General features: G+C 44.8%; 1 protein-coding gene across 2 annotated transcripts; it reads right to left on the bottom strand.

The window, feature by feature from the left end:
* Positions 1-27,649: 27,649 nt before the first annotated feature.
* LOC147677969 (hepatocyte nuclear factor 4-beta-like) lies at positions 27,650-392,816 on the bottom strand. Of its 2 annotated transcripts, none has more exons than XM_086945850.1 (10): positions 392,504-392,816; positions 304,767-304,938; positions 254,003-254,097; positions 179,239-179,345; positions 112,336-112,491; positions 104,980-105,067; positions 99,663-99,815; positions 54,041-54,277; positions 50,328-50,450; positions 27,650-30,118 (listed from the first exon to the last, which is right to left on the bottom strand). In XM_086945850.1, the coding sequence occupies exons 1-10, from the start codon at positions 392,616-392,618 to the stop codon at positions 29,985-29,987; spliced, it is 1,380 nt and encodes a 459-aa protein (XP_086801976.1). In that variant the 5' UTR covers positions 392,619-392,816; the 3' UTR covers positions 27,650-29,984. The 2 variants fall into 2 exon arrangements, 1 of the variants encoding a protein (XP_086801976.1); XR_015302470.1 differs by lacking the exon at positions 27,650-30,118 and adding an exon at positions 39,306-39,906 and having other exon boundaries at positions 49,161-50,450.
* Between the last annotated feature and the right edge of the window lie 90,718 nt (positions 392,817-483,534).

The following is a 483,534-nucleotide window of genomic DNA, read 5'->3' as shown; positions in this document are numbered from 1 at the left end:
GGTTGTCACTGATTCTTGAATCCTTACTTTTGAAGCCCTCATAATAACTGAGTAGATAATGGACAATCCTTTTGATATATTTTACTGTTGTGCTACACAGACACCTGCATACAACAATGCGTCTTCCTAAAAGATGTGTGCTAGCTTATATTGTGGTACCATGCAGTGCACTTCTTTATAATTTACACTTAGGAGATTTGATCCCATTAAAAGGCTGTAAAGCAAGAACATAAATGAGCATGTTACTAACATGTTTTATATTTACTGTGCACTGCTGTAATGACTTTGGAATGTATTGTTAAGTTTAAGAGTTATCGATATTGTATAATATTTATAATCTCAGCAATTTGCGGCAGATAACCAGCAGGGCTATAAAATAGATAAAGAAAATATGAATTATTATTGTAGTTTATGAAAATGCTCATGATTAGAAAAGAAAAACGGGTGATTTTTCTTCCTAAAGTGGAGCAACTATTATTGGATTAGTCAATAGCAGTTGTATCTCTTACTTTGTAAAGTGAGGGAGAATCCCTAAAATACCCTTACTTTCTTTAAATCAGGCATCAGCTTTTAGGAAGTGCAGGGAAAAGGCTGCTAATGGAGGTGCTTGACATCATATGAACCTGGGTGTTTTATTCCAACCTGTCACACAAGTATGATTACCCTAAAAGAACATCTATTTATATTTACCTTTCTCTCCATCATCGACCAAACCAAAATGTTTCCTTAGTTACGGTAGGGAATGAACTTTCGGCAAAACCTCAGATCCCTTTGCTTTCCAAGTCCTCATCAGCATTGGCACTTCCAGCTAAGCTTTTGTGATGGATGCCTCATTCTAGAGCCCATCACAGACAGTGTTATTCAAAATCCCACTGTTGACGAGCAAGCAAAACATTAAAGATTTTTATCAATAGGAAATCAAGCGTAAAGAGGCCTAATTAACTATTCACATTTCAGAGAAGCTTTTGTATTTTATTTTTGAGGATGCATGTATTTTGTTTTCACAAGACTTTTCGAAAGAGATCCCTACAGTTCCAATATTGTCTCAAGGATTTAGAGGCTATTTAGATAATAGTAGATCCTGAAAAGATTTTTATGACCAGTAATCCTACCCTCTATTCTGCTAGATGGGAAAGGAAGAAAGTTTGATATACAACTTTCATCAGTATTTCCTTTAGGATATGCATACTACAGGGTCATAAATTGCATGGGATGGTCAGCTTGCATCCATTGCTTTTATTACCATGATTAAGACAGGTGAGTATCTAGCAGGCACTGTCTTTGTTCTTATGTCCTGTGATACGTCAGTGTTGAGACAGGTGTTTGAAGTTCGGATCAGACTGTAATTTCAAGCTTGTACAACAAATAAAGCTTCTGGCATTATCCGTTTTCTGATTCATATGCACTCCTAAAGAACAACTGATGTAACACACAAAGAGTTAGGCTAGGCGTGCTTAATGTTACACAAATTACATTTAAACATTTGAAAATCAGTTGGTTCACGGTTATTTAGAAAAGGCCATCTTCAGTTCTTTCACCAAGAGTCCCCCCCCCCCCCCAAGTTTCTTTCTGCACTTAAATGTACTCCCTTTTGTGTGGAAGACTGCATCCACTAGTACATTTAGTGTATTTTCTGAATAAGATAAGAATTGAGGGACAACAGTCTAGTCTCGATCTCAGGGCTGCAAACTGATATTCAAGGAGAAATACCTTCTGGGTCAGGAATTTCCCTAATGAGAATGTTCTTTTACAGAAATGATACTTTTTACTCTCTCTTTTCGGTGTCTGAGTGCTTTAATGTACCGGGTCATATATCACTCACTGTATGAGGGACTCCTAGTGTGGGATCTACCCTACTAGTCACATGGTTTCACTTTGGAGGCAGTGTGGCTCTGAGGGTTTTCTAAAAGTTCAGTGTTGAAGGTGCATCACATCTACCCTTACAGTAGCTTGACAGTTGAAAAATAAGAGCTCCATATAGTCATCTTGCTTCATGATCTGTGCCCAAATATAGGTTGGCCCTAGTACCCTGAGGGTTCTACATTGGCTGGGTCTCAAACTAACCATGCAAAAACACCTGCTAGGATAATTTTTCAGTAATAATCTGTAGCTAAACAAACTCCTAATACACGTTACGCAATTTGGACTGGTGAGGTTCAGAGGCTAGAATTGTGTTACACTCGGGGGAGAAGTGTCTGCAGTATTCATTGAGACTGGTATGCCTATTTGCCATCTGTAAGTACAACAGCAAGTCTCACACCTCATCACTGTGTTCAAGCCCACTGTTTAAGAAATCTGTGAGCCGCTCATTCCCTCCTGTTCTTAGTTCATCTTCTTGGGACCGAAACACAGAATTTTTCAGATCTAAAGCCCTCCTTTTGAGTGCAAAGAGAAGAGTGGGACAAACGTTTTCGATGACTTTTTACTAAGTATGCATAAGGTGATTTATTTGAACACATCCCAGGCTTATTTTCCCAATTGGTTTTAAATTTCAGCATCAATCAGACTCTAAATACATCTGAATATTCCTCAGAATACATCTTTTCCAGCTAGAAAACATCTTAAATGTTAGTTGCTAGGAAAGCTTTGTGATACATTATCAGAATCTTTGTTTTTAGGAAATCTAAATAGTTTTGTTGCCTTTCATTCTCTTTCAAGAGCAATGTATTTTGATGCCAATGTCTTGTTGGTTATAAAGTCAATATAGAGTTCTGTTAAGATTACAGCCCAGGTTAAAGAAAGCAGCCAATACAGTTATTCTCAAAAAGACTTCTGCAAAGCAGCAACTTGAGTTTTCAGAAGTTCACCCAGCATTTTTGAATTAATAAGGATCGGAGAAACTTAGGTTTGGGAAACTATATTAGAAAACTTGTTTCAGTGAATAAATTGCCTCATGCCCCACCTACCAAGGTGAAAGATTGCTTGATACCCAGTTATGAAGGAACAAATGCAAGAGACAAATTTTACTGAATTGTAATTGGAGATCCGTAATGTCCGTATCATGCATAGATTCATAGGTTACCTTACCTCTTTCCTCTGGAGGTATGTGCTTATTGAAAGAATTCTTCTTTATGCAAGATTCAAAGTTGGCCTCTGTGGAGAGAACCTCTAACCCATCAAGTCATCGACTTATCACAGTAGTACAACCACTCTTGGCCTTGACCTCAACTGATGTGCACTTTCACTTCTTCTAAATTGGGCATGACACCACTGGGGATCATTTTGTTTGTATTTTGATAAAGTTAGGCACATTTTATGTGTACCAGATTTTGAGTGTAGCATCTATAAAGCAGGTACATTGGTTTATATGTAGTCTCTGTTGCAAATGCTACTGAGTACCCGGTCGGCCAAATTCTCAGTTTGCCCACCTCATTTAAAGACAGGGGGACCATAAGTATTCTGTTGATGTAGCCCATATTGGCTCAATCAACAGAAAGCTTCCTCTGATACCCGACAGATTAGGGGCTTATGAAGGAAGGGCCTGCCATATTTAGGGTGAACGGTGTGAAGTCCTTTTTGTCTCGCCATCATCACCAGGAAAAGCCTATGGTGAGAGACAAAAAAACAGACCCCGCCCCCCACTCACAACCTGGGAGAAAACTCCTAGGGTAAGGGGTTCTGTATTTATTTTCTTTTTCACAAAAACAAGCTCCCACTTTGGGAGTGGTTTAGCGGAAAAAACATTTAAATGTTTAATAGATAGCTGTCAAAACAGACAGCGGTTCCTATCAATAAATAGAGCAGATACACTGTCCTGGTTGTCATCTCGTAATATGACCGATGGTAGTCCATCAGGGTTTGCAGAGGTAGTATCCTCTGCCACCCTGAAGGACTATACTCTGAATTTTTTTATATATATATATATATATATATATATATATATATATATATATATATAGTGTAAAGTTCGCCACCATCAGCTGCTTTCCCGCAGAGAAAATACGAAGAGCGGACCCAAAGTTCTCTGTGCCAATCAAGTGAGTTTTATTGCGTGCCAAGCACGTCTGCCATAACACATATATATATATATATATATATATATATATATATATATATATCCTCGCCACTTCTGTCTCTTGCAAGATGAATAATGAGAGTAGACCCAATTTCTCGTGCTGATATATTTTATTGCTCACACCTCTCCACCATTACTCGTTTCGGCTGTTACCGGCCTTGATCACATGACATATAAAGTTATTCTGGTTTATAAACAGTGTAATCTTAAAAACAATGTTGCATTCGTCCACTGAATGTCACAGAGCATACAATGAGAGCATGTGATGAATGCATGTTTACGTTTCTGTGTTACAAAGGAAGTGTAACCCAGTCACCCCTTTCGAGTTTGGTAACAGAATCCACTGTAGTCAATGGCCTTTGTCATTTACTTCAGTTGTTTACATTCCTGTTGTTAAATGATAACGTAGTAAACGGAGTAGAAAGGGTATTTCGTATCCCATCATGATTTTTAATTGGGCAAGTGAAGACCAGTCCATCTTATCACTTTTTTGGGTTTTTAGCTTATTTAGTTAATTGTACTGATATGATCTAATATTTTCAACAGGAATAAATATTAATTTGGAAAGCTATTTAACTTTACAAAGTTAGTGAATGTTTTAGAAGAGTAGGAAAAACATGATGAAATTAATTCACAACCAGCTAAAAGTTTACTTTTTTCTAAAGAAAAGCCAAACAAATGCTCCTGGCAAAGGTTGTGTATAGGACTGTTGCTTTGCAATTAAGCTTTTTGGGGAATATTTAATTCTCAGGCTAAGGTGGGTTGAATACAGAAATATCACTAAGTATAAAAGTTATATATTTCACTCATATACCCTTGACAAATTTAATGTATTGCCCTATATTGTAGCTGTGAAATTCGATTGCTCTGCGTGGATTTACATTTTGTCATGGTATTTAAAATGGACTGGTGGAAACGAAGATAGAACTGTCATTTTTGCTAAAGGGTCCATGTCCACACCATCTACTAGCACTTTATGCTGCACTGAAACCTGTTGATAAAAATGATGTGTTTGGAAGTGTGATGATGGTCAAGGGGTAGGTTTCTTACCTGCTGTACTTAATCAGTAAACCACTACATTCTTATTTATGATTACCTATGACATGCAGTGTGTGGTTATTCAAGTGGTATACCATTTGGCAGTAAGTGTTTTGGGATCTAATGTATAAATACATCAAATCTGCCAGTGCCTGCTACCTTAATTAATTCTTTAAAAAAAAAAAAGTTTGGCCCTTCTGTTTACGTTCAGCTGCTGGATTCCTTGATATTTTTTTTTCTTTCAAGGATGGATCTGATTGTAGGAGGCATCTATTTCTATATCTCAGAACCTGTGAATGTTCTCAGAGAAAGGTATTAAAATGTCACCTTCAAGTTTGCTGCCTCATACGTTCACTCAACTCAGTTTTTTATGAAATATCATACCTTTTTTTATATATATATATTGAAAAATGAATGCTTCTGAAGACTGTCATTAGCCCCCTGTTTTGCTCAAAGTTGAGTGGTGTTTGAAGCACTTATTATCATGGCCAAATGAACAATCAAATGTATAGAACTGAGTTGTATGCATTGAAATATATGCACTGTGTGGGTAATGTGCAGGTTGAAACTGAGCTAATTAAAAGTTGCTTCTCAAAGAAATTGGGAGATGATACTAGATTTGTACTTGCCTGCTGTGTTGAATACCTGTCTTCCACGGAGATGGTCAGCAAAACCACTATTCAGGGCTGCACCACTGAATACTTTGAGTATGCATAATCTGTTTATTTATGAAGACCATGTTGAATTTCAAAACATCTTAAATTAAATTTGAAACTTATTAGCAAGACTTGGTGAAATCGGTTTAATTGGCTATTCAAACTCTTGTTACAATATCATTTTGTGTAAAATAAAGTTGTCTGCTGAAAATAGTGATATTCTTTTTGAGTCGCTATGATCTGTTCTGAGGTTACATTTTGTTGACGATTTGGATTTATCAATTTACCTGAAATGGTCATTCTTGCAACCTCCCCAGAGCTAATTTAGGTTAAGATGAGGTCAGCCAGCCAAGCCTCAATTCATCAGTCTTGATCTACTGTCCAATTTCAGTGTAAATGGTAATGAGTTTACATTGGTTATTAGCCAAACCAGATGAGAATTTATTGAACTTAATTTATATGTTGACTTCGGCCTCCCAGCAGGATTCTTCAGTAACTCATACACCCACCACACCTACCTGTGCAATGTAACAACAAAATCCAGATTTTCATTCCTTATCAAAATACTTTAGTCTGTATTTTTTAGCCGTAAACGTACAAACAAATAAAAATATAAATATGCAATTCACAAAGTTGAAAGGACAGTTACAAAAATAAAACCATATAAAAACTGTACATCCAATATAATCACATATTACAGGCTTAGCACAGTTTAAAAAGTGAAAACTTAAAATTGGAGCTCTTTGCCATGCAAGGTTTAAGGAATTAAATTTCAGGCCAGCGCTTTAGATCTAATGCACCAACTCCAGTGTAAATATTTGAACACTGCACAAACAATTGCCTGGCTGTACTCAGTGTGCAGCAGCCAAAGACTATCCAGGTGCTGTCTGCATTGCAACTAGTTGCATATAGGGATAATCCAAGATTTACTAGGCCGCACACAAGAAGGTCAAAGAGAACAAAGTGTGCCAGGGATTCTTCTGCCGGCTGGTTTGATGGGCATGATCACCTGGACTCCATTTCACATGGAGCGACTGTAATAGCAGAGTACCATATCTAAATTTGAGATATATGTGCTTAGCATCTATCGGAGTTATATGATCTAAAAAAGGTTCAAAGGCCATATCAGTCTTGAAAGCAAGCATTTACCAGCAAGAGACCCCTTTGGGACAGGCCTAAGTTCTTCATCCCACATTTACTCCCAAAAAGCTTTCTTTAAGGTTACCTTTGGGAGGTGCTGTAGGGTAGGATAGGAGGCCCAAATTTCGCCTAGGCTTTTCTTGTGTAGCATGTTCTTAATAAAGAAAAAACATTTGATGTAACCTGCCCTTACCTGGTTAGCTGTATCCTGAAAGAAATGGCAGTAATCCTCAGGCGCTGCTGAATACTTAAGCTTTTCATTCGGTCCATAAATCTCTAGTATGACATACGTCTTGGCATGCTCTTCTCATGACAACATGCAAATAAACCTTTATTTGCCCCCTTGTGTTAATTAGAATTGCCAATTCCTTGCTTCACTGTCCATCTCTGTTTTAATTTGGTGACATTTTCACTAGGTTGGAGTCTTGCCTTCTATGCGGCTAGAATGAGCCGGAGCTATAGAAGTGGTTCTAAACACAATACAAGATCGGCTTGAGAAAAGGAGCCTTTCTTGTTTACAATGTCATATCACGACAAACCTTTTACTTATGTTTTTTGAAATTTGAAATTTTGCATTAAGATCATTTCCAAAACAAACCATTCATGTCAATCATGTTGCCATTTCCCGGTACAACCTTTTGATATATAACAGGGCCCAATGAAATTGTAGGACTAGTAGAACCAAATTATGTGGAAGGGTTGACTAAATTGCAGTCTAAGAAAAATGGCAAATTGTGTGGCATGTTACTTCATTACTTTGTCATTTTTACTCAGGTTAACAGTGTCTGGACAAAGGTTTTACCTCATTAGTACCAGTGTAACATCAAATACAGTAATACTGCTTCACAATGCATTGACTGTCCATGACCCAGCTTCCTCTTCTATTACTCGTTAACTTTGTGCTCGTCTGTTACCATGTGCAATGCTCCACTTGGTTAGGTTCATGGTATAGAAATACCATATTTATACATATACACAGCAAGCAACTGGAATGTCAACAGTCAATCTTTGTTAAGGGCATTTACTGCACTGCAATGCGTGTCGCAATGTTTTGAATAACTTTTGATCTGTTTAAGCTAGAAACAGTTTTCTTTATTACAATCTGCAAATTTTGCAGCAGATGGTGGATCATGTGGCAAATTCATGATTATTTAACCACATGGCTGCTGGGCGTTTTCCCCCCCTGTGCCGGAAAATGCCATTTTAGTGGCACCATGACGAGCTCAGCTCGTCATCAGCACACGACACCCGTGGGTGATGACGAGCTGAGCTCGCCATCAGCATCGAGAGGGTTAACAAATGCTTCAGCATCACAAAATACCTCCCACCGTGCATATAACAGGTAACTGTCTAATATGGTCCAGCATTCCCATCGAAGGGTTCCGGCCACATCATATGTCATGCCGCTGCAGCCAGGATGGTTTGTAAGTGTCTCAAAAAGGAATTATATTACTATGTTACACATGCTAACCTTTTATGTATTTATTATATTACATGTTTATTTTGGTGGTGCTTGGGAACGCTATTTTCTTTTTTCTACTTGCAGGTAACGATGACCTTGGATTGACACTGGATTTTTAGGATTTGTTTGTCTTTCATCAATAAATTGAAGATAAACAGAAGGCATACTGGGGCCCAGTTGTGGCTGTAGCAGTCATCTCATAGTAATAGATTTACTGCATTCGCCACATAATGTATAGGTTTTTATAAGCAACGATTCTAGATCAAATTGATGAAAATAATGCCAGGGAATGTACGGCATAATTTGCCCTTTCTACAGCATAAATTATTTGACCTTGTCACATAATTTGGTCCTCTATGCCACATATTCGTAGTAGCCCTGACAATGGTAAAACTCTGCACTGGTTTGAGGCTATCATTAATATAGTTTATACAACTACGTGTTTTGCAATAAAAACATAATACATATATAACTTTTTCCTTTACTCTCCTTTTGAGTGTGCCCTCACCCTCTTCCCCTTGTGTTATGTCCCATGTTCTTATAAGCTACTATTGTGCTTCGTTTGTAAACTTTAAATGTTGTCAGCCTTACAATTTTTCCAATTTATTGTGATCCAAGGTTAATGAACCTAACTGTGGCGATAAAAAAAAGATTTGCTTTTTCAATGTGTCAATCTTATAATATAAAGGTCTGAAAAATGAAAAGGTACTGAAAGGATTTACAACAAAACCACAAAATGATGAACACTGGCACAGTCTTCATTCTAAGATTGGTACCTCCAGTAGTTTTGTAATAGAGAGCCAGAGTTACCATGTGAATTATGTGCACACATTCTACAAGATCTATTGTCATTAATAGCCTTCTACCTTTTAGCAAATGTGTTCCAAATTTGAACACAAATGTACACTTAGTAGAACAAAGAATGGGCATTTTGGTGACCCGACCCCTGTCAAAAGACCCATCTCTGCCATGCACAGGAGCAGAGCTTTCTCAAAGGCGATGGCAAATATTGATTTGACTCTGGTGCAGCTGTTAGTTGCCTTAGTGTTATTCCACAACCATTCCCAAAAGTCTGAGATGTTTATTTGTCCTTACCGCGTGCATGTCCAAAGTAGGGGCGTATTTGTTACCTCCCTACCTTGCTTATTGATGGGAGGCAGGTATTCCATGCACCCACTCCACTGGTCTTTCCTAAGGAAGGGATGACTTGATGCTTCCTGCCTTGCCCAGTGATTAGGGAGTCTAGTTATCACCTTTCCCCTTCTCTTTCTAATATGGGGAATGATGTTAAAATAAAATGGCAGGCTAGCCGATGATGCCAAAATCCACTGTGAGCATCGCCATTTGGCTGGCCATGAGGGACCATGCCACCTTCCAGCCTGCCAGACACCGTTTGTGGATCACACACTGCTTGTCTCAATACTTGTTTCATTTGGATTTGATTTGAAGTCGCCCTTGTGAGCAAATCGGTCCTTTTGACTTTAATCCAATCATCCACTGCAAGCTTTCTTTACCACACATTTACAATTCAAAATAGCTTTACTCTTGTCATTTGACTGCTGTAGTCTCCTACGAATAACATAGAAGACAAATGTAATCGTTCGGCTTTGCGCCAACATATAGCGTAGGAACAAGTAGAGTCAGTTAGCATACCTATAACACACATGATGCACACAATGTTCCATAATGAGACACTAACCTAATTTGGGACGCAAGTATAAAAAAAAAGAAGTATACCCTGGCCAGGCAATGGACATTTGATCCCTTCAACCAAGAGAAACGCGCCCAACACCTATACAGCTGAAACACTGTAAGGCTCTTCTGAGCTTAAACTCTTTTTATTTTCACATTAAGTCACAAAGCATTTTGAATATTAACACTAGAAACTTATTTACTAATCACGCAAAACCAAGCACCAGCAGTACAGCTAGGAACAAGCAATGGTCCCTCCAGTATGATTTATGGCATTCCCAGATCCAAATGAAAGGGTACCAATAGAATATGCTACGTTGCCATATCAGTGGTGATTAACGCTTTACAATCCTCTTTTATTACACAGAGACCTCTACCTCATCCATCCTGGATAAAAAATGAACACTGCTTTTTTTATCAGAAACTCTACAAGGTGTGAGACACTGCATAGAAAAACGAGTGAGTTATTGAAGGAAAAAAATTATTTAGGAGAAGCTCTGGTTATAAAGCTGAGAGCCAGAGAATCGTCCAGTTGGATGAGTACTGGGAAGGAAGAGGTCTCTTGAGGTGAATGCTGTTAATAAGATGAGAAACCAGGGGAAGATTACAGATGGAGACAGTTGCCTGGGAAATGTGCGAGGCAATTGCAGAACAAAAGGCCTCACTAGCCCCTTGAGACATGCTTTTACCAAACAGGATTAAAGGGAAATTCAGAAGGCACTCATAAGAGTGGGGCAGAGGATTTAAACTCTGCCCCACAGCCCTCCCTTCGTTCCAGTCTTGCATCTGTATTGTATTTTGTATTGTGCCCCATTTGCTTCTGTAACCGTCTTTATAGTATTTGTATTTATCTGCTTCTGTGACCGTTCTCCACGCTTGCCATTTTCTGCCACTTTCCCCGCTGCTGCGGCCCCAGCCCCCCGCTCGCCATTCGTCGTCCCCCCCCTCCCAGCTGCTCCTCCCTCCCACCTCCCCTTCTTATGGCGGCTGCTGCGTGGCCGCCCAGTGGAAGGCGCGCGCCTAAGGCAAGCCCGTCTGCGCCCGCCCAGCGCCAGAACCTCTGGCCCCCGCGAACACCACAATGCCTAACTCCGCTATGATGCCAGCACCCTCCACCCACTCAACCCCGGACAAGCACACCTGCTACCAGGCCACCACGAAGCGCACCCAAGGACCATTCACCTGCCGGAACTGCAGCTTCACCAGCATCCGGCCCACCAACCAAAGAACCCAACTACCTCAGATGCATTCTTCTCAACACCCGCTCCGCCCACAAACACTCCGTCAACCTCTGGGACCTTCTCGACTCTACCTGCCCAGACGTCGCATTCCTGAAGGAGACCTGGCTGAACCCCACCTCTGCTCCCGACATCGCCATAGCCATCCCGGAAGGCTACAAGATCACCCGCAGGGACCGTACCAACGGCGTTGGAGGAGGAATCACCATCGTCCACTGGAACACCCTCAGAGGCTCGACCAACACCAACGACACCCTCAGCACCGCCGAACACATGCACTTCCAGATCCACACCGACCCCAACACCTCAGAGGAACCCTTGTCTACAGACCCTCCGGACACCGACCACAGTTCAGCAACTCCATCGTCGACTTCATCAGCACACACACCCTCGCCTCCACGGACTACATCCTCCCCTAGGACCTGAATTTCCACTTCGAGAACAACGACACCAACACCCTGATCGCCAACCTCGGACTCAGACAGCTTGTGACAACACCCACTCGCTCGACCCCATCTATACCGCAAGCCCCCACGTCACCTTCAATCACACCACCGAACCCTACTGGACCGACCACCACTTCATCCACTTCACCTTCAGAAAACCCACCACGCACCACCGCACCCAACAGATGCCTCGACACGGCTGGAGCAAAGTCACTGAAGACCAGCTAACCACCACCCTCGCCCAGAACCCACCCGCCGACTCCACCGACCCGAACACGGCCGCCCGCAACCTCAGACAATGGATCGACAACTGTGCCAACACCCTCGCCCCACTCAAGACACCCTCCAACAGCCACACCAGCAAGAAAGCCACCTGGTTCACCGAAGGCCTCCAAACGAGCTTGCCGAAAACTGCGGAAGAACTGGCTCCACAAACAAACACCAGACAGCCACGCAGCCCACAAAAACGTCACTCGCAGACACCATCAACTCATCAGAATTGCCAAGAGGGCCTCATTCAAAGACCGCCTAAATAACCACGCACACAACAGCAAAGAGCTCTTTAACATCGTGAACTCGCCAACCCCAGTTCCAACACCAACGTCATCCCGCCTTCGCAAGGCCTGTTCGAATCGCTGGCCACCTTCTTCCACCGTAAGATCGCCGACATCCACGACAGCTTCAACGCCACGACCGCCCCGACAACCACCCCCCCACGACCACCACCCACACCAACCGCTTGCTCTCCTGGACAAGCATCAACGTCGAGGACACCAGCGAGATCATGAACACCATCTACTCAGGATCACCGATAGACCCATGCCCTCACCACATCTTCAACAAAGCCTGCACAGCCATCGCACGGCATCTCCGGAAAGTAATCAACATCTCCTTCGAGACAGCAACCTTCCCGGAAAGCTGGAAGCACGCCGAGATCAACGCCCTACTCAAGAACCGCAAGGCAGACCCCAACGACCTCAGAACTTCCGACCCATCTCTCTGCTTCCGTTCCCGGCGAAGGTCACAGAGAAAATTGTCAACAAACAACTGAACCTCTACCTCGAGGAGAACAGCATCCTGGACCCGTCCCAGTCCGGGTTCCACAGCAACCACAGCACCGAAGCCGCCCTCATTGCCGCCACCAATGACATCAGGTCCCTGCTTCAAAATGGAGAAACAGCAGCCCTCATCCTCCTGGACCTATCAGCCGCATTCAACGCGGTCTGCCACGCACACTACGAACATGCCTACATGACCCTGGAATCCAAGAGGAGGCCATGGACTGGACCACAGAACCCAGAGCATCCGCCTCCTCCCCCCCCCCCTTCTGCTCCTGTGCCACCGAGATCATCTGCGGCTTACCCCAGGGCTCTTCCCTCAGCCTGACACTGTTCAACCTCTACATGGCACCCCTCGCCCACGTCGCCCGACAGCACAACCTCAACATCCTCTCCTACGCCAATTACACCCAGCTGATCCTCTCCCTCACCAAAGACCCTCACACCACCAAAACCAACCTCCACGAAGGCATGAAGGCCGTCACCGAATGGATGAGGAACAGCTGTCTGAAGCTGAACTCGGACAAGACTGAGGTCCTCATCCTCGGCTCCACCCCTTCAGCCTGGGACGACTCCTGGTTGCCGGCAACTCTAGAAACAGCCCCAACACCCACCGACCACGCACGCAACCTAGGGGGTCATCCTCGAATCCACCCTCTCCATGACTAAACATGTCAACGCTGTCTCCTCATCCTGCTTCAACACCCTCCGAATGCTCCGCAGGATCTTCAAGTGGATCCCCACCGAAACTAGAAGAACAGTCACCCTGGCCCTCGTCACCAGCCGGCTAAACTACGGAAACGCCCTCTACGCTGGAATGCCGGCCAAGCTCCTGGGACGACTGCAACTAATCCAGAACGCCTCGGCATGTCTGATCCTAGACATTCCCCGCTGCAGCCACATCACACCCCACCTGAGATACTTGCACTGGCTCCCCTTAACAAGAGGATAACCTTCAAGCTCCTCATCCACGCACACAAAGCTCTCCACAACACCGGCCCAGCATACCTCAACAGACGTCTCAGCTTCTACACCCCCCACCCACCAGCTCCGCTCTGCCGGCCTTGCCCTCGCCACATTCCCCCGCATCCGAAGAATGACCGCTGGCGGCAGATCCTTCTCCCACATAGCTGCCAAGACCTGTAAAACACTCCCCATCAACCTACGGCAGACCCAAGACCTACTGGCCTTCAGAAGACTCCTCAAGACCTGGCTCTTCGATCAGGAGCAGCACTACCCCCGAGCCTTGAGACCCTCACGGGTATGTAGTGCACTTTATAATTGTCTTGATTGATTGATTGAAGCTGCCCGGGCAGCCATAATGGGATGACTAGTTCCTAGAAGCGAGGACACATCCACCAAGCCAGCAGTCAATCCCGAAAGGCAAAGCCATTGCAAAGTTATTCAGAGATTCTCTAAGCAAAGAGGAACAAAGTTAGTGAATTATCCTGGCAAGCAATCCAAATGTTTTCAGAATATTCATTGGGGCATTCTGGAAGACAAGATTAAATGCTTTTTCAGAATCTAATACTATCATACTATGGACTTGTAAATCTGTGAGATCCCTCCCGTTCCTAGGGGACCCAAGAGTAGATGTCCTATCAGTGTATTGTTCTCAGGGACTTCATCCAAGTCACCCTGGTATTTGAGAAGCACATGTCAGAGCTGTAAGTAATGGAAAAACCGGGAGGTGGGCATGTGAAATTCCTCACGGAGAACTTGAAAGGATTGAGTGTTGGTCGCAGACATCCCCCAGGCATGAAATTCAAATGCAGTTCCATTCCCGGAAGCACTCCACTTTCTCCATCTCGTTGAGCTTTCTTACCTCCCACAGGGTAGTCTCAAGTGAGAATTTGTGTTCCCATCCGGTCCACCACAGTGCCGCCCTCCACACCCACAAAACCATCTGAGTGGGTGCCCCATAAATGATACCTGTTACAGTGATCTGAAAGAGACACGTTAGTGATAGATTCCTTACCTTAGAATATCCCCAGGCGTCAGACTGGATCTGGATATTTTTGCGTAGCAATACCCCTGCGCGTCGGTAGGCGTCGTCTGCGGCTCCGCGTCCGTCGTAGGCATCGTTAGCGCCGGAATGACGTCGTCGGAGTACTTAGACGCCGCCCATGCGCGCTGACCTCAGTTCTTTTTTCCGCGCGAGCTAGCGCAGATCCGGAGAAGCTCTACCCCTAGTCATTTTTTGAGTAAACTTTTGATCTTTTTGATCACTCTTTTTCTTCGAGTCTTCGACTCTGTCGGTGCTGGTAGGAATGCCCGGGTTCAAGCCCTGCTCGAAGTGCGACCGACTGATGTCGGTCACGGACCCCCATCGCCGGTGCCTGAAGTGCCTAGGCCTCGACCATGACAATCGAACCTGCTCCGACTGCCGGACCCTGACGTCGAAGGCTAGGCGAGAGCGGTCCCGCAAGCGGCTCGAGCTGCGGCAGTCGGCCCCGCGCCACTCCATGTCCCGGTCCCACGGGAGGTCGAGGGACAGGTCGCGAGGTCTGAGTCATCGAAGATCCGGGAGTGGACACCGGTCGTCAGGCTCCAAGTCCTCAGGTAAGAGGCATGAGAGGTCGGAGCGACGTCATCGTTCCTCCGACCCACCCCGACGCTTGCACAATGCAGCCGGGGGCTCTGGTGACACCGCCCACGCGGCTCCGCGGGAGACGCAAGCGTCGCCGCCTGCCCCTCACCTTAGGGTCCCTGGGCATGGCGCGACGCCAGAGGAGATCGAGCAGTACCTCATGGCCATGAGGTCCCTCCCTCCTCAGTCTGGTTCCATGGCGCCTTCTGGCTCAACGGTCCCGACCGGAGGCCCTACCGGGTCGGGTGCTTCGGCTCCGACGCCGCCGGGTGCTTCGGCACGACGCCGCCGGGTGCTTCGGCCCCGGTGCCACTGGCGACTTCGGTCCCGGCGCCGCAGGACCTCACTGGATCCGCTTCCGGATCTGGGTCGTCGCCAGTCGACCTTACGACCTCGCCGGCCCCACGGGTGTCGCCCCCGGCGCCCGCTGTGGACGCCGTCCCCAATGTCCCCTACGGTCCGACTCTGGCGCCGGAACGGCGTCTCTGGGCGCCGCTTCAGACTGCCTTTGGAGATTTTTATTTCCACGAGGAGGCCCAGTCTACTAATCCTGTTTTGCAGGTTACGGGTGACAAGGAGGATTGGGAGGGGTCTGAGGACCCTCTGGCACTAGAGTGCCAGTCTCAACAGGACTGGACATATGAGCTTGGGGAGGCCAGTGGTCTTGACACATCGCCAGACACTGGATTTACCTCCCCTCCGACTGTGGCTTCGGAGGAGGGGTCTACATATAGTGTAGTGTTGACGAAGGCAGCCAAGGCCTTACACCTTGAGCTCCCCGTCGCGGCCGTGAGGACTAACCTCCTCACTGAGGTCCTCAAACCGCAGTCAAGCTTCAGCGAGCCTCTCCTGCCATTCAATGAGGCCTTATGTGACGTTCTTGTGGGCACTTGGTCCAAGCCCGCCACAGGTCCGCCTGTGGATAGGAACGTGGCCAGATGCTACCGCCCAGCCCCAGGCGACCCATGCTTTTTGTCCACCCATCCCAACCCCGAGAGCCTGGTCATCCAGGCCTCCAACTCCCAGACCGCATTCCCGTCGGCTCCGCCCGACCGGGAATCCAAGAGATACGAACAGTTCGGGAAGAAGGTGTTCTCGTCTGTTAGCTTAGGGCTGCAGTCTGTGAATACCGCCTGTCTCTTGGGCCGCTACACCCACACTCTGTGGGACACGGTTGCGGAGGTGCTGCCACAATGCCCGGAGGAGGTTCGGGCTAAACTCGCCCAAACCCTTGCGGAGGGCCGAGATGCAGCACGTTATTCTATCCGGTGTGGGCTGGATGCAATGGATTCACTGGCAGGGCAATGGCAACGACGGTGGCGGTTCGACGCCATGCCTGGTTGAGGTCCGCCAACTTCTCGGCCGATGTCCAGGCCACACTCCTGGACATGCCGTTTGATGGCCGTCGCCTCTTCGGCGACAAGGCAGACCATGCGCTCGAACGTTTTAAGGACTCCAGGGCTACGGCCAAGTCCTTGGGCCTCACGGCCCCACGCCAGCAATCGGGTGCCTTTCGCTCCTTTCGTGGGCACGGAAGGGGCGCCCCCACACATGCTGCCAGCCACGCACCGCAAAATGTTCAACAGCGCGGTGGCGGCCGTGGAAACCGCTGTGGCGGTGGTCAGGGACAACGGCGAGGCCAGTCCACACCTCCCTCCCCAGCACCCGCCTCAAAACCTTCCTAGTCTGAGTTTTCAGGCCCATGTGACGCCTGTGGGAGGCAGGGTTCGCCATCACCTCTCCCACTGGCGCACCATCACATCGGACAGGTGGGTGCTGCAGATCGTCCGAAGGGGCTACTCCCTCCCCTTCGAGGCGACCCCTCCATCCATGCCACCGCATGTCGGGGGATCACTTGCAACTTCTGCAAGAGGAAGTCACGGCCAAGGGGGCCATCGAGCGCGTTCCTGGGCCAGAAGTAGGGTGTGGATGTTATTCCCAATACTTTCTGGTACCCAAGAAGGGCAAAGGGGGCCTACGCCCTATCTTGGACCTGCGGAACATCAACGACTTCCTCCGGAAGGAGAAGTTCAAGATGTTGACTTTGGCTCAGGTCCTAGCTGCCCTGGACCCGGAAGACTGGCTGGTAGCGTTGGACTTGGAGGACACGTATTTCCACACCCCCGTCCTGCCGGCCCACTGGCGTTACCTGCGGTTCACGGTAGGCCAAGAGCACTTTCAGTTTACCGTGCTCCCCTTCAGCCATACCAGCACCCCACGGGTGTTCACGAAGGTGATGGCGGTGGTCGCAGCTCATCTGCACAGGTTAGGGGTGTCAGTCTTCCCCTACCTAAACAACCGGTTTTTGAAGGCGGGCTCGCCCCAGACAGTCGTCAGCCACCTCCAGACTACGGCCGACCTCCTGCATTTGCTGGGGTTCTCCATCAATGTGCCGAAGTCACACCTGTGTCCCTCTCAGAAGCTCCTCTTCATCGGAGCGGTTCTCGACTCGGTGCAGTTTTGGGTTTACCCTCCCGAACAGCGGGTTCGGGATATACAGGCTCTGATTCCCATCTTTCAGCCGTTATCCCGAGTCTCGGTCAGGTTGACGCTGCAGCTTCTGGGGCTGATGGCTTCCTGCATCCTTCTGGTGCATCACGCCAGGTGGCGAATGCGGGCTCTGCAGTGGGACCTGAAGTTTCAGTGGGCCCAGCATCAGGGCAACCTGTCCGATCAGGTCTTGATCTCGGAGAGCACTGCGAGACAACTGCAGTGGTGGCTCACGGACCGCGACTGGGTCAGTGGAAGATCCCTCTCCCTACCCCACCCGGAGCACGTGGTTGTGACGGACGCGTCCCTCCAGGGCTGGGGAGGCCACATGGGAGAGGCGGAGATCAAAGGCCTCTGGTCTCCGGCGGAGTCCCAGCTCCATATCAACCTTTTGGAGCTGCGGGCGATTCGTCTAGCACTGAAGGCATTCCTCCCCTCTGTCCGGGGGAGTGTAGTGCAGGTGTTCACGGACAACACCACCGCTATGCCAGGAGGCTCTGCGCCTCTGGCAGTGGCTGGAACATCAGGGCGTGACCCTGGTGGTTCAACATCTGGCAGGCTCTCTGAATGCCAGGGCGGACGAACTCAGCCGTCGGTGCATGATGGATCATGAATGGCGTCTGAACTCTGACGTGGCGCAAGGCCTCTTTCAGCAATGGGGAAAGCCTTGGTTAGATCTATTCACCACAGAAGAGAACGCGCAATGTCATCGGTTCTGCGCGTTGGAATTTCCAAGGCGGCACTCGCTCTGAGACGCTTTTCGTCACGAGTGGAGTTACGGTCTATTGTACGCCTTTCCGCCTATACCACTTCTGCCCAGAGTGCTGAAGAAGATCAGGCGCGACCGGGCCCAGGTTATACTTGTGGCTCCGGACTGGGCACGAAGATACTGGTATCCCGAGCTACTCAGATTGTCAGTCGATTCCCACGATTCGTCTGCCTCTTCGGGAGGACCTTCTGTCGCAGCAGCAGGGGACGGTCCTGCACCCGAACCTGTCCAGTCTCCACCTACAAGCTTGGAGATTGAGCGGCGGCAGTTGAGGCCATTTGACTTGCCTCCCGAAGTCTGTGATATCATTCTGGCAGCCAGGCGTCCCTCCACAAAGTCGGTATATGCCTGCAGGTGGAACAGATTTGAGGCATTGTGCACCGCAAAGGCTGTGGACCCTCTCTCTGCACCGATTTCTGAAGTTCTACTCTTCCTTCTTTCCCTTGCCCAGCAGGGCTCTGCTCTGGGCACTCTTAAGGGGTACCTTTCTGCTCTTTCCACCTTCTTACGGCTACCTGATCAGCCTTCCTTATTCAAGTCCCCCATTGTTAATAGATTTCTGAAGGGCATCACACACATGTTCCCTCCTGTTCCCTTCGTGATGCCCCAGTGGGACTTGAGTCTTGTACTCACTTATCTAATGTGTTCTCCCTTTGAGCCGCTCCATAACTGTCCTCTCCGCCTTCTCACCCTGAAGACTGCTTTCCTGGTTGCCATCACCTCTGCCAGGAGAGTGAGTGAGCTCCAGGCTCTTTCTTCTACTCCACCTTTTCTCTCTGTTCATCCGGACAAGGTGGTGTTGCGTACACGACCTTCCTTTCTGCCCAAGGTTGTCACGGCCTTCCACATGGGGCAGTCCATTACTTTGCCCACCTTCTTTCCGTCTCCGCATCCATCGAAAGAGGAAGAGAGGCTCCACCGTCTGGACCCAAAACGTGCGCTCTTTTATTACCTAGATTGCACACGCCAGTTCCGGCGCGAAGAAGGGAAAGGCAGTACACAAGAGGACCATTTCGCGGTGGATCATCTTGTGTATTCAGGCATGTTACTCCATGGCCAAAAAGGAGTCCCCTGCCGGATTACGGGCTCATTCCACTTGAGCCACGGCAACAACTGCCTTGGGCCGAGGAGTCCCCTTACAGGACATTTGCCAGGCATCTACGTGGGCCTCGCTGCACACGTTTGCTAGACACTGCTGCCTGGACAGTCAAGTCCGGAGGGATGGCTTCTTTGGCCGTTTCGTCCTCCAGGACTTTCTGGTGTGATATTGGTTCGCAGACCCACCACCGGGGTTGGTATTGCTGGGGTATCTATTCTAAGGTAAGGAATCTATCACTAACTAATGTCTCTTACAGATATATTGTTACACAAGTAGTAACTTGTGCTTTAAATCTAGTACGGCTAGTTCTCCTTGATACATCAGGTGCCCCCATCCCCTGTGCATCTAGTGGTTAATTATTTGAAGCTGGGTGGTCCCATAGTAGAGGTGCAGCGGTCTATTCCAAGTGACCCCAGTACACTGTGCGCACACATTTGCCACAGGCCAATTTTGTGGGTATGTGTGCCCATAGAAACCTTTGCCCCATAGCAGCAACAGAACAGAACCAGGATAGGGCAATGTGGAGGGGGCAATTCTGCAGGGCATATAGAAACCACAGGAGTATCATCATTTTAGAGAGAGTTAGTCTACCCATAAGGTTATGGGGTAGTTTATCCCACGGCACCAAGTTGTCTCCTGCCTTTCGCACTAACGGGCATAGGTTGAGGCTCCAGGTGGGATTAGGCTCTCAGGAGAAATGAACCCCTAGTTACAAAAATGCTAAGACAGCTCACGGTAATTCTTGGATGCCAGATCTCATCTCAGCAGTCCCCCGCCCCCCCTCCCCGCCCCCCCCGGATGGGGACCAAAAGGGTCTTGTCTCAGTTGACTCTCAGACCAGAGGTCGCTCTGAAGGTCTCAAGGAGTAGTAGTAAATGGGGCCCTGTGCCAACCAGGCGAGAGAGCACCAACGAAACATCATCCGCGTATAGGGCCATCCGATCCTCCGTCGCCAGGCCCAGTTGTACTCCCACACCTGAGGTTTGCAATGAACCTAAACTGCAAGGGGTTCAACGGCCAGAGCTAACAGAAGGGGGACAGGGGACAGGGGACAGGGGACAACCCTGTATGATCACCCGCTAAATTGAAAATTTAGGAAAGAAGGCTTTTTCGAAGTCTATTAACAGAGTAGGTGCCTTGTACTCCGCGAAGGAATAAACCTGTATTTATACGGATGGACCAACTGGGGTATCACCCGCAGAAGATGGTAGGTAAGATTTTTAGTGGAGAGTATAACCTCTGTATTAATGAGAGAGATGGGCCTGTATAAAGTACAGTGGTCGCCTTGGCTTGGGCAAGACAATTAGAGTGGCCAGGTCAATGTCTGATGCGAAGTGGCCATTTTCTTTGCTTCAGTAAATAAATCTTTGGTTTGGGAAGGCTCTCTGGTTGAAGTGATTGGTAGTATTTCACCTGAAACTTATCCAGGGCTGGTGATTTTCCAGAGATGAGCTCTGATGGAGCTTCAGCCACTTCTTCAAGTGTGAAGGTATGGTCCAATGCTGCGCTCTCTATCACCGTCAGACGAAACAGTGGAACCTACACAGATCAGTGGGCTGTGGACTTGCAGTCTGGGTGAACCCATTCTGCATAGAGCTCTTCATAGTATTGGGTGAACACCACTGCACTCCACTTTGAGTCCTCCACCAGTCACCCGGCCCTATTCAGGGCATTGGGCACCACTCTTGCTTCGGCATCTCTAGTGGCCAGTCAATACAGAAGCTTACTTGATTAGTCCCACCATTTGTATACCTACCAGATGGAGGCCATCCAGCATTTGTTGGCTTCCTCCATGCATAACTGCTGGAAAGAATACCTATCAACCATCAATTGATGCTTCATGAGTTCAATATGGATACTAAGGTCCTCCCTCTCCTGTGCCAGGTTGGAGGCCTCTAGGTTTGTAATGTGGGCTATTAATGTTCTGTCTTTACCCTGGCTTGAGAGCGGACAACACCCCTCATTGTGACCTTTCCTCTCATAGCATCCCGAGCTAAACGACAGTGCCATCTTTGTAGCAATGGTCAACACCAGCTGTAGGGTTCTACGCAAGGGGATAGCTACCCCCCATGGTGCTCAGGCATAACAGGCAAGAATAACCCTGTAATACCCTCTATGGGCCAAAAACTGTCAGTTGTTCCCATGTGAGTTTCTTGGAGCATCAGCATGGTTGCGCAGGGCCTATGAGCAGATTGTAATACAGATCCCCTCTTAATCCGGTCCAAGCGCCTATTAACATTCCACGTCATGACCAATAATGTTCCCATGCGGAGTAGTGTGATTTGGCTAACTACATCTCATTGTGTGGTAGCTGTCATGTCCAAAGGAAGAGGCCACAGCATGAGTTAGGTGGGTGTGGGTGCACGTCAATTTGTGTAGGCACATGAGGACCTTTCTTTATGTCTAGAGATGTCGAGCAACAATACTTACCAAAGAAAATTGAAAAGGAAAACATAACCCCAACTCTATCTATATTTCCCACCCTGAAGAAGCATCTGTCGCCAAACCCAACATAAACAATTATTTAACTTGGGATTAGTGTACCAGGATGGACCAGACAGGCCCCTCCACCCCCTGAAGAACCAGGACTGACAAACTTGTAGTGAGGATATAGTGCTGCTGGTGTGCAATTAAGGAATGTCTGGTCTCTGGGATCCATTTCTACCTCTCAACAGACCAGACCCGGGGCTCCTTGCAGTCCACAGGTTCTTTTGACTGCAGGCTGGTTTTGTTTCTCCCCTTGGAATCTTTGGATGCTTTTAAGTCTGATTGACTTCCACATCTCCACTGTGATCATTTCTGGCACCATTTCTCCTTGGTCCCCTCCAGCATATGGCCTTTGGCCTTAGAGGGGCGTTGACTGCAACACCGGGTGTTGATGCAGAATTAATGGCAGCTGTTCAGTGAGCCAGGTGCAGGCCTCCTCTGGGATGTTGAAGAACACCGATTTGGAACCATGAATTATAGAAGCATATATGATAGATTCATGGCATGTAACTTTTGTTTAGTAGGATTTGCGTTGTGCTTGCACTAGGCGGGTTTAGTCAGGGAAGATAATTAGGTGGCCAGATTGAAACACCAGATATCCTTTCGCTCCTGTGCCCTTCAGGACCACATCACGGTCCCTATAGTGCAAAAATCGTGTGCTCACCGGGTGCAGAGGGGCCGTGGAGTTTGGGGCTTCCTGGCCAACGACCTTTGGGCCTTTTCAAGAATGAAACAGGAGGAGAGACCATCCACGCCCATCCACAAATGTATCTATTGTTCCACAAATGTCTTTTGGGCCGAACTTTCAGTCCCTTACGGGAACGCGATGAAGCAAAGGTTATTATGGCATGCCCTGTTTTTGGCGTCCTCTGAGCATTCTTGTAGTGTTTTGGTATTGTCATAGAGATGGGCCACTTCAGTGGAAAGGTCACGCACAGTGTCCTCCAACTCATATATCCTCCCCTCTGCCTCGGTTACACAGTTCATAGTTTAGCAGAGGGTTTGGCACAGCAGGGCCATGTCTATACCCACCTCCCATATAATTGTCTCAAGTGCCGTTCTGGAGACCTGAATGGCTTCATTATAACCGCTGTGTTCTCTCCAGGTGGTATTGTTCACCCTTGTTTGTTCCTTTTGCACCCCTGGCCCACTCCCAATTGCTGCTGCATATTTGTCCATTTTGATTTGGACCTATGGGGCCCTGTTGTGGCCCAGTACACTGATTCCCTTGCTTTGTTTGGTTGTGAAGGGCATGTGGGTCAGTAGATGACCCAGTACCCCATGTGTGAGTTCACCGACTGTAGGCCACTGCAGGTCGCGCCATGGGATTCCGGCCTGCACCTCAAACCTGGTGCGACATCTTTTGAGCCTCCAGCTCTTCACCGTCACGAGCCACCATCGCCCCCTAGGCTGCTGCTCTGTAGGCTCACTGGGGACCTGTCGACCGGTCGATGAACTTGTCAGACCCCGCACCAACCTGTTGGGGCATGCCAGCACCCTGAAGGGTTATCCCTCAGTGGTGTTGAGTAGATGCTCACCAAAGCACGCCCACTATTGTGCCATCTAGGCTACACCTCCCAGAATCTAACATTATTAAAGCTACTGGAATATCCCCAATATGAGTGAGGAAATCGATTCTATCAAAAAGTTGGATTTAGTATAGAGTTGCCTGCCTAGCACAAAACCATTCATTCATTAATTTCATTGTGAATCTGCACAGTCTTATTACTTTAGCCTTCACTATTATCCTGTAGTCAATATTAAGTAAAGTAATAGGTCTTTATGCATTGGCATCTTCTGGGTTTTTATATTTCTTAGTAAAACTTACACTCTTTGTGTTAAAGAATAAGGGGGAAGGAATAACTGCAGACATTGGAGATAAGAACTTATTAAATATATTATAAAATGTGAATGGCTTCCTATATTCTCCAGTTGCCTTTATTTCCTATATTGACAAGAAAGAGAGAATTTGTATAGTATCAGAATCTGTAGTAATAGTTGTAGGATTCACTAGGTAACTAATAATCTCCTTTTCCTCTGTTTTTTATTCTTGACTATACATTTGTTTATAATGATAAATAAAAATGTACTTGAGCATATCAAAGTGGGAGGTGAACTTACTAGTGGAAAGGTATAAAAGCATTCTAACATTCTAGTTTTATCCTGATTATTTGTAGCTTTAGCAAGCATTTTCCTTGTGTATTCACCTACTTCATACAATTGCTAGGTCACATATGATCGCTCACAGTTGTCTTTGCGACTTCCCAATGTGTTTTTACATTTTTTTATTTGTTTTCCAAAAATGCGCTTTGGCTCTGCGTGAGAGATCATCTTGTAGCTCCATTTCTATCATTCTCTTTTCTCTATCCATGGCAATTCGTCTAGAAATAATTCTGCCTCCTATTGAGGCATTAAAAGCATCCCAAAAAGCACTAATATCTCCAGCATCTAAATTCGATTGAAGAAATCCTTCCTGAAACCGACTGTATCTGTTATTCAATCATTGTCATTGAGAGGAAGTTTATTCATTTGCCACACTAATTTCGTATTTCTAGAAGTAGTTATTGGAATGGGGAGTGGTATTACGCAATGATCTGAAAACAGTTTTGGAATACGACTTCGTTGGGACACTACTAGAGGAGAATTAACAAGATAATAATGAACCCTTGCTGCAGTTTTAAATCTTTTGGATATACAGGTAAATTCTAGTGTCTGAGTTTTGGTCACTTCAGGGATTGATCAGATTATTGCTTGCAATTACGTTAACATTGCTGCTGTTTTTATTACGTACTTTTGAGGACAATTTGTCTTGCTCTCTGTCTGGCAATTTCTATTTTTTCCATTTTATTGGAAGCACTATTACATTTTTAAGGTCGACATGTAATGTGGCGTGTACCATTAATGCTAAACATCCTGTTACTCTATGCATAGTCTAAGGCACTTTTTTTCAGCCATTGGATTAATTGCTCATGAACATTAAGCCATTGTTAATTACATCATGCAACAGTCTCCATGAGTATTTTAGTCTCACCTTCATTCTATTTGCAGTGTACTTGTATTATTCCATTCCACCCCTATTAGTTTGCATGAGAATTCTATTTTACATCTAAAAAGTACACTAACGCATTTAATTCTTTAAATCATTCATGCATTTTTTGCGTTGCAGCAGGCATTTGTTTGTGTTTGTCAGAATCACTGCTCAAATTTGATCAGCGTAGAACACGTCCATAAGTACAACACACTCTGCGCATCATCTACCAACCACACACATAGAAGAGAACATTATTATTGGAGCAGGATTTTGATGTGTTTTATTATTCATAATCATCAAAAGTAGACTAATTGGAAACATCATCTTTTCCCCCAGGATCCCAGCAGTAGTGCTTGCAGATAGGCAGTATAAATAAAGACATAACTTATACATTATGTAAAGTAGACATTGTTCATTAAACAAGTAGTTGAGGACATTGGATAGAAAGGGACTTAATTGCCTGTTTGATAGTTATTTATGTCGATACATTGGGATGACGAGCATCAAATGTCAATAGACGATGAAAGCTAAGTTACAACACTGATAAAACAATGGTGGTTGGCATTTACGACAGCAAGGCTAGGCAATTGAAAAGTATGATTCAGCTGGAGAACCGAATTGTGAGATAGGATAGGGAAGATTTACTGGAAGATATTTCTACCAGATCAGACCAAGTTAGGAAATTTTGAAAAGGCTTGAGGAAAATGGAAACCTCCTGGCAGCGTTTTCAGGTACGCATTGGGTGCTTATAGAATTGTTATCTTGAAGTATGTTATTTTATGTCATAAAAAAGCCATTTCTTTTGCTGCTTCAAAATTCTGAAAGGAGAGTGAGAAAACGAGCAATCAGCCCAGGGCCTAGTCTAGGAAGAGCAAGAAGTTTGTAACTGCAAGAGGGTCCCTGATGTGTGCGAATAGTATGCGTGTAGTTAATTCCACAAAGTGGATTCCTCTAAAAAAGACAAAGCAATCTATTTTACCTCCCTTTCTAGTTAGGTTGTAGAAGTGACATACTCAAACAGGGAGCGTAATTACATACCTGTATCTTTCAGAACCACCCTACCTTTCTCCAATGTAGGAAGGAGATGGAGATACAGCTCTTTAAACTACACTACATTACAACAACATAAGCAGTAGACACCGTCAAGCACTCCGCTCCCATAGCCTGGAATCCATCTCTCCTCGTCTCTTTATCTTTGCCGCTTTCCTGTATTTTGGGTAGGTTCACACTACACAAATACCACATACATGCATGTATGCTTACGTACTGTTACTAACAATGCATCCTCCTAATGGCAGTTTAACGCTTGGAATACTAGGTTTTCTGTGCTGGGTGTGGGGTATGTTTCTTTTAACTTAACCTGTGGTACTTCCTAATGAATAAGCTACAACCCATTGGGCCAGATTTATCAAGTTCTCATACAGAGCAGCAGCTGTAAGTACTGCTCTGTGCGGGAAGGAGAGAGCAGGAATGTGCTAGATTTACTGAAATAGGGAGCGCTCCTCCTCTCTACCTATGGCCAGCGCTGAAATCAGCTGCTGTGCGCCATGAACTGGGGTGGTGTGGAGTGCAAAAAATTGATGGATTTAGGCCCAGATCTCTGTACTGGGCTGAATATGTGACATTGTTCTGCATTCTGTCCATCAACTGTTATTTTTGCAATTGTGCGCCATGGAGGCACCTTTGCGCTATGGTGCAAGAGTGTCTCCGTGAGTCTAGCATAGGTTTTGACTGGAAGGGTACCCTTCCAGTGCAAAGTATCAAGCAGAGACTGACTTCAACCATTTTATGACATTGTATGTGTGCTGTAAAGTGCAGAACACATACAAAGTCGGAAAAGGAAGGAGAAATGCTTTCATCTACTCAGGCTCAGTTTTCGGACGCTAAACCCTGTCTACTTTGTTTTGTAAATTGGGATTTATGTCAGAAACCATGGGTGGTTGCATGGGAGCATCGATGCACCACCTAAGGTACGCTCCCTTGGCGCTAAGTAATGCAAAGCAATGCTATGCACTGCTTTGCGTTAATTTCCCACTATTTCCAGCGCTAAACAAGTTGAGCGCTGGTAGTAAATTGGAAAAAAAGATTTTGCATCACTTTTGTGACGCAAACACAGCGTAAAATCTTAGTGAATCTCCCCCATTGTGTCTTACTACAGCATCAAGGGACCTGTTATTATCTTGGTGAACCATGTCTTCATGTTGCTGAACAGAAGCAAATATACCACTGATAACAACACAAGAGCTGCCACCCTAAATGTCATGACTCATTGGTGCTTGAACTATGTTTCTGCAAAACCTTTAAATGGTGATTCCTGGTGAAAAGGCTGGATCAGCTCTCTCAGGGCAGATGAACATTCAGACTCACAAAAAGACACAAATTCATACATTGAAGATTTCAAATATATAGAGACCACTTCTGCAGATGAATCCGGAAAGTGCCTGAGTTCTAAGATTGGTTGTTCCATTTTATTTTCTAGGTGAATCTATCAACATTGTTAAAAAAGTTAAAGTTGAGCGCAGCATTATTTTCAAGGTATAAGTCAAATTTATGGTTCATGTGGATTAAATTGGCAAACTGTGCATTGGCGATATATCAGAAGGCTGGAATTAACATTGATTTCACAGCATGGCCACTTTATAAATACGCTTTTCCGAGAAGACTCGAAAAAAACAATAAAGACATATATAAGGAAGTCTACTACTGTGTACATCACAATCACCTTGAACTGTACATTGCCTCCCTTATTTGGAATTGGCAATGTTCTTTTCATAAGTGTACTCTATTACAGAAGTACCTAACAAAAAATAAATGTGTCTATCTGTAACGCTACTGGTGCGCATGTAAAGCGATCTAATACCTTCGGGTCAAGTTTGCGCTATATAAAACTCCCCCCAAAAAGTGGTTTGAGTAATGCACATATCTGGGAATTGGGCTAAGAGAGCATTAGTTCATCTGATGATGGTTCTCTGAACTTGTAGTACTAACAGGCTCGCTTTAAGTTCAGGGTAAATTAGGCCAGCATTTTACAGTCATTTGGTCACAAAATGTGCATAAAAGATATAAGGTGAAACATTTTACATGTTTGCAAAATTTCGCTAATTGAATCATAACTTCATTCAAAGGACAAATCATTGCTGTGCCTCCAGGTGAACTCAAATTGTAGAGGGCAATCCAGGAGCAGCTGCTACCTATCGGGAGTGGTGGTACAGGAAATGAAGAGAAAAAAAAACACTTACTTGGGCCGGCCGACCGCCGCCTCTCCTCTATCGTCTTCTTCCTGTCTCCGCCGGCAGAAGGAAGCAACAGGAAGCACCCAGGCTCCCCATAGCCAATCACAATGCTGCAGTGCAGTATTTTGATTGTTTTGAGCACTGAACCACAGTGCTCAGACAGGGAACGGGATAGCTTTGCATGTTCCGCACAAGGCTGTGTAAAGCAAGCCTGGTTGGAAAGATGCAAAGAGCACAGGACTGTTTGGCCGACCCAGGAGGGGCCAGTCAAGCTATCATGGGCATTAAGGAGTGCAAACCACTCCTCTCCCTGCTCCGGCCAGCCCCGCCCCAAGAGCTACTGACTTCAATAGGAAAACTAAAATGATAACGATACGCCATTATCAATTTATCTTTCCTTTTGATCAGTGGGGCGACGCTCCTCACCTTCACGGAGGAGCCGTCACCTGAGCAATCCACCCCAAAGACCTGCGATGAATAGAAACGACAGTGTGAGGCCCCTCTCTATGATTCTTAATTTGAAAAGTGTGCATAGACATACTGTATTTATTTTAAATTGATCTGATTAAAGGGTTGAATTTGGGTCAATCTGTCACCATCCTTTTCAAAATCCATGCCCAATCAACTAGGAAAGAGTGGTAGGAATTGGGTAATGTTTTACCCCAGTCTTACTGCAAAAGAATACACTCTTATTGCATTGTTAGAATTATAACCAGTGCACACACCGCTGTCTAGGCAGCAGAATGGATGACCCATCTTACATCACTGGTGAAAGCTTCGTTTCTATAGAATGCCTGCAGCTTTGTAGAGACGTGCATGACAAGAACTGTTGTCCAACTGAATGCACTGATTATATCAATTTCATAAGAAGGAGAGTGTGAGTCAGACCCTGGCAGCATTCAAAACGGTCTCTTGCATGCTGCGGGGAGATGTCTGAAGCATTTTCCAGACCCTACTGAGATATTTTCCTTGCTTCAGTATTTGCATCCATCACAGGCATGTTTCCTTTGAATCTTCGTTGACTGCAGTTTGATATTAAAGGTTCCTACAATATTTCGATTGGTGAAATGTGAGTTTGAGAGCTGCAATGTATTTTCCTGCAACCAGCGCCAAGTAACCGGTTGGTGTATGTGCGCTTTGTAAGTATTTAACTGAACAACACAACATTGGTTTCTGGCCATCAGTAAGTAAATTGCTTTTTCAACATCCAAAGTCTTTTTGCAGGAAAGTTGTAATCGACTGCTTGGAGTTGATGGGCACACCAATTCCAAGGTGAGTCTTCCATAGAGTCATTCTCTAGGGCTTGTGTGCAGGATAGAAGATTGGCCCAAGTGCATCACAATTCAATCCCATGCCTCTGTTCCCCCTTCTTCTGATGTGGTAAGGCGTGCAGCAGACTCTTTTCGTCTGCAGGCCATCTTACAATGTCTATACTCGAATGCAACAGGCCACATCCTGGGCTGGTTTGTAGCACACAGTACAGCATCTGTTCCAGCGTTGTTTGTTCTCCTCGGCAAGCTCAAGTCTTTCCGGTCATTCTCTACAAAATCTCCTGCTTGGGAACAATGGAGGAAGGCATTATTTGAACAGAGACCCTAGGCGTGCTGTGAGAGCTGCGTTTTAGGTCCTCGCTGCCTCTGCTTGTGGAAGAGGGGTGGCAGCCATCGGGAGACGCTGCAAAGGAAAAAAAAAAAAAAAAGAATTAGATTGCATCCGAAACCAACTGATATGAAAAATAGAATTGTTCTCATGATTTACGCTGCACATTTGTTACTTTATTCCCATTTAAATAAAAAACAAAATTGTGGTAACAAAATGCCATTCAAATCCTCAAATTGGGTATTAATGCCATATCATATAATTCAGGCATTATGACCTCAAGGAGACCATATAAAGATCACAAAACTGTGTGAGGATACACTGTGATATTGCTTGATGTTTTACGTTTTTATTTATATTACATGGATAAAAAAATCTTGTAAGACAAAATCTCAAGCAAGTTATATTTCTAGCAGCAGAGTAAATTTGTCACAAACTCATTTACAATTAAGTTTTCTCAGTAAAAGTAAAACCGATTATGTGTCTTTTAGTTCAACTCATATACAAGTGAATCTTCATGCAATTTTACCTCTGGGCTAGACAGTGCATGTGCTGTTTTGAAGAGAAATGTTGTTTTTAATCTGTGGGCTTCAGCCCACACATAGACTTAACATTTGCTTGCTCTACCGTCTCTCTCATATTCTTTGTCCCCATTTGTCCGTGATGCTCGTGTCATGCCTCTTTATGTGTTTAGCCTTCCCCCAGTGCATGGACCAAGTACATGTGCCCATCCACTCCTCCCTTTTTAGGAGCTATTTTTGCTTTTGAAGATTCCTCACATTCTCTGAAACTTCTTCAGACGCTTCAGCTGAATCAGACCCAGGCGAAGGATCATCTAACAAAAACCAACAAAAGAGGCCTTTTTTAGGACAGGGCCAGCAACAACAGAGGACCAAATTCAAACCACCACAATGGGAAATGAGCACGCGCAAGCGGAACTACAAATCGTAAAGGATTCCTCCATTATTAACATCTCCAACAAGATTTTGACCAAAGCAGAGGAAAAACTGCTGCAATTGGGCCTTTCATATGTACCTGACACCCGCATAGACTTCACCAAAGTGAAACTAGAAGTCATTGAATTCTTCAGAAAAATCCGTCTGAAATGGTTCTTCAGAGAATCGACAAATCAACCACAAATAGAAGTTTCGGGCCTCAGAAACAAGTCCTCCTTCTGTCCCCCAAGCAATAACATGGCAAAAAACATCATTACTTTCGAGCAAAAAGTCCTGTCCTCACTGAATGTGTTGGAGAAGAAGAAACGATTCACACCAGCCAATCTCTCAAAAGATCAAAGACAAGCCATCATGACCCTAAAAAACCAACAGGATGTGGTCATTAGACCAGCAGACAAGGGCGGGGCGGTGGTCCTATGGTCGAAGGAACTTTACAAAGCAGAAGGCAGAAGCCATGTGTACAACCTGAACTGGTACCGCCGCATCACACAGGATCCAACGGCGGAAATAACCTTTGAAATAACACGACTGGTGAAGGAAGCAAAAGAACAAGGAATCCTGGGTCCAAAGGAAGCAGAATTTTTGGTGAAACGCTATCCCAGAACTCCACACCTGTACTTTCTCCCCAAAGTACATAAAGACCCCAAGACGCCACCGGGTCGACCGATAGTATCGGGATGCGATTCAGTGCTGGAGCCCATTTCCAAATTTGTGGACGTGTTCCTGAAAGAATTTGTCACAAGGGTACCATCGTATCTTCGCGACACTATGGACTTCATTAATAAGGTGGAAGGTTTGGATTTTGACCCAAATACTCAACTTCTGGTCACAATGGACGTTTCGTCCTTATACACTCAAATCCCGCAACAAGATGCAGTGGATGTAATCGAAATGTACTTGGACACCAGACCACGTCCACACAGAGTACCAACTGAGCTGATTGTCAACTTCGCGGCCCTTGCTCTAAAGAAGAACTTTTTCATGTTCGAAGAAGAAATGTTCCTACAAATTAAAGGATCAGCAATGGGGTGCCCGTTCGCACCTGAGATGGCAATACTGTACATGGCCCAGTATGAGGAGAGGTTCGTTTACAACAACAACCCGTACAAAGCCCACATCGGGCAATGGATGAGGTATATAGACGATGTGTGGTGTATCTGGAATGGTACACCACAATGTCTGGAAGAGTTCCATGACTGGCTGAATAACAGAAGCCCAGATATAAAGTTCAGCCTGGCGTATGACTGCCGAGTGATGCCATTTCTGGATGTGGAGATCAAAGCAACACCTGATGGTCTCAAGTCGACCTTATACCAGAAGAAAACCGATAAGAACAATTCGCTTCACTACAAAAGCTACCATCCTAAGACCCTGAAGAACAATCTCCCCTATGGACAGTTCCTTAGGGTGAGAAGGAATTGTTCAAGAACTGAAGATTTCAACATCCATGGCGAAGCCCTAACGAATAAACTAAGAGAGAGAGGATACCCGGAGAAGCTTGTAAAACACTCCATGAAGAGGGCGAGATGGACACCCCGAGAACATCTACTTCAGAAAAGGGTCAAGCCACAAACGGATCGGATGGTATGCGTGTCCACATTTGGACCCCACACGAATCCGGTACAAAAAATCATCCGGAACAATTGGCACCTCGTGGAGGAAATCATCCCTGAGATTGGCAAGCCCTTGTTCGCATAGAAAAAAAAACGAAGTATAGGACAGCAAATCTCATCCACCAGGGGTGCTATCAAAAAAGAGACACAAAGTACCCTTTTCAACATGGGCCCAGTGAAAGGTCACCACAAATGTGGAACTTGTTCAGTCTGCGGTTTGACGATGGAAGGCACCCATTTCACCGATGGAACAAAACACTGGCGCCATGAGGACTTTACAAACTGCAAAACGAAATACGCAGTGTACGCCATAACCTGTCCCTGAGGCAAAATTTACATAGGGAAGACGACACAAGAAGTGCGCCAGCGGATAATTCAACATAAATCCCGAATCAACAACAAAGTGCTCACTGCGCCCCTGGTATCGCACTTCCTGAAAAAGGATCATGCCGCAAACGATCTCAAGTGGACCATCTTGGCGAGCATAAAAAATGTCCCGGGCGCCGGAGGGGACCCTGATGCAAGACTGGCACAGAAAGAGGCGTACCTCATCCTGAAATTCAACACTGCAGTGTCAGGTTTGAACGATCTGAATGAACTCAGCAATCTATAAATGACCTGTCTGTTCGCTCTGTTAGTCTGCTTATGCCGTTGCTACTCTCGTGACCGCACTGTACCAAACCTCGGGAATAGGAGATTCACTAATCTACAAATTTCATGTAGACGATCTACCAGTCTCGTGCTGCGCACCCCCTGCGGCAGTTCAAAAAACTTCAAATCCCACAATGCATTGGGACCACAGGCTGTTTAAATATAGGGAGACACGCCCCCTTTAGCAACAAGCTGTCTCTCGGAAGTCACTGTGTGCCGGACCGTTGCAGCCTGTATTCTCTGCCGAGAAGTAAGTCATCCGCTTGGGATATGCATCCCCTTTTTCGGACTTGCATTAAACCACGATCATCCTAATGTCAGTCTAAACGTGTGACCCCCTTTCTTTAACAGCACGCCAGCCCGTGCGGCGGCCGCCGCCTCCCACGCGCTCAATCTGAATAAACTGCCACGTTAAAAAAGGTAGGATTTCCTTCACTCACTCTGTGTCTTACCAGTGCATCATCTTGGCAATAAGAGTTATACTAAGTCCCTACCCTCTCTCCAGATTTTAGATCTACACACCGAACAACTGATCACGGCCGGCACCGCGTCCTTGTTCAGCGGTAACTTCGCCCACTGTCAAGGTACGCCTTGATTTTACGTAACAACCTGTGTGCAGCACATCTACAACATAGGTAGACTGTATCTAATGTAAATCTCGCATTTCATTCTTCCCGCAGGGAGTGACCCCTCCACCTCACAAATAAGGTACTTTTTAAATTTTGAAGTGGGTGAGTCCACGCGATGAGCTTATTGAAATGACCCCCCACTTACACCGTGTCCTAATTGTTTCACAGTGACAACAACCCCCCAGTCCATGTCCTGAGGAGAACCCATCGAATGGTATTGGGTTCGAAACGCGTCGACGTTCTCACCTCCAAGATACCAAATTGTTAGGGCACGCTAGGATCCAACTAAAATACACTCTGGAATTGTTTAACTGTTCCTATGTTGTTCCTAGCCTAAGCACCTGATGTGGTATCCACTGTGTATCTTGTGAGGGTTGTAACAAGGAGGTTTCTTTCAAACACAATAGTCCCCTTGTCTATTTCATATCCAGGATTGGAGCCTCTGTAAAGTGATTAACTTGAGGCCTTTCTATAGTTGTCCATGTTATTTATGTATGACAATTTCTTTGTTTACACACTGTTTTGATAATTTTCTCTCAGTTCACTGAATTTGTATTTGTATTTTGTTATGAATGTTGTGTTGTATCTTTTGATGCCAAAGAATTTCTTGCACGAAATATTTTATAAAAAAATAAGTCAATCAACACAAATGGTTGTCCAACCCAGTGATTTATTACACTAGGTCTGTGTACTTTGACGCTAATTCAATACTGCCCGGCCATTGCTTTGTTTTTCTATTTTTGCTTTTGAGCACTCCACATGAGTGCTCATGTTTTCTCTCGCTACTTCTCCTCCCACCCACCTCTGTCCCTGTTGCTTCTTTCCCTCCGCAGCTCGTGCTTTATAGTGTCTCTCTTTGTGTGTGTGTGTGTGTATATATATATATATATATATATATATATATATATATATATATATATATATATATATATTCATTCGCTCAAAAGTGCTGCTCGAGCGATCCGCAACCAATCACCGCTGATGTCGTCGGTAGTAGCAGCCGCTACTCTTAACATCCACAGCTTCCGAGTCCCGTTAGTTAAAAGGACACAGAGACGACACACCATGAGATCATTGCACAAATCCTTTATTGTGCACTCGTGGAACAAGGACGACGCGTTTCGGCATTAGCCTTTTTTAAGTAGCCACCATTTTGCATTTTACTCTTTATATAAGTCCATCATCCATGTCTTAATTCATAAACATAAAAGAAATACTTCAATTGTATGCCTTTTGTTATAAAAAACAGTCTATATACATATCAAAATTTATAATTGCATCATATTTCGGCAAATGTCAATGTTAGTGTTTAATTTATAAATGGGACACGGAGAGTGATTTTACTGTTACGGACCGCCACTATCCTCAGCTCCGCGATCGTGAACTACACAATCACTAAGGAGGTCGGAAAATGTAGTGTGAACTCCCATAACTACCGGTTACCAATTGGTTTTAAACCCGTCCGGAGGTTTCGGATATTCGTCAATATTACGACTCTGCTGTGAACGGTTTGCCACACCATAAAAGGGATCCTGTGTTGATCGGTACACACAAGCTAACCAATTCATTCTAGGTCCTGAGTCTCGGGAGCTCCCTTGGTTCATACAGTCTGGCGTGGGCTGTTGCTCCGGTTACGGATTTAACACGCCCATCTGTTTTGTGGATTGGTTATAAGAAGTACGGCGGTTCGATACTCCTATCAATTACGTGTAACCAACCCGTCTCAGCATTTACTCAATTTGAGATTAAATTTCAGAAAGAGATACTTGATGATAAGGGAGCTCCCTTCGTCATCATAGATTTCCCTAAAGTAGTCCATGCAAAGGCTGGGATAGTGTTACGGTGGTGGCAGGTCTAATGTTCGAGTGCTCATAAATTATGGATAAGTGAGACGTGAGATATTACATAGTGAGTTACAGTGAAAATCATAATCATAAAAATTCAAAACATAACATTTCGTTATCCAACATATTCAATAACCGACATATTTTTCTCCTCAGTGAAAATTGTGTTACTCTACTAATGACCATCTGAGTTAAAGAATTACTAGCAAAAGCATTGCTTTACCATAGAGATTATTATACCCATTTTCATATTGATAAGGATGGTCCATTGCTAGAGAGTTACACTATTAAAAATTGTGCTAGTGGTTACTGTGTACACATATTACTCATACTGCGGGTTAGCCTCAGCCCTGTGCCATCCTAGTGTTCAAGAGCCTATATGGGATGACAATTCTTCTCCATAATTCAGTCCATTTGGGGTCTTGCTTCCCATGTCAATAATGTTTTTGGACTCTTTAATCCTAAGTTGTGCCTCTCGATCTCCACCTCTAATGCTCCTAGGTATCTTATCTATGCCATAGAACCTGAGGCTCCCATTATTGCTATTATGGCTTTCTTCATAATGGCGAGCCATTGGGTAATTGTGGTCCTTGTTAATGGCACGTAAGTGCTGTAAGATCCTTTCCTTAAGAGAATGCTTCGTGCTGCCTACGTACTTGAGGCCACATGGGCATTCAAGCACGTAGACCACGAAGTCTGTGTTGCAGTTTATTTGGTGTTTGATTGTTCTTATTTGGCCTGTCCCTATCTGGTAATCTTTGCGTGATTTCCCATTGCGATCACATTTACAGTTACCGCAAACTGAAAAACCTTTAGGGATAGGGGGCCACTTATTTTTCGATGGTTCATCTAGGTAACGGTGTACAAGTCTATCTCTCAGGGAACGTGCCCTACGGTATGTTACCTGTGGTTTCGTACCTACAAGTTCTCCAATAATAGGGTCAGAGACCAGAAGCTTCCAATTGGCCCTCATCACTTTTTCCAGTGCCCATGCTCCCCTACTGAATCATACGGGGTGCATTCGGTACTTTTCCACCCACCCACCTCTGTCCCTGTTGCTTCTTTCCCTCCGCAGCTCGTGCTGTATAGTGTGTCTCTCTTTGTGTGTGTATATATATATATATATATATATATATATATATATATACACACACAGACACACACAGACACACACACACACACACAGACACAGACACACACACACACACACACACACACACACACACACACCCCTCCCCTCCCCTCCTCCCCTCCTGGCGTGCACAATCAAGCCCAACCACTGTCGTTAATTAAGCATCCTTTATTTCTGGCAGAACACGTAGCATGACGAGTTTCGACTCAGATAAGTCTTAATTATATGCAATACCATAGAGTCACTTATTGGTCTAATTTATTACCGATATCCCTGAACAGTGACTAGGGACAAATTACATATTTCCCACCAGTAATGCGAGAGGTGCAAGGTGTAACTGAGGTTCCCATGTAAGTTCACATTTCACGTTTATAGATGGAAACAGTGGCTGTTTTTTCTCCAATTTGATGCATGGATAAATCCATAACAGTTCTTTATTTCACATCCTCATTTACTTGCCAACTGCATACAGTTCCTGTTTCTGACTTTTATTCTGCTTGTTTCTGACCTTTATTCCGCCTCTTGTGCCTTGGTTCTGACCTCTATTTTGCCTCTTTCTGGAAATTTCTGACCTTTATTCTGCCTCTTTCTGCTCAATTCTGACCGTTATTTTGCCTCTTTCTACTCGTTCCTCTCCTTTATGTTGCTGCTTTTTGCAAATATCTAACCTTTATTCTGCCTCTTTCTGCTAATTTATGACCTCTATTTTGCCGCTTGCTGCTAGTGTCTCACCTCTATTCTGCCTCTTTCTGCTCTTTTCTCACTTTTATTTTTGACTTTCTGCTAATTTCTGACCTTTATTCTGCCTCTTACTGCTAGTTTCTCCCCTTCATCTTGCATCTTTCTATTCCTTGCTGACCTTTCTTCTACCTCTTTCTGCTTGTTTCTGACATTTATTTTGCCTCTTTTTGCTCTTTTCCCCAGGGACCGCGGGGTGCCTCAAGGCCTTACGGGCTCCCCTCATCTCACAAGTCTACGGGCAGGGAAAGAAATGAAACCTCCACTTCCAGTGGGTGGGAGCACTTTCACTACACCTGCCAAGGAACCGGAGTGTTTACGGGAACTGTCATAGCTCACAACTCCCGCCAAGCAAAAGCAAACAGCTATGTCCCGGGGTGGACACCCCCGCGGCCCCAGCCAGCTCCCTGGAGGGTGAGGGAGCTGGAATTGCTCCTACCCAGAGGGAGCAGCTCTCTTTCCATGGGAGCAATATGTTGTTCTGTTTTCCTGCCTGCATCAGCGCATGCAGTCTGCTCCCAGCCGGCTGGAGCATTTTTAAAGATCCAGCTGGCTGGGAGCAGACTTAGGGGCAGATTTATCTATATTTCATGCAGTGCAGCAAGCCACCATTCTGCACTGCGTGAAAGGAAAATGGCAGGAATGTGCTGTATTTAACATTTTACGGTGCATTCCTGTAGATAGCACGTGCTGGTGCACGTTTGGCAGCCTAGCATCAATGCAGGCCCCATTGTATCATGGTCAAGAGTACCTGCGTTACAGACAGGATTGTTTTTATGCAGCAAGGACACCTTCCTGCACAAAAACAATCCTCTGAGGCATTTTCTGCTTTCTTTGTAAGCTGCAGAATGCAACAAACAAAGAGAGGAAAAAACAAAGAGAAATAGAGATATTTCTCCACAATACATCTCACCTTGGGAGGCGTAGCATTTTGACTCATTCCCAGGTCTACTAGTAATGATACATCTGGGAATGCGCCACAATCCATGGGTGGATGTTTGAAAACACCCACGCTCCACCCATGGAACACCTCCCTGGGGCAGAGTAACACAACGCAATGATTTGCTCTGCGTTGAGTGTATTATCAAGGTGACCATGTGTGGCTTGATAAATGTAACTCAGTAGTTGCGTCACCCTTGCGCCTCCTTGTGCGGCACAACTCATTAATAATTCTACCCCTTTGTATTTGCTCCCATTTGGAGGAAGATTCGGAAATGCCCCCTCCAGATGAGTGCAAACAAGATTCTTGGCCCGTGGTAATGCAGGCAGGGAAACTATTGTGTCCCTGGGTGGGTTCCCTGGGACACAGTAGGTGAGCTGGCCCCAGGGGATGTGGCTCCCCTCCTTTTTAATTAAAGTGACAGCCATGGGATGGGACCAAAAAAGGCATGAGGTGGCATAGGCCTCCCTCCTCTTACTAAATATATAGGGCTACGGGGGTTGAGGTCCCAGGGGCTGAAAACAACTTCGGGAGAGGGACCCAGGGGGTGTAATCCCAGGAGCCCTAAATGGGCTAAGGAAGGAGGGCCCTACTGATGCCTTCCCCATATATATATATATATATTAAAAAACAATGGCGGGCACCATTTTTTTTCTTTTTACCACTATCCCGCCAGAGTCAAGAGGTATCGTGGCAAAAACTGCTGATTTCTTTTTTAATTTTGGGTGGCAGGATATCCCTACCCTACCCCTTATATCATTTTTTTGAAAATGTTAAGGACAGGGTACTAAGTCCCCAAATCGTGTAATGGCTGCCAGTAAAATTTTTCTTATGTTGCTGCAGCCAATCAGAGTGCTCGCACCCGCAGGAGTCTGATGGCCCAAGGGAAAAAAAATGCTTCCTGAGCCAATCGGAATGCTCAGTTTTTAAACTGCTGTTCCCTCGAGACTCTTGAGAGCCTCTCGCAGACCCACCCTTCCAGATATACAAATATCTTTTAACCTTAATTTCTCAAGTACTACTGAATGGATTTACACCAAATCACAAAAAGAAATATCTGCAGACAGAGCTCTAGCTTCCTGCCAAATTTGGTTTATTTGCGTTCAGCGGTTTTTGCAGTAGCACTTCTTAAGCAAGTCTACAGAAAATGCCGGGGGTTTTATGTTTTGGGACTGCTCTTTTATTCTCGGCCCCCCACCTGAGGGATAACCACAAAACTTTCCATGCACAAACAAAGTAAAAAAGAGCATTTTCTTGGAAGATTTCCTGGAGATTCACCAACCGGTGCTAAAGTTATTAGCAGCACAAAAAACGCTGACCTAACTATACCTACCCAGTGGCATACAATAAATATATCATGCTTGTTAGACCTGTCTGGCTTTTTGGCGTAGTCCCTCCTATTTATTATTTATTTTGTCCCCTTTTTGCCCCTCATACCCTTGCTAATTTTTGTCCACTGACTTTTCTAGGTGTTGGCCCAGGGGATAGGTGTTCTTTTCCCCCCTCATAATTTTTCACCTCAGGCCCAGAGGCCTGTTCTGACAGGAAAAGTTGGAACCACACAAAATGGTGGCTACCAACTGCCCTAACTGTCACACTCAGAACTTGGCCATAGCCTAGTATAGGGTGTTCTAGAACCTTCTGGTCCATTCTGGACCACTGAGGGTCAGCCTATATAAGGCGGAATGCGGGGCAGCCATTTTGTCTACCTGTGAGAGTCAGCTGGAGGATAGGCTATCTTGAAAGGTGGGGTGAGGCTAGTGTGAGGGTTGATCTCCTGGATTGGGAAGCAGCCTAGTTAATCCACTTCTCTACTCCTCCTTTGGGATCCTTGTCTTGTCCCCGCTGTGGCTGGTTAAGGGAGACCCTGGGCGCCTGACTGACCCCTAGCTTCAAAATAGTGGGGTGTGAACAAGAGAAGGAGACTGTGGTGCTGCGGAGCACAGTCCTCTGCCCAGTGAAAGGAATTCTGCTGATTCCCTTTAACAGTAGAGGGTTAATTCTGGTGGCCCCCCACCCTTTTATTCAGCCCTCAAAACCATCCTGCCCTGGCTTCAGTGACTGTCCCTTCACTCAATTACCCCATCGAGAGTCAACTCTCACCTGCTGTGGAGCAGTGACCAGGAGAGATCGGCGCCGGATTGTGTCTGGGTCAGCGCCGCCTCGGCCGGGTCCGGGACCCCTGGGGCGCCGATCGCGCATTGGAATAGCCCCCCCCCGGGATCCACTGAGCCTGCGAAGCCTTGTGAGGCTTTCCCTCGTGAGCGGGACCCCGGGGGCGCCTTCCGCGCTTCTGTTGTATGGCCGAGTGACAATCGGTTGCCAAGGGAAAGCCCGGTGAGACGCTTCTAGTCGGCGCCTTCGCGCATGCCTGGTTGTTGCTGTATTCCCCGGAAGGAGGGGCAAAGGTGTAGGCAGGCCCAGGAGTGAAGCGTCTGCTCTACGAGCGAGCGCAGAGGGAGGCGGCGCCAGCCGAGCGCTACAGCGCATGCCCGCGGAAAGAGTGTTCTGGAGACCGGCGCTGAGGAGAGGCGCCAGGGGTTTTCATTGAGCGCCGGCTACTGCTGCAGCCCGGTGAAGTAATCTCCCCCTCGCTCAAGCGCCACACGGAAGAGCCGGCGCGAGCGAGAGGGGGGAAGGGAGGAAGCCGACCGCCTGCTGGGAGAAGCTGGTATAATCCTTTCCCCGCTCGAGCGCCGCCAGAGGAGCCGGCTCGAGTGGGAGAGGGGAGCTGAGGTGCCCTGGAGGCTGGTGAGCCTCGCCGGTGCTGGGCATAATTATCCTAACACGTGGTCTTCCCCACCCGCTCTGACACCTCAAGAACCGGCCTACAAGTAAGGAGCGTTATACGAGGGGAGGGGAGCAAGACTACACGAGTAAGGGAATAAAGAGTCCCTTCCAGAGGGTGGAGCTACCTCGGTTAGTTCCTGAGAGGTGTATCTGACACGTGGCTCTGCTGGGAAAAGCATCTTTACAATTGACAGCAGTGAGGGAGGTTGGTGCTGTGGGAGACTAGTATTGTGCACAGTATAGTAACCATTTGAAATTGGTTCTGGAGTCTGATGAAATGCACAATTGATGTTGGTCATTGATTTGAGATAGCAAGTCTGAAGTGTTATTATTAATTTATTGACAAGTGTAATGTATTATTGAAACAGGTTAACATCTCTGGAAGTGGGACTACTGATTTGAAGACAACTAAATGTAATGTACTGAAGAAGCTAATTGATAAATTGCTTAAGTAGTTTAAAATGTATAATTGCTGATTCTAAAGTAACCTGAAATGTCCTAAGCTGTATATTTTTGAAAACAAAGAGTATATTATTTTTATAAAGCAGTACTTTTTTTTCCACATTTTGGTGTAGCGTTATTTTTGTGTGTTATTGCGTGGTTTTACTGTTGGGTGGTTTGCAACCTTCACACTGTGCCTCTGACATACATGTCTTGCCCTAGGCCAGGCTACCCCAGGTTCTAACAGATTGGTGCCTAGCGGTGGGATCCTGACTTGGTTGCAGCTACTCAATAGTAATTCAACGTAATACACTAAACCTACACCAGGAGTTTTCTCCTTGCGGCCCTCCTAATTTGTCTTTTGATTTTTCCAAATTTGTTTCTGGTGGTGGGTGGAGGTTAACCTCAGGTCACTTCCTGGTTTTCCCCTGTGTGTTAGTTCTATTCCATAATAAAAGATGAAATTAAATTTTGAGGAGCTGGAATCCTACAGCGTGACCCAACTCAAGGAGTGGTGTCAGCAACAGGGGGTATTCTTTAAGAAAGGTGCCAGGAAAGGCGAGTTGCTGACCAGCATAAGGGCATGGGTGGAAGCTCGTTCAAGGGAGGAACTGGACACGGAAGGAAGTGACAGGGGCACTGTCCTTGAGACTACCATGTTGTACCAAGCTGGAGGGGGGGAATCTGTTAACAGGTCCCAGGACACCTTCGAGGGTGGGCAGCAGCGTCTCAGAGAGGGGTTTTACTGAAGCCGAGCTGGAAGATAGGAGGGAGGAGAGGAGAATGAGGTTGGAACTAGCTAGGATGGATATGGAAAGGGAGGACAAGAGGTTAGCTCATGAGCGAACCATTAAAGAAATGGACCTACAAGCTTTAACCTTAAAGTCTCCCAACCCAGATAATGGTGGCAGCGAAACCAAGGTGAACACCAGGGAGTCCAGACCCTATTTACCCAAAGATGTCGTCGCCAGTTACACCACGGGCGATGACATTGCCAAATGGTTGGCCGCCTACGATGTTTCTTTAAGGGCTCACGGGATCTCAGACACTCACTGGGGGGGTGGGTTGTATAAATACATGCCCCCGGCTGGCAGGGACACCTTGTTGGCTCTGGAGCCGGAGGAGGAAACCCACTACCCCACGATGAAGGTGGCCCTGGTGAAGAAGTTTGGACTTACCCCATAAAGGTACAGACAGAAATTCAGGGGAAGTCACAAACTGAGTACCCAGAATTGGGTAGACTTCTTAGACTACGCCAAGAAAGCTTTGGAGGGTTGGGTCAAGGGCAGCGAGGTGAAGGATTATGAGGGGCTGTACGATCTATTTTTGAAAGAACACCTCCTCGAGAAATGTTTTCCTGAGCTGCGCCAACACCTGGTGGACAGCAAGCTGACCAATCCCCGGAAGCTTGCAGAGGAGGCGGACACTTGGGCAAGTACCCGGGTGTCCTCAAAGGGGACTGGAGGAGATTCTCAAAAAGCCAGACAGGGCGCCCCCCAGAAGAAGGAGGGGGGAGATAAAAAGGAGTTCTCCAAAGGTCCCCAAAATAACTTCCAAGGGAAGAGAGCAGGTTTCACCCCTAGGGCAAACCCGCCCAGAAACCCTAATCCTGGCCAAAGCCAGCAGCCAAGGGTTCTCCACTGTTTCGAATGTGGTGGTGTTGGACATTATAAGGGGGATGTCCGATGCCCAAAGAGACCACCCCCTCCCACCGGAGGAAAGTCACCGGGAGTAGCTAGTGTAGCGCTCGGGGAGGAGTTGCCCTTAGATAAGGGGGGTGAGTGGGCGGGTGTCACCTTAGTGTCCCTGGGAGAGCGGGAGATGGTTCCAAAGATCCAGGTGCCCCCAAATACTACAAAGTATGGGCAATGGGTCACCATCAATGGCCAGAGAGGGGAGGCTCTGAGAGATACAGGAGCCAGTATGACTATGGTGAGAAGTCAACTGGTGTCTCCAGAGCAGGTTGTTCCTAATGTACTCCACCCCGCCGCGATGGCTGACGGCAGAATGGGCCACTATCCAGTGGCTGAGGTTCCCTTTGAGTGGGAGGGGGTTGCAGGTTCACTTCGAGTTGCCGTAAGCCCTGCCGTGCCAGTCGATTGTCTGTTGGGGAATGACATGGAACACAACACTTGGAGAGAGGTGGAATACCGGACGCATTCTGCGATGCTGGGTACACCTGACTGGGCCTGTGCAAGCACACGGTCTGCGACTGCCCGGAGAGGGAGTTCGCCTGGGTTGGAGCCTGGAACAATGGCCCAACCCGCTGCTAAGAAGGGACAGACCCGGAGACAGAGAGAGCCTGCTCCGGCTTCCACACCCCATGTGACAGATCGGCCACCTGCGGTGGTGGACCAGGAGTCCGTGGAGGGGGAAGTAGACTCTCTGGAGGATTTACCCATCCCTGCTGAGTGGCATGTGGAGGGAGGTCCTACCAGAGAGGAATTCTGTAAGGGGCAGAGGGAGTGCCCCACCCTTGAGGGACTGAGGCGACAGGCTGAAGCCCAAGCAGCAGGTGATGTTACGGGACACTACCATATTTACTGGGAGGATGGACTCCTCTACAGTGAACCCAAGGTACCCTTGCCTGGTTCATCAAGGGCCTTGGTAGTCCCGCAACAGTACCGAGCCTTTCTTTTGGAATTGGCTCATGCCATACCCCTGGCAGGACACTTAGGCCAGGACACGACCTTTGCACGGCTTGTCCTCCACTTTTACTGGCCTCAGATGAAAGTGGCGTCCAACACTTACTGTCGGACATGTGTAACCTGCCAGGCCAGTGGGAAAACAGGGGTGAAGCTAAAGGCTCCCCTGGAACCACTTCCAGTCGTTAGCACACCCTTTGAGAGGGTGGGCATCGACATTGTAGGGCCTTTAGATCCACCAACAACAGCTGGTCACAGGTTTATCCTGGTTCTGGTGGATCATGCCACATGGTACCCAGAGGCAATTCCTCTGAGGACAGTCACTGCACCTGTAGTGGCAAGAGCCCTAATGGGAATCTTTACCCGAGTGGGATTTCCCAAGGAAGTTGTGTCCGACAGGGGGACCAACTTCATGTCAGCTTACATGCGGGCAATGTGGAAGGAGTGTGTAGTGACCTACCGGTTCACCACTCCTTATCACCCCCAGTCGAATGGACTGGTTGAGAGGTTTAATAAGACCTTGAAGGGCATGATCAGAAGTCTGCCCGAAAGCCTGCGGAGGAAATGGGACGTCTTCCTACCCTGTTTGCTCTTTTCCTACAGGGAAGTGCCCCAGAAGGGAGTGGGCTTCAGCCCCTTTGAGCTTCTGTATGGGCACCCTGTACGCGGTCCTCTCAGCCTGGTGAAGGAAGGTTGGGAGAAGTCTCCCAGGAAACCTCCCCAGGATGTGGTGAGCTATATGCTGGCCTTCAGGAGCCAAATGGCGAAGTTGTGGAAGCAAGCTTCCGACAACTTGGAGGCCAGCCAGGCAGTCATGAAGGAGTGGTATGACCACAATGCTCACCAGGTGGAATTGGAGCCTTGCCAGAAAGTGTGGGTGATGGAGCCTGGAGAGCTTAGTGCCCTCCAGGATCGCTGGACAGGCCCCTTTGAGGTGTTGGAGAAGAAGGGTAAGGCCACATACCTGGTGGACCTTAAGACCCCTCGACAGCCCCTACGGGTGCTGCATGCCAACCGTCTCAAGCCCCACCATGAGAGGCCTGAAGTCATGTTGATGATGGTGACTGACGGGGAAGAGGAAGCGGAAAGCGAACCTCTCCCAGATCTATTTTCGTCTCAAGAGAAGGATGGGTCAGTGGAGGGAGTGATTCTCTCTCCTACTCTAACTCCTGAGCAACGGGAGGACTGCCGCCAGATCCTGGAGCAGTACTCTTCGTTGTTCTCCCTTGTCCCGGGAAGGACTCACCTGTGTACCCATGACGTGGACACAGGGGACAGCCCACCAGTGAAGTCGAAGACCTACTGGCTGTCCGACAAGGTGAAGGCTAGCATCCATGGAGAGGTTGCCAAGATGCTAGAGCTGGGAGTTATTGAACCTTCTAACAGCCCTTGGTCCAGTCCGGTGGTGCTCGTGCCAAAAGCCGCACCACCAGGCACCACACCTGAACGGAGGTTCTGTGTGGATTACCGAGGACTGAACTCAGTGACAAAGACTGATGCTCATCCGATCCCTAGGGCGGATGAATTGATTGACCGGCTAGGAGCTGCCCAATATCTGAGTACCTTTGACCTCACTTCAGGGTACTGGCAGATCTCCTTGACAGATGGAGCAAGGGAAAGGTCAGCCTTATCCACGCCTGAGGGACACTTCCAGTTCTGTGTGATGCCCTTTGGGCTCAAGAACGCCCCTGCCACATTTCAGCGGCTGGTGAAACAGGTCCTCTCTGGAATGGAGAGTTTCTCTGCTGCTTATCTGGATGACATTGCTGTCTTCAGTAGCAGTTGGGAGGACCATCTGCAGCATTTGCAAGCAGTTCTCCAGGCCCTGAGACAAGCTGGATTGACCATCAAAGCCAGCAAATGCCAGATTGGACAGGGGTCGGTTGTGTACCTTGGACACTTGGTGGGTAGGGGGACTGTGCAGCCCCTGCAGGCGAAGATTGAGGCAATCATGGCCTGGGAACCCCCCAAGACACAGACTGAGGTCCGAGCTTTCCTGGGCCTCACAGGCTACTACCGTCGCTTTGTGAAGGGGTATGGCACTATTGTAGCGCCCCTCACAGAGCTCACCTCGAAGAAACAACCTCGACGGGTAGTTTGGACGGGAGCTTGTCAGCAAGCTTTCGAGAAATTGAAGCAGGCGTTGTGTGGGCACCGGTCCTGAAGGCCCCAGACTTCTCCAAGGAGTTCATTGTCCAAACAGATGCATCCGAACATGGCATTGGGGCAGTTGTATCGCAACTAAAGGAAGAGGGCCTGGATCAGCCTGTAGTCTTCTTATCCAGGAGACTGCTTCCCCGGGAACAGAAGTGGAGTGCCATTGAGAGGGAAGCTTTTGCGGTGGTGTGGGCTCTGAAGAAGCTGCGGCCATACCTCTTTGGCTCGCACTTCCTGGTTCAGACTGACCACCGACCCCTTCGTTGGCTGATGCAAATGAAGGGGGAAAATCCCAAGCTGTTGAGGTGGTCCATCTCCCTACAGGGAATGGACTTCCGGGTGGAACATCGACCTGGAGTGAACCACGCCAATGCAGACGGTCTCTCCAGGTATTTCCGCCTTAGTGATGAGGACTCCCAAGGGGTTGGGTAGTTCTCCCCACTTTCAGCTGGGGGGGACGCGTGTTAGACCTGTCTGGCTTTTTGGCGTAGTCCCTCCTATTTATTATTTATTTTGTCCCCTTTTTGCCCCTCATACCCTTGCTAATTTTTGTCCACTGACTTTTCAAGGTGTTGGCCCAGGGGATAGGTGTTCTTTTCCCCCCTCATAATTTTTCACCTCAGGCCCAGAGGCCTGTTCTGACAGGAAAAGTTGGAACCACACAAAATGGTGGCTACCAACTGCCCTAACTGTCACACTCAGAACTTGGCCATAGTCTAGCATAGGGTGTTCTAGAACCTTCTGGTCCAATCTGGACCACTGATGGTCAGCCTATATAAGGCGGAATGCGGGGCAGCCATTTTGTCTATCTGTGAGAGTCAGCTGGAGGATAGGCTATCTTGGAAGGTGGGGTGAGGCTAGTGTGAGGGTTGATCTCCTGGATTGGGAAGCAGCCTAGTTAATCCACTTCTCTACTCCTCCTTTGGGATCCTTGTCTTGTCCCCGCTGTGGCTGGTTAAGGGAGACCCTGGGCGCCTGACTGACCCCTAGCTTCAAAATAGTGGGGTGTGAACAAGAGAAGGAGACTGTGGCGCTGCGGAGCACAGTCCTCTGCCCAGTGAAAGGAATTCTGCTGATTCCCTTTAACAGTAGAGGGTTAATTCTGGTGGCCCCCCACCCTTTTATTCAGCCCTCAAAACCATCCTGCCCTGGCTTCAGTGACTGTCCCTTCACTCAATTACCCCATCGAGAGTCAACTCTCACCTGCTGTGGAGCAGTGACCAGGAGAGATCGGCGCCGGATTGTGTCTGGGTCAGCGCCGCCTCGGCCGGGTCCGGGACCCCTGGGGCACCGATCGCGCATTGGAATAGCCCCCCCCCCCCCGGGATCCACTGAGCCTGAGAAGCCTTGCGAGGCTTTCCCTCGTGAGCGGGACCCCGGGGGCGCCTTCCGTGCTTCTGTTGTATGGCCGAGTGACAATCGGTTGCCAAGGGAAAGCCCGGTGAGACGCTTCTAGTCGGCGCCTTCGCGCATGCCTGGTTGTTGCTGTATTCCCCGGAAGGAGGGGCAAAGGAGTAGGCAGGCCCAGGAGTGAAGCGTCTGCTCTACGAGCGAGCGCAGAGGGAGGCGGCGCCAGCCGAGCGCTACAGCGCATGCCCCGGAAAGAGTGTTCTGGAGACCGGCGCTGAGGAGAGGCGCCAGGGGTTTTCATTGAGCGCCTGCTACCACTGCAGCCCGGTGAAGTAATCTCCCCCTCGCTCAAGCGCCACACGGAAGAGCCAGCGCGAGCGAGAGGGGGGAAGGGAGGAAGCCGACCGCCTGCTGGGAGAAGCTGGCATAATCCTTTCCCTGTTCGAGCGCCGCCAGAGGAGCCGGCTCGAGTGGGAGAGGGGAGCTGAGGTGCCCTGGAGGCTGGTGAGCCTCGCCGGTGCTGGGCATAATTATCCTAACACGTGGTCTTCCCCACCCGCTCTGACACCTCAAGAACCGGCCTACAAGTAAGGAGCGTTATACGAGGGGAGGGGAGCAAGACTACACGAGTAAGGGAATAAAGAGTCCCTTCCAGAGGGTGGAGCTACCTCGGTTAGTTCCTGAGAGGTGTATCTGACACGTGGCTCTGCTGGGAAAAGCACCTTTACAATTGACAGCAGTGAGGGAGGTTGGTGCTGTGGGAGACTAGTATTGTGCACAGTATAGTAACCATTTGAAATTGGTTCTGGAGTCTGATGAAATGCACAATTGATGTTGGTCATTGATTTGAGATAGCAAGTCTGAAGTGTTATTATTAATTTATTGACAAGTGTAATGTATTATTGAAACAGGTTAACATCTCTGGAAGTGGGACTACTGATTTGAAGACAACTAAATGTAATGTACTGAAGAAGATAATTGATAAATTGCTAAAGTAGTTTAAAAGTATAATTGCTGATTCTAAAGTAACCTGAAATGTCCTAAGCTGTATATTTTTGAAAACAAAGAGTATATTATTTTTATAAAGCAGTACTTATTTTTCCACATTTTGGTGTAGCGTTATTTTTGTGTGTTATTGCGTGGTTTTACTGTTGGGTGGTTTGCAACCTTCACTGTGCCTCTGACATACATGTCTTGCCCTAGGTCAGGCTACCCCAGGTTCTAACAATGCTGCAGCAGTTTGCTAGTATTCTCTTGTCTAACCATGCCCTAACTTAGTATGTTTTTGTCTTTCCCCTTACCTGTGATCATTATATGTGGTCTTTACATCTATATCATTCAAAAGAGTTGCACATAAGAATATATACGGGAACATACATATTTACCTATCCAGTTTTATTTTCAAGTTTAAACTATTTACTTATCATTAGTGCATACTTTCTATTACTTGTGCCATGTAATGCTACATGTACATATCTTTTGTTATTCTGGTTTAAGCCTGTTTGGTGTCAGTATATTTAAATGGAACTTGTTTAATACTTCAGAAAATATAAATTAATGTTTAGTAAGAGATTCAGCCTGGGTCTCAGGGTATTTTAACCCACATCGTAGGCACAACACATGAAATGACACCCTTAAACTAAAGCCTTTTGTGAATTTGTTATGCATGGTAAACTTTTTCGCAGATAACAACTGAACGACGAAAACAATTTTGGTACATGTTTGTCTGGTTTTACCCACTAAAAATTGTACAAATCATTAATCCGGTATACTCTCTCCACCGACAACAAATCTTTGCTAAATTAAATCAGGCTGCAATCTATAATAGAAACCTTTCAAAAATCAGATCACTGACTAACAAATAGCATTGTAGTGCAATAATAATGGCAGGGTGTGCACAATAAAACTGATAACTAGGAATTGTGACAGCGCCATAAATATTAATAGTAACTTTACAGCAGGTCAGCCTTCCAACCTCATCCATGCAGCAGATGCCAGTCTTCAATATAATCCCAGATTTGGGTGTTTATCCTTAAGGAAGCTAGAATTAGAAGCTCAATTTGTCAGTGGATCTAAAGAAGGTCAGCATCACTTGAATTACAGGTGGCTGGCCATGTGCTACTTTTTCACATAGTGTTTGTCTCTAAATGAGTTTTGGGTGGCAAGCCCCAAGAGCTGTTGTATCTTGACGTCTATCCTACATAAATTGTCACACTCGCAAACTCATCCATACGAGCTAATCCTCTCCAACCGACTATCAGCTGTGCTGGGCTGGGTGCTCTTACATGTTTCACACTATCTGCTTGGTTAGCTTTAACAATTACAATATATTGTTCTGAATGGCGTCCCTCGTTTCCCCACTTAAACCATACAGCCTACAAGAAAGATGAGCACCTACATGTGGAGGCTGTATGAATCACTGAGTGGATGTTCCCTGGAAACACAATGTGTCCTGTAAGAGGCTCAAGGTTCAAGCTGTGGTGTCCCGAGTGGGAAAACTGTGGTACGTCCATGGAAGGTCCTATGAAAGAAAATACAAAGTGGATATTAGATGCAACATAAGTCTGTCAAAGTATTAGTGTTTCGAAGTGCAGTTTCTATTGCCAATCAACTAGTTAAACATTTGATTTAATTAAAACTCAGCAGGATAAAGTGGGTTTCAAAACAGTGTATCAGAAAATTGACTCAACCCTAGTTGCGCTGTCTGATGTCTCCTCTTGTAGGTTCTGGATAGAGATCAAAAGCAAAGAAACTTAGGGACACACAAGATGTTTAATTGACATATGGGATGGCTTAAGCTCAGGATCGAGCTGAATCATTGACACACTGTGGTGACATGTACATTGCACGAAAGGCTCAGTAAGGATGGAGTGCATGTTTGCATGCTTTCAAGTTAGAATACTTCTCTAGAACAAAAGGGGCAACCCCGTAACCCAGGTGGTCCCTGTCGGGGAAGTGTGGCCCTTGACTTCCACAGCAATGGAGACAGAATTGATCTACAAAACTCCTCAAGGGAGTAGGTTCACTATTATGCATTTAGTGCATTTATTACCATATATCCTTGGGTGCGAATATATACATGTATTCTTAGCAATTATTTAGAATAGTCACACCAAATACCAGAGAGAGAGGGACATCTAGGATAGGGCTTAGATGGACAATAATTGGCAAAGCAAGAAGCAACCAGAAGTAAAGTTAGGGAGAAAATCAAAGGATCAGCTGACTTGTGCAAAACAGTACTGGCTAAATGTACATTGTCTGAATCCAAGGTCTCTTCTAAGAAAAGAAAAGCAAAATGAGGGAATAAAGTCACAGTATCAGTTCAAAAGAGAGGCACAATAATAATCTATAAAGGCGATCAGTGGCAGCAGAATGTCAGGAGTAAAAGACAAACTATATAACTGTGCACACAAGGTTAAATCAAAGTAGCTAAAGCACAGCTGCTGGTGCTCAATAAAGGTCTGTAACATATATTCATGGAATCAGAAGTGGATAAAAAGAAACTAGAGATAAAATGGAGCCGAGAAGATGCACACTCACTTCACAAACATGCCATAACTTCAAATAACAATGGCCATCAACATGCTCCCAAACAGTCACTATCATATGCCAAGACCGGTGGCACCGTACATCCAAACAACCACCAACATGCACACATCCAGCATCATCCACCTACATATCTAGCATGGTATGCCAACACAGCAGCAATTATGAACCCACCCAATCAGCATTTCCCAGTTATCTTCAATGCCACTCCAAAAACTTTGATGTAGATCTAAGTAAGAATTATTTAATCACAATCTCTGCAGTTCACAAAATCACAGGGTGTGAGACCCTAAAATCTCTATTGATATGTACTAACCCCATCTTACGATTTAGTAAACTTTTCCCAATTGCAAAATGGGGCTAGCAATCCATACCGATTTGGAAGGTACATGAAAGGGGTCTTCCTTCCAATTTGCAAATCGGTATAGGATGTTTCAGTGGTTTGAAACTGGAACTCCAGTCTCAAACCATTGATCTGTTACCCAGGCAGTGGTCAAGGACACCACAACCGACTCCATCCGACCGAAGTTTTTCAAAGCAGCAGCAGTTCTTTTTGGAGTGCATGCTGCTTTAAAGTTGAAAAAGTTATTGCCTTTGGTATACAATGACAGGGATGGTAGTCTGCTGTTCCTTGCAGGCCACTATCCCCGTCTTTCTCATTTTGTGACCCGACTTATAAATATTTAGGTCGGGTCTCAAAATCAGATTCCATGTGCAAAAATTTGGTGTGCAATTGGCAACCACTTTTTGTGAATGGACTTCATATATGACATGCAATCATTCATCCTTTTACAAACTTAAAAACATAATCAATAATTCAGTAAAACACATCTCAATGTTTCTTCCTCAATCAATAACGGTTTTAGTGATTAATGCTGACTTAGTAGTATGGGGGTGTCCCACAAGGCAAAGGTTCTTTTTTTACTAAATTTCATTTGGAAAAAATATGAAAATCCCTAAAAACTTGCCATAAAAAAGTAAAAGTAAATCCCTGGTTAAAGTGATCACTTCACCTTGTGTCCCAGCCCCAATGTACTACCTCAACTCCCATCCCTTTTATACAGTGTTTGGCACACCATACACCTGTTCAAAAAATAAATAACACTATACAAAATAAAACATTATTAACTATGTTATATGCCAACATCCCTCCCATCAAATATTTCTTCTGACCATTAACTCATGCTCTTAAAGATCTGCATTCACCCACAGCATTTGACAATACAAGCAAAATTATACAGCCACCAGTCTAACGTCATATAGGACTGTAGAAGCATCTTTATATGTACATACAAACACAGTATATAGCCGGACATCCGTCAAGCAATCACACAGCTTCATTCATACGCACAGTAACATACATCTATATAACCAACAACAAATGGCCACACGTCCACTGACTTATACCCACACACAAGTTATACACTAATGTGCCTACCTTCATATATCACAATACACACAGTAGTACACACTGACAACCATAATAAAGCAACATAAATACCATCAAATACATCAACAGCCATACAACCGCACAGCCACCATTTACTAATGCTATACACTGCGATAGCAAGAACTTAGTCACATAATCACACATTCTTTTACACACAAACATAATAAATGATTGACCAAAATACATTCCATTTTAAGTTGAATCAAGTAATACCAAAGGTGACACAGCCACCATCATACACCCACCCATGTATAATTAGGTATGAACAGAACTGTTGCCATACATCGAAAGATAAACCATCATAAGTGCATGCATCTACAAACACACCCTCAGCACCAACATTATATGCCAATATGCCAACCATCATGCATACCCACACAGACCCCATTTTATAATGCACAGACGTGTTACTTGAAATCATTATCATGCCAGCATTTGCAAACAAAAGCTTTATCAAGTACCATGTCAAGGGTAAGGTTGTCTTACTACGGTGAGGTTGATGGTAAGTTAAAGTAACACGTTAACCTAGGATTTCTTAACTTTTTTATGGTGAAGTCTTATTTATTAAACTTAACCCCCTTTCAATTCTACAGTTTTTAAGGAAATATATGTCCATGTTACAAAGGTGCCTATGTAGTAATGGATAAGTCTGAGTTTCCAGTGAAAAGACATTTTTCAGTTCTAAAAAATGTTGGCGCCATTCGATGAATCTGCACAACACTTTCAGTGATGTAATTTAACATGCTACAAGTGATGTCGTATAGCAAGTCAAAAGCAGTGCATGACTGGGCGTGAAGTATGATTAGCTTACCTAACCATAGCTGGAGAATTTCAGTGGTTTTTAGGTTTTGTTATGTAACCATAGCTGCACTTTAACTGGTGTTTTTCAGTGAATTTCATTAAAAAAAAAAAACATTTGTTTCCCTCCACTGGCATTCATGTGGAAAATACCATTAACTAGGATATTTTTTGCAGGGGAAAAGAGTCATCATCCTTTCAGACCGAAGGTCTTTGATGTACTGGTTGGTTTGCTAGTAAAGTTGAAAGCTACTGATGTGCATGATGAACAACTTAAGATACGCAACTATTTGAAAGAATTTAGACCAATGACATACCTCCCAACAACATTTCCTGTAGTAAACTATCAATCCGGGTGACGCCAAATAGTTTGGCAAACTGCATCTGTTCAATCATCTGCCAGGTGATGCTCTGCAGAGGCGGTAGGAGGAGGAGGATGTCGCTGAACCGCCCACGTGAATCATACTGGCGGTCATTGATATAATCCTCCAAGTTCACCTGCACCTGGAAACGCATGTTCTTCACCCTGCCAGGATCACTCAGCCCTTTACAGTCTAGGAGGAACAGAAATGGAAAAGACACTTCTGACACCATTTCATAGGACTTTTACAGAAACAAGCAGACCTTTTACATTTGGCACTTACATCAACATTTATACTATACAGATGAAATGTTGGATGTGCATCTGTAACTTATGACACTATTTCATAGATCCTTTACAGAAACAAGCAGATGTTGTATATTTGGCACTAACATCATCATTATTTATATTATAGAGATGAAATATTTGATGTGCATCTGTAACTTAAAGGGCTTTGACGAGAAGGCATAGCTACTACCTAAAGACCTTCCAATGGGTGGTAGGGGAAGTATTTGAAGTAAACTCTATTAAAACATATTGAGGATGTTTCTTCTGCAAATGTTCAGAAAGTAAACCCCAAAGTGGAGTCCTAGCTTTGGTAAAGCCGAAGTATCGTTGCTTAGAGAATGAACAAACACGGCCAGATACCGAGGACAAAAGTGACACAGAGTCAATTAAATGGTGCAACTTTCTCTGAAGCAAGTATCAAACTTAACTGCACTTGCCTATACTAACCAATTCTGCTACTTGAGATCAATCCCAGATGCCATCTTCTGTGCCATATCAACGTGCCATATCTGCTCTTGCCTATAGATTACTAAAATAAACAGACATCCATGCGTTGCACCTACTGGAGGCATACCACTGTGTCCATAAAAGATAGTGGATCACACATGGCTTTGTGCAGGTTCATAATATCACCCAACCACACTTTTTGTTTTTTAAACTTTGGATTCAAGCAGATGTGTTTATACTTTTTGGAGAAACATTTTGTGTCTTTACATGTTGAAGGTACACCTTTGAGTTTTGAATTACTTGGAGGTACAAAACTGTATTTTGTATAATCTACAAGTTTGAGACATAGCACTCTGCTGTCTATATCCTATGCCATCGCATTCTGTTGTACATATGTAGAAGGCACATACAAAATGAAATGTGCAAGTTACAAACACATCACCGTTATCTCCTTGCAAGTTAAAGGACAATCACCACTCTTGTAATGGAATGCGAGCCACACCACTGATCTGTTCTCTCCTTGCACTGGTGCACGGTGTGCTGTCTAGCCCCAACACAGGCACACCAGCACCATAGTGCATGGGTGTTTGTATTATGGATAAGATTATGTTTGTGCAGGAAGACACTACTTTCGGCACAAAATCAATCCTTAGAGGCGTATTCCTCTTTCCATGTGTGCTGCAGAATGCAACTTGAGGGAGTATTTTCCACTCCGGAGAGGTGTATATGGGTGGAAATAGCGATCACAACATTAGAAGATATGAAAACAGACAATGGCTACCATACATTTGAGTTACTAAGTCAAGAATCTCCCACACCACCAAGATATTTATTCCAATTTTTACCAGGGATAACTAAACTCAAAACTATATGACCGCCACCCAGATTGAAGCACACCCAAAGCATAGTACTCGTAAGCATAACATAATTATTAAGCACACAAGTCCTTGCAAGTTCCTAGCTACTCTGAGATCGGATTCAAACCTTTGAATATCTTTAGCCAATGTCACATGGACCCCACAAGAAGCACAATCATAATCCCCCCCAAACATACATGAATGCTTTCCACTTTACCCACAATGATCTAGAAGTCCCTTTGTTCTCATCAAAATATTGTGTGGTTTGAGATTTCTTCACTGAATGGAATATCTTTTAGTGTCTTGGGGATGGAGGCAACAAGTTGGTGTACAGGGGAGTAGCCTACCACATTTCATATGTTAAGGAACCAGGCAATGGTCCAAGAATGTGCAGCATAAATGTTCAGTCTAGTGGAGCCGAGGAACATGTCGAGCCTTGAGTGTATGTCGTGGAAGGGGGAGTAATGTTGGAAGCCTTTGTCCCATCAGTGTTGCGCCTACTATAGACGAGAGAACTTCCATTTGTGAATCCATGCACTAAACTCATCATCACCGAATCACCTGCACACCTAGCACGAGAGGTCTGGATTTGTCCATGTCACAGTTAAAGTCCCCAGAACAAAGAGTTGACCTGTCAGATTATGCTCAACGAATTTGAGCTACAGAGAGGCAGGGGCATAAATGGATGCTAACGTCAAGGGCCAACCAGCAAGATTCCCTGTAATGATTACTTATCTCTGCCCTTTATCTACAGTAGCCTGGTGTATCTCATAGAGATGGCCTGGTGGGGTATACATTAAAACACCCTGTGCATTAGAGGCAAAGGAGGTGTTGAAGGCCTGGCCTTTCGATCGCTTCTGTGTGTGAACCCCCTCACTATCAAGAGAGATGAGTTTCCAGTAGGCAGGCAATATCAATGCAGTGTCTGTGCGTGTAAGTGCAAATTTGTGCCATTTTAAAAGCTACTAGTGGGCCTGCATCACTGATTGGGCCACCCACTGTAGTAGTACTTTAAAAATGTCTCAGGCATGCCATTGTAGCCTGTATGTGCAGTTTTAAACTGCCATTTTGACATGGGAAAATATACCTTTTTCCCAGGCCCAAACCTTCCTTTTTAATACATGTAATTCATCCATGGCGGGCCGTGGTCAGCTCAGGGTGCAGGGTGCAATGTATTTAAAAATGAAAGCAGGACATGCACTTTTAAGTTGTACATGTCCTGGTAGTGAAGAACTCTTAAATTCATCTTTCACTGCTGCATCACCTACCTATTCAATAACATTGTAGTTACCTTATTATATTTTATAAGTGTAATTTACAAATGGGAACAGGTAACCTTTTCAAGTTTGGTGTCCCCTGGAAGTGGGATTTAAAATCCGAAGTTGGATTTTAAATTACACTTTTAGAAAGTTTGCATTTTCTTGCCTTAGCCATTTGCTGCCTGTAGCCTGTCTCTGGCGTTGGTGACAATTGTTTTCTTTTATTCCTCTTAGAAAGCAACACACAAGGGGGAGCAAAGGTGTGACTGTATGGGCCATCACTGGCAGGATGGGAGGAAGGAATAGGGTCTAGCACCTCGTAAACCTGAATAGGCTGTGTCCGGTCTTCATACAAAGGACTGCATACTCCCTGTAGTCAGTCTGGAGCCAGGGCTAGGAAGGCAGGGTACCTGAACACTTCAAAGGCATGCCTCTCGAAGTTTCTCACCCCTTAAAAGGCACAACTAGGTATACCGGACATCTGACACCAACTCTTGAAAACATTTCTGGACCTGTGGATACTCTGCCAGGAAGGAGTGCTTTCCTGCTGAAAGGACTGCCTCTCTCGTCCCCATCAAGAACAACATCCAGATAAAAACATATAAAAAGGCCACCTAAGAACTCAGAACAGTGAAACAAGACAGCAAACAGTTGGAGAGGAGATGACGCACCAGTAAGCACACCTCAGACAGGGCAGGCTTCATTACCTCCCCTACCCTCTAGCACCATCTGCTGAGGGCAACAAAAACAGCAGCCATTGCCACGCGCATCAAAACCAACAGCAACACCACCAAGGAACATTTCAACGTCATTAAAGAATTCTCCATCGCGACTGCCAGCAAAAACAACATCACACCCTCACATGAACTGTGTGACAAACTCACCCACTTCTTTCATGACATAATTGCAACCATATACAGAAACTTTGAACCCCCAATCACACCTACACTATTCCTCGCCAGATATGCCACCACTGTAACCAAGACAAACCACTCACTGACCACCTGGAACATCCTATCCACCCAGGACACCACCTCCACCTTGAAATACATCCATTCGGGAGCTCAAACAGACCCATAGCTTCAATCTTGTAAACCAAATAATCAGCCAAGAACTCACCTCCCTACTCAACACCTCTATTGCCACTGCAACTTTTCCATATGCCTAGAAACACTCCAAAGTCCAACCACTACTCAAAAAACCCTCCGCTAACTTCAGTGAACTCAAAAACTACAGGCTAATCTCCCTGCTCTCCATCCCAGCAAGGTACTAGAAAGGATTATCAACAATCAAGTCATGACACACCTGGAGCAACCTGCAAACCAGTATTTAAGGTACTCTGTTCAGTGGGGCTTACTGGGTCCCTGTAGCCAGCCCGCGCTCTATCGTGGTCGGCCTGAACTTGTGACTTTGCCCTGGTCCGGTACGACCAGATGTCCACAGTTTTGGCTTTGTGTTTATGGACGCTATTTTTACTAAAATCATTTAATCTGCATATCTCCAGTTCTACTGATTGGATTTTTGTTGTCTTGGTCTCGTTATATTTATTGAAAAAAGTTCTATTTATCTAACTTGTTGTGGAATCATTTTTGGATGGTGTTTTCACTTTATTGCTGTTTGAAGTGTAATTTACACATTACCTCTAAGTTAAGCCTGACTGCTCTGTGCTAAACTAACAGAGGGTTTAGTACAGGTTAATTTAGGGCTGACTTGTGCCTCACCTTGACAAGGATTGTGGTTGTTGCTTGACCAGGGCTCAGACCCAAATGAACCAACAACCCAGAACAGGACTAAATAAGTAATAGCACTGGGATCACCTAGAATCCCAGCCATGCAGCAATGCGAAAGGGGAGTACTCTCTGACACAAGAGAGTACACATCTTAGTTCTTAGGGCCACTGTCATATGGTTGCTGTTGCTAGTATTTTGTGTGTTACCAAAACAAGTATGTCTGTGACCTTTCCCTAGAGTAAAGTAAGCAAGGGCCTTTACAATATGCCGCTCCACATTTAAGGCCCGTCAAAAGGATACACATGGTCAGAAACCACAATGTTCAGATCTCCCCTTCTGCTGACATGGGGGAGCCTCTGAAAGCCAGAAGTCTATACCTGTGTCTGAATCATGATTGTTTGCAATACTGTTTATTTCTGCTACAGGACCTGGGGAAACTGTGCCTCAGGGTCCAACCTCTCATCTCCAGGTTAAATCTCTTTCTAGAGATCCTCGCCATTCAGTGTCAGCTTGCTAAGGTATGGGTTGCAAAAAGGGTAAGTGGAGTGGGCTTTCGTCCTTTGGTAGAACGGTCTCTGTACATGGCTCCATGTAGATCTGATGTTACCTTCTGCTGCACGTTTGTTGAACCACTCCTGAACCTCCACTGGATTTGCAAAGAAAAGAGTAATGGTAATCAAGAATCTTACATTTCGAAGAAATTATTATCATGAACCTTAGGTTTAATATTCTTAGGGCTTACTTCACCTCTCGAAATTGGTTGCATTGCTGCTGGTCAGCAACCGTATAATCTGGGAAGAGAAACACCATAATGGACAATGTATGAAGTCATTTAGAGAATGGTGACCCTGTTGAGTTAATTAAGGATCTTAGCAACTGCAGATCTTGGAGCCGCTCTTGGAGGGGTTACCCCGATGGTACATGATTAGCATGTTCAGTTGAGAAGAACTTGGATAACTTCTCTCTGGCCACCTGCATCCGAAGTCATTCCTCTAATTAGAATTTTCTGGTAAGCCAACAATCCGAAGAATATTTCCTCCTGATCACCTCTCTGAGAACTCTGCCATGTATTCTAAGTCTTGGGTACGCTCTGCCTTTTTTATGACCTGTAGTTTAAGGGCTTTGAATGAGGGCTGTATTTCTGCTATTGTTTTCTCCCTGTCTTTAACCGGGTCAGACAGATTATGTTGTTCTTATATAACAGTGAGAAGTCCAGATCAACCATGATGATTTTGAGTTGAAGTACCACATGGGAATCTTTGATGACCACAAGGATAGTGTTTAATTTGTAGTGCATGAGGGGCTCCCCCCTTTGCAGGGGGCGATACCACAGGGCCATGCTGGACCTTTGGTTCAGCAGAGCCAAGGCCAACTTCACATCCACTCTACTGCAGTTTGCTTTTGCTTTTTCATGGCATGTATGGGTCAGGGTCAACTAAGGAGCAAACTGTGAAACACTACAGAGGTGGGGGTTAGATGGGCCCAAAGTTGGAGGTTCATTTCTGGCTTCTGTGTCAGTCCATTCAAGACAGGACCTGTAATTTAGTATGTAAAGCTTTCTAGACACACAGGTGCTCTTGTTGGCGATGAGCTTCTGGATTTATGCAGAAACACCTAACATTCAAATAGTGACATCAGTCAAGGGGAAAATGTGGTTATCATGTTCCTCTCTGTGTCTCTTGGAAGCCCCTGGGTTCAGACCACCCCCTGCATCAAGGGCAATCAACTGGTATCCCTGTGTGTCCCCCTTTGGGTCCAAGGCCCCTTTGAAAGAGACCAACATCTCCACTGTATATTGTGTGCCAAAGTATCACAGGAGTCGTACCATCTGCCCTGAAAGTCTGCTACAGGCATAGGTGGGTCCATGTCTTTCAGTTAGGTGTTATGGCCTGGTGCCCAGCACAACATCTGTAAAAAAGTCTTATGCGCACCTCCCATGGGTAGGAACTCTACACAGTAGGTGTAACCCTCTATGACCAACTTCGGGGCCTTGAGTTTTGTCTCCCCTAGCTCTTGGACTCACAGCGCATCTTCTGCGCATTGGAAGGGTGAGAGGGATCTTCACATGCTAAGTAGCTCATTATTGTGTTCTGGGCTAACAACCGGGTACAGTGTGTGATGCGTTTAGCGGCAAGTTGGTTTTATGTCTTACAGGGCTGTGTTTTGGGTCCCTGTGTGCTGTTGTGGTCCTTCCCTGTGTCAGCCTGCTGTTTGGGATCACCCGTGGTCAGTATCCTTGCTCCAACCTAAGGTCCAATAGTAGAACAAGGCCAGGATCCCACTGCCGGCCATGGCTGGTACATCAGGCCAGAGTCTTCATGGGTCTCCAGCTCAGATTAAGGCAGTGTTTGCTGTTTGGCCACCCCGGCTCCATCACCACTACAAATTGGCTCAACCCATTAGAAGAGTGTTGTTGACAGTTTCATTAGTGTATTGGGTGATATTCAGATCACACAACAGGGTAATTTAGAAGAATTTTATGCAACGGCCGGGGAGATGTTGATATTTCTACTAGTCTGCCATTTCACTTGGGCTTGCAGAACATGCTAAATTGTTATTCTTCAGCTCTAATACTGGACATGGTTTTTTTAGATCTCCATCATACTGTTTCCTGTCCATTTCACGCACCAGAGCATTTGCTGGATCCTGTGTTTACCAATATACACCTGGAGCTCGGGCATTACAGCCTATTCCATTGTCACAGACTGACCATTTTGTATCCATTTCTGATTACTTTTTAATGGTAGTTCAGCCATTAATCACAGATCACAAGATCTGCTTCTTGCTCTTGATTAAAAATCTCTCACACCAATCTTTGTGAGACACTGACAAACACCCACCTTGAACTTATGTAAGAGGTAAATACAGGAGCCTCTAATTTTAACAATTGGATCTCTAACTCATTTGAGTTGATTGCCCCACTGAAACCATTCTTGGGAGTGTAGTGTATTCCCTATATTCCCCAATAGGCTCTGTGCAGTGGAATAACAAACAACAGTGTAGACGTAGGACTGAGGTCGACTAGGCCTCTATTGAATATGTTCGACCTAATTATGTGTGCCAGCTAGCTCAGAGGTCACTAGAAACTTTCTCGAGTAAACAAGAAGGTGTTAACTTTCCTGAATAGATAAGACGGGATTAGTTTCTGACAACCGCATAAACATGACAACTTTGCTCCCTCAGAACAAGGAGTATATCTCCAGAGACGCGGAAACAATAGATAGCTATTTCACTCAAGCAATCGTGCATGCTTAGTTTCACCAGAAGTGCGGAGAAATAGAGAGACGGGCATTTTCAATAAAAGGATTATTTATTGAAGTCTATTTTCTCATGCAAGATAAGTGAATTGCCACAATTGCAATACTTGTCATAAAGTAAAGTGCGTACAGTAAAATGAGTATTATGAAATAATACTGTAAAAGCATTTATATGGTTTCTAAGCCATAAGATACTCAAAACAGATAAAATACATTCAATGTTAAAATAATGACTAAATGTACTCAACTGGTGTTTCTAAGATACGCCTACCCCAGTGTACCTAACCTAAGCCTAGTACAGGGAAGGAGTAGATGAGTTACAGTTTTTGGCAAGAATCTGAATCAAGAATTCTCTGTGAGTCTAATCAGCTACTGTACCTCGGTTATAGAATGAAGGAGATCTTGTATCTCTTTCTCAGGACTCGATCTCCCAGCAAACCTCAAGGGTGTCCGGAAAACACTGGAGCTGGATTTCTCGGCAGGAGAAAAGACAGCGTCTCTCTCAGTGCGGCAGCAGGGAAGGTCGACTTCCTTTGGCACTCGCATCAGCTGGGCGTCGGGCAAGTAGATAGCCGATCTGCTCCAAACCACTGTGTGTTGCTTAAGGCAGATGCTGGTATATTTATACCTGGAAGGTGCCGAGTTTGACGCAAGGTTGGACATAAGACGTCACTAAGAACTCGCAGTTCTTTCAGGACTCCAGGAGTTCTAGGACAAATCAATACAGAAGCAGGGGGAATTCCCGGGCTGCAGGAGGCTTGGTTTGTTTAAGAACATGTTGTGCTTTCTAGGAGTCTATGGTAGTAGCCTTGCCATATTTGGACTGCATTGGCTATGTCTTAATATGGGTATGATTCTTATGCCTGTATAAGGGTATGATTTGATATAACCACATAAGGGCATGAAATCGGGAATATTTACTAGAGTCCTAGAATCTTCTACAAAGGGAGGTCGTAGGAGACCTTCTTTACCATGGTTTTCAGAGGAGCTGTGCCTCACAAATAACCAGTACAATGATTTAGAATGCAAACAGAGAGGTTGCTATCACATGGAAGATATGGGGGTCTACACAACAGCTATTGGACAATCCAACATGCAGATTCATTCTGTACTTTGCTACTACTTATTAATAAAATAGCTTTCACAGAATACTCTGGGCAGGAAATTTGAACATCAACATTTTTTACACCCTTCAGCACTCTCAGCCTACTACTCCTTCCCAAGAACTGTGCAACATACTTTCATCCTTTATTTCAATTAAAATTGGCAATACCTACAGTAGTTTTGACAATCATCTTCCCGTATTCTCCTACAACTGATTGTATACTGTATTGACATCTCCTAATGGTGCTTATAAATCTGTTTTTCTTCCTTTTTGAGAGACTGAAACACACTCCATTCTTTTTATAATCAGATCTGGTTCTCTGTTAGATTCATATCGACCATGTTTTTTTGCTCTTGCTGCAAAGGCTATTATTCCTCCTTTAACATCATTGTGACATGCCTCCATTAACTACTTCGATGCTGATGACGGAACCGCTCCGTCATCAGCTGCGGTTGAGCTGTGCTGATGACGGAGCGGTTCCGTCATGGCCCGGCCGCCTGCGCGGCACGTTCTATTAGGCGGGCGGGGCCATGACGGAACCGCTCCGTCACGAGCACAGCCCAACCGCGGCTGGTGACGGAGCGGTTCTGTCACCAGCATGCGGCCGCTGTGCGGCCGCCCCGCCCTCTTAGCGCTGCGGCGGAATAGCCGCCGCATCGATGGAGTTAAACTTGGTGGTTTAGCATTACAGGATCCTTCCATTACAGAAAAAACTGACAGCAGATCCAAACATTATGTTCAAATACCATCCAATTTCACATGTGATGAATCACAGAGTCTGCTTCATTTTCACATTTTTGTCAAATTTATTCTGTTTTTACTAAACGGTTTTTAATTCCAATCATCAGGGAACGGGGAATAAGACATTGTGGTGCTGACCTGGACTATTTGCAACAATCTAATTCCCCAGCTAACCGTCCTAATATTTGTTCCTTCTTAAAATGTACTGTAAATAGAAAAAAACGATGCTGTTTTAATTAGTGTTGATGTTTCTGTTGGGCAGGCATCAGCACATTAGGAACATTCTGTAGCTGTGTTTATTTGACCTATTAAATGATTTTGTGTAGTTGTAACAATTAAAATAAAATCCTTAAATCCAGTAGATAGAAATAGATCTGATTTATTGAAGATTAGTTGATAATACAGAAATATGTAGGTCCAATAGTAACCCAATTTAAACCCCACCAGGAGCAGATGGACTCCTGCTCAGCCTCAGATGTAACTGACTCTCCAATCAAGCATACACAATCAGAACCCTATGTGACATCATAGATGCATGCTGAGCAAGTTATAACAAACACTAAAGTAGGACAGAGAAAGAAGAAAAGCAGGATGTAACAGTAGGTTATATGGATATGTTTTTGTTTTAGATATATTTATTAGTATTGATTGAGTCTTGTGAAACTCATGGCTACTTTTTATTCTCACTTTACTTTTTATCATACCAGCTGGAAAAATTAAGGACCCAGTAAGTTCTGGTCTGGCTTCAGCCAGATATGATGGTGAACTTAAAATATTTTTTTACACTTTTTCTGGCATCGAGCCAATTCTTTGTAATGTCCCCTTCTACTTGTTTTTTGCACAATGAATTGTTACCTGTCTAATAATGTTGTGATTTTTATGTACTTTCACAGTTACTTGTGCAATCAAAATAATGTTTTTTGACTGACTGACTCACTGAGTGCTTTATAAATTTCCTAATATTATCATAGTAATAACCAGAGCACAAGAGAAAGAAGGGAGAAGAGAGAGATTGGAAACATAAACAAAGGGTTAAAAAACAGGGATGAAAAAAACTGCTAGTTTGAGATAGAGAGACAAAGTGTAGGGTGATAGAAGAAAAATATTTTGGGAAATGATAATTTTTTGTGTGATATCCCCATGTTTTTGGCCAATCTGTTCCAGTATTAGTACTATCTTGTCTTGTTATCTTGTTCTATTATCTTGTTTTGTTATCATGCCTTGTATTGTTATCTTGTCTTATTTTCTTGTCGTCTTGTGTTCTCTTGTCTTTTTATCTTCTCTTCTGTCATGTCTTGTTGCCTTGTCTTGCCATTTTGTGTTGTCCTGTTGTCTTATGTGGGTATATCGTCTTGATTTCTTGACTTGATATCTTGATCCTATCCTATGCTATCCTATTTTTACTTGTAGAGCACACGACTCACCCAGGATGGTATACTGTGGCTGAAAAAATGGAGACGGAGCTGGCCAGGTCTGGGGCCTAGGAAAAGAGCCAGTACTTCTGAAATGGCCGGTATGTGAAGGGGCAAATCGTTCCAGGCTTTCAGATTGAAAGGTAAGAAAACATGCGACCGCACAGGATGTGGATGTGAGTTAGCAGGAGTCTAACTAATTGGACGTGTCTGGTCGTTGTGTCATTTGATGCGGCAGTTGAGGTAGGCAGAGCCTAGTTTCTGTAGGGTTTGTATGTTTGCTTATAGAGTTTTTATTTGTGAATGGGAAGCCAGTGAAGCTATTTGAGGTGTGAGGTCATGTGTCTGTAGGGAGGGAGCCTGAGTGTGGATGGTGTGAAGTCTTCTGGCATCTTGGATACCACCATAGAGTGCGTTGCCATAGTATAACTTGCTGGTAATGAGATCTTGGTTGGCAGTTCTGCATGTATTGATGGTGAGCCATATGAAGATTTTCTTGAGAAGTTTGAGGGAGTGGAAACAACAGCATTGACTGGGCTGGTTTTTGTGAGCTGGTTGTGATCTACTATGCCTTCATTCTTGGCTTGGAAGAATGGGATGGGACTGAGATCCGCTGAACACCCAGGGGTGTTCCGCAGCGAGGTGTCTCTTCCAGAGAATACCACTTCCATTCTGTATGTGCTGAGCTTCAGACAACTGGTCTTTATCCATCTGGCTACTTCATACATGCAGGATGTGAAATTGGTCTGGGTGCTAGATATTTTATCGAAGAGGGAGAGGATGAACTGGGTGTCATCAGTATAGGAAATGATGGTGATTCCCTGGGTCAGGGTGATGTTAGCAAGCAGCCATGAAGGTGACAAACAGTGTGGGGCTGGGGGATGAGGCACCCCACAGATAAGGCTAATGGCAGATAAGGTGTGATGAGCTAGGCTGACTGGGTGCAGCCCGTGAGGAAAGAGCAGATCCAGCAGAGCACGTGCCTTTGTACTCCTGGATTCAGAGACCCATTGGATGGGGTGGGAGTCTGTGTCGAAGACTGCAGATAAGTTGAGTAGGATGAAGGCTGCTGTGTTTCCTGTCTATAATCAGTTGGATGTTGTTGATGAGGGCAGTCTTGGTGCTGTGCTGTGCTTTTTCCTGAATGCAAACTAAGTGGAGTCGAGGAGGTGGTTATCTTTAAGTTGGGCAGCTAGTTGATGACTTTCTACGGAGCTTTCACAGGGGAGTACAGCAAGAGATCAGATGGTAACTGGTCAATATGTTTGGGACTGCAGAGGATTGCTTTAGGAGAGGGAGCATTGATGCATGCTTCAGGTGTCTGGGAAAATGGCTATGCAGATGGAGTTGTTCAGTATTGGGGATAGAGCTTATCTGATGGGGTCCAGTCCTTTGGTGAAGATGTTGTGAGGGCAGGATTTGATGATGCACCAGAATGGCAGTTTACGAAGTCGTAATGGTGTTCCAGATGATCCTGGCGGGCTTCTGAGGGTTCATTTTGATGGACAGGAGGGGTTGATGGATCCGGCTGGGGCTCAAAGTTGTAGAAGATGATGCTGACATTACTGCTAAAGAAGCCAGGAAGTTGGCTGCAGCGGTCCTACAACTGGGTGGTGGTTGTGGAGCTTTTGACATGTGTGGGGAAATCCATCACCATAGCGAAGATTTCTTTGGCACTATGTGCGCTGTTTTCGATGCATCCATGAGTACTATTTGTTATGTGGATAAGATTTGCTGATGGTAGACTCTGAGGACTGACTTGTAGGTGCTTATGTAAATGCTGTTGTGGGCCTGTCTCCATCTGCATTCAAGCTGCTTTCAGTGAAGTTTGGTGAGTCTAAGTTCTGCAATATACCATTTTGTTTGCTGCCTGGTTCTGGTGGTTGTCTTCAGTATTGTCAGGGTGTCAGCACAGAAAGTTATGCAGGTGCTGAAATTGATTATGATTGTGAGAGGTTGTCGTGGTGTTGTGATTTATGGCTATGAGCTCCTACGCACACATTCATGTGCATATATAGGGTGCATAATATTTAAGAGTAGAACATTGGTGGCATTAGAAATGGCATGTTCACCCAGTGACGGCCCAAAATGACATTGCCACAGGCTGTTCTTGCTAAATAGGAAAAGGCAACTTATTAATTATATACTTTAATCTATAACATTTGACCCTTACGGGACACAGACTCCATTCAAAGCAATTTTTTTCCATTTTGTAAAAATGCAATCCTCGTTTTGTGAGACATCACAGGAAATCTCCAATAGGAACTCTTTATTACCTATGAAAGCAGTTGTACTAGTGACAACAGAGCTTTCTGAACGAAGGAGAACCAGAAAACAATTGGCTCCAGCCATGGAGCAGGCCAGTTACTACAGCACAAAACCTGAAGGAAAAAAAACAAAATATGTTGCCTGCAAGCATAGACTCTTGATCGTGCATGACCTCACATAACATTGTGGCAATAATTAATTCAGCTTGATAATTAATTGTGTTGTAACTGGACAGTTTTACCTTGTGTTTAAATGGAACTAATTGCAGATTCACAGATGAGCAGTGGCCCTTCGAGGAGGAGACATAGCTGTGTGGAAGTACAATGAGACCAATGGGCATGAGCAATGAAATAAGAAGCCTGAGGTGAGGAAAGAAAGATGCACTGAGTGACCCGCCACTGCGATGCGCACACATTCATGATGAAAAATAGTTTGCTTCCAGTATTCACACTGAAGAGGAATGCTTTTTGAGTGGATGTGCAAAGGTGCAAGGCCAGAATACCGTCACTCAGAATGAAGTTGACCTGTTGCCCCATACTCTAGTGGGTGGTAGAAATATGACCAAAGGGAGAAGCTGTCTGGCAGAAAGTCCCAGGAAGCGTAGTTTAGTTCATTTCATTTTTTTTCTTGTTTGTTTAAGAAATTTTTATTGAGTTTTAGCAAAAACACAAACAAAGCCATACAATAATGTAAGTGATTATAATAAATTAAGACAAGAGGCATTCAAGTTAATAAAAGAAAAAAAATTCCATAAACACAAATGAGGAGAAGAAATAAGAGTAAAGAAAAGAAGGAGAGAGAAGAGAGGAAAGAGGGAAAAGACAGAGAAGGAAGGGGAAGGGGGAGAGAAAGAAGCTAGATGAAAGTTGGGAAAATGCAAGAAGAAGAATAGGATATGAACTCACAAGGAATGGGTAGAAGAGAGGTAAGAAACAAAGGGGAGCCATAGGAGATCAGATTTGATTTTTAGAGGGACAGAAGAAGAAGAAGCAACAGAAATTCTATGTTCATCGCATATGAAATTCCACCAAGTTATAACAGAAAGTTTAGAATTATCTTTCCAGCAGTATAGAATCACTTTAAATGCAATAGCAATGAACAAATCAAGTAACCGAGCATTAGATGAGATCATATCTATATCATCTGATAAAGAACCTAGAAATACATTTGCTAACGAGAATGGTGTTCATTTCATTTTAATCTGCAACTTGCTAGCAGTCACCTCGCTCCATTTCAGGCATCACAATATCAAATGGCCAAACGCGTTTCAGAAATATATATATATATATATATATATATATATATATATATATATATATATATATATATATATATATATATATATATATATATATATATATATATATATATCCAAAACTTGCAGTTCCCAAAATTCTGAAGAGCCAGGGGAGACCAAATTGGTTGCAACAGACTTTTATTCTTGAATTGCAGCCTGCCAGCCAAGACTCTTTAGACAGGTAAAAATAACACCATGGTACAGCCAAGCCAGACGCATTTCGAGTATGTCTCTTCATCAGTGGCTTGTTCGGAGTGCGAGGGGAAAAAGTGTTTTGAAAACACCTCTTGGTTTTAAACATCTTTCCGCCCCAAGGGGCGTGGCCTTACGGCATCTTGGGAGACGTAGTTCGTGCTTTGTTTCACCACATTGTCCCCCAGTCACAATGTCCATAAATTCTAGGTACCCTATCTTCAGGTCTCTGCCACGCTTTGTTGCTGCAATTCCTGCTGTGAGAAAACACCGTACTGCTTGGGTGCATGCTCACTCTCCTCCGCTCATTGGCAGCATCATCTGACGCCGCCGCGGACATCGGTCAGAGGCTCCGACACCTCCCACAGTATGGGGTCTGCTTCTTCCAACGACGTGGCCATCTTGGGGGTCTCGAGTCGTTCCATTTCTTGTAGTGGAGTAGGGTCCGGTCCACTCCTCCTGATTCCAGACAGAAGCTCGATCATTTTGTGAATGTGGGCTTCAACACGATCATGAAATGACCCAATGGCTTCCAGCACAGTTCGTAGTGACGGGTCACTCTCAGTCCGTTCCACCACTCCTCGGTCGTTTTCGGTCATGTTCACAGCCCCAGAGAGCCCGGTCTCCCCGGGGGGGAACAGATAAATGTGGAACGGACAACAGCGGAGAGTGACTTGTCGTTCGGTTTAATATCAATCCGGACTTCGCTACCGCAGGCGGAGATCCCAACCCAGTGAACACCGGTGGTGGCCAGACCGGGCCACCGGGCCATGGACCCCCGTCCACCGCTTCAGTCATTCATCGTCACCCCTCCTTTGATGTTTACCAACTCAGTCAATCGCCGTCGATTTCGGCCCAAAAAAATAGTTCCACTTCGGTAGACCGGATCCTGTCACACAACTACAGCCGCTGTTGTTCAACTGAAACCCGGCTGGGCCAGTACTCGAGACCCTGGCTTCCAAGCTTGTCTAGGCTGCAAACTGCCACATGACGTAACTTCGTCTACCAAACTGGTAGAAATCTCGGGATTGCACCATTAAGCTGTAGTTCGGTTCATACACACAGAGGCAGGGCGCAAAATCAGGATAAATGACAGGATCTTCTGGCAGGAGTTGGAGGTCGGCGGAGCCGGGAGCTTACGCGGCCATCTTGGTTGCTAGCGTAGCTCCTCCCCTCTAAGGTTTTTTAAATGTTAATTTCTAACTATACCATCCCTGAAACCTATGGTTTTTCAGTGAATACACACACACACACATATATATATATATATATTTCACCTCTCAAGCAGAAGAACTACAGGTGACGAGACTGTGTGCTGACCATAAAATATTTATTTCATGTCGCCCTCGGACGCGTTTCGCCTGACCAGCAGGCTTGTTCACCGATGGTCGGTGAACAAGCCTGCTGGTCAGCACATTGAATAAAATGATCACGCCGAGAGTGGAGTAACAGAACACCCCCATCCTTAGCCAATGAGAGACAGAGTTTATGCTCATATTGAAACAAAGGAGGGTTGGACATTTAGGTTTTAGGATATAACTGAGGTGCCCCGGTGGGTGTGGTTATGGTCAGCTGGTTTTAGTTAGTGGGAGATCGTCGCTAACGTTGGTTTGATGTTTCCAGATAGAGGTCTACCTGTTTCCTGATTCCGGACTTAATCTTTGCCACTCGACTATTCTTGAGGGGCCTTACTGCCATATTTGGCCAGAGGGTAGATTTCCCTGATTTTTACTTGGGTAAGTACAGATAACATTCTGAATTTGCATAATCATTTGCAAATGTATTTTGCATCTGAAACTTTTCTCTCTTCGCCTATCCACTCCTTCAATGCATGGTTTATTTGACATGAGTGGTTCTGTACATTACTAATACCTTTTCTCTGTGATAATCTATGGTTTGCATTGTATGACTATCCTTGATGAGCATTTAGTTCACATTATTTACAATAAATATTATAAAATTACACACTGAGTTTGTTATTATTTAGCAGTATTGATAGGTACATATTATTGCTAACATCTTCTCAACTTTATGATCTATCACCACAAATAATACCTGTTGTAAGGAGAAATGCAGGTTCTAATGTGTATTTTGGTAAGTTATGCATAAACTTGCATCACACTGAACCCCAGCATAAAGGGATTAGTTGTGTAGTGTAAATGGGCATTTGTTTGTGAAACATTATCTATCCCTGATCGCTGGATCAATAGCATGCCTAAAGGTCCAACTGTGTGAACCGGAAAACATCTGGTTGAACAACCCATTTTAGGAAGAGATGAGATTATGGCAACAATACAGTTATAGACAATGCCCTGAGAATTTGCCGCGGACCATTGAAAAGAGTAAAAGAACGTCTCAGCTGGCTGAATTCCAGAAACCAATTACTTACTTTTACCACGCAATAAAATGTAACAACCATTAATTACTTTTCTTGGATCTCTTCATAAGAGCATCAGAGGGGACTTTAGTCACTAAAGTATACATAAAACCCACAGATACGGATAATCTTCTCAGATTTGATAGTGCACACCATAGAGCATTAAGGAAAACTCTACCAGTTGGGTAGTTCATTCTTGTTAGACAGAAATCCAAAACAAAGGCAAACACACTGACATAGAAACTGAAAGACAAACATTATCCCTCAAAATTAATAAGAAAGGCAAAAGAGATCTACATACAGTAATAGGGATCTTCTTTCAGCCAATAGAGAGAAACAGAATGAACAACAGATCATATGTATGAGTCTCTATACAAATGTCTTGACCCAATTAAAGAAGATAATCAACAATCAAAATCGGAGTTATTGGATAGCAATAATCTTCACCTGGAAAGACCTCTTTTTTCTTTTGAAAGAAACTCAAGTATAAGAAACATGTTAGTTGATATGGTGTAGAGCGGGAATATCGACGGCAAAATATCGAGTTACATAAATATCTCCGCAGAAATATCGACCTGAAGAAATATCGACAACAAAAATATAGTTTGACCAGAATATCGACAGACAGGTAAGTAATATCGATAACAATAATATAGTTGCAATAAATATCGTTTACAAGAACATAGTTACCAAAAATATCGATTTTTAATAATTATAAGTAATTTAGTGTTTTTAATGAGTATTTTGTTAATTAATTATATTTTGTAGCATTTTATTAGTTATTAGTGTATTTTATGTTGATTTTAGTGTTAATAGTTCCGTAGCGGGTTGTGGGTTTATAGGGGAATAGGGTGGGAAGTAATTTAAATAAATTAAAATAATTGATTAATTAATGTGTTAATTTAATATAAATAGTTTAATAATTATTAGTTAATTAATTTCAATTAGTTAATTGATAATTAATTGTTAATTAATTATGGTAATTGTTTAATTAATTTTAGGTGTGTGTAGTGGACTTTTTAAGTGAAAATGTAGTGAAGTAATTAAATTGTTATTGAATAATTAATTAATTAATTATAAATTAATTATAATTAAATAATTATTAATTTTAAAAGAGTAAATAAATAGAAGTTTGTGTTGTGGTGTTTATAAGTGTATATGGTGTGAAAGCTGTCAATTAATTAATTAATTAATTATTTTGAAAATACATTAATAATCATTAATAATTAGTAAATATTAAATGTAATTGAGTATTTAATTTTAGGTGTGTAGGTGTTTGTTAATAATAATATATTTAAATTTATATATTAAATATGTTTATAATCTACATTAAATTTTATACTAAATTAGATAGATGGTTTATTATTTTTTTTGAGTTCCAGCGCTTTCCCTACTGTTGTACCCTGTGGAGTGGGAATAGTAATTTTTATGCCTACGCTATCCAGCGCTTTCCCTACTGTTGCACCCTTTGGAGTGGGAATAGTAATTTTTACCCCTACGCTATCCAGCGCTTTCCCTATTGTTGCACTCACTGGAGTGGGAATAGTAATTTTTACCCCTAAGCTATCCAACTTTTTCCCCACTGTTCCACCCTTTGGAGTGGGAATAGTAATTTTTACCCCTACGCTATCCAACGCTTTCCCTACTGTTGCACCCTTTGGAGTGGGAATAGTAATTTTTACCCCTACGCTATCCAGCGCTTTTCCTACTGTTGCACTCACTGGAGTGGGAATAGTAATTTTTACCAGTACGCTATCCAACGCTTTCCCCACTGTTGCACCCTTTGGAGTGGGAATAGTAATTTTTACCCCTACGCTATCCAACGCTTTCCCTACTGTTGCATCCTTTGGAATGGGAATAGTAATTTTTACCCCTACGCTATACGAAAAAGCAGCAGCGGACCTTAAAAAATGCCGCACATAACCTCCAGTGCCAATGAGTCTAAGATCAAGTCAGTTTGATATTGTGCTGCCAACCCCGACACCAGCTGCTGTTTGGCGTCGCTGTGCTCTCCAGATCAGTTAAATAGTTTTTAGGTATTCATGGGGGCGCACCAAAATGAGAGTCCAAAAAGAATAAGTAGAGAAATGTTCTTTATTTATCTTTGTTCAGCAGAAAAAGGCACATTAATAAAATATATAGTGAGATCAGCCAACGCGTTTCACTCCCTACCAAGGAGTTTCTTCAGGGCGCTATGAATATTTTCGGTAAGTTGTCCTTTGTAGGATCCCTCTGTGATCACACTGATATTTTCTCGGTCGTTATTCCAGCCTATTTCTTTAGAAGACTTTTTGGAGTATCTATCTTCCCTTCTCTTTTCTTGTTGTAGTGGACTTTGTAGGTCTTGTCCAAAAAGGTAGTTCTGGTACTTCAAAAAAGGAGAAACCCGTCCCTGGTTATGTTTGTTCTAGGCGGGTGAAGTGCTGTAATGACCGTCGTCAGTTTCGGCGTCTCGGCATGGCTGGTTCCAGCCTGGAACCAGCCATGCCGAGACGCCGAAACTCCTTGGTAGGGAGTGAAACGCGTTGGCTGATCTCACTATATATTTTATTAATGTGCCTTTTTCTGCTGAACAAAGATAAATAAAGAACATTTCTCTACTTATTCTTTTTGGACTCTCATTTTGGTGCGCCCCCATGAATACCTAAAAACTAATTTTTACCCCTACGCTATCCAACGCTTTCCCTACAGTTGCACCTTTTTGAGTGGGAATAGTAATTTTTTTACCCCTACGCTATTCAGCGCTTTCCCTACTGTAGTACTCACTGGATTGGGAATAGTCATTTTTACCCCTACGCTATCCAACGATTTCCCTACTGTTGCACCCTTTGGAGTGGGAATAGTAATTTTTACCCCTACGCTATCCAAAGCTTTCACTACTGTTGCACCCTCTGGAGTGGGAATAGTAATTTTTACCCCTACGCTATCCAAAGCTTTCACTACTGTTGCACCCTCTGGAGTGGGAATAGTAATTTTTACCCCTACGCTATCCAGCGCTTTCCTTACTGTTGTACTCACTGGAGTGGGAATACTAATTTTTACCAGTACGCTATCCAACGCTTTCCCCACTGTTGCACCCTTTGGAGTGGGAATAGTAATTTTTACCCCTTACCCCTACGCTATCCAACGCTTTCCCTACTGTTGCATCCTTTGGAATGGGAATAGTAATTTTTACCCCTACGCTATCCAGCGCTTTCCCTACTGTTACACTCACTGGAGTGGGAAAGGTAATTTTTACCCCTACGCTATCCAGCGCTTTCCCTACTGTTTCACTCACTGGAGTGAGAATAGTCATTTTTACCCCTACGCTATCCAGCACTTTCCCTACTGTTGCACTCACTGGAGTGAGAATAGTAATTTTTACCCCTACGGTATCCAACGCTTTCCCTACTGTTGCACCCTTTGGAGTGGGAATAGTAATTTTTACTCCTACGCTATCCAGCGCTTTCCCTACTGTTGCATTCACTGGAGTGGGAATAGTAATTTTTACCCCTTCGCTATCAAATGTTTTAACTATAAATTTTTTCATATTTTTATTAAATGTATGTATTTTTGTTGTTATATAATTTTATGTGTTAAATACATGTATATGTACACATTTATTAAGTTTATAATGATTACATTTATTTAATGTGTTATAAATAGTTAAAATATAAAAGTAATGTAATGTATTTTGTTAATAATACTTATATTTTTTAATTATTTAATGTAAGTTTAATTAATTAATAAAGTCGATATTTTTTACATCTATATTTATTACATCAATATTTTTGAGTAGATATTTATGTACTTACCTGTTTAGGTATAGGGAGTCGATATTTTTGTAATCGATATTTATACAACTATATTTTTGTCAACTATATTTTTGTAATCGATATTTAAACACCCTACCAGTTCATATACGACCCAGGACAAATAATAGGAGAGAACAGAAAATACTCTGGGACCTTCCGCCCATCAAATGGCACCTGCCATGTGGTCATTGCACTGTATGTGCATATTCAATGCACAGAGAGACTGTAGACCATGGAATAGGGTACGTATGGAAACAGAGAAAGCACAGTCATCGCAACTCAAGAAATGTGATATATATTATCACATGCCCATGTGATTTGAGATGTAAAGGAATGACAACTAGAAAGCTACATATGAGGATTACAGAACACTGCAGCATGACTAGATGCCACTGCAACACAACAAGGATGACTACTCACTTCATATTCAGAGGGCATGGTGAAAATGGCATAAGATGGGCAATGAAAGAAAAAGTGACAGTGAACCACAATATAACTAGGGCTCTAACAGAACGTCAACAGAGATGGGCATATGGAATGAGTACCCATAAACAGGGATTTAATGATGAAATCCCCTGGAACCCTATAAATACATTGAGGAATTTACAAAAATTGATATATACTATGAAAGGAGGGAGCAGGAGATGAGCATCCTTTATTCATTTGTCTCATTTAACTCAGGAGTTCAAACGCACATACATACGCTTTTGCATGAGGGAGATCATGAAATAGAGAGCAATCACCTTAGGTAGTACATTCTACATTCATAAAATTGGTCACCAAAGTATAAGACCGACATCGGTGTTAGGCAGTAAAAAGTACAAGTTCTTATATACATTATATTTTTAACTAAATTTATGTTGGTAAGATCTGCTTCGGATCATAAAGATGGTGTCTCAGAAAAAAGGCATCCCTGAATGAGTCTTGTGACATGGAGTCTATGTTCCCCAGGAACAGCTCCCATCTGACGGGGCCATGTCATGATGCATGCATTGGCATGAAGACTCGATGCGACCCCTCCCACCAATTGTGCTCCGGCATATGCCGTCAATATGGAAATGGAGCTACCGGGAAGCACCGCCATGGGTGAATGGTGGCAACTCTAGGCAAATAGTGCACACAACCCTAGGAGTGGTAAGGATACAAGCCCGGAGGCTATCCTGGGGTACATGACGGAAAGAGGGAGCAATAAGGGTATTAATTACTCTACATCGATTCCGTTAGAGTGTGCCAACAGGGACGTGCCCCACCAGCCTGGATATGGTATAAAACACACCTGGAAGGTTAAGAACTTCTAAGAGTAGGCATCACATATTATGAATGCGATTTCATATACATCACGTTTGCAGTAATGTGCGAATACTGTACATATCTACCTGAGTTTATTTGTGTATGGAAATGCAAAGGGACATGGGCTGAGTTTCTGTAGCATTTATATGCATGAAATAGTGTGATGTTAAACTGTGCAGTTTGTAACCTGTTTCTGGTCTCAGAGAGCTGAGATTAATTTATTCTTCTTGTTTTTTGCACTCTAATTAACCCGATGAAAACAGGCACTAACATATGCCTCTTCACCTGGGGGACATGCAAGTAGGTGTGTCTCACACTTCAGTGCTCTTTGCATGTATGTCTATGTTACAACAAAGGATGGCTGACTGACAGGACACAATAGAATGGGCAGCAGAAGTTCTGCATAATAAACACAAGGCATTAAATAGGAGTAGTCCTGATGAAAGTCCTTGATCTTTTTATGGCTGATACATGTTGACACATTGTTTGGGCTTGGGAACAAGGGTACTCCCTAAAGTTATGTCAGGTCTAGAGGAGGGAGTAACAAACCAACAGTAAAAAGGGGGGAACCTCTATTAAGACCTATATTTCTTTATACATGAGCATTAAAGTCACTTCAAAGTTACATACAAGATACTACAAGAAACATGAACACATTCACTTAGACTTAGTATTGATATTTTATTTCTTTCATTTATTTTCTATCATTTTCATAACAGTTTAGTTTTTTTCATTTTTTAGTGATTGTTTTATCAAAATTACAATACAGTGACATGGTAACATATGTACAAATCAGTTAAAATGCAAGATTAAATCATATGTAAACAAAAAACCCCTACACTTTACATAAACAGTTGTTTTCACTCATACCAACATTCATACATACTCAATCTTTCATACAAATGGTGCTGACATAACACACAACAGTGAGAAAAATGAAAAACAGATAAAAATGTCCTCTAGTAGACTCCTCAAGATGTCGCTAAGACCAGTAGCCTTTAGGTCTTTCTTTTTGTTATAAACGTTATTGGTCTTTTATGATCCTTTCCTTTCTTTCTCCAGAGTTTGAATTAAATTGTACGTGAGGGTCTCTGGTGCGTACGGCCTACGTACGTTTCGGTGATATAATTATTGTACTTCACCTTCTTCAGGGCCAACAAGAGACTGGACAACAAACAGGTGCATACATACTCTTAAAACCAAGGGGTTCTCATTATCTGTAATAGGGACATATGTGCCATCATTAGTTTCTGAGCATCTATGAGTCAGCGCATGGTTCGACTATTTAAATGAACTTAACGTGCTTGTTGCTCACCTGTGCCGAAGTCTAAAAATAGTCGGGTGGGAGGAATTCAATAAACAGCTAGATACCTTAATACCCAAAGACAAACAAAGGCTTGTGAAAGAATGAAATAAAGTCTTGTGAATCCCAAAGTGTTTGGACAGTTGATAGATAAAAAGACTGAAAGAAAATTTGGATCCCTGCTTGCCTGCTGGCGTGTGTATACATGCATAACATGCGGGGTGGTATAGTGTGTACTATCTCTAAGTAGATTACTGATACCTGTGTCTTTGTAGAAACTTCGTAGACACGTTAGGAGAGATAGTGCCACTGGGCGTTTATATTCTGATACTATGATCAAGTGTGCAGTCCTGCAAGTAAGACGCAAGGGAGCCTAATGAGTTATTTTGCATGTTAGTTATATCAATTGGAATTTAGTCTATACATAACTGGATGATTACCTAGGAGCTGTGGGTCCACATTGAAGGATCAATGTTTTAGATATATGGCTGTAGCGCTTTCTATGGCTTCAATCAATTGCTCCCTATTGACTGTTAGACCTGTAATGAGAGAGTGAGGGAGTTCAAAGATCTATCTCAGGTACAGGGTAATCATTTTTTCTTTTTTGCTTAAATTGACAGAAGACGCAAAGCGAGATGGACCCTATGCTTACCACTAAGAGGGTATTATCTGTCAAGTGATAAAGTAAGTATACATTTGGAGATGTTGGTGTAATTAATATCTATCGGTGGGTGTAAAACAACCCATACCTACAGATTTTGTTTTAGTGCTAATTATAGCTGTGTGTTTTGTTTGGAGCAGTTTCTATCATTGTCTCCATTTTCTCTGATACTTCTGACTCTTCTCATGGTTTGCGGACTTTTATTTATTTGCAAATACGGCTCTCTAAACATGTGTGTAGGAGGTGTTAGGCAGTATTCTTACACCTATTATGTACTACCTGGCGCTGCAAAGTGGTTTTGTCTATCCCACGTGTATATGGCGTGTCTTCATATGTCTGCGCAGTGTGCTGAAAGAACCCTTTCTGGTCAGCTGTACTTACAAAGGGCAGAAGTCAGCTATCTAGCTAGTGGGCGACTGACTCAGTGCGTTATGTGCATACGGAGGGACACGCGGGTCTATTGAAAACAGAGCTATGGCGAAAAGTCGCTTATGTGTATGCCAACCTCCATTGTTTCTTTTAATGGTGCCGCGGTGTATCTTGGACTGCCTAGTGCTGATGTAACGTGTCCCTTTCTATGCAAGTCGGTACTGCATGGTTCTGGAGTCCCTGCTGGCCAGGCATATTATAAAGGGCAGGGGCTGCTTGTTAGCTCGTGGCAGACGGTAACAGTAACTATAGCCTAGTAGGATCGGATTCGTTAACTAAGTGAACAAGCATTTGCAATGCAATAGGTCTCGCAGTAGCAAAGTTTAAAGTTGTTAGTATTGTAAATGGCATTGTTTTTTTTATCTATTTTGTTTTAAAAGCAATAAATATATACAAGGTTATTTATAATGTTAGTATGTGATAGTTTGGCAAATGTGTTATTGGAAATACAGTCTATGCACGTGGGTGTTTACTTGTTACAACGCATTTTTTACAACGCACTACTGTTACAACGCATCCATTACAACGCGGATACTGTTACAACTCATGTTTTTACAACGCATTTTTTTACAACGCAGGTACCTTTACAACGCATACCATTACAACGTAAGTATTGGTAAGTATATAGTTATATTTTAAATGTTATATGTTTGGGGTTAAGGGGTATTTTTAGGGGTTAGGGTCAGTTTTGGGTTTTAGGGTTAAGGGGTATTTTTAGGGGTTAGGGTCAGTTTTGGGTTTTAGGGTAAAGGGGTATTTTTAGGGTTCAGGGTCAGTTTTGGGTTTTAGGGTAAAGGGGTATTTTTAGGGTTCAGGGTCAGTTTTGGGTTTTTGGGTAAAGGGGTATTTTTAGGGTTCAGGGTCAGTTTTGGGTTTTTGGGTAAAGGGGTATTTTTAGGGTTCGGGGTCAGTTTTGGGTTTTTGGGTAAAGGGGTATTTTTAGGGTTCAGGGTCAGTTTTGGGTTTTAGGGTAAAGGGGTATTTTTAGGGTTCAGGGTCAGTTTTGGGTTTTAGGGTAAAGGGGTATTTTTAGGGTTCAGGGTCAGTTTTGGGTTTTAGGGTAAAGGGGTATTTTTAGGGTTCAGGGTCAGTTTTGGGTTTTTGGGTAAAGGGGTATTTTTAGGGTTCAGGGTCAGTTTTGGGTTTTAGGGTAAAGGGGTATTTTTAGGGTTCAGGGTCAGTTTTGGGTTTTAGGGTAAAGGGGTATTTTTAGGGTTCAGGGTCAGTTTTGGGTTTTAGGGTAAAGGGGTATTTTTAGGGTTCAGGGTCAGTTTTGGGTTTTTGGGTAAAGGGGTGTTTTTGGGGTACAGGGTAAAAATAAATTAAATTTAATTTTAATTTAAATTATTTAATAGCAAATAAATTAAATTAAATTACTTTGCATTATTTTTGGGGTTGAGGGTCAGTTTTGAGTTTTTGGGGTACAGGGGTACAGGGTAAAAAAATGTAAATTAATTTACGGAAATTAAATTTTTTAAAATTAAATTAAATTATACTTTTAAAATTAAGTTAATATTATATTATTCTTATTAATATATACTTACCAATACTTACGTTGTAATGGTCTGCGTTGTAAAGGTACCTGCGTTGTAAAAAAATGCGTTGTAAATACATGCGTTGTTACATGACCCGCGTTGTAAAAACCGCGTTGTAACAGTATGCGGAGTAAAAGTCAGCGTTGTAACATCATATATGCATGCACGTGGGATAAGACGCTATTAACTACTGCTACTCCTTATAGCCATGGATTCATATGATGTTTTGCCAAGTGTGTTTTCTGTTGCAGAACATACCATGATTGCCAATCGATGCCTTGTGGTGAATACTTCATTTCCCCTAACTTTAAAGACTCTGTTGGTGAGAGTTGCATGTTTTCCAACATATACACCGTTAGGAATGGGGAGCGACGTTCATATTAGTTTTTAGTCACTGTGATTTTTAGGAGACATTGCTCTGTTTTGCTGTCTTGCGGGTAATGTCATCCAAAACAACACGTCAATTTTTTTCGAAATGAGACCGTAATTCACTTTCCCAGTCTGCCGTCAAGTTTTGTGTCATAAACTACCTACCTGCTGCCTGGCAAAAAACTTGTCTTTTTCACATGTCGCATTAAAGAATCACAGGGAATGGCAGGAAATAAAATTACGGTCCACTGTGGTATCGGTTCACATTTAAAGGAGGAAATGTACATGCGTGTGTTAAGTGTTCTGTGCGAAAGGCGATCCACAGAGGACGATAGACGTGTACTGTTAAAAAGTCAGAGAGGCAAAGGGTACATAATCAATAGCACTCACGGTTTAGTATACTACCCTATACTGTCCGTGCAAGTAGCCTGTAAAGATACTCAGACACAGAATGTTGAAGACTGCATTGCAGCCCAGGTAGTTCACGGGTCAGCTGAATAAGTCTCTTACTGTTACTGTTTACAGACAGCCAGTGGCAGACCAATTGCTCTGCATTCCTGTATCGAGCTTTATGGCGATTGTATCATAAAGTACCAGACACTGCAAAGAAACAGCGAGGTGCCCCAAAACTAAAACAAGAAAATCCATATAATAAAAAAATATTTTAATATTATTGTTATATTATTTAAAGGTTGAACCAAATACACTGTATCCATAACTTCACACACACACTTATAAATACGAGCACACACCTGTACACAGTCTCTCACATACATTCACACCTGCACACAGACATTTGTAAACACACACACACAAGAACACGCCTGCCTGAACACAGGACTCACCATGCACCCGATGCCAATCGCAGCGCTGCATGACTTAGTCAGGGTACTGAAGCGCTAGATACATAATTCATGGGAGACAGCTAATAATTGCGCAACGAAGACAGCGCTTTGGGCCAAGCAGAGGGCAGGGAAGCGCTACACAAACGGCAATGCAATGATGTTTACACACGGTCGGCGCTTCACCAGCGTGCAGACATTGTATTCTATACTGTGTTCTAGCCACGGGAGCAGCGACAGGGGGCACAGAGCTGAGGAGGGGGCCCCAACGAGTGGCATTCACTGACGGGTGGCACCGTCACCTCTTCTCCCTACCAGAGAGGCCCTGAGGCGGATGGGCACGGAGATCACTGCTCCATTCACTCCTTGAACAGACACCGGCTTTGTACCCAGTGGCAGGAAGGGGGGGGGACGGGTGCACAGGGGGTCAGGGGCACGCAGAGTCATATGGGGTCAGGATCATACGGGGTCAGGGGCACACGGGGGCGGGGGCACACGGGGGCTGGAGCTCACTGGGGCGGAGGCAGGGGCAGATGAGAACTTGAGCCAGAAACGTATCTTGGACCTAGTGGAAGCCCCCGTGCCCTGGCACATTGGCACGATGACCTGGGCACGGCGGAGAAGCACCACTGCTAAGCTGGCAAGGATCCTTCACCATGGCAGCAATCCACTCCACAAGCATGAGAAGCAGGTCAGGGCCGCGGTCAGGGCCCCCGAAATATATCCACGAGCCGCGAAGGCATGACAATCGCGAGCATGAAATGCAGGGCATCCCCGCACAGGAGAGGGCAGGGCCCCCACCGGAGCGGCCCGGGGGCGCAGACGCCAAGCAGAGTCAGAGCTCACGCAGGACAGACCCGGAGACACGGGGATAGAGCACCGGGCAGGGAGGGGCTCAGCTTGTTCTCTGCACTGCTCCGACCCAGCGCAGCCTGCACCTGGACAGCCTGTTTGACAGGGACCCAGCACAGCCTGTCCCCCATCCAACAGGGACTCTGCACTTCCTGTGATCGCTGACTGACCGGGACCCAGCGCTCCCTGGACCCAGCACAGCCCGGCCCCGCCCGCCCGGCTTCGCTACTTTCTCTAAGCGCCCGGCCTGATTTACAGGAAATTATGGCTCTGGGTAAGTCAGGGAAATTACTGGCAGTCTATACAAATAATGAAACTGAATAATTCTGAGTTTAAAAACAAGTGACCTGCATCGAACTCTTGCACACCTCCATGCCTCACTCCAGCTCCGACCACCAGGCCTCATATAATCCACTGAACCACCAACACGAGAAAGCATGCTCGATTCCTACAGCGTGCTTGTATCTGCCCAAAGATTTCCTCAATCCTGAGCACCCATCCATTTCACAGAACCCAAAAGTTACACAAGCATTGGCCGCGCAGCAGTAAAGCTGCACGGCCGTGAAAGGATCATCTGCATTAAAAAACTGCAACAAACATAACCAGCACCGCCTCTCCCCTACCTCCTCCACCGCCCAGGAACTCACAGGAATGACGGCACAAACGAAACCAAAAAAAAAAAAAAACGGGCGGAAACATAATACTGAATCCCGCCCCTCCAGGACTCCCTGACCTGCCTCATGGTTGCCAAGGCAATATTTCTGAAAATATTGTTGTGCTACCGTAAGGCAGGTCATGGAGTCCTCGAGAGGTGGGATCCAGAGCAGACAAATTTGCTAAACAGGAGCTTTTTCCAATGGCAGGCCTCCGTTTCGAAAGGCCTGCCAATGGAAAAAGGGGGTGTGGTTTCACGCAGTACTGAAATTCTCCTGTTCACAATAAGTCTTTGCCTCCAGCAGGGCCATGCCCTGCAATGGAGGCTTCGACCTAAAAAGGGAACTCCAAGGGAAGTCTCTTACCTGTAATTTGGAGATTTGCTCGTCTTCTGGGGGGCGCCTCCGGCCGATGTCACTGCCACTGACATCTGACAACTATGCTGCGTGTGTTTTTATAGCGGAAGTGTGATGTGATTGTTTGCAGCTGAAACCAATGCCGGGAGTATGATTACCTCGTACTTTGCGTAAACATCGAGATGGGACTTTGCTGGGTCCTAGTGAGTAAACACTGAGAGAGGATTCAACAGTGTGTGTTTTAGGATATTATAATATGGCGCTCACTGCCTGTAGTGGCGACCTCACTGAATTCTCTAATTGTTACTGGAATTAAATCATGAGATGTAATTATGAAGATGGAATAATTAAAAAGAGAAACTGATGTCATGATGTTCTCTTTCCGAAAAATGTCCGCTGCAAATTATATAAAGTGTTGTGTCTCGGAGTTTGACATATGCTGGTCGCTGAGCACTGAGGTGATCGAAATAAATATTCAACTAGTACTGCTTCTGTCACTCTTATCGAGAAAAGTGTGAGGTTTTTGATCCATCTTATACAGATTCAGGGTGTCATGCGTGTAGTCACTGCTTGATGGGATTATTAGAAGGAGTGTCCTGCATGTGCTATATGGATGAGTGTGTCAATCAATCACTTCATGTGAGAGTGTCCTACAATCACTTCATGTGAGATTAATAGAATGACCATAAATTCTGAGATGATGCTAGAGTGGCTGGTCTTATGGGAGGGGAAATTGATAGTCATATTATACAGTGATGGATGAAAGGTTCTCAGCGTTCAAAGAGAATTAATATCAGTCAGATGGCACTATAGGTTAGACTTTCTATAGGGTGCAAACCAGAGGTGTTTTCGCTAGATTGTGATGATCCAACATATTTTTCATTATGTCCATGGCGTACCGTGTCTAGATGGTATATCCAGAAGGTTTCTCGTTGTTTCCTGTATTTAGTCATGTCTTTGCCTGGAATACTCTGTACTCGATCAAAGATGTGCCAACGCATGTCCTTTTCTGTATGGCCATATTTAATGTAATGTGTTACCAAGGGGGCATTGGTTTTTCTGGTTCTAACTGCTGATTTATGCTCTGAGAACCTCACTCGAAATTCTCTGGCTGTCTCTCCAATGTAACCCAAACTGCAGGGACATAAGATGAGGCAAATTACGTTGGAGGTTTTACAATTTGTCATTTCATTGAACTGACCATTTTTATTTCTGTAGGTCCAAGAGTTACCAGAAATGACTTGATCACAGGCATGACAGGTACCACATTTGTGGTTCCCTTTTGGTAAAGGTTTTCCATCCATGGTGCGTTGGAGTGATTTATCTTTTTGTTTTGCCCTGCTGTGGACTAATTTGTCTCTAAGGTTTGAGTTCCTCCTGAATGCGATCAGGGGTTTTCTCAACTCTGTCTCATGATCGTGGGTGTTTAGAACTTTCCAATTTTTGTATATAATATGTCTGATTTTGTTGTTTAGGGTGGTATGATTCAGGACACAGACCAGATTTTGATTTGGGACTTTCGCTGTTTGATTTAAAAGGGCATCCCTATTGTAGTATTTCGCTCTTTTGAGCGATTGGCGAACCAATCTCTTGGGATAGCCTCGTTCCAATAGGCGAACTTGTAGCTTATTGGCATGTATCATGAAATCTTTGATGTTGGTGCAATTTCTCTTTATTCTTAGAAATTCCCGAAGGGAATAGAATCTTTTTGGCACGGAGGGTGATAACTACCGTGCTCTAAGATGGTGTTCTTCGCGGTGGGCTTGCGGTATAGGCTGACTGTAATTTCTCCTTCTGTGTTTTGGATCCAAATATCCAAAAATTCAACCTGTTTGGCTGAAAAGTTACAGATGAATTTCAAGTGTGGATCTGCTAGGTTTAACCACTCCATAAATTCTTTTAACATTTCTTCTGCTCCTGTCCATATGAAGAAAATGTCATCTATAAAACAATGCCATCTAGTGACATTTTCATAGAATGGGGCTAATTCGTTAAATATGTTTTTTAGTTCGAATTCGTCCATGTATATATTAGCGATGCTGGGGGAACAGGATGCCCCCATGCTGACTCCTTTGATCTGCTGTTATAGGTTCTCTCTAAATTCAAAGAAATTGTTATGGAGGACAATTTCCAAGCATTCCATAATGAATGTGTCTGGTCTCTGTCCCGGTGTCCTAGCAAGGAGCGCTGCCACTGCTTCCATTGCTCGGTCCTGGGGAATGTTGGTATAGAGAGATTCTATATTGCATGTAACTAAAAATTGTGTGTTCTCATTGAAGGTGGCATGTTCTAAGATGGTAATAATGTGACCTGTATCTTTAACGTAGGAGTCATAAGTGGTGGTGAGGGGGCATAAGAAAGTATCTAAGTATTTTGAGAGGGGCTCAGTGTTGGAATTAATAGAAGCCACTATAGGTCTGAGTGGTGGATCTAAGATGTTTTTGTGTGTCTTTGGGACCCCATAGATCGCTGGTGTTACTGCATTGGTTTTTATCAGGAAGTCCATTACTTTTTGGCAAATGAAACCTTCTTCGAATGCTTTATTGACTGTCTGTTCTATTTGTCTAGTGAGCTCAGATAAAGCTCGTCTGTTGTTTTTTTTGTAGTGTTCTTCTACATTAAGCATTGCTTGGATTTTGTTGGCGTAATTATCAGTATCCATGACTACTATCCCACCTGCTTTATCGCTCGGTTTGATAGTAATGTCTACATTTTCTTGTAGCTGTTTAAGGGCTGCTCTTTCTGACATATTCAGATTTTGGGGTGGCTTAGGGATATATTTTAATATTCTCTCCAACTCTTTTAGCACATTTTTTTCAAAAATGCTAACTTCAGATCCTAGCATTTCGAGTGTAGGCCTAAAAGTAGAGGAGGGCTTACACCCTGATAGGTTGGCCTCTTCTTCATTGTCAGTTATCCCGTCAAAATATTTTTTGAGCCTCACCTTACGAAAGAACGAGAACATGTCTTGGTTAATTTTGTACCTATTGGCAAATGAGCTAGGAACAAAGGAGAGTCCTTTGCTTAGAACTCGTACTTCTTCTAATGATAATTTGTGTTTAGATAAATCAAAAATAGGAATAGCTGGTGTGTTGTCTGGCTTTATTGTTTCCAATATTGCTGCCTCCTGGTCTGTACATAGGGCTGAGGATGTGGAGGGTTCGGCTGCTGGTATTGGTTCATATTCGTCCCTGGGTAGCGGGGTCTGTGCAGACCCCGGCCTCTCCCTAAAAAAGAGGACCGCCTCGGACCTCTGTTGAATCTCCCTGTTTGCTGTCCTCTTTGGTTGCTGTCATATTAGCCATAGTCCAAATCTTCTGTTTCTAGTCCATCTGGGTCTGACTCTGAGGAATTTGTTTCTGAGAAGTTTTGGATCCTTACTCTTTTATTATATCTCTGATTTTGTGGCCCTTGGTTATATGTTCTGGCTCCTGTGGGAGTTTGATCATTGGGGCCTGTCTGGAAGAAATTTGGTCTTAGGTAAGGGTAGATTGTTTCATGTGTGAACCATCTGACATCCTTTTTTAGTTTATCCATTTTTTTCTTTATGAGGTAGGTGTCAAATTCATCTATTTCTTCATTAATCTCTTGTAATGTCTTTTTAGCTTCTTCTACAGCTGGATTTGCTATTAATTTTCCTCTAGCTCTGCTATTTCTTTATTTAGTATGGCTAGCATCTCTTGGACTGCGTCTATAATTAATAGCATCCAGTCTCGCGAGCATCTATTGGCAATAAGTGACCAACGTTCGAGGAATTTGCGCACTTCTATAAATAGGCCCGGCATGTTTCTTACTCTGAGGCCTATGGGAATTGCCCCTGCTTTAAGGAACTCACACATGAAAAATGCGTGAGATTCCATACGTTTAGCTTTCTTTTTTAAATTAAGCAATTTAAGCCATTCGCTGTTAGAGCTAGGTAAGGGGTTGGTACTAGTAGTACTACTACCTGTGATTTGACCTACCATGTTGGCATAGTCCTCATCTGAGAATCCAAAAGTTTCTAAATTGTCCATGATTGCAGAAAAGTAATTGGAGGGAGCCTATTAGGTTAGGTGCAGGATGAAAAATTATGTACGAAGTCAGTTTCTGTGAAATGTGGAAGCAGGGTTAGAGATAGTGTAGGTAAGAAGAGTAGGTGGGAGCCGACATGTGTAGTTGACTAGTTCACAGGTTAAGCCCCAAGCACGAAGTAGATTCAATCACTCAAAAACCCTACAGTAAAAACTGTGGAGAAAAAGCTAGGGAAAAAGGGTACTCCCTAAAGTTATGTCAGGTCTAGAGGAGGGAGTAACAAACCAACAGTAAAAAGGGGGGAACCTCTATTAAGACCTATATTTCTTCATACATGAGCATTAAAGTCACTTCAAAGTTACATACAAGATGCTACAAGAAACATGAAAACATTCACTTAGACTTAGTATTGATATTTTATTTCTTTCATTTAATAGAGGTTCCCCCCCTCGACACAGTGTTTGGGTACAGGGGTAGTAACCCACCCCAATAAAATACCATTCTTATAGTCTGTAACCATACTAGTAGCACCTAAAAAGTCTACTTGGTATTTTTAATATTTGAAATCCCCGTTAGAACCAGGAATAATATCCAAGGAAGAATATCTAAAGTTTTCCTTGGGATATGTTCGAGCTCACCCTGGTTTTTACAGACAAGGGTGTGACCCGATGATAAAGCATGACACCAATAGTGTGAGGGTCCATAAAATAAGCATAATTGTATCTCTTTGGGGTAGGATGTGAAAGCTTGATTACGGCACAGATTAAGGGGTGGTTGGATATCTTTTTGTAAAGTGGAGTTGTTATTTAGGCTAGGACACTTATTGAAACAAGTATGGGGTTATAGCCCTCCTGCTCAATTTAGCATGTATTTTCTGTACACCAGAAACCATTTGAAGGGATGAAAGTGATTGTGATTGTGGTTGTGGCAGACGAGCTGGCATCCGTTAAGAAGAAAATGTAGCTCCGTTCAGTCACTGTCCAGGACATGTTTAAATTCTGATTACACATCTGAAGTTTTTTGTTAATTAGGTTGAGATATAGCTCGGAGGGTTCATACGTAAACACTAACCTTCACAACTGAACTAGGTATCAGAAGATGCATGTTTACCTTCATCTGCCTCTTGTTTCTTCTCATATCTTCGACTATTATTAGATCTGTATACTTTCTACTCACTTATTCGCGTATGGTCTCGGACTGGACATTTCACACGTAAAAGATTGACATGACTTCTGAAATGGGGCGGACAATTTACCAATATGTTTTCTCATAACTGATGTTAGACTTTTCTGCCATAGTGTGGTCTTCCCACTAACCTTTTGCCTTCCTACTCCACTTTCCTGAATCTGTTTTTGCTAGTATTAGGACTCTGCACACTTTGTCACTCCTATCCAGTGCTAAAGTGCTTGTGTTTTATCCTCTAAATAGGGTGATATTGGCTTATCCCCAAATGCCATATTTAATTTACTTAAAATCACTAGAAAAGTGGCACTACATGAGCCCAGGCCTGCTCATTAAATGTTACTAGTGTGCCACCCACTTAAGTATCTCTTTCAACATCTCTCAGGCCTGCCACTGCATAGCATGTGCAGTTTAAACTGCCATTTCGACATAGCAAAATAAACCTTTGCTAAGCCCAAACCTTCCCTTTTAAAACATTTAAGTCACTTCTAGGGGAGGCCCTGGAGAGCCCATAAGGAAGGGTGCAATGTATTTAAAAAGCAGGACATGTACTTGTACCGTTTATCTGTCCTGATAGTGAAAACGTCTTAAATTTGCTTTTCACTAATGCAAGGCCTATATCTCCCATAGTATAACATTGGGATTACCTTATTATATTTTATAAATGTAATTTCCAAATGAGAAGATATTTATGATTCAAATTTGTTGTCTCTGGAATACTAATTTAAAATTAAAATTTTTGGTGAAGTTGAATTTAAAATTATAATTCTGAAAATGCCACTTTTAGAAAGTTGGCATTTTCTTCCCTTAGCAATTTTGTGGATGCAGCCTGTCTCTGGTACACGGCTGGGGTTAGTTCGCAGTTGGGCTTTGTTTATTACTCCTTGAAAACCACACACAATGGCAGCTTTGGTGTGACTGAATGGGCCACAACTGGGAAGATGGGGATGTAGAGCTGGTCTCAACGTCACTCACCCTCAAATAGCCTGTGTCCTGTCTCCACACCCTCTGTAGATAGTTTAGAGCTAGAGCAGGCAAGGTAGGGTATCTGTGCATTTAAAAGGCATGCCTCTAGAAGCTGGTCCCCACTTCAGATTCACAGCTGTGTATAAAAGAAGGACCTCATACACCACCATTTCTGTACACTTTGGACATGTGGATACTTTGCAAGAAAGAAGGTCTCTTGTGCTGCTGAAGGGCTGTCACTCTGTTGGACTGCACTCTGCTATACTCCTGTTTTGCTGTGCAGACCTTTGGCCTTCCTGCCTGGGTGAGAAGGACTGGACAGGCATCTCTTGAACTCAGAACACAAAGTGACTCCAAGTGGGCTGGCCTTCTGATTGGTAGTCTTAGGGACATAATAAGCTTCTTGCTCTTGGACTTTGAAATCTGTGACTCTACTCTATCAAGCAGTGCCACCCCAGTCCTGGACTCTTGGAAGTGGGCCTAAGGTGATTGCCAGTGGAACCAACACATCCTCTTTGCTGAGCGGCGCATCCCTGAGCAGAACTGATGCATCTCAGTGGCTGAGCAGTACATCCCCCAGCAGATCCGACACACCGCCCATGCTGCATGGATTGGACCAGCTGCAAAGACCTGTATCGCCCTCTGCAGTTCTTTGAACTGAGGCATCCGCAGCACAGGTCCTTTCATCTCTCGATGACAGCAGACTCAATGACAATGCCAGACTCCTCATCGTAGCCTTGCTTCTCTCTGAACTGATGCATCATCAGCTGCGTGTTGCATCTCTGATGCCAGACTTCATATCGCCGGTTCAGTTGACAGGATCATTGAGGACGACACAACAGGACCTCATGCCGCAGTCTCACCGCATCTTGGACCTGACAATCACTACGGTTGCAGGGCACCTCTTTCACAGGGATCCATGCAACGCTCCGCAACCAGGATTTAAGGTACTCTGTTCAGCGGTCTAACTGGATCCCTGTCACCAGCCCACACTCCATTGCAGTCGGCCGGAACTTGTGGCTTTGTCCTGGTCCGGCTCGACCAGATATCCCCAGAAGCACTTTAAGCTTTTTGGCACTATTTTCACTATAAACTTTAAAATTCAATATCTCCAGTTCCACTAATTAGATTTATGTTGTTCTGATCTTGTTTTATTTAATAAATATGACTCTATGTTACTAACTGTGTGCTCCTTATGTATTGTGTTTTCACTGTTTGAAGTGCTGCGCAAATACTTTACACATTGCCTCTGTATTAAGCCTGACAGCTCTGTGTCAAGCTACCTAGGAGGATGAGTGCAGGTTAATTTGGGGGTTGCTTGTGCCTTACCCTGACAAGAGTTGTGATTGCTGCTTGACCAGGGCTTACACCCAGTCAACCAACATCCCGATTTTTTTTACAACTGCTTAGTCATTTCTGCACAATCCCATGCCAATATTTTCTGATGAACGCAAGATTTCTCATAGCAGAGTCGGGTTCCATGTTGACGTCCCTGGGAACAAAATGGCTGCTTGTTTTATTTACCATAGGTAGAACAGCAACCTAATAATATTGATAATAACTGCTATATGTGTGCAGGGCCCGATTTACCATTTGGGCACTTTGACAGACTGCACGGTAGGGGCTGCTTTGAGGGCTAGATGTCCTGCCACAATCTAGTCATAATCATGCTTTGCTAATATATTTGAAAAACTGTGCTTTCATTTGCACCATAACGACCCATTCTTTTCTAAAAAAGGAGAACACAACTCTCTTTCCCATAGAGACAAGCATCTGACGGTGCTCATGTTTTTAACAACCTCAGAAGGATAACACGTGTGGACCTGTTGGGTTTCGAACCTGTAAACTTTCGCATGGACTGATCTTACTTCACCTTTTACTACATAAAGGTGATTTCAACCCTGTAACAGCTCAATAGATCTTTTCAGATTAAAGACTTTGACAAATCTATGTTTCTCACATAAAATAATCCAATAATATCTTCAAAAGAGCGAGGTGAAGACGTGCTCCCTTTATCATACATGTCCTCACACTCTTCTCTCAGTCTCGCTTTTGGTTTGATTTTAAGCTGCTACAAAGTGTTACACTGAGGCTGCTGGCTCACCTCACCTTGAGTATGGTCCAGGCATGGGTGATGTCAAAAAATATTAGTGCCTGATTAAATAACCTGGGTGTACATCTATGTTTATGGGGTGTATACGATTCTCTAGAAAACATGTATCTCAGACCAGGTTCCTGTTGGAAAGAAGGGATTTCCATCAGCCCTTGGCATAGTCTCCAAGTAACGCAATTGTTTTAGGACACGTCAATCTGCTTCTGCAAACATTGTGTTGCAGAATCTCAGACACATGTATCTTCCCCCAGGGTCTTCACCTACCACATGCCAGAAGTCAAGCTTACCATCACTGCATGAGTCAAATATTTAATTTAGCATAGTGTCATAAGATAAGGGAAGACCACAGAAAGTCGTGGAGCTAGATAACTATTATCCCAGGAATTAGGCTGATACTGTTGTCAGCTGTGTGTGAGCAACATGTCATACAAAAGGGTCCACTGGCACTGGATGTGATGGCGAGGATGAAAATCTGGTAGCCTAGTTTTTGGCCTGCAACAATGCCATGAGTGCTGGGGACGACAAGGGCACAGACACCACTGACTTCTCTATGAGTGATACTTTGCCTGAAGAACTTGGTGCACGGTATAGACCGTGGCAGAAGAGGACGTAATGAACATACCGAAACGGCATAGACACGGAAACAGTTTTGTAGAATAGTGATTGGCTCTCAGACACACCAAGATCCTCTTTGATACATTTTGAGTGATTTGACTGAGTGTACCCACAATCTGTGCTGATTGCATTGATGATACATAGCAAACCTGAACGCCAATTGTAATATAGATGCAAACACTAACTCCCATGATTCTGCTAGAGGGAGTGTGTTTAACGCTCCAAAAGCAGTAAAACACATATGAGCATATTTATGAGTGTCATGCAGTGCAGGGGGTATATTTATGAGTGGCATGCAGTGCAGGGGGAATGTTTATGAGTGGCATGCAGTGCAGGGGTATATTTATGAGTGGCATGCAGTGCAGGGGGAATGTTTATGAGTGGCATGCAGTGCAGGGGGTATATTTATGAGTGGCATGCAGTGCAGTGCAACCAGTCATCTTACTGCACTGCATAACAGGGAAAGGCAAGGAGTGTGGCACATTTAAACGAATACAGTTCATTTCTGCCTTTTCCCATGAGCTGGTGCTTTGGCTGCCTAGTGCCAATGCAGGCACCCTTGTACAATAGTACAAGGGTGCTTGCATTTTGAGGTGGATTGTTTTTGTGCAGGAACAAGCACCTTCCTACATAACAAACAATCACCTGAGGTGTTTTCCTCTTTCTATGTGTGCTGCATTCTGAGGCACACAAAGAACTATAAAAAACAAGGAGAGATAAACATATTTCTACTTGTCATGCCTCGCCTGGTGAGGCGTAGGTTATTGGCGCATTCCCAGGTCTACCATTCTGGTAAATCTGAAAATGCTTCAAAAGCCATGGATGGCACTTGGGAACACCCACGCAATACCCATGTTGCAACTCCCTGCACAGAGTAAGGCAACGCATTCATTTGCTCTGCCCTGCTTTACTCAGGATTTCTGAAGCCACTCGGCCCGCATGGAGGCCTTGCACGGATTGATAAATCGAATTTTTGAGTTGTGTCGCTCTTGCACCATGATGCTGCGCACTTGAAGTGGGCAAGCCACTCCTCCTTTGCCCTACTCTGACAGCAGAGCAGCCCCGCCCGCACGCAAAGCAGCTGGAAACAATAAAATGATAATAACAAGTAATTATGATTTTCTTTTTCCTTTCCTCACACTGCTTAAAAGCAAAGGGACGATGCTCCTCCGCCTTAGCGGACGAGCCGCCACTGTTTCTGGGGCCATCCAGTCTTCAACTAGTAACCAATCACAATTTCAGGGATTCCTGGAGAGTCTGGAAAGCATCTTCAGCGGAGCGGAGTTGACCACTTTTCCATTTGACAAACCCTCCTTACTGTGCTCCCCTTCCCCATGATCAAATTTACAAACTAGGACAATTGCACGTGCATATCCATTAAAAAAATTACAATGTATTCCAACGCATATTAAGTCAGTGAGTGACCTACACATACATACAAGCCAGTCTGCGTGCTTTCATTTCGAACGTTACTCTTTCTGCCAGTAGATGGCGCCTAGAGACTGGTTCATAAATTAATATATTCTATTTGAGGCCGCCGTCCTAAATTTAGTAGTCTGTTTAAAAAATACCGCTTCCCATGGATATACTACCTTAGTGAAAGGTATGTTTGCTTGATCAATCAAGTGCTGTTTCCATAAACCAAATGACAGCGGTTAAATATACTAACTAGAGACCGTCTGTGTAGAGAGGCAGACTACCGCAATAAAATGACACACTTCACCAATATTTGAGGATTGTGAATAGTGGGGTCGTGAGCTCTTTATTTATTACTGTGATGACGGCACATTTCGTCATCATGCGTGCCTGTCTGTAATCTTTCACGCAAGTGCAGGGAGGCGCACTCCAAATTGTTACGTATGAGGTCATAACAGTGAAATCTGATGCAATGTGGTAAGTTTTTGTGCTTTGATATTAATAAATGATAAAGCACATAGATACAAAAAAAAGTGTATATAAGTATTGGAGTGGTCCTTTTATACAATGAAAAACAGGGGCCCAGTTTTAGAATGACTTTGCATCGGTTTTCAATTCCTTTTTTAAACGCCGACCCTAAATCTATTGATGGGATTTTCAACCCAACATAAATCATGACTTGGGTTGGATTGTAATCCAAAGTAACAAGATGCAGCACAATGCACTATTGTGTGTCAAGGGGCATTTCATGGATGGAACACGGACATTACCCATGCAAAAACATTGGATTTTGACGAAAATCACTGTCTACAAAGAATTATAGATTTGAGCCAAAATCCTGCACTTCAGAGGTGTAACGAGCACAAATGTGTTTGTTTCAACTCGATTTTCCCTCTTTAAATGTACACTGAATTCCACAGGACACCCACAAAGAGAAAAATGCCTTAAAGTGTAGTTACTATACAGGAAGGAACCCTTTCCTGCACAAAAACTATGCTAACCACAACACATACACTCTTGTACTATGGCGCAAGATTGACTGCATTGATGCATGGGTGCCAAAGGTACGTATGTGCAGGGAAAATGCAGAACTACCCACTTATATGTAGATATAGCGCAGTTCTGCGCGCTCCCATTCAGACAATTCAGCGCAGCAACTTCACTTGCTGGGCTGCGTTGCACGAACTCTTTGTAAATCAGTTGCAGGATCTTGTTCTGGGGCATGACTGGTTGATGCACCAAACATATTTCATTTAGGTTGTTTTAATATAGCGCATTGTAGATCCCATCGGAGTGGTGGTGAACTTTGCAGCAGGAGACACACATTAGGCCACACCCCATAAAATAAAACAGGAGCTCTCCTCTAGTTTCTTTCAGCTGCAGTCTTGTTGTCTTTCTCTGGCAGAGAAGAAATCAAGTTTCTAAAATCATTCTGATTCAAGTGTTTGATGTCTCTGGAAATTCATATGGGTTCAAGAGGTTCTATGATGAAGGAGGAGTAATAAACATGCGGAAAAGGAGCAAGTGGGGATCAGACCAGTCCTCCAGGAGTGGTTCTGAGGTTTAACATCTTTATGGCAAGGAGAAGATCCTTTGTCATGAATAAGGGACTGGTAATCTCGAGGGGACCTCAAGGAATCCTGTAGAAGGGATTTATGTGCATTCAGTACAGCACCTATTATTAGCAAGCTGCTGAAGCAAGCTGAAGTCTCCGATGAATGTTCTCCCTAGAAAAGGTAGACACTGGTCAATGGGAAACTTAATTAGGTCGTCAGTAAAACTGTTTTCCTAGAGGGGAAGGTGATAAATTAAGGTACCTTTTTGGAAATCATGCCGAACTCAGTAGTAAACAAATAATAAATATACATACATACAGGTGGAGATAGTGACGGGGACTATACAAGTGATTAGGTCACGCTAAGGTCGAGTTGTTAACCATATGTTACCGCCCGCCAAGGGCTATTAAAGAAAGTCACACTATTGTGAGCTTAAGATATTTGACGACCTTTGGCGCGTCTGAGTGAGTCGGAATGATAGAGCCACGCCTTTGATACGTACAGCATCACTTACTGACGTGGGCAATTATTTACCCACTGACCATGATATACCAGTGTACCCCTGTGTCCTTTTCGTCCTGAAGAAGACCCCTTTGTAAGGTGTGATTTGCACCTACTGCTGTAGTCTTGGGGTCGAAACGTCGACGGCTACTTTTCTACACTAGCAGACGCCACCAGTATATTGAATATTAATTATCAGCGTCAGATGCATGTTGTTATACTAATTGTTCGGATATTAGTTATCCTATTTATTGGCTCAGGGACCTGAAGCCAGTTGTATTTTTGAACTGCAAATTGTGAATATATTGTTATTGCACTTCACCCACTTTGCACATTTCCTCCCTTCACTAACACTCCATTTTCACCTTTCCCCCTTTCTACTCTGGGGGACTGTGATGACATTGTTATTATTGCTTACAATGCATTTTGAAAGACAAGCCCATTGTGATGAAATAACAGAGCGCCTTATTAATTTTTGAATTGTGTTTTTGATTTAGTGAAACAATAATTGTATGTATATTTATTATTTGTTTACGGGGACCCTTTGTATTATATTATATAGCACCCAGGTCCCTAGTGACTTATTTGGGTAAAACCCCCCTCTTATACTTAAGAACTCAGTAGTAAGACATTGAAAACAGGAGAAACTTTGTGTCCACATAATTTTACATGGGAGGTTTTCTTTTCAGATGATTGCTGAACCACCAACATGCTTAGAGTATCGGTCCTTGCATAGGACACTGTACCCTTCAGGCAGGAAAGTGTCAATTAATGAATCTAAAAACATTCCAATCGTCATATCTGTTCCTATTCACAGATGATCTTTTCCACACTTTGGAAAAGTGTCCTAACTGAAGTCACCTCCCTGTGTGAAAATGCAAATAAATGTGTGAGAAAGATGTGGACACTGGATATTTTCTTTAGAATTTGTCATCCGCTTCCCTAGGATGAAACTTCTAAGTCTATGGCCATGCACATGCTTTTAGCCACATTACTCAGAGTGTTTCTTCTTCTGTCCCCCACTGTTTGTACTGAAGCAGCAGACTATGCCATTGCACTGTAGCACGTGTGTGCCTCCAAGGAGCTACTTAGGAACTCTGGGTAGGTGAGGGTTTTGTACCCTCCATACACATTCTACCAATACAGGCACACACACAACCCGCCATAGCATTTATTTCTGCAGTGTACATTCAGTGTGAAGTGAGAACACAGTTGCTTGTGTAGTGTAGAGCTATGGATTACAAAAGACCAGGTATTTCTGTATTCACACTGTGTAACAGATGCATCCACCAATTGTGAATCTCACAATGAATGTTGACATTGGCACTGTTTCTCTATAAATGTGTACATCCATGCAGTTTTTATCACAATGATAAAGGGCTAATCCTTACTAGACTTCTGATCTTGACTAGTTCAGAATATTTTAACATACTTTACACACTTCTTTTTCAACACACCACAAATAGAAATCCCTATTTCAAGCAGTTATTGTTTACTACATTAACAGTGACTGATCCCTGGTTCTGACGAACGTCATATACCTTGTGTACAGACTTGAAGGGCTGGAACTTGCTGACTTGACCACTTTAGGATGATTATTCTCACTTCAGTCAGTTTTTAACCTTATCAACTGTAGGACTACAATAAAAAAAATGTGGCTTAACCGCAAAGTAATCGGAACCGTAATCAAGATCCCGACGCTCCCTTCCCTTTGAGTATACAATTGGACAGTGCGCCTCTATTTGGACAACATTTTAGACACTTAATTATTGTTTCCAGTTTTGTCCAGTCTTCTGCAAGGAGCTCCTGCTGAAATGGCTACCCTGGTTAAACAAGTCTTATCACTAGGCGGAGGAACTTTTACATTAATGATGCATGCCACCTTGGTGGGTAATGGTTCAAGCATCCATTTTAGAAAAAAGTGAATCTTACCCTACATCACTTTTCAAGTAAATTGCTATTATTGGTGTAATTAGTGAACTGTAGCAACTGACCTTATTTTTTTTATGGTTATGTTTGGAGGATATATTGCTGCTTCTTTAACTAAAATAGACAACTACTCCATCTTCTGTTGTCTTTTAACCTCTGCAGAACAGCTCTAGTCCTTTACTTAGCAGAAATTTACCCCCATTAAACTGGGCATGAAATTGTGCTATGCTTTGAAGGACTTACATTGGAGAAAAATGAAGGAAGTAGTACTTACCATGAAATAAGACATTAATAGTAATGCTGTTGCATCCTAAAACCCCCCAAATATACCCTTAGTTTGCACGTGCAAGAAAACAAGGTGAATACATCTCTTCAGCTAAAACAAATCTCCCCAATTATTAAACACGCTCTAAACACACAACTTAGGGACTAAGAGTACTCTCATGCATGCGTTTTACAGATATTGCAATGAAATGTCACTTCTCTTCAATCTGGCAAAAGGTCCACTCTCCCCTCCTGTGCCCTCTGATGCATTTCCCAGAGACCTCAAAGTATACCAGGACTTGTCAAATGCATTAGACAATGTATACAGCTTTCTGAAGCATCAGACAGAAGGATGTCCATCATAGCAAACGGAATGTAGGGGCATATTACCAACAACTAGCGATAATTTTTGTCTCTAACTTGTTTAGAGACAAAACTTATCGCCGCACATCGGCGATTTTTATCGCAGATAAACCTTGCTATTAGCAAGGTTTATCGCAAATGCGATAAAAAACGGCCGCAATGCATGAATATCGCTGAAAAGTCCGCGATATTCATGCATTATCGAGCAAATGCTCTTAGCCATGTTATCCACCTCCCATTGGATAACATGGCTAAGAACTGCTCAGGGCAGGTGTTAGCTTTTGGAGATATTTGCGCTTAGCGCGAATATCTCCAAAAGTTGGTAATAGGAGATAGCGATGTTAGCGACTGTTTCCAGTCGCTAACATCTTGGCACGCCCACTTTGCATGTCATTAGTGATAAATATCACTGACATGCAAAGCGGGGCCCAAGATGGTCGCTATCTCCTATTAGCTGTCACTAACTGGTGTTAGCGACAGCTTGGTAATAGGGAGATAATTTTATCTCCGCTTTCTTGGCTTTTAAAGCCAAAAAAGCGGAGATAAACCCCCTTGATAATATGCCCCGTAGTTCTTTGAGTGTGTAAATTTATAAAAGTGGGCAAACTGTTACATTGACTTGGGGACCACACATTCTTGATCCATCCCTGCTTTGCCCTATGCCAGGTGTGGTTATCTGAGGAACCTGACTTATACTTTAGAATAAGGTACCTGTAGTTTTGTTTCGTACATTATAAAGTTTAGGGCTCTCGGTACCAAAATGCACAGTAAAAGCTAGGCTGAGCGGTAAGCCAAAACCTTGATTGTGTTGTCCACTGGGAATTACCTGAAATGCAACCAAACTAAAGGCCAACTAATCAACCACTGGGCACTAGGTAAATGCATCTTAAATAAACAGTATTCCAGAGAGGTGTAAATAGTTTGTGATTCTAAAGTTGTCTTCTGGGGCAATTCTTTGCCTCCTCATTTTTCATAGCTTGAACTTAGTTACTTATTCTTTTATGCTTTGAGGCACCTTAATGTGTATAATATACATTATGTTTCAGAAATTGCAAGAATACATTGAAATATTATTACATGTGGAAAGAAGAGCCAAACTGTGTTTATGTTGAACAGAATGGCCCCAGTAAAGATGTAAATAAGTTAAGTAATTGTCACAAAACTCCATGTTAAAATTAAAATTATTTCTGGATGTCGGGGTTGTTGTTTGTTTGACATGAATCACCTCTTAAAGGAAGAAATGCGCATCAGATGTGCAGAAATCCTAAATTTGGACCACAGTGTATTTACATAGATCAGGATGTGCTGACAGGCAAGCGATCAGTAAATCCAGAAATGGAATCCTACCTGGATCAAAGAATATGATCGCTTTTAGACAGGCGTGCTCATTGTCGTCAATCTGGATCTCTCTTAAGGGCTTCACTAGCTCATCCAGGATTCTGGTAGCAACGCGAGCAATGTCCAGCTCTGGACAGTTCATTGGGATAATGAAATCATTCCCTAAGGAAAATGAAAACCACTTGAATTTTCCAGGTATATAGATGCATGCAAAGATTGCTCCTACTTCTAGCTAGAGGATATAAAGAAATAACACACAAAAAGGGGGAAAACTAAATTGACGAAGGTGTGAATAGCAGAGTAAAACACTGAAGAGATGTTTGGCTTTAAGAAACAAAAATAATCACACTTAAAAGTGTGTCACAGTTCTGTTTTGGAAATAGCTATTGTACGACCACAAACTACCAAGTGCATCATGTTGAGAAGGCCCACATTTTACACAGCAGACACCTGAAAAACATTCACACCACCATATGGACGTACACACACGTCAATCAATCAATCAATCAATCAATCATAGGCATTTATATCGCGCACTACTTACCCGGAGGGTCTCAAGGCGCTTGGGGGGGGGGGGGTCCGCTACTGCTCGAACAGCCAGGTCTTGAGCTTTTTCCTGAAGGAGAGGTGGTCTTGGGTCAGGCATAGGTCGGTCGGGAGGGAGTTCCAAGTCTTGGCGGCCAGGTGGGAGAAGGACCTTCCTCCTGTTGTCGCTCTGCGGATGCGGGGGACGGCGGCGAGGGCATGACTGGTCGAGCGGAGGTGGCGTTTGGGAGCGTAGAAGTTGAGGCGGCTGTTGAGGTAGGTCGGGCCTTGGTTGTGTAGGGCTTTGTGTGCGTGGGTGAGGAGCCGGAAGGTGATTCTTTTGTTGATTGGGAGCCAGTGCAGGTCTCTCAGGTGTCTGGAGATGTGGCTTCGTCTGGGGACGTCGAGGATGAGTCTCGCCGAGGTGTTCTGGATCCGCTGGAGTCTCTTCTGGAGCTTGGCGGTGGTTCCGGCGTAGAGGGCGTTGCCGTAGTCCAGTCGGCTGGTGACGAGGGCCTGGGTGACCGTCTTCCTGGTCTCGGTGGGGATCCACCGGAAGATCTTACGTAGCATGCGCAGGATGTTGAAACAGGACAAGGAGACGGCGTTGACTTGTCTGGTCATGGAGAGGGAGGAGTCCAGGATGAAGCCCAGGTTGCGTGCGTGGTCTGTCGGTTTGGGTGCGTTGCCCAGGGCGGGGGGCCACCAGGAGTCATCCCAGGCGGAGGTTGAGGAGCCCAGGATGAGGACTTCCGTCTTGTCTGTGTTCAGTTTCAGGCGGCTGGTCGTCATCCACTCGACCACGTCTTTCATCCCTTCGTGTAGGTTGGCTCTGGCGGTGGCGGGGTCGTTGGTCAGGGAGAGGAACAGCTGGGTGTCATCGGCGTAGGAGATGATGTTCAGGTTGTGTTGGCGTGCGATGGCTGCAAGGGGGCTCATGTAGACATTGAAGAGGGTGGGGCTGAGCGAGGATCCCTGAGGGATGCCGCAGATGACTTCCGTGCCTTCTGATCTGAATGGGGGCAGACGGACTCTCTGTGTCCTTCCGGCGAGGAAGGAGATGATCCATTCCAGTGCTTTCTCCTCGATTCCGACGTTGCTGAGGCGCTGCACTAGGGTGCGGTGGCAGACAGTGTCGAATGCCGCGGAGAGGTCCAGGAGGATGAGGGCCGCTGTTTCTCCCTTGTCCAGCAGGGTTCGGATGTCGTCGGTGGCAGCGATGAGGCCGGTCTCGGTGCTGTGGTTGGCCCGGAAGCCTGACTGAGATGGGTCGATGGATCCAGTCATCTCGAGGAAGGCTGCCAGTTGCTTGTTGACGGTCTTCTCGATGACTTTGGCTGGAAACGGGAGGAGCGAGATGGGGCGGTAGTTCTTGAGTTCGGTGGGGTCCGCCGTTGGTTTCTTTAGTTGAGCGCTGAGTTCGGCGTGCTTCCAGCTCTCAGGGAAGGTGGCGGTGTCGAAGGAGGTGTTGATAATGTCCCGCAGGTGGGGTGCGATGACAGCGTCGGCCTTGTTGAAGACGTGGTGAGGGCAGGGGTCGGTTGGAGATCCGGAGTGGATGGAGTTCATCGTGCGGATGGTGTCTTCGAGGTTGATCGGTGTCCAGGCGTTGAGGGTGGGGGTGGGGGGCGTTGGTGTGGTCGTGGGGAGCGTTGTTTGTGTGCTGAAGCTGTTGTGTATGTCAGCGATCTTGTTGTAGAAGTAGGAGGCGAGGGAGTTGCAGAGGTCTTGCGATGGGGTGATGTCGTTGGTTCCGGCGTTGGGGTTGGAGAGCTCTCTCACGATGTTGAAGAGTTCCTTGCTGTTGTGTGCGTTGTTGTCCAGCTGGTCCTTGAATGCTGTTTTCTTGGTGGCGTGGATCAGTTGATGGTGCTTTCGGGTGGCGAGCTTGAGGATGGTCATGTTGTCCGGTGTTGGGTCTCTTCTCCAGGCTTTCTCGAGGGCACTGCAGTACTTCTTGGAGCTCTTGAGTTCGTCGGTGAACCACGGGGCCTTCTTGCTTCCGGGTCTGCTGGGCGGGGTTCTCAGAGGGGCGAGTTCGTCCGCGCAGGTGTAGATCCATTTCGTGAGGTTGTCGGCGGCTTGGCTGGGGTTCGCTGAGCTGGCGGGAGGGTGCTGGCTCAGGGATGCGGCGAGTTGGTCGGCTGTGATCTTGTTCCAGCTTCTTCGTGCGGCCTGTTGCTGGTGGTGGTGGACCGTGGTTCTTCTGAAGGTGAAGTGGATGCAGCTGTGGTACGTCCAGTGGAGTCCAGTGGCGTGGCTGAAGGCGACGTCTTTGCTGGACGAGAAGACGGCGTCGAGTGTGTGTCCGGCGAGGTGGGTGGGGGTGGTCACCAGCTGCTTGAGTCCGAGGGTGGCGAGGTTGTCAAGCAGGGTGGTGGTGTTGCGGTCGTTGTTGTTCTCCAGGTGGAAGTTGATGTCCCCGAGGAGGATGTAGTCGGCGGAGGGGAGGGCGTGCGGGCTGATGAAGTCGGCGATATCTTCGCTGAATTGAGTGCGTGGTCCCGGGGGTCGGTAGATCAGGGTGCCCCTGAGGGTGGTCTTGGGGTCGGTGTGGATATGGAAGTGCAGGTGTTCGGCGGTTGTCAGGGTGTCGTCGGTGTTGGTCGAGATGCGAATGCTGTTCCTGTGGATGATGGCGATACCTCCTCCAGTCTGTTTGTCGCGGTCTTTCCGGATGATCTTGTAGCCCTCTGGGATGGCGATGGCGATGTTGGGCGCTGAGGATTCGTTCATCCAGGTTTCCGTGAGGAAGGCAACGTCAGGAGCTGTGGTGTCGAGGAGGTTCCAGAGTTGGACGGCGTGTCTGTGGACGGAGCGGGTGTTGAGCAGGATGCACTTGAGGTGGTTGCTGCTGGTGTTCGGCTTGGTGGGCGCTGGTGCAGTGCAGGTCCGGATGCAGGTGAACTTGCAGGACTGGCAGGTGAGGTGTCCGTGGGTGCGTCTCGGGGTGGCTCGGTAGCATCCAGGGGTTCGGCCGGTGTTGAGTGCGTTGAGGGTGGCGGCGTTGTACGTCCGGCAGGTGGGCAGGGGTCTGCGAGGGCCAGGGGTCCTGGCGCTGGGCGCGGTCCAGGCGCGGACGGGCGTAGACGGGCTTACCTTTGGCGCACCTTCGGCGCTCAATCGGTGCTCCCGCTGCGCGCGTCCGCTGCGCGGTCACTCTGGGGGCGTCATAAGAGGGGAGCCGGGAGGGAGGGTCTGCGGGGAGGCGGGGAGTGCGGGAACCAATCGGCGGGCGGTGGGCAGGGTCTCGTGGGAAACCGGCGGGAAAAGCCTGGGGGCTCGGCGGCGGTCCTGCGGTGGCTGGGGCGGCTCTGCGGCGGCCCTGCGGTGGCTGGGGCGGCGCTGGGGCGGCCCTGCGGTGGCTGGGGCAGCTCTGCGGTGGCCCTGCGGTGGCTGGGGCGGCTCTGCGGCGGCCCTGCAGCGGCTGGGGCGTCGTGCAGTGCGAGGCTCAGGCAGCAGGTAGGAGGAGCAGGAGGGGAGTGTGGGGGCGACCAGGCCAAGGGTGCAGTGGTCGCTCCTGGGCAGCGCTTTGGGTCCCCTTAAGAGGGGAGCCGGGAGGGAGGGTCTGCGGGGAGGCGGGGAGCGCGGGAACCAATCGGCGGGCGGGGGGCGGGTTCTCATGGGAAACCGGCGGGAAAAGCCTGAGGGGTCGGCGGCGGTCCTGCGGTGGCTGGGGCGGCGCTGGGGCGGCGCTGAGGTGGCCCTGCGGTGGCTGGGGCGGCTCTGCGGCGGCCCTGCAGTGGCTGGGGCGGCTCTGCGGCGGCCCTGCGGCGGCTGGGGCGTCGTGCAGTGCGAGGCTCAGGCAGCAGGTAGGAGGAGCAGGCGGGGGGTTTGGGGGCGACCAGGCCAAGGGCGCACGTTAGTATTTCCAGTGCCACTGATAGCGGATCTGTAAACAACTACAAGTAAGAGATGCTGTTTGAGAGGGTGTCGAAATCTCAATTAGAGCTAGTCCTGGGTTACATTGATCTGTTTTTTTCATTTCAAATTTAAATAGAAGGGCAACGAGAAAAAAGAAAAGACATTATGGAGTGTGATTTTGCAACTGGGTTAATTTGTGCAGGTCAGTGAAAAATAGGCTGCAGTAACTGGAATCCACTTTAACAGCTCAATGTATATAGAGGAGGATAGGACTATATGGAGTCTTTTACAGAACAGTGCATCTAAAAACAAATATGGTTGGGGCAGAGCTAGTGACATGCATGCCTACTTAATATTTAACCGGTGGTACCTCGTGTCTAAAAGTTATTCAAATATGCAAGCCTTTTGAGAAATCCCTATATTTCCCTATAGCATCTTCCACCATTGGTTGTCTTAAAGTAGAATACTCGAGGCATGCCTCTCCATTGATCCCGGTTCATCTTGACACAATGACAACCACTTTGAATTCAGACTACGGCTATTGCGGCCTAGAGTCAAAGTCAGTTTTTAATGTTGGTCCCTCATGTCGTCATAATACAATTAGATCAAGATTTGTAAAAAAAAAAAAATTTTAAACATGGAGCACTCCTTCCGAGCTATACACTGAGGATCTGGTACAACATCTCCAACTCCATCAGGACCATCCCCCCACTTCAATTTAGGAACGAGTTACAATACGGTTTTTTAAAGAACACTATCACAAAGCATTAACAGTCCACAAACCGCTACCTTTCTTATCACTTGAAGACTTTATGCTCATCTTTTAGCCTGTACAGCCCTCCGCTGCCTTTTGGCTAAGTTCACATTATAGAAATACCACATACATATATACATACACACAGACTACTGATTCTGAATCTAGGTTGTACTGCTTTACCTAGTAGCAGGAAATCCTGATAGGGAATTGAACGTTTCGCCACCCCGAGGAGAAGATGTTCACCGGCGTGGGCTCGCAATAATGCAACCTGTAATTACATCATGAGAAGAAGATTTAACTGCAGCCGGTCATAATATTGAGTAAAGGTCAACTCTTACCTGCCTTTTGAATTATCCCCAAAACCATAAAAAATGAGAATAAATGGAACTGTTTATTTATTTATTTATTTTTTTAATTTTATTTATGCAATTTTATATAGCGCGGACTTTACCCGAAGGTGTCGGAGCGCTTCACACTAGGAACAGAAATGATACAAACTGAGAACATTACACGAGCAACAGATTGCAGAGGCATACGTTACGTTACATACGGTAAAGTGATAATTGTGAGCAAACAAGAATACATGAGGTAGTAAAAATTTTGAGAAACCAAAAATACATAAGGTAGACAAGGTAATTGTGACACTTGTGAGCAAACAAGATACATGAGGTAGTAAAAATGTGGGCTACCAAAAATACATGAGGTAGTAGAAAGTGCACAGGAGGAAAAAGTGACAAGTGTGCAGGCTACAAGAGAAAATAGAGTATAATTTGCGGTATAATACTGCAATACATGTTAGACACTCAAGCACAAGAACAAACGATTACGTAGGCAGAAGTGGCACTTGTGCAAGTATCAAAGGTAAAAAACATGTGAGAGGAAGCAAACCGTGTGTTACAGGGGCAAAGTGGTGAGTGCAAGTTGCAAGAGGGTACCAAACACAAGTACATGGATAATACTGCAATAAAAGGCAAACACTCTAACCGCAAGAACACACTGGGAAGGCACTTCCATGGACATGAGAAGTAGAAATTTTCAGTAGTGGGAGATCTTCCTTCAGATAAAAGAGAGTTACTATTGGAGGTGTCTCTGGAGGAGGAGAGCTTTGAGGTCCCTTTTAAAGGCCTGGGAGGAGGCGGTGGTCCGGAGCTGAGGTGGGAATGAGTTCCAGATTCTCACTGCGTTGCCTGAAAAGGATTGGGCCATCGTTTTTTCCTTCTTGAAAGTGGGAGGTTCAAGCAGTAGATTCTCCGCATTGCGTGAAGGTCTAGAACCTCCAGAGAGTTTCAGTTTATTCGCCAGGTAGCGAGGAGAAGAGGAGTGCAGGGCTTTGTGGGTGATACAAGCGGTCTTGTAGATAGCTCTAGCCTCAAAGGGAAGCCAGCGGAGGGTAGATAACATCGGTGTGATGTGATCGCTTCTTTTGGCCCCATAAATGAAACGAGTTGCTGAGTGGAAAACAGACTTAAGTGGGGACAAGTGGGATTTGGGGAGGCCAGTAAGAAGAGAATTGCAGTAGTCGAGTCTGGAGAGGACCAGTGCTTGCACCAGGGTAATAAGGTCCCGCTCCGCGAAGAAGCGACGGATTCCCCAAAGAAGGCGCAGTTGGTATCGAGCTGATTTCGCAATGGAATTGATGTGGGGAATTAGATTGAGTTTTTTGTCTAGTATGACACCAAGGGATTTGGCGCTGCCGACAATGATGGGTTTATTGTTTAGTAGATTCATCTGATCCATCCATGATTGCACCGGGGGAGGAGAGAGTGAGGAGGAGAAGAGGAGGAATTCAGTTTTGGAGGGATTCAGAATCAGTTGATGAGTTGACATCCAGTTTTGAATGGAGTCGAGAGTGGAGCTTAGGATGGAGAGATCGTGAGTAGAGGCAATCTTGAGGTAGAGTTGTGTGTCGTCAGCATAAAGATGATAGTGAATCCCGGATTTACTTAGGAGATTTCCCAGTGGTTCTAAATAGAGATTGAACAGTGTGGGAGCAAGTATCGAGCCTTGGGGAACACCTTGACCTACCGCCACAGGAGGTGACAGACTGTTCGCTATTTTGATCATTTGGGATCTGCCAGAAAGGAAGGATGCAAACCATTTAAGCACAGTGCCCTCCATGCCCATTCTCTGTTGAAGAATATTGAGGAGGGTGTTGTGATTGACAGTGTCAAAGGCTGCGGAAAGGTCAAGGAGAATTAGAAGACAGGACCCCCCTGAATCGAGTATCCTCAACGCGTCATCAACCACTTGCAGTAGGGCTGTTTCAGTGCTGCAGTTTTGGATGAAGCCGGACTGACAGTGGTCTAGAAGATCATTGTCCTTGATATGACAGGAGAGTTGTTTTGCTACACATCTTTCTGTGATCTTCGCCAGAAAGGGAAGGTTAGTGATGGGGCGGAAGTTGTTGAGGTCATTCGCATCAGCAGTGGGTTTTTTCAGAAGAGGGGTGACCTGCCCAGTTTTGAAGGAGGCAGGAAGGGAGCCTTGCCAGAGGGAGAGGTTGATCAGAGTGGTCCAATAGGAGAGGGAATGGGTATAGAAGTCAATGGCAATGGCACTGGGGATAGGGTCAAGAGAATGGTTGGATGGCTTCGTTTCTCGTATGCACTTGAGAAGGGCATCTTCAGATATGGGGTCAAAGCTCTGCCAAATGGCTAAGGATTTGCGCTCCTCTGGAGGGGTAGGATAAGCGACCTGATCCACAAGTGATTTCACTTTTTCATCGAAGAAAATAGCAAAATCCGCTGCTCTCTTTGTAGAATCATCCACCTTGGAGGTTGGGGGAGAGCAGTTAGGCATTTTGATGAGATCGAATAGTTTTTTGGGTCTATTTTTGGCGGAGTCAAGGAGGGTTTTGAAGTGTGTCGCTTTCCCAAGGAAGATGTGCTTGTGGTACTTGGATCTTGCTGAGCGAAGCTTGGCCAAATTGTCGGAGGAGGGCACTTGTCTCCATTGTTTCTCCAGGGATCTTAGCTGCTTCCTTTCCTCATAAAGGGATTTGTTGAACCAAGGTGCTGAGGGAGTGGGCCTTAACCTTTTGCTTTTGAGTGGAGCGACTTTATTAATTTCAGCTGCAAGAACTATGAGGCTTTGAGAGGTGAGTTCGTCAACATCTAGGTTCGGGTCGAGCCTTGGAAGAGATAACAAAACTGATTCACAGAGGGGACCGACATCAATATTTTTAGCATCCCGGAACCATGAGATGGCCCTCTTTGGCTGGCCAAGAGTTATAGAGTGTGAAAGTTGAAGAGAGAATGGGATGAGGAGGTGGTCAGACCAATCTACATGAATTGGGGTAGTGGTAGAAAGCATGCCTGCTTTAGAAATAACAAGGTCCAGGATTGCGCCCTTAGAATGAGTTGATTCAGTGCAGTGTTGGATAAGATCGTTAGTAGAGAGGAAAGTGGCCAGTGAGTTCGCAGAGGAGTCTTGCGGTACTCCCCAGTGGAGATTGAAGTCACCCACGAAGGTCTGATTGTCACTTCGCGAGTATTGGTCGCTGATGAAGTCGGTGAGTTCATCCATAAACGAAGGGCCACTACGAGGCGGGCGGTAAATGACATGGAATCTGAGGGGTGAACGGTGTTGCAATTGAAGCTCAAGAGAAAGGCATTCAAAGGTTTTGGAGGAGCTGTTAGGAGAGGCCTTGAGTTGGAGGGTGTTTCTAAAGATGACTGCAACACCTCCCCCCGTGTTGGCAGTTCTGTCATTCCTAAGTAAAGAGTAGCCTGTGGGTAATAGGAGATCATATATAGAGTGAGATGTATCTTTGAACCAGGTCTCTGTGAGGAAGAGCATGTCAATATTATGAAGGGTGATGGTATCGGAGATTTCAAGTTTGTGTTTTACTGCAGATCTGCAGTTGTGAAGCATGCAGCGCAGCTCTGTCAAGATTGTTTTGGTGACGGGGGCACTAGGGCTCTGAAGGGTGATCGGGATATTGTACTTATGAGGGGGTGCTCGGGGGGGTTTAGGTGGATGCTTTGTTCTGACAGAGGTGATGATCGGAATGGCGTAGATAGTGGGGTTGCTAGGGTAAGCCGGTTGAGGAGGGGTGGCGTTCAAGGGCTTGAGTGAGTTAACAGAGTTTCCCGACGATAGGTTAAGCTTGGCTGTACTGGGGTGAGGGGGCGAGGTGCATCTCGTGGGAAGTTGGGAAGGAGTAGCGGTGCAAGAAGGGGTGACAATCTTAGAGCATAAAAGTGAAATGGCAGCTGTAAGCTGGGAGATGGAGGTGATAAGAGAGCCTAGCGTGTTTTCCAGTGAGAATGGGGCAGAGCACGGAAGGTTGGGTTGGGGAAGGTTGGGTGGCTCTATTGAAACACGGGGGGGTGGAGTGGGTGGTGGCAGGCAGGGAGAGGTGGCAGGAAAGGAGGTAATTTTGGGTTTGGGGTTCATAAGTGGGGAAGGGTGGTGGGTGAGAGCGGGAGTTAGTGAAACGGAGGTTAAGGGAGGGTTGTCCATGTTGGTGTTGCAAGAGGGAGAGGAATTAAGGACAAATTTAGGGGGAGAGGTGTGCGGAACACGGCGGTTGGGTAGAATGAGAGGGGAGGCCTGTGTGGCGTCATGAGACTGTAGGAGGTTTGGGAGGAAAAGAGGTGCGGTGGTTGTGGAGGACCTGTCAGCTAGGAGAGGTGGCTGTGAGGGAACGGGCATCAGGCAGAGTGAGGGGTGTTGGGAGAAAGGGGAGTTGAAGAGAGGAAGTGGTTCTGCTGGGCCCGAGGGAGGGAAGTGGAAGGGGTTACCGGGCGGGGAAGGGGAGTAGTGCAGCATTACTGGCGGAGTAGGAGGGAGGAGAGAGATGCGGTGGGATTGAGGAGAAGACGGGGTGGATAACGAGGGGAGGAGGGGGTAGGGGGGAGGGATGGAAGGGGTGAGGGGAGCATAAGGAAAGTACACTTGGGGAGAGGGACGGAGGAGAGGTGGGCTAAAAAGGGGGGTGATGGGAAGGAAAATGGGGGAGGAGAAGAGATTGGAGAAACGGGATGGTGCAGATGGGCCGAGGAGTGTATTGGCTTGTGGTAAGGTTGAAGTGATGTGTGAAGGGATATACTGTGAGGGGGGAGGAATAGGAGGGGAGGTCACAAGGGAGGGGGAGGGAAGGGGGCCGACCTGTGCTCCTCGAGGGAGCAGCCAATTGGAGTGAGGTGGGGTCTGCGGAGGAGAAAGGGAGTAATGGGTGGAGCTGGAAGGAGAGTGATGGGGAAATCCGGTTGCAGAGGAGGGGAGTAAGGAGGGGAAGAGGCAGTCAAAGAGCGAGAGGCAGTTGTCTGTGCCTTGGATCAGGACAGTACCGTTGTTATAGAGTGAGATAGTGAGGTTACCTTTGAAGCAGGCAGAGGGGGAAATTTTTAGTTTTTTCCCATGGGGGATAGAGGAGGAGGAGGTGACGTTGAGGGAGTAGTAAAAACTGTTGGACCAGGAGGGGATGTCATGAGTGAAGAAAATGAAATCATTTTTTAGCCTCCCAAAACGACTATTGTAAAATTGATCCACAAAAAGGGAATCTGGGAAACGTTCAATAGTGTTATGTTTCCATCGTTTAGTTGTGGCTTTAGACAGGCTAGGAGGATAAATGATTTTGTAGCAATTAGTTCCAGCCTTAACTCGGGGGGTGGCCATGATGGTGAAAAGTGGCGAAGGAGTGTGGGGGGGATAAGAGGAAGGTGTTACTGGGAAAGCGGTGGAGAAGAGAAATAGAAGGGCATAAAGGGGGCACATAGTCCGGACGTTAAGGTGAGGATATCAGAGCTAATGTGCCGTTTGGGACTAGCAAAGCCTAGGTGTGCAGACCAGGGAATATTCATACACAGTTAGTGTGAATAGAGAGACCTGTACCCTCTTCCCAGTTTTCCAAATAGGGAGCAGGAAGTTTCAGGGCAGATCCATAGAGGCGTGTGGAAGTATTTAAAAGAGAACTACTGTTACTACTTCCCATACTCATAAATGCTTTTGTGACTCAAAGGCAACACTGTGATCTTCTCTGCTAAGTGTGATTTATACAGCATTTGATATATGACATTCCAAACTCTAGACAGCAATAGTGCGTGACTTTCTATTTGCATCGAACAAACAACCTCAATCACTCAGTAACACAAAATTACGAAAACTTTAACTGAAGTGAATTGTAGTACAATCCATTCTCAAGATAATTTATATGCCACCTATACTGCTGTGACCTGACAGCAAGTGATTTCACCTTGGATCCAAGACACACACTAAAGTTTTGTATTTGGAGAGTTTCACACAGGAACAATCCTATTGTAGCTTATTGGTTCCAGGTAAAATGTGTAGACAGGGCGACCCTACATGTCATTTAGTCGACCAGACAGGTGTTTCTCGGAGATACTAAAAAAAAGAGTAATTTTTCGCTTACATACATTTCTCTTACACTTGAATATCAATGGCTATCCAATGCTTAATGTGTTATTAAATACATCTGTGGAAAAGTAACTGCATGTGTTTGTACTAAAACAGATACAGTTGGCTGGCAAACACAAACTGCTGACTAGGGCCAACACAGGCACCGTAGTACAAGGGTGCCTGCGTTACAGGTAGGGATGTCTTTTTTGCAGGTAAGAACACCTTCCTGCACAAAAACACTCTTTTGAGACTTTTTCATCCTTCTGAGCATAATGCAGAATGGAACACATGTGGAAATAGGAAAAAACAAGGTGTCATAAAGATATTTCTCCTTGTTACGCCTTCCCTGCGAAGGCGTAGCATTCTAACCCATTCCCAGGTCTACCAGTATTAGTACATCTGGAAATATAAATGACTGCACTGCAAGACATATCAAAACCTTTGAAAAGATTGCTGTTAGTCTGCTGTATCACTGACACACGTCTGGACATACTTCAAATATGATTAACCTCACTGTGTACTTATAAACACCTTTAAACTTCTCTTTAGAATCCCAAACACCTGCCCAAATGCAGCTAAACTTTGGCCCCACCCCAGTGCCATTCACACATGAGCCTATCATATGAACGGCTCCCCAGGCAAGCCCGCTTTGATCTCTATGACCATGCCAGCTGTGTGTTGGTCTAGTGCCAACAAATGAACAGTCATAGCGGGCCAGTAAGATGTTCCCTGGCACTTAAGATGTACATTGAACAAAGTGATGGTTAGAGACCAGGCCAATATCAACAGTTATAGTTACACATATGTGCTATCAGGTCCAGTGCTTCTAAGAGGTGACAAAAAAGGGAAAGAAATGGCTTTGATCAATGTATGTAGAGCACTTCAGCAGGCACAATTCTTATTTGCCTGATGCGTAATAAACTGTTGCACCATTCTGCCTGCTTTCTTGATAAAAGTGGTTCACTGGTGTCCAAAGAGGCAAACATTGTATCCCTTTCCCTCAAAGAATGTGTTTACATGTGCAGATAATGGGTAGGGTAGACTTGTGAATCATGGTTGTGTCTCACAAATTTTTTCAAGCTAAATCCTTCAATGGATTCTCTACATGTCAGTTTAGAGGCCACTATTAAGGCAGAGGATATTGTTCTACAGGAAGGAACATGGTTTCCTCACCTGGTCATCCAGAGGAAGCTCACAGAATGCTGGGATGTACTTTGCCCACTCCACCAAAACAAGGAGTTGTTGCTTCATGGATTCACACACGTCACCGATGGTGGCAATTTTCTTCATGGCCATCTCTGCACCATTAAGTGGACTCAAGGCTGAATACTGGAATAGAAAACAAAAACATTGTGACTGTGTCTTTGGCCAACTCCAGCTGCAGAAGACACTCCTGGTTTATCAAAAAGAAGAAGAATTTGTAGAAGATAAGTGAAGATCTAGAATCTAAACAAACACGAATGTTGCTGGTGTGCACAAACACCCTTCTGCCCAAGGCCTTTAAGAAACAACCAAAGAAACTTAACCTAATACCATAAATGAATGACTTTGAAACAGTTCACCGAATGAAATGACAGCATCTAAAGCATCACCTGCAGTACATGGACAAGCAATGGACATAAGCTTGCTAGTACTAACACACAGGAGTATCTTAAATGGGAGACAGCGTTTACAACGCAGTTATTACATCACAGTTCCTCTTACAACACGGTTGTTACAACCGCGTTGTTAGAACGCGATGCCTTTACAATACAAGTCATTAGATCGACTTGCTAGAGGGGACCCTCTAAACTGAGGAATAGTATAATTTACTATTCCAACACCTTCCCTACTGTTGGGCGGCTGGAGATGGAATAGTAAATTATACTATTCCTTAGTCCAGCGCACCCCCTAGAGCAGGTCAATCTAATGACTTGAGTTGTAAAGGAATAGCGTTCTAACAATGCTGTCGTTGTAATGACTGCGTTGTAAAGGGATAAGAATGGGTAATGTAGCCTCCAAAGGAGTTTGTTGATAAGAGTGAATTAGTGATTTGTAACTAATATGCAGGTAACTTAATTAACCTGAGTGAATTTAATTCATTAACAGTTGAATAAACAGGTATATATTTAGGACTAACTAAACAAAACAAGACTTGACATTAAAACAATACAATTTGAGACAAAGACTCTTGAGCATGTGTATAGGCAAAAAATAGATTTTATCAAAATTCAGTCATCAAGGGAAAAATACAATACAGAAAAATATGTATAACAGGAATACAGGATGGAAATCAGAAAGTAAATCAAAATCACTGTAAAGCCTGTAGAACACCTATCCAAAAGGATGTAGACAATTTTCTTTGGATAAGGTTGGGAGTCGACGTTTCGGTCTTTATGGGTAACTCTCTAAGACCATCATCAGGACGAAGGTAAATTAATATTGTAGCTCCCTGTTACAGTATCGAGGGGGGGATGAGTAAGACGAAATTGCCTCTTGGATAAATTCAAGGAAACGCTCGGGAAGGAACAATCTGTATTAGTCTCGAAAGTTCTCTGATCGCGGGAGGTATCAGCCGTCACTCTGCGCAAGGTGCTACTGTGAAAACCGCCCGTATTTACAACGGGCGGTTAAATACGGGCGGTTTTCACAGTAGCACCTTGCGCAGAGTGACGGCTGATACCTCCCGCGATCAGAGAACTTTCGAGACTAATACAGATTGTTCCTTCCCGAGCGTTTCCTTGAATTTATCCAAGAGGCAATTTCGTCTTACTCATCCCCCCCTCGATACTGTAACAGGGAGTTACAATATTAATTTACCTTCGTCCTGATGATGGTCTTAGAGAGTTACCCATAAAGACCGAAACGTCGACTCCCAACCTTATCCAAAGAAAATTGTCTACATCCTTTTGGATAGGTGTTCTACAGGCTTTACAGTGATTTTGATTTACTTTCTGATTTCCATCCTGTATTCCTGTTCTACATATTTTTCGGTATTGTATTTTTCCCTTGATGACTGAATTTTGATAAAATCTATTTTTTGCCTATACACATGCTCAAGAGTCTTTGTCTCAAATTGTATTGTTTTAATGTCAAGTCTTGTTTTGTTTAGTTAGTCCTAAATATATACCTGTTTACTCAACTGTTAATGAATTAAATTCACTCAGGTTAATTAAGTTACCTGCATATTAGTTACAAATCACTAATTCACTCTTATCAACAAACTCCTTTGGAGGCTACATTACCCATTCTTATTACGTTTTACCCAAGCCCCCAAAGGTTTATTGGGTTGCTCACTAGTATTTCCTGCGTTGTAAAGGAGCACGATGTAATGACATGCAATGTAACATGCTATATTCATCTTGAATGTGTCTGAGCCACACATGTGAAGGACTAAATCATGAATCAAGTGCCCAGTGGCAGACTAATGGCATGTTCTATAGATAGCATCATGGTCTAAACACACTGTCAGGTGGCAGGACACTATTACCACACATTTGCCAACTACTTGCAAACCACGGGCAATGTGATAAAAATCAGCATCCGATGGCTGCAGATAGAAGTAGCTAATTCTGTGCAATCTAAGAGGTTAACATATTATCGACCATCTGTAGCATGCCAAAGGCCTTGTAAATTCCAAGGCAGTGTGATAGGATTACATGAGGAGGAGATTATAAATCCTGAGGAAATTGAGGATGCAGGGACATCAAATGACCCCGTTCCAACAGGATCAGAAGTGGATACAGTGTCATCAAGTTGTAAAAGGAGGATACATCTTTAAGACTTAGGGCTTGATTATGAGTATCCTGTTAAATTGCGATCCCTGTGCAACACCGTAATTATAAGTGGTGTGAGCTGTATTGCACCTGGTAATTACTAGGCAAGATAAAGTTTGCCCCACTGTTAAATTTCTGCAGGTCAACTCTCCTGGAATTTAAGGGGTGAAAAGGCTGGGTAAATACCAGGGTGGTAAGCACCATAATCTTCATGGTATTCTCCATTACAGAGAAAATAACTCGAAATATTTGCTATTTATCATACCCAATACATTTCAAACCCTTGGTTTTTGGTTTTCCTTGGATGCAATGAGCACCGACTATCCTTCCACGACACTGGCAGTCACACCTTCAGCGAAATGTGTGGTGGCAAATTGGGCACCAACACTACTCTAATGTGGACAACAGATTGACAATGAGTTGGGGTACACCATTATGCAGAAATCCCTGTCTCCTCAACAACATGAAGAATCCAGTTGTGTGACCACACAGAAACATTGGGTGACACCAATCCTCATGTGGTTACGGAAGTTCTCAGTCCATACCCACCCCTTACAATAGACGCCTCGATTACTTTTATTAAGTTTTCGAAATTACTTTAGAAATTCGGAGTCACGATTTCCTGTAAAACCTGATCAGAGAAATAACTGAAACAAGTTTCTAGATTAAGCAATATTACACTGCTAAGCAAATGGCAACAATATATATTTTACTGCTCCAAAACATTTTGTCAGGTGCAAAAGATCATGACAATAGACAAAGAATATTGTGTTAGTAGTTAAACACAAAATAAAGTTTGTTTAGGTGACACCAGCTGCAAAATGAAGTGGTGCAAGTTCAGTTTTCTGCTCTCATTCCTAACCAAGAAAACAAACCAGGAATTATTTTGTCTTTTCGGTGGAGTATAAAGTGCTGCTTGCCACATTTAAGGCTTAGTGTGCAGCTTGTCAAATGTGGGAAATTCAACCAATTTTGCACTACTGAGATTCTTTCTGAAATTGTCTTTCATATTAAAATATGCTTTCTACAATACATTTAGGCTGAAGGAGAGGGTAAAAATCAACTGCTCTAAAATTGGAGATCCATTTGCACTTTTTCTTTCCAGGACAGAGACCCTCTGACTAGTGGGGTTCACCCTAAATAATCAATAGCATGTTTTTAGTTCTGGGGTTAGCTCAGAACCTTTGGTTTGACTAAATGTATATGTATGATATACCTACCTTTAACCACCTTCAGCCAACCCTCTTCATTCGTTGGTCAGTTGTTTTGCCATTCACATTTTTCTTCTGCCCCCTACAGCATAGGCTAATATGTGAGCCCACTTTAGCCACTGGTTTTAAAATCCATATATAATTTTGCTTTTAGTCAATGTCTTTTTTTAATATTAGTGAGTGCTCAACTGCTCCCCCCAAAATACATGTTAAACATAACATGACAAAACAAGCATTGACAAATCCAAAAGGCTGGTACCCAGTGCAAGATCGATTGAATTTGGCATTAAATCAAAAGTAGGGTAAACAGGTCTAGCTGGATGAAGTGCCAAAGGCACTATGGCATAGAGCCACTGCAAAGTAACTGTAGATGATGAAACCTTTGACAACAATATTTTCTCCCTCAGTTATTGTGAAGTACCAATACTAGAGGGGGCAACAGCAAGAACGGTCAGCTTACCAACAATACGAGAAGACTCTTCCTGCTAGGGGTGTAACACAAGCTACAGCAGCACGGCGGGGGCCCTAACCCTTCAGGGCTCCCAAATCCTTCAGGGGGACCCTTCTGCCCTATGGCCAATGAACAACTGTGAGATATGGGAGACTCGGGCCATTTTCAGATCCTTCGGGGGGAGGGAAGGGGTTACATAATTTTGCGTTATGCCACTGCTTCCTACTTGTTGTCAAAAATATGACTGGAGTGGCAGCAGGGCGGTCACAGAGGCGGGGGGCACAGCCTGGGTTTTTTTGCCACAGGCCCTGCTCTTTTCTATATCCCAAGCTTCTCTGCTCAATCTATTTATGAATCACAACAAAAGGCCTTGCACGTTTTTGTGATATATTCTTGATGTATCACATATATCATATATTGGCAGCGCCGGGATGCCCCTTTGCTGGGGCAGCTGTGCGCTTTACAAAACGGATAACATAACATAACATAACATAAGGTAGGCAACCTTCGCTGCCAATATGTCTCACCATAAAAACAGAGAAGGGGCCCACATCATGTTTCTGACCTGAACACTGCAAAGGTTCTGACAAGCCTGAGTAGCAGGGTCAGACTGGACGTAGAGGAAAACCTCCAGTAGTCCTTGGGGCCGCCACTCAGCAAATCCAGCCTTGAAAGCAGCTACGAATGCAGCACTCAATGCTGTGATGAATTAAAGATGCTGGGTATCATAACAGACCCCAATAAAGAAATGTCCAGAACTTGATCACAATGGGGCTGGTAAGGCGCACACTCCTGTTTCCTCCCAAATTGGTATTACAATGTAGAGGCATGTCATACATGCAGTGCCTAATTTGAGCTGGTGGGGGTAACACTTTGGCGACCAACACTTACTTTTCGGCATCAGAAATTTTCTGAGAGCAAGAACGGGACAAACACACAAATTGGAAAGCCAGTGAAAGATGGGAAAACTGTGACAAAGGGAGAATATAGGTACTTGCAAGAGTGTGATAGAGGGGCAGGGAGTGTCTGGTAGTGGATTCCAGAGGCACGAGGTGCTTTTAACACTACCGGCTTAGGTATTCAATGCACCAACATTTAATTGCACCAACCGTAGGCTTCTGAGCAGAGCTTCGGGCACCAGCACTCTACCGCGTACAAATTAAGCATTGCACACATCTGTGTTTGTGCTCCTGAAAACAAAACTATTTTGTTAAGGGTGTGAAATGCAGACTTGAGTGAAAACTTCACATCCACTAATTAGTGCATCCCACGCTAAAAAAAAATAGGAGGTGCACAATTTGCACCTACATTTTGTGGGTCCATTGAAATTAGACCTTGATGGGTTTCTACTTAGAACTTCCTGTAAAAGGCGGTAAAAAAAGATTGGTAGCCAATCTGCAAGGGAAATTAATAGGTTGGTCTCACGGTTTAAACTTTTTTGGTAAGAAGAAATGACTCAAGGTTGGACTTGCTTGGTTGTTTGGTGTGATCTTTTCAAAGCATTAAGATATTTTCATTTTTAAAGGCTGCATTTGAACTCCCAGCCCATCCCGGAGAGTCCTCCTTGTTACAATTCCATAAAGTTAATTAAAAAAATTGTACACACTCGGGTGCTATTGGTTTACACTTGATCTGCTCCCGCTGGAGGCCAGACAGACGATGACGCACGCTCTTATTACTTCCCATCTGGATTACGGGAATGTTTTATATCTGGGTGCTCCAGAAAAGAATCTTAGACGTTACAAGTCCTGCATAATGCTGTAGCATGACTGATTTTGAGACTACCCAGAAGGGCGGCGTCTAAACCAGCCCTTGAAGCTCTTCATTGGCTTCCAGTCAAGAAAAGGGTGCTGTTTAAATCCCTTCTCATCTATCATTGCATCCTCTGGCATAGGGCTCCAATGTACCTGGGAAACCTGATCACTATGTATGTATGTGGGCAGAACGTTGAGGTCAGGCGGGACAGGGCAGCTAGAAATCCCTAGGATTAAGAAAGCGAGAATGGGCGGCCGCTCATTTCGCCTCTTATCTGAGCAAAACTGGAAAAAACTCTCGGTCTGTCTGAGGATGGAAAAATCGGAGACCAGGTTTAGGAGCCTTCTTAAAACTCACCTGTTTGCCAACTAGTTCTCTGCGATTAGCTACGGGCTTGTGTTTTTCTTCTTCTATTGGACTGGCTCTCTCTCTCCACAGCGCGGGGACACGCCGGGAAGGCGTAAGCAGGCGCTCTATAACTTCCTTATTATTATTATTATTATTAGTGGTAGTAAGAACCCTATTGGTGAGCCGCCTCCCAGTCTGAACAGTTTAGTGAAGCAAAAAAGGGCTTAACCAGGGAGCAGGCACAAGTGTCACATAGTTAAGTGTACGCTTCAGGGGGACAGCTTGATTCAGGTTCTTTGAACATCCTGCTTCACATCTCTGCTAAAGAGCAGAAGGGGCACCAATTGATAGCAGAGGGCAGCTCACTTCAAAAGAAGTCTTCAGTCAAGGTCAATCAATCTCAGCTCAATGTCCCGTGAAGGCTCTTTTGAAGCTCACAAGTAAATGAGTAGCAGATGGGGGAGATCTGAAATAAAATAGCTAATTGATTACTTCAACTGAAAGGCAAGGTTCACTTGACAAAGCTAACCTCACTTGTAGAAAGCACCACCTCTAATGTATGGTCAGCAATAGGTGTAGAACTTTAAGTAATTTAGGGAAGTCCTAAAATATGAAAATCAGCTTGCTTTCTTGAGATCATGGTGAAAGGCAAATTCAACATCACTAAATAGCGACCCCAAGTTAGGATGCTTGACACAATTTTAACAACTCGAAAACCTTTATCATGGCTTGTGGGAAGAAGGTAAGGAAGTTAAGATCAATCTAGTTTGAGGATCAAAAAATCGAAGTGGTGGACAAATTCTGGTACTTAGGCATTACCTTTAGTAGCAATGGCACGTGGGCACAGGAGATACTTAATATTAAGGCTAAGATGGGCAAGGGTGCTTCTGGTGTTTTTAAATTTGCCTCTAAAATAGGAAGTCGTCGTATATATGACATGTTGTATGTATACCGACATAGATGTGCTCCTGTGGCACTCTATGGTTCGGGTGTTTGGGGACACTGTTGCCATGGGGATTTTCAAGTGGCGGAAAATGACTTTTTAAAGAGGCTTCTTTGTCTCCCAACCTCAGCCTCTAATGAGCTGGTTCATCAAGAAGTTGGGTTGGAATTTTTGACTGATCTAATAGGATTGAGACCATTATTGGCCTGGAGATCTATCTGGGCCAAGGATGAAACTGGTTTCACTAGGAGAATCATTACCGACTGCCTCCGCTTGGATAAATATAGTCTGATCTCATGGTTTAAATACGTTATAACATCATATAGAGACTTGTTTGATATGGATGTTTTTGCGAACCCAGCTAGCGCCACTGATATTTCAAAACAGGAGCTTAAACATGTTTATCTGGGGATTAAAGCAAAAATGCGTAGTGAAGCCAGCTGCCTGTTTGTAACACATCAATGTTATCATTCTAATAGCTTGGCATGCTATGGCTTTTCGAAGTATTTAAAAGTGGTCACTTAGCAATCTCACCAGTTTGTCCTTACCAGACTAAGATTAGGTATTGTTCATAATCTGGTGGCTTTCCCCCAGACAAAAAAGCATACGTTAATCCCCTGTCCATGTGACGGGACTTTGAAGCACAGCACTGTGCACTTTTTGCTTATTTGTCCTTTGTACCTGTATCTCCGTACTGCCTACCTTAAACCGCTTTTTAAAAAATACTCTGTGTCAACTGTTAAAACTGCCATGAGGTTTTTATTTGCACTTGATGTACCGGATGTGTGTTTTTTTACAGCGACTTTTATTCTGAAATCCGTGCCCGCCAGGAAAAGTATGGACTTTACAACCCAACTGTGAATGTACCGTTTTTCATAAAATTAGCTGCTATTGTCCACTTGTTACCTCCTTTCCTTGTAATTGTAATGAATTTTTTACCTTTAAAATTTTATAGTTGTTATATAATATTGATGTATTTTCTTGTGTGCTTTTATGATTGTTTTTTTAAATGATCGAATAAAGCTTTTTGAAATTGAAATTGACACAATTCCATGATCAAAAATATAATCGAGAAAAATATCACGTCTTATCCCTACACCTATAATGGTAAGTGTAAAAATATGTGGGGGGGATCAGCAACACTAGTATTGTCCAAAAATATACAAAAATGTCGATTCTTTTGTGTATATACCTATACATGTACATACTTTAAAGTAGCAAATCATAAATATTTTAATATATAACATTAGTACAATGTCGGTAGCATGCTTCAATAGACCAATGGTAATAGTCTCCATGAGGCACTTCCTGTTTTTATTTTCAGAGGTTCACCTTTTATTATTAAATATGTCATTTTCACCTTTTAATGCCATTTTCTTTTTTGATTCAACCCTTTTTTTCTTTGAACTCCCACTATTGGGAAATGGCTCTTTAGTTTAAAACAAACAAAGGGACTCATTGAGTATTGTCAGTCAGTCAGATATCTTTATTCGGTTATATTACACAATAACCATGAAAGTACAGTAAAAACACATCATCAGTTCAACATCAGATAAATATACAATACAAATAGTAAAAATTCTAGGTATCCAACTTCATATAAGATATCATGCAGATAACTCAGTACGTCTTAATTAGCTATTGATTTCCATGAAATAAAAACATTTATAAGAAAAGCAGAAAGAGATGCTACAGTAAAAATATCATCTAACCTCAGAATAGCTAAAAAGGCAGGTTGACATTGTCTAAAATTCATATACTTTAAAATGGGCAGTATCCACCTTTTCCCGGGAATTGAATAAAATTTACAAAAAAGTAAAATGTGAATATCCGATTGTTCAGACGAATCATCACAGGACACTTAATAATTAGCCTAGACCAATCGTTCACAGTAGGGAAACTTAGCAACCTGAATAAGATCCCAAATCTAAGACGGATTCATAAGAACCTTTCAAAGTCTCTCATTTGTAAGTTAAAATATGGTTGGGTAACATTTGCAGTCATTATCAGTTGATGTGGGATCACAGATTTTTTATTGAGTTCCACATTTAACCTACATTCCTCCAAATAATGTATGCATAGTTTCTTCAGCTCTTTCCTAGGTATCAAAGTCAGCGTCGTGGGTTCTTCATAATACTGTAAAAGACCAATGTTCTTGAGGAATGTCTTGATATACTGTAACCATCTCATCTTGTTGGCACAATCAAGATTTAAGGCGTCCCTCAAAATGAGGCGATTAAAGGAACATTCCTCTGTGGGCCAAACCCTGTGCAACAATAAAATCGTCTGTACCCTGATAATATATTCCAAATACTGCAGTCCCAGTTCAGTGTGACAACTGAAAGTGGACACACTATCCGGAACTGAGAGCAAGTATCTTAGGAATTTCTTTTCCACAGTTTGGAGGATAGTCACATTTATATAACCCCAAATTCCCGCCCCATATGTAGCAATTGCCACGCAACTTGCTTTATAAATAAGTAGGAGTTCTTTGACGGGTTTCTTTTAAGCATGGGCGAATTTTGCGAATCTCGCGTTCGCGAATTTTGCGGATTTGCGAACTCGCAATTCGCAAAATCCGCGAATTCTCGCGAATTTGCGGATTTTTTTTTGTGTTCGCGCGGGTTTCTGCCAGTTCGCGAGGGTTTTGTACAATTTTGCAAACGCGAACTTACCTGTCGGGTCGCAAGTTTTGCGAACTTGTTGTTTCTACGTGTCCAGCCTGTTTGGGACACTCTTCTTCATCACTGCCACTCTCTGTCACCACTGCCACTCTCTGACTACTCATGCCACCCTCTGGCCCACCCATGCCACCCTCTGTTTCATCACAGCACCCTCTGGTTGTCCAGTCAGTGTACATTATTGTGGCAAAGCAAAGCACACCTTCCCTGCCTCAAGTGACCTGAATTAATTTGGGGCTGATTAATGTGTCACAGAATATTTTTTTAGCTGGCACCTGCTTCCTTAGTGCTTCCTGATTAGTGATCTTTTGCACTTGCTAAGTGCTTTCATTGTTGCAAAATTAGTTACAACACCTGCCCTGCCCCAACTGACAATAATGAATTAGGGGCTGATTAATGGATTTGAACTTCCAGCCTGGCTCCTGCTTGTTTCCCTTAGCTGTAATTCAGGACCTTTGTGGCATATGTGTAACTATTCTGAGGTTCAGAGCAGGGTCACATAATAGTTGCAAGTAGGCAACTGAACTCTGGAGGGGCCCCTCAGGAAGCACTACAGGAAATGGCTACTAATGATGAGCCTGAACTTTTGAACCTGGTAAGTAGTTTCAGTTTTGCTAAGATCGTATTGCTGCAATATAGCGCTTATTCGCGGGGCGCGAAGTTGTACTGGGAAGCCGCGAACTCACGCGAACAGTGCAAGCAAGCCATAAAATCCGCTGCTCGCGGACTTGCGGATTTTGCGGGAGATTCGCGAATCTCGCGGATTGCGAATTTACCGAAAATCCGCAAAATCCGCGAGCGAAACGGATTTTCCGCCCATGCTTAGTTTCTTTCCCATTTTCTCACTAAATGATTTAAGCGCCGCAATAGATTTTAGGAACAGCAGTCGCCTAGATTTTACTGAGTTGCACCACTGACCAGAAGATTCAAACAAAATACCCAAATAGGGAAAAGTTTGAGTAAAATCTAAAGGTTTGGAGTCAATGTACATTGTTTTCTTAGCTTTTAGTGTACGAGGACCACAATTCATACAAAAAGTTTTTGTGGAATTGACTCTCAAATCCAAATTGGTCATAAAAGTAGCAAATGATGTAATAATTTTTTGCATTGCCAGCGGAGTCCTAGCCATCAATACTGCATCATCAGCATAAATTAATGCTGGTACCGGACGATTTGAAGCCAGTGGCATGTCCTGGCATTCATGCAGTAAAATTTTCTCTAGATCATTAATATAAATAGTAAATAAAAATGGGGCCAGGACACATCCTTGACGTGCTCCCCTGGCAATGCTAAACATCCTGGTGCATTCGCCTTTTTTTCCAAACCTAATCGAGGTCCTAGCACCATTATATAAATCCTTAAGAAACTGGATAATGTTATCCGCCACTCCCAAACGTTGAAAAATTAACCACAATTTCCAGTGGGTCACACAGTCAAAGGTGGATGTAAGATCTACAAAAGTTAAAAATATATCCTACCGCCTTTGGCTTTAGTATATTTCTCCAGGAGGTTATGTAAATTAAGGCACTGATCTACAGTCCCAATTCCTTCCCTAAAGCCATATTGGAGGTCACTTATTATATTGTGCTCATCTGCCCATATTTGTAAGCGATTTAAAATTACTCTGCCAAGGATTTTAACTGTCGAGTTTAACAATGATATAGGGCGGTAGCACGCGCAACCAGTCCTATCGCCCTTTTTAAAAATTGGCACTATGATAGACTCGAACCAAGTAGATATCAATCCCGCTGAACAGGAGGCATTAAAGAGTTCGAGTGAGTAGGGGCGCCCACAAATTCATGTTATTCTTAAAAATGTCCACTGCGACCCCGTCGGGGCCCAGAGCCTTTACCCCCAGGCTAGATTTAATACTCAGAATAACTTCCTCTACTGTAAAATTCAGATCAGTTACACTCTTAGAGAAATTGGGCGCCTGCTGTAATACCTCGTCAGACTTATCTCCAATTGTGGTACGAATACTATAAGGAGTTTCAAAGAACCGTACCCATTCGTCTTCGGTAATTACAATCTCAATCCTTGCCCTGGAGTTGTCATAAAAAAGGGAGCATTTACTGCCTTCCAGAAGGCTGTCATGTCACGGGATTGTGAGGCATCGCATAGGGCCTCCCAACCCTCCTTCTTCAAAGCATCCTTCCTTCTCTTTTGAACCACGTTGTATCCCCTTCGCAGTTCCCTAATCAAAAGCATGTCCCTGACAGGGGAATTCAAGGCACGTTTAAGATTAGAATAGGCCTTGGTACACGAGGTGTCAAACCATCTAGGTTTTTTCCCTTTGGTGTTCTTTGCCTCAACCCATAGTCCGGCCTTTATTTGTGCACTGATAACATTGAAATTACTAATTATATCAGTGTTCTCACTTATCTCACTCAAGCAAACATAAAAACTGGATTTGCTAGTCTTGATTAATTTGTGAAGAAAATCTTCAGGCACCACCCTAGACCACTTCAGTGTGTATCGATTCTGTCTTTGCAGGGCAAGATTGTGGGAAGAACACCTAGTCTCTTGATCCTCCACAGGGTCAGAAGATGGGTTTACAATTTCCACCCTTAAGGGGAAGTGGTCACTCAGGGGGGTTTCTAGCGTTTTCTATCTCAGGACATTATCATTATAATTTGTAGATATCAGAATAAAATCAATTACTGAGAATACCCCTCTACCATTAAAAGTAGAGGAAAATGGCATTTCTGGTTGACACATTATATTTGCGAACCCCAAGTCACATGTTAAAACGATTTCGTTCAAGAGGTCCCCAATATCAGAGTGATCAAAGTGTGTCAAATTCATATCTTTATCTAGTAAAAGGCCACATACCCCCTCTCCCCCCATGTGCAAGGAGGACAGTTAAAATCACCCCCATACAACAATAGTCTCTTTATGTTCCTTCCCTATCGAGCTACAAATATCGTTTCTAAGGTTCTTCAAAGCATTAGGTACATCTCCTGAAGGGACATTATTATAAAAATTCACTATCAATAAACATAATTTTTTGTCAATATGAATCCTAACCACGTGATAAAAACAGGTATTATATAAAATCTCGATTTTATCATATTTGAAAAGGTTAGAAACATATGTGCAAAGCCCACCTTTGGCTTTGCCACGTAATGAGCTAACAGCAGAAGTAAATATAGTTTTAAAACCCATCAAGTGGTGCGCATCTATAGTCCAAGTCTCTTGCAAACTAACAATATCGTATTCGTTAACAAGTTTCACCCAATTGTAATTATCCAGCTTGGATCTCAAGCCAGCAACATTCCAATACAGTATAGACCAGGTGTCCCTCTTAGTCAGATTGCCACAGGCCACCTCAACTACTGAGTAACCCTCATAATGCGCGTTATTAGACCCTTGTTCTGTAGTTTCAATGTTATTCTCTGAGCCTAATTGCGCCACCTCAGTAACTACTCCGGATCCTGGGAATTGCTAAATAAGACCTCAAATTACATATTTGCCCATCGCCATTTCAGGTGGGGACTTTCCTATGGATTTCTCATTATTCTTTTCCCTTGTTGGTCAATCTACACACCCTAGGCCGGACAGGCAATCATAACGGTTGCTCGTTGGGACATTAAACCTATTTCCCAAAGGGAAGCTAAAGCCATCTCGTTGCATACTATAGTGGGAAGGGCCTGTAAAAGCGGTAAAGGGTGGGGGATAAAAGTATCTTAAATCGAAACAGCAAATACCCCCCAAATTCCTTTGCTGATAGAAACCGCTTGGATACTGTACCACTCGTTGGTCTCTGAAATTCACGATGATACAGTCCCCATCCATGTCCTTTGTTCTATGGCCCACCCAGCTTACTCTGCGAACATTTAATATTTCGCCATGCAAATCCGGTCTTAATGGTCTATTCCTGCTTAACCAATACATGGTTTTATTTTTTAATTCATAGTAGGTTTCAGTTTTATCGTGGGTCAACTCCGGCACGCCTGTTAATACTACTAAGTATGGTGTTGACTCCGGAGGGAAGTCCAAGATTTGGCTACTACCAATACCTTTTGCTGTATGTGGGGTGGCAGTATTGGACGTAGTCCTAACTCCCAGACCTTCTTCCCTTCCTTCTCTTTCCTGGGGCTTATATCTTCCTGGTGATGGTTTATTGCCCACTGCGATATTGTACGCCAATCGTAGTGTCTCATTATTAGATGAGACAGAGGTTTCAGGTAATATACTTTGGTGATTGGGAGGAACAATAGTTCCCCTTTTGAGTTCAGTAGGTCTACTCTCAATCATTTTACTCAAAAGTACAGAATTTGCCCTAGTTGCCTGTTCGAGCAGCTCTAACTTATCACTAATCCTTTTTGAGCTCTCTACTAATGGTAGGATTAGAGATTTCACCAGTTGTTCCATTTTTTCAATAAGACCCTCCCTGCTATCAAGATTTGAACACACTGATTCCACTACGTCTTTGTCTTTGTGAGATAAGGTGCAAGAGAGCACCAGGTTCTGGACATGGTTTACTGAACTGTGACTGCCCTCCGTTGTCAGCACCGCTACGTTAGGAATTCTACTGGCTTTCGTCTTTTTAGCGCAGCCTCCCTTCTGCAAATTACCACCCCGCTTCCTTTTTCCAATAGGGCACTTATCCTCTGGACGGTTGGGCGATTTATTAACTCCAGCGAATAAATTTGGTGGATGGTTTAATAAACTACTGCTAGAATCCGACGATATGTAGGTTAAAGACGAATCACTACTATCATCAATTACACTGGGATCCACAGTAGCCAGTCTATCTGGCTGATGTACAATTCCAGCTTCTACGGGAAGATTAGGTGTACTCGTATGATCAGGAGAGGGTGCTACCGCAATTGCCCCCAAAGATGAACGTCTAAGATACATCAGATCAAGGGACTATCGTCTTTCAGTTAATGCAATTTCATGTTCCAGTACCGATGTGGCCCTGACAATGAACGCATCTAGAGTACCTGTAACACCCCCGCCCCTCCATGCACTTGCTGGCATGGTCCCTTTCCCGTTTTTCAGTGCCATCAATTTCATAAGTGGGATATCAGTGATGTAAAGATACAATTTAACGATTCGAAATGGACGAATTATACAATCAAATATTTTCAAGTAATGAAGTTTTAAATAAGTCTTACAAAGAGATCAACGTTAGAGAGGTGGCCCAGCCCAGTCCCTTCCTGTCTCTGACGGCCTAAGACGGTCCCGCCCTTGTCCCGGGCTTCTCCCGGGACGCTCCCGCGCAGCGGATGTTGTAGAGAGTTAAGTTGGGGCAATGGGCGGGCCTTTAGCACAGGTGGTGAAAGCACGGGCTCCTGGGACTTGGAGTCCGGTTTTAGCGTGCTCCTCTCACTCCAGTAAATCCCAAAGGGTTCCTCAGCACTCTCGCTCTCAGGCGAGGTCCCCCAGCAGTTCAATTAGCCTGGAAACAAGATCCTCCACGGCGATGCGGCACCTGCTGTCGCGGGTGCTGCGAGCAGTTAAGTAGGGGCAATAGGCGGGCCTCGAGCACAGGTGTGAAAGCACGGGCTCCTGGGACTTGGAGTCCGGTGTTAGCGTGCTCCGGTAAATCCCAAAGGGTTCCTCAGCACTCTCTCCCTCAGGCGAGGTCCCCCAGCAGTTCAATTAGCCTGGAAACAATATCCTCCATGGCGATGCGGCACCCACGACAGTGGGTGCTGGGAGCAGTTAAGTAGGGGCAATGGGCGGGCTTCGAGCACAGGTGGTGAAAGCACGGGCTCCTGGGACTTGGAGTCCGGTGTTAGCGTGCTCCTCTCGCTCCGGTAAATCCCAAAGGGTTCCTCAGCACCCTCGCTCTCAGGCGAGGTCCCCCAACAGTTGAATTAGCCTGGAAACAAGATACTCCACGGCGATGCGGCACGAGTATTGTATAAATGGAAGAATTCTCTGAGGTGACTGGAGAGTGGGGTTTTGCTCAATTATTGCCCCATTTTTCCCTTTTTTTATATCCATCTGAAAAGTACCTACTGTGCTTGCTCAAGCTATGCAAATTCCTACTTCTAGGCTGGCCTTGGGGCCACACCTCCTTTTCACGTCTGATAATCAAGACATGCCAAGCTTTAACAAATAGTACACTAATAAAAAAAAAGTACCTTTCATTTCAGATATTATCGTATTTTATTGTTACATTTATATAGAGTTTACTACTCCTAAGTGGTGCACTGAAGTGGTTGCCTATGTGGATAGCATGCTACACCATTTCGGATGTGTGCTTGGAAGGGTACTGTCTGTTTTGATTCTATGTGGAAAGTGTTTTCATGTTGTAAGTGATGACCACTTGGGTGTGGTTATTGTGTTATTGGACGAAGTGCTTAGCAGAGTAACAGATGAAGAATTGTGAGAGACAAGTGCACCATTATGGTTTTCAGTGAACTGGCCCACTGAATACCTCTGCAGGTCCCTTTGCTGTATTTCTTAAGATCTTAGTCGATTAAGCTAGTCCCGCCCTGGGTTGTCCATTCTGAGAATTTTAATTCAGATGTTATGGTCTTCAGCAGGCACCGTTTGGAGGGAGAAATGGTAGGGGGGTCTGCCAGGATGGACATTGCTACCATCATCCCACAATTGATTTTCATTGCGAGATGTCAAGAAGTGGTCATAGTGTTTAGCTAGTTTGTACTTGCAGTTGTGGACTAAATTAGAGGGTTCTGTTGGCCAGCGGTATCTGACAAATCTTATCAGTTATACTATGCCTGTTCTGATGGTGAAGAGTTGTTTGTTGCTGTGGACTGGTACAGTACTGGGTGATGAACATTACACTCAGTGGTTCTGTCTTATGTGAATGTAAAAAGTCAAGTAATAACAATGAGTAATTATGCAGCCTCTTGGAATTACAGTCAGCTGCCCATGTTATGGTATTAGCATTATTGAGGGCCAGGAGGGTATATATGAGCTTATATTACTATATAATACCCTTGCTAGACACAGATCGGTGCTACATAACTCACCTGAACGTTCTGCGCTGGTTGGGCTGTTGCATATCTGTGGGCTGTAGGCTGCAGGTTATATTTGAAGGAACAATTATTATTTCAGGTTCTGCTCCAGAGTTATGTAGCTGTTCCAGGAGATGGTGTAGTAATTTAGGAAACAGACAAGTTTCCCCTCCTTTCAGAAGTGTAAATACCCCCAAATGGTTTGAACCTTGTCTTCTACAGCATTCCAGAGCATTTCGTTTTTTACTGAGAAAGAGTTGCTGCCTATTGATTTCATATAGTAATATGGTGTAATGATACATGGCTCAAGTCTGGAGCGCAGTGTCCTATTTTGTTTGTATTGCTTGAATTAAATGTGTAGGTATAGTGGTCATTTTTTTGTGAGACTCTGTGAATGATTGAAAGGTTGCTTGCATATTGCTTGCACAACTACAGGTACCCGTTGGCGTCATTGCAGGTCTGGAATAATGCATTCTCTTGACTGGAAACAGAGAAAGGGCCCTGTGGAAGCATTTTAGATATCTTGTATTTTGAGAATGATGGAACTGAGGGAGCCAAGGTATGGACTGTTGGTATAGCCAAAGATCTAGATTACCAGTGGGCATCAGAGCCAGGAGCTGCTAGAGTAGGGCGTTTGTGTACCAAGAACCTGGCTGACCACTGCAATCCCATACCATCTGTGAATGAAAGTGCGTGGATTTGTTTCTCTAAAACAATTCATCAATGTATAGTCCTCCCTGGAAATGGAGCAGGCGGCTGCTGGATCACCAAAACAAGGCAAAGAAAGGAGTTCAAGCACCCATGGAAGGAGGAGACCAAGATCACTGAGACAGCCAGAGATGCCCCAACCACAAGCGGAAAAAGAGCCCTGAACGCGGGGTCTGGTAGCTGTCACAGTGGACCCCAATAGGCAAAGCAATATTTGCAAAGGAAGCAGCAGAGAATGATCAAAGGGGTCGCGGGAGCTGTGGTTGCAGGTAGGGATAGCATTAGCTTCGGAGCTCAATTTTCCTCTTCAACAAGGGCACCAAACAAGGATACCATGCAGGGGCAGCAAAGCCCATAACTACACAGTAGCACCCTGGCAGCCGAGGTTGGAGGTGCTAAAGGTGGCAGTGAAACTCGGAAACAGACCCTTCTGACTCATCCTGCACAGAGAGCCAACAAAGATCACAATAATATGATATCAGATATGAAGCGGGCCACTGGAGTAACAGAAACAAGCAGCAGAGCAGCCCAAGAGAGTTTGATTTCACAAACAAAGTTCAGAGAATCCAGAGGCCTTCCCAGAAGAAATAATATCCAGATGATTGGCCTGTCGGAGAGGATCGACAAGAATGACTGATCCCTTTCCTAGAATGATGCTTCGATGCAAACGGTGAACCCGAGTGGCTGTTGTCAGTCTACGAGCTGGAAAGAGCACACCGGGTTCCAGCGGGACCACCCCCATGCACGCCTCCGGCACAAAGACCGGTGGTGATGTGACTTCCCCTTATAAAGACCAGGAATGCCTGCTCCAAAAGGCCCACAAGAAAGGGCACTTCAATGACGATTATACCAAGGTCATGCTCTTCCTGGACCTCATAGCTGCTATTCAGCAATAAAGAGCCTATGTTATTGAAGTAGAGGGAAGACTCAGAGAAATGGGGTAACTTACATGCTCATGTTCCCAGCCATGTTAAAAGTATTGTCAGGTAATAAAATGCAATTCTTCACCTATCCACAAGAAGTCTAAAAATAGGATAGAGGCTCAAATGGCAAAAATGGACAACCACCCAGGAACGGGCAGGTTTTGACCACAAAAATAGACGGCTGCAATAGGTGGGAGAAGACACTCATGGTGACCGTCAGAGGGACTATATCAATAAGTCCAGTGATAAAAAAGAGGCCAATAGCGGCAGCAGCATACCTTTAGTGTGTCTAAGAGGCAGGAAATTCATTGATTATATGGCTATGGTGAATGACGTATCAAACTCATACTCAGAGAGGTCTAGGTGCTCAGCCACCGGTCACTGAATGCCTGAAGTGACATCTAGGACTGCAGACAATCTGTAGAGCCAAGGAAGAGATGTATAGACACTTCAGGGAAGCATGTCTGCCCTAGTCTCTGGAGGATAAGATGCTGTGTTATATGAGAAGAATAAAAAAGATGAGGCTGTGGGAAGGGTCAGCTGGGACAATGAAGTTAACATAACTGAGCTGATTATCACCGACTAATCTGGGATCTCAAGTGAGAAATAGCAGTGGGAAAAAGATGTAATGTTCTTTAGTGTGCGAGAGGAGCAAAGAGTAATGAGCACTGGTAGGCACAGCTGGAAGCTGGGGAGGTACAGGACTAGCAACACACAATGGGTAGCGAGCAACTCAAATTCAAAATGATCACGTGGAATGGGAGAGGGATTCATGCAGTGAAGCGATGCATGGCTCTAGCATATATTAAGAGAAGAGGAACCCACATTGCCTTTTTACATGCGACCCCCCTAACGCAAGCTGAGGGCTTGGCACTATACAGGCGATGGTGCTGTACTACCTCCCACTCTGTTAAGACCCTGGGAATTATGCTCAATCACCACTTGACACTTCACACCCACATTAGTTCTGTTGGTTCTTCCTGCTTTTTTACTTTGCGTATCATCAGGAAAGTATCCCAGTTTTTCTCCCCTTCTGCACTCAAACTGATTGTTATGGCCATGGTTTTATCCAAGATCGATTACGGGAACGTCATTTATAATGGTGCCCACGCCTATGCAATCCAACGCCTTCAGACGGTGCAGAACCAGGCAGCCCGCCTGGTCCACGGCCTACCGAAATACCATCACTCCTCCCCCTTCTCACTACCCTTCACTGGCTACCAATTAAACAAAGAGCCCTTTTTAAACTCGGCTGCCTTACCTTTCAGGCCCGTGCGGGCACTGCCCCCGTGTTCATCAATTCCGCCATCTCTAACTATTGTCCTACTAGAGCCCTACGTTCCTCCGCCAAGTCTTTGCTAGTCATTCCCCGGTTTAAGAAAAAACGATCCTGTGGCCAGAAATTTTCGGTACTCGCACCCACCTTCTGGAACTCCCTCCCCCCCCCCCCCCATCAGATCCTCCCCCTCCTACTTAGAGTTTCGTAAGGCTCTTAAGACCTTTCTGTTCCAGCAAGCTTTCAGCCTATAGCCTCTGACGCTTCTCTCAGTTTTGAAATCCTATAGCGCCAAGAAACTGCTCAGTGAATGTGCGCTTTACATATAACTAAAAATTCAAATTCAAATACTACTACTTAGAGACCTTTTATGTGAGTGTTATTGTGTGTATTCTGTGGGCACCTTAATTCTTGGGTGAAGGTCCTGATAAAGTGTTTAGTGCAGTGGTTCTCAAATATTTTAGAACACAAACCACTTTTTAGAATTACAAATGTTTGTGCCCCACCTACCTTTAATGGACATGAGCCTGGGCGATTTTTTATTGTAACTAAAGCATCATGTGGTAATGCGTTGTCATTTAAAGACAGTACATTTTCCATTTAAGTGGCCTCTACATGTGCTTAGAAATACAGATTTACGAAATGTGTGTAAATGGGATTTATGTGAACATTTGCGCATTACCCCGTGTTTTAATCCCATTAAAATCTTTTTCAGCCCACTTCAGAATTACAAAAAAGTGCTTCACTTTTCTAACTGGTGGATGCAAACATTTCTTTACTAGTATTTACATTTTGTTATGTACTTCAAAAAACAACATCTTACCCTGTCACATAATCACTTTAAAAACTCATCTCATTTGCAGTCAGAGAAAGAAAAGTTAACACACCATCAAAAAAAAAAAGAATAAAGCAGCCTGACTGTTGACCTCATCTATCTTTGGATCACTGGGAAATGTGAACACAGAATTTAAATAAAGGTATCTTTACTTATTCTCCCTTTCGCGAATCACCAAAAAATAAACTCGCGAGACCCACAGTTCGGGAAACAGTGGTTTAGTATGTAGTTGATACCGAGGCTTATTACTTACCTACTGCATAACATATTTAATTATTGTTGTCATTAAATAGGTTTCCACCAGGTGGCACTGTATTACAACTAAAAGCTTTTAAGAAGCTACCCTGGGTTCTGCTAGACGGCTGTGAAAGATCGATTGTTTATTATTTCTAGAATGTTGATTTGTGGCTTTGCATGCTGCACGGCATTTACTTAGCAATTAGAATTTCACAGTGCTGCCTTGGCCCCACTGGAAACGGATTATGACTTGGCGAGTTTGAGGAAAGTAATGGGAGGTCTTTTCAGCTGTAATGTAAAAACACACGGGACGGTGTCGCTCTCCACCAAGAATTAAGCATAATCTCGCAGGACGCCTAGGTATTTAGCATGGCTATCAATGCCCAGGACCTTGCGTGCAGCAGCACTCTCTAGAGTGGGATTCCATGCTATCGGTAGAGGTTTCTCATCAAGGGGGATGGGGCATAGCCCCGTACAATCAGCCTAGGCGACTGTAGGGTCAGACTGGACTAAAGGGGTACTGGCAGCACCACAAGGGCTGGTCTGACTTTTTCAGTGTGTAGGCTGGTGTTTTGGCTATTTGTGGGCCTGCTTTATGGTCTGGTGAGCTGGTTTGTACTGCAGACTTCCCTGATATTAGCACTAACATTGCCTGTACCAAGCATAAATACGGGCAGTTTCTTATAGTTTGCAAAACATCTACAGGGTATGTGAATTAATGGAAAAGTGAGAAACCACATTTGAGTAAACCAAATCTAGGAACACAATTTTAAGGAACACCATTTTAAAGAAAATAGAAAAAAAGAAACATTTTAAAGTAAAGATAATTTTAAGGAAAATCAAAAATTACAATAAAATTGTGTGACGTTTAGGGATGGTGGTCGGTTTTTAGATTCAGAGAGGTTTAGGTGTCGTGAAGGGTTTCTAGGGGTCAGGTACGGGTGGAGTTCAGATAGAGAAACAGGTTTATAGAGATCAGGGATGGGTGAAGTTTAGGGGTAATAAGGTTTGTTAGATATCAGGAATGGGTGGAGGTCAGATGCAGGAATGGATTTGTAGAGATCAGGAATGGGTGGATTTTAGGGGTGGAAGTGGTATTAGGCATCACAGATGAGTGGAGTTTAGGGGTGGGTGGAGTGTAGGAGTGTTGAAGTGACTTTAGGGTTCATAAATGGGCAGAGTATAGGGCTGGTCAGGGGTTTCCAAGTTTCAGTGATAGGTAGAGTTATGTTATATGTATTTGTACAGTGCACTTATCACCCATGGGTTATCCAGGTGCTGGAGGAGAAGGGCAGGCCGATTGGGCTACTAGATGAATAGCCAGACCTTCAGTTTATTGCGGAACTCGAGCAGGGATGGGGAGGTCCTGGACTGTGGCTGAGTGCATTTGCCTAGTGGGTTGGTGGAAGTTGATGCTGCGGTTGAAGTAGACAAGTCCGACATGGAGGGCTTTAAATGCGTGGGTGAGCAGTTTGAATTGACATAGCTTCTGGACCGGTAGCCAGTGGAACTATCTGAGGTGGGGCACTGTGGGAGATGCTGAGGATGAGTCTGATGGCACCGTTCTGGGTGGAATGGAATCTTTCTACAAGTTCATTTGTAATGCCGGCATAGAGTGCACTGTTGTAGTCTAGTGTGCTGGTGATGAGGACCTGGGTGTCATTGGGGAGTCATTGGAATATTCTGCAGAGCATACGCAGGATGAAGAATCAAGAGAAGGTGACAGAGTTCACTTGTGTGGCCATTGTGAGTCTGTCATCCAAGATGATGCCCAGGTTTTTGGTGTGGTCAGTGGGGGTGGGTCTCAGATCTGTTGGCCTCCAGGTGGAGTCCTATGGAGGGCGCTTCTTCCTGAAAATCACGACTTCTGTTTTATCATGTTGAGTTCTAGGCAGTTCTGTTTCATCCAATTTACTACGTTTGACATCAGGGTAGTAAAGTTGGTCCTGGTGGCATGGTTATTGCCTGTTAGGGAGAGGATGAGCTGGATGGAGTAGGAGACAATGTTGATTCCGTGGGATCTTATGACGAGAGCTGAGTGGCACTATGTAGATGATGCCGAGGGTAGGGCTTACAGATGATCCTTGATGGACTCCAAAGATGAGGTTCTTGGGTTTGGAAGTGTAGGACAGGAGTCTGACTCAGTGGGTCCTTTTTGAGAGAAAGGAGGCCAGCCATCTCAGGGCATGTTCATGTACTCTGGAGTTGTGGAGTCTTGTGAGAGGGTTCTGTGGGAGAAGGTGTCGAAGGCTGTGGAGTGGTTGATTAGTATGAGTTCTGCAGTATCCTCTTTATCCATGATGATCCAGATGTCTTCAGTTGTTGCAATGAGAGCAGTTTCAATGCTGTGAAATCCAAACTGTGAGATGTCTTGTGAGAAGTGTTGTCCAAGATGATTGGAGAGTTGTTTGTTGATAGCTTTCTCCGTGACTTTGGAGGCAAAGGGCAGGAGTGAGATGGGGCTGTAGTTGCTGAGCTCTGTTGGGCCTGCTGTGTTTTTTTCAGGAAAGCTGTGATTTCTGCATGTTTTAATTTGTCTGCGAAGGTTCGCTTTGAATGGCGGTGTTAATGATGTTGGCGAGAAGGGACCTGATCAGAATTCCTTCTAAGTTGTCGGTATGGTGGGTGCTCAGGTCAGTGGTGGCCCTGGAATGGATTGCTCTTATGATTTCAGCAGTGTCTTCTGGGGTGAGCAGATTCTGGTTTGTGATCTGGTGGTGGTGGGCAGCTGGTTGATGAGTTCTTGTATCTTGCATTGAGAGTCAACATTGCTGTGGATCTGGAGGATTTGGTTGTGAAAGAAATCAGAGAGTTTGTCTCAAAGGTCTTGCGAAGGGGTGATGAAGTTGGTGGCAGCTGGGGGGTTGTAGAATTCTTTGATGATGTTGAAGAGCTCTTTGAAAGTTGCTGGAGCTGTTTTCCAATCTGAAAGGTAGGGCTCTTTTTCTTTCCTCGTTGAGCGAGGTGTGGTATTCCTGAGTGTTTATTTGTAAGTCTTTCTTGTGGTGGTTTCCTGGATGGTTCTCCATTTTCTCTCCAGTTGTGTGCAGTGGTGTTTGGATTTTCTAAGGTCTTCGATGTCCCAGCTGGCTTGTGTATTGGTTCCTGAGTGTCTGATGTACCTTAGGGGGCTAGGGAGTCTTTGCCGTGGTTATCCAGTTGTTGAAGGCTTTGATGTCTGTATGCAGGTTGCTGATGAGGTTTGGCTGGTGGGCACAGAGTGTTGGTGCAGTCTAAGTCCTTTATTTGTTCCAGCTATGCCTGATGTTGTTAGAGTTTGGGCTGTGGGGGAGCAGGGATGTGTTGGTGAAGAAGTGGACAATGGAGTGGTCTGTCCAACTCAGCAGAGTGAGGTGGGTGAACTTGACTTTGTTGCTGGCTGTAAAGATGGGGTCGAGGGTGTGTCCTGCTTTGTGGGTAGGGCCTTGGATGGTGTGGGTGGGTTTGAGGATCTTGAGGCTCTCTAGTAGGGCAGTGGAGTTGGGGTGTATTCAGTCGTTGAGATGGAAGTTGAGATTGCCAACTAGGATGAAATTGTTTGAACGGATGGCGATGGGAGTGATGAAGTTTGTGAGGAGATTGCTGAAGGTGGTGCGTGGTCCAGGGGGTGGTCGATAAGTTAGGGTGCCTTTGATGGTGTTGTGGTTGCCGGTCTGCAGTCGGAAAAGCATATGTTCTATTAAGGTTGTTTTGTTGTTTGTGAAAGTGGAGCAGGTGATGGAGTCCTTGTGGATGACTGGTTGTCCCCCTCCTGGCTTGTTCAGTCTATCTTGGCAGGAGATCTTGTAGCCCAGCGGAATGGCTGTGGCGATGGTGGGTGCCAAGGTAGGGTTAAGCCAGGTCTCTGTCAGATAGAGGATGTTCAGGGAGTGCATATTGATGGTGACAAGGTTTCGGTGGCATGTTTGCTGAGAGAACTGGTGTAGAGGAGCATGCATACCTGTCGAGGTGGGGCATGTGTGGGGTGGGCGTATTGGTGCAGGTGAAATGACAGTGAGTGCATAAGAAAAGTCCTACCATGGACTGAGGTGAGCCACTGAAGCAGCTGTTGAGGTGCCATCTGGTGTTGAGTGCATGCAGGAGGAAGGATGTGTAGCCGTGGCATTTGGTCAGACCAGGGTCTGTTGTGCAGGGCGCAGTCCAGCACGGATGGACACAGAAGAGCTTGCTTTTGGTGTGCCTGCTGCGTGGTGGTGCAGCAGCCGCCATTTATTAGGTCCTGGGTGGGTGGTGGAATGCAGGGTGCAGAGGACAGGGCTAGGGAAGGGTGGGGCAGTGGAGACAGGAGATGGCACAGGAGGCAGATGCAGAAAAGGAGGGAAGGAGGCTAGAAAGCACAGGGGGAGGCAGGAAAGCATGGGAGGAACCAGAGGAGAATGGGCGTGAAGGAAAGCAGGCAACAATAGGCACAAAGAGAAAGTTGAAAAGAGGCACAAAGAGAGAGAGTGGGAAAACGGGCCCAAGGCACAAAGAGAGAGATAAGAAGAAGCAGAGAGAGAAAGTGAGAAAACGGGCACAAAGGTACAAAGAGAGAGAGTGGAGAATGGTGAATGGGTACAGGAACACCGACAAAAGAGTGAGAGCAAGTGAAAAGGACAAAGAGAAGGACACATGAGTGAAGGGTGAGAGGAAGGAGCAGAGAGTGAGAGAGAAGGAGCACAAGATCGAGGCAAGGCGGTGAGGTCAGATCCTAAAGGGCCTTTGACTGGTCGGAGGACCGTTCCAGGTAAGTGGGAGCTGGGGCCTAGGCATCTGCTCAATAGGGTGGCAGTGCGGCTACCATTAAGTAGGTCCTGGAAGGTTGGGGTGGGCGCAGGGGGCAGAGAGGGGGCTAGGGAAGGATGGACGCAGGAGGGGGGAATGGCACGTCAGGGAGATGCAGGTAAGGAGCAGCAGGACGTGAGAAAGCAGGGGAGGGGGGAGGGGGAGGGAGGAGGGGGGAGTTGGGAGGCAAAAAAGCGCCAGAGGAGCCACCAGGAAATGGATGCAAAGGAAAAGCATGCACAAGAAAAACAGGTATAAGAAGCACAAAGAGAAAGAGTGGAAAGCAGGAAGAAAGAGAGAGGGGAGAGTGAAAATGGGCACAAAGAGGCATAAAGAGAGAGTGGAAAACAGGCACCAATAGGCACAAAAAGGGTGTGTGAAGAATGGAGAGCAGGCAAAAAGATGAAGGGAAAGGAGTGAGAGAGGAAGTGAAAAGGAGAAAGCTAAGAGTAGAGGAGAGAATGCCGAAAGGAAGGAGCATTGAGCTAAAGAGAAGGAGGGGTCCAAGAATGAAGCAGGGCCTTGAGTAGGTGAGGCAGGGTCCCAAAGGGCCTTAGACTGATTGGAGGATGAGCCCGGGTAAGTGGGAGCTGGGTCATAGTTCTATTCAGGGATATTAAAGGACTTTTAGGGCACAGGAATATGTGGTGTTTAGGGGTAATGATGTGTTTCAGGATTCAGGAATGGGTGTAGTTTAGGGTCCTGAGAGTGAAGTTGTAAGGGTTTAGGGGTGGATGGAGTTTAGGGGTGTTGAGGGTTTTTAACGTTCAGTAATGAGTGATGTTTAAGGCTAGAAATGTGTCTAGGGATCAGGGATAGGTGAAGTTTAGGGTGATGAGGGTTTTTCAGGAGTCTGGTATAGATGGTCTTTAGGGGTGCTGAGAGGTTGTAGCGATCTGGGACAGGTGCTGTTTAGGACTGGTGAGAGACTTTAGGCTCAGGGTGGGGTGAGGGGTGTAGGCATAGAAAAGGGGAGTTAAGGGATGAGTGTGGCTTAGGCATAGAAAGTGGCTTTTAGTGTTCAGAACAGGATGGAGTTTAGGGATATTGAGGGATTTTTATGGTTCAGACATGGGTGGAGTTCAGTGTTAGAAAGGGATTTTAGGGTTCAGGGATAGCTGGAGGTCAGGTGTCAAAATTGGTGTAGATCAGGTGTGATGAGGTGTTTCTAGGGTTCAGAGATGGGTGGAGCTTAGGGTTAGAAAGGGTTTTAGGGTTCAGGGATGGGTGGAGTTTAGGAATGGTGAAGGGTTTTTAGGGTACAAGGATGCATTATGTTTTGGGGTTGTGAGAGCTCCAGAGATGTGTGCTGTTTAGGTGTGGCGATTGGTCAGCAAATTAAAAGCATGAGAAATAATTGTTCAACCATGTAAAAGATATAAATCCAAAATTATGTCCCCTGAAGTAAATCACTGAAATAAATACCTCAGACAAAAATGTTTCTGAAATTAAGACCGCAACAATTGCATTTCCACCATAAAAAATAAGCACGCAAAAGCCAATTATGAAAGGCATTCTATAAATTGGTGCCTATAAAAGGGTAAATGCCATTCATCCTGTAATTGTCTATTAAACAGTCTAGGTGAAATGGTTTCTCAGTAATGGTATTCCATGAAATCTTCCCTGTGAAATCGCATACACCCAGCATGTTGTCACACGTTGAGAACTGCAGTGGTTTGCAGACTGTGTGCCACTTTTTTAGATTTTGAATTCTCTAATGTGATCCACTTTTATTTCAGTGCCTGACCATGGGAGACTGCAGCTGTAAGGTACAGCCTTATGTGATCTGCAGGAGGCATGGCTGCACAGATTCTGTTGCTATAAGTGAAGGAAGGACCCCAACGTTTTGGGGGCCAGACAGTGTCACTGAGAAACTCGGTTCTGTAAAACAATTCTGTGCATCCATGGCTCCTCAATCAATCATGCATTTCTGTAGGTCAGGGTCACACAAGGAGGATCACTGGAAGCACAGAGCCTGCAACCCATGCTCAATCACTATATATATATATATATATATATATATATATATATATATATATATATATATATACTAGCAGCCCGCCCCAGCGTTGCCCTGGGCAGAGGGGGGCTGGGGGCAGCATTTGAGGCTTGCGTGCACAAAGGGCTCCTGGCCGTCCCTCTGTGTGCACCCGCTCGACCCCCTCCCGCCCGACTCCAATGTGTGCCTTTACCTTACCTTAGCCGCCGTTGGGGGCTGGGGGCAGCATTTGAGGCTTGCGTGCAGTAAGGGCTCCCGCCCGTCCCTGTGTGCGCACCCACTCCCGCCCGACCCCCTCCCGCCCGACTCCAATGTGTGCCTTTACATTACCTGAGCCGCCGCTCCTCCCCGTGCTCCTCACTTCACCGCCGCTTCATGTCCGCCGCTCCTCCTCGTCATGACGCACCTGAGCCGCCGCTTCTCCCCGCACTCCTCACTTCACCGCCGCTTCATGTCCGCCGCTCCTCCTCGTCATGACGCACCTGAGCCGCCGCTTCTCCCCGCACTTCTCACTTCACCGCCGCTCCATGTCCGCCGCTCCTCCTCGTCTTCACGCACGTCGCGGCCAGCGCTACTTCGCGGCCAGCGCAGCGGCGCGGCCGGCGCTACTTTCAGGGCACTTTTTTTTTTTTAAAACTTATATTTTTAAATTTACGTTTATTTAAAAAAATGTATAGCCTATGTCCATCTGCAAACCCTGACAATTTCTACGATGTATCGAATGTGTGGATTGGCGCTGTGGTTCCCGAGTTTACCTGGCTCAAAGGTTTGTGTTCTCTCTTTATAATAGTAGTATAGATATTGCAGAAGGAACAAGGCAACTCTCAGATGCTGCATGCTACGCCAAAACGTGTTTAAAACAATATGATTTGTCTAGAGACAAATTAAGAAAACTTTTATTCCGGTATAGATGCGAGGGTTTAATCTCGAATCAGGAATTCAAGTTTTTACACATGGAATTACCAGTAATGCCCAGATTCTACCTCATACCTAAAGTCCACAAAAAAGTATCACCTGTTCCAGGACGGCCGATAATTTCGGCAATTAACAGTGTGGGGGAACATCTTGCTCAATACACAGACTACTTTTTACAACCCCTGTTAAAAGTCTGCCCACATACATCAAGGACACAGGGCATTTCTTGGACAAAATTCAAAATATAACATGGACTGAAGACTCTTTGTTAATGACATTAGAAATCGAGGCTCTCTACACAAGTAAAGAACATCACATAGATCTCAAGGCTCCTGAATATTTTTTGATCACTAGATCGGCAGATTGTTATAATAACAATAAGATGTTGGTGGAGCTAGTGTCATGGAGCCTATATAACAACTACTTTATGTTTGGTAGAGATGTCTATCTTCAAAAGAGGGGTGTGGCCATGGGGGCCTGTTTCTCCCCTAGCTATTCATGCTTGCACGTAGGCTATTGGGAGGAGCTGGTCCTCATGGGGAAACACCAAGATATTTTTTCTGAACATGTTTACATGTGGGTTCGTTTTATAGATGAGGTTTTTTTTAATTTGGAGAGGAGACGAAGCCAGTGCCTTAAACTTTATTGAAAGACTTAACATCAACGATTACAATCTGAAGTTTACACATCATATAAGCAAAAATTCAGTAGACTTTCTTGATGTTAAAGTTTATATAAAATCTGATAAGTTGGCAACCACCCTCCACAGAAAGGAAACCGCGGGCAATTCCACTCTGCACGTGGGTAGTGCCCACCCACGGCACACAATTGAAAATATCCCCTATGGGGAACTGCTCTGTTTAAAAATAATCTGCAGCTCTACAGAAGAGTTGGAAAAATGTATAGCAGAGGCCCTTACAAGATTTAAAGCGAGAGGTTATAATGACCAAACTCTCAGCAGGGCTGTCAACAAAATAAAATCACAAAGCAGGGAATCACTTTTCAATCAAAATAGCGAGACCTTCGCCATTAGTGATGATCCTGAAAACTCTGCTATTAGATTTATTACATCGTTTAGTTGCCACGATAGGAAGATTAGGTCCATCTTGACTAAAAGTTGGCCTATCCTCCAAACAGATGGTTTCCTGGCCTCTGACCTACCTCAAAATCCGAAAATTACGTTTAGGAAGGGACCCTCCTTACGTAGTCATGTTTCCAACTCCTTCCCTGAATTACCAAAAACGAAATCTTGGCTTCCCCCGCGACTTGGGTTCTTTAAGTGCTCAAGTTGTAGGGCGTGTAAATTTGGTGTGAACACTAGCACCTATATGACCCCATTCAGTCCTATACCTTTAAAGATCAAAGGTAACTATAATTAAAAGGACAGAATATGGTGTATATGTCCTGACTTGTACATGCGGCCTGAGGTACGTTGGGAGTACTCGGCTAGCAGTGCATGCCAGTATATTGCAGCATCTTCGGGCGATTGTCAATAATGACAATGCGTATCCAGTGGCGAGGCACTTCAAAAGCATGCATAACAACAACTTGGAGTGTCTCAGTTATTTTGTCTTGACGTCTGTGCCCCAACCTCGTAGGGGAGGGGACAGAGATAAGATGTTACGCCAACTAGAATCAAGAATGTTACTAGAACTGGATACCAAGGTGCCCAATGGATTGAACACCACAGAGGATCTGTACCATTTTTTATAGGGCAGACCTAATCCATCGTGTTAATGATAATCAATATCCCTATTTGAAAAGTTACATATCTTTCTACTGAGTCTACTGCCTCACATAGATTAATTCTTACTTCAAACTTAATTTAAGTTATTTCCTTTTTGCTGTTCCTTCTAATATTTACATAGTATATTTTTAAGAAAGAAAATCATAGAAAAAAATATGTTGTTTTGTCATTTCACCCTTATTAGGTCAAGTAATTTATTACTCGAAACTATTGTGTTGAAACCAACTCTTAAAACCAAGGGCTTTGGGAGACGGATTACGCACAGTGCATGTGCCCGTGCACGCACTTTTCTCCCGAGCCTCGGCATCACACTTCAAAGGAATTCCTTCCGCTCCTTATCTCCTCAGGCACTTAGCGTCTACGTGTGTCTCCCAGGCATTTCACAGTGCCATATGTCCTCAGGGCATCACACTTCTAATGTGAACGACCGTCTGCTCCTTGGAATGCTGGCATGGTTGCCCAGTGCTGCCTGATCTTCTTCAAAGGCAGCTTGTAACCCGAGCTGCCCTCTGCCTTTGCATTCTGAACTCTTTCTTGGATTTCACACACAGTCCATAGCGTTTCCTTCTACCTTTCACCAGGCACACACACACACCACCAGCCATCAGTGCACGCTTTCACCAGGCACACACACACACACACCACCAGCCATCAGTGCACGCTTCCACCAGGCACACACCAGCAACCGGCTGTGCACGCTTCCACCAGGCACATACACCACAAGCCGGACAGGCACACACACACCACCAGCCATCATTGCATGCTTTCAACCGGCACACACACACCACCAGCCATCAGTGCACGCTTTCACCAGGCATACACACCACCGGCCGTCAGTGCACACTTTCACCGGGCACAGACACCATCAGTCGTCAGTGCACGCTTCCACCAGGCACACACCACCAGCCGTCAGTGCACGCTTTCACCAGGCACACACACACACCGCCAGCCATCAGTGCACGCTTTCACCATGCATACACACCACTGGCCGTCAGTGCACACTTTCACCAGGCACACACACACACACACCACCAGCCATCAGTGCACGCTTTCACCAGGCATACACACCACCAGGCGTCAGTGCACGCTTTCACCAGGCATACACACCACCGGCCGTCAGTTCACGCTTTCACCAGGCACACGCACACACCCCCAGCCATCCGTGCACGCTTTCACCAGGCATACACACCACCCGCCGTCAGTGCACACTCTCACCAGGCACAGACCATCAGCCATCAGTGCACGCATTCACCAGGCATACACACCACCGGAGATCAGAGGCACATACACACCACCAGCCATAAGTGCATGCTCTCACCAGGCACACACACATCACCAGCCATCAGTGCACACTTTTACCAGGCACACACACACACCACCAGACATCAGTGCACCCTTTCACCAGACATACACACACACCACCAGTCATCAGTGCACCCTTTCACCAGGCACACACACACACACCACCAGCCATCAGTGCACGCTTTCACCAGGCACACACACACACACACCACCAGCCATCAGTGCACACTTTCACCAGGCATACACACACACCACCAGCCATCAGTGCACGCTTTCACCAGGCATGCACACCATCGGCCAACAGTGCACGCTTTCATCAGGCATACACACCACCGGCCGTCAGTGCACACTTTCACCAGGCACACACACACCACCAGCCATCAGTGCACGCTTCCACCTGGCACACACACACACACCACCAGCCATCAGTGCACGATTTCACCAGGCATACACACCACCGGCCGTCATTGCACACTCTCACCAGGCACAGACACCATCAGTCATCAGTGCACACATTCACCAGTCATACACACCACCGGCCGTCAGTGCACGCTTCCACCAGGCACACACCACCAAACGGCTGTGCACGCTTTCACCAGGCACACACACCACCAGCCGTCAGTGCACACTTTCACCAGGCACACACCACCAGCTGTCAGTGCACGCTTTCACCATAGACACACACTACCAGACATCAGTGCACGCTTTCACCAGGCACACACACCACCAGCCCGCCAGGCACACACACACCACCAGCCATCATTGCATGCTTTCAACAGGCACACACACACACACACCACCAGTGCACGCTTTCACCAGGCATACACACCACCGGCCATCAATGCACACTTTCACCGGGCACAGATACCATCAGTCGTCAGTGCACACTTCCACCAGGCACACACAACCAGCCATCAGTGCACACTTTCACAAGGCACACACACACCGCCAGCCATCAGTGCACGCTTTCACCAGGCATACACACCACCGGCCTTCAGTGCACACTTTCACCAGGCACACACACACACACACCACCAGCCATCAGTGCACGCTTTCACCAGGCATACACACCACCGGCCGTCAGTGCATGCTTTCACCAGGCACACACACAAACCACCAGCCATCACTGCACGCTTTCACCAGGCATACACACCACCGGCCGTCAGTTCACGCTTTCACCAGGCACACGCACACACCACCAGCCATCAGTGCACGCTTTCACCAGGCATACACACCACCGGCCGTCAGTGCACACTCTCACCAGGCACAGTCACCATCAGTCATCAGTGCACGCTTTCACCAGGCACACACCACCAGCCATCAGTGCACGCTTTCACCAGGCATACACACCACCGGCCGTCAGTGCACGCTTTCACCAGGCACACACAGACACCACCAGTCATCAGTGCACGCCTTCACCAGGCATACACACCACCGGCCGTCAGTGCACGCTTTCACCAGGCACACAAACACACCACCAATCATCAGTGCACGCTTTCACCGGGCACAAACACCACCAGCCGTCAGTGCACGATTCCTCCAGGCACACACCACCAGATGTCAGTGCACACTTTAAGCACACACACACACCACCGGCCATCAGTGCGCGCTTTCACCAGGCACACACCACCAGCCATCAGTGCATGCTTCCACCAGGCACACACACCACCAGCCATCAGTGCACGCTTCCACCAGGTACACACATCAACAGCCGGCCAGGCCCACACACACCACCAGCCATCAGTGCACCATTTCTACAGGCACACACACCACCAGCCATCAGTGCACACATCAATTGTTAACGCATCCACAATTAACTATTGTAGCAATCGCAGTATGGCACACTTTACTTTTAAACATATTCATCTAAAGTGCAGCATGCCACCATTCCCTCACACTCAGCACCCTCACACACTCTGCAATGGAACATACACTCCAAATACCACTCAGTGCCACATAATTGCACGCCACATAATTACACTGCACTCAATGCAACATACACTCCAAATACCACTCAGTGCCCCATAATTACAAACCACATAATTACACTCTACTGAATGCAACAGACACTCCACACAATACCACTCAGTGCTACATAATTATATGCTGCATAATTACTCTGCACTCATGCAACATACACTCCAAACAATACCACTCAGTGCCACATAATTACATGCCACACAATTACACTCTACTGAATACAACATACACTCCCCACACAATACCACTCAGTGCCACATAATTATATGCTTCATAATTACACTGCGCTCACCGCAACATACACTCCAAATACCACTCAGTGCCACATAATTACACGCCACATAATTACACTGCACTCAATGCAACATACACTCCAAATACACTCAGTGCCACATAGTTACACGCCACATAATTACACTGCACTCAATGCAACATACACTCCAAATACCACTCAGTACCACATAATTATACGCCACATCAATTACACTCTACTGAATGCAACACACACTCTACACAATACCACTCAGTGCCACATTGCAAATCAGCTATGACCCTGTGCCTCATGGGAACAGTCCAGTCCGAACTACCTAGCCATGTCATGTAGTTCGGACTGGACTGTTCCCATGAGGCACAGGGTCAGAGCTGATTTGCATATAGCCAGTGTCTAACCCAGGGTGGTGTGGAGTACAAAAAAACGATGGATTTAGGCCCAGATCCTTGTACTGGGGTGCATGTATGACATTGTTCTACATTCTGTCCATCAACTGTGTTTTTTGCAATTTTCACCCCGAGTGCGCTGGGTATACTCAGACGTGAGTCCCAGGCTCTCCACACCACTGGAATCAAGCTATCCAGGCTGATGAAGGCTGATAGCCAGAAACCGGTCCTTGGATGCTTGATTCCGGTCTGGGAAAGACATGGCTTGGTAGTTCGGACTGGACTGTTCCCATGAGGCACAGGGTCAGAGCTGATTTGCATATAGCCAGTGTCTAACCCAGGGTGGTGTGGAGTGCAAAAAAATGATGGATTTAGGCCCAGATCCTTGTACTGGGGTGAATGTATGACATTGTTCTACATTCTGTCCATCAACTGTGTTTTTTGCAATTTTCACCCTGAGTGTGCTGGGTATACTCAGACGTGAGTCCCAGGCTCTCCACACCACTGGAGTCAAGCTATCCAGGCTGATAGCCAGAAACCGGTCCTTGGATGCTTGATTCCGGTCTGGGAAAGACATGGCTTGGTAGTTCGGACTGGACTGTTCCCATGAGGCACAGGGTCAGAGATGATTTGCATAAAGCCAGTGTCTAACCCAGGGTGGTGTGGAGTGCAAAAAAACGATGGATTTAGGCCCAGATCCTTGTACTGGGGTGAATGTATGACATTGATCTACATTCTGTCCATCAACTGTGTTTTTTGCAATTTTCACATAGTTATATGCAACATAATTACACTGCACACAATGCAACATACACTCCAAATACCACTCAGTGCCACATAATTACACACCACATAATTACACTCTACTGAATACAACATACACTCCACACAATACCACTCAGTGCCACATAATTATATGCTACATAATTACACTGCGCTCAACGCAACATACACTCCAAATACCACTCAGTGCCACATAATTACACACCACATAATTACACTGCACTGAATGCAACATACACTCCAAATACCACTCAGTGCCACATAGTTACGCGCCACATAATTACACTGCACTCAATGCAACATACACTTAAAATACCACTCAGTACCACATAATTACCGCCACATAATTACACTCTACTGAATGCAACACACACTCCACACAATACCACTCAGTGCCACAAAATTATATGCTACATAATTACACACCACTCAATGTTATATACACTCCAAATAACACTCAGTGCCACATAGTTACGCGCCACATAATTACACTGCACTCAATGCAACATACACTCCAAATACCACTCAGTGCCACATAGTTATATGCAACATAATTACACTGCACACAATGCAACATACACTCCAAATACCACTCAGTGCCACATAATTACACACCGCATAATTACACTACACTAAATACAACATACACTCCACACAATATCACTCAGTGCCACATAATTATATGCTAAATAATTACACTACGCTCAACGCAACATACACTCCAAATACCACTCAGTGCCACATAATTACACGCCACATAATTACACAGCACTGAATGCAACATACACTCCAAATACCATTCAGTGCCACATAATTACACGCCACATAATTACACTTCACTCAATGCAACATATACTCCAAATAACACTCAGTGCCACATAATTACACAGCACTCAATGCAACATACACTCCAAATACCACTCAGTGCCACATAATTACACGCCACATAATTACACTGCACTCAATGCCACATACACTTCAAATACCACTCAGTGCCACATAATTACACTGCAATCAATGCAAAATACATTCCAAATACCGCTCAGTGCCACATAATTACTCGGCCGCCACATAATTACACTGCACTCAATGCAACATACACTCCAAATGCCACTCAGTGCCACATAATTACACAGCACTCAATGCAACATACACTCCAAACACCACTCAGTGCCACATAATTACACGCCACATAATTACAATGCACTCAATGCAACATACACTCCAAATACCACTCAGTGCCACATAGTTATATGCAGAAAGGTATAGGTGCCTTCAAGGGGATTTGTTTAACAAAATATAATTAAACGTGATTTAACTAACTCTTTAGAACAAGTCAATGGTCCTTTCAAGAATAAGGACCATTGACCTGTCCTAAAGAGTTAGTTGAATCACGTTTAATTAGATTTTGTTAAACAAATCCCCTTGAAGGCACCTATACCTTTCTACTTACTCACCCAAGCCCTCAAGGGTATTTTGGGTTGCTCACTGTTCCTTAATCACATAGTTATATGCAACACACACTCCAAATACCACTCAGTGCCACATGATTACACACCACATAATTACACTCTACTGTATGCAACACACACTCCACTCAATACCACTCAGTACCACATAATTACACACCACATAATTACACTCTACTGAATGCAACACACACTCCCCATATTACCACTCAGTACCACAAAATTACACGCTACATAATTACACTGCACTCAATGCAACATACACTCCAAATACCACTCAGTGCCACATAATTACACGGCACACAATTACACTCTACTGAATACAATATACACTCCCCATATTACCACTCAGTGCCATATAATTACATGCCTCATACTTACACTCTACTCAATGCAACATAAATACATTTTATCTATCTGTCTATCTATCTATCACCCTTCTATCTGTCTATCTATATGTCACCCTTCTATCTGTCTATCTCTCTATCACCCTCACTCTATCTATCTATCTATCTATCTATCTATCTATCTATTGCCCTCACTCTATCTATCTATCGCCCTCACTCTACCTATCGCCCTCACTCTATCTATCTATCGCCCTCACTCTATCTATCTATCTATCTATCTATCTATCTATCTATCTATCTATCTATCCATCTATCTATCTATCTATCTATCTATCTATCTATCTATCTATCTATCTATCTATCTATCACACTCACTCTATCTATCTATCTATCTCATCACCACAGCATCACTCAGCACCACCAGAGCATCACTCAGGGGTACCACAACATCACTATGCGCTACCACAGCATCACTGAACGCCACAGCATCACTTGTTGCCACCACAACATCACTCCGCGCCACCACAGCATCAATCTTTGCAACCATTCAACAACTGGTTCAAATATGTTCCCTCAATGTTTCAAGCTTCATTACAAATGTCAAAAAAATATGTCAATAGTTCACTTCTGTTCTTGGATTTTCATCACAATATAATACAATAAACATAATCTTCACAAAAGTTATTTACAAAAGCTGTTGCCATTATAAATTACAATAACTTAAGTATTAATTATTAAAAAAATAAAAGCCATTTTTATTTGTAATATCAATACATCTAAGTCACGTAAATACCACACATATTGCATTACAAATGCTATAGGTGTCACATTTGCGAAAGTTAAAACTATTGGCATTGTAAATGACAAAGCTATTCAATTCACTATTTTCCAAACCAACACATAAATAAAAAATTTGTCATTTACAATACCAATAGCTCAAACTTTCCTAATGCGAGAACTATTGCATTGCAAAACCTTGTTTTTCTTTGACCGGTTAAAATGTTGATATGCATTCATTTTGAACCTTTTTACAATATTAGTTTGGTATTCACTACTTGAGGTGTCAGGGGCACTAACAGATTGAAGTTGATACTAACTGAACGTAGGCGTTATATTTGAAAATAGAGGGGCTGCCATCAATAGTTGATGTCCCCAATTTATTATGATTAGTAAAACAGGGGTTGCCATCATTTCCAGATGTCCCCGCAGGATTGTAAATCAGACACAAGGTCTCAACAGCATAATACTTATTAACAATTTTTGCACAGAGTGTGTGTTTACATTGCGCAAAATTGCACATCATTAATGAAACAGTTTTTAGAATAACAATTTATTTTTGTATTCAAAATGTTTTTAAGTATTTAAAATATGCTTTTTAACTAGAACTGTCTTATTTATATTGAGAGTGATGTTTACATACTGCGACAATTTGCACACTATATGCTTTGAGATTAGTATACTGTTATGACCAGTGGCGGCTGGTGAAGTCTAAAAGTAGTGAGGCGTAAAAATGAAACCATGAATTTAATAGAGAGAGGGAGCGCAGTGAGCAAGCGTGACTGTCATATAGAAGGTTTGGGAAGGGGAAAGAAGGTTCAGCAACAAGTGGGGAAACCATAATTTGAACTCTGGTCTCTTGATTCAGCAAGTGGCCATATACCATTGGTGAAATCTCATTTACTTTTAAATAAAGCTGCACACTTAATAAATAGCAGGTCACATCTACGATATGTTGTAGAAGCTCCTGTTTTTTTGAGACACCGGTTAGACTTATAGAACACAGCACCTCCAAGTGCCTCTTGACTAATCATGCATGCCCAGTTTTAAATACCGGACCTCATTTTGAAAAAGTTACATAATATTGGCAGGTAAGAGGACTAAAGGTGGCGAAAATTCGGGAAGATAATGTGTTAAGACCAATAAAGGGCACAATAAATTGAGGGAGCACAAAAGAGTTCACACAGTGTTAAAAGTGTATTCTGAGTTTGCAGGGCACGATGTAGGATCACTACACTTGTATTTTCATTTGGCAACTCATGTGTAGTATTCCTTGTGGGAGTGGCTAATATTCACCAATGTTCACAAGACATTACAGTAGCGGCAAATCGATATTTTTAAATTAAGAATCACGACCCTTGATCTTTGGCCACAGGGCCAGGTATAGTCTAGTCAGGAGTCACAAATGTAAAAGTTTTTCTGGATTGCTTTGGTTTAACATAAAATTATTGCCCGAAGCATGCAAGTATTTTCTGTGTGTTTAGAATGTTTCTTCGGTGTGGCTGCTGGTATTTTGGGTGGTGTGTTATGTATATGTGCATATCTGTTGTGTATGCTGTTCGAGAAGGGACGGTGTGCCTGCTTTTCCGACAATTTGTACAATTGGTCCCCCTCTAGAACCTATGAAAAGTCCCAGTAACTATGCACAGTATGCACTCTTTTTACTCGTAACCTGTCCTCGACCAGCAGCATTCTCTCAACCCTCATCATTTGCGTGCTCTGGTTTTGTAAACTGGTGGCTTCCAGGCCCAGGAGTAACCACCTCCCTTGGGCTGCATCTTGTGAGCATGGCAGTAAGCCTGTCATGGACTTCTGCATTCCTTTCCAGTGCGCCGCTCATTTACTTCTCTTCACTGCAAACAGATAAATCTACTCACCACGAAGAAGCTCTCGTTGTGTCAAATGACCGAAAGGAGCTCCAGTGTCCGTACTACTTCCCCTCACCGTCCCACAAGTACATGGCAAGAAGAGACACGGCAGATTTAATGGCCTCTCTCTGGCGCCGTTCTTTGTCCTCTTAGCAGCGGCAGTAAGTCCTCCAACGGACCCCTCTTGTGAGCCTGGGTGGTTGGTGTACATTACACCGGTCGCACGCACTGACTCGCTAAAAACTGCATGGTGCCAATTTGAGGTGCAGGCACCGTCACAGCACAACTTTCACAGTGCACAGCATGCCTCATCATCATTACACTGCAGCTGGGCCCGAAAAACAACAGTAGATGCCGGATCCACGTGAGGTTGGACCAGCGGCATTGCCATTTGTTTTAACTGAAAGGGAAATGTCGCGTTTGTAAGCCTGAGGTTCTGCCGGTATGGTATGGCAGCTACCAATAACTTCAAATGCGCCCTGGCCCGCGCTCCCACATGCAGTAGGAGGGAACTGACAGACACCATAATTTGATTGGTCACAGTCAGGGTAGGGTGGGGTTAGCACTACAGTGAGGCTTCCTCAACTGTGATCGATGTGTAGCCCTGGCTCTGCGGAGCTGAAGCCAACAGCGCCCAGGGCTAGCTTTATTGGTGGGAGAGGTTCTTCAACAAGGACTTCAATGGCTTTGCCGAGCTGGTGACGTCACAAGCCTCAGGGCTGTGAGCTACTCAGCCGGCAAATCTAGGACTGCCTGCGCATGCTCCAAGTGCATTATTTGTGCCTGCCATAAACTTGACTTGCGAACGCTGCCTGAAGTCACCAGACAGCCTGAGTCAGTTTACTGGCGGAAAGCTGTTTTGACTCGTAGTTGTAGTTGTACAATAAAAAGCACAAATTATGGGGCAGAAAAGGATGAGGGCACAGCCCCTCCGCCCATATAAAAGAACCGCCACTGGTTATGACCGTGCTCATGCATTTATGCAGAAACTTTCTTGTCTTAAAAAATGAATTTATTCAGTCATGATTGTAATTTCATATGAATTTTGATATGATAAACGGGCATTTGACCTCCCCACTACTTATCTATGCCATACACACGCAATAGTAGTATTTCTTCTATGTTTAACTGTGTCACATGGTGTGCACTAGCATTTTAAAAATACAGGCATTGTGGGTAAAAATACCTGGCACGGAGAACTTTGGGTCCGCACTTCATCTTTCCGTTTGTGAGTGGAATCATTAATGAAAGACTGCAAATATATATATACACACACACATATACATATGCAAAGGCAAGTGGAATGGTGTTTTTGGTATATAAGGGGTGTGGAATTTAATAAAACACTTACTTGTCCATGGGGAAGGTTACTTCATAAATCTACTTGTCCTGTAACAAAATCCACCTGTCCCTTTGGTGCCATGTACTGCAGCAACAAATAATGGCAGCAATCTCATTATATAAGAGCTCTGATATGCCTCTTCGATTATGCCAGGGCTCATACCATAGTAGTGTCTGGATACTTGCAATCCCCTTATGTTGCAATGTTTCTACAAATCTACATACTGGGGCTGAAGGTAGTGGTAAGCAATAGTTCGAGGGTTAGAATGCCCTTTTGAGTCTGTCTGTCCAAACCTACTAACTTGCATGTTTTAAGGATTTTCAACAACTCTTCTCTTATCTGTTCCCATACTGAGAAAAGTTGGCAATTTACTCCTGACAATGGCAGACTTAAACCTTCTTTCAGAGTTGAGAAAAAAGTGTTTGGAGGGAAAGCGAACACGCAAACACTCATATTTTCGCATGAGCAAAAATCTGCACAAAACAGAATCTACTCAAGAGCAACAGTGGCCCCTACAATGGTGGGGAGCACTCAGTGTTTTTTAAAATACCCCTCACACACCAAAAGGACCCTTGGTGTCATGCTTCATCATCGGGGTCTTCGCACCCCTCTACGGGATGCAGCATGCTACTCGGCTACGTGGGAGCACTTATACACAGACTTTGTGTGGTGTGTGTAGGGTGATGATTTTGTGTGAGTAGTGGGGTTTGGAAAGTGATAAGTGATTATTAAAAAATACCTGGCTGTGGGGTAAAGAACATTTTTTAATATGCCCCCGGCTGGTATTGTTAAAATCAGTGTGGTGTGAGGTTACTAATGTATAGTGATGCACATTAACCTCGCTAGTGCATCAACATGTTTCGGAGTCTAAAACTCCTTCTTCAGGACGGGGTTGCGCAAATCCCCACCTTACTCACATGTGATAAAAGTGTATTATACAGAAAAGTGAACTCAACGATATATTTGTACCTAATTCACAATGTAATCGTAGTCTCTCGCCCAAATGGCGTTGCTGTAAGGAAAAAGGAGGGAATAATGCATTGTAATTATTATTCACAAAACTATTCACGGTTCTCCTGGCAATGTGTCCACAGCAAAGTGATGGGAATCCGATATCTAGACAAAATTTGCCATACTATTAGTGATCGTGCCCCCTGTAAAGAAAGGAACACGGACAGGACGAACAACACACACAACAAAAAGCACACGCTTCTATATTAACTTTCTTCCATGGCTTATGGTTTTTTGCGAGGGTCAATGGATATTAGAGGTTTGCATTGATGGTTCTTACTTATAGTTTTGAGCTTGATTAACCTCATGAGCCTCCTATCGTTCGTGGGGGTTGAATCAGGCCATTATGCAACCTGTGGGTAAACAAGGATTGGGGCGCAGGGTTTTTACTTACAGGGTTTTGCTGTTACTATCTTCCTTGCAGGTTAGTTACTCACGATTACTGAAAGTCGGGTCTGTCTCCCTCCCCTCGACGCCGCTCCGCTGGATCTGGGTTCCTGAGTGGGCCGCGCCCTTTATATACCTGCAGAATGTTGTTGATTGCCAATCTGTCGGTAATTAGAAGGCGGAAGGGTCCGGCATCCTGCCCAAACATGGGCATGCCGGTAATTGTTTTGCCCCGTGTAGTGAGGAGCTGAGGAATCCCCCGCGCACATGCGCGATTGCTGTTTCATGAGATGGTGCATCAGCGCATGCGCAGAGCCAGAATTCTTCGGATGCGCATGCATGGTTGTTGTAGGGGGCCGTCTTTGTTTGTGGTGTTTGAGCCCCAAAGGCGGCTGGTGTACAACATAAAGGTTTGGCGTATAAAATTACTCTCAGAGCTATTGTGATGTTGTGAACACAGTATTAGAAAAAACTTTCTCCTTATTGTATATAGGTCAGACCTGAAAAAAAACGATTTTGACATGGTGAAAAATGAGGTCATGAGGGTTTGGAAAATATAAAATATATGAAAGAACAATATATAAACATATTGGGGGCGTGGGGGTGTTGTAGCCACTGGGGTGCAATGCTGTGATTGGTAACCAGTGGAAAGGGGTTCTTGACACCCACGTAGGTTTGGATTCGTTTAGCTGCAAGGTCCAGTGCTTTGAAAGAAATGGTGATGAAATGGGGTTCAGCGTAATTGCCCCCAAGGAATTTCATCATTGAGGCCATTCTTGTTTGTACCCAGGCGGAACACCCATCTCTGTTCCTTCTCGAATAGTCCTACTTCAGATTGCAGTTGTTCAACTATTGTCCAGTTGAGGTTATTGACGCAATGTTCAGCCTGTAGAAAATGTACTGCCATTTTCGTGGTGCTCTTTTTGCACCTATTATTGCTTTTGTGTTAATTTATTCTTATTTTAGCTGCTATGGTGGTCATTCCGATGTACTCAAGGCCACAGGGACATGTTATCAGGTACACTACATTCTCACTACATTCTCACTGTTGCAGTTGGTGAATCTGCGTTGTTCCGAACGAACAAAAACAGACCAGTCTGTGTGACTACATACTGTACCCATTCTAATGAGGTATCTAAGTTGATTAACAAACACTGGCGCATTTTAACTAGTGGTGAACTTGACTTTGAAAGACCCCTTTTCGTCCACAGACAGGGAAAACATCTAAAAGACATTCTAGTGCATACCAGGCCACAGAAAAAACACCAACAACAAACCACACTACATGGGATACAGGGCCACCACCCATGTGGCAACTGTAGCAGTTGCCACCTCACCAAGAAAAGTCAACAACTGACCTTCAGGAATGGTAGCAAATCGGAACAACGCAGATTCACCAACTGCAACAGTGAGAATGTAGTGAGAATGTAGTGTACCTGATAACATGTCCCTGTGGCCTTGAGTACATCGGAATGACCACCAGAGCAGCTAAAATAAGAATAAATGAACACAAAAGCAATATTAGGTGCAAAAAGAGCACCACGAATATACATGTGAGCAAGGGCAACCGCCCGAAATGCGTCATCTGCTAACGCTGCTGTGACCTTCACGTGAATAAAGTACCTTTTGCCAGCAATTTTGGGATTTGTTGGTCTCTTCCTTGAGCAGAAAAACAACTGGTGTTTCAAGGTGAACCTACATCGTTTGATATATATATATATATATATATATATATATATATATATATATATATATATCAAAAACAATATATATATCCGCCTACCTGGTGCAGTATGCCTCTCCAACAATTACATCTTGTCCGCCCTATTGCATGCATGAGATTTCTCTTCAAGAAGCGGCGGCACATGTTTGTTATGAAATTTATAAAACTGTCAATGAATTGATGTTAGTGAGTCATAAAATTACTTGTAAGCTTACAAGATTTAATTGATTTCAATCTGTTATGAATTAATTAAAAGACACCACATTTTGTGTAACCATATAAACTTGAATTGCTTTACCCCTGTGCCATAGTACCCATGGCTGCTTGTTTCTATGAAACAGACCATTTGAGCAGGCAATAAAAATGGACAGTGAGATACTGAATATAGGCTCTTACAGTTATTCATAGGAGTTATTGAGTGGTCATAAAAGGGACTCTAAGCCTAATATATACAAGTGAGACTCTCAGCCTTGCTGCACAAATCAACACAGATCTTTAGAATACCCATCTTCAGAACTAGGCATCCTATCGATAATCAATGCAGTTAACGTCAACATTACAAAAACATGCCAAATCTTAGCCTACAAGATACCAATTTGAGATGGGGACTCCTGCTTCCGCCACTGTGCCACCATCAGAAGACTTGTCAATAAGAATTGGAAAATAAGTTTGCTCATACTATATGTAGTGGGTGAATACTATTCTCACACAGGTTGCCAACACTAGTACAAGCAGGTGTAGACAAAAAGCAACTCCTATTATGTAATAATGCTGAGCGGAAGATAGCAAACGTCTTGACTGTGAGGATTTATAAGAGCATAGAGATTGACAGAGCCTCCAGCAGAGTTCAGAACTCCCATACATGGCCCTCAAAGTCATCCTGGTAAGGTTCCAAAGCAAGGGTCAACATCTGGTACACATTATCTTTATACTGATTACATACATAGCTTAGATGTTGACACCCATATAGCACCTAAACAGCATTCCATGCTTCAACTGAGATCTTGAATTCTAGATTATTTTCCCAAAATAAAATAGTGATATATATATATGTATATATATATATATATATATATATATATATATATATATATATATATATATATATATATATATATATATATATATATATATATATATATATATATATATATATATATATATATATATATAGTGATATTGGGCATTGGGACATTCAGTGTGATGTACATTCAGGAGGTTCCTTTCAGTGTGGAAGATTTGGTGATTAAGACCTTTCCCTAAGTCATGTCTCTATCCCTACTTTACTAATGCAGTAGACACTGCCAAATGGAGCCCCTGTATTGGTCTATACTCATTGCCAGGAGTTATTTGAAGAGTTGTATATAGCGCTGGCTAGACCTGGAGGTATCAGAGCGCTTTACATGAGGACAAGTGAGTTACAAATTACACCAGTTACAGGGTTACACAGTACAACAACATATAAAAAACAATGTTATGTTGTCACATTGTCTCTTGGTGCTCAGGATTCACTCCCGAGAAATATCCCCCAAAGTATTAGGTCCAAGATCAACCCAGATGTCAAAATGTGGGTCTGTTAAGCCCAGAGGAAAATTGGGCTTGTTGGTAACAGAGGTAAGTATGGAGGGAAACAAGATCGTCCCCCCTGCTTTTAGAGAGTCTGTCCCAATAGGAATGTACAACAATCATCAGGAACAACAAGCTTGAGTTATTAGGCCTATTGCAGGGGGAAGGCACAATATACACTGCAATGGAATGGGAGTAACCTCTGCTTCCCCTTCCAACCAGGCCTTTGGGGACCTAGGCCTCATCCATTCTAGAGTTTGTCAACTGTCAACACTGAATGGCATATATGTACCAAGAAATGTCTGGGAACTCCCAGTCACCTTTAAAATTCTCCACATGTAGACTCCTCCTAGCCACCCATAGGGGACTTACTTCCCCAAATAAAATTTAGAATGTGCTTCTGTATGTCCCTTATAGTATGTTTGTGGAATGTAGGGGCAGAGCCTGGGCTAAATTTAGGAGGCGGTGGAGAAAGTTCCTTTTTACGTTATTTATTTTACTAAACCATGACAGCTCAAATATTCCCACATTATCTAGGTCCTTAAATAGAATGTCAAGCAGCGATTGGGCATTGAGTGTATAAATCTTGTGCAGCAGTTGGTAATATTGACACCTAAATATTGAGTAGATCCTTTAGGTCCTATTTATGTAGCTAAACCCTTTCTAGCCTAGTTCTTGTTGATTTTTTGGATCAAAAGCTCCTTTGTGAGGTCGGAAATCAGGGGTGATGACGACATCCCTACTTATTGCCTCTTGAGAGTTGTGTACGCTGTGATCATTCTCCAGTAACCCAAATGCATGCCGAAGACCAAACAAAGTACTCATCATAAAAGTTGTCATTAGAGGCTCCAGTGAGGACTTTCAAAGCGCCTTAGAAATAAAGTGCCACTCAAACTTATCTAGTACTTTTTCCATACCTATATCAATAGAGAACACTGCCAATCTGGTGTTGTAGGTGGCTATATAACCCTCCACAACACATGATTGATAAGAGGACAGTAAGGTCAAGATTTCAATAAAAATCTCATCATGATAAAGTGGTACCATTGTGGGGTAGGAGCCACGTAACATAGGAGCCCTATCTGATTTTAGCAATGATGTGATCAATGAATCAATTATGATTCAGGTATCCTCCCCAGATGCCCCAAAGTGGTTGAAAACCACTCCTAGAATTTCTAATATAACGTCCTGGAGCACTTTGTAGAAAGTGAACAAAAAACAATCATGTCCATTGTCAGTACGATTTGGCCTTCCATACAAACGGGCTAGAATAACATTCAAACTTGCTTGCTTGGTTTACAAAGCTGTTCATATCAACTCTCCTCCATACCTCTCAAACCTGCTCAGGCTGTCAGACAGCACAAGAAGTCTTTGAAGCAAAAATAGCCTCCTTCTTGAGTTGCCTTGGTTTAAAAGCTGTCAAGAGCAGCAAATAACCATCCCAGGAGCTTCTTTATGGAACGCTCTCCAATTAGACTTGAAGATCAAATCTACAATGCTCTATTCAGCAAACACCTAAAGGCACACCTTTTTATTGATATTATACTCGATCTTCTCAATGGGACCGGAGCGTGGTCCCATTGAGAAGGTACTAGGGCCAACTCTCCCCTGCCGCTCGCTCTAGCAGGCTCTCTCACACTCAACCTTAACCGCCATACTCCTCTGTACTTTCTGTTGTCGTGTTTGCTCTACATAGTTTGCCATCCCTGTCTCTCTGCCTCTTTCAAGCACTTCTCTCCCGCCTAACCGATTGTCCTACTCCCTCTTCTTTGCTTCTTTTCCCCCATTACTCACAATCTTTCTGTCCTCCACTCTTCCATAAAACTCAGTTTCTTTCCCCACAGATTCCCTAAACATTGTTGTTTTCTTTCAGCTTCCCTAACTTTATAGTTTTCTTTCAGTTTCCCTACCTTTGTCATTTTCTTTCGGATTCCCTTACTTATTGTTTTCTTTGTTTCTTTTTTTTCCACAGATGTTTAAGCCACTAGCTGTCCCATGTACCTTTCTTCTCCAGCCCAGCTGTTCTTCCCTCTCCTGCCTCTCTTGCACCTCACCCAGCGCTCCACCCCTCTCCTTGGTAACCTACTTATTGGAGGCTATGACCACACCGACGGTGCACCAAAAGGCAAATCTGTCTGCACCCATCCGCGCCTGGACCACACCTAGTGCCCAGACCCCTGGTCCCGCTCCACCCCACTACATATACTATGGAGACGAACTCCGAGCCCTCAACACAGGGCCCCACAACATCAATTACTACTGCGCATCCTCACGCCACACAGCTGGACCTTTCACCTGCCGGCACAGCCCTCTACACTGCAACATCAAATCTGCCACATCTGAACTCCCCCCACCACCAACGTAGAACAACTCCACTGCCTACTCATCAACACTCCCTCTCTCCACAAACAAGCCAGTGAAATCTGAGAAACCATAACCTCTCTCATGTCAGACCTACTCTTTTTCACTGAGACATGGCAAAACCCAGCATCAGCACCCGTCATCGCTGCCGCTGTTCCCAGCGGATACAAAATATTACACAGCGACCACATCAACAAACATGGTGGCGGAATAGCCTCATTCACAAAGAGAACATCAACTGCACATGCACCATGGACGCCCCCACTCCCATCATGGAACACCTCAATTGTCAGACCAACGCTAACAGCAAAACTAAGAGGCACCCTCGCCTACCGACCCACTGGACTCCACCCTGCCTTGTGATAGGACATCACAGATTTCATCTACCCACTAGCTATCCGCCCCAAAGACTTCCTCCTCCTAGGGGACAAGAACATCCACCTGGAGGACCCCTCCAGCCTCAACACCACCAACCTCCTCATGGTCCTGCAGAACCATGGACTCTCTCAGCTAGTAACAGGCCCAAAACACACCACAGGACACACACTGGACCCTATTTTCTCTGACAGCAACAAAATCAGCCACACCTGCAAAATCACATGCTCCGACCCATCTGTAGTACACCTCCTCATCTTCTCCATCATCAAGCCCCCCACCAACCTCTCCAGCATTCCCCACAGGAGCTGAAGCAAGGTATCAGAAGACCTCTGGACTCAATGCATCACTACCTTCCCCCTCCCACAACCCTGACAAAGCCTTAAAAAATGTCAATACCTGGATCACTCACTGCGCTGAACAAATCACACTCAGTCACTCTGGACCCCGCAGATTCTCCCCACCAAGTCAACTGCTTCCGAGACAAACTTGTCAACACTAAACAAAATTGAAAAAAACTGGAAAAGACCTAGTGCACCAACAAAAACCTCAAAGGAGCACTAAACAAATACCACCCCCAACTAACGAATGCAAAGAAAGAGGCCCTCAACAACTGCATTAAAGCCAGCTTCAAACACAGCAAAGAACTCCTTGGCAACATCAGGGAGTTCCCCAACAGCAACAGAGAACCCCATCACCCCCTCCAACGACCTCTGCAACTCCCTCACAAAGTTCTTCCACAACAAAATTGCAACAATATATGAACACTTCGACCCACAACCTCACACCTTAAGAACTCTATACACCAACAAAGACAACACCCTAACCACCTTCTCAATCGGGGAACCCTCACATTGCCGACCAATGACACCCTCATGAGCTCTATGCACTGCAGAGCTTCAAAGGACCCCTGCCCTCACCACGTTTAACAAAGGAACCAGCTCCTTCAGCAAGGAGCTCATCTCCATCCTAAATGCCTCCATCACCCAGGCCTACCTTCCCACAGCATGGAAGCACGGAAGCACTTAGAAGTCAAACTTCTTCTAAAAAATAAACTTCTGCAGACCCAGCAGACCTAAAGGATTACTGACCTATCTCACTGCTACCCTTCACAACCAAAGTCCTAGAAAAAGCAACAAATACTCAACTAACCAACCATCTCGAAACCAACAACCTCCTGGATCCTCACAATCAGGATTTTGCGCCAACCATAGCATTTAAACTGCCCACGGATGACATCAGAACCCTAAAGGACAAGGGCGAAACCACTGCCCTCATCATCCTTGATCGTTCTGCAGCCTTTGACACCATATTGTACTACACCTACCTCCATGGCTTCCACCACATGGGAATCCAGGGAACTGCTCCCAATGGATCGCCTTTCTCACATGCAGAACCTAAAGCATCCACCTTCCACTCTACTCTTCAGCTCTAAAGGACATAATCTGCAGAGTCCCCAAAGGCTCCTCTCTTAGCCCCACCCTCTTCAAAACCTAAATGTCCCCCATAGCCACTCTGGTCAGATCTCATAAGATGAACATCATATCCTATGCGGATGACACCCAACTTATCCTGTCCCTTTCCTAGGACCCTACCAACACAAACGCCAAGTTCCACAGGTGCATGACCAGCATCGCCAGTTGGATGCAGGGCAAATGCCTCAAACTTAACATCGATAAAACCGAGGTACTCATCTTTGGGAGTACTGCCTTCCCCTGGGGACAAGACCAGGTGACCCACCAAACTAGGCCCCCCTTCTGAGCCCACAGAACACACAAACAATCTAGGCAATATTCTCGACAGAAATCTGTATATGAAAAATGCAGGGATAAACACCCAACTCCGAAACCGGCTCCTGACAATACAGAAAGCAACCACCAGGCTGGTCCTTGACCTCCCAAGACAGACCAACATGACCCATCATCGCACAGCACTGCACTGGCTCCCCGTCAGCAAATGCTGCCAAGTTCAAACTTCTCACCCACATTTACAAAGCCCTCCACAATGAAGGCCCAGCCTACCTCAACCAGAGGTGAAAATTCACCAGCCCACAAGACAGCTTCACCCCTCCTTCCTCCACCTCGCCCACTTCACTTGAATCATCAGAAGCAGCAGCTGATCATCCTCCCATCTTGCCCCCAAACCTCTGGAACGCCTCCCTCCTAACTCTTCCATTAGCATAAACACTACTGAAGTTCATAAAGAGACTGAAAACCTGGCTCTTCAACAAATAGTTTAGAGAAGCACAACACCCCTGCATCTGGAGACCCTCACGGATGATAAGTAGCACTCTATAAATCCTGTTTGATGATGATGACTCGACAAGCCTATTTTTTCAATTGGTATATTGCAATAATTACTTCTGTGTGTTGGTAGAGTACCCTCCTATTCATTATACCCCAATAAATTTCACTGCCTGCCCCTTCTGACTTCCTCCCCTCCTACACGCCCCTTGACACCTCATTCCACACTCTCCCCACTCTACTCTTTTCCTTCTCCTATGCTCCACCATTATCTGGTTTGACTTGGTCACATGCCTCCTTGTCCCCTTATTCCCTTCTAGCTCCTCTTCTCGTCTCTCCCTCCCCAGGATTCTCTCCAGCTGATATCTGCTTCCCCTTCATCTGCTTATCTCTCTTCCTTCCACCCCCTCCACCTACATTTACCTTTTCTCTGTACTTGCCTCTTCCTCCTTCTTCACCTGCCTACCGTATTAACTACTCCTGCTATCACTTGTACTTCCCCTCATGTTCTCTTCTACCTCCCACCCACATCGACCCCTCCTCAGGATTCTGGCCCATCTTTCGCTGCCACCCTACAGTTCCTTACCCCCTTCTTCCTGCCTCCCCTTACAACATTTCCCTTTGTTTACATCTTTCCAGTCTCTGGCCTTCCCATTTCCCCCTTTCCCACTTCGACTACCACTGCCATTCTCACTTCCTCTTCATCTCTACTCCACTTGCACTATTACTTAGATATTCTGTCCTCCACTCTGACTTTCTGCTTCGTACTACCCTCCCTCGTCTTTACTAATTATTAGTTCCAGTCATGCTTGATTGCTGAATAAATAAACTACAGGACATGCTTTGTATCGCCAATTCATCTTCAATGGCTGTATTAGAAATTGGGTTTCTAATTGACTGCGGTGTAAGCCCTGGTCAAGCAGTAACTACAATTCTAGTCAGGATAAGGCACAAACAAACCCCAAACTAACATGTACTCAAATCCCTGGTAGCTTGGCAAAGACCATTAGGCCTAACTTAGGGGCAATGTTTAAAATATTTATGCACCACTTCAAATAGTAAAACTGTGAAAACAGCACACAAAAAAGATCCCACACCAGGTTAGAAAGACAGAGCATAATATAATGAACATAAGTCCAAAATGACAAAAATCCAATTAGTAGAACTGGGGATATTGAATTTTAATGTTTTTAGGTAAAATAGCGGCAAAAAGCACTAAGTGCTATTGGGAATATCAGGTTGTCCCAGACCGGGACAAAGTCATAAGTTCAGGCTGACTACGATGGAGTGCGGACAGGCTGCAGGAATCCAGTTATGCCCACTGAACAGGGTATCATAAATCTTGGTTGTGAGGCGTTGCGTGGATCAGTGTTGAAGATGCCTTGTGCAGAGGCAATGTGTATTTCCCAAGATGTGGTGAGGCTGAGGTGCAAGGTCCTATTGCATAGACATCAAGGATCCTGTCGATGGGGCTTGCAATGAGAAGTACGGTGTCGAGGATGAGAGGTGCAGAAGAAGCGATACCTTGCTTCCTATGTAAATTGAAGCTGCAAAGTAGAGTTTCTCGCCAACAAGGGAATGCGAGGAGGTTTCACCGGGGAAAGTGTTGAGCAGCAGCTGTTCCAAAGGTGATGCATCGGTCCCAAGATGCGGAAGGCATCGGCAATGTGAGTCTTTTGCAATGGGTCCAATGCACTGCTCAGCCAAGGAGATGCAATGGTTCTGCTCGGGCTGCATCGATCAGCAAAGGCGATTTATCGGTTCCACTGGCAAGCACCTTAGGCCCACTTCCAAGGGACCAGAACTGGGGTGGAACCACTTGACAGGTTATACTCACAGATTGCAGTGTCCAGGTGCAGGGGTTGGAAGCCTGTTAAGTACCAGAGGCTTCATGTCAGGTGGCTAGCCAACTAGCCCTTGGAGTCACTCTGGGTACTGGTGTCAAGGGTTGCAGGTCCAGCCATTTTTACCCAGGCAAGATGGCAGCAGATCAACACAGCAAAGTAGGAATCCAGCAGAGTGCAGTCCAGCAGAGTGGCATTCCGTCGATAGCACAGCAGTCCTTCTTCTTGGCAGAGTATCCACGGGTCCAGAAGTGTACTGAAGTGGTGATGTCTGAATTTCAGTACTTATACCCAGTGGTGCCTTGGAAGCGGGGAGACTTCAGAGACATACCTTTGATGTGCACAGATGTCCTCTTTTCCTGTTCTCCAGACTCACTACAGGGGAAATCTAGCCCTTTGTGTGTGGACAGGGTACATGCTATACAGATGTGAGGCTGTGCCCAGCTCCTCCCTCCCATCCTTCCAAAGATGGCCCATTGAGACACACCTAAGCTCCCATTCTGTCTGACTGTCTAGGAGGAATACACAAAGCCCAACTGCAACTATACCCAGTCATGTGATCAGAGACAGGCTACAGGCACCAAAAGGCCAACTTGCTAAAAGTGGCATTTTCAGAATTGAGATTTAAAATCCAACTTCCCCATAAATTTGGATTTTAAATTGTGAGTCCAGAGACACTAGACTTAAAGGGTTATCCCTTCCCAATTAGAAATTACACTTATAAAAGATAATATGTTAATCTCATGGTTCTCCTCTGAGAGAGACAGGCCTTGTAGTAGAGCAAAGCCAATTTAAGATTTCTTCACTACCAGGACCGGTAAGACGTCCAAGTCCTAATTTTAAATTACATTGCACCCTCCCCTCTGGACTGTCCAGCACTTAATAAAGGGTGACTTTATTGTATTAAAATGGAAGGTTTGGATCTGGCAAAAGGTTTATTTTGCCAGGTCTAAATGGCAGTCTAAACTGCAGGTACAGGCTCTTTAATGGCAGGCCTGAGACATGGTTAAAGGTCTACCTAAAGGGTGGCACAATCAGTGCTGCAGACCCACTAACTGCATTTAATGTACAGGCCCTGGGCATATGTTGTTCACTTTACTAGGAACGTATAAGTAAACTAAATATGCCAATTGTGTATGAGCCAATATTACCATGTTTAGAGGAGAGAGCACATGCACTTTAGCACTAGTTAGCAGTGGTAAAATGATCCGAGACCTAAGACCAACAAAAACAAATTCAGCAAAATATGGTGGAAGAAGGCAAAAAGTTTGAGTGTGACCCTGCAGAAAGCACCATTTCCAACCGGCTGGCATAGGGGTTTCCAGCACCCAAACGCAGTTCCTCCATGGGAGCGGAGGAGCTTCACCCCCCAACACTGCTGGGCCGAAGGCACAAAACATGAAATGGTAATAAAGTGATTTTATTACCATTTTATTTTGACACTTCCTGCCAGAAAACAGAGTGCGAGGGCAGGGCAGGACCAGTGAGTCACTTCTGCCAATGATTGGCAGTAGTGAGGAGAGGCCATTTAGTTTGTATTGCACATGTTGGTTTGGCTGGCTATCTTGCTACGGCCAAACCGACATGCTCAACTCAAACCTCCCCAACTCGCCAGTCTTGATCAACCAGGTTTGAGAGCAAGCACAGGCCTACTGTGCCTTATTGAGCATGGTGCCAGCCCGCTCCAGCTCAAGATGCTTTAAAACATCCTATGGATGATCACACCCTATCAAAAGTGCATGACAGTGGAGGCTGGTTGAATGAACCAAAATGAACTACAACTTAACAGGGTCAAGACTGAAGTGTTACTACTTGGCAACCAGCTAAAAAGTTGGACTAATAAATGGTGGCCAGACAATTCAGGGGCAACTCGGACTCCATCAGATACAGTGAGGAATAGAATATTTATGTTTTTTTTTTTAACCAAACTCTCGCTAGTTCCTCCGATCACTAAACACATTACATCACGTTTTGGGTTTTTAAAAACCTCTCATGCCATCCGATTGTAGCAAACGATAGTGCAGGCTGAAATGATGTCTCATCTGGACATATACAATTTCCTTCATTTGGGACTACCTAATTATCTATTAGAAAGATTTGAAAATGCATTCCTTCTCCAGTGCTGCTTTTAAAAATGCCTAAAACACGAAAAGATTATGCATGCGACAAAGCGTTTACATTTCCAGCAACAAGATACTGGAATCAACTTCCCTTGCAGATTAAGAAAGACGTTAGTCCAATATAGGAAGTTGCTGAAAACATGTCTATCGGGAAAGTGCTTTAAGCTTCAGTTGTTTTCCCTTGAGGTTTTGTTTCCGCTTCTTGCCTTCTCCTGGGTGTTGGTTTTACCTTTGTGCTCCTAAACTAGCAGCACACCTCTTGGGTTCATTGTTTGGGCTGAATAATCTTAAATCATGACGGTGATCATCATCAATTGAAAATAGTGCCTACAATATAGGTAAATAGAGAACTCTCAATGACAAATATATTACTATTAGCACACAGTCTAAATATCACTTCCTCATAAGCTGTTGGAGGCAATTCATAAAGCCATTGGAGAACGTCAAGTAGTAAATTTGTAGCACTTTTTAAGTACCTTTACGAGTCATTGTGCACATATGAAATGGGAATATTTAGGCAATATTCATATACTAATAGTACAAACATAGAGAAATGTTCCTCTTTGCACTTTCACTAATGAGGTGGAAGATTCACAAAGGCATGTAGGAGTAAGCAAAAGAGTACTCCTGTAGTACTGCTTCCTGTACATGTATATATCTTGTGAGGTAAAACCATGGCCTCCAAAATGTTACACAATGGGTTAATTTACTCCCTTTATAGAACATTTAAGGAGACGCATATGGGCCATGCTCGTCTATCGACAGACAAACCTTCAGTTTACCGCAACGTTTTTACAAAAAAAAATTAAAACATTTCATTACACCCTCTGTGTTGTTATTCATTGACTTTAAAACAGCAATTTAGATGTGTACTTAATTTCCAGACAGTCTACACCACTGAAATGTCTCTAACCTTTAAATCTAGATCATATGGCCTGGTGTGTCACTTGCTGTTATGTTGTTGGGCAGGAATAAATGGATACTGTCAAGTGGGTAAATATCAAGTCCTGTAATTCCCTGTAATGTCATGCATGCTGAGGTTTTGTAATTCTCGAGTCTGACTCCATTTTGTTCTGTGCCACCATTTTGTGTTGCCCTCACGTAGGCCTGTGAAGGTAGCCTGCCGAACAAAGTGGCCAGGCCTTCTTAGTTCATGTATACATTAACTAGGTTTCTTTTTGACTCTGAAATGAACTGTAAGACACTGACCTCTTCACCTGAAACAGACCTCGCAAAGCCAATTTCCCTGATCGATCTTTGTCTGAGATTGCCAATCAATGTTCAGGACATCGTTAACTTTTAGTTTCCTTGCACATGCCTTATCTTGTTCAGCATCTGCTACTGTTTCTTTTTTTATGTTTCTTCATTACATGGGTTATGCTTTCAATTATAGGTTTGTCCGGCTTGTGGAGATTGAATTTGGGACATTCCTTATAATTAACTTTTGGGTTGGGATACTGTAAATTGAGTTTTTGTTATGTGATACTTTGTTTGAAAATGTACCTTATTGGCTAGAATTTTGTGCAGTGGGTGTACATTTATAATGTGAATATTGGGTATAAAAGGAGACGTCTCGCCTTAGTAAAATGAGCAGTCTCCTGAGAATTTACACCGTGATGTATTTCTAGGATCACTGTTACTAGCTGCAGCTAATAAACTTGGTCTCTGATGCCATCCAGAAGTATTCCGTGTCTCTGTATACCAAGACAGGTGAACTCGAAGATCTTAGGCGTGCCCCTGATGCCGCTGGGTTAAACCCCGGTTCTTCAACTGGCATCCAACGTGGGGCGACTTCAGCGGTACTGGTCCAAGCCCGAAGATTGTGAGGAGCCCCGTGAGGAAATTCTGGAGGATGGCCGCCACTTTATCGACCACTGCATGTCGACGTGGACTGAAGGTTTTTTCTGCAAGGCTTCCCCTTTCCGACGGCTGCGAAGGACTGCTGCCCTGACTGTCGCCTTGTCTTGGACCCTCTTGTGATGATTTGTAAGGCGAGACGAGACGTTAGACGGTCTTCTGGTGGCGTGACAGACATTTTGTTTAAGTATAAGTGGGTCGCTCCCACAACTTTGTTTTGTTTCTTGGTCTATATTCGGCCATTGCAATAGTCGAAGCCGAGGGGTTCGTATATTTGCGAGTGTATAATTTTTGATAACCCCTTGAAGTTTGAAGCAAGACTAGTGAGCTAAAAGATGCCTGGTTTTAGCAAATTTAGGAAATGGTTTTGTTGTAGTTGTAATAGGGATTCCCGATTGGAGGACTCGTGTCCGATATCTCCGGTTGGAATTCCAACTTATGAGCTCTGGTCCCATTACCTTTAATGAAGTATGGGTCCGTTATACAAGGAAAGATGGTGTTTTACGATGGCCCCGACATGGTAGTTTTGAATCAGATGTTTTAGATAACCTTGAAGTTGCGCTATTTAAGAAGAAAGGAAATAGGAAGGAAAGGAATATATCAGTAATGCAAGCTGCTAGGCAATTAAAGGAAGATGAAGAAGATCGTGCGATTGAAGTGTCAGATAGACAACATTGCATGGCCATTGACAAATGTTACCCGGCTTTGCCACCCCCCTTTCAAATGTGACTGAAGACCCTGAAAAGGATCCTTTGATGTCACATTTACTGAGATTACCACCCCCTTATGTGCAGGGTACTACTGCACCTCCGTTACCTCCAGTTGTTGCACCCCTTGTTGTCGTTCAACCCCCTGTTGTTGTTCAGCCACCCGTTGCTTCACAGGGGGTTCTTCCTCCGCAGGCGCAACCCCTCCAGGGCCGCCAGCCTTGCCACCAGCCTTGCCTCAAACTCCTTTGCCTTACACTCCTTTATCTTCGATTTCTCTTATTTCTGTCCCTACGTCTCTGTCGCCTCAAAACACTTTGTCTCCTGTCCTCATGTCAACTTCTTCTTCTTCTGCTCAGCAAAGAATGACTGAGACTGTCACTAGTCTTTTGTCTCCTTTCTTTGGGTCACTGAATATGACCCCTGTTTCTGAACGTAAGCAGAGACGTAGTCAGCTCCCTGGTCCCGAAGAGCGGGCAGTGTTAGATCTCTTTGCTCGTAGATGGGTTTCGAATACCTCCAAGTACAGTCCACAAGTGGTTATGGATATCTTCCTACAGTGGGAGGCACCAAAACAAAGATATGTTTTTGATGTCATGTGTACCTTCCTTCGCCAGGAGTGGGAAGATAATGAGTTGGGTTCAATTCCACTGGAATTGCTTAATGTTCAGTCTGAATTTGCTAAAGGGACGATAGTGGGTTCCGATGTTGAGGAAGCGGTAGAGACACTACTCACTTTTAGGTCTAGACTTCCACCTCAGTCATTGTTCGAACCTGACCCTTCTGTTAGGAGAAAAGTGAAGCAGTATCCTATGAGAGAAGTTCCCCCTGTATGGAGAGAGGCAGTTGTGGCTGATGCCGCTCAGGGTATTGCGGCTGCACCGGCTCATTTTCAGCGAGTGTGGGTGCATGTCCCTTGGAAGAGAGCTGAGGTCCTGGCTCTTAAGCAGACCTTGCCTGACCCCCATAAAAATCCTGCTGGGTTTTACAAGGAGTTGTCTCAGACAGTTGATGCGTGTGTTATGAATTTAGCTGACATAGATATGTTGAGGGGTAATGTAGTTCCTCAACCCTTGTGGGCGAAGATCCGTCACGAGGATAACACGCCAGAGTTAGGAGATACGTGGGTTAATATTACTGCTGCAGATGGTCGGCAGGTAGGAGGTGCCAAACCTGAACCCTTAGTTGCAGAACTACCTGGTAGAATTATTAATATAATGAAAACTATGATGCCTCCTCTGCGGGTGAATTGGGACAAGTTAGCAGCATGCAAACAAAAGAAAGACGAGAGTGTGTCTGATTTCTTCACTAGGTTTGAGGAAACATTCATTGATCATAGTGGTCAGGACATGAGTACAGAAGATGGTCAGAGGTTGTTTGTAGATAAGTTTGTTTTTAATTTACTTCCTGAACTTTCTAATAAGTTAAAGGACTCTGAGAGTTCATGGGCTGTTTCATCTTCGGCCCAGATATTGGCTACTGCACAATACTATGAGAATAGAGATAAAGATGAGAAGGATAAAGTAGAGAAGAAGACTAGAGAATTAAAAACAAAAATTCTTCTGCAGCAGGCTTATCCGCCTTGCCCTAATCAGCGTCAGTTTCAGCAACCTTCCCAGTTTCAGCAACCCCCACAGTTTCAGAAACTGTTGCAGAAGTCTGAGTCTTTTGCTTCGCGACTCCCGCTAGGCCCTAATCAGTGTGCTTATTGTAAAGAAGAAGGTCACTTCAAGAATAGTTGTTCGATCTTGCTATAGCGTGCGAATGGTATGTCTGGTCTGAGCGGTCGTAGTGGTTTCCAACAAGTACCTAGGGGTAGGGGACGTGGTACGTTTCCCCAGAATGAACGTTCCTTTTCCCCTCAGAATTCTATGAATTATTTTGACCAACAGAATGTTCCGACCGCCCAGTCCGCTCAGTAGTACACTGATGATTATTATGTTGGAAGTGAGAGTGCTGGTTTTAATGATAGTTAGGAGAGCCATGGACAAAGGGAGGGAATAGTGTCAGTTCCAGTAGACCAGAGTGGACCTTATGTTGAAGTGATTACATCAGGTGTGGCAGAACCTTTTCTCTTGGATACTGGTGCAGCAAAGAGTTCTATCATGCACTCTAAACTCCCTGGCGCACCTTTGTCTGGCTTGACCAATGTTTCAGTAGAATTTTCTGGCGCCCCAGTTCGTAACCCAGTTTCTTGTCCTTTGCCCCTTTCTATTGGTCCCTGTGAATTGGAGGCTCCCCTTATTCTAACGACTGGCTGTGGCGAGAATCTGTTGGGTTTGGACTTGTTGAAAAGATTGCATGCGACATCGCATTGTTCTCCTTCGGGAGTACATCTTACGGTGGGTAAGAAACTGATTTCCCCGATGTATCTGTCTAAGGATCGCCTTCCACTGGAACTGCGTTCTCTCCCTGATACACTTTGGGCTAAAGGTCCCAATGATGTTGGTCTTTTGCAGATTCCACCCTACGTTGTAACCCTTAAGTCGAATGCTAAATTACCTCGCATTCCTCAGTACAAAATTTCCAGTCATGGCAAAAGAGCTCTTTTAGCGATTATCTATGATTTGGTTGAGAAAGGTGTGTTTGAATAAACGAGAGGTAATGTGTGTAACAGTCCTGTTCTGCCTGTCCTTAAGCGTACTGACTCTTCTCAGCCACCTGTGTATCGGTTTGTGATCGACCTTCGAGAGGTCAATAAGATCGTTGTGCCACAGTTTCCTGTTGTCCCGGACATTACTGCTTTATTGACTATGATCCCTGCCTCAGCTGCTTGGTTTTCTGTTATTGATCTGAAGAACGCTTTCTTCAGTATTTCGATTGCTGAGGAAAGTAGGAATATTTTTGGCTTCTCTTTAGGAGGCCGCAGTTTCCAGTTTAAGCGCGCTCCTAAAGGTTATTGTGAGAGTCCCTCCATTTATAGTCAGGCTTTGAAAACTCAGCTTGATACTCTTGCATTGCCTTCTGGTGCTACTCTTATCCAGTATGTTGATGATCTGTTGGTTGCTGCTGATGATGAAGAGATTTGTAAAGAAGTTACTCTTTCTTTGTTGCGACACCTGTCTGACTTTCATCATAAAGTGTCCCCTTCGAAGTTGCAGTATTGCCGCCAAGAAGTGACCTACTTAGGTCATCTATTGTCGAAGGAGGGAAGACGATTGACCCCAGAGCGTATTCAAGCGATTGCTCAAATGACTGTGCCATGCACACAGAGAGAGGTGCGTGCCTTCCTAGGTATCACCTCGTATTGTAGACAGTGAATTCCGAGTTTTTCTTTGCTAGCGAAACCTTTGTTGGCACTTACTCTTAAGGACACACCACACCCTCTTCCTTGGTCTGACGAATGTCAGAAGAGTTCTTCTGAATTGCGTGATGCATTGTGTTCTGCTCCAGTGTTGGGTTCCCCAGACTACAGTAAACCTTTTACACTTTATGTACACGAGAGAGAAGGTTGTGCGTTGTCAGTGTTGACGCAACAATTAGGAGACAAGCAGCGCCCATGTGCGTATTTTTCAGCTACTTTAGATCCGGTAGCTAGGGCGTTGCCTAGTTGTCTAAGAGCTACAGCAGCAGCGGCTGTTTCTTTGCGACAGTCTGCTGGTTTGGTATTGGATAATACATTGATTGTGATGGTCCCACATGCAGTGGATACCCTATTGAATAGAACGAAGACTCAACATCTTACCAGTGCGCATTTGTCAGGTTATGAGTTGACGCTTTTGGCTAGCCATGTGCACATCAAGCGGTGCAACACATTGAATCCAGCTACATTGTTGCCGATTTTTGTAGAGATAGATGAACAGCATGACTGCTTTCTCCGGACAGAGGAGGAAACGAAGGGTAGAGTTGATATGAAAGATACTCCTCTTTCGAATCCTGATGGTACCCTATGGGTAGATGGTTCATGCTTTAAGCTTCCGAATGGAGAGACGGCTGCAGCATATGGTGTCACAACTTTGCACACGATTGTTGAAACAGCATGTATTGCACAGAATTCAGCGCAAGCAGCGGAGTTGATAGCATTGACTAGAGCGTGTGTGTTGTCAAAAGGAAAGAGAGTGAATGTTTATACTGATAGCCAATACGCATTTGGCGTGGCTCACAGTTTTGGTTGCTTGTGGAAAGAGAGAGGATTTCTTACTTCCCATGGTACGAAAATTCAGCATGGACAATTAGTGAGTGAACTTCTTGAATCACTTACTTTGCAGACCCAAATTGCGATAGTGAAGTGTAGTGCGCATAAGAAGGTTACGGATGATGTGGGTCAAGGGAATGCGTTTGCAGATGAAGTAGCGAGAGAAACGGCGAAAGATGTGACAAGTCGGATGTATGTTGCAGGTCCTGACAGATGGGTTGTGGAAGGAGGAATGTGTGAAGATACAACAGAAAGTGTGAAGATGATTCAGGCAGAAGCTACTGAGAAAGAATTGAGTATGTGGAGAGAGAGTACGGGAATGTTGGATTCAACAGGCTGTTGGGTTGAGTTGTCAGAGCACCTGCGATGGTTGTTGCCGGATGCATATGTGCTTCCGGTGGTTACTATGGCTCATGGGTTGGCTCACATTAGTTCAAAAGGGATAAGTTGTTGGCTCCGGTATGGCAGAATGGTGGAATTCCTAGGTGTGCTGAGAATTTGGTTAAACACTGCATGATTTGCTTGATGCATAATCCTGGAAAGGGAACCCCAACTCCAGCGGTCATTTTGCTTCTCCAACGTATCTGTTCGAGGTGCTGCAGATAGACTACATTCATATGGAAAGATGCAATAACTTAAAGTATGTTCTTGTGGTTGTTTGTGCCTTTTCCAGATGGATAGAGGCCTACCCCCTAAAGGATAATACTGCCTTGTCTACAGCCAAGATTTTGCTCAAATAATTCTTACCCAGATATGGCTTCCTGAGGATGGTATGGAGTGATAATGGAAGTGAATTTGTGGGTCAGATTATGAAGAAAGTATGTGCGGGTCTGGGTATTAAACAGAAATTTCACACTGCGAATCACCCCCCGTCAGCAGGCCTGGTTGAGTGCTATAATGGCACTCTGAAGCTGAAGTTGGCCAAGGTGCAAGCGAGCTCTGGTCTTACATGGCCCGATGCCTTACCATTGGCACTTTTGTCCACGAGAACGACAGTACATTTTCGCGTGGGACTTAGCCCATATGAGATTGTTTTTGGATGTCCGGCGAATGTCTGGGGTGTGCCGAGGCCTAAGAAGTACAGTGATATCGAGTACCCTATGTTGGTTGACTACTTACATGATTTGACTGCTAAATTGCGTGTTCTTCTCCAACAGGTCCATGACACTTTGCCTTCAGTTTCTGTAGACGCAGGCCACACGATTCAACCTGGCGATTGGATTCTAACCAGGAATTTCCAGAGGTCAAAGAACTTGGAACCAAGATGGACCGGTCCATACCAAGTTCTGTTATCAACTCGGACTGCTATTAAGGTGTTCGGCAAGAAAAACTGGGTACATGGTACCCATTGCAAGAAGATACCTTTGCCCTTACCATACGATAAGTAGGTCCGGGAAGGTGTTGCCGATTCCGAGAGTGAAAGGGTTCCGAGATTTGTACCTTTTAGCGATGCACATCTGGAATGGACTCAGTCAGAACGTGCGGATGATGAAGTCTTGCAAGAAGCTGTGCCGCCGTGTTTGAGACTTAATACTACGCACCCAGAGACACTCTTTCAGGATCAAACTGTGCCTGGTAAAGAACGCTACAACTTAAGGTCTAAAAAGGACAAATAAAATCTGAATTTTTTTGCAAATTACACTCTTTCAGACAAGAGACTATTTTTCTTTTTCTTTTTCGAACCACCATCCGGGTTCAGCTGCAGGGTCGCGGTATAAGACTTAAGGGGTGGCCCGCGTATTGACGAAAGGTCTGTGGTTCTAGGGACGTCTAGGACGCCTGGACGCACACTTGAGTGAAGAAGGAAAATTGCAGCGAGCAGCACGTTAGAGGATGGAGTCTGTTGTAACTGAAAGAGATGTTAAGAGAATAGATCTCAAGACAAGATTTTGTACATTGATACATAGCAAATGTTTTATAATATTGTGCTTTTTGACGTTTTTAAGTATCACGTTAGCTTGTGTGGGTTGGACTGTCTATGCTACACAACACACATCTGCACCCACCTCCCAATCTATGCATTCTTTCACTACTGTTTCTTTGCACCAGTTTTATACGTTGACTGAACATGAACAGACAAGGAGATCAGAATTTGTCAACAACTCGTTCATACAGTTGTTGCATCAGCATCAGTTAGTAGTAAATACCACTAATTGTTGGGTTTGTGGTCTTATGCCTCATACGACAGATAAAGGTATGCCATATTTGGTTTTGCCTTTTTCTTTTAATGGGTCTGTGTGGGCTTTTCAGACCATGCTTATCTATGCAAATGAGGTACGCCTCTTACGTTCCCTTAAAGATAACTCGTGCAATAGTGCCTTGATAAAGGGAATAGTAGCTATGATCTGAGATATTGATGCATATAATGCTATCCCTAAAAATGAGGTGCAGGCTTACATTGGTTGGAACGTGACTGGATATAGTACCAGCTTGACAGAGAAGGAGAGACGAAAAAGGTCTCCCCCTATTTGGATTGTACCCCACCGAGGCCATTTTTGTTTGCAAGGTAATGGTCGGAATCCGAAAGCTCAGCTGGGTAAGAGTGTGTGTGCTCAAACCTATGTCTATTCATCTCGGACTTCTCCACCGTTTGTGCCAGCTAAAGGCACATATTTTGTTTGTCATGACAGAGCCTACACATGGTTGCCACCTGATTTTTCAGGAACGTGTTATGTGGTGTTTCTGCTTCAGACTATCATAGAACGAGATATGGTAGAGGTGTCTTCAATCAGGAAGATACTGCAGCACACGAAGTAGGGGATTTCTTCAAGGGATTCCTGCCCTTTTGGGGTCCTATGATTAATAGTAGGCATATTCGACAGCTTGTCTGCATTGTTGAAGCTACTATTAATGAGACAGCAGGTGCTCTTAGTAATGTTACAGCTGAGCTTCAAGCGGACCGCCTTATGACTTTGCAGAACCGTATGGTATTAGACATCATACTTGCAGATCAAGGAGGAGTATGTAATTTAATTGGATCCAGTTGCTGTGTTTACATACCAGTCAGTCAGTCAAAGCATTTTATTTCGATTATTAAAAATCATAAAAAGACAATCATGAACATATATACATATATACATATATATACACATAGTTAATTACAAGAAACAGACATGATTTTTAAGTACAGTGTAAATAAAAATGTACAAAATCACAATACATTCAGATGTCTAATTGCGTAAAACACAGTTTCATAAAAATTCAGACTAAAAATATAATTTACACTAGAGGTAGTTCATAAGGACATAATACACATTTCATCACTTAATGCATCTGGGAGGCCTGATCTAGTCATATGTATCCAAAGTGCAAAGTGCCAGGTAAACAAGGGAAGACACATCAATAAAAGAATTTTATCCCCTACATAGCATTTACCAGTCTATCTAATGTATTCTTTTTCTGGACAGCAGCCACCAGAAAGCTCGCAACACAAAACATGACCCGAGGACAACTTAACATTTGTAAATATAAGAGAGCTGGTCTGACTTGTATAAAGCCGGCCTCTTTCAACAGCGGTAGCAGATATTTACCTCTCATTTCTTGATAAAAGTCACAAAACATGACGAAATGCAACGTGTCCTGGTTAGAAAAATTATCACATTTACAAGGGTTACAGTTTGCCGGCTTGCCCCAGGTTGGGAATTCACCCAAAGTTAAATGTATCATATTAAAACGAAACCTCGTTAAAAGCTGTCTATGGAAAGGTCGATTGACAATGGTCAAATAAAGTTCAGTTAAGGGGGATGTTAATAATAAAAAGTTTGCCCTCACAGAGACTTTCTTAAGCTCCTGCTCCTCTCGTTCCATACTGAGCATGTTCAGGAAATGTACCTTTATCCACCCAACATCCTTTTAGGTAATACAATTGGGGGTGGTGTAGATCTCAGGGCGTCCCAATTGCGTAAACATGGCTTTAAGATACAACAACCAGGGGATTGCATTCGCCCTGTCTAGTGCAATACAATCCGTCAGAATTTGATGGTTTAGTGATATTTCCTGATTGAGCCAGGCCTTAGCCCAGCAAGTGAGAGGTGCCAGTCTGAGCTGGTCCGTCACATATCCTACTCCTAGCTCAGTATGCACTGAGAAGGTGGGTGAGGAATGTGGAAGACCCAGCAATGTTCTTAGGAACTTGTTTTCACATGTTTGAATTTTAGTATGGGCAGTATATCCCCAAATACAGGAACCATATGACGCTATTGCAAGACATTTGGATTTGTAGATGTTAGGAAGAGCCTTAACATACCAGATAATGCCCCTACAGTGTACCAAGCCATCTCTTGGTTGTATAAAATCTCTGAGTCTATCCATGTAGATGAAGGAGACTGGTCATTGACGGGATGGTTTTGGGGACTGCTGTCCAAATGGGAATGGAAGACTCTGACATTCCTTGGTATGGTTTTAACCATCCTTTTCTTTTGTTGTATTTGCATCCAGTGTGGTCCCGCCATTTGTAGTCTTTGTGCTACTATGTGTGTTCGGAGACCTGTCCCGAGAGAAGTAGGGAATAATAAGATGATGCTACAGCAGCACCTTGATGACCTAATGAATATTGATATAGACCTAGATTCAGATTATTATGAGTCTTAGGTTATTGCCAAAGTAATGGAAAAGGAGGGTCTGAGGTTTTGTAATTCTCGAGTCTGACTCCATTTTTTTCTGTGCCACCATTTTGTGTTGCCCTCATGTAGGCCTGTGAAGGTAGCCTGGCGAACAAAGTGGCCTGGCCTTCTTAGTTCATGTATACATTAACTAGGTTTCTTTTTTTAATCTGAAATGAACTGTAAGAAACTGACCTCTTCACCTGAAACTGACCTCGCAAAGCCAATTTCCCTGATCGATCTTTGTCTGAGATTGCCAATCAATGTTCAGGACATCGTTAACTTTTAGTTTCCTTGCACATGCCTTATCTTGTTCAGCATCTGTTACTGTTTCTTTTTTTATGTTTCTTCATTACATGGTATATGCTTTCAATTATAGGTGTGTCCGGCTTGTGGAGATTGAATTTGGGACATTCCTAATAATTATTTTTTGTGTTGGGATACTGTAAATTAAGTTTTTGTTATGTGATACTTTGTTTGAAAATGTACCTTATTGGCTAGAATTTTGTGCAGTGGGTGTACATTTATAATGTGAATATTGGGTATAAAAGGAGACGTTTCGCCTTAGTAAAATGAGCAGTCTCCTGAGAATTTTCACTGTGATGTATTTCTAGGATCACTGTTACTAGCTGCAGCTAATAAACTTGGTCACTGATGCCATCCAGAAGTATTCTGTGTCTTTGTTTACCAAGACAGGTGAACTCGAAGATCTTAGGCGTCCCCCTGACGCCGCTGGGTTAAACCCCGGTTCTTAAATGCTGATCAGTAATTGTGAAGAGTGAAATATTCGATGGCCTGTTTGTCATGACATGTTGGCAAGTATCTTTCTACTGCTTTGTTTCAAGTGGTAGTTTAAAGGGACCATCTAGTGAATTACGTCACAATAGGTTTAAAACCACACATACATCATCAGACAAAGGAATGCATACTTTTGGTGACTGGTAGCAATGCAGGAAATGGGTAAAGGGAACAGTTTTTTCCTGTATACAGGGTGGCTGAGAAATATCCCATTTGAAAGCCAAAGAGAACTTTTGAGCTGGGCATATGCTGGAAGGCTTTTCAAAAACATCTCTGCGTGGCTACACTGGGCCCTTCATTTATAACAAGTCGTAAAGCAATGGACAAAGCCTCCTACCTGATGCGCCATGGCCTCAGCCTGGGCCAAAACACTGATGGATAGGGAGCCGTTGTCCTCATAGCTGTTCCTTCGGATGCTGATCCTGTCCCGCTCATTCTGTACAGCTGTGGGTTGGAAAAGAAGAGAAAATACACATTAGTTTCCATGATCCGAGTACTCAATTTACACAGAGTAACTGCACCCTACATGGCCGCCAGAAAATGTCTCATTGTGACCAAGAGTCCACAGATCCTGTAACAAAGGATGAGGTGGAACTGAGGTGGATTCAAGCATGGGCTATCAAGTACCCTAAGAATGCCCTCTTACAGTGCTCCATTTATTCAACCTGTGATACAACAATAGATAATAAATTGTCACAGGCTTTATACTGTGATGATTCAAAATGTGTTTTTCAATCACAGGCTGAATAATTAAAGCACTGAGGTAAAGGATAGAGAAAGTGAGGCGCTGCCCCTTGAGCTAGGTAAATATATGCCTAGCCATTCACAGAAAGAATAATTTGATCATATTTTCCCTAGTAAATACTTTCTGTGCGTTTGTACATGACATTTCTCACTGCTCAAATAACTGAATTTGTTCCCTAGAAATATGTGTTCTTTCAAGTTATCTTGAGAATAATGAAAGTCAGGTATGTTGTTCTGCCAGATACTTGCTTGTATATTTTAGAAAAAATATATGCGTAAGTATAGGCCTTACATTTTTACTTTTTGGGAAGGTGTATTTAATCTGTTTGTCATAATGTTTTAAAGCATTAGTGCATCGAAAACGAAACATCAAGGTGGTAACTAGGGTGATCATGTTTTTGAAAACAGGGGATTGTTGGTGATATTGGATATGCATGAATAAAGTATCAAGGTAATTTAGATTTTAAAAACTTGTGTTTTATAATTTTATTGTATTTGCACAATAGTTTATTTTCAGTGGAAAATAAATTATTATTTTTATCCTCATACAATAAATGTACTGCATTTACTAGATTTGCCAGTGGGCACCCTTTGGCCAGGCAAGCTTCTTACGGTTAGATAAATATTAATCCATGGGAATCTAATTGACGATCAAGGTCCTGAAATTAAACATTGTGAACTGTGAAGTAAAGGTTACAAAGATAATTTCTCTAAGGCATCGTTTCTGTGTATGCATTACTTGTAAATATGGCATGATTTGTGCCTGGAGGAGTGTTCTTTTTTTTTTCTTCAAAGTATTTTATTAAAGATTTTTTTTTTTACATATACATTTAGCATTGCTTACACTTCGCTGGGTGTCATCACACTCTAGGTTTACATGCGATTATACCGGTAAGTTGTCTACAAGGTCGGATGACCCCTTTTAGCCTGTCCTACTATGATAGAGAGTGGAGTGGTGAAAGAAAGAGCAGAAAAGGAAAGAAGTGAAGAAACGATAACTTCACATGGAGAGCTGTTGACTGCGGTTCCCTCTTATCCAGCAATAGAATGCCTTATGGGGCAGGCCCTTCTTTTGGTTCTCCTCATGGGGGTTCGAAGTGGCCCAAGTACTCCTCGAGTGTTGCCCACATGCCCCTGGTTGCTGGTCTCCAGGGTGAGTTCCGTAGTGATATTCTGTCTGCTCCTCTCAGGTGTGTGATCCAGTTGAGCCACCCCTTAAATGTTGCCTTGTGTTGTTCCTGATTATTCTTGCTAAAGAAGACGTACAAAGGAGGTTGGCACGGAGCCCGTTTCAACTCCCTAACCAAGAGAAAACGTTGTTTGTTAGAGATAAGACTTCTTGCGATCATTACATCTTGCTACATAAGAGACAAAAACCAAATGCTTTGCTATTGTCTACAATCCTCTCATGTCGAGTTCACAAATGAGGTTTACTTTGGGTTTGGCCTTTAGCCATTGGTCTTCCTATCTTGCGAGTCCCTTCAACTTTCACACTTGTCGGAGTGCCTATTAAAATATGTTTTAGTTCAACAGTCTTCGCTAAAGGTTTTTAAAAATTACTCTTAACTTGTGGACATTTTAAGTATTTTCTCAATATTGATTTACCTCAAAGACATTTTAAAGCTTAACCCAGAAATTACTGACTTTCTTGTTTTTCATCGTATTGAGGTACGTTAAGGGACAAACAACAATGAGTTACATTGATATGTTCCTATCTTTTGTGCCCTAAAACTCATAGTCGTCTCCTTAAAAATCTTCCAGCCACCCTGGGCGAGGCCTGATTTTGCTTGTGCTAGTAGTAAATCAGAACCACTAGACACCTAGGACCCTTGTCTGTGACCCACTCATGGCATCATTCGGGTTGGACAGGACTTTTTTCCATCAGGTATTTCCCTGGTGTGCTCAAGCCATTGGAGGCTGATTCTGAAAGTCCAGGGCCGCTTCCAAAGCTCTTAAAGGGTAATTGCAGAAGGTAGGAACTTGTGGGGGTGGTCTTGAAAGGGAGAGAGATGGATCCTCAGAGATAGTGGAGAAAAGGAGAGAGAGAGAGAATGGATTTATTGAGTGAGATACAGAAAGGAAAAGAAAGCAGCGGGTCTGGTTTCAGCATTGATGCCAGGGTTGCTTTGGTTCCCTTGTCCTGATTCCGGTAAAAAATACTCCTGCCTGCCAGAATTGGGATAACAAACCCAAAGGCCTTTTCTTTCATAAATATTATCAGAAAATATTTGGTAAATCTGTGTAGACCAACAATTCGAGTTTTGCAGCTTGCAACAAGAAAAAACGCTTGTTTACCATTCAAACCTGCAAAATTCATAGTTTAGAATATTGCACCAGAGAAAACATGTGTGCCCTGTTGTAGTGTTTCCACGGATTATATTAAAGGTTGTTTGTATGAAGTGTTTTTGATGAAAAGTGTTAGTGGGAGCATGGTGATATCCAACTATATGCTAGAAATTGTTCTGTCTGATGTGGTCTAATGGAATGTCCAAAGAACATTCCACAATTTATAGCTGGGTTTGTATAAACTGTACCGGCTCACCATGCACATTATATAGGGACAATGTGCAAACTGTAACTAAGAAGAATAAAGAATTGCAAATGCACTGTGCCTCCATGCTTGCCTTGTAGGTCTGAGGAGCTGACTCCAGGACCCCTTCCCAAATACTTCACAATTGTAGATCAGTCAAATATATTGTGGATATTGTAAGATACAGCTGACAATATCTCTCAACTCTGTCATACTTGGCAGAATCTTGGATTAACAGGCCTCAGGGGATTGTGGACTTATTCATTCCCAAAGCATTGTTAAAGGGAACAAAAACACACAGCAAGAGGTGGCATTTCACTCAACTGTCAGGTCTTGCTGATATGCTCCAAAACACAAATTCTGATGCTCTCATTGTTTGATGTTATTAACTTATCCTCAAAAACATCTTCACTTAAGGAAACTACTTTCTTTTACAGTTTGTATTGGCCACTTAAACAGCATAAAAGATCATGGCATAAATCGTACAATATATCGCCAGCAGCAGATCTTCTCTCTCTACAACTTCTAATTGGGTGATTTCAGTATTAACTGTGGAACACCAAAGACATTCACCTCTAAACATGTCATCAATTCTTTTGAAACAACAATCTGGACTAATTATGAGTCAAAGTTTTTTTTACATCAAAAGGCTGATTGATAGTTTGAAGCTATCTGTGATTTTTTGTCAGAGATGAGAGCCCTAAACTTAATTATATAATTTACACAGATACAAAAGGAAATCTACTCAGAAAAGTCTACACATGACAGGACACAAAGCACCTACTATGAAGGTTTATTAAAAATTATTAAGTCAATAGAGAAGGCTAAATGGGGCTGGTTCATCAATCCTCCATCAATCCAAAATGCTCATAATCCAAATAAATGTAAAATATCATTGGGGGAAGAAACTAAGCCCTAACCTAATCAATAGCTAGAACCTAATGCAATCTAGCATGAGTCAAATGAAAACCAAAGAGCATTTGTCATAAGGGATGTTAAATAAATGCAGGAGAGAAGAAAACATGAAAATGATTCTAAGTTTAGGTCAATGAAAGGCTTGAAGTGAAGTCTGCCTCCAAGCGGATCAAGGGCCAATCTTGGCTCCTCTCCCAAATGGAAAGTTCCTATGCAACTACGAAACCACTATGGAGTGTCAGGGAAAGTTACATTGAGCTATCCAATAACAGAGCATAAAACCACATAACATGGTAAAAAGTAATTTACTCTATAGCTAATTAATACACTGTACTATTGTACTATGCCATACACAGAAAACAATACCATATTCAGAGATATTGCCAGCATCTCCACTGGGCTAAAGGAAGTGGCCTTCAATTATATATAACTGTTTATTAATTCTCTCTAGGAACATCAGGAACTGAAAATATTACATTTTACAAATGTCACAGAGCAAGCAAGACCATATAGCTGGCTGAATTTCGTACAATTACTTAACAATGAAGGTGAATATCGAGGCTCCTTGGAGCACAGGCAGGGAGAGAGAAAGCAAGTCAGTAACAGCTACAGCATTTTGCAGGTTTTAAAAATTTGCAGTTCTGAAAACACAGGTAGGCCAAAGCCTTTTAATGTCAAGCTTAACATTCCTGTTATATTTAACATAATAAAAACATTCGATTTGTGACTCTCTAATATTAATTAAAACTGTAGAATTATTTATTGAGAATTCTGCTTCCACATATGTATGGTTGTGCCCACTGGTTAGACCATTCATTAACATCATTTGATGTTCTGCCTTGTCAGTCATCAGTGAAATCAGTTATCAAGTTGGAATAACTTGAAATCTTCATCATCAAATTTGTTTCAGACACAATGAACTCAGATGTTAATTTCATGTTTAATTTGTCAGATCTTTGCAGACAGCTGCAGAACAATGCACAATAGATGCAGAATGATTGTGAAATATTAATGAACAGCATCTTGTTTCTTACTAAGACATGGCTACACAAGGGCTCCTCACCGGATATAGCCCAAGCCCTGCCTTTAAGTTATCGTATTCGTCAGACAGCTTTAGGGGCATCTTTACTCCTTCAACTCTCTTGAATTGTGAAAGCTTCTCTTTTGCAATCTCACTTACTCTGACCTTTATTTCTCTGGGATTTTGTGTTACAGGCCTTCTGGCACATCTGCCCATATTCATGATGTGCTCCCTGAAATAGTCACAGGTCTGACTGTGAACAAGGCCAACTTCACCTTGTTGGGAGACTTTGATGACTCCACAAGCTGTGCCACTAGAATTCACTTCACAACCTTGCCTCCAAGCAGCTTGTACAGAAGGCTAGGGGCCTGACTCATGAGATCATATCACCACCACCCTGATGGAACTCCATTGGCTCCCTTTGCCAGAAGGCACCATTTTCAAAACCAGCTCCATCACTGACAAAGCCATTATGACTAGCACCCCTCACTTGTCTTGCAGATGAGCTCACCACTTCTGATGGTTCACAACACACCCGCAGGCAGGACACCATGAAACTGCAGATTAAGTAGCATAAACAAGAAAAAAAGGTAGCAGGCCTTATCCATTTTCCTATACTGAGGGACGAGCTGTCTACATTCCCAAAGGTAAAGGCCTAATGTAATGATTGTGAGTACAATCAATACCCTTTGTGGTACAGCACTTATTTTTAGCGACCTAGAAGAGAAATATAGGAAAACAGTGACAAAGAGAGAAAGAAGGAACTGAGCAGAACCTGAGAGATTGAGACAAAGACACAGTAAGTGTAGGTCTGTGGAAAAAAAGAAGCATGAGGTAAAAATACTAGGCAGCCGAGGTATTTGGCAACTCCAGCATTCGGCAGCGGGGGTCTAGAGACAAACCTTCGGCCCATGCACTTGAGTAGTTTTACAAATTAGGCACTATTAGCAAGCCAGCAACCTCTCCAGTCTTTCTGCACAGAAATAGTGTCAATATGTCTGAGATTTAGAAGCGTCAAGCAGTGAGTCACACATACAGGAGACTAAAATGAAATCTGTCATGCATCATGTGGCACGGATGACGTAAAGAAAGAAGGACTATACATGATATGATATGATATAAAGGGTTTTGTAGCACGCTCTATTACTAAAATAGTATCCTGGCGCGGAAGGTAAGGCAAATTCAGAGGTCAGAAAGAAATTAGGAGAGTTAGAGAGTGATGTTAAACAGATGAGTTTTCAGCCCTTTCTTAAAGGCCGTAATGGTCGGAGCAGCTCTGAGATGGAAAGGGAGAGCATTCCAAGCCCTAGAGGCCCTGACCGAAATGGACTGGCCACCTAATCGGGAGTGCTTAAATCTGGGAACCGTCATTTGACACTGATTGGCCAAACGGAGGCATCGATTGGGGATGTACAGGGCAAACCTTTTTCTCAGGTAGACAGGGCCGGTCAGATGGACCGCGCGAAAGGCCAGGACAAGAGTTTTAAACATAATCCGGTGGGCAACCGGGAGCCAGTGGAGGGTACGGAGACAGGAACGGACACTAGATCTCATGGGGAGATTGAACAGAAGCCTTGCGGCCGCATTTTGGATGACCTGGAGACGTTGGATCAGTAAAGCTGGAAGACCACAGAACAGTCCGTTCGCGTAGTCGAGCCTAGAAAGTATTAAGGCACGCAAAACCGTCTCTTTAGGCTCTCTCGGAAGGAGGGGAAAAAACCTACGGAGGGCTTTGAGAGTGGCAAAACAAACCCCGTAAGTTTTTGTAACATGTGTACAGAATGGGAATAAAGCTCTTGGGTATTCAAGAAATTCTTATCTCATTGTACCTGGATGGTGCAGTATTATATCCTATCCATAACATTGGCAAATATTGATTTCAGTCAAATTTGTGTTTTTTTCTTCTTCTTTGGCGATATTTCCATTGAGTCAAGAATCCAATCGTCCTCACACTAGTTGACTGTTATAAACAGATTTTTTCGGATTACTTTACAAGGCTTGTTGAGAAGTCTTTGTTAATCAACTCACTTTTTTTTTAATTAACTTTAGACTTGGACTAACTGGAACTAAACATTTTTGTGTTCTGCAGTGTAACGTAACCAAGCAAGGCCATCAGATATTTTGCTAACGAGGAAGTGTGTACAGAGCAACAATTAGTTATAAGGTGAGTAGATATTTATAGATAAGACTTCTACTTACCTTCACATTACAGCGGATGGCTTTTCCCTAATTATGTGCTCCAACATAACAGTGAAAATAAACGAACTGCAAAAGTTGGCTTTCATCCACAGCTTAAACAAAATGTGTCTACTGGGAGCCAGTGAGGCTCAATTTACAACCAGCATGATGAGGTCGACCCTGCTAATTACATTCATATTCAATGCAGATCAATGCTAGGTCTCTTTGATTGCTAAAGTCAAAGGGCAATTTATTAAAAAAATAGATGGCTGGACACATTATTTCCAGATGTTTCAAGACCTACCGCAGCCAGCAGAACATGGATTTGAAGATGACGACTTTCGACTTATGTAAGGGTGGGAGCAAGAGGAGGCAACAACCTTACAGTGTAGCACTAGATGCATTCAATGCTCTCTTTTTTAATTGACGTTCCTATTCAAATAAACATGTTTTCAGACAGGCACCATGCAAACAATTATTATTTTCTTATCAATCTATCTGAAAAATGTATATGTACAATAAATACCTTCTACCATACTTTAGAAGAATATTGCATTCCACAGAGGAATTTCTGTGACTATATACAGTAACGAGGTCAAAGGCCATGTTAATTTTGAAGGTCATGGAACCTCGAGGTGACTTGCAATATCTTTATAATGTATAGCTGGGGGTATTTTATTCCTTATAATAAATAGACATACTATCACCTTTCACAAACATTGCTTAAACCTTTGGTGTGTTTTCTGCTTCAAATAAAAGAGATAGGATGTTTACAAACATGAAGCATAAAAGTAGACTCTCTAGTGCAAAATTAAAGATACCAAAAAGCAGTTACATATTTGTTGGGAAAAGATATTAAAATTAGTTTAATACAAGTTTAAAAACGAATCTAAGCTCATAATGTGAAGAAACATACAGAGAGAGTCTAAACTTTCTACAACTAACTAAAGAGTGGAAAAAATAAAAAAAATCCATAAATATCTCCTTGCTGATTGTCAATGTTCATCTAGAAAAACAGAACAAAGGAAGGAAAAAACTTTAAACTGCAGTGTTAATTGTGCTTTACATGCTGCTTTACCCCTTGAATGTATGCATTGTGACGTCAGAACTCAACTGCAATAAGTTATTACAGTTGAGTAGCTATGTCATGTCTTCATTACAGGCGACTACAGACATCACACGTTACATGTAATAAGCAAAACTTTTTGCAAGGACCTCAGGCTCTGCCCTGATATATATATTGCATGCTCACAAATCACTGTATTATGTGTTTTAATCTTTTTATTTCAGAGTAAGACCACATCCACTATAAGGGGAAAGCCAAAGGGACTGGGCAAGGTTAGCTAGAAATGGTCCCATATTGGAGAGTCTGCTTTTGAAAAAAGATTTTTTATTAAATCCATTTCGCATAATATGTTTCTATTTGTTCCTTACAGAAAGTTGCTCCACAAGTTAAAAAAATTATTTGGAAACTCACATTAGGGTACTACTCAACTTTAACTCTACTTGTAATAAAAAGCCTCTCTAATTAGTATTATTATTTGTCTATTTAATTTTCTTGGTGTTATTCATAAATAATAATATGTTTATATTTTACATCATTACTGCCACTAAGATTATTATGATTTATTATTATTATTATTATTATTATTATTATTATTATTATTATTATTATTATTATTATTATTATTATTATTATTATTATTATTATTGTTGTTGTTGTTATTATTATTGTTATTATTACTACTTATATTATGTGAGGTGTTCTGCATTAGGCTACACATTGATTGAAGCACATGGTTGTCTCGTATATTGCAGTGGGTGATGTTACCCTCAATAACAAATACATTGTGCACCTAAATGTCTATATGAGCATTACAGTCTCATTAAGGAATGAGCAGGCTTGTAATATTTGGGGACTTGTTCCAGCCCATAGCGGTATACCCCACTGTCCATAGGGAAATCCTCTGTGATGCAAAATACTCCAAATTACTACTTTAAATCCAGACCCTTCCCCACTGATATTATGCTCAAACAATAGTTGGGCCTTCAGTGGCTCTGTTTTACAGTCATCTACCACGTAGTACACAGACACTGTTGTATGTTTTGTTTGCCTTGTGATCATATTAGTACACTGTAAATGCCTATAATCATGTTGTGCATTAAGGTTTGAGGACATGCGCACTACGCTGTCATAAGCACCAACGTGAGAACACACTCCTGTCTTAATATGTCTTTTTGTGAGAAACTTGCGTGTTGTGAATGTCCCACAGTCCATGCCGACTGGGAAAAAAAGAGTTCCTTTAGAGGTCTTTAACCCGCCTTTTGCTTGCTGGGCAAGAACAGCCAGGTAACCGTCAAACAATGTGCTAGGTATATTTGTAACAGCAGAACTAAAGAAGGATATTGTTTAGAAATGAAGACTTCAGAGGTCCACACTAGCCTTAGTTAAAAAGCCAAGATTGTACAAAGTAAAATACTTTAAAAGTGGTGAGAAAAAGATCAAAGGACAAAACAAAATAGCAGAAAGAAAACTGTTAAAGAAAAGGTTCAATATCAAAAACAGGGGAAAAATAAACCAGATATATTTTTTACCTGGGATGCCCACCAGGAGGCTGCAGAACATTGAAACTGTTCAGTTTGGTAAATAGACAGCCACTTGGATGCTTCAATCTCATCAGATTGGCTGAGGAAAGGTATTACCTTGGTTAGGTTCACACTACTCCGCAGATGTGGACTTTATAAAAATGGTCCACAGAGTTTTCAAAATGGTAGTAATCATCAGACTAAGGGCCAGTTGTATCAATCATTTTTCCGGTTGCAAATGGCCCGATTCACAGAATCAGGCTGCTTGTAACCGAAAAAATGCCTTTTGGTATGTATTATTCCCAAAATGCAATTGGGTAACATGTTACCGAATCGCAATTTGGAATTGCGAATACATACCCATTCAGTATTTGAAAGGGGCGTGTTCACAGTGCCCTTCCTAATACCGAGTCACAATGGTATGTAAGAATGTTTAGCGACCAAAATACGGTTGCTAAACATTCACATTTTACAACCTACTTCAAGTCAGTGGTAACCCATTCACAAACAGAAAGGGGTCTACAATGGACCCCTTCCACTTTATGAATGGTGCCGAAAACGTTTTTTAAGAGCAGGCAGTGGTCCAACTGACTACTGCCCACTTCCAGAACTAATATCAGAGCAGAAAGATTTAAATCATGGGACCACAAAACCTTTTCAAATCTGTACATGGAAACATTTCTTACAGTATCAAGACAGTCCTGAAGTTCTAAAGGGCCAAGCAAGGGTTTTTAAAAGGGGAACAAGCTTATCATTAGAGAGTGACTAATAAAATTATTAAAATGTTTCTACCATTCTGGCGTGACATTTCCTTGCAAGTGATGTAGTTCCTAGACTTATTGGCAATATAGTCTTCTATAATGCTTTCATAGCTCAAATTCAAGATGCTCAGAGGTGGATGGGCACTTCTCAAACAATAAATAATAACTAATTAAGCCCAGGTTAAAATAGAGGGATTCCAACACCTTCTGCAAGCACTCCCGTGAGCTCCTATACTAGGCTGTGTAGATGCAGCCAGAAACTCAACTGAGAAGAATTAGTCATTCTTATTTTTACAAAGGCTACCCTCCCCTGTGGTGTGCTTTGGGGTCGCAAGATTTCTGCTAGGGGAAATGAGATCCAGGAAGATGTCCCTGTAGGAATTGCATAACAACCTTTTTAAATACTTTTCTGAAATTATTATAATATTTTAAATACTTAATCATGGAGACATCTCATAAACATTATTTGCTATGGTATTTTATTGGTCGAGTGTTTGAATGCACTGATATTTGGATGACTTTCTATAATGTGTTTTACTCAATTTGACCAATGTAATCAATTGTTGTGTATGTAATATGTGTGTGATGGGGACCCCTGTAACAGACATGTATATCACTTCTTTCCTTTAAATGTATTGATAGTCCTTCCAATGTTTTTATATATTTTAACTGTGTGCTTTTATGGCTTTTGGTAGCCGAATAAAGTATTTTGACTTGACTTGACAGTCATGATTCTACCTACTCATTAACATATCTACTGACGTGCTCTCACCGCCATGAATATTCAGGGCTATGTCACATGTTCTAATTCAAGCACTGACCCACTGATGCCTTTCACAAGTTCAACCATTGATGCAATGTGAAACTGGGTTGTCTAGGCGGAGAAGTGGAAGGGTGTGAAAAAAGCTCAGGCAAAGTGTGCATTTTATTTGACCTCTGCGTTGGATTTGGCACAGATTACTATGTCTAGAAGACTAACTTTATAGACAAAGGCTACATGGCATTTAGATTATCATGTTGGTGTTGAAAGAGCTTACAGAACCTGGCCTCCAAATTAAAAGTGGGGTGACATTTCATGCACAGAGATATGAAGCATGAAGCTGAAGCTTCCTTATCATCAGGGTGCCATGGACATCTTTCTAAACCATCTTTATCTTAAACATCAATATGTCCTCCTCCTTAGCAGAAGTTCTTCCTCTATGATGTGTTTAATTAAATGAGACATAACCTTCTAGTTGAGTTGTAAAGCCTATATTTTTCTTACTACTGTATATAGAAGAATAAGTAATAATGCACCAAATAAACTTTAAACAATTCCTATAGAATTGCTTCTAAGGCAAAGTTAATATTTTGATATCCAGCAATATAAGTGTGCAAATACTTTGGGGATCCATCTTAGCTTTTTCTGCTGTAATGCTGGTATGGCAACCGTGGAAGGGTTTACCAAGATATTTGTTGGAAGAAAAGAATCACCAGGAAACCGAGGTAAGGTGCCGAACTAGTTTATTGGCCATCCACTCTCCTCAACTGAAGAACACTGTCAAAATTCTAAGTTGCACTCTAGAGTCCAAGAGGGGGAGGAAGGGTGGGGGTGGCAGGGATGTACCAAAGGAAATAGAAAAGAGGGAAAAGAAGATTACAACAATATTACATGCACTTGATATGGTATAACGGTTTATCATTCTTTAAAAAAATATAGAACATATTGTATATCATAATATTCATTTCCCCAAATCTAAAAAAAAATCTTTTTCATGTGAACTCATCAAATGTAATGCGTAATAAATAATTAATTTAAGTATATTAGCTCAATATAACAATCATTAACAATAATTTAAAAGATCCCCCACACACTAAACATATTTGTTTATTAAATAGGCAGCAAAATCTGTTAAGCTGAGTTGAATTCATTTAAATTAATTCTAATTTCTTTAAAAAAAACTGTAAAAATTTAAATCACTTTATATTTAGGTTTATCGTTATATTTTAAAATAATACTATTCTTAATTAATAATTATTACCATAAATCAGTCCAAGCAAATTAGATGAGTATTGACCATATATGTCGTATATGGTAATTGTTTTTTTCGGGTCAGTAAGGAAAATTCACAACCAACTTGAAATCAGGATAATATGTAGAATCATCACATGACTAGTATCTTGTTTTTGTCTAATTTTGAGAATATGCTCTTCCTCGGCTTTAGCTAAAGCTGCTATTCTTATTTCATATTCTTTTTTTTCCCTATTCCTAATTTTGGATTGGTAGCTAATAGTTTCCCCCCTAAAGCAGCTTTGTAAGTATCCCATACGATGTTTCTTGATGTACTGAAGCGATTCATATTAAAAAATTCCTCAGTCCAGACTTTAATATGATCAATCTATTCTTTGTTGCATAGTAGTTTCCTATCAAAGGGCCATGTTGTTTTTTGAATATAATTAGTATCATAATCAATTAATAGTATTAAGGAATTATGATCGGATATTGTTTTGGGGAATTTGTTTATATGTGAAGAAGGTGTTAAATCTCTAGAATAAGCATGGGCGGAAAATCCGTTTCGCTCGCGGATTTTGCGGATTTTCGGTAAATTCGCAATCCGCGAGATTCGCGAATCTCCCGCAAAATCTGCAAATCCGCGAGCAGCGGATTTTGCTCGCACTGCTCGCACTGTTCGCGTGAGTTCGCGGCTTCCCAGTACAACTTCGCGCCCCGCGAATAAGCGCAAAATTGCAGAAATACGATCTTAGCAAAACTGAAACTACTTACCAGGTTCAAAAGTTCAGGCTCATCATTAGTAGCCATTTCCTGTAGTGCTTCCTGAGGGGCCCCTCCAGAGTTCAGTTGCCAGTTGCAACTATTATGTGACCCTGCTCTGAACCTCAGAATAGTTACACATATGCCACAAAGGTCCTGAATTATAGCTAAGGGAGACAAGCAGGAGCCAGGCTGGAAGTTCAAATCCATTAATCAGCCCCTAATTCATTATTGTCAGTTGGGGCAGGGCAGGTGTTGTAACTAATTTTGCAACAATGAAAAGCACTTAGCAAGTGCAAAAGATCACTAATCAGGAAGCACTAAGGAAGCAGGTGCCAGCTAAAAAAATATTCTGTGACACATTAATCAGCCCCAAATTAATTCAGGTCACTTGAGGCAGGGAAGGTGTGCTTGCGTTGCCACAATAATGTACACTGACTGGACAACCAGAGGGTGCTGTGATGAAACAGAGGGTGGCATGGGTGGGCCAGAGGGTGGCATGAGTAGTCAGAGAGTGGCAGTGGTGACAGAGAGTGGCAGAGATGAAGAAGAGTGTCCCAAACAGGCTGGACACGTAGAAACAACAAGTTCGCGAAACTTGCGACCCGACAGGTAAGTTCGCAATTTGCGAAATTGTACAAAACCCTCGCGAACTGGCAGAAACCCGCGCAAACACAAAAAAAAATCCGCAAATTCGCGAGAATTCGCGGATTTTGCGGATTGCGAGTTCGCAAATCCGCAAAATTCGCGAACGCGAGATTCGCAAAATTCGCCCATGCTTACTCTAGAAGTAAAAATGTAATCTATTCGTACATATTTTTGGTGGGGATGCGAGTAGTAAGTATAGCCAGGGTCTATTGGATTATTCTGCACCGAGATATCAGTTAGCCCAAGGCTACATATTAGGCTGTTAATAGCGCGATAAACCTTCGGTTTCCGGCCTATATACTTGAGTTTAGTTGCATATGGTGACAAGGGTGGCATCAAAGAAATGTTAAAATCACCACAGAAAATTAGCGGACCTTGCTACATAGCTAGTTCTATTTCCAAAGTTTCAAAAATTGTGGGGTCATCCTGATTTGATCCATAAACAGTGCATATCGTAATTCCATTTGCTAGTTTAGAGATCGCCCACCTTCCATGTGCATCAGATGAAAAGCGTGTTCCTTGCCCATTTTTAACCAATATTGCAACCCCCCTAATATTTGTTGTTTGAGATGATGCTACTATTAGATTATATCCTTTAAGACTTAATAGCGCTCTTTTGCACCAAGGGATATGGGTCTCCTGCAGGCACAAAATGTCTATGGGGTGTAATTTAAGTAATTCCTCCAGTCGTGAGCGTTTGTCTCTAGCCAATAAGCCTCCTATATTCCAGGTTTGTATACTAAGCTTACCCATTATTAATGTAATAACTTTGTCTATTAGCGTTGTTCAAATAGTACTCCATATGCATGTCCTGCTGTATCTTTTCCAAAATTAATTTTGTTCCTGCTGTTAAGCCTGTTTTTTTTCTATTTTCTGCTTCTCCCCCTTCTTCTTGCCCCCCCTCCCTCTCCGTTGTCCCTCCCTCTGACCCACCCACTTCCCCACCCCTTTTCCCTTTCCCCCCCTTACAGAGGCATTCAGACTCAACCAGAGTCTGTGTGATGAAGTTGCTGCACTTCTACTGAGCTACCTTGCCATAAATAAAGAAAAAAACACAGAAAAAGAAAAAAAGAAAGAAAAAAGGATTCTACATCACATATCATATCATAGCATATGTCATAGCTATATTAATCCTATCGTTCATCTCTAATCTATGCCTAAGCATGCTAATCAGTCTTCAGTTAAATCGAACAAAGCACATTCTTAGAGCATCGAGAGAAGTGGTGAAGAATAAAAACATATCTCATTCTATCCCTCCCCTGCACCCTCATAGTTCTTGTAATATGTAAGTTATTATTTGTGGTCATCAAAACTTATGTCCCGAATGAAGGAGATTTTATCTAAGATATTTCGTCCAAATACGCTTTTGCTTTTATCTCCGACTAAAAAAACTTTGTCTGACCGCGATGAACAATCTTAAGGCTAGCAGGGTTGTTCAAAAAGGCCAAAGCACCCTTCTCTTGAAAAGATTTGATCATCATTCGCAACCTCCATCGTCTTTCAACAGTTGCGTGACAAAAGTCAGGTCTTGAAAAGAAGGAAAATCCATTGCAAGTTATTTTGCGATCTGGTCTCGCTTTCTCTGCCACCGCTTGTCTAAGTAAAAAATTACCAAAATATACTAAGACAGCACGTGGATATATCCCTGGTTTCGGTGGTGGATTAAAGGGGACTCGATGAGCCCGTTGGATTTCAACTTCCCAGTTCCAGTTCTGTATTTCAGGCATAGATTCACTAAAGAGTTTAATAATGAAAGCTCGCATATTCTCTCCCTCAACTTTCTCCGGTACCCCTAGGATGTGAAGATTATTGCGGCGTTGCCTATTTTCAAAATCTTCAAGCTTCCATTTGATATCCATCAATTCTGTTTCCTGAAGCTTAATCTTCTCGTGATTTTCTGGAGTCTTTCTCTGCTGCCATCACCCTTAGTTCCATTTCAGTTACTCGTTCACCAATATGTGTACATGTCTTAGACAGCTTTTTGACAACCCCCTGCATTTTACGCAATGCTGCGCGAGATCTTCTGCTATCCAGGGCAGTCTCTAGACAAAAACAAGATACTAGTCATGTGATGATGCAGGTAGCAATATTGAAATCAGAATTGAATTCCAAACTTAGCCAGAAAGCTGCCCAGACATATCAGTCACATAGAAAACAAATATATGAAAGTGGAGAGAAAGTGGGCAGACAACTAGCACTTAGTACACGGCAAAAAACTGCAAGGAGAGATATCATTACTATAGTAGAAAATGGGCAGACCTTTACTCATGCAACCGAAATCAACTCTCAGTTTCAGAGGTATTATCAGAAGTTATATACTGAGGATACTATAAGTTCCGAGGAGGATACAAAAGTCTATTTAAATAACTTTCTCAGTAATCCCACGAAATTATTAGATGACGATACAAAGGAGGATCTTGAAAAAGAAATCACACTCACGGAAGTCGATGCCGCATTATCATTATTGGCATCTGGCAAAGCAGCAGGTCCCGATAAGATACCGATTGAGCTATTCAAGCTTCTTAGTCATCAATTAATACCTATTCTACATGATTTATTTCTCGGGATACAATTAAATGGTATACCTCTAATTTCTTGGGAGGAAGCTAATCGTCTTTCCTAAAAAGGGAAAATCTCCTGAACAGCTTACCTCGTATCGCCCTATATCCCTTATCAATTCGGACTCTAAATTATATGCAAAAATTCTAGCGCTCAGACTCAGTGGGGTCATTGAACAACTCGCTTCCCCTTGGCAGCATGGCTTCATTCCTGGGAAGGGAACTACAGATCATATCCGCAGGGCAATTGCCTTATTCGATGCCACGACTGCCAGGGGGGAGCAAATGTCGATGATCCTACTCGATGCTGAGAAAGCGTTTGATAGTGTTACTTGGAATTTTCTCTGGGAAGTTATGATACGCAATAATTTTGGCCCCAAATTTATTAACTCAATTAAATCAATGTATCACCGCCCCAAAGCAAAAGTTTTGGCAGCCGGACTTTTTTCTGGATATATTAACATAACAAGAGGTACTAGACAAGGCTGCCCATGCTCGCCTCTACTATTTGCATTATACACCAATCCTCTCATTTTGAAACTACTGGAAAGTACTAATATTAAACCTGTTATTAGCCATCATTTTGAAACAAAAATGCTGGCTTACGCTGATGACATCGCGATTATCACATCTGAACCGACAGAGGCTATCCGTGAAATAGAGGAAATTACTTCTGAATTTGGGCCTTATTCTGGATATTCTCTCAATAAGGGAAAGACGATTATTATAAGCACAGCTAACACAATCTGTATGGACCCACGAAGAACTGAAAAAGCTACATATCTGGGCATTGAACTTTGCGCAAATACTAAGCTAATCCAAAAAATCTATTTTGATCCATTAGTGATAAAGATTAAAAATGATTTTGAAAGGGTTAATAACCTTCATCTTTCCATTATAGGGAGAGTCAACTATGTTAAAATGAATACGCTACCTAGATGCCTCTACCTGTTTCGAGCAATACCATTAGCTATTAAACAAGAAACATTAATGCTGATCAATTCACTCATATCTAAGTTTGTGTGGCAGAATGGAAAGATTAGGAGATCTCTTGAGTTATTATCTCTTCCTGCTGATAAAGGTGGCCTCACTATACCTAATATGATATTATATTACTGGGCAGCACAGATAAAACAACTTACGCCTATGATTAAAGGATATAATTCAGAGAATTTAGAGGACTCTGCTGACATACCCTCAATATATGAGCTTTTGGTAGGTTACCTGAATAAGTGAAACACTGCAATATATGAGAATGATCTGTGAGGCACTGTCTGCAACTATTTCGCTTTCTAACATGTCGCTTGAGCCGATACACGGCATAATTCTTAGTGGGTAACATTGGACTAAAGCAGCCTTTTTAGAAGGCTGCATTGCCGATTCACGGCTAAATTATAACTCAATGAATAGCATGTAAATTGATGAATTGTATTAATGTTGAAATGTAACATAATCGTGGCTTCTAACCGATATCCTAAATTGGATTCTGTTGTGAAATCATGTAAATGTCAGCCAGTATTTACTGTGCTAAAATGGCGCCCACGTTAATCATAAGGACGCCTAGTCCGTCCTTTACTCCCACAGTAGACACGTGACATGTGATGTTTTAATAAAATATGGCCGCCAGTATTTTGTTTAGAGTTTATGACACTGACGAAGGATGTAAATCCGAAATGCGTTTGTCTTGAATAAACTGCTGCTGAGCTACAGAATCCTCGTGAGTGCTATTTCTTTCCTGAAGGAGAAAAGGAAATTTTTGAGCTTGGATATATATATATATATATATATATATATATATATATATATATATATATATATATATATATATATATATATATATATATATATATATATATAGGTGCACAGACAAAATGTCGACTCCAAAATATCGAATGGACAAAATATCGAGTTAAAAATATCGACAATAATAAAATATCGATAACAAAAATATCGTTGGTCAAAATATCGAATAAAATAATGATAAAAAAATATCGAGTACAAAAATATCGACTTAAAAAAATTGACAAGACAAAATATCAATAAATAGTCAAAGTAAAAAATATTGATAATATGTAGAAAAAAGGTTAAAAAAAATGTTATTAATAGTAATATAAATTGTAGTTAATGTTTAGGAGCGGGATGTTGGGTTAATAGGGGATAAGGGTGGGGAGTAATTTAATATTAATTAATTAATTAATATATGTTTGTAAATATTTTTAATTAATAATTAATTGGTAATTAATTAATATTAATTAGTTAATTAATTAATACAATTTTGTACATATTTTTAAATAGTAATTAATTGGTAATTAAATAATATTAATTAGTTAATTACATTAATTAGAGTAATTTATTTATATATATAATTTTTAGTTATTGTTAATTCATTGGGAAAAAATAATATTAATTATTAAATTAAATTAATTACAGCTAATATGCTAATATATTTACTTTATTGTTATTGTTAATTAATAATTAATTGGTAATTAAATAATATTAATTAATTTTGGGTAAAGGGGTAATTTTAGTGTTCAGGGTCAGTTTTCAGTTCTTGGGTAAAGGGGCATTTTTAGGGTTCAGGGTCAGTTTTCAGTTTTTGGGTAAAGGGGTATTTTTAGGGTTCAGGGTCAGTTTTCAGTTTTTGGGTAAAGGGGTATTTTTAGAGTTCAGGGTCAGTTTTCAGTTTTTGGGTAAAGGGGTATTTTTACGTTTCAGGGTCAGTTTTCAGTTCTTGGGTAAAGGGGCATTTTTTGGGTTCAGGGTCAGTTTTCAGTTTTTTTTTTTTTTTTTTTTTTTTTTGGAAAACCTTTATTTGCAGAAAAAAGTACACCGCTATTCAGCCATACATCCCGGAGGCCAGGCAGCATAAAGTCAACAGGAAAGGTCGTGCACAACACAATAATCAGAAGCAATCAGGTTTAATTTTTAAATAAAAGTGAACTCAAAAATAAATAAACCAAGAGATAGGAAGGCCCAAAAAGGGCCGAAAGAAGAAGGCGTGCAGGAAGCACGATAAACAGCGGAAAAGAAAGAGAGGGAGGCTGAGGACAGTACAGATATAGCGGGCTTTTGTAGCGGGAGGGGGTCGGAGGCTCGACACCCAGGGTTGTGCACAAGAAGAATGACAACTGTGAATTACGTGGGGGGTAGCACAGCAGGAGACAAAGTGGAGTCCCGGGTAGGGGGCACTACGGGGAAGGCAGGGTCTCGGAATCGAGTTCCGCGGGGGGGTCGCAGACGTCTCCCCTATAGGAGTTCCAGGCACCCCACACAGACATCCACATTCTAGGCTTACCCCTGGCCACATACACCGTCTTCTCACGCAGCATGCACCAGTCCATATTTGATTCCCAGAGGCTGAGCGAGGGGGGAGCTGGCGCACCCCACTTCTGGGCGATATCCCTTTTGGCCACCATGCAACCCAGGGTGACCCATCGAGTCTGCGCAACACTATAATCAGACGGGCCCCAGATGTTAAGGAGACATCTCCGGGCCTCAGCCGGCAGGGTCACACCAGTTACTTCTTCCATCACGGCATGTACACGCGCCCAATATCGGGCCACACAAGGGCATTCCCATATGATATGTAGGAAGGTCCCAAGCATTCCACATCCCCTTCGGCACAAGCCATCCGTTGACAGCCCCATGTGCATTAGTCTGGGGCCAGTGACATACACCCTATGCAGAATCTTCAGCTGCACCAGGCGGAGACGCGCCGAAATTGCCACTTCTCTGGGAGAGGAAATCGCCGATTGCCAATCCTCATCATCCACCTCAATTCCATCATGCACCCAAAGCTCTCTCAATCGCACCAGCAAGTCAACTCGCACATTAATAAGTTTTTTGTAGGTTAGGGAGATAGCGCTGTCCGGCATATGGCCGCCCAACACCCGATCCTCCAGGGGAGATGATTCGGGGATCGCTTCCGCCCCCGATACATAAGGGGAAAGAGCATGGCTAAGCTGAGCGTGTCGGAAATATTCCGTTGCCGCCAGTTGGTACTCTGATTGCAACACATCGAAAGACTTGACCCTACCCCTGGCCACCATGTCCCCAACCTTGGATATCCCGATGGTGTCCCACCTGTCGAAGCCCTTCGTGTGCCACAACTTCCCCAATACGTCCGAGTCAAACAGCGGGGTGGCCAAGGTAACCCTATTGTGCCAGCCCAAAGTTTTAGTAACTGCACGCCAGATATGAACCATAGTCTTAGTGGGACCCGTAAGCTTCCGATCCAGAGACCTAGAGTATAACGCTCTGTAGTAGTTCCCGTCCCCCACGAGCCATCGATCCATAGCATAGCCTGGGTTAACCGCCGGGCCGTAGAGGCCGTGATTGATTGCCGCAAGTTGGGACGCCCAGTAATATCGCCGCACATCGGGCAACGCAATACCCCCATCATAACTCGGTATAGTCAGCTTGGCCAGCGAAATCCGCGGCCTGCCGTCCCACAGCAACGCTCGTTGGAGGGATTCAATTTGCGCAAAGTATTTAGCTGTCACAGGGTCCTGGGTGTTCTGCAGGGCATACAGGAAGCGAGGTAACGCCATCATTTTAAAAAGGGCGGCTCTGCCCATAAGGGAGATCGGCAACTTCCGCCAGCCCTCGACGTCCCGGCGCAGCCGCTCCAACGGTGGAAGGAGGTTGTGAGAATAACGGGCTCGGGAGTCCCGCGACACGTAGATGCCTAAATACCGGAAGCCCTGTTGGGCCACCTGGATTGAGCATCCCCGGGGGAGACGCGGCGTATCTCCGGACAGTACATACAGCGAGGACTTAGCCCAGTTGATCACCAGGCCCGAGTGGGCCCCAAAGGCCCTCAAGAGATCAAAAGCCACTATGAGTGAGTGACAGGGAGAGGTGAGGTACAAAAGGATGTCGTCAGCATAGAGCGACACCCGGTCCTCAAACCCCGGGGACCACGAAATGCCAGAGATATCGGGGTGCGTTCTGATCCACGCCGCCAATGGCTCGAGTGCCAGAGCGAATAAAAGCGGGGAAAGCGGACAACCCTGTCTAGTGCCTCTGCGTAGCGCGAAAGAGGCCGACAGCCGACCATTAACCGCCACGTTGGCCAGTGGTGCAGAGTACAGTAGTCGGACCCAGCCAATGAATGCGGGTCCAAACCCCAACTTGGCCAGTACAGCCCACAGGTAATTCCACTCCAACGAGTCGAAAGCCATAGTGGCGTCGAGAGAGGCGAGGACAGCAGGTTCACGAATCAGGTGCACACGTGCCATCACTGCGTGAAGTCGTCTCAGGTTGAGCGCTGTGTTCCGGTGCGGTATGAAGCCGGACTGGTCCGGGTGGACCAGGTCCGAGATCACGCCCACTAGCCGGTTAGCCAGTATCTTAGCCAGAATCTTTGGCTCAGCGTTCAAAAGGGAGATGGGTCGGTAAGACCGGCAAAGATCGCGCGGTTTCCCCTCCTTGTGTATCACTACGATGGTAGCCAACCGCTGGTCTGGGGGGAGTTCGCCCACAGCACGGGCCTCAAGGAACATGTTCAACAAGGGACCGGCGAGCGAGTCAGCCCTGAGTTTGTAGAGCTCAACCGGGATGCCGTTAGGCCCCGGCGCCTTGCCAGAACGCAAGGATTTGATAGCCAAGGCCACCTCGTCCGCCGTCAGCGCCCGATCCATGTCGTCTCGCTCAAGGTCCGAGAGACAGGGAAGCTCTATATCTTCCAAAAAGGAGGCCGACGCAGACTCCGGAAGAGGGTCCGCTGAGGCGTATACCTCCTCGAAATAGTCCGCAAATGACCCAACTATCGCCGCCGGGTCCGTCAAGGTGACGCCCTCCGCTCCCACCAACTCCGGGACCACTCGAGACGCAAGTTCCCTCCTATCTAGCCACGCCAAGAGCTTACCAGCCTTGTCCCCCGCGTCGTATATCCTACCTTGTTGCTCCCTACTCAGGGCTTTCGCCGCATCCGTGGCAGACGCGCGGAGCTCAGACTGTTTAAGGGAGAGCGTGTGAAGCAGTTCGGGAGATGGGTCTAGCTCCAATTGAGAGTTTAGCTCAGCAAGGTCGGATTCCAGCCGAACAACATCCTCATCCCGCCGGCGGCGGGCCTCCGCAATCAAGGAGAAGGCCTCGCCGCGCAGCACGGTCTTGAAAGCCTCCCAGAGGGAGACGGCTGAGTCAACCGAGCCAGTGTTTTCGGCAAAGTACCGGTCCATTGCTTTGGTCAGTAGCGACCTGGACTTCGGGTCACGGAAGTACCACGGGTTAATGGGAGCCACTCGCGTTGACGCGGGGATTTGAAAATCAAAGGAAACCCAAACTGGGGAATGGTCCGAGATACCCCTAGCCAGGAGACGCGCCGTGGATACGGACTGCGCCTGGGCAGCCGGGGTGAGAATGTAGTCTATCCTGGATAGGCTACCATGTGCGCCGGAGAGAAACGTGTACTGTCGCTGGGAGGGGTGCATCAACCGCCAGCAATCAACCATCCCCATTGAACCCAAAAAGTCAGGCAACCAGGACTGGGAAGGACGTAGGTCTCTGGATGGGAAGCGGTCCAGGGTTCCGGACACGACAGAGTTGAAGTCCCCACCCACCAACAACAGGCCCTCGGGGAGACCCAAAATGGCGGCAGCCAGGTCCCTAAAAGTAGTTTCCTGTAACCCCGGGGGAATGTAAACTGAAACCAAAACCAGAGTACGGCCCTCCCATTTGCCCACCACAGCCACATATCTGCCTCTCTCATCCGCAGTCACTGACTCCACCTCCAACGGGAGGGACACGCGCACCATGATGCCCACCCCTCGTGATCCCGAAGAGAACCCCGAGTGTGCCACCATTTTAAATCCGCGTCTGCTCAGTGCTTTACAAGTGTGTCCCACTAGATGGGTCTCCTGTAAGAAAATGACATCAGGCGAATAACGTTTAAGCATCTGCAAAACAACACCCCTCTTAATGCGGTCCCCTAACCCGTTGACATTCCAGCTCAACAAGTTTAAAGATTTACCCCCCATCGTCAAGGAAGCTCCACCCCCTCCCCACCCCCCGCAATGGCGCCCACCACAACGACATAACAGTCCAAGGAACCCTCAGCCAGAACAAAGAAGAAGACAGAAAAGAAAGTTGAAAAATCACACCCCAACTACCCCCCACCCTGCACCCCTGCATTAGACTATAATCCACCCCAACTAGCAGTGTGCCTGTCGCCCCTTAACTAATCTACAAGAAGTCTACAGAGGAGAAAGGAGACATCCTATCGCCCCCCGTCATCCCCCATATTAATGACAAAAAGAGTCAAAACCAATAGCAGCAATGTCTAAAGTTGAGGTCCCATACGGTCACCCAGCTAGCGGAAAGTCAAACTGAAAACCATCACTCCCGTGCTTCCGCGCCTCCGGTAGCCTCCTCCGTCTGGTCAGCTGGTTCTTGTCGTTCCTGGGGAAGGGTGTCCAGCCAGTGTCCCACCTCATCCGGAAAGTCAAAAAACAAGGTCCGGTGGTCACGCTCAATCCGAAGCTTGGCTGGATAGAGCATGGAGTACCGCAGGCCCATTTCCCTCAGTCGCCGTTTCACCCCAGTAAAACTCTGACGTTTTTTCTGCACGGCCTGGGTGAAGTCCGGAAAGAAGTTAACTTCGGAGTTTTAGAAACGCAGAGGGCCCGCGGTCCTCGATGCCTGCAGGATAGCGTCTCTGTCCCTAAAGTTAAAGAGCCGTGCGATAATAGGGCGAGGGAAGGCGCCCGACTTCGGCGGTCCCCCCGGTATCCTGTGGGCCCGCTCCACCGAGAAGAACTTACTTAAGCCTCCGGGCATCAAGTTCTTAAGCACCAGATCCTCCACGAAAAGTTCCACCGAGTCCTCCTCGGCCTTCTCCGGGACCCCAGTAATGCGGACATTCTGGCGTCGCGCACGGCCTTCGAAATCGTCCAGCCGGCGCGCCAGCATACCGTTCGCCAGTTTCAAGTCACGCACCTCCGTCTGTATATCCGATACATCAGTGGTCAGGCTAGTCGTCTTAAGGTCCAGCGATTTGACCCGGTCGTTGGTTTTTCCGAGGTCAGTTCTGATGAGGTTCAACTCAATCTTCAGGGAGTCGACCTTACTGGACAGTTCCTCTCGGAGAGTATGCATTTCTGATTGAACTCCCGTGATTGCACCCATAACGTCCCGAAGCGTTATCTCAGAGTCCTCCGGCGATCGATCCCTAGTCGGGTCTTTAGCACGGCCTGCCAGAACCGGCGAGCCTTTCGACTGGGAGAAGCGCTCTGGGATGGTAGATTGGGACTGGGACGGTTTTCTGTTGACCCGTTGGGATTTGCCTTTGTCCAGGTCCCCCCTGCCCGCCATATTGGCGCGTCCAACAAGATGATCAACAGGGACCAAGAAGTCCAGCGGGAGGTGCGCCACACAGTCAGTGATGTTGCCAGGGTCTGATACACCAACCGAGTCTCAGGGAGTCCAGATAGCGGAGTCACACACCGCAGGGTCCAGGCGTAGACAAAGGAGCGCCCACATGGGAGCACCGCTGCGCACCACAGCAATCGACCAGTGTCACGGGCGGAGCCACCGAGGTCCGTCGAGCTAACGGGGTCCAGGAATGTCCGATTTTCACTCCGAAAGCGGGCACCGCATCAGGACCCACTCAGCAATCGATTCCCACAAATGTGGGACAGGATAGGCATCAGGATTATTGCGGAGGATCGGGAGGTCTTCGGAGCTCCGAGCTCACGCGGCCATCTTGATCGCCGGCGAAGCTCCTCCCAGTTTTCAGTTTTTGGGTAAAGGGGTATTTTTAGGGTTCAGGGTCAGTTTTGGGTTTTTGGGTAAAGGGGTATTTTTAGGGTTCAGGGTCAATTTTCAGTTCTTGGGTAGAGGGGTATTTTTTGGGTTCAGGGTCAGTTTTCCCTACTGTTGCACCCACTGGAGTGGGAATAGTAATTTTAACCCCTACGCTATCCAATGCTTTCCTTACGCTTGCACTCTTTGGAGTGGGAATAGTATTTTTTACACTTCTGGTATCGTACGGTAATATAATAGTATCTTATTTAATTATAGTATGTTACTATATATATATATGTTTTAACAAATAAGATTGTAAAAAATTATTTTTATTATTTTCATTTATTATTTAATTATTATAAGTTAATTTAAGTATTTTTAAGTATATTTTAGTAATTAAATTTGAATATTAATTTAATTTAACACTGTTTTTAATAAAGTCGATATTTTTTACAACTATATTATTGTAAACGATATTTTGTACTCGATATTTTTGTACTTACCTGTTTGTAGATACAAACTCGATATTTTGACTGTCGATATTTTGTCCACGATATTTTTGCAAGTCGATATTTTGTCCCTCGATATTATTTCAGTGATCCATATATATATTCACTGAAAAAAACAAAAGGTTGTTATAACTCGCGCCTCCACAGTGCACAGTTTTCTCATCAATAATGTCACTGTAAATGCTGCAGAATTACTATTCATTATGCCATAGAAGATGTAACGAGTGATGTTATGTGTGGGGTAATAAGCTGTGCATGGTGAGGGCGTGAGTTATAGCTACCTTAGGTCACAATTTATAGTTACTTGAGGTAACTAGAACTATAGCTGCTGAATTTCTATGGTTTTGTGTGCGTAAATCTGAACCTCCCAGTAACATTTTTTTTACAGTGAATTTATAAGGTTTGTTAAAGTTCATTTCCTAACTGTAACATCCTTGTAACCTTTGTTTTTTTCAGTGAATTTTTATGGCTTTGTAATGGCTATTTCCTAACTAAATTATCCCTCTACCCTGGGTGTGTGAGTGGCTGTGTGGGAAACAACACTTACAACGCAACTTTTACAACGCACTACCTTTACAACGAAACTGTTTCAACGCAACATCCATTACAACGCATACCATTACAACGCAACCATTACAACGCATGTCACTACAATGCATACCACTACAACGCATGTCATTACAACGCAGTCATTACAACGCATACCATTACAATGCATACCTACACTATCCAGCACTTACCCGACTGTTGCACCCCCTGGAGTTAGAATAGTAATTTTTACCCCTACACTATCCAACACTTACCCTACTGCTGCACCCCCTGGAGTTAGAATAGTAATTTTTACCCCTACACTATCCAATACTTACCATACATGCAATGTAATGGTATGCGTTGTATTGGTATGCGTTGTAAAGGTAGTTTCAAAGAATTTGTTGTAATGGCATGCGTTGTAATGGAATGCGTTGTAATGGATGTTGCGGTGTAAAAATGCGTTGTAAAGGTATGGGTTGTAAAAGAATGCGTTGTAACGACATACATCCGGCTGTGTGGGTGTGTGAGGTGCATGTGTGTGACTGGCTGTGTGGGTCTGTTAGTGGGAATGTCAGTGTGTGAGTAGGGTTGTGAGTGGCTGTGTGAGTCGTTTTATGGCTGTGTGAGTGACTGTATGGGTGTGTGAGTTAGTGTGTGGGTGGTGTGTAAGTGTGTGTGTGTGGTTGAGTGAGTGTGGAATGGTTTTTAGGTCGAGCTGGCGTAAGCAGTGCGAAGCGCTGCTGTCTCCAGCGAGCTCTATTGTTAGGGAATTGCTCTGGAAGTGGGACAGGAGATGTGCATGAGCAGAGCGATTTCAGCAGGTGAACGTGCACGTACAGCCACACGGCGTGCACATCTCCTGTCCTGCTTCTGAGGCAAGTCAGCCTCCTACAATAGCATTCTTTTAACTAACACACACACACACACGCACGCACACACACCCACGCACGCACACACACACACACACACACACACACCCCCAGCCAGTGCACGCCTACTATATCCCAAAATAAACAAACACACGCACCAGCTCCCCGGTACAACTAAGCCCCACTCACCGGGCTCTTTTGTCACTGCTGCAGGCTCAGGACTTCTGCAGCCACCGCGGGGCTCTCCCTCAGACATGGGAGCCACGCGTCACCACTGCTCCTCTGGGACAGCCACTCCGTGGGCAGAAGGCGGAAGTCCCACCCCACGAGGCGTGACGCTCCCGAACTTCCGGTTTTGGCCCACAGGAGGAAGCCGCTGGATAATTCTTTAGCTTCTTGTTTCGATTTGTTCTAATGTCCACTCATCTGTACTTATTAAAACTTGGAGTTCTGGACGCAATAATGGTAAGCCAGCAAAAATGTTTCTATCATCCACCAAGTGAGGCTACTTTTGTTATGTTGCGTTATATGGATTTTGTCCTCCCATTTGCCTTCTGCCTGAATTCATTGCTTGTTTTTTTTGCTGCTGAAGGAAGCGAGCAACGGTTCTTTTGCCGCAGAGCTTTAGGAGTGGGACATGGGGAAGATACAGCGCTCCTCAGCTGTAGTCACCCCCTGGGCCGCCAGTCCCATATGGGTTAGCTCATTTCCACTATACTTGGCTGCTCGCTGCTTCCCCTGGCGTCATCATAGCTCCTCATCCTGGCCATCGGCTGTCCCTTGATATTTCCGCATTCGATGTCTGCAGGCTGGCTGCTATCCCCATGCAACACACAGCCTGGTAGAGATGCCTCGCCTTATATCAGTAGTCAGGGAACGTGGCTCACCATTAAAGGCCCAGTTCCTCTCAGCCCAGCCCAGCCCAGTCAGGCCACCCCGTCGGAGATCAGCTCTCTGAGTCGCTCCAGACGTCCTTAGTTGCCCAAAACATTACCCCAGCATTTCACTCAGTATTTTAGGTGAATGGGGGTTTAGACAGCCCCAGGTGGTACAGGATTTATGTAGGATTTTCTTGTTGCCGGCTGGAGCTCCGTACGGATCATCTAGTTGGCAATCTTCCTTGGCCACGCCCCTGCAATGGCTAGTAGTTATGCTGGCACTGTCACTGGCAGCGTTTGCAAGAGCGATGGATGGCACACGCTGCAGTGTCCTCCTGAGGTAGGGCCTTGGCACATAATTTTTTTACAAATTAAATGCTTGTAGTAATTATTGATATTGCAAATCTACTACCAAACTGGAGTAGATTTCCATACAGGAAAAATGTTGTTTTTTATTTATAACAATAGAAACATCAATGAGAATGGACTGGTTAAAATATTTTAGCACAAACTAGACTACTGTCTCCTGTTTCATGCACACTCTTATTTAAATTGTCATTGTGGCATAGCACAGCTGCAGTTGTTGCTCACTTTTTCTTGGAGTGTGTTGTTTTGTGAATGTGCTGGCACTTGCGTTGCTCACATCTTGTTTATCTCACACTGCCCTGCACACCTTTACCTTCAGGCCACCTCTCATCTTCTGATTTGTAGCTAATGTTATACTGTTACTGTAGCCCCGAGAGGTGTTGTTGGATGCGTTGCTCAGAAAATTACACTGGAAAAGATTTAATATGAAACTATTCAGCATGTCCCAATATCAGGGAAAGGATAACTCAAACAGAATAATCCATGTGTGGCTTCACTGCTTAGCGTCTGTGGTGTTATTTCAACGGAGCAGCACTCTATGCCATTGGGTTTGGTACTTATCAGGTCTTGCCTGTGAATGACTATCTTGATGTGGATAGTGAAATATTTAAAGACTCCTTTTAGAGAAGCGTTCCACACACAGCTGAGATTATTCACTGGCATATTTGTGTATAATAACTGTAATTTACCAATATTTAAACCCACAGTACGAGATTGGCGAAACAACCCTTAAATGGTGTATGCGGTATTGGATCAGTATCTATAGTTCATCTTTAAGTCATTCCATTAGATGATACCCTTTTTTTCTAGAAACCAGACTTCAAGGGCAATAGCATCTGAAACCTAAATGGTTAGTTACTTGGCTATAAGGTTCACACTTGTTATCATATTTCTTACATCATGTGGCGGCCCATGGAAAACATCATGCTATAAGGAAGGGGTGAGGTAGTGGCCCCAGAGTATAGCAAATCTTGCTATAGATCTATAGTGAGCATGAATGTCCAGACTTGAAGCTTCTGCCTAGTATGGCGACCAAAGACATATTGGATTGAGAAAACAGTCACGTTTTTCCTTCCTCTTTTGACATGTTTGGGATATATCGTTTTCTTTCTAGCTTTCCATGGCATTTTCTTGCCAAGTCTTAACATTTAACAGGAAATTTCTATAATTAAGGAGTGACCTCCTAAACCTTAGGTAAACAGAATATTTAATTGAAGAATGGAATATTTTATAGGAAACTGGAAACTAATTGGTTTTCGACCTGTGCATGCCGCATATGTCCTATTTTCCTCTGTTCTAATAAGACATTTCAGTTTTATTTTCACATTAGCTAGATATTTTCCAGGCAGCCAAAAAGAAACAGCTGATTTAAAAGTAGCCTAAATAAAATGGGTCTTCCTCGTCACTGGCATTTTTGATTTTGAAAACATTTCTATCGCCCTCACTCTATCTGTCTATCTATCACACTTACTCTATCTATCGCCCTCACTCTATCTGTCTATCTATCACACTCACTCTATCTATCGCCATCACTCTATCTATCTATCTATCTATCTATCTATCTATCTATCTATCTATCTATCTATCTATCTATCTATCTATCTATCTATCTATCTATCTATCTATCTATCTATCTCACTCACTCACTCTATCTATCTGTCTATCTATTGCCCTCACTCTATCTATCTATTGGCCTCCCTCTATCTATCGCCCTCCCTCTATCTATCGCCCTCACTCTATCTATCGCCCTCACTCTATCTATCGCCCTCACTCTATTTATCGCCCTCACTCTATCTATTGCCCTCACTCTTCCTATTTATCTATCTATCTATCTATCTATCTATCTATCTATCTATCTATCTATCTATCTATCTATCTATCTATCTATCTATCTATCACCCTCACTCTATCTATCTATCGCCCTCACTCTATCTACCCATCGCCCTCACTCTATCTATCGCCTTCACTCTATCTATCTATCGCCCTCACTCTATCTATCTATCTATCGCCCTCACTCTATCTATCTATCGCCCTCACTCTATTTATCGCCCTCTCTCTATCTATTGCCCTCACTCTATTTATCGCCCTCACTCTATCTATCGCCCTCACTGTATCTATCTATCTATCTATCTATCTATCTATCTATCTATCTATCTATCTATCTATCTATCTATCTCCCTCACTCTATCTATCTATCTATCTATCTATCTCCCTCACTCTATCTATCTATCTATCTATCGCCCTCACTCTATCTATCTATCTATCGCCCTCACTCTATCTATCTATCGCCTTCACTCTATCTATCTATCGCCTTCACTCTATCTATCCATCGCACTCACTCTATCTATCTATCGCCCTCACTCTATCTATCGCCCTCACTCTATCTATCACCCTCACTCTATCTATCACCCTCACTCTATCTATCACCCTCACTCTATCTGTCGCACTCACTCTATCTATCGCACTCACTCTATCTATCGCACTCACTCTTATCTATCGCACTCACTCTTATCTATCGCACTCACTCTTATCTATCGCACTCACTCTATCTATTGCACTCACTCTATCTATCGCACTCACTCTTATCTATCGCACTCACTCTTATCTATCACACTCACTCTATCTATCGCATCACCACAGCATCACTCAGCACCACCACAGCATCACTCAGGGGCATCACAACATCACTTTGCGCTACCACAGCATCATTGACCGCCACAGCATCACTCGTCGCCACCACATCACTCAGCACCACCACAGCATCAATCTGTGCAACCATTCAACAACAACTGGTTCAAATATGTTCTCTCAATGTTTCAAGCGTTATTACAAATGTCACAAAAAGATGTTAATATTTCACTTCTGTTCTTGGATTTTCGTCACAATAAAATACACTGAACATATTTTTCACAAAAGTTATTTACAAAAGTTTAAGCTATTGCCATTATAAATTACAATAACTTTTATTTAAGTATTAATTATTTAAAAAAATTAAAAGCCATTGTTATTTGTAATATCAATACATCTAAGTCACGTAAATACAACACATATTGCATTACAAATGCTATAGGTGTCAAATGTGCGAAAGTTATAACTATTGGCTTTGTAAACGACAAAGCTATTAATTTCGCTATTTTCAAAAATAACACTTAACTAAAAAAATTGGCATTTACAATACTAATAGCTCAAACTTTCCTAATGCGAGACCTATTGCATTGCAAATGCCTGTTTGGGTTTGTGAGTGGGTGTATGAGTGGTTTTGTGGGTCTGTGAGTGGCTGTGTTTGTGTGTGAGTGGTTGTGTGGGTGTGGAAGTGGTTGTGTGAGAGTGGGTTGTGAGTGCTGTGTGAGGCTTTGAGTGGGAATGTGAGTGGGTGTGTAAGTGGATGTGTGATTGTGTTATGCAAGTTTGTGAGTAGACGAGTAGGTGTGTGGGTCTGTGAGTGGGTATATTTTTTTTATTTAAACTGGGGTCTAAATCCACCCGAAACCATGAAGATCCGGGTGGATATGCGGATCCTTACACACTCAAAACTTTTTTTGGGACAATTTCTTGCCCACAGGGGGCCTCTAACATATCCCTTTATCAGTCCCCTGGGTTCAAGGTACCTCTACCCTAACACCATCTAACACTTTTATATGTTATTTCCCCACTGGGAACCAAGTTCCAATAAACAAAATGGCAGCTGCAACTTTCCTCTCAGGTTGCGGACAGTCGATCACGGCAATGCTGTTGCCGCGTGGATCCGCAAATCCGTCAGGATCCATGGCAGATCTGCATCTCCAGATATACATAATTCTTTTTATTTTAATAACTCCAAAACTACTCAACAGATTTACACCAAATTCAAACAGCACTTGCACTGTACCAAGAGCTAGCTTTCTGCTAAATGTGGTGTAATTCCGTTCAGCAGTTCAGGCTGTAGTTGTGTCTAAAATCTCTATAGGAAATGCAAAGGAGAAACTCATTTTAGGACCTCCCCCTTCTTTTTGCCTGCCCCAACTTGACAAATCACTCTAAACCTTACAGACAACAGCTGAATTGACTGGTAAACTAGTTTTGAAACTGTCGTGAAGATTCGTCAAATAGCACCAAAGTTATTAAAAAAACAAAAAAAAACTCTGTGGAAACTAGGTCCTAACTATAACTACTTGCTGCAGATCAGCAGTCGGTAATGTGTATATATATATATATATATATATATATATATATATATATATATATATATATATGTATATATAGCTTGACTCCCGAAACGCGTTGATGTTTTACCTCGTCTTGTAAAATAAAGTGAAGACTTTTTTCCTACCTTGGAGTGCCGGATGATTTCCTACTTCTATGTTTTTGGGTGATCTAATATCCAATATATATATATATATATATATATATATATATATATATATATATATTAAGCATGGGTGGAAAATCCGTTCCGCTCGCGGATTTTGCGGATTTTCGGTAAATTCGCAATCCGCGAGATTTGCGAATTTCCCGCAAAATCCGCGAGCGGAACGGATTGGGTCAAAAGTTCAAGCTGACTTTTGTAACACTTTTAGAATGGCGCCGGCAAGCTGCCAGGGCCATTCTAAAATAGTTACAAAAGTCAGCTTCAACAGGAAGCTCTAATAGATAAAGTAAAGCAGGTGCTCGAGTTGAAGCTTAAATTCAGTTACACAATCATTAATCACCCCAAACTTGGGGTGATTAATGATTGCGTAACTTAATTTGACCTTCAACTCGAGCACCTGCTTTACTTTATCTATCAATGCTTCCTGTTGAAGCTCTTTGTAGCTATTTTAGAATGGCGCTGGCAGCTTGCCGGCGCCATTCTAAGTGGGGCAGAGGGCAGAAGGGCACAAAAGTGGGACAGAGGTCAGAAGGGGACAAAAAATGAGTGGGGCAGAGGGCAGAAGGGCATAAAAAACGAGAGGGTGGTAGTGATTAACCAGGCAAAAAAAAACGCGCGAACACGCAAAGCGCCCCGCGAACACCCGCGAACACGGAAAGCGCCCCGCGAACACCCGCGAACACACAAAAATAAAAAAATCCGCAAATTCGCACGAGCTCGCGAATTTTGCGGACCGCAAATTCGCAAATCCGCAAATTCGCAGATCGCGAATTTGCAAAATTCGCCCATGCCTAATATATATATATATATATATATATGTAATTTACCGGATGTCTCCTTGGTGGCAGTGATTCAGCAGCAGAGAGTCTTTGAGGAAGGGCGTAGCCCGAAACGCGTCAGACTCTGCTGGCGCAGGTTGCACTTGATTTCTCCCCTACCTGGAGTGAGCTGTCTGGGAGTGCGCCTTGCATTGGGGTGCTTTGTGGAACTTAATTTGAACGGCCGACCCGGCCGGGAGGCGCACCACCGCGTTATTGAGCGGATCCACTGCTGGTGAAAATATCGGCGGTATGGAACATTCTGGCTCAGAACTTGAACGGAGAGACAATGTAAGAGTGTTCCCTTGAGAAATGTTGGGGATTTTACTGAATTGACTGCCTTCCAGCCCACTGGGGCATTATTTGAGACTACCGGCCCCACAATGCATTTGGTATAACATTACTCACCTGAGTGTGGTTGTGAATAAATACAGGGTAATTTACCGGATGTCTCCTTGGTGGCAGTGATTCAGCAGCAGAGAGTCTTTGAGGAAGGGCGTAGCCCGAAACGCGTCAGACTCTGCTGGCGCAGGTTGCACTTGATTTCTCCCCTACCTGGAGTGAGCTGTCTGGGAGTGCGCCTTGCATTGGGGTGCTTTGTGGAACTTAATTTGAACGGCCGACCCGGCCGGGAGGCGCACCACCGCGTTATTGAGCGGATCCACTGCTGGTGAAAATATCGGCGGTATGGAACATTCTGGCTCAGAACTTGAACGGAGAGACAATGTAAGAGTGTTCCCTTGAGAAATGTTGGGGATTTTACTGAATTGACTGCCTTCCAGCCCACTGGGGCATTATTTGAGACTACCGGCCCCACAATGCATTTGGTATAACATTACTCACCTGAGTGTGGTTGTGAATAAATACAGGGTAATTTACCGGATGTCTCCTTGGTGGCAGTGATTCAGCAGCAGAGAGTCTTTGAGGAAGGGCGTAGCCCGAAACGCGTCAGACTCTGCTGGCGCAGGTTGCACTTGATTTCTCCCCTACCTGAAGTGAGCTGTCTGGGAGTGCGCCTTGCATTGGGGTGCTTTGTGGAACTTAATTTGAACGGCCGACCCGGCCGGGAGGCGCACCACCGCGTTATTGAGCGGATCCACTGCTGGTGAAAATATCGGCGGTATGGAACATTCTGGCTCAGAACTTGAACGGAGAGACAATGTAAGAGTGTTCCCTTGAGAAATGTTGGGGATTTTACTGAATTGACTGCCTTCCAGCCCACTGGGGCATTATTTGAGACTACCGGCCCCACAATGCATTTGGTATAACATTACTCACCTGAGTGTGGTTGTGAATAAATACAGGGTAATTTACCGGATGTCTCCTTGGTGGCAGTGATTCAGCAGCAGAGAGTCTTTGAGGAAGGGCGTAGCCCGAAACGCGTCAGACTCTGCTGGCGCAGGTTGCACTTGATTTCTCCCCTACCTGGAGTGAGCTGTCTGGGAGTGCGCCTTGCATTGGGGTGCTTTGTGGAACTTAATTTGAACGGCCGACCCGGCCGGGAGGCGCACCACCGCGTTATTGAGCGGATCCACTGCTGGTGAAAATATCGGCGGTATGGAACATTCTGGCTCAGAACTTGAACGGAGAGACAATGTAAGAGTGTTCCCTTGAGAAATGTTGGGGATTTTACTGAATTGACTGCCTTCCAGCCCACTGGGGCATTATTTGAGACTACCGGCCCCACAATGCATTTGGTATAACATTACTCACCTGAGTGTGGTTGTGAATAAATACAGGGTAATTTACCGGATGTCTCCTTGGTGGCAGTGATTCAGCAGCAGAGAGTCTTTGAGGAAGGGCGTAGCCCGAAACGCGTCAGACTCTGCTGGCGCAGGTTGCACTTGATTTCTCCCCTACCTGGAGTGAGCTGTCTGGGAGTGCGCCTTGCATTGGGGTGCTTTGTGGAACTTAATTTGAACGGCCGACCCGGCCGGGAGGCGCACCACCGCGTTATTGAGCGGATCCACTGCTGGTGAAAATATCGGCGGTATGGAACATTCTGGCTCAGAACTTGAACGGAGAGACAATGTAAGAGTGTTCCCTTGAGAAATGTTGGGGATTTTACTGAATTGACTGCCTTCCAGCCCACTGGGGCATTATTTGAGACTACCGGCCCCACAATGCATTTGGTATAACATTACTCACCTGAGTGTGGTTGTGAATAAATACAGGGTAATTTACCGGATGTCTCCTTGGTGGCAGTGATTCAGCAGCAGAGAGTCTTTGAGGAAGGGCGTAGCCCGAAACGCGTCAGACTCTGCTGGCGCAGGTTGCACTTGATTTCTCCCCTACCTGGAGTGAGCTGTCTGGGAGTGCGCCTTGCATTGGGGTGCTTTGTGGAACTTAATTTGAACGGCCGACCCGGCCGGGAGGCGCACCACCGCGTTATTGAGCGGATCCACTGCTGGTGAAAATATCGGCGGTATGGAACATTCTGGCTCAGAACTTGAACGGAGAGACAATGTAAGAGTGTTCCCTTGAGAAATGTTGGGGATTTTACTGAATTGACTGCCTTCCAGCCCACTGGGGCATTATTTGAGACTACCGGCCCCACAATGCATTTGGTATAACATTACTCACCTGAGTGTGGTTGTGAATAAATACAGGGTAATTTACCGGATGTCTCCTTGGTGGCAGTGATTCAGCAGCAGAGAGTCTTTGAGGAAGGGCGTAGCCCGAAACGCGTCAGACTCTGCTGGCGCAGGTTGCACTTGATTTCTCCCCTACCTGGAGTGAGCTGTCTGGGAGTGCGCCTTGCATTGGGGTGCTTTGTGGAACTTAATTTGAACGGCCGACCCGGCCGGGAGGCGCACCACCGCGTTATTGAGCGGATCCACTGCTGGTGAAAATATCGGCGGTATGGAACATTCTGGCTCAGAACTTGAACGGAGAGACAATGTAAGAGTGTTCCCTTGAGAAATGTTGGGGATTTTACTGAATTGACTGCCTTCCAGCCCACTGGGGCATTATTTGAGACTACCGGCCCCACAATGCATTTGGTATAACATTACTCACCTGAGTGTGGTTGTGAATAAATACAGGGTAATTTACCGGATGTCTCCTTGGTGGCAGTGATTCAGCAGCAGAGAGTCTTTGAGGAAGGGCGTAGCCCGAAACGCGTCAGACTCTGCTGGCGCAGGTTGCACTTGATTTCTCCCCTACCTGGAGTGAGCTGTCTGGGAGTGCGCCTTGCATTGGGGTGCTTTGTGGAACTTAATATATATATATATAAATATATATATACTCACACACACATATATATATATACACATTACCTACTGACGATTGCCATGTTAGTTGAAACATTATGTTTTAAACTAACAAAACTGCTGAAATTCCCCAATTACAGTTATCTCAAGTACTTATAACTTGTGTCTTATATTAACTATAACGTGCGCAACCACCATTCACAATGTTGTTATCAAGGGGGGCGTTAGAGGGCGCACATGCAGAATGGCCGCACTGCCGTGAGGCTCCTGCTTCCTGGGACCTTTATCCTGTAGTTATCCTGAGCAAATGTCTATAAAACTCGCTGAAAGTTGGCTGATCTGCTAAACTAACCTCCCTCTAGGATCGTGCGAAAAGGAAGAAAATTGGAGCCCGTCAGCCACTGCGCCGAGCGCCGTAAGGTGGGACTGCGCCAGCCGCCGAACCTGGGTGGAAGTGTGGAGCAGCCGACTAATCCACGCCAGTACGAGGCCTAACACGAGGCTCCTGGGCCGTGGGACTGGCGGACGACAGACAGTAAGAAAACTGACCTTGTGTGAAGCGAGTTGAGATCTGAGGCCCCCTCTTGGATGAAGATGCCGGTGAGAGATGGTGGGAGGCTTGCCTAGGAGCAGACCTGTGGCACGGAGCAGAGTGAGGCCAAGGCAGCGGAAGCAGTGCTGGTAGGCGCGAGAAGCCGGATCGGGCGCAATCACTGAGTGAGCCCCGCCCGGAGGATCGCGAACACTGTGACAGGGGGCCCATGCGGGAGATAATATACCTGGGATCCCTGAAGGCTCGCGTTGAGGAGCAAGGCGCTGTCACCACTGGGGGCCCAAGGAAGAGTGTGGCAGAGTGACGACGACTTGCCGGGAGTTGGGACTCACCCCCCCCCCCCCCCCAGCGCGCACATAGGAGCTGTCTGCCAACCGGACAGAGATCGACCACGGCAGCCCTGCCAGGGGCACTGCGCCTAAAATACCGGAGTGCACGCCAGACATGACACCTCTGAGTGATGCAGGAGGCTGTTGAAGGGCCTCATAAGGTGGAGTGGTAGTGAGCGGAAAACCCCTACTTGGGGCCCAGGAGGCTCTTAGAACTGACGTCGCCTCCCCCATTGGTTGGCGTTGGACCTACTGGGCAATACTAGCCCCAGGATTTGCGAATTGCAACGGATGTGCCCAGGAGAGGCGCGGGGCCATTGAAAGTAGCTGGGCCGCACGTGAGATCCGCAAAGGGGGTGCCGCAAAGCTGCCATTTCAAGACACAGAGGACCCTGGCGCCCACAGAGCTTTGCTGTAACGGGTGGATGGTGTCACCGGACGGCGGCAGGAGTTGGAGGCCACTTTAGAAGTTCACGGGTGGCGGTCGGAAGACGGTTGGACGTGAAGGCGGAGATCACTGTGCGACCCTCGCAAGGCAGGTAGACGCATTGCCGGAGTACGCACACACCCCTACTCCAAGCGCTGCCGCATCATTGAAAAGAGCGAGATAGACCACTGGAAACAAGTGTGATACTTCACTTGCTTGTGCGCGGCAGGAGGTATGGGGAAGCCTGACACACGATAGCCTAAGCTTAATATTGACGCAGCGAAGAAAGGAACTAAGGCTGCGCAGGATGGCCAAGAGACGGAGACTGAGGCTCATACTAGCGGAGGGGCCACAGCGCAGGCGGCGGATATACACAACATACTGCAGGAGATACGTTAGGGATTCACGACGGTAGTGGACAAAGTGGATCGCATGTCCTCCAGGAGGGATGCTATAGCGCACAAGCTTGACGGACATGAAGACCGCATTAAAGAGGCGGAGCGGCGCATATCTGATATTGATGACGTCACTGCCAGTCATACCACACAACTAACAAGGATGGGCAAGCTCTTAAGAACAATAGCAGCCAAATATGAAGATTTGGAAGCTCGCAGTCGGCGCAATAACATCCGCGTTATTGGAATTCCAGAATCGACGAACACTGGTAGAATGGAGGACTACATAGAGCAGTTACTACTGGCGGCTGTTGGTAAAGAAGGTTTCCCCTCGCTGTTCATTGTCGAGCGAGAGCACAGATCACTGGATCCGCGACCGACGACAAGAAACCTCCCCAGCGGCCCATCATAGCGAGGTTACTGAATTATAGAGATCGGGACGTGGCTCTACGCGCGGCACGGAACAAGCAGACACTATCGTATGATGGCAACACCTTCTCGAAATACCCGGACTTTACACCCATGGTGCATGAGGAGAGACTCAAGTTTATAGAAGTCAAGAGAAAGTTGCGAGCGGCGCAAATAGATTATGCGCCCCTGTATCCAGCGAAACTCAGGGTGATGCACCAAGGAAAGCAGAGGTTCTTCGTAAATCCACAAGAAGTTGAAGACTTTCTCCGATCAGTGAAGCGTGCAAACCGAGGAGGAGGTGGGCAGGGCGCTTCGCAGCGCCCAGACCGACTTGGAATGAACATCCTCTGTGAACTCTATTGTGTATGGTAGGATAATTATTGGCGGACTGATGGGTATGAATGTTCAACCTAGCTTGAGGGAGGTGAGATCTTTCGAATTGGCTCATTTGCTCTTATGCTATTGAAGTTCCAGGCTCTGCTCCCCCAGCCCAAGGACTGGCACGACACCGCATGGAGGCTTGTTGAAGTTGAAGTTGAAAATATTTGTAAAGCGCTCTGTGGCCAAGCGGCTTCCTGGTGCTAGGAGAATTTAGCAGGTGGATGGAGCACCAGGGATAGATTAAGAAGAGAAAGCTTGGGAGAACAGATGGGTTTTGAGTGCCTTACGGAAATGCAAGTAGTCAGTCATGGATCTGATGGTCAATGGGAGGCTGTTCCAGAGGCGGGGGGCAAGGATGGAGAATCTGGTGCCACCTACTCTGGACTTGCGAAAGCGAGGTACGCTTAGGAGTGCCTGGCTAGAGGAGCGGAGAGTGTGGGGAGGAAGGTAGTGGGTGATCATGGAGTTAATAAAGACAGGGGCCGTGCGAGCGTGGGCCATGAAGACCATGCAGCCCATCTTGAAGAAGTTTCTCTGCAGGATGGGGAGCCAGTGGAGGGACCTGAGAAGAGGGGTGGTGTGGTGAGATTTAGGAAGCCGATGGATAAGGCGAGCGGCCTGATTCTGGATGGACTGGAAGCGCCGCAGTTCATAGGCAGGAATGCCCACGTACAGGCAGTTCCCATAGTCCAACCGTGAGAGAATCATGGCCAAGACAATGATTTTGAGGGCATCAAAGGAAAAAAAACGGGAGATCTTTCGGATAATCCTGAGAGACAAAAAGCAGGATGAAACAACAGAGCTGACCTGGGGATGCACGGAGAGGTCCTGGCTGATTTTGATTCCCAGGGTTCTAGCTGAAGCAGAGGGAACCGGGGGAGGACCAAAGATGGAAGGCCAGAAGGCAGGTGTCCAGGGGCTGGTGGAACCGCCGGTCAGGACCAACTCCGTCTTGTCCGGATTAAGCTTTAGATGGTTTTGGTTAATCCAGTCAGAAACAAAAATAAGTGTGGTTTGAAATTTAAGGATGGAATCAGGGTCGTGGGAAAGGTCAAAAACAAGCTGAAGGTCGTCAGCGTAATTGTAAACGGAGACTTCCATGTTTAGCAAAGAAACAATAAGGGGATAGATATAAAGGTTAAAAAGAAGAGGGGAGAGGGAGCAACCTTGGGGGACCCCACAGGGCACTGCGCGGGAGGGGGCAGAAAAACCAGAGACACGGACAGCCTGCGTCCGACCTTGGACGAATGAGGCGAGCCAGGAGAAGGCGGTACCCTGGATGCCCGCTGCCCTGACATGGTCGAGAAGGATGGAATGGTCGACCGTGTCAAAAGCAGCGGACAGATCGAGAAGAGCCAAGGCTTGGGGGGAGTTGGAATCAGCCTTGCTCTTCAGCTCGTCCAAGACGGAGAGAACCACAGATTCGGTCGAGTGGACCGGGCGAAAGCCAGCTTGATGGGAGGCCAGAAGATGGTTGTCCTCGATGTAGCCCGAGAGACAGGAGGTGATGTGGCTCTCCAGGAGTTGTTGGGAGCGGGGAGAATGTGTAGCTGTCTAGACATGTCCCCCAATTGGTATTCCCCCATGGAAGATCTAAGCACAATGAGCGAAGAGGGGGTAACATGTTGTTTGCTACAGTTATGTGGAGGGGAGTGGAGGGGAGGGGAGGGGAGGGGATATTGCATTCTGGCAAAGTTGGGTTGCTTCATTGGGTGGGGGAAGGTAGGGGACAAGGTTTGGTTGGTTGGGTCATAAGAAACATTGAATGTACGACCTCTTTTTTAGCGGGCAAGTTGGCGGGGTGGGAGGACAGAGAGCAGCATCGAACAAGTGGCGATTGGCAGAAATGTGAGCAGATACAGGGCTGGGTGAGGATTGCATGGATGACAGTCATGACGCAGACAATGCTTCGACAATATGACTAACACGACTATGGGTACACTGAATATCATTACGTGGAATGTGAGAGGGATGGGTGATCCAGGAAAAAGAGGCATATATTATCCTACCTTGACAGACATAATGTGCACATTGCTATGCTACAGGAGACTCACTTTACGCGTCAGAAGCATCACACCTTCGCCGCCAGATGGGGGGAGCACAGTCTTTTCTTCTTACTCAACTTATGCACGGGGAACAGCGATATTAATAAAGAGACAGGTTCCCTTCAGGCTAGAGGGCACTACCTGGGATGAGGAGGGAAGGTTTTGTTTAGCATGGGGACGGTTGGGCACCACGTCCGTGATGCTAGTCTGTTGTTATGGGCCAAACACGGATGAGACGGGATTTTTGGATACGCTATGGGCTAAGATTTTTGAGGTAGACACCACTCATATCATTTGGGGGGGGGGGGCGACCTCAATGTGACCTATTGTCTTGGCCTGGATAGGTCGCACCCTGCCCCACACCAGTATACTAAGGCACAGGCTGGGCTGAGAGACATTATGTCTGCATATCAGCTTGTAGATGCCTGGCGTCATACACACCCACATGCACGAGAGGGCACGCATTTTACAGTGCAGGCGCAAACATGGGCTCGATTGGACTGCTTTTTAATATCCAGGGGGATGGCCCCCACGATACACTCAGTGAAACACCTGGCACACTCTTATTCGGACTATGCGCCAGTGGTGATGGCACTTTCGTCTGCTGATACACCACGCAGCCCCTGGCAACTACATGCTCCAATACTGCTTGATACAAAGTTCCAGGAGGAATTGCGGGAAGAAATATGTGACTTTTTTGAACGCCATAAAGGTTCTGTGAATAGTGTTGAAATTGTCTAGGAGGCCTTTTAGGTCACAAAATCCTGGGTTATTGCATTGCTAAGGGGGCCAGCGTGCTGAGGGATATTATGAGCTCTTGAAACAGATCTTAAGAAACTAGGAGGCGCACCTTGCACGGGATCCACGGTGGGCCACACAGGCAACTTTCAGAAGTAAGCTTACTGACTATATGGAGGAGGCGAGGAGAGAAGCGCAATTCCGGGGTAAATACTGGGTTGCCCGCCAGTATGGAGAAGGGGAGAGGCCTGGAAAGACACTAGTGCAGAAGGTGAAGCGGCCTAGATGCAACAATTATGTTATGGAAGTGGTGGATCCGGAGGGGGAGGTGTGCCGTGATACAACTTCTAAGAAAAACCAAAGGGGATGATGGATGGAGCGTTGACAATACAAACACTCACCCCCAGTCAACTGATCTTGGTTTAATCCATCACCGTTCTTTAGCTCACTCCGCCACCCCAGTTCAGACATGGCCATATGCAAATCAGTCTTACCCTGTGCCCCATGGGAACAGTCCAGCCCGACCTGCCAAGCCATGTCTTCCCAGGACCGGAATCAAGCTTCCCAGGACCGGTTTCTGGCATTACAGCCGTCTTCAGCCGGGCTCGCTTGAATCAAGTGGCAAAGTGAGCAAGGGACTCACGTCTGAGCATACCCTGCCAACTTAGGGCGAACAAAGAAAAACCAAAGGGGATGATGGACGGAGCGTTGACAATACAAACACTCACCCCCAGTCAACTGATCTGGGTTTAATCCATCACCGTTCTTTAGCTCACTCGGCCACCCCAGTTCAGACATGGCCATATGCAAATCAGGCTGACCCTGTGCCTCATGGGAACAGTCCAGCCCGAACTGCCAAGCCATGTCTTCCCTGGACCGGATTCAAGCTTCCCAGGACCGGTTTCTGGCGTTACAGCCGTCTTCAGCTGGGCTTGCTTGAATCCAGTGGCAAAGTGAGCAAGGGACTCACGTCTGAGCATACCCTGCCAACTTAGGGCGAACAAAGAAAAACCAAAGGGGATGATGGATGGAGCGTTGACAATACAAACATTCACCCCCAGTCAACTGATCTGGATTTAATCCATCACCGTTCTTTAGCAGTTCGGGCTGGACTGTTCCCATGAGGCACAGGGTCAGACTGATTTGCATATGACCATGTCTGAACTGGGGTGGCTGAGTGAGCTAAAGAATGGTGATGGATTAAACCCAGATCAGTTGACTGGGGGTGAGTGTTTGATTTGCTCAAACGCTCCATTCATCATCCCCTTTTGTATCGCTGTGATACAACTTCTATACTTAACGCGTTTTTGAGGCATTACAAAAACCTCTATAGTACAACCAGAACAAATAACCTTGAATTGGACGACTTTCTGGGAGTTGTAGCGCTGGGTTGGCTCAGCGACGTGCAGAGAACTTTCTTGTGCGCACCCTTTGAACTAGATGAGGTACGGGATACAATCATATGTCTACAGGCTGCAAAGGCCACAGGGACGGATGGCATCCCAGTAGAATTTTACAAAACATATGTGGTTCTAATGGCCCCTATACTTCGGGAACTGTATGAAGATGCACTTGAAGTGGGTCATCTGCTGGCCTCTATGAGGGAAGCGCTCATATTGTTGCTGCTAAAACCGGGTAAAGAGTCAAAGCAATGCGTGGAGGTACCCCTTCGGGAGTGATTCCTGCGCTATATAAGCACACAATTAATTAATAATTAATTAATAGGCCCTTGTTGCTCCTCAATTGCGATGCAAAAATCTTGGCCAAATTGATTGCAACGCGCCTGAGTCTCTTAATGGAAAACTTGATACTCCCTGACCAATCGGGCTTTGTAACTGGTAGGGCCACTTCCCACAACTTGAGGACGCTATTTGCCGTCTTAAATAATGTCTTGCCTGACCTGCTGCTGGCGGACGTTTTTTTATATGCCACTAAGGCATTCGACTCCATAGAGTGGGATTATTTCTTCGGAGTCATGAGACGAATGGGCTTCCCCTCGCTGTTCTTGTCATGAATTGAATTGTTATACTGCAAGCCAGTGGCAAAGGTCCTCATTAACGGGCATATGTCACATACTTTTAGTATCACGAGAGATACACTGCAAGGGTTCCCCCTTGCTTTTCGCAATAGCGATGGAACCACTGGCGGCAAAACTAAGACAACACCACAATGATAAAGCTCTCCGTTGTAATCTACGCCAAGTGCTAATCTCATTATATGCAGACGACATCACTCTGTATGTGCGAGACCCCCAGCACATTATGAATCCAATATTGAGAGAATTTATTGTCTTTGGGCGTCTCTCTGGAGTTCAGATAAACTGGGGAAAGTCATGGATTTTTCCGTTGACTGCAGCCACGACGAGCTTCGTGCCAGATTTCCCCCTGGAATGGTGCGAGGAAGAAGTGAAATATTTGGGGATCAGAGTTACCAGGGATAGAGAAGAACTTATGAGGCTAAATTATGGCACAGCCATGACTAGCATAAAAGATTGTGTCACACGCTGGGTGGCACTGCCCCTCTCCATGGCAGGTCGCGCTTCCTTAATTAAAATGGTAGTACTCCCCCGATGTATGTATTTATTTCTGAATATCCCCTTTTTTCCAGGTGTCTTTTTTTTCAAATCACTTAGATCGGAGATGTTGTGTCTGGTGTGGGGGGGAAAACAGCCTAGAATGCAATGGGAGGTGATGGTAAGACCATATTCGTTTTGGCATACCAAATTTTGAACTTTACTTTCTGAGTGCGCAGGCCCACTACTAAGCATGGGCGAATTTTGCGAATCTCGCGTTCGCGAATTTTGCGGATTTGCGAACTCGCAATCCGCAAAATCCGCGAATTCTCGCGAATTTGCGGATTTTATTTTTTGTGTTCGCGCGGGTTTCTGCCAGTTCGCGAGGGTTTTGTACAATTTCGCAAAACGCGAACTTACCTGTCGGGTCGCAAGTTTCGGGAACTTGTTGTTTCTACGTGTCCAGCCTGTTTGGGACACTCTTCTTCATCACTGCCACTCTCTGTCACCACTTCCACTCTCTGACTACTCATGCCACCCTCTGGCCCACCCATGCCACCCTCTGTTTCATCACAGCACCCTCTGGTTGTCCAGTCAGTGTACATTATTGTGGCAAAGCAAGCACACCTTCCCTGCCTCAAGTGACCTGAATTAATTTGGGGCTGATTAATGTGTCACAGAATATTTTTTTAGCTGGCACCTGCTTCCTTAGTGCTTCCTGATTAGTGATCTTTTGCACTTGCTAAGTGCTTTCATTGTTGCAAAATTAGTTACAACACCTGCCCTGCCCCAACTGACAATAATGAATTAGGGGCTGATTAATGGATTTGAACTTCCAGCCTGGCTCCTGCTTGTCTCCCTTAGCTGTAATTCAGGACCTTTGTGGCATATGTGTAACTATTCTGAGGTTCAGAGCAGGGTCACATAATAGTTGCAACTGGCAACTGAACTCTGGAGGGGGCCCTCAGGAAGCACTACAGGAAATGGCTACTAATGATGAGCCTGAACTTTTGAACCTGGTAAGTAGTTTCAGTTTTGCTAAGATCGTATTTCTGCAATTTTGCGCTTATTCGCGGGGCGCGAAGTTGTACTGGGAAGCCGCAAACTCACGCGAACAGTGCGAGCAAGCCATAAAATCCGCTGCTCGCGGATTTGCGGATTTTGCGGGAGATTCGCGAATCTCACGGATTGCGAATTTACCGAAAATCCGCAAAATCCGCGAGCGAAACAGATTTTCCGCCCCTGCTTACCCACTACGCCTGGTTCTGGGTGAAACAGCCTAAATACATGCCACAAGTGGCGGCAGAACACTGGCTTTCGCACTCCATACCAATTGAGGGAGCACTGTATATGGGAGTTGCAAGGAGAGATAGGGCGGCCAACGCCCTCATGGGCACAATAACGGCCTGGCAGCGCATACAGCAGATGTTGGATGTACCCAGGACATATTCGCCCCTACTGCCCCTTACATATCACCCCGCCATGCCTCTATTACAGGAAGGGGCCTTTAGGAATTTCCAACAGCGGACACAAGTACATAGCTGGGGGGACCTGTACCACGAAGGCCAATTCCGTAGTATTGATCACTTGTTTCAATCCGCACAAAAGTCGCCACTAGATGTCTTTCTCTCTCTCAGACTGAGAATTGGGATCTTTTTTCCTGTTGGCTGTGATTGTGCTAAACGAAGCAGGGTTCTTGAAGCAGCAGAGCGAGCCGAGAAGAAAAAGCGCCGAAGCCGCCCCAGCGCTTTTCATCTGTTAGCGCATTTGGCAGCGCTTGATTGACACTACTGCTCGCGTTTCCCGCTTCGCGGGAAACACTCGCCAGGAACTGCCTATTGACCGCTGGGTCTAAAGAAACCACATTGACCAGAAGCCTCTGGTAACACGAACTGTACCGGACACGCCCCCCCTCACCTGCCTTCATTAGCGCCTGAGGTGCGCTGAGGTGTGGAGATCTTTTTTCCTGTTGGCTGTGATTGTGCTAAACGAAGCAGGGTTCTTGAAGCAGCAGAGCGAGCCGAGAAGAAAAAGCGCCGAAGCCGCCCCAGCGCTTTTCATCTGTTAGCGCATTTGGCAGCGCTTGATTGACACTACTGCTCGCGTTTCCCGCTTCGCGGGAAACACTCGCCAGGAACTGCCTATTGACCGCTGGGTCTAAAGAAACCACATTGACCAGAAGCCTCTGGTAACACGAACTGTACCGGACACGCCCCCCCTCACCTGCCTTCATTAGCGCCTGAGGTGCGCTGAGGTGTGGAGATCTTTTTTCCTGTTGGCTGTGATTGTGCTAAACGAAGCAGGGTTCTTGAAGCAGCAGAGCGAGCCGAGAAGAAAAAGCGCCGAAGCCGCCCCAGCGCTTTTCATCTGTTAGCGCATTTGGCAGCGCTTGATTGACACTACTGCTCGCGTTTCCCGCTTCGCGGGAAACACTCGCCAGGAACTGCCTATTGACCGCTGGGTCTAAAGAAACCACATTGACCAGAAGCCTCTGGTAACACGAACTGTACCGGACACGCCCCCCCTCACCTGCCTTCATTAGCGCCTGAGGTACGCGCACCGCGGAACGCGCGCGGGCGGCGCCGGGCTAAGCCCGGGCAAAGGGCGGGCCCTCTGTGGCCCTCAGTGGCCGAGGTAGGCTGGGCTGGGCCCCGTTATTTTAACGTTTTCTCTGTACTCCAATTCTATCTTGTCATCGGTCCAAGAGAAGTGATTTCCTACGTTTGTACAAGAACGCTGGCCGTACTATTGTAATTTTAATCACATTTGTGTGTAGCTAAGTTATTTTATTATTCACTCTCATACTTGGAATATTCATTCCTACATACGTCGTAGGTGTGGGAAGCTTTAATCGAAAAAGATGACTAAAAAGCTCCGTTCTGGCAGAATGGTGGGTGGAAGAACCTGTGCCAAAACAAAATCTAATCCCCTGAGAAATAAATCAGTGAGTAACCCGCTGCTAAAGGGTCAATGTCAGCTATTTGAACTATGGGAAAAACCGGGGGACAAACTCCTAATGACCGGTGGAAAAGATAACATGGCCCAAACAAACCAAGAGGCTTATACTAATGTTGTACATAGCAATGCTCTGCCTATAACATCTGATCCAGTACAGACGATACCCACTGACTCCCTTAGTATCGTACATTTTGAGGAGGGCGGGGCTATTGATTTTCCTGCAACTCTGCCTAAAGGCGATTTAGTTAAAGTCCCCGTCCCTCCCTTGGAGTCCTCTTTGAACAGTATGAATGGGCAGGTTTCATTACCACTTTCCATTGACCTTGAACTTTGTGGCCGCTATGTGAAACCTGACAGCCCGGATGTTCCAAAAACTAATAAACTTCCGGGAAGGGCGACTCCATCTGGGCTCCATCTCTACAGTAGTACCCCCTCTGTTGGCAAACATGAAATGTCTGACTTATTAAGTACTTCTAGGAGTCCAATTCTTAATTTGTCTGGCAGCTGCCCTACAGTCGGGGCAGTAGATAAACCAGTATCGGAGTCCCTTATTGCTTTGGAACACCTGCTAGCCTCTATTCTGTTTCTCCTGGGGAAATTTGTTGGTAGCTCGGACTGCATCTTGGATTCCGTTACACAAATCTTGGAACATTTAGTTCAAAAAGCGCCGGAGAAAAAGATCACCCCACTCCTCCCGCAAGTCATTATCTTGAAAAAGGGGGAAACTGAGGTGTGTACAGAAAATTCGAAGGTCCCAGCTCCAATACCTTTGGTAGATCCTGATAATAGTGTTAAAGGCCCGCCTGTAACCACCGAAACTACTGCAACTAAGTGCACTATGAAGGGGGATCTAGAGTTGGAAGAGGGAAGTATGCCCAAACTGGATTGCCAGGTACCACAAGATCTGTTTCCTATCTTTTGTGCGGAAAATAAAAAATCAACTACCGAGGTTAACCTAGAAGTTAGGGAAAAAAATGGAAAACATAAAAAACACAAAGGAATTAAAAGGAAACCGGTGAGAAAGCATAAGAAGAAAAGACAGAGGCGAATCATTTTTCAAGACTCTTTACATCTGAGTGATGGGGAAAGTAGTGCCATTGAATTTATTACATCAAAAGCAGAGGTGGCTGTGGAAATGAGTCTTAGTTCCCATACTCTTGAGACTCCGTTAATCTCTCTACCTACGATTGGGGAGGTCCCAATACAAGAAGCAGGGATGGGTTTAAGATCTCCCCCTGAACTGAATCCAGGGAATGTTAATCAACTGAAATTCGGGGGTCTTAACCCACTGGCTTCTCCTTTCACTATTATAGTGGGGGGACAGGAGCCGCCAAATGCTCCCCATGAGCAAAAAGAAGTTTTATCTTATGTGGACACTAATGTGTTGGACTTTTTGCCGCTATTTGATAATGATTTACCTTTAAACAGATCATGGTTACTAAAACGTTTTGGTGAAATAGATAAGTTACAGCTCATCCAATCAAGGGACATTGAGCTAGTCTCTCTGTTGGGGGGGAAAACTGTATTAGGGTGAAATTTTACTCAAAAATAATTGTAAATTTGGTCTTGCAACAGGCAGAGTGCTTCCAATGTACAGGCATTGATGTCCTTCCTATAATGAACTTTGGTTATAAAGATGTGTCTTATAGGATGCCCCAAAAAGATGATAAACAAACTGGGATGGGTTCATCCTTTAAAGATTTAAAGGTCTGGGTAGCAAAAGGGAAACGCTTAGTGTCCCAGATAAAACCACTCCCATTGACCAAGAATTCCTCTTTGTTAGAGGATTCTAATCGATGGAATTGGTTGCACAGTGCTTTAGCAGCTAAATCTACAGATAATCCTAAATTATTTCAGCATCTTTAATAACCAATTGAAAATTATTTCTTGGAACGCAGCCGGGATATACAACAGCCCAGAGAAACTGGAGTTTTTATTTGCGTTGGGTGCAAACGTAATTTGTATCCAAGAAACCTGGTGCACTAGTAAACTTGATGTCAGAAATGACTATTTTGTGTTGGAAGTCCCGGCTGTTGCTTCCAAGAAAGGTCACGCTAAAGGAGGAATCGCTTGCCTGTTATCTAACAAAGTGAATTGGAAATTTGCTCAGTACATTGACCCTAGTAACCTCTTCCAGGCTATATCTATAGCAAACCTTCCCACACTGCCCATGAAGACGTCTGTTGTTATTATAAATGTTTATATTCCTCCCGGAGAGCGTTTTAACCGTGTGTTGAAGCAGGTATTTCAATATATTGGCCTCATTAAAAATAGAACCCCCGCCCCACAAGTCTTATTAGTAGGCGACCTAAATTGTAAAATATCTAACTCTAGTATGAATCTTTTCAGAAACAGAGCAAAAGAAGAGGCGTTTTTCATACCACAATCTGTTTTCCCAGATAAAATTACAACTGGCAAAAGAGGGAAACTTCTCCTTGAGGAATTATCGATAGTCGAGGGGCTTATTTTAAATGGGAGATTCCCCTCCGATGTACCTGCAAAATTTACGCATAATTCCCATGGCAAGCCCTCTATAATTGATTATGCGATATCTGATTATGATATATTCCCGCGCATCTTGGATCTTATATTAGTTCCTACGATGCTGAGTGATCATAATATACTTATCCTGACTATTTCTTTAATACCGCCTAGTACGGCATCATGGTCTCTTAACGGTGAAGTTACGGACTTTCATGCTTCCTCTGGTAGATGCTACTGGAATCCATCTGCAATTGCTAGGGTGCATGACAGTTTGTGCAAAACCGTGGCAGACCTGAATGCTTGGCATGGTTTAGAAATATCCAGCTTCGAAAAATTTATGCGGGACATTATTTTAGATATTAATAAAGCTAGGTGTCCTTTAAAGCGGGTATATATCCCCAGTGCTCTGAGAACATTAAATAAAGAGATAAATAAACTAGTACGCGCCCAGTTTCTAAACAGAAACGGGGAACGGGAAAAAGAAATATCTAGGTTAAAAAGGAAGAGAGTTAGATTGAAGGCGACAATAAAAAAGGAGAAGGAAGACCTAGTATGGATTAACCTAAGGGAAGCTGTAGTGCATGGCAAGATCCGTGAATTCTGGTCTATAATTGGGAAGGAATGTGGCAACAGAGTAATCCCTTGCTCTATCCCTATTGCCGAAGATGTTTGGTCTTCCTACATTTGGGAACTCTACGGGGGGAATGGTATTATAGAGGATACTAATTTCCCTGATGTAACCTCTGATGGTGAAATTATCTATCCCACAGAGGAAACAATAGTAGCGGCCATAAAAAATATGCGTTCGTCCGGTGCAATGGGACCGGACGAACTCCCCATGACTGTTCTCAAGCAGGAGCCTTTACTCTGGAGTAAAATTCTCTACCCTCTATTTAAATCCTGTTTTGAGACAAAAAGGGTTCCAGCATCTTGGAGGGGTAGTATTCTGATACCCATCTTTAAGAAGGGTGCAAGGGAAGTCCCTAGTAATTACCGCCTGATTGCGCTCCTCGACTCAGTCGGCAAGATTTTTGCAAAATGTCTCTTAAGGCTACTTTCCGACTGGGTCGACGAGAACAACATCTTACCACGCGAACAAACGGGATTCCGTAAGGAACATGGCACGCTAGATAATTTAACCGCCCTGCACGTAATAGCTGACAAGTATACGAAAGTAAGACGGGGATTTGTTTATGCAGCCTTCATTGATTTCTCCACAGCGTTCGACAGAGTGGATCGTGGAACGCTGTGGAGAAAATTATCTTTTCTTGGAGTACCCCCGTACTTGCTGGAGCTTGTCCGCTCATTACATACGGAAACATGGTGTAGGGTGCTGCAGGGGGGGGAAAGAGGTCTTTCGGATCGTATCTCTTCCCTTAATGGTTTAAAGCAAGGCTGTCTTCTAGCGCCCCTTTTGTTCTCCCTATACACGCAGGATTTGCCTACCGTGGTGGCGGCTTGTGAGGGCATTGCTCCAGTGATAGGGGGGGCCTCTGTTTCATGCTTGATGTACGCTGATGACATCCTCCTCCTTGATTTGACACCGAAAGGTTTGGCAAATAGGTTGCAAGCCCTTAATGCTTTTGCAGTCTCCCACTCTATGAAAATTAACATCACCAAAAGCAAAATTATGTGTATAGGGGGGAGAAGGAAGTGCCGCTCGGAAAACTTCGGCTGGCAAATCGGTGGTCAAAAATTGGAGGTCGTTAAAACTTACACCTTTTTGGGGAAAATCATCGCGGCTAACACGAGCGAGAGGCCTCACATCGAATACTGTGCACGCAAGGCTATAGCACATGGCAATGGCCTTAAAACACTCTACTCAGCAACTGGCAAAAGACATTTTGCCTCTTTGCTTGAAGTATATAAGGCTAAGATTCCTGCTACCCTTATTTACGGCATTGAACTCATAGATATAAAGCTATGGGATTTCTGCAATAAAACCGAAGGGAAACTTCTGAGATCCCTCGCATCCCTAAATACTAACTGCCCTTTAGCAGCATGCAGACTTGAGTTTGGGCTAAGGGGTAGCTGGGTACAGGGGCTCTGTGCCCTGGTACGTTGGGTGGCCTCTCTAGCCAGAGCGGAACCGGGGACAATGAGGGCACTGCTGAAGAGTGAATTATTAGGCAACTTTAAAGAGTTTTCATTACTTGTAAAGAACTTCAGAAAAGCGGTGACTATTCTGAGGTTGGAGGAAGATACTTTGTTCCAGTACTCTCCAGTACAACTAAAAAACCTGCTAAAACAGGCATCATGGGAACTATGCCTTCTAACCGATAAAAACATATTACAAGGAAAAGGGGGTTGTGATCTTCTCCTTAACTCATATGTTGCCAAAAAAGCAGTAAATTATGTTTTATGGAACTTACCTCATGGCATCAGAAGATTCTGGTTCCTTCTTCGGTACGATCTATTGCCATTAAATGTACTTCTCTCTAAATGGCACGGTTCATCCAATATTTGCAATTTTTGTAATACTAGTATACAGGACCGCATGCACGTTCTGTTGGTCTGCCCTGCACTTCGCACTTTGCGCCTTAAATGGCTAAAACCTATCTGTCTCCGCTTAGGTATATCTACTCTAAATATTTTTATGCAATTTTTATATTGCCCTCCAAATGAAGTGTTCTGCTTCTTCATTTTTAAATTTTTCAAAAGTTTTTTAGATATTTATTAATGTTATTTATTTATTGTGCCAGCTGCTCTTTGTGCTTACTTAATGAATGATTTTTTTCTTTGGACTTGATCGACATATGTACTAGAAATATTGTATATAGATGAAATATGTTTGATGTATTATTACTTGTATTGATGGTATGTCTTTTATGTGGCCCTCAACGAGAGCCAAAACATAATAATAAAAACTTGAAACTTGAAACTTGATGAGAAATATTACTCCTGACTTGCCGGCGGAACTTCAGGTGCTGACCCCATTGCAGCTTGTTTTGGAGAGGGCCTCGCCCAAACGTTTGGTTTCGCTGATCTATAGCTCGGTACACTCACAAATGACGACCACACCTCCGCCTTTGCGTACGAAATGGGATGAGGAATTGGGTTTTGTGCTGACGGACGAATATTGGCAGGAGAGCTGTCTGCAAACTGAACGGGTATCTGCTAGAAGTAGACTTAGGTTCACACATTATAAATGTTTACATAGACTGTATTATACCCCAGCAAAGATGTACAGATTCAAGTTGAGAGAAGATGATAGGTGTGATAGATGTCGTACGGAGGGGGCGGACTTCCTTCATCTAGCGTGGGAATGCCCTGAGGTAAATGCATACTGGGATCGAGTGTTTCAGGCATTGCGCGAAATGATAGGTGCACCTGTGGAGGCCACACCACTGACAGCACTACTGGGGTATGTCAAACCAGTCTGCACAGAACACCGCAAATTCACCGCGCTGGCACTACTCATGGCTAAGAAAAGGATAGCGTGCCGGTGGGGCAGGGGTAGGGCACCGATGTTTACGGATTGGATTGCTGATTTGGTTATGTGCCAGGAGAGGCTTTCTACCTATGCAGATCTACTTCCAGTGACCTCACGGCCCAGAGATGTGCGGGCCCCACTACAGTGCTACTTGCTAGCTCACCCGAGGAAGGGAGAGTGATAGACTAAAGGAACGTATGAGCGGAGGTACGGTGAGTGGGGATGCCTGGGATTGCAGAGAAAGGAGAGCAAAGGACTGTGACAGTAAGGACGCTGACTGTTGGCAACAGTAGCGGCGGTTACAGAGATGCTTCAGGATGTATGGATATTGTGTATACTTGTATTGCTGTGTTACTATATTTGCATGGATAGGGAAATCCGCTAAGTATTTAGATGCCCATATTACTCACAATGCACGCAAATACTCTATAATTGTTGTATCAAAATGTATCTTGACTGGTCGCAGAACGAATGTATGCACTGTTGAGCTATTCCTGCCCTGTATCACAAATTGCTGTCTGATGATGCTCTGGAACTGTTCATTTGAAAATCAATAAACAGATGTTTAAAAAAATTTAAAAAACAATGTTGTTATCAATGATGTCATTTCAGATGTTGCAGTGACGTTATCCAGGATGTCATAGAACATGTCATGAGTGATGTGATATGTAAGGTAGTTAGCAAAGCATTAGGGCACAAGTTATGGTTACTTGAGATAACTATAACTGATGAACTTAATTTCAGTGGTATTGTTAGTTTAAAATGCTATTTTCACCTAACCATAATGTTCCTTTAATCCTTGTCCATTTTTTACTGAATGTTTCAGTTTTTTTATGTATATTAAGATGTTAGCACAATTCCTAAATACGTCACTTTAACCTTTGTTTCTTTTAGTGAATGTCTATGTTACTTTTAGCGTAAATTCAGATGTGCCTCACCTTGCAACCATCCCACAGGCACCCAACACCCCCCCTTTTAAATATATAAATATAAAAGGCAGGCCTATTGGCATAATTGAGAGGTGAGCGCATCAACATATATAAAGCAGAACTATTGCCTTTGTCAAAAAATCACCAATTATTACAATAAATGTATATTTTATATTTCATTTATTTTATAAATACACATTACAATATTTATTAAGAAGGATTGTCACTAACTATTTTAAAAGAAGCATTTTTTTTAAAACAACCATTAACATGTGTTTGACCTTTTTTGTAACATTTTTCATGCCACAAGATACAGCCATAGAACCAACTCCAAGGGTCCCTGCACTCCAACTGAAGAGCATACAGCTGCAGTTCAGAGTGCTTTAGAGCTAATGGTAAGCTTTCCTGGGGTCATGGATTCAATGACCCAGGAGACTCACCTTTTTGGGTTCTGGTCCCACCCAGGATATCCACACAACCGCAGCCAGATACTGTCTGCACCCTTAATTTGTGCTAGCGGGAGCCAGCTTTTTTATATTCCCTGTCTGCACTCGCTAAGGTAGGGTACAGCACAGTTTCCTGGGGATGGGGACCCCGGGGCCCTGTATGTCATCAGGCCATCGGGAATGGTGTCCCCTGGGCTTTATCATGACCCAAGGAGATGGTCCTCAAGCCCCCAATTTAAAAAAATGCTTTGGCCACAGGGGCTGAGTATTATGGTGCAGGGTGGGGAGCCTCATGCAGCCTTCCCCATAAAAATCAAATCGACCTCAGGGAATGGGATCCCTGGAGCCTTAAAATGCCTCAGGGAAGGGGGAACATGCGCCTCCATAATACAATGAAAGTTGCTCCAGGGGGCAAGGTGTCCAGGTCCTTAAAATGTCTTGAGGAGGGAGACTACACAACCCCCTCTCCAACCTTAATACTTGTGTCAACCCTTCTTATTTCAAAAGGGCGAGAGCCCACCTCTTTCTTTTTTTAATGGGAGCACAGATCCGCTGTTCCTCCGCAAATCTGTGGTACCTTAAATATATATATACGTTTTTGGCCCAGGGAGTTCCCTTTAGGGCCCCCCACCAGACCTAGGGATCTGGGTATCCCTACTCCACTATGTCTTTAATTTTTTTTTGCAGTGGAGAACACGGAGTCCAGAGTCTTAAATGGCTGCTGCTATATTTTTGTTGATGTGGTGGCAGCAAATCAGAAATAATACATGCTTTCAGGATCAAAATATAGCTTTACGACATTTGGCATCATTCTGTGCAGCGTTTTTGTGGTATTGCTTTTCAATATTCCTAGGGAAAAATTGCATAGGGACAATGCTTTTTGAGGCCCGCCACCCATTTTCTCAGCCTTTGCTTGATGGATCTACCTGAAACTTTCCATGAAGAAGCTGAGGTGAAAGAGAATTTTATTTCTGGAAACGTTTCATGAAGATTTGTCGAACTGCGCCAAACTTATTAGCAAACCCAAAAATCTATTTCCTATGGAAATTTGGTCTTAACTGTAACTGCCCAATGCCGACCGCCACTAGGTATTATTATATCTATACATGCAAATCTATATAAACATAACATATACGTATATACATATAGTCATATATTTTTTTTTTCCACTACCAAAACACCCAATAAAGTGAAGTTATACATAGGACTTCTAATAATGAACATAAACATTATAAATCCAATAAAACACTGGAATTCACCAGTTATACGTAAGTGACCAAAGTTTACATTGCACTGACAAAAATGTCAGATGTCACCAGAGATGTAAGCATGCTTTTGTTATTTATGTATAACTTAATTATGATGATCTTTGGGTGTGCAATGGGGAGTTCTGGCCGCAGGATCTGGCCGCTGTGCACCCAACCTCCTGCCTGATGCCAATCCCTGGCATGGGGTTGACCGCATAGCCTACTCTGCAACCATGCCCTGCTGCCAACAACCCTACAAGTGGCCAACCAGCCACAGACCCCCACACCACCTTTCCTAAAAGCAAACACATAGGGGTAAGGATGCACTGGCTCTCATGAGAGTCCTGCAAAACCGTTAAAAACCCAAAACATTTTTTTTGCCTTTTGGCTAGGCAGGGTATCCCTACCCTCCCTTTTGTATGTTTTTTTAAAATTGTTTTTCAGGACTCAACAACTTAGTCTCCAAGTCCTGTGTTGGCAACCACAATATTTTTCTTCATACTTTGGCGAGCCAATTGCATCACTCGTCCTCACAAGACTAGCGAATCATAATGCTTTTTTGTGTTGTTTTTTCTCACTGGAGTCGCAGGTAAGCTTCGGAGCAATAGGTATCACTATTTTTAAACCTTAATTTGTCTAAACCGGCTGAACGGATTACTTTCTGAATAAATATCTAGCTTTCTGATAAATTTGGTGTAATTCTGCTCAGCTGTTTATTTCATATTGTGGTCTAATTTTCCCTATGGAAACTAAATGGAGAAAAAGTGTTTTTGGACCACCCCTTTTCTTAACCCTTGCTTGACGGATCACCCTAAAACTTTCTAGGAAGATCTGAGGTGGATGACGTTTTGGGAAAGTTTTGTGAAGATTCATCAAACGGCCCTAGAGTTATTAGCAAAACAAAAAAACTCTTCCATTGTATTAAACTCGTTCCAAGTGCAATCACATTTACTCATTATTGCATTTTAGATCCAACATAAATTGTATAATTTAACTTTTTGCACAAAATTTGACAAAACGCTTTGACAAAAGTAACTGGTATGCTGGAGAAAATTAACAGAGCCTTTTTCCCAGCTGATTGGATGTTATTTTATACTTAATACGTATAATGACAGGATTTTAATAAATCCTGATAACATCCAATTCAGGAATGGTACTCACTTTCTACTCAGAATACTGTGCATATTCAAAGATCAAAACACTGTACTTTATGGCCAAAGTATAATGTGATAAAAGTCCTGCCTACTTTTGACCCTGGCATGCTACTACGGGACCCGCTAATCTGCCACCCTCCTTGAGTCATCTGATATTCAACAACATGATTTTAAGAGTTTAGGGTAAGGTTGAAGATCCCCCAGGGTGCAAAAGCTTAGAACAGTCTTAGTCTTTGAGTCCATTCGAACCAAGTTTCCTTTTACATAGGTTTTCACTTAAGTTTAACATTTGCATGGAAGCGAAGCAGAATGCCAGGTCAATGTACATCCTATAGGTCCGTCTGGACTCCCAACATTCATAGGGTCAGAACATGCTTTAACGTGCTTTTCTTTTCTGCTCTAGAACTCTGAAGTGTAGTAGGCAATGTCCACTTTATCAGTCTTACACAAACATACATAACTTTGGGGACTTCCTAATCACATGGGGGTTCATTTCTGGTACACCTTCTAGTCGAACTAATCCAGTGTTCTAACACCTAGTAAAGATGTAATTAATATTTCAAGTGCTCAACTATTCCCACTGCTAATCTCCTACATAATATACATATATTAATATGTAACCCAAACATTAGCTATGAGCTTAAGCAAATGTGTTTTAGATTTATCTGCTCTAGGAAATCTGCTCGATTTCATATTTTCCTATAACTCACATTATCCCAGTGGCTTTTGTGAATTAGGCTGTCATATTATAGAGTTCATTTGTATTGCTCACACTACAAATTGAAAAATGTCCTGTCTCTTTGGTAACAAGACAAGGAACTCCACAAATACAGACAATAAACCGATATATCGAGATCAGAGATAATGTTGACAGTGGTTTCGCAAGGGAACAATCAGTTTTATAAAATCGCCAGGCACCTATGATTATATTATTATGCAGTGATCAATAGACATACTCTAAATCCAATTATTCTTTAAATCCTTAATGTTATGGTGCCCTTCCCTGGCTTTTTGGTTAAGACAATATGGAGGGGCATTGATCTGGTTTACTATACTCATACACCATTAATTAGTTTGCTTTCCCAGCACAGTTATTAAACCAGAAGTGATGCATAAAAGTACTACTAACAGCACTGACAAAGCCAATATGCATTTTCCGTTGGCGTTGCCAATGCAAAACTATTGGATTTGTATATAGTTTTTGCTGATGATGATGCTGTGCAACATTGGCAAAAAAGCTTGATGACGCATACACATATAATCATGTATGTGTCATAATGCGATGATGGGCGAGCATCACAACTCAAGCAGATGCAAGCATCACGAAACAGCAGCCATTTTGGTTTTTATTTTAATTTACTGCCCCAAAATGGCAGATACCCATCAAGGAGCAGTAAACTAAACAAGCATTAGAAATGCAATAGGTCTCGCAGCATTAGAGTTAGTGCTTTTAGAATTGTTAATGTTTTTTTTTGTAAATCTTTAGCATGAGGTTGAGGGTGAGTGAGGGTGAGGGGTTGAGGGTGAGTGAGGGTGAGGCTGAGGGGTTGAGGGTGAGTGAGGGTGAGGCTGAGGGGTTGAGGGTGAGGGGTTCAGGGTGAGTGAGGGTGAGGGGTTGAGGGTGGGTGAGGGGTTGAGGGTGAGTGAGGGGTTGAGGGTGAGTGAGGGGGTGAGGGTGAGTGAGGGTGAGTGAGGGTGAGTGAGGGTGAGTGAGTGAGGGTGAGTGAGTGTGAGTGAGGGTGAGTGTGGGTGAGTGTGGGTGAGGGGTTGAGGGTGAGTGAGGGTGAGGGGTTGAGGGTGCCTGACCACCTGTCATCGAGAGGAATACTTAAATGTTGCATTTTGTGTCGGTATACAGTGATTAAATGCAGTATCACATTTCTTATGTGCCAATAATTTTTATGCGGTGTGCATTCAAAATAAAATTGGTTCCTAAAAGTCTTCAAAGTCTTCAAAGTCCTTCCCGCCTCGGTGGTCTGCGTCACGCCCTTGAGGCCAGTCATGACGGGTTCTATAGGGCTAGGCCTATGTATATTAATAGTTTAGACCCGGACTGGCAAGGCCTGTACTGATACACTTGTAATTTGTGGCCGAGCCTGTTTGCACGGCCCGGAGGAGGAGGGGGGCACTCGTGTGCTGGTGGTTTTACTGGCCCTGAGCCAGGCTTCTATACGCAGTAGAGCGATGGGCTCTGCGGCGCCACGATAACGCATAGGTGGGAGCTGAGCTGCAGAGCAAGAATAGCTAGGAATGTTACTGAGCTGCAGGTTCTCGGGTGCGTGCAGGGGCGCAGCTTCCGTTGGTGCAGCAGGTGCAGTGGCACCGGGGCCCGGAAGGCTCCACTGAACCCTGGTTATTGCTGTTAATTCACAGTTAAAACAGCAGCTAGGGGCCAGTGTCCGTCCCTGAACTAGACACCAGGGCACACGGGCTAAGCCACTGGGTGCGCGCAATTTTCGTGCACATATAAATGAGTGTGTAGGCGTCAGCTAAGCCGGTTTGTGAATGAAAGATGGGAACATCAAGAGGGTATGAGCTGTGGAGGGCACAGAGACGAAAAGAAAGAGATAGTAGTTGAGATAGGAGAGTGGACAAGCGAAAGAGAGCGAGAGAAGGGTGAGCATGAACAGAGAGGAAGGACGAGGGAGGTAAAGAGGTGGATGGAGAGAACACGGGGTGACGTTGAAAACGGGGGGCAAAGCAGGAGATGTAAACATTGGATACACGGGATGACGAGGAGAGCGATATAGGGTGGAGTGGATGAAATGAGAACACTGGAAAGACTAGAGATATATAGATAGGGATGGAAGCGACTATATGGGGACAGGATGAAACTGGAGAGAGACACGGGAGGGAATAGAAGAAGGAAACGGGGCTGAGAAGGCAGCGCTGCAGATGGGGGAGGGGGAAAGCAAGGAGCCGAAATGGCCAGGGAAAAAGAACTACAACATGTACGATGAAATAAATTACAAAAAGAAAATAAACTGACGTCACATGTCATGGAACCCACTTGCAAGAACACGTGTTCGGGTTTAAAGCCCCCTCCTTTCCTCCATTCCCAACACTGAGCTCTGTCTGGCGGGCTTGAACAGCTGTGAGGAGGCCGACCCCTCCAGGAGACCCCGTCCCCCGCTAAAGTGTCACCGAGCTGGGTGATGCATGACGCCTGAGAAAGCAAATTAACCTCAGCCCCCTCTGGGAGTGGTGGGGGGGAGGGGGAGGGTATAGAGAGGGAGAGGAGGAGAGACAGGACAGGGGGAAGCAGCAGAGACACGGCGGGTAAAATAAAAAACAAGCCTTTCACCGTAACACGGCGGGCAGGGGAGGGGGCGGAGAGGGGAGAGGAGAAGTGCGACAGGGGAAATGCGAGACGGCGGGAAGGGGAGGGGGCGGAGCGGGTCTGTGCAGGGGAAGCTGCCTCGGGCTGGGGGTGCTAGGAGAGGAGGAGGGGGGAGGAGAGTAGGGGAGGCACGGCGTTCTAGCAGTGCAGGAAGAGCGGAGCTGCTGAGAGATGCTGGGACTGGTGCTGGGAAACATTTGTGCAGAGCAAGGCTGGCCCATGATGTCCGGGGGCGAGGCGATCCAGGCAGGCAGGGGAGGAGAGGAGGAGGGGGGAGGAGAAGTGCGACAGGGGAAATGCGAGACGGCGGGAAGGGGAGGGGGCGGAGCGGGTCTGTGCAGGGGAAGCTGCCTCGGGCTGGGGGTGCTAGGAGAGGAGGAGGGGGGAGGAGAGTAGGGGAGGCACGGCGTTCTAGCAGTGCAGGAAGAGCGGAGCTGCTGAGAGATGCTGGGACTGGTGCTGGGAAACATTTGTGCAGAGCAAGGCTGGCCCATGATGTCCGGGGGCGAGGCGATCCAGGCAGGCAGGGGAGGAGAGGAGGAGGGGGGAGGAGAAGTGCGACAGGGGAAATGCGAGACGGCGGGAAGGGGAGGGGGCGGAGCGGGTCTGTGCAGGGGAAGCTGCCTCGGGCTGGGGGTGCTAGGAGAGGAGGAGGGGAGACTGCAAGTGAATAAGAGAAGGATTGGAAGAAAAGGGAAAGTAAGCACCAAGGTGGAGATGAGGGTGAGCGAGGAGGGGACGGGGGGCGGGGACTTTCACATCGAAGGGCGGTGGGGCCAGGGAGACGAGAAAGGAGCAGCGAGGGACGGGGGGGCGGGGACTTTCACATCGTAGGGCGATGGGGCCAGGGAGACGAGAAAGGAGCAGCGAATGGAAACTAGCGGCAGGCAGGCAGGGGAGGAGAGGAGGAGGGGGGAGGAGAGTAGGGGAGGCACGGCCTAGCGGCCGTGCAATCAAGTAGTGAGGGGGCGGAGCTGGGGAGCGGGTAAACAAAGACACATGCACGCGCCCGTGACTTTTAAGGTCAATGCGCATGCGCATAAGCTTAATGCGCATGCGCATTGACCTTAAAAGTCACGGGCACTGCAAGGAATCGCCACGATTCCTTGCAAGTTAGATAAAGAGTCGATGAGCCCCTATAGTCTCGCTTGCTCGATGCGCATGCGCATCGACAGGCGAGACCTAACAAAAATAAAAAGAGTGCTGAAGAGCTAATTGCAGCTGCCAGGCCCTCCAAAGGAGAGCGAGAGGAGGTGTGGCATTTAAAGAAAGTGCAGATAAGTAGCAGGAGGAGCAATGTGGTGAAGCAATGGTGAAGTAGTAGAGAAAGGGAAGGGGATTTAAATAAGTGCAGATAAGCAGCTGTAGCAGTGATGATATACTTTCCAGCACAAAACACAAAACATTTCTTTTGCACTGGAAAAGTGCCCTTTTACGCGTAAATAAGGCTTTGTGCTGTTTTTCACTACTTGGCATCTAGGGGGAATTGTTTGGATGGTATGTGGGCAGACCAGTGCAACTACCCATGGATTTTGATACAAAGCTCTATCTACTAAATATGTTAGACTGGGATATGCCTAAAAAATAATACCTCTTGGGAGCAGGCGCAAAGTTGAAGAAATATTTTTATTTACCCTAACATTTCACACATCGCATGTGTGCTCCATTGAACAGTGCACTTCCAATAGGCAGGTGCGGCCGGCACAGGTAACAGCGGTGGGGCGGGGGTGGGGGGGGGGAGGCAGTGGGTGGAGAGGGGGGTAAGTAGATAGACGACGGGATAAGGAAAGCAAAATAAAAATATGAATAAAACCACTTACCTTGCACTCACGAGCACACGGTAAGAGGTTTTATCAATGTCTTTTATTTTATAAGTGGTTTTACTATTTTTTTATTTTACTTTCCCTACCCTGTTGTGGGTCCACTTCTCCCTCCACCCGCCCCACCCCACCACTGTAACCTGTGCCGGCCGAGCCTGCCAATGGGTGAAACTTGAAAATTTTGCTTAGACATTAGATTTTGTACTGGAAAGGTGACCCGAGGAGGGTGGCAGATTAGCGGGTCCCATAGTAGCATATGTAGATTTTGTACTGGAAAGGTGCCCTCCCAGTACAAAACCTATGCTAGACAACACACAGAGGGGCATCTTACCAAGGGCCTTATCGCCGCTTTAGCGGGAATTTTTCCTGCTAAAGCGTTGATAATTTTATCGCCCTATTACCTAGCTGTCGCTAACACCAGTTAGCGACAGCTAGTAGGAGATAGCGAACATCTTGGGGCCCACTTTGCATGTCAGCGATAATTATCGCTAATGACATGCAAAGTGGGCGTGCCAAGATGTTAGCGACTGGAAACAGTCGCTAACATCGCTATCGCCTATTACCTACTTTTGGAAATATTCGCGCTAAGCGCGATTATCTCCAAAAGCTAACGCCTGCCCAGAGCAGTTCTTAGCCATGTTATCCAATGGTAGGTGGATAACATGGCTAAGAGCATTAGCTCGGTGATGCATGAATATCACTGACTTTTCAGCGATATTCATGCATTTCGGCCGATTTTTATCACTTTTGAGATAAACCTTGATGATAGCAAGGTTTATCTGCGATAAAAATCAGCGGAGCTCGGCGATAATAATATTGCCGCTAAGCCAACATAGCGATAATTATCGCTAGTTGTTGGCAATATGCCCCAGAGATCTTTCGTTATGGCGTAAACGGTGCCCGCAGGGTGCTTGGCATCCTGTTTGTGCACTAGTGCCGAGGCTGACAGCAGCAGCAAGTCCGAGTTAGCAAACACGACTCTGCACTGCTGTCTCCCTCTAATGCAACACTGTGTGGCAACTTTGATAGCTGCATTGTGACATAAGTTTATAAATTTGCCTCACTGTGACCTAATTATTGCTAATAAAACCTCGTCGTCTTGGATGTAGATTTTCTCATATTAACTCTAGTGATGAGATTTTTTGTATACGATATTTAGAGCACACTATTTATGTCAGCAAGGAAGGGTCGTAGAAGTGACGCAGTGAAATCTATGGGATTTCACTGCGTCACTTTTAGGACGCATTGCTGGAGTTGCGTCACTTTTGTGACACACTCCAGCAATGCGTCACTTTTGCGCTTACAGATACGTCAGAAATACTGACGTATCTGTAACTCCTTGCGACATGATGCGTCATACATTAAATATGACGCATCAGGAATGTCGTAAGGAGTGCGCACTGAGAAGTGACGCATCGCTGCTTTCACGCAGCAATGCGTCATTTCTCATAAATGAGGCCCTAGGACTGGAAATAGTGCCCGCAATGACATTGCATGAGCCGGACAACCTACAGGGAGGTCTCATTTACAACGAGAGGCGATCACAGTTCTGGACGAGAGACTGAGGGAAAGAAAGTGGCAACATCTCAGATGTTTTTTTTTATTTCAATTTTTTTAAAATTAAAATATAGATATACATATGAGAAGATACAAACAGTACAGAGTATGCAGGGGGATTGGGCATAGTCTTGCCACCAGGTTGTGCGCTGTGCATGTGGAGATATCTTCCCGGCTTGACATTCCATGTGCAGCAGTGCCCCCCCTCGGGAAGAGAAAGAGGAAGACAGAGGTGAGGGGGGGGGGGGCGTTCTCAAGCTTGTTCCAAATGTGCGTCAAGGGCCTCCCACATGTCAGTTTTGGCGTTGTGCTCCTTCGAGAAATTGCCCGTGATGTTGTCTGCGCCTCTGAGGAAGGTGACCCAGTTTATCCAATTTTTGCGCCTCAGGGTACATCTCAGATGTTTTTGAGCAAGGGGACCAGCTGTCTAGCTGCAGGATCAGAGTTCAAAAGTTTCCCGTGCTCATGCAAGTCCAGGATTTTTCTTGCATTCTGGGACTAGTAGACCATTTTATGCATTGTAAAATAAGGACTACAAGTCCAAGAAGAGAAATCAGCATCTACTGGAATAGTTACTCCTGCCTTCACTTGGAAGCCTTTGAGCTCTTGCTAGATATTTTCAAGTATAAATCGTCTGTAGGTGTCATACAATAGGGCAGCGCCCACAGATACAGTCCTCAAATCCGGCACTCAAATAAGAAAGAATTTTAGATTCCAATGCAGGAGGAGCCTTCCATTAAACTTAAGTGCTCTATTTCTCATATCAAGGTCAGATTTCTCCACTAGGTTTTATTGCTTGCATTCCATCCTTTCCCACACTTGAAAACTGATAGGGCCAATCTTCAGTGCAGATGGATGCATAAGAACGGCCTTATTCGTTGTTTTAGTGAATGAGAGGGTGCAAAGGTACATTTTAACTGCCCTGAAATCACACCATTGCATTGTGCAACTCTGCTGAAATACTTATGATGCCAGTAAAATAGGGCACAGGTCAATCGTGATACACTCAAACCTCTGAGAGCCAGATGTTAGATAAAAGAGCACTCCGTAGTGGAAAGAAAAAAATGACTGTTTATACAGTGCGAGATTTTGACTAAACTGTCTCCAGAACGATGGGTGTTTTCATTTGCCATCACAATGGACGCACCAGGTCACTCACTCGAGTAACTGTGCGCTCTATAAGTTGTATCTTTCATTCATTTATTCAATGGTACTTATTTTATCAACATTGCAAGTAGGAATGGCTCTCTTGGAGTTGAGCCTGAACTCTGCTGGTTGCACTCTGCTACAGAAACTAAGTCCATTGACCTGTGGTGTAGTCTAATCGACAAGGGGCCTGGTTCACTAAGGGCCTCCGCACTCGTGGCTGCTGAGGCAGCGCAGTCATTGGGGAGTCTCTGCACTCGTGGCCGAGGCCCCGCAGTCATTGGGAGTCTCTGCACTCATGGCCGAGGCCCCGCAATCATGGGGGAGTATCCACACTCATGGTGAAGGCACCGCAGTCAGGGGGGAGTCTCCGTACTTGTGGCAGAGGCACCGCAGTCAGGGGGGGAGTCTCAGCACTCGTGGCTGCGGAGGCCGCGCAGTCATGGGGTCGTCACCGTACTCGTGGCAGAGGCACTGCAGTCAGGGGGGAGTCTCAGCACTCGTGGCTGCGGAGGCCCTACAGTCATGAGGGAGTCTCTGTAGTCGTGGCAGAGGCACCGCAGTCATGGGGGAGTCTCCACACTCATGGCAGATGCCCCGCAGTCATGGGGAGTCTCCGTACTCAGGAGGAAGATGCTAAAACTTTTCAATGTGGAGGTTCCGCTGCGAGTGCGAAGAGTCCCCGACGACTGCGGGGCCAACGCCACCAGTGCGGAGGCCCTTTGCAACTCATGTAGCCCAAGATGTTTATCTTGAACCCAACAACTCTCAGTGCATTTTATTTCCCACTGCATATTTTTAGGTACATCTTTTATATATTTCACACAGTGATAAAGAGACCATTTTGTGTGCATTCCTCATGGCTCTGTTAAGCTTACTCCGTAACATTCGCCAAACATTGTTTAGAAACAGAGCTTGTGCTATAGTTAACAGGAAGCAAAAGACACAGTTGATAGATGGAATGCAGAACAAACCAAAACATTCACCCAAAGTCAAGAGATCTGGGTTAAATCCATCATTCTTTTATTCACCATGCCAACCCAGTTTAGACCTGGCCATAGTTAACAGGGAGACTGAGTGCAGTTTTGAGAGGGCGAGGACCGCCAGAGCTGCTGCTGCCACGACACAGGAATGAGCTGAGTGGCCAAGTTCTACTCCTCGGCATGGTGAGAGGGAAATGGATATTTGGGGCATTGCCCCCACTTCCCTTTTTCCCACCTCCATTTTTGCAGGCACTCACTTGCCAAATTATTTAGACTGTGAACAAGGTGAAGTTGGCTCTGGTGGCTCGGAGGAAGACATCCGGGAATGTACACTAGAATAGGGCTTCTAAAAAAGCTGATGCTCTGCTGTGTTCTATGTAAAGGAGTTCTGATACTGTGCAAATATGTCCAGTGCACCGGGGCTGTTGGATGCTATTAGTTTTATTATCAAGATTCCATTTGTAAGGCCCTCTGCAGGCTACTGAACAGGTGGTCTTGTGTGAGCAGGTACTCGTGCAAATCCTGGGCCATTCCACAGTAGCCCTGTGTCGACCCCTTTGCATGTACATGGCACAAGGGTAGTTGGGTGCCTATGATATCACTAACCTCAAGGACCCCTGAGCTTTAAATGTGGGGCAAATGCGCCCTCCCAATCTTTTCAACGTAGAAAACGGCAGAAGCAGACCACCAGGTAACAGGCTATCATTATCAGTAGGAACAGACAAGAGGGAATGAATTGTAGGAAAACTATACACAATTTCAATAAATATACTCTATTTCCCTGCAGTAATAAAAGAAGGTTGTGGCTTATTGTATCACACACCTTTGTCTTGCGTCTTTTTTCAAGGTATCATTGATTTATAGGCTGGCCAGGTGAGGCAGGCTGCCAGCGTGTGCCTGGTCGCCTTGTCCCACTACAATGTCAGAACTAGGAAAAGCAGGGGATTCCACTTCTGCAAGATACAGTCTGTTAATGGCCACATCAAGGAAATTGCACACCTATGGCTGAAGGGCATGTACTCAGACGTTTGAAGAGAACCCTGTAGAGCAAACAGACCAGTCCAACTTGTGACATACCCTGTTGACGCACATGGTCAACCTTGGTGGTCCGATATTTGAAGAGGAGAGGCACCTTTCCTCTACAAGAGAATGTTTGCTTGAACTCAATGATTTTTATTTGTAAACTCAAAACCCCAGCCAATAGGAAAACCACAGCCACTGTTGTCCCTTCTGAATAAACAGTGCCTTTGTTTGTGATCCATTCCCTGCAATGGCATTGACCGAAACGTTCTCTGAAGGCTAAGCAAGATAAACTGTCATAAAGAGGGTGCGACTGGAGTATGGAGTTTTCATATCACCCTACAAAAATATTGCATGCACTATACTAATTATCCCTATATTGTCATGGTAGTTATTTATAGGTAAGTACAGATTTACTGTTCTCCACTCTATAAATACATAATCTGTAAAAATATACAAAGTAAGTAGGTGTGGAGTGGAGTTAGGAATATTTAATCTATGCTTACCTATATGCACCTCGAAGTTTCACAGATTGATTGTTATTGTCAAATCTCAGACCCAATATACAACACCAATGACGATCCGTCCCTTGAAAATCGGGGCATAACATGAACATTTTCACTCAGTATTTACAAGGCTTTTTCAAAGGTTAATTTTTGGGGGGAATAATCTGAATGGCGTGTAATTCCAACACTAGAAATTCGTAATTGAGGCCCTAGTGGTAGTCAAAATTATGCATACATTTTTGTGGGTCGATGTAGTGTCTTCCCTAGTCCAGAACTCGCAAACAAACACGCACATGTGGAGCTCTGTACCAAACATCTTTATTCCTCAACATACAATCATACTCTGCACGTACTGCATCATAACCTTTATAACCACACCTTAACACCTCCCTGCAGATTGCATAATTCCTGTTTAGAGTCTGCTCAGAACCACCAGGGTCCTAGCACTCATAATATCAAAGACAATATATCTCACCCTTTGTTAAATAACAAGTACAAACAACATTAGCATCATGTTTCCTCAATGAGTCGTCGAGGCACTCGCACTGGTCTGCCAGATCAGGTGGTATGAGGGAGTTGAGATGAACCTTGATTATGCACCCATGACATATGCTCATATGTTTGATCTGGAGATTCGGGTGGGGTCACCTCACTCCTGACCTCAGGAGCTTGCGAACAGTGAGGTAGGTGTCCCAAGGCCCGCCTGATGGACTTTCCAGGACGCTGTGCTGTCACCATGTATCCTTTGCATGTTACAACCCTCAAAGGGTCGATAGCATATGGAGTGTCTGTTTTCCACTTCTGTTTGGCCAGTACCCAGTCCCCTTTCTTGAAGACTGTTTCCTGGGAATACCAGTGCTGTTCGACATATGTGTTCATTTTGCACTTTCGAGTAGTGTTTGTGACACAAATCCTATCAGTGCTCATTGATTGGTCCGATGTCGATTGTGGTAGTTTGGTTCAGATGGCTCTCCCAAATAGCAAGGTGGCAGGACTCTCACCAGTGGTGGAGGGAGGAACTGATTGATAGGGAAGAGGGGCTTGACACGTGGCTTGGTTTAGTGCACACCATGCACTGTGGATCACTATAGTGACTGTCATGTTCATACCAACATAAGAACCCTAGACTCTACTAATACTGCTGATCCCAGACCATTCTTCACTGCACACCATATGGCCCAGATTCTTCAAAACACATAATGCACCAGTGCCCCAAAACTCATCCCAAGTAAGGCCTGTACAGGAGCCACTCTGTAGTGCAGTTGGGGTCCAATGACACTTCCTGACATCTCTGCTGCTTCCAACATAAGCAAAGAAGACCTCCTAATGACAACGTCAACAGTTTACACTTCAGAGTGGGGAAAGTCAGACCCTAATGGGGTCAATTAGACCAGAGTAGTAGAGTAAAAATGGATGCAGATGTTATTTGCACCTGTATTTACACTAGGATAGCTTTTATGCTCACAGCAAATTGTGTTTATTAGCCTATTGCATTTGTTGGTATCAACAATATTTCTCTAGTAGTAGCAGTTAGTGGAAAACATGTACAAAGGACTAATACAGTGGGCACACGGGTGCAAAAACTATTTGCACACATTATTACGCATTGCCATATCCTTTCTGTACATTAGGTACAGAAAAATGATAATTGTTTGCCATAAATGTAAATTGTGCCTCGGATATTGGTGCCAAAAATTAGCAATAAGATGGAGGCCCAGTTACAATGCGTAATAATCAGCCAGCAGTGCAACTTAACTACCTGAAGACATTTTCAGTTATTGAACTGATGAATGCCTCTTAATTAGCCACTAGTGCTGATATATTATGTATAATATTTATTTAATATTTATCAAGTGGTGAATATTGAATTGTTGCACTCAGTTGTGTCTGGTTGACACTTGACAATACTCTCATTGTATCATATTGTATCATATGATGTCATACATTACATCAAATCATGGGATTTGAGAGGAATATTTGAAGTTTGACCTGCTTAATACATTAGAGCAGGGCATTCCTCCTTCTGATATTTACAGGTCCAGGAGTGTCCTGAGTAGAGGTCAATGGGGTCCACTTTTATGCCAGTGCCAGCCTGAACAGAGAGACAAAGTGGAGGCAGGTCTTGGTGTCACCTTCCTTTGCAAGCGACATGATAGGCATCATTTGATACTCAGAAAAGGGCTGGGCACAGCCCCTCAGGCCCCCCTGTCAAGGGAGGAGTCTCCCTTCCTACTCCCAGGACCCTTTGCCAAAGACAGTAAAATGACAAATTTCTAAAAGTGTAATTTCTAAAATAGCAATATAACATCCGCCTTTACCATTAAGTTAGATTTAAAATTACTATTAAAACGAGTCCTTGAATAACTTTTATAGCTAACTCAGTGCTTTTCGGTGGTGGACCCAGCTTTGCCACAGTGAAAAAGAACTTTGAAGGTTTTCATTGCCAGGACAAATAAAACAATACATATGATATATAATATTTGGGGGGGCACAGCTACTCAACAAGAGTGTCCCGGCGCTTGAGAACCTTGGAGCTAAAGCTGTTGCTGAGTGAGAGAATCTTTAATGTTATTGCTGGGACAGCCAGGTTTTCAACATCTTCCTAAAGGTGAGTACCTCAAGCATCTGTTTGAGTCAAAAGTAGGATGTTCCAGACCCGGGCCACCTGAACTTGGAAAGAACGACCTCCAGTTTGGGCGCAGGGAAACTTAGGGACAACCGCCTGATTCCGATAAGATGATCTCAGAGTTCTGCAGGGGACATAATGTGTAACTATCCTTCTGAGATAGTGTGCGCCCGTACCTTGCAAAGCCTTAAAGGCTAAAACCAGGGCTTTAAAAATAATTCTTTTTCAGACGGGAAGCTAATCTAGCCCCTTCAGGTGGGGTGAGATCTGGGCTCTCGGTCCAAGCATAAAGACCGCTCTGACGGCCGCATTCTGGTCTGGACCACCTGAAGTCTGTTCAGAAGGTACTCCCGAAAGGCCAAGGTATAAGACATTGGCATACTCCGGCCTAGAGGTAATGAGGGCTTGGACCACAGTCTTCCTATGGGTAAGAGGCAGTAGGGGGAGAAATTTCTTAAGCATCCGTAGGAGGACGAAACAGGATCCTGCGACTGACTGGATTTGGGCCTTCATAGACAGGGTATCATCCAGCTTAACACCCAGGTTCTTGACCATGTTAACTGAGGCGAGGAGACATGTCTGATGGTCACCATTGTTTCCACTCGTCCTGAGGTGGAGAGCCGAAGAAAATTAACTCTGATTTCTCTCGGTTGCATTTAAGTTGATTTTCTCTTAGCCATTTAAACATCCCAGTCATGCATTTGTTGATCTTCTCCAATGCAAAGTCCTCACCCTTATCACATGAAAATATAAGCTGCGTGTCGTCGGTATAGGATATTATTGTTGCGCCGCAAGCTTATCCTACTTTTATCCTATTGTTGTGCCGTAGCATTTCCTACTTTTTAAATACCATGTACACTGTCCTATGGGCATTGCAAGCCTACCTTGGTGGTGACTTTTAAGCATTAAAAAAGAAGGTTAAGGCCTGTTAAAAGGTTTCCTTTGCCAAGTCTAAATGGAAGTTTAAAACTGCACACACAGGCTGCAGGGGCAATCCGGCAGACGTGTTTTGCAGTCCTACTTTAGTGGGTGCCACAATAAGTGTGGCACTGTAGCATTTGAATTACAGTTCCTAGGTACATGTAGTACAATATACTAGGGACTATTAGGTGACTTAAATGTGCAAATCAGGTAAATGTCAATGTTGTCATGTTTAAAATAGAGAGCCCATGCACCTAACAACTAGTTAGCAGGGGTAAGGTTTGCAGAGTCCATATGAGCAACAAATACTGATTTAGTAAAAAGGTAAAAATCTGGGCTGACTTTTCAGAAAGGGCAAATTTGTGACTCCAGTCTAAGGGTTGCAAGAGCTAGGGGGTTAAGAACATCCACATCTATCTTACAATAGAGGCAATAGGGTAAGATGTATTCTAAAGGGATGTGTCTTTAGGAGACAGCAAAAGGACTGAAGGTTAGGTTTGGTCCTAGTTTCTGCTGGAAGTTCCAGCTGAGGGAGCCAATCTTGAGAATGACTGATACAGATGTTGATTGTTTCTCAAAAAGGTGATTTTCAGAAAAAGGTTGTTTTTGCTTCTGAGTGTTCTCACATATCGAGTAGATTGTTGTGGTCGCACTGTACCCCTAAAATCGTATACCCCAAGAACACGCCCACTGGGGGGTGGATCAGGGATAGCGTTCGCCTTATTTTCATGAGGCAATGTGTTCAAAGATAAGTTACAAAATCAGCATATCAAAAATACAGTTAAATAAGAAAGGACTGTCTCAATAAGTGAGTTCTATGGAGGAATTAGAAAATGTACGAGGCTTGTTACAAAAATTGAAAGGGTGCAATACAGGATAGTTACATACAGAAAGTTCTGGTTTAGAAAGAAATCCATTGCCATAAAAGCCGTCAGTACAAAAAAGTGACAGATCAATGCTAAGTCCCAAATGTGTCAATATTTATCAATGGGGATGCACAGTATAGTGCAGAACCTGGGGACAATTGCATGAATTGAACAGTGGCCCCACCACAACACACTTCTGTGTGGCTCAGTGGTTAGAGCGGCAGACCCTGAAGCAGAGGTCTGGCCCGGGACCAGGGTTCAATACCCGCCTTGACGGGTCTTGGGCTCAATTTCCTGGGACCTGATAATTCTCGCCTCGGTGCCTATTCTAATCATGGGTCCCACTCTGTGACTCTGGGCAATAGCTTGCTTAATCTCCACAACGGCCCCAAAAGTGCTGGGATGACTGATTTCACCCTGGGGGTGCCCAGGACTGGACACTCACAGGGAAAACCAGGAAGGGTTCCTAAGCGGTATACCTACAGCGCCGGGACACTACCTCAGGGAAGTAGCTGTGCGCTTTATAAATGCTGGTACATTTACATTTACATTTATATACTTGACACTTTCCTTCACCGTGTCTCACCCGTTTGCACTGAAAATGTGTTTTTGACCTGTTGCTTTTAAGATTTAAGTCCTCTTGCTTAAATACATGTCGCAATACCACAATTAGTTTGTGCTAGTGACTTTGAATATATGTTTGGATTGCTTTGTATAGACATTTATTGTTATCCTAACAGAGTAAGGGATATAAACTTATGAACTGTTCAGCTTGTAGAAGTGTGTTGTGGCAGAACCACTGTTCGTTTCATGAAGTCCCAAATGTGCAGCAAAATCAGTAAGAAATTGAACACCATCCTGTATAACATAGGAAAGGCCTCAAAACATCTGGCTTATCCCCAAACTCGAGGGTTTATATAGAGCTTTCCTAATAGTAGAAGACAGAAAGGGCAGAATCATTGTGGAGTGAGCAAAGAAATAAATCTTCAACAAATCGGACAAAGAAACTTAAAATGTTCATATAGCCGTACAATCTAAGCACTAACCCACTACAAGAATATTGATTCAGAGCTACTGACCTAGGTTCAATTGGGGATGTCAGAACAAACTAGTTGCATAAACAACAGTGAACCACTGTCAATTGATGTAATACTGTGTGCAAGCAGAAGATTAATTGAAAAAGGTTATACATTAGTGAGCCCATGCTAGAGAGCCTTCTTCATTAAAAGTGTCATTCAGAAATAAATAAACATGATTTGCTTGACTACATGCAGCAGAAATAATAAACAGCGAATATGACATGCATTTTCAAAAAGATGACGTCAAGGTTTAGGTGCGACCTTGTTCACATAAGCCAAGAAAACACACTTTAGAAGGTCATATCAAAATCGTTTCAAAAGCATTAGCTCCATATTATTGTACATGTGTGAATTCGAGTGTAGATTACTGTTCTGCGCATTGTTAAGCATGTACATTTTGATTACTGCACAATAAGCTTCCTCACTGGCAAGTAAGGTGGGGGATCTTGTGTGGACTGCTCTGTAGGGTAAACAGCTTAAATTTAATTCTGGCCTCAATAGGAAGCCAGTCTCTCTCAAGTGGGATTGGAGAGATGTGGTTATATATTTTTGACAGAGCTATTTTTAGATCTTGATAGGATGATGATGTAGGGATCTAGGTGGCCAAATGCCTCTTAGCATTAAAATGGCGGATGCAAGAAAATTTGCTATGCCTCAACAGCTATACAACTGATGAATCTATGGTTTTCTAATGGCCAAGTTAACTGTCTCCAGAGGAGACAGTTTGCAAATCTTCAAATAATATTTGATAGTCACCTTTCAATTGATGACAAGCACAAAGTTTGCCAGGATTGTCCATTTGTATGTGTTTGTTATATCACAAAAGTAGTCTCAAACTCACTGTAGATCATCGAAGACTGCTGTACAGCTACTGCTATAGTCAAGGCTACAGTCCTGCTTGGTGAGATATTGACCTGGCAGTTCTAAACGGAGCCATCTGCCTTATGCTGGGACTGAAGAAACATGGCCACGTGCTAGGGAAATATAACCAATTGTTTGGCTGCTCGCCTATAGCTAAATTGAAGAAAGAATGCTGTTACTTTTGTGAAAAGGGTTAAGTCAGGACATACATAAGAGAGTTACTTCAGCTCCATCAATCTAACAGAGATGTAGGTGAAACGTGGACCCAAAAAACATTTCCCCCGAAGTGGCCCTATGCAAATTCAGAGGCAGATTATTAAAAAAAGTCCATGCTAAATTTTGGAAATTACTGCTTCATGATCTATGCTCACCACCAAAATCTGTCTTTAACTGAAATTTAAAAAGCTGTCTGCCGGCTGTCCTTAAATCAATCAATTAATTAAAATGAACATAATACAAAAGCTTCAAAACATAAGGATGTAAAAGTTTAGACTGCATTGTGTAGCTCTGAGATCAATTCATAATTAAGTGTTATATTTCACGTTGTTTAGATTTGTGATTGGACATTCATACGTTTTTTCACCTGTAGTTTTATTAACTATGTGCATACTCAAAGTCTTAACTGTTAAACTGTATTTGTTTTTTTGTTTTATAAACAATGTTTTCACAGCTTGGAGCAGGATGGATTTTGTATGTGATTATGACCAGTAGAATAAACAAGCAAATAAACCTAATTACAAATAAAGTGCACAAAATGTTGAATTTGTGTTTGGAATTTGTAAATTCGGATTCAAACAATAAGTAGTAGTAGATTTTTACAACCCCAAATTCCACTTGCCTCAGTGGAAATTCGACACTATGGTGATTATTTAGCCTTATCTAAAGTACTTTAATAGGGAACACTGAGTAACATTAATTCCCTACTGCTAATGTGTTGTTAATAGTTATAACAGTTTCACACATACCTTCTTTTCTCATCCCAGAACGGAAACATTTCCTCAGCCGGCAGTACCGACACTGATTCCTTTTGTCTTTGTCTATTACACATTGCCGGCTAAATCTGAGGAGACAAAGAAAGGTGATGTCAAGAGACTAAAATCTGAAATTAATCGATTTGCATGCCTTCATTATCCGCGAACCTTTTCCATTCAGCACTTTTGAAATATATAAAATGGTTAAACTTACAGAAGCTATGTTCTCTCATCTGAGTAACAACGGGTATAAAGTGAAAAGAATACTTTGCCTAAACTCATGAGACTCTGAAGACACAATGTAGTGGCCATCTTGGATTTATAGGAAATGCACTTTCAAGATGGCTTGACAATGCTTTGGCAATGCTGGCGCAATTTTAAATGCCCTGGCAAAGCCGAATGCGGCGACCGCAACACTTTGGCAAAGTGCAACTGATCGGCTTTCCATACCCTTGTTTTGTACTGCTGTAGAGAGGGACGTTTAGTGTCAAAATTGGTTGGGCTGGGTGGCAGGACATGTGATTATGTGTGGTTCCCCATCACTCCTCTACCTTGAGGCTGTTGATATAAGCAGGAAAAGGTGGTGAGGGGCGCACACATAATATAAAATTGTAAATAGGTAAAAGAATAAATAGGGTGTTTTTCATCTCGGGTTCTGATTAATGTCATAGACAATTCGACTTTTGCTCTGGTTGTCTATTTAATGTCATTAACAACCCCTCATTCCCTCGCAATACTAGGTGGGAGAACAAGCTGACCCAGCAAACGCCACTCTGGCAGGACGCCTGGCTTAGAGACGTGGGGAAATTGGATGGGTTCCGGTCTGGGACCTTATTGGTATCTCGCAACTAGGCGATGTGTGGGTTGCTTACCACATACGCTCATTCCAAGACCTACAAGCCTGAGACTCGCTCCATCCATCGCAGATTTACAGATACCTGTAACTCCGCCACGCCCTCAACATACATATACCAATTGGCACAACACTTCCAGAATACAGCCCCTTAGAAGCACAGACCAATATGGGTGACCTGAGAAAAGGAGGTGTATCACGCATTTATCGTTCATTAACTAGCAACGGCCCAACCACCCTAGACGTGCTTAGAAGCTAATCGGAGATTTGGTTGGGTTCCCTGGAAGTCGATGACTGGAGGGACGCCTTAATGGCTCCCAAACCATCACTGCTTCAGCCAGGCTCCACTTGGTCCAACTGTAGTATCTCCACACTTCCTACCTTACTCTGGACCACCTTCACAGGGCAGGCCTAAAACCAAATCCATCTTGTACACGTTGTAGGTTAGAACCGGCGGACTTCTATATATGGTGTGGGCATGCCCCCTTCTCGCCTCATACTGGGAATCACTGGAAGTGGAGCTAACTGAAGTCCTGGCTGGGGACCCCACATAACCCCCTGAACATGCTCCTCGGGGTCATTGATGGGATAGATGGGTCTAGAGCAGACAAACTATTCTTGGGTATTGCCATTATGGTGGCCAAGCGAGATTTTGGTGCAGCATGGAAGAATCCGGTCCCCCCAAGTATAACTAAGTGGCACAAACACCGCAAAGTATGGGGCAAATGGTTGGGCCTCACTGGGTAGAGGAGTCTCTCACCTCATCTTTGACTAAACCCATACACAATAAAGTGGATTTGTGGGTAGTAACGTATTTCAATGCATTCCTAAATCATCATTCTTTCATTGTCCGTAACTGCTTTCCTGAAATGTGCTATATTGTTATCTTTGTTTCCTCAAAATCAATATAATTGAGTATTAAAAAAAAAACCCTCATGAAAACATCAAAGTGATTCAGAGTTCCTTGCCTATAATTGTATTTGTATTCCAACTGGAAGTTTAAAACAAGCATTGGCAAAGCTAAAAATGACAGGCTTCCGAATGAGCAGAAGTAAAAAAAAAATTTATGCAAGCATCTGCCCCAAATAAAACAGAAAAAAAGGTGCAATAAAAGTTGAAAAAATAAATAAATAAGTGAGGTGGCCGTATTAAGCGTAACAATATATATATATATTTTTAAACTAGACTTTCAGGTGTACCATGCACTTTATTATTATTAATATTATTAAATGTGAAGCGACAAGAATACATCACCACCAAATCAAACACTCATCTTGCAGGCAGCTACAATGATAGTGTTACTTCAACACTTAATTACAGCAGCTTTAATAGTAGCCGGAAAATAAATAACCACCTAACTTGGCACCCAAACTGCAAAATAAGTAGCTAATGTTTAAAAATAATATATGAAAATAAACAAATTAAGGCACGCTTTGCACCATCTTTGTCGTTGAAGAGAAAGGAACTATTTTTAAGCAGATGTGAACAATGTACACAGGCATTGCGCAGGCACCCAAAGTGAAGGGAGCCAATGGGTAAATGTGGCAGACCCACTGGCTCATTAAGTATGTTGCAGGTGGGTGGAAGCAACATGTGAATGACAATTTAACAGACCAATAAATGAAGCCGACTGACCAACTGCCCTTCTCTGTATGAACATTAAGTATGATTTCTTTTTCTTAATTAAAAATAAAACAATTGGTGAAAAAGCTAAAACTTTCCTAAAGGCAAGACCTAAAGAAGGAAAGATACTTCTTACCTCAGTGATATTATGCTTACCAGGAATGCATGTTAAAGAAACTGAGAACTGGTGAGCATGCACAGTTGCAGCTAGAACAGTCATGCATGCACTGTAACAGTCCATTGTCCCCAAACACACACAAAGGTGTCAGAGAAGAATATGGAAACCACATGGTGGCCGCCATCTACTAAGTGCATCATACTTTAGCCTGAGTCGGTGGCCTCTGGGTCAGAGTCAACATCTTCTCCTGCTGTTACTAGACTGTATGTCAAAAGAATCAGCAAGCAATACCGGGAGTGCAAAGGGAGAGTAAGTTATTTGCCCAGAGTTACACAATATTCAGTCAAGTGCTGAAGCTTAGAGCCTTCTCATGGTTTCCAGGTTACGTACTTGGAACCGAAGCCACCAGACAACATCTCCTACTCTGTACCTCCTTGGCACCTTGTGGGTATCTCAAGCATGAGGAGATTGACTGCTTGCATAATGTTCACCCTTCATGACTTACAATGGTCATTTCTGGCATGGTGGCTTCCACCCCTGGCATAATGCTGAACCTGATTTACTGATGGTTAGATGATTTATTTTGGTGTCCACCTCTGGTATAATTCTGACCATTCATGGCACTGTATGGAGTTTTAGAGTCCCGCCGGACATAATGTCAGCCCTGGTATAAAGAAGCCCATTGTTGAAATATGGTGGGCATTCTAGAATTGTGGCCATCCATAGCATAAAACTGGGTAAATCCCTGGAATGAAGTCACAGGATGGGATGGACTCATAGTTGATGGTACAGAGGGACAGAAGGCAGAATGTGTCCATATGTGGCAGCGGCCCATGTGAGTGCTTGATAAAAACAAAAATCGGATATGTGAGAACAAAACATGAATTTTCACATCAAAAGTAGTGTTGTTCATGAAAATAAGCTTTTGTGTGGGAATTCATTTATATTTATCCAAAATTAACAGAAAGGTATTTGACAGCAAGCAGTGTATTTTTTCACACCATGGAAAGCTGAGGTTTGCCTACAAAAGTATTGCTTTTCTACAATATGTTAAAATATGATATCTGCATGATAATTCATCATGCATTTTGAGATTTAGTTGTTGATTTCCTACATTGGCCACAGCTACTGTGACAGTTAACTTATGAGTTGTTGGGAGGAATTTCATCATCTATTTTGATGAAAAATCTGAATATAATATCACAATTGCTGCATGAGGCCAAAGCCTGTCAGCCTGGTGTAGCCTTTATGCTGTTTAAATGTGTAAGATCTTCATAAGATGAGAGGCAAAATTGATCTATGTTTGTGTCTAGTTCTACTGTATTTCTAGCTCTGATGTCTTCGGCCTGAAATTATTTATTTTGTGTAACCTTTGATTGTTCCACAGCGCCCTTTCTAGGAAAGTTTTCATTAATAACACATGATAGAGAACCTTCTTGGAAGAAGCAGGGTGGAAAAAGAAAGTGAAACACAGAAAGGAAGAAAGAAGTTATATACATTTTGAAAAAACTGCTATGTGAATTTGTGTACCAAGATTTTTTTCAATACCTATAATATCTGCTGCATTTTAGGAAAGGTGCTACCAAACCCATATGGGTCAGGCATGCTTGGTATACCATTTGAATTCTGAAATATTTCACTACTGCCACTTTAGAACATTTGTCTTTTTATTCAGTTTATAGGAAAAGTGTGCAACATAAGGCACTCTTTGGCCCTATTGTTTCAAACATTTTGTTGAGTGGCAGGAGAGCAAGAGTGAAGATGAGAAGATGCCAATGTCACTGAAGCTGACTGATGCTGCTGAAGAGTGTGAGCTGTGGTTAGGCACAATTCCTCAGATGACTGGTAAGGGCACAACTGCGTATGATGAAATAGAAGTGACTGATAAAACTGTTTAGCTAGCATGGTCAAATTAAAGGTAGTAAATACTGTGGTGACACAGGAAGACTGTTTCAAACAGAGCCCAACCTCTCAGTTGTCATTAAGAAGGGTGATTGTGTCAATATAGCTGAATTAAAATGGCTGCAACATCTGGAAATCAAACAACTGGACAACTGTAAAATAAATGGCTGTGGGAAATATCAAGAAGCACCAAAAGGCTACAATTCAGTTCCTGACATTAGTAAATACTCGGAAAAAAATGTGGGTAACAGTAAGTAAACAATTCTGTGTTCACACTTATCAGTATCCCCCATGGAAATAGTGTTTTACTAGCAGCCTCTGAGCCATATGATAAACTGCATGGATGGAAATTTCAGTCCTTCAAATTAAAGTGACTGTGGGCTTTTTTATGAGGTCCAGCGTATTTGCCCAAGTGGTTGATGAACACAAGAAAGTACGAAGTTCCTCAATGGACCATAAAACAGAAATGTATGAATCTATTTGGTACTCTGAGTGGAGAAAATGGGGGTAGGTAGTATTTAAGGAGAAGGGGAACTCCTCCTTGTGGAACTAGGACCCTCACACACCCAGCGAGCTAGGTGTCATGCTTCATCATATGGACCTGCTCCTCATCGGGTCTGCGCTGCAATACCTGACGGGTTCCGGTAAAGGGGCTGTTTATCTCATGTACAACAGTATGCACGTGCAGGCACTGTTAACATTACTATTGTTGCAACACATAAATTAAAGACTGTGGAGTATACTTGTGGGGTTCCCCGCTATTTATGATACAACCTGCTGCCATATTGATTTGTTCCTATGCAGGTTGTGCAAGCAAACAGACAGGAACCAATCCTAACCCGTCATACAGTGGTAGGTAGGTCACACCATACCACTTGTGTAGATAGTAGCCACCATAGCTCCTGATGAATCGCCAATAGATCACTTCCACTAATCAAGGCGTGAAACATGTCGACCCTCTGGGAGTAGAGCGCCTCTAGACTCATAATAGCTTGACAGTCGCCTACCCCTATTCTTTCTTTTTTTTTTTAAATTACATTTTTATTGAAAACACAAAATTAGAGCACATTCAGCCATACAAGCATCCTATTCTTTCTTTTAATCAGACTGGGGTCCCACCAGAATAAATGTTCCCGGGATTCCCTCATCTGTTTTAAACAATTTCACTTACATCTACACTCACTAGGCGCCTTACCCCCACAACACCTTTACAGCTGGAACAAAAGATCTCCGATAAAGAGCCCCTTTGCGGGAGCCCGTTGGGTATTGCAGCGCTGACCCGACGAGGAGCAGGCCCATATGATGAAGCATGACACCTAGCTTGCTGGGTCTGTGAGGGCCCTAGTTCCACAAGGTGGATCTTTCAGTCCCTAGGCTTCTCTCAAAAGCTGTGTAACCTCCCAATATGGAGTGAAAAGAGGCAAAAGCATGCTTATTACTTAGTATGGCCAACTGCAACCAGCGGATAGTACATTCTAGGGCTGCAGACACAGGTGATACATTCTTGTAGAGATATGTGGGTAAATATGTTTTATTTTTATTTTTTTCATACATATTTTTATTGCCATTTCATTTCTCATTTAGCAAGGACACCAACTTAACATATTACATAATAATCTCTTCACACTATGATAGATCCTTGTAATAGGCCCTTCATGAGACTTGAGCGAAATACGAGTTGGAATTGCCCTAAAAATTAAAAAAGCAGTGAGTGTCTCCCACGTCTGTGGAGTACGCTAATGGATGTACAGTTTCTCCAATTGGGAAAGTGGTCTCCTCTGTTGTGGTCTGATAGTGGTCCAACCCTTCTTTTCATATGTGCTGAGACTCTTAGGCCATCTAACTAAGAAACCGCCCGCAACCAAACTGGTCCCCTCCCCCCCACCCCACCCTTCCCCCCAACAGTGGAACCCCTCCCCCATTCTGCTGGTGGTGGTGGTTAGACATTATAATCACTGGTCATATAATCAAAGGTTTGTCTCTGGGAGTGCTTCAATGGTCTCCACTTCATGAACACCCAATCTAAAACTGGAGCAGATGCATGTCCTGAAGCGATGGTGGGCAGACCGCTACTGGGAGACCTTGTGTGAAGTATGTGACTAATGGGTCCCATTTGTATTCAAAGTGTTTGTAGTCTCTAAAAATGTCTGCCATCATCTCCATGCTTAGAATTTTCCAGATGCGTGAGTGCCATTGCGACAGCACGGGCGCCGCCGTCTTCTTCCATGCTGCCGCTATTGCTGTTTTGGCAGCCCCAATGCATGCTCACATAATGGCTCTGTCTGCTTTAGTTTGGTGTTCAAGTTCTGAATCTCTTATGCCATGGAGGATCCCCTCCAAGGAAGTTGGAATTGGGTAGCCTACCATATCTTTTATATGTGTCAGAATTTCTTCCCAAAATGATTTGATTGAGGGGCAGTCCCACCAAATATGGCGGATGTTCCCCAAGGAGGCCACATCCCCTCCAGCACAGATCAGAGGTGTCAGGGAATATTTTTAACGTTTGGTGGGGTACATATATCAGTCACAGAGTGTTTTAACATGGGCCTCTCTTAAATCCAGGTAATGGTGGTACTTTGTGATATCTGTCCACAGTTGCCGCCACTCTTTATCAGGGATTGCACTCTCTGTCATAAGCTCACAGAGGCTGATGTACCTAGGTCTTGGTGAGTGTCGTGTAGAGAGTAGTAAGCTGTAAAGGAAAGAGATTACACCCCTCAAAGAGCCCACTCGTCGTACAATTTTTTGTAGTTGGAGTTCGTTCTCTTGTGGCAGCATCCCTGATCTGTGGGTGCATGGCCCAGAGTTTGATTTGAAGATAATGAAAGTGTTTGTTAGGGGATAGCTGAAATTCCCTTTGACAGCTTTCCAATGTAAGTATATCATAGTTGTGGAATAGGTCTGAAAGCATGAGACATCCTCCTTACCTCCATGCATCAAATGGGCCCTCACGGAGTGCTGGTGGGAAATCCAGGTTGAAGTGGATCTGCATGTATGGGGAAGGGATTGCGGTCCAGTTGCTACCTCTGGATACCTCATCCCACACCCTATGTATGGTGTGAGTAGGTGTGCTAATACATGCGTTTATGGGTCTATCCTTCTAAGGTTTCCATATGAAGTCCCAGATCGTTCTCCCCGCTATAGCCCAATCCATATGTAGCCAATGTTTATCTGATGCCCTTTTGGACCATTCTGCCACGATCCTCAGTTGGGCTGCTTTACAGTATAAGTGCTACTCTTCCTTCGCTTTTTGGGTGTCTCAGAGTGTGGAAGGGGAGGTGAGCCCTGCCATTCTGCCAGATGTATTTAGTGATCAGAGACCCCAATCTAGGTAGAAAGTCCCTGGAACAGATACAAGAATTTGGGCAGCACTGTCATCATTACTGTGTGTATGTGCCCCAACCACTTGATAAAGAACGGCTTCTATCATTTGAGATCTTGCTGAATTTGGAGTAGGAGAGGGGGGTAATTGGCCCTAAAGAGGCCCTCTAGTTGTGGGGTTAGTTGTATGTCCAGATATTGGAGTGAGCGTTTAGCCCACTGAAAGGGGGTTTGTTCCAGGAGGAGCTCAGCCTCATCTTTGCTTACTGTGAGGTTCAATATTGACAATTTGGTGAGGTTGACTTTGAAACCTACCACCTCTTCAAATTCTTTTAGTTCCCCCTGCAGCGCCTGCAGTGAGTGAGCCGAGGTGCTAAGTGTCATCAGGACGTCGTCCACAAATAATGATATTTTGTGTTCTTCCTCTCAAAAGTGGAGGCCTCTCACCTCCGGGGATGCCCAGATCTGCATTGCTAGAGGCTCTATGCTCAAGGCAAACAACAGTGGGGACAATGGGCAGCCCAGTCGTGTCCCCCTGTCTAGCAAAAAGAAGTCTGAGCTGGTCCTGTTAACCTGCACTCTGGGGCACGGCTGCGTATAATTGGCTCTGATCATGTCTATGAATTTCTTCCCAAAACCAAAGTACTCAAGCGTGAGAAATAAAAAAGACCTGTCCACCCTATCAAAGGCCTTCTCTGCGTCTGGGCCCACAAGAATTACCGGTATCTTATATTTAATTGCCTTCTCAATCAGGTGTATTGGCCTGCGGATATTGTCATGGGTCTGTCTTCCATTTATAAAGCCTGATTGATCAGGGTGGACTAGGTCTGGCATTAAATCTCCTAGTCTTGCTGCTAGGATGGCAGTGTATTGTTAAGCATCAAGGTTCAAGAGTGCTATGGGCCTGTAGGAGGCGCAATGTTGTGTGTTTTTCCCCGGTTTGGGGATCACCGTTATCACCGCTTCGGCCATGGATGGTGTAACCCTAGGGCCCTCTGTTACAGCGTTAAAAAGCTGGGTGAGTTGTGGAATAATATCTGGTGCAAAAGTTTTATAAAAGTGGGCTGTAAGGCCATCTGGTCCAGGGGCTTTATTGGGTTTGAGTGCCTTTATTGTTTTCCCTACTTCCTCGTCAGTGATGGGTATATTAATGGTGTCATTCCAGGTTTGGGGGACCTGTGGGATATCCAACGACTGCAGGTATCTATGTTGTGCCTCTGTGTCGCGTGGCTCGGATGTGTAGAGCGCCTTGTAGAAGGATCTGAATGTGTTGGCTTTGTCTATGTCAGAATGTGCCAAATTAGCCCTCTCCATCTAGTATTCCCCCAATATATTCCCTTTCTCTTTTTTATCCTGGAGTTGCCAGGCTCAATGCATTCCCACCTTATTCCCCTGTGCGTAGGAGATTTGCCAGAGCTGTAGTAAGGTGTATTCAGCCCTATTGGTATATATTGCCTTACATTTTTCCTTTACCCAGTCAGTTTACGTAGCAGTGGCCAGGAGGGTGTCTTTTTATGTGCCTTCTCTACCTGCTCTAGTTCCATCTCCAGTGCCTCCCTTTCCTTAGCCCTTTGTTTGTTCAACTTGGCATGGAGCTCTAAGCATTTACCCCAGAGAACTGCCTTAAAGGCATCCCAATTGTTCAGGGGTATAGTGTCCTTTGGGTTATTTAGCTGAAAGAATTCTTTAATAGCCCCCCCTTAATTAGTCTCTTAGCAGTCTATCTCTTGTCAGTGACACAGGGAAGTACCATCTTGGTATCTTGGGGGCCTCGCTGCCCCAGGTCAGGCTTATAGTGACGAGGCTGTGATCAGAGATAGTAATCAGAATTTTCACCTCCCGAAGAGATCCCAACAAGTTTTGGCTAATAAAAATATAGTCAAGTCTTGAGTATGTTTGGTGTGCATGTGAGAAGAATGTAAAATCTTTGGTCGTGGGGTGCAGGAGTCTCCATGCGTCTTTGAGACCTAAGGTTTGAAATGTCTGTTTTACCCCCTCTGGAAACCACCTGCCGTGGGCTATGCGCATGTGTGCTATCTATGTGTGCCAGTCGGGTGAGGTTAAAGTCTCCCATAAGGATTGTGGAGCCTTCAGCAAATTCTCCAAGCTGATCAACAAAGGAGGTCAATAACGCAGGTTGGCCCATGTTGGGAGCATACTCTGATAGAATTGGAACGCAGTTTTGATTTTCCACGTGTGTTTTGCTTTCTAATATGTTAGCATTCATATGGTTAATACATTAGATTTTCATAGTAAGTGTAAGACTTAATCAGTTGATACAGATGTCACGTTAGTTAGGTTGACATCTGTGCCGCCATTTTAGTTAGAAAGACGCCATATTCTGATGCAATCGAAACTGTTGCTTGCATACTCGAAACTGTGTTTTGCTCATTTACGAGAAATGGCCCTTGGTAAGTTTTGTTTCTTTAATGCCATGTTAGCTCATTAGCTCATGCCTTTCCCCTTAGATCAAAGCCTTCTCCCAACTATCTAGAGGGGAGGATAGGCCAGACAACCTTCGAAATGTAGATACATTTGTACCAGGCTGCACAATCGAAACTTATGTTCTGATCCCCATTGTATTACAACATCTACCAGTATTTTTCCATACTAGGCGGGTCTTTGTGGACTTTGCAATGTACATAATGGAACTTCATGCTTGTAAAGGGCAGTCCCTCGTCAGTCATCATAGGAGGCTGGTCTGATTGGACTCCACTGCAGTGTAATCTGAGAATAAACTAGTTTGCTTGTATTCTCTACTGCGTCATCGACTCTTAATTCTTGGAAGGCAAGAAGAGGTCGAGAGTGACCCGGGTGACCTTAATCGGGTCACCTTCCTTCAACACTGAGACAAACATGTACAGTTGTCTCCTCAGTCTCCCCTTTCCCTTAATGCTCCAGCTTTCTTTGTCTGCCTTAATAGCCTCTGGTTGGAATTTATTAGAATTATGAAAGAGCAGTGCCACCCTTTTCTGTCTGGTACCAGCTGAAGATCTATATATTAGGAAGTCATTTTTGTGACATAACCTAAACTCCTCAGAGCATTTTAAGTGTGTTTCTTGAAGTGCCACCCCCTCAAAGTTGTGATCAGCCAGGTACTTCCACATTTGTTGCCTCTTAAGGGGCAAATTCATCCCCTGCACATTCCAGGAGGCGATGGAGATCACTATAGCTTAGCTGTCAAACCCCCCTTCTTCTAGGGCTTCCCATGTGTAGGTATCCCACCCCTCCTGTTATATTCACCACCCATGGGCTCCAGTTGTCCCAAACCCCTCATGAAGTCTCTTTTGTTCAGTGAAATTGTATAGTCATCACCTCCGTACTGCCACCACCAACCCCCTGAATTCCCACCCCCTTCCTCAACAGAAACAAAAATAACGTAAACAAGCGTAACCTGTGCTGGGAGGCCCATGGGCCACCAGTCTAAGTGTCCTTGTAGAATAGTTTTGTGCTGTCGGGCACTTAGGCCCGGGCTTGTAGGCATGCCTGTCCATCTTCAATCAATCTATCAGGGGGTTTATATAGTGCCCTACTCACTCGTGAGGTCTCAAGGTGCTGGGGGGGGGGAAGGGGGGGCAGCAGCTCCGGATCAGTCAAAGAGCCAGGTCTTGAGGTCCTTCTTGAACGAGTGCAGGATTGGGGAGCGTCTGATGTTCACTGAGAGCTCTTTCCAGGTCTTGGCGTTGGTGTAGGAGAAGGCTCTCCTGCCTGTTCTGTTTCTATGGATGCAGGGGACTTTTGCAATGGCAAGGTCGGCGGAGCACAGGTTCCTCTTGGGTACATGGAAGGATACTCTCTCGTTGAGGTATTTGGGTCCGATGTTGTGGAGGGATTGATAGGCATTGGTGAGGAGTTTGAAGGTGACCCTCTTCTCGACGGGGAGCCAGTCGAGGTTTTGTAAGTGTTGGATCATGTGTTCGTGATGCGATCTCCCGATGACGAGTTTGGCTGCGGCGTTCTGGATGGTTTGGAGTTTGTGAAGAAGATTTCTGTTGATTCCGGCGTATAGGGTGTTGACGTAGTCCAGTCTCCTGGTTATGAGCATGTGGGTAACGGTCCTTCTGCAGTCGGGGGATCCATTTGAAGGTCTTGCGGATGACGCGCAGGCAGTTGAAACTAATGGAAGTGATGGCGTTGATCTGGCGGTTCATGGAGAGGGAGGAGTCGAGGATGATGCCCAGTTTTCGTGCGTGGTCTGTAGGCGTGGGTGGATTCCCGAGGGTGGAGGGCCGCCAGGTGTTTTCCCAGGCGGAGGTGCAGGGTCTGAGGAGAAGGACATTGGTCTTCTCTGAGTTGAGCTTCAGGCAGCTGTCTTTCATCCATATATGTTTCATATAGAAAGCTAGCTCTCGATTCGACCCGTCCAGGGCTGTTTGCACAGTGCGACGATCAACCCTTGTCAGTCAAGTCTCTCTGCGTCGTCAGGGTCTGCCCTGGCACCCTTTCTTATCCAGTTTTGAGGTGGTTCATTCCCTTGGGCAGGATATGGCCTCAGCTCCCATTGCCCTTATCAAATTACGATCTGGACGTATTGTGTTTGGCTGTCGTACTCCATTGGGAAGTCCTGTTGTTGTCGCGTTCCCTCCCCTTTGGCCTATCTTGGCTGTTCTCTGTTTCCTCTGGTGGGAGGCCCAGTATTCTCCTGCCCTCCTCTATCTCTGTGACGTGACGCATTTTGCTGTTGTATTCAAAACTCAAGCTGAAGGAGTATGTCCATCTATATTTGATCTTTTCCATTCTCAGTTTCGCAGTGATGGGCCTGAATTGCTGTTGCTGCATAAGCCTCGTGGGTGCCAGATCTTGGTATAGGCAGCAGCGGAATCGCCTCTACAGTAAAGGAGTGGAGTTTGACGAGGATATCGCGTGTGCGGAGTCGTTCCCCCATCACCGGGTTCCCCACATGGTGTGCCTTTTAATCTTGATTTTAAGCTTTTGCGGCCCGGTGATCTCTGCAAAAAGTCCTTCAATGAGGGCCACCTGGCCTGGTCTTTCCGCCCCCTCCCCTAGGTCCCTAATTCTAATGTTGTCTCTTCAAGACCTATTTTCCAGGTCCTCCCTCATCTTCAGTAGGGCTGCTTGTTGCTGCGTCAGGGGGTCTTGTAGCTTGTCTTGTGTGGTAGAGATGCGTTTGTCCAGATCCTATGTCTGGGCTTCCACCTCCAACACTCTGGTGCCCACGGAGTCCACATCTTGCTGGAGGGCAGACATGTGTTCATTTAGATCTGCTTTGAGTTGCTTCATCGAGGCCTTTATGTATGTTTTAATCTTCGCTCGAAGTTCCGTTTTGAATTCCCTAAGGGAGGTCAAGAAATCATCTTTTGTGAGTGCCATAATCATGGAGTCGTCGCTGTGATCCAAGAGTTGTCTCTTTTCGGCGGAGGTAAAGTAGCTGGAGACTTTGCTGCTCGCTTTCTTTGGTGGCATAGATGCGGGCTGGTCGACACCTTCCCACTGCGTGTGTGAGGACCTCTGCCGGCTACCGGTACCCCAGTCAGTGAGGTCTCTTTATCCCCTCTGGTATTTTATCAGGGGAGTTCCCCCCTTCAACTGCAGTCTGCATTTTTTAAAGGAGGCCCTCCAGTGGTTATTTGCTGTTGTTCCACTTGGGTTCCTTACGGCCTCCTCGAGCTCATTCCCTGCCATGATCTGCTGATTTAGAGGCTTCGTTTCATCTGTCCAACGTTATCCTTGTGGTTGCCTCAGGCACCTCTCCATGGCGTGGCTCCCCGTCGGCGATCACAGACCCATAGCCTCCTCAGCAGCGGCCACCATCTTAAGGTCAGGCATTTTAAAGTTTAATGCCTCTCGTCAGCCCCCTTTATTTCCAGTCATACACAGTTCTTATGTGGAGCTGCCCTATAGAGCACCCCTATTGGTGCTCGGCAAGGATTTTCCCCGCCCTCCTTCTCACCGGTCTGAATCCATTGATCGGCTTGGTTGTGGCGATGCCGTCTGCAGCTTCTGTAAATGCAGCCTGACGTGCCTCAACCTTGTGGCCGCCCGTATCACCGTACCTCTCTGCCAGCTGATTCAGAGGGCCTCAATGTCTGACTGGGTGCGCCTTCCGTCTTTACAGGGAGATGCCGCTCATCTGGTTATTGCCACCATTTTGCGAGCTCCGGCATGTCTTCCTCGCGGACATTCTGGATTGAATCCTACGCTTACAGCCTATCTCAGCACATCTTTGTGGCGTTGCCGGTCGCTCAACAGCTCGATTGTCAATGTGGTAGGTTAATGGCTACTCATCTCCTGGTAGAACATGTGCGGACAGCAATGTGGCTACAGAGCCAAAACTAATCACATCCATCTGGCCATCTTGTCCCACCACACCTTAACAAGTTTTATTTTGATTATTTAAAATTATTACAGAATAGCTCATACGATTCAATAGAAATCTATTCAAAACTATAAGTGATTATGAAGACATAAAATCAACATGATGTCATGTACACACAAGTTTGAGCATGCAGTACATTTACATAAGTGAGCACAGAAATCTTCTGGATGAATTATTACCACAAAATAAGATGCAATTAAAATTCAACATCAAATGAAACAATGAGCCTGAAGTCCTTTACACTCAGTACAAAATGGGCTACTTCTGTACACTAGGCAATGAAATGTGTCATGACTGCTTTAATCCAGTGTCTGAGATTCCTGACAAAACTGAGACATAGGTACAATATACGCATCAATAATTCATAATTCACCCACAACATTGACATCCTTATCTAGTTACTGTTCCCTGTACCACAAACCTTTGATTTCTATAAATGGAAACAAAATAAACCGGATGGGGACCATTTTATGACAAACCAACATAGGCAAATTCTCTACTGGATATGCCTGTCTGTTCCCCAATTGATATAATGTAACAATATAATCATCTCTTTCAAGATCAAACATTTCGAAGGCTTTTACGTATAGTTTTATCCTGAGTACCTCCTTACATTTCAGATATGATATTGCTTCTACCCAATCTTTGTGAACATCCAAATCTATTAGTGCTTGAGTCGAGCATCTATGTCAAGGGGTGAAGTCTTGATCAAAGGACTTAAATCTTCACTTCAAACCAAGTATTCTAGGTCAAGAAATAAAGATGAAGCCACTCCATCCATTAAGGTGCCACACTGTCTCTAAGAAGGAGTGATATCAAGAAAGATAACTCAATTGTAGTTGGCTTATTCTTACAAGCTCTAACACATCTGCAGGCATCAGTACCACATTTCACCTGCTTCATTCATTCAAGACCCACAAGTCTCCTGACAGTCCTGATCTTGATGGCTTACACTTAAACTTAAGCACGGAGTCAATATGAAATTAACTTGCACTGGTTGATCCATTTCCTTCCTAGAGACTATGGTAACATTTTTAAACCATTTATACAGAGAGGATGAGATGAAGAAATGATCTAAAAGAGGGGTTTGGGGGGCAGCCGAGCCGCGAGGTCTGCCCCCTGGGCAGTTTTGGGAGGGGGAGGGAGCGAAGCATGGGCGCGGCCATTTTGCCGTTTGGGCTGCTTTGGTTTATAGCCCAAAAGCAGCCTAAGCCCAATGTTTCACAGCCCAAGGATAAATAGGGCTCCCCACGTGACCCAGGCACCATTTTAGGTATCTGAACCTGGTGGCTGGGAGCGGAGCAAGGTTTTTTGACTGTGTCTGAGGCGGTTAGATTAGGGCGGCTTTTTCGTCACTGATTTGCGGTGCGGAATTGCAGGAAGAGTGCTGGAGGCCATCCGCCTGCTGGGCGAGGCAGGGCGGATGGACCTCCTGGTGGGCACGGTGCTGTCAGCGCGCCCGCCGAGGCGCACCGCGGCGGGAGTGGCAGCGGCGATCCTTGGTTGCTCGCCGCCGCGAAAGTCCCCTAAATTACAGGTGGATGCTGGGGGCTGCGCCGATGTCAGGAGCGCGGCCCGCGCGGCAGCCAACGGTTGTAAAGCGTGCGGCTAAGGGCGCGCTGCTGCGGGAGTGCCGGGACGCGAGGGGAGGGGCGGGCCAGGGGGACGGGCTAAGAGGGAAGAAACCCCTGAGCAGGCAGTCGGGACTGCACGCGGATCTCCCCAGCACGTCGGCTGGCGGCGGGGAGATCCAGTCAGAATCGGACCCGGGGTGCAGGGGAGGGAGGGAGGTATCCCCGGAGGCAGGGTGGGCCGGGGTGGGGGGACTGACATGGAGGGAGGTGGAGGGTGAGGCCCGGGGGTTGCGAGACAGGTGGCAGGACGGTGGGGGGGCCGCGCAGTGGCAGGGACCCAGCACATCAGCAGTGCCGTTTTTTTGCAGAGGGATGGTCAGCGCGGGGTTACAGACTTGGCCAGGCTTGGTGCGGCGGATCGGCGCCAAGGTGAAGGGAGGGCCGTGTTTCTTGCAACAGGCCCGGAGACTGCGAGGGAACTCGACATGGCTGGCACACGAAGGCCCCTGGCGGGCTCGCTGGCCCATCACCCCACAGGGCCCCCACGGCTTGGGGTCCAGCGGCGGACAGAGAGCAGCATGGAGGAGGACTGTTTTGTGTGGTCTGGTGGTAGCGGAGGAGAGCGGGTTGTTAATAGGGTGCAGTCGGCGCCTCTGCTGGCTCGCCAAGTGTATAGATGGGGTGGGGTAGAGTTACGTGAGGGTGATGATGAGAGTTTGGAGGAAGGAGAGTTACGGGAGGGCGAGGGCGGACGGGGGTCCGTTAATGGTTTGAGCTCTTTTTTACAGGTGTCGCGGGGCCTGGGTGCGACAGCGGCCCGGACACAAACCAGGGACGGGTCAGCGATGGAGCGGAGAGGTGTGGAGCGACACGGGGAGGGGTTGGTACCAGGTAAAAGCAGTGCGGCGCGCACAGTGTCAGTGGGGGTGGGGGATGGGGGGGCGGAGGGAGGAGACCGGTTGTGTAAAGGCAAGAATGTGACAGATAAAGGGGTGGGTTCCGAGGAGCTGTTGTTGGCCCCGGCGGGGAACACTACGCCGGGTGCGGCGGGGCCGGCAGCCGGGGAAACGCTCGGGACGACGGGAAATGCGGCGGGAGACTCGGAGGCGGTTGGCAGCGGAGAAAAGGTAGAGAGTAAGGAGCTGAAGATAAAGCGTCTCCCTTATATGGGGGTCACGAAGCCGCTGGGGGCGCACTTAATGGCGTCCACTAAGGAAAGGATTTGGAAAGGGGAGTATGTGGAGCTGTTGAAATTGCTGCACCGCGAGGTCAGGTCGAAGGAAGGGTCAAAGGAGGAGGAATATGAGCTGCAGAAGCGACCAAGGGTTCCCTTGACCATTGAGAATTGGACGGCAGCGTTTCTGATTTTTGCGAGTGTCTATTGCGAGAAGTTCCCAGAGCGGTCGGTGTCCATGTTTAAATACATGGACGTTGTACGGAAGGCGCAGATCACGGGGGGGGGGGGGTTTGTGTGGGCTCAGTACGACGAGGAGTTTTGGGCTCGGATGGCGTGGGATCCTGAGGCAAAGTGGGGTGAGCTGGACTGCGACCTCTGGCAGCACACGATGGGTTTGGCGGGGTCGAGGAAGGACATCTTCACCGCCACTGGCTTGCCAATAGTGTACCAGCCCTTTCAGGGGGCAGGGGCCAAGAGCCAACCCAGCGTGGCAGGCGCCTGCTGGGACTTTAACCGGGGGGCGTGTGCCAGGGAGCATTGCCGCTTTAAGCACGAATGCTCGGGTGCGGCAGGTACGGACACCCAGTGGTGCGTTGCTGGGGCCCCACAAGTGGGGGAGCCCAGGCGCCAGGAGGAGGCGCGCGTCCGGGAACCGCCCCGCAGGCGGGCGGTGGGCGAGGGGGTAGGGGCTCTGGGACCCAGGGCTCGTACTCCGGTTAACTTGGAACAACTGACGGCGGCCCTGAGTACCTACCCGGACGTGGGGGCCGCTGAGTGCTTGCGAGACGGTTTTCGGGTGGGGTTTCGATTAGGTTACACGGGGCCGCGTCAGAGGCGTTGGGCGGACAATCTGCGTTCAGCAAGGGGACACCCGGAGGTGGTGCAAGGCAATTTGGACAGGGAAGTGCAGGAGGGCCGCATGGCAGGTCCGTTTTCGGAGTGGCTGTTGGAACACTTGATAGTGTCCCCCATCGGGGTGGTGCCCAAGAAAGAGGTAGGGCAGTTTTGCCTCATACAACATTTGTCCTGGCTGGCGGGGGGGTCGGTGAACGACTTCATTGCTGAAGAGGAGGCCACGGTGTCGTACTCCTCGGTGGAGGCGGCGATGGATTTGGTGGTGCAGGCAGGCCATGGTGCGAAAATGGCTAAGTGCGATATCAAATCGGCTTTCCGGCTGTTGCCGGTTCACCCAGACGACTGGTGCCTACTGGGGATCCAGTTTCACGGCCGCTGGTTAGTGGACAAGGCGCTGCCGATGGGCTGCACAATGTCTTGTGCCCTTTTTGAGTGTTTTAGTACGTTCCTCCAATGGCTTTTTACGGAACGCACGGGTCACCAGGGAGTGACTCACTACCTGGATGACTTTTTCTTGGTCGGGGCCCCAGACTCCACGGACTGCCAGGTGGCGCTGGACAGGTTTCAGGAGCTCATGGAGGACCTAGGGGTGCCTTTGGCGCCGGAAAAGACAGTGGGACCAGGCACGGCGCTGTCATTTTTGGGCATTGAGCTCGACTCAGTGCGGATGGAGGCACGGTTGCCCGAGGACAAAAAGAGGCAGATGTTGGGGTTGCTGGAAGTGATGGTGGCCAAGAACAAGGTGGTAGTACAGGACATTCAGGTGCTGTTGGGTCACTTGAATTTTGCATGCAGAGTGGTGTGCGTGGGGAGGACATTCTGTAGGCGGTTGGGTAGGGCGCTGGCGGGCAATAGGCCGCCACACCACCGCGTGCGTTTGTCGGCGGGCGTGCGGGAGGATTTGCGGATGTGGCGCTTTTTCTTGAACCAGTTCAACGGTGTGCCCTTACAGCGGGACGTGGACATGGTTTGGGAAGTACAGATCTTCTCGGATGCGGCGGCCAGCGACTGTTTCAGTTTGTACTGGAACGGAAAATGGTGTGCGGAGAGTTGGCCCGTAGAGTGGCGAGGAGGGGGCCGGATCATCGCTTTTCTGGAGCTTTTCCCTCTGGTGGTGGCAATTTGGTTGTGGGGAGAGGTGCTCGCACACCGGCGAGTGACGTTTCATGTGGACAATATGGCCGTGGTACAGGTGGTGAACCGTCAGTCGGCCAGGGACGAGCAAGTGTTGAAGCTGTTGCGTGTGTTTGTGCTTGGCTGCTTGCGTCATGACATTGCTTTTCGCGCGGTGCACGTCCCGGCAGTCGACAATGACATTGCGGATGCCTTGTCTCGTTCGCAGTGGGGGAGATTCCGTGGGCTGACCGAGGACGCGGAACAGGACCCGACGCCCATGCCGGCGCAGCTGTGGCGAGTTGGCAACACCGGATGTTACAGCTGGTTCTAAGATCATTGGCGGACTCAACCAGGGCAATGTATGTGGCGGCTTGGGGGGAGTTTCTGGCGTCCGGAGCGCGCTGGAGGCTGCCAGGAGCTGCGAGGCGTGAAGATGTGGTTCGATTTATTCTCTCATTGATAGATAAGGGCCTCAGGAGGGTGACCATAGCGGGCCAGTGGCAGGGATAGCATTCATGGGGAAGCTGTACTGGGGCTACGCACCATCCGCGGGAGAGCTCGGGTCAAGGATGTTGGAAGGTTGGGCCCGGGAATGCGGGCGGGCAGGGGCGTTGCGGCGGCCGTTGTCGGAGGACCTGTTGGGGAGAGTGCTGAAGGTGTTACATTGGGTGTGTTTGGACGAACGGGAGAAGTGCTTGTTTGCGACCCTGATGGTGTGGATGTTTGCAGGGGCTTTTCGGGTGTCAGAGCTGGTAGGGGGTAGAAGGGGCCAGGGACTGGGTTGGCCAGAGGTGCGTTTGGGGCACCGAGACGTGCGCATTTGGCTGAGGCGGTCGAAAAAGGACCAGCGTGGGGTGGGTGCCTGGGTGACGTTGCAGGAGGGGGGTGGATTGGCGTGCCCGGTGCGATGGGGGTGGACCTGGAACGGTTTTTGGCTGGGGGACGGGTTGGTCTTTCAGCATGCGGATGGCACTCGGGCAATGGGGTCGCAGTTGCTGGGGGTGTTGAGGAAGGCTCTGGACAGGCTGGGGGTCGATGGCGGACAGTATGGCACTCACTCGTTCAGAATTGGGGCGGCGTCGGAAGCGCATAGGCGAGGGTGCGGGAGAGGGGCCATCATGCGCTTGGGGAGGTGGTCCTCGGCTTGCTACAGGCGGTATGTGCGTAGCTCTGAGTTAGCGTAAATGCGGCTGGATTTTGGGGGGACAATGTGACTTACATCTGTTTTTTGTTTCAGGTTTGGTGGCGGGACATGCGGCACAGGAGATGTTGATTTGGATTGTGGGCCATTCTTTTGTGAAGAGGGCGAAGTTACAGGCCCAGGATAGCTATTTCGGGGAGAACTTAGGCTTTAACCTGGCACTGTTTCAGGTGGTGTGGCTGGGGAGGGGGGGGTATGCATTGGAAAGAACTGATGTCCACGTTGAACGGCATGGTGCAAGGGGGGCAGTGCCCAGAGGTTTTGGTTCTCCACTTGGGGGAGAATGACATGGTTCAGGAGACTGGTCTGGTTTTGATGAGGGCGATGCGGCGGGATCTGGCAGAATTGCGGAGAAGTTGGGCCGGGTGTTCGGTGGTGTGGAAGGAGCTGGTTCCGCGGAGGGTTTGGTGCGGGGCGAGCCGGCCGTAGGCGGTGGACAAGGCACGGAAAAAGATCAACGTCGAAATGGTACGTTTCTGTCGGCATTTGGGGTTTGCGAGGATTTGGCACAGGGATATCCATTATGACGCACCGGAAATGTTCAGGGGTGACAGGGTGCACCTCTCGAGGATGGGGATGGACTTGTACCTGTTGGAGCTACGGGAGGTGTTGGCTCGCCTGTTAGGTGTGCGCCGGGATTAGGAGCTGGTTGTAATGTTTTTGTGCTGATGCGCAGCGCGGGTCGGAGTGGGAAGTTTTGGGGGGTGGGCAGGGAAAGGGGGAGGCGTTGTATTCACCTGTACTCCACCTTTCCCTGGGTGGCGGAGTTTGGTTGGGATGTTGGCCAAGTTTGGCTGGAGTTCGATATTTTGGCGTTAAGTTTGGGGACTTGGGGACCGGGAGCGGGGAAAGGGGTAAATAGTTTGGGTGTTACAATAGAGGGTAGTTTGGTTACAGTTGCAAGAGGACAGACAGGAATGTAGCTATTGTGAGGGCTTGGAGTTAATAGGTAGGGGAGAAATTTGGATATTCATAGGATGTAATGCTGTTATATATATTGTTATGTTGCGGGGTGGAGGGATATTATCATGTGGGATCGTAGGGGTGGAGGGAGAAAAAGAAAAAGGGGGGTCAGGTAACTCGATGTTTAGAGAGGTTATAGTTTTGTAAGGCGGTTTGCCAGTTTTGGGAAATAATGTGATGTGCACCTGTTTCAATAAAGCGGCCTTTTACACACACAAAATGGTAGTCGGTAGTGCTTGCCTCCCTCTATCCCTCCCAAGAGGGGTTTGGGGGACAGCCGAGCCGCGAGGTCTGCCCCCGGGCAGTTTTGGGAGGGGGAGGGAGCGAAGCATGGGCGCGGCCATTTTGCCGTTTGGGCTGCTTTGGTTTATAGCCCAAAAGCAGCCCAAGCCCAATGTTTCACAGCCCAAGGATAAATAGGGCTCCCCACGTGACCCAGCCACCATTTTAGGTATCTGAACCTGGTGGCTGGGAGCGGAGCGAGGTTTTTTGACCCACCCGCCCACCCTATGTTTTGGGGTTTTTTCAGGCTGCGGTATTGGGACAGGTACACTGGGCAGGATTATTTTGTATGATCGTCGCTGGAAGCGGGTGCAGGCGGAGTTTGGTTGGGATGTTGGCCAAGTTTGGCTGGAGTTCGGTATTTTGGCTGTAAGTTTGGGGACTTGGGGACCGGGAGCGGGGAAAGGGGTAAATAGTTTGGGGGTTACATTAGAGGGTAGTTTGGTTACAGTTGCAAGAGGACAGACAGACAGGAATGTAAACCAAACGTGCTAGATGGGGCGGGCGATCCTTTTCTTGGAATGCCGCCAAGGCTTGGAACTCCTTGCCTGGTACCCTTCGCAGTGAATCTAACCTGCTGAAATTCCGGAAAGATCTGAAAACTCTCCTTTTCACCTAACTTGGCTCTCTTAGCCCTCTCTTGATTCAGACAATACAGCGCTACGAGGCCTCCGGGTTGTTTGCGCTTAACAAAACACAATTAATAATAATAATGTAGCTATTGTGAGAGCTTGGAGTTAATAGGTAGGGAAGAAATTTGGATATTAATAGGATGTAATGCTGTTATATATATTGTTATGTTGCGGGAGGAGGGATATTATCATGTGGGATCGTAGGGGTGGAGGGAGAAAAACAAAAAGGGGGGTCAGGTAACTTGATGTTTAGAGAGGTTCTAGTTTTTTAAGGCGGTTTGTCATTTTTGGGAAATAATGTGATGTGCACCTGTTTCAATAAAGCGGCCTTTTACACACACAAAATGGTAGTCGGTCGTGCTTGCCTCCCTCTCTCCCTCCCATAATTCCCTTGCTGAGATATGAGTGCAGTGGATGTTCAAAGGAGAAGCAACTATACAATGGTATTAAATTTAAAGAAAGCAATAAATATATCACATGACTACCCAATTTATCGAACTTTTGTGCAAGGCAACAAGCTGTTGGAATTTCCAAAAACAAACTTTGAAATGAACAAACAAATTGATACTCAACAGGAGTTCATAGGTTCTCAATAATATCTCGAGGTAACACTCAGAACAATTCTCTGCAACGTTATCCTGCTGTTTGAGACATCATCACTCTGGGTGGATAATAGTTATTTGTGAAAGTTATTGGTTCACCAATCAAGAAGAGGTTGAAACCAAGGACATACACTTTATCAACTATGTCTGTGCAGAGCCAAGTTATTTTAGCTTGGGGTGGGTGTGCATTACTATAAATATATTCTCTTGGTTAAAAATATTGTGGGAGCCCCTTGAAACATTAATAGGCTTCAGGACCAGACTATATGGACACTACGCTCTCACATCGCAATCTAATTTGCTGAAATAAACTTGGAGCTAGGTTTTGTTTTACTAATTGGCTCTATCACACTTAAAGGTAGCCTACCTATGAAATTAGGAGTCCTACCTTCTAAGGAATCTTAGCTGACCACAGATGCTGTGCCATCCTTGCAGTTTCTACTAAAACTTAATTTTAAACATAACTCGGGAACTCTGACTCCCCCATAGCGTTGCTTCCCTGATTTAAAGGTAAATGGCAGGTGATTAAGAAGAACCTAAAATTGTAAACTCCATTCCTTGCTGTCCACACCCCATGAAGGAAAAAGCCACTTAGGGAGTATCTAAATTTGTTGTAGTACCAATAGTTGGTGACAGGAGGTGCTGTGGTCTAACGGCCAGAGCTGCTGATGCTGAAACTGGGGAAACAGGTTGGAGTCCTGACATTGGCTCAACATTCTGTAATTCTGTGCAAATCACTCAATCTCCCCATTCCTAAAAAACACTGATCTTGTATAAAGTAAGTTGGTGCTTTTGTAAAACGTTCTAATGCCCTTGGGCCAAGTTTGTGCTGTATAAAAACTTAGAAAAATAAAATATAAAAAGAGGTGATATCAACAGTAAAAGTGAGCTCTTTTCTATTGGGGCAATTCTTTTAGACATGCTAAGTCCGTTTTCATAATAAGCGGGTAAACTCTTCTTGAAGTTAATTTGGCAACTAGATAGCAACCTGTAATACCCAAATTAAATTGCCATTTTTCTGCATTATTAAGTTTAATTTTATCTTCTATTTTTCATGTGTTGCTATTAAAAAAACTAATCGAAATAGCAAAGAAACCACAGCACCTGTAAAGTTCTGGTGGGTCTCTTGCTTCCTTTATTTGCAATTGTATGCACAGTGATTTACATTTTGGGGCACCTAAGCAATCTATTTTTAGTCCTTTCATTTTCTCTTTGAAACTTATCATCCAGCTCTCGTCCCGCTTTAAATTTGTATTAATTATGTTTTTAAGATATGCTCAGCAGCTGCAAAGTGTTGCTTGGCAACTTACCTACTTTTTTGCATAATTTACCAGTCTAACATTGCTTCACTACACACGTGTGGCTCACTAAGTGCATGCACTATAACACATGCACATCAATTAGAAAATATCCTTAGAGTGGGTTTTCTTTAATAGAACGCCCAAATTGCTCCCCATGTTTGCCCATGTACCACAATGACGTGTTCACTTGTGCCCAATAAAAAAGCATTGGCAAAGCCAATAGTTCTGCCTCTTAGAGCTGAGACATATTGCTTCTTTTCTGAATACCAGCTCATGGCACTATAGGTTGTGCCAAGCATAGGATCACAGTTATCACTGAAACATGACCCTTATAATCACCTAGTGATTCTCTGCAATGACCTTTATTGCAGGTCAAATTGCTCCTATTGGATGTTCTACTTTTTGAACGATGCATGCATGTTCATATGTGCTATTTGTATAGCATGAACCTAGCCAAAAGGAAGTGAAGAGCTGTACAGGCTGAAAATTAAGCATAGAATCAATGAATGATAAGGGAGCTAGCTGATTTTTGGATTTTGGAGTGTTGTGATTTAGTAAAAAAGTCAGTCTTCAAATGTTACTTAAATTGGAGCAGCATTGGAATGGTCCTGATAAATGAAGCAATGTTGTTCCTGATCATGTGTGCATAGATGGAAATCGCCTACTGCCTAATATTTCTTTTATACATCTCTTAGTCTGCAGTCTAATGGTGTCCGGGCTGCAGGTGTGCCAAGAGCCACCAGACATGGTGAGCATGTCTGCAAGATAAGCAGAGGTGCAGGTCATGTTGGCTTTGGTAATGATGCAGCAGGTTTTGAATATGGTGTGGCAGGCAAGGGGAGCTAAAGAGGTCCCTCAGGATGGGGTTGATGTGATTATACTTTTTCAGGACCTAGATAAGATGGACTGCAGGGTGTAGGGTGCCATAAAGGAGTCTCAAAGGCAATGGATTAGGGTGTTACCTGCAAGCCACCACTCTCTGGTATGTAATGTGTGACCACCTCCTATAATCAAAGCTACAATTTTGTTAGAGTTTAACTTTAGAAAATTGATGGTCCATCACTTTGCTACCTCTTTCATACAGCTTGTGAAATGTAACACTCATTCTAAGGATGATTTGAGTGTCATTGTTACAAGTCATTAAATCTAGCCATAAGATTTGATCAATCTGGTAAACAGTTCCACATAAACAGTAAAGAATGTCACACTCAAGGAATATCCTTGAGGGATGCTGCTTGCTAAATTCTCAAACTTTGACCTAACCAAAATCTGCTACACAGCTTGGCTACAGCCCTCAAGAAATTAAGTCAGACATTTCTGGGCCTTATCTTCGAACCCGATGTACTTTAACCATGTTAAAAGCACCGGAAGGAACACCGCAGGAAATGTGGCTGATAAGTTAAGCAAGATCAAGGCTACAACTTGTCCTTTATCTTTCTTAATATTGGTTTGTTCATGATGGATAACAGGGCCATCTCAGTGCTGCGATGGGGCCAAAAGCCCATCTGATAATCTTCCTGAATATCATTGTTAATATTGAGATTGGAAGGTGGCCCGTTGACCCAGCTTTTCAATGCTTGGGAGCAAAGAAAAGGAGCAAAAATCATTTAGATTATTGGGATCTAAATTTGGTTTTTTTTTAAAAAGAGGGTGAATATAGTCTTTTTCCATTCTTCAGGAAAGCCTCCCTTTCTAAAGGACTGGTTATTGATATTTGTGAACAAAGGGGCTACAAAATTCATTGCCATTTCCAAAATGTTGGCTTGATGAGGATCTTTAGGAGACCCTTTGCTGATCCACGTTCTCCTACCAGCAAGGTAGGACTCCGAGAGGGGGAGAAACTGCTTCAGTGTGAACTGATGCACAATAGCTACAATTAAAAAGACTTACTTTTAGTCAAAAGAAAGTAACTAACAAATTAAAGTGTCTATAGGCCACATGTACGTAGTTTTCATTTTGAGATTGTTGCAATTCGCAATTAGCAAATCGCAAAGACCTATTTACTAATCTGTCTTTGACACATTTAGCGGTTCCTAATTGGGTCACAATTGACCTACCTCATTAATATTCATGAGGTAGGTCGCAATTTGTGACCCATTGGGAATCGCTAAAAACACAGGGCTGTTGGCCTTATCAGGACAGTAGACAACCATGTCTGTTTTTAATTTTAAATAAAGCACATTTTTGTTAAATGCAGCCTGTTTTCATAAAGGAAAATGGGATGAGTTTCAAAAAGAAAAATGAAAAGTTTCAGATACATTTTTTAAGAGTAGGCAGTTGTTTGTGGGCCACTGCCTGCCCTGAAAAAAGTTTTTTGCATGCATTCACAAAGGGAAAGGTGTCCACTGGGGACCCCTTCCCTTTTGCGAATCGTTTATCACTGACTTGAAGTAGGTGGTAAAATGTGAATGTTTTACAATCGCATTTCAGTTGCAAAACATTCCTACATAGCTGTACGAGACGCTATTGGGAAGGAACACAACCCCCTTACCATGCCCCTTCTGAATACTGAATCACTAACCCATTTTGCGGGTCTGGTACATAAGAAAATGCATTTTTCAGGTCCAAACGTCCAATTCCGCAAAGCGGACTGTCTGCAACCAGAAAAAGCCTCCGTACATGTGGCCCTTGGTGCCTAGCAAATAGTGATAACAACAGACATAGACCCTGTTGTGCTAAAAACCAATGCGACGACATCGACGCAGATCCAGCCTGAAGAGGAGCACGCTCGAAGTTGGAGAAAAAAGGTCCAGAAAAATGACTAAGTGAGATGGCAAAATTGTGACAGAGGCCACCCCCTAAGTGTATCATATCCAACTAGGGTTCTATCGCGGTTGGCCTCAAACTTTGACTTTGTCCTGGTCAAGCGCGACCAGATGTCCCAATTTAGCGCTGTAGGATTTTAAGGACTAGAACATGTTTGTTCTTCAATAATTCATAATATCTCCGGTTCCCGCCATTGGATTTTTATCATTTTGGTATCTATTGGCTCATAAGAGTACAATCTATTTTTATAAATTGGTGTTGTATTTTTATTGTGTGTTGTGTCTTACTTATTTAATGTATTGGTGTTTTTAAATGCTTTACACACCTGTCTCTTACGTTAAGACTGCCTGCTTGATGCCAGCTACCAAGTGTTGAGCAAGGGAATCATTTATTGAGACCTTGACTGAACCTTTTATTGTGTTTGTGGCCTTATCTAGTGGTAATTTCCTACTTCTCACTATTATTAAGCCACTTTCCAACATCCATCTTCTTCTTTCCCCTGCTCTATCCTTGTGTGTTTTTCACTCCACGGATCTGGGTCATACTCTAATGAGGAAAAATAAATGCTGGTATCTAAAAAAGAATGCCTTTAGGTCCTACCTGCAACCACTGGCTCCAATTAAGCACTGCCACACCGGTATGCATCAGCAAGTGGGGCAAATTGAGGTTGTCATGGAGGACATAGGATTACTCCAGTTTCCACATAAAGCCTCTCCATGTAACAGGTACTACTCACATATAGAACAATAACCTTTAAACATTGTTTTAATAACAATGTATTGTTTGTTGGATGTTCCAGGTATTCTGTGTGCCAGTGAGTCTATAGCAGGCCACTGATGAGTTATTGTGAACTCTCCTTACTAAGGTCAGTCAAGATAACAGTGATATCATTTATGGTCTCCGAGAAGATAATCTCTAGTGGATAACCATATTCAGAGGCGTCATATTATTCATGAGTCATAGTGAATATGTCATGATCAGATGACTTTACAGTTTATATTCACATTGTGCTTTTTGGGAGTGCAAAAGAGATGGAGAAAAGCAATAACCCATTAACTACAGAAAATGTCTCTCTTTCTTGGTAGGTTTAGTAAAATATGACGGCTTGCGTGTATGGGTCTTGTTTGCCACTCTTCCCTAGGTTATTGAGTTTTTGACACTGAATCTAGTTAATTTACTCATCAATTCATTTGTATATTTCAATGTCATGGAGAGAAAAAATATCCACAGCAGAGTGCAACAGAAATCAAGGCACATCAGTGCCATCCAAAGCATGACATAAAATAAAGCAGGACAATGTAACATAACATAGCTTAATTTAATATACAATGGTTTAACATAATACAAGAAAGAAATGTGCATCACAGCAAAGCATAACTCTGTGAGTGTGAAAGTTCACCTTTCTCTCTTATGGTCCGACACAATATTTTTTCAGCACCATCACTTTAGAGAGTTGTGATACGCTGTCACTATTTTTCATATTTGTTTAACATGCTAATGCACATCTCATATAATCATTGTTTACTTACATCCAAGAGTGATTTTATATGTGTGATTTTACATTAATAATTAATCATGGTTAGAGTGTGTTCACGTTAAGTTAGCCATAGTCACTGTAGGCCTCGATTTGAACACCCTATGTTAAATGCAATGCTATGGTTTTGCTTACTGCGAGCAATTTTTTTTCTCATTTCAGAATTCTATTTCCAACTGTATGCTCATTAGAATTGGGCTGTTATTGTTAAATTGTGTGTGAAGGCCAGTGAATGGATCTCTTAGGGAGCTGTTCAGTAATCGTAACACCTATGCGTGAGACAGACTAGCGGATATGTATCCTCCCTTGCAAAAGTTACACGTCAGGCTTCCTGCACCTTGTCACGGTTCCACTTCGATGGGGGGTCAGGTTGTGTGCTATCCCGTGCTGCACTGAGGAAGCGGTCAGCTGACCTTGAGGGCTTAAAAGCAGCCCACCCTCCGTTCTCAGGTGCTTGGCTTACTTCTTCTGGTGGACCATACTGAAGAGACCCCTCCTCATCTGGGACACACCCTTGACTACAGGTGGGTATGGGAGAGCACACAACCTGCCTTCACTGACCTTTGTAAACTGTGACAAACCTTTTGCATAGTTGTGGGAGGAAAATCTATTTAATCTTTGTCTCTTCTTTTTCTTTTGTTTTATTACTTTCTTTAACTCTGCAGTTTTACGAGCACGTACTACAGGTTCTTGCTCCTGCCTTCTGCTGGTCCTATTGGAATTCTTCCTGGTGGTCCTGAGTCGTCTCTTCTCTCCCTGGGGGTATTAGTCAAACTTTTTGTGCACCCTTTTTTGGCTGGAAGTGGCTATACCTTAGGGGAGAGTAGGGCCCGCTCTTCGCTCCTGAGGACATTGGTTCTTCTGCTACGTGGAACAGATCCCAGACACCGGGAGTTTGCAAGTGCTTAATTTTGATTGGCTCCTTCTCTGTGGTATCAGTAAGGACTATCCAGATAGCTGAAGTCAAAGTTTTAATTGTGCATCACTAACTTAGTCTGATTTGCTCCTGTTCTCCTTTGAAGTCAGATGCCCCTCTGCCTCTCTTAAGACCCAAGGCTCATTCTATTGCTGCTCACAGAGTTAATCTGTTGAGCAACTATATTTCTTCTCCATGTCTGATTTGAACCTTCAATTGGTTCTACCTTAGAGGCTTTATTTGCTGACACTTCCTGCTCAAAACTTCCCCGATTTCACTTCTGAAGACTCAGCTTAGTATTAGGGAGCTCCCTTCAGGGGAACCAATCTGTCATTATTTGTGTACATTAATCCTTTAATAACTTGGGTTTGTAATCGCTATTCTGACTTGCTTGGATTACAAGGACATATGCTGGTAACCAGGTGATTATTCATTTATGACACATTTCACTGATTTGAGTTTGTAATTTTGCTAATTTGCAAATAAACCTTTATGGTTTGCAAATCTTCTAGCTTCTATCATTCTTGTGGTGGCAAAATGTTATTTACTGTAATTGATATGCTACTGAACTGCTGATATTAAGCCTCAATTTGAGGCAAAGATCTGTTTACTGGAGTACAGCTGGGATTCAAAATTTGCACCAAGCCTTTGCACTGTGCAAACACCATCCTTTTGCTCTATCAAGAGTTACACTTGAGAAAAACTAAGTTGCGGAAGAAACTTTTCTGCAGAAATTACATGTTCATTGTGGAGCCCAACACTAGGACCCTGAGGGCAGGACAATCAGTCCCTGACAAGAGAAGAAGGCTGGAGGGATGTGGCATCATGAGTAGGGGGACATCATGAAGCTATGCCACCTGCGAGCTGCGGATAGGGAAGGAAGGCAGCAGGGTAGAAAAATAATAAAGGAAGTTTTGCCTGCATCTCAGAGTTGCGTAACTGCAACAAATGATGGATGGAATGCTGGATGATTCAAACATTCTTCCCCAGTCAAAAGATCTGGGTTAAATCCATTGTTCTTTTGCCCACTACACCACCCCAGTTTGGACCCAGCCATATGCAAATCAGTCTTGACCCTGTGCCTCATGGGAACAGTCCAGACCGTAATGGCAAGCCAGGTCCTCCCTGGACCGGAAACAAGCATCCTAGGTCTGGTTTATTTGTTTTGAAGGTTTTATATAGCGCGAACAAGACTCTAGCGAGTATCAGAGCGCTTTACAAGTCATATGTAGAAGGCAAGATAAAGCATACAGAGATCTATGTGAAGATGTTATACAAAGCTCTTAATCAAAAAAAATACTAAGCTAGCGAAAAAAACAGAAGGACGACTATGGAGCGCAAAAACAGAACAAGTAATAAAATACAATAAACAGTAATGGAGTTCACATGAATTTAGCTATGAGGATCGCTTTCACTTCTATTTTGATGGAGGCAGAGGAAGGGTTCATTCTTGTTTCACTGGGCAGAGCGTTTCAGATCCTAGGAGCAAAACCACAGAAGGACCGGTTATAGGTTTTTTCTTGGCAAATTGTTGTGGTTTTAGAAGAAGAGTCTTGGCACTCCTGGAGGCTCTGCTGCCCGCAGAGAGCACCAGTTTCTGAGCTAGGTAGTGTGGGGCATTGTGGTAGAGAGCCTTGTCCGTCATACAAGCGATTTTTAGATGAATTCTGGCTTCAAACGGTAGCCAGTTGAGGGCTCCCAGGTCTGGGGATATGTGGGAGTTTCTCTTTGAACCCGTGATGAGTCTTGCAGCTGAGTTGATCGTGGCTCTTAGTGGGGCTGTTGATGACCTTGGGAGGTTGCATAAGGTTACTGCCCCCTATTCCACGCGAGGGATTTCTAGGGCTTAAACTGCTTGTTTGAAATCGTAGGCAGGCAAAAAGGGTTTCAGTTTTTGCAGGGTCTTTAGATGGAAGTTAGCTCCTTTTGTTGAGGCGCTGATGTGTTTCTGCATCTTAAGGTTACTGTCAAGCATTACCCCTAGCGATTTTGCGGAGTCGACGATGAGACGTTCTTCATTGAGAGATGTTAAGTGCTTAATCCAATCCAGGATAGTGGGAGTTTTGTTAGGGGGAGCTATTAAGAGGAATTCCGTTTTGAGGGAGTTAAGTTTCAAATGGTTTTCGGCCAACCATGTTTGGGTTTTCTGCAGTGTGGTGTTGAGCGATTTGATGTTGTGAAGTGACTGGATCTTGATGTATATTTTGGTGTTGTCTGTTAACATGTTAAAGTGAATCTTGGCGAGGCTGAGAAGATCTGTAAGAGGTTCCATAAAAAGGTTGAAAAGGATGGGTGATAGGGATTAGCCTTGCGGAACCCCTAATTTGACGGGCAAAGGGTTGGACAGGGATTGGTTGACCTTAAATCTTTAGGATCTATTTTGAAGGAAAGAGGTGAAACAGATAAATTCATTTCCCGACATTCCCATTCTGTGTTTCAGGAGATCAAACAGGTTGTCGTGTTTGACGGTGTCAAAAGCTGATGACAGGTCGAGTAGGATTAGTAGACAGTCTTCATTTTGCTCTAGGATTTTTAGAACATTGTCTAATACATGTGTCATGGCTGATTCGGTGATGTGACCTGCTCTGAAGCCTGATTAAAATTGGTTAAGCTGGTTGAATTTGTCAATGTGACTGTTCAGCTGTATGTTAACGCATTTTTCCAGGAGTTTGGCTAGCATAGGAATGTTAGAACGATAGTTATTAGGGTCCGAGTGGTCTGCTGTTGTTTTCTTTAGGATAGGCAAAATCTGACCTGTTTTGAGGATGTCTGGAATGGATCCTTGAAGGAGGGACGTGTTAATGATCTTGATCCAGAGGGGTAGTAAGAGAGGAATGAAGTCTTTTAGGTACTTTGCCGGGAGCGGGTCTTTGAAATGATTGGAGGGTTTCAGAGCGGTTAGTGTCTTTAATATGGTGTCTTCACTGTAGGTGTTGAAGTGGGACCAAGTTGCACTGTTTTTTAGTTTAAATATTGGGAGGTCATTAGCTTGGGCATCAGCCATGGGCAGTGATGAGTTATTTTTCAAGTCTGAGACGGATAGTAGGTCCTTGAGTAGATCTGATTTCTGTCTTAGGGGCAAAGAAGGAGGCAAATTCATCACAGTTGGGTAGAGAGAGTGGGCTAGCGTTGGGGAGACTTGGTAGGCTCTTGGTTTGGGCTTTGATAAGATAGAATAGCTTTTTCGGGCGGTTCTTGGCTAGGTCTAGTTGAGACCTAAAGAATTCGGTTTTAGACTTTCTGATCTTTCTAAAATAAGCATTCCTGGAGATTCTTAGAAGTTTGAGGTGGTCAGCTGAGGGGGGCGGCTCTCCAACATCGTTCAATTACTCTAAGAGAGCGTCTGTCTTCATTTAGCCTCCCATCATACCACAGTTTTGATTCTTTTGAGGAAGTTCTTTTCAGTTGAAGCGGGGCTATTTTGTCTAGTAGGTTGTTCATGAAGTGAAAGTAGTGATTGGTCAGCCCCTGTACATCGGCAAGGTCTTCCGGGGGACAGAGAGGGTTTGAGTTAGCTGATGCTATAAGTTCAGAGCCGACGTTTTTCAGGTTTCTCTTCCAGATCTTAGTTCTCAGGGGTTGTGTGGGGAGTTGTTTATTGGTTTCCAAGACTTGGAATGTAATGACATGATGGTCAGACCAGTCGCATTGGAGGATCGAGTTGAGCTGTGTGGAGTCCGCTTGGAGATTATTAGGTCGAGAGCTGCACCTTTGTTGTGTTTAGGGCTGTTACATATTTGGTTAAGATTAAGGTCAGCAAGGAAAGCTTTGAGGCTGTTTACCCCTGTGTCGTTCTGGTCGTCCCAGTGAAGGTGGAAGTCCCCCAAGAAAATTTGCTTATTTTGCTGGCTGTCATTTGATGCTAGAATGTCCATGAAGTGTTCTATGAATGTGAGGTTATCTCCAGGAGGATGGTAGAAGGTGTGTAAAGAGCATATTTGTTTGTTGTTGCTGGTGATGTTTAAGCATAGTTATTCGCAAGAGGATAAAGCGGGGGCATTGGAGTTGGTCACTGTTAGGCTGATCTGGTGTATGCAGGCTATCCCACCGCCTGGCCTGTCCGTTCTGTCTAGTCTGGTGATGTCATAGTTAGGTGGTAAAAGGATGTCCATGATGGGAGTAGATACTTTATTTAACCAAGTTTCTGTCATGATCAGAATGTCTGGTTCGTTAGTGATAAGTAGGTCAGCTATATCAGCTGCATGTCTAGAAGCGGACCTGTAGTTTAGGAGGATACAGCTTAGCCACGGCTGAATGGATACTGTGGTGGTTCAGTTGTGAGGGGGATTCTAGTGAGGTTACTTTCAACAATGCCTCTGAAGTTGAGTCTGGTGGCTCTGTGTTTGTTGATCGGAATAGATTGTATTCGAAGGTCTGTATGTGAGCTAACTGGAACTCCAGTGCTATGTGGAGGGTGAGGTAGCTCGTAAGAGCAAAGGAGGGCCCCTAATTCTAAATCAGATAGAGGGTTTAACAGCCTGATAGGGCGGGATATGGCATTGTGGTGTGGGACTATGCTCCAACGTGGAGACTCATGAGCCTGGGAGCTTGAAGGAAGAAGTTGGATGCGACTATTGTTCTTGGAGTGTGGGGAAGAACTGTATTCCTGTATGTTGCAAGTGGACTTGGTTTGTTGTACAATAAGGTTGTGTAGTTGTTCGGATGTCCGATTTGACTTGTAGAAGGGCTGGTAATATCTGGTCAAGTCTGATGTCAGGCGTGATAGTTTCAGGGTATGTCACCCTTCATCAGCAAGGCTAGCTTGAATCCAGTGGCACAATGAGCAAGGGACCCACTTCTGGGCATACCCATCCCACTTAGGGCGGAAAGTGTAACTGCAACAAATGATGAACGGAATGCTGAATGATTCAAACATTCTCCCCCAGTAGAAAGATCTGGTTTAAATCCATCATTCTTTTGCCCACTACGCCACCTCAGTCTGCATCTCTTCCTTGATTTCCCATCTATACAATTGGTGACTAGCAGTAGTGGAGGCTGTGGACGCTGTCTGCATGCTGCAAAGGGCTCACCAATTTAGTCGACGACTAACATCAGGGCCTGTATAAGCCGCAGAACAGACCATGTGTTGCTCCTCCGCCTGCTGTGTGAGCCCTGCCATCTGCACTGTGCCTTGGTGTGCAATCGTCTGACTATGGGACTGGGTGAGTCTCATAGAAGTGTGTGGCCTGCTACCTGCCTGTGTCCGACCATGTGTGCTGTCTGAGAGTCTCACAGCCATTTCAGTGCCTTGTGAAGTGCTGCAATGCTTCCGCTATTAAAGCCCTGTGTGGGCAAGATGGGGCATTTGCGAGCCTCCGCTGCCATCCCCTTTCTGTGTGAAACACAGCTGCATGTTGCCCCAGCTACACTGCATAGCCACAGCTGTTCAAGGTCTGATGTCACAGCCCTTATGGGGTCCACTGCACAAAGTCACACCACAGGAGAGAGTGTAAATCAATGTCTGTGAAAGTTTGTGACACAGACCATTGTTGTTCCTGCATTGTGGTTCCTACTATAATACACGGAGGGCTGCATTGCACAAGCTCACTCCACCCACGAACCAACTTTATAACACCTCCATCATGTCACAAGATGGCAAAGCCACATAAGATGCAGCGGTCTTCCCAAAGCCACCACACCTTTTGACACAGCAAAGAAGCATGACCTTGGTCCCAGACGAGCTGACTGGATCGAGAGCTTCAACAACTTCATCAATGCTTTGGAAAAATGATGAGAAAATAATCAGTAACCTCAAATATCTGGCTGGTGAAAGAGTCAAAGATGCCGTAAAGAAAATTCTTACTGCAGACACTGCTACATATCAGAATGTCAAGGAGACCCTCACCAAGAAATGTGACCCCGCTTCTAATATTGATTAGGAGAAATACATCTTCAACAAAGCACATCAGCATCCCAGACAAATGATGGATACGTTAGCAGAATCAATCAATCAATCAATCATAGCATTTACAAAGTGCACTACATACCCGTGAGGGTCTCAAGATGCTATGGGGGGATGCTGCTACTGTTCGAAGAGCCAGATCTTGAGAAGACTCCTGAAGGTTACGAGGTCTTCGGTCTGCCGCAGGCGGATGGGGAGGGTGTTCCATGTCTTGGCGGCGAGGTGGGAGAATGATCTGCCACCGGCGGTCACTCTTTGGATGCGGGGGACGGTGGTGAGGGCGCGGTCTGTGGAGCAGAGCTGGCGGGTGGGGGTGTAGAGGCTGAGTCAGTTGTTGAGATACGCTGGTTTGGTGTTGCAGAGTGCCTTGTGTGCGTGAGTGAGGAGTTTGAAGGTTATCCTCTTGTTGATGGGGAGCCAGTGCAGGCCTCTCAAGTGGGGTGTGATGTGACTGCGGCAAGGGATGTCAAGGATCAGACGTGCGGAGGTGTTCTAGATGTGTTGGAGCCATTTCAGGAGTTTGGCCGGGGCTCCTGCATGGGGTGAGTTTCCATAGTCCAGTCTACTGCTGACAAGGGCCTGGGTGACCATCCTTCTAGTTTTGGTTGGGATCCACTTGAAGATCCTGCGAAGCATGAATAGGGTGTTGAAGCAGGAGGAGGAGATGGCGTTGACCTGCTTAGTCATGGACAGGGTGGAGTCGAGGATGACCCCTAGGTTGCATGCGTGATTGGTGGGTGTAGGGGGTGCTCCTAGTGCAGTCGGCCACCAGGAGTCGTCCCAGGCCAAGGGGGTGGATCCGAGGATGAGGACCTCCTTCTTGTCCGGGAGGATCAGCTGGGTGTCGTAGGCGTAGAAGATGATGTTGAGGTCGTGGGCGAGCGGTGCCATGTAGATGTTGATCAATGTTGGGCTGAAGGATGAGCCTTGGGGTACGCCGCAGATTATCTTGGTGGCTTCGGGGCAGTAGGGGGGAGGCGGACGCTCTGTGTTCTGCCAGAGAGGAAGGAGGTGATCTAGTCCAGGGCCTTCTCTTAGATTCTGGCATCATGGAGGCGTGTTCGTAGTGTGTGGTAGCAGACCGTATCGAAGGCGGCTGACAGGTCCAGGAGGATGAGGGCCGCGTTTTCTCAGTTGTCGAGCAGGGTCTTGATGTCATCGGTAGCAGTGATGAGGGCAGTTTCGCTGCTGTGGTTGCTGCGGAACCCAGACTGGGTTGGGTCCATGATGCTGTTCTCCTCAAGGAAGCTGGTCCGTTGTTTGATGACGGCCTTTTCGATGACCTTCGCCGGGAACGGGAGCAGGGAGATGGGTCGGAGGTTCTTGAGGTCCTTGGGGTCTGCCTTGGGTTTCTTGAGTAAGGCGTTGATCTCTGCGTGCTTCCAGCTCTCCGGGAAGGTCGCTGTCTCAAAGGAGATGTTGATGGTTTTCCAGAGATGGGGTGCGGCGATGGTGCTGCTGGCTTTGTTGAAGATGTGGTGTGGGCAGGGGTCTTCCGGGGATCCGGAGTGGATGGCTATCATGATCTGGAAGGTGTCGTCGTCGTTGATGTTGGTCCAGGCGAGCAGGCAGTTGGTGGGGGTGGTGGTCGTGGGAGCGGGGGTCTCGGAGGTTGCCGGGGTGGTGACGCCATTGAAGCTGTTGTGGATGTCTGCGATCTTGCGATGGAAGAAGGTGGCCAGCGAGTCGCACAGGTCTTGTGACGGTGGGATGTTGTAGGTGTTGCAGCTGGGGTTGGAGAGTTCCTTCACGATGTTGAAGAGCTCTTTGCTGTTGTGTGCGTTGTTGTCTAGGCGGTCTTTGAATGAGGTCCTTTTTGAGGATCTGATGAGGTGGTGGTGTCTGCGGGTGGCATTCTTGTGGGCTGTGTGGCTTTCCGGTGTTCGTCACGAATCCAATTTTTTAAAAGTTTTCGGCAGGTTCACTTGGAGGACTGGAGGTCTTCGGTGAACCAGCTGGCTCTCTTGCTGGTGTGGGTGTTGGAGGGCTTCTTGAGCGGGCGAGGGTGTTGGCGCAGTCGTTGATCCACTGTCTGAGGCTACGGGCTGCGGCGTCTGGGTCGGTCGGGTCTGCAGGTGGGCTATGGGAGAGGGCAGGGGTAAGCTGTTCCTCTGTGACTTTGCTCCAGCGGCAGTGGGGCATCTGCTGGGTACAGTAGTGTGTGGTGGGTTTCCAGAAGGTGAAGTGGATGCAGCAGTGGTCGGTCCAATGGAGTAAAGTGGTACTGTTGAAGAAGACGTGAGAACTTGCTGAGCAGATGAGGTCAAGCGTGTGGCCGGCGGAGTGGGTGGGTGTTGTGACGAGTTGTCCGAGTCCGAAGTTGGCGAGGTTGTCGATCAGGGTGGAAGAGCTGGAGTCGTTGTTGTTCTTGAGGCGGAAGTTCAGGTCCCCAAGGAGGATGTAAAGTTCAGGTCCCCGAGGAGGATGTAGTCTGTGGAGGCCTTGTGTGCTGATAAAGTCGGCGATGGAGTCTCTGAACTGCGGTCGGGGTCTAGGGGGTCTGTAGACGAGGGTGCCTCTGAGGGTGGTGTTGGGGTCGATGTGGATCTGGAAGTCCAGGTGTTCAGCAGTGCTGAGGGTGTCATTGGTGTCTGTCGAGATTTTGAGAGTGTTTCTGTGGGCGATGGCAATTCCTCCTCCTACTCCGTTGGTGCCGTCCTTGCGGGTGATCTTGTAGCCTTAAATTATGGTGATGTCTGGTGCCGAGGAGGGGTTCAGCCAGGTCTCCGTCAGGAAGGCGACGTCTGGGGCATTGGTGTTGAGTAGGTCCCAGAGTTCGACGGCGTGTTTGCGGGCGGAGCGGGTGTTGAGCAGGATGCATCTGAGGAAGTTGGGTTCTTCTGTAGGTGGGTTGGCGGGCCGAATGCTGGTGAAGCTGCAGTTACGGCAGGAGAAGGGTCCATGGGTGCGCTTCGGGCAGCTAGGCAGCAGGTGTGTGATCGTCCAGTGTTGAGTGCGTGGATGGTGCTGGGGTCGTAGCAGAGTCGGGTGTTGTTGCATTTGCGGGGGCCAGGGGTCCTGGTGCTGGGCGCGGTCCAGGCGCGTACGGGCACAGACGGTTTTGCCTTAGGTGGGCCTGCTGCGCGGCCTCCATATGAGGGGATGTGGGAGGGAGGAGCTCCTGGGAGGCGGGAGTGGGGCGGCGAATGGGATTGTGGGGGGCAGGGCTGCAGGGGACGCAGAGGCGGAAAAAAGCGAGGCGGGGTTAACAGAAGAAAGAAGGGGCACAAGGGACAAAAACAACAACGCAACTCTGGAAATTACAGAACGGGCAAGACAGAAATACAAACAATATAAATGAGGAAAACGGGCAAGACAACAGTGCAAGACAGTACGTGAACGGCAGCAGCGGGCTCAGGGCACACAGGTGGGGCTCTGTGGCGGCGGGTATAGAGTCAAAATATCGAGTTTTTATTATCGACTAGACATAATGTCGAGTTAAAAATATAGAATAGACATAATATCGACTAGACAGAATATAGACTACCAAAATATTGACTAGAAAATGTTAATATCGAATAGAATGGACATAATATCGAATCAAAAATATAGTATGGACATAATATCGACTAGACAGAATATAGACAACAAAAATATCGAATTTAAGGTAAGTTAATATTAATTTTTAATTTTTGTGTAGTATAATTCTGTAGTGGGTTGTGGGTTTATAGGGGAATAGGGTTGGAAGTAATTTAATTATAATTTATTAAATATGGTATTTTAATTATTGGTATTTATTTAGAATTAATTGTTAATTAATTATTAATTGGTAATTAATTAAAATATAATTGGCAATTAATTTTAAATGATTAATTGATACATATGTTCATTTTAGTAATTTATTTTCTGTAGCGGGTTGTGGGTTTATAGGGGAATAGGGTGGGAAGTAATTTAATTATAATTATTTATATATGGTATTTTATTTATTGGTATTTTTTGGGAAATACTATTGCACTCACTGGAGTGGGAATAGTAATTTTTAACCCTACGCTATCCAACGCTTTCCCTACTGTTGCACTCTCTGGAGTAGGAATAGTAATTTTTACCCCTACGCTATCCAACGCTTTCCCTACTGTTGCACTCACTGGAGTTGGAATAGTAATTTTTACCCCTACGCTATCCAATGCTTTCCCAACTGTTGCACTAACTGGAGTGGGAATAGTAATTTTTATCCCTACGCTAACCAACGATTTTTAGGAGTCGATATTTTTGTACTTACCTGTTTATAGATAGGAAGTCGATATTCTGGCATTCGATATTTTAACCTCGATATTTTGGCAAGTCGATATTTTGACTGTTGATATTCTGTCAGTGATCCGTGGCGGCGAGGGGAGCGACCTGCCTGGTGACAGGGTCAAAGGTCGCTCTCTTTACCTCTGCGTGGCCTCCATGTGAGGGGATGTGGGAGGGAGGAGCAGCTGGGAGGCGGGAGCGGGGAGGCGAATGGGATTGCGTGGGGGCGGGGCCGCAGGAGACGCAGCGGCGGGAAAAAGCGAGAATGGCAGAATAGCTAGAGACACTCCTTAAATAATACTGTAAGTTCCGTGAATTCATTGAAATAGAGGCCATGTGGCTCAGAATAATCGACGGCTGCCTTTCTGATTCATTTCGGAGACGAATACCGAAAGAAACGCACAGTTCAGACAAAATGCTAGCAGCTGCATGAGTGGAAGAGAGAGCAGCTGGCATTAAAGGTAGGTCATCACATAAAGAGACAGCACTAGCCATACGCTGAAATCCTCACACAAAACATGATAGACATCGACACACATCCAGGAAGTTAAAAAAAAAAACATGCTACAGACCGTTGTGGTCTATCATTTACCCATGATGGGAAGTGTCCAGCTCTGGGACAAACCTGCAGTGCGGAAAAGAGAACCATTTTTAATCTGCCTGTTAAGTACAAGGCAATAAAGAGAAATCCGAGCACTCGAAACTGACTGACAAACATGAAGTCACAGAACAGCTGTGTCGACATATCGAGGCAAAAAAAATACTGATGTAAGGATAGTCAAATTCGCACTCACACAAAGGTCTCCCCAATGATCGACAAGATGATCACTGGCACCATTCTTGAGTGACAGTGAAGAAGATGGATACCTTTTGATGATGTCAGCAAGCATTCAGGAAAACAGCTGTTCCTCTGTCAGCCTGGCTTAAGGGGCCACATGGTTAAATTTGCAATTGACAGTGGAGCTTCTGTCAATGTGATGGGGCCATGAAATATGGCCCACGTGGAAAAGCAAGTTCCACTCCTTGAGTCGCAGCAGAGAATATACATATGGGCTGAAGAGAAGCCTTTGAACTGCAAGGGGAAGGTATATACAACCATTCATCACAAGGGATTGGCAGAAGCAACGATATACATAGCTGAAGGAAAGGTACTAGCCCCCAATATCCTGTATCTTGAGACAGCAAGGTAGTTAGGCGCAGTCACATCTGACATGAAGACCTAAGAAATACAGCGAGTTGACGCACACTACTATACAGCTGCATGTGAATGGACACCCCATATCGTTCATCATTGACAGTGAGGCCTACATTAATATCATGCCACTTCACACATTTCATTAATTAAAGCCACTACCAGAACTCAACCAGCAAACACATCCACATATACACCTGGGCAGCGACTCAGCCGCTCTGCAGTAGAGGGACCTTCAAAGCCACAATAGAGCACAAACCTAAAACCATCAAGACAACCATACACATCTTACAAGGGAGAGTTTTGGAAGCGTGTCTCCTTAGCTTTGCTATTGCAGAGGAAATGGGTTTATTGTCCATCAATTACCATGTACACAAAGGACCCTGAAGTAACCCAGAAATTCCCCATGCTGTTCTGTGGCCTAGGAAAGTTGAAAGACTGTCCAGTTCAACTACCCATCAATGAAGACATTCCGCCTGTGGCACAAAGACACAGAAAGATTGGGTTTCACCTACAAAATGCCATGAGATACAGAACCTGCTGAAACTCAACATCATTAAACCCTCAAGGGATCTCACTCCATGGATATCACCGATTGTAGTGGTGCTGAAAAAATACAAGCAAGGTGGGGACCGCATCTCTGTCGACATGTGTTGGTTGACTAGAGCAATAAATGGGAGCAACAACCCGGACCACAAATAGCAGATATGATTATGCACTTAAATGGCACCAAGGTCTTCTCCAAACTTGATCTCAACAAAGGATACCATCAGCTTGAACTAGATGAAAGCTGCAGATATATCAAAACATCCTTCCAGAAGGATTAATGAGCTGTGCACTAGGGGATGCTCTCACGGCTCGGTGGGAAGCACTACTTTGTGATTTTCAGTTAAGACGCCTACGACAAGAGACGCCACTCTGTTTAGCACGCTCTGAGATTGACGAACGTTGCTCATTGAAAACATAAACTTTAAAAGGAACGGCAGTGCGCTCGGACCTCACACTTTTACACATTTATCATCCAGAATTCCCCATGCTGGTCTGTGGACTAGGAAAATTGAAAGACTGTTAAGACATTCTCCTGGTGGCACAAAGACACAGAAAGATTGCATTTAACCTACAAAGTGTGGTTGGAAATGAGATACAGAACCGGCTGAAACTCGACTTCATTGAACCATTAAGGAATCTTACTCCCCGGGCATCACCGATTGTAGTGGTGCTGAAAAAAGACAAGAAGGTGTAACATCCATATCTGTGCCAACATGTGTCTGCTGAATAGAGCAACAGAACGGGAGTGACAAACGGGATTACAAATAGCAGACATTAGTACCTTCTTAAATGGCACCAAGGTCTTCTCCACACTTAATCTCAACAAAGGATACCATCAGCTTGACCTGTATGAAAGCTGTAGATAGATCACCCCATTCTCCACCCACAGAGGACACGTTAGATACAAACACCTCAGCTTCACCGTTTCATCAGCTGCGGAAATATTTCAAAACACCATTCATCAAGTAACCCTGGCCACGCCAAATGCTCTCAACTACAGTGACAATACACTAATTTTCGTAGCCACTCAGGAAGCTCAAGACAAGGGCTTAAACCGAGCATGCTAGCTGCTAATGCAAGCAGGGCTCACATTGAATGTGGTCAAATGCAAGTTTCACATGACTAAACACCAATTCTTTAGGCATATCTTCTCAGAGGAAGGTATGACTCCTGACCTGGATAACGAATGGGAACTCTTAACCACAAATCAACCTCAGGACGTGACCATGCTATGGTTTTTCCTAGGCATGGCAAGTTACTGCTCCAGGTACATTAAGGATTATGTTCTTCGTTTATTTCATTTCAGTTGTTAGTACTCATTTAGAGATAGTTGACTCGAATATTAAACAGCATATCCAACAGTCATTATCCGTAACATTTAAACATTGACCTCCAATGCATTTCGGGCATGGGTGCCCTTGGTCACGGAGAGCTGAGGAGGAAGCAAAAAGGGGGGCAGTGGTGAGAGGCTGTGTCGGAGTGAGGGGAGTGGGGGAGTCTACTAAAGTGATATGGTGTATGGGCTGATGCGTTATTACTAGTGCACGAGGCTGTAGTGAAGGGTAAGGGATGTGAGGGGAAATTACCGCCAGTGCAACGTACAAAAGGATCATCTGGAAGCATTGGCCTATACTACAAAATGAACCCGACTTCCAAGGCATCTTTAATGAGCCGCCAATTTTTGCCCACACCAGGAGCCGAAACATTAAAGAAATACTAGCTAAACCCACCGAGTTAACCAAACGGCACCGTGGCACTCAACCTTGCCTGAACTGTGGTCACTGCAACAGTGTAATCAGCAGGGGCAATGAAATACAACACCCCATGAAAGGACACAATATTAAACTCCATGTAGATGCCACTTGCGACTCCACCAATCTGATCTATGCCATCAAATGCCCATGTGGCAAGTTATACATAGGGAAGACCGAACGAAAAATCAAAACCAGACTAAACGAACACAAGTCCAACATCAGACTAAAAAGTGAGAAATCTAACATTGCCTGTCACTTCATGGAAGCACGCCACACCATCGCTCAATTAAAATTCCTGGTCCTAGAGATCGTATCTAAGAAAGAAGGCACGGACAACACTAAACTGTTACTCAAGAGAGAACTTGAATGGATTTACCTTCTGCAAACTCTCAAGCCCCATGGGCTTAATGATCGTACAGAATTTAGTTGCTATTTGTAATACCACCTGTATTTTACTACGTTGCTGCTTCACCTTTCCTCTCTATTCCTATTTGAACCACATATGTTTACCTTTGCTTATTGTCTACACAGTATTCACTTTACATCACCCGTTTTTTCCTTTAGCATCTCCCCTTAGCATTTACCACTCCAAGATGGCCCCCGTAACTCTCGGGCGCTAGTCCGTCATCATTGTTCATGTAATCCTTTAGTAGGCTGTCTCACACGCGTTCGGGACAGCGAACGGATGACCGACTGAGAACGTCTTGCAGACGCTACGCGTAACTCTGAAGTAAGACGATGAGATACTTTGTTTTTAATATCTTTACTTAAGTTGTGTTCACCAGCGGTAATTTCCCCTCACATCCCTTACCCTTCACTACAGCCTCGTGCACTAGTAATAACGCATCAGCCCATACACCATATCACTTTAGTAGACTCCCCCACTCCCCTCACTCCGACACAGCCTCTCACCACTGCCCCCCTTTTTGCTTCCTCCTCAGCTCTCCGTGACCAAGGGCACCCATGCCCGAAATGCATTGGAGGTCAATGTTTAAATGTTACGGATAACGACTGTTGGATATGCTGTTTAATATTCGAGTCAACTATCTCTAAATGAGTACTAACAACTGAAATGAAATAAACGAAGAATATAACTGAAAACGAAGCACTTTGTGTGATCCAAATTGGTGTGCCTCACCAGAGGATGTATCTGCGGGGCTCCGCATACACAACCATAGTAATAGTTCAAAGTGTTTTAGACGGATAACACTACCCTATGAGTGCACCCAGAATCCAGAAGCCTCTATCGACCCACTGATCCACCTTTTCGTTGTGCACCCCTCCTCTCCCACTATTTGTACATTAAGGATTATGCCAGCCTCAGTGAAACCCTGTGCAATCTGATGAGGAAAACGGCAGGGATCAAAAAGTCATCTGAATAAGGACAACGCTTCCATAACATTAAGACCTCAATGGAAACAGCCACAATGTTGTTATACTTTGATCCTACACTGGACATGGAAGTAACGGTAGAAACCAGCCTGGTGGGGTTAGTAACCATCCTGGCACAACCCTCTGGTACTTCTGAAGCTCATAGACACATAGTGGCCAACACCAGCAGGATCCTATCAACAATAGAAAGGGATTACTCACAACCAGAAAAAGGGAGTCTGGTGGTTTTTCTGGGCCTGACACTGTCACATCTTCTTGTATGGAAAATGTTTCACCATAATCACAGACCACCAAACCTTGTTGACAATCTTTAGCAACCCGAACATTACATTGACCCCAAGAATTGAACAATGGGGAATAGGAATACAAGAGTATAACAGCAGCATTCTCCTCAAGCCAAGAAAGAAACTGAAGCCTGCTGACTACTTCTTACATTACCCACTACCCATGACTAGCCCAAAGTCGTCACTGGCTGAAGAATATCTCATCCTTATTTTACAAACGTACACACTGCCAGTGCTGTCACAGCCAAAGACAGTAACTGCCACAAAGGAAGATCCCATCTTAGCAAAAGTCAAAAGCATGATTGACATGCAAACATGGAAACACAGGACATCCAAGTGAAACAACTGAGGTGACCTGACAGCCTTCTCTAACATACAACAGGAGCTGGTGGTGACCCCTGAAGGTGTCATACTGAGAGAGTCTTGAATCGTACTTCCACAGAGCCTTCGCAAGCATGCCATTGAGTTGGCCCATGAAGGGCACAGAGGAATAATAGCCAACAAAAGAGCCTTATGAGAAAGGATACGGTTTCTAAAATGTAAAGCCCTGGTTGAGGAAGAACTATGAACCTGCCACTTATGCACTTGTCTGTCACCAGCAATGAAGCAACAACCCCTAGCAATGTCTGACTTAACAGAGGCAGAATGAAATTGAGTTGCCTGTGACTTTTTGGGACCACTTCCAACTGGCAAATACCTACTAGTACCCCTTGACGACTATTTCCAGTTCCCCATTGTCAAAACGAACTCATTCACATGAGCTGAGAAGACATTTCAGGCTTCCTTAAGTACTCAACTCTGACAATGGCCTATCTTTCACCAGCCGTGAGTTTGAAGACTGCCTGGGGCACCGGAAGATGATGCCATTATAGCCCCAGGCAAATGGTGAGGCTGGATGAGCCACGGGCACTTCAAAGAAAATAGTTCAGAAAGCCCAGACAGAAGGACTGTCTATTGATCAAGCCCTGTATCAAATAATGCGAGCCTGCAGAACCACCCCACATTCGACCACCGGGGAGAGCCCTGACACTCTCCTGTTCGGAAGGGCCATCAGAATAAAACTCCCACTATGGACTAGCATGCATCACATAGAGGCTACTAAACTGCATGAGCAGGACACCATGCAGAAGGCAAAGATGAAGAACAATCCTGACACTAGGAGGAATGCGTAAGAGGCCCTAATCAACAAAGGGGATTGAGTGATGGTCAAAAAGAAAACCATCAGATTAAAGTAGACACCCCCTTCCCTGCTGAACCACTTCAAGTGGCAGAACGAAAGAGAAGCATGGTTACAGCCACACACCCAGGCAAGATGGTCACCCGGAATGTATCCCACTGCAAGCCAATCTATTGCCCTGATGAAGTTACCAGGAGTGTCAGAGGAGCTGCTGAGGGCATACCCCCGTCCAGTGCACCACTCAGGGTGAAAGAAGAAACTCCCACATCCGAGACCTCAAGAGGTGCAACAACAACTCGGTCAGGTCGGCATTTTTTTCTCCCTCGCCGGCTACCTGGAGAGATGTAAATGATGACAAGAGACTAGATTGTTGGTAAAGAAGGGGGGAGGTGTGGAGTCAAGCACTTGCAACCTCAGGGCAGGGCACACAGTCCTAAACGAAAGGAGGAAGGCTGGATTGATGTGCCGTCACATGGAGGGGGATGGCGGGAAGCTTTCCCACCTGCGAGTGGCAGATAGGAAAGCAAGGAATATGGATATGAAAATTATAAAGGAAGTTTAGCCTGGATCCCATAGTATGTGTCTCTTTCTTGACTCTGATCAACTCTACATACATCAAATTATTTACAGTGGAATTTTTCAGCGAAATAAATAGTTTGCAGAAATTTCCTTCAAAAGGTACTCGGTGAGCAATTTCCAAATCACTGATCACAATATTTATTTTTCACAAATCAATCCAAAACAAGTAATTTTCCAGCAATTAAAAAAACAAAACAGTAGAGGTGAGGAAGCACTGTACTTTATGTCCTCCATAACTAACCACTGTAGATGGTCAGGATGTCGCATACGGACAGAGAGTCAGCAGGCCTTGTAAAAAGTCAATATTTTTATTTCAAAGTTTGTGTTTCCTGCTGTCTGTTGAGGGATTTCGGCTGGTAGCAAGTTCCTTTTTAGGTCGAGTCTGGGCTGCTATGCGAGGTATGCTGTATTGAGGTAGGGACTTGAAGCTCCGCCCACTCTCCACCCACATTTTTCATTGGCTTGTGTCATTGTCCACTGTAAACTGTGGCTGTTCATTGGTCAAAAGGCGTAGTAGTCCCTCCTTAGTACCATCTTGTCCCATTTTGTAACCTCCCATAGCGACAACCACTGTAACATGTGTTGTTGCTCTGTAGGCTTTAATTACAGCCTCTGAGCACCATTTTCTCAAATAGCTTTGTCCTGCCTGCTTTTGCAGGCAGGACACACTCTCTCCTACCAAAGTTTTATATTTTTATAGCATGCATTTGCAATGCAATAGGTCACGCATTTGTGAGAGTAAGCTATTGGCATTGTCATGTGCAATGCCAATAGCTCAAACTCTCGTAAATGAGAGACCTATAGCACTGGAAATGCTTATTTTGTTTCAGTCCAGTGCACTGAGTGGCGGTGTACTACTGTTCAGCTACGCTGGGGAGAGGGACATATCAGCAGTAAAGGAAATATAGTATTCAATCTTTAACTGATGATATGTGCATTATAGGGTAAAGCATCTAAGGAGTTCCTGTAGGAAAGGGAATCTTTGGATCTTTGGAGTAGTGGCCACATTTTTCCGACTGAATACAATATCAGGGATCTCACGCTCTTCCCCTTTAACATGCCTGCAAATGGCTAACTTACGTGGCACAAAAATTGCTCCTGTGGCATAAAGTTCAGTTGTTCCATGGGGGCTCTGCTACATAGTTTACACCACTCACATGTCTGACTCTAAAATCACAGCATCAGGCCTGACCCTGAAACTCTGAATTGGGCTCTGTTGAAGCTGCGGCAAGCATATTAAGGTGAAACCTGGTGAACATGTTATGAAGGGTTGTATGTAATTTATTAAAAGGAAAAAAACAGAATAACATGACTGAGAAACTATTTCACCTAATTTGTTTAATCATCATTTTCCGGAAGATGCGTCCGTCAGGGCAGCATTTTAGCGCCCATGCTTTTTACCCTTTATGTAAATAAGTTTGGTATGTTTTTAGAGTCTGCCAGCTTAGATATCCCACGAGTAGGGGACAGGGTAATTCCTGTGCTTTTATACGCGGATAACACTGTATTATTGGCCCGTACAGCTGTAGGGCTTCAGAGGCTTCAGGACTCATTTAGAGCCATTATGAAATCACTGGACCTAGTAGTCAACATAGCCAATTCACATAAAATGACTATTGGTCAAAGTCCAAGAAAGCCAAAAACGTTTTACTGTGAAGGTGCAGAGTTGTCTAGAGTGACCTCTTTCACCTATTTGGGGGTACTGTTCGACAAGAGGGGCTCATGGGTCCCCACCACAGAAGGCAAAATAAAATGCGATGGCAAGGTCTACAGCCGCTGTTCATGGCTTTGCACAGCGATTGGGGGCCAGGCCAATCTCAGCCATGCTCAACATCTATAGGTCTAAATGCAAAGCCATTGCAATGTATGGATCTACCATCTGGGGTTTTAAGACAATGGAAGGGTTACCGACAGTCGAAAACAAGTTTTTACGTACTCTATTGTCGGTTCCCCTCTACTTTTGTAATACATCAAGAAGTAGGTGTTAGTTATCTATCAGATTGGTTAAGGTTGGGCCCGGTTGATTGTTGGCTTTAGACCTGGATTAATCCAGAATTAATTTTAAATCATGAGATCATCAGGGATTGTGTCTCTATGGAGCGAGCAAGCTATATCCCTTGCCTAAATTATGTTAAGCACATTTTATATAAACAAGGGCGTCCAGATCTTTTTGACTCCCCAGAGAAAATAAGAAAAGAGGATCTGGTGTGAGTAAAAACACATTTTCTAAATTTAATATTGGCTGAGATAGAGGTGAAGGAGTTAGCAAACCCCTCAGTAAAAGCCTATTTTTTGCTAAAAACTTCTCCCAAGATTGAAATGTACATGATTATTGTCACTAAGCCCTTTCATCGCCAACTTTTAACCAGGTTTCGTTTTAATTTGATTCATTTTTCATTGGGAGAACTACTGGGTTGGAGCAGGGCTTGTGACTAAGGCTCTTGCACATGTGACAACTTTTCATCTCAGGACACTATGCATTCTATAATGTTCTGTGACCATTATAGTGATATCCGTAAGAAGTTCTTATTTCCAATTCTAAGGGGGAAAGGCTTTATCCAGGTTAGACCTGCCTTACTTGATCTACAGATGCTGAATGACCCATGGGAGATATTTAACATTGCGAGTTACCTATTGGCAGCTGTTAGACTCAAGAGAAAACAGTATCTCGGGTCATGTGTGATAGGTGTTCCCGCTATTTTTATATGATTATTGTTTTTACATCGGCATGTTTAACTCTGAACTGTTTTGTATTTTTAATTGAACTATTTATTACCATAAATGGATTAATGGCATCTCAGATTTTTTACGTGTGTTAATCAATTTTGATTTTGTATTGTTTTTAGGTCGCCTATATTTATTGATGATTAGCATTAAGATGTTTTTTATTGTGTGTTGTATCATGTTGCATATGTTGTACTTTTATGGTCTTTAGTAACCGAATAAAATGGTTTGACCGACTAATCATCATTTTCAGGATGAAAGTAGGCCTGGGCGGAGAACTACGCTCCGTTTGCGGAGTTTGCGAAGTTTCGGCAACTTCGCACTTCGCGGAGCGCGCAAAGCTGTCGCCTACTTCGCAATCTACAGCGTAGCGTAGTAGTTTTTCTTCCTCGAGCGCTCAATAGCATTCTCGCGTGCGCGGTAATGACTTACTGTGGTTCTGCGTTCGCTTTCTCGCTTTTCTGTCCCGATCGCGTTCGCTACGATGTTTGGAATCCGGCCACACAATCCAACCCGACTGTGAGAACGCGATAACGTCATTCGGACGCGCGAACAAGTAGTTGTGTTCCCGAACAAGACATGCACCGCGTGAACGCATTATTCGCGACCTGGAAGAGGAAGTAGGGGACGCGGGCGGGCGGGACAATTGAAAAAACAAGATGGCCACGCCCATAGCCCACCACATGGGTAAGGTTGCATGCTACAATCCCCCGAACACGCAGACAGTGCCCCGAACACGCACTACGCGCTCCCGAGCAAGAAAAACGGCTCGCGAACGGGACCAGCAAGCTACTACGCAAGCTTGCGAAGCTACGCGAAGCTCGCGTAGTGCGAGAACGGCTTTGCGTAGCTTCGCGGAGTGCGCCTACGCAAACTACGCCCATCTTTAAAAGGCATTTACCACTTGGTAGAAAGCAGGCCATAGAAAGAATAATTTCAAAATTTGGATTTTACTTTTTTGAGATTCAAATACATTAATCTTGAAAAAGGTACTGTTCCACACGGTTTGCATAGATTCTGTTCCATCGTCTTGTCACTTGGTGGCTTTTCCTTTTGTATTACTTTTCCTCGGGGATACCATAGAATCGCTTTTACTCATTCCACTAGTACCCCCCACATTTCACAGTCCACATTACTGTTACTCACAATATTTGAAACTGCCATTGTTAGGGGGTCATTCTCAGTGTTGTGGTTATTCTGCATCCATAACTAGACACGTGAAAATGAAATGACCAATTTCTCGGGCATCGGTAATGCCAGGAATTGAAATGACTGCATCTTTGCGAATAATCCTCTGTGGAATTGTGACTTAAAAGGGAAATTGATGTCACTCCTCGGATTTTTTTGTGCTTTTTTAATATTTAGCGTGAAATCGACGCGATGATGTCAGAGTGCTTTACTTGAGTAGCGGTTCCACTGATTCATCCAATTCGAATTGAGACCATTGTCGGAACACATTCAGACAAGTTTCACCTGGTGAAATGTGTATTCGGATAAATGGAGAAGTGATACTGGGTGTGGGAATTATCACATTACTTGTATTTCCAGTTTTGGAGGAAACGTATGTTTCCACCCAAATCAGTGGTAGAAAAACAATTAAAATGACCGCCGTGGTACCAACACTTCACCAAAACAAAATACTTACCAAGCTCGTCACTGCAATGCAGATGCCACGCTATATATTAGAGTGTTGCGCATTAATGGATAGCCACTACCAAAGCACCTTAGCAACTATTGAAACAAAATATAATAAACTTTCAATACAGTGCGCCGCAGAAATAGCCACCCCCCCCCCCCCCCCCCCCCCCTTACCCTTTCACAAGGAACTTCGGGCTAGAATTTAGTCGTGCACATTCGTGACCAGAAAGGTTTAGGACTGCGTAGCTCGCACGGGCGTACCTGCAGGTGTACACGTGGTTCTTACGGACACTCCTTCTGAAGAAACCTTTGCAGCCGTCACAGCTGGAGGCGCCGTAGTGCTTCCCCGTGGCTCGGTCCCCGCAGATGGCGCACAGGGCATTGGCCCCGTCCCGGAGCAGGCTGGGGCTATGTAAGTCTGTGTGAATAGTTTCTGTAATGAAAAAAGACATACATGTTTCACAGTGCACTGCGCATCATTTATTCGTATGGTCGTGACAGTGAATAAACAAAGGTACTATACGTAATAAAATAATATTAATAACGTCTGTCTAAGTTATTTACAAAGTTACGGAAATATATGTTTAATAATTCACAGTGTCACCAGTATCACATAATGAAATGCTCCCAATTAAGAGCCTCTTTACGAGTGCTCCTTTATGGGCCCAGTATAAACTTCCTTGCATTTACCCATACCAGGGGGTCTGGGAAATGCAGAGGGTGGGGTCACTTGCAATGAGGGTCTTGGGCACGAGACCCTAGATTATTTAAACTAAAAAGCTAATTTATTATTAATTTTGTCTGTTTGAAACTTTTTTTTCACCCCAATACAACTTGATAGCGAATTTTCTTCCCTCCAGTTTTTCCTCTATAACTCGCTCTTAATTCTGATCAAATGCTAGCATATATGTATTGCCACCTCAGTGGTACCCACTCTAGAAAACACAATGAGGAAAGACTGACCTTAGTATCCTCATTAGGTGGGACAGGGATGTGGCCGACAACAATATGGCGGGCACCAAGAGGCTGAACATCTTATGCTGTGGAGTTGGGATGTGATAGGCCTTCTGGAAAAGGGGGGCCTCCCAAAGTGAATAAGGGCTAGGTATAGTGAAACTAATGATCTCTCTGACTTAGAAATCTGACCAGCCGAGTTACAGGAGGATGACCATCCCCAAGCACAGCACATCGTCCAGAGAATGTGCGATTCCCATCTAGGAGCAGACCCAAAGATGAATTAGGCCAATATCAGAGGGTGACGCTTTGATGTCTTTTCGAGACGCATACAACACCCATACACAGGACATCCAAAGGGATCTTCATATCAGTAGTAGTCATAGAGAGTAGTACTAATTCAATGTTTAGGTATATTGAGGTGACTGCTAGGACTAGCGTGTTTGAGTCCCCTGAACAAATCAGGAAAATTTGGAAATTGAGGCACTGGTAAATAGGAATAGAGGATTCTCCTCTTCTTTTGTGGGTTTTCAGGCAATGGCAACATGGCTCAAAGGAAGTAAGGCGTTTGCGTCCTGCTTGAATAATAACTTTGTAATTTTCACATAAGATTACAGTAAATTTACCGCAGGCATTTCTAGTATATTGCATCATTGAAAGCAGGCCAAGAACGTATTTTGCTTGATTTGGGTGTCTATTGTGTAGAATAGGAGATTCGCTCTGAGTTTTTCCTTTATTTCTACATGGTATGAATAATAAACATTGTCAATTCTGGGAATTTATTATGGATTGCCTTGAATTGCATCTGATTCCACATCAAATCATGTTATTTGCTTTTTAGCTTTTGCAGTGTCTGAGGAATTGTATGAACTAAGTATTGTGCACTGCTTATAACAATATTGTCCTATTGAGTGTATATTTTCTATTATTAACTTTAATGGGTCAATAGTTTTGTAAATGATAATTCGAAATCAATATTTATGTCAGATAATGTTCTTGAAACTATATTCTGGTATTGTGCACTGTGAAACTACCTTAAGCTACCCAGGTGTCTCTAGTAGCAGTGGCTACATCTCATTATAGGACCCGTCGGCCGAACAGTAAATGTTCATCCCTCTGACCTGAGTTATTTTTGGTGTTAGTCAAGCAGAAATAGTCTAAATCAATGCATCCTCTGGGAAGTGTCCCTGGCCAGATGTACAAAGCAGTTTTTTGGTCGCAAATGCTCTGATTTGTAGTTTGCAACAAAAAACTTTTTTTAGCAATGTACTAAATCAGTTTTAAGAGTTGGTAGCCTGTTACCGACCATTAAAATGAATTTGAATGCATAAGAAATTGCTATTTGGAAGAGGTGCGTTGTATAGGTCCCTTCTAAATTACGATTCATATCTCTGTCTCAAAGTTTTAGGAACAAAATAGGGGTCGTAATGCTTTGAAAGGTTACCAGCCCCCAAGACGGGGTAGTTAACCATTGGCAAAAGCGAAGGTTTCCCTTCGTGAATATTTTCAAAAAAACTTGTTTGGAAGTAGGCACTAGTGCATGAGACCATTTCAAATTCTCCAAAAACTATAGAAAAAAGTAAACTTTTTTAAAAACACAGCCTAGTTTCCTTTAAGGAAAATGGGCTGCTTTTAAAAAAGTTTATTGAAATACAATCACATGGTGGTCTTCTGACCCCAGCGGGCCACAAACCCTGTGATGGCATCCAATCATAGTAAGTCACAATTTGCAACCAACCTCATTAATATTCATGAGGTAGGTTGGATTCTGATCCACTACGATTCAAACGTTTAAGAACCTAGACAGAGGACCAGGTAATGCAAATCAGTACTGACCCTATCCTTAATCGAAATAATCCATCCTGAACCTTGGTCATCTCATCACCCCTCCAACCTGCACCACAATGATTTTTTTTAGTTGGGATTCACACACCCTAAATGTCACTGATTCAGCTACATCCCTGTCCATACCCAGCAGAGTAGCAGTATGCCTATCAGCCACTTTGGCATTAACATAAAAAATAAGAGAAGAAGATGATGTTGGCATCATCATTCAGCAGATGCACCAAGAGGTTTTTTAGTCTGTAAATAGATAATATATAACCACCTTAACTTGCTCAGTCATTCATCCAATCTCCAATCTCTATCTAAGTCATTGACTCAAAACATTGTGAGGAGACTGTGTCATCAACTGAGGTAATACGCAGTGAAAATGAAAATAGGATGGGAGCTAGGGCTGAGCCTTGTGCAAGACCCATAAGGGTGGTGATGTACGCGAGCCATAAGGGTGGATATCCATGAAGGAAGGGATGGCAGGTTTGAAAGCAGGATGTTGTGGCTAAGGGCCTGGTTAAGACTTTGGCGGTCCTCCTGTGGCACCACCACTGCTCCGTCCATAAAAGGACCATCAAGGCCATAGCGGCCCGCCCGCTGGATTCAGAGTTGAATCCAGGTCGGGCAGGGCAGTTCTGCAGCAGTTTCACAGTGGTGGCAGTGTTAGGCTCATAGAAGAGCCTTCACAACAGGCCGCCGGTGCGACAGCATTGGCATCACGTACCTGCATAGTGTGGCATGCACCATGTTGTACATGTCATACCGTGTAGGAAAGGGGGTGCAGTTCCGGGGGGCACAATATGTGCCCCCCTGCACGCCCCCTCAAGACAGGAGTGCGAAGGGACCCTGTTATGGCTTTTCATGGTAGGCAGGCAACTCCTAATATGCTCTGCGGTACAGTAGCAGCACTGCCAGCATATTACTGTTCTTGATCGCTGTGCCATCGCTGCAGGATCCGGGATTCCAGTGGACGCTGCGGTCGACCACCATTCTGGCAATTAGGACAGCCAATTTTAACATTGTAGGTGACCTCAACCTTCACCTGGATTCTGGACAAGACGCTGATATCACCAATTTCTTAGATGATCTTGCAGCATGCTAGATGACGCTATACACCCCAAGTGCTATGCATCTAGCTGGGCACCTTCTTGATCCTGTCTTTTCCAACATCCCCTCACTAAAGGTCTATACTCCACTCCCCACTGCCCTTCGCACTATACGAGCTATGGGTAGCTACGTAGTGCACTGTGAAAAATGCTGTTCGCACTGATTGCACAGTGCTGGATGCTTGTCCGCACTGTGCAATCAATGCAAACTGCATCTTGCACAGTGCAAGCGGTCGTTTTCTGCCGCTCGAGTAGATTTCTACTCGAGCGGCAGCTTTCTAAACGCGGACTGGTAGTTTCTCATCGCAAGCGGTCGCGAGCATACACAACCACTCGCAATGAGAAACCTGACCTCCCTGTGTTGAGAAGCTCGCTGGGAGGCTTATTTCCACGCTCGCGATCGGCAACTTGTTGCTGAGCGCGAACGAGGAAAAAGTCTCGCCAGGATGTCATTTTGCTTGCTCGCAGTCGCCAACTTGACATTGAGGACCGGGAGCAAGCAAAAAATGACTGCTGCACTACGCTACGCATGTTTGCACTGTGCTACGTGCAATTCGTGTAGTGCGAAGTAGCGCAAACTTCACAAACTACGCGAGCGTAGCGTAGTGCTTGGCCCTCGCATACTTCGTACACAGAGTCCTCAAATATCCTCCAACATGGAATCAGCTAACAGCTTCTTCTATGACTGGCTGACGCATGCCCTTGACATGTGTATCCCTGCTAAACCAACCCATAATAAAAGAACGCAAGCCAGCCCTTGGTTTAATGAGACTTTGATCTTAGCTACAAGAAATTGTCAGGTCCTTGAAAATGCCTTGAGACACTCCTATGAGCCCTCTGCTAAAACACGATACAGAGAGGCCATCAAGGAATATCAAAAACTGATTCTGAAGTCAAGATCTGAACATTTTGCTACCAAAATAAAAAATAGTAACAACCCTACAAAAACTACTTTTTTCTCTCCTGAAAGGTCTTATGAAACCCACACTGGCAGCAGAGCCTATCATCATTTCTAGCTCCCTCCCCAGCCCTCCCTTCTGTCCAGTTTCCAGCTTCATCCAAAAGCTGCACTGGCCCCCTGTGGAAAAGAGTATTCTTTTCAAGGCTCTATGCATTACTCATAAAATCCTTACCTCTCAGGGCACTTCCATTCTATCTAATCTGCTCCACCCATATGTCCTCTTACAGGTCTTGCGCTCAGCTAAGCTCTATGTAGCCTGTGTCCCTTGTGTCAGAAGAGCGAGAGCAGGAGGGCACTCTTTTTGTGCCAACGCTCCCGCCCTTTGGAACGCTCTACCTCTGTCTATTAGGAGCATTCAGAATCACTGGGCCTATAGAAGGGCAATGAAGGCCTGGCTATTTTCGGTTTAATCCTCTGTGTATCTTCTATTTCCCTGCTTTCTGAGACTAGTATTAGGATGCCCCATTGCTGGGGCAGCCATGCGCTTTACAAATACCTTAACATAACATAACGCTCAGAATACTGCGGGTGGGCCTGCAGTGAGGCAGTGGTGGGACCGCCACCATAAGTAGTGCGGTCCTGTGGACCGCCCTACTCATAATCAGACCCTTAATATGCTTCATGCAGTATTTCGTAAATAGACTGCAATGCATTATGGAAACCCGTTCATCTGTGCACTGTCTATCGCTATGTCAAATAGCAAGTCAGAATTAGACTGCAAACAAAAAAAGCATCGTGGGAATGCCTATTCCATTGTCTACACCTACTTTAAATGATCAGACTTTTCAGTGCTAAACACTACCTACTCTAGCAACTCTATGGCATACACTGGCATGCGTATATGCAGTTGAGCAGTCCTTGCGTTTATGCATTCACACTACAAAAGCAAATAATGCGGAGTGTTTAATACTAATCAACACCCACCCAAAATTATCACTTTCATCAACCCCAGAGTAGAGAAATAGGGTTATGGGGAAAAGGGACAGAGACTGCAAGATGGTAAAGTATCTCTTCATCTTCAACACTATCTTGTGACTCAGTTTGTATAAGATGACACTGTCAAACCCCATCCACATCCACGCCATCAACCCTTTGTCAACTGAATCAACATGAAACCAGTATAGGAAAACAGATGTCCTCAAAAAGGTATTATAGTGAGCCACAACACAAGATGAATATGGCTCTGGTATAAACCCTAGGTTTTTAGGGGTCACACCAGGTAGATTTCCTTAACCCACAGAAGTATGCTCATAGCCTTGGCCTCTGCATAGAACGACTCCAACTATTAGTTTCAAAGACTAATCTTCTCTCCATGATAATCTCTCTGCTGAAGCTGTTCCTCTTTACTCCTTTAGTAATAGTTCAGTTGATGTTTGCTGGTATTTGGTGCTTTCCCAGATACTCTAAAAATCAACATTGTAGCACATTTGGCAATAAAACAAACGTTAGGTCCTGAAACCCTCCGGTTATTGACACATTACTAGTTTATCTGTCATGGGCATGATGAAAGAGCAAATTGCATCCTGAACCAGATGATTTTGCAACATGCTTTGCTTCACTACTTCTAATCCAGGTTGAGCTCTGACTGCAGTACATAAGCAGATACTTAAGTGGTGCTGAGTGTGTGTGCCTGCCTGATTGAGGGAATGCCTGTTTGCTAATTTGTCACCGATCGCTCTGGGTGTTTTGGTACTCTTGATGACAGCACAACCATTTCCACCTTGACAAACAAGGCTCCTTAGAGACAAGGCAAATTATTACTTTGGAGCAGTGGCTCTTATACTGTGATCTAGGGACCCCTGGTGGTCCGCAGCACCCTTTAAAGGGTGCTGCGGACCACCAAACTGATATTACCACCAGACCCATATTACCACCAACCATTACTTTCTGGCACTATTCATAAGGCGTTTTAGCAAAATAACTGTATAAAAATAGTTCCTACTAAAAAGGAAAATATTGTCTCCTAGTAGCAGTAATACTTATTTGAAGTCTACTGTATTCCCTCCTCAATTTCTTTGTTACATATATTATTAAAATCAATAAACATACGTTAGCAAAATAATCATCAGCATTTAAAAATTGTTTGTCAGAATGTGGTTGCTATTTCAGGACAGGTCAGGTTATGTGTAAAAGTACTCCAACCTGAACTAGCAATCGACTCGGACTAAAAACTATTTTGAATTGCTTAGGATTTTCTCGAAAATCATATGCATGTGCACACTAAGAGAGCCAGAGTTGTAAAAGCTCAGTGATCTAAGCATGTATACGCATTTGCACTGCAAAAAAGGTCCTTCCAGACTTCACACTTGACCATCCATTGCTTTACTTGAACATGCGCTTGCAGGCTCTAAGACACTGCACTTCATGTACAGAAAAGGGGGGCATGCCTCCACTTTCCATCAGAGCTGAAGTGCTTCCACAAATCGAGTTCAATCTGCCAGTAGGCAGCATATACTCTGACTTAATTAGCACCTAGTTGTCTACCTTTTATGTAATCAGCCTCTTTTTTCACTTTTTGACATAAAGACCCTGCAGAGTCTCCAGAGTATTTTGTACCAAGCTGGATTTCAGTGCTGTGTCTGTCCAAGGCCAATGGTAATTCAGTTACAACTTCTCTTCCACCACTTTAGATAGCTTGGATTTCACATGATTACCTATTGATTTGGAAATGGAACCTGGGTTTTATACCAGTGTGCAGTCTTCCTCATATTTAAACATGTAGTGGCAGAGGAAAGTCTGTGCGTCGAGTTCATATATGTTTAAATATGGATTCGTTTGTACTTTTGTTGAGGTGAAATCATGGAAATAAGTGAGAGTTCTAGCTTTGACTTGTTATTCAGTGGTGTCCACAGAAGTTAATAGGTTAAAAACCACTGATCTACATGGTTTGCATGATTTTCCTTGACAACTGACCAAGTGACACCAGATCTAAATTGAGAGTAGGTAAGGGATAATATTTTTTCTGATCTGTAGAGCTACCTGAAAATTAATCTTGACAACAGAAAAAACTGGGCTAGTGCTTCGCCGAAGAACCTGCAGTTTTGTTTCTGAAGGCGCTTGTGAAATGTTCATATTGAAGATAAACAATAACCAACTACCCACAGCAGCTCCTTTCTTTGGTCTTAAAAGAAGAATCATTTTCACTTTAATTCCTCTTAAACCAGCTTTCTCCTAGTAAGAAAAGATTTCCTTTCATTATTTGCATAATACTGAGAAATGATGGTGCTGCATGTCTATCATGAAATGTACTTGAATGACCATATCATCGAATGTATCACCAGCAGAGGACTGGCACAGGAGGTAAGTGTCCAGGAATCAAATATGCTAACAATGGAGTCATCCAAATACCAAATATGAGTGGTGATGGAAGTGATCCTCTAAGGACAAAGAAGCACATTGATTTCTTCAGACCACAATGTAGATCCATCTAGGTTTGAAAAGTATGTGCGCTCACGGAACAGTGAAAGCATTACGGTGTCCAGAGGAAACCTCAACTTCATTGGAAGTTCAATATATTGAGTGAAGTGTTACTCTCTGTCAGACATACTGCTTGGGTATAAGAGAATCATTATGGCACTATCTTATTGAAGAACAGGACTTGATTCCTCATTGCAGGTTGGTTTTATGGTACCATTTGATTGAATTCAAGTCTGAAGGGGTATATTCAGTTTTCCGCAATTCATTGCAGTTGGAGCTGCCTATCTTTGCAATGGTGTTAGCCAGAACAGTCTGATACAGTAGAATTCACTCCATGATTTCACACCTGTGCAGTTTGGAACTGAGTGAACTAAAGCTTTGGCTTCTCATAAAGTCCTAGGTGAGCTCAGGACTAGGCTTTGTAATGGGTTGCTTGCTCTCAGCATGGACCAGGGAACCCAGAAATAGGGGTTTAACATATACATGTGCAAAACCAAAAGAGTGCAAGGGAACAATCGACACACTGTCTTAGAAGATAGTTTGTATGCTCCTAGAAAAGTGTCATCTCTGTGAGGTGAAAATATCTAACAAGAAGGCAAGGAGCAGATTGATCTCACAGAGTTCAGGGAGACACCCAACAACTATAATGGAGATGGATCATTAATATTGGGTCTCTGTGCCAGTGGCACAAATATCAGACACACCCAAGAAAAGACAAGAGGAAATGGAGCAGGGAAGAATAAAAACAGGAACTGGGGCCCCGGAAGTGGAACCAAGATCAGGACAAGAGCTTGAATCAAAATCATGAACAGGACTGAAATACGCAGTACTATGCCGCTGGCCGCGCGACAGCGCCTTAGTCCCACACGGCGGGCGAGCAGACCCGGCAGCGCGCCAACCCCCCGAGCCGCTCTCCTCACCAACAGCCAATAGGGAGGGCTCTAGGATGGCTCCTTAGGCATGCGGGTCAGCGAGGGGCTGCCGCATTGGATCGCCTGTAAGATGACCCACCTTATCAGCTGCCTGTTGTACGAAATAAACCTGCATCACTGCTTTCCCACAAAATATGTCTCATGAGTTTCCTTGGTATATAAGTGTTAATGTGCGCAGTGCGGAGGGAGCGCTCGCGGTGTGGGCACTATGGATACTGGAATCAAGACTCAAAATCTGCACACTAACTAGGCCAGGAAAGGACTATGCAGTCAGTCAGAACAGGAACACAGAACACAAGGCAATCACAGGAACAAAGCGGCAAGATAAACAAGGGATAGAAAACATATCCAAAGAACTTGTCAGTAATGGAAAATTTAATAAAGTAACAATTCTAATAGAAATCAAAGTGAAAGCCTGGAAATATAGCAGCAGAGGTATCGTGATAGAGCACAATGAGACTCAGCGTATAGGTCAGTTGCGAACCACTGCGCGCTGAGCTAAAAGGGTTGAAATAGCTAAAGAGCAGTCAGGTGTACAGAGTAAAGCAGGTGCAAAGAATCAGTCAACCACCAATGAAGGGAAGGCTAAACTGATTACTATGATAATGTGCGTGCAGACCGTAGTGTTCCCAGCACAAGCATTCAGATATAGAAGTTCCTAGCTCCGATCTCCAGAAGATGCCCTGCTTAACCCGAAGATGTCAGTTTCTTTCCCCTGGCAATTGCACATCATTGTCTTGATTTATTCTTTTAATTGTGGGAACATTTCAAGTTTCAGTTCTCAATGTACAAGTCAAGCCATAATATTGCCACCAATTCCCCCAAATTTTATTGAATTTCCGTTGACGGAACCAAGACAATATAAATCAGTTTGTTCTGTTTGGCACCAGTCAATTCCGGATCATCACAGGTGCAAACTAGGCGGTCATGGAACGTGCTATGTCTCTTTTGGCTATCACCAGCATCTTGTGGCCCACATCCTACCAACCTCCTCCATAGACTTAGAAGTGCTATCTTCAGGGCCAGCGCGGCTGGTATATTTAAAATCGCTGAAAGGTTGTCCCTTATGCAGGTCTAGTACTGGGTGATCTCGGGACATTGCCAGACTATGTGGAAAAAGTTCACTGTGGGGGAGTGACAGTGGGCACATCTGGGGTCGGAAAGAATACCTGCACGCCCGAGTCCGTGGGGCATCATGTAAGTTAGGTGTAAATAATGTAATTGGATTAGTCTGAGTCTAGCAGATATCCCTAGATCCCTAGGAGCCATGCAAGTCTCGCACCATTCAACCTCCTCCAGTTCACCCACCCAACACTCCCAGCTCTGCTTGAGCGGGTCCAGTGCCTCCGGGGTGCTACAAATGAGTGCCTGGTATAGCTGGGAGATACCCCCGACCCAAACTCCCCATCAACAGTTGCGTCATCAAGGGGCTGAAGTCTGGCACATCCTGCAGGCAGGAGCTCTAATGGCCCAGGGCCTGGAGCAGCTGCAGCTATTTGTGCAACTGAGTGTGGGAAAGGGTAAACTGAGTTCGGAGATCAGCAAAGGAGTACATGGTGGTTGCATGCCACGGATCACTGACATAATATCGAATACAAAAATATAGAATTACCAAAATATCGATGAAAAAATATAGAATACAAAAATATTGAATTCCTATCTACAAACAGGTAAGTACAAAAATATCGAATCCAAAATATTGTCTTAAAAAATATAGTTAGTCAAAATATTCATTTTTTTTTAAATGTCTTAAAAGTAATTCAAAATTAATGAAATAATAAATATAATTAATTAAAACATACTTAAAAATACTTAAATAACCTTAAAATGTATAAATACTTAATTTAAGTTATAAAAAAACCATACAATTAATTTTTTTTAAACACACACACATATATATATATACATATATATATATATATATATATATATATATATATATATATATATACATATATATATATATATATATATATATATATATATATATACATACATATATATATATACATATATATATATATATATATATATATATATATATATATATATATATATATATATATATATATATATATATATATATATATATACATAATATTAATAACAAATATACAATATTTTGACAGTAGGATAGCGGGAGGGTAAAATTTACTATTACCACTCCAGTGAGTGCAACAGTAGGGAAAACGTTGGATAGCGTATGGGTAAAAATTACTATTCCCACTCCAGTGAGTGCAATAGTAGGGAAAGCGCTGGATAGCGTAGGGGTAAAAATTACTATTCCCACTCCAGAGAGTGCAACAGTAGGGAAAGCGTTGGATAGCGTAGGGGTAAAAATTACTATTCCCACTCCAGAGAGTGCAACAGTAGGGAAAGCGTTGAATAGCCTAGGGGTAAAAATGACTATTCCCACTCTAGTGAGTTTAACAGTAGGGAATGTAAAGATGTAATATATTAACACCATGCGCGCTAGCGGAATTCCGCTCGCACGCTGGGATTTGCGAAAACGCACTTTACGTGACGAGCTGGGCTCGTCATCAGCGTGCGAGGAAGCTACGCCATGACGAGCCCAGCTCGTCATCAGCGTGGAAGGGGTTAATAAAAATAAACTAAATATCAATACCAATACAAAATTAATTAAAAGTAATTACCAATTTAATATTATGTAATGATTAATCAATTAAAAATACAAATAAATATTAGTTATTAAAATGAATTACCTATTCATAATTAATTAACTAATTAATTTTCAATAACAAAAACTAATTAATTATACAAATTAATAATTAACAGTACATTAATTATCAATACACAAACAGTATTTTTAATATGTAATTACAATTAAATTACTTCCCACCCTATTCCCCTATAAACTCACAATCCGCTACAGAAAATAAATTAATACAATTATCATAATTATCAATTAATGAATTAATGCAAATGAATTACCAATTAACAATTAATTGACAATAAATTAATAATCAATAGCAATAAATAAATAAAAATGATTTACTTAATTACAATTAAATTACTTCTTAACCTATTCCCACAACCCGCTACAGAAAATAAATTAATACAATTGACATAATTATCAATTAATCAATTAATAAAAATTAATTGCCAATTAAAAATGTATTAACAATGAATTCTAAATGAATACCAATAAATAAATTACTTCCCACCCTATTCCCCTATAAACCCACAACCCGCTACAGAACTAAAATGCAAAATTTAATTAAAAATAATTAGTAATTTCTAAAGACTAACATTTAATTTAATATAAGTAAATTACTTCCCACCCTATTCCCCTATAAACCCACAACCCGTTACAGAATTAAATTACGCAAAAATAAAATAACATAAAATTCATTACTTAAAATAAATTACAAAAAAATATACACTTTTCACACATATACTAACATACAAAACACTTAATTCTATATTATTAAAAATTCGATATATTTTAATACCTATATTATACACTTCGATATTTTGACTTTCTATATTTTAAAAATCGATATTATATTACTTACCTTCAATTCAATATTTTACACCACTATATTCTGTCCATTCGATATTTTGTCCATTCTATATTTTGACTTCGATATTATGTCTATTCTATATTTTAAATTCAATATTATGTCTAGTTACTACATGCCACACATCCCCCAATATTGTAACTGCAATGGAGCCCCAGGGTCGAAAGCCCTCAAATTGTGCCATGTGTTCCATCCAGCGACCCTTCCAAACTGGGATCTGCTGAGTCAGGCACTGATCCCATTCAGTAAATCATGTTGTTGACCTCCACACTCTGGTGACCTCTGAGAGAGAAAGAGGGATTGTCCGGCCTTACAGGTAATGCATTACCCCATCAAGTCTAAGGCTGGACAGTTCTAACAGGTACACCGAGTCAATCCACCCTCCGGTCAGCCAGTTGTTTATGACCAGTGGATGAGATACCCAGTAGTACAAACAGATGTCATCTGCCCCAAGGCCTCCATTGTGCACAGAACAGTGACACTTTGCCTGAGTTATGCATGGGGGTGAGCCGTCCACAAAAAGCACTGAAATAGTGCAGCTACCTCGTAAAACCATGTGTAGGAAATTTGGAGCGGGAAGTTCTGTAGGATGTAGAGGAAGTGGGGGAGAATCATTATTTTGATCTGTGCAACGTTGCCCAAGATATAAAGAGGGAGATTTTGCCATGCAGATAGACTACTTTTGGTCCTCTTCTGGAGGAGAGTCAGGTTAAGAGTGGTTGTGACCTCTGATAATGTTGATATGTTGACTCTCAGGTCTTTAAAGCTCAGGCAGAGAAGGGAAATGCTGGACTGCCAGTCCAGTGATGCATGGTCCCTCTGTAGAGGGATGAGGAGAGATTTCCCCATTTATCCGATGGCCAGAGGCTTCCTAGAAAAGGTGAAGGAGCTTGAGAGCCTGCGTGACAAAGACCACATGATCGGCATGAAATAGGAGAACATGGTCTGCATATAGTGCAATCCTGCCCTCAGTGGTTCCACTCCATCTCCAGCCCAGAAATTCGAGCATCACAGCAGAATATATGTGCCAAGGGCTCGATGGCAGAAAGAAGAGGAGCATAGAGAGGGGCACCCCTGAAGGGTGCTGCATCAAATTGGGAATTCGTAATATATTACGCCATTGACAAAGACCTGGGCCATCAGTTGTGAATACAAAAGGGCCACCATGTCACGGAAGTGGGACCAATCTGAAGCAGCACTAACCAGGGGTATGTTTAGTCTATGGTCTAAGCATCAGAGCTGCACCTCATTAAGCTCTTTTTTAATGTCTGCATTATTTAGAGGTGGACCGATGGGATGTGCAGCTTGTCGATGGCTGGTCTGATTTAGGGATGAGATCCATAGTTGCAAGCACAAGTTTCGGAGAGAAGAACTCCTGTTTCATGGCCTCTGAGTAACGCTGCAGAAGGGTATGGGGCAACAATGTCACGTAGTTTGGAGTAGTATTCAAGAGGGGAGCCTGGGGTCTTGTCGGTTTCCAGCTCCCTGATCATTGCTTGGATTTAATTTCTGTGACTAGTGTATCCAAGGGCTTTTGCTGGAGTCGTGTCAAACAGGGGAGTGGCACATCAGAAAGCAATGGTTGGGTAAAGTCAGAGGCTGGCCACAGTTGATGGACATACAGACGCTCGTAGTAATCTGTGAATACTATTACAATACCCTCATCAGGGAACCCGTAGCATCCTCAAGGGCATGGATTAGTCTGGAGCTGGTGTTTCTGTTTGCCAGCCTATAAAGGGGCACACTACTTTTATCCTCGTACTCGTTTATGTAGCGTCATCCTCAGCCCGGTAGCATGTAAATAAATGATGCCACACACAATATTACACATATTTATTCTCCAGAGTGTAACTGTTAACTGACACATACTGCATCATGAATTTTATAAACCACACCCAATCACCTACGTTACTAGACTACGGAATCCATTAGGTACCATAGGGATCACACGCTCTATTATACACAAGACACTACATCTACCCCTTTGTTATATAAAAAGTACAAACAAAAAAACATACATATACATCATAGTTTCTCAATGAGTCATCGAGGTGTTCAAATCACTCTTCCAGATCTCGTGGTGTGTGGCAAAAAAAACACAGGAGAAACAAGTACAGCAGACACAGGTCAATTTCGTTGTGTGCCCTGCATCGCACAATGCGATGCAGCACGCGCTAAGAAATTCGTTTTATTAATTAAATTGTTTACTTCCCTCCAAATATCCATATGCCGGTTTTTAGCAACCCCCACCCTGCCCCTCCCCCGCCCCGCCCAACCCCCGCCCCGCCTCTCTGCTCCACCGCAACTCCCTCGACGAGCCGCAGCTATTTGGTGCTGATGCTGACTCAATAGTGGGGGCAACAAACTGCTGCTTTATATTGTGTTTCCACTCCAGGGCAGTCATTAGCTGTGCTAATCCGTGCACTTAACGCTGTTACACATCCTTTTAGAACACTGGAGCCTTGACAAGCAGCTAAAAAGGATTATTCAGGTTTTCATTCCAGTGTTCTTTCTCCATAATACCCAGGGCACTCCCACCTTCTTCCTCTTCATTGAGGACCAGGCCTGGATTAATCCTGCAGCGTTCGTCCTCTGATACCAAGAATCTCTTTAGAGCATGAGACTTCCTGCCAAGTAACACCAGTTTGAAAAAGAAAATTAATTGAGCAAAAAAGCATAATTTTCTTGGCAAAGACAACTCATAACTCCGCCCTTATCAAGGCCATCATTCAGTTCAGAAGCGCTCTTGGTCGGCTGTTGGGCACTTCCATGGCCACGAAAAGCAGTGCAGTAGCACCCACCTTTGCGTTTAGAGGCACTACAGTACTGTCTGCAAAACAAGCGCAGAGGACCACTTGGAGCACCCTGCCCTGCCATCTCGTGTCCTAGGTGTGGCCTGGCACTGCGCGTGTTGTTGTCGGTCACTATATTGCCTTTGACTTCCGTGTGGTATATTAAGGTTGGTCAATGTGTTTACTTTATGCAGCCACCAGGAAGATCTGCCTATTTGTGAACTTCCTCTTTTCAGAGTAAGCTGCTTCTGTTACTCTGCATAGTCCACATCAACCTGGCTAGTAGCTTCTGAAGTGAAGTTTCCAGATCAGATTTTTTGTATCCAAGTCCCAATATTTCGTCATATTTTGTGTTTTGTTTATTTATTTTTGTTTTTTTTCTTATGTATTCAGCATGCAGTCTTTGGCTGTCCATATCATTATGCTGCTCAGTGCTGAGGGTCATCGCCTGGGTCCTCTTTCAAAAGAACTGCCTGGGAAGACCCATCTCCACCTTCCAGGCACTTCGGCCTGCTGGGCGCACTGATTGCCAGACAGTCCTGGTGGTGTCTGTGGTGCTTTCTGAAGGGCTTGGAACCGGGTTCTACTTTCTGACCCAGAGGATATCCAATGACATCGAGGAGAAATTCACTCCTGTTGGAGGGTCCGCCAAAAGCAAGAGGGATTTTATAAAGGATCTCTTCCCTACAGACAACTCGGGGCTCTTCTCTGCATAAAAACGGTGCACCCTGGGCTCTTACGGCTCCTCTTTGCTGTGATCACAGCCAATAATATCCTGACCACTGCCGCCTTCGAGGAACTGCTGATGCTGGACCAGATGGTGAGAGCTCTGCGTGTGACCAGCATGAACCTAACTTTCGAGGGGAGCTCATCCAAGGGAGAGAAAAGGGGTACCAGTGTGGTCTCAGGAGGGCCAGGCCGACCTCAATCATGGGGGGTGGTCGCTCAACAAAACTAGCCGACACCAGCCGAACTGCTGGCATGTTTGGCTTCTCAGTCTCCCAGTAAAAGTAGGATCAATTGAGGGGGGAAGGGGGTGATCGCCTATTATCCCCCCCCCCCCCAGCTATGGGCATGTGCCCCACCACTAGCACTTGAGCTGAGAGCTTAAGAGTGGTTTAATAGGGACTCTAGTCTTAGGAAAGCAACAGTAGTCCGGGCTACAAAAAAGGATAATAAGATGATCCATAGCCGAATACATCACAAACTATTATGGGGCAATCCTGGTACTTTGGGAACATGGGCCAACAAATGCAAAAATAGAACAATGGTTCTTTGCGGGAGGGGTTTCAAGCCTAAACATATTAGGCAGAAAAATTACAATTCAGAATTAATCAGTGCAAATTGTAAATGTACAGGAATTTATATAGCGCAAATCACCGAGCGGTTTCTAAGTGCTTGCTTAGGGAACCCGTCCTGGTATTCCCCTGTGAGATAACCCCGGCAGGGTATCCGCAAGGTGAAAGCCAGGCATCCCGCCGCGAGGGGCCGATGTTGAGATTGAGCAAACTATTGCCCAGAGTCGCAGAGTGTGAACCCATGAATCGAGTAGGCACCAGAGCGAGAATTGTCGAGTCCATGGACATTTTAGGACTCAAGACCCCGCCAAGCCGGGAATTGAACCCTGGTCCCAGGCTGACCTCTGCTTCCAGGTATGCCTCCTCTAACCAGTGAGCCACACTTCTCCACTAATAATTAATCTGATAATTCAATTCAGTTAATCATAATACATTACATCATTGATATGGAAATTCCCCCAAGGTTTGGAAGCGACCACAAAAAGGCTGCCATGACCTCTGGACTTTTGGGGATAATCCATCTAATGGCCTTGTACTTTGGGAAGAGCATATTTTGTCATTCAACCAGCTCAGGAACTTCTTCACAAGGAACCTTTCACAGGTATCAGCCCTGAAGTCATTGCAGCTTTTTTGTAAACAGACTCAATGATTCTAGGAATGTTAATAATTTAGTCCCATTCCACATTCCTCCTGTTGAGACGACTGCACTGTTTTTATTGGAGTAGCAGTCTCATTTCCTTATGAAGAGTGATCTTTTGAGATGGAGGACCAACGGATTTTGGTCTCTTTCAAACCTTGGTGTAATTTCCAAATCAATTGTGTCACTCCATAAGCTCCTATTTATTAATATGTAATCAATACAGCTTCTATAGCTGCCTCTTTTAAATGAAGGTGCGGCTCTGGCATCAGAAATAGTTCAACCATTGCACCCATGCAAGGTATGGGCTACAGAAATGTCGACTAAATCCAGAGCTGCTGCAGACACCTTGATGAGAGTTGGGGCCAAAAGATCTGGGATACCCAATTGGGCATCATTATTTCCAGCTGTCTCCCTTAACAACCCTGATAATTCAACCATAGTGTTAAAGTCACCCCTGATTATTATGGCAAAATCCATGTCAGAGGTACTTAGGGAGACAGCCTCCAGCCAGCCTAACATAGAAAAAATTCAGACGACTTGCTGACACTTCTAATGTAGACGTTTAATAACAGAAAGGATCTCTTGCTGTGCAGGGATAGCTTTAGGGACTATGATATCCAGAGAGTGTGTTTCAATTTGTTTTATGGAGCAATTTAAGGCTTCTTTTACAAAACTGCAAAGGTCACCCTGAGGTCTACCTCAATAAGACTCTGTGGCCAATATGCGATGATTGGTGTAGCCTTGTCTGAAATAATTCCTGGTGCCCAAGTCCCTTGCATCATACAGATGTCAAACTTGTCCACGAAGTCTCCCAATTCACCATCCCTCAATTTGTTTTTTAGTCCTGCTATATTCCAGCTTAGCAATGTAGCCTCTCCTATCACATTCGATTGTTGGGTTCTAAGAACAGGATCTCTTTGAGCCATAATTGGAGGTAACAAACAGTCAGATGAGGGAGTAAACGATGGTTTGGCCTCAAGCGGGCAGTTGAGTGATTGGTCTGCAAGAGCGCCGGGAGACTGTTAAGTAGCTGTGTGCTTTAGAAATCCTGTCATTCATTCACCAAACCTAGAATTATTATTGGAGTGTCTACTCCACCTACCTGCTTATCATCACTAATTGGCCACGACTCCCTAGAATATTACTTGAGACAATTACTTTCTCCTTTACAAGTATTACTCGGCAAGTGGGACCAAAGGTGAGCTGAGTCCTATCTTCAGTGATGGTTGGCAGCAATTGAATACCTATGGGTTTTGTGACTGTGCTCTGGCTTTCTCAAAATGGTAAGGTTTCATCAGTTTCAGAAGCTTCATATATCAGAATGTTTGCTGTATCAGGCTGCTTGTGGTGCATAGTGCCGTATATATTTTTATTAGCTGCAACCCCCATCAGTTAGTCTGTGTCGCATATGTAGGAAAGAGGCTCAAATGGTTTGGCCGTTACAATTTCTGCAGCAGTGTGTTCATAAGTGGGGTGTGCTACAAACATGCTACTACTACATTTAATTGGGTTCAAATGGTTATAAAAGAAAGATACGAGCAAAGGTTTGATCCTAGGCAACCTGACCATACCTAGATTCACCTGGATGGTCAAATCCTCCAACACCCTAGTTTGGCGGAAATTGACAATAACACAGTCACCCTTGAAATGCTTAGTTTGAGGGCCCACCTAACTCTTCGTACCAGGAGAACATGTTTGTAGAGGACAAGGTTAGCATTAAAGTTGACATTTCTGCTAAACCAGTGAGTAACCTTAGTGTGAAGCTGTTCTGGAGTCTCGAGTGATCCAGATGGTAAAGCAGAAACGCCAGCTAAGATGAAAACATGCGGGTAGGAGGCAGGGGGTAGATGCATAGTTGGGACCTCATTTTCCCTGGCTCTGAGCTCACCGAAAGGTCATCATAAACACTACCTCCTTTTACAGATCCGCTTTATCCAGCGAGGAAGTTCAGCCCCAACTTATTGTTAACCATGCTTGATGGAATCTCACACTGGCATGGCAGCTTTTCGAATAGGGGACTGGGTTTAACAGGGGAATTACCAGTCGCAGGCTCCCAGGCAGCCACATAAACCAACCCACCAGCTTGCTGAACTTCAAACTCAATCAGTTTCTCCAATTGGAGTTCAATAGCCTTGAGTCTGACCATAAATGGGTTAAGTTTACTGTCAAGAAGTTCACTGAACTTGGCACAAAGCAACTCAGTCTCAACTGCTGAATTGCGTGATTGCAAACCCAAGGATGGGCTCGCCTGTACTGAAACAGTTGCGCAAGTGACAGACCCCTTTGTCTTCACAGTTCTTTTCTTGTGCTTAACAGCAGGGCTAGTTCCAGGAGGTGGCATCTGTTTCTGGGCAGAACCATTAACCAGTGGCATTTTCTCACTGGAAGACAAAGGTTGCATCACTGGTTTTGGTTCTACATGGAGGTCACCCACAGCTTATGCAGGAAAGAAACCTAAAGGGCTGGTAGCCCATGTGTTGGTGCAGTAATGTCTCCGGCTGAGGAGAGACACCTCTCACCAGTTCTTTTTCCTTTGTTAAGACCTCCACTGCTTGAGCCAGGAAGCTGTCAATGGTAGAGCCCCTTGCAGTAGGAGGCTGGGTGAATACGGCCGTGCGTTTCCCCATTAGGGCTTAAAGTGGTAAAAAGGAGGCGAAGATGCTATACATTATAGCAGTACAAATGAAACGAAAAACCAATAACTCTGCTTAGTCAGAAGCCAAAGCCAAGAGGAGTGACCGAGCCTGGCCTCTTCCAGGTGATGAAAGGCCTGTGCTTTGCCAGGGCTTTGCCCGGTAGTCTGAGCGCGTCTCATGCAGTGTGTAAGAAACAGTCACTTTGTAGTGCTAGAGCATGGGTACTCACAAACTTTCTCTCAGGGGCCAAATTTACAGTGTGGTTTGTGGCCGAGGGCCACACCGGTGGGGGCGGGGTCAGTGGGGGAGGGGGGCAGGACTAGAGCAACAAAAAAAAACTGTGACCATGAGGTTGAACACAGGCCAATGCAGCCAACGCCTTCGTCCACTGAGCCAACAGACCCTGCATACACACATCCCTCACTCTCTCTCCCTCCCTCTCTCTCCCTCCCTCTCCCTATCTCCCTCCCCCTCTCTCTCTCCCTCCCTCTCTCTATCTCTCTCCCTCACTCTCTCTGTCTCTCTCTCTCCCTCCCTCTCTCGCTGTCTCCCCGGTCTCACTCACTCTGTCGCCCTCTCTTTCTCTCTGTCTCCCTCTCTTTCTCTCTGTCTCCCTCCCTTTCTCTCTGTCTCTCTCTCTCTATCACTGTCTGTCTCTGCCTCAAACTGTTTCTGTCTGTCCGTGTCTCTATCTAGCTCTGTCTGCCCCAGTCTCTATCTGCCCCTGTCTCTATCTGTCTCTGCCTCTATCTGTCTGTAAATGTCTTTATCTGTCTCTGTCTCTATCTGTCTCACCTCACCTGGCTCTCACTCCTTTCTGCCCTATGTCACCTCACCCCCCCTTAGTCCCTGGTGTCCTCTGTCACCCTCTGCCATCTCACCTGGCTCTCACTCCCTGCTGCCCTTCATCACCCGCATCACAAATATCAGATTATTTTAGCATCTTTTTAGCAGTTAAAGTGGCAATGCAGGGAATAGGATTTATTGTCTTTAATTCTGGCAGGCAGCAATTTGCATTCAGCACCCATACATATAGAAAGAAGCTGAGAAAAAAAGGGCAGAAAAGGCAGACCAATTTGAAGGAATGGAATCAAGGTTAGTAAGTTCACCATTCGGAAGAAGCAATGCTATTTAAATTGTAGGAATATTATGTAAAATGTTGTCATGCCACAGACGCGATTTCTCAGATGTCAATATTTGAACAATTAACCAGTCCCGGGGATACATTAAGCCACTGTAGGCAGCTGCCTGGCCGCTTGTAACTGCAAGTTGGCACCAGATTGCATGGCAAAGGGAGTACCCAAACGCAAAATCTTATTTTGCCTGTGCTTCGAAAAAATTCCTGCTGTGAAGTTGAGATTAATTAACTATGAAAGCCAGCAGTAAATGTTCCTGCAAAGGCACCGAGCATAGTCACTGTTTCTTTATGCTAATGTCAATATGTTTAGCAAAAGGGGCACAAACCACCTCAACCCCCATTCCCCCTCCTCAGTCCCTGATGTCCTCTGTCACCTGACTCTGCGCGTCAGCCCGGTATGAGACAGCTTCCCCTGCACGAACACAGCCGCACCCAGTACTTAACAGGTCTTTAAAAGACCATTTAAGTGTTAATGAGGCTTTGTTCACCTCTTCTTAGTGCCCCTGCAGCTGCCCTCTGAATATCGCTCGAATCGCCTGGCACGTCTCTCCGAGTCCGTGCTGTTGCAATCAGTGGTGTTTGCTGGCACTTTCAAAAATAAAAATAACACAGGCATGCTGTCAGTAAGGTCCGCGGGCCGCCAAGGAAGGCTTGCCGGGCCGCTGCCGGCCCGCGGGCCGTACTTTGAGTACCCGTGTGCTAGAGCCTCATGGGTCTGCTTCCTCAGCCCCTCCTCTTTGGTTGTTGATGGCACCTGGGACTTGTAGTCCCCTACAACAGCACGCCGCTCAGCGGGGAAGGAATGGATGATTTGTATCGCTGGGGCGTGTTTGGCCCTCCTCCTCAGTCCCTCCATGCTTGGTGATGGCAGCTGGGGCATGCAGTCTCCAACAACAGCATCTCATGCAGTTCAGTAAGAGCAGGTGCTTTGTAGCACTGGAATGTCATGATTCCTCCTCCTTAGCCCCACCGACTTGGTGATGGCAGCTGGGACTTGCAATCCTCCACAATAGCGTCACACGAAGCAAGGAAGGAACGGGCATACCACCGCATCCAGGAAGTTTAAGCCGCGCTGCAGATCAGACCGGGTCTCACAGAACTGACGGGACAGAAGCCTCCAGATTGGCTGTTTCTCACACATTCGAGTGTATACGTCTCTCCCAAGACTTTTGCACAGGTCATTGTACTGGCTGAGGTGTGGAAATCTGAGGATGTCCATCCAATTTTTAGTTTGTGCCTGAACGCTTCCCGCCACATCCTCGTCAAGGGTGGTAAGCAGTGGCGCATGTCAGCAGCACTGAAGAGGAAGAGTGGTTTCTCCCACATTGGATTCCTTCTTCCTGAAACCCTGGGTGGATGGTGCAGTTCAAATTCTAGGGCACTGCAAAACACAGCAGTCTTCTCCCCGTGGTGAAGGATAAGGTGGCTTGAGGCTGAAGGGACACTTCAAAGTAGGCTAATCTATGGTGGGTGTCATACTAGTGCCCACTTTGCAGATCACAACAGGGCATGCACCAGATCGTCTACTTTTGGTGTCAGCAGCAAAGTCAATGCACGGGCTGTGCTACTGCAGCAAATACCACACACTGGCTGGGTCAGGACCTTTCTCCATTTCTGCCTTCTTCAGGGTGCAGCAGGTCCCGGCTGGAACGAAGTGGTACGACTGCACTGCTGTGAGGGTGCGTCTGTTCTCTCATGCATGCACTGGATGGAAGCAGAGGCATGCACTCTTGTCTCCCAGCACATCCCCATGATCAATAATAGAGACCAGAGGAGATGTCATTAAGATAGGCTCACACTCCTCTAGTTTATTGAATTTTACAAAACTACAAATTCTCCCACGTGCAGCATAAAGTACATTTAAGAAAGTTTGGGGATGCTACATGGCTATTCCCACACTGAACCCAAAATGTATCAAGGTCTAGAGCATGTTTACCATTGATTGACCATGTGAATTTACAATGGGATTACTTAAGAAAGGATGAATTCAGAGCAATGTTTTATGTTGTACTACATGTGATCAATTCCAGTATGTGGGGTTTATCAACCAGACTTGTTGGTTATTATTGGCCATGAATCTGAATGGTAGCATTGTGGGATTCTGGTAACATTGAACTTGGCCCTTTTAATACTGGGTCAAGTATTTGATCTAAATGCTTGAGCAGATACTTCTAAATGTTTAGGGTTACATTCTTTACCTTTTCCATGATGTTTAATTTGGCTGTGCCACTATAAGAGAGCAAACTCACATAAATTACACTGACTGTGCCTTAAGAAGAAGCCTGACTCAAACTGCTAGGCCATGTCACTTCTAGATGGGATCTCATTAGAGGACTACTGCAGGTGCATTCCTAACGCTGTAGGAATAAATGTGAGCACAAGGAAATACAGTGTAGTTATGTAATGCGGCATCCCAAAGGTGTACAGTAGACCCTGTCAATTTGAATATATGTTCAGTAAAAATAAATAAATGTAATGGGACGTATTTAGAGTTTGGTAGACAGATTACTCCATAACAAATGTGACGGAGATCAAGCCAACCCTATTACAAGTGTATTATATTCTTGGGCTCATACAAGAGCTCAGGTGCATGAGTTAGGGATAGATATTGATAGGGGGGTTGACCCAGTTAAAGTTACGGGGACCTGGGTTATCAAATTGGTAAAAGGAAGGGGTCCCAGTAGCATAGGAACATTAACCACAAAGATGAAAATAATCAAACAAACATAAATTAGGTCCACATTGTTTTATTCACAATGGGATTGTATATTAGATATACAGTACTTCAGAATAATAAATCAGTGGTTTTCACAGTGCCCCAAAAAATAGAAGGGGGGAGGGTGGTGTGATAGTGTGGGGAAACAGTGAAAGAAAGAAGGAAGATTCTTAGGTGACAGTAAAATCAACAATTATGGCTCATTTCTCAAAGTTACAGGCTGTGTACAAGGAACAGGACCAACAGGTTCATGCGGTTATTTCAAAACAAATCATACTCCAAGAGTTCAATAAATGAAAACAATAGGGTGTGGAGTTGATAGTCAAGGGCAATTGGTTGTCGACGTTTCGACCCTCATACGTGCAGATATTGGTATTTATCTTGCTGTGGGGTCTTCATCAGGACTGGAAGGTTGGGGACACGTAACCTATTTGATATATAAATATATATTGTAAACACGGGAAAAGGTATCCCTAGATCTACTTTAAGACAAGAAAAGAAAGCACATCACCCCAAAGTGGGATTGATTAGGGTTATAAGGTTTTGAAATAATCAATGCCCCGCTAGAATTGCTGGGACAATATCAATAAAAGCAATTAATGCGATGAGTTGAAAGACACAACTATTTGAATACACATTGGAGACCGAGAGGTCAAGAGCAGTTGAGGATAAGCCAAACCGGCATAGGTGGACACTATCAAGATTTAATGAGGATGACCACTGATGGATATATGGTAATCAACATTGAACCCGAAAAAAGTTAGGACCAAGGAATAAATTCCAACTTACAAATTGAGCGCGTCAAAGTTAGTTAATAGTGATCATGGGATTACCGACTATTGAACTTACCACGAACGTGGTATAGACAGGACCCGATGTGGTATTGATTCAGAGTCGATATCGTGGAAGGATCTGAAAGGTTAAAGTATAGAATTTCAGATGGTACACACTTTAGTATCAAAGGAGGGAGGTGGTCGTGGTACTTAACAACAATTGGTGAATGACTCACCGTAGTTTTTACCAAACGTTGATTATGTGTTCAGAAGTCCATTAAGGTCCCGGACACCATCGATAGAAAACAATCTATCAAATATAAAGGGAGGGCGATTTTAGGGAGCCATAGAGAAACTCGAAGGATCAGACTGGTTGGTGCATTAGAAGAGGGAAAAACTCACCCAAACGCCGTTATTAGGACACGTCCGGCGGGAATCGTGTTCCGTAGCGGCCAGGCGGGGATACTTTTCTTGTTTTGTCTAGAAAGACGGGGGGTCAAAGTAGAGTTAGCGACCAAACCTGCACGAAAGTAGCTAAAGAGTAAGCGCCTCCAACGTTTGAGACGATGCTTACCGGTCACGGCATTAATCCCGTTCCGATCTCTGCTCAAAGTCGCAATGGCGAGGCAGAGTTCCGGGTATGGTAATATCACTGTGGCAACGCGGTCACGTGATACAAACCACTCGTGCCGAACATAATGGAAGGACTACTTGAGGTTGCTAGGTTACACTGAACGCAGCGTTTGGACAATGAACATGGTAGAAATACTAAGTTAGTTATCTGGTAACACTGAGCTGATAGATTTAGCGATGTGCAGGCATGATCATTCCATGGACAGTATATGTATTATGCACTAGTTCATCGCCCAATTACAATGATTAGTATGGCATAGAATATGCATTGTCGTGCGCAATTAATTAAATAGCAAACAGCGCGTAACATATTAACAATATTAGTGACTTGAAGAACCATCGCGTGAATGGATGAGTAAAAAATCAGCTGTCATTATGAATAACGTGTTGAAACCCGGGGTGGCGTACCTCTCACACGAGGGTAAAGACCACAACACAGGGCCAATGAAAATTATATTGAGCATATAATTCACAGGAAGTTCATATGTGGGAAACATGATACAGTTATGAAACACTGTTATAATGTCACATCATTACAGCGATGGCGTACCACACACATAAGGGTAAAGGCCACAAGCACTTTGAATGGGACAGTGTTCAAGACAGAGTGGCTAATTGAGAGAAGGAACTGTCTTGTTCATTGAGCCCAGACTCTATCGAATCAAAGGTGAACATCCATTTTAGCTCACGGGTATTGAGGATGTTGGAGATGTTCCCACCCCTGGGTCCCAGTATGGCTTTTTCAATGATTACCCATTTTAAACTTTCTGGTGAATGCCCTGCTGTGGAAAAGTGGTCAACCATTGGTGCGCCCTGCACTTGGCATCGGATTCTACTCATATGTTGGAGTATCCTGACTTTGGCTTTTTGCTGTGTCTGACCAATGTATATCAGTTGACATGGACATAGGATGGCATAGATAATGTTCGCAGAATTACAATTGGTGTGTGTCTTGATTGGAATTTTGTGATGACAATATGTAAATTCCTTTGTCTGGATCATACTGTCGCATGCTTTGCAGCTGCCAAATCGGAAGTGGCCAACTACCGGAGGTAGGTTCTACAGAGTGGTGATGGTGGGATCCTCTGGTGTCTCGAGGAAGGAGCGGACCACATGGTCTTTAACACTTCTTGCTTTTTTAAACGCATGTAGTGGCGGGTCAGGTTGTTGGATGTCGTCTGATATGAGTTCCTAGTGGTGGTTGATTATACGTTTTATTTTGTTACTTTTCGTGTTGAAAGTAGTGACACATACAATTCTTTGTTCAGATTGGTCTTTATCAGTCTTAGGAACCAGTAACTCTTCACGGGGGTAAAACCAAGCCCTCTTCCTTGCTCGCTTGATCAGTTGCTTTGGATAGCCTCTGCTCAAAAGTCTCTGTTTCAGTTCTTCTGATTTAGTGAAATAGTGATCTTTGTTCGATCAATTTCGACATATACGCAGGAATTGCCCGAAGGGCAAGTTGTCTCGTAGGGCTCTGGGGTGGTGGCTGTCGTAGTGCAGCAGTGAATTCCTTTCGGCGGGTTTCCGGTACAACGTGGTTAGTAGATGACCTGAGTTCTCGTAGATGGTAAGATCCAAAAAATTAATTTGATGGTTGTCAGATTGGATCGTAAACTTTAGGAATTGTGACTGCTCGTTCAACCAGCCAAAAAACACCATTAGTTCTTCCAAATCGCCATTCCATATCAATAAAATGTCGTCTATATATCTCATCCAGAGACCAAGATGGTCTCTGAATGGATTAATCTGGTTAAGCACAGTGTCTTGCTCAAAGGCTGCCATGTATAGGATGGCTACATCCGGAGCAAAGGGAGCCCCCATTGCTACTCCAGACGTTTGGATATAGAATTTATCCTTAAAGATAAAAAAGTTCTTAGTCATGGCTATACGGAGTAAGGCCACAATAAATTCAGTCGGTACTTGAACCGGAGCTGGTCGTCGATGCAGGCAACGTGTAATAACCATTAGTGCTTCATGTTGTGGAATGCACGTATATAGCGATACAACGTCACAGGTGGCTAACCGTTGTTGATGGATATCAAAGGTTAAGTTTTCCACAATGTTTATAGTGTGCATGGTGTCACGCAAATAGGCAGGAGTGGCCTCTGCAATCGGTTTTAAAAAGAAATCAATATATTTGCCCAGGGGCTCGAGGATAGAGCCGCACCCTGAAACAATGGGACGGCCAGGGGGGTCCGCCATGGATTTATGAATCTTTGGTATAGTGTAGATAGTTGCCAAGCGTGGATGTGGTTTATTCAAGAAATTGAACTCCAATTCCGATAGGAAACCTTGATCGCGACCAGCTTGGGTTATCTCCAGAATTTCTCGAGCAATTGCTTGCGATGGATCCGATCGTAATAGTTGATAACTGGTTCCATCATTTAATTGACGGAGGATTTCCGATTCATATGAGGTGACATCCTGCACCACGATGGCAGCCCCCTTGTCTGCCGGTTTGATAACAAGTTGCCCATTATGAGCCAATGATTGTAGGGCCAATTTTTCTTTTTTACTGGTGTTAAATCTGGTAAAGCATTTTGTTCCCAGGAGTTGTAATACATCTCTCAAAACAACCGATTCGTAGGCCAAGATCTTGTGTGACATGACACTGTTGAACGGGACAAAGGTGGATGGGGGTCTCAGCCCAGTTACAGATGATTGGATACTAGGTGCAGAGTTGCGAAAGAAGTATTTCAACCTTATTTTGCGAAAAAATTGAAACAATTCAGTGTGAATGATGAAAGAATCAGGGTGATTGGTGGGAACATATGATAATCCTTTCCCCAATATTGTGATTTCATCGTCATTCAGGGTTAGTTTGGATATATTCACAACATTCACAACATTCCCACCCTCCCCCCTTCTATTTTTTGGGGGCACTGTGAAAACCACTGATTTATTATTCTGAAGTACTGTATATCTAATATACAATCCCATTGTGAATAAAACTATGTGGACCTAATTTATGTTTGTTTGATTATTTTCATCTTTGTGGTTAATGTTCCTATGCTACTGGGACCCCTTCCTTTTACCAATTTGATAACCCAGGTCCCCGTAACTTTAACTGGGTCAACCCCCCTATCAATATCTTACTTCGAGCAGAAAATGTTCGACGAGGTTTCATTTCATGTTCAATTCATTTGATCTGTGCACATCATGGCCGAACTTCTATCCTACTCTGAGGATTATATTGACAAATTACTAGAGGATCCAAATAACGTGTTTATTTCCTCCGATATTCCAACCATTGATTTCACGTTGAAGGATAAGATCTCCCGTCTTGAGCGGTTGGAGAAAAAGCTGGTCCGCACTCTGTGGCACGGCCATCTCCTTACAAAGTACCTCAAAGAAAACATCATTCCCATTGGGTTGCAAATAAAGATTGAACCAGCTATCTTTGTGGAAGTGCCTAAATTCAGGGAGGGATTTAGCCACGTCGCGAATAACTGCTCCCATCATTGGATGGTCCTTGGCGTGGAAACCGCTGCTGAACAAATCCAATTAATCACTGCTGAAATTAAAACTTTAAAAGCAGAAATATCGGCTGATGCCAATTTCGCAAGTGCTAAGGAAACCTTAACCAACTTAGAAGCCACACTCAAGGACTTCGACCTAACAACTCAAAATCGAAAACTTGAGAAACTGGCACGCGACATTAGACTGTACGATAAGAAGAAAACTTATCCTTATCTTCAAGAGGATTATTTCCGACAAGATAATCAAGGCAGATTTACCAACCGAGGTCGGGGAACACCTAGAGGCAGACGAAACTATTATACCTTTTCTGACTCTTCCTACAGCTCGGAGGGTGAGCAAGAGCAATCTGGTCCCAGCTTCCAACAGAACTATCCGGACTTTGGGTACCACCAGCAGTATCAGTACAATCCTTTTTTAGGGCAACGCCAGGGCACATGGCGTCCACCTCGAGGCAGAAGCAACACCTGGCAACGCGGCCAACAACGTGGATCTCAACAAAACACAAACACCTGGAATGGAGGTCGTGGCCAGCCACAAAAACAGGTACATTTCCAGACAGAACCACAACATGGGGAACGTGTTACCCGCAACAAAACTTACAGATGGTAACCAGCTCTGAAAACTTACTGATAGTAAAGAATTCTGAAAATTACCCCCGATTAAGACTTCTGGGAGGAGCTCCCCCGGTGGCCGACAGCCCTGTTGTGAATATATCCAAACTAACCCTGAATGACGATGAAATCAAAATATTGGGGAAAGGATTATCATATGTTCCCACCAATCACCCTGATTCTTTCATCATTCGCACTGAATTGTTTCAATTTTTTCGCAAAATAAGGTTGAAATACTTCTTTCGCAACTCTGCACCTAGTATCCAATCATCTGTAACTGGGCTGAGACCCCCATCCACCTTTGTCCCGTTCAACAGTGTCATGTCACACAAGATCTTGGCCTACGAATCGGTTGTTTTGAGAGATGTATTACAACTCCTGGGAACGAAATGCTTTACCAGATTTAACACCAGTAAAAAAGAAAAATTGGCCCTACAATCATTGGCTCATAATGGGCAACTTGTTATCAAACCGGCAGACAAGGGGGGTGCCATCGTGGTGCAGGATGTCACCTCATATGAATCGGAAATCCTCCGTCAATTAAATGATGGAACCAGTTATCAACTATTACGATCGGATCCATCGCAAGCAATTGCTCGAGAAATTCTGGAGATAACCCAAGCTGGTCGTGATCAAGGTTTCCTATCGGAATTGGAGTTCAATTTCTTGAATAAACCACATCCACGCTTGGCAACTATCTACACTATACCAAAGATTCATAAATCCATGGCGGACCCCCTGGCCGTCCCATTGTTTCAGGGTGCGGCTCTATCCTCGAGCCCCTGGGCAAATATATTGATTTGTTTTTAAAACCGATTGCAGAGGCCACTCCTGCCTATTTGCGTGACACCATGCACACTATAAACATTGTGGAAAACTTAACCTTTGATATCCATCAACAACGGTTAGCCACCTGTGACGTTGTATCGCTATATACGTGCATTCCACAACATGAAGCACTAATGGTTATTACACGTTGCCTGCATCGACGACCAGCTCCGGTTCAAGTACCGACTGAATTTATTGTGGCCTTACTCCGTATAGCCATGACTAAGAACTTTTTTATCTTTAAGGATAAATTCTATATCCAAACGTCTGGAGTAGCAATGGGGGCTCCCTTTGCTCCGGATGTAGCCATCCTATACATGGCAGCCTTTGAGAAAGACACTGTGCTTAACCAGATTAATCCATTCAGAGACCATCTTGGTCTCTGGATGAGATATATAGACGACATTTTATTGATATGGAATGGCGATTTGGAAGAACTAATGGTGTTTTTTGGCTGGTTGAACGAGCAGTCACAATTCCTAAAGTTTATGATCCAATCTGACAACCATCAAATAAATTTTTTGGATCTTACCATCTACGAGAACTCAGGTCATCTACTAACCACGTTGTACCGGAAACCCGCCGAAAGGAATTCACTGCTGCACTACGACAGCCACCACCCCAGAGCCCTACGAGACAACTTGCCCTTCGGGCAATTCCTGCGTATACGTCGAAATTGCTCGAACAAAGATCACTATTTCACTGAATCAGAAGAACTGAAACAGAGACTTTTGAGCAGAGGCTATCCAAAGCAACTGATCAAGCGAGCAAGGAAGAGGGCTTGGTTTTACCCCCGTGAAGAGTTACTGGTTCCTAAGACTGATAAAGACCAATCTGAACAAAGAATTGTATGTGTCACTACTTTCAACACGAAAAGTAACAAAATAAAACGTATAATCAACCACCACTGGGAACTCATATCAGACGACATCCAGCAACCTGACCCGCCACTACATGCGTTTAAAAAAGCAAGAAGTGTTAAAGACCATGTGGTCCGCTCCTTCCTCGAGACACCAGAGGGTCCCACCATCACCACTCTGTGGAACCTACCTCCGGTAGTTGGCCACTTCAGATGTGGCAGCTGCAAAGCATGCGACAGTACGATCCAGACAAAGGAATTTACATATTGTCATCACAAAATTCCAATCAAGACACACACCAATTGTAATTCTGCGAACATTATCTATGCCATCCTATGTCCATGTCAACTGATATACATTGGTCAGACACAGCAAAAAGCCAAAGCTCCAACATATGAGTAGAATCCGATGCCAAGGGCAGGGCGCACCAATGGTTGACCACTTTTCCACAGCAGGGCATTCACCAGAAAGTTTAAAATGGGTAATCATTGAAAAAGCCATACTGGGACCCAGGGGTGGGAACATCTCCAACATCCTCAATACCCGTGAGCTAAAATGGATGTTCACCTTTGATTCGATAGAGTCCGGGCTCAATGAACAAGACAGTTCCTTCTCTCAATTAGCCACTCTGTCTTGAACACTGTCCCATTCAAAGTGCTTGTGGCCTTTACCCTTATGTGTGTGGTACGCCATCGCTGTAATGATGTGACATTATAACAGTGTTTCATAACTGTATCATGTTTCCCACATATGAACTTCCTGTGAATTATAAGCTCAATATAATTTTCATTGGCCCTGTGATGTGGTCTTTACCCTCGTGTGAGAGGTACGCCACCCCGGGTTTCAACACGTTATTCATAATGACAGCTGATTTTTTACTCATCCATCCACGTGATGGTTCTTCAAGTCACTAATATTGTTAATATGTTACGAGCTGTTTGCTATTTAATTAATTGCGCACGACAATGCATATTCTATGCCATACTAATCATTGTAATTGGGCAATGAACTAGTGCATAATACATATACTGTCCATGGAATGATCATGCCTGCACATCGCTAAATCTATCAGCTCAGTGTTACCAGATAACTAACTTAGTATTTCTACTATGTTCATTGTCCAAACTCTGCGTTCAGTGTAACCTAGCAACCTCAAGTAGTCCTTCCATTATGTTCGGCACGAGTGGTTTGTATCACGTGACCGCGTTGCCACAGTGATATTACCATACCCAGAACTCTGCCTCGCCATTGCGACTTTGAGCAGAGATCGGAACGGGATTAATGCCCTGACCGGTAAGCATCGTCTCAAACGTTGGAGGCGCTTACTCTTTAGCTACTTTCGTGCGGGTTTGGTCGCTAACTCTACTTTGACCCCCCGTCTTTCTAGACAAAACAAGAAAAGTATCCCCGCCTGGCCGCTACGGAACACGATTCCCGCCGGACGTGTCGTTATAACGGCGTTTGGGTGAGTTTTTCCCTCTTCTAATGCACCAACCAGTCTGATCCTTCGAGTTTCTCTATGGTTCCCTAAAATCGCCCTCCCTTTATATTTGATAGATTGTTTTCTATCGATGGTGTCCGGGACCTTAAAGGACTTCTGAACACATAATCAACGTTTGGTAAAAACTACGGTGAGTCATTCACCGATTGTTGTTAAGTACCATGACCACCTCCCTCCTTTGATACTAAAGTGTGTACCATCTGAAATTCTATACTTTAACCTTTCAGATCCTTCCACAATATCGCCTCTGAATCAATACCACATCGGGTCCTGTCTATACCACGTTCATGGTAAGTTCAATAGTCGGTAATCCCATGATCACTATTAACTAACTTTGACGCGCTCAATTTGTAAGTTGGAATTTATTCCTTGGTCCTAACTTTTTTCGGGTTCAATGTTGATTACCATATATCCATCAGTGGTCATCCTCATTAAATCTTGATAGTGTCCACCTATGCCGGTTTGGCTTATCCTCAACTGCTCTTGACCTCTCGGTCTCCAATGTGTATTCAAATAGTTGTGTCTTTCAACTCATCGCATTAATTGCTTTTATTGATATTGTCCCAGCAATTCTAGCGGGGCATTGTTTATTTCAAAACCTTATAACCCTAATCAATCCCACTTTGGGGTGATGTGCTTTCTTTTCTTGTCTTAAAGTAGATCTAGGGATACTTTTTCCCGTGTTTACAATATATATTTATATATCAAATAGGTTACGTGTCCCCAACCTTCCAGTCCTGATGAAGACCCCACAGCAAGATAAATACCAATATCTGCACGTATGAGGGTCGAAACGTCGACAACCAATTGCCCTTGACTATCAACTCCACACCCTATTGTTTTCATTTATTGAACTCTTGGAGTATGATTTGTTTTGAAATAACCGCATGAACCTGTTGGTCCTGTTCCTTGTACACAGCCTGTAACTTTGAGAAATGAGCCATAATTGTTGATTTTACTGTCACCTAAGAATCTTCCTTCTTTCTTTCACTGTTTCCCCACACTATCACACGACCCTCCCCCCTTCTATTTTTTGGGGCACTGTGAAAACCACTGATTTATTATTCTGAAGTACTGTATATCTAATATACAATCCCATTGTGAATAAAACAATGTGGACCTAATTTATGTTTGTTTGATTATTTTCATCTTTGTGGCATGAGTTAGGGATAGGCAGGGGTATCATATGCCTGTCACAGCTTGTCACTTGCAGACAAAGGACACTTCCCTTGCTACCTATGGTTTTAAGGATGAAGAAGGCAGTATCGGGAACAGAAAGTAAAACTGGATCTTCAAATCATGTTTATGCTCTGCAGTTTCTTTGTAATTGCCCCTCGGCTAATTTGTCAGGAGCACGGGGGAAGCGTGGGACAATGATCAATCTTGTGATGTAATCATGGCATAAAGGTGCATGTTTCTTAATATGCCCTGAAAAATTCATAGATGATTGCTGGAGTGATTCAATTAATCTCAGCCATTGGTAATTACTCTGAGCTGCATTCCAATGTACAGATTATGTGTCTACTAAGAGATTTCAGACAGGGATCACCCATCTGCAAATGATCTATAGAATTGCTTCAATGGGAACAGTCCTTGGCTAAGCTTCTAGACCATGTACCTTTAAAGCAGAATTTAACATAAACTACAGTAGGATTGCTTTTTCTCAATTTCACAATGTAATTCTTTTGGACATGAAATAAAATCAATTACTACTCAAAGTTTTCCAGGGCAAAAGTGGGAAGTCAAATTTCCAATGGAGCAGAGCTGTGGGGGCTTGACAGGTCAAGAGAATGTTTAGGACGCTGCAAGAGAACATTTTGGAAATCACTGCTCAAATTACCAGCTAGCTTCCTGGCCGTGTTATTGGAGGTGGATGTTGGCTATCCACAATTGAGTCTAAATGCCAGGCAGCCTCCATTAAATATGGACTAAAAGGCTGAGTTCAAGAACTGCTCACCTTGTGCACAAAGCCTGAAAGAACAATTCTCTATGCAGCCTAAATTTAGCTATGCCATTCAATGGAATTAGGAAGCAGATAGGCTGGGCCTAGAGCTATCCATAAACTTACATTTAGTGATATGCAAGAGGCAAAACAGAACACCATGATGAATAAGCAATCTTTGATCTTAACACAATGCCCTGGATACTGAAAAATGAGCTCCCACGTTGGCTTGTTTGACCCATCCCTGCATGCTCAGGTACCTTGCGTAATATGTGATTAGGGCAACATGCCCATGCCTGAGGCTCGGCTGGGACATTTACACAAAACTTCAAACCGCTTAATAAGAATACTTTCAGTGTTAATGCTTGTTATCCTGTTTATTATTTTGCGAGTCGCCTTGGCTGTCAGCTTAGTGCATTTGTTTTACATTCTTGGACTTCTTCGGTCTGATATAATTGGTTTTGTTTTAGGGTATACTGTATTTTAGCTTTGTTTTTAAACGCTTATTAAAAACTCATATTTTGTTTTAAGCGTATGTTTGAAAGGCAGCTATGTTTTGTATTCTGGGCCGAAAGTACTTTAAGGAATTCAATTTTGATAACCTTGTTAGGCTTGAATTGTGATCAATAACAAACAAATCTTAAGTGGATTTCCAATGCAGCTGCAATGCTAAAAAAGGGGGGGGGGTTGCAGGCTCTTGGAGCTGCTAAAATGTGTTTGAGTGGGGCATCAACACTGACTTCAAAATATAGACCTTTACTTAACAAGGATATACTGTCATTAGTATCCAGTGTTTTTATATATCCCAATATATATCCCATTTGACACGGTTTTTCCAAAAAAAGAGAAGAGTGAAATCTTAGCCAAAGATTAATTTGTGCTCTTCAAAGTCTTGAACAAGATAGGTTCGTCTTTTGGCCGCCAATTAAAAAACATCAATCTTTCAACCAGGCTTAGATCCAGGAGATGCAGTTGAAAAGAGTCTGAAATTGGTGTTGATACCTTTCTACTGTTACATATCATCTGGCAATGTGCAGCACTTCAGGAAATGACCTCCAGAATATAATCCATATGCAGATTAGGTCATATTGATAGAAGCACAGAACCTTGTAGGGCCATAAAATAAAGAGATTAAGTTGCTCAAAGGTTATCTATAAATGTTGATGGTGGCTTACTACCAAAAAAGATTGCAAAGTTTTTAGTGCCATGAGTAACACACTTGCAGCCGTGGCTGTGAGGTCTCATAGGATGGAGTGTTTCACGATATTGTAAGTTAATGGGCTGGGCCCAACAAGCCTGATCCACTACATAGAGTGAAGGAGACTAAAGCAGCCTGAAAGTTATTTGGATATTGGATGGCCACTGATTTTGTTATTTTCCGGCAAGGAGAGGATTATAATTGGCCAGAACTATAGGAACTAGTCTGAGTTTTTGCAGTAGCATTCTATCAATGCTTAAATTGATTTAGAAAGCAGACATTCCTCAAGTAATCTACTGATCATGAACTGAATAAAGGATACCAACATTTCAATGTGCTCTTTTAGTGTGCATGCAGTAACAAGAGATTCTGAGGTTGCCGTGGATTTTACATCATAAATCAGAGTATAAATCAGTATTCCTACATTATGGTAAGTTTGGACTACAGTGAATGTCGAAGGGTTTGGGGCACACAGTAGGTACTGAGGCGGTAGCAGGTGTAAAAATGGGGCACTCAGAATCTCCCCTTTGGGCTTTTGTTCAAAACTGTTTTTACAATCATCAGAGTCTCTGCATTTTAATCATTAATTTGGACACTCCTTTTGTAATGACCCTTGGATCTGGCTCAAACTTCTTCGCCTAGCAGAACGCAGGATTATAGTACTTCCCTTATGTGGTTGAGGATGGATTCCTTCAATCGTTTAAGGCATTAAAGGCTGCATTCTTACTCCCTAGATCCTCTTTTTTATTTTAAGATGAGACGTTTAATCGGCCATCATTTTCTACCTAGGGGCATTTGTCTAGTCTGGTTACCCAGCTGAGATGGACCGAGAAACCATTTTAGACTACTCGGGGTTTGTCAAAAAGGCCACTGGAATAATTCCAAAGTCCACGCTGCCAAGTGGATAATACCTGCCAGATTCATGTCTTTTGTTTCTGGGCCTGGCTTGCTGAGTTATGGCTGCAGATACTAAATATGTCATAAAAATATTACTGGCCAGGCCTAATCCGGTATACTTGGCCTGTCCCCGTTGTTGTAGGATATGCATTTTAGCTCAGCCATTCACGAGTCAGCGGGGCCCTAAAGCTCCGCCTACATTTTCTCAGTAGTATGCCAACTTGTTGTACTGCTATTACAAGTAAAACTGTAGAAGTGATTTGGGGAGATCAGATAGAACGTTTCCCAGACTTCTGAGTAGCTTACAAATACCTCCACGGGATCCCCTATAATACCACCCTGAGTGTATATTTCATGGTTCATTTGTTAGAGGGCTCTTTTTTCTACCAAGTACTCTAATTTAAGAAAGTTAGTGAGTAGTGTTTAGGGTTTTTCTTTGGCATTGATGTCCTTATGTTGCTTTATAGGCCTATATTGACTATTTTCCTTGGTTATGTACCAAACCTATTGTTAAGTGTCATTCTGTGTATGCCAACATTCTTTCTTGTTATTCGATTAAATCCACAGCACAGACTTCCACTCTACCTGGCATCTGTGGCACATCTCAATTCTATCTTTTATGAAATAGTTCTTCTTTAAAATTATTTTTTTCGGAATAACAGGCCATTATTTTCTAAACAGTTATGTAGTCTAGCTTACCCAATATGCACAACTTCAGATTTTTTTAAACTTTCTGGCAATTTTGTGTATCCTTTTCTTGTAAGCACGCATCGAACACAGGCCTCAGACTTTACGTGGAGGAAGGAAAAAAACACATTAATCTCTCTGTTGTTTTCCTGATTAAGTGCAATCAAGAGAGTGAACGTTTCCAAAGGCAAACGTTACCTTAGTCAGGTTATTGCTGTTTGCCCTGTGGTTAATGAGTGACTTGCTCTGTCGGTAACTCACTGTTTTGAAATTAGCGTGTTTGTCTTGGGTAATTACGATGACTGACAACTGGGAAGTAATGCGCTCTATTTTCAATAGGGTTTTCGTATTCTGGGACCATAAATGTATAGTGGTGCCGCTGAGTGCAGTTGGTAGAAACAAATTGGGCTGTGGGGACATTCAGAGATGTTTCTTAGAAGGGCTGGAATTTCAGAGAAAGCAGGCTAGCACTAAATCTCGGCTCAATGGACATTAGTTTGTTTGTGATTTAGAAACCAGTAGAACCAAATAATCAATTATAAATAAATAACTAAAACAGACTTTAATGATCATTGGAACGTTGGAATGTTGGGAGCTCCGTTGAAGACAATGGAGTAGCTCCGGGCTTACAAAGTCTGGTATAAGCCTTCTGCTCCAACATTCCAGTTTATTATTTTTATGTTTCTCTCTTTTTAAATTTGAACATTCTACCCTCAGCTCCCTTGTTATCCATACCTCTGGTTTGGGCTAGGGAGGTCTACAAACTGAGAGAGGGCTTCTGCCATCTTGAGAGTGGAGAGAATAGAGACTTCTGAGATAAGTAGAAGTGGAAATCAGGCGGAAAGGAACCTGGTAGTTGTTTGGCTAGTGATCAGGACCTCCCCGGAGGGCATTTTCTGGGCATAAAAAGGGCAAACCTGTTACCTAGAACTCAGATTGGATTGAACTGGGGAAGTGGACCAAAGAAGGACTCCCCTGCTGCACCAAGGACCCAGCAAAGAGAGGCTGCATGGACATGGACTACACCTGGTGGATAGCAAAGGAGAAGGGACTGTGTCTGTCCTGCTCATGGAGTAGTCGTCTCCTGAGCCCAGCTGAAGCAAGCGATTCCAAGGCTGACCTGTTTGCAGCACAGGTCTACAACTGATGACGAAGCATCCTGGGGTGAGTTGGTAGCGCATAAGTTCCCGAATCACTGCTAGACAGCCCTAGGGACCAACACCTGATGCTCAAAGTTTCCCTCCAGTCTACCGAGCCAAGGAGAGTCATTGGGGAGCAGCTAGGTCACCCAGAAGACAGGTTGCCATCAAAATAAGGAAACCGCTGAAACCACTATACCGATCGACTGGTAGCCCAGTGGCGACTGGACTTCTGCCATGCTTGAAAGGACTTCGAGGCACGTCGAACCCAGTGGCCAGGATTGCCTCACAAAGTCGTCGACTGAGAAGTAGTCTCAGGATCCTATTTCCCTTTGATTCAGGACCGCTCCCTAGAAGTCAATGCAAGGAGCCACTGATGCTGGAACTGAACTGAAGACTGCTTTTCTTGGAAAGGTAACTGTTTCTGTGGACCATGCAGGTCCTTCTGACTAACTCCCTTCCAGGGTTGATTGCTGTGGGGTTCGGGGAGGGGGGGGGGGGGGGTTTGGCAGTCTCCCACCAAGGTACATTTTGAAAAAGGGGTCACATAATGTACTTTACAGCAGAATTTTAACATAAATTTGGTAGCAAATCATAAGTCTTGAAACGGAATTTATCAAACATTACAGTACTGTCATGGTGTGCCTAGCAAACCAAGCAGTCTCCTTGAGTGTTGGGTTTCCACGGAACCCAATAAATCTTGAAAACATGGAGTCACAGTGGAGCATTCTGCTGAACAGTTTCACATTTTTCAAGGCATCTTCCTTAAGGTTACATATTAGACTCTCAGTCATAGGATGCACAAAATCATCCACATCGTACAATCCCCTGCTTTTGCCAAAGAGCTAGAAAGAAAACACAGGCTCATAAAGAAGTAGTTTTACTGAGGTTATGGAGCTCATGTAACTTTGGACAGCCAACAGGCTACATCAGTTGTAAAGATAAAGGACCCAGACAGCAGTGGTGACCATCCTTTTATACTAGCTTTCAATTCAGGTTTCAAAAATCAATCTTGTTGTCCCTAAATGCCTGCTTATAAGTTCATGAAATTCACATTTTTTTTAAAAAAACATAAGCATTTCATTTTGAAAAATAAACTCAATTACCCACACCAAAATGTATACCTTTTCTGAAAAAATAAAAAATGTTATTTCCTGAAGTAATAGCTTAGAAAATACGTGTTTAGTGCCCCAGTCATCAGTTTGTCACACATGTCGCATTGTTGCATATGAATCGATTCTCTCTTATAGGCACGTTTATATTATCCCAAGGATGACCGACATGTGCTGAGAATTACTACGGTTATGCCACAGCCCACATTAAACCGTGGGTGGGGACCATCATGTCACGGATGCCCACAATGTGACAAGAATTATCACCATTATACCTTAATCACAATTATACCAGGAATGGGCATTATCATGCCATGGATGCCCACAATATGTCACGAATTGTCTCCATTCTGCCATTGTCACAGTTATTCTAGGGCTGGGAATGATAATGCCAGGGATGCCCAAAATATGCCAAGAATTATCACCATAATGGCAAGGCCAGGATTTTAGCCAGGAGCCTTATTCAACATGATACCTAGATTGTGGGAGAACCGGCCTTTACAATGCAGGCTGAGCCAGGGATGCCGCTTCCCCGCAAGCGGAACAATGCATGCCTGAACCACGCATTTGCCTTCACTTCGCATATGCGTGGTTAGAGGCAGATAGAGGTCTAGATGCCCGGATGAGCGGGGAGAGGAAGAGGAAGTGTCATGACAAGAAGCTCCAGATGCGAGCAGCTAAGAGAGGCTGGGGTTGAGGGGGTTTGGTATGGGGGTCAGTTTTAGGATTCAGGGCGGATGGGTTGGGATAATTTTTTCTGGAATGGGGCAGGGTTTTAAAGCTCAAGGTGACGGGGGGTCAGTGTAGTTTTATGGTCTTGGGCCAGGTTTTAGGGCTCAGTGCGAGGGGGTATGGGACAGTTTTCAGGGGAGGGGTTTAGTTTTAGGGCTCAGGTGGCCAGGGTCATTTTGGCAGGGGGTAGGGTTTTAGGCCTAATGGGTAGGGGGTGGGGAAGGGATAATTTTGAGGTCAGGGCGGGGGTCAGTTTTAGGGCTCAAGGTGGCGGCTGGGTTCAGTGTTTAAGTCCTCAAGGTGGGGGAAGGTTTTTTTTTAAGGAAAGGGCGGGTTCAATTTTAGGGCTCTAGGGTAGGTCGGGCAGTGGTAAAGTACCACACATATCCCTTGAACAATCATGCCTTTACAATGAAATTCGTTGTAAAGGCATGCATGGTAAAGGCATGTGTGGTAAAGGAATGATTGGTTAAGATGCATTTGTTGTTGCAACCTTGTTGTTCAGGCATGCATGGGTTATCCATGTGTGCTTCTGTCATACAACACAATATTGAGGAGGTGGGGGAAACATGCCCACAGAATCACTGAATTGTCAGTTGCATGACAGCTGAAAAGTGTGTGTGTCTGAAGAGGCACTATATGTACCTGCACGGGTTTCCACACATGGCATGGGACACTTTGAAAGGTGTGAGTGTATAGTAAGTTTCTAGGCTAGTTCATTCTTTTTCAGCAAGAGACAAATATGTGAGCCACACATAAAATTATTGTTCCTGCAGCAGAGATGGAGCTTAAGTTATCGGTTTGAAAGAGATTTACTGCACAGAAAAATGTGGCCCTCATTTCCATAATTAATTCATCCCACAGTGCAAGCAAGGCATGGACCCTATCTGTGTTTTACTTAGGCTCATTTAAACCGAGTTATCAGTGTACTACTTTCACATACACAGTAATCACAGAGCAAAAAGTGAAATATTAAACCATAGCCATGAATGAAAGATCACAATCAAAATTCATAGCCCATAGGCAGTATACGTATTAATAGAGACTATCCTCAGATGCACATAAATAGGCCATTAAATGTCAGGTGATAAGGAAGCTCTGTGGAGGTTTTTATACATTTACAGAAAAGATGTATAAGGGTATTGATTGCCTCACTAAATAAAGAGAAAGCCTTTTACTACCCCGAAGCTTGCTCAAGGGAGGTCAACCTGGAAACAACTCCTGTTTTTTGCTTTCTGAGTGACTTGAACTGAGATACCTCGGTGTATTCTACAAACAACGGAGTCCTGATGACCATAGATAGTTCGGAGAGCTCTGAAACATGAGGACACATTTTTCATGACATGAGCAGTAGAATTTAGCATCTTCCTGTGTTGGCAATGTAACAAGGGGTCATTAATAAGTTCTGTATTTCCCACCCCCATATATTTTACATTGATTCGTTGGACCTTTCCTTCCAAGTTCACTGCCGTTCCTTGAAGTTTAGGATCTTAGTTGGGTAGGTCTTTCTGTATTGTCAAGCTCTTCCTCTAAGCTGGTGCTGGATCGAGCACCTTAGTGATTTCAGGTAGCTACTCAAATCCTAAGTTGTCTCTGTGATAATGTTGGAGTTGTCAGTTCCAGCACCATGCTCTCAATTCCAGTCCATTAATGAGGAAATGCATTCATTCAAATAGGACTCTTCGTTATTAGCAGGGTTGTTTTACTCTGCCACACCATTGTGACATACATTCTGTGAGGCTCTAATCACTTTATATCATGTGGTTATGCACAACCTGGTAATACACGTTTGATTGTGCATAAATTAGTACACTTGGTCTAAATAATATGTTATTGAGCATTATTGTTAGACCTTGTAATTATATAAAAAGTATTGTTTTAAAACAAATAAACACTGAAATTCATCAGTTATAGTTTACTGAGCTAACTATTGCCTGCACTCCTGACATACATTGCTTATGGCCTCACATAGAATATCACTGATGACATGTTTAATGACGTCACTGATAGCATCTCAAATGACATAATTGATGGTATTACTGATCACATCACTGATCACATCATCCAACCGACGGCTATTCAAATTACTCTATAAATCAATACAGCATTTTCAAATATGAAAGTAAGTACTAAATGGGGCAGATATCCTCCCTCAGACACATAGGCCCCTTAGGTGAACCGAGTTCCTACACAAAGCTTTCACCCTATATGGAACACTTTGTAGATAGCTGACCTCATGTGGGAAAACAAACAGACATAGGCTGGAAAGACTGTGCTTCACATGGTCTTCGCTCTGTCAACAGCTCTTCAGGAAGGACACACTCCTTCCAGGCACCCAAACCCCACTAGGTGGCCAAACCCAAACTATGCACAGCCTTTGCCTGTTCTAAACCCTTCGCAGATAGCCGATCTCTAATGGTCAATGAACCGGACATGGCTATGAAAGTACCTACACTGAACAGTCTTAGCCCTTTTCAGAACCCTTTAACAGAGAGCCCACTCTCTATAGACACCCAAGGCCACTTTGATGGTGAAGGCCTTACTATGCACAGTCCTCACCTTGTTCCAAACACTTTGCAGATACCTGCCCACTTGTGGGCAATCAAGCATACATGTGGGCAAGTGCTTGGTGTGTACAGTCTTCTGTGTTATCCACAACTTTTCATGCAGAGACCACTGCCTCCAGACACTCAAACCGCCTGATTCATGAAGCTAAATTGCGCCCGCAATCGCTGCGAAAATGCAATTGCGGGCGCAATATCCGTAATCGGGATTCAACAAGAAAATAGCGACTTCGCAAACCCATAATTGCGAATTCGCAATTAAATTCGCAGAATCCCGGTAGGAGAGCATTAGCGAATCGGAAAATGCGACAATCCACGGATTCTGCAAAATAAATTGCGAATTCGCAATAATATCGCAATCGGCATTCATGAAAAATCGCAAATAGCGAAAATCCCAAAAATCGCAGTTTGCGCGGCGCAAATTAAGGACAACTCAAAGCAGGTGGTAACCATAAAAGCCATCAAAAATTTCCTCTTAAAAAACCGTTGGCCAATCAGCAAGAGGTACAGGCCTGACCAATCACACATAAGGACAATCAGCAGCAGCATTAGGAGTTCCACAATGCCAGGAATGTACATGGTGGTCAGGCGTCAAAGGCTACAGCGAGCAGCACGGAGGAGACGCAGGATCCAGGACAGGATTTTCCGCCAGCGGGTCACCTTGCTGGGCCAAACCAGAGAGCAGATATATGCAAAATACAGGCTGAATGGGGAAATGATAATGCAGCTAATACAGGACCTTGACCCCCTGATGCAGCACCCAACAAGGCGTACCAATGCGGTGCCTACACATGTGCAGGTATTGTGTAGCCTGCACCTCCTGGCTTCCGGGAGCTTCCAGGGGATAGTAGCGGCTGCTGGGGGGATATCCCAGCCCACCATGTCACGCTGCCTCCAGACTTTTGTTGACGCCATGCTCACCCAGCTACACCGTCACATCACATTTCCCACCAGCCAACAGGATTTGGACTTGACCAAGCTACAATTCTACAATGTAGCCCATTTTCCACATGTACTCGGATGCATAGACTGTACCCACATCACCATCTGCCCACCAGCTGCCACGGAGTATATGTTCCGCAATCGCAAGTCCTACCACTCCCTCAACATACAGATGGTCTGCAATGCTAAGACATACATCACTGACATTGTGGCCCAGTACCCAGGGAGTAGCCATGACTCCTTCATATTCCGGCACAGCGGCCTCCACACACGACTGGCCAGGGGAGACTTCGGGGAAGGACACCTACTTGGTAAGTACACTTTGTCGACAATGTCACATTGCAATTAGGTAGCAGCGCAGCACAGGCAATCACCCTCTGCTCCTCTCATTCAGGTGACAGTGGCTACGCCCTCCGTGAATACCTCCTCACCCCATACCTCAACCCTGCTACACCCCAGCCACGGCGCTACAATATTGCACACATACGGACAAGGAATTGCATAGAAAGGACATTTGGCCTGCTCAAGAGCAGGTTCCGCATACTGCACAAGACAGGTGGGGCCATGTATTACAGTCCTGCAGTGTGCTGCCGCATTGTGGCTGTCTGCGCAATACTACATAACATTGCAACCAAGCGCCGGATACCTGTCGACATCTCTGGCAGTGAATCTGAAAGGGACAACCGGGCACATGCGCGCCATGCACGCGGGGAGAACCCAGCTGAAGGCCACAGACGTTGCAACCACATCACAGTGACCAGTTTCTAGTGCACCCTCTTCCCTCACCCCACAAATCACAAATGCATGCAAAATGTAATAATGACACAACGCTAATGTGTGCTGCAAAAATAAATATAATTGTTTCAATCACAAAAATGGTATCAGTTCAACTATCTTCTACTAACAGTATTACTGCATACTGCTGTGTCAAAGGACAGGGCAGGCTTATAGTCAGCCTGTGCCTGTAATTGTCATTAGTAGTCAATTGCGCCTCCTGCGCATTCCACCCAAGCGCCTCTGAGGCTCATCCTCTTCCGGGGCACCTGTACCTGGCGTGGGCCTGGTGCTGCGCCTGAGTGGCGGGACTTGTGAGGCAGAGTGGCTGCTGATGCTGGATGCCCCCTCACTGACATCATCACCCCCAACAGTGGCAGGTAGAGCAGGAGGGTGTAGTGCTGTAACCGCTGTGGTCAGGTGCTCCAGGACCCTGGTCATGTCCTCACAGCACTGGACGAGTTGGTGCTGCTGTGCTAGGGAGCGCCGCGACAACTGTGAAGTTGCATTGGCTGCAACATAATTGGACCTGCTGTAGGCGGCCAGCCGGCTCATGAACTGATGGTGGCGCCGGCGTGCTGCACTGCGCTGAGTAGTCATCGCTGCAGTGTTGGCCTCCATGGCTGCAGTCATGCGGGCCATTCCCTCCCCCACACCTGCCATGGCTGCAGTCATGTTGTCCATGCGGTCCCCCACACCTGCCATGGCCGCCGTCATGCGGTCCATGCGCTCACCCACTCCGGCCACATTGCGCCCAATCTTGTAGAGCTAGAGCTGTATGGCACCTTGCTGCCGTGCCTGGCGCTGATGGATACGCAACATGCGTCTTTCGACGCTCATACACCCCAGCCCCTGTCCATTGCCCCTCCTGCTGATTGCTGCAGTGATGTGCTGGCGAGACCTGCCACGCCTGCTCTGCTGGCCTGACACTGTGGCAGGCCGCTGTGTTGCCGCTGTGGCGGGCCCAGATGTTGTAGCACCAGCTGCTGGTGGTGTCACAGCAGGCGTTGCTGGTGCGGCAGGGACTGGAGGCACACTAGTCGCGGGCCTGGCTGCGGCTGTAGGGGGTGCACCAGATGCAGGGGGCACAATAGTCGCGGGCCTGGCTGCGGCTGTAGGTGGTGTGCCAGACGCAGGGGGCACAATAGTCGCGGCCCTGGCTGCGGCTGTAGGTGGTGTGCCAGACGCAGGGGGCACAATAGTCGCGGGCCTGGCTGTGGCTGTAGGTGGTGCGCCAGACGCAGGGGGCACACTGCTGGTGGACCTGGGCGCTGGTGTTGTTGCAGGGGCTGGTGCCTGTGTTTGTGGTGGCACCTCCTCCTCCTGGGCCTCCTCATCAATTAGCAGCCTTTCGCTGTCGCTGCTTTCAGCGCCACCTGTGAGGGTAAGTGGACGATCATTAGTTGCATGTATCTGTCAGACGTGCAGTTGCTACATGCATGCTGGGTGACATTCCCTGACTGGCTGTGGCTTTGCGTACTTTGGAACCTGTCTGGCTGCATTGTGGTACTACTACATTGTGGCCACACTACATCTCCCACAATGCTTCAGGGCATTCCCTGATGTGCAACAATGGCATGACTATGGGACATTATGGGAGCCTATATGGTCATGGACATTCATAGGGGACAGGGTCGCAGTCGCATGCCACTTACCTTGGGTGTCTTGGGTGGGGTGGGATGAGTCCAGACGTGTGAAGCCAATGCACGCCTCCCTCTCAAGGGTGTCTTCCACCTGGTCCTCCAAGGCTGTGTTAGGAGGGACTGTAGGTCCGCCACCTCCAGTGCCCGATGCCTCTCCAAGGCGCACCGCCACCTTCTCTTTGGCACGACCTCGGAGGTCGTACCATCTTTTTCAAGTTCGTCTAATGACCTATCGGCCACACCCACGGAGTTGACGGTGGAGGCTATTCCCTGCCAGATCCTCCTTTTTTCCTGCTCCGGGACCCTCCTGGAGTCTTTGCCAAACAGTTTGGCGTGGTTGGCCACCACCCCTTCAATCAAATGTTCGAGCTCCTGCTCTGAAAATTTGAGCTTCCTATTCCGCCCTGTGGTGTTGCTGGGGCAAGGAGCAGGTTCCTCTGACATGGCAGCAATGTTGTTGCAGAGTACAAATCACCAGTAGAATGGCAGCAGCTCTCCCACTTGCTCACTCGAGGTCTGCCTCACTGTGGTGAATGGGGGTGGGAACTGGCTGCTTCCTGGTTGTGATGTCATCACTGTGCTCGAAATGCGACTTCCCGTTTTCCCGATCTCGCGATTTTGCGATCTCGCAATTAGCGATATCGCAAATAGCGATATCGCTATTTGCGATATCGCAATCCCGACGCGGGTAGCGGGAAATAGCAATTTTTCTGCGATTATCGTTAATCGCAAACGGAATTTGCGCCCGCGTGCGAATCGCATTTTTTTATCGCAAATCTTCATGAATTCAGATTTGCGATTTCTCAATAGCGAATCGCAATTTTTCGCTGTTTGAGAATCGCAAATCCCGTTTTTCATGAATCAGGCTGAAAGCTCCTTAGGAAAGCAAGCACTTACTCTGTGCAACCTTTGCTCTGTAGCAAAGCTCTTGCCAGCACAAATCAGCAACGCTCTGCTGCACATGGTCATCACCCTGTGCACAGCCATTCAAAGAAAACTTTCGGGGTAAAAAAATAACTTTATGCAAAAGTTTCTGTAACTCTTTCTATCTTTATTATTCTAAAACACTTCCTAAGATCCCAATAAGAATTTTTAGATAAGGAAAACGTGTTTTGGGACCCCCCTTTTTTTACAGCCCCACTTAATGAAGCACCCCAAAACATTTGAGCTGAGGTATATGAACTTTCGTGAAGATTCATCAAATCGTGTCAAAGTTATTAGCGAAACAAAGACACATTTCTTATGGAAACTCTGACATACCTAAACTACAAAGTGACTGCCTCCACTTTTTAATACATAAGTATGTATATATATATATATATATATATATATATATATATATATATATATATATATATATATATATATATATATATATATATATATATATATATATATATATATATATATATATATATATTTTTTTTTTTTTTGTATATATATATATATACACACACACACACACACACACAACCACACACATACATTGCACAAAAACACACATACATAATGAGTCATCATGCAATATGACGCAATATTGCTATTGAAGGATTCAGGTGAAAATGCAAACCATAAGGCCCAAGGCTGAGTTATTTCTCAATGTTACCAAGACCCAGAGATTGCATTGTTTGCACTCTATTGTATTTGCATTTATATAGTGCCTACTGTCCCAGCGAAAGCATTGCAGCATCTTATGCTGGGGACCATAACCACTGTTATTAGTTATTGTTGGTTACAGTGATTAGTCTTGGGAAGTCAAGCAAACTGTTCCTCCATTCACTTAACTTTCTTTGAGGTGGATTAAAGTAATAGCAGCTAGGTGATCATCATTGGTGAAAAGGAGATAGGCGAGTTCATGCAGATATTTGGTGAGGTTAATAAATGAGCTAGAGGAGACTGGCTAGGTGTAAGTTGCAGGGGTATCATTTTAAAAAAATGGAGAGAGTGTGATCTTTGAAATAAGTTGTGGGAAAGGTGCTAAAATTAATGCGATGAAGGCAAACATGCCTGTAACTTAGAGAAGGTAGTGCTTAGAAAGAGGCAGAAGAGACATGAAGTGGATGCGAAGGACGGAGAAAGCCATTTGGAAGGAAAAGGAAGGAAGGACCATCAGATGTTTTAAGTAAAGATCAGTTTTTCATGGCAGATTTTAGGTATATAGAGGATGACTTTTCAGAAAGCATGCAATTTGGGGATGCAACACTGTAGTAAGAAACAACATTATCTGCATGTGAAAATAGTGCTATATCAGGTATTTTGATGCCATAGTAAGGTGACCAGTCTATCCACTGTTAGGCTACCACCAGCTCACTGTTTCAGCAGGATAGCTGCTCAGTGGAGGGGTTGGAAGCATAAAGTAATGAGTTGGCGTGTATTGCCTGCATTCACGTGGCTGAAGATTCAGACACTGAGGTGAGGGGCTTTAAAAAAAATCAATTTAGCATTTGTTAGCACGGGGCTGCTGAACAACTGCTCTTTTTGTTAGGTGGTAGGTATTAGAGGTGGAACTGCAGTCTGTTTGTGCAAGGTAAAGCGTGGTATTTACATGAGGCCCATCCCTTTGTCTTTCTTGATCACACTTTCAGTTGGGTTGATGAACGGGATGTGCCGACACCTCACATCTCTTTGTGCTCACAGATGGAGACTACCCTGCTGTCAGGGCATCAATAAATAAAGGCTGTGTCTGCAGCATGCACCATCTAGAAACGGATCACTGACTAAATATCGAGGGACAAAATATAGACTACCCAAAATATAGATTCCAAAATATCGACAGACAAAATATCAAATTCCTATCTACAAACAGGTAAGTACCAAAATATCGACCCCAAAATATCGTTTATATGTATATACATTATAAAAATATCGAATTTCTTAAAATTAATGTAAAATTAAAAAAATATTATAAATAAAAAGCTAAAATATACTTAAAAATACTTAAATTACCTTAAAATTATTAAATAACTAATTTAACTTTAAAAAAATACAATCATATCTGTTAAAACATATATATATATTAACATAATATTAATAAAAAAGACACAATATTATTAGGATAGTAGGATAGCGGAGATGTAAAAATTACTATTCACACTCCTGGAAGTGCAACAGTAGGGAAAGCGTTGGATAGCGTAGGGGTAAAAATTACTATTCCCAGTTCAAAGAGTGCAACAGTAGGGAAAGCGTTGGATAGCGTAGGGGTAAAAATTACTATTCCCACTCCAGAGAGTGCAACAGTGGGGAAAGCGTTGGATAGCGTAGGGGTAAAAATTACTATTCCCAATCCAGAGAGTGCAATAGTAGGGAAAACGTAGGATAGCGTAGGGGTGAAAATTACTATTCCCACTCCAGAGAGTGCAACAGTAGGGAAAGCATTGGATAGCATAGGGGTAAAAATTACTATTCCCACTCCAGAGAGTGCAACAGTAGGGAAAACGTTGGATAGCGTAGAGGTAAAAATTACTATTCCCGGTCCAGAGAGTGCAACAGTAGGGAAAGCGTTGGATAGCGTAGGGGTAAAAATTACTATTTCCACTCCAGAGAGTGCAACAGTAGGGAAAGCGTTGGATAGCGTAGGGGTAGAAATTACTATTCCTAATCCAGAGAGTGCAACAGTAGGGAAAGCTTTGGATAGCATAGGGGTAAATTTTACTATTCCCACTCTAGTGAAAATAAATTAATATAATTCACATCATTATCAATTAATCAATTAATGAAAATTAATTATCAATTAAGAATTAATTAATTATCAATTAAAAAGTAATTAACAATATGTTCAAAATAAATACCAATAAATTAATTAACATATTAAAGCGCTGGGATGCCCCCGGGTAGCCAGCGCTATACAAATCTGTACTCATTAATTTAATTAATTATAATTAAATTCCTTCCCACCCTATTCCCCTATAAACCTACAACCCACTACAGAAAATAAATTAATATTCACATAATTATCAATTAATATAAAATAATCATTTAAGAATGAATTACCAATTCAAAAGTAATTAACAATTTAATCATAATAACTACCAATTAATTAATTAACATATTTAATTAATTATACTTAAATTACTTCCCACCCTATTACCCTATAAACCCACAACCCGCTACAGAAAATAAATTAATATCATTCACATAATTATCAATTAATCAATTAATAAAAAATAATTATCAATTAAGAATTAATTAATTATCAATTAAAAAGTAATTAACAATTTGTTCAAAATAAATACCAATAAATTAATTAACATATTAAAGCGCTGGGATGCCCCTGGGTAGCCAGCGCTATACAAATCTGTACTCATTCATTTAATTAATTATAATTAAATTCCTTCCTACCCTATTCCCCTATAAACCTACAACCCGCTACAGAAAATAAATTAATATTCACATAATTATCAATTAATCAATTAATAAAAATAATCATTTAAGAATGAATTACCAATTAAAAAGTAATTAACAATGTAATCATAATAAATACCAATAACTTAATTAACATATTTAATTAATTATAATTAAATTACTTCCCACCCTATTCCCCTATATACCCACAACCCGCTACAGAATTAAATTACACAATAATTAAATTACATAAAATTAGTTACTTAAAATAAATTACAAAAATATCTACACTTTTCACAGATATACTAACGTAAAAAACACTTTAAAAAATTCGATATTATTAAAAATTCAATATTTTTAATAAACTATATTATGTACTTCGATATTTTGACTGTCTATATTTTTAAAATCGATATTACATTACTTACCTTCAAAACGATATTTTTGATGTCTATATTCTGTCCATTCAATATTTTGTCCATTCTATATTTTGGACTCGATATTTTGGTTTGTCTATATTTTGGAATCGATATTTTGCCCATTTACCCTAGAAACATGTCCTGACCCACATGGCAATTTTAGAGAGGCTCTTCCAAGTTAGTTTCTCAAGAAGGAATGGCAGCGAGTGAAGACACATGGTATAGCGCCCTCATACAGCCCTCCAGAATGGAACAGGCTCAGGGCCGGACTGGGAACAAAAACCGGCCCAGACAAATTGCTCGGCCAGCCCCCTCACTTTCCCACTGGAGCTATGCTGCAAAAACGGCCCTTTAACAAAATCGGCCCCCAGGAGCCCTAAACCGGCCCCCACTCGTGCGGCGCACCAGGGGATTGCCCGGTGCCCGCTACGGCCAGTCCGGCCTTGAACAGGCTGCAGTGCCTAGATGTAACTTGAGACCGTGGAAAATAAACACACTCCGAGCTCTGTGAGTGGAATAAGCAGTATTGGCATACATTGGTAAAACTGTTTTGCAAACTTGACTCTCCAATCAGGAAACTAGAGTTGTCAAGAGAACTTATTACCCCTGGCAAGTCAAGTCAGAGAGTGCCACCATTATTCGGGACATCCTAAGTACAGTGTTTGGAAAGTGGCTGTGAATCGTCCCCGGTGCCCACCCCTACATGGTGTGCCTAGAACACAACACACAGCCACAACATTCACATATGTTTACTTTTAAGAAGGGCTAAATGGTGAATGTAAGGAGGGTTACCAACGCAAGGTTCATGTCCAGCACAAAACTGAACCAGAACATGTTACCAGTTAGGTATTTTTTTATTTTACAGGTTTATTTTCTGGTAGCTTGAAAATTGTGTTTTCTTCAAACTACACTTAACAACAGACAATAATAAGAATTACAATGTGTAGGTTTACATTTTGTGAATAAAGGTTTGATAAAACAATGGGAAATGGTGAAAGTGTGAAATTAAGTGATTCCATGGCTGCAGCACTCAAGTATGGACTTACTACATTTGCCACTTAGTGTGGCATTCAAGTTGGATAATTTGAAGATTTCACAAAAAATGTTTCTAACTCAAATGGATACAAATAGTACTGCCAAAGAATGTGCAGAAAAGGTTTCCCTTTTTGGTGCATAACTTAGATAAGTTTGCCTCATAATCCTAATGGCTCTGACAATGGTAACTCTCTGCAGAATAGTTTGGGGCAGTTGTTATGATAATTAATATTTTATGTTAAAAGTCATTTTGAAATATTTCATATATTCCACAGCTACATGTGAAATATGGCTATTTATACTTCTGAATTTTTTTGCAACAAAAGCCCCAAATGTGCAAAATGTGTCAATCTATCTATTCATCTATCTATCTATTAATATATTTCGTATTTTGCTACAGCAATTCTGTAGTAATAGGTAGACCTGAGTTTTCATTGAAGAGCTGATTTTTATTATGCTGATAACTTTGGAGCCAATTGACAAATCTATGCAGAACTTTCCAAATAAAAGTAATTTTGTCTAAGGATTAGCATATCCAGTTTCATGCAGACCCTTCAAGGAGGGGCAGGAGTATTTAGTGGGGTCAAAAAAACAGCATTCTCCATTTTAAATCCCACTGAAGTACAATAAACTTGGAATGAAAATAGAACTTTAATATGAGGAGCCCCTTTGTTTGGTTTGGTGTAACTCGATAGAGTAGTTTTTGAGAAATAAGTGTTCAAAATAAGAGTTAGGTGGGCTTGAAAGTGATAAATTGTGGAGATATCTGAACCATTTGTAGACAGTCGTCAAATCTGGGTATAAGGATTATCCATGGATACAAATTTATTTTAAAACAAATCTGTTTGGGGAAGGAGCCTTTTCTCCCATCGTCCACATTGGGTCTTCAGACCCAAACAGAGATCTCTGGACCCTGACATCCTGCTTGGCTAGCCGCAATACAAAATCTTGTTTCGTGGTTGCCATCAAAGGACACAGGGCTAGATCTCCATGTCCTGATAAAGAAATGTAAAGTCACATTAGTGGGCAGAGTTAGTATGGGCTAAACCTCATTTTTATAAGAAATAAAACAAAAGTGAATATTGCTCTGGGGGTTCGTGGCCCCGGGACAGGGTTGTCGAGGTCAGTGTAAGATTTTTGGGTTTGCGAGTATTTGGACCCAAGCTAGGACTCTTGAACTCATGGTGGCTCCTCTCTTGAGTCTGAGGACCCTGAGGTTGGGTTCATGAACCCAAGATTGTCTTCCTTCTCTAGTCTGTGGACCCTAAGGTTGAGTACACACACCCCATGAAGATTTGTGGGTTCTTCAAGGCATCTCTTTAGCCGCAGGTCCTGCAGGGTTTGCGAACACAAAGGTAAGGGAAGCCCAAAAAAAAAAAAAAAAAACAAAGAAAATACAGGATGCTTGGGAGCAGGAGTTGGCCACCTGCCAACTCCCGATGTGCCTGGCCGAGGGTGAAGTACAACATGCTCTTGTTGCCTGTGGGAGTTGGGAAGACAGCCTGGTCCACTACCAGGCTCTGCCTTTAATCCCCACTGCAGAGTCTTTTCGGCCTTCCAAAAGGGAGATGGGCAGCCATGACAGGTTGGCCCAATGAACAGTCATAGGGTGGACACTTTAGCAAACCCTGCTGAGTACAGCTATTGGCAAAAAGCATGATAAGTTGGCCATCACATGTGGATTGGTCACCCATGGGGGTTGGGTAGCAGGCCTGACTGAAGGAGAATTCTAATTATTAAATATTTCTCTGAAACGTGTCCACCATATAGTAGCAAACGTTTAGAGTGCATCTACAAATATCTAGCAATCTCAGTTGAAATTTTGCATAGAATGAAAAAAACTGCCTTTGTTGAGAACTGCAAATGGCAATAAATGAAATCATTTAATAGTTTGACATTTTTGATTGAGTCATTCAAATGAAAGACTGAGGTGCTTTTGCTTCTTACAACCTAGGATTTCTTAGTACACCTTCATCCAGGTCACTCCTATCCTGGTACAGACGAGAAAGATCTCAATCAGCATGAACCTAGTCCCACATGCCCATAGAATATGACAAGTAGATCATGTAATAAATTGCATGCTGCTACAGAATCCCTTACCTATACAACTCAAAAACCTGAAACCCCATGGTCCAAACTCTTTCTCTATCACTTACCCCCCCCTGAACTTCTCAGCTAATGCTACCAAAAACTTCAAACAGCACTTCGAAACACTCAAAGCAGATTTTCACTACATCACTTCCGAAAGATAAAGAGTAAACCAATCTCATCTTCTATACAACACGCCCAACAAAATGGAAAACAATCCTAGAAAACTGCCTACGAATAACTAATACCTCCAACATCCCGTACAGCTGCAAACTGACAGCATTCAACTTGCTCACCTTTAAAGGCAATGCTAACATAACTAGCTACAAAAATAGAAATGTCATGATCAAAGCTAATGTGAGCAACCTGCGCTCATTAGATTCCATATTTCCAACAGTACCTAACTCCATCTCCCATTCTCACAACAATCCCTCTATGACCCAACCTCCCCCTCAGGTCCTAACGCAGGGAGAAACACACAAAATCAATCAATCAATCAGTGACACTTATAAAGCGCGCTACATACCCGTAGGGTCTCAAGTCTCAAGACACACCAAAAGCTTGCACTCAGTCTCTACCTCCATCATACAATCCACCCTTGCGACCTATACATTTGCTTTGCTCCTAATACCCCTACCTTATATGACTTCATCTCTAGCCCTTAATCTCTTGCTGTGGACTGCTCAGCCAACCCCAACACAGCAGCTAGAACTACTCCCAACACCAATGCCAGTCTAAGACTGCAGCCGAACAACCCCCTTAACAACACTCCCTCAACCCACCCCTCCCTACGTCCCTACCCACACCTTCCCACGCAATGCAGGATGACGACCCAAAGGCACCTGCCCCCGGAAAAAACAACTTACCATTAGCCCTAACACAAATGACAACTGAAAAAGTACAAAGGTGCCTACAAAACTCGTACCCGGCACCCATCCCCGCCGGGGAAGAACATATGGCAACTCGACTCACACTCACAATGTCCTACACCCCCCTAGTCCTGAATGCCACGCGCCTGACGACTTGCTCCTCAACACCTCCACACTCTCTCCATTGAACCTTATGTCCTCGATTGATCTAGCTGAGCCACTAATTCGCATGGAAAAACAACTCGGCAAAGTAACGCAGAGAAACAACAACATCCTAACAAACCTTAAAGACTATCCTGAATATGTTTAATACTCACATCACCCCTCTACCAACATCACCAGAAACCTCCTACATCTATCTCAGACCCTTCGAAACAGCAACCAATCTGACAAGCCAACAATAACAAGCTCCAAGATGTCTCTGAGTGAAGAAATGGATCTAGCTAAAACATACAACCTTACTTACAGCAACCCGAGGACAACCGCACATCCAACATCCAAGTGATCACTAGAATTGGTAGAAACCTGAACCCAGCATGTGCTGGCAGGCCACCAGCACATTACATCACAAAACCTATGGTAGCCCCTGATCAGACGCTCAATAGTAACAGAAATAGGAAGTGCATGCTCATAAACTGCAGGTCAATACGTAAGAATAATGATGCCCACGGTGCAGTTTTTTTTATATATATGTTACCACTAATTATCTTTCCTAGACGCACTAAGCTATCTTCAGAATTAAATCAATCTCGCATTTTGAACCAATTGTATTCCTATATATACCTATCCATCAAATTAATGACTTGAAAAACACTTCAAAAAATGAATTAATGTATTATGTTTATCTTTCTCCGTTTCTCTTATTTTGAAAACACATATATATATATAATGGAGGGTTAGAAACACTCCATTGAGATCATGGTCCAATAAAGACCTCAACATTGAAAGAAGACAATTAAGAGCTGCAGAAAGACCCTGGAGAGCAAACCTGTCTATAACCCATCTTTACAAACTCAGAATGGAATGTCAAAAATACAAAACTCAGACCCTAAAAGAAAAAGCCACCTTCTTCCGCTGCATTAAGCAAGAACTGCCCTAAAGAGCTTTTCAACATCATCAAACATCAAACCTCCAAACCAGCCAAAGAACGCTGCGACAACTTTGTCAGATTCTTCAATTATAAAATCACGAAATTGGGCTTTCCCTTGACTATAAACACTCAGACTTCAACTGGAAAAGCACCCCCATAATGGAGGCTAACAGCACCCCAATACAATACTCGGACCCCCAGACAGGCTTCCCACCCAGTGACCACCAGGTGCATCCAGATACCCAAGTCCCCCACAGCACCCAGGAGCTGGAAGGTGTTCAAATCACTCACGGAGGAGGACATCTTCAAGGTGATTGCAAAAATCAGACACTCCTCTCACTGCACAGACCCACTTCCAGGCTCCCTGGCGAAAAGTTTCAACCATGTGTTAATCCCTCACTAGACTAAGGAAATAAACAGCTCCCTGAGCAACAGGGGGTTTGCCTTACTGCCTCAAACTAGGTCATATAACCCTCCTGCTAAAAAACAACTTGCCCAGACCCAGATGACCTCAACAATTTCAGTCCTGTTTCCAACCTTCTCTTCCTGGCAAAAATTCTCGAGAAATGTGTTCTCTCCCAACTCAACCAACACGTTGACACCAATAACCTACTTGATTTACACTAATCGGTTTCAGGAAGGGATGCAGCAAGGAAATAGCTATTCTGAAATACATCCTATTATATGCATACATTTTTAAAGGCAAATATAGGTTGCCTGCTCATCCTCATAGACCTATCAGTGGCCTTCGACACGGTCAACAACAAGCTACTTTTGGACTCTCTCCAACAACAGATTGGGGCAGGCTGCATGGTTCTGCAATAGTTCACATCATTTTTGCAAAACCGCTCTCACCAAATAAATATAAACAACTCGACTTCCGATACTTATGCCATCGCCCGAGGTGTCCCACAAGGCTCAGTCCTCTCACCTACACTCTTCAATTTATACATGGAGCCCCTCACCATAATACTCAGACAAGCAAACATCACCTACCATCTTTATGTGGATGCAAACCAACTCTACTTTGAAATAACCTCTCTGGACAATATACACAGGCTTAACGCCACTCTCATAAAAGTCCAAAACTGGCTATCAAATAGCCACCTTAAATCATACAAAGAAAATATGGGCATTTTTCTCCAGTCAACCCTCAACTAGACCCCCCAGGTCCAAGAGTGGCTAAATAACCTTGACACTCTAAACTGCAAGCTGACTCTGACAAACTCTACCAAATCTCTAGGGTTCACCCTGGACTCATACTTGAACATGAGTACACAGACCTACAACTCCTAAACAAAATTAAGCTCTTCCTCCCTCCAAATGACCTAAAAAGCACCATGCAAACTCTGCTTCTGTCCAGACTGGATTTTGGGAATGCCACCCTCACAGGCACCCCAAATGTCATACTTAGACCCCATGAGAGCCACACTAAATGCAGCTGATAGGTCTACCGACCAAAGCATGTTGCTGCTTCAAAACTGCTTGCCTCACTCATAGAGTCCTCCACACTGGTAAACCAGCCTAACTTGTGACCAAACTCACAAAGGCAGGCCAGAACAATAAATCTAAAAAGCTCTAACACAATCCCTTGCCTTTCTTGGGCAATGCCCCCAAAATCTGTAACTCTCTCCCAGTACTGATCGGCACTAACCCTCCTTCTTGAACTTTAAGAGACATTTAAAAGAATTGCTGCTCAATCAGTACCATTAACCCGCTGGGAACTAAATCATAGCTCATTCTGGAAACACTACCTCGATCTATGTATGCTTCTCTCAAGGAAAATACAATGGTCTGATACTCGACCCTGCAATTGTACTCTAATGCTATTGACTGATAATGCCTTTGGAAATGTTGTGGTAAGCGCTCTGATACCCTCGGGTCTTGCCAGCGCTATAGAAAACTCTTTAAATAAATGTTCACAAAAAATAAAGTGACACACCTCATCATGTATACTCAACCCTCCTCATCAAACAAAAGGGACAACATTTGTCCTCATTCTTAATCTTTGTGTGACATGAAATCAGGATATCAAAAATACCAAATTTGTTCTGCAGGCAGACCAAAGAAATGGGTGTATTTTGGGAATGTTGTTCTGTTCATATGATTCTCAAGCAAAACAGGGTTTGGGGAAAATGACATGAACTGCACAAACCACCCGAACCTCATGTCATGTTAATCTAGTGTGTGTACAGTAATTACAAGTCTGTCCCTCACAATGTGACATCCTGTCACCTTAGGGGGCGCATCAAGCATGCTTTCCTACTAGGCAGTGGACTACTGTCTTTTGCAAAAAGCAGTGGTGGCAGAGGATTGTGTTATGTAAATTTGAACTGTGACCAGATTTTTTTCAGTCTACTGATCCATCATGTATAAGGGTTTGCTGTAGTGCAAATCCCAGAAACTTGAGTTGAGATTTGATATGCATAGTGAATGTGTCTGTATGTGCAGTACATGTCTAGGACATGTATGTTAACATCACTCAGTGTATAATATGAGTCTGAGTACCTGGGCCAATGGGATCTGTTTTCAATGCTCCTGGTTTAGCATGGCACTAGATGGAGGAAGATGATAGCTTCCCCAGACAGTTCCAGTGGCTGAAGGGTGGAGGCATAGACACTGAAGTGAGTAGGACGGAGACACTGTAATCTTTAGAAATTCCACGAGGTTCTAGATAGCAAAAGGATTATGATTATTTCTTCCACTGTACTACCATTTGGTTGAAAGTAGGGGCGAGGGTCAGGAATGCAGTTTATGTTGACAACATAACTAGGTAGGATGCACACTTCGTTCTACTCATGTGTTGGATACCTATGTTTGGGGCCAGCTCCACCACTATGTGTTGTGAGACCCACGCTATCACTTTGCACAAAGGCTGTGTCCGGGGAGTGGCCTGAAAATGACATTTGAAAGAGAGCCAAACCAAATTGGTTCTGAAACCTTAGACAGTGGACCCACATCCCTGTCTGGAAGAGGTGTATAATAGTCACTGCAGCTGAAAGACTGGTGCTGTCACTGCCAATGTCAGAACCTATGTGTTCTAGCAAGCTTGAGGTATGCACCCTGACTGTTCCAAGGCCACAAATGCCAAAGTTATCTGCAAAGTCCTCATCTGCCAAGCCCTCATCCCTTTAACACATGGCCTAGGGAGGATGAAACTGCTGAAAACTGGAAGGTGCAAGAGGAGGCTGTTGCTCTGAGAACCCATGAAGTCTTCAAGTTCTGAGCAAGACCACTGCCACCTAGGGCCCTACAGATATAAAAGTTGCTACTGCAGAAGTGGGATCACTACATGCATCCATCCCACTCCCTTCTGGACAAAAACTGCTAACAGCAGGTAACTTTAGGGAATAGGAACTGATTGTGAACTAGAAACTGAGAAGCTTGCAAAAGCCATATACAGAGACTAACACTTTTTGTATACCAATATTGGACGAAGGGGAAAGCACCTTGAACTGTTGGGCACAAATCTATTTGGGAGAGACTGCACCTAAGCCAGGCCAGTGGCGTGTCCCTTTTTAGGTACCACAGATCATGGGCTCTGAGGAACTCCCTAGAGAGGGGTGGGTAGTGAAGGGTGTATCACCTTGAATCTTTAGCAGGATTTCAACTGTGCATTGCATTCCCCTAATTGCACTGTTTTGTATTAAGTAATGCTGTATGATTATAATACTTTCCTTCACTAAAGCGATTAGCAATAGGCTGGACAGTACTTTATTGGTTCTGTTGTCTGATTGTCGAGTCCTGAGCTTTTGCGCCCAAATATCTCCCTTAGAAGGCTACGACTGCTTGCTTAAGTGCCGGGGCTGAAGGTTTTGATGAGAAGTCATCAGCAGATGCTACTGAAGGTCTGGGTAACCCATATCAAGGGTGCATAGTTGTGATACTACCAATGCCCCTTTTAATCCTCCACCACACAGCCCCTGTCTCTATCTCACTCATGCAGGTTATTTTTCATCCATGCTGTCAGCACCTGTTAGAAATGTGGTTTCTGGTTGTCAGAGTATGTACCCTGTACAAGCAGGAAACACAATCCTAGTCAGATACACACTTTAAGATTACCTGTGCTCACCTTCTGGTAGCTTGGTACAGAGCACTCAGGCTAATCAAATGAGGTAATGTGTAAATATTTGTGCAACACACACACACACGTAACACAACGAATACACCACGAAAAGACTCCACGCAGGTATATGAAAATAGCTGATTATATTATAATCAAAACAAGACCAAAACAACAAAACACATTTTATAGACATTTAGATATTCAATTTTCAAATTGTCAATGAAAATACTGGGCTTCACAAAGCACTCATTCTTCACAAGTTACTGACCGTCATGCGAGATCATGGTCAAACAACACAAATCCAATGTGGGGATGGGAATAGTTATTTACACTCAGTATTGTGATAAAGACAGTGCCTCAAAAGGCACTGCAGTGAAAATGATAAGTCTGGTCACTCTGGACTTGGGTAAATGCAAGTTATTGAGCCACTCAGGAAGGAGCGTAGGCTGGTTGAAAATACCCCCACAGACCCCGATGAGCACAATACCGACAATGCCGATGTTAACAGTGCCGAGCACTGACTGAAAGGCACATAGGCGGCTGATGGGGAGTTGGCGGGCCTCATAGGTGGGGCCTGCGTCATTGGTCCTGTCTGGAGGGGCCGACGGCGATGGAGAACACAGTGCTACTCCTGCTGGCAAGGGTGGCTGAAGCAGTGTTAGCAAGTATAGCTGGAGAACTCCTTGTAACTACAGCAATGTGTTGCAGTCGAGCCACGCTGGAAAGTATTCGTACAGTGCTGCGGCAGCGTTTAAAGCAGGTACAGCGATTTCGATCGGCGTCGGACGCTGATCCTTTTAATCCTCACTGCAGGTCAGAAGCAAAGAGTTGACCTTTGTGGGACCCCTTTGCAGGTCGGAGAGCAAAGAGCTGAGCCTGTGTGTAACTGGGCTGGAAGACTCATGAGTGGCAGAGTCCAGCACTAGCATCGAGGGGGAAAATTAAGTATTTTATGACCCTGAGACTTCTTAAACAGGAAGTAAGCCAACAAGCCCTTGGAGGTAAGGCAGAGTTCAGGTCTCCTTCAGCAAAGCCAGAGAGAAGCAAGCAGCAGTACAACAAAACGAAAATCAGGGCTTCAAGATGAGCAGTCCAGTTGAGTCTTTTAAGTAGCACTGCAGCACTTCTGGCAAAGTTCCAGTTACAAGTCCAGTACTGTCTGATTTAAAGAAGTCAGAGACCCAGTACTTAACCAAAAAGTGCCTTTGATATGGGGGTGACTTCAAAGCAGCTCTCTGAAGTGCACAAGTATCCCTCTCAACCTAGTCCTATCTGCCAAGCTACCAGTAAGGGGTAATCAGTCCTTTGTGTGGGGACAGGACACTGCCTATTTAAGTGAAATGTTAGCGCCTCCCTTCCATCCTGCCCAGGCAGGGCCATCAGATTGCAGATTCATGTAGATGGGTATTCAGACACACCTATCATTCCTGTGTTGTGGCTGTCTAGAGGGAATTCACAAAGGGTAGCTGTCACCCACCCCAGACATCTATTGGATACAGGCTGCAAATCACACAGAGGTATAAGCACATAGAAATGTCCACTTTCTAAAAGTGGCATTTCTAAAAAAGTAATGCCAAATCTAAATTTACCAGCAAGTATGATTTTTCATTGCCATTCCAGACATATGAAACATAAAAAAGCGACTTTTCTCTGATCAGCAGTTACAGCATGAATTGTATGTATTCCCAATGCTAACCTATCAGAGGAGTAGGCCTCACAGAAGTGGAAAACGAAATAGGCTCTTTGTCACTTCTAGGACATGCTAAACATAAAAATACGACCAACCTTTTACTTACATAGCACCCTGACCTTAGGACCACCTATGGCCTACCTTACACATGTAATTAAAGGGGAGTTTAGGGCTTGGCAAATAGTTTTAAATGCCAAGTCTAAGTGGCAGTAAATTACACACACTAGCACTGCAGAGACAGGTTGGAAAAGCTATTTCTGTGGGTTGCACTGTTAGTGCTAAAGGCCGACTAAGCATTTGTGCTTGCAGTGGCATTTGAAGTACAGGCCCTGGGTTTATGGTATACCACTTTACAAGGGACTTACCAGTACATCAAATATGCCAAAGGGGTGTCAACCATTTATGCCATGATTAGAGGAGAGAGCCAATGCACTGTAATACTCGTCACCAGTGGTAAAGTGCCCAGAGTCCTAAAGCCAAATAAAAGAAGGTCAGAAAAAGTGGATGAGGAAAGCAAAAAGTTTGGGGGGACCCTTCAGAAAGGACCATTTTCTAACAGCACACATTGCAGAGGGCCTCGGGGCAAGCAGGACTTATTGGGTCCAACCGTAGGGGGTTGAGGCATTTTTACTCCTGAGGCCCGACCTACTATGGTCCATAACAACTGGGCCAAGTACCCATTCAGAACTTGACTTCCAGTGTACTGTAGGTTGAGAAGTCCAATCCTTCTTGGAGGAGGTACACACAGAGGAGTAAACACCGGATCACAAATCAAAATATGTTGAATAGCATATTGTCAAATACTTGCTGCTATGGAAAAAGTAGTATTTACATACGAACACATCATAAAATATAGCAAACACAAACAATATACACAGCCCCCTGAGGTCATGACTCTAGTGTTCAATAGGCAGATCCTGAGTCCCATTTCCCTCTCACTAGGGGTTATTGTAGGCAACCTTCAGTTTAAGCCCAACTAGTAATCCAATTCCCAGAAGTCCCACTCTGACTCAGATTAAAGTTAAAAGTGTTTCAGCACCAAAGTGCTATCTAGTGGTCAGCTTCCCCTGGGGCCTTCCGGCCCTTCAGTCTTACCTGCACCAGCAGGACCTGAATGACTGGAGTCTCCGAGAGTGTATCTCTTTCGGGCATGGAGACTGCAGCAGCTACCTATGGTAAATAATGAAGCTACAGCTCTGCATGGGCAGCAGCTGAGTGTCCTCAGTGCTCCTCCGATGTGGTGGTAATTTCTCTTTGGTCCTTCCCATGAGTCGGGGATTTCAATGCTCCTGGTGGATGTATGACGTTACAAAGCATACATTCACAACGCATACCATCACAAAGCAACTTTTACAACGCAAGATACATTACAACGCATGCTATTACAACGCATGCCATTACAACGCAGATGCTATTACAACGCATGTCATTACAACGTCAGTATGGGTAAGTATTTAATTTAATTAATATTATTTTAATTTTAATTTAATTACAAAAATGTTTATTAATTTAATTAAATTACATTTTAATTGTATTTAATATATTTTAATTTACTATTCTAACTCCAGGGGGTGTAATAGTAGGGTAAGTGTTGGATAGTGTAGGGGTTAAAACTAGTATTCTAACTCCAGGGGGATGTAATAGTAGGGTAAGTGTTGGATAGTGTAGGGGTTAAAATTACTATTCTAACTCCAGGGCGGTGTAATAATAGGGTAAGTGTTGGATAGAGTAGGGGTTAAAATTACTATTCTAACTCCAGGGGGGTGTAATAGTAGGGTAAGTGTTGGATAGTGTAGGGGTTCAAATTAGTATTCTAACTCCAGGGGGGTGTAATAGTAGGGTAAGTGTTGGATAGAGTAGGGGTTAAAATTACTATTCTAACTCCAGGGGGGCGTAATAGTTGGGTAAGTGTTGGATAGTGTAGGGGTTAAAATTACTATTCTAACTCCAGGGGGGTGTAATAGTAGGGTAAGTGTTGGATAGTGTACGGGTTAAAATTTCTATTCTAACTCCAGGGGGGTGTAATAGTAGGGTAAGTGTTGGATAGAGTAGGGGTTCAAATTTGTATTCTAACTCCAGGGGGTGTAATAGTAGGGTAAGGGCTGGATAGAGTAGGGGTTCAAATTTCTATTCTAACTCCAGGGGGTTTCATTAAAATAAATTTAATTAAAATTAAATGTAATTAAAATATTAAAATAAGTAAATTACATTAAAATTAAATTAATATTAAAGTTAATTAAAATATTAAAATGTATGTAGGTAAATTAAATTAAAATTCAATTAAAAGGGGGAGGAGCCAAGATGGCGACCGGGACGGATGTGTAGTCCCTCGGCTCCGAGGACCATCTCCTTCTTTGTGACTATCCTGCCGGCGATCCTGCGTTAAGAAGGCACATTGCGGAAGCCGTTATGCTCCGACGGCCCGTGGGGAAATCCTGAAGCCTGTGCCTCTTTGCAAACGGGAGAAAAGTCCGACTGAAGTTAGCGGCCCGCAGCGGCCCTGAGACCGGGGCCTCGAGTGGACACCGGGGCCGGCTGCCGAGTGAACAACACCGGGCTCCAGCAGCTGAGTGGAACCGGTCGGACCATTTGTGGGAGACGCGGCCGGATCTGGACCGCGCGCCCCCTTGGACAGCAGGTACAGAGTTGATTGTGCCTGGCGCTTTTGTCTGGAGGGAGTGCATGACTACAGGAACCCGTACTGTGGGCTGCCGAGTGACTGCCTGAGCACTGCCCCGCTACTAGCGGGAGGTTCCCGAATTCTTCACCCCTTCGTCATCGGACAGGGCGGCTGGTTTAAGGGAAAATGCCTACGGCCACTTCTTGGATCTGTTTGCCGCTCTTTTCCAAAGCGTAGACCTAATGCTTATGGTGAGCAGCCTGGCCCGACCTGGAGAGTTTCCATTTGAGACCGCGAAGCGCATAATGGAGTGCAGCCTTGAGGAGCCAGGGCCATGGAGTGATCACGGACGTGTGGTGCTAGGGGACATGATTGGAAGGGAGCGTGGATGTGATCAGGGCTATGGCGATTTATTGGCGGCTATTGTCTCCCTTCATCACGATATGGTGCACTCTGTGCGAACCCTGACCAGTAAGGTTGACGATATAATGCTTACACAGGGATGCTTGAAAATGGCTGACTTGCCGGACCACAGCGGCATTTCTCGTTCCACGTCTGCCTATCACAAGATGGCGGCCTTACGCAACGGTGGCGGCTTTGGGGCTCCGGGTTCCGAGGCTGCTCTTGCAGCGGATGATGTCTGCCCGGACCGAAGTACAACCCACGGACTGCGATCACGAAGGGAGTCTTCTCCCCACGTCTTGCTCCCTGTTACCAGGGGATCGCTCCAGATGGGGCTGGACATTGAGACTTTCCTCCCTGGCTCGGCTTCGCTTTATACTATGAGGGTGGCGTACTCCTGGCCCAGAATAGGAACATTGGACCTGAGTGTACATGATCTGGTTGAGTGCTTGTATCAAGGAGCCCCTTTTGGACTACCGTTCGTGCCTTTCTGGGTTACCATTGCTAGCAGTGGTGGGGGAGGGAAGACGGGACAGGGATGAACGCTTCTTATTGCTGACTGATAGTTTCCTCGTTGCTGACCGAAACAGATGTGGGGCGTGCTGATTTCTTGGATAACGCAATGTGCCGACTTTGTGCTTTGTACATTGTTTGCTATTGATGCTATTTGTCACCGGACAGTATATCCTGTGCTAATATCGAACTATGGTAGGAGGACGCCGGGGGACTGGTGGTGGGCTCCTCCCCGCTTCTCTTTATTTCATTATAGTTATAGGTTAGGACCCTTTTCTTACTTTCTATATTTCGGGACTCCTTTTAGTGGGGCGACAGGCACACTGCTAGGGGGGGGTAGGCCGTAGCCAGCTGCAGGGGTGCAGGGTGGGGGGTGGGAGGTGGGGTTTTTGTTTATTTCTCCTTTGTTCTATGGGCCTTCTATCCCTTTTTTCCTTTTCTTCTGGGTTTAAACGTTTTTCTTCAGTGTGGCAAGTGGTGTTTCCGGTACTTTTAGCGCATTGTATGCTTGTCTTGATCCCTTCATGCCGGAACCATTGTGCTGTCTTATGACATCCTGACACCGTTTCTCCTTCAGAACTTAACTTTTAAAACTAGACCTCAGTACCTTTGTAATAGATTCTTCGCGCATTGCCATACTGCTGTGTAATACATTTGTGAGCCTCCGGGCGTTTTGTTTTGGCTATGTGTACGATGTCCTATCAATAAAGGTCTTCCAAAAATTTTAAAAAAATAAATAAATTCAATTAAAATTAAATTAAAATAAAAAATAAAATTAATTTAGGTCAATTAAATTATAATTAAATTAATATTATTTAAATTAAATACTTACCCATACTTACGTTGTAATAGCATGCGTAGTAATAGCATCTGCATTGTAATAGCATGCGTTGTACTGGATCTTGCGTTGTAAAAGTTGCGTTGTGACGGTATTGCGTTGTGAAAGTTGCGTAGTGATGGTTGTTTCCCCTCCTGGTTCCGATACTCAGTCAGCACTCGGTCTCGCAAGAGTCAGCATGGCCGTCTCTCCTCTCAACAATGGGCTTGCCCAGTCCATGCTTCGTGCCTTTTTTGGTGACCCCACCACGCATATGGGATCACTGTCCTTACTCTGCATACAGCTAAGCCCCGATTGGTAAGCAGCAACCTTCCTGGTGACACCACCTGCATACTGGGCCACTGTCTTCACGCCACACACAGATTGCAGCCCATTCTGCATGGCTGTAACCTTAGAGATGGCCCACCTGGCACACAAGGCCGCTGACTTAATTCTGGACACAGGCTACCAGCTGATCAGCACAGCAGCAATCTTCACAGTGGCCCCACCTGGCATATGGGGTTCTGTAGTAGGGGATCTCTGAGTATAGTCATAATCGAGTGAATAGTCCCGCCCATGTGCGTGGACCCCGGAGCAATCAAAAATAATCTCTTTAAGTGTCGAAAAAATGCAGAATTGCACAGACACTTAAGAGAGAATTTAAAGACATATAATGCAGCCTTCAACAGGCTACACTGTCCAGTACTTCAGCTAGAAATTCCACCATAAAATCCACAAAACAGCAAAACCTGTCCAGATTTCCCTTGCCTTCAGCACAAACCCCTCTGGAAGATAGAGAGGAAGACATGGACAGACAAGCCCCATAGGCTGCCATTATGTGGCTCAGAATAGGATACTGTGCCTTTAAGAGAACTTTCCAGAACCTCACAGTATCCCAGAATGCCCTGCAGGTCTCTCTTACTTCCAGTTCTTTTTTCCGGCTCCTGCAAGCAGGACCCTGGAGCATTGAGCTCTCCCTTTTCAAGGGGTTTGGTGGTGTTTTTTCACTAAATTCGATTTTGTGTACTTTAAAGTGACTTTCTTCTTGGTTTTTTGCACCCTTTTGTTGTCCATAATGCCTGCATTATTTGACAAATGCCCGGAGTGCTCCAGGAAGAAGGCCAAGTCAGACCCCCATGAGGTCTGTATCCTCTGCCTTCCCTCTTCCCACATCCCTGAGGAGTGTGAGATCTGCCAAGGCTTCTCTGGCAGGACCCTGAAAGACAGAATGAAAATCAGGCTTCAGGGACTCGAAGAAAGAAGATTGAAGGCGCAAGGTGGGTCTGGAGGGGCTTCATCTGCCCATGCTGAGGCCTCTGGGGGGCTCCCCAGGGGCAAGAAGCCCAGCACACGTCCCCATTCTCCGTCTGGGTCGGTGGCACCCACCACGACGTCGAGAGGGAAGTCCAAGGCCAGCTCCCCGTCTCCCCAGGGCTCTGGGTCGAGAAAACGTCGCCCGTCGACGTCGAGGGACTTGCATAGGCCACCGTCGACCCCAGGGACGTTGTCTTCGTTGCTGTCTTCGACGTCGACGTCGAGCTTTCGGCGTCGGCGGGCCCGGCGTCGGTGCTCGCCTCTGAGGCGATACCGCCGATCGCCGTCTAGAGACAAGACATCATCGACGTCGAGGGGATCCTCGTCGTCGAGACCGCCGTCGAAGCGGAAGCGGTCGCCGGCGAGACGGAAGCATTCGCCGTCGAGGCGGAAGAGGTCGCCGTCTAGGCGGAAGAGATCGCCGTCGGGGCGATCGAGGTCGACGTCGAGGCAGACAAAGTCGACGTCGAGACATTCGAAAGCGACGTTGAGGCGGTCGCGGTCGCCTTCGAGGCGCAAGAGATCACCGTCAAAACACAGAGGATCGTCGTCGAGATGGTCCGGGTCGACGTCGAGACATGGCAGGCGTTCGACGCCGAAGCAGAGAAGACGGTCGACGCCGAAGGGACGCTCGACATCGAGGGACCGACGTTCGACGTCTGATCACCGTTCGTCGGCGTCGAGGGATTGTCATGCGCGGCCTAGGGCTGTGGGGGGCTCCCCTCAGTCCGGGAAGGATGGTGGGTCACCGGGATCGGTGCACTCGGAGGTGTATACTCCGAAGAAGTCTGTTTCACCTCCTCCTCCGTTGCCTAGAGGTCCGAGGGCTCCTACCCCTCCTCCGTTGCCTCCGCTGCCTGAAAAGCCTCCACCGGTTCCACCGAGGTCGGTCTCGTTGCCCAGGCTCCCCACCCCTCCCAAGAAGACTCCTAAGTCTAAGGAAGCGCATAAGCCCAAGTCGACCATCCCGGAGACTCCGGCTGACCGTCCGAGGCCCAGGAGATCGAGATCGCGCTCCAGACAGAGAGAACGATCGAGGAGCAGGCACAGGTCCTCCACCCGTTCCAGACGACGCCATAGGAGGCATAGATCCAGGTCCTATACGACTTCTAGGACCCGCTCCTATTCACCTACTTTGTCCGATTCCCCGGAGACTAGGGTGTCTCCGATCGACGACATCGGTACGTTCCAGGAGGTTCTCCTTAGGGGGGCTGCGAAGTTGGGTATCACGGTGACGGCTCCTACACCTACGACGTCCGTGATATTCGGGACTTTGCACAAATAGCACCTGTCTCGCCCTCTGTTACCTTTGGTGCCAGGACTGGTTGAACCGGCACAAGAGCTGTTTCTTACACCTGCGGTGGTCCAGACTTTTGAAAAAATACAGGGCACCGGACTCGGACCCTACCTTCTTGAGGTTGGACCCAGTGCCCGACTCAGTGATAGTGACGGCGGCCAGGAAGCAGCATTCTACCTCCCCGTCCTCCACTGTGCCTCCGGACAAGGAGAGCCGCTGGATTGATTCGGCGGGAAGGAAGGCATGTGGGACTTCTTCCACCACATTGAAGGCTTCCAGCGACTCGGCATTACTGGGACGATATGACCGTGCGCTTTGGGATTCCATGGAGCAGTTCGCGGACCTTGTGCCGCGCGACAGGAAGGAGGATTTCATGGAAATCGTCAAGGAGGGGATGCTGGTCTCGAACCAGGCCATCAGTGCCGCGGCGGATATCTCCTTGTTGGCTGCACATGGCTACTGCCACGGCATCAACCAATGCCGCCATGCGTGGCTCAGGCTTACGTCGCTCAAGCCTGAGGCGCAACAGCGAGTGGCCAATCTGCCGTTCTCCGGGGACACGCTCTTCGGTAAATACGCAGATGACGAAATGGCCCGGATGAAGGCCGAGGCAGAAACCCTGACGGCGGTGGGCTTGGATAAGCCCAAAGACAAGAAACCCTACCGCCAGTTCCAACGGCGGTTCGGCTCACAAGGGAAAGGAAGAGGACAGTCTTCGGGACAACAGCAGCAGCAAAAACAGCAGCAGTTCCGAAGACCTTTCCAAAAACGCCAGAGGGGTAGAGGTGGACAGCAGTCCTCTAGCGCGAACAAGGGCCCGGCCGGGTCTCGACCCTGAGCGGTTACTTCCCCGTCATCCGTTACCCGCTCCGGTGGGGGGAAGCGTTCAATTTTTTCTGGCAGAGTGGAGAAAAATTACTCAGGACAAGTGGGTGCTGAATATTGTTTGCAATGGATACAGTCTTCGATTCATCAGCCCTCCTCCAGCGATCCCTCCGGTCAGCTCGCAGTATCAACTGCGCGAGCTCCAGGCGGAGGCCGATATCCTGTTAAGGAAAAGGGCGATAGAAGACGTACCTCTGTCTCAAAGAGGAAGAGGTCTGTACTCCCGGTTCTTTCTGGTTCGCAAGAAGGACAAGAACGAGTTCAGGCCCATTCTTGACTTGCGGCAGGCAAACAAGTGGATTTGCAGAGAAAAGTTTTGCATGCTGTCGTTGCATCAGATTTATCCTCAGTTGCAACAGGGGGACTGGCTTTGTGCCATAGATCTACAGGATGCGTACTTCCACGTGCCCATCGCGTACAAGCACAGGAAGTTTCTGCGATTTCAAGTCGGCACCAACCATTACCAATACACAGTGCTGCCTTTCGGGCTGAAATCTGCACCCAGGACATTCTCGAAGTGCATGGCAGTGGTAGCAGCACACCTCAGGAAAGACAAGGTGTTTGTCTACCCGTACCTGGACGATTGGTTGATCAAGGCCTCCTCCTTCTCAGAAGCTCAAGCAGACTTCCAGAAGACGTGCGTTCTCTTGAACAAGTTGGGGTTGCACATCAACATGTCCAAGTCTGTCCCGATCCCGGTCCAGTGCATTCAATACTTGGGAGCCACCATCAATACGCTGTCAGCAAGCGTGTCTCCTTCAGAGGAGCGATGGAGATCGATCCTTCGGAAGGCTCAGGCTCTTATGACCACTCTATTTACAACAGTGAGGACGGTGTCTTCTCTACTGGGGTCGATGACCTCTTGTATCTTCCTCACTCCTCATGCACGACTACACATGAGACCTCTGCAGGAGTGCTTGGAGGACCAATGGGACCAGAGGAGAGGATCTTGGGACGACAGGATACGACTATCTCTGCATGCTCTTCAGTCTCTGAAGTGGTGGTGTTCGGCGGAGAATCTCCTCCAGGGGGTTCCCTTCCACAAGGACATTCCTACTCAGACTATTGTGACGGATGCTTCTCTCCAGGGCTGGGGAGCGCATTCGGGAGACTTACAGATCCAAGGCACGTGGTCTCAGACGGAGTCCACGTATCACATCAATTTCCTGGAACTCAGAGCTGTTCACTTGGCGCTGAAGGCTTTTCATCCATCCTTCCGGACCAACTCTCTGCTTGTACAGACGGACAATACGACCACGATGTATTACCTCAATAAGCAGGGGGGTCGAGATCGCGCACCCTGTCTCGGGAGGCGCAGACGATCTGTCACTGGCTTCTGGCCAGAGGATTGACGATAACGGCTACCCATCTGCCAGCTGTGCAGAATGTTCCGGCGGACGCACTGAACAGACTGATTCAGGAAAACCACGAGTGGGTCTTAAACGACGACGTACTAGGAGAAGTCTTCGCAAGGTGGGGGACTCCAGACGTGGATCTGTTCGCCACCGCCGAAAACAGCAAATGCCGAGACTTCGCCTCCAGGTACAACCAGCAAGGGACGCTGGGGAATGCACTCTGGATCAACTGGTCGAACAGCTTTGTTTACGCTTTTCCGCCCATTCCCCTGATTCCAGCGGTGCTCATCAAGCTGTCCCGGTCCAGGGCACAGATGATCCTGATTGCCCCGGAATGGCCCAGACAGTGGTGGTTCACGGACCTTCTACACCGGTCCCTCCTTCCACACATACGGTTGCCGTGCAGGCCGGACCTTCTCACGAAGTTCGGGGGGCAGATGTTGCATCCCAAACTCTCGTCCTTGAGTTTGGCGGCATGGCTCCTGAGATAGTGCAATATGGCCAATTGAATCTGCCCGATGATTGCATGGACATACTGAAGGAGTCTAAGAGACCTTCCACTCGGACGTCCTACGCTTACAAGTGGAAGAGGTTTTGTATCTGGTGTGTGCCCAGGAACTTTGATCCTACGACGTGCAAGGAAGATGTCATCCTTCCCTACCTTCTACATTTGGCGCGGTCTGGCCTTAATGTTCATTCCATTAAGGTTCATCTCGCTGCATTGACTGCCTACAGGAAAAGCCCTTCACAGACTTCCTTCTTCCAGATCCCTGTGATCAAAGATTTTTTGGAAGGATTGAAGAAAGTGGTGCACAGTCAAAATATCGAATTTTTAATTTCGACTTACACTTATATCGAGTTGCTAATATCGATGGGACAGAATATCGATGTCCAGAATATCGATGGCCAGAATATCGACCCTAAGGTAAGTAATATCGAAATTACTTATATCGATAGCATATATATCGATGTAAGTAATTTCGATTTACTAATATGTGTTCGAAATTTTAGTTAAGTATTTAAATTAATTGTTATAATATGTGTTTAATATGTTTTTATAAATAAAAAATATATAAAAGTAAATAATATGTTTTACTACCAGAGCGGGTTGTGGGTTTTTAGGGGAATAGGGTGGGAAGTAATTTATTTGTAATTAAATAATTATTTTTTAATGATTAATTTATTTTGCAATTAAATATTAATTGGCAATGAATTATTTTAATTGATTAATTGATTAATTAATTGATAATTTATGTATATTTTTAAGTAAATTATATGTTTTACTACTGAAGCGGGTTGTGGGTTTATAGGGGAATAGGGTGGGAAGTAATTTATTTGTAATTAAATAATTATTTTTTAATGATTAATTTATTTTGCTATTAAATATTAATTGGCAATGAATTATTTTAATTGATTAATTGAATAATTAATTGATAATTTATGTATATTTTTAACTAAATTATATGTTTTACTACTGGAGCGGGTTGTGGGTTTATAGGGGAATAGGGTGGGAAGTAATGTATTTGTAATTAAATAATTATTTTTTAATGATTAATTTATTTTGCTATTAAATATTAATTGGCAATGAATTATTTTAATTGATTAATTGAATAATTAATTGATAATTTATGTATATTTGTAACTAAATTATATGTTTTACTACTGGAGTGGGTTGTGGGTTTATAGGGGAATAGGGTGGGAAGTAATTTAATTGTAATATTAATTAATTTTGGGTAAAGGAGTATTTTTAGGGTTCAGGGTCAGTTTTGGGTTTTTGGGTAAAGGGGTATTTTTAGGGTTCAGGGTCAGTTTTCAGTTTTTGGGTAAAGGGGTATTTTTAGAGTTCAGGGTCAGTTTTTAGTTTTTGGGTAAAGGGGTATTTTTTGGGTTCAGGGTCAGTTTTCAGTTTTTGGGTAAAGGGGTATTTTTAGGGTTCAGGGTCAGTTTTTAGTTTTTGGGTAAAGGGGTATTTTTAGGGTTCAGGGTCAGTTTTCAGTTTTTGGGTAAAGGGGTATTTTTAGGGTTCAGGGTCAGTTTTCAGTTTTTGGGTAAAGGGGTATTTTTTGGGTTCAGGGTCAGTTTTCAGTTCTTGGGTAAAGGGGTATTTTTAGGGTTCAGGGTCAGTTTTAGGTTTTTGGGTAAAGGGGTATTTTTAGTGTTCAGGGTCAGTTTTCCCTACTGTTGCACCCACTGGAATGGGAATAGTAATTATTGTTAAGTAAGTATATATTATATATGATTTTTAAATATTTTTTTTTATTAAATATGTGTTATTATTTTTTTTTACCCTTATTATATATATTTAAATATGTTTAAGTAATTAATAAGTATTATTTACAGTATTTTTTATGTTATTTTAAATTTAAAAAACAATATTTTTGACAACGATATTTTTAACATCGATATTATTTTTTCGATATTTTGGTACTTACCATGTTGTACATAGGGCGTCGATATTTTTGCTATCGATATAATTACACCGATATTTGTGTAGGTCGAAATTCTGTCTGTCGAAATTCTGTCATAGATCCGAAGAAAGTGTTCCCTCCTGTCAGGCTTCCTTCGCCTTCATGGGAATTGAATGTGTTGCTGTCCAGTTTGATGAAGGAGCCTTTTGAACCCATTCATAAGGCTTCGTTGCAGCACCTGTCCTGGAAGGCGGCGTTCCTCATGGCCATTACATCGGCCCGCAGGGTGAGTGAAATTCAGGCGTTGTGTTGTAATGAACCTTATACTGTATTTCATGCTGCTAAGGTTGTTATGCGTACTCACCCTAAATTTCTTCCTAAGGTTATTTCTGACTTTCATGTCAACCAAACTATAACTTTGCCTACGTTTTTTCAGAATCCTTCATCTCCAGCGGAAAGGTCTTTACATTCCCTGGATGTTAGGAGGGTGTTGAAATTGTATCTGGACAAGACCAAAGGTATTCGTAGGTCAGACCAATTGTTTATCAATTATGGATCGGTCAGGACGGGTCTTGCGACCTCTAAGCAGTCCATCTCTAGGTGGATTGTGTCCTGCATACAACTATGCTACCAAAAAGCTAATAAGACCTTAGGAGGTAAGCCTAAGGCTCATTCCACCAGGGGCAAAGCTGCCACGACAGCCTTGCTCGGTAATGTGCCGATTGCAGAAATTTGCAAGGCCGCCACTTGGAAGTCGGTTCATACCTTTGCTAAGCATTACTGTCTGGACACTGATGCCAGGGCGGATGCTCAGGTTGGGCAGGCTTCGCTGCGGAATTTGTTCGCACAATAGTGGTGTTGGTTTCTTTTCTCCACCGCCGCTTGGTGTGGGGATGGGCTTGCCATTCTATTCACTAGATTATGACTATGCACAGAGATCCCCTACTACAGAAGGAGTAGTTTCTTTTCTGTAACTCCAGTTCTGTAGTAGGGGTATCTCTGTTATAGTCATAAGCACCCGCCTTCCTCCCCGGTGGAGAGATATTCATGTAAGGAATGCTACAGGTCTGGCATGTTACGCCTTCAAAAAGAACTGAAAGTAAGAGAGACCTGCAGGGCATTCTGGGATACTGTGAGGTTCTGGAAAGTTCTCTTAAAGGCACAGTATCCTATTCTGAGCCACATAATGGCAGCCTATGGGGCTTGTCTGTCTATGTCTTCCTCTCTATCTTCCAGAGGGGTTTGTGCTGAAGGCAAGGGAAATCTGGACAGGCTTTGCTGTTTTGTTAATTTTATGGTGGAATTTCTAGCTGAAGTACTGGACAGTTTAGCCTGTTGTAGGCTGCATTATATGTCTTTAAATTCTCTCTTAAGTGTCTGTGCAATTCTGCATTTTTTCGACACTTTAAGAGATTATTTTTGATTGCTCCGGGGTCCACGCACATGGGCGGGACTATTCACTAGATTATGACTATAACAGAGATACCCCTACTACAGAACTGGAGTTACAGAAAAGAAACTACTCCTTACCAAGTCCGCTCTGCACACAGGCTAAGGACTGATTGGCACAGCAGCCATCTTTACGGCATCACTACCTGGCATATAACCCAAATGGGCCAGCTGCAATAGTTATAGGGACCCCACCTGGCATACAGAGTTGACGAATTCACTCTGCCCGCAGACGTCAACCCACTTGGTGCACATGCCATCTCCTCGCACCTTGCTACAGAGATACACCTGAAAGGATCTCCCAGTGGAACTCTTTTCCTCCAGCACTCTCTTTTCATGCATAGGACACACTGGTCTTGGCAAGCAGGCATGCACTGATGCTCCAGGCTCTTAGATGGTCTTAGATTCCTGGGTGATGTCCCCTTACACATCTGGGAGCTTTACAGGGCTTATCCTCCAATCCTGGTCACAGGCAGAAATGTGTTTACACATCCTAACTCACTGCTTGATAGTTGACACGTTTGGGGGCCTCGGGCTCCCTTTATAATAGTTCATTTTCAGACACCAAATGTGATTTAGGGTCAAGACTTTGAGGTTTGTGTTGCGGCTCTGCTTCCTTTTGAAGTTCCCTTTTCTCTACCTTATCCTTCCTCCAGAAAGCAATCTTTCACAGCAGGAGCCACTCCAAATGTAATAGCCCCACAACACAGGTCATGTGAGTGACTAGAGGTCCACACTTGGATGTTAGCCACAGTGTTATGTGAATTAAAAGATTATTCTAGGGCTGCAGCCCACTCTTTGTGATTCTCTTATCAGCCCTGTTTCCTTCCTGACATGTGCCCAGGCCCCTTTCCAGTGACCCCTCTCTGAATCTAAGAGCACCCTTTGATGTCTATTGAAGAGCCTGGCTCTACTTTCCTCCAGTGTGTTGTACCCAGCTCACAAGAATGCAGCAATCTACAATTCTGTCTGGGGGTTCCTCTATCTCCTCATGCTCTTCAAATCAGCCCTGAGTCTCCCATAATGGAACCTAGAATCTTCCATGTATTGTACCATTCACATACACATATGCACCCAGCACACGCATACAACACACATGACCTGCACAGCACTACATACTAACTTGATGTAAGCCAAGGGTGAATTAAACACACAGCAATGGAACTTTACATGAGTAAGCCTGTAGGCCTCACTCCAGTGAAGTAGGTAAAAATATCTGTACTGATCACTAGACAACAGGCTGCCACCACAGCAGTCATGCTGCTGAACTCTTGGCAAAGGCAGCAGCCTTTCAGCACTATGAGGGAAGCACTTTAGTTGCTGATCCCAAACCAACATGATTGCAATCCATAAGACATGCATGATCTGTGTTCACCCATGACGAAAAATTAGCACCTGGAATCTAGACATCATTGCAGCTGGGGCACTCAGGGCAGGGGCACGCATCCGTTACCATGCAAGGGACGTTTCCGTACCAACACCTATATTCTCCCATTGTCACTGTTCTTTCCTTTCTCTCTTCCTCCTCTTTTCCCCCGTCTGTTTTTTTTCTCTCTTTTGCTCTGGATCAAAGTCTCTTGGGGAAAAATAAGAGCTGGTCCCCAAAAATTTGTGCTGATGGGAACCACCTGCAACAACCATCTCAAATTAAGCACTGCTTTCACTACCATGAGAGTCAACTGTAGAAAGGGATGTAGTTGACTAGAGTCACAGTAAGATGGACAGCATGACACCATGGGCAAAGGGCCTCACCGACCGAGTTTGGCATTTAGTAACCCCTGCCTGCCCGCTGGCCCAATGAACGGGGTCCGATACTTGGAAAAAAAAATGTATAAAATGGTAAGGACGAGTATGAGCAACTGTAGGACACAAAGGGCTTGGGACTTAAAAATAGTTGGCAATCTGAACCTACAGGTTTCTGACTTCCGATAGGTGAAAATGTACAATAGTTTGAATGCACAATTTTTTTCAATTCATGCATAGAAACCTGTGCTTGTCACAGCCTTTCAGGCATTATCATAAAAATGATGTGTACATTTCTCTCCCACATCCAAAAATATTCACCTATTTCATTGAATATGAATAAAATGTGGATTTTTTCCACATGGAGAAAAATATGTGTATTTGCGGGTGTTCCCTTCCCTGTCTGCACCCTGGACTGTGATTTAGGCCCAGATTTATTAAGCCTTTGCGTTGTCCTTGCATCACTCAATGTGACGCAAGGCCAACACAAATGCTTCATTAATATATACAAAACCACACACGTGGCTTTTTGTAAAGAAATGTAACACAAGGTAACTATTAGAGTGTGTTACGCTATATTTCAATTTGGGGGACATTCCATGAGTGGAGGATGGGCGTTCCCATGAATCCCCCCATTGAGTTTGGCAGATTCCCAGATTTATAAGGATTTGTAAACATTTGAATGTTTCTAAATCCGATGCCTTCCCAAGTGAGGCATTAGGAGGTGAAATATCTTTATTTCTCCTTGTTGTTTACTCTTTCCACATGTGCTGCTCTATGATGCAAGAGCGCCTGCGTTGGAGCTAGGCAGAATAAAGTGCGTCAGCACTAAGAGGCAGCAGTCATGCTCCCAAGCTTCTATGCTTGTGGGAGTTTACAAGAGTATGCGCCACCGTTTATGAGAGTGAAATTGGCTCTTTACAAAAGTCGTTCTGCACTTGTAGAGAAAGGTATTTGACATGTACGCTGGAAAATTAGGATGAAAATTGTTTTGGAATGAGGCTCAATTTGTACATTAGGCATTTGCAAAGTGCGGTGTAAAAAGAGTTACTGATGTAAATGGTAAAATGCCTCATGCAGAGTTCTCGTTAACGCAGTTCAGGCTGGACTGTTCGCATGAGGCACAGGGTCAGACTGATTTGCATGTAGCCATGTCTGAACTGGGGTGGCAGAGTGGGCTAAAGAACGGTGATGGATCAAACCCAGATCTTTTGACTGGGTGTGAGTGTTTGATTGATTCAGATGCTCCGTCCATCACCACCCCCTTTTGTACCACTTTTGGCCGCCATAAGTGTGGCAGGGTATGCTCAGACGTGAGTCCCTTGCTCACTTTGCCACTGGATTCAAGCAAACCGGGCTGAAGACGGCTGTAATGCCAGAAACCAGTCCTCAGAAGCTTGTTTCCGGTCCAGGGAAGACATGGCTTGGCAGATCGGGCTGGTCTGTTCCCATGAGGCACAGGGTCAGACTGATTTGGATATAGCCATGTCTGAACTGGGGTGGCAGAGTGGGCTAAAGAACGGTGATGGATTAAACCCAGATATTTTGACTGGGTGTGAGTGTTTGATTGATTCAGATGCTCCGTCCATCACCACCCACTTTTGTACCGCTTTTGGCCGCCATCAGTGTGGCAGGGTATGCTCAGACGTGAGTCCCTTGCTCACTTTGCCACTGGACTCAAGCAAGCCGGGCTGAAGACGGCTGGAATGCCAGAAACCGGTCCTCGGAAGCTTGTTTCCGGTCCAGGGAAGACATGGCTTGGCAGTTCGGGCTGGACTGTTCCCATGAGGCACAGGGTCAGACTGATTTGCATATAGCCATGTCTGAACTGGGGTGGCAGAGTGGGCTAAAGAACGGTGATGGATTAAACCCAGATCTTTTGACTGGGAGTGAGTGTTTGATTGATTCAGATGCTCCGTCCATCACCACCCCCTTTTGTACCGCTTTTGGCTGCCATAAGTGTGGCAGGGTATGCTCAGACGTGAGTCCCTTGCTCACTTTGCCACTGGATTCAAGCAAGCGGGGCTGAAGACGGCTGGAATGCCAGAAACCGTTCCTCGGAAGCTTGTTTCCGGTCCAGGGAAGACATGGCTTGGCAGTTCGGGCTGGACTGTTCCCATGAGGCACTGGGTCAGACTGATTTGCATATAGCCATGTCTGAACTGGGGTGGCAGAGTGGGCTAAAGAACGGTGATGGATTAAACCCAGATCTTTTGACTGGGTGTGAGTGTTTGATTGATTCAGATGCTCCGTCCATCACCACCCCCTTTTGTACCGCTTTTGGCCGCCATAAGTGTGGCAGGGTATGCTCAGACATGAGTTCCTTGCTCACTTTGTCACTGGATTCAAGCAAGCTGGGCTGAAGACGGCTGGAATGCCAGAAACCGGTCCTCGGAAGCTTGTTTCCGGTCCAGGGAAGACATGGCTTGGCAGTTCGGGCTGGACTGTTCCCATGAGGCACAGGGTCAGACTGATTTGCATATAGCCATGTCTGAACTGGGGTGGCAGAGTGGGCTAAAGAACGGTGATGGATTAAACCCAGATCTTTCGACTGGGTGTGAGTGTTTGATTGATTCAGATGCTCCGTCCATCACCACCCCCTTTTGTACCGCTTTTGGCCGCCATAAGTGTGGCAGGGTATGCTCAGACATGAGTTCCTTGCTCACTTTGCCACTGGATTCAAGCAAGCCGGGCTGAAGACGGCTGGAATGCCAGAAACCGGTCCTCGGAAGCTTGTTTCCGGTCCAGGGAAGACATGGCTTGGCAGTTCGGGCTGGACTGTTCCCATAAGGCACAGGGTCAGACTGATTTGCATATAGCCATGTCTGAACTGGGGTGGCAGAGTGGGCTAAAGAACGGTGATGGATTAAACCCAGATCTTTCGACTGGGTGTGAGTGTTTGATTGATTCAGATGCTCCGTCCATCACCACCCCCTTTTGCACCGCTTTTGGCTGCCATAAGTGTGGCAGGGTATGCTCGGACGTGAGCCCCTTGCTCACTTTGCCACTGGATTCAAGCAAGCCGGGCTGAAGACGGCTGTAATGCCAGAAACCGGTCCTCGGAAGCTTGTTTCCGGTCCAGGGAAGACATGGCTTGGCAGTTCGGGCTGAACTGTTCCCATGAGGCACAGGGTCAGACTGATTTGCATATAGCCATGTCTGAACTGGGGTGGCAGAGTGGGCTAAAGAACGGTGATGGATTAAACCCAGATATTTTGACTGGGTGTGAGTGTTTGATTGATTCAGATGCTCCGTCCATCACCACCCACTTTTGTACCGCTTTTGGCCGCCATCAGTGTGGCAGGGTATGCTCAGACGTGAGTCCCTTGCTCACTTTGCCACTGGACTCAAGCAAGCCGGGCTGAAGATGGCTGGAATGCCAGAAACCGGTCCTCGGAAGCTTGTTTCCGGTCCAGGGAAGACATGGCTTGGCAGTTCGGGCTGGACTGTTCCCATGAGGCACAGGGGCAGACTGATTTGCATATAGCCATGTCTGAACTGGGGTGGCAGAGTGGGCTAAAGAACGGTGATGGATCAAACCCAGATCTTTTGACTGGGTGTGAGTGTTTGATTGATTCAGATGCTCCGTCCATCACCACCCCCTTTTGTACCACTTTTGGCCGCCATAAGTGTGGCAGGGTATGCTCAGACGTGAGTCCCTTGCTCACTTTGCCACTGGATTCAAGCAAACCGGGCTGAAGACGGCTGTAATGCCAGAAACCAGTCCTCAGAAGCTTGTTTCCGGTCCAGGGAAGACATGGCTTGGCAGATCGGGCTGGTCTGTTCCCATGAGGCACAGGGTCAGACTGATTTGGATATAGCCATGTCTGAACTGGGGTGGCAGAGTGGGCTAAAGAACGGTGATGGATTAAACCCAGATATTTTGACTGGGTGTGAGTGTTTGATTGATTCAGATGCTCCGTCCATCACCACCCACTTTTGTACCGCTTTTGGCCGCCATCAGTGTGGCAGGGTATGCTCAGACGTGAGTCCCTTGCTCACTTTGCCACTGGACTCAAGCAAGCCGGGCTGAAGACGGCTGGAATGCCAGAAACCGGTCCTCGGAAGCTTGTTTCCGGTCCAGGGAAGACATGGCTTGGCAGTTCGGGCTGGACTGTTCCCATGAGGCACAGGGTCAGACTGATTTGCATATAGCCATGTCTGAACTGGGGTGGCAGAGTGGGCTAAAGAACGGTGATGGATTAAACCCAGATCTTTTGACTGGGAGTGAGTGTTTGATTGATTCAGATGCTCCGTCCATCACCACCCCCTTTTGTACCGCTTTTGGCTGCCATAAGTGTGGCAGGGTATGCTCAGACGTGAGTCCCTTGCTCACTTTGCCACTGGATTCAAGCAAGCGGGGCTGAAGACGGCTGGAATGCCAGAAACCGTTCCTCGGAAGCTTGTTTCCGGTCCAGGGAAGACATGGCTTGGCAGTTCGGGCTGGACTGTTCCCATGAGGCACTGGGTCAGACTGATTTGCATATAGCCATGTCTGAGCTGGGGTGGCAGAGTGGGCTAAAGAACGGTGATGGATTAAACCCAGATCTTTTGACTGGGTGTGAGTGTTTGATTGATTCAGATGCTCCGTCCATCACCACCCCCTTTTGTACCGCTTTTGGCCGCCATAAGTGTGGCAGGGTATGCTCAGACATGAGTTCCTTGCTCACTTTGTCACTGGATTCAAGCAAGCTGGGCTGAAGACGGCTGGAATGCCAGAAACCGGTCCTCGGAAGCTTGTTTCCGGTCCAGGGAAGACATGGCTTGGCAGTTCGGGCTGGACTGTTCCCATGAGGCACAGGGTCAGACTGATTTGCATATAGCCATGTCTGAACTGGGGTGGCAGAGTGGGCTAAAGAACGGTGATGGATTAAACCCAGATCTTTCGACTGGGTGTGAGTGTTTGATTGATTCAGATGCTCCGTCCATCACCACCCCCTTTTGTACCGCTTTTGGCCGCCATAAGTGTGGCAGGGTATGCTCAGACATGAGTTCCTTGCTCACTTTGCCACTGGATTCAAGCAAGCCGGGCTGAAGACGGCTGGAATGCCAGAAACCGGTCCTCGGAAGCTTGTTTCCGGTCCAGGGAAGACATGGCTTGGCAGTTCGGGCTGGACTGTTCCCATAAGGCACAGGGTCAGACTGATTTGCATATAGCCATGTCTGAACTGGGGTGGCAGAGTGGGCTAAAGAACGGTGATGGATTAAACCCAGATCTTTCGACTGGGTGTGAGTGTTTGATTGATTCAGATGCTCCGTCCATCACCACCCCCTTTTGCACCGCTTTTGGCTGCCATAAGTGTGGCAGGGTATGCTCGGACGTGAGCCCCTTGCTCACTTTGCCACTGGATTCAAGCAAGCCGGGCTGAAGACGGCTGTAATGCCAGAAACCGGTCCTCGGAAGCTTGTTTCCGGTCCAGGGAAGACATGGCTTGGCAGTTCGGGCTGAACTGTTCCCATGAGGCACAGGGTCAGACTGATTTGCATATAGCCATGTCTGAACTGGGGTGGCAGAGGCGGGCTAAAGAACGGTGATGGATTAAACCCAGATCTTTCGACTGGGTGTGAGTGTTTGATTGATTCAGATGCTCTGTCCATCACCACCCCCTTTTGTACCGCTTTTGGCCGCCATAAGTGTGGCAGGGTATGCTCAGACGTGAGTCCCTTGCTCACTTTGCCACTGGATTCAAGCAAGCCGGGCTGAAGATGGCTGGAATGCCAGAAACCGGTCCTCGGGAGCTTGTTTCCGGTCCAGGGAAGACATGGCTTGGCAGTTCGGGCTGGACTGCTCCCATGAGGCACAGGGTCAGACTGATTTGCATATAGCCATGTCTGAACTGGGGTGGCAGAGTGGGCTAAAGAAAGGTGATGGATTAAACCCAGATCTTTTGACTGGGTGTGAGTGTTTGATTGATTCAGATGCTCCGTCCATCACCACCCTCTTTTGTACCGCTTTTGGCCGCCATAAGTGTGGCAGGGTATGCTCAGACGTGAGTCCCTTGCTCACTTTGCCACTGGATTCAAGCAAGCCGGGCTGAAGACGGCTGGAATGCCAGAAACCGGTCCTCGGAAGCTTGTATCCGGTCCAGGGAAGACATGGCTTGGCAGTTCGGGCTGGACTGTTACCATGAGGCACAGGTTCAGACTGATTTGCATATAGCCATGTCTGAACTGGGGTGGCAGAGTGGGCTAAAGAACGGTGATGAATTAAACCCAGATCTTTTGACTGGGTGTGAGTGTTTGATTGATTCAGATGCTCCGTCCATCATCACCCCCTTTTATACCGCTTTTGGCCGCCATAAGTGTGGCAGGGTATGCTCAGACGTGAGTCCCTTGCTCACTTTGCCACTGGATGCAAGCAAGCCGGGCTGAAGACGGCTGGAATGCCAGAAACCGGTCCTCGGGAGCTTGTTTCCGGTCCAGGGAAGACATGGCTTGGCATTTCGGGCTGGACTGTTCCCATGAGGCACAGGGTCAGACTGATTTGAATAGCCATGTCTGAACTGGGGTGGCAGAGTGGGCTAAAGAGCGGTGATGGATTAAACCCAGATCTTTTGACTGGGTGTGAGTGCTTGATTGATTCAGATGCTCCGTCCATCACCACCCCCTTTTGTACCGAGTTCTCGTTAACTTGCAGGTAAAGATTAAGGAAGCCTATCATGCATAGCTAAGCCTTATTATCTCTACACAGCAATGTTTTCGGCTAAGCGTGGAATGTGTCAGTAGTATTAATCAATCAATCATATCATTTGTAAAGCGCACTACTCATTCGTGAGGGTCTCAAGGAGCTGGGGTGGGGAATGCTGCTACTGCTCCAAAAGCCAGGTCTTGAGGAGTTATGGATTTATAACAAAGATGACGATGACAGTTATAAGATATCAATCGGCGTCCAAGTCAGATAGCTCAGGAGTTGAGAAACTGCTTAATGATAAAAGGTGTGGTCTGCAGGACCACGGCTCCAACACAGCTAAAGCAGCTTGGTAATTTGTGTTTTTTTTTATTTTAGATTTTCCATATTCCCTACCACTTTGGAAGCCCTTCAGCAAGGGGCATATGCAGGTCTAATTTGTTTATCCAGCTCCCATCTAGTTGGGCTAAATACAAGCACCAGAATGCTGGTAACATGTTATAAACGTGTCAATATAGGCCTATCTGATAGCACACAAATGTATATCAGTGATATGAAATTAAACGTTGCAGTGCTTCAGTGCTTTCAAAGATTGTCTTTGAACATGAGCACAGCAGGGCATCAATGCTGCAATAAATGTCTTCAAGTAATCAAAAGACAGGGCTACATCTTGTTCACATGAGGCTATTGTGTATCTCTATTATGATAACACTCAATCGAGATCTGTATCTTTATATAGAGTCCCCAGATTGATTCCATTTAGAATGGGTGAACTCAGTAAAGTGTATGAAGCTAGGCTCCCCAATGACAGATGAAGGGGAGGAGCTTAGAGATCAGTGTCCTTGAAAGGGGGGCCAGCCTTCTTCCATTTACAGGAATATGATTAACTTGCTTAATGACCAGCTCTCGTCCTATGCTAGATAGAGGAGACACCGAAAAAGACAGCTACCCGTAAGGCGAGGCTCCAGCCCCGTCTTCTGTCATTTAGAAGAGGCCGAAACTGGTAGAAGTCACTATCCCTTTATGGATGTTCTCACCTTACATATTTTGTAAAGGGACTGTCCAGTCTCAGCTCTGTAAACTGCTCTGACAACTTTGGGTCATGCCAGTGTTACATTGAAGTCTTTAATGAATAAATAAATGGTAAAGTTGGTGTGAATGTAGAATCTAAAGCAGTCTCGTGCCTCATGTTTGGGTACCCATCGCTCATGTGGTCCTGGTTCACTGCACCTAAACACTAACTTTTGACCCTGGAAAAGATGAGGTTTCTATGAATTGCACAATCTCCCCCCAGATCCTCGACCCCATCATTTCAACCTCACAATGTGTTCATCAAATGGGGGGGGGGGGGGTGGGGGGGGGGCTATCCCGGCTGAACACAGAGACAGCTTTGCTGGAGTGGCACCTCATTGACTAATGTTGAAACAAAAGTCTGCAAAGCATTCCTTGAATATACATGGCTTCAAATACAGGGATTTCTTCTCTTTCTTTGTGAGTGTTGTTTTCTAAATATTCACTATAATCTGACACTTCAGGGTGCTCACATCGGTGAAGGGGTATTCTATTTTAATACATTTCTGTAGTCAATCTACTAGTTTTGATTATGTTTGGATTGTACTTGTCTTAGTAAGTGGACAGCTATGTATGTGCTTGTAATATACTTTCTGTTACAGCGTTGCCCCTGACGAAGGGACTTCCAATATGTCCCGAAATGCATTGGGCTATCAACAGCCTCATTTGAAGAGAATTTTGTTTCTTGAATAGTCTTCACAGTTGTTTTACTGTATATGTATTATAAAGAATGAATGTTTTTTGAAAATGCAATCTCAACCATCATGAGAAAAAATTAATAAATTGTATATTTAAGTTGTTTAAAATTGTATTTAATCTTGGAAAATATTGTTAAAATTACACTGTAGTGCGCACCTAAGTCTAAGCTAACGATCCAGCTAGCTAGCCACTTTTCGAATTCAAATACAGTATGCCATTCAATTGAGTCCATTCAAGTAGTCTCATGCGGTTCATGATACCACCAACAAACCCCTCCTTATATTCAACCATACTAGCAATCCAGGCATTTGGCAATAATCATTCTCCATTATAAGCTTGCACATACATGTCCCAGCATGCACACTGTAGAAAAGTGCAATTGACTAAAAGGCCAAGACTGGCCTAAAATGCCCCTCGACTTAGTGCTCCTTGGTAGCACTGACCGTGTGCTGCCGTCTTAGAATGTTTCACCATGCAGAGCGATGCATCTTCAACATTACTGTTCGGCTCAATAGCATGCTTTGGATTCTAATGATCTCCTTGGTGGAAGCAAATGCCATACAATAGGGTGAACCAAAACACAGTTTAGCAATCAATCAATCTTCATCATCAACTGCATTAATCCTGAAGGTCAGAAAGTCATTTGTGGGAACTATGGCGAGCTCCACTAACACTTTGTGACAAATTTGTGTCACAAAAGTGAATTAATTGCTCTACCACTCTTGAGCTCTTGAGGGGCTAGAATCATGGGGTCCTAGTTCAATAGGCCATTTGCATGAGTAATTTTAACTTACAAGCACAAGTGGCTAGGTTTTTGAGTGCCAGAAATTCACAAAAGCTGAATTTTCATTTGTTAATGGATTTACCCAATTGTGATATTACTTCAGTATGGAATACTATTGTACATGGATAAATCTTCAACTCAGTGTGGGAAAAGTGTGCCTTCTCTGGAGATGATACCCTTTACAGTTTGGAGACATACAAAAACTCTCTAATTTACCAGCATTCACAAACTTCTCCATGACCAGTTCCACCCGGCAACTGCGATGTACCTACGCCAAGGACAGGAGTAAATCCGTTTACATCTGGAAACATTGGAGAGGGTTTAGACGAAAGAATTTCTCTGCAAGGAAAAATATTGTTCCCAGGGAGATAATGATATACGCGCAAATGTACACTATGTTCAGTTTCTCATGTGGAACGTCCTCTGCTTAAAACTAATTAGGAACGTTTTCCAGGTGTAGTCTTAAAACCTGTGATTGTTGTAGATTTACAGGGATACCCCTAGAGACCTTGGTGAATTCCTGAAATGCGTAAATCATAAATAGTAGTAAACATGCAGGTGCAGTTTTATGAACTTGGTGGTGATACAGGAGAATGGGCCCCTGTCCGTAGGGTGAGTGGGTGACTCCATGGCTGCAATAAAAGTGAGATTCAGGCTAACTTCTCGTGCACTATTACTGTGCAAGTCCCTTCTTGGAAGGACTGTCTGCACTTCAGTAGCTCTAGATTGTGCCGTTACGCCAAAAATCGTACACTGATGACATGAAAGGGATATAAAGGTGTTCGTAAAATTACCATAATTAACCGATAATCAATCATTTGTAAGGCGCTTGTATTAGTGTTGCATGCAATGTATGTGTTATTGGAATTACCATATTGAAAATGCTAGGTATTGTATCGACTTACAGAAAACACATATTTCAGAGCTATGATTTGCAGAAATGACGCATTTCTCACCAACGAGCGCATAACTGAGCCATCACATACGTGCTTTTATGTTAGTGTCTGTAAACAAATGACTCACAAAACAAAACAAATAATAATATTAATAATTTGTATAGCTCTTTTGTTGCAAAGCACTTTATATATTACATTTTAATTAAATTAATAAAACACAACACGCACCTTTATGAACCAGCAATGTGATGTAGAGTGCTACGAAGGGATATATCGGCGCATTACAAAATAATGTATATTGTTTTTATATTTTAATAAAAAGTTTTAAATAATAAAAAAAACTTTTCTGAGAAAAAAATAAAAAATAAAAAAATAAAAATAATTGTGTTCTTTCTTTCGATGACGGCAAGTCAAACTCAAGCAAAGAAACTGAAACCTTAAAAACGCTACCATGGTGAGGTACTTGGTTAAAAGGACTCTGTGTTGTGTGAGCTGCTTCGGCGTGGCATAGGAATTGAGACCTGCTCTAGTGGGTCAACTGCTATCTTGGGTTGGGATTCGTGCTTTCACACTTGTCCCAATTTACTAATCAAATGGCCCATATCCCATATTAATTGCCCGAGTGAAAGACCAACTGACATAAAAAAAAAACAATATTTACCCTGATCGGGCTTGTGAAGGACAAAGTTCAGGCACTCTGGCACGGAGCTGCATTTTAAAGCTGACATTGTCACATTAGTTTGTAAGGTGCTATTTTTAAAAACACACAGTATGACCTTTCAACCCTCTCTAGTGATGATCCTAATGTGGCAGCAAGACTTTTACGCCACACTCCTTTGCAAGCTACCTTTACAAGTGCCGCCATACCCAGAAAAAAAACTGTACTGAAGTTTCCCATTTTCTAGCTGGTAGTTGCCTACCCGCCCGCCCAAGGTCCACTTCCCCAAACCGGCTCTTCCTGCGCCCGGAGACCTTTGAACGTTCACGCGCCTCCTCGTAGAATTTCCTCCCTGTACCCCTTCACACGGAAGAACATTTCCTAAAATTAGGGCGCATCTCTTTCGCCTGTACATAAACGGACTACCCACCCCCCCCCCCCCCCCCCCCCCCACAGAACACCCACATATTGTAAATAACTATCCCTGTAATCCTGGATTCCACCGTGTTTAAATGCGCTGCGAAGTTGTGCACTAGCGCTATATTAAAACGATACGTAATACGTGAAAAACACCTACCCGCGTTGGTTGGCAGCACCCGCAGGGTGTCAAACTCCAGCATGGTGTACGACGAGTCCAGGGTCTCGGAGTAGTCGGGCATGCCCATGTCCATCATGGCTTCACAAAGCTTCATTGTTCCCGACCAGCACCCGGGGAGCAGGCCAAGTCACCTCGGGGTCATTCACTGCCGAGGTCGCCTCTCGCGCCAGGCAGGCCGCGTCCAGGTGGAACGCTGGCCTAGAAACCCGCAGGTGTCACGGGGCGCGCGCGGATGGAAGAACCCTGGCCTGTTCCTGTCTCCGTATCCCAGCATGCACCTCGACTCTCTGCTGTCTCATGCTATGGTTATATGGCCCCAGATAAGGCATTTGCTGAGCCCGCTGGGATTGCATCCCTGGCTCCACGCGGTGTTGTTTATTGCCAAGCCCTGTGTACACAGGATAAAACTATCCTCGGTGTCATGGCGAGACATTGTCGCCTGAGCCCTACTCACGTGGGTGGGTGGCGAGTCAGGTTAATGCTAATGTCAGGTGAGGGAGTGGGAAGCGCAAGTTTCTGTTTAAAGAGTTATCTACACACGGTAAGCCGAAATCAATCGATTTGCGATCAGCAACTGCAGTTGTGTCATCATAAATCCACCATCAGGGAGACTAGAGAACATCAAAGGGGTTTTAAGGCATGGGCAAAGTCAGTGGGCGTTGGCCCAGTGCCCACAGCCTTTCAGGGGGCCCCCTGATAGAGCCAGCTCAGTTCTGCAGTCTTGCTCTATTACCTTGAATCATTCTTAAACAGATTTGTTTAAATACCGTTTTCCTTTAATGTGGGTGATTTGTGAGAGTCTAAATGTTGTGTTTCATGAAACATCCATAAAATAGTTTCTTTTAGATCGAAACAGGACCTCACGTATGAGACATGGTGGGTGTCACAGAGAGTATTTGCAATAATATTAACAAGCTGCTGCTGTGTTAGAATCTAGAAAAAGACACATAGCTGTCCCTGAATATTAGATGTAAACACATTTAGATGAGTGTGCCTATACACTGTCAGTGACTTGACCACAGGGGCCATGAAAGAGCTGAAATTGGATCATAAATTCAAAACTGTCCCTAGAGGGGGTCCCCAAATTACTTTTGACCCAGGGCCCTCAAAATCCTTAAGATGTCCCTGGAGACCAGGACTCCTTTGGTTCAGACAGACCGACAAAAAGAAGGGGTCTCTATCGAACAGCTCGTTTTGAATCGCCCCTGGTCTGTAACGTTACTCCTCCAAATAACTAATCCACGCTCCAAAAATTTGAGTATTTTCCACTTACCATCCAAGTGTAAGTTGTGACCTCAGCAAGAAAAGGTGAAAGCAAGTCTCCACACCAAGGCAACCTGCACTGAGGGGAAAGAAAGAGCGTTTGGCACAGGATGGTGCCTATACAAGTCTCACAGTGGCAGAGTAGTGAAGTACCCAATAGCCAGAGTTCCAAAAAACGATCATATTGGTGTTTGAGAGAGAGGGGTCTTGTTTGAAGACTTTTGCAAGCATTCAACCTATCAGCTTAATGTTTTCCTCATGTGACACCATCATAAGTGGTTCCAGTGTTCACTATTGCAAAAAGAACAATTGATGGATGGAATGCTGAACAATGTCATATATTCACCCCAGTACAGAGATCTGGACCTAAATCCATCATTTTTTGTTCTCATCATGCCATTCCAGTTTGGACCCAGCCATATGCAAATCAGTCTTGACCCAGCACCCAATGGGAACAGTCCAGCCCAAACTGCCAAGACAGGTCCTCCCTGGACTGGAAACAAGCACCCTAGGAACGGATTCAGGCTTTTAGTCCTCATCAGCCAGGATAGCTTGACTCCAGTGGCATGGACAGCACGGGACCCACGCCTAGGCTTACCCGTCCCACTCGGGGTGACAAATGCAAAAAGAACAATTGATGGGCAGAATGCTGAACAATGTCAAACATTCACCCCAGTACAGAGATCTGGGCCTAAATACAACATTATTTTGCTCCCCATGCCATTCCAATTGACACTCAGCCATATGGAAATCTGTATTAACCCTGTTCCCCATGGGAAAAGTCCAGCCCAAAGTGACAAGACCGGTCCTCCCAGGACTGGAAACAACCAGGCAAGCTTGTCTTCAGAGCCAAGCCGTGAAAATAATTGGGATCTAAATATTGCACCTAACGTGAAAATATGACAAAAAGATATTTAACATGCAGAAACAATTGAACTTATTACATTAAATTATCTTCGTACAGTGCACATTATGAACTCCCATATTACAAGACGCTCTCATGCTCTGTAAAATACAATATCTACATACGATCGCACAATTTGGTCAAGCGGGGAAGACAGGATTAGTCTGAGGTTTTCTGGTTTCACAATATGGATTTCTTCCACTAGATGTCTCTCTCTCTCCTTTTTAACACCAAAGATGTGTGCTTTGTTTCTAATTCTATGTGCATGATGGCAGTGCGTTGGTGGTTGGCATACGCCACATTGAAGCTCGGCTCATTTTGGTCTTGGGGAAGCTGGGATTTTAATCTAGATTTTCTTTCCCATCTCTAGAATCCCAAACCTGGTCAACTGAACTTTTTCCCTGTTCTAGAAGTATAAAGAAAGATCTGGCATTGATAACTTTAAACCACTTCCAAATAAATCCAAATTAACTCAAAGGACCAGTGACTACCACTGAACATTTTAAAGATGTATTACAAAGCCAAAAATAGTTGAACATACAAACATCTCATTAAAAGGTTAAAAAAATAAACTGGCACTAATACAAACATAATCCTACGCAAGATCCTTAAATGACTCAGGATAAAAAGCAAAGTTAATTTGAGTAACATCAAGCAAACAAGAACAGTCCCAGCTTGAAGTCTGGACTGCATTTACAAAAAGGAAAGGAAATGGTTAGTCTGTCCCTACACCACCCTAAAGTGGCATCCCTACATAACATTCCCATTAGACAAGAGTAAGGTGACAGCAGTGAAGACTTCCAAAGAAGTACTGTTACTTTTGGCTAAGCCGATAATCTACCATTGAGCTCGTTCTAAGATGCTCCTTCTACACCTCATTCTACCTAAAGTTCCCAAGACGCTGTCTCTACAGCTTACTACATCTTGCTCTGTCAATCCCCTCTCAAAATCTGCTCTCCACCCTCGGGTGCTGTCCCTAATACAAAATCCCAAAATCAGTCGGCACGCCCAGAGGTACACCCCTCCGCCAGGTGAAGATCTTCGGAGTTTTCCAGCATGTCACCTTTCCATCCAGCCTCCGTTGGTGTGTCCTTGGGTCCCAGGCACCTTCTCGCTAAATGTTGCACTCCCAAATTCCTTGGCAGGTTTCCTCCATCCACGCCTACTATCCTAACTCCTAAACAATGGACTCTTCTACCTAAGAGCCTTGTGGCCTTGCACCTGCAAGCTGAAATACATGGGAACATCTCTGCAACCATTCTAAGCTACAATTTCATATTTTACTGAGGACAGCTTTTCCCAAAGAGAAAATGATTTCTTCTCGACTAAGGCTAGCAAAAAGAAAATATAGTTAGGCCTCTACGGCTTCAACATGTCTCAGGCCTCAGCACTTTTAAATGCATTTCTTACACAGCACAACATCGCATTCTATTATTATAACACGCTAATTCTACTTTCAATGTGAGCACTGGCTTCCATATTAAAAGCCTATATTAATTCATTCAGTATTAAACACATATTTCAAAGCATTTCATTAGCAGTACGACATTTCTCATGTGGTTACATTTCTGCATTAGGCAACACTGCATTTCGATTAAGCCCCATTAGTCTCTGATTAATAAACACATATATATCATGCTGTTTCTCAGCCCAACTTTATATGTCTATACTACATTAGTAGGTCCTCTAAATATGCGGGTGCTGACTACTTGGGACTATAGTGCACCCCTACAAATTTCAAAATAACATGGCGCTCTCTCAGTCTCGAGAGTGCAAGAGAAATAGTGGGTGAAAAACAATGGACTGGAATATCTCCTTGAGCAATCGCCAGTTTTGTTGTTGTTGCAGTTTTATATAGCGCAATCTCGACTCAAAAATGTACATGAGTACCATTCATATAACACAAGGACACATTCATGTTTTTGCATGTTTTTTTGGGGGGGGTCACGAGATCAAATGATTTTCCTAGAATGACAGGATGTTGAGCCAACGTTAAGACTCGAACCTGGTTCCCCAGTTTCATAGTCAGCTGCTCTGGTCATCAGGCCACATCCTCCCCCTCTCAGTTGCTGAGACTTTTACAATCCACTCTTCACATGTTTGTAAACCTACAGATGTTAGAATAGGTCAGGTGGTACACAGTCAAAATATCGAGTTTTAAATTTCGACCTACCAAAATATTGTGTTTGAAATTTCGAAGGTGCAGAATATCGATGTCAAGAATATCGTTGGACAGAATATCTACCCTAAGGTAAGTAATATCGAAATTCTTTATATCGATGTAAGTAATATCGAAGTTAGTAATATCGATAGCATATATATCGATGTAACTAATTTCAATGACATTAATATCGATATTAGTATTTTTTTTTGTTTTTTATTATGTATGTGTTATATGTTTTAGTTAAGTATTTAAAATAAATTATATTATATGTGTATTCATTTTATATATTAATACAATTATTTATAAGTAAATTATATGTTTTAGTACCGGAGCGGGTTGTGGGTTTATAGGGGAATAGGGAGGGAAGTAATTTAATTGTAATTAATAAAATATTTATTTATGTATAATTTATTTTGTAATTAATTTTTAATTGGCAATTAATTATTTTAATTGATAAATTAATTATATAATTGGTAATTAATGTTAATTTTATTAAATGTTATGTTTTAGTACCGGAGCGGTTGTGGGTTTATAGGGGAATAGGGTGGGAAGTAATTTAATTGTAATTAATAAAATATTTATTTATGTATAATTTATTTTGTAATTAATTATTAATTGGCAATTAATTATTTTAATTAATGAATTAATTATTTAATTGGTAATTCATGTTAATTTTAATTAAATGTTTATGTTTTAGTACCGGAGCGGGTTGTGGGTTTATAGGGGAATAGGGTGGGAAGTAATTTAATTGTAAATAACAAAATATTTTTTTATGTATAATTTATTTTGTAATTAATTATTAATTGGCAATTAATTATTTTAATTGATAAATTAATTATTTAATTGGTAATTAATGTTAATTTTAATTAAATGTTATGTTTTCGTACCTGAGTGTGTTTATAGGGGCATTGGGTAGAAAGTAATTTTATTGTAAATATTTAATTATTTATACATTTTTAGTTATGGATAATTAATGTATTAAATAATTATTAATTGGTAATTCATTATTTTAATAGATAATTATTTTGTAAATTGTCAATTAATATTTGTAATTTAAATATTTTTTAATAACTAGAAAAATTAATTAATTAATTTTTAAACATTTGTTTAAAAAAATATTCATTTGTATAATGTATTTTAATTTTTAATATTGATTTAAATTTAAATAATATTTTATTGTTATGATAAATAATTTATTCTTTAAAATGTATTATTTGTTGAGTAATATGTAATAATTATTATTTATTGGTGTTTGTTGTTAATTTATTGCCAATTAATTATTCAAATGTAATTGGTTTTATTAAATATTAATTGTTTTTTATTGATATTGATGTATTTGAAAAAATAATTATACATTATTTCAAATATAAACATTATTTAGAAGTATGTTAAAATAAAAATCTATGTTATTAAACGCTTTCCCTACTGTTGCACCCTTTGGAGTTGGAATAGTAATTTTTCCCTCTACGCTATCCAAAGCTTTCCCTACTGTTGCACTCTTTGGAGTTGGAATAGTAATTTTTCCCCCTACGCTATCCAAAGCTTTCCCTACTGTTGCACTCTCTGGAGTGGGAATAGTAATTTTACCCCCTACACTATCCAACGCATTCTCTACTGTTGCACTCATTGGAGTGGGAATAGTCATTTTTACCTACCCGCTATCCAATGCTTTCCCTACTGTTTCACCCACTGGAGTGGGAATAGTAATTTTTACCCGTACGCTATCCAATGCTTTCCCTACTGTTGCACTCTCTGGAGTGGAAATAGTAATTTTACTCCCTACACTATCCAACGCTTTCCCTAGTGTTGCACCCTTTGGAGTTGGAATAGTAATTTTTACCCTTACGCTATCCAACGCTTTCCCTACTGTTGCACCCACTGGAGTGGGAATAGAAATTTTTTCCCATACGCTATCCAACGCTTTCCCTACTGTTGCACTCACTGGAGTGAGAATAGGTATTTTTACCCACCCGCTATCCAACGCTTTCCCTACTGTTGCACTCTCTGGAGTGGGAATAGTAATTTTACCCCCCTACACTATCCAACGCTTTCCCTACTGTTGCACCCTTTGGAGTTGGAATAGTAATTTTTACCCTTACGCTATCCAACGCTTTCCCTAATGTTGCACTCATTGGATTGGGAATAGTAATTTTTACCTATCCGCTATCCAACCCTTTCCCTACTGTTGCACCCTATGGAGTTTGAATAGTAATTTTTAGCCTTACGCTATGCAATATAATTTATATTTATTTATGTATTTTATAATATTTTTATTATGTTACATAATGTTGTGTTTAATTAATTTTTTAAATATTTAAAGCATATTTCATTGTTTTTATGTATTAAATATAAATATTTATTAATATTTATGTTATTATTTTATGAGTGTTGATGTATTTGTAATTTATAGTATTTGTTAATATTTTTAAATTAATAAAAAAATATTATAATGAATTAAATATATATTACGTATTGTATGTTTAATTTTAATTAAATGTTTAACATTAAATATGTATTATTTATTCATTTTAAAGATTCTAAAATATTTTTACATAAGTTTAAATTATATAAAAGTATTATTTACTTTATATTTCTTTTTTTATAACAAAAAAAAGATATATTTAATACGATATTTTTAACATTGATATTTTAGTTTCGATATTTTTGTACTTACCATGTTGTAGATAGGGTGTCGATATACTTGCCTTCGATATTCTAGCGTCGATATTTTGTCTGTCGATATCCTGTCTCTTGATATTGTGTCAGAGATTCAGGTCAGGTAACTAGCACATATCTAGACCACTGCAGCCCTTGCTGTGCAGATGTCTTCATGTTCCTCAGGGGCTTATGCTTAGCTGAAGACCCTTATATATGTATAAGAGCATCAGTGAAAATTACATTTTAGAAGCCCACCCTCGAAATTTCTGGGGGTACACAATTTTCAGTTGCACCACTAGAGTTCTCCTCTTGTTTCAATCAACATTATTTATTGATTTATGTTTCAGTGACATAATTGGTCGTGATGCCACACTAGCTGTGTATAAGTTCATGCATTATGGCATCATCTTCATGAATTGCTTGACCTTTGGAAGGGGTAGGGAGGGGTAGGCTTATGTGGGGATAACCAGTTTTGCCAGGCAGAGCACCTGCCTCCATTTTAATGATTAAGTCTCCTATTATCAATGTGTATGTACGTATGTATGTGGTATCTCTATAGTGCAACCCTAGCCAAAAGGCATCAGAGTGCTGTACAAAGTCAGAGGCAAAGATTCAGTCTATTAGTGAATGAAGTGGAAACCAGCTACTGAGCTCCGAGATGGACTCTTAGTTTGTCATGATGTAGTGTTCTTGGAAAAGTTGTATCTTAAGATTTTTCCCTAAAGTGGAGCAGGGTTGGGTTAGTCCCGATGAATACAGCATGTTGTTCAAGCTCCTGGCTGCACAAACGAAGAAGGTCTGATGCCTTGTGTTTTTTATTGTTTTATGTCTTCGTCTCCGATCTGATGTTCTAGTTGATGGTGTCTGGTTGCAAGGGTGCCAAGAGCTACCAGAGGTGGTAAGCTTGTCACTCAGACAGGCAGGGGTACAGTTTGCTGTGTTAGCTTTGTAGATGAGGCAGCTGGTTTTGAAAATGGTGTAGGCTAGGAAGAGGAGCCAGTGGAGTTCCATTAGTGTGGGGATAATGTGGGCACATTTCTTTACGCTGTTATTGAGGGATCCATGTCATAACATTGTCTTCGCAAACATCTTTTGCAAAAATCATTTTTTAAAAACATCTTTTACCATAACATTGTTTTTTTATGCAGTGTAAAATTTTGAAAAAAATCATGACAGGAATCTTCTTTGAACAAACTGGTGTCAGATGTAGGGGGAGAACCAGTAAGGGGCAATCCTGGTGAATTCCACTTGAGACTTCAGGTTATGCATGTAGGGAGATGGTCATGGAGTCTAGGGTAGTAGAGTGCTACAGCAAATCTGCATGTTGGAGTCCTCTGAATAAGTGTCCAGGAGGCCATTGTTTCTGATTTGTAATGTGGCAGCCTCCCTTCTGTACCATGATTTGAAGGGGTATTGGTAGGTTTACAGGAGAAGGTTGGGGTTGATGTGAGCCTTGAGTTGTGCACATACTGCTTTTTCAATGATCTTACTAATGAAAGGTAGGTGAGTGATGGGCCGGTAGTTGACAAAGTCATGTGGCCTTGTGATGAATTCTTCAGGATTGGGAGGATTTGGACTCCTCAGAGAGATTCTGGGTAGATGGCTTGAGTGAGAGAGGCCTTGATGAAGGTGAGTATGGGAAAGAGGGATTCTCTGTAGAGAACGTTGGTGAAGTGCAAAAGTAAGACAACTTCTTATGATGTGGTTTTGAGAGAGTTGGGGATGTTGGCAATGTCTGTAAGAGACCGGGATTTGAAGCATGACTATTGAAGATGCAATGTGGAGGAGTTGGTGTCAAAAGAGAAGCAGGTTTGTGTTGTTGTATTTACAGAAGAAGGGGTTGATGGCCTTGTAGTTGCCTGTGGGAATTGGAGGGTCAGGAAGTGGGTTGATGCAGTGCTTGATTGTCGTGAAGAGTGTTCTTCGTCTATTTACAGCTTCATTGGTGGTTCTAGTAAATTACTTTGCTTTGAATGATGTGGACAGTTGTCAGCATGTTGCATTGATAGACCTCAGTAGTGTGAGGTCATCAGCAGTTCGGGTTTTCTTACATTTTCTTTCCTGTCTGAGGATGTAGTGTTTGTTATGGGTAATGTCTCCTCGGAGTATACGGGTACAACTGAGTTTGGCGTGCACTTGTGTGTTTTACTTGGAATGTGTGCATTCACATGGTTTTCTAGAAAGGTGTTGAAGTCATTAGAAGGTTGTAGATGACAGATGTGGAACTGGCAGTACAAGAGATGAGTTTAGGCATTCTATGTTGATGGAAAAGTCTTTTAAGGATCTGAAGTTTATTGTCCTTGTTTGGGCTGACCTCAGAATCTTGGTTGGATGCTGAGCAGTGCAATGGGGATGAAGAGGTGGACAGTCTATTTCAGTTTCATGGAAGGCTTGATCTGGATGGTTTACGAGACGTTGTATCTGGTTTCTTTAATTTATAGATTGCATCCAGCTCCCTGAAAGATAACAGTGCTGCATACAATAGTGAAACACAAATCAAAAATCACTACTGTACAATCAACAAAAAGTATGTGAAAAAAATTAAACTTGAAGGGATTCAGCTGGAATATTTGATGAGGCAGAAGCATTAAGGGAGTCTAACCTAAAGACGGACTTGCTGACTGGTGTCACAGCAATCTGGAGTTTGTGAGCTAAATACATAAGACTCGAACACTGCATAGTCTATTCCAACGTTCTCTCTTAAGTTGAAGGGCACAATACAGGGATACCAGAATAAAAGTGATGTGAACTTTTCACTCCAACTACTAGAGGGATAGCCATTTTCAAAAATATCTTAAAGTCATGCAGACTGAAAAAGAAGATGGCTGGCTCATCAATTCCGAAGATGTAACCAGTGCAGCATGTAGGATGAAATAAAAAAACTAGAAGTGGGAAGTATTGTCCTGAGATGTAGATGAGCCTGGCTCAGTTTGGGATGCATAAAGGAGGAAGAATTCATGGATGGGTTCAGTGTTTCCAAGGGAGGAGTTTATTTATAACAGTAAGGGGAACATGAAGAAAGAAGAGAAATAGGGCACTCATATGGCAACAAGTCTGTACAGGAAAAGGAAACCAGATTACTCCACTTCACGAAGGATACAGTGCTCAAGTCCTGCATTATTACTTAACAACCTCATGCATTCTGGGACTTGTAGGCCACGTTCACACCAGATGACCTTTTTGCACTAACACACCTGAACGAATGATTTGTTAAAGAAACACACAATGCCAGAGCATTGTCTCCTAAGTGAAATGGAGCCAAGTGGTAACCAAAGCTGTGAAATCCAGCGTTTCTGTGAAGAATTTCCGTTTATGTAAATACAGTCTGCAGAGAATAAATTTGACATACAAATTACTATTATGCATGAAGATATACGTGCTAATATTTAATGGCACCTGCCTAGGGTTATGCCTTTCCACTAGTCCTTTCCACTTCGGATGGCTTTACCTCATTTTGGAGGAAAACCAAAGTTTAAAAGACCAGCTTGGCTACTCAGGCCAGTGAACTCTAATGCTGTGAGTTTCCAAAATAAAGAAAGATCATTTCACCCCAAAATTTGACGAAACATAACAACATGGGAAAAAGGGGCAAGAAAACAACCAAAGAGGGCAGACAAGGATAAAAAAGAAAAGGGGAAGAGTAATACAGAGGGGAGACGTAAGGCCTGTCAGGGTGCATGTACCAGGGTGAAAGGGCATTGATAAAGGCAGGGGTAGAGGTAATAAGAATTGTGCAAAGATAAAGGTTCTTGCATTTAGGCAGAGATAGATATATGGGTTATCGGTGCGGTAGAGGTACAAGGGTAAATGGCAGTGGTAGAACTATTGGAGTATATGTGGCTAGAGGTGTTAAAGTACAGGCATTGGTCAATATCCTAGGTTATATGTAGGGGCCTAGACACTAGGGTACAATCAGAGGTACAGGTATTTGGCATTAGGATAGAGGGATGAGTGGATGAACAGAGCTATAGGTAGCTCAAGAGCTTCCATCCTATGGATGGGGTTGATGTACTAGAATATTGACAGGGCCACTGGAATTAAGCAATTAAGGGCCCGATGTAGGTAAAAGGGATTTTCCGATTTCAAAATACCGAGGCGGTCCGAATCGGTATTCTGAAATCGGAAAACGAGATGTAGCTACAAAAATGCGAATTAATACCGAATCGGCCGGCATCGGTAATGTGAATCGGTACGTTCCGAATCGGCACGGACCAAATCGGGAAGTACCGAAGCGGCTAACACCGAGTCGGAAAGTACCGATTCGGCTAACACCGAATCGGATAGTTCCGATTCGGCTAACACCGAATCGGAAATAGCCGATTCGGTAAAATCCGATTCGGCAATCATAGAATCGTAGCTATGAAAACACACCCATGGCGAAAAAGCCCATAGGAATGCATTGAAGAAACCGAATCGGTAAAATACGAATCGGATAATACCGAATCGGACTTTACCGATTCGGTAATATCCGAATCGGTAAAAGCCGATTCGGCAAAAGCCGATTCAGCCAATGAGATGGCTCCCCCTCCCCCACCCAAACAGGGAGTGGCAACCCTGGCAGGTGCAACTAATTAAGAAGTTTCTGGAGAGCCAGCCTGAGCTCAACACTCACAGTTAGCAGCAGTGGGAGTAGGAGGTTGTGAACTGTAGTGAAGAACATGGCAAACCAGAGCGAGAGCCAGAAGTCCTCCCAGAAGAGGAAGCCTAAGTTCAGCACCACCGAGCTTCAGGTGTTGGTCGAGGAGGTGGTGAGGGTGCACCGCCAGCTGTTTGGAAAGCTGTCCCTCAATGTGCCAGACAGCACCAAGAGGAGGATCTGGAGCGAAATCACCCAAAAGGTGAATGCTGTGGGTGTCACCCCCAGGTCCGTGGATGAGCTCAAGAAGAGATTCTACGACATCCGCAGCCTCACAAAAAGGAAGATGGCAGAGATCCAGAGGCAGGCTGGAGGCACTGGTGGAGGCAGGAACCCGGCGCCACCCCTCACAGACCTCGAGGAAATGGTCTCCACCACCATTGAGAGGGAGAGTGTTACTGGAACTGGGACCCTGGACAGCTCTGCCAGAGCTACAGCTACAGGTAAGAAGCATGCGCATCATGACACACCCTACCAGACACCTCCCCATTAGACACAATGCATAGGCAAACCCCAGCACAGTACTGTAACCAACATACAAGATACAAGCATCATGGTACATGTAGTCAGCAGAAGTTAGCAAAATATGGCAGTGCAGAATCACAAGACAGGAAACAGTGTGACACAGTCTAAGGAGATGCAAGGACATGTGGAATGCTTTAATTGTACTGACTGTAATACATCGGCACTCAATTTACAAATGCTTCTTTGTACCTAGGGGCACCATCAGGCGGACAAACATTGTCATCAGAGGCAGCAGCACCATCTGACACTGCACTCGCAGGGCCGAGCACCAGCCAGGCTGCCGAGGAGGAGGAGGACGGAAACACCCTAGGGCTTGGTATGGAGGGAGACCTGGTGATAGACTTCGAAGCACTGCACTCCCCACAAATGCCCAGCACACCCCCCTTGCAGTTCTCCCCAGAGAACTCCCCGACAAGGGACCCCCTTCCACCTACACCAGCTCCTGCCACAACCATGGCTTTGCCACCAGTACAACCTGTCCTGGGAGCAGGGGCTCAGGGACCGGCCAGCACCACACCCCCACCAGTGGCACCCCAGCCCACTCAGCAGGCCGGCAGCAGCAGTGCCCGGCGCCGTGCCATCACCACCACTGCTGCACCAGCACGGGAGGGCAGTGTCTTCCTGGGCCTCGAGGGAAAGATGGTCAAGATACAGAGGCAGAAGGCAAAATCCACGATGGCCTGCCAACGCCAGCTCCTGCAGCACAAACTGCAGATGGGAGAAATGGTAAAGGGATTTCAGGCCTTCGTGGAATCAAACAAGGAGGTGGCAGCAGGTTTAGGCAGGCTAACCACTGCCATAACCCAGTTGTGTAGCAGAATGGAGGAGCAGGAGCTGGTGCGCAGGCGGGATGCCCGGGTGCAGAACCGCTGCATGAGCCGCCTTGCTGCGGTAACGGCACAACTGTGCCAGCGCAACGCAAACATGGAATCTAGCCTGAGTCAGAATACGGCAGAGCTCACAAGGGGAATGGCCCGGATCACCACTGCTATGGAGGCCATGATCATCTCGAACACAGCCACAAATCCTGCCCTGGACCTGGGGGATGCTGGGGACAGCAGCAGCCGCAGCAGCCCGGCCAGCGCTGCGTCTGAGCCACGTAGGAGCACCAGGCGCTCCGCAGATGCTGCTGGTCATTCAGAGGGGGCTGAGGGACACCCCAGTGGGGCTGGCAAGCGGGCAAAGAAATAGCCTTGCAAGGGCGGGTGAGGCAACCTGGACCTTGGACTTTTGTTTTCTTTTCCATTACACCATTTTTTTGTTGCACATCAGTGCAGTAACTGTGTTGCAACAGTATTAAAATTTGTTTTTTCCCAACAACCATTTAGCTGTCTTTGCATCTGTACTCACTCAGAAATAGTTTTCAGTAATCTCCTCACGTCTGTATCTGCCATCACTTGGCGTACACACCCCAGCTGGCTGTGTCAGTGGCACAGCTTCGTCGTCGTCATGGTCCTCGTAGTCAGACAACTCCACCTCAGTGCCCTTCTTCACCGCAAGGTTGTGTAACATTGCACATACAGCTATGATCTTGCAGAAGGTGATGGGGGTATACTGCCTTGCACCTCCACTCTTGTGCAGGCATCTGAATCTACTTTTCCAGATGCCAAAGGTCCGTTCGACAACATTCCTTGTGCGTATGTGGGCCCGGTTATACCTCCTTTGGCTGGGTGTGGAGGGGTTGAGGTAGGGGGTGAGTATGAATGAGCGGAGGGCATATGCACTGTCGCCTGGAAGAGAAAGGGGTTACATTACACACATGCATACATGTATTCCACCTAGCTACTATGTGTTATGGGGGTCTGATGATGTGTCTCACCTAGGAGGTATCCTTCACCAAATTCGCCAGCCATCAGCCGTGCATAGATGCCGCTCTGTTGGAAAATATAGGAGTCATGGGTACTCCCTGGAAATTTTGCTACCAGGTCTGTGATGGTGCACTTTGCATTGCAGATCACCTGCACGTTGATGGTGTGTGTAGACTTCCGATTGCGGTATATGTATTCGGTGTCCGCTGGTGGGCAAATCTGAATGTGCGTGCCATCTATGCAACCAATGATTTGGGGAAATTGTGCCATCTGGTAGAAGTCAGCTTTAGTTTGTAGCAGTTCTGCGTGGGTTGCAGGGAAAGAGATGTATTGGTCCATCCTGTGTATCATGGCGTCAAGGAATGTGTGGAAGAACCTTGACAGGCTGCTCTGGCTCACCCCTCCTGCCGCTGCAACTCCACTTTGATAGCTGCCAGACGCTAGCAGGTGTAGGCTGCATAGCACCTGGATGTGCGCAGGGATGGCGTATGCCCTTGGGGTGTGGTGGTCCAAGAATGGTTTGAGATCCCTGATGAGCTCAAGTATGGTGTCAGAGTCCAGCCTGTATCTCTGTAGGATCTCTGCCTCTGTGAGCATGAACAGGGTTATCCTCTGTCTGTAGACCTGTTCATTTCTTAGCCATTCCCTCTGTCCTTCCTGCTGTAGCCGTAGCCGCCTCGCAATGACATAAAAAGCTGCCATCCTGCAAGTTGCAATGCATTTTGGGACTGTTTATATGGGTTGGAGTTGGTTACCACCTGATTGGAATCCATGGTAAATACCGAGTGAATTCTACCGATTCTGAGCCGATTTCGGTGTTTCTGTGCCTCCCTACATCTCCCCATCTGTCGGAATCGGGGAATTTCCCGATCGGCGATTCATACGAATCGGTATGTTTTCCGATTCGGCTCATGTCCGAATCGGACTATCTACCGATTCGGTACATGGACCGAATCGGTGGTTTTCCGATTCGGTGTCACTACCGATTCGGTACATGGACCGAATCGGTTATTTTCCGATTCGGTGTCACTACCGATTCGGTACATGGACCGAATCGGTTATTTTCCGATTCGGTGTCACTACCGATTCGGTACACGGACCGATTCGGTGTTTGCATCCGATTCGGTGTGTTACCGATTCGTTACATATCCGATTTTCGGTATGTACGTATCGGATTCTTTCCCATTCGGTACTCATTCCGATTCGGTTTTCACTCCGATTATTTATTTTTTTGGTTCCCTACATCTCGATGGCTGTTTACCGATCGGTAAGGGCCAAAAATCGGTATTTTCGGCCGTTACCGATCGGTAACGGCCTACCTACATCGGGCCCTTGGTGGCCACAGCATTTTCCACATTATAATGGATTTGCAGCATTTACCGCAAAAACCATCATCTGCTGCATAGTCTGCAGATGTTAACAAAAAAATATTGTTTCTAGCTCAAACGTATCAAAAATTACAAAAAATATGCTGACATGTTGCTGGGCAGGGGAAGGCCCTTTCCAAGGGTCGACTGGTCATCTTTCTGTTGCTTATTGCTGTATTTGGGTGTCAAACTGGAATCAATTGGTTGAAATCGTGGGCCAGCCAGGAAACATCCTTTATAACAAAACTTTTTCCACACAGTACTTTTACAACGCAGGAATTACAACGCAAGTCGTTACAACGACTTGCGCTGGAGTGCACTGTAGGATAGGGAATCGTTTAATTTACTATCCAAAACCTTCCCTACTATCCACAGGGACAGGAGTTGGAATAGTAAATTAAACTATTCACTATCCAGCGCCCCCCAACGCAAGTGATTCGAAAACCTGCGTTGTAAAGGCATGCGTGGAAAAAGCATGCGTTGTAACGACATACATCCGGCCCAGACAGTGTTAACATGTGTAAAAATGACAAAAGAATTAAGTAATACTACCAAACAATATACTGCATTATGTCACATCATTCTTCATTTCTTGCCACATAATTTAGTCAAGCCTGCCACGTAATTTGGTCCTCCCCTGCTGCATAATTCCAGTGGCCCTGGATTTAGTTACTGGTATAGGTAGTCAGAGTACATGAAGGGACAGATATTCTAGGGTGTAAGTGCTAGGATATATGGAGGGTTGTGGGTATCACAAGCAACGGTTCTAGAGAATAGTCAAGCAGAGAAGAATTGGTATAGGCAATGGTAGTGGTATTTGGATTTAGGAAGGAGATACTAAGATATGAATAGGCCACGTTATAACGCATGTGTTTATGTTATGTTATGTTATGTTACGAGTTTGTTGAAGCGCAACAGCTGCCCCAGCAACAGGGCGTCCCGGCGCTGAGAGACCATAACATAACCTACTGAGAGGGGGGGGGGCCGAAGGCTTAAGGCAGTGGGAACAGGTGGGCTTTAATTGCCTTGCGGAAAGCGGGCAGATTGTCAAGGCGCCGGATGTTCGGGGGAAGGGAGTTCCAGAGTTTTGCTCCCAAGACTCTGAAGGAGCGACCCCCGACACGGCAGAGTTTCGTGCGGGAAACCACTACCAGGTGTTGACCTAGGGAGCGCAGATTGTGCTGGGGGGTGTAGGGTAATAGAAGCGGACGGAGGAGTACAGGGCCATCTGTTTTGAGGATTTTGAAGGCAGTGGTGAGGGCCTTAAATTGGAATCTAGCTTCCACTGGGAGCCAGTGGAGTCTTTGTATGGTGGCTCTAGCAGAGCATCTTCTTGGAAGGCCGACTATAGCCCTGGCCGCAGAATTCTGAATTAGTTGAAGCCTTGTTGTCTCTGCTTTGTTAGCGCCTAACAGTAGGACGCTAGCATAGTCCAACCGGGAGAAAATAATAGATTGGACTATGAGCTGACGTGTTTTGGGATCGAAGAAGCCAAGAATAGGGTTGAGGCTTCTCAGCAGGCCCACACACGTAGCCGCCACTCTTTTAGTGTGGGTTTGGTAGCTCAACGAGGAGTCCAACCAAACTCCCATTTTTTTTACCAAAGTTTTTTGGGGGGGATGGGGCCCAGCAAGGAAGGCCACCAATGGTCGCTCCAACAGCTGGGGTTCTTACCAAGGAGCAGCACCTCGGTTTTTCCTGCGTTCAATTGTAGGCAGTTACCCGTCATCCAATGGGCGACTGCGACCAGTCCATCCCTGAATCTCGCGGCAGAGGTGGAGGGGGCCTCAGTGAGGGTGATCACCAGCTGTGTGTCGTCGGCGTACGACACCAGCGTGAGGTCCCATTCTCTGGCCACTGCCGCGAGGGGCTGCACATACAGGTTAAAAAGGGATGGACTGAGTGCCGAACCCTGCGGGACTTCTTGGCCGATAGAGTGAGACCAGGAGGTGAACGGGGGTGCTGAGACTCGGAAGGATCTGCCCGTCAGGAACGAGCGGAACCATTCGAGGGCCAGGTCACTAATCCCTATATCTTCCAGACGTTTCAGCAGGATGTTATGGGAAACCGTGTCAAAGGCTGCGCTGAGATCGAGCAATATCAGCGCAGCACTTTGACCGGCATCTAATACCTTCCGAAGATGTTCGGTGGTGGATAGAAGGGCGGACTCCGTACTATGCCCTGGGCTGAACCCGTGCTGGGAAGGGTCCAGGATGTTATTTTGGGCCATATGGTCTGATAGTACGGTGTTAGCATGGGCTTCTGCTAGTTTGGACACCTAGGGGAGCAGTGAGATGGGCCTATAGTTCTCCGGCTTTGTGGGGTCTAGGGTCGGTTTTTTGATAATGGGGGTGACCCATGCTTGTTTCCAGCAAGTAGGAACAATTGTCAAGGAAAATGAGAGGTTGAGGAGTGTGGCCAAGGATGGAAGAAAGAAGTCCAGTGCCTCTAGAAATTGAGCCGGTCTCATGGGATCTGAAGGGGCGCCGGATTTAACCTTTCTACAGAGTTTAACTAGATCCCCATGGGAGATTTCAGGTAGGCATGAAAGTCTGGTGCCTTTAAAGGGAGAGTTGGAGGAACTAATGTATTCAGAAGGGTTCTGTGAGAAGGTGTTATAGATTATCCTTACCTTTTCAATAAAAAAGGTGGCGAGGTCCTCACACTGCTGTGTGGAAGAGATACACGAGGCAGGATTGCCACCGTTTTGCAGCTTTTGAACCAGTTTAAAAATGGTTTTCGTAGGGTTGGAGCTGGAGTCGATTTCTTTGGCGTAGAAGGATGCGCGGGCCGCGCGTATAGCTTTATGGTATGATTTTAGTTTGGACAGGTAGAGAGCTTTGTCCTTGTCCTTATAATCCTTTCTCCAGTTAGACCGCCTGTCATTACAACTGCGTTGTTACATTGCATAGCATTACAACGCAAGTCATTACAACGACTTGCTGTAGGGGGGCGCTGGATGTTAGAATAGTAAAATGTACTATTCCAACTACAGTCTGTGCAACAATAGGCAAGGTGTTGGATTTTAAAATCCAACACCTTGGGCCCCATACAGCAAGTTGCTGTAACGGCGTACGTTGTAATGGCATGCGATGCAACAACGCAGCCGTTGTAATGACCGCGTTGTAATGGGATGCGTTGTTTCACATGCGGGGTAAATGATGTTTCCCACTAAGGTATAGATAAAGGTATTAAGATACAAACACAGCCAGTGGAAAAATGCACATATGCGGTACTGTTTTTTATTTTCCACACTTGCCAAAGAGATCTTCATCTGCTCAGTAATGAGTAGAACTTAACAAAAATGTTTTTTGCTCAAATTTATGGTGGGCAAAGCGACTCCAGTCCCTCTGCAAAGGGCAACTATGCACTTTCAGCTGTTTATGTCGTAATCAGCTATTGAAAGAGGTCACAATGTTGCACAGATAGTGTAAACAAACCCACCTGACATACAGAGGAATGGGCTTTTAGTTGCGGGCAGCTTCTGCATGCAGTAGGAAATCAACTCTTCAATACTTAATTGAATTACAAACAATTTGGATAGAATGAATCCTTATTTATCATCATATTCTTTCTTTCAGAAGGTATTCATGTTCAGTTCATAGACACTGTTTCAAAAGGGCTCTCAGACATTGGAATACATACAAATATGTTGCATCTCTTGTTAAGTATCCATGTCTTGAATCTTGGAGTAGTTTGCTGTGAGACAGTAAAATAACAACAACTAAATTCACTACACTTTTCGACAGAGCTGTTTTGGCCCTGGATATAAACTAGGGTAGTGGTACTAGAATATAGTGGTGAGGGTGGTAGGAAATAGAAAAGAAAAGGGGGAAACAATGGTAGAGAACTGTGGTAAACAAATAAACATGAGGGAGAAAGTTACCTTGGACATATGGGTGTAGAAAGCAGGAGAGAGAAAAGGCAACATTGTAAGGAGCCCCTCACAAAAACATGAAAGACAGGAATTTGAGAAAGAGAGAGATAGGGAGACCCTTTAAATGTTTTCCCCTGGAGTTTACGTGGCCCTGGGATAAATGACTTGTAGGGAATTCCTTCAGCATGATGTCCATTTATTCGGATGGATTTAATCAATTTGCAGTTTTTGCCACTATTTGAATTTGTAACTGGTTCTTACCTATATTTTGTGATTCACTATTTGGTTGCAACCTTTTCATGTTCACTAGTCCCCACTGCTTTTAGCAGAATCATGATTGATTCAAGGAGCTGTGTGGTAAGAAGGTACAAAGGCAACTGGAGGCTAAAAAGCTTTGATTTGCTAATAACGTTGGTGCTTTTTGACGGGGCCTTGTAAAACGTGATATAATAGAACTGGGGTTAGCATGCTAGCAGTCTGTATATTTTCATGTGGGTTTGGCAAACAGTGTGAACAAGATTAGAGTCAGTGAAAACTTTTTTGTCCACCCTCTTTATCAGTGTCCGATGACAGACCCTGCACCGATACTCCACTGCATGTTGTCAAAGGCCTGGTGCAATTATTTGGGGTGTGATATGGTCTTGATGCAGCAACTGGGTAACAGGCTCATTTGTAGGTCAGGTGCTGTGCCTAGAGGCTGTTTTGTCCGACTTAAAGGGTGATAAGATAGAGGATTTTGTTGAAAAGGGCTGAAAGCCACGCCCAGCTGATTTGGTTGTGCAGTGGCTAGGTACATGTCCATGCTAAATTCCAGGCACAACCGATGTATTTGTGATGTCTACAGGGCTTGACCACAGGTTAGAGGCTGAAGCGGGAGTGCATACTCAAAGTGGTATGCCATGCACAGCTGCTTTGGATAGTATGGTGTCAGTACAGGATGACACGAAACATAAATATACTCTCAAAAGTGGACAGGTATGGTTAAATATAGGGGTATGCGAAGTTTGGCTAATTTGCTGTAGCACAATTGTGCAAAATTACTGCAAAATGACACGTGATTATGTGAAATGGATCTCGCCCTCAAAAAATTACCCGAACAGTGTGTTTGCGAAAAAAATTCAACTCCAAAATTACATTTCTAGTTAATTTCTGGTTGTTCGTGTTCAAAACACTGGCGCATGTATTTGTAATTTTGAGCGTAAAAATGACATGAGTGGTCTGCTCAGATAAAACAATCTACCTGTAATTTTTGCTCACCACTCACGTTAAAGGAACTGCGGTTCACGCTTGGAATTGGAGTTTCTCACTCGAAAAATGTAACTGAAAGGTCAGCTCAGGATAAAAAAACGACGTAAATCTGCTGTTGTTCCAAAATTATCAAAGTGGTACATCTTACAATAAAATTACTCCACAAAATTGCTGCATAATGGTGTAACTTTAGTCATTTCACAAAATTCCTTTACACAAAATTACGAAACAACACCAAATATGCCAAAGTAAATAAAATTTCGCCCAGCCCTATATATTTAACTAGGCCAAGTTTAATGCTCAGAAGTCAAAAAGCAATTCTTTAAAAAACTCTGAAAATCCCTTAAAAACATAATTTGACGGAGTGTTATAGTTGCAATTCACACTCTAAAAACCACTGAAATTTGCTAGTTAATATTAGTAATACAACCAGAGCACCTTTCACACAGGATATCACAGGTGACATTATCAATCAAACTACTGATGCCATCACATATCACCTCACTTATTACAGTTTTTTAAGTAATTGTCAGTAAGTCTACTAATAATTTGGAAAGGGGACACCCCTACCAATTTGATAAACATACTCTTATTAGGTCTCAACATGAGTCACAGTGAAACTCTGCTCAATCCCTGGTAACTAGGACACAAACTGAAAGCAATTTCCCTTAGAAATGCATGTCCAAGCAGTACCAACAATGTTAAACTCAAGAAAAAAAGACAACAAAATTCCCTAGCCAATTTAGGATAAAAATAAACAAAAAGACACCAAAAGCTTTAAAACTGCATAAAGGAAACCACAGATATGAATTTTTAATTTTTTAAGAAAAAGCATCTAAAAAAAATAAAGCACCATCAAAAAACAACAGTTTGCGATTAATTGGGACCTAGACATAATTTTAGGCCAACTGCAATGGAGCAGAGGTTGGATACACTAAAGGAGTTGTCCCGATCAAAGTTTTTACATCACAACTTGAGGCCTCATTCTGATGGCGGTGTGACTTTCATCTGACCGCCATGCTTTTGGAAATGGGACCGCACGACTGGCTGTTGGCAGTCCTGCCAGAGCGATAATGATGTGACCGCCTTCAAGGCGGTCGCAATCTGTATATTTTTTATTGCGGCGTGTGCTGCGGGCTGCAGCACATGCCACAGTAGAAAATAAACACATTTTGCATATCCCTGCATTATGTGGCAGGCACAAAGCGATACCTGACACATGGTGCAGGGATATGTGGGGGGCACCTTAGGTGCTCCCCAGGGCCCATATCAGAAGGCGGGGCAGCCATTTCATGGCGGTTTAAAAAAAAAAGAAGTCAAATCGTTCAGTGGGCAAGGTCCAAGGCTGTCACCTGAGAAGTCCCCCCAAAGTTGGATACATAGTCATTAACATCTTGTTTAACCTGTTGGTTTTGGTGCCAAAAGCTCAGAGCAGGACTATGCTGTGTTCTTTGATGGACAAGGATGCTTTGCTGGTTGGATAGGTTTGCCACCTCGTCCTAGACCAAGGTTTTACCTTAAGACCTAATAATTTTTTAGTGCCCAAAATATTCCAGTACTGCAAGGCTGAAACTCACTCTAGCCAGGTAGGGCTCCATTAGTCCAGATTCCTTAACTGGAAGGTTTCATTTTATAAAGCTCTGAGCCCGGTATTCTTCATTACATTAAGTGCAACTTCCATGGGCAAGCCTTGGCACCTTGTACTAGTCCTGTAGAAGTTGAATAAATATCTACGCCCCACTTTTCACCAACCACCAGTAAAGTTATTTTGGTCTCAAGTCCTGGGGGCTAGATACGTCCCCTCCACGGGTTCCTTTAAGGTCCAGTTTTTTGTGGTCAGCTGAGCCCTCATGGAGTCAGAAGTCTTCCTTTTTGTGTCTGTGGTACAGGCAAGGAGGTCAATCGCCTGACCCTCGGAAATCAGTTCCAGCCCAGCGTGCCTATAGTAGTTAGAAATCACGATTCATACATTCTTCTTCTTCCAGCAGGGGTCTTCTTTCATCCAGTCTCCTTCCTCAGGTGTAATCTTCTCAGGTTCAGGAATATTCTGAGGAGGTGGTGGTGAAGTGCCCTTTTCATTCAGTGATTTAGCCAGGGAATGCAGAACTTCTCCAACCAGTCCTGCCTACTTTCTTCCACTATGACCTCCTCCATTTTCAGCACTTCCTCTTTGCTGTCTGGTAAAAAAAAGTCTGAAATCCTAAATTCTTTATGGCTGAACTGTGCTTCCCTCTGGAGGAGCTCCAGGAAGTCCACTCTGTCATGGCCAGGCTAGTTCTTCTTCCTGCTGGGGTTGGAGACAAACATTCTAGAAGGGCACAGATAATGAACCAGAACAAACCCTGTCAGCTTCATTTGGAAAAAGCAAGTCAAAAGAAGAAGTCTTAAGGCTGCCATTTATTCTGCTCCTCTGTCCTATATGCTTCCCAGGTGGCTTATCCCTGGCAAGAGGCAGTTGTTGTCAACACTTCTGCTTTCATAGGTATAGAGGCCAGGCTGTTGTTCTCTGACAAGCAGAGCCTCCACCCTCAGCCATGAATGTGTATTGGCCTCTAGAGGTATGATGACTGACAGAACTGGTTTTCAGCCAGTGCTGGGTCTGGTAGACAGCAGTGCATTTTTTAAACTTACTTTTTCACTAAACTAATCTAAATTCAGACTATCGTATTTTTAAAACTATATGGTAATAGTTTTGAATGACTTCTCTAGCATGTTCCCAAGTGAATATAAAAAATACATATTTTATTCACACCCAAGTAATTTTCTGGACTATTTAGCAAAAAATGTACAGTGGAAATAGCACTTAAGTTTTAGTCACTGTAGGGCATGGATATCAAATATAATGCATGTTCCTTTTTAGGTCGAGCCTAGCAGGGCACATGTGCTGCTCTGCAAGGCTTCTTGTGTTTATTCTGTGTGGGTCTGACTCCTCCCACACATAGGATAGGCTTTTGCGTGTGTCTTTCAAAAATGAAAGCACGCAAATGACTAAAGGCGGGTGCATGTCCCACCTTTTTTTAATGTTCACTCTCACTGCGTTTTTCTCTCTGGAGAGAGCAGCGGAGCTCAGGGTGGTAGCATGCTCCCCGAGACACATCACTGCTAGTGTGGTTGTCAAAACACCGCCGATCTGCAGAGTTTACAAACCTCTGATTTTCAGTTGCTGCAGGAGAGCTGCATTTGACTGTGTGGTCTCTGCTTTACTGAGGTGTGCTAACTGGGAGGAGAACACGTTGCTGAATTGCCTAGACATTTTATTTATTAACAGTGGGCTTGGAGGCAAGATTCTAGGCAAGCAAGTATTATACACTGTAGTGTTGCGCTCTAGTCCTTGCGGTTGCATATGACGCGACACGCAAGGACGTGAGAGCGGGAGTGGTGCGCATGCGCGAGACACCGCAGCACGCATTGTATGAGCGACCGGAGAGCGATGCTAGTAAGCCGCTCGGTGCTCTTCTTGTGAAGGGTATAAATATAAAAAAATAGTTTTCCCCGTGACTGCTGACTCAGCCCCTTATTTACAAGGGTGGAATCACCTACTTTACAGTGGTGACGAGGAGTTGGATTCCCCACAAAGAAAAAAAACTGAGAGAGTGTGCACTTTGCACACTGAGGAGCAGTAAGAACCCAAGAACGCCGCACTGCACCAAATGGCTAAAGGGAGAGCAGAAGCACAGTAGCAGCGACGTCACGAGTAGAGCGCGGCAGAGGCGCAAGAAGCGGGAAGCTCCCACCACGTCAGAGCCAGAAACCGAGGCAATCTAAGAAGAGGAGCACGGTAAGAGGGTGTCACTACCCCCACAGAGGCCCTGGCGGAACGGGGAGACAGCAGAGAAGGGGGAGAAGGAGAACCCCGACTCAGCACGGCACAAGGCGGGAACACAAGCGCGCCAGGCAGCCCCAGAAGCCAAGGTGGGAAACCGGAAGGACAGGCCAGAATAAGCGCCCAAGCATCGTCACTCACCCCGCCGATTCCGTTCCTACCCAAGCCAGGCAAACCCCAGATGAAGTGGGAAGACTGGAGGGAATACTTCAAGAATTATCTCGAAGCCTTGGAGGATGAAGCTGGGGAAGTCTTTCCCAGCGCGAGGAGGAGAAGGATACACTTACATAACCTAGGCCCGGAGGGGATAAGAGTGTTCACAAATCTAGTGCCCACGACCAGACCGGCGGCGGCGGACGACGTTTTCAAGCATGCCTTAGAGGATCTGGACAATCACTACCGTCCAGCGTAATGTGTCTCCATTGATCGTTTCAACTTCCAGCAGAGAAAGCAAGAAGCGGGAGAATCCATAGACGATTATGTCGCAGTATTGAGAAGATTGGCCATCACATGCAAGTACGGGGCACTTCAAGACGACTTCATAAAGGACCAAATTGTTATGCACACCACCAACAAGACAGTACAGGATAAGCTGTGGGCACACGGAGAAGCGACGCCGAAAGAAGTTATAGCAATGGTAAAGAAGGCGGAGCTGTCAAAATGATGTGCTGACGCAGCGAAAAGGGAGAACACCCAGAGAATGATGGTGAACAGGGTGGATGATGCAGAGCACTCAGGAAGACATAGAACAACGCCCAGAGACAATAAAGGAACCAACAGATGGGTAGGAAAGCCAGGACAAGCGGGTAGCAGTCCGTGGGTAGCAAGACCACGTGCTACAGGTGCGGAAGTGCAAACCACGCGGCTCAAGAAAAAAACTCTGCCCAGCATTCCGGGCGAAATGCATGTTCTGTGGCCTAATAGGACATTATGAGAAAGTATGTCGCAGGAAAGGGAAGAGATCGGTAGTGAAGTACATAGCACAAGACCAACCAGGAGAAGAAGAAGAGGAACTAGATGAAGAGGACCTAGTGTTGTGCATTGAAGAGCAAGTGTTGGGAATAGAAAACAAGCGCTCCAATAAACCACGAGCTGACATGATGATAGGGGGAGTGAAGATCAGGATTGCGATAGACTCAGGATCCCCGTACACCATAGTCCAAAGATCGGTGTGGGAAGAGGAATTCCAGCCCAGCCTAGGACCCAAATTGGAACCACCTGACATACGACCAGTGTCGTACACAAGCAATCCGATCCCCATGGTAGGCTACAGGACCCTGAAGTTTGAATTCAGGGGAAGAACAGCAGAGTGCAAGCTGAACGAGGCAGAAAAGGGCCCCTTGGTGTTGGGGTGGAAGGACCAAGGAGACATAGGGATAAAACCCAGGAGGTGATGGACTGTGAGTGCTGGCCAAACCCGGAGAAAGTAAAAACAGATTTCCCGAAAGTGTTTGGTGGAAAGGTTGGCAAACTGGAAAAATTCAAGCACAAAATCCTACTCAAAGAAAACTCCCGTCCAGTGTCCCACAAGGTCCGGAATATACCCATAGCGGTGAAGGACGCAGTTCAGCGGGAATTACACAGACTAGAAGAACAGGGAATAATTGAACCCATAGACAGCTCGGAGTGGCTGGCGCCCTTAGTTGTGGCAAGAAAACCCAACTGCAAGGTGCGTCTGTGTGTTGACCTTCGTGAGCTTAACAAGTGCCTGATAGTAGAGAAATTCCTGTAGCCCCGAATAGAAGAAATGCTGGCCAGAACGAGGGGAGTAAAGTGGTTCTCCACCATTGACCTTGCGTCCGCCTATCATCAGATAGACCTGCACCCATCAAGCCGGAAATTCACGTCCTTCATTACACCGTTCGAATGCTATCAGGTCCACAGAATGCCTTTTGGGCTGGCATCGGCCGCAGCGGTGTTCCAGAAGCTCATGCACCGCTTGTTCAAGGACGTGGAAGTCATCCAATATTTTCAAGATGATATCTTAGTGATGGGGATGGACCAAGAGGACCACGGCAGGAAACTGAACAAAGTGCTGAGCGTGCTGCAAGAGAAGGGCCTGACTGCTGAATGGGATAAATGTCGGCTGGGCATGTCATCCGTCACCTACCTCGGACATGAGATAGGAGGGCAAGGGATCACCCCCAAGAGAGAGAACGTGAAGGCCATCTGTGATGCCAACCCTCCCGTCAGCAAAGAGGAGGTGAGATCCTTCCTGGGGATGGCCGAATATTATAGCAAGTTTGTTCAGCATTTTGCCACAAAAACACATCAATTGAGACAGCTCATAAGGGACAAGAAAGCGTTCCAGTGGGATGAAGAAGCGCAAAGAGAATTCGAAGAGTTAAAGAGAGGCATAAGCCAAGCGGTGCCGTTGCATGGCTATGATCCTCAGGGACAAACCATACTGACCACAGATGCCAGCGAGAAGGGGCTGGGAGCAGTCCTTGCACAAGAAAGGGAAGATGGGACTGTAGAGACTCTCAGCTTCGCATCCAGAGTGTTATCTCCTACAGAACAAAAGTTCAGTGTGATCGAGAAGGAAATGGTAGCGGCGGTATGGGCCATGGGGAAGTTCAGGCAGTTCCTGTGGGGTACGAGATTTCGTCTACAGACAGACCATAAACCGCTAGTCAAGGTACTCACCTCGAGTGGACATGCGACTGCCACCCCCCGCATAGCCAAGATGACGCTGAAGCTCTTGGAGTACACGTACGGTGTAGAATACATACCGGGGACGCGCAACAAAGTGGCTGACTACCTCAGTCAAGCTTTAGCCATTGAAGAAGCGCCCACTCCATCGTTGGAGAATGAAGAAATGGTAGCAATAATGGAAGACTCAGAAAGAGTGATCAACAAGCAAGAATGGGCACAGGCGTATGAGGAAGACGAGGACATAAAAGAAGTCAAGGAATGCCTAATCAGCGGTTGGCCCGAGAAGAGGCGGTTGAAGGAGGGGCTCAGAAAAGTTTATGAAGTGCGGGAGGAACTATCAATGAGCGACTCCGGAATCTTTCTGTATCGAGGTGACAAAGTGGTGCCCCCCACGAGATTGATCCCGCTCCTGCTGAGCCAGCTACACGAAGGACACCTTGGCATTGTGAAAACCAAACTGCCGGTGAAGCAAATGTACTGGTGGCCGGGACTGGACAGTCAAGTGGAAAGGCTCATGGGAGACTGTGACCAGTGCCAAGGAGCGGACAAGATACTGAAACCATTACGGCCAGCGCTGGGAAGATTCGAACAGTCTTGCAACCCCTGGGAAGATGTATCAGTTGATATTCTAGGACCGGTATTGGACAACCAAGGGATGCCAAAGTACTTGTGTGTTTTGGTGGATAAATACTCAAAATGGCCAGAAGTTCATGTGCAGGAAGAAATGGACTCTGACACAGTGATAAAGTTTCTCACCTCAGTGTTCCTGAGGGAAGGGATCCAGAGAACAATCCTGAGTGACAATGGACCACAATTTACGTCCGAGAAATGGTGCAAGTATACGGAGAGGAATGGAATCAAAACCAAACACACCTCAGTATACCACCCATCGAGCAACGGACAGGTGGAAAGATTCAATCGGGTCCTCATGGGGTCCATTCAAGCTGCTATCATGAAGGGCAAGGAGTGGGAGAAGGAAGTCCAGAGTATGATATGGGCTTACAGGATTACCCCTACCTCTACAGGGTACAGCCCATTCCAGATCTTGAGAGGCAGGCACCCATTTACTAAGGACAACGTGGTCTAGAGGGAAAAGACCGTCACCAGCAAATGGTCACCTGCAGTTGTCAAGCATAACCTTGAGAGGGCCCAAAGAGTATACACAGAACACTATAAAAAGAGGAGAAACGTGAAGAAGCAGCCCTTGAAAGAGGGGAATGGGTGAGAGTCAAGCTGGCAGTGCTGAGAAGAAAAGGGGAAAGCAAGTACAGCCCGCCCGTGCAAGTGGAGAAGTATATGATAGAGCTGCGTTACTCAGTGACAGTAATGTGTGGTCCCAAGACCACATGGCTAAAATTAACAAGATCCTACAATGGCCCATGGAGGAAGAGAAAGACCTACAAGATCAAGGACTGAGAGGCAGCGGAGAACGAATAAGTGAAAGAGGCGCAAGCCAAGTGGAAGGAGAATCGTACATAGAAGGAGAAGATCTGGAAGTGCTGGGTGTGGAGGATGCGCAGGCCGAGGGGAGTGTGACACCCAAGAAAAATGAACTGAGTCAGCAGAGGGACAGAATGGTGAGCCCTGCTGAAGACGGTACGCAAGAGGCTTCCACACCGGTAAGACGTACACGTGCTGGGAGAGCGGTGATCAAGCCCGCTCATTTCAGAGACTTTGAACTGGGGGTATGCTAAAACCCGTGGACTCTAGCTCTCTCTTGTATATGTATAAAAAGGGGAGATATGTAGTGTTGCGCTCTAGTCCTTGCGGTTGCGTATGACGTGACACGCAAGGATGTGAGAGCGGGAGTGGTGCCCATGCGCGAGACAACGCAGCGCGCATTGTGTGACCGACCGGAGCGCCATGCTAGTAAGATGCTCGGCGCTCTTCTTGTGAAGGGTATAAATATAAATAAATAGTTTTCCCCGCGACTGCTGACTCGGCCCCTTATTTACAAGGGTGGAATCACCTACTTTACATACACGTGATACATACTTTTTGGTCAATAAAGGTCGGAATCTTCCTCTAAAATGTGAGATTCCCATGCCTGCTTCAACTGCTGAGTCTTCTCGTAGCTGACTGCAGTATTCTCGGCACCTCCTGGTACCCGTAGTCACTGGCAAAGCAGAGTGGAAGGAATGGATGCACAATCAGCTCAGAACTACCTGTCTTCAAGCACACCAACAGTCCTTCCCTCTTCCCAATATTCCCTGGAGCTCCGTCCCCTCTCCTGGTCGTGCCAGTTCCTCTCCAGCCACCACTCTCACCATGCCACTCCTCGTTAGCACGCTGCTGCCTCAACTGGGCCTCAGGCAGCCATCCTCGACATGTTCCTATTGGTCACCAACAGCCCCCATGGCTTGGCGGACGAGCTCTGTGCAGAGCCGGCTCTAGTGCGGTGCAACTGGTGCCACCGCACCGGGTGCTGGCTTCCTGAGGGCGCTGTGTTTGCAAGTTTAGTATGTTTTTCAAGCACCTACTGCAGCGTTTCTTTCCTCTGGCAATTACCAGTCCTCACAAAAATGTCAAGATAACTCATGTGATTAATTATCTTCCTGGAGAGAGATCAGCATTTTGTATAGTTGAGGTTTTGACTTATGTGTAGTTAGTGCAGAGGGTTTATATGCCTGCCTCAAAAACGTGTAAAAAAGTAGATTACAGAGTACATATATTGTAAACAGATCAGCAGGTTACTGCTTTTAAAAGAGACATCCTTTTGTTACTTGCAATTTATAACTTAAAGTCCTAATATTCAAAAGTGAGCTATTAACTTTCATCATAGAACTGCATGCACTGTAAAGTATACATTAGAACATTGATTAATGTTACAAAAAGGGTTAATTTGGCTCGAAATCGATTCTTATTATTAAAGAAAACTCCCAACTATGCTGTTTCTTTTCCGACTCTGAGTTTGTGCTTCTCCACACCAAGAACTCTTAAATGATACTGCCTACCAGTATGGATGACATGTGACTCCTACACTTTTAGTCCTTAGGCTTATGTAACATTTCCTATACACTGATTTACACATGTATGATTCATTGTCTCTGTAATGTGTGTGCGTGATGCAAAGTGCTCTGACACCCTACACTGATATGAGTGGCGCTATATAACTAATTCAATGCATCTGAGAGAGTGTGGCATTGGAGACTTGGTTACTGTTAAAGGGTGCTAGTGAGTGAATCTATGGTGGAGGTGGTCATTTGGGGGGGCGCCAACGAACATTGTCGCACAGGGTGCCATCAGCGCTAAAGCCGGCCCTCACTCTGTGCAGACCACACCCAGGGGACGGACACCCAACATGCAGAAGCAACAGGCTTGCTCTGTTCAAAACCTGGTCATCAGTAGCCTCCTTCATTCTACAATGAGAGCTCTAGTCTTTATCCTCTGGTGAGGAAATCAGCAGGGCTGTCACAAAAAAATGCTGCCTTGTGTTATTTTAGACTGTCTGCAATCAGTTCTCTAGCTTAAGAGACAGTCAAGCGCCTGCGCACATAGGAGCTGCATTCCGTTGAATAGGTGCAGCGGAAACAGCTGTGTTAATGTGTTTCTGGTGAGGTGACGTACAGGGCCGGCCCTAGGCATGTGCAAACTGTGCACCTGCACAGGGCCGCCAAACCCCAGGGGCCGCCACGAGGAGGATCGGATCGGAAGCCGAGGGATCACTGGTGGCCCCCTGGCAGGATTTGGTGGCCTAACAAAGGCCCCCACAGCGCACGCATTGCGGGGGGCCCCGCGCTCCAGGGGGCCCCTCAGCCTCTTCATGAATGAAATGCCCGGCTGGCGGCGGCCTCTTAATAAAATGGTGCGCCATGCGTGCTGCACTAACGCCTCGGGGCCTCACGCTCCAGGGGCCCCATAACACAGACTCGCTTCATGAATTAAATGGCCGGCTGACGGCCTCCAAATAAAATGACATGGTGCGCATGCACACATCCGGGGGCCCCGCGCTCCAGGGGCCCCCTCACAGACTCAGCAGCCTTTCACTAATTAAATGGCCCAGGCCGCCTGCGCACGCACGCCTGTGCCCCGGCCGGGCCTCCGGTGATGTCGATGATGAGATGTGAAAATAGTGAACGGGGTAATGGAGTGATTAATTTGCACTGTCACTCAAACACACACACTAAATGGTGGTGGTGTGTGGCCCCGGCCAGGACCGAGCCTCTGCCTGACTGAGGATCTTTATTAATTTATTAAATTGTGGCGGGTGCGTGTGGGCGGCGCGCTGGTGTCATCGCGAGTGGGCCGGCAGGGGCTGATGACCAACTAATGCCTTTTTTTTAAAATTAGTTGTCAGACATGCGCATTGTGAAGCGGCGCGCCCGCAATTAAAAGTGCGCTTAGTGGTAAGACTTGGGAGCCTGAGGTGAGCGAGGGCGAGGCATCGTGACACAGCCACGCTATGCCTAACGCCCCGGCCAGACACTGACAAGGACCGTCACCGGCCCGGGCCATAATTTAAATTATTACTAGCCCTGGGCCCTGCTGCAGTGCCTGGCTAGCTTGCCTTTGCCTTGCCTTTTGTGCTGCCCATTCGGGCCTGCCTCTGAGTCTGAAGCTGCAGGCCTGCCCTCAAGTCAGTCAGGTGAGTCTGCCCGAGGCATGCAAGGGGGGGCCCGCGCTCCAGGGGCCCCCTCACTCAGGAAGCCTTTTCTGACTTCTGCTGCTTATGAATGAAATGGTGCGCACCACGCCCGCCACCAGTGACACGGCCTCTTATAATAAATTAAATTGTGCGCACGCACGCTGGGCCCCAGCCGGGCCTTAGAGGCACTTCATAAATTAAATGGTGCCTGTTTCGGATATTTGTATGATTCCAAGTGTATGACTTAGGCATGACTCTGATACATGGAAGTCATTTAACAATTATTTCTTACGCTGTGCACCAGTTAGTTTAGAGTTTCTCGTTCCTCAAATGAGTGTAATTTCTCACATTTTTATGTTTTTCCTTATCTTCATAGCTTGATTTTGCGCACAAGAAAATGTCACTCATGTTCATTAAAATGTCACTCATAATTACTCTGAAATTATGAAAATGTCACACATGGCAATCTGAAACCTTGGCAGCTATGCTCTTCCTATAGTTTAGAGGTGTGCAAACTTAATTGATCACTGATATATTCAACATTTAAAGAGAGCCTTATGGAAATATGGTGGCAACTTGACTGACACATATTGGAATGGTGTATCTACTCTGATTAGTTTGGAATTACAGGCAGGACCCTTAAGTAAATACAGCAGCCCAAAGTACATTGTTGGTCCTTTTTTAGAATTTCTCTATCTGTAATGTTGAATGGATGATTTATTGATGGTCTCAAGATTTAAGTTTGAGGGAACTTTAGATGGAAGACATGTCAGATGAGACCCGAAAAATTGTCACGGGTCGAAAAGTCGACATCCCATCCTTACATTGCTTTCAAGAATTACAGGGTTCCCTAGAAGATACTGTATATGTGCAGATAGGATCTCTACTTTTGCTTATTTCCCAAAAATGTGTATGCAACCCTAGGTTCTGTTCAGAGTCTTGTTCCATGTTTTATAAATATTTGTTCACTGTGAGCACTGCGTCATCTGCAGTAATTTTGAGACATAAGAAATTTATATTGTTTCTATACCACAATTGTAAGACTTAAAAACGTTTTTTGTTGTAAATCAAACACAATATTGTGTCCTGTACCTCTCTTTAAATCCTGAATATGCTATAAGTTTTTATGTTTGCATACCTCTAAAATAGGGAAGTGGTGGTGGTGACAAGTTCCCCTCCAAGAGCTTGGGGTCTGCCCTGATATCATATATTCTTTATCTAGTGGGGTCAAAATCATTCCCTTGCTTTCTGTGTCACTTTCCATTATTGAGATGAATATTTTGTCTGGTCTCTGAGCACCTGCTTTTCTCATCAGTCTGATCAATTCCACAATCCAGGACAGTGGTGTAGCAAGGGGGGGTGGGGCATACATTTTGGGGCGACGGCCTCTCCCCTGCTCGTACCTGCGGCCACATTTGGGCAAACGCGGAATCGATCACCCAGACTTCCCCTGCGCTCTTAAGGCCGCCACAGGGTGACAAAGACTGGAACCGCCACAGGTGGCAAAAGACCAGGCTACGCAACTGATCCTGAAAAAGTCATGCGACTCGTTAAGGGCTATGGTTGTTCTCTAACTGTGCTAACTATCAGAAAAAGTATAGTATAGTCATTGCAAAGCAATCTAAAGTGGCTGTCTGTGTGCCCAGTCCCTCATGTTGTGTGTCACAATGCCCTCCTCCTCCTAAATTGTATTGTTCTGAGACAAATTCAAAAGGGTAGGAGCAGCCGCAGGTACTGGTCAATCATCTAACGACTTTTCTGGACGTATTATTAAAACACCTTCCTGAGCTCCGCCCCGTCCGGACCCCTCTTCGGGGGCCCCCACCTACGCTCCCTGCACAGGGCCACCATGAGCCTAGAGCCGGCCCTGTGACGTAAGTCCATTTGCTACCAGCTCACAACACAAGATGGAGTTTTAGAATTTGGTGCTGGAGGTAGCCGCGCAGTGTTGATACAGACATTATCAGCATAAAAACAGGAGAAATCAAAATCTCTGCAAGTCACAGTAAGGGTTACAGCCAGCACTCCCCAAACTGACAGAGCCTTATTCGGAAAACTAAAGAAGGTTTTTTTTGTTACATCCTAGTTTTGGAAATGTGAGCTGAAAAATTAACTATTTCCCCACATTTGTACAGCCCTTCAATCCCTAGTGGGTCAGCACCCAGGATAATGTGCTGCATGGCTAAACACTTTTAAGGTCTCAAAGGCGAGACCTATTGGCCATGCCAATGCTTGTTTATATATGTGCCACCTTGCGGTGTTGGCTTACAAGGCACCCATTTACGGGGTGTATTATTAATATATAAAAATAGGCCTTCTTACATGGCCAAGGTACTTTTCCTTATCATGTGTTGCTGCATTGTGTTTAAACTGCAGCCTAACCAAAGCACAGTGATGTTCTTTGCAGGCAGATATTTGTTACATATTCGGGTGATGTAAATACACATTGCAGCACACATATAACATTTAACTTCCATGCTGTTATTGCATTTTCAGCCCAATGGCCTTACAGGAAATTACTTGAGACAGCTCTATCAGTTCAGTATTTAGTTGACAATTTGAAAAAAAACTTTTACTGTTTGAAATGAAGTATCTATCCCTTTCTTGTAAACTACCAAAATAAAAATGTAATATGAAAAACTCATAACAGATTCTACGAGTACTCTAAATAGACAAGTACTGATCATGTTCACTTCTTTAATTTCTAAAAGAAAGTACCAGACCTCTCAGTAGAGATGCAATACAGACACTCAGTATAGCTTCAAGTTATCTTGGTGTTCAGTTGACATTTACCATTCCTTTGGGTTCATATGTCACCACAACCACAAAAACACATTTTCATGTGCAACAATGTATTGAATGTAGCGTAGAAGGCGCTCCCCTGCCGTTAAAAGAAACCATTTGGGGAAAGCTATAAATAATTCCCAGGCAGGCCATGCCAGGTAGATGTTATTAATTGCTCTCTGCAGAAAAGTACATATTATAAAACGTTTATGAGGCACCACTTAAAATGAGAAATTAGTTATCAATACTTGGGTGCGTCGGCTTTTTTTAACTTCTGCTTTTCGACTGCAGCCTACAGTTTTCATCCACTGTGTAGTTTTGTGATTTCTACTTGAAACTACTGTCAGATGATGTGGTATATCTCCCTCTGACGTAGATCAGAAGCAGATGGCACTGTGCAGGAATGGTGATTCCGTCCTACTCACCCTCTTTCAGCTGTGCACAGATTTTGACTCAACTACTCATGTACAAACGTAAACCTTTAGCACAGAATGGCAGAAGTCATCAGACCATTGCAGGCTTTTGGCCGAGTGGACCGAGCCCTTCCTGACAGGCGTGCCATCTTAACGCCTGGGCACACTGGTCAGTTGCCCTGGGGCCCCACAAGCATAGGGGCCCCATGCAAACCATAAGTTAACACTAATTTTCCATTAAACATTTTTATTTCTTTGAGTAGTTGTGCAGGCAGGGCCCAGTGCATGGCTTTGCCCAGGGTCTTATAATGCTGCTAAGACGTCCCTGCTGATATGCCACCCAGAAGTGGTCTGCATGCTGGCTACTAGACAACACAATGACTTACATTAATTCACACACACAGCTTAAAATGTTTACCACGTATCTTCTATGCCTACAGAAAATGTTGGCATGACAACAACTTGGCTCATGATGGACTGAACTTCCCTTTCAAAGGTGCTCAATACCTAACTTACCTTTGAGCTCTTCAGCTGACCACAAGTGTCTCAGTTTACCTTGCATTCTTTCTCCTGTCGATCAAATCTTTGCTCCATCAAATCTTGGATCAGACTAATCAGAGAGAACAACTACCCAATCAGCATAAATCGAATATCCTAAGAGTTTGAGCAGACCAACAACAAAAACATCCCCATAAATTACATCAACTAAAACAGAGAGCCATTATGCAATTTCTGTCAGAATGTACAGACCATTCATTGCTCATTGGTGTGTGCATAACTGGACTGCTGTCAAATTGCTACTGTTGAAACCTTGGAAATTGACTGCCCAACTGCAAAAACGTATCCCACCTAATGCAGGTTTGCTATTCAAATAGCAGAGCCATCATCACTACTATTCGAAGACTCCCCATCCAGCACCAATCACCTTCAAAACTTTATCATGACCCATAGGGGTATATCTACAAGAATTGCAGCTAACCAGTGTTTGTGTTAGTTAGCAACAATTTTCTTAAAGCTGTGTATGGCTGAAACTAATCGCCCTGTAATCGCCATATTTACAATATGCCATTATATGGGGATAGTATCAACTAGCTGCAGCGAAAACTGCCGCTAACACTAGCGTCAAGGCAATAAATATTTTGACACTAGCGAGAGAAAGGTGAAGAAAAGCCAATTAGACACAAAAATACTCACGTTAGTCAGCTCAACGTCACTTTTCTCCCTCTAGAGGCAAAAATAGCCTAAAAGTCCACCTCCAATGAAAAAAATAAAATGTAAACAATTGAACGCAGAATGGGGCAACCAGGGCCAAATTTAGCAAAGGTAAACAACCCCCCCAGCCCCCCAACAGCCAGAATGACCAGCCAGAGTCCCAGGGAAGGGGAAATGCAGATTCAGGGCTCCTTTTATGTAAAGAGGCCCATTGCTGGGGAAAACCAGTATTTCATCACTTTTCATAGCACCCTTCTTGCGACACCATGGCAGCTGAAGCCTGGAAGCACGGACAGTCCCTGGGGCCCAGAGGCCTTGCTGGGCCTGCGTCTGACACCTGGAGGAGGAGGCGGAGGTGCTGTGGAATTTCTGTGGCCTGACGGTGGAGGCAGGCCTCATTGAGCCCAAGCCTTTGGGCTGTGGCAGTAGACATTATGGCATCGGCAATCGCCCTTTGTGAAGTGGTGGTGAAGTCTGGCAGGTCGCATGGAGACACGTTGCTGACCTGTGTCAGAAGGCCGTCTGTGCACCTTGCAGCTGTGATCAGTAGAGGCACTCCTACGCACATAATTAGGGAGGTCTGAATAGCATAACACGTGCCACCTCTACACCGGGGTGCATGGAAGAGATTGCCAATGGTGGGCCGTGCCTCTCTGCATCACAGACCGGAGGGTGTGGGGCTGCCTGGACACTTTGGAGAGTATAGCCCCTGAGCTGCGCTGAGCTTGTGTGGCGGGAACACTGCAACTTCAGGCCTAATGGGGCCCTGTTGCATCACCTGCATCGGGAGGTTCCTCAGCAGATTTGGCGGCGACTGCTGTACCCAGGTTTGTGAAATCCCACCTGGCTGAGGCTACTGCTGGCTGAGTCACAGATTCGGAGAGAGTTCAGTGGATTTAGCCCCAGTGTCGATGTCCAGGTGAGGAGAAGGTGGGAGAGGGAGCCGAGGAGTCCTGGAGGTCGTGTCGGACCCAGGACTAGCACCTGTGGGTGGCAACACTGTGCCCTGAGCAATCTCAGTGCTACAGAGGACCCACATTGCTGAGGTACTGCACAAGACTGGTGGGGGACTTGACTAACTTGCTCAAGTTGCTGAGATCTGCCTTTGGTGGCAGCGGGTACCAGGGGCACGGGGTCAGTTCATGCCCAGGCCTTTGGGTATGCAGCTTAGTCCGCTGTTATTCACTGGGGAACACGTAATCTGGTTGCCACTGGTAGATGGTTAAAAGGCAACCAGGTGGTGCTGCCTTACCTCGCCCCCTGTTAGTTTGCTTTAGGGTGTACAGGGGACTATCCCTTAGTGGACTTGCTCCTCCAACAGTGCAGTCTGGAAACTGCTGTCCCCATCTGCTGCTGCTGGTTTCTCTGACCCAGAGGTCAGGTGTTCGAGGCCCTCCTCCACCTGCAGGCCTGCACCTCATCCCTGGTGGATGAAGAGCAGCCGTCTGAATCTGAACTCAGACAAGACAGAGGTCCTCATCCTAGGTCCCGCCCCCTCTGCCTGGAACGACTACTGGTGGCCGACCGCACCAGGAGCAGCCCCGACACCCACGGACCACACTCGCAACCTGGGGTTCTTCCTCGACACCTCCCATTCCATGTCGAAGCAGGTCAACGCCGTCTCCTCCTCCTGCTACAACACCCTCAGCATGCTCCGCAGGCTCTGCAAGTGGATCCCGAATGAAACAAGAAGAACAGTGACCCAAGCCCTCGTCAGCAGCAGGCTCGACTAGGGAAACACACTCTACGCAGGAATCCCGGCCAAACACTTGCGACGACTACAACGCATCCAGAACGCCTCAGCCCAACTGGTCCTCAACGTCCCCCGCCGCAGCCACATCTCCTCCCACCTGAAAGGCCTGCACTGGCTCCCCATCAGCAAGAGGATCACCTTCAAGCTCCTCACCCACGCATACAAGGCACTCCACAACACTGGACCAGCCTACCTGAACGACAGGCTCAACTTTTACACCCCCTCCCACCTACTCTGCTCCGCAAGCCTTGCCCTTGCCGCCGTCCCGCCAATCCATCGTATGACCTCCGGCGGCAGATCTTTCTCCTTCCTCGCCGCCAAGACCTGGAACACCCTCCCCAACCTTCTACGTCAGACCCAAGATCTGCTCATTTTCAGAAGGCTCCTCAAGACCTGGCTCTTCGAGCAGAAGCGGCACCCCCCCCCCCCCCCCCCCCCACTCAGCAACTTGAGACCCTCACGGGTAAGTAGCGTGCTTTACAAATTCGCTGATTGATTGATGGTGGTCCAGTGTTAGAGCGTCTGCTCTGCTGCTTGACTGCCCTCCTGTCCCTCTTTTCTGCTGTTTCTGTCCCTCTTTCTCTCTTCTCTGTTGCTTTTTTACCTTTGAATTTTTTTTCTTTTATTTGCTTTTTTTGGATTTTTTTCTGTGCTTTTCTTCAGTTTATTTTTGCAGGTTTTCACCAGGTTGCTGGACCACGCTTGTCCACTGACGCAGAGCCCAACTCTGGATCCAACCCACAGAAGATCCCTCGAAGAGCCCCGTCCATGAAGAAAAAAAACAGAAAAGTTTGAAAGAGCAAATTAAAATTTTTGGGCGGTTCCAAATCAGCCCACTCATCTGACTGTCACTCCATCGTTGTCAGCCTGAAGTTTGACTTGGCTCGGACCCTGACGTTCAAGGGTTATAGACTGAGCGAAAAGCATTAATTTATGAAACATTTGGAGTGAAAGAGATTGAAAACCCATATCTCCAGTTCCCTACAGTAGTTTTGTGTTGTTTTGGGGTCTATTTGAAGATAATAATACATGCTATATAATTCATTTGAGTGATTTTTTTTATTTTGTCATGTATTTCACGTATTACCTGTTTTGGTACCGATAAATGCACCACACTTGTTTCCTTTGACCTACGCCTGACTGCTCTGTGCCACGGCTAACCAGGCCCGAGCTCAGGCTTGAATTAGTAACCTAACTGCACCTGAAACAGAAAAGTGACATTAATATATGGTGAGGTCTCACAAACACCCAAATTAATAATCCATTTTCTCACACCTGTTCTCAATTGTTTGCAATTCCCTGGCCTTAGTATAACGCAAAGTTCAACCCCATATATGGCTGCAGGACTCAATTGCCTGTGTACATGCAACATTATAATGAGAAGGCTGCTGATATTATGTTTGTAGAACAATACAGCATTATAGGTTTGTTTGAATACAAGTATGGGCATGCGCACACCCACCCAATGTCAAGTTAAAATGCATTCCTAGGTTGTCAAAAGTGCTTACAAATGAAAGACATTGGTCCTTCACTAAGGGCTGTCTTCTAAGCGATGGAGTAGGTTGCATTATCCTGATTTTGGTTTTTGCAATGTTGATAGTCAGATCCATCTTCTTGCCATAGTTAGCAAATGAGTCCCTCAACCTATGCATGATGTTCTTAGTCGGAGATAACAGGTAGGCATCAGCTCTAAAGCGTGGTATGGGGATTTTCTTGTTACATTGATTAGGTACATCCAAGGATGGATTCGCCAAAATAGTTTCTATTGCCATTTGAAACAGGACAAATATTAATGGGCTAATATACAACCTTCAAGAACACCTGTAGGTACGGGGAAATTGCCACTGCATTCCCCAGATGGGTAGCAGTGGACTTTTTTCTTTGATTCACAGCTAAGTTCACGCATGTCATATTTTGGATCTGTTAAAGGCAAATGTTAGGTCCATGAATGGAAAATACAAGGGGGCTTTTTATTTAGCTATATTTTACACAGGCCATACACTGCTGGGTCGCCTGGTCAACAACTCTGATATGAAGAATCTTGTTCCTACTTGCTCCCACAATTTAGGGTCTGCATGAAATATATCTACAGTAAACAGTAAACAGAAATATATCTACAAGAACAAAATCTTTTCCAGGGGCCTGATTTGTCTTTTAGCACAAAAGGACTCCCTCAGTGTCCGGGAGGAGGACAAACAGAAAGGAACTAGACATTGAAGTAAGGATTTCAACATGGGAGGATATTCCAATTATATTTATCAGTTGGGTTATTACACTGCTCCCACCATAAAGCTTCTTGAAATTTATAATCCATGCGTTTACAATCATAGGATGTTCCATCTTGTTTGTCTCATCCCAACAATAACTGTGGGATGCGATTTCCCAGAATGTGTTCTTGTATTTCTTGTGGACTTCACGTTTTTTTGAGAAATGACGTGCTTATTATTGATTTGTTTCCTAACTGGTTTGAAAATTGACCAGAATATGATTTTTTTGCTTTTGCTTCAATGAAGGAGTTTAAAATGGTCTCATCTTCACCTTGCTTGCTGCAAGGATGGCATTTAAAGTCTCTTCCAGGTTGTTCATTAATGATTGGTCCTGGCTACTGTTGTTCCAAGTCCTTTTATCACTCTTGTGCTTCTTACTGGAGTAATTTCAGGTGCATAATTAGTGGTGGCAAGATCTGTAAAGAGTTTAGTCAAGTTAGACATACAATGCGTTTCATATCATGCACCAGTTTCCAGGACTCAACCTTGATTAGGCTGTAGTCAATTAAACTTGATCTACTTCCTGGAAGGTTTGAGAGGTCGGGCAATCTGAGAGGGTATGGCCATTTAAAAAGCCCAGGTCAGACTTCTGCATCATGGCTGAGAAGTGTTTTTTTTGTTTGGTTCTTTTCCCGCACTGATGTATCTATTGGTTTATGGATGCCTCTACCTGCTTCTTCTTCGGTGTCTCCACTTTCGAGGGCCCCTATTGGGTTTCAGTGTTGAAATCGCCGTATATGATCAGTCTATGATGTTCGATGGAACTTGCAAAGAGTTTTATTTCCTGTTCCACAACTTCCAATGCTTCCATGATCAAATGCCCATTCAAATTGCAGCCTGGTGGGATATAGACATTCACAATGTCTGTAATATCTAGTGGCGGATTCATTCCCGTCATTCTAATAAGCAGAATATTTGCTGCCACATTTGGAACAGACAACTGTGTCTTCTGTCATTCTTCTTCCCTCTATGGGGTTAATTGGACCTTCATACTAGGGACTACCAGCACATTAAAAAGATGGTGATAGCTTTTTTGGGGCTGCACTTCCTCCCACACTGCCCAAGGCTGCAGGAGCCACGTCCATAGGTTTTTCTAACATATAGTCATCTGTCGAGACACACTTGCTTCTTGGGGTCTATATTTCCACTAACACCAGCAGCAAATAGTCTAAGAAGCGGATGCTTCATCCTTAGGCCCTGGAATGTGTACTGTGCATCCTTTCTCCCAGTAGCTGCAAGTGGCGAACATCAGCACTTATTTTTGAGGAACAGAAATGTTTTTGATCATCAGAATTTGACCCAGAGCAAAAGAGTGAAAGGCAGAATAGGGAGAAGGAAGAAGGAACACAAATATGAAATCACTAACAATGAGGAGAAAGCAAGGATGGGCGTCACGATGAAAAGATCAGGAATGTAAAACAGCTGTTCCAAAACTTTCAACCCAACAGCAGATGGACACAGTAATTCAGTATTAGGAACTGATAAGAGACCCCTTTTTAATACAAGAGATTTCACAAGCACAGTGCAAGTGAAATCTAAAAGGTACCTGCAAGATCGTGATAAAGAATAATGAACCGGCATATCAGATGGATAGGCTCCTTATGCGTCTCGATGTCTACAAAGGAGCCCTATATACAAACCCCAAACATTAAAGGGCCCAACAGCCCAAACAATTGCAATATGGCACCAAACAACAAAAAAACTAGGCTGGCACAAGAAAGTTACGCAGGGAATGCCTCTGTGGGCAGCAGAACAGCTGGGCAAGCGAGGGAGTCTACTAAGGTTCGATAAATCGGACGTAATTGGCATTTCATCCGTAGGAGATCTCTGGATAAAAGGAAAGGTAATCCCATTCTCTGAGTTGCAATCAGAGTACAGAATGGCTAACCAGGAAACATACAGAGGACCACAGGAGGACTACGGTACAGGCCTTGATCGGTTCAAGACTGGACTACTCCAACGTCCTATATCTTGGCCTGCCGGAATATCTCCTGCAACGGATGCAGGTGGTCCAGAACGCGGCAGCGCGTTCCATTTTTGGCCTGCATAGGCGAGTCAGAGTTTCTGACTTGTTGCAGTCGCTCCATTGGCTGCTTATCCGACAGCGGATAGTTTTTAAAGCCTTAACTCTTGCACACAAGGCCTTTTATGCCACAGGGGCTAAATACCTTCAGAAGAGGCTCGTCTCCTATCGTCCTTCCCGATCTCTGAGGTCAGAGTCGCTGTTCCTTGCCATCGTTCCTCGTGTGAGGAAGGCTCGTATGGGAGGTCGTTCCTTTATGCTACGGGCCCCACAGCTTTGGAACTCCCTGCCCCTGGCATTACGTAGCACCTCAAATCTGTTGGCTTTCAGGAAGGGCCTGAAAACCTGGCTTTTTGCTTCCTAGATCTCGGTATTCTGCTGACCCTGTTTCTTTTAATCTGTGTGTTGTGTTTGTCTTTCTCAGGTTGTCAATAAAGCGCCGGGACACTCTTTTGAGTAGCCGAGCGCTATAAAAGACACAAAATAACATAACATAACATAACAGATACCTACAAATACGCCATGCACGTAGAAATGCCATCTAGCAAGACGAGGCTGTGCCAGAAGCGCCCCCATTAGAAGATAGATCACTATTAGATCCTATGACTCAAAAAGAAATTTCAATGGCATATCAAAAACAAATTAATAATTTACCAAACCCCCTCCTGCTACTCCGAGACCGTTGGCAAAGAGACATAGGAATTCTAGACGATGAAGAATGTCAGGAAGCACTGACATCCCCCCGGGAGGCAGCCATTCCACTGAAATACTGACTGATCCAGCTTAAAATATTACATAGAACTTATCTCTCTGGCGGCATGCTGACTAAAATGGGGAGGAGAGAGGATTCGAAGTCTCAAACTTTGCACAAGGGAGGGCACATTTTACTATACCCTCTGGGAATGCCCAGCTATAAAACCTTTCTCGGAAGCTATTACGTCCCAGACGCAAAGTGTGCGAGAGAAGGAGATCTATCTTAGGCCTAAATTATGCTTACTCAACATTTGGGAGGCCGCTGATCTAACAGCTGCAGAGTAACCGTGGGTCACACTAGTGTCGACTCTGGTCAATCGAAACATAGCTCTCAGGTGGGGTCAAGTAAGATACCTACCCTGCAGAGATGGGCATGAGATGTGGACAAAGGTATGTTTGCTGAAAAAGATGTGTATAAGACCAGAGGCTCCCCTAAAAAAAATGGGACAAAAATGGGGAAAGTGGGATACATAGTGAGGTGGTATATGTATCTCTCCCACGAGAGAACTCACAGGGGACTGAAGGGAGAGGGGTATTGGGGAATGTGATGATGTCAATGTTGAAACGTAATATCAGCTGCGATACACTTCTCGAGGATTGAATATGGGTGTACAACGCTAGCAGGACTACCAAAATTTTCCACAGCACCACTAAAAGCATGCCTCAATGCAGCGGCAAGACTTATTAAAGGAACAAGGAAATTTGACCATATCTCCCCTCACCTGAAAGCTTTAAACTGGCTACCTTACAAAGCTAGAATACAGCTAAAAATGGCATGTATCACCCATAAAGCGATTCACTACAACACACCTAGATACCTCGCCCAGAAAATAGAAATTTCAGGAGGAAACAGACCTGCCCGGAGTGCCAAAGATCTGTTGCTGAGACCACCTATCTTCAGGAAGAAAAAAACCTATGAGAGGGCGTTCTCAGGAGTGACCCCCAGAATCTGGAACTCTCTTCCCCCGAGCAGCAGAAAAATTTCAAACACTGCAACATTTAAGAGGGAAACTAAGATATTTCTTATGAGTAAGTTCCTTCCATAGGCAAGACAATTCACCATCTAAGACTTGACATTGAGGTGATTATTAGATAACAACTTGGGAAATATATAGAAAATCACCAACGATAAGATGATACCAGCGATTGGCACGATGCCAACCCTGGGACAGGGGAAGATAGAGACCTAAAGAAAAGTCACTAAAAACAATCATATACGGAAAGACGTTGTACATCTATATAATATAATTAGTCCCTAACCTACCTCAGAGCATTATATATTCATGTTTAAACATGTACCAGTCCTTATTTATCTTTATCTTTACATTATCTTTCTGAATCGACCCGGTATGGAAGTATTCCTAACTAATCTCTTTACAGTCATATTGTATATTATATAGGTTTATGTTTTTAACCTATTCCATGTGTTGTTAAGTGCTCTGATACCCAAGGGTCATGTTCGCGCTATAGAAAACTTTTCAATAAATAAATACATTGTATATCGCATGCCATATGTGAAGAAAAAATCTCTTGCCTGACTACTGTGACTGAATATTTTCAATAAAAAGAATTATAAAAAAAGATTGTGATAAAGAGACAGGAAGCGTGGTGTGTTGGAAGTAAGGGCAGGAGGTGGAATACACTCAAGCGAGATTTAATATTCAGCACCTCTGGCAATCAGCATTGCCAGGTGTGCCCTTGAATTCATATTTTAGAAAAAGGCACTGCCCGTTAGCAATCAGTACTGTAGAAAAGACACCTCTTCACTCTTGCAGGCAGACCCCATATTGCCTTTCTCAAATCCAAAATGATAAAAGGCGGAGCAGGATCCTTCAGGTTCCAGAATCCTCTACTATGGAGCCCTGCCAGAATATCTGAGAAACAAGAGTATCCACTTGAAATTTGGCAAAACAGTCAAAGTAAAACAGAAAATAACATGCTATTCCTTTGAAGTCCACCTCAACTCCACTTAGTCATTTTCCAGCAACACCAAGCAACCTCTGGTGGTAGCCTACATCTTGCACACATAGCATACATACATGAATCCAATCTGTTGTTTCAGCAACACCTTGGAGGAACCTGCACCTGTACCGGTACCTATGAGACATGCACGAAACGGGGCGTAGTCTACTAAAAGTAAACATTAACACTGAGAACCTGCTAGACAAAGATGGCAAAAATGATGCATTGTTGTGTGACAGTCAAATAATGCTGCCCGCATATTCACCGATGTTCCAAACATACCTTTATGCTACCTAGGAGTTTTGCAGATGACATTTAGAAATATGCAATCCTGGAATATGTATTTTTCTCTGACCCTTCATGTGCAGAGCCTCCACCAAGAACAAGGAAGTGGGACAGTGTACCACCAAGGAAACACTAGAGCCCTGACCTCATGAGGATTGTGTAGTTGTTTGTGAATGTCATATTTGTTTTTTGTGTTAGTAAGCGGTAAAGTGAGGATTTGGCTGGACAATTGATATTGATAAATATTTATAAAAGTGCAACGAATGCCAATGGGTATCTTGTCGCTGATGTCTCTAAGGAACTGTAATGAGATCAAATGGAATTGAAGGAAACCAGAGAGCGGAAGAAAAGAGACAGCATTTAAGATGTGTTCTAATAATGCTAAACTTTAGCAATGAGTTATTGCTTGTGATGTGCACATTTTTAGTTGTGAGCCCATGTTCACCACCTATATCCACCTCCCCCTGAGGTAGCCTTGGACTGCCTGACATTGTTACTATTGAGAGCCATGTGCAGAAGGAGTCATGGCCCAGTTATTCAGGACCCACAGTAGGTCAGCCTAGAGACATCAGAAGTAAAAGGCCTCAAACCCCAACAGTTGGGCCCAGTAGCCCCTGCGTGCCCAGTGGGCCTCTGAAATGGGTTCTGATAGACAACAACTCAAAAGATCTATAATTCAAACTTAAGTAATGATAGAATGCTTTCAGCACTCTAAATTGTATGGGTGCATTATACTCATGGTTCAAATGAACTCACATATATTTATAGTTTGCAGTGTTTTATGACCATTAAGATGCATTTATTCAAATCAAATATGCATTAAAATGTTGTATGTACATTTCAGTAGAATTCGTATGTATTAGAAAAGCCTATAATTTCTGTATGCATAATGTGCAGGATGACATTATAGTCATACAAATGTAGCTGTGTATCGTTTAAGTTGCCTGTATTGTAGACCCAACACTGCAGGTTGTTTTGAAAATTCGTCTCTCCTTGGTTGCTCAAGAATTAATTAAATGAATCCTTTTTGTATGCGAAGACAGTATGTTCTCATCCTATTGCAGGTGAAGGCAAAAAAGGGAGGATGCCTTTCGTGTCTGGCTCATCTGGGAACCAAGGCCACTGAGCAGGAGCTGAACAACTCGACTTCAGTGGAAAAGTACAGACAGTCAAACTTGAAAAGTTTTTATGTGATGTATTGGGGCAGAACATTGTCTTTTTGTATGATGTGATGGGTCAGATTCGAGAGACTTCTGCATTTCCGGAGGAGAAGGAGCATCTTAGAGCGAGCTCCATAGCCTTAAGCTATTGGACCCATTTGATGTGAGTACTTCTTAGGAAGTCAACCCGTGCTAACAACTTTGGGGTATGATGCAAGGGAGATAGGCAGGACCCTCAGTGAGAGCAGTATAGGGAAAGATAACTTTGGTTTTCTTCTCAATGAAAAGAGAATTGGATTCACTTTCCATACTGTGTTGCATTTTGATTTTGGAGTTCATCAAATTATGCTTTTTATGCCGAATGACTTATATTCGTAGATTTGGCTCTGTATTGATTTTCATGTACCTATATACTCTGATATTAAGGTGCGTTTATATTCAATTATTTTTGGCCTTTTAATAAATCCACAAAACTAGAGTTCCAAGTCTGTGGTCTTTTAAGAATGACTATATTGTAAGTATAATCTTGAATTGTTTTGCTCCCCTCAACCACTTTGAGCAGGCAATTAAAAGACCATCTGCATTATATATAATGGGGCAGGCAAGAAGCAAATTTGGCTTAATCAGTAATAAACATAACCTTATTCCCCACACTGTCATGCAATGTGTCCAACATCAAACATGTTTCAAGCATACAATAAACCATTATAAAATGTACAATGCCGACAGGAGATGGAGATGACAATCATTTTTATCAGAACAATTCAATACAAAAAGTACTATTATATAATGCACATATTGAACGTCATTTAATACATCACCAACCATACAATTAACAAGAAACTGACCACTGACGTTGTTAATCTTAGACACTTTCACAAGATATCATATTCACACATGCAATCCAAAAGTTGTGCAAAAACAATCTCAATTCTGGTTGGCTTCAGTTACATAGTAAAACTATCAGACACAGTTTGACACATTCATACAAATGCTTACTCAGCCTCTCACTCACATTTCCTATATAGCATCCACAACTGCCGGCAGTTGGGTGTTAAGTAAATTGACAACCAGTGGAAGCCTGTTAGTGTGGGTGTTGAGGTTCTGCCTTCCCCATTTTTTAAATGCTTTATGAATGCCAGCCAGACTGAGCAAAGTTCAGCCGGATTGAACCGGCGTAATTTAGCCAAGATTTGCTGTGCTGAAAATCTCACAGCCCTAAGGGCAGTGACATAATCACCCCAGCAAAGCCCTCTGAGCATCCTCCCCCTGATGACGAGGTGTCGGATCACTGATAGTCCTCACACAGTGGTTAGATTTAAGCTCTGAAGTGCCCCGGGCTGACTGTCAATCATATTAAGTTTCACACCGACCTTTCCCAACTTCAGACAGAGTGGGTGGCATCAGCACATCTCACTGATCCCAAGCCACCCTGTGATGAGTTAGAAAAGGTCCTCTTCTCATTCGCCGCCTCCCATCACCTGCTGGGGCTGTCTCCTGTGTAGAGATCTGGACGAAAGTCCTGACAGGTAAATGGTTTATTGAATTTCTGGTTATGGATATGTCTATGTATATATGAATGCATGTGGGAATATTTCCCTGAGTGTGTTTGTGAATGAGTGGGAGTGACTGTGTGTATGTGTGTGCTTTGAGAGTGGGTGTGAGTATGAATGTTGTTATGTGCTTGTGAATGGGATGGTGTGAGTATGTGCTCATGTGGGCTTGTGATTGGTTGACAGTGAGTATGTGCATGTCTGTACGTTTGTGAATGAATAGGCATTAGGGTGTTTGTGTGAATGGACAGGATTGTTAATCTATGGGTGTAAGCATGAATGAGTGTGCATGCTTGTGTGATTGTGTTGTAGGAACCCCATAACACACTGCAACTTAAAAAGATAGGAAGTAGACTATGTTGTAATGTATTAAAAGTTGTTTTGTGCACTCACAACTACCAAACTACCCCTCGATTATCTAATAAACTGCATATATACATTATAGAGTGGCACAGTCTTGCCTTTTAGTTAAGGGTGACTCCGGATTCAATGTGAAATCTATTTTTTTACCCTTAGTAACATTGCCCCCCTTGACCAATCATGACCACAATTGGAGAAAAATGCATGTCAAATTTGGACCAGAGTGGGCATATTGTTCAAAAGCTAAAAGAGGGAGTCCAGCATTTCTTCCCGTTCATAAAAGGGATCCCACATAGAAGACTCAAAATCCACTGAACAAATAATCATCACATTTTTATGACTCAGCAGTCTTCTATCATTTGGTGCCTTTTCGTATTTAGGTGAAAATCCATTCAGCTAGATTGAAGATATATATGGTAAAATGTGAGTGTCTAGTGCACTCAAGCTAAGTATACTTTTCAAATAGTTTTCCAACTAAGTGGAAAAGACAGCAAACATCGTAATCTGCCATAGCACATGCAAAAAATCAGTGGTGGCTGCTATGGGGCTGTGGTGGTGAGGCAGGCAAGGGGGATAAAAAAAAAGAGAATTGCACTCACCTGGCTGCCACCTCTCCTCCATTTTTCTTCCGTCGACGACGCAGGAACAGGAAGCACTCAGGCCCTCAGTTTCTCCCAGCCAATCACACCGCTGCTCATAGCAGCATAGTGATTGGTCTGAGTGTCGTGGCTCAGCGCTCAGAAACGGATTGAGAGCCTGGGCATGTAATGTAGTCTGGGTGGAGAACATGCAAAGTGCGCGCAGTGTTTTGGCTGGCCAAATAGTCATGTGCATGTGCATATAAGTGCACATACCACTCCTCCCCCTGCTGGCTAAAAGCCCAGCACACCCTGACCCTTAAATAAAACTGAAACCAAAGGTGATGATGGATGGAGTACTTGAGCAAATCAAACACTCACCCCCAGTCAACTGATCTAGGTTTAATCCATCATCATTCTTTCGCTCACTCCACCACTCCAGTTCAGACATGGCCATATGCAAATCAGTCTGACCCTGTGCCTCATGGGAACAGTCCAGCCTGAACTGCCAAGCCATGCCTTCCCTGGGCCGGAAACAAGCATCCTGGGACCTGTCCAGGGAAGACTTGGCTTGGCAGTTCGGGCTGGACTGTTCCCATGAGGCACAGGGTCAAGACTGATTGACATATGGCCATGTTTGAACTGGGGTGGCGTGGTGAGCAAAATTACGATGGATTAAACTCAGATCTGTGACTGGGGGTGAATGTTTTGCCAATGTGCAACATTCCGTCTATCACCTCATGTGTTTTGATGTTCGCCCTATGTGGTAAGAGTATGCCCAGACGTGGGTCCCATGCTCACTACGCCACTGGAGTCAAGCTATCCTGGCTGATGATGGCTGATAGCCAGAAACAGGTCCCAGGATGCTTGATTCTGGTCCAGGGAAGACATAGCTTGGCAGTTCGGACTGGACTGTTCCCATGCGCACAGGGTCAAGACTGATTTGCATATGGCCATGTCTGAACTGGGGTGGCATGGTGAGCAAAGTTACAATAGATTAAACCCAGATCTGTGACTGGGGGTGAATGTTTTGCCAATGTGCAACATTCCTTCCATGACCCTGTGCCTCATGGGAACAGTCCAGCACGAACTGCCAAGCCACACGGCCACTGTCTGTCAAGGTCTATAACTAGTGGGCACTAACCAGGGCCTGACTGGGTACTCACAGCAGCACTGGCAATCTTGTTGGAACAGCCCCAGGGTGTGGTGCAAGGATGAAGCACAGCTGCTTTTGTTACTGGGGGCTGATATTCCGGCACCACTGTAAAATCGTCCCCCAGTAACAAAACCGGGCCCTACCTGTGCAAAACTCGTACTCCAACCTTCCAGAATATCAACATCCTATTTTTATAATGGTAAGTACACAAAAAAAATTGTTGTCATACATATAGATGTACAAAATATAGTTTTCTATATACATTTAAAATAAAATAATAAATATAAAAGATATTAAATTATAAAATTAATTAAAGGTTTTTTGATTTAACCAACATTTTAACAAATATAGCAAATAATCTTAATTTATAAAAGCTAAACACAAATATATATTAATATATATATATTTTAAAACAAATATTAAACTATTAATTTTAATGTATTTTATAATTTTCTAAATTATATAAAATTTAACAAATAAGCATATATATATATACATATATATATATATATATATATATATATATATATATATATATATTCACTGAAAAAAACCACAGGTTTCACACCAGTTATAGTTAGGAATTAGCATTTAAAAAACCTTTGAAATTCACTGAAAAAACCATAGGTTTCACACCAGTTATAGTTAGGAATTAGCATTTAAAAAACCTATTAAATTCACTGACAAAACCAGTTATAGTTAGCTGGAAATTTTACTGATATAAAACCAATGAAATTCCACGTTATAGTTAGTTGGACTCACTATAACTTGCGCGTGCAATGCACTGCTGATGACGTCACATATTACATCACTCATGACATGGTCAGTGACATCACTCATGACATCACTGATGACACCATCCAGTGAATATGTGTCTTTCTGAAAAATAAATATTAGTGAGTAATGTTTAAATATTTAAATATATATATTATTGTTTCACTTTGTGTATAAGTGGCTACATGTGTTGGTAAGTAGCTACATGCGTATGTATATGGGTTATTAGATGTTTCTCTTAGTATCAGTATGAGTGTCTATATGGTTTGGTGGGGGTATTACTTAGCACATAGATGCATGAGTGACTGACTCGCTGTTTGTATGTGTTTTGAAGACAGCATATGTGCAGGACTGTATGGATGGATGAGTGTGTATATGTGTTTGTTAGTGAGTGAATGACTGTCTCACTAGTGTCTTTATCAGTAACTACATATGTTTTAATCTAGTATATGTGAATATTGATGTATATAAGTGAGTATATGTGAGAGTAAGAGATTGTAAGAGTTCCTGTTTAAATAAGTATGTGTTTCTATAAGTGATTTTTTAAGAGAATAAATATGTGTAATTTTCAATACAAGTAAGGTGGAAGTGTGTGTATAACTCTATATTCAAATAAATGGATGTTCAATAGTTTATTTGCACGTGTGAGTATGTGTGTGAGTAACTTTTGGATGACTGTCGGTGTGTAACAGGATGTATAGGTGTATCACTTCATATGATGAGTGAGTATATGTATGAGTGACTATATAGAACTGTTGGTGAATGACTGGATGTGCATATAGATGGTGGAATTACTGAATTGCTTGTTGTAACTGATATGGGTATCTCCATTTTTTTTTAAATTTCAGTTTCTATTTTTGAATATGTGTTTCAAGGGTTACATTACAGTGAAAGGAGGTCTGTCACTATGTCACAAGGATGGTGTCATCAGTGATGTCATGAGTGATGTCACTGACCATGTCATGAGTGATGTAATATGTGACGTCATCAGCAGTGCATTGCACGCGCAAGTTATAGTGAGTCCAACTAACTATAACGTGGAATTTCATTGGTTTTATATCAGTAAAATTTCCAGCTAACTATAACTGGTTTTGTCAGTGAATTTAATAGGTTTTTTAAATGCTAATTCCTAACTATAACTGGTGTGAAACCTATGGTTTTTTCAGTGAATTTCAAAGGTTTTTTAAATGCTAATTCCTAACTATAACTGGTGTGAAACCTGTGTTTTTTTCAGTGAATTTCAAAGGTTTTTTTAATGCTAATTCCTAACTATATAAGACCTGAAAGCCCACCAGGAATCTCCAGTATGCGCCAGGGGACTGCATTGCAGAGAGGTGTAATGAAGCCACAACCCTTTTTACACCTCTCTGCAACGCAGCCCCCGTGCATGTTTGAAGAGGGGAAACTAATTCCCCTTGCATACTGGGGGCCCCTGGGGGCCAATTAGCCCACCTGGAACCTCCAGTATGCGCCTGGGGCTGCATTGCAGAGGTGTAATGAGACTATGCCCCTTGTTACACCTCTCTGCAACGCAGCCCACTGCCGCGTTTGCAGAGGGGGAACTAATTCCCCTTGCATACTGGGGGTCCCTGGGGTCAACTAGTCCACCAGGAGCCTCCAGTATGCGCGAGGGAGCTGCATTGCAGAGAAGTGTAATGAGGCCACACCCTTGTTACACCTCTCTGCAATGCAGGCCACTGGCGCCTTTGCAGAGGGGGGACTAATTCCCCTTGCATACTGGGGGTCCCTGGATCATATCTGCCCAAACACCGATATTCCGAACGATTGTAAATGACTTTTCTTGAGAAACATTTGGATTTGGATTATCATGTCCTATACTTTGGAATTTTTGAAAGACTGACTTTGAGGATGCTATAAATTACTCAAGTCTGCCCGAATTGTGTGGGTAAAATTGATACCTAGTCACTTTTAATAAGAATATACTTATGTCTCGTCTAACATTTGGAAGAAATATCTAGTTATATGACAACGGGATACCGACATAACTTGAAGGAAATAAGAACGCCCTGAAGAAGTTCTGTTGTACAGAACGAAACGTTTCGGCTGGCTGTGGTACATAAACTTAAGGAAAATAAAAGCATTTGAATATACACCAAGATTCAGCGCTTCAATAAGTACTCTAAGTGATATGATTTGATTGGACTCATTGTGAAAGTGGTGCTGTGACAAACTTTGGAATATTCTCCACTACTCTCTACTACTTACTCTCTCCCACTCTCTACTACTCATTCTCTACTGCTCTCTACTACTCACTCTACTACTTACTCTCTACTACTCTCTACTACTCAGTCTCTACTACTCACTCTCTACTACTCTCTACTACTCACTCTACTATTCACTCTACTACTCTCTACTACTCACTCTGCTACTCTCTCTACTGCTCTCTACTACTCACTCTCTACTCTCTATTACTCACTCTCTACTCTCTACCTCTCTACCTCTCTACCTCTACACCTCTACCTCTCTACCTCTCTCTACACGCACACATATAGACATATATGCATATATATATGTGCATATGCATTTATATATATGTATGTGTATATATAAAAAAAACAACTAAACATTTTTTTTTCTAATCAGCTACTTTTAAAACTGTCATTCTTTTTCCCCATGGTACACTCCCCGGTACGCTTACCAGTGCGCGTACCGGGCGCTCACCCCGCGAAAATCAAAAAATGTTTTTATTTTTTTTTTGCCCCGTGGGGCCCTTTTATGGCCCCCACATCAAACCTAGGGGGTCAAGGGGGGTCTACTCTGCCCCCTTATGGTCATTTCCCCCTTTGTTTTGGCCACCTCTTGTGTCTCGATCCTACCGAGACACAAGATGGCGGCCGCTCCGGACTGTTTAGAATGTTTACAGACACCCCAGAGCCAATCAGCTTTCTCCGCGCAAGTCGCGTGACGCGCCCGGTGCGCGTACCGGTGCGCTTACCGGAGCGCTGCTATAGATATATATATTTTTTTGAACCTTAATTACTCAAAATCCACTGGAGCACATATCTTGAGACATAGCAAAGGCACATCGGGCTACCAGTCCCTACAATTTTGCCAAGTTTGGTGGAAATCCATTCAGCCGTTCGGGCTAAAAGTGAAATCGACCGCCCTATGGAAATTAACATGGGGAAAACGCGTTTTGGGACCCCCCTTTTATCTCGGCCCCCGCTTGACGAATCCCCCCCAAACTTTCAGGGAAGGACCGGAACGCCGCGAGGCCATTTTGAGGAAATTTTCAGGCAGATTCGTCAACCGGCGCCAAAGTTATTCCAAATAGAATTTTCAGATTTAACATTGAAAAAAATCCTAACTATAACTACCTACTGGCGACCGCCAGTAGGTAATATATATATATATATATATATATATATATATATATATATATACACATATGCCATTAAGATAAAATCCATGAAAGAACATTCTAATTCAATTAAAATATTAAACTATTAAAAAACTTTGAACTTAGTAAAAATAAGTTTCCAATTACAAATTTTAATATTTTAAAATATTATAATTTAAAATAAATTAAACATAATATTATAAATTATAACAATAAAACATTGATAAAATTGAATACACATACTATTCCCACTAAAATTAAAAAAACTGTGCAAGCTATTAAAGTAAATACATAAACAATTTACCACTCCTATTTATAACACAAAGATTAATACCAGATAAAAATACAATTTACCAATCTCCCCCAATAAATGCAATAGTAGTAAAAGAAATAAATCACACTGAAAATATTTACTGCACCCATTCCAGCCAATACAACACGAAGAAACTGATAAAGAGCAGATGGGTAAAATGTAATATTCCCACCCCAGTTAGTGTAACAGAGGAAACGTGTTGGATTGCGGAGGGGTAAAAATTACTATTCCCACTCCAATGAGTTCAACAGTTGGGAAAGTGTTGGATAGCGGAGGGGTAAAATGTACTATTCCCACTACAGTCAGTGCATCAATAGAGAAAGTGTTGGATTGCGGAAGAGTAAAATGTACTATTCCCACCCCAGTCAGTTCAAAACTAAGGGCCCGATTATGATTGCGGACGGACTTGAGTCCGTCCGCGACCCCTGAGGAGGAGGGAATGTATTTCTTTATTTCTGTATTTCACCATAAAAGAACAGCCACCAGTATATACAAATAGATAAACATTTTAGAGGAATAAAACAATTCATCAAAGATAATACATTATTAGATAAAAAAATTACAATAAAATCAGGCACAATCAAATCCATGATATTGCATCTTGAGGAAGTTTCTCCTGGCACACCACATGGAGCTTAAAAAACGTGAAACTGCAAAGACTATATAAGAATCTGTGTTGTATTTTAAGATTCTAATTGCTTCCCTGTAATGTGTAGTGCCCAGGTTTTTGCACAGCTGTAGCAGCCATCTACGTCTTGCTGTTTGATAGCTCGGGCAAAAAAAGAAGACGTGGACTTCGGTCTCATCACACAGATTACATGCACCACTCCTCATCTTGCAATCCACATTTGATGTTGAATCCATAGCCTATGCAGATGATACACACTTGATTTTTACTCTTGACAAAAACTCTTCAGTAGCGCAGAAGAAATTTCATCACTGTCTAACAGCAGCGATGGACTGGATGAAACTGAATCCTCTTAAATGGAACAGTTCAAAAACAGAAATTAAGTTGTTTGGGAAATCTAACTAATTTTCCACAATTCAGTAGAGGCCTTCTAATTCTGCCCCGCCTCCCAATACAGTGGATACAGTGAAAAATGTCAGGATCAAGTTTGATTCCATTCTATCCTGCCACAAGCAAGCACTTGCAGTAGTGGGTACTTGCTTCCAAACGATAAAAACTTTGAGAACGTTTTTTGATCTTCTTCCGTTACCCACTAGGAAAACGGTTACAGCTGCTTTAATTATATCTCGTTTGGACTATTGTAATAGTCTGTACGCAGGAACAAAAAAGACGGTCTGCAATGTCTGCAGTTTGTCCAGAATGCTGTAGCGAGGCTGGTCCTGAAATTGCCAAAAGGCTCCTCTTCAGCGGCAGCACTGAGAACTCTTGATTGGTTGCCTATTCACAAGAGGATTCTCTTCAAAATCCTGACTTTCACTTACAGAGCCACAAGAGCCACAAGGGCCACAGGACCAGGATACCTAAGATCAAGAATCAAACCGTACACTACTAATCGCATCCTGTGGTCATCCACAGAGAATCTGTTAGCACCCCTCCTTTAAACTGAAAACGAGAGGGGGCAAGTCAATGGTGGTGTTAGCAACAAAAGCATGGAATTCCCTGCCCACCCAGCTTAGACATACACACATTGAACCCACTTTTAACAAGCTCTTAAGGACCTGAATTTTTACCTTACCAGACAACCCTGCTTTATCCCTCATTTAATCCCTTGATTTTAATATTTCAACCTGGTTTCTCCCCTATTATAGAGTAACAGATATTGTCTCTCTAGCGCCAAGATGCTTCTTGGAGTGAACAATGTACTTTACAAATTTATGTATTTATTTCTTTATTTGTGGGTTTGTACCACACTTGAATCGACTCCAGAAGGAGTATCTCTGCGCCCAACGCCCGTGACAGATGGAGATGGGGAGCTAAAATCTAGGTAAGATACTGAGACTGGAACAGACAGGTTTTCAGCCTTTTCCTAAAAGTGAAATGGTCCGTACACTGCCTAAGAAAAATAGGAAGTTTATTCCATAGTGCTGGGCCAATAGAAGACAAGGCTTTACCACCCTGTCTTGCCTTTTTTACCCTGGGGACTTGAAGGAAAAACTGATTTCTGGAACGAAGGGTGCGAGCAGGGTTATAAGGAATGAATTTTTCGGCCAGATACAAGGGGCCCAGCCCATGCAAGCCCTTATGGACCACACAGCAGGTCTTAAATTTGACCCTTTGACGGATTGGTAGCCAGTGTAATTTTTCTAGCAGTGGACGTGAGGGGGATCTGGGAGGGGCATTTAAGACCAACCTTGCAGCAGTGTTTTGTACCATTTGAAGCCTGCTAAGTACACCATCATTGGCCGATACCAGCAGCCCATTACAATAGTCCAGGCGGCTGAGCACCAAGGCCTGGACCAAAGTTTTCCTAGTGGTGTCTGGAAGTAGGGGAAACACTTTACGGAGTAATCTGATTACATGAAAGCAGGACCCTACTGTGTTATTTGCATGATCCTTAAAAGATAGATCTCCGTCCAATGGCACCCCCAAGTTCTTCACCACCTGTTTAGGGCTAGGAGCAGAACCTAGATCAGAAGGCCACCAATCAGGGGTCCACAGCATTTTGGCTTCCCCAAAAAGCATAACCTCCGTTTTCCCCAAGTTGCACTATAGGAAATTCGAGGCCATCCACTCTGAGACCGCCTTCATGCCTTCAGAAAAAGACTGTTTAACCACAGGGGTGAGTGATTTAAATGGGAAAAGGAGCTGAGTGACATCAGCATATGACACTGGGATAAAACCAAAAGCTCTCATGATCCTTGCTAGGGGGGCCACATAGATATTAAAGAGTGTAGAGCTCAAACATGAGCCCTGTGGCATCCCCTTTGTGATCTCTACTGCGGCAGATCGATAAGCGCCCATGTTAACGCACTGTGTGCGGCCAGATAAGAAGCTCCTCAACCAGGCCAGTGCCAAAGCCTTAACCCAACCTCTACCAGACGCCTGAGCAGGATGTCATGGGATATAGTATCGAATGCTGCGGATAAATCCAGTAGCACCAGAACGACTGAGTGTCTCTTGTCCTGGGACATACGGAGATCGTCTGTCACTGAAAGAAGTGCGGATTCAGTACTATGATTTGGCATGAAGCCGGACTGAGAATAGTCCAGACTCCCTGTACGTTCGATAAAGCTCGACAGATGTGCATTGACGTGCTTTTCTGTTAGTTTGCTCAGGTATGGAAGGAGAGATATTGACCTGAGGTTGGACAGATCTGTCCAGAGGATGAAGGAATTCTTCCGGATAGGCCTCACCAGTGCCTTCTTCCATTCCTGTGGAACTCGGCCCTCGGAGAGCGAGAGGTTGACCAGGGACTGGATCACAGGACCGAGCACCCTGCCATACACTGGCATAATTCTGGCTGGAATGAGATCTGATGGACAACCACTCTTAATTTGACCAATAAGGTTCTCAACCTCATCCAAAGAGGCAGCAGGAAACTTGGAGAGCACGGTGAGATTGGCTACCCTCTTTTCCTGAGGCGGTACCAAATGCCGACCCATGGATAGACTAGAGTCAGTGATTTTGACGTAAATCCTGTCTATCTTATTAGTAAAATAGAGGGAAATGTCGTCACATAATTGTTGCAACGATAAATCAGGGCTCTCACAGGCTGGAGGTTTGGTGAAAGTTTGAAGAATCTAATACAAGACCTTAGGGGCATTACCTACCTCCATAAGTTGAGAGGCAATATAATTCTTGCGTGCTGCTCTGATATCCTTATGGTAGGAGGTCAACGCAGTATGATAACAATTTTTACCGGTCTCCAAATGAGACGATCTCCAGACCTTTTCAAGCTTCCTACAAGCCCGTTTGTGAGACCGTAGCTGGTCAGAGAACCATACTTCTTGCCATTGCGCAGAGTGCAGTTTACATGATTTCAGGGGGCCAATGGTTTCTACCGCTGAATGAATGGCCAGGTTATATTTGGATAGGGCCATCTCGATATTGTCAGAAGATGTAATACGGAGTTCAGCAAAAGTCTCTTGGAAAACCTCCTGTGACATTTTATGCCATTGTCTCCGCCACAGAGGTAACGATGAGGGCTGGTTGGAGGGTTTGGCCAGATTAGGCATAGCAAATTCTATAATTGATTTGTCCAATTTACCTGTGTAGGAGGGTAACATACAATTTTAGGGGAATTGGAGAGGATTAGATCTAATGTAAGTCCTGCCCGATGAGTGGGGCCCGTGTTATACTGCGTTAGCCCTAATAGAGAAAAATCGGCCAGCAGAGACTGGGCCTCCACGTTATCCAGTAGTTCACTGTGTACATTAAAATCCCCTAAGAGTAGAACATCATTGCCTGGAATAATATGTGGGGCCAATCCATTCATTCATGTGAGTAATCTCCCTGTATATGAAGAGGTAAATTACCACACCATTGCGCTGCACTCGCACTTATTTCCACTTTAATGTACAGACTTCTATTGGTGATTTATTCTTTCTTATTTTTAGTTTTTCAGGTGTTCACAAAGAAGACACTGCGACAAACCTCCAGACAATGCACCAACTATCTAAGGATGAGAGGACCAAGAAGACTTCCTGGTTAGGCGCCAGGAACAAGACAGATGCTAGTTCTAGAACGAGTAAACAATAACAAGCATGAAACCCTGAAGGAGCAAAGGTTAAGTAATATACATATTGTGTAAGGGCTAAGGATCAGAGCGGTCTAGTCGTCATAAGGACACTAGACTGGTACTTAAGCCAGCCATGCTGACGCGCAGCGGGCACGCGCGGCGGGCTCGCCGGAGTAACGCCGGAGTCATGCCAGAGTCCAGCCCGTCTGCGCCCGTCCGCGCACGGACGGGCCCGGGGGCAGGGACTTCTGGCCAACGGCGTACCTACTCCTCGGAGGAGATGCGTAGTTTGGATAGCGGTGAGGTACGCTTGGCTCACGAAACCCTGATGAAACTCAGGAAGTACGCGATAGCTCTCCCCCATAATGTGACCCCCTTAGGGCTGTCTTCTTCACTGAAAATAGCGAGCCTAAATACCAGTTCGCTCCACTGCCACCATGTGGAAGTTTATAATCTGCTGCAAGACAATGAGATAGATATATTGACCCTCTCAGAGACTTGGATGGGCGATAACTCAATGCCCGACATCATTGCCGCTCTCCCTAGCGGCTATGATGCTATGTGGCATAACCGCCCAGGAAGTGCTCGAGGGGGAGGGGTTGCGGTCCGTTTTAAAAAGGCTCTGGTGGTGGAAAGAGTGCTGTCAGAGACAGTCGACCTAGCTGATTTGCTTGGGGTAAAAGTCACCGTAAATAACTCCTGTTGGGTGGTGCTAGCAGTTTATCGCCCACCCAATGCAACCCCACTGTTCTATGATTCTTTTGGTCCCATTATGTCGGACTTATCCACCCGATATACAAAAATCTTAGTAACAGGAGATTTTAACCTACATTGGGATAAGTCCCATTGGGACCTGCCCATGCGCCAATTGGACACCATGATGTCAGCGTTAAGCTTCAAACAACTTGTGGAGGTTCCCACACACACTAAAGGTCATGTTCTTGACCTTGTGTGGACCTCTGATCCAAATGTGGCCCTTAAAGATGTTGCCCCATGTATATGGTCTGACCATCATTTAGTATCCTGTGAGGTACGCATTAATGGCCACATAAATAACTTGCCACCGGAAGTTAGGAGAATCCGTAAATGGGCAGAGGTTGATTTGATAACCCTGACCAAGGTGTTCTCACCAATGGATCAGTCTCTGAGTCCAGGTCGTAACTTGGACCGGGAATACGCGGATCTAACGCGGAGCCTGATTCAGGCTATTGATCAAATAGCACCTATGAGAACGAAACTAATAAAAGGACCTGGTAAAGGGGCTCCATGGTTTACGCCATCATTGAGGGACCATAAAAGAAGCTTAGAGCGTTGGAAAGAGGATGGAGGAAAACCAAACAGGACACAGCTAGGAACCTCTACCGAAACTCTCTTAATTTATACAAAAAATCTATTGCTTTAGCTAAAGCCGAATATTATGAGTCCCGCCTAAGTAAGGCAGTTAATGTCCAGAAAGAGACCTTTAAGATCCTGTCGGAGCTGAGCAAAAAATCCGAAAGCTCTCAGTCTCCTATAAACTGCAATACCTTTCAGGGATACTTCTTGGAAAAAGTGAGAACCATCATCCAAGAAATTAAAAGTGGCATGGCAAATGGGATAGCTATGCCCAAAGCCCCTCATAAACCGGTTGACTGCACTATCGCACTGTTCCCAGAGATTGATACACTGAGTCTGGAGCAGTTGATTGGCAGAATCAAATCTGGATCTCCAGCAGACCCGTGTCCACCCAGGGTCTTTCAGGTAGCTCGCCCCTTATTGGAGGAATGTATCATCCCCCTCCTTAATAGATCCTTGGAGACAGGGTATATACCAGCTGAACTTAAGGAAGCACGTGTAAGACCCCTATTGAAGAAACCAGGAGCAGACCCCGCAGTGCTAAAGAACTACAGGCCTATCTCTCAGTTGCCATTCCTCTCAAAAATACTGGAACAGCATGTATTAAAATCCTTGTCCATGTACCTCGAGTCCCACAACCTACTTCATGAACGACAGGCAGGGTTCCGAGCCCATCACAGCACCGAGTTGGTGATGCTCTCGTGCTGGATGAATTGAGAGGCTTGGCTGACGGTAAGAAACCGAGCGCCCTGATTTTGCTAGATCTTTCAGCTGCGTTCGATACCGTCAGCCATGCCCTGCTTCTGGAGAGACTGAGTGATTTTGGGATCAAAGGCCTGGCCCTCTGATGGTTGCAATCCTTCCTCTTGGGAAGGACCCAAAGGATACAACTTGGGGACGAAATCTCCGAGGTGGGGACACTAGAATGTGGGGTGCCTCAGGGCTCGGCCCTATCCCCACTTCTATTTAATCTCTACCTGCAATCTCTGATTGCTTCCTTGGCGTGCATGGGCTGTACAGTATTTAACTATGCGGACGACACGTAGCTGTTGCTGAGTGTTGATAACACAAGCACCGCACAACTCCAGGCCCAGAACATCTTGAGGTACACTGTTCAATGGATGACGGAAAATCTTTTGAAAATTAACCCAGATAAGACCGAGGTATTGGTGATTCCATCTGCCACATCACCATGGTGTGACCTCTATTGGCCTGCGGAGTTAGGCCCGGTTCCAAAACCTAGCCTGAATGTAAAGAGCCTGGGGATCAAACTGGACTGCGATCTATCAATGGTCAGTCAGATCTCTTCCGTGGTGGGAAGCTGTACCAACATCACCAGACAGCTACGGAAGTTAGCCCCGTTCTCTCTCAATCCATGATGCGCTCAATCGGAGCAGCCACTGTGATCTCGAGGATAGATTACGGGAATGCCCTCTATCTCGGCCTGCCGAAAACCCTGACAAATAGGTTACAGGTCGTCATGAACGATGCTGCACGTCTCATCTTCAGGCTCCCAAGACGAACTAAAGCTTCTACTCTGCTACAGAGCCTGCACTGGCTCCCTATCAAGGAGCGAGTGGAATTCAAGAATCTGTGTACAGCTCATAAGGCAATCTACGCCTGGCACCCGCCTACATTAAAGATCGCTTGGTGATGTACAGTCCATAGAGAACTCTTAGATCTTCAGATTCTCAGCTATTGGTCTGTCCCCGGTACAAACTTGTAACCAAGGGAGGGAGAGCCTTCTCTGTGTTAGTTCCTCAGTTATGGAACACACTACCTGAGACGCTGCGCAGGGAAGGGAATCTCCTACGGTTTAGAAGGGTGCTAAAAACACTGCTGTTCAGAAGATCCTTGAGTGCTGTATAGGCTAGTAGATGTCTTCTTTTGTGACTGCTAATTTATTGTCTTTACCATCGATTTCCGAGCGCCTAGAGACCTGCAGGTGATTGGGCGCGATACAAATCAAAAATAACAATAACAATAAGTAGCCAGCTACACCCAAAATGGCCATCATTCTCAAACTAGCGGATTTTGAGTGAGATTGTGGTCTCCTTAATTTGCAGAAAGGCGTGAAACACGTTTCAAGTGCCAGTTCCATATTCCACTACTCCTCTTAGGCTCAATAACGTGGAACATCTGATACCATCATATGCCTTTTAATGCCAAACTTCGATAGTCTTCAATGTATATATCCAGCATCATCATACACCCACATCATATGCCAACACACCTATCATCATGCACCCACACAGTCACCATTTATAAGCACTCTGCAGTGTCATTTAAGACGTTAGTCACACCATCATCCATCCTTTTGCAAGCAGAGGTTGTTCAATGCGATGACTTTAGTTATTCTCCAGAGAATTATTTAAGTCCATGGTAAATACCAAGTTAACTTGACTTTCTTTCCCCTAAATTAAGTCTCCACTCATAAGGTTGATGTGCCCACAACATATACTTCCCCACTGGAGTCAGAGTTTTCCCTGTTGCTGCAGCTAAAGCTTGGAATTCTCTTCCTTTGTTTCTGCACCAGGAATCTTGTTCACCAAACTTCAATAGTAAATTTAATGCATGGCCCTTCAAATAATATTCTGCTACTTTTAAAACTTTGAAGTTCCTTTTTAGGTCGCGCCTAGGCAGCGCACATGCGCTGTATGCAAGACCTGCTGTATTCAGTAAAAGGACTTTGATCCCACCTGCTGCCTACCATAGGTTGACTCTAGTGCTGCTGTTCTTAGCTGCCTCCTAACCGGTTTACTCAGCCGATATGTCACTTCCATTCTTTGCTAAGGAGCCCCAGCCATGTACAGTTCCTTATGCTTTGATTGATTTATCTGTTGCTTGGCCAAACTCTTAAACAAATTGTTTCCTGCTTCAGCTTGTGTTCTCATGTACTTGTGTACTGCTTGTGTCGGTGCATGTTAAGCTTTGGTGTCAATCTGTGCCATCCCCCCAACTCCACTCGCCTGTCGCATCTTGTCAGGCTAAACCCCTCCTCCCCCTGGCCCTGCTTTAACCAAGTGAGTGCTCCATTTCATCAAAACCATTTAATCGAAACTTTTAGGTGGTCTGCACCCGAGAGCGACACCTAAAGTGCAGTCATTGGCTTCACACCATCCAAGCGGTACTGCATGAAGCTCTCTGTGTTTCTTTGATGTGCAGCTTTTGAACCACTTTCTAAACACTCCCTCATCTGTTCTGTCAAAGAATGGGTCACATGTGTTTTTCTTTCCCAGTTGGCAATTTCAGCATTGAGCTGGACCTTGCCTCCCTCCTCCATCGTGCACACTATGATGATGTATCCTTTCAAGCTAGGCTGTGGTGCTATCAGTGCCAGCTAATGAACCTTCTGTACAACGCACCCTGATAGCTTTCATTAATAGCTGATATCATATGATTCTCTGGGGGTGTGTAGTGTGGTAGGTGCTTTCTTTGTTCGTTAATGATTGGTGCTGCAGCCAGCCAGGCTTTGAGTCAGTGCACTGGTTTGAGCCTATCCGTGCAGCCCACCCATTTTGTTGCACAGTCTGTGCCCGAGCCATCCTTTCTATTTTAAGCTTGTTGGGAAATAGTCTTTTGCCCCAGGTTTAGTTTGTCATGATGACTGTCTGAAGCAGTTGCTAGTTTGCTTTATGTCACAAGGACACCCCTGTTTCCTTATACCAGTTGTAACTTTCCTCCCATTGAACCACTTGTACTTTTATGAAGACATTATTATGTTCCCACTCCGAAAAATAGCATTGCTTCCATTCACATGATGGTGCCCCTGAATGACTTGAACTAAAAGCTGTAATCATGTATATTTTGCCAAAGAGGGATGGAAATTAATTATACTGTGGATTTGTATAAAGAAATAAAACATAATTCGCAAAGAACAGATAATGTAATTTTGGTGTTAGCATGATGCCAACTCGGATGCGATGCTTTGTGGTGCTACGTTTTGCAAGACAGGCAGTTTTGGGTTTCCGCACGAAGAATAAACAACACAGCTGTTACTCTCAGCGCCACATCAGTGTCTCAGCCCACTGTGAGGGTTTGACATTAACAAGAAAATGTTCTAGTCTTTTCGGGTACAACACAGTGGTCACAGTGGCATAAAAAGTTTTCATTGGTATCAACACTTTGGGGCACATTAGGATGGTGGGCGGACTTTGTCCGCACGCCATCTTGTCGTGAAAAGACCGCCCGCCATAAGGGCGCGGGTCCCGTATGTGCTATTAGGATGCGCCTGCCACAGTGGTGGCCGCATCCTGCATCACTAACATTGTGGCGGGCGGTGCACTCAGCACAGCCCGCCACAATGCCAGGGAGGCATGTTGTGCACTTCTATGCACAACATGGCAGGCACCGCGCGGTGCCTGCCATGTTGTGCATGGAACTGCAGGGGATACCATAGGTACCCCCCATGTGCACCCCCACCTCCCCCGGAGTCTCTGGGGCCAATGCCGCCACGGAAAGTCATCTGTTAAGACACATTCTAATATGGCTGGCGGTGTCATATAGAACCCTTTGGCGGAAAAGAAGCGGGCGGTGTTTCCGTCCGCTGCGGACCCACCAGCCATTATAATATGGCGGGGGTCATTTCTGCATGGATGGCGGGCGGATCGATTTTGGTGTTAGCATGATACCAACTCGGATGCAATGCTTTGTGATGTTACGTTTCGCAAGACAGGCAGTTTGGGTTTCCACACGAAGAATAAACAACACAGCTGTTACTCTCAGTTTCTCAGCCCACTGCGAGGGTTTTACGTTAGCAAGAAAATGTTCTAGTATTTTCGGGTACAACACAGGGGTCACAGTGGCATAAAAAGATTTCATTGGTATCAACACTTTGGGGCACATTAGGATGGTGGGCGAACTTTGTCCGCCCGCCATCCTGTCGTGAAAAGGGACTGCCCGCCATAAGGGCACGGGTCCCATATGTGCCATTAGGATGTGGCTGCCACAGTGGCGGGGGCATCCTGCATCCCTAACATTGTGGCGGGTGGTGCACTCAACACCGCTCGCCGCAATGCCAGGGAGGCATGTTGTGCACTTCTATGCACAACATGGCCGGCACCGAGCAGTGCCTACCATGTTGTGCATGGAACTGCAGGGGGGGGTACCATAGGTACCCCCCATGTGCACCAACCACCCCCCTGGAGTCCCTGGGGGCAATGCCACCACAGAAAGGCATCTGTTAAGACACATTCTAATATGGCTTGCAGTGTCTATTAGATACCGCCATCATATAGAACCCTTTTCCGCCCGGTCGACATGTCGACCGGGTGGAAAAGAGGCGGATGGTCTTTCCGTCCGCTACGTACCCCCCAGCCATTATAATATGGCGGGGGGTAATTTCTCATGGATGGCGGGCGGAGCGCCCCCGCCGGGCCAAGTGTGGCTACCGCTGGCCCGGCGGGGGCGATCCGCCCGCCATCCTAATGGGGCCTTTATCTTCAATGCCTCTTGAGGGGTAGTAAGCGCAATATAAATACAATTTCAATACACTGGGTCACAGCATCACTGATCAACATAAAAAGGGGGCTAAAAAAAGCTACGCCTGGGGGCGTGGCCAAGATGGCGGGCTGAGAGGTCGCACTTGCCGAGAGCTCCCGGACCCCTGAATCCCTGCACCGCTTGTAACCGCTGATTCCCCCCGGATCACGCGGCGACTGAGCCTGGTGCCCACGGTGGAGGTGTGGAGCGACTGCTGAGCCCGGTCTGCGCCGTCGGGGTGAGATCCTGACCGGTGAAGCTCGGGTCGGGGCCCGCTGAATGGCCCGTGTGCGAGCTGGAAGCCGCGAGTCTCCCGACCCTCGGAGCGTGACGGAGCGCCCAGCCGCCTGTGTGTGAAGCCCGCAGCGGTGCATGAACTGTCGGAGTGGGAGTCAGCAGCGGCTTCGCGAACGGCTCGGAGTTGTCCGACGGCGGTTGTGCGGAACGGAGCAGAGCGGCGGTGAAGAGCGGAGGCGGAGTCGACATCGCCTCACTACGCCAGCCCGTGGATTGAAGAGGCCCGCTGGGAGAGGCCGCTCCGGCCGGTTGTCTGAACGGAGCAGCGGAACGGGACTCCCGGGGCAGATCTCCCCCTGAGGCTACGGCCCCCGGCGACCATTGCACCGTGACTTTGCCCACTGGCCGGATTTTGGGTCCCAAATCAGAGACGAAGAGGGGCTCTCCATATTGGGCGTTGGCCCCTCGACATCACAGAGCGGCCATTTTGTGGTCTCCGGCCGGGCAGCTCGGCCTTCCTGGTGCTCTTTATGTGGCGCTGCCCCCGGCTGGCATATAGCTGCTTTCTTTGCCCTCAACGTCCTCTACTCAGCTGCAATGTCGAACGCTAGAGGACAGCGACGGGGCGACCGAACCTTGCCGGACATGCTGGGACGTGGCGCCCTACGCAGCGGTGGGGCCCAACCCGCCACGACCTCCCCGGCCCCGACCAGGGGTGCAGATGGCGGAGAACCCCCGGTGACGAGATCGTTTCTCGAATCGCTCTTTAGCTCCCTTCGGGAGGACTTTCAAACGCTCAAGCGTGAGGTGGCCGGGGAGGTCCGCGAAGTAAGGAGAGAGATGGACTCCCTGGGGGAACGTGTGAACACAGTGGAGGAAGCGGGTCACTCCAGGGATGAAGAGATCACCCATCTGCAGCAGGAGGTCCTGCGACTGCGGGAGCAACAGATTGAGCTACAGGCCCACGCCGAGGACCTTGAAAATCGGTCCAGGCGGAACAACATACGGGTCCGCGGTGTGCCGTCCGGTGAGGAGGGTGAAGACGTGACTGCTTATCTGGTGGCCCTCTTTCGTGCGATCCTGGGAGAGTCGGAGGACTTTCGGATCCGCATAGACCGAGCACATCGGGTGGGCCGCCCCCGCAGAGCTACGGCGCCCGCCCCGGACATTCTGGCCTTCCTCCCGGACTTTACCTTGAAGGAGCGAATCCTCCGAGAAGCACGAGGGCAGCAATCTTTCCGATTCCGGGACCACCCTGTGACCCTGTTTCAGGACTTATCTACAGTCACGCTGCAGAAGAGGAAATCATTCAAGATCGCCACTGACTTCCTCCGGGAACAAGGGACACAGTACTCTTGGGGGCACCCCTTCCGTCTGATATTCCGATGGAACGGTGTTTTGCATCAGCTTCGGTCCCTCCAGGATGTCTGCGCGGTGTTGGGCCTCACAGCATCGGATACAGATACCCCGGCTCCGCGGCGGAGGCGAAGCACTCGTGACGGATGGCAGCAAGCTGGAGGGGGGACCTCTCCTCCGTCGGAGCGTCCGGGCTCGCCCGTGATCAGGGCGGACATGGCGGCCGCCATCCAGGAGGCCTCCAGAGTGGCGGCGAACGGCGAAGTGGCCCTGACGGCCTGAACTCACTCCGGGGGGAGTCTACTCTAGCTTATTCCTCTTGCAGGTGCGGGGATCCGGGGGGTGGGCTGGGAGGAATGGCGAGTGCTGGAGGAGGTGGCTGGACGTCCACTAGACTGATTTACCACGGCCCTGCCCGTTACGGGCCGGACTGGGACAATGTCTTTTTTGAAAAGTTTGAGTAGCAGGGAATGGGGTTGGGACAGGCGGGCAGATGTTTTGATTCTGGGGATTAGAGGGGGGGCCAGTTGCGGGGGGTGGTGTAGATTTGGTTGTGTGGGGACAAGGGTTTTTTTTCTAGTTGTGGGGTGTTGGGGTTCGGGGACTGTACTGTGCCAGTGGACGGTTCAAAGTAGCTCTGTTTTGAGGCCTCGAGTGGTGCCTTCTGTGTTTGCCTGCGGGGCTTTGCCTCTTGACATGTGCTCCATTGATCCCCCTCCTTGATGGCTCTTAAGGTGCTTACTCTCAATGTGAAAGGGCTGAATAATCCGGTTAAGAGGCGGGCAGTGTTATCCTTGTTAGAAAACTCACAAGCGGATATCTGTCTGTTGCAGGAGACCCATTTGCTGGCTAAGGACTGCTCGAGGATGCGTACCCCTAAATTCCCCACGCAGCTGTTCTCCTCTAGCGCCTCCAAGACGGCAGGGGTGGCGATCTTGTTTTCTAGGGGGTTCAGGGGAGAGGTCGTGTGCAAGGTAGCAGAACAGAAAGGGAGACTTCTAGTGTACAGGATCAAGATGGGGGGTTTAGCACTGACTGTTGGCACCATCTACTGCCCCAATGATCACCAGGACCAATTCTTACACAGGGCTTTGGAGGACGTAGCATCCACCTCTGATAGGCACATAGTGTTGGGGGGTGATTTGAACCTGGTTTTCTATGCGGCGATGGACAGGTCTGTGCAGCGGCGCCACCAGTTGGGTGAGCTTTCGGGCTCGATTCGAGCTCGACTTGAGGAGCTGGATCTGCATGACATGTGGCGCCACCTCCACCCCACCACCTGCGCATACTCTTACTTCTCACATGCCCATAGATCTTATGCGCGATTAGATCATCTCCTTGTGTCGGGCCCAATGCTCCCTTTGGCTTCGAGTGTGGACATGGGGGTCCTCTCTCTTTCTGACCATGCCCCGGTGGAGGGCGCTTTCACTCTGCCCCCGGTGGTTCGGCCGAGAGGGGTCTGGCGGCTCCGGGACACGCTTTTGCACAGGCGGTCGGTGGTGGATCAGATCCGGGCGGCCATTTTGGATTTTCAGACCATAAATGATACTGGGGATACTTCTCGTGCGACACAGTGGGCAGCCCTGAAGACGGTGCTCCGAGGCGAATTTATAGCGATTTCCTCGGCCGAGAATAGGGACCGACAGCTCAAGAGAGATGAGCTCACCCAGCAGGTGAGGGAGCTGGAGCAGGTTCATCACAGGACAGGGGCCCCCAGGGTGTGGAGGCAGCTGAAGGCGGCACGGAAACTCCTGGCGGCCCTTGACACGGACCGGGCGGAGTATGCGATGCTTCGCCTGAAACACAAATATTATACAGGGGGCGATCGGTGTGGGCGGCTCCTGGCTAATAAACTTAGGGTGCAACACCAGCAGCACTGTGTGAAGGAACTGGTGGACCCGACCGGTGGTAGGGTCACGGCTGATGAGCAAATAGCAGACGTCTTTCGCAGCTTTTATGCTGACCTCTACACCGGGGAGGCCCCCTCGGCCCGGGCTGAGATGGCCTATCTGGACTCGGTCCCGCTCCCGTCGTTGTCTCAGGAGCAGGCTCAGTATCTGGAGCGTGACATCCGTATCGAGGAGGTAATCACGGCGATATCCCGGCTTAAGCTGGGCAAGGCCCCGGGTCCGGATGGCTTTATCCCGCTGTTCTATAAAACCTTCTGTCAGGAGCTGGCGCCTCTACTGACCCGCCTTTTTAACTCCTTCGCAGAACCGGGAGCCATCCCCTCCGAATTTCTCCAGGCCACGGTTTTCGTGATTCCGAAGCCGGGTAAGGACAGGACCGCCTGTGGGTCCTACCGTCCCATTTCGCTACTGAACACAGATTTGAAAGTGTTCACCAGTATATTAGCCGCACGCCTGGCGTTGCACCTCCCGGGCATGGTTGACTCGGACCAAGCGGGCTTCGTGCCCGGTAGGCAAACAGTAGATAACACAAAGAGGGTGACGCACATCCTCGAGAAGGCTTCCAGGATCCCTGGGGAGAGGATGCCTCTGTCCATAGACGCGGAGAAGGCTTTCGACAGGGTGCACTGGCCCTACCTAGAGAAGGTCCTGAGCAAATTCGGGATTGGGGAGAAGTTCCGTCATCTGATCTTCAATTGTTACCGGTTCCCCTCTGCGGTAGTCCGGGTGAACGGCGGCAGCTCTCGACCCTTCCCCATTGAGCGGGGTACGAGACAGGGGTGCCCTCTCTCCCCTCTGCTCTTTGCCCTGTACATGGAGCCCTTTGCTCAGAGCGTCAGGCAGAACCCCGACATTGTCGGTGTCAAGATGGGTGAATTCCATCATGCGATCAGCCTGTACGTGGATGATGTCATTCTGACGCTGGATGACCCGCGGAGATCGCTGCCGGCCTGTGTAGAGGAACTGAACTTATTCGCCGACGTGGCGGGCTTCAAGGTGAACCTGGGGAAGTCGGCCGCCCTTGACATTTCGCTTACTAACGCCACTAGAGCGGAACTACAGAGGCTTTACCCTCTGAGCTGGTCCAGGGACCGGATCCCGTACTTGGGGATCCTATTGGCGCCCTCCCTCCCGGAGATGGTCACGGCCAATTACGCGGCGCTGGGCGTGAAAATCAGGGAGGAATTGGGCCGGTGGGATAAGGGCACGCTGTCGTTACTGGGTAGGGTGGCCGCGGTGAAGATGACTCTCCTGCCTCAGGTGCTTTACCTCTTCAGAGCGTTGCCGCTCCAGCCCCCCGCGGGGTGGCTTGCGGAGACACAGGCTGCCATCGCGCGGTTCGTGTGGCAGGGCCGCAGGCCGAGGATCAAGAGAAGCATCGCTATGCTGTCACCGGAATCCGGGGGGCTGGGGATACCGGACTTGCGGAAATATTTCCAGGCCGCTCAGCTCCGCTATCTAGTGGAATGGAGCCGGTGGGAGTCTGATAAGCACTGGCTGTTCCAGGACCAGGCGGTGGCGGGAAGGACGCTGCAGGAAGTACCATTCTTGAAGCGGGCCCATCGACCCCCCAATCTCTATGCGTCTCTGGTAACGCGGGTCCCGCTCCGGACGTGGGACTCGGTGGCTGCCAGGTGCGAGCTTACCACCTTCCCCTCTCCCTTTACGCCGCTCATTGGCAACCCGGACTTCGGCCCCGGGATGGAGCAGGGCGCTTATGAGCGATGGCGGGTGGCCCGCTGCTGCACTCTGTATCACTTGTATTGCCCTGAGGGGGTTGTCCCCTTCCCGGACCTGAGGAGGGATTATGACCTCCCGGAAACGGAGCGCATGCGATACATGCAGGCGCGCCACTGGGCATTACAACCCCAAGTGCGCGACGCGGCACACCGGGAAATCACAGCGTATGAGCGTTGGTTAATTACTCGCACGTCGGACGCTAAACTGATCTCAGACCTGTATAAAATGCTGCAGCCCCCCTCCTTTCATATTCACAACCCCGGTCGGGAACGTTGGGAGCGTGAGCTCGGGCGCGTGTTGAGCCATAAAGAATGGGAACACATCTCCTTCCGCGCACGTCACTCGGCCTACCACACGGGTCTTACGGAGACCTTCACTAAAATCTCGACCTACTGGTACCGTACTCCGGAGAAACTGCACGAGATGGACAGGGCAATACCAGGGACGTGCTGGCGCAACTGTGGCAATACTGGTACACTAACACACATACTATGGGAATGTCCCCTGCTGGCTCCTTACTGGGAAGAGGTTTTGGGCGAGGTAGACAAATGCTTTGGGATAGAACTGCCTAGATTCCCTGCCTATGTTCTGCTAGGGTTGCCGAATGGGCTGATGTATCCCCTTAGATCTAAGAGAGGTAGACAGATCGCAATTGCGCTGGGGTCAGCGGTGCAGAATATTCTCATATACTGGCGCACTACCACACTTCCCTCTGTAGTTGGTTGGCTGCACAGATTATGGCATGTCCTTGGAATGGAGAAGATGTCCTTAGTAGCCTTGGGGGATACGGATACTTTTGAGGAACTGTGGGAGCCCTTTCACAGCCTGTTATGTTCCGAGTTTCGGGAGATCACCTGCCCTAGATACCTTAGGTTGTTAAGGCTAACACCGCCACCGGACCCGCCTGCTTGATTGGGTGGGGTCGGTACTGTGTAGCGGGGATTTTCGGAGAGTTGCATGTAGCGGAGACTGTAGATATTGGCACAGTACAGGGGGTGGGTTAGGGTTCGGTAGTTGGGGGTTCTGTTTGGTTGGGTAGGTTCTTGGAGCGGGGTTGCTTCCCCTCCCTTCACCCCCCCCTTTTTTCCCCTTCCCCTCTTCCCCCCCCCCCCCCCCCTTTTTTTCTTTTCTTTTTTTCTCCCGTTCTTGCTTGGTCCCCCCCCCCCCTGATTTTCTTTCCTTCCCCCCATCCCGTCCCTCCCTCCCTTTCTCCCCCCCCCCCTCGTTGTTTGTATGTGACCACAGGTGGGAAAGCTATGCTCCCGAGTCGGATGGGGCCTCTTACGAAATTGTAATTGCATTACTGTACTTGCTGTACAATGCGCATTGCTGTGCGGTTCCTGTGGTTTACTTGTTCCTTGCCCCTTTGTGTCCTACCCCACCCTGCTTCAATAAAATACTTTAAACCTAAAAAAGCTACGCCTTTTTCAAATGTATTCTGTTCTGAAAGATGCCATTCCATTAAAGCGAATATAATTGGTGAGAAGGAAAACGTGATGTTAGCTGAATTTAATTTACTTCTTTTCGGAGAGAAAAGTTAAGATCCAGAGAGTACATTTACATTTCACTGTGAATCATATAATCTGGCTACAATATTGAGGTGGCACAGGTAGAAAACTGGAAATGCATTTTCTTAAAAGGCTGATCATTTCTGAATAAGTGTATTTAGGTTTATGGTTAACTCCCTGGGTGTAAAGGGAAGCAGTGTTAAAAGTTTCTTTCTATAATTGATATTTACGGAATACTCTTTTCTTTTCTAAGCTTATTTTTCCTGTCCATATTTGCTAACAGAAACATGCCTCAGGCTTTATTACTGACACGGATTAGAAAAAAATGCATATTCATTCCATGTTTGTGTCTCTTTGCACCTGTCTTTCACCTTTTCTGTGCCTGCCTTCCCTTCTTTCTATTTGTGGCTCTCTTAGTGTATCTCTCTCGACTCCTCGGTGCCCCTTCATCTACAGCTCTCTCTTTTCTATCTCCCTTTCTCTTCTATCTTTTCACTATGTGTTGCAGCATCACATTTACAGGTCACTGAAATGGTTCCCAAGCGCTAATGGATAAAAGATGTAAACGTGGCCGTGCTGCTCTACCAAGGGAGGAGTCCAAGAAAAACCAAAACGTTACCGTCGCGTTATCTAAAGTAAGGTTTGCTTTCCTAAAATAGAAAGTAAAACCTAGGCTTACAGTTTCAAAGAGTATTTTTGGCAGGGGCAGCTCCTTCGCTATGGCGAAGGAGCATCACATCACTGCTGAAAGGCAGTAGACAGAAGTCTTGGGTAGGGCGGGCCATGTCGCATCATCAGCAGCAGGAGGAGGAGTGGTAGGCACTGAAAGTGTGCAAGGCGATTCCCAAGGGAGGCGTGGCCAGCAAAATGGCCGGATAGCTCCGTCAGGCCTGAGCTAATCCTGAGCATTATCCTGCCCTTCCGAAGTCATCTAACAACAGTGGGGAGTGTCTGAACCCCCCTGACTCACAGCGCTTAAACAAGGAGCCAAGAGAAGGTCCAGGTGAAGGATACCCTGAAAACTAGCGGGTCAAGACTTTGGCCTAAAATGGCGGGACCTGCTCACCCTGAGCGCCGCTGAGCACAGATACACCCAGAACGATCAGGCACTGCGACTCACTGGAGTGCAAGTCCTGGGGTCCCCCTGTGTCCAGATTCCAGCCACAACGTAGAGGACTGCAACAACAAATCAACCGTGAGGGCCTGGGGAGCAGAGATGGAATTGACCGTGACCATCCCCGGAGTGCAGATGTGGCAAAAGTCGTGAGGCCGGCGGAGATGCCTCTGGAGCGGAGGGAGAAACATCGGTGACACCAGGTACAGATGCCGTGGCAGCAGGGAGCTACGGGCGACTAAAGGGCACCTACCCACTGAAAACGTGTGGACGGACACGGGCTGCAGACACCGTACCGGGCCGAAGAAACCAGCGCCATCTCAGAGGAGAAGACCAGTTGAGAGGGAGAAGATGGTAGCGGGAGAGTCTGCTGATGAACTGGATGCAAGGCCCCTGCAGCTTGACCCATCCAAGGGGACTACGTGACAGTGAGTGCCCATAATGAATCTCAACACAATCAGGAGGAGACCGGGGGCCCTCCCCCCATCCGCACCTGAGTTCTCATATTCCTGGCAGCTTGGCCCAGAATTCAGAGGGTAGTGTGCACCCTCGATATGTGGAGAGGCAGCCCAAGAGACACAGAAATCAGCAACCCAGGGTCAGCATGGCCAGCTGATCATTAATACACAACAAGAGGAGGGTTGAGGTGCCTAAAGCAACCAGGCCAAGTCAGACACGCTCCTCCATGGGGAGGTACCCATTGACTACGTCTAGGGAAGAAGATGATTATGTGGTGAAAGAAGACAGTAATTGACCCCCCGGCGGTAGGCAATATGCACAGTAAAAGCAGAGGGGACTCTCTAAAATGACACAGAGCAAATAAGTGGGGTCGTGAGCTGTTCTGAGTGAGATGGTGAAAGATAAAGACCCAAAACCAACTAAGCTGGGGAAAATGGACCGCCATGCAAAGGAGCTACCCATAACAACATGAGCGGAGGAGGATGACAAACCTCTGCCAGACAACGCAGCCATATTACAAGCAATAAACACTTCTAGAGAGGTCCTTGAGGGGAGGATGACCGAATTGCACTCAGAGGTGACACTACTGCGCCAGGATTTGCACAAAGTTTTGGAGCGGGTGACTGAAGCCAAAAATCCTATCTCTAAGGTGGAGGATGTGTCTCATACTATGCGTAAAGAAGTCTCTGAGCTGCTAGCTTCAATAAAAGAGGTGTCTTGGAGAGTGGACGACACAGAAAATAGAGCCCGTAGAAACAACCTCAGTTTTATTGGATTTCCAGAAGGAGCAGAAGGGACATATCTGGGACAATTCCTATCGACATGGCTCCAGGATTCCCTCCCAAAGGCCCAGTTCTTACCCTGTTTTATAACTGAGTGAGCACACAGGATGGCAAGTTTCCGACGGCCACCTGGTGCTCACCTGAGACCTTTAATTTCCCTGTTCCTAAACTTTCTGGACTGCGATCTGATACTCCAGGAACGGAGGAAAAGAGAAGAACTCAAATATGATAAAATGTGAATAATGATATTCCCTAACTACTCCTGGGAAGTGCAGAAGCAGAGACAAAACTTTGATGCTGTTAAAGCAAAATTGAGAACTCTTGAGATCCAATATATGCTGCTCTTCCTATCAAAACTTAAAATAATGTTTCAGGGCACCTCGTAGTTTTTTCAGACCCCAGAGGAGGCATTGCCCCGGATTGAGGAAAGCCCCCCCCCAGGATGTAGACATGGACGCCCGGGTGGACATAAGGGAAAAACTAGGTTCTGAGAGAACCAGAGGGAAGAGCCTGTGCCACTCAGCAACAGCAAGAAAGGTCAATGTGGGAATACCTTTGTACCCCAACCGAAGCGTAGAAAAGAGGATGCATAATTCAGAGTCAGACGAAGAAATTTCGAGAGGAGGTGTCTGAAAGAAACTGCAGAGACGCAGGACCCAAGCAACTTCTGAACCATCGGAAAGAGAATATTCGGCTGACACGGACAATGACCACCCACTTCTCAAAGACATTCATCAGGTCGAAGACCTGGGCCCAAATTCAGCTGACCTGGATCTTCAGCAACATCAACAATCCAAGAGTGGTGAAGAAGGTTGAGATACAGGGGCCAGACGGCCGCCAAGAGACAGTAAGACATAACTAAAGGCCCACTAGACACTAAATCATTCAGCCCCAGAGGCTGTGGGACCGATAGTAGATATATACTACGTGATTAACAGTTTATTGGTTTGGGGAGGGGGAGGGAGACAGACGTCTGAAAATTTATCTGTGCTGCAATTGTCATGTTGACGAGTTGGGGGATGGCGTTGGTAACGGAAGAGTGTATGGTGGCGGGATACTTGTTGGGAAATTAGAAATGTCAAAATACGAGTTGGGGAACGGGGATGCTATATGTAGAAAATAGTCAACTGGATACCAAGAGCAGGAGCAGAGAGGGGAGTGGCCATTGCTCTGGCAGAGCACACCAGAATTGACATGAAAACCAAACAAGTCAACAATGGGCGAGGTAAATTACACAATCATGACGTGGAGTGTCAATGGCTTAGGGAATAAGATTAAAAGTAGGCTGGTAACTAGATACCTCAAAAGACTTAAACCTGATATAGTCCTCCTGCAGGAGACACACTTGAATGGCACACATTGTTCCTTTCTGGGACGAGGGCAGTATACTACACATTCACACACGGGATTCACCACGGGGTCGAGAGGAGTAGCCATATTAATAAAAAAAAATCACCACCCCTTTCGTGCCACCAATGCATGGGAGGATCCGAATGGAACATTTGTGGTGGTACAGGGGACATGGGGACGGAGAGAGCTTCTGCTTGCTAGTGTGTGTGCAACCCCACGACTGTAGCAGAAAACACTAGATAAAGTGGCTGGGATACTTTTGGAGTCAGGACCTACTACACACATTATAGGAGGCGACTTTAACAATGTCATAAGTCCACATATAGATCGCACACATGTAAGTCACGGGATAAAGGGGCCCCACTCAATTGGCCCAATTCCAAGGCATGCTTGGCTTGACCGACCTCTGGCATCAACACCATCCGGCGGTATATGCCTATTCCTGCTTCTCAGGTACTCATAGGGTATTTTCTAGATTGGACTACCTTTGTACCCCAGTGGGAGGGATAGATGGGGTGGAGAGAGTGGAGTATTTGGTGAGGGGTATATCTGATCACTCACCATTATGGCTGACAGTGGGAGGGAGATCAAATGGACACAGAAAGGAATGGAGGCTGGGTGCCTGGGCCCGACAGGACAGAGAAGTTGCCAGTAAAATTTGAATAGACTCAGAATTATACTTTAGCGAGAACAAGGGCTCGGTAGGATCAGTGGTCAACCTATGGGAGGTGTTTAAGATGGTAGTAAGGGATAGAGCACAAAATCCTATATCCCACAAAAAAAGAAAAGAGACTCAAGAGATCAAGACCCTGGAGCGCAGGCTGCTAGACTTAGAAAGAAGTATGGATCCCTAGGTTGACCAACATACTCTCCGCCAACAGGAAATAACAAGGGGGGAATATTGGACACTAGTGAACCAGGAAGTGAAAACCCAAGCTCAGGCCACCCAACATCGAGGCGGGAGATAGGGCAGGGAAGCCGCTGGTCTGGCTGAGTAGAAAAGAGAAAGAGGCGAGATCGGTAGTGGCCATAAAGGAGAAGGGCGAGACTCATACAACACCCCAAAGCATAGAAGGTGCCTTTGCCTATTATGCAGAATTATACGGAGAATCGGAGATAGGCTACTAGTGGGTAACACACAAATTAATGACTACCTGATGGCAATAGATGTCCCTACACTCTTGCTGGAAGCCTGAGATGAGCTAGAGAGGGAACTGACCCTTGAGGAAGTCTTGGAGGCCATTGGCAGACAAATATCAGGGAAAACCGCGGGCTCAAACGGGTTGCCTGCAGAATTCTTTAAACAGAATGCTGGCCTGTTTGGCCCACACTTGTTAAATATGTTTCTAGCAGCAAAAGATGAGAGAACACTCCCACCTGATCTCGGTATGGCCATGGTGGTCGTGATACACAAACCATGAAAGCCCTCGGAGGAATGCTGGTCTTATCGCCCTATATATCGCTACTTAACATCAAGACTAAAGTCCTGGCGACAATTCTGGCGACGCGCCTTCTGGCGGTTATTACCCCCCTCATACATTGGGACCAATCCGGCTTTGTGCTAAAATGAGCCACACGCCTCAACCTTCATCGGCTTGCCAATTAGATAGATATGGTAAAACACAGGGACAGCCCACGTGTTCCTCTCCCTTGACGTCAAGAAGGCATTTGAAATATTTCACTGCCCCTTTATGAGGCAAACTTTAATTAGGTTTGGACAGCTTTTATGGCCTGGGTGGCGCTACTCTATACTAATCCAGAGACAAGGGTTTGCGTTAATGGGGTAACTTCGGCAAACTTTCCAGTGAGAAGAGGCACTAGAAAAGGATGTCCCCTATCCCCTTTACTTTTTGCCTTAGTCCTGGAGCCGTTGGCTTGTGTAATTAGATTCCACCTGGAAATTTGTGGCTTTAAGGATGAAGGGGACCAACTTTGCGAAGAGCGAATTTTGCTTTAAGCAGATTACGTTTTATTATATGTCACTGACCCAACCAGGGCGCTCCCAACAGTCCAACAGATCTTTAAGGAATATGGCCATCATGAGGGTATAAAATTAATTGGGACAAGTCCAGTTTATACTCAGTGGGGGGACCCACCAATGGACAGGAAAGCACGGGATGTCTACAGGTGGTCCAAGAAGGGTCCCGCTACCTAGTTATGTACATTACCACCAGTGAAACCGCAATCCAGGCGCAGAATATTAAACGAGTCCTGGCAGAATTTCACAACGACGTGGAAAGATGGAGGCGACTTCCATTAACCATAATGGTAAGGGCTGCCATGTATAAGACGATTACGCTCCCCAAGCTGTTTTACATATTACAAAATATTTACTGTAAGATACCGGAGGCAGTATTCACAGCAATAATCAATGAATTATGCACCCTTCTGTGGGACAGGGCGCACCTAAGAGTGGCACTACAACTGTCCAATGAAATCACTCACATATGCACTGGAGAGGCTTCAATTTTAACACCATACTCACATACACTATTTATACGGAGGCAAGGGCACTAGCTGACTGTTGCCTGCTACTCAAAGGGTCAAAGAAGCCTGCAAGGGAGCAGAGAGGCAGATAAAGTGGGACACAGGACTCTCAAGAGAACCCCCTGTGGGAAGGAGGAAGATTGCCAGAGATTGGCAAACTCCAAGGCTTTAGACAGTGGGACATGATCGGAATCTCCAAGCTGGGAGATATATTAGAGGGAGATACCCTCGCCCCTTTTGCAACACTTCAGAACACATATCAATTAAAGGAAACCCAAGGATATGCCTATCTCAGACTGAAGCAAGTGTGTGGGGCAGAGGGGTTGGACACAACAGAGATCCCCAAATTCTCCCCTCTGGAGAAGAAATCCCAAGTAAAGCCATCTCATGGACCTACAAAACACTACTTAATACCATCCCTGATAAGCTAAGACCACTAAGGGCCAAATGGGAGAACACTACAGGACCTCTGGAAGACATTGATTGGGAGGCAGTCCTGATGCACCCAAGGGAGGTAGCCATAAAGCAGAGGCTGTGTCTCATACAATTTAAGATTCTACATAGAGTTTACTTTGACAGAGCACGGCTGCATGCTTTATGGAGAGCAGATACACCGACTGCCTATGATGCAAGGCTGAGCAGGACACATATATTCATACATTATGGGAGTATAGTACAATAAAGGCACACTGGGTTCAGATACTGGGAGAACAATATACTAAGAGCGCAACTAGAACTAGAGGCTAAGTATGTCCTATTAGGCTTCCCCACAGAAATTGACCTACCATGTAGCAAATTTCTAATATGTATCCTATGGATAGTGGTGGTCAAAAGGGACATAGCTCGCTACTGCGGAGACCAGAGCCCCCCCACACTGACTGAATGGAAAGCCTGTATGGACCAATACATGGTAGCGTAGAGAGTAACAAACACGGCACGGGGTGCCCACGCAAATTCAAAAAGAATCTGGACCCCTTGGTTGAACTACTATGGGCTGGTAATGTGAGAAGAGAAAGAAGCTTTAAGCCTGGCACAGGAAGGTCCAGGGAAGGAGAAAAGATAGACTTTAATCATCATGTGTATGGAGAGGTCCACACCACATGCATGTAGCCCTTTTGTCGGTAATATGGCCACCCCATTCTGTTGTGGTTGTAACTTGAAAGCATCATGTATCTTCTCGCAAGACTTGTGTATCCAAGGTTTTTGTGTTATTTGGATTAATACAAATATTTAAAAATAAAAAAGAAATTATGCATGAGGGGTCGGCTGGTCATCTTATGATGGCCAAACCGACTTGGATATCTCCAGGCTGTTCCTTGGAGATTCAGCAGTGCTTAGGAGCACAGGCTCCCAGTCCCTGCTGGAGCATGAAACAGGTGTACCACGCCCAATCCCAGTGCTTCTCTCATGTTGGGTAATAGCATGAGAGCAACGTCAAGGAGTCTGGGAGCCTGTGTTCATGGTTATTGCAGTGCCGGGAGCAGAGGAGCAGCGAGTCACGGCACTAAAAGATCATGAAGGCAGTGACCGGCAGCGGAAGGTAAGTGTACATTAATTAATTTATTTTTCATTATTTTTTCCCTGCACTGCCGCCCCCCACCCCAGTCGCCTCTGATTTCTGTGCAATTCTACTGAAAAGCCTTATCCAATATTTTGTTGCAATTTGACTTGTGTCATGTTATCAGTTCATACTAGCTACAGGTTGATCCATTGGGTGTTGTTTCACACACACATTAACATTTGAAAAGGCAAAGAGGAACCTTGCGGGTCAGAAACTGGCAGTGTTTTAAATGAATATGCAATGTAACAACGCATACAACATATCACATGCCATTACAACGCAGTTGTTACAATGAATGCGTTGTTTTATTCACATACCATTACAACGCAAGTCGTTATGACTTGCTGGAGGGGGCGCTGGATGTTGGAATAGTAGAACTTACTATTACAACTCCAGTCTGTGCAACGGTAGGGAAGGTGGTGGCTTTAAAATCCAACACCTTCTGCCCCCAACAGCAAGTTGTTGTAACAACGTGCGTTTTAATGGTTTGCGATGTTACAACTCGGTCGTTGTAACAACTGCGTTGGAATGCGTTGTAGCGCATTCGCTGTAAAAGATGTCTCCCATTTTTAATGTGCATGTACTGTCCGGTACAGAGTACCTGCACTTTTTAATTTGAAAAGAAAAGTACTTGCACTTCTTCGTACTGCTACAATTCATTTAATGGAACAGTACTGGCACTTCTCAGGAGCAAAAAAGTACTCTAAATAGTGAGTACCTGCACTTCTACATTCCCAAATTAAGCACTGGGAACAGCAAGAGGTTTCAATTTCAGAACGAAACATATTAGATTACATTATGTTACTGGCCCTTTTGTGCTTTTGTTTTTGGAACAGTGTGTACCATGGCTCAGAACTGTCTGCAATGTGTTTTGCAGCAGTACTCTATTCTGCCTGGACTGGGGGTTGATGCATGGTTCTGGTATGCACACACCAATAACATGAGGATCAGTGTGCCTGGGTTATGGTAGTGAAGTTGTATCTGTTGTTTGTATGCTTTCGTGTGCATTTGTTCTTCAATACTTGTTGTTTGGTGTAAGTCATCTTGCATGATTGCTGGACATGGTTACTTCCTTGGTGTGCTGCTTTTGACAAGTTACTGTTGATTATCCACAGCTGCACACCACACAATTTCACACATTATCAATCCACACCGCGTAATTCAACGCAATACCACATAATTCAACTCATACAACACACCACACACATCCAATCCACACCACAGAATTCCACATCATTCCACAATGCACAATTACACTGCATTACATAGCCTGGTGAGGAACTTGCACAGGCTCCTTGTTCCAGCCTTAGCACCGATTCACTGCGCTCAGACCAATCACAACACTGCATTGCAGCATTGTGATTGGCACATGGGAACCTGTGTGCCGGGTGCTTTCTGCTGCCGGAAGGACTGCAGAAAGAAAGAAATAAGATGACACAGGCGAGGAAGCGGCGGCGGCCGGCCATTCCAAGGTAAGTGTGTGTTTTTTTAATGTATCCTTGCGTACCGTAACTGGTGCTCATGTAAAGCGCTCCAATACCTTCGGGTTGAGTTTGCGCTGTATAAAACAGCAAAAAAAAAGTTAGTTTGTGGGTGTTGGTTGCCCATGTGATTAGCTGAGAGTCAAGCCTACGGCCAACCCCCTTATCTCATCAGCAAGTCTGCTAGTAGCAGGGGTTGCTTGAATGGGCAAATGGCACAGGGCCTAACTTGTGTTATGCATTGCTAAAGGCGATAGGTGCTTTTCGGCATCAGCTGTAGTTTCTTGCTGCAGACTATGAACATATCTCGTAGATATTGGATGATTGTGAATTCCTTGATAAAAACCGTAGTAAAAACACAAAAAAACGAACAAACAAATAAGAAATTCATAAGATTTACGTGTGAAGCCGATTATACTTAAAACAAAAAGAAATGTTAATGGATGGAAAAGGTTCTATGTTTTTTTAAACATTAAACATGGCACTAAAAACGTTTCTATTTTTTTATGTTACTGTGTATTTGTTTTTCCTGGGGAGGGAGCACACAGTGGTGCTTCCTCCCTTCCACCACAGTTATCTGTTGAAGATGGACAATACAACAGAAACAAGCTTCCAGGAATGCAACAGTGGCTGTACCAGCTGATGGAGAAACGTCTCTGCTTGTGAGTTAGTGGAAATAGATCACAAACTGCATTTCCCAGAAAGCAGAAGATAAGTTTTGCTGACATGCCAGAAGAGTGGTCGATCCCCCAGAATAATGACCTGCTGAGGACTGGCAATGAACCAGAAGGATGTATTCAAGTATGCACAGAAATGACAGTACTGGCTGAACCAACTGATGTTGAACACTTATGTACTTACAAGTTACTGAAAATATCATGGACTGCAATTACAAGAATGCACTAGAGGAATGTATGCTGATATGCTAGGAGTGTGCTTCCTCCCTCCAGTATAGTAAAGATCTTCCGTGATTCATTAGATCAATGAGACATGGGACACACCTGCATGCTTTGGAGTGATACTAAACTTGATGAAATACAAGCAGCATTTGAAGGACACTGAATCTGAACGCCTGCTTTTTGTTAAATACAGGTGCCACTCCAGGAATGTGTGTCTAGGAGTGTACAGAAATATCAGCACAAACTGTATCAAGTGATGGTAATCACTTTTTTTATTTAAAAAAGGAAAAAAGAGAGGTAGTGGTGTTCCCCTAAGAGGAGTGTCCGCACTATTACAAGAAATGAGTAAATAAGAACTAATTATAGGACATCAATGTAGAACTAGTGTAATGATACTAGCGGAGTGCAACAGAAACCCACGTCACTCACTACCAGGGGTGACTAAATGTTGACTAAATTCGCTGCCGGACCCGATCTCCTTGACGTCAGTTCCCTGATATTGATCATATATACATGGAGCTAATTTGGAGCTACGGCTACTCATTCTGATCATTTTACTATTTTGAACATCCTTACACGAGGGGATGCTCTTTACAATTTACTAGAAACTGGCTGGACCTTGTAGATATTACTACTCATTAACTTAGTTCCTCGCAACCACATATTAGACAACGCCTCTACACTTGGTGCAAATATGGATGGCTATCAGTGAACTAGGAACGTTTACACGTCACGGCCACATTGGAATAGGACGCTATATATTCCTTATTCCATCATCTTGTCTTACTCCAGAATTTTTATCAGCCTTGAGGAAGTTATGGTACTTATTTAGTACTAACAAAACATGTGTCAGCTGTTTTCATTGTGATGAATTAAAGAATAAATGGAATGAAGATTTTCAAATTTGAAGGACACTGATTGATTCTTCCTTTCTCGAACAATTTATTGTAATCCTAAAATTCAGACTAAACAGTATGAGACTTTTTTTTATTTGTGAGTTATTGAAAATATCACAAATTGCAATTACCATAATGAAATGAGTAATTGATGCTGCTTTGCTAGCAATGTGCCCTCTCTCCCCAGATATATTTAAAGCTTCTCTGATAGCAATTAGACTAACAAGCCGTCGGATGCACCTGTGTTTTTTGGAGAAGTAAATGTAAGTGGAGGAAATAGTTAACTATTGAGGGCAATTTCAAAGTCCAGAGTTAGGATATAGTTACTGTGCTTTGCTTGTACGTGTTTGATAAAGAATGAAAATTACTTTTGATACGCATTTCATATCGCTGACGTTTTTTGGAATAAGGTGAAAAACAAATATAGAGATTTCTGTAGTTTCATTCATAAGACCCAGCATATTTATATTACAATCAGCATGGAAGCACTTTTACTACTATATTAAAGATACAAATATTCCGTTCAAAAGTAAGTTTATTGAAAGAACTTAAAATAGAAATATGTAATACAGTGAAGCAATAAATAGTCATATAGATACGGATAAAGCTTTAAAACAGAATAGTTGGGTAAAATTGTCAGGCTAACATGGTTGGAGTGGTTTGAGAAAGTACACAAAGAAGAAAGAGCAGGAAAGTAGAATTAATTATAGGCTGTCCGGTTTTAGGTTTAAACCTATAATAACTGATAAAACCCAACTGAAAGAGAAATAGCCCTCACCGGTGAAAACATATAAACACTGAAAAAACACCTGCACAACCCACATTTGTGCAGGAAAAACCACAAACTAAATGCTATTCAAAGAAAGGAAAAAGAGAGTGAAAGTCATTTTATTTTGTCCTGAAGGGATTAATACAATGTAACTTTGTTATACAAGCTAGCAGTGAAAAAAGTCTGGGCTAACATTATTCTGCTTGAATTTTGTTGTTTAGGGATGCCACTAAAATATTGTTTCTTCTTCCTATTGTTTTTTTTTCAGTTTTGTGGTCTTTGGTGTAAAGATGCAAGCTTTAGAAGCATTTTAGGTCTTGTTCAATTGTAGAGAATTAGGAAATATCAAAATCATATTTGATTTTTTGGCTGTGTTTGATTCTTTCACTGATAGGTAAAATGGCTGGTTTCATAAGAATCTTTCCTAATATGTGTCATCACATTTACCCACAGAGAATGGGTAAAAACCCTTAGCCCCTTTGCAGCGGGGGTACTTCCCCCGCTGTGCCGGGGGGCGCGCACAGCGCCCCGTGCTCATGACGAGCTCAGCTCGTCATGAGGCACAGCGCTCGTGTGCTCATGACGAGCTGAGCTCGTCATGACCACACCCGTTCCCGTGGAATGCTCAGCACAGCAGGGGAATTATCCCCACATGTGAGCGTTCCACGGCTCATGTCATGAGCACCAGAGCAACCTGCCTCATGACGAGCTGAGCTTGTCATGAGCATGGATGGAGTTAATACATCAGCCCTCAGTTGCTAGTGAGTCAGTATTGAAAGTTAGTAGGTGAATTGCCAAAACCTCCGGTTTTAAACATTCAATGCAAGGTATAGTGACAAGTATGTGTGAAAAGAGCGCTATCACCAAGCATCTGGGATAGTGGTGAAAACTGACACCAGACTTTTGGAAAACATGGAACGCAGTGTCACTTCGAATTTCTGCAAAAAAGGTTCTTTCCAAGTTCAACAAAGATTGGGGTGATATTTTTTGTATTTGCAGTGATTCAGCTACGCATATGAAAAAGTACCAATGTTGAGAAGGCCTTTTCACAGAAGTTTACATGGAAAGGAAAGAGCGAGCACACATGAACCAAAGACTCACTGAAGAAGTATTGTATGATGTACTACAATAAGTTTAATTTGCAAAAATCTATTTGGACCTCATATATACTATACTTACGCTGTCTATTTACCATGCACTATCAGTGCAGAAAACAAGCAATAATAAAAGCAAAAAGTTCCATAAGCACAAGAAAAACACTGTCTCTGTTGTTTTTTATGGCACGAAAATGTGAACCCACTGATAACCACTGTTTTTTTAAGGTATTGAAATCATTGGAAAACACTGAAAAAACCCCACCAGAATTTACCAAAAATAGAAACTGAAAACAGGAAAGCCTAATTATTATATACAAAGAGATATTACATTTCATATAAAGAATACAATAATGATATTAACAGAAACAAATTAGTACATTACCAAAATGAGGAAAGTCATGGAGGGTGAGAAACTTTTTGTTGAATAGGGGTTAGGGAAAAAAGCATCTAGCACTGGTATCTATGAACAGTGTAAGTTCAAACGTTTCATAGCAATATGAGTAGGCTGTACAAAAGTCGTGTCCAATGTATGATTACGACAAACTACGTACCACCAGGCTTGGAAAGATAATTTGGTGAAATCTTTCCAGTTTTTGGTAATTTGTTGAAAGGCAATTGCCAACAATAGGTCTACAATCTTTATATTAGAAATACAATTATTCCAAGCAGGAGATAAACTTTCCAAAAATAAGTGAGTGATTGAGAAAGAGATTTTGGAACAAAAAATTTAGTTGATTTGAAACCAAACGCTTTTCCAGAAATTGTCCACATGCAGGTGTACAAAAAGTAATGATTTAAGTTGGTGGCTATGAAGGAATATGTCCAGCAGGTATTGGGAATGCCAATATGTCTCTTGTTTAAAGCTTTCGAACATAACAGAAGTCTATTATAGATAAAAAATAGTGTTTGTGTGGTATTTGCTGCTCTGGAGGACTTCCTAATTTTAGTCCATATTTTATTCCATAGGAGAATTGGCCAGGTTACTGCAAAATCCTATTCCTGAAATAATTCTACCTAATTCTAGGGCAAGAGCAAAGGAGAGTATGTAATCTATTAACCAAAGAGAAAATAGGAGAGCTATGAGATAGAGACTAAGGTGTCTATTATAATGTCGGGGGGATCGCCACCACCCGTATGGCGGTGGCGACCCACCTGACATTATTCCCTGCCCGTCACCCATTTCCCCCACCATGTTAGGATGGCAGGGGGGACCCCATCAGACGGAAAGACCGACCGCTGGTTTTCCGCCGGTCACACAGGTGACCGGGCGGAAAAGGGGCCTGATATGGTAGCGGTGTCTGCAAGACACCACCATTCATATTAGAATGCAGGGGGGAAGCAGGAAGCAGCCTTTCCGTGGCAGCAGGAAAGGCATGCAGTGATCACAGTTCGGGCTCGTTGGGGTCCCCAGGATGTTGGGGGAGTGGTGGGGCACATGGGGGGTACCTATGGCACCCCCTGCATTTGCATGCACAATGTGGCAGGCACCGCGCGGTGCTGTCACGCTGTGCATGCAAATGCACAACATGCCTGTTTAACATTGTGGGGGTGCTGAATACAGCACCGCCCGCCACAATGTTAAATATACAGGATGCGACTGCCATGGTGGCGGTTGCATCCTGAAAGCACAGCGGGACCGCCGCACCTCTTGCAGTCGGTCCCGTTGACCGTTACGGCATCGTAATAGACCCCATAGAGTCTGCAGCAGGAAGAGCCTGTTTTAGGAGAATATATTTGGATTGAAAAGAGGGGGGAGGTCAAAAAGCCGACTAGCCTGTGGGAAGGCTATGACTTCATCCTGTAAAAAGAGTTGGTGCACTCAAATTAAGCATTTGTGTCTCCAAGATTTTCAATACAAGGGTTTTCCACAAATCGGTATCATCTTATTATGCTATATTATGGAGTTAAGAAAAGATTCTGGACCTGTAGGAGGTATCGATGATCTAGATTTGAAAATGTTATGTGTGTTTAAGGATAGGAGTAGATTGAGTCTGATGAGCTGGAGAAATAAAAGTGAATTCTCTCGTTGTGGAATTTCAAAGTCTACAAGCATCAATAAGCTTATATTACTGAATAGTCTGAACAAATAATTTATGTGCTTCATGCGATGTAAAGGAGCCCAACGAATTGTGATCTATGAAAGGATCAACAATTTGATTGCAATCACCTGCAAGGATAGAATTATCATCAATGCATTGTGATATTAGTTGAGCGAGGGACGTCAAAAAATAGGGGTCCCCAGCAGTGGCAGACCTAACCATAATACACATTAAATTGATTTAACTGCTGCAAGAACTTTAAGCAGACCTGTGTACTCTAGGAAGTACAGAATGACTCCTCTTGGTCTCCGTGAATTAGACAAGGCGGTCGGTTGGTGGCCCAATCTATGAGCATGTTGAATATTGAGCAATGTTCCTTCTTGTACATGTAACAGTTTAGGAAGGAAGGAAGAACTTGAAAATGATGCGATCAGAGCCCTCGGAATCTTCCGGCAGACCATAGATGCGGATATTGTTTCTTCTGTTTCGATTTTCGAGGTCTTTGACCTGCCGTTGGAGTGAAGAGATCTGAGATTGAAGTGAATTGACTTAAGCATCAATGCGCCCAAAAGAATGGGGGTCCCCAGCAGTGGCAGACCTAACCATAATACACATTAAATTGATTTGACTGCTGCAAGAACTTTAAGCAGACCTGTGTACTCTAGGAAGTACAGGATGACTCCTCTTGGTCTCCCTGAATTAGACAAGGCGGTCGGTTGGTGGCCTAATCTATGAGCATGTTGAATATTAAGCAATGTTCCTTCTTGTACATGTAACAGTTTAGAAAGGACGGAAGAACTTGAAAATGATGCGATCAGAGCCCTCAGAACCTTCCGGCAGACCATATATGCGAAGATTGTTTCTTCTGTTTCGATTTTCGAGGTCTTTGACCTGCCCGTTGGAGTGAAGAGATCTGAGATTGTAGTGAATTGACTTAAGCATCAATGAGCCCAAAAGAAGACACAACAAATCCAAGTAGACGGCTTCGGTGGAGAAGGTGGATCTTTTTTCAGGTACTTTGTAGTAGCCTTCCCCGCAGCACGAGGGGTAGGACTCGAGGATAAGGAGCCTTTAGACAGAGATACCAAAAAGTCCTCCATGTTGGAAAACTCTGTTAAAATCCTAGAGTTTTTGATGAAGGACTGTGTGGGACATGATACAGGGAGACCCAATTTTTTCAATCTTCCCATAAGAAGTGATCAAAAGTAAGAGAGTAGATCCCAACTATGCCAAGGATTACAAATGTCCACCATTCAGAAGGGAAGCCACAGAAAAATTAGTTTCAGCTGTGTAACAGAAAAATATGGGTTCTTTCCTCAAAACAAAAAGGAAAAGGAAAATTAGAGGACACTCTGCTTCAGTTTAGGAAAAAAGCCAGCATTCCATCAAGGACTCATAATAGAAAACGCCTTTTAGTTAAGAGCGTAAGAAAACAAGAGAAAAAAAAGAAAGGGGCAACTGCTGCAAATTCTCTTGCATGTCTTCGTGGTCACAAAAGAGTCATCTCCACTAAAATGACAGCCACAATCAGCACTACCTGATGCTATTATTGCCATTGGTGGTGGTCAGGCCACAAGGCTGAAAGAGCAGCTGCAAAATTTACCCTCCTCTGTGACACAATTTCAGTGGATGGTGCCTCATAATACGGAAAGCCAAGAGATAAGAGCAGCTGCTGTAGATTTCATCTCAGGCCACCAAGGCGCGGAGAGCCTATGCGCCTAAACTGGTGACTGCGGTCAGCGCCGCTTGAGGCTGGAAATCAAAATGTAGATAGATAAACAGGCCATGGGACCGAGATAAGGGCCATATAAGTTATTTCCTGCGTTAGCACGGCTTCCTCAGTCAGGAGCACCTTACAATGACTTCTGAGAAGGCGTTAAGATGCAGTCAGTCCACGCCACTCCAAGGAGTCTCGCTCGGGTGCCCCAATCCTCAGTGGGTATCAAGCCACGCCCCTTAAAGATCCAAATATAACCTCTTTTCAGAGCGTAGGATCAAAATCGGTGTGTTAGAACATGAGCCTGCAAGAAGTCGTGGAGTGTAGAAGAACAAACAACTTCTACGTTTTATTCTAAGAGAGGTATCCACAGTATTGTGCTATCTACGCCTTTATACAGTTAAAAAATAAATTAAAAAATAGCAGCTAATCCAAGATTACCTGTGGTCCGCTTTAAACCCTTAGTTGATGCCTAAAATATAGTTGGAGAAGTCACTCCCTGAAGCACACTTTTAACAAAGCTCAATCACTGGCTGTTACTTATCTCAGAAAGTGACTGTGCTCAATCAGTGCTTACTCTTGGATACAGGTGGAAACTGTTAATGATATCTTATACAACTGAGTTGCCTTTTTGTATAATTAGGCATGGTCAAGTAGGCCACTTTCAAGATTGAATTAATTGTTTGTTTGTATTTTGCACCAGTCTTCCCATCTTCTCTTCTAGTTCTAATATTGGACTCAGTGCTTCTTTACTTTGATCCTTTCCTTGAAATACATTTTTATTGTATGATCTATTTTCACTCCCTTCTTTTCTTCTTCCTTTACAACTTTCCTTATCCCTCATATATATGAATTCTTTAAACATTGCCTTTACTATCATTCTCAATATTTTCCCTAACACTCTTCCTTCTTCACCTTCTCCTCATCTCCTTATTTTGTTATGATGCTTTACCTTATTCTCACTTCACTTTCTTTATGGCTTCTAATTTTTTGACAAGCCTTCATCTTTTCAACGTTTCCTCTGATTAGTTGCTCCTCTTTATTTTAACCACTGCTTCACTCCTTACTTAGAGCTTGATTTAGCTTTTGATAGTTTTTAGTCTGTACATCAGAGTGGCAAAGCACATTATGCCTGACACTCTGATGGACAGAAGTCTTACATATTTAGAGATCACCACCTGCCAGAGGTGATCTCTTTTCTTTTAAAAGCACCACTGAGACAGCTGTGACAGTGGTACGTCAGAAGGCACTAAGTTTGATGAGCAGCCACAGTTTTTCAGAAGACTGCACACCTAACCTTTTTTTTTAAATCAAACACCTGAAATAGGACTTTTTTTATTGAAAAAGAAACAAAAAACAAATGGCTCTTGGACCCTAGTAGTGCTCTCCCGAGGTGTGGGAGTACATTTTCTGGTTTTTTTTGTGCTTAAGACTACCAGGTTTTCTTGGCGGTGATGGACTCAAAAGAAAATACATCAGACTGCTCTAAGTAGGGCTGGTTATTCAATGTCCATACTCCAACAGCCCTACTTCATTGGCCAATTGGTGTAAGCTTTCCAATCATGGGACCTGTGGTGGCACCAACAATTGGAAAGATGACTGTCTGCCTGACTCATAAGAGAGCAGGCATACCAAGGGTTAGATGGACAGACATTTGTTTCAGAGTACCTTGTCTACCAAACTCAAAATCAGACTTATATTTTATCTGTATTCCTTTTTTTAACAGTGTTATTCAAATTGAGAGAGAGAGAGAAAAACTTTGTTTATTTAGACCATAGTAAACAATACACAAAACACAATTGGGATCCGAATAATAGGGACGATATGAATTCTATAATACATAAATAATTAAAATACCGCACATGTAGACAAAAAAGGGTCACAATTCATAAAAATACAAAAATATCTAAATCCCTAAAATTCTCA

Source organism: Lissotriton vulgaris, chromosome 12 (genome assembly GCF_964263255.1).
Source record: "Lissotriton vulgaris chromosome 12, aLisVul1.2, whole genome shotgun sequence".
Taxonomy (NCBI): domain Eukaryota; kingdom Metazoa; phylum Chordata; class Amphibia; order Caudata; family Salamandridae; genus Lissotriton; species Lissotriton vulgaris.
The sequence above is the reverse complement of the archived record's forward strand: the minus strand, read 5'-3'. Positions and strand labels throughout refer to the sequence as shown.

Coding starts and splice junctions, on each gene's coding strand:
- LOC147677969 (XM_086945850.1), bottom strand. CDS start 392,618: ATGAAGCTTTGTGAAGCCATGATGGACATGGGCATGCCCGACTACTCC. Junction 179,346..254,002: donor TTCTGGGATGAGAAAAGAAG/GTATGTGTGAAA, acceptor TCCAACCCACAG/CTGTACAGAATGAGCGGGAC. Junction 105,068..112,335: donor AGCTTCCTCTGGATGACCAG/GTGAGGAAACCA, acceptor ATGTAATTACAG/GTTGCATTATTGCGAGCCCA.